The sequence below is a fragment of the Vulpes vulpes genome, unplaced genomic scaffold (genome assembly GCF_048418805.1).
Source record: "Vulpes vulpes isolate BD-2025 unplaced genomic scaffold, VulVul3 u000000690, whole genome shotgun sequence".
In the NCBI taxonomy this organism is placed as follows: domain Eukaryota; kingdom Metazoa; phylum Chordata; class Mammalia; order Carnivora; family Canidae; genus Vulpes; species Vulpes vulpes.
Genome location: NW_027325818.1, coordinates 1 through 548,389, shown reverse-complemented (window position 1 = coordinate 548,389; position 548,389 = coordinate 1). Strand labels below are relative to the sequence as shown.

Below are 548,389 nucleotides of genomic sequence, written 5' to 3'. Positions count from 1 at the left end.
CTGGTTCAACAGTCAGCTCTCTTTCCCATTTATCAAAACCTCAAACCTCCACTCTCTTCAGACTCAAAACCTTCCACTTGCCCCTCCTCCCTGTTATTTCTCTGGCAGATGATTTCCTAGAGAAACCATCAGACAGGAAGTCTCTTACTGTCCCAACAAACCCACAATTCCATCTGTAAGTGCATGCTTCCTTATCCCCTCTCTCTGCCCAACTTCTCCTTTTCAATGAACATTTATTCAACAAATACTAATTGAGAAGGAGCCTCGGTATCCATAGAAAGATAAAGAAGATGTGGTATATGTACACAATGGAATATTACTCAGTCATTAGAAACGACAAATACCCACCATTTGCTTCGACGTGGATGGAACTGGAGGGTATTATGCTGAATGAAGTAAGTCAATCGGAGAAGGACAAACATTATATCGTCTCATTCATTTGGGGAATATAAAAAATAGTAAAGGGGAATAAAGGGGAAAGGAGAGAAAATGAGTGGGAAATATCGGTGAGGGTGACAGAACATGAGAGACTCCTAACTCTGGGAAATGAACCACCCCTTGGGTGGTGGAAAGGGAGGTGAGCAGGGGGGTGGGGGTGACTGCATGATGGGCACTGAGGGGGGCACTTGGCGGGATGAGCACTGGGTGTTATGCTATATGTTGGCAAATTGAACTCCAATAAAAAGAAATTTAAAAAAACAAATACTAATTGAGCACCTACTATATGATAGGCACTATGCTAGGAGCTCAGACTATAATGGTAAGCAAAGTAGTCAAGGTTTCTGACTTTCAGAAGCATACATTCCAGCATGAGGGAACAGACAGCATGTTAGTAAACAAACCAATGAGATTTTTATTTATTTTATTTATAAGATTTTATTTATTTACTCAAGAGAAACACACAGAGATTGAGAGAGAGAGAGACATAGGCAGAGGGAGAAGCAGGTTCCATGCAGGGAGCCCGACCCCGGGGTCTCCAGGATCACACCCTGGACTGAAGGCATTGCTAAACCGCTGAGCCACCCGGGCTGCCCAGGAGGTTGAGCGTCTGCCTTCCACTCAGGTCGTGATCCAGGGGTCCTGGGATCAAGTCCGACGTCGGCCTCCTCAAGGGGAGCCGGCTTCTCCCTCTGCCTATGTCTCTGCCTCTCTCTGTGTATGTCTCATGAATAAATAATAAAACATTTTTTTAAAAAAAAGGTGAGAGTAAATAATAACCTGAACATAGGAGAAAGTTGGAAGAATTTTTATAAGTGTGAGAATACTTCCTTCATAGAAACAGGACAGAAGGGACACCTGGGTGGCTCAGTCAGTTGGGCATCTCATGAGATGAGTTCGACTCAGGTCATGGTCCTGGGGTCTTGGGATTGGGCCCCTGGCCGGGCTCCCTGCTCAGCAGGGCGCCTGCTTCTCCGTCTCCTCCACACTCATGCTTTCTCACTATCTCTGTGTCTCTCTCTCTCTCAAATAAATAAATAAAATCTTTAAAAAAAAGAAAGAAAGAAAGAAAGAGGACAGAAGGCAGAGTATTTGAGCACAGACACAAGTATATGGACTTCTGTGGATGTAGGAGCCTGAGGGAGTTAATTTCTGGCTGCTTCTAATTTCTCAGTGAAATAGGAAGCCAAGCCACCAGCTGAGATGGTGCAGCCTTCTTGGGGAAGGGGTCAGTCTCTCTGGAAATAACAAGGCAATGTGGAGGTCCACAGGGTGTCCTGGGTGGGATTCCTTCCTCCTGATTCCTTCTGTTTAGAACAGAAACATAGCCACATCTCTCCATCTGAAAAATCTCTCTTCCTGGACCTCACATCACTTTCCAGCTACCTTCCTGGGCCTCATCTCCTCTCTTTAAGACTAACACCATAAAGACTAACACTGTCAGCACTGACCACCTGCCTCTCACTTACAACTCCCTGTGATCTGGTGTCTGCCTCCATCCTTACACTGGGTCTGCTGTCCCGAGGACCACTAACAATCTCTGTGTCAAAAAAATCCAATGATGCTTTCTGTCTTTATCTTATACTTATACTGTTGACCACTGCTTCCTTCCCCAAAGGCTTCTTCTTTCGACCTCCTCAATGCCACACTCCTCTGGTTTCCCCTCTCACTCATCTGACTGCTCCTTTAGGATTTCCTTTGCTTCTTCCTCCACTCTCCCTTTAAGCACTGGAGTCCACAGGCCTAGGTCCCACACCTTCTCCCCCTTTCTTTTACAAGTTCTCCCTGGGTGGTGTCATCCACATCTACTGCTCCTCCCCCTGTTTCCTACCTCAATGAATCGTATCACCATCCATTCCTTTGCACAGAGGCCTGGGCATCTCCCTGGATGACTCCTTCCCCAGTATCCAATAAGCTTTGCAGACTCTACCACATAAATTTCTCTTGTATCCCTTTATTCCTTGTTTGGTTTGTTGCCATAGAGGCTCAATAAGTGTTGAGGATCCTATCATCCTATTGCATTTATTTCACATGATAAAAAAATAAAGCCTCGTACGTACTAAGAAATCAGTTTCAGGCAGATAAAAACCTAAATATGAACAACAAAACTATAAGGCTTTTGGAAGATAATATAAGAGAACATTCTCATGACCTCAGAGTAGAGAAGGATTTCTTAAACAAGACACAATGCCACTAACTATAAAGGAAGAGTGAGAAAATTCAGCTCCTTTAAAGCTAGGAAACCATTTAGAGAGTGAAAAGGCAAGTCACAGAAAAAGAAAAGATATTTGCAACACATACAACCTGCAAAAAACTAGTGTTCAGTATACACAAAGAACTACAAATTAGTGATAAAAAAGACAAGGAACTCAATAAAAAATGGGCAAGAGACTTACATGGGCTCATGATCAAAGAATTCAAATATCCAATAAGCATAGAAAGATGCTTAGCTCATCAATCGGCAGAGACATGAGGAATGAGGGAGGATGGATTAGAAAGGGGCAGGGGGAAACTTTTGGGTGTAATGAATATGTTCCTTATCTCAATTCCTGGCTTCAAAGATGTTTACTTATCAAATTGTCAATCTAAATATGTGCAGTTTATTGTACATCAATGATACCTTAATAAAGCTGTAACACACACACATAATGACATACCATTTCACATCCACCAGACTGGAAAAATATTTTTAAGTCTGGGAGCAACTAGTGTTGAGAAAGACATGAAAGAACAGAAACTCTGATACGCTGCTGGTGGGCATCTAAATTGGTTCAACCACTTTGGCAAATAGTTTGTGTTTATCTATTAAAGTTGAAGACACACATTCCCAAGGACCCAGAAATTCTACTCCTGGCTATATAACCTAGAGAAATGTGTACATCTTTCCTGAAAGAGTTAGAGAAGATTCATAGCACATTGCACATAACAGCCCAAACTGGAAACAACTGAACAGTCCATCAATAGGAGAACAAGCAAACTTTGGGATTCTTTTTATCTTTTATTTTTATTTTTTGAGAGAAAGAGAGAGAAGGTATGTGCATACAACTGGGGGGGGGGGGGTGTCCAGAGGGAGAGGGAGATAATCTTAAGCAGGCTCCACACCTAGGGGGGAGCTCAATTTCATGACCCTGAGGTATGAGATCTGGGTGTGTCATGACCTAAGCCAAATCAAGAATCTGATGCTCAACTGATGGAGGCACCCAGGCACCCCAAACTGTGGGATTCTATACAGCAAAAGCAATTAAACTACAGCACATGCAACAACATGTATGGACAACAGAAATAAAAAGTTGAGCAAAAGAAACAAGATGCATAGGAACACATACAGGATGGTTCCATTTACATAAAGTGCAAAAGCCATCAAAACTAAATCCTTGGGCTGCTCGGGTGGCTCAGCGGTTTAGCGCCGCCTTCAGCCCAGGGTGTGATGCTGGAGACCCGGGATTGAGTCCACGTCAGGCTCCCTGCATGGAGCCTGCTTCTCCCTCTGCCTGTGTCTCTGCCTCTCTCTGTCTCTGTGTCTCTCATGAATAAATAAATAAAATCTTAAAAAAAAAACAACCCTAAATCCTTCCTTAGGTATCCACAGGTAGATGATAAAACTATAAAGAAAAGCAAGGAGATTGTCATCCTCAATGTTAAGAGAGTGGCTCCTTGGAAGTGGAAGGGTCAATTATAACTGGTGAAGACACACAGGGGAGGATTCTTGAGTATGGGTGAAGTTCTATTTTTGGACCTGGGTGGTGGTCACACTTGTGCACCCTTGTAGCTATTTTTACAAGTGTACAAACTGCACATTTGTTTTAAGCACTTTTCTTCATGTACGTGTGTTATATATTTTATAATAAGAACATTTTTTAAAGACCCAGGATACAATTGAGGGTTACACCAAATTTATGGGAAGGGCCGAAAGGAAAGGAATCTAGGAAAAAAGACAGCAGGCAGCAACCCAAGAGAGAAGGAACTCCCAAATTTCCAAAGGGAGTGAACAACAGCACCAACTCTCATCCACCCCCTGCTCTGCAGAACACATGAGAGCAGGGCTGAGTGACACTAGCCATGTCCTTATAGCCGTGACAGGAGTATGCTTGCACAAGAGAAAAATGAACGAAGGCACAAACAGATGAGAATAAATACTATTAGAAGGCAAACATATGGGAAAATGTCTACGCTTCCTTAATGAACAAAGACGCACAAAATTTTTAAAACTGAATGGCCATTTTTTGCCTATTATAGTAGCTAAAATTGAGGGGAGGCGGGAGAAATTACAATATGTCAGGCTTAAAGAGTACCAAATGGATGCATGGTTACTGGCTGTTCACACTATGAATAAATATCATTCCTTTAAAATAAAATCTGGCAACATGCATCAGGAAACTACATAATCATACCATTTTACTCAGTAATCCTACTTCTGGAAATCTACACTAGGAAAATTATACAAAGGATGGAAAAGGCTAGATGAATGAATCTGGAAATGACTCAAGTATACCTCAACAAGTAAACCATTGAATAGCAACTTTAAGTGCCATTATCATAATCATAATTATGATAATGGGGGAAGGAAGAAAACTAACATTCATTGAGTGTTACTTTTTGACATATACTATAATAAGTAAGTATGTTACTTTATCTAGTTAAATGCAACCACCTCCAAAGTCTTTTACTGTCACTTCCATTTAAACAGGGAGATGCCCCCAAACTGAAACTCAGAGAAGTTAACTCACCAAAGATCACACAGTTGTGAGTGGCAGAACCAAGATTTGAGCACACATCTGCCTGAATAATAAATTTCTGTTATGTTCACTACATTACTCTGCAATATGAAAAAAATACCTTTATCAGCATTTCCTGAAGTACTTTCCCCCAAACATGTAGGGTATTACTAATAGTTTTTTTTTTAATACCAGATTTAAAAGGTTTCTTTACCCCTGGACTTCTTAGAGCCTTTATTACACTTTCAGTCATTCAACAAGTATTTACTGGATGTGTCAGACACTTCAGTGTTGAGGATACAGCAATGAACCAGAGAGACAAGATCCCTGCCTTCATATATTCCAGTCAGCAGAGGCTAAATGCAAATAAATGCCCCCAAATTACCCCGGATTGCAGCAGAATTAATATGGTGACATGATAGATAGGAACTGGGAGTTAGGTCAAATGGGTTGACTGATCACAGAAAGGTTCCTCTGAGGTGACTTTTGAACTGAGACCTCAATTCGCCTGAAGGGAGAGCCTTCCAGGCAGGGAAATAGCATATTCAAAGATCCCAAAGAGGGAGAGTTTGCTGGTTTTCAAGAAATAGGAAGAGCCATAGCATGGCTGGGGGATAGGAAGTGAAGCACAGTGACTGTGGCGAGAAGTTTGGATTCTATTCTGTTTTTTTTTTTAAGATTTTTATTTATTTTATTCATGAGAGACACACAGAAAGGCAGAGACAGAGGCAGAAGCAGGCTCTATGCAGGGAGCCCAATGTGGGACTTGATCCTGGGACCTCAGGATCACACCCTGAGCTGAAGGCAGACGCTCAACTGCTAAGCCACCCAGGCATCCTTATGGACTGTTTAATTTTAATTCCACTCAGTTCTATCAACAAATATTTACTGAATCATCTTCAACCTAAAGAGATGATATATATGAGGCACTGCTTTCACATTGCTCTCAATTAAAGGGAGATGGATTTGTAAACCTTACTCAAAATCCACCTCCCCTCTAGTCTTCTTCAGTCTATCCCTGAACCAAATGGATGCATGGCTACTGGCTGTTAAACTTCTCGCCACAGTCACTGTGCTTCATAAACCTCTGTTTATGCTTTCATGCTTCCAAATCAATTCCCTCTAGCTTCTAGGTATGGCCCTACCATTGCCACTACCACTAGCCCATTTATGTACCTAATTAAGGCAAATAAGCCCTACTCGCAAGTATCTGGAATGAAAGATCACAGTGGAGTTTCCATCACAGAAGTGATTTGAGTTCCAGTGTAAACTGTCTTTATGGACATTTATTCATTGTCGTCAAACATGTCTCTGTGTGTGTGACTGTTGCTTTCTCTTTGTTTTTGGAATAGCTCCTAAGGATTGTCATAGATTTTGCTAGGAGAAGGCACCTTACACTGTAAAACACCCCACCATCTGCCAGGACATCATTTCATGGAGCTTTGTTATGTTAATTGATACATTTTGCCAAAAAAGAAAAAAATACTGGCTCATGTGAACATAATCGTTGCTTATGTTTATTGAGAGTGTACCATGTGTCAAGCATTGTTCTAAGTGCTTTATTCAAATTCATTATTTAATCCTCCCAACACTCAATGAGGAAGATACTAGTAGTACCCTGTTTTATAGAGGAGGTCCATAAATGTTAAGTAACTTACCTGTGATGTTATAGCTGGTAGGTGACAAAACTAGGATTCCTACCCAGACAGTTGGGTTCCAGTGCTACCCTTATTATACTCACTACAAACTGACATATACAGATACATCATACATCACTTTTTGTGTTGTTTTTATATATATATATGTTTTTATTTATTTATGATAGTCACACACAGAGAGAGAGGCAGAGACATAGGCAGAGGGAGAAGCAGGCTCCATGCACCGGGAGCCCGATGTGGGATTCGATCCCGGGTCTTCAGGATTGCGCCCTGGGCCAAAGGCAGGTGCTAAACCGCTGCGCCACCCAGGGATCCCACTTTCTGTGTTGTTTTAAGTCAATTACCAGTGATTACTATCTAGTTCATACTAACTTCTTAAAGCAGACCTAACATAATTTCACATCATTAAGTTAGAAAGGGCAACACTTTGAGACACTAAAATGACCCCCTGGGACCATGTGAACTTCATATCCTTTTTGGAGAATGCATTTTGTTGACATTCAAAGGAGTAACATGTCTAACATTGCTAAAACAACTACTGTCTTGGGATGCCTGAGTGGCTCAGTGGTTCATCTGCCTTCGGCTCAGGGCATGATCCTGGAGTCCCGGGATTTAGTCCCACATAAGGCTCCCCTGCATGGAGCCTGCTTCTCCCTCTGCCTATGTCTCTGCCTTTCTCTCTGTGTCTCTCATGAATAAATAAATAAAATGTTTTAAAAAAAACTACTATCTTGAAACCTTTTAGGTGTAATCCTAATCTCAAAGGAAATAAGCCCCCCAAAGGCCTGTGATTAATTTACTTTGCTTAAGAAATGTTGTTTCAGCAGAGCAAAGACTACCACATTGGAACCTTGCCATGGCACTGTTCCCTATAAAGCCAATTTAGTATCAGGCCAGAGGCCCTGGATGGAATCCAAAGGAGGTTTACTTCTGAAGTAATGAGATACCCTTGCTAGATGGCAACTTCCCTTCCTGAGGCAGTCCTATGATCTGGATACAGAGAAAAAGTTTTATAGGAAAATCTTGTTATACTATTAGCTAATTAAGTGATCAAGGCAGCTCGTTTAAGAATAACAAGTTGGTGGAGAAACAGGTACCCTTACACATGGTCAATGGGAGCATTGGCTGGTCTTTTCCATTTGGAAAAACATTTGACAATTACTATGCAAAGTTCAAAATATTTTGTCCCAACTATTCCATGTGTAGGAATCTATCCTAAAGATATCTCACATCTGTGCACAATGTGCATTCAAGATGTACACTGCAGCACTGTTAGTCACAACAAGAGACCAGAAATAATCTCTAAGTGTCAATCAGTAGGAAACCAGTTAGATAAATTATGATTCATTCATATAAAAAATCCTATGCAGCCTTTTAAAAAAGGAAATATTCATACAATGGAATACTACCAGCAATTTAAAAAGAAACAAACTGCTGCTACTCACAAAAAAAGTCAGATCCAGAGGAATGCCTACTATATATGGTTCCACCTATATGAAGCTTAGAACTTTCCTACCAGCAATGTATGCGTGATCCCCTTTCTGGCCAAGATGGAGTAACAGGGACTAGACTATCTTCCAGTCTGAAATAACAACAAAAACAAAAACAAAATATATGAAACTTTGGATTATGGTTTTTAAGACACTGGGTGTCAGTTAATGAAAAAAAGCAAACCTCAGTGATCCCTGAGGGACCAGAAACAAACTAGGTGAGCCTTACAATTGCCGTGGCTTACTACTTTTTTTTTTTAAGATTGATTGATTGATTGATTTATGAGAGAGAGAGAGAGAGAGAGAGAGAGAGAGAAAGAGACACAGGCAGAGGGAGAAACAGGCACCATGCAGGGAGCTTTTGTAGGACTGAAGTCCTATTTTTCTTTGTTGGCTTACAGCCTTGGGCCACTCTCAGTTTCTCAGGACCACTTTCATCCGTTGACACTTGGCTCTCTATAGGCAAAAAAAGAACAGACTTCAATCTAAATCTCACACTTTCCACAAAAATTAAGTCAAATGGATCATAGATTTTAGTGTAAAACATAAAACTATAAAACTTTTAGAAATGAAATAGAAAATCTTTGAGATCTACGGCTTGATAAAGAGTCCTGAGACATAACATAAATAATCCATAAAAGAAAAAACAAAAGACTTTTGCTCTGGGAAAAAAGCTCTCTAAAAAGGATGAAAAGATAAGCTCAGAGACTGGGAGAAAATATTTGCAAATCACATATCTGACAAAGTACTCATATTTAGAATATATAAAGAGCTCCTGAAACTCAACAGTAAAAGAATCCAATCTGGACAAAAGACATGACACTTGTTTCACTGAAGAGCATACACAGACACATGAATTAACAAATGAAAATATAAATTAACACGGAAAAAGATGCTTAATAATATCATCAGCCATCAAGAAATGTACATTCAAGCCACAATGAGATATTAGTACACACCTATCCAAATGGGTGAAATAAAAAAATTGTGGTTACACAAAATGCTGGTAAGTAAGCAGAGAAATGGGATCACGCATACATTGCTGGTAGGAATGTGAAACGGTACAGCCACTCTGAAAAAGGATATGGCATTCTTTTACAAAACTCCACATGCTTACCATACATCTCATCAATAACACTCTTGGAAATTATCCTAGAGAAATGAAAACTTGCATTCACATAAAAACCTGTACACAAATGTTTATAGCCACTTTATTTGTAATGGCCTCTAAATGGAAATAACTCAAATGTTTTTCAACAAGTGAACAGTTAAACAACCTGGTCCATCTATGGTATGGGCTATTACTGAAAATCATACAAATATTAGAGATAAGCATTGGGTGCTTTGGCAGTGCAGGTGAGTGCCTGCCCAGCCTGGGAGAGGTAGAGAAGAGAGTCAGGGAAGGCCTCCAGGAGGAAGTAGCACCTCACTTGGTCTTGAAAAGAAAATAAAAGGTAACTAGATAAGAAATGAGGGAAGAGCATTCCAGGTAGACAGAACAGCGTGTTCAAAGGCACGAAGTTTTAAGAGAGTACTATACATTTGAGGGCCTGTAAATGGTACCTCAACATGGTTGAAATCCTGTAGGGCAAGAGATAAGACTGCAGATGTCAGCAGAAAGACCCTTGGGTCTCCAAGCTGAAGAGCCTCTCAGATTGCAGTGAGTCACTGAAGGGTCTTAATTGGAGGAATGAGTGTCAGATCTGTGTTTGAGAGCTCTCTGCCAGACACTAGGGAGCATAGCTCAGAGGGTATGAGGCTGATGGCTGAGAGACCACATGTGGGGGCTGTTCCAGTGGTCCAAAGAACATACAAAAGGCTGTGGCAGGGGCAGAGAGGGCAGGGCACAAAGGCAGGAAATGCTTGGTGAATCTCTGCAGAGTGTTCCTTTTTCACTGTACAACAATGAGGAGCAGAGAGATGAGGTGTTTGGAAGACAGAATCCATTAGACATGGAGACCAGTCCCTGAGGGTGAGGATACAGAAGACCTCTTCCCCACTGCATCCCCTCTGGCCTGGCTACAGCACCCTGCTCACTGCCCCCACCCCCCAACACCATGTTTCTTCTTGCCTCTGTGCAACTAGGCTTGGGAGGTCCAGTAGACAGAGGCAATCACCTTCATGACTACTAAGAACCAACACACTGACACATAAACCAGAGGCAGCTTGACTTCTGTATGGTGGGGGCATAACTTGCCCCTGACACCCCTTGGGCAGAATGCCCCCTAGTAAGGCGTCAGATGCTGGGGAAACTGACTTTAATATGCACTCAGAACAAAGGGAACTGGCTGTTCTTGGGTTTCATGTAGGGGCTAGCAAAACCTAGGGCAGTGTCATCATGCAGAAGTTACCAGCTTGGGATGCCTGGGTGATTCAGTGGTTGAGCATCTCCCTTTGGCTCAGGTCGTGATCTGGGATCCTGGGGTCGAGTCTTGTGTAAGGCTCCTCACATGTCTCTGCCTCTCTCTGAGCCTCTCAAAAATAAATAAATGAATAAAATATTTTTTAAAAAAAGAAGTTACCAGCTTGGAAGTCAGACAGATCTGAGTTCCGAGCCCGACCCTGCCACAGTCCCTAGATCTGCAACCTTGAGCAGGTTTCTTAAGTCCTCTGAGCCTGTTTCTTCAGCTCTAAAATGGCAATGGTGATTCTCTACAAATAAGACTGCTGTGAAAACAGGGGTTCCTGGCTGGCTCAGGCAGTAGGGCATGCGACACTTGATCTTGAGGTTGTGAGTTCAAGCACCACGTTGAGGGTAGGTATTACTTAAAAATAAAACCTTAAGGGATCCCTGGGTGGCGCAGTGGTTTGGCGCTTGCCTTTGGCCCAGGGCGCGATCCTGGAGACCCGGGATCGAATCCCACGTCAGGCTCCCGGTGCATGGAGCCTGCTTCTCCCTCTGCCTATGTCTCTGCCTCTCTCTCTCTCTCTCTGTGACTATCATAAATAAATAAAAATTTAAAAAAAATTAAAAAAAAATAAATAAAACCTTAAGGGGCGTCCTGGGTTCCTGGGATTGAGCCCTGCATCGGGCTCCCTGCTCTCTCGCTTTCACTCTCTCAAATAAATGTATAAAAAAATCTTAAAAACACAATCTTAAAATGAAACACTGTTGTTAAAACTCAAAGAGATAATGGGAAAGCACGTGGCTCATGCTACATATGCCACTTGTTTTTTTTTTTTTTTAAGATTTTACTTATTTATTCATGAAAGACACACACACAGAGAGAGGCAGAGACATAGGCAGAGGGAGAAGCAGGCCCCATGCCGGGAGCCCAATGTGGGACTCGATCCCAGGACTCCAGGATCACGACCTGAGCCAAAGGCAGACGCTCAACCGCTGAGCCACCCAGGCATTCTGCTACATATGCCACTTGTGTTGGTTGTTTTCCACTGTCTCAAATGAACACTGCCTCAGAGAAAAATCCACCTCACTAGATACTGGAATATTAATGTTCTCCAGAAACTGAAGCTCTTGCTTAGACAATGCTGGATAAACATAGATGGATTCTTCTTCTCTGAAGCCTTTATTTATTTATTTATTTATTTATTTATTTATTTATTTATTTATTGAGTGTGAGCGTGAGGTAGGGGGGTGAGGGGCAAAAAGAGACGGAGAATCCTAAGCAGGCTCCACCCCCAGCACAGAACCTATCTCTGGGCTTGATTGCATGACCCTGAGATCATGTCCTGAGCCAAAATCCAGAATTGGATGCTTAACCAACTAACTGACCCACCCAGGTGCTCCTGAAGCCCTTTTTCAGCAATCAGTTGTTCAAAGCTTCATTATCTCATGCCAGACATGTTACAACGGCATGAAAAGAATTAGAAAAGTGTTTGGCTACCGATTGTGCTCAGGAGACACAACCATCCCATTGGCGATATACCTGCTTCCATTGGCCAGGATGGGTGGCTACTTCTGCAGGAGGCTGACCTCATCCTCCATGTACTGATTTTTCTTGCTTTCAGTTTCCAAAGGTGACTTTTTTCTACCCTTGTCCCCAAAAGCTGAGGGCCCAGAGCTCCCCATGGATTGATCACCCCTGAATGGGATCAAAGAGATCCTGTACTCTGTTGCTTCAAGCTCCTCTCTCAGAATAAGCTCTGGGATCTCAGCTGGAAAAGAAACTGCAGCCCTCTGGTTGTGGGGCAGGTAGGGCAGGACAGTGAGTCTCGGTCAAGGTTTGTGAGGGCTGCCAGCTTCCCTTCCTAATTTTCCTCATTTAAGAAATACATGGAAGAATCAGTCTGAAGAGACAATGAACAGAAAATACAACTGGCAGCCACTCCTGGCTCTGACTCACTGTGCACACTCCCATAGTCGTTACCATGGTTTCAAGGATGAAGTTCTCTTCCCTCTGCCCCCCCCCCCCCCCCCCCCCCCCCCCCCCGCCGGCTCTTATGTTCGTTTGTCATTCTGCTCCACAGACTCCTTCACAGTCGGCCTCCACAGACTGGTGCAGACTTAACTCTGTAGAGGAGCTAGCTTTTTTTTTGGTGTTTGTTTTACAAATAACGTTTACTGCTCTTTTTTCTTGAATAAAATAAAAATACATGCCAATTGATAGAAACAGAATATAATATAAATAGAAAAAAATGAAAGGTAGGCACAAACTCACATTCCAGAATGAACACTTAAGAATTTTTTTCAGACTTATTTTAGAGAGAGAGTGCATAAGAGTGGGGGAAGTAGAGGGCCAGAGGGAGAAGGAGAAACACAGACACCACGTTGAGCATAGAGCCGAATGTGGGGCTCAATATCACTACCCTGAGATCACCACCTGAGCCAAAACCAGGAGTCAGACGCTTAACTGACTGTGCCACCCCAAGCACCCGAAGAATTTTTTCAAAGACTTAATTTTTTAAGTAATCTCTACACCTAGCTTGGGGCTCAAACCCACAATGCTGAGATCAGTAGTTGCATGCTGCACTGACTGAGCCAGCCAGCCACCCCTAACACTTAAGATTTCATCATCTTTCCTTCTCCATCTTCTCATGATGCATACTGCATAGTTGAGATTGTACATGATTTTGAATCTGTCTTATAGTGCTTTTGACCTTGAAACCCCCCAGCAGACCTATGCCCATCCTCTTCTCCTTTGAGGTACTGCTTGGGGTAAGTTCAGCCACTTACACAGGCTTGCTTGTTATTGTTGCTGTTATCTGCTGGAACACGTAGAGCTCTCACAACGTTCCAGGCACTAAGTATTTGTCAGGTGCATCTGCCATTTAATGCTGGCAGACGGACAGACATTTAGGCCTGCTTCCAATTTTTCTCCATGACAGAGTTCTGCCAAGAGGCAGATGGGTGATAACCTTTTTTAATAAAACTACCCTTTAAATCCCATCAGCTACAAATGCAGAATAAAATTTAAAAGTGAAAAACCGCAAGGTAGGTCAGGCCTATGTGTAGGAGGGAGCAGGAGGAGAAAGCTGCCATCGCGGCTTTTTCTTCTTTCCCTTTATCTGGAGGCCCCGCGGGATTGGCTAGAGCTGGCGCTAAGGGACTGCAGAGGCTTGCGCCTTCCACTACGGACGCGTGAAGGAGACCCGCCGGGATTTGGGGAGAATGAGAACTGGCGCTAACGAGAGCCTGTGACCAAAGAAACAAAAAACGCAAAGGCGGAGTTTCCCGCCCCTGCTGTACCTTTGGATCCACCACCACCCCCACAACCGACCCAAACTTCCTATTGGTCAGCCAGCTTTATCCCCATTGTTGCGAGGGCCCAAGGACCCGGTCTGTCCTAGATTATGCCTGCTTCCAGGGCCGCAGCGAAGACGGTCAGTTTTGTTGCCCTTTTCAGGCGTTTGTTCCGGACATGCCCGTGGGGCCTGAAGGGACTTTGTGCGGCGAAGGAAGCCATTGAGGGTTCGGTCGCAGTTTTCGGAGATGCCGCCCAAGGGAAAGAGCGGTTCCAGGAAAGGGGGGAAAGGTAGAGCGGCCAGAACGGCCAGGGAGAATGGGGTCGGGTGAGGAGTGAGGGGAGGGAGCAGAGCGGCGATTCCCGGGGGGCAGCGGATGGCCAGTGACTAGAGGACTGACCGTGGAAGTGAGAAGTTGGGAGACAATCAGTGCGGACTTCTCTGAAAAGCCTTAATTGAAAAAGCATGGAAATGAGATGGTAACTAGAAGAAGACAGGACGAAGAGAAAATTCTGTTTGTTACTTAAGAATGGGGAAAACTTAAGAGTGAGGCTGATGTGAAGAGTCCAGTAGAGTTAGAGGGATGTAAAGGTCCAGAGGAGTGAGGTTTGAGAAAACGGGGTCCAGGACCGAGGTGGAGAAGTTGACCTTTGAATAGGAGAAGGGGCACATTATGTTTTTTAATATTTATTTATTTATTTATTCATGAAAGAGAGAGAGAGAGAAGCACAGACATAGGCAGAGGGAGAAGCAGGCTCCATGCAGGGAGCCTGATGTGGGACTCAATCCTGGGACTCCAGGATCACGCCTGGAGCCAAAGTCAGACCTCAACCGCTGAGCCACCCAAGCGTCCCAAGAAGGGATACATTATGCTTGCGGCCATAGGGAAAGGAACGAGGGTGGGTGTGGTTGTAAAAATGGGGGCCCGACTGGGAGCTGGAGTTTATAGGATATCATGATTAATGGCCTCAAATTCTTAGGAAAGTGGAAGGTAAGGGTAGTTTTTAAGACTGAGGGGCAGAGACTGAGTGTGGGTCTTGAGTGATAAAGGTTTGGAATAGCCATTGAGGGTGATGGGAAAGGGAACAAAACACTAATAAAAGGATCAGCCCTCAAGGCTGAGAGCCTAGGATTGAAGTCCATGCATTTGTAGAGGACACAGTCCACACAATCATGATTTACCTGGTAACTTGCAACTGGCGCAATATAGGATTGGAAAGACCTAGGTGTCGCCTTGAGCCAAGGTTGGTTTGTTGGACAATGATAATAGAATAGCAGGACAAAGTAGTTAAGCGTGCCACTGGGAACAGAGATGATCAAGCAAGGGGTCCAGACTCCGAAGGGAAGGAGAAATTTGTTAGTCTAGGGGAACATAGCAGGATAAAGGTATGGAAGTGGGGAGTGGTTTCTGTGAAGCCAGAGAGCCAGTGTTGTGGGAGTGAGGCATGATAAGGCTGGAAAAACATGAAGTTGTAGCCAGAGACTGAACTGTTCTCAACATGGTTCCATCGTGTGCCCTTGGGAACAGTGGCCCCACGTAGAAGGCATCAACATTCAGGAGGGATGTCCAGAAGTGTGAAGTTAGGTCACTAGATGGTTCCTCAGCATAGGTGGCAAGGTCATCCAAGATGATGGCGAGAGTGAGGGCAGAAAGGAATCCTGAAACTGCCAGCATCCTCAGTCAGTCAAAGGGAGTGAGGAGGCAGTCAGAAGGTAGCCACCAGATGATGGGATAACTGGAAGGCATCACCATTTGAGAGTGAATATACAGCAAACCCACTTAAGAGTTTGGTGGGATAAAATTCCTTTGGCAGTAACATTGTCTTAGGCATTTGGTGGTCCGGTATTTTGGGTTTTCAGTGTGCCAGGTATTGTGCGAGGCATTAGAGATACTAAGACAAGTAACATGGAGTCTCTTGATTAAAACTTTTCAGTTGCTCCCTTTTCTAAGGATAAATTCCAGGTTCCTTAGTCGGACTCATAGGACCTTATGTCCTAACTCTCAGCCACCTCCCCTGGGCTTATCTCACAACACTCCCACCTCAGATTTGGCTTCATCCATAGTTTCCAACACACACCACATTGTTCTACCACCCCGGAGTGGCTCCTCATCCCTGTCCTTTCTTCACTTGGTCAGTTTCTGCTCATCCAGGAAATCTTCCCTGACTGGCTAAAATGCCCCTCTGTGCTTCCACAGCCTTCTGTCCATAGATCATAGGTCATTCTGAAATGATCTGTTTACATGTCTCTCTGCTCCAGTAGCGTATGGTTTCCATGAAGGAAGGTACCATTGCTTGTTCATCTTTATATCTCCAGTGTCTGGAACTTAGTAGTTATGTAGGAAACGTTCACTGAACTTAACATTTAACCCAGCCATAGTTCTTACGAACATCCACCTCTAACAGTAAGTATGCGGCCATGAACACAGAAGTTAACACAGTGGTAAGATGACATCATAGTAAAATCTAACATGCTGCCTGTGGTTGTTACTCTGAATATCAACAACTTTTCTTAGGAAGGTATCAGTAGGCAATGTCATAGACTCCAGGAATTTGGACATAAAGATAGTATATTTGGCCAAATATGGCTGGTGGAAAATTAGATTTTTATTTAAAATATATATGGCCATTAGAAATGACAAATACCCACCATTTGCTTCAACGTGGATGGAACTGGAGGGTATTATGCTGAGTGAAGTAAGTCAATCGGAGAAGGACAAACATTATATGTTCTCATTCATTTGGGGAATATAAATAATAGTGAAAGGGAATATAAGGGAAGGGAGAAGAAATGTGTGGGAAATATCAGAAAGGGAGACAGAACATAAAGACTCCTAACTCTGGAAAACGAACTAGGGGTGGTGGAAGGGGAGGAGGGCGGGGGGTGGGGGTGAATGGGTGACTGGCACTGAGGGGGGCACTTGACGGGATGAGCACTGGGTGTTATTCTGTATGTTGGCAAATTGAACACCAATAAAAAATGAATTTATTTTAAAAAATAAATAAAATATATATGGAGATTTGACTTACTGGAATTGTGAGTACTCAAATACATAGTTGCAGTGCTTATTAGACATCTTGCAAGAGTTCAAGGATTTGCCCTTTGAAGGCAGGATTTCAAATTAGGTCCAGAAAGTCTGGGCTAGGCTTTTGGCGCTCTCCATCTATCAGCACACTCACTCGTATATCCATTTTCCACAAAGGGTTTATGTAGGACACAAATTTCTTGCTTTATGGGAGGTGAGTCACAGATTAATTTAGCCTCTTGTAGTAAAGTGTCTGGCTGAGTGCCCTTTGGAAGTGTGGTGCTAAGGGATCCCTGGGTGGCGCAGCGGTTTAACGCCTGCCTTTGGCCCAGGGCGCGATCCTGGCGTCCCGGGCTCGAGTCCCACATTGGGCTCTCGGCATGGAGCCTGCTTCTCCCTCTGCCTGTGACACACTCTGCCTCTCTCTCTATGTCTATCATAAATAAATAAATAAATCTTTAAAAAAAAAAAAAAAGGAAGTGTGGTGCTAGGACAGAAATATCAACTCTTATTTTATTGGACCTTTCTGTAAATATCAGGATGCATTATAAACGAGTACCTGTGATCTCTTCTCTAAAGGGGGAGCCGCCTCCGGGAGTGACAGTTCTGACAAGAAGGCCCAGGGTCCCAAAGGTGGTGGTAATACAATAAAGGTGAGTTACTCATTAATTTCCTTTCACATTAAATTTAAATTACTTCTATACATCTCTTATTTTGGTACCCAGGAAAGGAAGATGGTATGCTTAACTCATTGTAAGGAAGGAATGTAATGGTTAACTCATTCTAAGAGGCTAGCCTAACGCTGATATAAAATCAAGATAACATAAAATTGGAAGGTAGCGACCAGTCTCACTTACAAACGGTAATTCCTTTTAAGGATTTCCTTAAATGCTTTCTCAAACATTCCAAATTTCTTAATCCTTCCTGTTGTGTTCTGAAATGTATTAAGTGTACATTTCAAGAAATAATACAAAGTATGAAGAAAATAAACGAATGAACTATTTCTCAGAAGGAAAAAATATTTTATAAAACCAAGGGCTTAGATAAACAGGCAAAGGTACCAACCAGTCCCATCAGGTAGCTACCCACTAGTAAACTACAAGCCAGGGTCCTGACTGTTAAAACTGGGGTGGGAGACAAATCACAGATAATTACTTGGAACTACTTGACCTAGTCCCAGGGGAGTGTCTGCCCTGGGAAAATACAGTCTGTGAACAAAACCATACTACTTAGTGCTATGAAACAAGCAATTTCCATGTTCTGGTCAGGGTGTGGGATTCCATACTTTGATTCATTTGTTCAGTATGGATTTAGTGACCTCTGCCCTGCAGCAAGCAGTGTTCTAAGTTCTGGGTTTTAAAAAAAAAAAACAGGAAGTAAGAGGTGGATTTCATTATCCTACTGCAGTTGGAACAGTTAGGCAAATAAATAGATTGCTGCAGTAGTGTCCTATAAATCCAGCCACATGCAGCCAAAAAGAGAGAAAGAGAAATAATATAGTGTGAGCTGTTCTACCCACTCTTCTACTCAGTGAACCAGAGAAAGCGTGAGATGGGAGACATGAATCTGCTTTTCCACAGTTGACCTCTGTTCTCATATAAGCATCCAGTTATGTGAAGTGGGACTCTGGCATCCAAACATAATGTTTTCATGAAACATAGTTCCAAATACAAACCAAGTACTTCATCTGGTGTTCAGCAGAAGAAGTGGTCATTGTTGCCACAGGCCTGAGAGACAGGCTATGTTGGGTTTAATGAGGGCTGATGTGTTGGGTCTCTGGTACGGCATTTTCATAAGGGATGTTATAGGGTAATTTGGGCCACGTGCAGTTTTCCCCCTACGTTCTGACTTGTACAAGCACCCAGCCTAAGAGACTGCTCCACTGCATGTGAATTTGAAGAGGCACCTCACCTTTTCTGGAAAAAAGTAACTTCAGTGTGGCTGCGCGTGAGGTATGTGGAAAGAAGTGGCACATAATCAGGTAGGAAAGTTGATTAGAACCAAATTTTCCTAAGATAATTTTAGACTCCCATTCAGTTGTAAAAAAAATGATACATTTACCTTTTACCCTGCTTTCCCCGATGGTAACATCTTACATCAAACTTACATCAAACTCCAGTACGATAGCACAACCAGGAGATGGACATTGATACAGTGAAGATACAGAAGATTCCCATCACCCCAAGGATCTTGTCTTGTTGCTGTTTTATAGCCATGCTCACTTCCCTCCCCTACCTTCTCTATCCTTAACCCCTGGCAGCTGTTCTCCATTTCTGTAATTTCATCACTGCAAGAATGTTACGTGAATGAAATGATGCAATATGTAACCTGGCTTTTCCCACTCTCAGCATAATTCTCTGGAGCTTTCATTCAAGTTACTCCACTTATCAATAGTCTGTTCCTTTATGTTGCTGAGTAATGTGCACTGAACAGATGTGCCATATGTTTAACTGTTCACCTGCTAGAGGACATCTGGATTGTTTCCAGTGGTTTGTAAAGGTCCCAGCAGGGAGAAGACCCTGGAACCCTCTGGCCTTTCAGGGCTATGCTCCTTCCATATCCTGCCATTTTGCTTTCAACCGCACTCCTGAGCCCATACCCTGCCCTGTGTCTCTAGGGCAGTCCAGATTCTGAAATCCATCTGCCAACCATAGCTTCCCTCCTGCCTCCCGATTTTTTTTCTGGTCTTCTTTGCACACAGACCTCGAGCCCACCTGTTCTCCCCACCTTCTCCCAGGCTTCATATCTGTTGTCCAAGCCCTGTATGACCTATAAACTGGAAAGTAGGTCAAAGAGCTTGACCACTGGATCTGGGAGCCCTAGCTCTTTCCTTTTGGTCATTTGCTGCATCCACCTCCCGGTCTCCAACTTGGGATCAATCCTGTCGTCTACTTCTTTTACATTTACACCCAGAAGTGCTGGGCCTTGCTGGAGAGTCACATGGCCTTGCGAATTGGGACCACTGATTCCTGGTCTCTGACCTAAGCCAGGCCCTCAGTACTGCTCAGCAGTCCTTTACCGCTCACCTTCAGCTGTCAGCCACCCTGCTTCATCAGGCAGCAGACAACTTCATCCAGTGGTTCTCAACCCTGATGTACTTCAGATTCCCCTAGACAGCTTCTAAAACTACTGGGGCCCAGGGTCCCACCCCAGACCAGCTGCCTCAGAATCTCCGGGGGGGGGGGGGGTGTGGAGATTCCACCTTGATGGATTTTATAGCAGTGCTGAGGATGATTCTGATGTGCTGCTGGGGTTGAGAAACACTGATCCAGTCTCACAAGGTTGGTGTGAGGATTTCATGCGAGAATGCGTGCAAAGTGCTTAGCCTGGTACCTAGCAAATACTAACTTTTAAATATTGTTAAATTTTCACATGAAAATGGAAACCAGACCTATAAGCAGTAACTCATTGGCGTTCCAGCCCCCCTCCCAACAAAGTTCTCTTTATCCACACCTCCCCTGTCTTCTCAGTGTTCCTCCTCTAAGGCTCACAGATATTTCAAGCAGTGCACCGAATGCCATGCCTTGCTCCTTCATCTTCTCTACCCTCTTTGGTTGCTGTCTTCAGCCTTTCTCTCCTGACTGCATCTTTCCCTTCATTCTGAGATTATGCCCAGGGACCTTTAAAATAGACACGTGCTTGTGACCTTTTTCTTCTAATAAGAGCTCTGTCTCCTTTTCTGACTCATCTGGGGGAGTACCGCACATGCCTTCCCTTCCCACCCCCCATTACTTCCTTGAGCTGCCTGCCACAGCCTGGCTTCTGCTCTTTCTGCTTTTGCTAAGGTCATCGATGTCTCAGTACTAAATTGATTGTACTTCTTACCTGGTCACTCTGCAGCATTTAAGCCTGTTGACCATTTCCTTCCTAAACCGTCTCTTGCCTTGGTTTCCCTGAACACGCCTTTCTGTCCTACCTATTTGGCCTTCGTACTGCACGTATAGAGCATCTTTCTTTGCTGTGGCCTAAATGTCAATATTCTCCAAGCATGTCTTTAGCCTTTGTTTCTCCTCTTCTTGTTCTATGTAGCCTCCCTGGGTAATCTCCTCCCTCCCGCAGTGGAGGATTGATCCCGCGCTACCTCCACGCTAATCACTCCCAAATCCTCTGTGGGTCAGCTCTTTTCTAAGATGGGAGTCTACATGGTTGCCAGTCAGTCTGTCACATTGCAGAGGCCACAGATACTACAGACACGTCATGTCTAACCTGTCAGGCTGTCCAGACCAGAATACTTGTTTATTCATTGATAAAATGTTAGATGGTATCCTCTTTCCTTTATCGTGTTTCATTCATGTCCCAGTAATCAAACCAACCAGAAGTATGGAATCATAAAGAGGGAGGCATTCTCAAAGTTGTTTTTAGCTATGCCAAGTTGAGGTCTGATGAACCATCCTTGTTTCCCAACATGTATCTCTCTAGTGTCCAGACTGTTTGTCCCTGTCTTTCTTGGACAGTTGCTGGACACATTCTCTAGAAGTTTGCCTCTCAGAGCCCTGCCTTTTGACAGATCATTTCCTTTGTTATGTTCCTATCCCCTGTGTAGCTTCTCCAGACAGGAAGTTATTCCTGTGGGTCTAGAATCCCCTTGCCTTCAATTCCAGTAGTTGAACTCTGAGGCCAGGCTTGATTTGCTTGCCTCTACATTCATAAGGGAGACACCGTTAACTCCCATTCCAGAGTATGATGTACAATATGAAACTATGGATTGAGTTTGAATGAGAAATTGGAAATCATGTAGAACAGCTACCTTGACAAAATCATTTTTAAAGGTAGAGTGATTTGTGTTTTTAAAAAACATGGCTTTATATAAATGTAAGTCAAACTTGAATACTTCCATAGGGTTGAATATACTTAACATAAGATACGTTTTCAAAGTGCCAAATTCTGAGGAGCTTTATACATTGGGCCTCTTTTGGTAAAGTATTTCCTCATGGGTTTTTTAAATATCATCCCCACTCTGATGGAAGTAATGGCTAACCTTTATTGAGTATTAACATCGTTATCTCAGTCTTCACAACCCTACGAGAACGCATAGTTACTGTTATTATCTCAGGGCACAAATGGGGAAACAGAGGTTTAAGAAAATGCCTCCAATCACACAGCAGTGTTGGGATTTGACTCAAGGGCCCCAGCTTTCAACCATTATGTCTCCTCTTCCTGTTACCATTGAAGTACATGGTAAAGATGGGAGCTTCTCACAGCCCTGTGCCCATTGCTGTCTAAATCAGAGTTCCCAGATAGCGTCTTGACACAGGAAATGGGTTTGTGGCCATCGCCCAACGGAGCAGACTTCCAGGACTTTGTTGCTATGAACCTGATGTGTTTTCTCACTATGGAAGTAATCCAGACATGACTGCTATACTGTAAGAAAGGGAACCATTTGCGTGTCCCAAATACCATGTGAACATACTTTTTCCTTGTAGGTTAGACACATTCTGTGTGAAAAACATGGGAAAATCATGGAAGCCATGGAAAAGTTAAAGTCTGGAATGAGATTCAATGAAGTGGCCACACAGTATAGTGAAGATAAAGCCAGGCAAGGGGTATGGTGCTGTTATCATTTAAAATGATCTCTCCCTGAGGTGTCTGGGTGGCACAGTCCAGTTGAGCATCTGACTCTTGGTTTCAGCTCAGGTCATGTTCCCGAGGTTGTGAGATCAAGCCCTGAGTTGGGCTCCGTGCTCAGTGCAGAGTCTGCTTGAGATTCTCCCTCTGCCCCTCCAGCTCGTGCTCTCTCTCTCTCTAAAATAAATAAATCTTTAAAAAAAAAAAAAAGGAAAAAAAGTCTGCCATGGAGGACACACAGCAGTAGGGATTATTTCTGCATTCTGCCATTAATTTTAGCCTTATCTTGGTTTAAAGATCCTAAAAGCAGAAATGTCCAACTTGTGAACAGTTGAGTACAGGTCACCTGTGTCTAAAACTAGGCATTACCAAACTGGCACAGCTAACAGACAACCAGCAACATTGTGAGTGTTTATGTGTTCAGTCCAGGGTTGGATCTCTTCTACCTGTTTGTCCTTGTCAAGCACACTTCTTCACAGTCCAGATGAATAAACCTAGGAACCTTAGCATTTGTGTTGGGAAATTCTCAAGTTACAGTAGAACTGTTGCCTCTTCAGGGCCACCTGACATCACATATCTTTTGGGTTTTTCAGGGCGACTTGGGTTGGATGACCAGAGGTTCCATGGTGGGACCATTTCAAGAAGCAGCATTTGCCTTGCCTGTAAGTGGGCCAGATAAGCCTGTGTTTACCGACCCTCCAATTAGGACAAAATTTGGATATCATATTATTATGGTTGAAGGGAGAAAATAAAATGGTATGAAAGACTGAACATGTTTTATACATTCTGTTTATTTCTTTAAAAGGTATTGAGTAATCCTTGTATTTTTATTTTTATTGTGGGTTTGTAGGCATAAAATGAGGTGGAGAAAGGTTATTATAAACTGTAGTAGTTGTTCTCAAAGGTAAGTCAAGCGGGGTCACCTGGCTGGCTCAGTCAGTAGAGCATGTGACACCTGATCTCAGGGTTGTGAGTTCGAGGCCCACATTGGGTAAAGAGTTTCCTTTATAATTTTTTTAAAGATTTAAAAAAAAGATAAGCAGACTCCTTTTAACCTGTAGTCTCTTCCCTCCCAGAACTACTCTCTAAGTCTCAGTATATCCCATAAGTTAATTCAAAAACCATCTCTGGGGGAGCCAAATACCTAGTTCACACTATTCACACATTGAATTGGATAGAAAATAGATGGAATAGTATATGAAAAATCATAAAATAAGTTCCTAGGCAGCACTTGTTTTATAAGTTAGCCAACTTGGATCTGCCAGGAGAGTTATTAGCTCCATTGTCTTTTTTTTTAAGATTTTATTTATTCTTAAGAGACACAGAGAGAGGCAGAGACATAGATAGAGGGAGAAGCAGGCTCCCTGTGGGGAGCCCGATACAGGACTCAATCCCAGGACTCTGGGATCATGCCTTCAGCTGAAGGTGGACACTCAACTACTGAGCAACCCAGGCGTCCTGCTCCATTGTCTTAATACTATACACTGTACATAATGGCCATTCAACCTGAACCTTTTTTCAAAATTCAATTTAGTTAACATACAGTGTATTATTAGTTTCAGGGGTAGAATTTAGTGACTTATCAGTTGCATAGAACACCCAGTGCTCACTCCCATCAAGGGCCCTCCCTAATGCCCATCATCCAGTTATCCCATCTCCTCACCTACCTTCCCTCCAGCAACTATTTCCTACAGTTAAGAGTCTCTTATAGTTTGCCTTCCTCTATTTTTATCCTATTTTACTTTTCCTTCCCTTCCCCTATGTTCATCTGTTTTGTTTCTTAAGATCCACATGAGTGAAATCATTATGAGCTCTTCTTTTTAAATAAACCTTTCTTGGAGGAAAAGAAGGCACTCAGTTCTACCAGTTGTTTGTACTAGACTAAGCAGCCAATGTTCTGTGTGTTTGCATTTTTAAATTTCATAATGTCATATTTATGACATATAAAAAAGTATAAGGAATATTATAAATACTATATTGCTTCAAAAATAAAACTTTGCCAGGGCTGCCTGGGTGGCTCAGTCGGTTAAATGTCTGGCTCTTCATCTCAGCTCAGGTCTTGATCTCAGGATCCTGAGTTCAAGCCCCACATTGGGTTCTATGATACACATGGAGCCTACTTTAAAAAAAATTTTTTAAATAAAACTTGGCCAATACAACCATGTGATTCATAACGGTGATTCTTCTAGCACACTGTGTTCTCACTCAGCTGCATTTGACATATAAGTTTCTTATTTTGGGGTTTCTGGGCATCTCCAGCAGTTATGCCTCCATGAGATTTTACCCACTGAGCAGACTAAACAGATGCCACAGTCCCTGAGTACAGATATACCAGTATGGTATTGAGAGATGTTCAAAATAGCAGGCATATAAGATGAAACCGTTTTTAAAACCCCGTTCAAAACAGTGTCTTTAAATAAGGGCTGTAAATTCTGAAAATCTTGGAAGAAAATTCTGAAAAGCTTTAGATGCATGAGATACAACCTAGTTAGCATCCTTTGCTCAGGACATTGGCTTACCCAGGATACCAAGTGAATGCCTTTTGCATGGGTGTCACCCACAAAAGAAGCCGGAGTGCTGGAAAGGTAGAGTAGAAAAAGCAAACTAATTTGTGGCATGGAGAGAGAAAGCAGCTATAGATAGCTTGTGAGAAAGTAGAGCAGGAATGGGTCTCTGACACCAAGCAAACCTTTGGGAAGTTAATTTTGAACTGGCAACTAAGGTTCTAAAGGAGTTGATAAATGAAAAAATTAGGGATTTATACATAGTACAGCTCATGAATTTAATCCTGCTTTGAAAATGCATCTTTTGGGGATCCCTGGGTGGCTCAGCAGTTTAGCGCCTGCCTTCAGCCCAGGGTGTGATCCTGGAGTCCTGGGATCGGGTCCCACATCGGGCTCCCTGCATGGAGCCTGCTTCTCCCTCTGCCTGTGTCTCTGCCGCTCTCTCTCTCTGTGTCTCTCATGAATAAATAAAATCTTTAAAAAAATGTATCTTTGTTTCATGTTCAATGCTTAATGAACCAACTTCATTCAGAGTAAAATAATTGAAAATTAAAACCAAAATGAGAACCTGCTTTTTACCTATCAGATTGGCATTTATGTGTTGTTGGCAAGGGCATGAGGAACAGGTATTCATTAATTGTGGAACTGCATATTATTAGAACCTCTGGAGAACAACTTGGCAATACTTATAAAAATTATAAATATGCCCTTTGACCCCAAAACTCCATTTCTAAGAATTTATCCTGTAGATATAATGTGTATAAAAGGTACAAGGATATTCATCACATTGTCTGCCAATAAATGACAGATGGTATACCCATTCAATAAAATACCATACAGCTGTGTTAAAAAACGATGGTACAGAACAGGGTATATAGTATACTATCACTTGGGTAAAAACCTACATATACATATATACATACTTGTACTTCTACATCCATAGACCATCCTTGGGAGTGGCAATCCAGAACTGGGGGCAGAAGTAGGTAAGAGATTTTATCTCATACCCTTGGATCAGGGGTCTTAATCTGTTTTGTGCCATGGAGCCCTTAGGCAGTTTGCCTAAGCCAGTGGGTCCCTTCTCAGAAGGTTGCTTTCAAATGAATAAAATAAGAACACCTGGGTAGCTCAGTGATTGAGCATCTGCCTTTGGCTCAGTTCGTGGTCCCAGGGTCCTGGGATCCAGCCCCTCATTGGGCTCCCCACAAGGATTCTGCTTCTCCCTCTGCCTGTGTCTCAGCCTCTCTCTGTGTCTCTCATGAATAAATAAAATCTTTAAAAAAACCAGTCAGGGCAGCCTGGGTGGCTCAGAGGTTTAGTGCCACCTTTGGTCCAGGGTGTGATCCTGGAGACCTGGGATTAAGTCCCATGTTGGGCTCCCTGCATGGAGTCTGCTTCTCCCTCTGCCTGTGTCTCAGCGTCTCTCTCTCTCTCTCATGGATGAATGAATAAAATATTTTAGAAAAATAAAAACAAAACCCAAACAAATGAATAAAGTAAAATACTAGTATTACAGAGGATGCCAATTATACTGAAACAGTAACCAAAACACAGTTGAGGGGATCCCTGGGTGGCTCAGTGGTTTAGTGCCTGCCTTCAGCCCAGGGCATGATCCTGGAGTCCTAGGATCAAGTCTGACATCGGGCTCCCTGCATGGAACCTGTTTCTCCCTCTGCCTGTGTCTCTGCCTCTCTCTCTCTCTCTGTCCCTCATGAATAAATAAATAAAATCTTTTAAAAAAAAAACACAGTTGAGCCTTGAACAGATTTGTACCGTGTGGGTCCACTTATACACAGACTTTTTTTTTTATAAAGAGTATAGTACTAGAAATGTATTTTCCTTATGACTTCATTTTTCTCTAGCTTACTTTATTGTAAGAATACAGTATATAATACATATAACATGAAAAATAGGTTAATCAGCTGTTTATGTTATCAGGTTTCTAGTCAACAGTAGGCCATTAGTTAATTTTTGAGGAGTCAAGTATTATGTAGATTTTTTACCGTGGGGAGGAGGTTGGTACCCCCAACCCCCACATTGTTCAAGGATTAACTGTAGTTTTTTTTTTTAATTTTTTTTTTATTTATGATAGTCACAGAGAGAGAGAGAGAGAGAGAGAGGCAGAGACACAGGCAGAGGGAGAAGCAGGCTCCATGCACCGGGAGCCCCACGTGGGATTCGATCCCAGGTCTCCAGAATCGCGCCCTGGGCCAAAGGCAGGCGCTAAACTGCTGCGCCACCCAGGGATCCCCTAACTGTAGTTTTTAAACTTTTATATACAACTTATATATTTAGATGATATATATTACATATTTTGAGTTCTGTGTGCTGTTCTAGCAAATTACTGAATCTGAAGGTAGAGTCACGAGAATCCTCAATTTGTAGCCACATTGGACAAAAGTATGGATAACATGGGGCCCAATGCTAGCCACTGGCATCAGAAGTGAAGGCAGTGTTATGGGAGTAAGCCCTTAAACCTGTGGAGTCTGACCCTAGTAACAGGTAATGTCAGGACAGAGTTGAACATAGGATACCCAGTAGATATCTGCCGAGAACTGGAGGGCTGTTTGGTATGGAAGACCTCCACAGGTCAGAAGGGTTGTCAGTAGAAATAGCCCAGTATATTCACTGCAGTAAAGACAATTTAGTATAACAACTTTTCACTAGGTAACATATGGTTAAATCCATTTCACCCCCTACTGTGATCTCAGCAGGTCACAGCCATATTAAGCCTTAGTTTCCTCAACTAAAACAATGTGCGACCCTCAACCTCAAAGGATTATGGTAAGGATTAAACAAGAAGCCTGGTACACAGTAGGCATTCCATAGATGCTGGTTCCCTTTCTGAAGTGCAGAGTGTTGTACTGCACTTGGTTTCTGAGGGGCAACCAAACTCCTTTTCAGTCTACCACCCAAAGACACCATGTGCTAGCCTGTGTCAGAACACTGTTGGTGGTGAGTGAAGGATGGCTAAATTGTCGGCAGTGACTCCCAAAGTAGGGTACCAGTGATAAGCCTGGCCCCAGGCACCTGATAGCCCAGCCTTCTGCTGTAGTAAACTGAAGGCAGAAAATAGCATGTTAATAAGCAGATCTTCGATTTAGAATTTTTTTTTTTTATCTACGATAGTCACACACAGAGATAGAGGCAGAGACACAGGCAGAGGGAGAAGCAGGCTCCATGCACCAGAAGCCCGACGTGGGATTCGATCCCGGGTCTCCAGGATCGTGCCCTGGGCCAAAGGCAGGCGCCAAACCGCTGCGCCACCCAGGGGTCCCTCGATTTAGAATTCTAACAAGCTCCTGCTTAAACTAAGGAGCCTCTGTATCCATTTGCCAGCATCATTTCAGTGAATGGAAGAGAAAACACCTGAGAAAAGTAACTTTACAATTCTTGTCTGAACTGTGATAGACAGAAGTGATCATTTCCAGAATAAAATTGAGAATGGCCAGAATAACTTTATAAAAACTTTCCTGGAAGTAACACAGTTCTATGAAATTTATAGAGTGTGCCTAAAAGAAAAATGTAAGACTATTCAAGGAAAGAAGTAAATTAACCTAGTGTTCAGGACACCAGAATGTATGTATGGAGGAGGGGGGATAGGAAGGAGTACAGAGTAAAGGCCAAATGGACAAAATAGTTAAAAACAAAAACTTGCTCTTTGAGATCTCTCTCACCTTAAGCCTAAATGCTTCATGCTCCCAGAGAACCCAGTTGTAAGAATGAATGAATTCATACTCAGTGTTTCACTTTAACAGTAAATAGGTTATATTCTCAAGTTTTATTAAGTTGCTTATACAAATTTAAAGTCATGAGCATGACTTCAGGATCTGCACTTTTTATGTCAAGTGCTTTAACTAAGCAGTTTAAGGCCTCCTGTATTTTTCCACACTCTTTCAGTTCTTTTCCACGAATTACAAGAGCCTCATAGTCATTGACAGCCTCTACTGCCTCAGCCTGGGGAGACTCAACCAACTGTCTGCCCAACAAAGGCTCAGGGTCACCAGGAGAGGCCTCTTGAGCTAAAGCCCCAGGCTCACGTGTAGTTAAGCAGCTGGACTTATGTTCTGAAGGCAGCGTTTCGTCAGGAGGATCTTTGGTGTATTCTGAGACTTCCCCACTGCTTTCCTCGGCTCCTTCCTCCAGATAATCTTCAGCAACTTCTGCTTTGTTGCTGTTGTCAAGTCCTTCCTCCATATCCTCCACGTGGTCTAAAACCACATTAACAAGAGACCTCCTAGAAGCCAGGGATCTTCTAGCATTTACAGACTTATTTATACTGTCAGGTATTTTCAGTGCAAAGAACCTTCCTGGTGGACTGATGTCACTTTTGGGAGTTGAAGCATCAAACTGTTTTATAGGTAAGAACTGACAAGGCGAGGTGAATAGATTTGTGCCTGGAGTATCTTGAAAAGTTTTGTCTTCATTTTCACCATCTGAAAGGATCCTTCTGGCTTTCCTTCTGCCTCTCTTCACATTACCTATTACTACTTCTGGATCATCTTGGGTCTCAGAAAGATCCAAGCTGAGACGCACTTCACTCCGCTCAGACTCTGCTTTAGAATTAGCTGCAGGGCCACACAAGCTGTTTTCATTCTCAGCATGCTGCAAAGACTGACTGGAAAGATTTTGTCCATTGTCTGCAGAGTCTTCCAAGAATAGGTTGAAATCACATGCATACTGTGATGAGGACGCTAAAGGTTCCTCTTCCAACTTGGCCTCATCATGTACTTGAGCATCCTGTAGTGCACTGCGGGATGCTGACCATTCCTCATCAGCTATTTCAATTACAGATGCGTGTGATTCTGCATTTTGATTTTCATTTGTCATGGGATTAATGGGCCAGGGACTACAGTGAAGCAAAATCTCATCATCCTTTAGTTGATCTGGATTTGGCCCAAGATCATCTCTGACTGATTCACTAAGGAAATAATTAAAATTTCCCAGAGGGTTCTTTTGCAGTGTCCCCTGTGTAGGCCCCTCTAGCAGTGCTTCTTTTTGTATAGCCATTCCCGATGAGTTGGTCCAGATTTCATCTACACATCCACATCCCTTAGGTAAAATAGCTACAGAGTCAGCATCAGATGTACTTACAGGTGAGTGACTACCATCTTGCAAGACGGTAACATTCATCTTTATATTGGAGTTATCTTGATTCTCATTCTCTTTGGGCAGATCATCAATGATTACACTTGCCATCTGGGAACTGATTACTTCTTCCTGGATATGGTAAGTAGGTAGATGTGATGAGGGCCAAGGCTGTGGTTTGTTCATTTCAGGGCATTTCTTCTTTGTTTGAGAAGGAAACAGAGGTTCTCTCAGCCAGGTCCCCTCATTTCCAGTTCTTTTTTTTTCCACTAAGAGCTCTGTATTTTGAGACTCTAATTCAACAAGGAATTGAGCTTTCTGAACCCTTTGTTGAATATAATGAGATTCTTCGATCACGTCAAGCTCTTCTTTAACAGACAGATCCCGTGTGTACATCAAATCGTGGTCTGAGATTCCAGCTATCCCCAAAGAGTGCAAGTAGGCAATATGTTCATCTAGTATCTTATCAGATTTCCTCTGAGCAGCATGCAAAGACTGAAGCTGCAGCTGGGTTGCAGAGTTCTGAAAATCCTCAATTGTAAAGAGCTCTCTTAATTCTTGTTTAGTAAAATATCGGAAAGGGTTCTTCTTATCACCAGTAGTTTGTCTGATTAGTGAGTCCTTGAAAACCTGTCTTCTGTATATTTTCTCCTCTACGGTCCCACAAGTAATCAGCCTATAAACTACAATATTTTCCTTTTGTCCAATTCGGTAGACTCTATCCACAGCTTGAGCATCAGTTGCAGGATTCCAACTAGGGTCAAAAATGACCACTCTAGTTGCTGCAGTTAACGTTAAGCCAACACCACCTACTTGAGTGGTAAGCAGAAAAACAGAGTAATCTTTATTTTGCTGGAATAAGTTGATTCTTTTTTCTCGTTCCACAAGATGTGTAACTGTTCCATCAATTCGCAATATCTTAAAGTGCTGATTCTTTAAGAGGCGTTCAATGATGTTTAGAATTTGTCTCGATTGGGAAAACACCAGAGTTTGATGTCCTTCATCTCGCAGTCTCCTAAGCAGCTCTATTAGAAATATCATTTTTCCAGATTCTTCCATCAGTGTATCATCAGTTATGTGATCAATATGGTCCACGTCTGAGGCATCCTCCCCTTCATTTTCACCTTGAACAGAGAATTTTACAGACCCTAAATTCAACAAATGACGAGCCCGTGCAGATAGCAGCCTTGGATGATCACACAGCTTCTTTAAGACACCTAGCTCAGCCAGAGGTGAGCGTGTCTCCATTAACAATTCCTTGATATGATCCAGGGACACGAATTTCCTGTATATTTCTTCTTGTAAAGGCATAAGACGTATCCAAATAATTAAATCATTTTTCCTGGAAAGGGAAGGCATTTTACAAATGGCATCATCATCTGGATTCTTTTCACTAAATCTGATCTCCTCTGGGGTACTTGACTTTTTTTGTACCTCTTCTTTAGTCCTCCTGAGAAAATGAGATTTTATGATTGCCATCAAGTTTTCAGATATTTTCAATCCCAAGGCTTTTTCCCCTGGGGTAGCATCCTTCTCTCTCGCTCTCATAATAGGATTTTCATACTCTATTTTAAAAGTTTTTAATGTTCCTAGCAGGGACCCTTGACAAGCAAAATCAAATAGGGACCACAGTTCTTGTAAATTATTCTGGATTGGGGTTCCTGTGAGGAGGATGCGATTCCTGGCAGGGACAGCACGAGCACATATTGCTGACTTAGTAGATGAGGTTTTTATTTTATGTGCTTCATCAAGGATGACGTAGTCCCACACAAACTCTTGGCCATTCAAGCTTGAAAGTTGCTGCCAATTATTGATTAACATTTGGTATGTGGTGATAATGACACCATTCCTTTGCTGAATCCGTCTGAGGTTTCTGGTACGTTCATCCTTACTAGAACCGTGAAAGGTTTTGACTCTCATTCCTGGAGTCCACTTAACAAATTCTTTTATCCACGTGCTAATGAGATTGGTTGGCATGATCAGCAGGACATGACTCACAAGTGTAGCATCAAACATACCAGAAAGGAAAGCGATGATTTGAACAGTCTTCCCTAATCCCATATCATCTGCCAAGATGCCACCTTTTCTTCCATCCCTATATAGGCTATAGAGGAAAGCTACACCTTCCTTCTGGTGTTCAAATAGTTGGTTGTGCAGTTCTCGATAAAGCAGAAGGCCAGAGTTGCACACATCTGTGAATTCATCATCTCCATGTTCTGCCAACTCCTCCAAGGCTTCCTGTATTTTTTGGATTCTGCTCATCACCTTTTCATTGGGAAAAATGTCCTTTGCCAAATTGAAAAGTTTAAATGCTTCTTCCAGATCCCCATTCTTAGTTGCTTCTTTGGCCTCCTTCACATATCTGTTTTAAAAAGGTAAAAAAAAAAAATATATATATATATATACACACACACACACACACACACACACACAGATTAGAAAGGAAGGAAGCAGATTGAATATTCAATCAATAACACTTTAGAGTCCATTTTGGAATCCAAACTGCAGTTGGGCTTTTAATATCCTCAATTCAGGATGGGAAACATTAGCACAGAAGATGCCAATGAAAGCTGGCATCATTTAAGACACATACCCACCAGACATTGCCAACAACACCTTAAAGCACTATTTGTGAGAAATGTATGTGCAAAGGTTACTGGTTCCACAGTATTTCTTAAAATGCCACCCATAAGTATAGAGTGGTATTTTATTGTAAAACAAACCAACCAACCAACCTATACCTATATCATGGGAGTGTGGAAACAGGAAAGATACATGGGCACTTTTCAGTTTTCATTTTTTTGGACCTCTGTGGTACCTCTGACACTAATCATTCCCTCCTTCCACTGGATTCCTCTAGATTCCTCCTGGTTTCCTCCCACATCACTGGCCATTTCTTCTGCTCTTCTTCCCATAGGGCTCAGTCCTGGGCCGCCTTCTCACTTCTTTTACTCTCTCCTCTGGCCTTCCACCCCCACCTAATGGGTTTATGAAATCACTCTCTCCATTCCAGGGCTTGCCCCCAAAGTCTAGTCTAGATCCATATTTTAACGGCCTTCTGGATGTCTCCACTTGAAAAAGTCTCACAGGCAACTCGAATTAATCCAAAATTAAACTCATTATTTCCCCTCCAAAAACATGTTTCTCCATTTATGTGGTAGTAAATGACACTACTATCAACTTAGCCATACAAGCTAGAAATCTGAAGATCATCCTTGACTCCAGTTCACATGAGGTCATCCTTGATATCCCCTCTTTTAATCACCCCCTCCCCTAGCCAGATAATCCCCAAGCCCTAGTAACTTTGTTTCCCAGGTATAACCTGTGTCTCTCCATCTCCACTACCACTACTGTGGTTCAAGTCACCATTACTTCTGACCTGGGTAGTCACAACTTCTTGCTCACTGGTCTTACATCCACTCTTGGCCCCTCTGATACATTCTCTACATAGCAGCCAGTGATACTGTCTTAAAATGTAAAATTTAAGAAAAAAATGTAAAAGAAATCATGTCACTCCTCTGCTTAAAATTCTTCAGGGGTTTATGGTCCAAAAGGATGCCAAAATAATTCACTGAGGAAAGAATAGTCTTTTCAACTATTATGTGCAAAAAAAAGAAATTGGTCCCCTCTCACAAAAATTAACTTTAAATGGATCAAAGAGGAACACCTGGGTGGCTCAGTGGTTGAGCATCTACCTTTGATTCAGATTGTGATCCTGGGGTCCTGGGATCAAATCCTGTTCAGGCTCCCCACCGGGAGCCTGCTTCTCCCTCTGCCTATGTCTCTGCCCCTCTCTCTGTGTCTCTCATGAATAAATAAAATATTTTTTTAACATTTTTAAAATTTTTATTTATTTATGATAGTCACAGAGAGAGAGAGAGAGAGAGAGAGAGGGGCAGAGACATAGGCAGAAGGAGAAGCAGGCCCCATGCAGGGAGCCCGACGTGGGATTCGATCCCGGGTCTCCAGGATAGCGCCCTGGGCCAAAGGCAGGCGCTAAACTGCTGCGCCACCCAGGGATCCCTAAATAAAATGTTTTAAAAAATAAAATGGATCGGGATCCCTGGGTGGCGCAGCGGTTTGGCGCCTGCCTTTGGCCCAGGGCGCGATCCTGGAGACCCGGGATCGAGTCCCGCGTCGGGCTCCCTGTGCATGGAGCCTGCTTCTCCCTCCGCCTGTGTCTCTGCCTCTCTCTCTCTCTCTGTGACTATCATAAATAAATAAAAAAAAAATTAAAAAAAAATAAAATAAAATCTTAAAAAAATAAAATAAATAAAATGGATCAAAGAACTAAACATAATTGCTAAGACTACAAAACCCTTCGAAGAAAATATCGGCATAAATCTTTGTTACCTTTGTTTTCGCAATGGTCTCTTAGATATGATGCCGAACACACAAGCAACCAAAGGAAAAATAAATCGGGTTTCACCAAAAAAAAACTTGTGTTTCAAAGTATACCATTAAAAAAGTGAAAAGACAACCCAAAGAATGGGAGAAAATATTTGTAAATCATGTATCTGATAAGTGCTCTGTACCTAGAACATATAAAGAAATCTTACAATTCAAAAATTAAAAGACACCACATGGGCACCTGGGTGGCTTGGGTCAGTTAAGCACTCGACTCTTGATTTTGGCTCAGGTCATGATCTCAGGGTCAGGAGATTGAGTCCCATGGTAAGTTCAGCAGGAAATCTGTTTAAGATTTTCTTTCTCCCTCTCTCTCTGCCCCTCCCCCTGCTCATGCACTCTTTGTCACCAAAATCAATCAATCTTTGAAAAAAGACAAATAACACAATTTAAACATGGGCAAAGGATCTGAATAGACATTTCTCCAAAGATGATCTGCAAATGGCTAATAAGCACATGAAATAATGCTCAACATCATTAGTCATCAGGGAAATGCAAACCACAACCACAATGAAATACCACCTTATGCCCATTAGGATGACTAGAATCAAAAAAGCAAGAAAAAAAAAAACAAGCACTGGCGACAATGTGGATGAATTAGAACTCTCATAACCCTATTGGTGGGAATGTAAAATGGTGCAGCTGCTTTGGAAATCAGTTTGTCAGTTCCTCAAAAAAGGTATATATGGGGGCAGCCTGGGTGGTTCAGCGGTTTGCGCCACCTTTGCCCCAAGGCGTGATCCTGGAGACCAGGGATCGAGTCCCACATCGGGCTCCCTGCATGGAGCCTGCTTCTCCTTCTGCCTGTGTCTCTGCCTCTCTCTCTCTCATGAATAAATAAATATTTTTTTAAAAAAAGTTACACATGGAATTACGGTGTGATCCAGGAATTCTACTCTCAGGTACAGACTCAAGAGAAATGAAAATATTTGTCCGCAGAAAATCTTGTACATGAGTGTTCACAGCAGTATTATTCATAAGCCAAAAGAGGAAATAGGGCAGCCCAGGTGGCTCGGCGGTTTAGCGCCTGCCTTTGGCCTAGGGCCTGATCCTGAAGACCCAGGATCGAGTCCCACGTCGGGCTCCCTGCATGGGGCCTGCTCCTCCCTCTGCCAGTGTCTCTGCCTCTTTCTCTCTGTGTATCTCTCATGAATAAATAAAATCTTAAAAAAAAAACAAAAGGGGAAATAACACAGATGTCCACCAACTGAGAAATGGATAAAAATGTGGTATGTGTGTGTTTATCTCCATTCAATGGAATATTATGTAGCCATAAAAAGGAATGAAATATTCATGCTATAACATGAATGAACCTTGAAAAAATTTTGCTATATGAATAAGCCAGTCACAAAAGGACACATGTTTTATTATTCCATTTATATGAAATGACCAGAATAGGCAAATTCACAGAGAAAAAAAAAGTAGATTTGTGGTTGCCAGGGGCTGGGGAATTCTGGGACTTGGGGTAGTTGGTAATGGCTAAAGGGCAAGAAATTTCTTTTTGGAGTGATGAATGTACAACTCTGTGAATATACTAAAAATTAAACAGTACACTTTAAATGGATGAAATGCATGTACAGTATGCAAATTATACTTCCATAAGGCTATTAACAACAAAATATTCTTCAGCAGCTTCCTGTGGCCTACATAATGGAGTTTAAGTTCCTTAGTCAGCCATTCCAAGCCCTCCCTGATACAATTAGGAACTGCTGACCTCTGCCTTAACTCCTGCCACTTCCAGCCTCAAACATTTTAACCCCTATGCCTATCATGCTACTTTGTATCCTCTAACCTTAGGCTCACACCACCCTCCTCCTCCTGGAATGTACTCTCCTTTCACCAAGCTAAACTTACTGAACTCATTCTAAAGACAGTAATTCTCACTGTTAGGCAGAATCTCCTGGAGCGCTTATTAAACCACAGATCGCTAGACCCCAAATCCAGACTATCTGATTCTGTAGTGAGGGCCAAGAATTTATATTTCTATAGAGTTCGCAGGTGGTCCAGAAACCACATTTTAAGAGCTGCTTTGATGTAGAGATCAGGTCTCACCTGCAGTTCCCCTAGGACGCATTCCATCCCTACCCTATCCTCCAGCTGGATCAACTGTTCCACCTCAGGACTCCCTGGTGTGTTCATCTCTATCAGTGCACTTAACACACTATTAAAATTATTTAAAAAACAATCTGGCTGTATTACAAATGTATGAAACAATCTCACTGAAAGGGTAGAGGGAAAACATGCTGATCTAATAACCTAGGAAATGAATGTAATCTGCAAGACTTAAAGCAAAGGAAACAACATAAGCATTGTACTCTAGTGGGTAAAGCGGTTTCCCATGCAGTATGGGCTAACAATTTTTTTTAAGATTTTTTTTTTTTATTAAAGATTTTTATTTATTTATTCATAAGAGACACACAGAAAGAGGCAGAGGCATAGGCAGAGGGAGAAAGAAGCAGGCTCCCTATGGGGAGCTTGATGCAGGACTCAATCCTAGGACCCTAGGACTACAACCTAAGCCAAAGGTAGACGCTTAACCACTGAGCAACCCAGGCGTCCCTAACAATTACTTTTTTTAAAAAAAAAGAGTTTTCTTATTCATGAGAGACACACAGAGAGAGGCAGAGACACAGGCAGAGGGAGAAGCAGGCTCCACACAGGGACCCCAACGTGGGACCTGATCCCGGACTCCAGGATCACGCCCTGGGCCGAAGGCAGGCACCAAACCGCTGAGCCACCCAGGGATTCCCAACAAGTAACTGTAAAGAGGAAACACCTCAGCCAGGTGATTACAGTCAACATCAACAATGATAGATCATGTTAACAGTATGTACCTCTCATAGGATTTGATGAGAAGGGCACTTTATTTCTGTAGTCTTTCCCCGCGAAACCAAAAACCCCAGTCTAGTCATGACAAATGGTGACAAATCCCAATTGAGGGAACATTCTACAAAATAACCTAACCAATACTCCTCAAAACTGTCAAGGTCATCAAAAACTAAGAAAGTCAGGGGCTCAGTAGTTCAGAGTCTGCCTTCAGCTCAGGTTATGATCCCGGGATCCTGGGATCAAGTCCCACATCAGGCTCCCTCTGCATATATATGTCTCTTCCTCTCTCTGTGTGTCTCTCATGAATAAATTAATAAAATCTTTTTAAAAAATAATAATGTATTGGTATTGGTTCATATACCATATATTGGTTCAATATACCACACTAATATAAGATGTTACCAACAGGGAAAACTAGGTATGGGGTATGTGGGAACCCTCTGCACTGTATCTAATATTTCTGTAAGTCTAAAACTACTACTATAAAATTAACTTTATTTATTTCTATTATTTATTTATTCATGAGAGACACAGAGAGAGAAACAGAGACATAGGCTGAGGGAGAAGCAGGCTCCCCGTGGGGAGCCCAACACAGGTCCCAAGCCCGGGACCCCAGGATCATCACTTCACTAAAGGCAGACGCTCAACCACTGAGCCAGCCAGGTGTCCCAAAAATTAACTTTGTTTAAAACCAGGGGTGCCTGGGTGGCTCAGTTGGTTAAGCCTCTGCCTTCAGCTCAGGTCATGACCCAAGGGTCCTTGGATCAAGCCCCACATTGGGCTCCCTGCTCAGTTGGAAACCTGCTTCTCCCTCTGCCTGCCGTTCCTCCTGCTTGCACTCACTGTCTCTCTCTCTTTTTCTCTCTATCAAATAAATAAACAAATCTTTAAAAAAAAATAAAACAAAAAAATGATCTGCTTGTGTTATCTGCCTGAACTTGAGGACAGGGATAAGGATCAGGTTTTAGAGCACTCAAGTGAAAGCCAAATGAATAAAAGATGAAGAAGAGGGAAGAGGAAGAAAAGAGCCTGCTGGCTGCAAAACTGCAATTCCTACTGTGGCAGGTCAGCTGCCCACCTCCCTAATTCCTGCTGCACTGTAGAAATAAGCTACATTCCCTATTACTCTGGTCTTGAACCTGAGGGGTTAGTGCCAACCCCTGAACTCATTCTCCACTCTGCCTTCCCACCCCCAGGGTGCCTTCAGCTGGACTGCTGGTCTTCTGGCTGGGTCTATGTTCCAGAGCTCGAGGGAGAAAATACATCATATTTTATTACTATTAGATTGTTTCCAAATCCCTAAACTGGTAACCTACCCAGTATCCTGAACCCCTCTCTAGACTGGGCTGCTAATTCCAGCCAGGCTTCCTCCCCAGAAAGTAAAGTGCTGCCTGTGGACCCCAGCTCTAGGTCAGACTCCCCAAAATCATACACCAACCTTTTAAATGGCAACTGTCTGCCCAGACCTCTTACTACCAGACTAAGACTCATATATTGCTGGGTTCTACTTATCCTCTGGAACTCCCACATTTGTCAACCACAACTCGAATTTATACTATTCCTTGGTCCCCACCACTTTTTTGATTGGGTTGAAGCCCGGTCAGCCAAGCTGCTTCACAGTCCCTATTCCTCCCTAGTTAGCAGGTCTAATACCACATCTCAGCTCTTCCCCTCTACCCTGTCTGCTCCACCAGTGAAGTTGGACCTGGGACAGTATTCATTCCCAGTAATGGAATTGGGGAGAAAAAATGAAATCTGCCTATTATAGCATCACCCTGGATTATCTGGTTATTTACAAGACTACAGTGTTTTCTGTAATACAGTTTGATTTAGCCACTCAACCTCTAATCACTTCCATTTTCCAGGGCTTGAAAGGAAAAATGTCATTTTTACTACTAATGCAATCATGTGTCCATCTATAACACACAAGATCCTCAGTGATCTGGAGAACTTAACACTTCATGGGCTCAAATATTTTCTCCCCCAAAATTATTCCCCTATTCTTCTTGGGCATGGCTGGGGAAAAGCCAGGCCTGCTTGGGAGCCAACAGGACAAAGGAAAAGTAACCAGTTCAGGAGAAAGAACCCCCTCTCAATGAGAACAAGGAGAAAAACAGTTGCTACAGTATGGGAGAAGGCTGGTTTTTCTTTTCTTTCTTTTTAAAGATTTTATTTAAGAGCGAGAGAGTGCATGCCTGCACAAGAGCATGAGCAGGGGGGAGGGGAAGAGAGAGAAGCAAGCTCCTTGCTGAACAGGAAGTTCCATCCCAGGACCCCAAGATCATGACCTGAGCCCAAGGCAGATGCTTAACTGACTGAACCACCCAGGTTCCCCAGTTTTTATTTTTTACCAATTTAGTAACTCTTTAAAAGGCACTTACATATGAGGTTCTGATATGTTAAAGAACTATTCAGATGCAAAACTGTCAACCCAGAAGAGAGATTTTCATTCCATAGCAAGGGACAATAAAACACAAATCTTGGGGTACCTAGGTGGCTCAGTTAAGTAGTTAAGCATTTGCCTTCGGCTCAGGTCATGATCTCGGGGTCCTGGGATAAGTCCTACATATGACCTCTGGTTTATCTCAGCTAGAAAAAGTGCCATTGGCTTTGGCTGGATGTTCTCTCCAAATGCTTTCTCCTAAAAAATAATAATATGCCTAGGGCTCTCTGGATAGGAACCTACACAAGGTTTGGTTTGGGGCTCAACAATGTCCATCTATGTACTGTTTCACCTGTAAGACCAATCACTTAAAAGCATTGTAAGGTTTTCTATAGTATTCATTTTCTGTGTCATTGGCTTTGGATTCCACAGATAAGAACTATCTGGACTGAACCATATGGCCCCAAAGAGATCCAAGGTTCTTGGTGCTTTCAGGTCCTCTCTACCCTGTCACAAAGAGATTACAAACAGGCAGGTAGAGCAAGACCTATTTCAAAATGGGTAAAGGCAGGTGGGGAATCTAGTCCCCTTCCTTTGTAACTTAAATCTGAAAGTTTTAGTTGAACTGGGCAAATACGCTTCTGCCAGAATAAACAGGAAGAAGACAGCATCTTCTTACATGTTAACAACATGCCCTCAGAAAGCAGCTGAACTTGCTGGCTAATTACTCCGGAAAAAACAGCTAATCTATAATTATGTCAAAACCAAAATTATCTTTTTTTTCTGGCATAGATGTGCTTTGGCATCCAGATGGATCATACCAGCCAATGTGCTTCAGCAGGAAATAGTTTCCTCATTTGGGAGAGCATTTGGTGGCTGACATCCTGACTGGCCCTTTCAGATAAAGTCTAACTAAAAATGAAAAATTCTCCAGGAACAATAGTAAATTCTTGAGTAGGTACAGACCTCTAGTACCTCCAGTCCCCAATCTGCCAGCCCGAGGTTATCTGGTTAACTGCACTATAGTGCAAAACTCTTGTGTTTCAAGCAAGCACTTGTTCCAGAATTTGAACAAACCCAGGAGTGTTTGGAAACAAGTCCTGAACCCTCAAGTCTGCCTTCAATTCACCTTCAGGCCACCTCAGTGGGAAAAGTAGACAAGCTCTTCCATTAAGATTAAAATAAAAATCTAAAAGCCATTACCTAAGTGATGGTTGCAATAATAATTCATTATACTGAATTGTTTGGTACATTTTCCTATATGTATCTTCTATTTCAGAATAAAAGTTTTAGAAGAATGTTACTTGGCAAAATACAACTGAATTTGAATATTGGTCTCATATATTGCAAATTTCCTGAACTCTTTCATCAGCTCTTATAATTTTTTGTGGATTCATTAGGGCTTTCTATAAAAAAAGACCATGTTATCTACAAATATAGATAGTTTTGCTTCTTTCTTTCCAATCTGCATGCCTTTTATTTCTTTTTCTGGCCTATTTGCCCTGGCTAGAACATCCATTATAATGCTGATTTATGTAACGTTGAATAGAGGTGGACATCCTTGTCTTGTTCCTGACATAAGGATGGAAAGCTTTCAGCTTCGAGTTTCTGGAGACATCTTTGATCAGATTGAGAAAGTTATCTTGTATTCCTAGTTTAAGTTTTTATCGTTAGGGATCCCTGGGTGGCGCTGCGGTTTGGCGCCTGCCTTTGGCCCAGGGCGCGATCCTGGAGACCCGGGATCGAATCCCACGTCGGGCTCCCGGTGCATGGAGCCTGCTTCTCCCTCTGCCTGTGTCTCTGCCTCTCTCTCTCTCTGTGTGTGACTATCATAAATAAAAAAAATTTTTTTTTAAAAATAAGTTTTTATCGTTAAAGGATACTATATTTTCTCAAATGCCTTTTCTGTACCTATTAAGAACATATGGCTTTGTCCTTTAGTTTTAGACAGGTTTGCTGTGTCTACTATGAAGTAGAAATGTCAGGTAAGCAGTTGGATACAGGAGTCTAGAGTTCAGAAGAGGTCAGGGCTACAGACAAAAATGTGAAAATTCTCAGCATAAAGATGGGATTTAAACCAAGAACCTGGGCAGCCGGGTTGGCTCAGTGGTTTGGCACCGCCTTCGGCCTGGGGCATGATCCTGGAGACCTGGGATTGAGTCCCACGGGTTCCCTGCATGGAACCTGCTTCTTCCTCTGCCTGTGTCTCTGCCTCTCTCTCGGTCTCTCATGAATAAATAAATAAAATCTTTTTAAATAAATAGACCAAGTACCTGGATAAGATCACCAAAGGAAGGAGTATAATTACAAAAAAAAAAAAAAAAAAAAAAAAAAGCAAAACCTGGCACTCAAAACACAAAACAAAACAAAAAACCTGGCACTCCAAGACTGCAACATTAAGAACATTTATGGAAGAATTCTACCTAACGAATATAAAAACAATGGTTAAGTTAGAAAATTACCACTTTGTAATTTCTTTTAAGATTTTATTTAATTATTCATGAGAGACATAGAGAAAGAGGCAGAGACACAGGTACAGGGAGAAGCAGGCTCTATGCCGGGAGCCTGACACGGGACTTGATCCCGGGTCTCCAGGATCACAACCCGGGCTGAAGGCAGCACTAAACCGTCAAGCCACCAGGGCTGCCCACCACTTTGTAATTTCTAATGAAATACTTGATTTGGGCAATGATTGTTAATGGATGAAAAGCTGATGGGGAACTGAGTACCCACAGGATGCCAAAATATCCCCAACATATTATTTATTCATCGTAAGGGGGGAAATGCAATTTTGCAAAGGAGTGATCAGCCTGTGACCACCTGATCCCACTGACCAATCTTAACATTACTAAAACTGGGACTATCAGACATTATATGCTTCTTGCTATGAGGCAATAAGAAGTACACAGCCTCAGGGCACCTGGGTGGCTCAGTGGTTGAGCGTCTGCCTTTGGCTCGGGGCATGATCCCGGGGTCCTGGGATGGAGTCCCACATCAGGCTCCCCATGGGGAGTCTGCTTCTCCCTCTGCCTACATCTCTGCCTCTCTGTGTGTCTCTCATGAATAAATAAATAAAATCTTTAAAAAAAAAAAAAGCAAGGCAGCCCGGGTGGCTCAGCGGTTTAGAGCCGCCTTCAGCCCAGGGCATGATCCTGGAGTCCGTGGATCAAGTCCCACGTCAGGCTCCCTGCATGGAGCCTGCTTCTCCCTCTGCCTGTGTCTCTGCCTCTTTCTGTCTCTGTGTTTCTCATGAATAAATAAATAAAATCTTTTTAAAAATAATAATAAAAATTTTTAAAAAGAAGTATACAGCCTCACCTTTGAAATATTCATGCCAAAAATATTGATCCATAATCTTTTTTTTTTTTGCTACAGTTTTTGTTTTTATTAAGATACAATTGACATACAACATTGCATTAGTTTCAGGTGTAAAACATAGTGATTCTGTATTTGTATATACTGTGTAATTATCACCATAAGTCTAGTTATCATACATCACATAGATAATTATAGAATTTTTTTCTTGGGTTTAGAACTTTGAAAATTTGCTCTCTTAGCAACTTTCAAATATGCAATGCAGTATTACTAACTACAGTTCTATAGTTAACTATATAACCATGTTATACATTACATATCCATTACTTATTTATTTTATAACTGGAAGTCTATAGCTTCTGATTCCCTTTACCCATTTTGCCCACCTCCCTGCCTTCCATCTCAGGCAATCACCAATCTGTTTTCTGTATCTATGAGCTTGTTTTTTTTAAGATTCCACATATAAGTGAAATCATATGGTATTTGTCTTTCTATCTGACTTATTTTACTTAGCATAATGCCTAAAGGTCCATCCATGTGGTCACAAATGGCAAAATATTATTCTTTTTTATTGCTGAATAATATTCTATCGTGTATTTGTGTGTGTATATATAGGACATTTCTTTGTCCATTCCATCAAGCCCTTAAATTTAAATTACAGGAGATAGGAGAACAAGCTAATGACACTACAAGGAAGCTGTAAGACTAATCCAAATCATTGGCATAGAAATAAAAGTTGGGGGTGGGGAGTGATTGTTCTAGATTGAAAGACTTTAAAAATATAACTAAATGCAGTGTGTGGACCTTCTCTGGGTCCTAATTCAAACAAACCAATTATAAAAAGATTTCAGACCACTTGAAAAATATGAATATGATCTGTGTATTAGCTAATAACAAGGAATTAGCTTGTTTTGTTAGCTGATACATTATAATTATCTCATAAAAATGGGTTCTTTTTTAGAGATGCACTAAAGAATTTAAGGATGGGATTCTGGGATGTCTTAGAATTTACTCTAAAGTATGTTAGACAAGGGGCACTTGGGTGGCTCAGGGGCTGAGCATCTGCCTTTAGCTCAGGGCATGATCCCAGAGTCCGAGGATTGAGTCCCACATCAGGCTCCCCTTTAGGAGCCTGCTTCTCCCTGTGCTTGTCTCTGCCTCTCTCTCTGTGTCTCTCATGAATAAATACAATCTTTAAAAAATAAAAAAGTGAAGAAAAATAACATATGTTAGACAAAAAACGTGAGGCTATGAAGAGGAATCAGCAGAACCTGAGAAGCAGCCACCAGCAGGGTAAAAAGAAAATCAGGAGAGCAAGGGCTCCTGGAAGCCAAGTGAATCAAGTGTTTCACAGAGAAGTGATCAACATTATCAAATGCTGCTGGTAAATCAAGGCAGATGAGGATTATGAAGTGACCGTTTATGAAATCATTAGTGACCTTGACAGAAGCAGTTTGAGTACAGTGACAGAAGAAAGTGGGTGACAGAGAATTAAGAAAGAGAGCAGCATACAAGTGACAGCAAGAGAATATGGACAATACAAAGTACATACAAATGCATGACGGAGAGAGAGAAACACAGTTGAGTGAGGGACAAAAGGTGGGTAACCTAAGACAGACAGACGGTGGGTAACAGAAATAAACAGAGGGTGGATGACTCTACCAGTCATCATTTATTGCCTCAGTTCCAAATTCACCCCTCAATACCTATTCTGTGATAATGGACTGAATTCCTTCAAACATCTCTCCTTTATGGTGAACATGATGCTAATCTTTCTCAGTAGAGGGCGTCTGAAAGACACCACAGGAGGAAGGGGCTCTCCGAAGTTCTGGCTGCTGCTGCAGGAGCAGGACAACAGAGCAGCCCACAGGCACGCACACACAGAATATGCAGTCCCTCGATGACCTTGAAGCCTCCACCTGGCCTGTCAATAACCTTCTTGCAGCCCTCTCAAATAGAAACCACCGCCCCTGGCAGCTTACCTGTGCCCTGGGCCCCCATCTCTTCTGCATGTACACACCAAAGAGTTGCTGATAGGCTGCTCACCACCAGCACTCCAAATTGGCCTGGGCAAGCCAGAGCATTACTCTGCTATACAGTGGGCTGAACTACACCTTCTCCAATGAGGTCTGAGCTTCAGGCTTGGGGACAGGATCCCCTTCCAACTTTGTCCTTCCTTGGTACTCTCCCTTAGCCCAAAGACACCATATGGAGTTCCCTTATTTCTTACAGTCACATATTTATCAATTTAATAACTCTTTATATTGAAATGCCGGTTTCAATATGCTGTACGGTTTCTACCTCCTGAATGGACCCAGAATGATACAGTGGCAGAGAGAAAAAGAGGGAAGGTGAGAGAATGAGAGTGGGTAACAGAAAGGGTGACAGGAACAAGGCGGGTAACAGAGGTAGAGAGTGGGTGACAGAGATCACGGATGACATACAAAGGGGAAAGGGGCAACATCAGGGAGGAAGACAGAAACAGAAAGAGTATGTGGATGAGACAGAATGGACAACAGTGTGGGCAGGTCAATGACAGTGTCAACAGATGGGCAACAGGAGGGAGAAGGGGGCAATAGAAGGATGTGGTGGGTGACAGAGACACAATGGGAGAGAGGGAGCAAGAAAATACAAGTGTCAGAGAGGGAGAGTGAGTGACAAAGGTGGGTGGCACAGAGGGAGAGAGAATGGATAACAGGAAGAGATAGGACAAAAGTGGGGAGAAGGGGACGGTGGGCAAGAGAGGAGGTGGTGGGTGGGGGGCATCACCAAGGGAGAGCATGACTGACACTGAGAGTGTGTGACAGTCACTGTATATGACAGAAGATGAAGGTATGTGAAAGAGGAAATGTGCAGAGAGTGTGTGACAGCAAGTTTCAAAGTTTTCTTTATCTTAGGCAGGAGGGGCAGAGACATGAGGAAGGAGGGACAGCAAGGGGAAAGAGGAGAGGGAAGAAGAGAGGCAGAGAAACTATGTGAGAGGAGTGTGCCAAGGGGGACAATGAAGAGTGAAGAAGGTAGAGAGGGCACCTGGGTGGCTCAGTGGTTAAGCATCTGCCTTCGGCTCAGGTCGTGATCCCACGGTCCTGGGATCGAGTCTTGCATAGGGCTCCCTGCAGGGGGCCTGCTTCTCCCTCTGCCTATGTCTCTGCCTCTCTGTGTGTCTTTCATGAATAAATAAAATCTTTTTTAAAAAAGGTAGAGAAGGTGATGCTTTGTGCGAGGAGGTTTCAGTGTAGGCAGATTTGGAAGAGGACAGGAGAAAAAGTAGGAGAAATAAAAGAGAGATTGTGAGTTGATGGGCAATGAGAGACAAGAAAGGTGTGAGGGTAAAGTGGGATTGTGAGAGCAAAAGATGACTGTAGGGCACCTGGGAGGCTGTCAGGAAAGATCATGTGAGAGCAAGTAAGAGGTACCCATATGAGAGGCAGTGTTGGGGAAATCAATGCACTTGCTTGCTCAGGGAAAGGAGGGGAGGGAGCTGAAGGGCTTAATCCTTTCTATCCCCATTTTATGGATGAGAAAATTGAGGCTCAGAATAGTCAAGTGACTCATTTGAGGTTTCCCAGCTAGCAGGTAGCAGAGCCATAATTAGTACCCCAAATGCCTCAACTCTAAAGCTACTACTCTACCATACACCACCACCTCACTGTTTTCCCCAAATCTTCTTTAAAGAAGTCATGTAACGTAGTCCAAAGATACGATTTTCTTCCTCTGTAAGGAAACCTTTTAGCTTATCACAGCCTTGAAACATACTTTTAGGGAAGCCTGGGTGGCTCAGCGGTTGAGCGCCTGCCTTCGGCTCAGGGTGTGATCCCGAAGTTCCGGGATCGAGTCCCACATCGAGCTCCCCAAGAGGAGCCTGCTTCTCCCTCTGCCTTGTCTCTGCCTCTCTTTCTCTGTCTCTCATGAATAAATAAAATCTTAAAAAAAAAAAAAAGAGAAATGGTGACTGGTAAATTTGATGTATTTTATCACAACTGAAAAGTTTAAATCTCATTCCCACATCATCATGCCCCCCACCCTTAGTCATATGGTGACCGCTTACTACTTCAACACGAATGTCTTCTCCTGAGGCCGAACTTTGTGGTTGGCCACTTCCGCCCATACTATGCCTCGCACATTATACCTCTTGCGGCACTTATCAAACATTACAGTGACTATTGGCTTACCTATCCCTCTCCACTACCAAATGATAAGCATTTTGGGGGTAGGGTCGGTGTTTTATTCATCTCTGCAACCCCCAGGCCTGGCGTTTGGTAGACTCAAAAGACTCAAGAAAGGCATGATCAGTGGAAGTTCTGGCTTTTAAGATTTTAAGAGAGCTATCTGACCCAAAAAGAGGTATCGGGAGGCTCCCCAGGCTTTAGAAATCTGGACAGATTCCCACGCCTTTACTCAGAGAACGCGAGGGCGCCTCTCACCGGGCTCCACCTCAGCAGCCTGGGCCGCTGGGAGGGTCCGAGGGCTTCCCACTCCGACTCCCGGCCGGGGCCTGCGAGCTAGGCCCGCCCGGAGGCCCAGACATACCTCTGGTAAAGGGCGGCCTGCTCTGGGCTTAAGGCCGCGGCTTCCACAGACCCTCGAGACGCCTCCATGACCCTCAGTTTGGTTCCAGGTATTTCAACCGAAGATTGAATTTCGCCCGCTCCCGCCCTACGCATGCGCCATGCGCCTAAGGAGAGGCAGGACCAACCTTTGGCCTCCTGGCTGGCCAATCCGCAGCGCCGCACTCGGCGCTAACGCCTGAGCCCGCCCACGTAGGTCGCGCGCCCGCGCTTACGCGCCCTGGAGCTAAGAGGCAGTTGCGGCCCCAGCGGAGTGGGACAGGTTCGTGTCCTGTTCCTCTCGCGTAGTCAATCCAAACCGTGCTTCAGCACGTTTGTGCCTGTGCGTGTGCCACCCTCGTGAGTGAAGTAGAATGTCTGCTATAATCTCAGTCATTTTAGTGGCCCCTAGAGACCTTCATAGCCCACGCCCCCAAATTTCCTTCTTTCCATGCTCGCCATTGCCTGGCGCTGAGCAGGCTTTGAATTCAAACACCCTGGGACGCATGGTCCCCAGACTTAAACTCACATTGAAGAAGGGTCTTCAAGAGCCAAGCCAAAGCTCTCATTTAAGAAATTAGTAGTGCTATAAAGCATGGTCACCATTTCTTTAGAAGCTCCAACTAGGATGCAATCATATTTTCAAACGCAGAGCTCAGGCAGGAGTCGTGGTAAGTGAGTTTAAGTGGCTTGCTTAGGAGGATCCTAAATAGGTTGTGGGCCAACAAAAATTGTCCTTGTTCTTACATTGTTCAAAACGGACTTTGTGATTCTTCAAGGTACTAATTAACATTCAGTATTTGAAAACTCACCTAACTGACCCAGTCATGCCCACCCTAAGTCCTGAGGTTTTTAAGCTTTTTGTAAATTTCATAGATCATTAGGAGCTTAAAAAGGTATCTTCTGAAAAGAGAATATGGGCTATTTTCCTGGTTCACATGATGTTTACTAATATTTTCATATGGCTTTAAGTCTTTTCTGTTAAGAGGGCTTTGGGTATACTGTTATCCTCAGCAAAAACTGAGGTTCAGGGACATCAAGTGACTTTGCCTGAGGTTCCAAAGCTAGAAGATGGCAGAGCCAGAATTCAATACCATGTCTATACGGACAAAAATCAATGTTCATTCACTGTGTCCACTGCCTATTGCTGGAAAGAAGAGGACAGTAGTGGGAAATGAGGGTGATGAAGTAATCAGAAGCCAGTTTGTGAAAGAGCTTGTTTACCCTGTTGGAGTATTTGATCACTTTTCCTGGAGACAAGTTGGGATGGAGGTAGGTTGAGTGTGCAGGTGTGCTGGATACCCAAAGTATGAGTGTGAGAGAAGAAGGCTGGTGGGGAGCATTCCATAAGAAAGGAAAAAAAGAGGAGTACAAAAATCTTCATCGCCAATTTGGGGAAGGCCATCTCCAGTTGTGCTTTGACTCCAGGGTCTACCATCATCACTTCTATATCCTTGGAACAGTTGAGCACTCAAAATGGAGCAAAGCAAAACCCTGATTACTGTCTTAGGCAGCTGCCCTTCTGTGGGTTGTAGAGAAAAGCTTAGAAGGAACTCCCTCAGGACCCAGGCTCCTACCTCCCTGTTTCCCAGCTGTCAGTGATCCGCCAAAGACTGAATACTGGGAAGAAAGGAACTACTTTGCAGCTTGCCTGCCCTTAGGCTACTGGATTTTTCTGTTTTTTTTTTTCCTCACACCCAGAGGATATATTATTCAGCCATAAAAAAGAATGAAATCTTGCCATTTGCAATGACATGGATGGAGCTAGTGTATAATGCTAAGCAAAATAATCCAGTCAGAGAAAGACAAATACTCATGTGGAATTTAGGAAATAAATCAAATGAGCAAAGGGAAGAAAAAAAGAGACAAACCAAGAAACAAACTCTTAACTATAGAGAACAAACTGATGGTTACCAGAGGGGAGGTACGGGGTGGGTTAAATAGGTGACGGAGATTAGGGAAGGCAATTGTGATGAGCACCAGGTGATGGTGCCTAAAATACTAGAGTTGAGAGGGTTTTTTTTTTTTTTTTTTTTGGCATCCAGTCCAGAGTCGCAGGTGAGCAAACTGTCACTGGTAAAGAAGGAAGTTACTGGTCCAAAGCCACACTGTGACTCAGTGGCAGAAACAGGACTCAACCTAGGTTCCTTGACTCCTAGCCCAGTGCTCTTTTGAGCACCAATCATGGCACAGGAGGAGACAGGTAAACTGGGTGTCAGCAAAATACTGTTCATGGGGACTAAGAATGGAAGAGTGATTTTTTAAAAGATTTTATTTATTTATTTATTCATTCATTCATTCATTTATAGAAACAGAGAGAAAGAGGCAGGAGACCTAGGCAGAGTGAGAAGCAGGCTCCCTGCAGGGAGCCAGATGTGAGACTCTATCCCAGATCCTGGGGTCACACCCTGAGCCAAAGGCAGACGCTCAACCGTTTAGCCACCCAGGCGTCCTGGAAGAGTGTTTTTAGAGATGGGTATAAATAACCAAATGAAATCTTCCTGGGCAAGGAGAATAAGAGTTTGGAGCAGAAAAAAGAAGAAAGTAATTTGGAAACAGGAAGGATTGAATTTGTGATTCCCAGGGGTGCCTGGGCAGCTCAGTCAGGCGTCTGCCTTTGTCTCAAGTCATGATCCCAAGGTCCTGGGATCGGGATGGACCCCCGCATCAATCCAGCTCCCTACTCCGTGGGAAGCCTGCTTATTCCTTTCCTTCTGCCTGCCGCTGCTTTCTCTCTGTCAAATAAATTTTAAAAACTTAAAAATTTTTGTGATTCCCAGATCCCTAATTAGGCTTTTCTCTCGCTATTTCTAGCAAGGGTTCTAAAGTGGGTGGGATTTGGGCTCTGGGTTGGAGAAGAGTTCCGGGGACTGAGGTCTTCATCCCCTCTTTTTTTTTTTTTTTCCTCTTTTTTTTTTTTTTTCTTAAGATTTAATTTATTCATGAGAGACACTGAGAGAAAGAGAGGCAGAAGGAGAAGCCGGCTCCATGCAGGGAGCCCAACGTGGGACTCCATCCTGAGTCTCCAGCCTCACGCCCTGGGCTCAAGGCGGCGCTAAACCGCGGAGCCACCCGGGGATCTCCTCCATCCCCTCTTTTGAGGGGAGGGGAAGGTGCTCCCCAGCTCAGCTGTGAGTCATCTCCAGTTCTGTCAGCAGGGGGAGCCGGAAACCAAGCTTCCTAAGAATGGCGGCCAACCTGGCCCCCTGGGCTGGGTAAATTCTTACTGGAAGCTAGTCAAATCAGTCCAGAATGCTGTGGAAATGACAGGAACTGAGGGGAAAGAGGGAGGATTATCCGCAACGTTTTTGCACTGAATTGCAGTTTTTGGTGCCTTCTAAACCTGCCTCGTAGGATTTGAGCTGAAGCAGGCAGGCACCAAAGGGTAAGGAACCATTTGACAGGGCAGTGGTGCTGGAAGAATCATGGCCTTCTACCCTCTCTTTGAGCTACCTCATCCACTCCCCAAACCTCACAATTCTGTCTCTAGCCTCATCCTTTCTCCTGAGTATCAGACCTAGATGGCCAACTGGCTACAGGATGTATCTTCCTGGAAGCTCAAACTCAACATGGCACTGAACTCATCCCCCCACTCCCCAAGACCTGTTCCCTCAGTATTCCTCATTTCCATGAACAGTACTACCAACCCCCTCCCCTAATCGTTCAAGTCAGAAACTGGGAGGCATCTTTCCAATTCAACAATAAGTCCTGTTGGCTCTACCTCCAAAATATATCCCAAACCCTAACACTTCTCTTCATCACCTCTGCCACCCTTCTGGTCTATGCCATTGGTCATCTCGCACCTGGCTCACTGCAATAGCTTCCTTTCTTCCTGCTTTTATTTTGTGTCCACCCCCTCACTGTGTCTGTACCCAGAAACCAGAGTGATCTTCCAGAAACACCAACCTGACCATGTCATGGCCTGTTTAAACCCTTTGAAGCCTCCTCCTTGCCCTCCAGATCAAGTCCTGGCTCCTCACCATGGCTTTCAAGGCCTTCCTGATCTGGCCACTGACTGCTTCTCCTGTCTAATCTCACACACACACACACACACACACACACACACACACACCACTCTTCTCAAACTGAACCACTTCCACTTAAATCTTGCTTCGCATGCTGTTTCTTCTGCCTGGACTTTCTTCCCTTCCTTTTTTTTTTTTTAAGATTTTATCTACTTATTCATGAGAGATAGAGAGAGAGAGGCAAAGACATAGGCAGAGGGAGAAGCAGGCTCGCTGCAGGGAGCCCAATTCAGAACTCGATCCCAGGACCCCGGGATCACGTCCTGAGCCAAAGGAAGACGCTCAACCACTGAGCCACCCAGGTGTCCCTCTTCCCTTCCTTTTTGTCTATCTCCTATTCACTCCTCAGCTCTCAGCTCAAATCTCCCTTCCCTTCTTCCAGGGACCTTCTTCCATAATCCTTCCCAATAGTCATTCTCTGGGACACAATGTGACACACCTTGCCTTTGTCATTGGATTTAGTCGATGGAATGTAGCTGCCTTGTTACCTCTGGCTCACCCAGGATCATGTGAGCTCTGTGAAGGACAGATCTGTCTTTTTCACATTATAGCCTTGCAGAGCTTACCACAGTACCTACATATAGTAGCTAATAAGTAAGTATTTTGGGATGGATGGATGAATTTGTCAATTTACTAGTCTCAAAGGAGAGCAACAGACACCATGTTGGAGAGCTATAATGAGGCTATGGGTAGGAGTGATAGATCCAAAGCAATAGTGGAGACCATGAACCAAGGAAGGGGGGTGGTCCAAACATGATACCAGCCACACTTCTTGCCAGCACTTGCCAGCACTGTGCCTTTTAAACCTGCCTCAGGAAGGACCTGGAAATAGCACAGAGCCATCAGAATGACACCCAGGAATGGGATTCTCCCTTTCTGTTCTCTTCCCCAAATCTCTGACTGAGAAAGCCACCTGTGTCTGGCTGTAAGATGAATGGGCTCCAACTAGTGCCTAGTGTTGGTGGACTCTCCAGGTGCCCTGTGCCCTCTTATTCCCAAGTCAAGAGCATTTCTGGAAGCTCCTATGAGTTCCTCCCTAGCTTCCTCACCTTCTTCCTGCAGCAGCAAACGCTCCCTCTATGGCATGGGCACCTACCCTAAAGGCTGAAGTCAAGGCTGCTCCCTAGTGTCAGCCCAAAAAGGGACTACTGGGGGCACCAAATCCTAACCTTTGTGGTCCTCTGCTGTTCTTCCTTGGCACTAAAAGAGACCAACAATAAAAACCACAAGCTCTTGAGTGGAGGATGAGGGTTACATTTTTCTACAGCCCTTTGAAGGCCTTGGCCCCCTGCCTGGATCTGAGTCAGGAACTGTATGTCCCAGAGAATTGGCTTCCCAGCCATCTGCTCTGAGCTTAAAGAGTCTAGGGGCCCTTGCTGGATGCTCTGTTCAAATTAGCCAAGAAGGGCAGGGTGAAGATGACACAGCAGGAGGGATCCTGGTCAGTCTAGGCCTTCCTAAACTGTATGTGGAGGGAAGGAGCAGATACATGACACCAGGGCACGTCGAAGGCATAGCAAATCCCCAGAGAGCTCCTCTCACTGCCCAGCTGCAGTGCTCCCAGAGCCAAGCCTTCCCAGATCCCCTTTCGAGGGAACCTCCCAGATCCCCTTTCGAAGGAACCAATGGCTTTGTGAACACCTACTCTATGCCAGGCACTTTCCCCACAACAAGCAAGAAATTACTGTTCTCCTTTATGAGTCACAAGAGCCAAGGATCAGATGGTTAACTGCTTTACACAAAGTCATGCAGTATACAGCAGATTCAAAGAGACCAGGACCAGGCCATCAACTCCCCGACCCTTGGTAAATGGTTGCCAAGGCTACGAGAAAATGATTCTCCCTTTCAGTGAGCAGGTATCCGCCTGAGGATAATGGCTGGAAAGGGATACAGAAAGTCACACTCCTTCTATGCCTAGGACATAGCTTGCTCCATACAGGAGAAAACATGTCTTTAACCCTTTGTTGTACACCATATCCAGATAGTAGGAATGGGTCAGGCAATAAGGTCAAGTTTCATACATGGGAGATTTTAGGGCCAAGACAATAAAAGACTTACTTAAGGTTTCACATCAGAGGATGAGAGAACAGTTTATTTTTATTTTTATTTTTATTTTTACTTTTTGAGAGAACAGTTTAGATAAATGAACCAATCCAAGAAGCCAGACAGATCCACAGGAGGAAGCCTGACAAGGCACCCTCACTTTCCAAATCCTCATGGCCACATATGTTCACATGGATTGAAGAACCAATCAGGGCACCTGGGTGGCTCAGCAGTTGAGTGTCTGCCATCGGTTCAGGTCCTGGGATCGAGTCCTGCATTGGGCTCCCTGCAGGGAGCCTGCTTCTCCCTCTGCCTATGTCTCTGCCTCTCTTTCTCTGTCTCTCATGAATAAATAAATAAAATTTAAAAAAAAATAACCAATCGGGATCCCTGGGTGGCGCAGCGGTTTAGCGCCTGTCTTTGGCCCAGGGCGCGATCCTGGAGACCCGGGATCGAATCCCACATCGGGCTCCCGGTGCATGGAGCCTGCTTCTCCCTCTGCCTGTGTCTCTGCCTCTCTCTCTCTCTCTGTGACTATCACAAATAAATAAAAATAATAAATAAATAAATAAATAAATAAATAAATAAATAAATAAATAACCAATCATCAGGCATAGTTGCCAGGGAGCATATTCAGGGACTCATAGAAGTAGGGACATTCTGGAGCTGATCTTTAGCATACCAGGGGTTCTCAACCCTAAATTCATATTAGAGTCACTGGAGGGACCTTTTATTTTTTTAACTTTTATTTATTTATTCATGAGAGATACAGAAGGAGAGAGAGGCAGAGACACAGGCAGAGGGAGAAGCAGGCTCCATGTAGGGAGCCTGACGTAGGACTCGATCTCGGGTTTCCAGGATCATGCCCCGGGCTGAAGGTGGCGCTAAACCACTAAGCCACTGGGGCTGCCCCTGCCCTGGAGGGACCTTTTAAATAAGAATTGTATTGCGGATCCCTGGGTGGCGCGGCTTAGCGCCTGCCTTTGGCCCAGGGCACGATCCTGGAAACCCTGGATCCAATCCCACATCGGGCTCCCGGTGCATGGAGCCTGCTTCTCCCTCTGCCTATGTCTCTGCCTCTCTCTGTGTGTGTGACTATCATAAATAAATAAAAAAATTTAAAAAAAAGAATTGTATTGCAATACATGAATCTGATAAAGGAAGACTATCCAGAATATATACAGAGCCCCTATATATCAATAATGAAAGGATAACTTAAAAAATACGGGCAAAAGACTGGAATAGACACTACATAGGACAGGATATATGAATGGTGGATGAGCACATGAAAAGATAACCAACATCATCATTAGGGAAATACAATTTAAAACCACAATGAGATACCACCATGTACCCATGAGAATAGCTATAATTAAAAAGATGACAATACGAAGTGTTGGCCAGGATGTGGGACAACTGTAACTCTCATATTTTGTTGGTGGGAGTGTAAATTGGTACAAGAACTTTAGAAAACTGGGGAAAAAAAGAACTTTAGAGAACTGGGAATTTCAAGTAAGTTCAACATAAATCCAGCAATTCCACCCCAAAAGAAATGAGTGCATGTGCCTGAAGAAAGATTGGGACAACCCAAATATCCCTGGATGTGTGAATGGCTAAACAAACAATTGTGTCCACACAAGGGAATACCATTCAGCAACAGAAGAGATCACTACTGATCAATGCAACAATTTGGATGATTCTCAAAGGCATTATGGTATGTGAAAGAAGCCAATCTCAAAATGTTACATGCTGCTTGATTCTACCTATATGCAGTTCAAGAACAATGGAAGTGAATCTACAATAGAAAGAATGGTGGTTTCCTCTGGCAGGAATGGGGGCATTGACTGGGATGGTGGAAATGGTGGAAATGGTCTATGTTTTTATTGGGGTGATGGTTACATACTGCCCACAATTATCACAGTTCATTGAGCTATACACTTAAGACCTATGCATTTGAATGTGTGTGTACATTATGCCTTAATTTAAAAATCATGTCCAGGCCCCACCTCTGACTAATTAAATCAGAATCTCTAGAGGTGGGGCCTGGGCAAGGGCCTTTTTTTAGATCTTCCCCAGTGACACTAATGTGCAGCTGGTAAGAACTGTTGATTAATATTACCACCACCTTCCCCTAGCAACAGACTCTCTCAGCCTCCTGTGTCATGGCAACATTTCAAAGGTGCCCATTGAAAAAAGTCCCTTCTAGGATCACCAGCAGAGGTAGGCAGGTGGGAACAGGTGAGTGGGAATAGGCACTTACAATATGTCTCAGAAGATGTTCCATATCAATACAGGAAAACACTGAATTTTACACTTTAAGATGGTTAAAATAGGGACGCCTGGGTGGCTTAATGGTTGAGCATCTGCTTTTCTCAGGGTGTGATCCTGGAGTTCTGGGATTGAGTCCCACAACGGGCTCCTGCGAGGGGTCTGCTTCTCCCTTTGCCTATATCTCTGCCTTCTCTCTGTGTCTCTCATGAATGAATAAAGAAAATCTTTATTTTTTTTTTAAAGATTTATTTATGATAGTCACAGAGAGAGAGAGAGAGGCAGAAACATAGGCAGAGGGAGAAGCAGGCTCCATGCACCAGGAGCCTGATGTGGGATTCGATCCCGGGTCTCCAGGATCGCGCCCGGGGCCAAAGGCAGGCACCAAACCACTGCGCCACCCAGGGATCCCAAGAAAATCTTTAAAATAATAAGATGGGTTAAAAAAAAAAAAAGTTAAAAAAAAAAAATAATAAGATGGTTAGGGAACCCTGGGTGGCGCAGCGGTTTAGCGCCTGCCTTTGGCCCAGGGCGCAATCCTGGAGACCCGGGATCGAATCCCATGTCGGGCTCCCGGTGCATGGAGCCTGCTTCTCCCTCTGCCTATGTCTCTGCCCTCTCTCTCTCTCTCTCTGTGACTATCATAAATAAATAAAAATTTAAAAAAATAATAAGATGGTTGAAATAGCGAATGTAATGTTACGTGAGTTTCATCTCAATTTAAAAAAATTCAAGCACTTCTTCAGGTTTTTTAAAGATTTTTTTATTTATTCATGAGAGACAGAGACAGAGAGAGAGAGAGAGAGAGAGGCAGAGACACAGGCAGAGGGAGAAGCAGGCTCCATGCAGGGAGCCCGACCTGGGTCTCCAGGGTCAGGCCCTGGGCTGAAGGCAGCGCTAAACCGCTGAGTCACCCGGGCTAACCCACTTCCTCAATTTTAATGGCTGCATATATTCTATTGTAAGAGTGTACTTTAATTTCTTTGACCAGTCCCCTGGTGGTGGATATTTTTCCAATCTTTTGCTATTACAAACATTGCAGCAATAAATATCCTGGGATGTGCAATCTTGTGAATATCTGTTAGTATATCTGTAGGATAATTTCCTACAGGTGGAATTGTTGGGGTCAAAGTGTATGTGTCTTTCTCATCTCAACAGAAACTGCTAAATTGCCTTCCATAAGGGATGGGCAAATTTATATGCCCATCAGCAATATATGAGGATGAGTGTTTCCCCACACCTTTGCTAACAATGTTTTCCAACCTTTTGCTCTTTGCCCTTCTGCTTATTAAAAAGTCATTGTTTCATTCTGCATTTCTCCTATGAGTAGGTCTTCACTGATACAGGTCAAGGGAAGAACAAGGGTGTCATTTTGGAGGTAGAGAGGGAAGTGGTTATCTGTTCTAGCATCAGGTTAGCTTTGAACAAGTCACCAAGAATCCTGAGAACTCTTTCCTCAATATCAAGGACTTCCAAATGTCTCTCTTAGGTCCAGACCTTTCACTTGAACCCCAGACTACTATATCAAGGCCTCTCTGACATCTCATACTGAAAACATCCAAAAGTATGAGTTCCCAACCCACCCTTAAACCCGATCTGCTCCAGTCTCTCTCATCTCTATAAATGACACCACCATCTACCCAGTTGCTCAAGCCCCAAACCTAGAAATTAGGAATGTTGTCTCTTCTCTGTCCCTCATCCAACACATCACCAAGCCATGTAGGCTCTATCTCCAGAATACATCCTGAATCTTTCCACTTTTCCCCACCCAGCTGCAAGCCACCTGGCATTTACCAATGGCTTCCTAATTGGCCTCCCTACTCCCGTTCTTGTCTCCTGGTCCATTTTTCTTATTAGGGTAATCTAATCCATCCTTCAAACAGCAGCCAATAATCTTTTTAAAAAATAGAAACCAGATCACATCACTCCTTTGCTTAGAACCTTTCATGAGTTCACAATGCACTCATACCATCCAACCTCCTCACTGTGGCCTGCAATTTCCCAGGGACCTGACAGGTCCAAATATCATCCTGTTTGTTCACTTCACCTCAACTACATTGGCTTTCTTTCTCTTCTTCAAACAACCCAGGCCATTTCCACCACAGGGTCTTTGCATGTGTTCTTCTCTCTGCCGGGGGACACTTTCCCCTAAAATCTTAGCATGGCTGGCTCCTTCTTATCATCCAGATCTCCACTATCTCTCCTGTGAGACCTCTCCTGACCCATCCTCTCTAAAGTAGCTACCCCAACTCCCTCATCCTGTTTATGTCCTTTAGAGAGAGCCCTTACTAGTATTGAAAAGTATCTCCTTTCTGTTTACTTCCATATTATCTGTTCCTCCTCCAGAATGTTAGCTCCATGTCTGCATCTCCAACACTAGTTCTGAGGCACAGTAGGTGCTCAAAAAGGATTTAGAAGAAATTAATTGTTCAGTAGCCTGTCTTGTTTTCAAAGCCTTCTCCTGGTCAGGATCTCAAATTTAAAGAGGGAGGAGGCCATTGGAGAAGGAAGGGTTGTTTTTCCAATACCAAGAAGGGAACAAAACTGATTTTCTGGACTTGCAGTCTGCATGTATGCAAATAATTAGCAAAAAAAAAAAAAAGAAAGAAAAGAAAAGTCTAAGTAGAGCTCCCCTTGGAAACACCGGGGAGCCTCCTTTGAATTATCATGTCATTGCAAGCAATAAAATGGCCTTCCTTTGTCAATATTCTCGCTTCAAATTTGTCACTAATTCCAGCTGGCCTCGTCCCAGCCAATCTGAATGACCGAAAGGCAGAGTGAATACAATTTAATCAGTGGCTCGGCCCCCGCGGAATGAGCTGGCGGTGTCTCTGTGGGCCTCATCGCCAAAAGGTGTTCCAGGGGCAGTGATTTTTGCACCGAATAAAGGAGGGCCGGCAGGAACCCCGCTCCCGCGGCGGGGAATCTGGCAGGCAAGGAGTTGGGGCAGGGGCGAGGCGGGCAGGGGGAGCCGCAGAAAGGCGGGGCGAGAGAAGACAATGGCGTGGGAGAGAACAGTAGTTGCACGAACAGCCAGCCCTGGCTCTACCGGTTTACAAACCTTTCAGGCCACTATCTCATCTGTGCCCCGCGACGGCCTCCGTCGCATTGCTCTGGCCCTGGGACCCACGAAGGAAACCCAGGCCGGGAGAGGCGACGGCCGTCTGCCTCGCGGTGCCCTCCCCCGCGCCGGCCCTGCCCGCCACCTCGAGGCCCATGGCAGGCACCACTCCCCCGCCTCGTCTCCTGTCGTCAGTGAGCCCGGCGGCGCCGGGGCCGTTGCTATGGCGTCTCTGGAGTGTCACGAGTGCCCAGGAAGCATACAAATCGACCTGCGTGAGACACAGCACTGTGCAAAACAACTTCCAATTTACTCGCAATAATTACCACCCCCAGATAATCGCCTGTACCCAGGCGGGCGAGGAGGGTTGGGAGGGAGAAGGGAGGCAAGAGGCGAGGAAGGGCGGGCGGGCGGGCGCCCCAGGCAGGCGGAGGCCGCCTCGCCTAGCCTTGCTGGGGTTGGGGTTTGACCGACCGGTAGGGGGAAAGAGGAGTGGTCTTCCTGAATTCGGCACTGGGAAAGGGTTCTGCCCTGTGTGGTTGTGGAAACTTGAATGGTCAGTGATCTTCTGGATGGATCCTAAATGCCCTGGGGCTTTGGTGATGGGCATTTCGCCTGGCATCGGGGATGCAAAGGTCAGTTCCTGTGGTGGAGTGGCTCACAGACTACAGGGATACAACAAAACAAAACAAAACAAAAAAGCGAGACACACAAACAGGGTACAATTATAAGGGCCATCATTCATTCAACTTATATTTATCAAGTACATACTCTATGCCAGGCATCTTGCTGAGCATACAGTGGTGAACAAAACACACCAAAGTTCCTGCTCTCAAGAAGTTTAAGTTGCAGCTGAGAAAGACAATAACTTTTTAAAGTACAATAAAGGTGGGATGCCTGGGTGGCTCAGTCAGTTAAGTGTCTGCCTTGGTCTCACGAGCCAAAAAGTTCATGATCCTGGGGTCTCGGTTCCAGCCTCACATCTGGCTCCCTGCTCTGTGAGGAGCCTGCTTCTCCATCTCCCTCTGCTTATGTCACTCTGTCAAATAAATAAATGGGGCATCTGGGTGGCTCAGTGGTTGAGCATTTGCCTTCTGTTCAGGGCGTGATCCTGGAGTCCCAGGATCGGACTAAGCCCCCATCCGGCTCCCCACAGGAAGCCTGTTTCTCCCTCTGCCTATGTGTTTGCCTCTCTCTGTGTGTCTCTCATGAATAAATAAATAAAATATTTTAAGAATAAATAAAATCTTTTAAAAATATAATAATGAAAGTATATTGTTAGTTGGTGTATTTGTCTGGGTTCTCTAGAAAAACAGAACCAATAGGACATGTACATATACCTAAAGAATTTTACTGTAAGGAATTACTTAATACAATTTTGGATGTTGAATGGTCCACGATATGCACTAGGTGAACTGGAGACCCAAGGGACCCTATGGTATAAGTTCCTGTCTCAGTGTCCGAAGGGAGAAGGAGACTAATGTCCCAGCTCCAAACAGTCAGGTGGAAGTAATTCTTCCTTACTCAATCTTTTATTGTATTCAGGCCTTCAATGGATTGGGTGAAGCTCACCCACATTGAAGAAGGCAATCTAGGGATCCCTGGGTGGCGCAGCGGTTTGGCGCCTGCCTTTGGCCCAGGGCGCGATCCTGGAGACCCGGGATCGAATCCCACATCGGGCTCCCGGTGCATGGAGCCTGCTTCTCCCTCCGCCTGTGTCTCTGCCTCTCTCTCTCTGTGACTATCATAAATAAATAAAAAAAAAAATTAAAAAAAAATTAGAAGAAGGCAATCTGCTCTCCTCTGTCTACAGATTCAAATGTTAATCTCATTCAGAAACACCCTGGCAGACACACTCAGAGATAATGGTTAACCAAGTATCTGGGCACACGGTGGCCCAGTCAGGTTGACACATAAAACGAACCATCACAACTCAGTGGGAGGTGTGGCTGTAGCTGCTGACAAGTGCAAGCAAGAGAGAAAAATAAAACAGGAGAGTAGGAATGGAAGTGGTAGTGGGTTGGGGGTTGCAAATTTAAACAGGGTGACAGAGAAAGTCTCACTAAGAAGGTAGCATTTGAATGAAGACTTGAAGGACAGGAGGCAGCCAGCCATGCTAATTTCTGAGCATGTTCCATGCAGAAGAAACAGTAGGTACAAAGGCATTAAGGCAAGAGCATGCCTGGTGTGTTGGGGGAACAGCAGTGAGTCCAGTATAGCTGGAGCAGAGTGAGCAGCAAGGGAGAGAGGGCTAGAAAAGAGGCAGGGACAGAACACGCAGGCCATGCAGACCAATGTAAGGATGGATACTACAGGTGAAATGAGAGCCATTGCCGGATTTTGATGTAGAGACACATGATTTGTAGGATCCCTCTGGCTTGTGAGGAATGAATGGACCATGTATGAAGGGTAGGGAGGGACAAGGGTGAATGAAGTAGGAGCATTGCTAGGAGCAAAGGAGCAGTTGTACTGGTACTATCGCAGCAATCCAGATGAAAGATGATGAGAACTTAGACCAGGGTGGCACCTGTGGAGATGGTGGGAAGTGGTGGATTCTGGATATATTTTGAAGGTAAAGCTAGTGGGATTTGCTGAAGGATTGGTGGGGTGAAGAGAGGAGTCAAAGGTGATCAAGAGCTTACATGTCTTGGGACAGGCATTGTGGTATGAACTGGAGAGAGTTCAAGGTCACAGGCACTCAGGAGTTAAATTGAACTACACCCTGCCTTTATCAGCTGTGTACCTTGGGCAAGTTGCTTGTCATCTCTGAACCCAGGTTTCTTTACCTGTAAAAACTTACAGGGAAAAAAAAAAGAAAGAAAGAAAGAAAGAAAGAAAGAAAGAAAGAAAGAAAGAAAGAAAGAAAGAAAGAAAAAAGAAAGAAAGAAAGAGGAGGGGCAAAGGGACTCATCCTTCACAATAAGTGGAGGTGGTGGGTGGAGGGGGAATGAAGCCAATGGCCAGGCAGGACTTAATGGAAGTCCTGAGGTGGGGAAGCCTGCAGGAGGACAGGGAGCACTTGAGAGCATGGAAAGAGTGGAAGACAAAGTCTTCTACAAAGAAAGGGGCCCCAGCAGGGAGGTGTGAGGGGATGGGAGGCTAACCTTCTGCCTCTCTGGCTCTGCCTTGGGCCAGCCTGGGCCCAGAGGACCTTTGAAACCTTCTCAGTTACGGGATGAAGTTGGTCATAACTATGGCATACACATTCCTGGTATGGTGAGGGTTTACTGAGATCATGCTATGAGGGGTCACACAACAAACATCTGCCTTGGCCACTGGCCAAGACAGGCCCCTTAACTCTGGCCAAATACACGCTGATTGTGAACATATGGCTCCCAAGGAGGGGGCTTTCCAAAAGGCCTTGAGAGCCATCTTTGTCTTCTGGCCTGAATCACTCCGCTATGGCCCCCTTACTGCCTTACTTCTTGCACAAAAGCACGAATTCCTCTTACATGGGACAAACAAGCCAATGCCAAAGAACTCTCCCCTCTAGATCCATGAACCATCCAATCCCCCCACTTCATGGGAGGCTCTGACAGCATCTGCCTGGGTTCCCATCCAGTCCCATGTCTGTTCTCCATCTCTTTAAGCCTTATTTTCCACCTCTACAAAGAAGGATATAAATGACACTTCCTTTGCAGGCTTGATGAAAAGCTCTAATGGGATTATCTGAGACTGTGACTCAGAGGCTTTAAGTACTGAAAAGAGTGGATTGACCTCCGCCCCTGACTCCACACTTTAATACTACCACTTATCATTAGGTGATTCAGAGTAAAAATTATACCAAACTATAAAAAGGACAAGAAAGTCCAACCAAGTTCTGATTTTTCCTGTGATGACTACTTTGAAAGTCAAAATTAGTCCTTGAATTTCAAAGTGAGTCCTTTGAAATATCAACTATTATGTTCTTTTCCCAAACACTTTTGTTGTTCCTGCTTTTTGAATGCCCTAAGCAACGTTATTGAGCAATTGGGCTGAGGAGAATATGGATTTGGAAATTGTAATAGGTCAGACACATTCTGTTGGCCAGGATCAGCTAACATTCAATAGAATTTACCGCCTGCCACAGGGAATGTTCTAGTTCATTTTATCCTCAAAACAAACCCTGTGAGGTTGGTATAATTATTATCCCCTTTCTGCAGGTGGGAAAGGTAAGAACCAGGGGTGTGAACTGACTTGCCCAATGTCAAACAACAGCCCACACCCTGAGTAGAGAGGCAGCCCTAGCCCTTGTCCTCAATGAGCACTGCTCAAACTGGCAATGCCCCTCTTCGGGGAGGCATCTCTAAGCAAGAGAATTGAACTGAACACCTTCTGAAGGTCCTTTCCATTAATAGAGTTGAAGTCTCAGGCCTACCAGCTTTCTCCTCCCAGAAGAGCAAGCAGACCCTATGCAGTACCTTATACAACCTTTTCACTCATCCTCCCTCAAACAGTGGTGCCCATCTGCCCTTGCCTTTCTCACCCTGCACACCTGGGAGACTTCATCCCTCCACCACTGGAAGCCCCTTCTTTATCTTGATCCATGCTCCAGATCTCTTCTCTGAAGTCTAGAACCATCTCTCCAGCTTTGTGTCTCTTGTGGACTTTGTGCTCCACCTGCAGTGTGAACTCAGTGGTGGGAGCAGGCGTGGGGGTGGGTGGGGGGGTGGCACAGGGTTGGGATGATCTTCTTGCTCAGAACCTCCTCCTCCCTCTGTGTTCCTCTTCCCAGGAAATGGCTCCACCATTAATCCATCTGCTTAAGGCAGAACTCCAGGAGTCATGCTCAAGTTTTCTTTGCCTTCACTCCCCATACCTCATCAGGCACCAGGGCCTGGCAATGTTACCTCCTACCTATCTGTTGAATCTACTCCCTTCTCTCCATCCCCATTGCTACCTCCCTAGTCCAAGCCACAACCATCAGAGATGAAGTAAAAGGCAAAAGCCTTCCCCTGCCCTCTCTGCCTCTATTCTTCCCCTTCTAACCCATCCTTCACCCCACAGCCAGGATGACTTTTTTTTAACTTTATTTTTTTAAGATTTTATTTATTTATTCATGAGAAACACACAGAGGCAGAGACATAAGCAGAGGAAGAAGAAGGCTCCCTGCAGGGAGCTCGATGTGAAACTGGATCCCTGAATCCCGGGATCAGGACCTGAGCCAAAGGCAGACGCTCAACCACTGAACCACCCAGGTGCCCCTTTATCTATTTATTTGAGAGAGCATGAGCAGGGGGAAAGGCAGAGGGAGAGGGAGAAGCAGACTCCCAGCTGAGTAAGGAGGCTGACACAGGGCTGGATCCCAGGACTCTGAGATCAGGACCTGAACCAAAGGCTGGTGCTTAACCAGCTGAGCCCCGCAGGCGCCCCCCAGGGTGAGTTCTTTAAAACAAAATCTGGAAAAAAAAAATAAAAATAAAGCAAAATCTGGCTGTCTCTTCCTGGCCCACAGCTCTTTTATTTCTTTCTTTCTTCTTTCTTTTCTTCCTTCCTTCCTTCCTTCCTTCCTTCCTTCCTTCCTTCCTTCCTTCCTTCTTTCCTTCCTTTTTTAAAAAGATTTTATTTATTCATGAAAGACACAGAGAGAGGGGCAGAGACAGGCAGAGGGAGAAGCAGCCTCCCTGCAGGAAGCCCGATGCAGAACTCCATCCTGGGACCCCCAGGATCACAACCTAAGCTAAAGGCAGGTGCTCAACCACTGAGCCACCCAGGCACCCTCTTTATTTCTCTTAAGATTAAGTTGAAATTCCTATACATGTCTGGTGAAGTGCTGTGCTATTAAGCAAGTCATTTTCCAGGATGGACTCTGGAATCTATATCAAACCTCAGTCCTGATGCCATACAAGCCGTATAACAGCCAGTGTGACTTTTGATACACTCTTGATCACTCTGGCCTGCCATTCTTTCACTTGCACAGTAGGACATAACAGTTCGTACAAGGTAGGGTTGTTGTGAGGGTGCGTGCAGTGTGCTGAGCTCTGTGCCCCACACTGAGGTGCTCTAATCACTCATTACAAGTTAGATCATAGAAGTATAAAGTCATCAGTACCAGCCATATATATTATTATTGGTGTAATCAACTAATGATTAATAATCATGATCAGGACCTCATGGATCTTGTTAAATTCTACTATACATTATTATTGATTTGGCGTTTATGATTATCTCTCCAGCCGTACTTCTCACAACCCCCTCCCCTGACCTTTCTTCACACACTCCCATCCTCCTCTAGTTTTCTCACTCTGTATCTCTATTAAGTTTTTCTCTGCCCATCCTGATTCCTCCAACCTCTTTTTGTATTGCTAAGTCCCTTCCAGTATCAATTCAGGCATCTATTCCTCCGGGACGCCTGCCCAGACCCTCCTCAAGACCACTGTGGATGGCTCTTCAATGGGCCCCCAGAGCACCCCATGCTCCCTTTTTACAGCCTCTATCATAACCGTATTTGTAAGTATATCTGCAGTTTTGCTTCCCGTGGTTTCAGTGACCCAAGTTCAACCGTGGCCCAGAAGCAGATGGTCCTCCTCCTGACATAGCATTAGAAGATCAACAGTAGCCTAACACCACGTCACAGTGCTTACATCATTCACCTCACTTCATCTCCTCATGTAGACATTTTATCATCTTACATCATCATCATCATCATAAGAAGAGTGAGTATAGGACAATAAGATATTTTGGGAGATGATCATGTTCACATAACATTTATCACAGAATATTGTCATAATTGTTCTGTTTATTCATTGTCATTGTTAATCTCTTCCTGTGTCTATTTATGAATTCAAATTTATCATAGGCACATAGAGGAGAAAACATAGTATATATAGGGTTCAGTATTATCTTCGGTTTCAGGTATCCACTGGGGGTCTTTTTAATCTTTTTTTGAGATTTTATTTATTCACGAGAGACACACAGAGAGACAGAGACACAGACAGAGGGAAAAACAGGCTCCCTGCAGGGAGCCCGATGCGGAACTCGATCCCAGGTCCCCAGGGTCACAAACTGAACCAAAGGCAAGACACTCAACCACTGAGCCACCCAGGTGCCCCATCCACTGGGGGTCTTGAAACATACCCCCTGCAGATAAGAAGGGACTACTATACTATTTGTCAGATGCCTGTAATTAGAACATCAGCTTGGTGAGGAGCTCTGTGTTTTATTCACCACTACATCCCATGCTGTTAGCACTGCTGGGCAATAGTAGTTGTCCAATAAACATGTGCTGAATGAACAAGAGACCAACCTGGCTGCAGTCCTCCCTCATTGCCCTCGACCCTGACTCTCTTCAGGGGGTCCAAGGCCCTGAGCCAAAACTTTCCAAAGCTAAAAGCTACTACCTGAACATAGAATCAGAATGAACCAAAGCAGGTGAGTTAACCAACTGGTCACAAGAACTTTCTCTGGTTAGGGATATTTCTCTCCTTGGGTTCATCACCATCTCATGCTCTGTGGGCCTAGTGAAGGTGTGGGTGTTAGGATATGTGTTTTGTGCAGGGGATAAGAGGGGAGATTTAGGGCAAGTTGATTTACCTCCCTGAACTTTACTTTTGTCATCTGTAAAATGATGAACAAGACCTACTTGGTGGGGCCATCATGGAGATTCACTGAGGTAACACGTTGGAGGTGCTTTGTACGCTGTAAAAGACCATGTGTAGCACTTGATGATGATCAAACACAAAAAGTGTGTTGCTTTTTGGCTCCATTCTTTTCAAGACCCCATGTACACAAGGGCCCTCCTGCTTGTACAACATTATCTTTAACAATCAGGTTACAACTGATTGACATTATCGCTTTCTTTATATTTGGCAGATCTCCAGCCTGTGGCAACATGCTGGTCACCATAGAGACCCGAAAAGTTGCATTGTACCACATTTACAAGCCAACCCTTAAAGTGGATTATTTTGCAGATGGCTGCTTTCATCTATTCAGTGTTGATTCTATTAGTTCTAATTTCCGAAGGTAACATTTTCTGACCTTGTCGCCTCAAGCACAAGCAAAAACTTTGGGTTCCTTTTTCTTTCTTTTCTTTTCTTTTTTTTTTTTTTTTTTGGAAGTGAAAAAGTACAAGGTGTCCTTGGGGAAACAGAGAGGAAACAAGACAGATGGAGGGTAGGTTTCTAAGGGAACTGCAGGATATACTGCAGTTATACATTCATTCATTTGTTCAGCACCCACAACACACCAGTAACTGGGCTAGATAGTGGGGATTATGGTGGTGAGCAAGATTATAATGCCTTATGGACTTCACCGACTCTTGAAGGAGACAGACAATTAAATAAACAATTTTTTTTAAGTAACCTCTACCCCCAAGGTGGGGCTTGAACTCACGATCCTGAGAGCAAGAGTCAAGTGCTCCATTGACTAAACCAGCCAGGTGCCCCGTAAATAGGCCATTTTAATATACTGTGGCAGATTCTAGGATGGCAAGAACAGGGAAACAGAGTGCTGAGGGCCCCTGGCATTCCCAGAAGTTTCCCAGAGGAAGCAATATCTCAGCTGACACCTGAAGGATAGCTGAGAGTGGGAAAATCTCCTAGAAGAAAAGTGTCAAAAGGATATGAAGAGAGGGGCACCTGGGTGGCTCAGTAGGTTAAGCATCTGCCTTTGGCTCAGGTCATGATGCCAGGGTCCTGGGATCAAGTCCCGCCTGGGGCTTCCTGCTCAGCAGGGAACCTGTTTCCCCCTCTCCTTCTGCCTGCTGCTCACCCTGCTTATACTCTCTGTCAAATATATAAAATCTTTTTCAAAAAACTCTATTTAAATGGTAATATATAAACTTACAATTAAGCAAACTATATTAAATGTAAAGGTAATAAATACTAAACACTCATTACTTCCTAATTATTTTACATTTTACTATATATGCACTCAAGGTTATTTATGCCATCGTATATATGTGGGGGAAATGCTTATGTAGTGGTGTGCTGCTGTGCACCTCCTTCCAGCTCCCCATTCAGTGACATCATGATGGTAGCTTGAAATTGGTAAACACCTCAATCAGGACTTGATTAATTGCTTTGTTGATGGCCTAAAGTTAAGGAAGCAATGGAGAGGGCAGCCCTGGTGGCTCAGCAGTTTAGCGCCACCTTTTGCCCAGGGCATGATCCTGGAGACCTAGGATCGAGTCCCATGTCAGGCTCCCTGGATGGAGCCTGCTTCTCCCTCTGCCTGTGTCTCTGCCTCTCTGTCTCTGTGTCTCTCATGAATAAATGAAGCAATGGAGAAAATGTTAAAATGCAGACTAAACTTGGGGCGCCTGGGTGGCTTGATAGGCTGAGCATCTGCCTCTGTCTTGGGTCATGATCCTGGGGTCCTGGGATTGAGCCCCGCATCGGGCTCCCTGCTGAATAGGGAGCCTGCTTCTCCCTCTCTCTCTCCCTTTACCCCTGCTTGTGCTCTCCCACTCTCTCTCTCTCTCAAATAAATAAAACCTTTAAAAAATTTAAAAATGCAGATTAAACTTGGTATGTTGTGTCTTGTAGCCATTATGACTAGTACAAAAAAATTAAGAAGATACTCTTTCAACATTTGAAAACTATTATCTGATTCAGCAAAGAAGTTGCTCACAACATTGACAAATGAGTGAAGTTCTTATGAATGTCTTTGTTGTTTTGCTTTTGTCTTATTTGTTAACGCAGACCCAGATGTCAACCAACACTTTTGTCAAAACTACATTTTTTGATCATTTGTAACCATAATCATAGATTGATATGGCTATAAGAATTTGGCAAAAATCTATGACAGCTTTCTGTAAGAACCAACTGACTATATGGAATTCACAATAAAGAGTATTGCCTAGGGGACACCTGGGTGGTTCAGCGGTTGAGTGTCTGCCTTTGGCTCAGGGCATGATCCTGGGGTCCTAGGAATCGAGTCCCACATTGGGCTGTCTGAGTGGAGCCTGCTTCTCCTCCCTCTTCCTATGTCTCTGCCTCTCTCTCTGTATCTTTCATGAATAAACAAAATCTTTTAAAAAATTGAGTATTTCATTATTATTTGTAAATTGTGTTATACATTCTTTGTATCAGTGAAACTTATAATAAACCTATGAACATGTATATGTGCCCATTTTTTTAGGGAGTTAGCAGTTAAATATTTACACCACTGATTACACATGTTTACCATTTCTAGAAAAGCCAAGAAAAATGCATGAGTATATCTCTAGGAAAACCCCAGGAATACACTGAAACATGGTTGGCTCTTGGAAAGTTTCTTCTTTCTATTGATGTTGTTGTTGTTGAACAATGTTTGTTGTCCCTTGGGAACGTTGTTGTTATTATTTATTGTTTAAACATTACAGCATTCAGGGCACCTGGGTCGTGGCTCAGTTGGTTGAGCTTCTGCCTTCAGCTCAGGTCAGGATCAAGAGGTCCTGGGATTGAGCCCCATGTCAGACTCCCTGCTCAGCGGGGAGTCTGCTTCTCCCTGTCCCTCTGCTCCTCCTGCCCTGCTCATACTCCTCTCTCTCTCTCAAATAAATAATAAAATTAAAATCTTAAAAAAAAAGTACAACATTCTCAAAAGCCAAAATGGTAGGGGCATGTGGATGGCTCAATTGGTTGGGTGACTCTTGATTTCAGCTCAGGTCATGGGCTCAGGGCGGTGGGATCGAGCTCGATGTTGAGCCCTGTATTGAGCCCCCGTGTCTGGCTCCAGACTCAGTGCTTAGCGGGGAGTCTGCTGGAGATTCTGTGTCTCTCTACCCCTCCCCAGGCTCGTGCATGTTCTCTCGCTGTGTCTCTCTCATAAATAAATTTAAAACATAGCACAATGGTAGAAGAAATTGACCCACAAACTCCTGCCTGAGCAAATCAAACCTTTTTCTTTTTCATTCTCTCTCTTTGAACTTTAGGATTGATCTTTGATTTGGGGGAATTTTTGAAGCCTAACAATCTGGGCAGATAAGTGGATTCCCCTGATTCAGGGTGGAAAAGTCCTACCTGAAAAGATAGCATCTCTCTTGAGTATCTAGTTTGTACCCAAGGTAATATGGAAATTAACTTTGGGTGGAGCCCCTGAGAGTCAGCCCTTGCCATCTCTTGGCACTAGGAATGGAAGGTCATGATGTCTGCGACTTACTTTCAAGAGGTTCAGAAAAATAGGGATGTGTGTGTGTATGTCTACAAAGAGAAATAAAGCAAATATGGCAAAATGTTAATTATTGCATCTAGCTGGTGTCTATATGGATGATCATTGTACTGCTCTTTTGGCTTTTCTATATATTTGAATATGTTCATAATATAAACTACATATATAAAAATGGTATTAGGGAAAGATGCTGAGAAAGGAGAGTACCTCTTGTGTTCATGAAAGAGCAGGGGGCCAGTGTGGTTGGAACAAGTTGAGCCAGGGTAAGAGTAGTAGATGAAATGAGAGGCCAGGTTGTGAGTGCCTTGTAGGGCCTCATGATGATTGTGGCATTTAGTCTGAGTGAGATGGGAGCCATTCAGGGCTGTGAGCAGAGGAGGGACCTGACCTGACTAAACACACTTTATTATTATTATTTTTATTTTAAAGATTTTATTTATTTATTCATGAGAGACATAGAGGCAGAGATGTAGGCAGAGAGAGAAGCAGGCTTCATGTAGGGAGCCCAATGTGGGACTCGATCCCGGGACTCCAGGATCATGCCCTGGGCTGAAGGCAGGCGTTCAACTGCTGAGCTACCCAGGTGTCCCTACACTTTATTATTTTTTAAAAAATATTTTAATTAGGTAATCTCTGTGGCCAACATGAAGCTTGAACCCAGGACCCCAAGATCAAGAGTCACATGCTCTACCGATTGAGCCAGGCAGGCACCCCCTGACTTACCTACTTTAAACAGGGTCCCTCTGGCCTCTGGGTCGAGATTGGAAGTGAGAGACCAGTCAGGGGCTAATGTTATAATGTGTAACGTACACAAGATTGTTGGTGCCTCAGACTAGGGTGGTAGCAATGCAGGTGATAAGAAATAGTGCAGTATTACTTGGGGTGGGGGAGAGGGCAGACACTATACTATTTATTTGTTCCTTTATAAGTTTATTATGAAAAATGTCAGGGATGCTTGGGTGGCTCAGCAGTTGAACATCTCATGAATAAATAAATAAATCTTTAAAAAAAAGAAAAATGTCAAACCTATACAGAAGTAGAACAACTAGTGTAATGAGCCTCATGTAACCATCATAAAAATGATTTTATTTATTTTTTAAATTTTTATTTATTTATTCGTGAGCAACACAGAGAAAGAGAGGCAGAGACATAGACATAGGGAGAAGCGGGCTCCATGCAGGAAGCCTGATGTGGGACCCCAGGGACTCCAAGATCACACCCTGAGCCAAAGGCAGACGCTCAACCACTGACCCACCCAGGCATCCCATGATTTCATTTATTTATTTGATAGAGAGAAAGAGAGAGAGAGCACAAGCAGTGGGGAGACAGAAAAGCAGGCTCCCCTCTGAGCATGGAGCCCAATGTGGGGCCGGATCCCAGGAACCTGGAATCACAACCTGAGCTGAAGGCAGGGGCTTAACCAACTGAGCCACCCAGACGCCTCAAGATTATTTTATTTTTTTTTTTAATTTTTATTTATTTATGATAGTCACAGAGATAGAGAGAGAGAGGCAGATACACAGGCAGAGGGAGAAGCAGGCTCCATGCACCGGGAGCCTGACGTGGGATTCGATCCCGGGTCTCCAGGATCGCGCCCTGGGCCAAAGGCAGGCGCCAAACCGCTGCGCCACCCAGGGATCCCAGATTATTTTATTTTAGATTCTATTTATTCATGAGAGACACAGAGAGAAAGAGGCAGAGACACAGGCAGAGAGAGAAGCAGGCTCCACGCAGGGAGCCCGACGTGGGACTCGATCCCAGGTCTCCAGGATCACGCCCTGGGCCGAAGGCAGCGCTAAACGGCCGAGCCACCCAGGCTGCCCCCAAGATTATTTTAAAGCAAATTCCAGATTGTCGGTTTCTTCTATAAATACTTCAGTATGTATCTCTGGAAAACTTTCCATGATTGTCTCACAAAAAATTAACAATAATTTCTAAATATCACGAAACATGAATTCTGTACATACTTTGAAGGTAGAACCAATGGGATTTTTTTGTTTGTTTGTTTGTTTTTTTACCAATGGGATTTTTAAAAAGATTTTTATTTACTTACTTGGGAGAAAGAGCATAGAGGGAGATGGAGAAGCTGACTCCCCACTGAGCAGAGAGCCTGATCCCAGGACTCTAAGATCCTGACTGGAGCCAACGGTGGATGCCCAACTGACTGTGCCACCCAGGTGCCCTTCCACTCCTGATATTTTCTAATGAAATTACATGGAGTGTGAGGAAAGGAAAGGAGATGGATTAAGAACATGTCCAAAGTGTTTGGCTTGAGTAATTGGTAAGACAGTTTGCCCTGACCTGAGATGGGAAAGACAATGGATAGAACTGACTGGCGTCGGTCAGGAGGCAGTGGGGGAGGATATCATTCTCTCTGTAATGTCTCGTTTAGCAGCAGGAACACAGGATTTGGATATCAAAAAAAACCAAGATGGCTCTTGTAAACTATAAAGTGCTACATGAATCCTAGTTGTATTCTTCTCAAAGCTGTGCTGTGCTACTCTCTGACTGGAGCATTAGCCCCAGCCCACTGAAGGCACAAGGGAAGTAAACCAAACCCAGTAAAGGTCTGTTTCTTCAGTCAGTTTCATCTCAGTACCATTTGTCTGCATCCCTGCTGAAATGATCGCTAAAGTTCCCTGCAGCTCTAAGATTTTTTTTAAAGATTTTATTTATTCATTCATGAGAGAGAGAGAGAGAGGCAGAGACACAGGCAGAGGGAGAAGCAGGCTCCATGCAGGGAGCCCAACATGGGACTCGATCCTGGGTCTCTAGGATCAGACCCTGGGCTGAAGGCGGTGCTAAACCGCTGAGCCACCCGGGCCGCCCCAGCTCTAAGATTTTATGAATCAAATTGGAAGCCTTCAAAAGCCCTACAAACACACGAGCAATTTTATTTGGAAAACTGTAGCTCAGTCTGATGATACAAGCTGCTTTGGCTAAGTACACCCACATGACCTGGTTGTTAGCATGGAAATCTTTCCCACATTAGGGCTACTTGCTAATAAAAAAATTCCTGGGGCACCTGGGTAGCTCAGCGTTTGAGTGTCTGCCTTTGGTTCAGGTTGTGATCCCAGGGTCCTGGGATCAAGTCCTGCATCAGGCTCCCTGTAGGGAGCCTGCATCTCCCTCTGCCTATGTTTCTGCCTCTCTCTGTGTGTCTCTCATGAATAAATAAAATCTTTAAAAAAAATTTAAAAATTCCTGCACTAGCTTCACAAAAAAAAAAAAGAAAAAAAAAAGACATTTAAAATGTTGTTTACTTCTGCACCGTGAAGGAAAACAATCAGCAAAACTAAAAGGCAACCCATGGAATGGGAGCTATTTGCAAATGACATATCCAGTAAACGGTTAGCATATGAACTTAGACAACTCAACACCCAAAAAACAAATAATCCAATTAGAAACTGGGCAGAAGGGATCCCTGGGTGGCGCAGCGGTTTGGCGCCTGCCTTTGGCCCAGGGCGCGATCCTGGAGACCCGGGATCGAATCCCACATCGGGCTCCCGGTGCATGGAGCCTGCTTCTCCCTCTGCCTGTGTCTCTGCCTCTCTCTCTCTCTCTTTGACTATCATAAATAAATAAAAATTTAAAAAAAATTAAAAAAAATAGAAACTGGGCAGAAGACAAGAACAGACATTTCTCCAAAGACATCCAAATGGTAGATATACGAAAAGATGTTCATCACTCACCATCCGGGAAATGCAAATCAAAACTACAATGAGCTATCACCTCATACCTGTCAGAATGGCAGAATTCAACAACACAAGAAACTGCAGGTGTTAGAGAGGATGCAGAGAAAAAAAAACCTCATGTACTGTGGGTGGGAAGGCAAACTGGTGCAGCCAACTCTGGAAAACAGTATGGAGGTTCCTCAAAAAGTTAAAAATACAACTATCTTGGCAGCCCGGGTGGTTCAGTGGTTTAGCGCCGCCTTCAGCCCAGGGCCTGATCCTGGAGACCCCGGGATTGAGTCCCACGTCAGGCTCCCTGCATGGAGCCTGCTTCTTCCTCTGCCTGTGTCTCTGCCTCTCTCTCTGTGTGTCTCTCATGAATAAATATATAAAACCTTAAAAAAAAACACTAATTCAAAGGGATACATGCACCCTGATGTTTACAGCAGCACTTACAATAGACAAGATATGGAAGCAGCCCAAGTGTCCATTGATTGATGAATGGATAAAGATGTGGTATATTATTCAGCCATAAAAAGAATGAAATCTTGCCATTTGCAATGACATGGATGGAGCTAGTGTATAATGCTAAGCAAAATAATCCAGTCAGAGGATGACAAATACTCTGAGTTCAGTCATGTGGAATTTAGGAAATAAATCAAATGAGCAAAGGGAAGAAAAAAAGACAAACCAAGAAACAAACTCTTAACTATAGAGAACAAACTGTTGGTTACCAGAGGGTAGGTAGGGGGTGGGTTAAATAGGTGACGGAGATTAGGGAAGGCAATTGTGATGAGCACCAGGTGATGTACAGAATTGTTGAATCATTACATTGTATGTACACCTGAGACTAATATAACTCTGGTAACTCATGTTAACTGGAATTAAAAATTTGAGGGGCACCTGGGTGGCTCAGATGGTTAAGCATCTGCTTTTGGCTCAGGTCATGATCCTGGGGTCCTGGGATCAAGCCCCTCGTCGGGCTCCCCACTCAGTGGGAAGTCTGCTTCTCCTCTATGCCCCTGGCTTATGCTCTTGTTCACTGTCAAATAAAATCTTTTAAAAAACCGTGAAAAAGTACTTATGTGTAGAGGCATTAAAAAAAAGCATTTAAAAACTTGTGATGTGAGCAGTTGTGATGTGGCTGTGAGACTGCAGCCAAACACACCAATTCCCCCATTGCACAAGATGGCTGGCCGATGAAGCATCTAGGAAACCCCTGCCCATGTGGAAAGATCCAATTGAGAGGCCTCTCATTCCTATTTGCTTTGTTTCCTTAGCTAAAATTCAAATAATTTCCATCATCTGCGGAGCTGAGACTTCTTAAAGAACATCCATGGGTGCAGGGAGCAGGGTGGCGCAAGAGAATCGACCAGTATTTAGGACTCCTGCCCTTTGGCCTTTCACTGTCTCACCAGCCTATTTTTCAAGGAACACCTTTATTTTTTTCAAAGATTTTTTTATTTATTCATGAGAGACACAGAGAGAAGGCAGAGACATAGGCAGAGGGAGAAGCAGGCTCCTTGCAGGAAGCCCAATGTGGGACTTGATTACGGAATTCTGGGATCACACCCTGGGCCGAAGGCAGCCACTCAACCACTGACCCACCCAGGCGTCCCAAGGGACAGCTTCAGATTACTTCTGGCCTGGCTCCTCATCAGAACTGCCTATCTGGATGAGCTCCACAGGATTACACTTTAGCAACATGTCTGGCAAGCACAATATCACACCCCTCTCTGGCTTGATTTGATTGGAACTTGTTCTTGAAAAAAATCCCTTTCTCCTGCTGAGGTCTCAGGTTGACTGCTCTCAAGCCCCAGCCAGTCATGCTTTGGAGTTTGCAAAATGAAGGGCAGAGAAGCCCTGTGAGACCAAATTGGCTTGGAAGACTCCCTCAGGAGTCCTTTAGCTGATCCCTCCTTTAGCTGATCAGTTTGCACCTGTGGCTAACAAGCCCAAGATCCAGCTGGGGTGGAGACACTGCAAGCCACAGGTCTTCAGCATACCTCCTTCTGTCAGACCACAGACCTGGGCACCTGGGAGGACCATTATGTGTGCCAAGTTAAACACGTGAAGTGAACTTACCCAGGCTCATCATGCTTCAGATAAAGATGCCCAAAACGGGAGGCCCCGCGTGGCTCAGTTGGTTAAGTGTCTGCCTTCAGCTCAGGTCATGATCCCTGGGATCCTGGGATCTAGCCCCACAATGGGCTCCCTGCTCCACAGGGAGTCTTCTTCTGTCTCCTCTCCTATTCACGCTCACTCTCTCAAACAAAATCTAAAAAAATAAAGTCCAAATGGCCTTTTTATCTGAAAACTTGTCATGGTGGAATCATTTAGTAAGTTAGGTCTGCAACAAGATGTTTAAGCGATTGTGAGTGACACCTGGGTGGCTCAGTGGTTGAGTGCCTTCAGCTCAGGGCATGATCCTGGAGTCCCAGGAGTCCCACATTGGGCTCCCCATGGGGAGCCTGCTTTTCCCTCTGCCCAAGTCTTTGCCTAGCTCTCCTTTATCTCTCATGAATAAATCAAATCCAAAAAAAAACCAAAACAAAAAACCAGTGATGGTGAGACAAGACCAGTTTTGCTCCTCAGGAGGGATCTGGCTACATCAAGAGTTACTTTGTTACATTATCACAACTGGGTGGAAGAGGAAGGCATGCTGTAACCCTGTGGTTGGAGGCCAGGGATGCTGTTTATCTCCCCACAATATACAGGACAGCCACCCACAAGTTATCTGGACCAAGAATATGAAGGTTGACAAGCCCTGCTATAGGAGGTAAAGAGGCTTTTTAGCAGACTTGCCTTATAGGGAAAAAGGAAGAGAGCTGGCCCGTTCCAGCAAGGACAATTCTTAAGATTGGTGGGCAGGGAACTTGGGTGGCTCAATGGCCTAAGCTTGATTAGGCTCAGGTCATCATCTCAAGGTCCTAAGATCAAGCCCTGGGAGCCCCAGAGCGGACCCTGTGCTGGACAGGGAGTCTAAGAATTCTCTCCCTGTCCCTCCTCCACCTCTAAAATAAACCTTAGGAAAAAAGATTGGTGGGCAAGGGGCACCTGGGTGACTTGCTCAGGTCATGATCTCAGGGTCATGACATCAAGCCCCACATCTGGCTCCATGATTAGTGGGGAGTCTGCTGAAGATTCTCTCCCGCTGCTTCACCTTGCTCTAAAAAACAGATGAACCAGGGGAAGGAGGGCATCGAATTTTTTTTTCCAAGTGAAGAGTCAACAGTACAGAGGAGTTATGGCCAACAATCTGGGCTCTCCCCCCTCCTGGGTTAGTTGCTGCTCGTTCTTAAGTCTGGTGTGTTCTCCCTCCCACTGCCCAAGCCCATCCTAAAACAAAAACAAAGCCCTCCATCACAGAATGCCCAAGCCTGCTGGAGGATTCAATCTACTTTCATGTTAGAAATAAAACAGTAGGCAACTGTAAAAGAAAACAAAACCCCAACCCAGACCACAACAAACACCATGAGACATTTAGCGTGCTGTAGAATCTTTAATTAAGTATAAAGACTTCCAATCACGTCACCCAGGGACCATTTTACCCACTGCTCTGTTTGGCTGCCAGTCTCTTGTCTCTTTCCTCAGCAATGGTGAGGCGGATACCCTTTCCACGGGGAAGAGAAATCCATGGTTTGTTGCCCTGGAGGGGAGAACAAGGAGTGTCAAGACCCACCACACACTAACTCCCATTAGCAGCTTGGCACGTGCTCTATTTGTCCTCTCATTTAAAGAAACAGAGGCCTGAGAACATTAAGCCACAGCCAGGCAGTCCTAAGACCTTTAGATGCTGGCTTATGAGAAATATCCACTGTCTGGGCTGCTGGGGCCACCCTATTAAACTTGCTGCCCATACACGTAGATGTGAACTATTTTAATGTCCTTCGTAGTTAATGACTTACAATTACTAAGTAGTGTCCGAGGCTGACCACTAGTCCCCCCAACCCCCAGGCACTAATTGGAAAAACCACAGTGTAAGGCATATTCACTTCATTACTGGTACTTTTCATCAACTAAGGTGATCAGACCCCCCTTGGATTCTGTGATACTGCAAAAGCACAGGCTTGCCCCAGCCCTGCTCTGTGTGAGCCCTATCCCAGAAGAGGATTTACATTATGATCAGTAAAGCCAGCCAGGAGCCAGGTGCTACACTCCCAGCAGTACCTACATTTACAGGTTTCCCTGGGCTAGAGAAGGGAAACCCGGACTTACTTTGCCAATAACAAAAATGTTGGAGAGTCGGGTGGCAAAGCTGTTGCCATTGGCATCTTTCACGTGAACTACATCAAAAGAACCAGGGTGTCTCTCTCGGTTGGTGATCACACCAATTCTTCCCAGGTTGGCACCTCCAGTCACCATACACAGATTACCTAGAGAGAAGAAGCAATCTGCTCAGGCAGGGCAAGGTACCAAGCCAATCTATAACCCGATGTGATGAATGACCAGAGATAGGCCTAAAACAAAGTTTTCTCATTTGAATTTACTTCTATTGCTATCTGTTAGCCAAGCAAGCACTCAGGGCCCTCTTAGGATTTGCCCTGCATCTCCCCCTCCCCCCTAAAAATCTAAGCTCCATCAAACACCTCTCCAGGTCACCAGGTTTTGCCTAGGTTGTTCGGTTCCAAGGCCCAATTCTCTGCTGCAGTTGCTCACAGAAGTTGAGGATGGTGCCCAAGTGACTAAGAGCTGTAGCCCAATTAGGGTGGCTTGCTTTTTGGGCACCTTCCTGCCTAGCCCTCAAGCATTTACACAGATAGGGAAGTTTTGAGACCTCTAGAGAAGATCTGAGGTGTCTTATAATAGGCTCATCTCAGCCACTCAGAATATTCTGAGCATTTGGGCTTCTGGAAGTGAACATACCATATACCTGGGTATTGGAGCAGAGACTCTGGGCATTTTTTTCTGCCCTCCATCCAACAGAAATCTGTTCAACCCCTCACACCTCATCAAAGCCACTCCTTCCCCCATTCAGAACACATCCCTATCTCTAACCCTTACTACCACTACAAAGCCATGCTGATGACACACAATAAGGTTTAACACCCCCCCCCCATTTCTTAAAACTTCACAAGTTGCCCCCTTCCTGATCTTTTACCACATCAAAAGACCTCTAGCTTTGGTTGCTAATTAGGTCACATCAGAATCACTGAAGAGAGCTCAAAACAAAACCAAACCCTGTAGCCAGGCCCCATACAAGTCCTAAAGCTTGATTAAATTCTCATTTAATTTAAGGGGGAGAGAAGCAAAGAATAGTTCTTATACCTGGGCTTTCATGAAAATGCCCAGGTTGCACTGAGGCTTGCTTACCAGTATCAAACTTGATGAAATCCGTAATCTTTCCAGTCTCCAAATCAATCTGAATGGTGTCATTCACCTTGATGAGGGGATCAGGATAGCGGATGGTGCGAGCATCATGAGTCACCAGGTGAGGGATTCCTTTTGTTCCCACAAAGATCTTTCTCACTTTGCACAACTTATACTGGAAACGTAAGTTAGCCTCATTTAATTCAGCTCACATGCACCACATGCTCCAGAAATGTATGAAACAGTAGTTTCAAAACTGCAAGTCACTGGGTTAGAAATTCAATTAGCAGCTAAAGGCAACAGCCACACAGGAAATGCTCGTTTCCCAAATTACTGAATGGACTTGACTTCCCACCCTCAATAAATTTCTCTTACGCTGTCCCTCTCTAAGGTATTCTTCCTGTTACAGGTTTTCTTTGTATGTCCAAGTCCAAGGCATCCAAGGTCCCACAACAGGGAGACTCCTTCAGCGAGTGAGTTGATCACCCTTCTTTCCCGAGGCTGTGTCAGCATCCCAGGTCCCCTGAATTCTTCCAACTTCTCCGCATCAGCCCCCTAACAAGTGCTATTTGGTGGCTCCTTCTATCACAGTTGAATTTTGCCTCACAAACTGCAATTGTATTACCAGTTCCCCTAATCAACAAACATTTCACACAAAACATTCAACCTTGGACTTTTACTCCCTGACCACCTACCTCTCCAAATAAATCAAATCACTTTGATGCCATTGGACATGTCCTCCAGCCTGCTGATAAGGCAGCTAAGGCAATTGCAATTAGGAGCCGAATCATGCGATTGAATTAACCCTCATTTATACCCAATAACTGAAGGGGTCTTAAACTTTTGTGTAAAACCACAACAAACTGGATTAAATGTCTGCAATCTTTTTTTTTATCTTAAATGCCCCAAGGGGGATCAGTCTCCTCCATTAACACCTTTCCTCTCTCCAGAGTAAAGCTAGACCCACAAATGGAGACATGATAAAGGGCCAATCAGATTGGACTAGTATTGACTTTGCCGGTCCCTTATACTTAAAGGCACTTTAGGCACTAATAAATTTTCCATTACTTTCCTTGCTTCTAAAAGTCAACCTGGAAGCCACTGTTAAACTGGAATTTATTTCTGCATCAAAACACAATGTTGAAGGTGTTAACTTCAATTGGGGGCCAATTATTAGATATCCAGGAATGGACAGTGATACAACGATTGGTAGGACTTTTGAGGACATAAAATTGCATACACAAGAGAATCCCATCAAACTGTGAACTGGCTATTTTCAGGTATTAAGACTGTTAAGTCATTAAGATCTACCCATCTCACTGCAATGGACCATTCCATATACTCAATCCAGGCTGTCACTTAGAACCAAGTGACTTTACTGAATGAAGGCCCAGCCTGTTTGCAACACTCACCTTGGCCTCCTCAGGTGTAATCCGATGAACAGCAAAGCGACCCTTGGTGTCATAGATTAGACGGAAATTCTCCCCAGTCTTGTCAATGCTGATGACATCTGATATCAACAGTAACTAGGGTTACTATAAAGCCACTACCCCCCTGCTTTCCATCTTGATACCAACAAGAATTCCTACGACTAATGGATCACAGCCAGCTCATCTTTTAAGGTTTCAAAACCCCGTGTTTTTTTTTTTTTTTAAAGATTTATTTATTTATTTATTCAGAGAGAGCGAGAGAGAGGCAGAGATACAGGCAGAGGGAAAAGCAGGCTCCATGCAGGGAGCCTGACGTGGGACTCGATCTGGGATCTCCAGGATCACACCCCGGGCTTCAGGTGGCGCTAAACCGCTGTGCCACCGGGGCTGCCCTCAAAACCCCGTGTTTGATATATAAAACTGAAAGTGAATTCTAATTTGGTTTTGAGAACCGCTTCCTGGTTATATACAGCCCTATGCTTGGTCAGCAAAAAGCTGAAGTGGAAGGTCATGCTTTACTCCAGCAACTGATTAAAAGCCCACCGATATTCAATATGACCACCATTTTGGAGAGGAAGGGAAATCAATAAAAAGGAACCAGCACAATGGGCCCACCACTAACCACTTACCCATAAAACCAGCAGGGTAGGTGATATCAGTTCGGACCTTGCCATCAATCTTAATAAAACGCTGCATACAGATCTTCTTCACTTCATCCCCTGTTAGGGCATACTTAAGTCTGTTCCTTAGGAAAATGATGAGAGGAAGACATTCTCTCAGCTTATGGGGGCCAGTAGATGGGCGAGGGGCCTGTAAAACGATGGGGGAAAGAAAAAAGCTTTTACTGTTGGGATTCACGCAAACCTACTTCCTACGGCCTGAGACTCCTCAACTAGGCACCAGACTGTACATTGGCCCCAGAATTTGGGTAAACCAGAGGTGTTCAAAAATTATTACTTCAGACCTTAAAGCTTTATTAGCATTTTTTCCCTTCAGAGGTCCAGAGCCATTAAGAACATTTCAGTTCGGAGTCCATCTTCTATGTGGTACGGGGAATAAATGAGGTAGAGCTATTAAGAGTGAGGTGGGGTGCAGCTAGACAGTACAAGGCCTTCAAAAGCAGAGTAAGACAACACTTTTCCCATAGTCCTGTCCGCAAATAAGCTATGGATATAGTAATCAGGGATGCCTGGGTACATAAGAGACTATAAAACAGGCCCCTGAATATGTCAAAGCAGATCTCTATCAAAATAGGAAAAGGAAAGTGTCTCTTAAGACATTTAGAATTTATTAGATATGCTCACAATAGGATACTTACAAACACGCCGGTCAGTTTATCCAGCATCCAGTGCTTTGGAGCTGCTACACGCTTCAGATGCTTCTTGGGACCACGAGCCTGAAGGAGAGTTTCAGGGGTTTAGCTTTCATTGCTGCTAAAATGGTTACAGGTGGTTTCAAGAATAGTTTACGACTTCAACTTCTTGAAACAAGTGAGTCTGTTTCCTCTCCAGCAAAATGTGTACAATGTTAAAAGCGTGGGGTATACAGTTACCTAGCAAATACTACAGGCTCCATCGACTGTAACCTCTCTCCCCCTCACTGGACAGAGAACACTTATTACTCTCTATTTGAGGGCTCTTCGAAGTAGTTTCAAGCTACCCCTTAAAATGTGTCCGCTTCTCGACACGGTCTTTCCTAAAAAAGTATTTTGGCAAAATAGTCAGGGGCTGGACCTTGGGTCACAGAGCGAGCCAGCAACAGAAAAGGCCAAGAGCCCAATCCGTGCTCCTGCTGGTTACTCAATCACATAGGAAAGTTGCGCCGAGATCGACCTGCTTTCCTCAGAACCACGTGCCTGCCAATGGCTACTCCCTTGTACTCTAGGGGGCAAAAGCCGAGCCGCTTTCACTTTAAGAAAAGGAAGCACTTTAACACTATGTACACATGCTTACCAGCCACACTACGTCAAGTCAGGCCGTACCAAAAAAAAAAAAAAAGGCAACTAGGAGTTCTTGGTCCAACGTAAGCGGTGCCCACTCGCCCCGGGCCCATCACCTGCCCATCCCGCCTACCCGCGCGGCTCAAGCCGGTGAAAACTGTCCCTCCTAGGGTCACAGGATGCGTGGTCGGGCGTGGCCGGGCCAGACACCGAGGCCTTCCCGCCAGCCGCTCCGATTTCCCCTTGCTCCGGGGCCGGTACTCGCCCTCGCTCTCCTGGGCCAACCCGCAGGCTGCAGTCCCTTTGCCTCCACCCGGCCACCCTCTGCATGAACCCCGGAGCCCTGGGAATCCCCAGCCCTGGAAGGATGGAAGCTGATGGACCCCGAGAGCTCCCGAAGAAACCTCCTTACCATGGCTGCGATAGGCACGAAAAGAGGACTGCCTCTTTCCGGTACACGAGAAAAGAGGGTCAGAGGCTGCGCGCGCGCTGGAGCCTTCAATGCTCCGCCCAGTTCCGCCCTTGCGCGGCACACCAGGATTTTATCTTGCCACCTACTGGTGGGAGGTCATAGGGCCGAGGCTTGGGCAATTTTCTCACTCTTTTCTTCCAGCCCCCGACTCCCCAGCAACATTTGTTGCGCGCCTCCGGTGCGCGCCTGATTTCAGCGTTAGCTGCTGGAATATGGTCCCTGCCGTGAAGGACAGGGCAAAGTGAGGCTACCTAAAGTCCCACATACACACAATTGTAGAATCAGTATAATATATGTTAAAGATATATCTTTTTTAAAAGATTTATTTATTCATGAGGGACACACACACACACACACAGAGAGAGAGAGAGAGAGAGAGAGAGAGAGAGAGAGAGAGACAAGCAGAGGGAGAAGCAGGCTCCATGCAGGGAGCCCGATGTGGGACTGTGCCACCGGGGGCTGCCCAATATTAAATCTTTTTAAAAATATTTATTTATTTGATGGAGAGGACACGCGCGCGCGCACAAGCAGAGGGAGCAGAGGCCGAGAAGAAGCAGGCTCCCCACTGAGCAGTAGGGCTCCATCCCAAGACCCAGGGATCAGGACCCTAGCCTAAGGCAGACGCGCAACCTACCCGCCAATGAGGCACCCCTATTAATACTTAAACATACTTTTTCCCTTTTTCCGAGTTCCCTTGAGCCAGCCAGCCTGCCCACACTATAAATCGGAAAGAACCAACATTTTTTAAAAGATACTTACTTATTTATTTGGCAGATTGTTGAGAGAGAGAGAGAGAGAGAGAGAGAGAGCAAGGGGAGGAGCAGAGGAAGAGGGAGACGGAGAGAGAAAATCCCAAGCTCACTCTGTGCTGAGCATGGAGCCCAATGAGTGTCTCCATCCCAGGACCCTGAGATCAAAACCTGAGCAGAAATCAAGAGTCAGGGCAGCCCGGGTGGCTCAGCGGTTTAGTGCCTCCTTCAGCCCAGGGCCAGATCCTGGAGACCGGGGATGGAGTCCCACGCCAGACTCCCTGCATGGAGCCTGCTTGTGTCTCTGCCTCTCTGTCTGTGTCTCTCATGAATAAATAAATAAAATCTTAAAAAAAAAAAAAGAAATCAAGAGTCAGGGAAGCCGGGTGGCTCAGCGGTTGAGCGTTTGTCTGCCTTCAGTTCAGGGCATGATCCTGGTACACCGGGATCGAATCCCACATCAGGTTCCCTGCATGGAGCCTGCTTCTCCCTCTGCCTCTGTCTCTGTCTCTCTGTCTCTGTCTCTCTCTCTCATGAATAAATAAATAAAATCTTAAAAAAAAATCAAGAGTCAGAGGCTCAACCGCTGAGCCATCCAGGTACCCCAGGAAGAACAAACATTTTTATTCTCTCTTGCTTCTCACAGATGGCTGAGGGGGTGCAGTGTAGGGGGCAGGAGGGTAGGATCTTTGCTTGAACCTTGGCACCCTGCCCCTAACTTCCTGTACCACACTTTTGCCACATATCATAAAGTCTCAGGGAAGAGAGGAGACATTAGAGACTATCTGGTTATCTCACTAAACCTTAGATCTAATCACACTACTTTCCTACTTTGAAACTGCCCTTGGTGCTCCCGCCTGGTCTGTCAGATCTCTGCACCTGTCACCTGCTGCCTACTGCGCCTGGACACTCATTGCTCCCTTCCCCCATCCTAAGACTCAAAGATTAAACCACTCCAAACTATTTTTTTGAAATTTTTTTTATTTATTTATGATAGGCACACAGTGAGAGAGAGGCAGAGACACAGGCAGAGGGAGAAGCAGGCTCCATGCACCGGGAACCTGACGTGGGATTCGATCCCGGGTCTCCAGGATCGCGCCCTGGGCCAAAGGCAGGCGCCAAACTGCTGCGCCACCCAGGGATCCCCACTCCAAACTATTTACTGCTCTCAGAAAGCTACCTCTTTTCAAGCCTCCTGCCTGTGGGCCTGATGATTCCTCAGCTTGGAACTGCCACAGATATCCCACTCCACTTCTTGGGCATCTAATCCCACTCCTCAGCCTTGGAGATACAGAACAGCTCAAGTCCTGGCTCTGTAAGCCTGCAGCCCCCTCAAGCAGGATCAATCCCATATTCTTCTGCCCCAGAGCCTTTTGTTCAGACTCCATGACAGAATTTAACATTTTGGGTTGTAATGAGTAGTGTCCTTGTCTGTCCTCTGTTAGACTCTGAGCATCTCCATAATCTCCATAACAGAGACTGTCCTAATTCATCTGGGCAGGCCCTTTGCCACCTAACAGGGAACTTTTGCCCTGTGTCCGGCACTCGGCAAGTACCTGTTGAATAAATAAATTGAGTCAACATCCCACTTGTTCTACCTAAGTCTTGCTACACTGTGCCGGAGAGTGTCCAGCCTGTGCCTGAACTCCTCCCACCCTGGGGTCAAGGTCCCATTTTATTTTATTTTAAAATGTTATTTATTCATAGAGATGCAGAGAGAGAGAGAGGGGCAGAGACACAGGCAGAGGGAGAAGCAGGCTCCATGCAGAGAGCCTGACGTGGGACTCGATCCCGGGACTCCAGTATCATGCCCTGGGCTGCAGGCGGCGCTAAACCGTTGCGCCACCGAGACTGCCCTCACAAGGTCCCATTTTATATGTGACTCCCCTCTGAGACTCGACTTCTGAGACTTGACCCCTCAGCAGTCTGCAGAGGTGCAATAGAGAAAAAAATTGTGGCTCTTCTTTTTTTTTAAGATTTTATTTATTTATGATAGACATAGAGAGAGAGAGGCAGAGACACAGGCAGAGGGAGAGGCAGGCTCCATGCAGGGAGCCCGACGTGGGACTCGATTGCGGGACTCGATTGCGGGACTCCAGGATCGGACTCCAGGATCGCGGAACTCCAGGATCGCGGGACTCCAGGATCGCGCCCTGGGCCAAAGGCAGGCGCTAAACCGCTGAGCCACCCCGGGATCCCCAATTGTGGCTCTTCTAAACCACACACTGTTCACTAGGAGTGTTCACTAGATTCCTCTTTGTATAAAACTAGGCCCATAGTAAAGCATGCTATAAATGATTATTGGAAGGAAGGGGCAATTGATTGGAGGTGGGGATTAGAAAGAGTGAAGGTGATGAGGCAAAGAATGGACAGTGGTTTCTGAGGTTTTGGGTCTGAGATCATTGGGGAGATAGTGGTATAGCTAACAGAAATGATGGGAGTTGATTTGGGAGTGAGGAATAACCATGGGACTTCCAGCCAGAGAGGGCAGGAGAAATGGGGTAAGTAAATTAGGTAAGAGCTGCAGATCTTACCTAAGCAGGATCACATGGCCAGTTAGGGGTGGGGGCCAGACTGGTGGGTTGGGAGCCAGTCTCTGACCTCCCAGGTTCATGGTTTGTACTAAGGCTTGTTAAAGGACTTGAGGGGAATCAAAGTACCTTTCTCGGTATATATATATTTTTCCCTCTGTCAATTTGTATTTATGCACAAAGACATTCTAACAACAATGAGGGGAATTTGCAAAGAGCTTAAGAAAATCACAAACAGTACCTCCCCCAACACCCTAGACACATCATCTGTATTGATTTGTTCCTTTTCCTGTTCTCATTCCGATCGGTTTGTGTGCATGCATACTTTTACATAATTTAAGTCCTAGCATACAGACCATTTTGTATTCTGCTTTTACTATATAATAAACACCTTCCGACTTGCTACATAATCTTCATAATTAGTATTTTAACGGCTGCATCATATTCCATTAAATGGATGTCCCATAATTAATAAAAGTTTTCTATTGTTGAACATTGTTTTCTGCACTTTTTCTTCATTATGAATGCTGCTATAGTGAACCATTTCCTTCTTAGCTTTTTGCTTCTGTCGAATGAGTTCTTTAGACTAAATCCACTTCTTCACCCAACATTTATTGAGCACCTACTCTGTGTCAACCTCAGTGTTACCAACCAGGGATGCAGAAATGATTAAGATCTAGTTCTGGCTCTCAATGGGAGAGGCAAGTGAGGAGGAGAGGATGGAAAATCAGGAGAAGCTCACTAGAGAAAAGATGGTGGTGAGGCAGTCTGGAACACAGAGTGCTGCTGAATCTTAAGAATCTTGGACTTTAGCCTGTAGGTAGGTATACAATGAGGCAGGGGGCGTTGAAAGGTTTGAAGGATGACACAGAATCAGCTTTGTATTTTATAAGGATAACTCCGACTGCTCCCTATAGAATGGCTTGAAAGAGGGGCACCTGGGTGGCTCAGTCAGTTAAGCATCTGCCTTGGGCTCAGGTCATGATTCCAGGGTCCTGGGATCCAGCCCCACATCAGGCTCCCTGTTCAGGACGGAGTCTGCTTCTCCCTCTCCCTCTGCTGCTCCCCGTGTTTGTTCTCTCTCACTCTCTTTCTCAAATAAATAAATAAATTTTTTTTTTTTAAGAATAGCTTGAAGCAAGTGTCAGTGGCTTGGAGGGGATGGGTTAGGGCTATTTCAACTATATGAGCAAGAAACAGCAGGTGAGACCCACATCTGTGACTGCAGGGAGGAGGAAGAGTCAGATTCAAAAGACATTGCAAATGGAGTATTGGAAGGATCTGATGCAAAAGATGAATGTGCAGGAGTGAGGGACAAAGAGGTAATTAGGATGACTCCCAGGTGGGGATCCCTGGGTGGCTCAGTGGTTTAGCGCCTGCCTTCAGCCCAGGGCTTGATCCTGGAGTCCCGGGATTGAGTCCCACATCAGGCTCCCTGCATGGAGCCTGCCTGTGTCTCTGCCTCTCTCTCTGTCTCTCATGAATAAATAGATAAAAATCCTTTTAAAAAAGGATGACTCCCAGGTTTCTGGTTTGGTGACTCGGTGGTGCATTCACTAGGAAAAAGAAAGAGGTATTCTTGGTGTGAGTGAGATGCACAGCCGGGGAGGAGGACATCAGATTGGAGATGGCTTATAGACACAGGTCTGAGCTCAGGTGTGTGGTCTGGACTGAGGACTTACATTTGGGAGAACTGGTGGGTCTGTGCTTAGTCCACAAGAGTGGTTGGCAATAACTGTCAGAGAAGGAGCGTTACATTAAGAGTCTGAACGCTTTGCAGTAGTGTACGTGTATTGCCAAAAACTTTTCTCAGAAGAGCCTTGCAATTATGCTATACTCATGCTAGCCTGGTAATTATTTATTTTTAATTTTTACTTATGCAATTGTTTTAATTTGCACTTAAAAAATCACTTGTGAGGGGATCCTGGGTGGCTCAGCGGTTTAGTGCCTGCCTTTGGCCCAGGGCGCAATCCTGGAGTCCCGGAATCGAGTCCCACATCGGGCTCCCAGCTCCCTGCTTCTCCCTCCTCCTGTGTCTCTGTCTCTGTCTCTGTCTCTCTCTCTCTCTTTTTCTATCATAAATAAATAAATAAATCTTTAAAAGAATCACTTGTGAGGTTGAACATTTTGGCATATGTGTACTTACCCATTCCATTTCCACTTGTGTGAAGTATCACTGCCCATTTATCTTTAGGGGACGTGTTTTTCTGATTGATTTGCATGAACGCTCTATAAAACATGAAAGTTCATCTTTTGTTGTATTTGAGGCAGATATTTTTACTATTTGGTTATTTTCCTTTTGGTTATATTTTTCGATGTACAGTTTCAAAATTTTTTTAGATTTTTAAAAAGATTTTGTTTATTTATGAAAGACACACACACACAAAGGTAGAGACATAGGCAGAGGGAGAAGCAGGCTCCATGCAGGAAGCCCAACATGGGACTCGATCCCAGAGCCCCAGGATCACGCCTTGAGCCAAAGGCAGACGCTCAACCGCTGAGCCACCCAGGCGTCCCTAGATATATTTTTAAAGACTATTTATTCATGAGAGACAGAGACAGAAAGAGAGAAGCAGAGGGAGAACCAGGCTCCCCAGGGAGCCGAGATCCTGATGTGGGACTCAATCCTGGGACTTGATCCCAGTACTCCAGGATCACAAATTGAGCCAAAGGCAGACACTTAACTGACTGAGCCATACAGGAGGCCCTCAAAATTTTATATAACTAAATCTATCGATCTTTTCTCCTGCAATTTCTTCTCATCAATTCAAAGCTTAGAAGATTACCATCAGTTCAAAGATCTGCTAAATACTCAATTCTATTTAGTAGCATATATTTAATTCTGTATCAGCTTGGGGTTGATAAAGACAAATAGAATAAATAAAAAGAAAAAAATTCTATTTCTCCCCAGGTGGCTAATCAATTTTCTCATTGCAGTGTATTGAATGATCTTTCTCTTCTCTGTTGTATCCTAAGAACAGCTTTAGCATTAAATGAAATAATACAGTACATGGTTCTATTTTCTATAAGGGCTTGGGAGATGAAGTCTATGGTGAGGAAAGAACTGAAACACGAGTCCTCAGTATCCTGTTCTAGATTACCATAGGGAAGGGATGTGTATGAGTGGTTCATGGTCATAAGTGATGCTATGAGTGGAGCAGTCCAAACCCCTCCCTCCCCATCTTAAGAGTAGCCCTTCATGTCTCATATTCCCTGATCCACTAATTGTCAGCAATCAATGAGCCAGCACAGCCTACTCCTCCATTTCTCACATTGCTGGGACACAGTAAGGCAGAGTGGAAAGAGCACAATTTGGGTCTGTCTCCATGTGTGCTTGAGCAAGTGGCTTCACTTCTCTGAACTACAGGTTCCTTATCAGAAAATAAGAATAACAATCCTTCCTCTTCAGGTGGTTGTAAGGATCAGGGATGGTGTATCAAGTGCATTGGACACAGTAGTGAATCAATCGGTGGATGGATCAGTACTCCAGTTCTCCCCTGACCACTTCTGGCTACTCCCTTCTTTTTTAAAATTTTATTTATTTATTTATTAATGATAGACACACACACACACACACACACACACACACAGAGGCAGAGACAGGCAGAAGGAGGAGCAGGCTCCATGCAGGGAACCCGAGGTGGGACTTGATCCAGGGTCTCCAGGATCATGCCCTGGGCTGAAGGCAGGTGCTGAACCGCTGAGCCCCCTGGGCTGCCCAGGCTACTCCCTTCTTAAACTTATTTTTTAAACAGCTTTGTTGAGGAATAATTGACATAAAATAAATGGCACATATCTAAAGTGTACAGTTTGGGGGCGCCTGGGTAGCACAGTCAGTGATCTCCACACAGGTGGTGATTTCTCAGGGTTGTGAGATCGAGGCCTGCATGGGCTTCTTTGCTCAGTATAGAGTCTACTTGGGATTCTCTTTCCTTCTACTTCTGTCCCTTCTGCTAGCGCACTCTATTTATTTCAGAGAGAGTGAGAGAGAGAGAGAGAGAGAGAGAGAGCAAGCGCATAAGTGGAGGGTGCGGGGGAAGGGCAGAGGCAGAGGGAGAAGCAGGTTTCCCCTTGAGCAGAGACCTGGATGCAGGGTTTGATCCCAGGACCTCAGGATCATGACCAGAGCAGAAATCAGACACTTAACGGATTCAACCACCCGGGTGCCCCAATAAATAAGTCTTTAAAACATAATCAAGTATACAGTTTGACAAATTTTGATGGACATATATACCCTACTCAACAGAACCATCACAACTGAGATAATGAACATGTTCATCATCCCTGAAAGTTTCCTCCCATTACTTTGTAATCCCTCACTCTAGCCCCTCCCCCTGCATTCCTAGGCAGTTCCTGATCTGCTTTCTGTCACTACAGATTAATTTGCATTTTATAGAATTTTAAAGAAGTGGAAATCTTACGGTATGTTCTATTTTTGTCTATCATTTTTCACTCTGTATAATTATTTTTAGATTCATCCATGTTGTTGCATGTATCAATAGTTTATTGTTTTATTGCTGAGTAGTGCTTCATTGTGTGGTATACCACAATGAGCTCATCCATTCACCTATGGATAGACATTTGGGTTGTTTCCAGTTTGGGGCGATTACAAAGAAAGCTGCTATGAACATTTCTTTCTTCTTCTTCTTCTTTTTTTTTTTTTAAGATTCTATTTATTCATGAGAGACAGAGAGAGAGAGAGGCAGAGACACAGGCAGAGGGAGAAGCAGGCTCCATGCAGGGAGCCTGATGCGGGACTCGATCCCAGGTCTCCAGGATCAGACCCTGAGCCGAAGGCGGCGCCAAACCACTGGGCCACCGGGGCTGCCCCTGCTATGAACATTTCTATATAAGTCTTTTTATGGACAAATATTTTCATTTCTCTTGGCAAACACCTATGAGTGGAATGGCTAAGTCATATGATAAATGCATATCTAACTTTTTAAATAGTCACCAAACTGGGACCCCTGGGTGGCTCTGTGGTTGAGCATCTGCCTTTGGCTCCAGTCCTGATCCCAGGGTCCTGGGGTTGTGTCCTGCATCAGGCTCCCTGAGCCTGTTTCTCCCTCTGCCTATGTCTCTGCCTCTCTCTGTGTCTCTCATGAATGAATAAATAAAATCTTTTTTAAAATCGCCAGTTTTGGGATCCCTGGGTGGCGCAGCGGTTTAGCGCCTGCCTTTGGCCCAGGGTGCGATCCTGGAGACCCGGGATCGAATCCCACATCGGGCTCCCGGTGCATGGAGCCTGCTTCTCCCTCTGCCTGTGTCTCTGCCTCTCTCTCTCTCTCTCTCTGTGTGTGACTATCATAAATAAATAAAAATTAAAAAAAAAATTTTAAAATCGCCAGTTTTCCAAAGTGGTTGTATTATTTCACATTCCTGTTAGCAGTTATGAGAGTTCCAGTTGCTCCACATGTTAAGATGTCTTTTTAATTTAATTTTCTTTTTCATTTTCTTTTTATTTATTTATTTATTTTAATTTTCTTTTTATTGTGGTAAAATACACACACCAAAAAATTTACCATTTTGGCCATTTTGAAGTGCAGAATTAAGTGGCATTAAGTATGTTCACAATGTTGTACAGCCATTACCACTATTCATTTCCAGAATTTTTTCATCTTTCTGAACAGAAACTCTGTGTACATTAAACAGTTATTCTGGGACGCCCAGGTGGCTCAGTGGTTGAGGGCCTGCCTTCGGCCCACGGCGTGATCCTGGAGACCCGGGATCGAGTCCCACGTCGGGCTCCCTGTATGGGGCCTGCTTCTCCCTCTGCCTGTGTCTCTGCTTTTCTCTCTCTCTCTCTGTGTCTCTCATGAATAAATAAATAAAGTCTTAAAAAAAATAAACAGTTGTTCCCTTTTCCCTTCTGCCCCAAGCCTCTGGTAATCTCTGTTCAACTTTCTGTCTCTATGTGAATTTGCTTATTCTAGGTATCTTATGTAAGTGGAATCATATGCCACTTGTCCAGTTCCATCTGTCTTATTTTACTTAGAGTATTTTCAAGGTTCATCCATGTCGTAGCATGTCTCATATTTTGGCTCTTTTTTAAAAAAATATTTTATTTATTTATTCATGAGAGACACACAGAGAGAGGCAGAGACATAGAGAGAGGGAGAAGCAGGTTCCCTGCAGGGAGCCTGTTGTGGGATGATCCCAGGACCTCGGGATCATGACCTGAGCCACCCAGGTGCCCCTTTCCTCTTTTTAAAGTCTGAATAATATTCCATTGCAGGTGTACACCACACTTTATCTATTCATCTGTCGATGGACACTTGACTCTTCCACCTTTTGGCTATTGTGGATTTTGCTACAATGAACATGGGTATATAAGTATCTGTTTAAGTCCTTTATTTCATTTCTTTTGGGTCTATACCTAGAAGGGAAATTGTTGGATAATATGGTAATTCTCCACTTAACTTTCGAAGAATTGCCAAATTGTTCTCCACAGTGGCTGCACCATTGTACACTCCCAGCAGCAATGGACAAGGATTCCAAATTTCCTCTGTCTTCACCACCACCTATTAGTTTCCATTAAAAAAAAATAGCCATCCTAATAGATGAGAAGTGGTATCTCCTGGTGGTTTTGATTTGCATTTCCCTAATGATTAGTGATGTTGAGCATCTTTTCATGTGCTTATTGGCCATTTGTATACCTTCTTTGCGGAAATGTCTATGCAAATCCTTTGTCTAGTTTTGGATTGTGTTGTTTTGTTGCTGTGGAGCTGTAAAAATCCTTTATGTATTTTGAATACTTAGAGGTCTATGATTTGCAAATATATTGCCCCATTCTGTGGGTCATCTCTTCACAGTCTTGAGTCCTTTGGTACACAAATATTTTTAATTTTGGTGAAGTATAATTTATCTGTTTTTTGTTGCCTGTGAATGTCAGCCTTATTAATTTGGGCCATTCTGGGACCCCTGGGTGGCTCAGTGGTTGAGCGTCTGCCTTCAGCTCAGGGCATCCTGGGATCAGTCCGACATCAGGCTCCCCACAGGGAGCCTACTTCTCCCTCTACCTATGTCTCTGCCTCTTTCTCTGTGACTCTCATGAATAAATGAATAAAATCTTAAAAAAAATAATAATTTGGGCCATTCTAATACATGTGTGGTGGTATATCATTGTGGTCTTATTTTGTGTTTCCCTAAGAGCTAAGAATGCTTAACATCTTTCCATGTGCTTTTTTTTTGCCCATGTATCTTCTTTGGTGAAATATCTGCTCAAATACTATGCCTATTTCTTCAACTTGAGCTGTTCATTTTCTTATTATTGCATTTAAGAGTTCTTTATATATTCTGGATGAAAATCCTTTATCAGCTATGTGATTTGCAAATATTTTAAATCTGTAGTTTATCTTTTTTTAATAAATTTATTTTTTATTGGTGTTCAATTTACCAACATACAGAATAACATCTGTGCTCATCCTGTCAAGTGCCCCCCTCAGTGCCAGTCACCCATTCACCCCCCCCTTCCTCCCCTTCCACCACCCCTAGTTCGTTTCCCAGAGTTAGGAGTCTTTATGTTCTGTCTCCCTTTCTGATATTTCCCACACATTTCTTCTCCCTTCCCTTATATTCCCTTTCACTATTATTCATATTCCCCAAATGAATGAGAACATACACTGTTTGTCCTTCTCCGATTGACTTACTGCACTCAGCATAATACCCTCCAGTTCCATCCACGTTGAAGCAAATGGTGGGTATTTGTCGTTTCTAATGGCTGAGTAATATTCCATTGTATACATAAACCACATCTTCTTTATCCATTCATCTTTCGATGGACACCGAGGCTCCTTCCACAGTTTGGCTATTGTTGTAGTTTATCTTTTATTTTTTTATTTTTTTAAAATTTATTTTATTATTTATTTATGATAGGCACACAGTGAGAGAGAGAGGCAGAGACACAGGCAGAGGGAGAAGCAGGCTCCACGCACCGGGAGCCCGACGTGGGATTCGATCCCGGGTCTCCAGGATCGCGCCCTGGGCCAAAGGCAGGCGCCAAACCGCTGCACCACCCAGGGATCCCTGTAGTTTATCTTTTAATTTAAAAAAATATCTATTTATTTATTTGGCAGAGAGAGAGCTTGTGTGCGCATGGGGGAGGGGCAAAGGGAGAGGGAGGGAATCCTCAAGCCGACTCCCTCCTGAGCACTGAGCCTGCTTTGAGGACTCAATCCCAGTACTCTATTATTATGACCTGGGCTGAAATCAAGAGCCTGACACTCAACAAACTGAGTCACCCAGGCACCTCTGTCTTTTCCTTTTTTTTTAGACAGTGTCTTTTAAAAAGCAAAATTCCGGGGGCACCTAGGTGACTCAGTGGATGAACATCTGCCTTTTGCTCAGGGCATGACCCCGGGATCCTGGGATTGAGTCCCACATTTGGCTCCTCATGGGGAGGGAGCCTGCCTTCTCCCTCTGTCTATGTCTCTGCCTCTCTCTGTGTGTCTCTCATGAATAAATAAATAAAATCTTTGGGAAAAAAAGCAAAAGTACTTAATTATGATGAAGTACAATTTATCAATTGTTTTTTCTAGTATGGATTGTACTTTTGGTGTTGTATCTAAGAAATCTTTGTCTAACTTAAAATCATACAGATTTTCTTCTAGGATTTTCTTTTAGAAACTTAATAGTTTTAGATTTTACATTTTACGATCCATTTTGTGTTAATTATTGCTTATGGATAGCCAGCTGTTTTAGAACTTGTTGAAAAGATAATTCCCTTTGGCCACTTCTGGCTACTTCCTAATCAAACTTAAAAAATTTCCTATAATCACATAAGTCACAGATGAATATATTTTCCTTGTAAAATATAAAATCATTTTTGACCACTTTTATCTTCCATCTTGCTTCCCCCAACACTCCCCACCAGATAGCAACTCTAACAATATGGATTTGAAATGTATCCTTCCAGGTTTTTTTTTACATACGGATACAACATTGTACATTTTGTTTTGTTTGGATAGGCTTGTCATGTATCATTCTGAATCCAGCTTTTTGGTACATAATAACACCTCTCAAAAATCTTTCCATGCTAGAACATAGAGATCTATTTCATTTTCTTTAGCTGCTTCATAGTGTTACATAGTACCACTGTAACTTTGTTTCATCATTGCTTTTATTTTTTAGGGTGGAGGTGGGGCAGTGGGAGAGGGAAAGAGAGAATCCCAAGCAGGCTTCATGCCCAGCACATGACCCTGATTCTGGGCTTGATCTCACAACCCTGAGATTATGACCTGAGCCGAAATCAAGGGCTTAACTGACTGAGCCACCCAGGTGCCCCATATCATTGCTTTATTGATAGATATCCAGGTAGTCTTTTTTTAATTTCTTAAAAATTAAATTAAACTACATTTAAATTTTTATTTTTTTAACTTTTTTAAAAAATATTTTATTTATTCATAGAGATGCAGAGAGAGAGAGAGGCAGAGAGAGAAGCAGGCTCCACGCAGAGAGCCCGACGTGGGACTCGATCCAGGATATCCAGATCACACCCTAGGCTGCAGGCGGCGCTGCACCACAGGGGCTGCCCATTTTTTTTTTTTTTAACTTTTAAAAAGATTTTATTTATTTATTCATGAGAGATACAGACAGAGGCAGAGACATAGGCAGAGGGAAAAGCAGGTTCCCTGTGCGGAGCCTGACGTGGGACTCAATCCCAGGACTCCTAAAGGATTTGAACTCAGATTGTTTGGACCCAGAATTCAGCTTGCTAGGTCACAGGGCATGGGTATTTTTAATTTTAAAAGACTTGCCAAAAAAAAAAAAAAAAAAAAAAGACTTGCCAATCGGCCTTCAAAGGGATTGTATGATTTGCACTCCTACCAGCAGTATACCACCCATACTAACACTTAAAACTTTAAAAATAGCATTTTTCTCTTTACTAATAACAATATGTAACAACAATTAATATTTTTGAACACTACGTTCTAGTACTGTGCTAAACACTCTATGCTTTTTCTTCTTTGTCCTCACCTTGCTTTACTTTTACATAGGGTACAATCTCTGCTGATATACATTAATTGGTGTGTTTGTTTCCCGCCTTCCTGCCTCCCAGAATGTCAGCTCTACCAGGGCAAAGATTTTGACTGTTTTCCTCACTGCTATCTTCAACACCTGGCACTAAATGTTTGTTGACCGACTGACTGAATACATGAGTGAAAACTGTTTTATGCCAGAGGAAATCAAGGCTTTAGTGAGATTAAGCAATTTACCCAAACTCCCCCTAGCACACGGTAGAGCTGGGTTTATTTTTATTTTTTAAGATTTTATTTATTTATTCATGAGAGACACACAGAGAGAGGCAGAGACATAGGCAGAGGGAGAAGCAGGCTTCCTATGGGGAGCCCAATGTGGGACTTGATCCCAGGATCCCAGGATCACGCCCTGAGCCAAAGGCAGATGCTCAACCACTGAGCCGCCCAGGCGCCCTGGAGCTGGGTTTAGATGCCAATCTAATTCCACTGTCAGTGCTCATAACAGTTTAGCATCCTGTGATCTGTTTTCCATTTCTATAATTACGTTATTTCACAGGCATTATAGGCATGGAATCATGCAGTACATATCTTTTATTCATTGGCTGTTTCTCACTCAACAGAATTTCCTTAATGCTCATCCAAGTTGTTCATTTCTTTTTATTGCTGAATAGTATTTCATGGTCAGGATATACCACTGTTTGTTTAACCCATGGAAGCATATCTTAGTGGTTTCCAGTTTAGAGTTTTTAGGAATCAAGCTGCTAGAAATGCTTTTGTACAGGTTTTTTTAAAAATAAATTAATTCTTATTGGTGTTCAGTTTACCAACATACAGAATAACACCCAGTGCTCATCCCGTCAAGTGTCCCCCTCAGTGCCCGTCACCCATTCACCCCCACCTCCCACCCTCCTCCCCTTCCACCACCCCTAGTTCATTTCCCAGAGTTAGGAGTCTTTATGTTCTGTCTCCCTTCCTGGTACAGGTTTTTATATGAACATAAGTTTTCGTTTCTCTGAGGCAAATAAACACCTAAGAACACAATTGCTGGCTTGTATGGTAAGTGCATGTTTACTTTGATTTAAACTGCCATATTCTAGGCCACAGTGGCTGTCCTGTTTTACATTCTCACCAGCAATATGTGAGTGATCCAGTTTCTCTGCATCCTTGTTGGCATCGAGTGTTGTCACTGTTTTTTATTTTAGATATTCTGATACAGGTGTGTATTTCCTTATAGTTTTAATTTACCTTTCCCTAAAGCTAAGTGATGTTGACCATCTTTTCTTGTGCTTATATGCCATCTGATTGTCCTCTTTAGTGAAATACCTGTCCTGTCCATGTCTTTTGCATATTTTCTAATTGGATCGGTTGTCATTTTACTGTTGAGTTTGGAGAATTCTTTACATACATTGGTTTTGACAGTGCTTAATGTGTTCTAGGTACCTGACAAAGGACTAGTACCTAGGTATGTGGTTTGGAAGCATTTCCTTCCAGTCTATAATTTGTATTTTCATCCTCTTTACACAGGCTTTCAGAGAGCACAAGGATTTAAATGTCACAAAATTGAATGTATCAAATTTTTCCTTTTGTGGGTAATGCCTTTTGTGTTAAGTCTGAGAATTCTGCACCTAGACCCAGGTTTTAAGGATTTTCTTCTAGAAGCTTTGTAGTTTGTTTTACAATTAAATCAGTTATCATATTGAGTTAATTTTTGTATATATGAGGTTTAGAGGGTTTTTTTGTTTTAAAGATTTTATTATTTATTTGAGAGAGAGAGAGAAAATGAGTGGGGGGAGGGGCAGAGGGAGAGGGAGAAGCAGACTCCCCACTGAGCAGAGAGCCCAACTGGGGGCTCAGTCCCAGGACTCTGAGATCATGACCTGAGCCTAAGACGCTTAACAGACTGAGTCACCCAGGTGCCCCAGGGGGTTTTGTTTTGTTTTGTTTTGTCTATGGATGTCCAATTGGTCCAGCAGCATTCTTTGAGAAGGCTATCCCTCCTCCTTTAAATTGCTTTTGAAACTTTGCCAAAAATAATTTGGTCAGATTTGTGTGAGTCCATTTCTGGAGTCTCTTTTCTGTTCCATTGACCTATTCCCCTTCCACCAGTATCATACTATCTTAATTGCCATGGGTATATAGTAAGCTTTAACATAGATTAGAGTGATTCTTCCCACTTTATTCTTTTTAAGCAAAATTGTTTTAGCCACTCCAGTTCCTTTGCCCTTCCACATAAACTTTGGAAGAAGCACAAATATGCCTACAAAAAACTTGCTGAGATTTTGGTAGAAATTGCATTACATTTATAGATTCATTTAAGTGCTCTGTAATTTCTTTCATCAGCATTTTGTAATTTTCAGATACTGATCAGGTTTTATAGTAAGTGTGTGTATACTGATTTATGTATATTTGTGTATAAATATACATAATATACACCAATATACATATTTATATGCAAATATAAATATATATGCATATATATTTAGTGATTATTATACAAAAATGTGATTGCTTTTTGTGTGTTGATCTTATTTCCTTTGGACTTCTTGAACTCACTCATTAGTTCTAGGAGTAGCTTTATAGATTCCTTGGGATTTGCTATTGGACAATCATGCCATCTGCAAATAGGAAAATTTTTCTTTCTTTCTTTCTGATCTGTATTTCTTTTTCTTGCCTTACTGTAGGGAGTAGGACTCTCAGTGCTATATTGAATAAGAATGATGAATGTATATCCTTGTCCTGTTTCCAATCCTAGAGAGAAAGCATTAGTTTTTCTCCAGTAAATCTGATGCTAGCTGTAGAGATTTTTGGAGATGCTTTTTATTTTTTTTATTAAAAAAATTTTTTTAAAGATTTTATTTATTTATTTATTTATTTATTTATTGCTTGTAAATTGTGCTTTAATTTCTGCAATCAGATATGATGCAGTGAGATATAAGTATAAACTTTCATTGTACATTGGGAAAATAAAAAGCACATTTATACAGATAAAGCCCAACAGCTTATTCCCTTAAAAAAAAAAAGGTTTTGAATGTTTTTAAAGCTAATTCATCTTCAGTGTAAAAACTTGGAGGTATAAACAAACTCAAGATATTATATACAGTAAATTAACGTACATTTCCAAACTTGCACAGTGCAGCATTTTAAACAAAGTAAAGGTCTCATTTCAGCTTTTACTGTTAAGCATAACCCATATCTCAATCTTGAATATAAATGTCACAATATATAAACCCACTGAGAATTCTGTACACAAATACAAGTTTATAGAAATCTGATTTCAAATATAAATACATAAATTGTCATGACCTCACGTTACAACAGCTTATTTTTCTATTGTAATTAAAAAAAATCATAGAAAAATATTTCAATGCACATTCAACTGCTATGATAAGGGCCATGACCTTGTGCCTTTGAACCATACTTTGTGGAGTCTAAAGCATCACACCGGGCATTTTTGGAATGAAAATTGCTAAGGTTCTAAGATTGAAGAGGCTACTGTATAAATATTCACGTTATAATATGGTAACAAAAATAGTTAGCTCCATAGTGTATCAGGGAGGCAGTGGGGCAGAGAAGTGGAGGTTAGTGCTAGTTTAGGAAGGCCCACAGAGCGCATGTTAAGGTAGCTAATGAACTAGTATATTTTAAAAATCCCTACTGCAAGCCTAACACTGAACTCACTAGTGAGACGCTTAAGGCAACAAGACCGGACATGTGTTTGGCCCCCAATGCCCGAGTCCTGCCCTCTCCTCAACCTCTGTCATTTTAATAGACCAACCTGGCTCATGTGTCAACACAAATGGGGAGAAGAGTAAAGCAATTTCTTCTACGTACAAAAAGACGATTCAGTGCAAACTGAGAAACTTCTTTGTCAATAGTTTGAAAATTTCTTATAGCTCTCAAGCAACTGAACTTTTTCTAAACATGTAACATTCAAATTGGGATCTATACTGGAGAGCAAATGTATATAAAAGGCAAACATTCAATTTGAGACATTCCAACATTAGCTTCCCCCTTTCCTTTTGTGGGATTTAACAGAGTTCCACTGAGAAAAAAAAAAAAAACTGGTCCTTAAAAGTGTACTTTCCTGCATTTAAAAATATATATATACCATTTAGACAGCAGATCCAAGGTTACCAGGCATAATCAAGTTTCTTCTATGGCTTTAAAATCATTGAGGTACTAAGGAGAACCATCACTTCTGATATTTCTGCTTAATGGCTTCCCTCTGAAAGCCACATTCCGAAGTGATCCTGCTCACGTATGTGCGGTTAGAGATTCGGGGAGACCGCGTGAGGGTTGCTGCAGAGGGTCACCGTCACAAATGTCCCCAAGCCTCGGCACACTGTTAGAAAAAGGCAAAGCACTTTCAAACACTGAAGAAGCTCCAGAAGAATGGAAGCTCCTTCGGGCAAAGGGATTCCCCCAGTTTAACCAACAGATTTAGCAGCAAGATCCTGGGACTCTGCGCACCATGGCAGGGAGCATGGGGGGACGGCAGCGAGGGGTCCGGAGTGGGCAGAGGGAGACCTGGAGCTGTCGGCACACAGAAAGGGCAGCGTGGTTGGTTGGCTAGCTCACCAGCCCCACACAAAGTGACACAGTCTATGCAGGGGGAGGGACGGCTGGAAATGTCAGGATGGGTGACATGAGTGGAATTTCCCCAGCTTTTCTCCGGCAAGAGGATAGAGAAAGGAAAAATGCTAGGGTTTAAATGAATGCCATACATCTGAATATCTCTACGTGAGTCTTTCAATTTGCCATACACACATCAGATAAAGCTGAACTTGCTCCGAAGTAAGATGGGTAGCAAGATACACACTGTTCCCAATGACTGGATAAATTATCTTGGCACAGAAAAGATCTGAAGAAAATATTGAGTCCAAGAATGTGTGACCAAAGCCTTTTCTAGTAGTAAACCAGCCACCGCAGGTTCTGTATAATACGCATCAGACAATGGCCACAGTTCGATTATGGGTCAAGTAGTAATTCCTTTCAATTAATAATACTAGAGATCCGGTTTTAATTGCATAGTCTTTCAGGAGCATAAAAACATGAGAACCAGCTCTTTTCCTGAAGCTCCGGGCTTCCTGCTCCAGAGCCCTGGACAAATGCCTCCCTGCCTGCTGCAGTGGTAAGCTGCAGTGTGACCCACTCATCCAGAGAGCAAAGGGGTTCAATACCTGTCCCAACCCTCAACGTCCCTCCTTCATGACCACTGAGTGGACAATCACACGTCTCCTAGATCCACAAACTCATCTTCTCGTTTGGCCAGATCATCTTCATCACCCAGGGCTTTCCAGCCACTGGTGGGAAGGACCGGTTTTGAGGAGTGTCGCTGCAGCAGAGCGAAAGGAAACAAAGAGGACAAGCAGACCGAGCTCCTCAGCAACGAGGGGCCCTCTGCCGGGAGGGCCCCCTGGCTGTGGTGTCTCTCCTCGATCTTCTGATCTTCTCTTGTAAGCGCTCTACCCCCTCCATCATTTCTAAGAGTTTGCTCATGGTGGCCACTCTACCACCACCCAGGATTTGGGCTTCTGGAATCCAGCGCAGGTAGCGCTGGGCCCAGACTTTGATTTCTGGCCCCTCGATGTGAGGCAGCAGCAGTCCGTGGTAGTCGGGCTTGCTGTGCCAGTTGTCATAGAACTCTCGAAAATTGTCTTGCAGCTCATCAGAAGAATTAATTAATTTGCTAATTCTCTTGCCCAGAAGGTTTTTAATTAAATGATCTGTTTCTTCCCTGAAAAATCCTCTTTTGGGAGATGATTTAGATTGAGTGAGTGGTAGAGACAGTTGTCGTTGATGTTTGAAACGCATTCCTTTCCGCTGGCCTTTGTCCAGTTTTGGCTTTTCCACATAAAGAGGGTTTTTGAGCAACATCTGGGCTTTGGGTTCAAACTGTACAGACCAATCCCACACGGTGAGCAGATTCAAAGGCTTGCTTTGTGTATCCTGGTGTTCCCTACCCATGTTAATATCTTTTTGATGAGGCGAATTGAAGAAGAAGGTGCTAAAAATAGGTAAGTATAGACTATCTGACAAAACAGTCAAGTAAGTCTCCGTGAAATCAAATGCTGGGGGATGCTGGTGCACCAGCTGCCACACACAATCTAAGAACAGCAGGAACACGGGAACTTCCTCTTTGTCACTTTGACGGAGGTGGTTGCAGCAATCCAGGAAACAGTGGCTGCCCATGATCCACTCTTTCTGGACGAGGCTCTGGAAACCAACCCTGGTTCTGCAGTGGGGGTCCATCATCACTTGTACCAGAGAGGAAATGAGGCAGCAGAGGTCCGAAGCGTTCTCCTCTAAAAGAAGAATGTTCATGTTTTGTGCTTCTAGACATTCTGTTATCTCTATTGCTTTTTTCAGGCAACGTCTGATTATATCAAGCCAACTGCTATTTTCCAACACAGAAAACCATTTTCTATCTGTGTCCCAAAATTCCGTACTATTATCTATCAGAAACAGCTGTTTAAATTTAGAGTATGCAGTCTGGATGTCCTGCAAGGACAGGAAGTTGGTTGACAGGTCTTCAGTTTTAACAATTTCATAGGGTGGCCTGTGGATGGTCTTGTAAATTCCATCCAAGAAGCTCTTTTGGATTTGTAAACTGCCATCATCCTGTTCTTTGGGCAGTGCTGACATTTTCAAAAGGGCACATCCATTGTGGCAGGACCAGCACCATATTGGTATGCCGTGACCCTGAAAGCGTAGCACGTCCTCTTCGGGAAGAGAAATAGGGACAACAAAGTATGCTGGCAATCTTACACAGACTTTGTAGCCTTCATTGACACTCACTGCTTTGTACTTGACGTTGCCTTTGGTCCGCTCCAATTCCCAACACCAGTCCTTAAGGGTGTCAAACATTACAGTATAGTTCTTGGGATCAGTGGCTGTATTGTTTTGTGCAGCAGCTGCATAGGAAAACAGAAATAATCTTTTAAGCAGTTTAGGAGCTTGGGTATGATGAATTATGCCACTGACAATCCTTTTAACTTCCTCTTCTTTTGTGTACCTCAGACCAAAGTGGAACACTCGAAGGTCTTTGCAGTGGATGATGAGTTTTTCAGGGTATTTCTTCAATTGTCCAAAAAGAGGTTTCTTTTTCTCATCAAACACTCCATAAATCTGATCAACGCAGTGCAGTGTGATGTCATTTTCTCCTATAACCTTATTCTTAAATTGGGCCTCATCATTATCCAACGCAGATTCATCATCGCCCAAGAAGGCAATCTTGAAGTCTGTGCACACAAGTTTCCCATAGATCCCACGCTGACAGGAATCCTCCTGGACATACTTCAGCACTGTACTGGCTTCACAAAGCAGCTGTTCACCTGGCAACAAGTGAAGAGTTACTTCCTTCTCTGTTACTTCCTTCTCGTTTGCGTGAATTTCCTCCGGGCGCACGTACGACACGAACGAGGGTTTGGGCGCCTTGGTGCAGCCGCCACCGCCGACGACCCCTTTCCCCAGCATACCGCCGCCCTAGGAAGCAGCGCCGCGCGGGAGCAGAGGCGGCCGCTCGGGCTCGGCAGCGGCGGCGGCCACCAGCTCTGGCGGCCGGGGCTCCGCCCATCCCCAGGGCCGCGGTGGCCGCGGCGAAGCCCGCATCCGGCTCCGCCGCCGACACCGCTCGCCCCGCCCACCCCGCGCGCGGGCCCGGGGATTTTATTTATTTATTAATGAGAGACCCACAGAAGGAGGCAGAGACATAGGCAGAGGGAGAAGCAGGCTCCCTGTGGGGAGCATGATGAACTAGATCTAGGACCCTGGGATCACCACCTGAGCCAGAGGCAGATGCTCAACCACTGAACCACCCAGGCATCCCTGAAGATGCTTTTTATAAGGTTGATGAAATTCTGCTCTATTCCTAGTGTACTGGGGTGTTATTGTTGTTTTAACCATGATTTGGTGTTGGATTTTTGTCAAATGCTTTTTCTGCATTAACTGGTATGATCATATATTTTTTCTTCTTTACTCTGTTGACATGGTAAATTATGTTGATTGAGGTTAATTCTTGTTTAGAAAATCAGAGATCCTGGTCTATAATTTTCCTCTTTTGTGTATTGCCTTTGTCTGTTTTTGATATCAGAGCAATACTTGGAAAGTGTTTCCTCCTCTTATTTTCTGGAAAACACTGTGTAAAATTGGTGTTGATTCTTCTTTGGACATGTCATAAAATTATCCAGTGGAAAAAATCATGACTTAAAGATTTCTCTTTAGCTCTTTAATTATACAAATTCAATTTCTTTAATGGCAGTCGGACTATTCAGATGACCTATTTCATCTTGGTAGAGCTTTGGTAGCTTGTGGGTTTTGAGGAATCAGTCCATTTCTTCTACATTGAATTTAAGAGCCTGTAGTTATTTGCACTATTCTCTTCTTACCCTTTTAATAGCTGCAGAACCAGTAGTGCTATCCTCCATTTCATTCCTGATATTGGTAATTTGTGTTTTCTCTCTTTTTATTTGTGTCAGTCTTGCTAGAGTTTTGTCAATTTTATTGACTTCTTTCCCTGAAGAACCAGCTTTTTGTTTCATTGATTTTTTCTCCATTGTTTTTCTGTTTTCAATTCCATTGATTGGTGCTTCCATCTTTATTTCCTTCTGTCTTCTTGGTTCAGGTTTATTTTTCTCTTCTTTGTATTGGTTCTTGGGGTAGGAATTTAGACTATTGGTTTGAGACTTCTCTTTTTCTAATGTAAGCATTTTGATATGTCATATTCTCATTTTCATTCACTTCTGTACATTTTTTAAAAATGTCCTGTTTTGGAGGCTCCCGGGTGGCTCAGTTGGTTGAGTGTCTGACTCTTGGTTTGGGCTCAGGTTGTGATCTTGGGGTCATGATATTGAGCCCCATATCATGCCTGCACTCAGCAGGGAGTCTGCTTGAAATTCTGTCTCCCTTTGCCCCTCCCACTCTATCCTTTCTCTTTCTCTAAAATAAGTCAGTAAATCAGGGAAGCCCCGGTGGTGCAGCGGTTTAGCGCTGCCTACAGCCTGGGGTGTGATCCTGGAGACCTGGGATCAAGTCCCACATCGGGCTCCCTGCATGGAGCCTGCTTCTCCCTTTGCCTGTGTCTCTGCCTCTCTGCCTGCCCCCCCACCTCTCTCTCTGCCTCTGAATAAATAGAAAATTAGAAAATTAAAAAAAAATAAATCAATAAATCTTAAAATAAAATTAAAAAATAAAAATTTCCTTTTGGAGCCAAGGATTGTTTAAAAGTATGCTGTTTAGTTTCCAAGTGTTTGGAGATTCTCCTGTTATCTTTAGGTTATTGACTTCTGATTTGATTCCATTATTGCCAGATAACGTCATCTGTATGACTTCAGTTCTTTTACATTTCTTTTTTTTTTTAATTTTTTTTATTATTTATTTATGTAGTCATACAGAGAGAGAGAGAGAGAGAGGCAGAGACATAGGCAGAGGGAGAAGCAGGCTCCATGCACCGGGAGCCTGACGTGGGATTCGATCCCGGTCTCCAGGATTGCGCCCTGGGCCAAAGGCAGGCGCCAAACCGCTGCGCCACCCAGGGATCCCCAGTTCTTTTACATTTCTTAATGTTTGTTTTATGACTCAGAATATGGCCTGGATTTGTCAATGTTATCTGAGTATTTGAAAATAATATGTATTCTTCTGTCGTTGGGTAAAGTGTTTTATAAATGTCAATTAGATCCTCTCAGTTGATGGTACTGTTGAGTTTTTCTATATCTTTGCTGAATTTGTCTAAATGTTCTATCAATCACAGAGAGATGTTGAATTCTGCAACTATAATTGCAGATCTGTTTTTGCCTTACAGCACCCTCAGTTTTTGCTTCGTACAACACTTACCACAGGTTACTGGTGTTCAAGTGAGTTCAGATTGACTAAATTCTATTGATCTGTCTTCAAGTTCACTGATTCTATCCTGTCACCCCACTCAATTATTAAGTCTATCCAGTGAGTTTTTTTTTAAAGATTTTATTTATTCATGAGAGACACACACAGAGAGAGAGAGAGAGAGAGAGAGAGAGAGAGAGAGGCAGAGACACAGGCAGAGGGAGAAGCAGGCTCAATGCAGGGAGCCCGACGTGGGACTCAATCCCTGGTCCCCAGGATCACACCCTGGGCCGAAGGCGGTGCTAAACCGCTGAGCCACCCGGGCTGCCCTCCAGTGAGGTTTTTACTTCAATTATTTTTCTTTCATTCTATAATTTCCACTTAGCTTCTTTTATAACTTCTATTTCTTGTTGAGATTAAAAATTTTGTATTTATTGCAAATGAATCTGTAACGGGTTGTTGAAGTATTTTTAATGATGGCTGCTTTAAAACCCTTGTCAGGTAATTCTAATATCTGATTCACCTTGGTATTGGTGTCAGTTGATTGTCTTTTCTCATTCATGTTGTGGTGTTCCTGGCTTTTGTTATGAGTGATTTTATATTGCCTCCTGGACATTTTGGTTATGTTAGGAGACTCTTGTTCCTGTGTCAATCTTCTACTTTAGCTGGCAGTCACCCTGTTTGGGTTTAGCATGTATCTTCTGGTCTACTTCTATGGGTTGCAGTTCCAGTGACTGTTTAGTTTGCCAACCCCTTACAATGCTGTTTTGGTCTGCTTCATTTTTCTGTTGTCCCTGGGGCTCCCGCTCAATCCTTGCTGGGGGTGGGGGGTGGGGGGTGGGGAGGGAGTGGGGGGGCTGACTGCAGGGCAGAAGGTGCTTCCCTGAATTGCCTGTTTTTGCTGGGTGATCTTTTGGGGGAGGGAAAGGTTGTAGAAGCCACTGTGCCTGGGTTTCCTTGTGTCCCTGGGTGGAGGGTAGGGAGATATGGGGCATTGTTACTGCTATTGCTGCAGGCAAATCAGGCTGCCTGGTTCTGGAGTGGGGACTGAGAGAGCCCAGGGCTTTGTTGCTGCAAGCAGATAGGACCACCCTCTGGGACTTTGGTTGTGGAGTAGGGCTCAATCCCCCCAGTAGGTCTCCAGCCCATGAGTGTGTGTGTGTGTGTAACTGTTGGTTTGGTGGTTTTGGCTTTGGCTTCTTTGGCGCCCAGTCTAGGAGTATATAGGAGATAAAAGGTAAATGGAGGAGGCAGATGGTAACTCGACTTATCATGGTCAACATTTTATAATGTATATAAATGTCAAATGACTATGTTGTATATCTGAAACTATTATTTTTGCCTGCCAACCATACTTCAATAAAAAAACATTTTCTCACACCACAAGAGGAAAAAAGAAGAAAGAAAACCAAGGAAATTCACCACTTTCAGAATCCTTTCATCATTGTCTGTTGAACAATTTCTAGGGTATGTTGTTCTATGAGAAGGTGAGGAACAGGGAAAAGTGAGTCAACATCATCTTATTCTGGAACCAGAGTTCCCTAATATAGTTTTGAAATAGATTTCTTTTAGTATGAGTTCACTTAAGCATCTTTTTTTTTTAAAGATTTTATTTATTTATTCATGAGAGACGCAGAGAGAGAGAGGCAGAGACATAGGCAGAGGGAGAAGCAGACTCCCTGCAAGGAGCCCAATGTGGACTCGATCCTGGATCCTGGGATCAAGACCTGAGCTGAAGGCAGACACTCAACCACTGAGCCACCCAGGCATCCCAGCATTTGAGTATTCTGATCAGTTTTGAAGCCATTTTAATTTCTTTCTGTATATTTCATTTTGATATCTTTTGTTTGACATTATTTGCTTATTTTTATATTGGCTGGTGGTGTTTGAGGCATTTATTTGTAAGAGTTGTTTTCATATTCACTGTGAGTGGCAGATGTTTCCCCCAGCTTTTTGTTTATCTTTGGATTTTGCCATTTCAATAGTGGTTTGTGCCACAAAGTTTTTTAAAAATGTGGTTGAATATATCAATCTTTTCCATAGCTTCTAGGTTTTGTGTCATTCTTGGAAAGGCCTCCTGGTTTCAATATTTTCATTTGAAATCCCCTCATATTTTCTTCTAGTACATTTACAATTTCCTTTTTGAATTTTTATTTATTTATTTATTTATTTTTTAGATTTTACTTATGTATTCATGAGAGACATACATAGAGAGATAGAGGCACAGGCAGAGGGAGGAGAAGGAGGCTCCACACAAGGAGCCCAATGTGGGACCTGATCTGGGGACTCTGGGATCACGCCTGGAGTTGAAGGCAGACACTCAACTGCTGAGCCACCCAGATATTCCTCCTTTTTGAATTTTTAAATCTTCTGTCCATCTGGAATTCATCTTGGTGTACATTGTGAGGTAGCATATCCAGTTGTCCCTAAGCATTTATTGAATAGTCCACCACTTCCTGTCTACTTTGAAATGCTATCTTTAAAAAAACTGGCAAAACACACAAGACATAAAATTTACCATTTTAACCATTTTGAAGTATACAGTTCAGTAGTGTTAAGTTATTCACATTGTTGTGCAATGGATTTCTAGAACTTTTTTTTAGAACTTTCTTATCTTGCAAAAGTGAAACTCTCATTGAACAACAACTGCCCATTGAAATGCTACCTTTTCATCATAATTTCCTGTCTTTGTCACTCCTTGCCTCGACCACTGTAACAGCTAACATTATCATAATTCCAATAGGTCATGCACACTATGCCTGATACATTTTCCTCATGCAAGGTCTGACCACAACACTCTCTTATTCAAAACCTTCAAAAGCCCTTCCCAATCCCTCAGTTGAAATTAAGCCCCCATTCCACTCTTTTTCGGTGCCTATACCTTTTTCTTCCTGTCATGTCTCATGATTTGTGATTTTGATGATCTGTGTGATTTTTTTAAAGATTTTATTTATTTATTAATGAGCAACACAGAGAGAGGCAGAGACATAGGCAGAGGGAGAAGTATGCTCCCTGTGAGGAGCCTGATGTGGGACTCGATCCCAGGGTCTTGGGATTATACTCTGAGCCAAAGGCAGATGCTCAACCACTGAGCCACCCAAGCGTCCCATGATCTGTGTGATTATGTGATTGTTGTCTATCTCCTTGCTAAACTTCAAGTTTCATTAAGAGCTAGGGCAATATGCTCACCACATATTCCTCGTGTTTCACATGCTCCTGGTCCACAGGAGGCAGTCAGTTCGTGTTTGTGGAAGAAAAGCTCCCCCTTTGCTTCTGGAATAAAGTACAAACCTCTGCAAGATTCGATTCTGACTTACCTTCTCTTGGCCCTCTGTCCTTCAAGGAAGTCGCACTGCTGGACCTGCTGCTCTTCCTGAAAGAGCTGCAGGGTTTCTAACGCTTGGTTCTGGTTTACACCATGCCTTGATTTTATATTTTTATTCGTGCTTCAAATTCTCCCTGTGCCTGAAGGCCATGCCTTCCCCTTTGATCCCCCACCAGCATTACTGCCTTGCGGAAATCCAATTCATCCTTCAAGATGAGGGCTGTCTCTGTCACTGGACTGTGAGTTCCTTGACAGCAGAGACAGGGTCTCCCTCATTTGTCCTTAGGGAGCAACACAGCTCCTGGTCTCTAGGAGGCACTCAGAGTGCCCACACTTTCATCTGCTCCCAGGTTAGGGGTTCCTTGCCGGGAGGTAGTGTGCATCTGGAAACCTTGCCTCCTGGCCCCCCAGAGCAAGACTTAGAGCTGGCTTCAGGAAAATTCTGGTAGCCTAATGCATGTGTCTAGCTGTGTTGTATGAGAAGCAGGAACATGAAGTGGTGGAACAGGGGCAGAGCATTCCCTGCCTTTCCCCAGCTGTGCCCTTGACATTCCCTCACTCCTGCGCTTTCTCTGGCAATAAACTGCACCCATCCCCTCCTCACCTAAGCAGAGCCCTGGCTCTCCCTAGAGGATGCTCCCTGCCTCTACCTCCCTGCAAGCCCTCTGGAGAGGAGACTGCCCAGTTGGCCACAGTTCTGGCACCCTGGCACTGGGAAACAAGATTGTCACCTCCAAATTCCTGTTCTCCCTCCTCCACTGTGCCCTCTTGAGGGATGCCCAGTCCATTCCCTGCTACTACCTGCTTATCCTAGTGGCACTCCTGTCACCTCCACAATTCTGAGGAAGTCCCTCCCTCTCACAGAGGCACTGGCCCCAAGGGTGGCTGGCTCCTGGGGGCCCCAGAGCTCACAGAATTCAGGGGTAGCAAGCTGAGACCATGTGCTAGATCCAGCTTGCTAACTTATTTTGTTTGGCTGGAATCATGTTTTGTAAAGGCCCAGCAGGGGCAGGACCTTGAACCCCCCAGACTTTTAGGGGCTAGGTTCTTGCCATCCTGCTGTTCTGCTTTAGATAAAAGTCCATTCCTAAGACCACCTCAGCTGCCCCTAGAACTGTCCAGATTCTGAAAGCCTACTGCCAATCACAGCTTCCTTCCTTCCCCCTTCACTTCATGCCTCCTCCAATCCTGTTCTGTTCCCCACACACAGAGCTGTAGGCCCTCAATGCCGCCCCATTATCCCAGGCTTCTGTTCTTCTCTTTGTTTTCCTACCCTTGCCATACCGATCCTCTGAGTACCCCCACATCTTCCTGTTGGAAGCCTTAGATGAATCTAACCAGCCATCTTCAGTGGGATCATCCTAAAAACAAAAGTGGGTTAATTTTTTGCTCTTCTACGAACTTCAAGGTTATTCCTCAGCCACTGGGCCAGTGGTACTAAGGATAAAGACACTCCTCACCTGGTGTGGAAGGCCTCGTGTGCTCTGCCTCTTGCAAACTTCCCCTGCATGTCTCCTCACAAACTCCTCTCAGCCCTGTGACACTGCACGTCGAAATTCTTAGCCATCACAGCCCCTTTTGGGAACCTGTACCTGCACAAGAGCTTTTCCCCTCACTCATTCTTTTGCTGGCTGAACTTAGTCTTATTTTTATTTTTATTTATTTTTATTTTTTTAAGGATCTTGTTTATTTATTCATGAGACACACACACACACACACACACACACACAGAGAGAGAGAGAGAGAGAGAGGCACAGACACAGGCAGAGGGAGAAGCAGGCTCCATGCAGGGAACCCGACATGGGACTTGATCCCGGATCTCCAGGATCACACCCTGGGCTGAAGGCGGCACTAAACCGCTGAGCCACCTGGGCTGCCCAGTCTTATTTTTAAAACCCAGTTGTTTCTAGGGGTAGATAGCTCTTTGTGTAAAGGCACAGAGTAAGGCCAGTGAAGATATACCACAAACAGATAAACAGCTGCTGCCTCTCCGGAGGGCCAGAGGTGATCAGGATTGAGGGAGAGAGTTGGTCAAAGCGTACTTTGGCCTTATCTGTCAAGTTTCTACTTTTCACAAGGAGATCATATCATGTATTTATTACTTGTGAGATATAAAAACAAACAAATGAAGTAGTTCAAGAACAGGAAGCCTTCCCCAGATTTCCCAGGCAGATGGAGCTGTTTCCTTTTCTGGGATCAAACAGCACGTTCCCTGTGTTATGGGAAATGCTGTGTTTTATGGTAATTTGTTGGTGCCTTTTTCTTTCTAGAGGGGGAGCATCCTCAAAGGTAGAAACTTTATCTATGGGGATCCCTGGGTGACTCAGCGGTTTGGCACCTGCCTTCGGCCCAGGGCGTGATCCTGGAGTTCTGGGATTGAGTCCCACATCGGGCTCCCTGCATGGAGCCTGCTTCTCCCTCTGCCTGTGTCTCTGCCTCTCTCTGTGTATCTCTCATGAATAAATAAATAAAATCTTTAAAAAAGAGTCTTTTATAGTTAAAAAAAAAGAAACTTTATCTAATTCATGCTCCCAGTGCCTAGCAGAGTGCCTGGTCCAGAGCAGGTGTTCAGGGAGTGTGGAACCCAATGTATTGCCTCCGCCAGTGGGAAACATTTTGAAAACACTTGCTATGGGACAGGCATGACACTAGTCCTGAGAAATTGTTTAGTTTTACCATAGCCAAGTGAGAATGTCTCTAGGAGTCTGAAATATAGGTAGAGGGGCCTCCTGGCTCTTGGGGTGTGTCAACATGGGGATGGGGCCGGCACCCCCAAGGTCGGGATCCAATTCAATGCTACTGCCTTGTCACATGGCGTGCTTCTGAAGCCACTGCCTCCTCTGCAGTTAATCTAAGAGCAAAGGCTATATTCGTAAATGCTGAAATCATCTCTAAGATGAAGAGGCCAGCCTAAAGGAACAGGTTGTCCCCATACAGCGTGGGCCAGGAGGCCCAGAGTTAGGAGGACACTCACACCAGCTGAATGTCCCATGCTTGGAGGGAAGGGTTGAACAACTGTTGGAGGGAATTGAAGAAGGCACCCAGGATCCTACAGTGTCATCATGAGAGTCTGCTATGTTTGAATTTTCCAGTGAGATTGGAGCTTCTATGGAGTGGGATGTTTAGTAGGTCCCATCTATTGCCAATAGGCAACAGGGCAAAGGAGTGGCCTTAAGGGGTCAATTAGATTGGGGCCTAGAGAGTGGGTAGGGTGACCTTTAGAGTTGTAAAGTGGGTATCATGTGGTCAGGGCAACACTTTAGGCTTGCATGTGTAAGTGGCAAAGAGGCTGAAGAGGATCTAAATGAGTCTCTCATCTGAGCCTTCCTCTGACTGGCCCCTGTATTCAACCTTGAAGAGGACAGTGTACATTCCTGAGGTCTCAGGGCAGTGAGGCTGGGTACTCAGGCTTCTGGAGAGATAAGGGCAGTGGCAGTGGCAAGAGGAATTCGGTGAGCAGCCCCCTCTGTGCCTCCCCCCTTCCTCCCACACTGTCCAGCTTACTCCCAACTATCTACCCACAGCCCCACCATGGGCCTCAGAATTGCTCAAAGTAATGCCAGACCATGCTACATACCTTTAGACCTCAAGGAAGAACACCTCCAGCTGGCCCATTACTTTGTAAGTAACTTTTATTTTTATTTACAACAGAATTGGTGGCTTTCTTCCTCCATCTTTAGTGGCAGTTAGCATCAGCAGCCAGATGGAAAGTCCGCAGTGAAGTCAAACTCATTCTGTCCCAGCCACAGCTCCGGAAGCTCATTGGCTCGGTCCAGTCCCAGTTCCACTACCAGGGACATCAGCACCTCTTCATCCACTGGGTCGGAGTCAATGATAGCAGGGCTCTGGGCACCAGTAGAAGGAGAGAGTGATCCCGCCCCTCCCACCTGAGCCCCAAAGCCCCAGTTTTGTAGGGGCCCTGCCTCCCCAGCTTGTCCAGGAGTGGCGGCAGCCATCCCATGATACTGGCTATTAAGTTTCTGCAGCTGCATACTGGCCAGCAGATGAGGGGCAGGGTGCAGGTTGAAGGGTGGGGGTTTAGTGGGAGGGGTGACAGTAGGAGAGCTTATTGGAGATGGAGATCCCGAGGAACTAGTGGGAGCCCCACTGGCCTTGGTTCCGTTTGTGGCTACCCCGGGGTAGTGAAGGATGGCCACTGCTTTGCGATCTTTCATACCCATATTAGAGTAGGCCAAAGAGCTCATCTCTTGGTTGGCATCCTACAAGAAAGAGAAAAGGCATAGCTTCGTACCCCTGGCCCTGGTTTGTCCATCATCAGCCTCATCGGGTTCAGTGAGCCACTACACGCACTTCATTAGGGGGCTAGTGGTGAGGACAGAGCATGAAGGCCCCTCTGGAAAGTTAGGCTCCCAGCTTGAGTATCCTCTTGCTACCATGGTTCTGAGCACTGAGCTCAGACCCAAGTGCTCTGTGCTGGGCACTCGCCATCCTAAGTGGGTTGGTTGCTTTCATCTCTCTCTCCCTGACCCTTCCTTCATGTCACCATTCAGAAAAGGGCATCTCATGGGCTTTCTTCTCAGCCTTCATAGCCATCTCATTAAAGGAGTGTCCCTGTGCCACCTTGGGTTCTCTGTTCCCTTCTGTGCCATCTTTCAACACCCCGGTGCATTTGACTTGACCACATTTAGGCAGAATCTATTCTCATTCTTCCCAGAGAGAGTCCTGCTGTCTCCTTTCTGCTAAAGGATGCTAGATACTAGATAGGTACAGGAGGGCCTATCACAAGGCCCAGACCAGGCCACCTTTCCATGCCTAGGTATCTCCATCTGCAAGATGGCAGAAGTTACCTCCTTCGCAGGCGAGGTGCCACCCTTGACATCAAGTGCAGGCCTTGACATAGTTGGCATTTCAGAGCGTTGGCAGAGGTTGGATAAATTGGTGGGAGATGGTGCTGTCAGCTGGAGCTTCTGTGCTGTATGTGAGGGAAACGAGGTAATAAGGACAAAGGCTTTGTTGACTGAGAAAGCACTAGCAAAGCCCTGAGCAGGGCAACTCCACACAGCTCCAAGGCAAGGATGGTAACAGGTTTAAACCCAAGACCAGACACCACCTGAGCAGAGGGAGGAGATCAAGCTAGAACATTTGCCAGAGGCAGCAAAGGTGCTTGATTTTGCCAGGGGCCACGCCCCGCCCCCAGCAGCAAGTTTCTCATATCACACCAAGGGGGGACACACGTGACTGTTTCCTCATGCGAGTGACTTCAGAGACCTCAAGTGTGTGTGTGAGATGTGCTGTTTCTGATTCTGAGGGCAGGGATGTCCCCGAGCAAGTAGCACACTTTCTCAATGGGCCACCAGCAGGCCCCCAGGCCTCCCCTGGGATTGGGAGAAAGTAGGAAGGACCAATGGCAAGGAAGACTTGGGAAGCTCTGGACGCTTCTACTCAGGGAAGGAATGAGTCCCCAGAGCTAATGCTGTGGGGCTCCAGAGCCCTGCCTCAGGCATGGATGTGAGAGAAGTCTGGCCGATCAGGGTAGTCTGGAGGCACTAAGACAGCCAGAGAGCAGCTAGCAGTGTCTCAATTTCCTCCACGCCTCCCAGACAACCCGGGCAGCATTGGACTTTCCCACAATATCGGCTCTGAGCCCAGCCACACCATCTGTAGTGACAGGTGGGCATGATTCTTCCTGGGGGGAAACCAAGGCACGGAGCTCCAATGGCTTTCCCATCAGGTTGCTGTGGTTCTGGGAGCAGGATCTAGTACTCCTCTAGCCATAAGTGTCACCTGGCCACTGGCCAAGTCATCACACCTGGAATGATTCAAACGGTTCCTGAAGAAATGATTCCTTAGCCCAAGTGCCAGAGAATAAGGGGATGAGGAGGAAAAGGAATGCCCCCAAGCTGGAAAACTAAAAATCTCTGAAAAAGCTCAACTTATTTTCCTAGAAGCTTGTTTTTTTCTTTTAAGCCCCCTATATTCTAGCCTTCATGATGAGTTGGAGATGTAGCATTGCATATTTAGAAACACCTCTTAGCCCAAAGATTCTTCAGGACCTTAAAAAGGATCTCTAATCTGTCCAGCAAGGTTTGAATTCTCCATGCCTCCCTCTTCCTAGTGGTCATTAGAAATCTGTTCGGACCCTTCTAGAAAGTCATTACTTACTAACTCTATTATCGCCATTTATAGGGGAAGGAGGCAAGAAAAACAGAAAGGAAGAAGGGGGTGGGGAGAAAACAGAAGAAAATCAGTTTCTGTGTTTGCCACTGCTGCTTGATTGGAGAGCCCTTGTCTTCTCTGAGGTAACCGGAGACTATTTCAAGCCAGTGATCATTAGACAAGGAGTCTAATCCATGTCATCTTTAGGAGCTCAGCACCTTTGGTATCAAGGATTCTCATGTTCAAAGAAAAATATCTGGGGTGGGGAGAGCTTGACCATCTCCCCCCTCTTCCTATTCAGCCTCCCTTGCTTCTGCCCTAGGACCCGAATGTACAAAAGAAAAAACACCAGCATGAACAACAATAACAAAAAGAAACAGAGGAGAGGAAAAAGAAGTACAAAAGAAAGGGGGGGGGAGAACAAGAAAAAAAGTATCTCTGTTCTGATATCAGTTCCTGGGGAAGACCATTTTACCCTGTCTCCCCTTTCAGGCTGGGAGCTCCCCATAGGCCGGACCCTGTTTGCATTCCAATCTGAGGCCTCCCATCATCCCCACCTCTTCACCCGCCCTGACCCCTGGCCTGGGTCTGGGCTCTGTGGGCGCTCAGTAAGTGTTAGTAAATCCGTCTGAAGAGGCAATAGCATTTCGATCGGAATCCCCTGCACCCTCCGCCCCCCCACCCCCGTCCCTGCTTCCCCGAGTCTCTGTCCCCACTCTGCCGCCCATCCCATTCGAAGGCAAAGCTTAGGAGCGCGGAAACGGCCCGGCCGGCTATCCAAGCTTTGAGTTGACCACTGTGCAACCGCTGTGAGAGGCGGTTGAACAACCCGGAGCAACAAGTGCCTCCGCGCCCGCTGGTGCCTCGTAGGCCCCAGCCACCAGTTCCCGGTCCCGCAGCCCTCCCTTCTCTACAGATCTTCACCTGGGCTGGCAGCCCCCTCCCGCCAAGATGGGGGTGGGGAGGGAAGAGGAAGAAGAGAGAGGGGAGAGGCAGGTAGGGGGGCCGCGTCTTTGACCTGTTGGGGGACCAAAAGTTAAAATGGCACCAACCGGATGGCTCCATCTCGATTGCTATTTTCTCACTCAGAAGGAGAAATTTAAAAATCCAAACAGTACTGCGGCTTGGCTTGGACGCGCTCTAACCAGACCAGTCAGTTTCGCCACCTGAAAACTAAAGGCCCATTGTTTGTGGACAGCTCGGCTGCCCTCCTTGCCGCATCCGAGGTGGATCTGCGGGAGTTGGGGGCAGCTGGGAGCATCCCTGCACGGTGGGCGAGAGCATCCAGGCCACCGGGGCCCTGAGCGTTCGCTCCCGAAAGTGCTGTTATCAGGAACCGATCGTAGAGATTGGATGCGCAGGCGGAGAGGGACACTGGGTTTCGGCCTCTGCAGCGAGTTTGGGGCCCCGTGGTCTTTCCGCGCGCGGGGGTGCACTCAGCGCTGGCGGCGGCCACTCCCGCACCTCACCAACACTTACTGAGCCTCCGCTGAGTTATCCGTTGTGGCCGCAGGCTGAGCCTATCCCCTAGCCAAAGTGCCTGTAGTCAGTGCTAGAAGCCCGCTACGAGAAGACAGGCTCGGAGAGGTTCGGTAACTTGCCCAACGTCACAGCGCTAGAAAGTGTCGGAGTCGGGATTCGCAACCAGGTCTGTCTGACTCCAAGTCCAGCGAGGCAGAGACAGTGCGCGGCCCGGCCCCGCGGCCCTCATTTATAGGGAGATGGGTGTGTGCGTGAGTGTGCGGGGAGTGCGTGGGGGGGGGGGAGTAAAGGTCGGCTGGGCAGAAGAGGCAAGTTGCCCAAATTCGCTAACTTCCATCCCACAATTCGCTGAACTCGGCCCCCAAAGCCCCTCTCATCTCCAGTCCTCGAAGGAAACCTGAGCTTCGTGCAGCCCCGGAGCCCAAGCGTCCAGATGCGGTCCGGGCGATTAGCAAAGTCGGTAGAAGCCAAGCTGGAGAAAGCGCGGGCGCGGGGAGAAAAGGTGCTGCGGTCTCCCCGGGAGAAGCGGGTGTCTGGTCCCGCTGGCCGGCAGGCAGGCGCGCTGGCGAACGAACTGGCTAGCTGGCGGGCGGGCTGCGGCCCCTCTGCCCCCAGCAGAACAGCTTTCAAACAGAAAACAAGTCCCCCAGAAATCCCCCCGGCCCGCCCGGCCGCCGCCCGCTCCCCACACCCGCTCGGCTGGAGTCCCTGGCCCCGCCGACCAACCCAGCGCCCTGCCCGATGGCCTGGCTTACCTCTGTGAAGCCGCCTGCCCTGGAGAGAGGGAAGCGCGGAGCCGGGTGAGCCGCGGGCGAAGCAGCGGAGCCCCCAGCCCCTGGCACGCACGCTGCCACCACCGCCGCGAGCCGGTCGCGCTCAGTGCCACCCGACCCCAGGGCGCCTGGGTAAAGCCCGCACCGCCGCGCCGCGCCGCCGCCGCACCGCACAGTGCCGCACCAAGCAGCCCCGGCCCGCGCCCGTGCCCGCCCGCCGGCCCGCAGCTTCGGCGCCTGACTCCGGGGCGGTGGCGGTGGCGGTGGCTGCCGCCGCGCTCCCTTCCCGGCGCCAGGGTACCCGGTTCTCAAGCCCCCATTGCCGCCCGGAGAGCCTTGACGCACACGCACACGGCAGCAGGCTGGACTCGGCTAGGAATCCCAGGAAGGACAGACCCTTCCCCCCCTCCCCTTTTTCCCCTCTCCCCCCAATTTCCACGTCTTTATAACCGGCTTAGGGCATTATTAGCACATGTCCTGGCTCGTGGGCGAGTTGGTGGCAAAATCTGAACTGGATACTCACCGAGGGCCAGAGCGGGTGCTATGCCTTCCTCAGCCCTCTTCCTCCTCTCCGGGAACGACTCCTCGCAGGCGGGCTGCGGGCGGGCAGCCGGGCGGAGCGAGCCTCCTCTCCGCAGCTCAGCGGTGCCCCTTCTGCAGCTGTGCCGCTGGGAACATTTTATAGCGGTGCTGGCGTGTGTGGCCCTTTAAAGGCGCTCAAGCTGGTGCAGTCACCGCGGATCGTGTGAAAGCGAAGGGCCGGCTGGGGAACGGAGTCCCAGCGGCCCCGCGGGTCCGGCAGCGCCGGAGACCATCCGTGGTTCCCGGGGTGGAGCTGGCGGGCCCAGGCCGTGGGCACCCTGCGCCTTGAGCCCCAAGCCGACGCCTGCGCTCCTAAAGCTGTGGGGGGCCGATGCCCGGGACCTGGTCTCTCCCCACCGCCCTGCATGGACTTGCCCAATAAATTTCACTTAGCAATTTCGCTGAGGCGAGGGAGAGCTGTTAGTGTCTATTTTCTGACCTAAATCTAGTGAGGTGGCCCGAGCGGGCTTCAGGGGGTTGCGGGGTGGGGGGTGGGGGTAGAGCTCTGGGCTCAGGGAATGGCCCGGGAAAGGGGGCGCACTCGGGACGGGGCGGGTGCCGGCGGGGCATGATTGGAGTTTTCTGCGGGGCTTTCTTGGAGCCCGTTTGCCCCCTTTGGGCCGCACCATCTTGTGAAAGGGCTGAGGCTGGGAGTCCCTTTCCCCTTGAAGTCCCCAGATTCCGGGCAGAGCCTCATGGAGGGCCTATCCAGCAGCGGCGGCTTCCCTCGAAGGCTTCAGCAGGGGTTGGGGTCGAGGGATTCTCTCCTGTGGTCATCCCAGGCGGAAGGAGGCTGGCGGGATGCGACGCGGTGATATGCTGCCCACCCAGACCTTGGGGCCAGGTGCGGCTTAGGAGGCACGCGGAAAAGCCAAGAACTAGCAGCCGGGTCCGAAGAGCTTGCTCTGGAGTTCGAGGGGATTCCTTCTGAATTTCCATGATGCCAGGTTATGTTATTACGATTATATACCCATTCCTATCTAGCAGGTATAATAACATTTTGCATCTGGAGCATATATTTCTCAGGTTGGGATACTGTCTTACAGTGTTTCCTCTCCTTCATCTCAGTTCCTGTTCCTTGAGGCCAACAAGCTCCCATCTCACCTCCTACAGGAAGGACAACAGGATTATTTCTGTACCAAGCTCCATTTTTGGCCCCTTTAAGCAACTACTCATTTTACATGGTTTATAAAACATGCTCTTTTCAAAAAGTCCTGATGTTAAGAAAAAAACAGAGGTGAGGGAATGTCCTGAAGTCATTTTCACTATGTATGCCTTTTGTCTTCTTAATTGGATTTGAAGACCTAAAGGTCTTTTCTTTTTTCTTCTTTCATTTTTTTCTTTCTTCCTTACTTCCTCGCTCCCCCCAGCCCGTTTTCCCTAAGCGCCCTGCATTTGCTCTTTGAACAAAGTTCTGTTTGCTGACGGACTAACCGGTTTACTGACATAAAGATGGGGAGCCAAGGGGGGGCGGACAGATGGAGGCCTTTCCTTAACACCTGGAGGACGCTCAGGACGTGCTCCAGTCGCCAGATAAACCCCTTCCCCAGCCCCAGAAGCTGCTTTGCGCGCGGCTCCATTCCTTCCCCTCACCTCGCCTCAACACAAACCCCAGTAACAACCCCTCCCCCCACAATACACCCCATTTCTCACTTTGCCCAGAGATCGTGGGCAGTGCCCAGTTTGCCTCTGATAAAAGGCGGGATCAGTCGGGACCCTAAAACCCTACAGAGTTTGCTTGTGAAATACACCCTCAAGCCATCTTGGTGTTTGTGTGAAGTGAGCGAACCTGGGCTTTCTGATTGTGTGTTGCTAATTTGGACCTCCGACCTGTCCTCCCCTTCCGCCCCCTCTCGGCAGCGGGTCTGGAAACGGCGGCAGAGGCTTGGCTGCAGGCTCCGGATCCGGGAGGTGTCGGATCCGCCCTCCATCTATTGGATGGCTCCCAGACCAATTGTTAGAAAGAGGCATATGTTCATCTCGGCTTCTGGAGTGTCTCCGGAGCAGTTGCTCAACAGCCAGCCCCCTCCCCCATCCGGACCATTGAAGGGCAGAAAAAGGAGCGCCCTCCGCCACAATTCTCTGTGCCCACGTGCGGAGAGGGTCTCCCCGCTGGTGACTTCCTGTCATCTCCGCTGTCCATCTCGGGGGGGGGGGGGGGCAGGAAAGGGGGGTGCTTCAAGCACTCAGTTGTGGAGCACAAAAGCCACCCCTCTCCTTTTAGGGGAGATGGGAGAGGAGTTGCTGATGCAGGGAGAGAGCAAAGGAGACATTTGAATCTAGCTGCACATTTGCTCCGGATCACAACTTCCCAGTCGGCTCCAGCCTAGCTCAGAGCTCTCTGCTGAACTCTTATCTCCAACTTGGCAACAAGATTGGGAGCTCAGGAAGCAAGGAGAGGACAAGGATGGTTACCCCGCAAGAATCTTCTGTGTGCCAGCATTGGGCCTAGCATGTTCCCATCCATCATCTAATTTAATTCCCACGACAGTCCTTCGAGGTAGGGTTTACCAAAGGTGAAACGGCCTGGGAGGAGAAGGTGGCTGTCTAGACTGGTGGTCAAGAGTACACGTTCAGAGGGGTCAGTCTGCTTGGGTTTTATTCCTACACTGTCATTTACTAGCTGTGTGATATCAGGCCAAGTGGCTTCATTCTTTGGGCCTTGGCTTTCTGGTCTGTTTAATGGGGATGATAATGGTAGCAACTCTGTGGGTTTGTTGCAAGGATCCAGGGAAAAGCTTAGCCTGGTGCCTGCTGTGTAGTGAGCAGTCAACAAATACTGTTATTGTGCCTTGTGATTCTTTTCTTTTTTTAAATTATTTTTTAATTGGAGTTCAATTTGCCAACATATAGCATAACACCCAGTGCTCATCCCGCCAAGTGATTCTTTTCCTTTCGCCTCAAAGCCCTGTCTCAGCTCCTACACTTCAAGTTCAATAATACTGACTGATTAATTTAAAAAACCAGGGTGAGAGGGGATGAAGGAGATCTAGAAACTCAGGAAGAGGAGGGAGAGGAAAATGCAGATTTGTTCTCAAAATCCCACCCTCCAGAACCAAGGGCTGTCCCTTGGTTGACCATATGACAGGAGTAAATTAGGGACCAATAAAAGATGACCACTTTTTATAGGACAGCCAGTAAACAGCTAGAGTGGTCTCCAGAAACATATACTCAGTATGTGTATAGATGATTTAAAAAGCACGTCTTTGTTCAAGAATGTTTGGAGCAGGGAAGCCCCAGTGGCTCAGTGGTTTAGCGCCTGCCTTCATCGGCCCTGGGAGTGATCCTGGAGTCCCATGTTGGGTTCCCTGCATAGAGACTGCTTCTCCCCCTCCCTCTGCCTCTCTCTCTCTCTCTGTCTGTCTGTCTCTCATGAATAAATAAATAAATAATCTTAAAAAAAAAGAATGTTTGGATCAGAATTGTTTTATAACAATGAAAAATAAAAAGCAATCAAATGTCTATGGGAAGGACATACCTTGTTACCTTGACACACCCACACCCCCCCATCCTGATTTCTAAAACTCTTTTATTCATGGGAAAATGTTCACAACAAAAAAATTTAAAAATACTGGGTACAAAGTTGCATAAATATGATGCCACTGTTGCAAGGAGCACAAAGAGTAGAAAATTAAATACTATGTTTCCAACCATGTATGAATATGGGTGATGAAGCAATGGTCAGGAAAACACCAAACCAACAACAGGGTCAGTAGGGTGGTAGGATTATGAGTGATTTTTTTCTCTTTTTTCCATGTTATGTAATATGATTTTTTTTCTTATAATTAAATATAAATTTATGGTTAATGAACTGCATATATGGTATGCTCCCACTTTTGTTAAAGTTATATGTGCATAAAAATTTGGAAGTAAATACACCAAAATGTTAATAGTAATTATAATTGAGTGATGGAATTATGGGTGATAGTTTTCTTTTTTCCTTTTTAAAATTTTTCTGCCATGCGATTATGTTATTTTCTTGCAAATAAACAGATTTATAATTTGAAAAGTGCATGATTAGGATGATCCCACTTGTGTTAAAAGTATATATGTTAGTTGAAAAAGATGGGGAGGAGGGATGCCTGGGTGGCTCAGTGGTTGAGCATCTGCCTTTGGCTCAGATCGTGATCCTGGGGTCCTGGGATTGAGATTCTGGGGTCCTGGGATCTAGTCCCTGCAGAGGGCCTGCTTCTCCTTCTGCCTATGTCTCTGCCTCTCTCTCTCTCATGAATAAATAAATGAAATCTTAAAAAAAAGATGGGAAGGAAAAATATTAAAGTATTAACAGGTTTTATATTGGTGGTAAAGGATTATGGATAATTTCCATCTTTTCCTGACTTTTCTGTAGTATGGTTTTATTACATCTATAATTTAAATGAAGCGATATCTACAAGTGGTATATACAGTAGGGTCCCACATTTGTTAAAAATGTACATATTTAGGGGTGCCTGGGTGGCTCAGTGGGTTAAGTGTCTGCCTTCGGCTCAGGTCATGATCTCGGGGTCCTGGGATCTAGTCCCCCAATGGGCTCGCTGCTTGGCAGTGAGTCTGCTTCTCCCGCTCCATCTTTGATCTCTCTGGTTCTCACTCTCTCTTAAATAAATAAATAAATAAATAAATAAATAAATAAAACATTAAAAAATGTATATATGTAATGTATATATATATATATGTGCATGGAATAAATAACAGACCACTCTAAAACGTTACCTCTGGGTGGCACAGTTATGGGTTTTTTGTTTTCTCCTTTGTATATTATTTCTTCATTTTCTAAGTTTTCTACAGTCATCACGTATTGTAATTAAGAAAAATGTAAAAAGAAGTTTAATACTGAATTCTTTATGGAAACAAAGGGCATGTCTGGGATTTATTTTGGAATATTCCAGTGGCGATGGGGGTGAGGTGGGTGGGGATATAAATAAAATAAAATGATAATTGTTGAAGATGGTACACAGGACTTCATTGCAATGTTTACTTGTATATGTTTGAAAATATTTACTTGTTTATGTTTCCATTACATAGAAGACAGAGATTCCAAGAGGTGAAATCACTTGCCCTAGGTCACACAACTGAGAAGTGAGAGTGGGCTTGACCTGGGGCCCCTTATTCCAAGCCCAGGGCTCATCACCACATCCCGGTTGCTTCTTCTTCTTCTTCTTCTTCTTTTTTTTTTTTATAATTAGGGTTTTATTTTTTTTTTATTTTTTTTTTCTTTATTTATGATAGTCACAGAGAGAGAGAGAGAGGCAGAGACACAGGCAGAGGGAGAAGCAGGCTCCATGCACCGGGAGCCTGATGTGGGATTCGATCCCGGGTCTCCAGGATCGCGCCCCGGGCCAAAGGCAGGCGCCAAACCGCTGCGCCACCCAGGGATCCCTCTTCTTCTTTTTAATAATTAAAAATAATTAACATTTTGTCTGGTTCTAAATGTCATAATTGTTCCCTGCTCAGAATTTGGAAATAACAGAAAAGCACCAGGAGGAAAACATAATAACCTAACCACATCATAGTTAACCCTTTTGCTCTCTGCCCATGCAGACTTTATCTGTGTGGCCTCTCACTTCAGAGGTGATGAGTGGGGCAAACTCTCAGTAAGAGTGGTGAGTCATTCCTAATGGGCTAGTGAGTGAAGTGGTGGAGGCAGGGGGCTTAGGAGATGGTGGGTCCTAGTACTCCCCTCCCATTCTTCTCTCATGCCCCCTTCAGACACTGCAGTCTGGACCACAGTTCCCCCCTATATTCTTCCTCCATCTCTGCCCCCTCCACCCAATCTCAAGGAGCAGAAGTCCATCTGGGGAAGTCTGGGTGGCCCTTCGCCCCTTCTTCCATCTGGAGACCCAGAAGCTCCCATGGGGCCCTGTGAGTCTGCAACCACAGGGCATGTAGTCGTGCCTCCATTTCCCCATCTGGAAGATGCTAGTGAGAATAGCAGACTGGTCGGCCTCTGCCAGGGAGTGATGAGCTAACGTCTGTTGCACTTTCCAGCCCCTCAGAGCAAGGTGCTGGGAGCCTCCCCAGCTCCACGCCTGCCCGCCTGCGCTGCCAGCCTGAGTGAGTGCCTGGGCCTGGCTGCCACTGGGAGGGAGTGGCCACATTCCTTTGCCCCAGGCCAGCAGGCTTGGACTGGCACTAGCTTCTGCTCCAGTATTACAAAAAAAAGGAGGAAGAGGAGGAGGAGCAGAACTGAAAAGAAGAGGAGATGAAGAAGAGGGGGCGCGGGATTAGTAGTGGGGAAAGGGCCTTGGGAAAGGAAAATTGAGACAAGCAGAGATAACATGGCATCCTTGGGCACTCTAATCAGCTTCCTAGATTGTAGCCTTGGCTTCCTGTTTACACAAGGGGCAGTGGGGGGGGGGGGCGGCGGGGGAGCAGGGTTGGAACCAAAAATCAGGTCCAGTTAAATTGATTCCCTACTTGATTTCCTATTATTTATACATAATGGAGAAAACTGCAAATATACAAACAAGTATGGTCCCCCCCAGCTGCTCGCATCCTCGGGGACTGTCTTTCCAATTCTGTGCCCACTCCAGCAGACGGGGGATGTTATTCAGGTACACAGCCCCTCGAGTATTCGGCTTCACAGGAAATCTAGGAAATGGACACTATCATCCCCGCTTTACAGAGAACAGCATGAGACCCAGAGAAGTGAAATAAGCAGACCAAGATCACAGAGCCGGGATGCCCCGCCAGCTCTGACTCACTCCTAAGGCCGGGCTCTTCCCGTTAGGCTACTTGCTCCACTGTTACTCTGTGTCTATGCTTTCCTTTCTTCTGGAAGGAATCCATTTTTAAAAAGATTTTATTTATTTGAGAGGCAGGGAAAGAGTGAGTGAGAGAGGGAGCATGAGCAGGGGGGAGGAGCAGAGGGAGAAGCAGGCTCCCCACTAAGCAGGGAGCCCTATGCCAGATACAGGCTGGATCCCAGGATTCCAGGATCATGACCTGAGCTGAAGGCAGACGCTTAACTGGCTGAGCCACTCGGGCACCCTAGAATGGATCCTCTACCACAACCATTGCAGCAAATGATCACTGTTTGTAGCCAGAAGGCATGTGTGGCTCAGCCTGAGGGAAAGACCCAGAGTATGGAGCCCAGCTAGGTGCCCTGGCAGGAATCTCCAGGACTGAGGGGCAGGGCAGTAAAGGGCTGCAGCCTCGGGATGGCAAAGACAACTCTGAGGAGTGTTACCCCTGGGGAAGAGCGCCTGGTTCAAAGGCAGGCAGGCAGGGAAGAAGGGAAAGAGAGGCGCTAGTGCAGGGGTGGAGGAGAAGCAGCTGGGGCTGCCAGGCCTTGGGCTATTTGGGTATCAACAGTGAAGCTAGAGGCCTTGGGAAGGTGTGAGGCTTTGTGGGGGGAAAAGAAACTGTGCTTTAAGCATGTTTAGTTTAAGCTTGCTGGCAGAACATCCAAGTGGAAATAGTTTGCACACAGCCAGGAATATAGGACTGGAAAGAAAGTGTGAGGTGTGTCAAAAAGAGCAATCGGCAGAATGACTCTCAGCCAAACCGTGGGGAACTTTTCCCTGCCTTCCTCCATTGGCACAGAGAGGGGCTTTCTGCTTGGGGGCCCAGGACACTGGGTTTTCAGCAGTTCCCCTTTCTCTTCCCTCTGTGGTCCTTCCAGCCCAGCACAATTGTGGACACATGCTTCATTTCAAGTCCTTAACGGGCAGTGTGAGGGTTCTCAGTCCATGAACTCCCCAACACCAGAGAGTGATAGGGGCCTCAGTTCACTTTGCTAAGTATGTTTTGGTAAGGGCTTAAGCATGCCAGGCCTTCCCTAGTTTCACTTCAGCTTCTAGAACATAAGCCTTTTGGGGTGTTGTTCACTCTGCCTTTTCTGTGACCTGCCACTCAGGTTAGTGGTGTCTCTTGGCTTACTTCATCCTTAGAAGGGTGAGACCATGTTAGCCTGGTCCTGCTCCCTGCACCATCAGGTTGAAACTGCTCCCCTTACCTGAACTCTGAGGTGATGGAGCAGCCCCTTGGCCCCCAGTCTTGTCTCAGTGCCAGGAGCACGTCCCCATGCTCACTTCTCTTGGGCTGCATCAGAGATGTTCTCATCCATTCATGGACCCCAGTTTTCCTCCAATCAGAGCCCCCACTGGCATGGGGAAGTCTCTCAGCTTGAACTGCTAGCCCTATGGCCTCTTCTGGCCCTTAACCCTGGATCTGGGGTTGGCTCAGATAAGTGTGGCCGAGTGAACGTGGTGAGGATTCATCCTGCGTATATAACCCGGGGGCCTGGAAATAAGTATTTCCTCAGGTCCCCACAGTCACAGACACTTGTCCTCTTGGGGATTATCAATCAGAACTGGGGATGGATGGAGGATCAGAGTACCTCGGGGCGGGGGTGGGTCAGGGTGCAAATTTTGCTGCCAGCCATGAAGAGAGGCCCATGAGCCCAGCTATCCAAGATGTCTCCCCTGCCTCAACACCCGGAGACAGTGCCCCTCAGCTAGCACATAGTCTCCTCCTGCTAATCACAGATAGGCACCGCCTCTGGGAGGACTAATTAGAAACAGGTGCTGCTCCCTCTGGGATTTACACAACCCTCACCCCAGGGCACATGGCTTGGCAAGAGAAATGCAGGAGAGCTGAACGTCAGATGTTCCTGTTGGGGTACAGCCCGCACAAGCACACTTGGAGGTCCTACAGAGAAATGAGTCTACATCACCACAGGGTCTGTGGTCTGCATTCGGGGAGTGGCTCAGATCCTTAGGACACTACCTCAGGGGAGGTTTAGCTCTGTTCCCACTAGCTCTGACTAAAAACATTGATGGTGGAGGGAGTGTGGGTGGCTCAGTGGGTTAAACGTCTGCCTTTGGCTCAAGTCATTATCCCAGGGTCCTGGGATGGAGCCCTACATCAAGGTCCCTGCTCAGTGGGGTGTGTTTGTCTGCTTCTCCCTCTCCTCCTCTACTCCCTGCTTGTGCTCTCTGCACTCTCTCTCTTTCTCTCTCTCAAATAAATAAGTAAAATATTTAAGAATAATAAAAAATAAATCAACGGTTACAAGTCCTGAACACTTAGTAGGTGACAGACTCTCACTGTCCTTCACGTTCCACACTTCCCTCACCTAATCCCCACAGCAACCTGAGGTGGTAGGTCAGTCTGATTCTTACCTCCCTCCTGTTTTGCTCTTAGGGAAATTGAGGCACAGAGCTATGGGGCAGCTTGCTGACATTCAACGCCCTGTATGTTTTGGGCCGAGGATTCAAACCAGGCCAACTGGCCTCAGTCTGCGACTGACCATTGAGCCTCACCACCTCCTAGGAAGCTAACACTTGCTGGAACCTGCCCCTTATCCTTCAGAAAAACCTTTCCTGTCCCTGGGCAAGGTTGATTCTCCTGCCTCACCACCCCTCCCCCCAAGATGGTTGCTATTTTCAACTTCATTTGAGAGACATAAGAAGGAGGTTCAGAGAGGTGAGGCAAGCCTGCTGAGCTCATGGTATTACCTGTTTCTGTTTCCCTTTCTTCTTCCCTAGTCAGCCACACCCCACACCCCCCATTCCAACTCCCAAATTTCTTGTCTTTCCTCCAAACTGAATGTCAGAGCTGGTGGGGAACTGGAGAGATGCCCACATCCGAACCTCTCACGGTTGCTGGTTGCTTAGGTGGGAGCTGGCACTGTGTCTTTACCTGGATAGAGGGGTGGTGGGGGTGAGGAAGGGAGCGGGGGAGGGGGAGATAGGCTGAGAAGCAAGAAATGTATTCAATGGAGGGAGAAAGAAAGAATGAATGAGCAAAGAGCAGGAGTGTGAGAGTGAGGGCCTGGGAAGAAAACAAGGCAAGGAAAAGAAATCAAATGAGAAAGGCCCAAAGTAGGGTGAAGGCATAAGCGACTGGCCATCTGGAAGCAGCACAGAGCTTGGCGGGGGCCTGTTTGTGAAGCAGGGGAGCTAGACCGACAGGTGCGAGGGCCCAGCTGCTGCCAGCCAAGAACCTTCTGGGCCCAGCGCCCAACCAGAAAAAAAGGCATGGACCCTGCAAGAGACTTCTCCAGGAGGCTTTTGGCTGAGGGAATAGAAGGGAGCTGCCCTTTCCTAGGGGCAGGGCAGACCTTCCGGGGCCCTGGTGGGGCTTGCCTCTGAAGAGCTTTTGTGGGGGCCGGTGGGGAGGAGATAGATTTCCACAGCTTCTCTTTGCATTTTTCATGCATTTTCTTCAAACGTCTCCCAAGTTACCTTCAGAGTCTCAAATACGGATGATTCCCTGCCATATTTGAATCCCAGGTGGCCTGGCCCCCATCCTTGCCTGGTCTGAGGGGATGAATAAATGCTAACTCATGCTGTCAGCAGCTGCAACACAGTAAGGATAGGTAGGGAGGAGGAAATGGCTGCCCAGACTTGGAGCCCTCCCATCATCCTCACATCCAACTTAAGGTAGAGCCTACTCTGCTGTCAACTATGTGTGGCTCTGCCATCAGACTGACCTTGGTTCGTGTCCCAAGGCTGCCACTTCTGAGCTGTGTGACCTTGGGCATGCAACTTTAGCTCATCGGGCCTCAGTTTCCTCAGATGTGAAGTGGGGAAAATAAGAATACCTACCTCATGAGGCTGTGCCAGGGCTGAATGAGATAATGTCTGTGGCTATAAACTCTCAAGTGCTGTACACATGTGAGTAATTACTCTTCCCTGACCTCTGTTCCCTGCTGCTTGGGGGATGGAGTCAGCCTTCCAATCTGAGTCCAGTTCCAAGCCTGACTTCACCTCCTTGGCCCTGTTTTCCTCATTGTCACATAGGACTATATGGAAAGTCAGGTCTCCCGACCCACCAGGGTAGGCTCAGGGCTGGCTGTTATTCCTAGGCAGTTGCTCTTTCAGGCTACAAATGTGAGCTGAGCACTTGCTTGGCTCTGCTTTGGTCAGGAAGGCCTCAGATGGAATGAAGGTGCCCCTTTGGCCCTTAGGAAGTTCCCAGTACAGTGGTGTGGCACTTGGGGGTGGGGAGAGGAGATAGAAAGGCAGATGTTGATAAGATCAAGTGGGAGATAGGAGGAGGTGACCTCTGAGCTGAGGGCCAGCAATCACCAGGTGTTGGGGACAGTACATGCAGAAGATGGATGGGTACCAGGAGAACAGCACGGGATGAGGTTGGTGAGGTCACAGGAGCCACACTTGGATCCACAGAGAAATTATGCCCTGATATTGTGCTCATGGAGAGGACTTGGGAAGATGCACATGGTACAGTTTGTTACTCATTTGAGGCCCATTGCCTTGACCTTCCCCATCCACCCTCCACCCCTACCAGCAAGCAATCAAGCTGAGCCCTAAGCTTCCAGGAGAGATACCAGTCCTCTACCCTGAACTCAGCCCAATAAGGCACTTGATTCCCATGTCCTCTGCCACCTCCACCCCTGTTTCCCAAGCTCAGTAATGGCAGCTCTGTTCACCCAGTTACTCAGGCCCCAAACCTTGCCTTCATCTTTCCTTTCTCTCTCACCTCTCGTCCTACCAATCAACAATATCTGTGAGCTCTCTCTCTTTAAAATACATCTGTGGTCCAGAACACTTCTCATGACTTCCACCGCCACCACTCTGCTGCAAGCTATCATCTTTTCCCTGGGTCACTGCCATGGCCTCCTGACTGGTCTGTTTGCTCCTCTATACACTCCCCAACACGGCACCCAAGGAACACTGTCCTTCTCTCCTCAGGAGACTCCAATGGCTCTCTATCCCACCCAGGGGAACATCAAAGTCCTTACTTTGTGGCCTATGTGACCTCTGACCTATGGTCTGTCTTCTCCACATTCTTTTCTTCCCCCTCCCATCCTTTCCCTCAACTTTAGGCACAGTGGCCTCCCTGTCTCTAGAATTCAACAAGGTGGTTCTTGTGCCAGATCTTCGCATTTACTTTTCTTTGCCTGGAACTTTCTCCCCTAGATAGCCATATGACTTATCACCTCCCTGCATTCTCGGTGTTACCTCCTCAAACGGGCTTTCCCTGGGCACCCTGTCTAAAATAGCAACCCCAGGGGTTCAGATGGGAGGCTCAGATGGTTAAGTGTCTGCCTTCAGCTCAGGTCATGATCCCAGGGCCCTGCGATCTAGTCCTACATCCATCAGGGCTCCCTGCTCAGTGGGGAGTCTGCTTCTCCCTCTCTCTCTGCCCTTCCCCCTGTTCATGCTTTTTTTTTCTCTCTTTCTCAAATAAATAAATAAAATCTTAAAAAATAAACATAAATAAAATAAAAAATAAAATAGCAATCCCATCACTTTGGACATCTACCTTGCCTTATTTTTCTCCATAGCACCAAATACCACTTGTCGTATTATATTTATTATCCTTCTTTCTGGCTGGAGTGCCCAGTCTGTGAGGATAGGGATTTTTGTGTTTTGTTCACATCTGTATCCCCAGTGACTAGCGCACTGCCTGGCGTATAGCAGGCTGTCAATAAATATCTGCTGGAGGAAGGATAGGCTGGACCCATCAGCCCAGCTTCTGAATGTGGGAGAGAGACGTTGCACAAGAGACAGAGGAGAGATGGCACAGAGATGTACCAAACGGGCTCAGGAGCCAACCATGAAACAGATTCTGTGGAATATTTCTTGAAGGAGAAAAACATAGGAGTGAAGGCCAGATGGGGGGTGGTAGAAGAGAGCTTAATAACTCGCCCTGAAAGAGGGGTTAGGATGGAGGTTTTCCCCTCCCTCTAGCCTTCTAGGATCATGCATGGAGCTGATTAGCACCTTCAGAGAGGCAGCCCAGCGTGGCAGTAAAGCTGTGGGGGCAGTGAGTGGTGCCACCATTCTAGCAAAGGAGAAAGCCAGAGAGGACTGGTGTAGGCCTTGAGAAGTGAGAGCTGTCCCCTCAGTATACAGCTATAATTTTGGCAGTTTCCTTTCTGCTGTGTCGATTCACACATGCACATGTAAACATCATTCTCAGGCTCTACCCCAACCCTCATTCTCACTCTTATTCTGCCTTTATTGCCATTTCCAACTAGTGTAAACCCATGCCTTCCATGACACCACCAGCCTGATTCCTAGCAGCACGTTTCCTTTTTTTTTTTTTTTAAGATTTCATTTTTAGGGGCACCTGGGTGGCTCAGTGGTTGAGCATCTTCTGTTGGCTCAGGTCATGATCCTGGGGTCCTGGGATCGAGTTCCTCACTCGGCTCCCCGCAGGGAGTCACTTCTCCCTCTGCCTATGTCTCTCTCATGAATAAGTAAAAATAAAATCTTGGGCAGCCCTGGTGGCTCAGCGGTTTAGCACCGCCTTCAGCCGGGGGCATGATGCTGGAGACCGCATTGGGCTTCCTGCATGGAGCCTGCTTCTCCCTCTACCTGTGTCTCTGCCTTTCTCTCTGTGTCTCTCATGAATAAATAAATAAAATCTTAAAAAAAAATCTTTTAGGGGATCCCTGGGTGGCGCAGCAGTTTAGCGCCCACCTTTGGCCCAGAGCACAATCCTGGAGACCAGGGATCGAGTCCCATGTCAGGCTCCCTGCATGGAGCCTGCTTCTCTCTCTCTCTCTGTGTGTGTGTGTGTGTGTGTGTGTGTCTATCATGAGTAAATAAATAAAATCTTTAAAAAAATCTTTTAAAAAGAGAGATTTTATTTTTAAGTGATCTCTACACACAACGTAGGGCTCCAACTCAACCACCTCAAGATGGAGAGTCGCATGCTCTACCAACTAAGCCAGCCAGGTGTTCCTGCCTTTTTTAAAAGATTTTATTTATTTATTCATGAGAGACATACAGAAAGAGAGAGGAAGAGACATAAGAGAGAAAGTGTGAGTGGGGACTGTGAATTGGGACAACCTTTCTGGGGATCAAAATCTATCATCTGGGATCCCTGGGTGGCTCAGCAGTTTAGCACCTGTCTTCAGTCCAGGGTGTGATCCTGGAGACCCAGGATCAAGTCCTACATCAGGCTCCCTGCATGGATCCTGCTTCTCCTTCTGCCTGTATCCCTGCCTCTCTCTCTGTGTGTCTCTCATGGATAAATAAATAAAATCTTAAAGAAAAACAAAAAAACCAAAATCTATCATCTGTTTTGTTTGTTTTTAATTGTACATGCCCTTTGATCCAGCAATTCGCCTTCAACAAATTCTTTTATTTTTTATTTTTTTTTTCCGCCTTCAGCAAATTCATCGTGAGGAGACAATGCAATGAATGTGCAAGGTATGAGAGCATCTTCATTACAATGATTTTTTTTTGAGGCAAAATTCCTATGACAAAAAATTAACCTTTTTTAAAAAAAAAGAATTATTTATTTATTTATTCATGAGAGAGGCAGAGACATAGGCAGAAGGAGAAGCAGGCTCCCTTCAGGGAGTCTAATGCGGGACTCCAACCTAGGACCCTGGGATCATGACCTGATCATGGCAGATGCTGAGCCACCCAGGTACCCCCAAATTAACCATTTTATAGTTAGTAATTCAGTGGCTTTTGGTATGTTCCTAGTGTTGTTCAACCACCCACTTCTACCTGGTTTCAAAACATTCTCATTATCTTAAAATAAAATCCATCCTTACTAAACACTAAACAGTTACTCGTCATTTCCCCCTCTGCCCAGGCCCTGGTGACAACCAATCTGCTTTCTGTCCTTACTGTTTTGCTTATTCTGGATGTCATATAAATGGAATCATACAGGGGCACCTGGATGGCTCAGTGATTGAGAGTCTGCCTTTGGCTTAAGTCATGATCCCGGGGTCCTGGGTTGGAGTCCCACATCAGGCTCCCTGCAGGGAGCCTGTTTCTCCCTCTGCCTATGTCTTTGCCTCTCTCTCTGTGTGTCTCTCATGAATAGATGAATAAAATCTTTTAAAAATAAAAGGAATCATACACTATGTGAGGTCTGGTGTTTGGCTTCTTTCACTTAGCATGATGTTTTCAAGTACAGAAACATGTATCAGTACTACATTCCTTTTGATGGCTGAATAATATTCTCTTATATGTGTATACCACAATGTGTTTACCCATTCATCCACTGATGGACATTTGAGTCATTTCCACCTTTTGGCTATGGTGAATAGGGCTGTTATGACCATTCACGTATAAATATTTGAACATCTGTTTTCAACTCTTTTGGAGTATATACCTCAGACTGGGATTGGTGAGTCATATGGCAATTATTTTTTCTTTAAGATTTTATTTATTTATTTATTTATTTATTTATTTATTTATTTATTTAAGAGAGAGAGAACACACATGAAGCAGGGGAGGGGCAGAGGGAGAGGAAGAAACAGGTTCTGGATGTGGGGCTCTATCCTAGGACTCCAGGATCAGGACCTGAGCTGAAGGTAGACACTTGACTGAGCCACTTAGGCGCCCCTCATCTGGTAATTCCATGTTTGACTTGTTGAGAACTGCCAGACTGGTTTTCACAGAGGCTACACCAGTTTACCTCCCCACAGCAATGTACAAGGGTTCCTTTTTCTCCATATCCTTGTGGACTTTTGTTGTTTTCTGTTGTTTTAAAGACCTGTTGTAGCCATCCAAATAGCAATACACAGGATGCGTGGGTGGCTCAGGTGTTTAGCGCCTGCCTTTGACCCAGGACTTGATCCTGGGGTCCTGGGATCGCGATCCATGTCTGGCTCCCTGTGTGGAGCCTGCTTCTCCCTCTGCCCGTGTCTCTGCCTCTCTCTGTGTGTCTCTCATGAATAAATAAATAAAATACTAAAAAAAAAAAAAACCCAAATAGCAATACACTGGCAAGTCGTTGTGGCTTTGATTTGAATTTCCCTAATGACTAATGATGTTGAGCAGTGTTCATTTGTATATGGATGGCCCTTGCTCATTTGTATATCTTCTTTTTTAAATTCTTTTTTAAAAGATTTATTTATTTATTCATGAGAGACACACACAGAGAGAGGCAGAGACACAGGCAGAGGGAGAAGCAGGCTCCATGCAGGGAGCCTGACGTGGGACTCAATCCCAGGACTCCAGGATCACGCCCCGGGCTGAAGGCAGGCGCCCAACTGCTGAGCTACCCAGGCATCCTTTTACATTCTTTTAAAAAGATTTTTAGGGATCCCTGGGTGGCGCAGCGGTTTGGCGCCTGCCTTTGGCCCAGGGCGCGATCCTGGAGACCCGGGATCGAATCCCACATCGGGCTCCCGGCGCAAGGAGCCTGCTTCTCCCTCCGCCTGTGTCTCTGCCTCTCTCTTTCTCTCTGTATGACTATCATAAATAAATAAAATAAAAAAAAAAGATTTTTAATTTATTTATTTGAGAGAAAGAGAGAGAGAGAGCAAGTGAGAGCACAAACAACGGGGGAGGGTCAGAGGCAGAGGGAGAAGCAGACTCCCCATTGAACAGGGAGCCACCAGAGCTAAGGGCTGGCACTTAACTGACTGAGCCACCCAGAAGCCCTGGTTTGTATATCTTCTTTGGAGAAATGTTTAAGCAAGTTCTTTGCCCATTTTTAAAGTGGGTTATATGGGCAGCCCCTATGGCCCAGCGGTTGGCGCTGCCTTCAGCCCAGGGTATGATCCTGGAGTCCCGGGATCAAGTCCCACGTCAGGCTCCCTACATGGAGCCTGCTTCTCCCTCCGTCTGTGTCTCTGCCTCTCTCTCTCTCTCTCTCTCTCTCTCTCACTCGCTGTCATGAATAAATAAATAAAAAATATTAAAAAAATAAAGTGGGTTATGGGGTTTTGTTGTCAAGTTTTTCATGTATTCTGGATACTAGATCCTTATCAGATATATGATTTGCAAATATTTCACCTATTCTGTGGGTTGTCATTTCACTTTCTTGATAATGTCCTGTGCAGCACAAAAGTTTTTAATTTTGATGAAGTCCAATGTATTTATTTTTCCTTCTGTTTCTTCTGCGTTTGGTGTCAGACCTAAGACTCCATTGCCAAACCCAAGGTTATGAAGATTTACCCCTGTATTTTCTTCTCAGAGTTTTATGGTGTTGGCTCTTACATTTAGGTCTGTGATGCATTTTGAGTTGATTTTTGTATTTGGGATGACATAGGTGTCCCACTTTATTCTTTTGTGCTGGAAATCCAGTTGTCCCAGTACTCTTTGTTGAAGAGACTGTTGTTTTCCTCATGGAAATGGACTTGGCACCTTTGTCCAAAATAATCTGGCCATGGATACATGGGTTTATTTCTCTAGTCTCAGTTCTGTTGCACTGATCTTTATGTCTATATTTAACGCAAGCAACAAATCGTTTGGATGACGGTAGCTTTGTAGTAGTAAGCTTTGAAATGAGAACATTGAAAACTTCAACTTAGTTCTTTTTCAGAATTGCACTGAATCTGTGGATTACTCTGGGCAGTATCAACACTGTATCAAAATCAAGTCTTCCAATCCATGAACACAAGTGTCTTTCCATTTAGTTGTGTTTTCTTTAATGTCTTTTTAGCAACATTTTTCAGGTTTTGGTATAGAAGTCTTTCACCTCCACGGTTGAGTGTTTATTCCTAAGTATTTAATTCTTCTGGATGCTACTGTGGATGAATCGTTTCTTTCATTTCCTTTTTGGATTGTTCACTGATACAGAAACACAGCTGATTTTTGTCTGTTCACCTTGTACTCTGTACTTTTGCTGATTTTGTCTATTAGCTCTAGTAGTTTGTTTGTTTTGCAGGTTTTATACTTGTGAAGAAAAATGAGACAATTCTGAGTGTTCAGCATTAGGGGACAGATTAAATGAATTTTGGAGGCATCCATGTAATATGACCACTTTAAGGGATCAGGTGTGCCATACTTTTTGGTATGCCATATCAAAGTGTATCATACTTTTTGGTCTGTCTGTGAAATATGTCATAGGGATACCTGGGTGGCTCAGCAGTTGAGCGCCTGCCTTTGGCCCAGGGCATGATCCTGAGGTCCCAGGATCAAGTCCCACGTCAGGCTCCCTGCATGGAGTCTGCTTCTCCCTCTACCTGTCTCTGCCTCTCTCTGTGTGTGTGTCTCTCATGAATAAATAAATAAAATCTTTAAAAAATGAAATATGTCATAATAAACAAGGTAGCTCATTGTGGACTGATATGGACTGATATGGAAAGTTGTTCATAGAATATAATGAAGTGAGAAAAATCAGGTACCAGTGTGTTTTCATACACAGAAAAGTCAAATGATTGCATATGTATAATACCCAGTTCCACGGAGACAGGGATTGTTGCCTGTTTTGCCCACAGATATGGTACATGGTGGGTGCTTAATAAATATTTATGGAATAAATGAAAAAAAGTCTGGAAAGATAAACACTGTACTCTAATAGTGAGATTATGAAGAAGCCAGTATCTATATAGTTTGAATGTTTTTACCTCAAAAATATATTGCAAAAAAATTTCCATTACACACACACACACACACACACACACACACACACACACACTCCCATTGTCTCACCAAGTAAATGGGAAGAAGAAAGGCATCGTGGGCTATGGGAGGAAGCTTTAGGACTTCATCTGAGGTAAACAGAGGCTTCTCATAGCCACTTTGGAGTAGGTCTTCAGCTGGCTCCTTTCTCTTGTCCCAGCAGCTAGCGGGATCTTTTTTAAATGTGAATCTGATCAGGCCACTCTAGCTTAAAACTCTCTGATGGCCCCCTTTCCTGCAGGATTTAGTCCCGCTTTCTCTGCCTCACATAGGAGGCCCTTTATGATCTGGCTCCTGCTACTTTACTTCCTTTCACTCACTAATGCAGATCTCACCTTTTTATTATAGAAATTTAAAAATGCACAAAAGCAAAGAGAATAGTATATTCAACCTCTGTGAGTCCATTAAATCAACTTTGACAATTATCAACAGTTTTCAAATTTGGTTTTTGCATCTCCACCCACCACTCACTGCCATACATGCATACATTTCCCTCTTTTGGAGTATTTTAAAATAAGCTGCAGATATATTCTTCCACCTGTAGATATTCCACTGTGTATCTCTAATGGATGAGGACTTAAATAAATATATAACTACCATGCTGTTACCATACTTAATGAGATCATCAATAATTTCTCTTTTACAAGACTCTCTCTTAAAAAAATCTTTATCATTGAAATATAGTTGACATTCAATGTTATATTAGTTTCAGATGTACAACATAGTGATTTGACAATTCTATACATTACTCAGTGCTCGCCATAAGAATTGTTACCAGTTGTCACCATACAATGTTATTATAATACCATTGACTCTATTCCCTATGCTGTACTTTTCATCTCTGTGACTTATTTATTTTATAACTGGAAGTCTGTATGTCTTAATCTCCTTCCCCCAGTTTTCCCATTCTCCACCCCCTTTCCGTCTGGCAACCACCAGTTTGTTCTCTGTATCAATGAGACTGTTTCTGTTTTTTGTTTCTTTGTTTAGATCCTACATATAAGGGAGATCATATGGTATCTGTCTTTCTCTGATTGACTTATTTCACTCAACATAATACCCTATAGGTCTATCCAGGTTGTGGCAAATGGCAAGATCTCATTCTTTTTATGGCTGAATAATGTTCCATTGCATATATTTACCACATCTTTATCCATTCATCTATCAGTGGATGCTTTGGGCAGCTTCCATAGCTTGGCTATTGTGACTAATGCCACAATAAAAATAAGGGTGTATACATCTTTTCAAATTAGTGTTTCCATTTTTTTGGGTAAACACCCAAAGTGGAATTATTGGATTGTCGAATATTTCTATTTTTACTTTTTGAGGTACCTTCATACTATTTTCCACAGTGTTTACACCAATGGACATTCCCACCAACAGTGCACGAGGGTTCCTGTTTGCTTATATCCTCACTCACACTTGTTATTTCTTGTCTTTTTGATACTTGGCGTTTTGACTGCTCATCATGGTTTCGACTTATGAATAATTTCTTGACATCACCTAGTCCATGTCCAAATGTCTCCTATTGTTTAAAGATACTGTTTTTACAATTGGTTTGCTCGAATACTACCTAATCGTCTGTGTTCCAACACTAAAGTGCTTGTCACTTACCTAAATTTTATGTGCCTTTGCCTGGTCCTAGATCAGCCTGTCATTACCTCTTTGTGGTCTTAGTGATTGCCACAGCCTAGATCACCTTTCTCTCCTCTATGTCCCACAATACCCAGGATATAAGGCACTGCTTCTGTCTTAGTACATGGTTCCACCATTCTATAGGTATATATTGAGAATTACCATGGTACCATGCCAGGCACTGGGGATTCAGCAATGAAACTGCCAGAGTTCCTACCCTCCTAGTATGTGTGTGTATGAATAAAATAAAAAATGAGTAAGATAATGATAAATGGTATAAAATAAATGTTTTTTTAAATACAGAGGGCAAGGTGGCTACAATAGATGCAGCAGCCAGTGTATTTTCCTGAGGTAGTGACATGTGGCTGAGAACTGAATGAGAGGGAGCCAGTCTGGGGAAAATCTAGGCATTCCAGGCAGAAGGACTAGTGTGTGCAGAGACCCTGAGGTGAAAGGCCCCTGTCTTGCAAGGCTCTACTTATGTCTGTCTTTACCTCTGCATCTGTAGATCTCATCCCTTTGAGGAATCATAAAAACCCCCTTGAGTGGGGCACCTGGGTGGCTCAGTCGGTTAGGTGCCCAACTCTCCATACCAGCTCAGCTTGTGTTCTCCGCGTCGTGGTCTTGGGGTCATGGGATGGAGCGCCATGTTTCTTTTTCTCTTTCTCCCCCTGCCCCTCCCCCTGCTCACACACATTTTCTCTCTCAAAATAAATAAACAAAACCTTTTTTTTTAAAAAAACAAAAGCAACCCTTGAGTGTTGAGAATATGAAAATTAGCTATGGCTCCTTGCCCCAGAAGAATGTGCAAATGCACAGCCACACAAATTTGCATCCTATTTCCCTACAATTCCCTTTTTTTCTTTTTTCTTTTTAATAAAGATTTTATTTATTTATTCATGAAAGACAGAGAGAGGCACAGACACAAGCAGAGGGAGAAGCAGGCTCCATGCAGGGAGCCCGATGTGGGACTCCATCCTGGGACTCCAGGATCATGCCCTGGGGCAAAGGCAGGTGCTAAACCACTGAGCCACCCAGGCATCCCTTCCCTACAATCCCTAAAGCCAGGGAACTTCAGGAAGATTTCCTGCCTGGACTGGGTTCACATCAAGGTCAGTAACAGTGTCTAATACTGATATCTAATATGTGCTCTACAATGTACTTTCCTTCATTATCTCTTTGATCCCTTGAAACCTCCCCCTGAGGTAGGCACAGGTATTATGCCCATTTGATAGATGAGGAGATAAGGCTCAGAGGTAGTGAGTTACTTGGCCAATGTTGTGTAGCTAGTGAGTGACAGGGAAGGCACTTAAACCTAGGCACTCTGAAGGTGAAGTGCATCTGCTGCATGCTTGCCAAGGCACTGTCAGTTAGCTTGGGGCCCAGCATTGAGCAGGAGGTTTGGAGGCTTGTTCTGAGCAAAGGCTAGGGAGGAGGAGCTGCTGGAGCTTTCTGCCACAGGGGCTTAGAGATGTCAAAACCTGCTGTGTCTAGGAAAGCTCTTTGCTTTCCTTCTTTCCCTTCCTTCTCCTTGTCCTCCTCTTCTTCCTCCTTCTTTTTTTGCTGAATGACAATATTTGATTTTCTTATAAAGAAGTCTTTCTGCCTTAGAAAGTGTCTTTTAAATATAGAATTGGAAATATACTGCCCTCTCTGTGACAACTCACAATGAATACAGCAGAGGCAGATCCATGCCCCCCAAAGGGAAACTGGCTTGGGATTTTTCCGTTGGCTTAAAAAAAGTATTTTTTTTACTTTTTTTGGACCAGGTAATGCATTCACATGGTTCAAAAATCAAAAGGTACAAAAAAGGAACACAGTGCAAGTCTCTCTCATTCCTCTGCCACCTTCCACCTGGTTTCCCTGCCTGGAGGCAACTGAAGTGCCCCAGTTTCTTGTGTATCTTTCCAAAGATGCTTTATGCAAATTCAAGCATATCCAATACATACATATACATATAAATATATATCTATATAAAATGTCTTTCTTTAAATGGTTAACCCTTGAGTTGCAGACATGGACTATACCCTCTGTCTCTGTCTCTCTGGCCCCTGCACAGGCCTTGGAGATAGTGGAGGGCTGCGGGGATCCCAGGAGCAGTGGGTTTTCCTGTTTCCAGGCCCATTTTCATGGCAGACCCCCTGCATACAACGCTTCCGACTCTTTTGACTCTTTTCAAAATCCTTCCATCTGTGCTAACTCGCCAAGCACTCACAGTAGCCCATACAGTGTCGAAATTCTTTGTCCCACTTCATGTAAGGAAACAGACCCAGAAAGGTCAAGTAACTTGCTGACAAGCACACAACTGATGTCCTTGTGTGGCGAGAGCCCGGGAGCAGTGCGTGTCTTGGTCCAGCTTGGACTTTGGAGGCAATAAGAAAGTTGTTTACTCCAAAGTCACAGCTTAAAATATTTCGGCGGTGCTAGGTGTGAGGCAGTGGAAAAAGGGGAAGGGAATTTGTAATTTCAGCCGGGTCTGCTTTCTGGCTCTGCCACTCACAACTGGGCAAGTTCCTTTGCAGTTTCTAGCCTCAGTTTGCTAATCTATAAAGTGGGAATGATAATACCCACCCAACGGGGTGGAGAGTGACCTGATACAAAAGAAAGCACTTTGTAAAATGGGGTATATTCCAATGCTTGCTTTGCATTATAATTATGGTTATTATGGCCAGTCCTTTCAGGGTGATTCCTGAAGGGAAGAAGGCAGGTTCATCCTGGGTACAAAGCCGCCCCATCTTCAAGCCACCATATATAAAAAATACACTTGTAAATCAGGATCCCTCCAGCCTGACCAATTTTCCTTGCCAGCTCAGAACCTCCTGGGTGGTTAGAACAACCCCAGGGCCTGAGCACAAACTATTCTTCAGTGGATGTCTTGAATTTACTTTGATCTGTAACTTTCCCTGCAGAACAATTTTTTTAAATTTTTCCAATTATAAAACTAGAATGTGCTCACTAGAGAAAATGTGGAAAATACTGAAAAGTAGAAGGAATAAAAATTTAAACCAATCCTTTCACCTTCCTCTTCCACAGAAGCCCACTTCGGTAAATATTTGGGTATATTGCCTTCAAGTCTTTTTTTACCCTTATGCACTTATGATAATTTTTAGCAGAGCAATAGTTTCTTTTTATTTTCTTTCTTTCTTTTCTTTTTTTAGGGTGTTACTGAGGTATAATTGTTTTACCAAAAGCAGCACATAGTTAATGTGCATAATTGGATGACTTCAGCCTGTGTACAGCAACACTTGCTGGTTTAGTGAATGCTCTGCCCACCTCTGGGTATTTTGATTTTAATTTAAAAAATTTAAAGGTCTTTGCAGTTCTATATATAGGATCATTTTTAGCCTACTTTTTTTAAAGGTCTTATTTATAAGTAATCTCTACACTCAACATGAGGCTCGAATTCTCGACCTCAGGATTAAGAGTCATTCGTGATCTACCAACTGAGCTAGCCAGGGACCCCTAGCCTAAGATTTTCAGCAAGAATCAAGTGAAGAGGGATCTTGAAGGCCATCGAGGTGGGAGCACTTCTCAGGAACAGGTCAGCAGGGGGTCAGTGCTACATCTGGCTCTGGTGCACCGGGTTCAGAGCTGGGGTTCAGACTGGCAGTGTCAGTTATGGTAAGGAGAAGTTGGTTGTGGCTGTCCAGTGGGAAAAAGTTTCTTTTCATTCAGGTCTGTTCTCCTTGAAAGCAAAGTGGAGCTCCAGCATTTACCCCTTTACCAGGTGTCTGTCTCTTGGGACTGAGGCCTTCACAGGACTTTGGGTGATGGCCTTGTTGGTGGATCCACTAGGAAGGATTGGGACAGAGGGAGCCTGCAACTGGACCAAGCAAGCTTTTGGGACAACAAACCTTGCTGGGTGGTCTCTTGTAGGTGAGAAATTCAGAATTCCCATTTTGCCTTCCTTGGCTTCCTCCCACCCCCAACTGCCCCATTCAGTGCCTCCCTGACTCTTAGAGAGAGAGAGAGAGAGAGAGAGAGAGAGAGAGAGAGAGGCAGAGACACAGGCAGAGGGAGAAGCAGGCTCCATGCAGGGAACCCGATGTGGGACTCGATCCCCAGACTCCAGGATCACGCCCTGGACCGAAGGTGGCGCTAAACTGCTGAGCCCCCCGGGCTGCCTCCTCCTTCTTCTTCTTCTTCTTCTTCTTCTTTCTTCTTCTTCTTCTTCTTCTTCTTCTTCTTCTTCTTCTTCTTCTTCTTCTTCTTCTTCTTCTTCTTCTTCTTCTTCTTCTTCTTCTTCTTCTTCTTCTTCTTCTTCTTCTTTCTTTTTTAAAGTCCCCCTTCTTTTTGGTATAAGTAAAACTGCCCTTAAGCTGAGAATGTGTAATTAGAATAGTGGGCATTTGGAGTGACTGGTATTCCTAGCCAATCAGGCGCCCCAATGCTATTTAATAAAAGCTTGGCTATTCCCATTTGGGTTACAGTCAAGGCCTTTTCCACTCCCTTCTGCAGAATGCCCATCCCCCTCTCCGAAGCCGGGAGAAATCACCCTCCGAGGCCTGGCTCAAATATCACCTCCTTTGACATGCTCAGGGATGCTGTCCTGGCAGGGCGCATTGCTCTTTCCTCAATGCTCCCACAGCTCTGGATTTATGTTGGTAGCAGAGTACGAAATATGTTGGGATCTGGTTCTTTCCTTCCTTTGTCCTGTCTGGGAGTTCCTAGCTAGGATGGGGCTGCGATCTTGTCTCCTATCCCAGTACCCCTAGCCCCAGTAGTTGACGAGCTTCATAAATATTCGGTGAATCAAATGATAAAATCATGAAGTTTTGCTGTCGCTCTGCTTCCTCATCTCGCTCGTTATTCCCCATCCCCATTTTGCCACCTTCTCTTCTTCCCGCCCCCAGATTACAGTAACAACTGAATCCCATTTTCATTAAATGGGCTATTTATCTACACTTGATTGGAGAAATCTCCTTGCTATCCATCAAAATGCCTCTCCTTAGATCTGCATGCTGCATACCTTTCCTGTCCACGAATAGTTCCCCAGGAAGGGATAGCTCCTCCCCAGGGTGCTGGTGGGCCCCCTCCTGGGATGCAGAGCCAGTATTTCCCGGAGTCCTGGTTGGGCCCCAGCACTGGACAGAGCTTGGACTTTTGTCACCAGGATGTAGAGGGGGACGCACTAGTTCCTCAGTGAGGGAGGGGGTGGAGGGTAGGATCCAGCACTCAGTCAGCCTCCCAGGCTGGGCAGAACAAAACATGGAAGCAGCAGTGTTACTCTTGATACTTGGGTGAGAGAAAATATTTAGAGCTCTGTGTTGTCAGTGGCACTCTAAATGAGGAAAATAGGACAAAGAGGTAGGTTTTCAAAGATTTTATTAAAAAACAAAATAGATTCATAATCCTAAAAACAACACAGATTTCTCCCCACCTCCCAGTCTGCTGATCAGTCCCTTCTCCCTTGAGATTCCATCTGGATAGTCCTGAGGCCCAAACCCTGTCTCTTGACTCCCCCAACCCAGCAAACTAGTGACCAAAGCTCTACACTTTTCTCCAGCTTCTGATGTCTCCTTTAAGAAAATAAAAATACCCCCTCCCCAACTCGCTTAAAAATAATTTTCAAAGATTAAAAACGGCATTTGTGTGTTTTTAAAAAATAAACACTTTAAATGCTGGAAATCTCTCTTCCCCTAGGCCTAGTTGAGGCCTCTGGGGTGCCTGCCTGCCTCACCCCAGGAGGCCAGTTGCCACTTGGTGCCCCTTGGAAAGTTTCAGGAAGTAATTTCTTCCAAATTTCCCCTGCAGTCACAAATTCCACACACTGCTCGCATAAACACACTGTCTTCATTACAGGCACTGCTCTTCGGCTCTGGAAACCTGATCTCTTTTTGTCAACTAGACCACATGCTTCAGATTCCCTGAAAACAGGAGAGAAAGCAAAATTCAAATTCAGGTAACATATGTGAATTACACCTTAATAAAGCTGTTTTGTTTTGTTTTTAAGAAAAAAGTACTCGCATTTTGGGGCTTGTTCTCTTACTGCTCTTGGGAACCCAGAGACCCCAAGCTATGAACAAGCCCAGGCTAGCTTGCTGGATGGAGCCATATGGCTCAGTTGTCCTAGAAATCACCAGTTACCCACAGGACGAGTGAGCGAGTGAGCAAGGCCTTTGGCAGCCAGCTGATGGCAGTGCTGGGTGAACCCAGCCCAAACCAGCAGAAGAACCACCCAGCTGAGCCCAGCTCAAATGCCAATCCACAGAGTCATGAGATAAACAAACAACGGTTTTAAGCCCCTCCCATGCGCACACACACATTCAGGCAACTTTAGAGTTTGCTCTTCACTAACCATCAAATCTTCCACCACCGTCAACTGTCTTCCTGTGTTAGCTAGGCACAACCCTCCTAGCATTTTCTCTTGTGACCACTTGTGAAATATGAACTAGGGGCTTTCCCCTGCCTTCAGGCCTAAGAGTCTTTTAGGAAACAGTGAGCACTTGAAATCCTACAGGACTAAGCTTTAGGAATGAAAAATTTGCTTACTTGGTTTCTCCACAGCCTTCTCCTTGCCCCACTTCCCCAGGCAAACACTGGGCTCCAGACCCTCTTGACAATTTCTCCTTTAAACAGGAAGAATGCTCCATGGGGGCAGGGACCTGGGCTGTCTTACTTTTGGTTGATCACCAAAGTCTAGCAAAATGCCTCACACATAGCAGGTGCTCAATAAATGGAGGAAGGAAAGGAAAAAACACATCAGCACCCACTTGCCTATCTAGTCTCATTTATGTATTTAAGGTTTTATTTATTTTTTTTTAGTCATTCCTATACCCAAAATGGGGCTTGAACTCATAACCCTGAGATCAAGATCTGCATACTTTTCTGACTGAGCCAGCCAGGTGGCCCTCTAGTTTTATTTTTAATTCTTTTTAAATATTTTATTTATTTATTCATGAGAGACACACACACACACAGAGGCAGAGACACAGGTAGAGGGAGAAGCAGGCTCCATGCAGGAAGCCCGATGTGGGACTCAATCTCGGGACCCTGGGACCACGCCCTGAGTCAAAGGCAGATACTCAACCACTGAGCCACCCAGGTGTCCCATATTTTTTATTTTAAACGTGTAGGAAAATTGACTTGATTTGTATGTGTAGGTCTATGATTCTTAACACACATATTCATGACACAGAACAGTCCCATTACACTCCAAAATTCCCTGTGCTATCCCTTGGCAGTCACATCCTCTTCTTTGCCTCTTACCACCTGGCAATCACTGACCTATTCTCCATCACTATAAGTGTTGCCTTTCATTTTCATTTTTATTTTTTAAAAGATTTTATTTATTATTCATGAGAGACACAGAGAGAAAGAAGGCAGAGACATAGGCAGAGGGAGAAGCAGGCTCCTCACAGGGAGCCTGATGTGGGACTCAATCCTTGGACCTCGGAATCATGTCCTAAATCGAAGGCAGATGCTCAACCACTGAGCCATCAAGGGGTCCCAAGTGTTGCCTTTTTTTAAAAAAAGATTTTATTTATTTATTTATTTATTTATTTATTTATTTATTTATGATTTTTAAAAGATTTTTTATTTATTTGAGTGAGAGAGAGAGCACAAGCAGGGAGGAGGTGGGTGGGGCAGAGGGAGAGGGAGAAGCAGACTCCCCATTGAGCAGGGAGCCCCATGTGTGGCTCAATCCCAGGACCCTGGGATCATGACCTGAGTGGAAGGCAGATGCTTAACCAACCGAGCCACCCAGTCATCCCTATGTTGTTTTTTTGAGAATGTCATGTGAATGGAATTTTTAAAAAGTGTATAACCTTTTAGGACTGGCTTCTTTTGTGCAGTATAATGCCCGTGCCTGTCATGAAATCTTTTAGGAGTATGAGCAGTTTATTCCTTTTTTGAGGGGTACTTAACCTTTTAATTATTAAATTATTATAGATTTATAGGAAGTTGCAAAAGATATCAGGAGGTACCCTTCATCAAGTTTCTCCAAGTGGCAACATCTTTCATGATGATTATTGGATATTAAACCCAGGAAATGGACATTGGCACAACATCACAGACCATATTCAGATTTCATCAGTTTTACACACACACACTTGTGCGTGTGTATGTGTCTGTAAGTGTATAGTTCACTGCAGTTTTATCACATATACATTTGTGTAATCTCCACCACAAGAAGATACAGAACTTCAATCCATCATCATAAAGATATCCCTCATGCTACCTGGTTACAGTAACTTCTCTTTAATCCCTAACCTTTGACAACCATTAATCTGGTCTTCAGTTCTATAATTTTGTATATAACCTTTTGAGATTGGCTTTCTTCATGCAGTATACTGCCCTTGAGATTCATTTAAGTTGTTGTTCCTTTTTACTACAGAGTAGGATTCCATGGTCTGGATGCACCAGAGTCTGTTTAACCATTCGTGTGCTGAAGGGCATCTGGATTGTTTCTAGATTGGGGCTATTACACATAGAGCTGCTATGACCATCTATGTATGAGTTTTTGTGTGAATACAGTTTTCATTTCTCTGGGATAAATGCCCAAGAGTGCAGTTGCTGATTTATACGGTAGCTGTATGTTTGGTTTGAAAACTGTCAAACTGTTCTCTGGAGTGGTCATACCATTAGTTTTCTGAAGTGGTCATACCATTTTGCACTTCCATCAGCAATATATGGGCTATCTAGTTTCCCAGCATTTTTTTAAAAAAAAATTATTTATTTGAGAGAGAGAGAGAGCACAGGGGGAGGGGCAGAAGCAGAGAGAGAGAGAGTATGCACAAGCAGATTCCTCAATGAACACAGAGCCAGACTTGGGGCTCGATCCCAGGACCCTGAGATCATGACCTGAGCTGAAAGCAAGGCTCGGCAAGACTCGGCTGCTTAACCAACTGAGCTACCCAGGCTCTCCATTTCCCAGCACTTTTGTCAGCATTTGGTGGTGTCACTAGTTTTTATTTTGGCCATTCCAATAGGTGTGTAGAGATCTCTCATTGTGGTCTCCATTTGCATTTTCCAAATGGCTAATGATACTGAATATCTTCATGTGCTTATTTGCCACCTGTGTATGTCCTCTTTATGTCTTTTGCTAATTGGATTTTTTTTTTACTGTTGAGTTTGGAGAGTTCTTTATATATTATAGATACAAAGCTGTTGTTAGACATATGATTTGCAAATATTTCATCTCAGTATGTAACTTGTCTTTTCATTCTCTTAACTCTTGCAAAACAAAAGTTAATTTTTCAGATCATGTTTTTGGTGTTTTAAAGCCTGAAGCTCATCATCTCTGGACAATCTTTGATTCTTCATCTCTTAGTTCAAGCCTCCTTCACAGCTAATGAGTTGCCAACCCTAACCTCAAGATGCCTCTCAACTCTGTCTTCTCCTTTCCATTCCACTGTCTCCAACTTAGTCACATCTCTCATCACTTAGGGAACTGTTATTGCCTCTTCACTGGTGCCCCTGCCTCTGGAGCTGTCCCCCATACAATTGCTAGTTGTGATCACATGCCTCCCCTGCTCCAAAAATCCTTCAGCAGCTCCTCACTATCTATGAATAGAGTCCAACACCTTAGCTTAAGTGTGCCCCATCCATACTTTCCTACCTCCATGTGGGCCTTTGCAATGATATGTTACATTTACTGAGGAAAACCTAGAGGGAATCCGGATACTGAAGCTAGGAGTCCTTATAAGTGTAGCCAGAGCTTGATGAATGAGTGAATGCATGGATAAACAAAATTCCATGTCCAAGAATTCCAACAACACATGTACACAGAAAGGAAAGGTGGGTGCTGTACTCTGCTGCTTTGTCTAACTCTCCAGTTACATTTGGAGGCAATTAAGAAAAACAACAGAAATAATTTCCGCCAAAAGTTGATGATGAGCAATACTGAGTTTGGGTAACAATAAAAATGTATGCTTAAATAATGCCCATTGTTTCCTCCTCATGTCTAGCTTTTCCAATAGTGGGTGGCAGCCTGAGAAAATTCTAAAGGCCAGCATGGTCTGGGGCTTGGGGAGACACAGAGTACAGACCAGAGGAGGCAAACACAAATGCTTATAGAGGCCAAGAATGCACTGTATGTGAGTCAAACAGACTGGGGGCAAGATGTATGGAGCCTTCTTGATCTTTTGTTTTTCTTATTTTGAATCATGACATTAATATAAGAAATAGTTCCCTTTCTTCTTAATTCTATTACAAATGAAAATAAAACCAAAGCATTGTAAGTGAAATGATAAATGGAAATTCACACTTGGCCTAGGGTAGGAGATACAACAGGGAATGGTGGGGTTTGCGGCAAAGAGAAGAACAGCTGTGACTCAATCCCAGACATTTATTGCTGTACAGGAAAGTAGGCCCAGTGTGACCAGATCTTTCCATTTTCCAAGAAAAGTCAGAAATTCCCATTTTTATGCAAAGTTTCCACAGTGTTAAATATGGACAGTTGCTTTACACTTTTTAAGATATCAGTAGGTGAGTCCAAATAAAACAATTTTGGAGGCAAGATGTGGCTCATGGGCTCCGGGTTTGTGATCTCTGAGTTATCTCTGGGACAGTTCTGACTTATACTCACAACACCCCATTTCATCTTCAAATATCTTGGTTTGGATAATATATTGTATCATCATCCTACCTCTGATATAGAAGAAGGAATACTGAATTGAGGGCCTGGGTTCCATTGATTCACCAACTGATTGATTCATTTGTTCATGTATTTATTCCATCAACATTTATGGAGTATCTATTCTTTACCAAGCACTAGGTGCTGATGAGTACTCTCTTGAGTTGTTTTTTTTTTTTAATTATTAGACTTTATTTTTTATTATTTTTATTTTTTAAAGATTTTATTTATTCATGAGAAACACACACACACACAGAATGGCAGAGACACAGGCAGAGAGAGAGGCAGGCTCCATGCAGGGAGCCAGACGTGGGACTTGATCCTGGGACTCTAGGGATCATGTCCTGGGCCGAAGGCAGGTGCCCAACCCCTGAACCACCCGGGGATCCCCTAGACTTTATTTTATTTTATTTTTTTTAATATATATTTTTTTAATTTATGATAGTCACAGAGAGAGAGAGAGAGAGGCAGAGACACAGGCAGAGGGAGAAGCAGGCTCCATGCACCGGGAGCCCAATGTGGGATTCGATCCCGGGTCTCCAGGATCGCGCCCTGGGCCAAAGGCAGGCGCCAAACCGCTGCACCACCCAGGGATCCCTAGACTTTATTTTTTAAAGCAGCTTTAGGTTTACAGAAAAACTGAGCAGAAAGTACTAAGAGTTTTCACATCCTCCTGCCTCTTGTCTCCCCTGACAGGCAGTGTTCCCTATTATCAACATTTTGCATTAGCATGGTACATTTGTTATAGGTGATAAATGAATATGGATACACTATTTTTAATTTTTATTTTTTTTACAAGATTTTATTTATTCATGAGACACACACACACACACAGAGGCAGAGACACAGGCAGAGAGACAAGCAGGCTCCATGCAGGGAGCCCGATGTGGTACTCGATCCCGGGACTCCAGGATCAGGCCCTGGGCTGAAGGTGGCACTAAACTGCTGAGCCACCCGGGCTGCCCTGGATACACTATTATGAAGTAAAATCTGTAGTTTATATGAGGGTTCACTTTTGGTGTTGTACAATCCTATGAGCTTTGACAAGTGTATAATGATATGTATTCACCATTCCAGTATCATACAGAGTAGTTTCACTGCCCTGAAAATCCTGTGCAGCATATAGTTGGAATCATATGGTATGCAGCCTTTACAGACTGTCTTTCTTCACTCAGCAGTACGCACTTAAGTTTCTTCCACGTCTTTTTGGCTTGAGAGTTCATTTATATTTCACGTGGAAAAATATTCCATTGTCTGGATGTACCATAGTTTGTTTATTCACTTATCTACTGAAGGACATCTTGGTTGCTTCCAAGTGTTGGCAATTATGAATGAAGTGGCCACAAATATTAAAATGCAGGTTTTTGGATGGACATGGGTTTTTTAATTTATTAAAGTAAACAGCAAGGAGTGCAATTGCTGGATCATATGTGTGATACCTTTGGAAGAAACTGCCACTTGTCTTCTAAAGTGGTTGTACCATTTTGCATTCCCACCAGCAACAAATGAGAGTTCCTGTTGTTTCACATCTTTGCCAGCATTTGGTGTTGTCAGTGTTTTGGTTTTTAAGTATTCTAATAGGCATATAGTGGTAGCTCATTGTTTTAATTTGCAATTCTTTAGTGACAAGATAGTGAACATATTTTCACACATTTACTTGCCATTTGTCTATCTTCTCTGGTGAGGTGTCTATTAAGGTCTTTGGCCCATTTGTTAATCGGGTTGTTGTTTTCTTTATTGATGAGTTTTAAGAGTTCTTTGTATATTTTGATACCAGTCCTTTGTTTTTTTTTTAAATATTTTATTTATTCATTCATGAGAGACACACAGAGAGAGGCAGAGACATAGGCAGAGGGAGAAGCAGGCTCCCCATAGGGAGCCCGATGTGGGACTCGACCCCCGAACTAGGATCACGCCCTGAGCCAAAGGCAGATGCTCAACCGCCGAGCCACCCAGGCATCCCTAAAAATTTTTTTTGACACCTATTTGGGTCTCATCTAACTTAAGTAGTAGTAGGTAGTCATCATTATCATCATCAACAGACTTGATCTGCTTAGTACATCTTATTTATTTATTTATTTATATTTATTTAGTCATGAAAGACACAGAGAGAGGGGCAGAGACATAGGCAGAGGGAGGAGCAGGCTCCTCACAGGGAGGCTGATGCAAGACTCAATTCCCAGATCCCAGGCTGATGCAGGACTCAATTCCCAGACCCCAGACTCAATTCCCTGCCCCATGCCCTGAGCCAAAGGCAGACACTCCACTGCTGAGCCACCCAGCTGTTCTTATTTTTAATTTTTAAAAAAGATTTTATTTATTTATTTGAGAGAGAGTGTGTGCATGTGAGACAGAGAGCATGGGCCAGAGAAGGGGCAGATGGAGAGGGAGAAGCAGACTCCCCGCTGAAGCAAGGATCCAAACATGGGGCTCAATCCCAGGACTCTGGGATCATGACCTGAACCAAAGGTAGACACTTAACTGACTGAGCCACCCAGGCACCTCTGCTTAGTATATTTTAAAACCTACACTAAAATGAATACAACTATTAAAGTGAAAAATATCTTTGTGTCATCTCAAATTGTCTCTCACACAGAGGCACATGAGGCACATTGTGGGAAAAATCACTGTAGGGATTGCTCTTAGACAGCAGGTACCCAGGCTTCTCTGCTGCTTCTAGTATCTGAGAACCTTGAATGGTGCCCCCCGCCCCTGACCCCCTGCCATCCAGCTCCCTCAACCCAACCTGGTCCCCATCTGTGTCCATTTATTTCACAAGCCTTTATTGAAGTCTACATTGGGCTGGCCCTGTGCTAGGTGCTCAGGTCACAAGGGAGAACAAAACACAGTTCTTGCCCTCAAGTTCTCAGTCTAGTGGGGAAGGCATATATGGAGACAAACACATCATGTTCCCTAATAAGGTGATAAAATATCAGTGTGTATAGAGTGCCAAGGACATACAGAGAGGGTATGGAGGGCTTCACAGAAGAGGCAGCATCTTCAAGGGCAAAGCTAGAGAGAATGATCCAGGCACAACTGGATAGGTAAAGGCAACAGCAAAGTTTTTGTGGCCAGACCACAGGATGATGGTCAGGGAAGGGGGCAATGAGGTTGGAGAGATGGCCAGAGGCCAGATCATCAAGGGCCTAGAAGGCTGTGGCCTTATCCTAGAGGCCATGGGGAGCCTCTGAATAATTTTAAGATGGGGAGGAGGTCCATCTAGCTTGATCTAGGGCTAAAGGAAGTTTTCTAGCTGCTGCCCCATCACAACCATGTTTGAGGGGGTTCTCATGCTCTACCTGGGAACAATGGCAGAACAAAGGATTTCTATGAAGCCGTGGGCATGTGCTGATATGGAACGCTGATTTAATTTTAGCTCTTAATTGTCAACTGTATTGCTTGCCTTAGAATGTAGATCCCTCTTGTCACCAGAAAGCCTTTCAGTGACAATTAAATATAATCACCAATTACCATTTGTCTGCCTCTGACCTGAATAGAACCTGAGGCTGTGGATTAATCCCACCAAGCTTCTGGCATTTGTAGGATATCGGCACTTAAAAGATATTACTCTGATGGCTAGGGTGCTCTGGTCTTAGCTTGCAAGGGACTACTGCAACTTCAAACAGAATCAAAGCAATTTCTAAAATAGCTTATGATTCATTTTTTCTCCCCTCCTGTGCCTAAATCTGCTGGCTCCATGTGGAGGGATAGGCACAAGTAACTGTAGAGGTGACATCACAGGAGTGGGCTGCTTGTCTGGCAACCAGCCAGTGGAGCTTGGCCTGGAGTGGTTTATCTCCTGGGCTGGGCAATGCCTCCCAGGCATTTTGGAGTCACAACTCCAGGTTCCTTTGTCCATGTGCTTTCTCCATATTTCTTTTTCAGACAAAAATTCTGGGCTGGGAAATCCAAGATAATGGGAATAGCAGTGGCAGGAAGAATACAGCCTTACATCTGTATAATGCTTTAAGAGTTGTGAAATCCATTTGCTCCAGTTTGCTCCACCCAAACACCAGTGGGAAATGGAAGCTGGGATTTTAGGCCCGAACTGGAGATAAACTCTCCTTCTCTTGCACCAAGGGGCTAAATGCTAACATTCCCTGTTTACCTCAAGGCACATCATGATTAGGCCTTGGATACCACCAGAAGGTCAGAGTGCTTTCAGTATCTAGGTGCTTCCTGTAAAATAAATTTTTCATCACAAATTGCCTGGCAGGCACAATCTATTAACCATGCCATCCTGATTGTGCCAACAAGTAGTGCCAGTCTTGGCACCACCAACTACTTCTGTACACCCTGGTTTACAGTCCCAATGGTCCCAAAGACCTTTACTGGAGACAAAGTCATGGCTGCTAACTGTGAAGCCCTGAAGGTAGGGTGTGTCATGAACATCTGGAAGTGCCAACAGCTTCCAGAGCAGCTCAAGGGTCTGTGAAAGGAAAAACTGCAATCCGAGTCACACTAGCCACCACCGCGGATCCTGAGGTGAAGGGCCATTGAGCTCAGTCATGAACAGCTGAGGAGTAGGGTGGATGGATTCTTTCCTTAGAGGAGCTATAAAAATAGTTCTGCATTGATCTCATGTTTGCTGTCTGATGTTCCAACATGGGTCCCAGCACAGCTTGCTGTCCCCAGTGCTCTACTGCTACAGTCAGCATGGGAAGTCTCCCAGCCTAGCTTCCCTCCCCTGATGTCCCCAGCATCATGGCTGCCAGGCTGGAAACCAAAGGGGTGGCATACTCTCGCTGGGTCTTCTTGGTTTTAGATTAGATTTCAGCATTGTGCATGTGTGCATGTGTGATGCCTGTGGTAGCAGTGAGCCACAGATGCTCATCAGTCTTGTAAGAGTGGTGGGCAACCCTGCTGTTGCTACTGTAGCTGCCATTGCCACCACCACGCAAATTCAGAATGACCCAGTGAAAGACCATAAATGCTGGTCAGTGCCATGAAAACGTCATCTTTGTAAACCAAGATGCTGTACTCAGGCCATTCTCTCAGAAATCTTGGCGGGGTATAAAAGTGACCCTTTTGAAAGTTGAATCTGTAAACTTGTATGTAGAAAGTGACTGGCAGAACAGAACAGATCATCACCTCCAAAGCAGAGAGGCCTTCCAGAACTTATTTTCCAGCTAACGGGGGATATGTGCACCTATGAAAATTGATTAAGGATCACTGCTTCAGCCTCTTTTAGGAGATGTGAATAAAAATCTTGGCTTGGGACTGTCTCCTCTCTGGTTGACTGATTTTTCAATTGATTTGTATTTATTAGCTAATGAAATTAAAGCTGTAAAAATGATAACAGAAACACAATAAATCTCCCCCACAACTGGCTGTTTCTATGTCACTATGGTACATTCCTCACTTTGATTACTTCAAAGTCTATTATTTTGTTCTCAATTATTCTGTTTTTCTGGCACTGGAGAAAATCAATTTGTTTTATTTTCTCTTATTCATGCACTCGATTATGCTCTTCGGGCACATTTAATCACTTTGATGTTTTCATTTTATGGCCCGTCTCTAGGCACTTCGGTTGCATTGCTGCCAACGGGCAAGCAGGACTAATTTGCATGTCACAATAGACTTGAAATCCTAACTCAATTTTGAAATCTTTATGAAATCTCCTTCCAAAATATGCTTGGAGCTGCAAAGAGGCAGAACGATGTGGGTAAACCAGAAGCCTATAAAGACGTTTCTCTTTCTCAAAACACTGAGAGCTCTTAGCTTGACTGTAGCTTGGGAATGTCACTGTCCAGGTAAAGCAGAGGTAGTCCACAGGATGGGATGTCTGTAGAGCTTCCCCTGGAAGTTTGAGGAGAGAATCCTGCAAAGACTGTCCCTCAGCATCAAGGCCAGGGAGGCTGGGTCTGCTTACTCTGGCATAAAATGCCTATCAGCACTGCTGGATTTGGCAGCTATACTAAAGACAGCACCTGAATCTCAGTTGGTTAAAGGGCCTCCGGGTAGACTGAGGGAATTGTCAACACTACGGCATTCCAGAACTGTGAGTGTTTTACCTTATTTTCTCTAATAAATTCTTTTGAAAAATAGAAAAATGCAGTTTATTTTTTTTAACATTTCAAGTTTTTATTTACATTCTAGTTAGTTAACATATAGTGTAATATTAGCTTCAGGAGTAGAATTTAGTGGTTCATCACTATAAGTGTCCTCCTTAATGCCCATCACCCATTTAGCCCATCCCCTACCTCCATCTCTCCCTCCCTCCATCAATTCTCAGTTTGTTCTCTGTAGTTAAGTCTATCTTCTCTAATAAGTTCTAATATCTCTCTTGCACCTTGATTATTTTAGAGCTAAAAGCTGGAGGGTAGTAAGGGATATAATTACTTTAAGCATGTACTTTGAGCAAACAGAAAAAAGCTTAATTAAACACATTAGAGTTCTCGAAGTTTTCTTCAAAAAAAAATTTTTTTTTTCGTATACAACTACCAGCAACTCCACCAGGAAGAAGAAAAATTCCATATTTCCTCTTCTAAACTTTGGGCATGACCTTCAGTTTCTCATGTGGAATCCCAGCTCCCTCACTTGCTCTGTGACCTACAAAATAATCGAACTCCCTAAGCCTCAGTTCTCTCATCTGTTGAATGGATCTAATAACATTATCTATCTCAGACAGATTTGCTTCCCAAACTTCAATACTGTCAAAAAATTTGTCATATTTCATACCACTTATGTGGAGACCTCTCTTATACCAACTGCGCTTTAAAGAAACCTAACCTTAAGAAATAAACGAAAAAGAAAACATTTAACTCTATCCTAAGCAATGATATCTGTGAAATCATCAGTTTGATGTGACAGTTATATTTCTCTCTAATACACACTAAAACATACAGTTGACCCTTGAACAACATGGTTTGAACAGCATGGGTCCACTTACACATGGATTTTTTTGCAGTATAGTACTGTAAATGTATTTCCTCTTTCTTATGATTTTTGTGATATAATTTCTTAAAATATTTTATTATTTATTCATGATAGACATAGACAGAGAGAGGCAGAGACACAGGCAGAGGGAGAAGCCGGCTCCCCGTGGGGAGCCCGATGGGGGACTCGATCTGGGGGACCTCGGGATTATGCCCTGAGCCAAGACAGATGCTCAACCACTGAGCCATCCAGGTGTCCCTGATATCATTTTCTTTTCTCTACCTTACTTTATTATAAGAATACAAAAACACAAATTCAAAGTGATACAAGCAACCCTATGTTTACAGCAACTTTATTTACTTATTTTTAAAGATTTTATTTATTTATTCATCAGAGAGAGAGAGAGAGAGAGGCAGAGACAGAAGCAGGCTCCATGCAGGGAGCCCGACGTGGGACTCAATTCCGGGTCTCCAGGATCACGCCCTGGGCCGAAGGTGGTGCTAAACCGCTGAGCCACCTGGGCTGCTCAGCAGCATTATTTATAATAGCCAAGATATGGAAACAGCCTAGTGTCCATCGATTGAAGAATGGATAAAGATGTGGATATATATGGTACATATATTATATATATAATATAATATAATATAATATAATATAATATAATATAATGATGTGATATATATAATATTCCATTATATATATATCACATCTTATATTATATATATAATATATATCACATCTTATATATATATATAGGCATATATATGGCATATATATATATGGCATATATATATGGCATATATGGCATATATATATATTGGCATATATATATGGCATATATATATATGGCATATATATATGGCTGAATAATATTCCATTATATATATATATATAATGGAATATTATTCAGCCATAAAAAGAATGAAATCTTGGCATTTGTGACAACATGGATAAAGCTAGAGAGTATAATGCTAAGCGAAATAAGTTAGCCACAGAAAGACAAATACCATATGGATTCACTCATATGTGGAGTTTAAGAGAGAAAACAAATGAGTAAAGGAAAAAAGAGACAGAGAGAGAAATCAAGAAATAGACTCTTAATTATAGAGAACAAACTGATGGTTACCAGAGGGGAGGAGGTCGGGGATAGGTTAAATAAGTGATGAGGATTAAGGAGTACACCTGTGATGAGCACCAGGTGATGTATGGAATTGTTAAATCACTGTGTTGTATACTTGAAACTAATATAACATTGTATGTTCATTAATGGGAATTAAAATACTTAAAAAAGAATACAGTACACAATATATATACAAAATATGTGTTGACTGTTTATGTTTCAGTAAATTTTCTGGTCAACAGTAGGTTATTAGTAGTTAAGTTTTTGGGGATTCAAAAATGATATGCATTTGTGTCTATCCAGGGACGCCAAAAAACAAAGACAAAAAAAAAAAAACACAAAAGAAAACCAAAAGTTATATGTAGATTTTTCAAGTGTGTAGGGTGTTGGTGCCCCTAACAGTCACATTGTTCAAGGGTCAACTCTACATTAAACATACCAAATCCATTCCTACCTTAGGGTTTTTTATCTTAATCTTCTTTTTATCTAGAATGTTTTTCATCCCAATTTTTGCAAAGCTCCTTCCCTTACTTCATTAAGTTCTATTCCCAAATGTCATTTCCTCAGGGAGGGCTTTACTGACCACCTATCTAAAATAGCACCCCCATCGGAATTTATCAGTAACCAATATCAAATATTTATTTATTTGCTTATTGTCTATCTTCCTCACTAGAATGTAAGCTCCATGATGGACAAGGCCTTTACGTGTCCTATTTACATCTCTATTACCAGTGCCTACAGTAGTGTCTGGCACATATCTACACCAAATATGTATTTGTTAAATGTATGAAACATTAAAATAAAAAATTAGCCTAGCAGCAACCAGGATCCCCTTCCACCAGAGAAGGCAGAGTGGAAAGCCAGAATTTTTATCCCTGTTCAATGGCAAGGAGGCTCACCCACTGCCATCAGTAGAGACCACATGGGGAGCAGCAATAAGGTGCCACTTTCATTCTCAGCCAGGTGGTATCAGTGGAGTTCTAATAGAGAACCTGAATTTCTACTCTGCTCAGTGGTAATGAAGTGTCCCACTTTCCCCACAGGCAGTCAATGGCAGCTAAGTGGGGAACCTAGACTTTTATCACCAACTGGAAGTAATGAGGTGGTGCTCCCCTCCTCTGCCATCATAATGTCAGAGGAAGCCTGCTAAAATAGAAGATTTAAAGAAGATACAGACTTCATAAAAATATCTAAAATATTCAGGATACAATAGAAAATCACAGATACCAAGAAACAGGAAACTATCAATTTGAATAGGAAAAAGACAATCAACAGATGTCAGCATAGAAATAACATAGAAGTTGGAAATACCTGACAAGGAGTTTAAAGAGGCCATCATAAAAGTACTTCACTGAGCAATTATGAACATGCTTGAAAAAATAGAAAATAAGTCTCAGCAAAGTGATAGAAGAAATAAAAAAAACTAAATGGAAATTTTAGAACTAAAAGATACAAGTGAAATAAAAAACTCAATAGATAGGCACCATAGCAGAGTGGAGGGAGGTAGGAGAGGAAAACTCAGTAAACTGGAATATAGAACAATAGAAATTACCCAATTTGAGGGGATCCCTGGGTGGCTCAGTGAATTAGCACCTGCCTTCGGCCCAGGACATGGCCCTGGAGTCCTGGGATCAAATCCCACATCGGGCTCCCTGTGTGGAGCCTGCTTCTCTCTCTCTCTCTCTCTCTCTCTCATAAATAAATAAAATCTTTAGGGAATCCCTGAGTGGCTCAGCCTGCCTTTGGCCCAGGGCGTGATCCTGGAGTCCTGGGATGGAGTCTCACATCGGGCTCCTTGCATGGAGCCTGCTTCTTCCTCTGCCTGTCTCTCTCTCTCTCTCTCTCTCTCTCTCTGTGTGTGTGTGTGTGTGTGTCTCATGAATAAATGAATAAAATCTTTAAAAAAATCTTAAAAAAATAAATTTCCCAATTTGAATAAAAGGCAAAAAATGGTCTGAGAAAATGGGAAAAACCTCAAGGACCATGTGGAACTATGATAATAGATCTAACCTTCATGGGGCATCTGGGCGGCTCAGTCAGTTGAGCGACTGACTCATGGTTCCAGCTCAGGTCATGACCTCAGGGTTGTGAGACTGAGCCCCACATCAGGCTCTGTGCTCAGTGAGGAGTCTGCTTGAGATTCTCTCTCTGCCCCTCCCCTTGCTCTCTGTCTCTCTCTCAAATAAATCTTTTTAAAAAAGGATTTAACACATTCATGTCACCAAAGCCCCAGAGGGCAAGGAGAAAGGGGATAGGACTAAAAAAGAATTTCAAGTAATCACTAGGGGCACCTGGGTGGCTCTGTGGTTGAGTGTCAACCTTTGGCTCAGGTCATGATCCCGGGGTCATGGGATTGAGTCCCGCATCAGGCTCCCTCCAGGGAGCCTGCTTCTCCCTCTGCTTATGTATCTGCTTCTCTGTATCTCTCATGAATAAATAAAAAAATTAATACCCCCCCAAATGGCTAAAGATCCCCCAAATTTGGCAAAAGATATAAGCCTACAGATTCAAGAATCTGACTGAACTCCAAACTGGATAAATCCAAAGAAATCCATGTCAAGACTCATCATAATCAGATTCCTGGAAAAAAAGAAAGGGAAAAAAAAAAACACCAAATTTGGAAAGCAGCAAAACAGAAGCAAACCCTTATCCTATAAGGGAAAGATAATCCAAATGACAGTGGTTTTCTCATTAAAAACCATGGAGGCCAGAGGAGGTGGTAAAATATTTTTCAGGTGATACAAGAAAATAACTGTCAACCCAGAATTCTAGGTCTATGAAAATATTTTTCTGGAATGAAGGGGAAATAAAAATATCTCAAAGGAAGGAAAACTAAGAGAATTTGTTGCCACCAGACTTACCCTAACAGAATAGCTAAAGGAAGTTTTTGTAATGGAAAGGTAATGATAACAGAAGGAATCTTGGAACATCAGGAAGGAAGAAAGAACAATGGAATGAGTAAAATATGAATAAACATAAATATACCAGGTTTTTTTCCTCCTCTTCAGTTTTCCAGATTGTTTGATGATTGAAACAAAAATTATAACACTGATGTAGTTTTAAATGTATGTAGAGGAAATACTTAAGGCAATTATATTATAAATGGGAGATAGGAAAGAACTTAAAGGTAGGTAAGATTTCTACACTTCATACAAACTGATAAAATGTTGATACTAGTAGACTGTAGTAAGTTAGGTATGTATAATATGTACCCAGAGTGGCCACTAAAAAGCCTACATAGAGAGATACAATCAAAACCACTAGAGATGATGGGGATCCCTGGGTGGCTCAGTGGTTTAGTGCCTGCCTTCCGTCCAGGGCCTGATCCTGGAGTCCCGGGATTGAGTCCCACATCAGGATCCCTGCATGGAGCCTGCTTCTCCCTCTGCCTGTGTCTCTGCCTCTCTCTCTCTGTGTCTCTCATGAAAAAATAAATAAAAAATAAAAAAACCCACTAGAGATGAATCAAAATGAAATTTGAACAGAGGTATAAGTCACCAACAGTAAAGGATGAAAAAGAAAACAGAAAGAACAGAGGGAATAAAGAGAAAACAAAAAATCAAATGGCGGATTTAATCCCTAATATATCAAAGTTACACTGAATGTAAATTATCTAAATACATTAGTTAAAGACAAAGATTGGTAGAGTGGCTAAAAAAAATCATCCAACTATATGCTGTCCATAAGAAGCTCACTTCAAGGGCAGCCCCGGTGGCGCAGCGGTTTAGCGCCGCCTGCAGCCCAGGGCCTGATGCTGGAGACCCGGGATCGAGTTCCGCGTTGGGCTCCCTGCATGGAGCCTGCTTCTCCCTCTGCCTCTCTCTTGCTTGCTCTGTATCTCTCATGAGTAAATAAAATAAAATCTTAAAAAAAAAAAAAAAACCTCACTTCAAATATGATGTTGGCAGGTTGAAAGTAAAAGCAAAATATATGCCACGCAAACAATCAGTAGTGGCTATACTCACATCAGATAAAGTAGACTCCAGAGCAAAGAAAATTACCATGGACAGAAAGGGACATTACATAATGGTGAAAGGGTCCAAGAAGAGATATAGCAATCTGAAATGTATATGCACCAAACAACAGAGCTTCAGGATACATGAAGCAGAAGCTGATAGAACTAGAAAGAGATTCGCAGTTAGAATTGGAGACTTCAACATTCCTCTCTTTGCAATTGATAATAGAACAAGACGGAAAATGACAAAGAATATAGAAGAACTCAACAATGCTATCATCCAATAGGATCTAATCGACACTGATAGAACATTCCATCAAACAGAATACACATTCTTTTCTAGCACTTACAGAACATATGCCAAAGTAGATCATATACTGGGCCATAAAACAAATCCCAACAGTTGAAAAAATTGAAATTATACAGCACATGTTTTCTGACCACAATGGTATCAAGGTAGAAATGAAAAACTTCCTGAAAGAGAAAGCTCCAGGCCCAGATGGTCTCTTTGCAGAATTCTACTAAAAAGGAGAATAAAGCCAATTCTACCCTATCTCTTGCAGAAAATAAAGGAGGAGGGAACACTCCCAAACTCACTTTATAAGGCATTATTGGCCTGATACTGAAAGCAGATGTTGACAGCACAAAAAAGAAAAGGACAAGCTAATATCCCTCATGAATATAAGATGCAAAATCCTCAAGAAAGTATTAGAGAATAGAATTCAGCAATATATGTAAAAATCATACACCAATGACCAAGCGGAGTTTATTCCAGATATACAAGGCTGGTTCAAAATTTGAAGGTCGGGAACCCTGGGTGGCGCAGCGGTTTGGCGCCTGCCTTTGGCCCAGGGCGCGATCCTGGAGACCCGGGATCGAATCCCACGTCAGGCTCCCAGTGCATGGAGCCTGCTTCTCCCTCGGCCTGTGTCTCTGCCTCTCTCTCTCTCTCTGTGTGACTATCATAAATAAATAAAAATTTAAAAAAATATTTTAAAAAATTGAAGGTCAATCAAGGTAACCTACTATATTAAAAGGCTAAAGAATAAAAATTATATATAAAAAAGAAAAATTACATATATATCAGTATTAGTGTGAAATGATGCAGAAGCAGCATTTAACAAAATTTAACACTCATTCATAACAAAAGCTCATAAAACTAGGAATATAAAGGGGGTACTGCTTCAACTTGACAAGGAAGATCTACAAAAACCTATAGCTAACCTCATTCATAGTGGTGAAAGACTGAGTGTTTTTCCTTTGAGTTCTGGAACAAGGCAAGGATGTCTGCTCTCACCATTCTTATTTAACATAGTATTGGAAGTATAAGGCAGTGCAATACAGCAAGAAAAGGAAACAAAAAGCATACAGATCATAAAGGAAGAAATAAAACTGTCTCTATTTGTAGATAAGTGGTGATCTATGTAGAACATTCTAAAGAATCTATAAGAAAACAGAACTAATAAGTAAGTTCAGCAAGGTCACAGGATCTAAGTGCAATATACAAAAATTGTATTTTTTATACAGTAACAATAAACACATGGAAACCAAAGTGAAATATACAATAACTCAAAGAAAAACTTAGGTACAAAAACGTGTTTAGGATCTGTATGCTGAAAATTACAAAATGCTGAAGAAGGAAATAAAAAAGTTCTAAGTAAATGGAGAAACAAACCATGTTCATGGATTGGAAGACTCAATAAAATAAAGATGTCGATTCTGCCCAAATTGATATCCAGGTTTAACACAATTCCTAACAAAATCACATTAAGGTGTTTAGTCATTATAGACCAAATTATTCTAAAGCTTATATGGAAAGCAAAGGAACTAGTATAAACTAAAAATTTTGGAAAAGAAAAAAAGGAATCACACCTGATTTAAGGTTTATCATATAGCTACAGTGATCAAGACTGTGAGGAGGAATAAACACATAGCTCAACAGAGCAGAAGAGAAAACTCAGAGACTGCTGCCTTGGAGTGAATGAGAATTTTGGGAAGGAATGTCGCCCTGGGGAGCTATCTGGATTTTATAGCCTTCTACTAGACAAAAGAGACTTTACATAATGAGTCAAGGGAAAATCTGCTCCCTCGAGCAGATAGATGAAAGCACCTTAGAATTACTAGAGGTACCTAAGAAAGGAAACAGCACCTGAGAGATATAAAATGCCTACTTTCCAGTCCCTATCTTTTCAGCTGTGTGTAGGTGCAGTTACCAGGTTTTGTAAACCAAAAGTTGGGCCATAGGTCTGATAAAATAATAATAATAATTGGGATGCCTGAGTGGCTCAGTGGTTGAGCATCTGCCTTTGGCTCAGGTCCTGATCCCAGGGTCCCGGGATCGAGTCCCGCATAGGGCTTCCTGTGAAGAGCCTGCTTCTCCCTTTGTCTGTGTCTCTGCCTCTCTCTCTGTGTCTCTCATGAATAAATAAATAAAACCTTAAAAAATAATGATAATAATAATAAACTCAAACACATAGGGACGCCTGGGTGGTGCAGTCAGTTGAGCACCTGACTCTGGGTTTTGACTCAGGTCATGATCTCAGGGTTGTGGGATTTAACATATCAAAACAGAACACATCAAGTATTTGTTTCTGTAAAACTATCCCCCTTCTTCCAACAGCTTCCCATCCCAGTTGGTATCCAGGCTGGGAAGCTCAGAATCATCTTTACTTCTTCCTTTCTTTCTGATCCCCTATACATTGACCTACTTCCAAGTGTTGATATTCTTTTCAAACATTTCTTAACCATCTGGGAGGAACAGCATAGGAGGTATCCTACTACCACTGTTCTGGTCCAGGCTCTTGCAGGCTCACTCTTGGAATACCACCACGATTCATTCAAATAACACTGCATCATGTTATGTCCTAATTCCAGAACCTAGAATGGCTCCCACTTTATTGTATCCAATATGGACTACTCAGCCTGAAATTCAAGGGAACTTGCAATCTGCCTCTGGCACCCACCTATCTGAGTTTCCCTTGTTTATGAGCACTTCCTCGTTCTTATCAATTTAAATCCTCCAAGCCTTTTGAAAGCAGTCTCCCTAAAATCTTACTCCCTCACTTCTACATAGCAACAACCTTATTATTTCCTGATCTGTTTAAGGGGTTAATTTTGTCTCCTTCTCTAGAATTCTCAGCTGTTTATTAGAAGCAGAGACTATGTTTTAAACTTCTCTTATACCTCTCATGGTACTAAGAACATGGGAGGCTCCAAAAAATATTCATTGATTGATTTAGTTGGGCTCTGAAGTAGACACATATTCATACTTCTTAAAATTAACCTGGTTCACAACCTTACTTTGGGAGACATTGCAGGGTGGAAAGGGTTTACTAGGGGCAATGGAAAAAAAGCAGATAGGGGATGATGAGTAGACTTGACTGAGCAATACTGCTAAGGAATGGAGGGCACTAGGTCTGGATTCAAATCCTGAGGTCGCCACTTACTTATTACATGCTTATGGGCATGTTACACCGTGTCTTTCGACACCAGTTTCCTAGGTTATGAGGCAATTATGAGGATTAAATGAGATCATATATATAAAGAATCCAGCATATGGCTTTCAATAATGGTAGTTCCCACCTCCTAGATTTATATAGGTATCTGGAGTCTTCATAAGTAATTGCCAAGGGTTTTCATGGTTTGTTAAAATCTGTTGTCTAAGTTACTGTGACTTTGGGGAGCAGTCTCCATTTTTATTTTAGAATTAATAAAGTTTTCTGCATGACACTTTTATAATTTCTCTTTCTGTTTAACAACAGCAACAACAAACCTTTCCAAATTTTTTTACTCTTTAATGAAATAAGACAGGAACCTGGTCAGTGGGGAAAGCCAGGCTGGTGGTAGGCTCTTGGAAATAACCATAGTGGGCTGGAGAAGAATAAAGGGACAGGGGATGGCAAGGGGAGATAGGGAATGGACATCACAGAGATCTTCTCCTGAAGTAATGCAAATTGGCTCAGGGTATCCTCCACAATCCTGCTCCAAATCCTTCTAAGAAGCCCTAAAGTAGATGGTCAGTCTGTCTTGGGACCAACCCTGCCTTTCTACTTATCCTCATGGCTTCCTAGGAAACAAGAGAAGGTGTAGACATAAGCTGGGTTTCCATGTGTAGAGTTCCACCAGGCAGGAGAACTGGTTCAAACTTGGAGCTTCAACAGGCCTTGGACATGTCCAGACCTGATGTCCTAATTGCTAATCCTTAGAAGAACGTCAATCCCAGACTTCAATTGCCAGAGATGTGGGTTATGCTCAGCACAATAGTTTCCTGAGAATATTACCAAGAGATGTGCAAAGGGTCTCATCTTGGGGCCATGGTACCGTAAATAGCAGAATGGGGCTGACACAACACACTTCAGATAGTAGGAGCTAGATGGGTTGGCTTTTTCCACCTTTTGTCCTCTTTTACTTCTCTACTCAGCTCAAAATGGAGTAGAAAGGTTTAGTAACAGTATGGTAGGGTGATGGGAGCATGGCAGGGCAGGGGGTTAGAGAAGTCTAAAAGGCCTGGATCAGAGGACAGAATTTCAAGTGTTGCTCATGGCTATATTCCTCCCATTTCCAAGGAGACATCCAATGTCAGGTGCTTTGGATTAGCAACATGGAAGGAACTGGGAATGCAGTGAATGGTGGGAAGAGTTTACCAGGGGCAATTGGAAAAAACAAGGTTGTTTTAAAAAAAATAGGATTGGAAAAATGAAGTATGATGAATACACTTGGCAGGGGAATACTGCAGAGAGAAGGGGGGCACTAGACAGGCCAAACAGTCTGACTCCAAAGCCCCAATTCAAAAAGACCAGGGTTCAAGTGTATGCTCTACCACCTATTAGCACAGGTAGGTGCTTACACAGTAGGTACTTAGTAATTGCTTGCTGAATGAACAAATGTGACCCTGGCCAAGTCTCACTTTTCCTCTCTGAGCCTCAGTTTCCTCATCTGGAAAATAAATAGCAGCTATTGTTCTTATTATTTCACCTGTACTGTATCTCCCCTATATCCACATCAGTTGGCTGGTCCATCTCCCCAACCCTATACTGTATAGGATGCCAATGCAGCCTCCTTCATTAAGGGTCAGAAAAGGCACATGTGCACAAGGCCTTCTATTCCCTCTTGTGTCCTCCCCCTCCTCCTCCTTCTTACCTCCTGGCCCTATTTGTCTCCTTTTCTATACCAGGCAAACTTGGGGTACAGTCTGGGAACTCAGAGCAAATGAGTTGTAACCTCCAATTACGGTGCCAACACATACACATGTGCAACTCACACTCCCTCTGCACTCCTCCACAGAAGGTTGGGTTTGGGTTGCATCACACAGAGCCAAGCAGGCTTGGGGAGCTAGCCACCCCTGGAGATTGATCACATCAGCACTGTTCCAACTTTGGAAGGTTCAGTGTGAGCCAACTCTTCTGGAGTATGTCAACCAGAGGAAAGGCAAACAAGTTTGAGCATATGAAGATGGTGTGAGGATGGTTTTACAGTAGTGGGCATGAGCTAGGCTGAGTGATCCACACTTCCTTGTGAACACTGACACATATCTTTGAGATTTATTGGCATGAAAAGAGCAATTTGTTAGAGCAAAACATAGCTTTTTCCTGTATAAAGCTAACAGCTTGAATTGATTCTCCAAGGTTTTATTTTTGTCTTTTTTTTTCCTCTTTGAAAGTCTAATGGGCAGTAAAGATGGGATAAGGTAAGGTCTAAATCTGCCTGTCCCTCCAGTCAACCTGTAGCATATGGAATGTATCTCTATAAGATGAACCTCCCCAGGTTTGATCTTTAGTAGGTTAAAAATCCCATCTTCTGTGCTTTCAGGGATGTGGTGAGAAAGAGAAAAAAACCAACCTCAAAGGCTAACAAATTCCACAAGTCATGCTGGCTAAACTCCCTCTCATAGAGTGGAGCTTAATCCATACACTTCATCACTGACATACCATCTTCCCAAATCAATCCATGCCTCCCCCTCCTTTGTTTTTAAAATGAGGGAAGGAGGGCAAAAGATACAGGGAGAAATGGCCGGCCTTGCTGAGGTTTTTATATGTAAGAATAAAGGAGAAGTCATGTAGGCAGGTTCAGGAAAATTTTTCAGAATGTAGAAAATTCAGCAGCTTTTCCACACTGACCATTGTCATGGCAACCCACTATCTGATGGCAGCATGCGTCACCAGGCTGGAGGGGCACAGTCTCAGTATAGCAGGTTAATCGGGCCATATTTAGCAACATTTGGACTTCTTTCTAGCCTTGTTTCTTCTAGGTTTAGCTGAATTTCTTTTTGGTTCTTGACTTGTGTGCTCTGCTCATTTGCATGGCTAGAACACAAGACTTTGCCAATATGAAAGAGATGGCTAAATGGAAAATCTGAACATTCCTAGTATTCTATAGCCACTCTACTTGCTGTCTGCCCTCCCTGGCTCCTCCCCACCCACTCTCAGCCATTTAATTTCTTTTCTTCTCATCAATTCTTTCCTGTACACAGTATTATCCCCCTGCCACTGCCCCAACAACTGTGACATCTACCAACCTCTGCACTCTCATCATATTCTTTTTATTGTTTTTCTATTTTCTCATTTTTAACATACAGCATCCTCGGATCTTAGGATTAGAAGGAATCTTGACAATAATCTAGTACAATCACCCTCCCCCAATGCAGAAGCCTTTCTATGATATGACAGTCAAGTGATTATCTAGCCTCTACGTGCATGTCTCCAGCAACAGAGACCTCATTCTTTTTTGGGAAGCCTGCTCCACTTTGGACAGGTTCAAAATGTTAGAAAATTCTTCCTTCTACAATAAAAATTTGCCTTTTTATAATATTTACCTGAGAGTCCTAGCTCTGTGCCCTGTGACCACATAGACTCGGTCTATGCCCTCTGCTCCGGGACAGCTCCTCAGAGATATGAAGGCCATGTTCCCCTTGTCTTCTTTTCTCCAAAAGCCCTAGCTCCTCCAATCAGATCTCTTGGAGCCTGGTCTATAGTCCTTTCCCCATCCTGACTGACCAGTAGCATGCTCCTATTTGTCTAGAGCCTATGTATGTATGTATGTATGTCTAGAGCCCTTTGAAAATGAAGTTGATACTGCATCAGCTTCTCTGGAGGCCAACTTGTCCTGGAGACTCACACTGAAGTCCACATTGACTAAAATCCTTAACTCATTCAGACAAAATGCTGCTGAGCCACATCTTCCCATCTTTTATGTGTCTAATTGCTTTGGAGGACCCAGTTCTTGGTCCATACATTTTCTTTTTCTTTCTTTCTTTTTTTTTTTTTTTTTTGTTGTTGTTGTGAAAAATTTATTTATTTATTTATATTTTTAAATTGGAGTTCAATTTGCCAACATATAGCATAACACCCAGTGCTCATCCCATCAACTGCACCCCTCAGTGCCTGTCATCCAGTCACCCCCACCCCCCACCCACCTCCCTTTCCACCACCCCTTGTTCGTTTCCCAGAATTAGGAGTCTCTCATGTTCTGTCTCCCTTTCTGATATTTCCCACTCATTTTTTCTCCTTTCCCCTTTATTCCCTTCCACTATTTTTTATATTCCCCAAATGAATGAGACCATATAATGTTTGTCCTTCTCCGATTGACTTATTTCACTCAGCATAATACCCTCCAGTTCCATCCACGTCTAAGCAAATGGTGGGTATTTGTTGTTTCTAATGGCTGAGTAATGTTCCATTGTATACATAAACCACATCTTCTTTATCCATTCATCTTTCTTTTTTTTTTAATTTATTTTTTTTAATTTTTATTTATTTATGATAGTCACAGAGAGAGAGAGAGAGAGAGAGAGAGAGAGAGATGCAGAGACACAGGCAGAGGGAGAAGCAGGCTCCATGCACCGGGAGCCCGATGTGGGATTCGATCCCGGGTCTCCAGGATCGCGCCCTGGGCCAAAGGCAGGCACCAAACCGCTGCGCCACCCAGGGATCCCCTCCAATTCATCTTTCGATGGACACCGAGGCTCCTTCCACAGGTTGGCTATTGTGGACATTGCTGCTAGAAACATCCGGGTGCAGGTGTCTCAGCATTTCACTGCATCTGTATCTTTGGGGTAAATCCCCAGCAGTGCAATGGCTGGGTCGTAGGGCAGATCTATTTTTAACTCTTTGAGGAACCTCCACACAATTTTCCAGAGTGGCTGCACCAGTTCACATTCCCACCAACAGTGCAAGAGGTTTCCCTTTTCTCCGCATCCTCTCCAACATTTGTTGTTTCCTGCCTTGTTAATTTTCCCCATTCTCACTGGTGTGAGGTGGTATCTCATTGTGGTTTTGATTTGTATTTCCCTGATGGCCAGTGATGCGGAGCATTTTCTCATGTGTTTGTTGACCATGTCTATGTCTTACTCTGTGAGATTTCTGTTCATGTCTTTTGCCCATTTCATGATTGTATTGTTTGTTTCTTTGCTGTTGAGTTTAATAAGTTCTTTATAGGGCACCTGGGTGGCTCCACGGTTGAGCATCTGCCTTTAGCTCAGGTCATGATCCCGGGGTCCTGGGGTTGAGTCCCACATCAGGCTCCTCACAGGGAGTCTGCTTCTCCCTCTGCCTATGTCTCTGCCTCTACTCTGTGTGTCTCATGAATAAATGAATAAAATCTTTAAAAAACATAAAAAAATAAGTTCTTTATAGATCTTGGATACTAGCCCTTTATCTGATATGTCATTTGCAAATATCTTCTCCCATTCTGTAGGTTGTCTTTAGTTTTGTTGATTGTTTCTTTTGCTGTGCAAAAGCTTCTTATCTTGATCAAGTCCCAATAGTTCATTTTTGCTTTGGTTTCTCTTGCCTTCATGGATGTATCTTGCAAGAAGTTACTGTGGCCAAGTTCAAAAAGGATGTTGCCTGTGTTCTCTTCTGTGATTTTGATGGAATCTTGTCTCACATTTAGAACTTTCATCCATTTTGAGTTTATCTCTGTGTATGGTGTAAGAGAATGTTCCAGTTTCATTCTTCTGCATGTGGATGTCCAATTTTCCCAGCACCATTTATTGAAGAGACTGTCTTTTTCCCAGTGGATAGTCTTTCCTGCTTTGCCAAATGTTAGTTGACCATAGAGTTGAGGGTCCACTTCTGGATTCTCTATTCTGTTCCATTGATCTATGTGTCTGTTTTTGTGCCAGTACCACACTGTCTTGATGACCACAACTTTGTAGTACAACCTGAAATCCGGCATTGTGATGCCCCCAGCTATGGTTCCTTTTTTAATATTCCCCTGGCTATTTGGGGTCTTTTCTGATTCCACACAAATCTTAAGATGATTTGCTCCAACTCTCTGAAGAAAGTCCATGGTATTTTGATAGGGATTGCATTAAATGTGTAAATTGCCCTGGGTAGCATTGACATTTTCACAATATTAATTCTTCCAAGCCATGAGCATGGAATATTTTTCCATCTCTTTGTGTCTTCCTCAATTTCTTTCAGAAGTGTTTTGTAGTTTTTAGGGTATAGATCCTTTACCTTTTTGGTTAGGTTTATTCCTACGTATCTTATGCTTTTGGGTGCAGTTGTAAATGGAATTGACTCTTAATTTCTCTTTCTTCAGTCTCATTGTTAGTGTATAGAAATGCCACATTTTCTCCAAGTTTAATTTCATTGTGCTACAATCAGAATATTGCTATAACCTGTCAGGATCTTTTAAAAATCTTGATTCACATGTAACTTACACGTCCTCTAAGATTTCCTATTATTTTTTTCCCAACTCTCAAAGTAATCTTTTATCTCAAGTCTTTTAAAAATTTATTCTTCTTGGGTTGCCTGGGTGGCTTAGCGGTTGGGCATCTGGATGGTTCAGGATGTGATCCCGGAGTCTCAGGATTGAGTCCCACATCAGGCTCTCTGCATGGAGCCTGCTTCTCCTCCCCTTTCCTGTGTCTCTGCCTCTCTGTGTGTCTCTCATGAATAAATAAAATCTTTTAAAAAATTTATTACTCTTCTATGTTCCTTACCTTTCCTAATTCTCTTCCCTTTGAATTACCTTCCTTATGTCTTCTCTCCCTTATTATTTCCATTTCTCCAATAGCAAGATGTCATCATTCTGGAGATATGTGTCTGGGTATGTGTGCAAGAAAGCATGAGGCATACAGATATCTGCACATATGTAGGTGTGAGCAAGAAGCTGCAGAGGCTTGTTTAGTTTCTCTGTTTCTATTGCTTTGTCTGTTCTCTACCAGGATTTAGAGGCTGGATGGGGGGAAAATGGCAAGGTTGAAGAAGAGGGGTAAGAGAAGTTGGTCCAGGATCAGTCCCAAAGGAAACAGAAAAAGTGTCCTGGGTCTGTGAGGGGCAGGAAGAAATTAGGGTTGGAGCACTAGTGTTAATCAGGGCTGCAGCACAATGAGAAGGATTGGCAAAAGGCCAGGAATAGAAAGAGTTTAAAGGCCTTAAAGACTGCACAAGGGAGGAGGATTTGGTTAGGAAGTGAGAATTTGTGGGGTTGATATCTACCGAGAAGCTAGAGGGAGGTGGCTTGAAACTATAGGGTCAAGAGAAGGCTGAGTGTTATGGGACACCCCAGAGAGGTGATAAGCATTGCTGTGAGCTTAACCTTACAGGCCTTTGACTTATGAGCTTAGAAAATTTTCTCTGGCCAAAGGAGTCTGGGACATGGAGACCCTGCCCAAGGACTTGGCTGTTGTCACAAACTGGACACTACTAAAGGATAGGGTCTCAATATAACCCTCAGCAAAAACTCCCTAGGACACAATGTATTCCCTCAGACTACCTCTGATACAGTACAGGCCTCCCTTTCATGCTGGATTCTATTCCAACTAGGGAGTCAAAGGTAGGAGAATTGTTGCTATCTTGGTCGTTATATGAATAAGCATGGGAATTTCACTCTACAAGATGGGCGATATGATACCCTTATCTTGTTAACACTACAATTAGGATCCAAAAAAATATGCACACATACATACAAATTCAATTAAACAGGAAAATGGGTCACCAGAACGACGTTATAATGTAGATAAAGTGAATTGAGTTGTGGAGTAGCAATTGGGGTTAGGAGGGAGGCTCTACTGGAAAGCTAAGGGCAGCATCCTTAAATAGCTGGTGGACAGTGTGATCAAAAGGATAATAACCTGATGATTGCCATTTCCCTCTGGCCAGAAGCCAGAATAATTGTAGGCTAGGCTGAGGGGAGGGCAGGATAGGGCAACAATTCCATCTCCAGTGCTCTGTTTAAGACTGGGGAGCCCACCCTCAGGGCACCAGAATATCCACTGTAGGTGGACAGTCTCTCAAGGCCATACTGGACCAACTAACTACACTGGAACACAATGTCTGTGAGCCCCTCCTTCCTTCTACCTTAAGTCTGAATTGGCTTGAACTTCCCTCATTTTAAAGAGGGTTTTGACATGCCTGGGTGGCTCAGCGGTTCAGTGTCTGCCTTCAGCTCAGGGTGTGATTCCGGGATCCAGGATCGAGTCCCATATCGGGCTCCCTGCATGGAGCCTGCTTCTCCCTCTGCCTGTGTCTCTGCCTCTCTTTCTCTCCCTCTCTCGAATAAATAAACGAAATCTTCAAAAAATAGGGTTTTACTGTTGCTCTTTTAAAAGGAAAAGGTTCCAGGGCACACTTTAGAACTGGTCTTTCACTGGAGGTGCCTAAAGGTAAACCTTTTGTCCCCCTGAAGGTGACATTAACTAGCCAAATGACAATCCCATCAGAGTGGTCAGTGTGGAATTCCAACTACAAGCTATCAGGCCAAGAAGATGTTTCCCTTCTAAGTCAGTGAAATGATTAGCCACCAAAAGACAAATGGTATTTAGGGAAGCCCCCACTGATGGGCCACCACAAGCTGGGTGGCATGAGGAGGGCAAGACTTGAGGGGTGGTGCTCACCTTTGATGTAGTTGAGGATTTGCTGTACTCGGTGGGGCTCATTGCGGTCTGGCCGGCAGCTTGGCGTGATTTCCAACACATAATCAGGACCATATGCTGTGAAAAACTGTAAGGAAAAGGGAAAGGCCAAAAAAAAAAAAAAAAAAAAGCTAAACCACAGAAAACCTCCAAATCGAACTACATACACACAGAAACAATCAAAAGAAACCATCACTATTGACAAGGCAAGGGAGGCCCAGGGGGGCTGAGCAGGATGATACAGCAGGCAGCCCTGTTCTTGTGGTACCATTTCTCTTGTTCAAAACCTGCAGTGACAGTTCACTGGTAAATTATTTAACTTGTTGTTCAAGATTCTCTCTGCTTAGGTCTTAACTTTTTTCTCTAGCCTTAGTTCTTACTGCCTCTTGTTCTCTAGTCACACTGGCCTGCTCTGGGCTCTCCCAAATCACACCATGCTTTGTCACCCCTTAGGATCTTTGCCATTGCTCTTTGTTTGGGCTGCAAAGGCACCCCCCCCCCAATTCCTGCTGCTTGTGTAAAACCTCCCCATCCTTCTAGGCACAGCTCAAATGTCACCTCCTTCACAAAGCTGTCCCTTATTTTCTAACAACTCCCAGAATGTTCTGTTGGTACCTTTTTTTTGGCCCTTGTTCAACAAATAGTGCTTGCCTGCATATCACATGTGGGTCACTGTGCTGGTTGCTGAGGAGACTATAAAGATGGGCACGATCTCCTCTGGGATCCACTAAGTCTTCATAAGCACATTTTGCATTGGATAGAGGTTTTTCAAAAGTGACCTGATCTCCCTGCACTGGAATGTCAGCTCCTTGAGGGCAGGCAGCATTTATGTCTTATTCACATCCTAATCCTCACGGACTATGGCAGTTGCCTGTTAGTGTTGGTTGCCTTGAATTCCCTGACCCAGGAATGTCAAGCAAGTGTAGTTTCTCCAATTTTTCTTTCTCTGTAGTAGAGTTTATTTGTTTTTAAATTCAGGGAATCAAAATAAAGGTTTTTGGATTCTATTTCTAGCTCACTAGATGATTCCTTGTGACCTCTGGTAAGTCACAATATCTGATTCAGCTTCTCTATTAGGGCCCGCTTGGGGAAAAACACTCCACGACAAAGGGAATCATTCAATTGGGATAAGTCTTTGAATGAGAAGTATGCAAAACTACTATTTCAGCTTAGTTTTTAACAGAAATAGTATTTGTGCATAGTCTCTGGAGAGAGAGCATATGGTCCTTAACGTTACATGCTTTCAATAGTGATACTGTTAGGCAGTAAGTAAAACAGGGGGATTCAAATTCCATGGGAAAAATGGTAGACAGTGCATGAAAAAAGGGATCTGGATATGTGTCATGAATTTGAGAGAAGCCCAGGGTTATTGCATTTGCCACGAAATTATCCTTGTTCAGAGTCTGGAAGTATGTCTGGCACCATGGGAGAGGTTGTGGAAGATCTCTAAGGATTCTAAGAGTATCTTTATGGAATTCATGGGTAATTTGATGGGTAGATGGCTTTTGCACATCCATGATGGAAAACTCTACACACTTAATTGTAAGGAAAATGTCCAAGACTCTCTCAATGTTAATTATAATGCCTTTTTAAAAATGGATGGACATGGAAAGGGAAGAGGGGCCTTCCTGCTGGAGTAATTACGTTCTGATGCCTGAAGCTCTGAGTTCTGGAGATAGAAGAAGCCTTGAGTGGAGATCATCTTCACCAAACCCATATATGGAAAACACAAGAGGGGTTACCTGGGGGATACATTCAGAAACTAACCTCCTATTATGATCAAAGAAACTTGAGAAGTTTGTATTTTTAGCTAAGGAGGGCCCCTCAGTCCAAGTTTGAGGATCTCGTGGGCTTGGCTCTGGAAAGGAAGGTTTCAAACAGGCGCTCTCTCCTTAGGCGACCTCTTTTCCTCCAAGGGGTGTCAAGTAGTACACTCATTTCACGGGTATGGAAAGATGGGTTTAGAGAGAGCAATAGAAGAAAGACAGATGCAATGCAGTAACCACTCTGTGAGAGGACTCAAATCCCTAACATCAAAGTGCTATAAAAATCAGAGGCAGGGGACGCCTGGGTGGCTCAGCGGTTGAGCGTCCGCCTTCGGATCAGGGCATGATCCTCGGATCCCGGATTGAGTCCCACTTTGGGCTCCCTATAAGGAGCCTACTTCTCCCTCTGCCTATGTCTTTGCCTCTCTCTCTGTGTCGCTCATGAATAAATAAATCTTTTAAAAAAATCAGAGGCAGGATGCCTCCCTGTATAGGAGGGGAGAATGTTCTGCCTCCATCTATGAAGGCAGAGGAACACTGTTGATCCTCCGTCAGCAAGACATGTTGTGAGCTGTTTAGGGCTGAGTGTTTGAAACAATATGCCTGCACTGTGAATGCCTACAATGTGGTTACCCATACTCTACTGCTTTAGTTCCTTCTTTAACTAAGAGCACACGGTTGCAAGATGGTCAGCTGGGGTCAGAACTGACTCCTATGTAACAAAACTCAGTTTGACTGGGATTAAGGCTCTTGATCTGGCTGCATTAGCACGTGGCTTTAACTAACTCATTATTTACCCATTCTTTGCTGAGGCAGGCTAGTTGCAGGTAATAACCAAGCCTGGGTTCTTAGACATCTCTCCACCTTTGCCAATGAAATATTATGCCCAGGTCCTGCTTATTGGCATTATTCTTAGGCTAGGGGACATTGATGATTTAAGAAAGTCTCTGTTTTGTGATCAAGTTCAACATGGCAGCTGGCTGGTCCCAGCGTTAGGAGGCTTTGTTTGGGGCCAAGGGAAGGGATGGGCAACTGGAAGGGAGAGGCTATATCTAAGGCAAAGGTGTTGCCCTATTTCCCCCTCTGTCTCTCTCATGGCATTTCGCTGTTTCTGTGTTATATCATGCTTTTATTTTGGCACTCGTTAACCCTTTTCTACTAGAGTTTGAACTCTGCAAAGGCAGGAACTTCTGTCATACACTCTGTAGAATTGAACTCAAGTCATCAAAGGTTCCCCTTAGACCTTTATTTTAAAGTTATGTTAAATGAAATTCATTCACAAAAGATTTAGCTGGCTGTTCAGTTAATTCTGTGGAATAATGCAAAGGGCCAACTCATGATATTAACAGCTTTTCTGGACTCTTGAGGCAGCATGATGAGGTGGAAAGAGCACTGGCTTTAGATTCAGACAGAGCTGGATGTTCTATCAGGATTTAGTCATGTGCCTCAGGCGAGCTGCTTAATCTCTCTTTTGTCATTGCTACCAGAGGAATGATAATAAATGCTGACCTGGCTGGGTTGTTAGAAACCACTGAGATGATATAAACAAAAGGGCCTAGCACAGGGCCCAGAACATAGTAGGACTTCAGTCAATGTGAATTCCCTTTTCCTGAGGCAAGAGGCCCTTACCTAACTGGTGCCTCACCCATACCCTGGGGGATTTGGGGCCAACTACTCGGGGTGGCTATGCAGAAAGAAGAATCTGTTCCTCCTGCTAGACAAAGCCCAGCAGCCCCAGCGTCCTCTCCACTTGCTTAAACGGTTAGCTCCACCTAGGGCCTGTGGAGAAACTGACTTCTCTCACCGTTTCCTGCCCTATGCTCCCGCCACTTGTTACTGGAGAGGTGGAAAGGAAATCTGATCACATAAGGCAAAGGAGATAGTGTTGTGGAGGGATTTGGCCAGCACTAGAAATAGCTTGAGGCCCCACCCTGAAACTGCCCTGCAGCCCTGAAGAGGAAAGGAAATGGGCAGGCAGCAGTCCCATTCCCAGACAGGTGGAGCGAGGATAAAAGAGGCCAGCTGGCCTTCCAGTCAAAATGCTGACTTTGATCTCAGCAAAGGAAGGAGGGAAGTGCTAACCCTTCTCCACTGCTTCCCCTTTTCCCTCAGCACTCCTTTTGCTTTTTGAGTTTCAGTTTATACTTTTTTTGAGGGGAACACAGTAGTAGGAAGGAGGCAAATGGAAAGTATGAAGTGGGGCTGAGGGATGGGAACTGAAGGTAATGGCGACTGTAGGGTAGTTGATCCTTTCTGGACCCAAAAGTCAATTAATAAAAAAATGAAATAGCTCAGTTCTCATTCAGGTCAGCCCAGCTCAAGGCACTTTTCTTCATCACTCCTTTCTAGCTATTGCTCATGCAATGCAAACAGTATATATACACTTAGATATTCAGTCAAGAAGATATTTAGAAGAAGTCTTAAATTTGCTTTTATTGCCTCATAATTCAATTTGGTCACAGGAAACCAAGCCATAGACCTGGAGCTGCCAATCCTTTTATCCTTCTTTCTTCCTACTACATGCTTGACCAAGTAAGTTCATGGGTTACAAAGACAGTAAGACGTGTTTAGTAGGAAGAGTTATTATAGAATAGTGTGATGAGAGGTACAACAATAAGACTAAAGATAAAAGTAAGAAAAACATTTATTAAAGGCTTATATGTATCAGGCACCTAAAGTGTCTCAGCACTTTTTATAACTAACTTAGTTCTCACAACCAACCCATATGGGGGTACTATAATTATTTCCATTTTAAGATGAAGATTTGAAGTGCAGAATAGTCAGATAACTTGACAGAGGTCACACAGCATGTGTAGTGCTGAGGTTTGAACCCAGGTCATTCTGGAGATCAGCACTACCTATAGGAAGCCTTTAAATTACCTCAGGAAAAATGATTGTATAGGGGGGTGTAGTCTGCAAATAGGGTATGGTGGTTGGGAGGGAGGCATTCCCAAGAAAGCCTGGGCAAAGGCAAGGAGCATGGAACAGAAGAGAACATTTTAGGCATTGAAATTAATCTGATATGGCTTGAGAGTAGGGCATAAGGAGAATTAGGACATGAGTCTGGGAAGGCAGGCATGAGTTTCACAGTAGGTGCTGCCCACTCCCCGCACTCAGGCATTTGGCCTTATTCCAGACTAGAAGGTTCATGAGGGCAGAACACTGTTTTGCTCCCTGCTGTATTGCCAGTTCCCAAAGCAGTGCTTGTGCCTAGTAGTTGGTAAATAACTATTTGTGGGATAAGGAAATGAAAACCTGGGGGAGTTTATAAATGAGGGAATGGATAGGTCACCTGTTTCCTTTAGAAGACTCATTGGCTACAGGGTGGAGAATGGAACAGCATTTGAGGGGAGAAATGCAAGTAGGGAGACCAGTGAGAAGGCTGGTGTAGAGCCATGATGAGTGGTATCTGGACATGAACCATAACAGTTGTGGGAGGAATGGAGAGATTGAAAAACTGAAAAAATATCATCAATAGGACTGAACAATAAATTAGATGTGGAAAGTAAGAAAGAAGAGAGAGTCAAGGATTTCCTGACTTTGTAAGAAGTGCATTAATGAGATGAGGAGTATAGGCAGAGGACAAGGGCTTGTGGTAAGGTATATGTGTATGTGGGGAGTTCAGCAGGAAGCATTTTGAGGGTCAGGATTCTAATGATATAGTGCTCTGGTATTTAGGGGACAGGTTGGGCCTATGATACAGGATACATTTTAGAGATTTGGGGGTTGTTAGTGATAAACAAATTGGATGAGAATTGCCGACAAACTGCCTTGGCTGGCAGGAGAGGCTTACTGCAGAGAGAGAAGGGAAGAGAAACAAAGAAAGAGTCATGGAGAACAGCCAATACTTCAGAGGTGGACAGAGGGAGTGGGAACAGTTCTGGCGACAATTTGAGATATTACAGAGATATTAAGTAAAAGGAAGGCAGTCTTCTGAATTGTCCATGAGAAGCAGAACTTTGCTGTAGTCAAGTCAGTGGAGGGTGTGGACAAGGCCTGACTGGAGTGGACTGGAGAGTCAGAACAGGAGGAAGTGGAGATGAAAATGATGGTATGAATATACTTTTTAAGAGATTGACATGGGGTAGGGCTGGGGTAAGGTGGATGATTTAAGATGAGAAGGTCTTAAGTATATTTATAGGCTGAAGAGAAGGGCCCATAAGATAGGAGTCGGAGGCAGCCTGATAGGGATTTAGAGTTAGTTATGTTTGTCTTTCTGGCCCCAGAGCTCCACAAGGGAAGAATACTGTTTTATTCATATTTATCTTACCTATAACTCCTAGCATAGGGCCTGGAAAATAACAGGCGCTCAATTCATGTTTGTTGAATGAAGAAGATAAAATGTGTTTGGGATTCCGAGAAAATTTGCATCCAGTAGAGAGAATTAGGGTCTTTTTTTTTTTTTGAGAATTAGGGTCTTGAAAGACAGGGTGATTGCAAACTGGCAGGAATGGGATGGGCTGGGAGGTAGTCAGTGGAAGCAAGAGACTGCTGGACAAATCTGGGGACCAGCAAGGATTGTGGGTTAGCTGAGGTTGGCAAAGGAGAGCATCAGAGGCCTGAATCCCAGGTTGAGGAGACAGGACTTGCTGTAACAGGCACTGGGGCAGCCTCAGGATTAGATCTGTGCCTTAGGAAACCTGGGAGCAAGCATAGAAAGGCTGGGTGACCAGTGTGGTAGCTTTTGCAATAGTTCAAGGGAGAGATAACAAGGGCTTGAACAAGGGTGATTTTTGTGGAGATGGAGAGAATGGGAAAGAGACATTGTAAAGGTAGACTCACCAGAACTTTTTTTTTATTGGTGTTCAATTTGCCAACATATAGCATAACACCCAGTGCTTATCCCATCAACTGCCTCCCTCAGTGCTCGTCACCCAGTCACCCCCACCCCCCGCCCACCTCCCTTTCTACCACCCCTTGTTCGTTTCCCAGAATTAGGAGTCTCTCATGTTCTGTCTCCCTTTCTGATATTTCCCACTCATTTTTTCTCCTTTCTCCTTTATTCCCTTTCACTATTTTTTATATTCCCCAAATGAATGAGACCATATAATGTTTGTCCTTCTCCGATTGACTTATTTCACTCAGCATAATACCCTCCAGTTCCATCCACGTCAAAGCAAATGGTGGGTATTTGTCGTCACCAGGACTTTTGTAATTGATTGGCTGGGGAGGAAAGGAGACAATGGAGAAGTCAAAGTTGACTCCCAGGTTTTGAGTCTGGCTGAGCTGGAGAATTCCTGTGCCACTGACAGAGCTGGGGTAAATTAGCATAAAGAGCTAGTATGGCTAGGGGAAGGCAATGGGATTGGGTTTAGTTGGGTTTGAGATTATAAGAGGGAATCTGGATCACTATGCCTAGCAGGCAGCTGAAGATGTGATGATGGTGTATGGAAGTGAGGTCATGGCTGAGGACTAACGTGGTAGGGGGATAAAAAGATCCAATGAATAGGGCAAGATAAGAACAGCTAGAGAGAAAGAAAGAGAACAGTAAAGTGAAATCTCACAGTCTTAGGGATGAGATTCAGCATGAGGAAGATGCTTAAAGGAATACGCTCCCGTGGTTAAACCAGTATTCCTTTCTCCTAGTCGCTAGGGGAAACAGTTATACTGCTTCTAGCCAGCCCTCTTTTTATAATACTCCAAGCCCCTCTAAAATTTTTCATTGTTAACTCAAGGTTTGCCTTTTCCTAAAAATTAGACTTGATTCCACTAGGGTAAGCCTAAGGTCTGTGCCAATTCCTCTTTTTCTTTTTAAAGATTTTATTTATTTATTTATTTATTTATTTATTTATTTATTTATTTATTTATGAGAGAGAGAGAGAGAGAGAGAGAGAGAGAGAGAGAGAGAGAGAGACAGCGCACCAGAGAGCACACAAGCAAGGGGGAGGGGCAGGGGGGGAGAAGCCGACTCTACCCAAGCAGGGAGCCCTATGCAATGCGGGGCTTGATCCTAGGACCCTGGGATCATGACCTGAGCAGAATGCAGGCACTTAACCGACTGAGACGACCAGGACCCCCTGTGCCAATCCCTCTTATAGATCCCTGAGACTTTACTCTGCTTTCAGCTGGGGAAGTTGGCTGGTGACTGTGACGTGAGCCCTAACCAGGAAGAGCATTTCTTGTCCTGAATTACTCTGTGAACAGAACTCATCACAACCAGAATAACATAGCACCAGTGCTTTGAACCATAATATGGTCTTGTATGATGCTTCTCAGCCTTTCCTATATCACCAATTACTCCATCAAAGAGCCTTGGCCTAACCATGATGGAAACAAAAAAGTTCTCCTTTCCCCAGAAAAAAATTCTGTTTACAGGAAATTCAGTTATTATATATATCATTTATGGTACATTTTAAGAACATAAAATTGCAGTGGTATTATTAGGGGTACATTTTATTACCATGGCTTTATAACACAAACAAACAAAAATAATAACCCCATCAGCTGTTGGACTGAACTGGCAGGAAGCAGCACTTCAAAGGCAATTGCTTGTAGGCAGGGGAATGGGGAATTAGGAGTGTTCAGTGTATAACCAAGAGAGGTTAGGAAGATACGGCTGTTGGAGATAAGACGTTACCACGGTGGACATGAGGATGGAAACCAAGCATCCCATCTAGACTACATCTGTATTCCATCTGCATTAATCATTTCATCCCTTGGACACAGAGTTAGCACTTAAGAACTGTTTTATGGGGGCAGCCCGGGTGGTTCAGCGGCTTAGTGCCGCCTTCAGCCCAGGGCGTGATCCTGGAGACCCAGGATTGAGTCTTACATCGGGCTCCCTTCATGGAGCCTGCTCCTCCCTCTGCTTGTGTCTCTGCCTCCCTCTCTCCCTCTCCCCATGTCTCTCACGAATAAATAAAATCTTAAAAAAAAAAAGAACTGTTTTATGGTGAGGCTCCAGTGCCCAAAAATGTTTGAATGAATGAGAGAATGAATGAATACGCCATGGAAACAGTTTTATTATTCAGATGTTTTAATGGCATTTTAACTATTGGTATAGAAAATGTTTATTAAGCAAAATAATCAGGTAAACCGGGGGAATGTTAGCTTATTTGAACACCAATTCTGTTTAAACAAAGCATATGTCCAGTGTTAACTAGCCTTATTTCACTACCTAAAGTACTTATAGGCTTCATGAACACATATATAGGACCCTTTAGTGTATTATTTATTCACTAAGGTCAATCCACAGTAATTTGTGTGTGTTATGTGGTTATGTGTATATGTGTGTTTGTGTTTGTGCGTGTTCTATTAGGTGCTGAGTAAGAGATATAAACTTTAACCATGGCTTTGGACTTCCAGCCCAGTTGGGCTTTCCATTACACCATGAAGCAATCAGCATGGTTAAAAAAGTGAGCTTTCTGGAGTATTACGGGATGAGCCCTAAATTTTTGCTCCACCGTTTACTAGCTGTATGGCCTTAGATAAGTCACCTGACTGTTGTGTCTTGCCTTTCTTTATTTGTAAAATGGGGACAATAACAGAATGTACCTTACAGAGTTGTTGTGACAATAAATGAATTAATTCATGTAAAGCACTTAGAACAGTGCCTGGAGCATAGTGAATGCTCAGTAAATGTTATTTAATGCTAGATCATAATATTATTTTATTGTGTTTTATCAACTGTGTAAAGAAACAGGAGTTCTGCATGTAGTGGACAGTAGTAAAATTAGATTTCTTTAAAAATGCCCCTTGAGACTGCATGGGGGTGAGTTCCAAAGAGCTTATTCTGTATCTACAAACCCTGAAATCAGGAAGAGGGCAGAGAGATCAAGAAGAGAAGGATACCCCCAAATGAAAGGGATTAAAAAAACTAAATGGAAGAGAGAAGAAGGGAATGAGGAATTGGAAGTGGTGGGATCGAACAAGAAAGGCAGGGGAACAAAGGTGACAGAAAGGAGAAGAGATGAATATGGAGTACATTGTTGAGGGAAGGAAAGAGGTACAGAGGAGGTGGCAAAAGAGACAAGGATGGGTAGCTGCCACTTGACTAGGGTAGCTTCAGGGGTTTGGGAAAGGGTCTGGCCAAGACTAATACCTTCCCCACATCACTGCTGGTCCTCACATTTCCACTATTAGAGAGAATTCCTCCTTCAGAAATATGTGCAGGGCCAACTTTGGTTATACCATATGTCTCTGTTAATTAAATGAGTATTTTGGAAACAAGCCTACACATGAAGCTTTTTTTTTACATCAACTTTTCCTTAAGGTGGGAATGGAAGAGGGGAGAGTATAGAGATATTGCTTTACCTGGCTGGCTGCTGGACAAGTATTAAGATGACCTTGAAAATGGATTCTACTGGCAGATTGGTAAATGCTCCCTTGGCTTGATCTTTATACTACTCCAAGCAACTACCCTCTGTCTATACCTTCACTCCTGAACTTATTCAAATGCCTCTTTTTTTCACCACCTGGACCACTTCATTTCTCAGACACTTTAGTCTACAGCTGTCTGTCTTCTTCCTCACATCTCCACTGAAATGTTTTATAGAAAAAGGATGACAAAGAGATTTCAGCTTGTTGGCAACTCTGATTGATAGGTAGTAGCTGCTTGGGGTACTGTGTTGGGAAGGGTTCTGAGGCTGTGTCTAGGTTCATCAAGAAAATTCCACAATCACTTTGTCATGTAATTCACGGGGGTACATGGTGTCAGTGTGGGGGCTGGGGAGATGTAGTCATATGTGTCCTATATTTGCTATACCTGCTTTAGGAGACCAAGAGTGACCTCCTAATTGCCAACCTATTGTCTTCTTTTCAGTTATCACTTATCCTATTTGATCTCTTTCCAGCACATATCATCAACTACCCCCCTCATTTGTGGCATTATCTTCTCTTTCATCACCACCGCTCTTCCTTCTCAGTCTCCTTCCCTGGGTCATCTTCCTTCACTTGTCTCTTAACAGGTGCCTTGGGTTTTGCTCTCAGCTTTTCCCCCTTTCTCTGCAAGAGTTTACACTTCTTGCTGTTGTTTTAATCACTTATATGCAGGAGATCTACATCCATGGGTTCATTATTTATCCCCAGGCTCTGGCTTGCATTTATAACTGTCTGCTTGACATTTCTACCTGGAAAACTTGAATTCTTGGTATGTGATACTTAATGCATTCCAAGTGGAGCAAATACAGTACAAGTCTTTCCAAAGAGAACGTTCATCTTCTCTTTTTGTTCACTCAGCACCATAGGTGAGTTCCATCATACAGTAAGTTCCTCAGCAAAAAGGTTTGAACTTACAACCGTCAATGGGTCAGTCTGCTTGTACTTAGTTTAGAGGCACAGGATTTTGTGCTTTCAAAATACCTAAGGTGATATGGGATTCAGGGATAGAGATTAGGGGATCTCATTTTTATGAGACATTCTCATTGTTTGATGAGTAATGATTTTTTTCCCTCTCCATTTGTCAGGTGAAAGAAAAAACCCATGTCTAACCATGTGCAAGAAGACAGAGTTTTTCTCAGGGGGCAGCTGGATAACTAGCAATATGTTTTGGTTACTGTTTGAAAACACTTACTGGTTATGTGTTTGGGTAGGATGCAGGGTGGGAGGTGCTCGAAGACAATGATGAAGCAGACAATCCCTGGCCTTGAGGAGCTTACAGTCTAGTAGAGAAGGCAGACATCTAAAGGAGTAACTACAAGAAGATGAGAGTTAGAGGTGAATCATTTCTCTAGAGCTATGGAAACTCGAGTAGGAATTCTTAATTCTGAGTGTAGGGGATGGGTAATGGATAAGATTTCATGGAGGAGATTGGAAACTGAATTGGCCTTGAAAGATGAGTAAGATTTAAATAGGAGGGGAGAGAAGGTAAGAAAGGCAGAGGAAGAAGAATGAAGATATATTTTAGAAAAGTCATCACAAATTAATTTATGAGAAAGAACACAGTACTGGGTCATAACCAGCACCAGCACAGCTCTGTAAGCAACTTTCTTGTCTTCTCTGTAAGCACATCTTCTCTTTGTGATGAGAATGATAGACTGATGGGCTTGGCAGAGTCAGTGGAAAAGTCATGGATGGACTTGATACATCAGAGTAGGATTTGTCTCTGATATAGCCATCAGAGTGGTTACTTGGGAGCAAATCAGGGTTGTATTTGCTTAGAACTGATTGATGCATTTGTTTTCTCATTCACTTGATACCAACATCTCCTGAGCACTCCTGCGTATCAGGTTCTGGGCACAAAGAGATGAATGAGACCCAGCTTCTGGGGAGACAGCTGTGGAAACTCTAATTCTAATGCTTTGTGGTAAGTGCCATGATAGATGTGCAGGCAAGGAGCTCCTGGAGTACAGAGGGGAAGACAAAGCAAAGAAGTGCTCTCTGAGTCAGCCTCTAACTGATTTCTTGGTCTTCCCGCCCTCCTTAAGTTTTCTGTCAGAAATTCAGATCTGATCATGTCATTCCCCTTACCTAAAAAACTGGTGGTGGGGATCCCTGGATGGCTCAGTGGTTTAGCACCTCCTGCAGCCCGGGGCCTGATCCTGGAGACCCTGGGTCGAGTCCCACGTCAGGCTCTCTGAGTGGAGCCTGCTTCTCCCTCTGCCTGTGTCTCTGCCTCTCTCTCTCTCTCTCTCTCTCTCTGTGTCTATCATGAATAAATAAATAAAATATTTAAAAAAAAACTGTGATTGGCTCCCCACTGACTGTAGGGCCAAGTCCAAACTCTAAAAGCAGGACATACAAAGGCCTTTACAGTCTGATCCAACTGACTTCTCAAGTCTTATACCATGGTCCACGCCATAATTCCTACACTGTAGCCACACTGAACTGTAGCCACTCTTCCCACTCCTCTTTATCTGATTGACTCTTCTGCTTCCCTTCAGCCCTTGCTAAATGTTGCTTCTCTCTTGTACGAGCCCCAACTCCCCCAGATGGAGCAAGTTCCCCCTCTGGATTCCCACAGCTCATTGTGAACTTCTCTATTCTGGCACTTATTACATTAGAGTGTAATTGCTTGTTTATATGCCTGTTTCCCACTCTGGGCAGTGTTCTCCTTAAGGTTGGGAACTGGGCTTTATTCTTTTCTTCATCCTTGAAATGTGGTATGGGCCTGGTACATAGTAGGTGCTCCATACATCTTTGCTGAGTGAATGAATGACTCTGACATGTGGCCACTTGGGCCCAGTCGTCAGCAGCTGGCATTACTTAACTTGAGAGATGCATAAAAAATGAAGGTCAGCCAGAGTAGCTGAAAAACAGGCAGCTCTAGTGACATCATGAAAAATACAAAACTGGAGAAGGCTGAGACAATGCTCCCACTCAGCCTTTTAACAAATGACTCTCCCTTCTAAGCAGCCCCTTTTTGTCTCCCTCCCATTCACTTTCAAAAACCCAGTCATTGAAATGATTCTAATTATTCATGGTCAGTGGCATATCCAGGAAACACTTAGCTTACAAGCAATTAAAATACACTAAAATAGATTTATGCAGGTTGAACCTGATCCTGCTGGAAAGAAGGGAGTAAATGACTTATATCTTGGAGGGGTATTTGCTTCCTGAGATTGGTCTTTATCACTCTATCTACTGTGCTAGTTTGGTGCTAACATGGCAAACATCTGGAGGTCATTCTTAAGGCGACTGTGCTGTGAACAGTACAAGGAGCCTATAGACTGTGTGCTTAACCTCAGTCAGATGTCCCATGAATGAGTGAGCTGCCTCTACTCACATCCACCCCAATATGAAGGAAAGGCTGGCTCAGGAGCAGGCAGCTCTGGGCAGTAGAAAAGCTCCCAGCAATGTGATTGGGAGTTTGGTTTCCAATCATTGGAACCACTTGGAATCACTTAACCCCTCAAGGCTCAGTCTCCACATTGGTAAAATGGGAACACAAATCTTTGCCCTGCCAGCTTTAAAGGGCTGTTTATGAGGATCAATGGAAAAAATTTTGTGAAAAGTTCTAGAGGCCAGACCAATGGAGGGGGTTTCACTTTGATTACAAAAACTAACTTGGGGCTGTTGGGTCCCTTCAATGCTCTAGATGTGGCTAACGTTCTTCAGCAAATTAATAAAGGTATACTGTGACTCATCCCCAATAGTTTATTTAAGAGTTCACAGAAGGATGATTCATTACCTTGCCATACTTAGACCAGCACTGTTTTTTTTAAGTTTATTTATTTATTTTTTAGTAATCTCTACACCCAATGTGAGGCTCAAACCCACGACTCCAAGATCAAGAGTTGCATGCTCTTCCCACTGAGACATCCAGGTGCCCCAAACCAACAGTGTTTTAATGTCCCTCTAACGAAGATGGCAGTCAGCAGCTAAACACACAGGCCATTTGGTTGAGAATAGACATAGGGCAACAAAGGCCTAGCACATGGAGTCCAGGTGTCCTCAGAGATTTTGTATTATCCTTCCCCACAGCAGGCCCTGCTTCCTTGGGTTTGATTCTAGGAGGAAAAAAGGACTCCTTTTGTTTTCTGAGAAGCTTAGAGCATATAGTTAAACCATTCAGTAGGCCAGTGTGATCGGTGCAAAATTTAGAATGAACAAATTGAAACGGCGTATTTTGGCATCAGTTTTTAAGTTAAATGCAAAGGAACAAAAAAAAAGCCAAAAGGCTGCCACAAAAGCAGGGCGGGGAAGCAAAGGTCTTGGCAAATCAGTAAACTAGAGTTATGGTCCATCTGGAAGTTTGACTTTAAATTATTAAGGCCTTAAGATACATACATTAATGGAAAGTCGTTGACCTTCCATCTGCAAAAGGGTCCTGGGTTCCTTCATGCTCTGTTGCATTGTCCTGTCTTTCTGTTCTCTTTGGAAACAATGCTCGGCCCTCCCTTCTCAGCCTAGACCATTTCTACTCAGGTTTCGAGACTCAGAAATGTAACATCTTTGAAGTCTTTGTGGACTTCCCAAAGGTGAAGTTCCTTATTCCCTCCTCTGTGCTTATGCAAGGCCTTTTATAGTCCTCTGGCTTTCTCTGACATATTTGTTTATATGCCCTTCTTCCACATTAGACTGTGCAGCTCTCAGAAGCAAGAAGCCCATGGTAGCTTTACTTAGCACAGAGCAGGGCACAAAGATGGCTCTCATTCAAGGCTAGCTGAACAAATGAGCATTTGAGCTTACACGCGCTGAATTCATTTATTGGATCTGCACAGGACCCCAAAGGAACGCTCATTAGGCAAAGATTTGATATGGTATACATGCTTCTTCCACACTGGTTTGCCTGATTAGTGACTGTCTTGGTGTTGGCGGGCAGCAAGAAACCCACTGGCAGGGGCAGCCTGAGAATGTACCAGGGTCTGGGAGGCTTTCTGGTCCAGGCTATTGGCTTGGTTCCCACAGCCTGCAAACGCGAGCTAGAAAAGTATGGTTCTCCACTCCCATCCCTCAACTCTCATGTGCTTGCTTCTCAGGAAGTTGCCCAGCAGCATCATTTAGTACATTTGAAAATTGAAAATGCACCCATTAGCAGAGAGGAATGCTCATCGACAGAGCCTGACCTGGCCTTGGCTCCCACAGAAGCTCCAGCTCAATAGCCACAGCCTCTGGTTCTCTTGGTTCTGCTAATGGTGAACTCAGTGACTTTGGACACATTGACTTATCTCACATTCCCTATCCCCCAAATGGGGAGAATAATGAAGATGTTGCATGCACTGAGTCAATAAGAAGTTTGACTGAGATCCCTGTGGACAGGGAAAGCAGGGCAGCCCCGGTGGCGCAGCGGCTTAGTGCCGCCTGCAGCCCAGGGTGTGATCCTAGAGACTGGGGATCGAGTCCCGTGTTGGGCTCCCTGCATGGAGCCCGCTTCTCCCTCTGCCTGTGTCTCTGCCTCTCTCTCTCTCTCTCTCTGAATGAATAAATAAATAAATCTTAAAAAAAAAAAAAAGACAGGGAAAGCAGCAGTTGATGCTGGCAGAGCCTGCAGGGTTTTGTTGTTTTGCTGGTTTCTGTTTGTAAGTGTGAATCATTCTGCCTCAAGCTCAGATATGCAGCCTGTGGAGGGGAAGAGAGGAAGGACAGGCAGGCACCTTTGGCCTGGGCTACAGGGAAACCAGTGAACACAGAGTAGAAAGGATGGGATGGAATGGGAGGAGAGGGGTTGGGATAAGAGGGGACAGGATGGAACTGGATGAGATAGATGCTTAGCTGCTGGCTTGCAGACAGCTGGTCTCCTGCTCCCTGGTAGGGACTAGGAGCAACAAGTTCTGATGCCTGTGCGTACTGGAGCAGTTTTGAATGGAAATCAAATAAAACTCATGACAAAGTCAATCTGACACATCTTTAATGATACACCTAATGATTATTGTGCTGTACTGTAATTAGGCATAATGGAAAGCAGCTCCCAGGAATGACTGTAATTATGATTATATTTACACAGCTGAACCAAATGGGAATGGGGTTTGGGGTTGTCTGGACAGGAGGCAGAGCAGAAGGCTAGTTTCAAGGCATTTCTGTGACTCTCCTTTTGCTCCCCTCCTCATCTCACTCTGAGGTTACAGTCACTACATCCTTTTTTGGGGAACAAAGATCTGATGAGGGGTTTGGATGGCTTGCTCCTTCCTCTAGCAAGGGAGAGGCCACCCTGAAGCTCCTAGGGTTAGAAAATCTGGGATGTTCAGAGAGGCTTTGGGCTGAGTAGTCCTGACTCTTCTAGGCCTGAAATTCTACCAAGTGGCCTTAAGACTAAAAAGTATATGCCTAAAGTATGGGCCATGTTTGGATCCTGATTTGAACAAATCCATACAGAAAGTATTTTTGAGATAATTGGGTAAAACTCAACAGTGACTGGTATCAGATGATATTAAGGAATTAGTAATTTTGTTGAGTTTGGTGTTGGTGTTGTAGTTATGTTAAGAAAAGGTCCTTATCTTTTGGAGAAACATATGGAAATATTTATAGGCCAGCAATTGTGGAATCGTATAGTACTAGGGATTTGCTTTAAAATACTTCAATAAAAAATGGGGATTAGGAAAAATAAGAATGGCAGAATGTTGATAATTGTTGAACCTGGGTGATGGGTACATGGCGGGGGTGGGTGTGTGTGTGATATTATACTCTTCTCTCTACTGTGTATATGTTTGAAAGTTCCCAGAACAAAATGTTTAAAGAAATCACATACCCTAGATTGCTCTGGCAGGATTCATACATTAGTGAAAATTAGTTTGATCATGCTAACAACACACAGCAGATGCCGCAGGTGGGTATAGGCAGGGATTGGGAATGAGACGTTTGGATGGGCAGAGCCAGAGAGTGGGCAGATGTATGTTGGAACATGGGCCACTGTCAAGGAGTGTGAAGTCCTGGCGGGGTAGAGAAATGTGTGCAAGAGAATAGGGAATCTGAATGGTCAGGGCACATACAGTCTGAAAGTTCTGGGAGAGAAGGCAGGAAGTGAAAGAAGAGAGGAGACAGAGTGTGATAGATGCTCATGTCTATGTGTTAGGTCATCCACTAGCCTATAAGCTCCTGGGGTTGGACCTGTCTTCCCCACAGCTCCCAGGACCTTAGTTTATTTATTTCACTGATTCATTTACTTAAGAATGTTTATTGGGTGCCCCCTATAGCCAGGCAATACAAATGTGTGCATTTGGTAGGCAAAGGAGATAGAGCAGCTCACATTCCAGTGGAAGAGACAGACAGTACATAAACAACAAGAATGAATATGCTTCCTAGCAGAACATCAGAGACTTGGGGAGCATCCTTACCTTAAATTAAATGCTGGGGAAGGAGAAGTGCTAGTGTGTGCTCAGATACTATAGGGAAAAGTGGGATCAGTATACTTGGATATGTATTAAACTGGATGATGACGATAATCATATTCACACTCAAAATTTATTTCAGGGATTCTGGAGCCAGATGACCTGAATTTTAATTTTGGCTCTGCCATTTGATAGCTGTGTGGTTTTTGGCAGGTTACTTACACTACCTGTGCCTCAGTTTTCTCATCTGGAAAATGGGGATGATGATAACACTATGTATTAAAATGAGATAAAGTTCTCAAAGCACTTAGAATAGTATCTGGCATGCAGTAAATGATATATAAGGGTTTGCTATTATTATTTATTACTGTGAGCCAGTGACTGTGCTAAAGCTTTATTTACTCATTCATGTATATTTAACACAAGCCAGTTCTAGGCCCAAGAGAAAAAATGCTATTATGGAGTTTACATTTGACCTAACTTTATTCTCACACAATATGAGAGAGGTCCTGTGCATATCCCCATTATAGAAAGATGAAAAGTGAGGCTTAAACCTGTTAAGTCACTTGTCCAAGGTCACAGAGCTCATGGTTGAATGTTAGGATTCTATCTCTGATCTGTATGACTCCAAAAACCATTGCTGTAGAACTAGAAATTGGAAAACTATGGCCCATAGGCCAAATCTATCCTTCTATTTTTCCCCTTGAGGATATAATTCACCCTTTTAGAATACACAATTTAGATATTCAAAAGTAGTCTTTTTTCCAAGATTATGCAACCACCACCACTAATTCTGGAATATTTTCACCATTCCAGAAAAAAAAAAAGCCCTGTATTCATGAAGCATTCATTTCCCCTTCTCCTTGGCCCTACCAATTACTATTATACTTCCTATCTCTATGGATTTGCCTATTCTGGATATTTATTATAAATAGAATCATATAACACATAGTCTTTTGTGTCTGGCTTCTTTCACTTAACGTGATGTTTCAAGATTCATCCACATTGTAGCATCTATCAGTCATTTGTTCCTCTTTATGGCTGAATAATATTCCACTGTATAGATATACATTTGTTAATCCACTCATCAGTTGATGAACATTGAGCTGTTTCTACATTCTGGCCATTATTAATAATGCTGCTATGAAATTTTGTAAGTTTTTGTGTGAACATACATGGATAAATATCCAGAACTAAAATATCCGGGTCATTTGATAACTTTATGTTTAACTTTGCGAACTGCTAGGCTATTTTCCAAAGAGGCTACACCATTTTACATTCCCATCAGTAATGTACAAAGGTCCCAATTTCTTCACATCCTTGCAAACACTTGCTATTGTCTTTTTGATTATAGTTATCCTAGTAAGAGTGGAGTGGCATCTCATAGTAGTTCTGGTTTGCATTTCTTTAATGACTAGTGATTTTAACATTTCTTCATTTGTTTATTGGCCATTTGTATGTCTTCTTTGCAGAAATGTTGATTCATATCATTTTGCCCATTTTTAAATTGTATTATTTTGTTTTTTAGTATTGAGTTTGTATGAGTTTTTAAAATGCATTCTGGATACAAGTCTCTTATCAGTCCTATGATTTGCAAGTATTTTCTCCCATTCTGTGGGTTGTTTTTTCACTTTATTGATAGTGTTCTTTGAAACACAGAGGTATTTAATTTTGACTAAGTCCAGTTTATGTTTTTTCTTTCTTTTTTCCTGTGGTAAAAGCACAATTATCTGTTTTTTTCCCCCTTTGGTACCTTGGGCATTTGGTGTCATATTAAAGAAGCTAATTCAAGGTTATGAAGATTTACACCTACATTTCTTCAAAGAGTATTATAGTTTTAGCTTTCACATTTAGGTCTTTGCTCCATTTTGAGTTAATTTTTTATGTATGGTGTGAGGCAAGAGTCCAATTTCATTCTTTTGCATGTGGGTATCTAGTTACCCCTGCAGCATTCATTGGAAAGACTATTATTTTCTCATTGAGTGGTCTTGGGACCCTTGTCAAAAATCAATTGACCATAGATATAGAGGTTTATTTCTGGACTCTCATTTCAACTCCTTTGATCTACAGATCTCTCTGTATGCCAGCACCACTGGCTTGACTATTGTAAGTTTTGAAATCAGGAAACATAAAACCTCTAACTGTGTTGTTCTTTTATTAAGACTGTTTTAGATATTCTGGGTCTCTTGCATTTCCATATGAATTTTAGGATCAATTTGTTAATTTCTCAAAAAGAAACTAGCTGGGATTTTTATAGGGATTATGTTGAATCGATAGATCAATTTTGGGTGTGTTGTTATTTTAAGAATGTTAAATCTTCCAATCCATGAACACAAGATATATTTCTATCCAACTGTGTCTTGTAGTTTTCAGTGCACACGTTTTGCATTTCTTCTATTTATTTATAAGTATTTCTTTCTTTTTTAAAAAAAGATTTTATTTATTTATTTATTCATGAGAGACACACAGAGAGAGAGAGAGAGAGGCAGAGACACAGGCAGAGGGAGAAGCAGGCTTCATGTAGGGAGCTCGACACGGGACTCAATCCTGGATCTCCAGGATCACGCCCTGGGCTGAAGGTGGCACTAAACCGCTGAGCCACCCAGGCTGCCCTATTTCATTCTTTTTAATGCTATTGTAATAGGCATTGTTTTCTTAATTACATTTTTGGATTGTTCATTGCTAACCTATGAAGATAAAATTGATTTTTGTATATCGATCTTGTAGCTAGTAAACTTGCTGAATTCATTTTTTAAAAAAGGCTCATTTTTAAAAATTTTATTTTTTTAAAGATTTGATTTATTTATTTTAGAGAGAGAGAGAGAGTGAGCATGTAGGTGAGGGGCAGAGGTAGAGAATCTCAAGCAGACTCCTCGCTGAGTGCATAGCCCAACAGGGGGCTTGATCTCATGACCAGAGATCTTGACCTGAGCCAAAACCAAGAATTGGACACTTAACTGACTGAATCACCTAAGTGCCCCTAAGAAAGGCTTAATTGTTTTAGGGCAGTTTTAGATTGACAGTAAAACTGAGAGGAAGGTACAGAGATTTCCCGAGTACCTATTGCCTCCACACATACATGGCTTGGCTCATTATTGCCTCCACACATACATAGATGGCTTGGCTCATTACTGGAGTGGTGCATTTGTTATAATTGATAATAAATTTACATCATTATTATCCAATTGTCCATAGTTTACTGTAGGGTTCATTCTTGATGTACATTTTACAGATTTGGACAAATGTAACATGACATATATTCATCATTATAGTATCAGACAGAGTATTTTCACTGCCCTAAAGATCCTCTGTGCTCTGCCTATTCATTAACTACTGATGTTTTTATGGTTTTCATACTTTTTCATTTTCTAGAATGTCATATAGTTGGAAGTATACAGTATATAGCCATTTCAGACTGCTTCTTTCACTTGGTAATATACACGTAAGTTTCCTCCAAGTCTTTTCATGATTTGATAGTTCATTTCTTTTTAGCACTGAATAACATTCCATTGTTTTGATGTACCACAATTTATCCATTCCCCCACTGAAGGACACCTTGGTTGCTTCCAAGTTTTGGCAATTATGAATAAAACTGCTCTAGATATCTGTGCACAGGTTTTTATGTGGACATAAAATTTCAATTCCTATTAGTAAATACCAAGGAGCACAACTGCTGGATCATTTGGTAAGAGTATTTAATTTTGTAAGAAACTGTCAAACTGTCTTCCAAAGTGGCTGTACCATTTTACATTCCCACCAGCAATGAATGAGATTTCCTACTGCTCCACACCCTCTCTAGCATTTGGTGTTGTCAGTGTTCTGGATTTTGGCCATATGGATGAATTTTTTAGCTCCAATATTTTTGTGGATAACTTAGGATTTTTTTATATAAAAAATCATGTAAAAATCATGTAATCTGCAAATAGCAGCTTTATTTTTTTCTTTCCTATCTGGGTGCCTTTTATTTATTTTTCTCCAATTACCCTGGCTAAAAATTCTAGAACAATATTGAATATAAGTGGCAAGAGTGGACCTTCTTGTCTTGTTCCTGATCTTAGGAGGAAAGTTTTCTACCTTTTAAGTATTAAGTATGATATTAGATGTAGATTTTTCATAGATACCCTTTATCAGGTTGAAAAAGTTCCTTTCTATTTCTAATTTATTGAGTGTTTTTTTTATGATGAAAGGGTATAGGAATTTGTCAAATGATTTTTCTTGTGTCTACTGAGGTGATCATAGCTTTGGTTTTTTTATTCTACAGATATGGTGGTATATTTCATTATTTAATTTTCAGGTGTGATAACAACTTTGCATTTCTGGAATAAATTGTACTCAGTCATGGTTATGATCCTTTTTATATGTTGCCTGACTTGGTTTGCTATTATTTTTTTGAGGATTTCTGTGTCTATATTCATAAGAGATATTGGTCTGTAGTTTTCTTTCCTTGTGGTTTTTGTTTAGTTTGGTATCAGGGTAGGCCTCATAGATTGCATTGGGAAATGTTACCTCCTTTTCTGTTGTTTTTGAAAATATTGATTGAGAGAGAGAGAGACAGAGAGAACATTGAATGCGGGTGGGAGGAGGGGCAGAGGGAAAGGGAGAAAAATCCCAAGCAGACTTCCTGCTGAGCATGGAGCCTGACAGGGGGCTCGGTCCCACAACCTCAAGATCATGACCTGAGACAAAATCAAGAGTTGGAGGCTTAATTGACTGGGCCACCCAGGTGCCCCTCCTCTTCTATTTTTTTATTTTTATTTTTAAAAATTAAATTAAATTTAATTAATTTGATAGACGGAGAGAGAGAGAGAGCACACAAGCAGGGAGAGGGGCAAAGAGAGAGGGAGAAGCAGGTTTCCTGCTGAGCAGGGAGCTTGATGCAGGGTTCATCCTAAGACCTTGGGATCAGGACCTGAGCTGAAGGCAGACACTTAACCAACTGAGTCACCTAGGCTCCCTCTGTTCTATTTTTTTTTAAATGAAGGATTGATATTAAGTCTTTGAATGTTTGGTAAAATTAACCAGCAAAATCATATATGCCTGGAGTCTTCTTTGTGGGATTAAAAACATCTATGTATTAATTCAATCTTTTTTACTTGTTATAGGTCTCTTCAGATTTTCTATTTTTTTTCTTGAGTTAGTTTCTGTGGTATGTCACTTTCTAGGAATATGTCCATTATATCTAAGTTATATAATTTGTTTAATTTGTTGGCATACAGTTGTTCATAGTATTCCCTTATACTCCTTTTTACTTCTGTATAGTTGGTAGTAACGTTCCCATTCTCATTTCTTATTTTAATAATTTGGGTATTTTCTATTTTTTCTTGGTCTACCAAATGTTTGTCAATTTTGGTGATCTTTACAAATAATCTATTTTTGGTTTCATTGATTTTTCTGTATTGTTTTTCTATTTATTCTTACTTATTTTTGCTTTGATTTTTATGATTTCCTTTCTTCTGCTTGCTTTGAGTTTAATTTGCTCTTCTAGTTTCTAAAGGTGGAAATTTAGATTATTATTAATTTTAAAAGGTTTTTATTTATTTGAGAGAGAGAGAAAAAGAGAGAGAGAGAGAGAGTTCAAACAGGGGGAGGGGCAGAGGGACAAGCATACTCCCTGCTGAGTGAGGAGCCCCATGTAGGGCTCAATCCCCAGGACCCTGAGGTCATGACCTGAGCTGAAACCAAGAGTCAGACACTTAACTGACTGAGCCACCCAGGCACTCCATGATATTTTCTTTTTCCGAACATACACAATCACAACTATGAATTTCTTTTAAAGCATTGTTTTCACTGCATTCAATAACTTTTGGCATGTTTTGGTTGATCCATTTTGAAGTCTTTCCTAACTTTCTTTAACCCATTGGTGATTTAGGAGTGTGCTGTTTTCCACATATTTGAGAATTTCTCTAATTATCTTCTTTTATTGATTTCTAATTTCATTTCTTTCCATCTACTTTCATTCCAAAGTACTTTGTATGATTTCAATTCTTTTAAGTTTATTGAGACAGTATTTTGTAGTCTAACATATGTTCTGTCCTGGAAAATGTTCCATGTGCAATGATCTATTCTGCTATTGTTGGGTAGCATGTTCTATACATGCCTATTAGGTCCAGTTGGTTTAGTGTTGCACAAGTCTTTGATTTCCTTGTTGATCTTATGTCTAGTTGTTTTGTCTAGTTGAAAATGGAGTATTGATATCTCCAACTATTACTGTTGAATTGTTTATTTCTTCCATTAATTCTTCAATTTTTACTTCATGTATTTTGGGGCTCTGTTATTAGGTGCATACATATATTTATAATTGTTATGTTTTCCTGACGCTTGACACTTATACCATCATAAAATGTCTTTCATTGTCTCTGGTAACAATTTTTGTTTTACAGTCCATTTTGTCTCATATTAGTATGGCCACCCTGCTGTTTTGATTATTGTGTGTATAATATATCTTTGCTCATGTTTTTACTTTCAACCTATGTGTGACTTTGAATTTAAACTATTTCTCTTACAGACAATATATAGTTGGATCATGTTTTATAAATCCATTTTGCCAATCTCAGACTTAATTGGAGTGTTAATTCATTTACATTTAATGCAGTTACTTTTAAGCATTGTTTATGTATGCTATTGCTCTTTGTTTTCTAGATTTTATGCTTTTTTGTTTCTCTATTCCTCCATTACTGCCTTTAAAAAAATTAAATACATATCTTTTCCTGTGCCATTTTAATTTCCTTGTTGTTTTAAATAGATTTAAATGTGCGTGTGTGTGCGTGTGCGTGCGTGTGCGCTTTTTCCTTAGTGGTTGACCTGGGGATTACAATTAACATCTTAGCTTTTAACAATCTAGTTTGATTTAACACCAACTTAATTTTGGTATTATACAAATACTTTACTACTATACTGTTCCCTTCCCATACCACCCCTTTATGCTATTATCATACAAATTAAATCTTTATACATTGTATATTTATCAAAAGCAGATTTACAATTATTGCTACAGGCAGTTGCTTTTAAAAGCATATAGGGGAAAATTACAGATAAAAAATACACTTGTACTTTTATATTTACCTATGTAGTGACTCTTAACTGGAGATCTTTATTTTTCATATAGATTCAAATTACTAGTGTCCTTCAGGATTCTGTTTAGTATTTCTTGTAGAGCAGGTTAAATATTTCTTGTAGCATTAAATTCTCTCAGTGTTTATCTGTGAATGTCTTAATTTCTCCTTCATTTTTGTTGAATAGTTTTGCCAGATATAGAAGTCTTGGTTGATGAGTTTTTTTTTTCTTTCAGCACTTTGAATATCTGGCTTCCATGGCTTCTGATCAGAAGTTAGCTCTTAATCTTATTGAGGACTCCTTGTACATGATGAGTCTTCTCTTGCTTCTTTCAAGTTCTCTCTGTCTTTGTCTTTGGGCAGTTATGATGTGTTTCAGTGTGGATATCTTTGAGTTTATCCTACTTTGAATTTGTTGAGCTTCTTGGGTGTATTGATCAATGTCTTTCAACAAATTTGGAAAGTTTTGGGTTATTATTTCTTCAAACATCCTCCTTTCCTTATGGGATTCCTGCTATGTATATGTTGGTACACCTGATAGTGTCACACAGGTCTCTGAAGTTCTGTTAATTTTTCTTTATTATTTTTACTTTAAGCTCTTCAGACTGGATAATATCAATTGACCTGTTTTCAAATTTGCTAATTCTGTCTTCTGCCTGCTCAAATCTGCTGAACTCCTTTAGTGAATTTTTCATTTCAATTACTGTACTTTTCAACTCTAGAATTAGCATTTTTATTTTATTTTATAATTTTTGTGTGTTGGTATTCTTTGGTGAGAAATTGTTCTCATACTATTTTTAATTCTTTGTACATATTTTATCTTATTTATTTATTTTTGTATATTTTTTTCTTGGTGTTCGATTTGCCAACATATAGTATAACACCCAGTGCTCATCCTGTCAAGTGCCCCCCTCAGTGCCTGTCACCTTTGTACATATTTTAAAGTAGCTTATTTAAAGTCCTTGTCTAGTAAGTCCAACGTGTAGACATTCTTTGGGATGGTTTATGTTAATTAATGTTTTCAGTCTATTGACCATTCTTTCTTGTTTCTTTACATGTCTTTAATTTTTGTTGAAAAGTGGAAAATTAAAATGATATAGTGTGGTAACTCTGGATATCCAATTCTTTCCCTCCCTAGGGTTTGTAGTTGTTGCTGGTGGTATTTATTTGCTTAGTGACTTTTCCAAATTAATTCTATAAAGTTTGTATTCTATGTAATGTGTGGCCACTGAAGTCTCTATTTGGTTAGCTTAACATTCAGCTAATGGTTGGACAGAGATGTCCTGAAATGCCTGTAAGTCTCTCTGTCTTTGCCAAGAGGTTGTGTGTGCATGTTGGAGGCACACCCTCAACATTCAGCCAGGCAGTTCATCACTCTGTCTTAGCACTTCACTTGTGCAGAGCTTGAGGGTCAGCCAGAGGCCTTTCTCAGGTCTTTTCTGAGCATGCACAAAGCCCTAGTGTGCACACAGTTCTGTGCTTGTGTGTCCCCTCCTAGATTCCCAGGAGTATGTTGAAGCTTTTCAAAGTCCCTATAGACATCTCATTCCCTAGCTTTTTCTTTTTTTTCCCCCTAGCTTTTTCTTTTAAGCTTCTTGATTAGCCCAATATTTGCCCAAACTGTTATCTACTGCCTCAAGCAGCTGTGCAGTTAATCATTTGCATCTAATTGTTTTTGACAAATGCCTGAGGGAAAAAGTTTTTCACACTAAATAAGCTCTTAAGTCAGGTCTAATAAATAAAGCTTTGCAAGTGTTGTCTTCCAAGGAACAATCAGACAGGTCAAATAATAATTCTCTGGGAATGAGGCTTTGAAGGAGCTCCAACACTGTTCAGCTCCCTCTGGTGGCTGCTAGGCCTCTGATTTTCACCATTATTGTGGACTGTTGGTTTTCAAGGCTACCACCTCTGTTTTCATAAATAAAGTTTTATTGTAATCAAACCAAACTTGTTCACTTACGTATTGTCTGTGGCTGTTTTTGTGCTCACAAAAGTAGAGTTAAAAAGTAGTACAGAGACTATAAGGCCTGAAAAGCCTAAAATATTTACTATCTGCTCCTTTACTCAAAATGTTTTCAACACCTGCTCTAGACTAGTGCTAGACAGTAGAAATATAATGGGAGCCATATATGTAATTAATTTTTTTTGAGTAGCCACATTAAAAAGTAAAAAGAAACAGGTGAATTTAATTTTAAGAACATATTTTATTAAGCCATGATATTCAAAATATTATTGTTTCAAAATATAACCAATATAAAACTATTAATGAGATATTTTACATTTTTCTAACGAAGTCTTTGAAATCCAAAGTCTATTTTACACTTATAGCACATCTCAACTTGGACCAGCCACATTCTAAGTGCTAGTGGTTACCATATTGAACAATGGAACTTTAGATCCTTGCTACTCAAGTGTGGGCCCTGGACGAGCAATATTGTATCACCTGGTAGCTTACAAGAAAGCCACAACCTCAGGTTCCACCTTAGATTTACTGAATCAGAAATTGCATTTAACAGACCTTAGGTAATTCACATGCATATTGAAGTTTGAGAAATAAAGCTCTATACCATTTCGCTACTCTTTGGGATAAAGGCCCAGTGAGATATAGAATATAGCCCTCTGGTTAACTTGTCTTCTGCTCACTAGATGATGGTTGAATTATCTGAAAATCAGTCAAGTAAGGTGACTGTGTTCCAGACACTACAGTGTCTAGGCCCTGTGGGATTTACTGTGCTGAAAAGGACATGGTTCCTGCTTTCAGGGAACCTACAACTGCCAAAGGATGCCTGGAGAATAATACTCTACACAAGAAGTTCAGTTCTTCCTTCCCACTAAATCCTTTAAATAACTTCTCCATCTCAAATGTAAATGTGGCAACTAGGCACTGGATTGCTCAAGCAGGCATTCAACTCAAGAGGTTCATGGGACAGAAACAAAACAGTTTCACTCCATTTAAAATTGGCTCATAGCAATGGTCTGAAGCAAACACTCAGGCTTTAGGACGTGAACTCAATGGGTTCTTCTGAAAGGGTAGCAACCCTGTGTTTGTATAACAGGAAAGTTATAGCATTCATCATGCTCAGATTCAGGAACTATGCACTCAAGTCAAGAGAAACCTGACAGTCTGATTTCCAGGTTCCAGTGACTTAGAATAGGAATTCCTATTTAAAGCAAAGAAAATAAGAAATGAGGAAGTGCCAGTCCTTGTTTCTCTATGTAGGTGTTGACAAGCTATTAAATCATTAGGTTGTCCCTTGCCAGAAGCAGCAGAATAAATCTTGGAAATTGACAAATGGTCAGCAGCTCTGTGTGTGCCTGCACACTTAGAGACACACACAAAGGGCACACTGTTTCCCTTGGTTTATCTCCTGGCTGTGTAAATATTTCATCTGACATTTGGATTGGATTCTGAGCTAGTTTCCCACAAAGCTGACGGTTTTTAAATCTGCTATCATCAGTCTACAATAAACTATCTAACCCGTCTGCAGAGTACACTGCACTGGCAAACAGAACAAATGGAACCAGGAGACCCCAACATGCTTTTCTCAGATGTCTGAGGACAAGGAATTGCACCCAAGCTCTACTCAAGCCAGAAACACAAGCTATGAGGCAATTGCTTCATCCTGTTATACCAGCACCCACAAGCCCTTCCCACACAAGACCACTGCCAGCAGGAGGTCACAACACATAACTTGGGCCTGCCATCCTATTAAGACAGATCTTTGGCTCAGCGTAATTGCACCCCTGCCAAAGATGAGGATGACTGTAATCTCATTCATTCTGGGTTGTATTCATTCTGGCTCCCCTTCAGTTTCAGATGAATTCCTTTGGTTGTCCAAAATGTAGGAAATACTGTGGTAACTTAAACTACAAATTACTGGTTCAGAAAGCTCCTATATGGTAATAAAAAGAAAAGAAATACTAATATATGTTGCAATGTGATGACCGTTGAAAACTTTATGGTAAGTGAAAGAAGCCAGTGATAAAAGACCACATATCATAGAATTTCATTCATATGAAATATCCACAACAGGCAAATCTATAGAGATAAAAAATTTATGAGTTGTCACTAGGGTTGGTGGGGGGAGAGGAATGGAGACTAACTGCTCTGGGTATGAGATTTCTTCTAGGGGGCTGAAAATGCTCTGGAATTAGATACTGGTAATGACTGTACAACTTTGTGAATATACAAAATACCGCCGAGTTGCACATTTTATTTTTTTGAGTTGCACATTTTAAATGGGAGACTTTGAGGGTATGAGAATTATATCTTGATAAAACTGTTTCAGAAAGAGTTAGGGTCATTAAATGATCTCTTTCCTCTCCCTCCCTCGCCCAAAGCTCCTATATAAATCAGTATTCTCAGCTTTGCTATTTTGTATTCCACTTGTAGGAGATAAAAGCAAAAGGAAGGCATGCAGACTGGTACTAGGAAAGGTATAGGTTCAGAAGAAATCTATCTATTTTACTGCTACAATCCTCTATCCATCCAACCATACATTCATTCATTGAAAGTCTGCTACATACTAAGCACTAAGGATAGATACAGCATGAACAAACCTGCCCTTTCTACTAGGAGCTTATGACAATAATGTTGGGACCCTGAGAGACCCAATTCATGAATTGCTTTTTGAATAATCAAAAATTAAAATATGTTAATATCAATGTTACTGCTATTCACATTCCATTGTTTTGTGAAATTGGGAATTTATGGATGATACTCTTCTTTAATTTTAATACCTGAAGTGTAAACTATCCTAGGAAATTTATACTAATAGGAAAGTAAAATATTTAAAGAGCAAGGAAGGATGCAAACATCCTGTTTCCCCAAGATGTTGTTAAGCAAGAGTACTTTATGAATAGCCAAACCAGAAAGGTGACAGCATGTATTTTAAGGCTCCCTTCTTTAAAAGGAATTGCCTTTGTGAACCCACAGGATTTATTAAGAAGTGGCCTTTTCCTTTTTATCTCAATGTAAATGAAATTGTATATCTGTTGTAGTACTTCCGGTGTTAGTGTTGTGAAAGCTGGTACAAAGGAATCCAATGGTTCATTTCTTCAGGCAGTGTGTTATATGGAGAAATAACATCTGATCTTTGGAGTCAAAGTCAGTCAGGCCTGGGTTCAAATCCTAGCTCACATTTTAAATTCAGGCCTTTATCATCATCTCTTAATAGCTTCTGAGCTGTTTTTCCTATCTCTCAAAGTCATCCATTGTCCAGCATCCCCACATAAACTTTCAAAAATACAAATTGGATCTTGTCACTCCCTTACTGTAAATGCTTAAGTGACAGTTCATCTTTGATGGGAGGGTCTGAGCTCCTTAGTGTGATTCATAAAATGTTGGCTTCATAGCTTGGCCCTACCACACCTTCCTATTCTCCATCTTACATTTTTCACATAATTGTTTGTAGTTATATACACACACACACACACACACACTCCTCTACTCAGGCTGTTATGCCCTTCTAGAGCCACTTTCTATCCTTCTGTGCCTAACTAACTTTGAATGGGGTTTGCATTGGGGGTGGAATGGCAGCATAGCTTGTGTTGAGTACAGGCTCTCCAGCCAGATGCCCTGATGTAGCTTTTTTCCCCTTAATTTTGGAAGCTAGAGTAAAGGCAGTTGAGGAGATATTGACAATAACTGCAAAAAGCCCACCAAATTCTAGCATAAGCTACTTTAGAAGCATTTTATTTCAAAAAATCCCAGTAAGTGTTAGATGCATACAATATGAGATTCCAAAGGTGGAAAAGGGTATTTAGTAAAAGAATAATCTCTGACATGCCCTAAACACTCAGTTCCCTTACCAGCATGTTCCTGACTCTTTCAAGATATAGACTGCAATGTAAGCATAAAAATACAAGTTAACACAGTATGGTAACATACTCTATACAGTGTTTTGTACTTGCCCTTTTCATTTAACGACATTATATTATCCTTCCACAATGTACTACAGTTAATCAATCCTCTACTGGTAAGCATTTAGATTGTTTCTAAACTTTGATAAAGCTGCTTCTTAAGATCTCTTTCATTTTTGTAGTGAAACTGCTCATCCAAAGGGAAAATTTTTTTTAATTTCAATTCCTTTATATTCTTTTTCATTAAAAATTGCATTTACTGTGATTTTGTTTTCTAATTACAAAGGTAATACATTTCATTTGTAGAAAAATTGAAAGATATAAAAAACACACCAAAAAGGTCACTTATATTTCTAAAGCTAGTTAACATTTTGATGAATGTTCTTCTAGTATTTTTTTCTCTTCACATATGTGAACCTTACAAAAGGTCTACTCTCACATTTGAGGGGGGGAAATATGCGATAAAAAATAGTAAAAATTAATAATAGCTTGTCATGTTTTAGTCACTAAAGTACCTTAAATGCCTTATTGCATTTAATGCACACAACAACCTTAATAGGCATATACTATTCTCCTCATTTTACAGATAGGGAAACTGAGGCACAAAGAATTGCTTAGAGTCACACAGCTTAGGAAGTAAGACAGCTGGGGTTTGAGCCTAGATCTATTGGGCCCCAGATCATACTCTTACTCACTGCACTCATTGCCTCTGCCAGACTGCAGTGTCTAGAGAAACTGAAAATGGATAGAACCTATGACCCAGAAATTACATTTGCAGCTCTATGCTCTACAGAAACTTGCACATGTGCCAGAGGAGACAAGTACAAGAATGTTCACTACAATTGACTGAATTCAGTGGCAAAAATGCAGACTGATCCAAATGTCCATACAGATATGAATGGATAAATAAAACAGGATATTCATATTACAGATATTATGGATATCTATATCTATGGATATTATGGAGCAGCTAAATGGAATGACTTAGATCTATATGGATATATCTCAAAAACAACATTGAATGAAAAAAGCAGGTTGCAAAATATGAACATTACAATACCATTTGTGTAAATAAAAAAAAAACAAAAACAAACAGTAAGCCACTCACCTCCCTTTCCTATACCAAATCTTGTTTCTGATTACTGTGAAAATGGATTGGAAAGATACACATCAAATTCATGACAATGGCTGCCTTTGGGGATTCAGGAGCAGAATAGGACTGGGGATGAGGGTCACAGAATATTCAATTTATAATAATTTTTAAAAATTTATTTATTCATGAGATACAGAGAGAGAGGCAGAGACATAGGCAGAGGGAGAAGCAGGCTCCTTACAGAGAGCCCGATGTGGGATTCGATCCTGGAACCCCGGGATCACACCCTGAGCCAAAGACAGACACTCAACCACTGAGCCACCCAGGCATCCCTATAATAATTTGTTTTTAAGAAAAGACATAAAGCTAAGATAAAATCTTAACCAATTTTAATTCTGAATAATGGAAACATGTGCATTTGTTATATTCGTCTCTGTTACTATACTATATTTAAAAAATACTGTCAGCTAACGTTTACTGAGCACTTACTATATACCAGGTATAGTTCTAGATGTTTCATATTGGTTGATTCATTAAATTCTTACAAGCACCCTATGAATTAGGTACTATATTAGCTCCATTTTACAGATGAGGAAATTGAAGCATAGACAGGTTAAATAACTTTCCTGGGTCATACAATTATTAAGTGGTGGGGGTATATGGCTTCAGGAACCATGCTTTTACCCTATATCACCTTTACCCTTCTAAAAATTCTCAAAAAAGAAACAAAACAACACGAAACTAAGTACCTAAATGCTGAGGAAATGCAAAATGGGGGAATGAATACAATTGTATTCATTGTGCAGTTATTACCTCACCTGCCACTTTCCCTTTGTATTTGCTATATTAGTCTGGGGGTGGTGGTAGAGGCTTCACTCTGGAGCTGAGCTAGTGCTAGCTTAAAGTAAAACAGCAGGGACCTCTCTCTCTTGAGAGAATCAAAACCAAAACTCCACTCCCTCTCAAAAACAAAGCTAAACAAAACAAAATATAAGGAAGAGCAACATGAGATAGGTCCAGTTGGGGGCATTGCAGGGCACACACTCAATTTAAGCCTGTGTGTGAACTAGAATTTGCAGGAGTTAGCTAAGCCTAGTTCCTAGACTACAAAAGGTTGGGCAGGGAGTAGCTGGCAGCCAAATAGGGTAGAAAAATGAGACTGGGAGGAAAGAGGGCAACACTTTGCTTGTTTCTTTTTTTTTGTAATAATAAATTTATTTTTTATTGGTGTTCAATTTGCCAACATACAGAATAACACCCAGTGCTCATCCCGTCAATTGCCCCCCTCAGTGCCCGCTACCCAGTCACCCTTGTTTCTAAGGCAGAAGTAAAGAGATATCTGGTGCTCGAGGAGCGGGATAGTAGGATAAAAAGGAAGGATAAAGGTGGGGGGACAGTTCTGTAGTTCTCTTCCTGCTATAGCCTCTGGTTTTAGTAGGGTAATCCCCCCTGCCCCCTTCTGAGGTCATTACCAAAGCAGATTCCAGGCTCCAAGTAAATAACAAACAAGAAAACAGTGGAATGGAAAGAGATGAAGACTTCCCTGCTGGAAAGAGAGTCTGAAGAGCAACAGCCAATCATCTGAGCAACAACAACAACAAAAAAAAACATTGGGAGGTTGTGCAGTGCAGTGGTGAAGAACTCAGATTCCAGAGCCAGCCTGCTTGGGTTTCAATTCTGGTTCTGCCACTTATTCATTCTGCCAATTTGGGCAAGCTGTCTAAAATAGGGATAATAATTGAGTTGTTGAGGATACAATTGTTGAGCATCTAAAGCACTTAGAACAATGTCAGACATGTTGTAATCACTCTGAGTGTTTGTTATTATTATTATTGTTATTATTATTATTATTATCTGTGTACCCATTTCTTTCTAGGCACTGTGGTAGGAATTGGGGATAGACAGAAGTATCACAGTTTTTGCCCTCACATTTAGTTTAGTTGGGGAAACAGATGAGGAAATGAATTACAGTGCAGTTTGATAAGGTTTCAGATAATTCTGTGTGTCAGGTACTATAGGATCTTAGAAAAATAAGTGAGTAACTATGGAGGGGAGGGGTGACCAAGAAAGAACCTTGAGGTCCTCCATGACACTTCCCTCTTTTTCACTCCTATATATAATCTATCAATAAGGCTTGTTGATTCTATCCCCAAGATGCGTTTGAAATCTAGATTACCACAAAACTCTCCTAACTGGTCACTCTATTATCACTGGAGTGCTTTTCTCTAATCTATTGTCTACACAAATGCCAGAGTGATTAAACACATACATACACACCAACACATATATGTTAGAGACTGAATTGTGTCCCCCTTAAATTCATGTTAAATCCTTAACCCCTAATGTGACTATATTTAAAATAAGGAGGCAATTAAGGTTAAATGAGGACATAAGGGTAGAGCTCTCATCCCGTAGGATTTCTGTCCCTATAAGAAGGGACATCTGAGGGACGCCTGGGTGGCTCAATGGTTGAGCGTCTGCCTTTGGCTCAGGACGTGATCCTGGAGTCCCGGGATCGAGTCCCAAATCGGGCTTCCTGCATAGAGCCTGCTTCTCCTTCTGCCTCTCTCTCTCTGTGTCTCTCATGAATAAATAAAATCTTGAAAAAAAAGAAGGGACATCTGAGCTTGCTTGCATCCTGTTTCTTTCCTTCTCTTCCTCTTTTTTTTCCCCCTGTGTGCATGTACTGAGGAAAGGTTATGTGAGATTAATGCAAAAAAGTGGCTGTCTGTAAGCTAGTAGAAGAGCTCTTACTAGAAATTGACTCTGCTAGGCCTTGATTTGGGACAATTGGCTTCCCGAACCGTGAGAAAATAAATTCTGTTGTTTAAACTCCCCAGCATGTGACATTTTGTTATGACAAGCCAGAGCAGACTAATATATAGACATGTGCACAGGCACACACACACACACACACACACACACACACACACACACCACATCACACACATACCTGTTTGTGGTTTTCCCTGGCTTAAAACCCTTCGGTAGTTACCCATTGCTTGGTGCTCAGAAGTCTACATCCTTGCCATGGCCTACAAGGTCTTATAATAACTGGCCTCATGACTACCTTTCCAACCTCACCCTATTATTTCCCAGCTCCAGCCTTACAGTCTCTCCTTCAGTTCCTCAAAGGAGCACTGCTTTATTCTCGCCTGGGGCCTTCACACAGAGTGCTTCCTCAGCCAGGAAAGTTCTCCTTCTAGGCTCTCTGCCTAGTTGCTTCCACTTGGCCTTCAGAGCTCAGCTTTAATTTCACTTGCAGTCTTCCTGATGCTTGCCCAGATTAGGGCAACTTTCCATGTCATATGCTTTCAACTTTCTCTACTGCTACTTGGTAGCACTCATCTTGGTTGGATTTAAATAAATAATTTGGTTAGTGAGTTGTTTAACATTGTCCTCTGACTAAAATGTAGGCAGGTAAGTGTAGGATTCATGCCAATCTTTCCAATCCAAGCCACTAGATTCCTGAGTGTGTGGCACAGAGTAAGCACACATTACTTGTATGAATGAGTGAGTGAATGAAACTATTGCAATGGTCCAGGCAAGAGCTGATGTGGGTCTAAACCACAGCAGTGATGCTATGGTGACTAGAATATAATTTACAACTTATCCTCCTCCCCCCCCAAAAAACCTTTAATGAGTATATTATGTATTATGTATTTTAAAATGTTAGTAGGGCCAGTAAAAAATTTTAATGAAGCAAAAAAAATGTTAATGAAGCAAAGAAGTCATCTTCTCATGGTCATAACACTTAAGATAGTACTATGGACTGAATTGTGTCTTCCCCAAAATTCATATGTTGAAGTCCTAACCTGCAGCATGACTGTATTTGGAGATGGGGTCTTTGTAAGATGAGTTGGTTTATATGAGATCATGAAGGTAGGATCCTCATGATGGGATTAGTAACCTTACAAGAAGAGATATCAAAAAGCTTGCTCACTCTCTCTCTCTCTCCTTCCCGTGAGGATAGAGAAAGAAGGCAGCTCTAGACTAGCCATGAAAAGAACCTTCACTAGAAACTGACATGCTGGCATCTCAATCTTAGACTTCTTGCCTCCAAAACTGTGAGAAAATACATTTCTATTGTTTAAGCTACCCAGTTTATGTTGTTTGATTATGGCAGCCCAAGCTGACTAATATACTTAGCTCTGGCTATAGCATTGGTCCTTGTTTTTGTACTGTCTTGTATACTTTTTCTCTAATTGTTTTTTGGGTACAGCTTCTGCCTCCTTTCTAGGCTGAAAGTTCCTAGATATCATAGATCATGCCCTTTAAATCACCAGAAGCACCTACTATCCAATTGAGCTCACAGTGGTAGTCAGTACAAGCTTATAGAAGGAATGGATTCAACTGCTCAGTGAGACATGCTGAGTGTTCATAGCTCGAAAAGGCTACTGAAACTCTGGAATTGGTATCAGCTTTGTCCCAGATGTCCTAAGAGTCTCTCTTTTTTTTTTGTCCTAAGATTCTCTAAACAAATTAGGATACTTCCCCTTTTCTATCCACTTGTCTTCAGCTTTAGTATTTCTTCCCTCACAGAGTTTTGATGTGTCTTTATATAATCTAGTACTTTCAGATCCTTTGTGAGAAAGCAGAGAGACTACAGTTTTAAGTCAGAAAGACCTGGGTTCAAAATCAAGCCTTGTCACTTACTAATGCTGACTGGAGCACTGACCTTGTATGAGGTGCTTCATACACATGGACTCATTCAATCTTTGTAGCCACTCTGCAAAGTGCATATGAGGATCACTGTTTTAGGCATGAGGAAACAGCTTTTGAGAGACTGGGTAAATTGCCCAAAGTCCCACTGTTATTTAGATCAGAACCCTAAACTATTTGGCTCCAAAGCCCGTGTTCTTTCTACTGTGCTACAGGTTCCAAAAGAGGATAAAGGTTAACATCTAGAAAGAATAACTTCTTATACTGGATTTCACAAGACTCCATTCATCAGGGACAAAAGTTCTTGCCTTTCTTTGGGGAAACAGAAAGCTGCCTTCCTAATATTTAACTTATGTAAGGGCAGGTGGAATCAGATTTTCAGAAGGGATCATGACCTCAAAAAGATTATGAGTCATTTTACTAGGCTGAAGGTATCATAGTAGCTGTCTTTTTTACTTCTGTATTCTTAGGACCTACCACTGTGCCTGGCTTTAAGGGGCACTCAGTAACTATTTGTAGAAAGAATTTACCTAGTGCAATGCAGGGGTTGAAAGATAGTACATTGTGTGGCCTGGTGTTGTGGTCTTTAGAAAAGTGTAGCTACAGAGATTAGGCCTGAAAGAGCCAGTAACATAGCTGTTACTGTTTGGAACTGAAAAAGTATATTTCTGATACATTTTATTTTTTAAAAAAATTTTATTTATTTATTCATGAGAGACACACACATAGAGAGAGAGAGGCAGAGACATAGGCAGAGGGAGAAGCAGGCTCCCAGGGAGCCTGACGTGGAACTTGATCCCGGGACTCCAGGATCATGCCCTGGGCTGAAGGCGGCGCTAAACCGCTGAGCCACCGGGGCTGCCCTATTTCTGATACATTTTAGATTCACATTGAAACAAGATTCTCTGGTAGGAATTTTCCCAAAGACTGGATCTGAAAACCCAACAAAAGTGTTACAACTGTACTTGTATATAATTTGCAAATAGATTTTGTCTACCTACATCCTCTGTCATCTATTCCCTAGTGATTTTCAAGGCAAAAATTTATTACTGCCCTAAAGGTTATTGCATAATTTATAAAAGTAGTAAAAATTTATCTTCTCCTTTTTAACAAAAAAGAATAGGTAGTACCATGTCATGAGGTCAAGGCTGTTCAGTGCAGACAACTCATATCTTTACTATTGCCATGTAAAGTGTTTGATCAATCATGTTTAGGTTCCACTATAAAATTTAAAATGTGATATTAGTCAGTATCACTGGAGTTCCTAGGAAACCAACCCCTATTTCATCATCACGAGGACTATCCTGTTCAAATGGCACTTTTTGGGATTTCAGTTATATAGAGGCCTTTCAAATAGAAATCTTGGTTACTGGGGATTCAAAGCATGGGCAATTATCTCTGCTTTTTGTAAACACAATTAAGGTCCAGTGGCAGAGACCTACTTCTTGAGAGTACAGGAGGCTGGGGTGACAGAGAGCAGAACTGTGAACATCCATTCCTAAGTCACAGGCAGAAGTTTTGCTTTGTAAGCTGAGCCTTGATAGAGTAGTAATTTATAAATGGAAAGAGATATGGGATTCATCATTCAGCAAGCATTTACTGAGAGCCTGCTATGTGCAAGACACTAGATAAGCATCACAGCTTAATAAGGAGAACTTTCAAATCTATCAGGTCTTTTCTTGACATTGCCTTAAAATATCATGCCCTATATTTAAAAATGGGAATGTAATCGTAAGAAAAAAATCCAAACTCAACATTAGTACAACTTATATTTGTTCTCTCAAGTGATGGCAAAAAGAACTTTCCAACATGCTTTAATGAGCTTTTGCACATGCTGTTCCCTCTGCTTCGAATTCTCTTCCCTTTTCTCCGGTCTGCCTGGTGAAATCTTACCCATCCTTTAAGATACAGCTCAATTATCATCTCCTCTGTGAGCCTTCCTGATGCTCTCCTGAGAGAATTAACTGTTCCTTTCCCTACACTCACAAAGCTCTTCACAAGGAACCTCTACTCTTGCACCCAATTATAATTTTTTCTTTCTCACACTTTTCTCTGAGCTCTATAAGTCAGGAAACACCTCTGATTCATCTTGGTATCTTTAGAACAATGCTCATATATAGCAGCAGTCAGTAAATTGTTGGTGAAATTCCCTGACCATTTTGAAAAATGGATCTAGTAACACCTTACAGAGAATGTTATAGAAACCTAACAAGACTTTGCACATAGTATGTGCTTAATGAAGGTTTGCTGACTTTGTAGTAAAAGTGGTGCTTCTCTTATGTAAAGGCTATAGATAGCAATTCTTGCTAGCCCTTTCATGGCACCAAATAGCAAGCATCAGCTCTACACAGACAGACATCTTTATTATGTTCCAGGCACTGAATGGGACATATGCCCCAAACTATCACTCCCACTGGCTTACCAGAGGGCATAAAATGTCCCATTATTAGTTACTTTTTGGGCATTTGTTACAGAAGTTCTCTGTTGGATTGTTTTCAGACAGGAAAAATACATCAAAAGGCACCTAAAAAGACTGCACCTTTCAGAGGACCTGTAGATCATTCATGCTTCTCTCCTTCCAACCACAATTGGTTGTCCAGAGAGAATTCAGAACACATGAAAAGGTCCTAAAAAGTCAAGACCGAGCACAACTTAAATTGTACCTTATAATCACAGTAGATAGTCCCTGTCAGCTTAGAGTTACAAATTTTGGTGTTTGCAAAGTTTTGTGAGGCACAAATCTAAAGAAGGTAAAAAGACAGGTAAACATTAACATTTGTTTTGTATCATAGCGCACACACACAAAAAAAACTTTGGCTTCTAATCATAGCCATTTGCAAAATCCTACTATGTTTCTCTGGTTGTGGGAGAGTAAAGTACTTTTTCTGTTTTGACAAGGGATATGTAGAAGAAAACTCATTTTGTACTCTGAAAGTTCTACATTCATGGGAAATATACCTATCTCATAGATTTACCAAACACTTTTTTTTTTTTTTTTTGGCCAACACAGGTACAGAATGGTCAATTACTCTCTTGTTAGCTGGAAACCATGTAGGCAGATACCAGATTCCCTGAGTATGTTAATTAGGAGTAACTGAGATGATCTTTCCTTAATTCTCAAAATCAGGATTTTTTTGATGCATCAATTATTTAGGGAATTCTTATTCAGTGTTAGTAGTTTAACAAATTAGATAGAAGGACAAAGCTAAAATCTGTTGAATTTAGTTGGCACAAATAAGACTAGTCTTACTTTCCAATCATTGTTAGTGCTGTTTGAACAGTAAAACAATTAGGAGTTCAGAGATAAGCAAAGTTTCTCAGTACAACCCTCTTCTATCTCTGTTAGCTTGGGGAGGGATGGGTGAGAGAAGGACAGAGCTAACACTGATGGAACTGTACAGCAAAGAAAGAAAAGGAGGGCCAGAACAATGGGTAAAAAGTTAACTTACTTCACTTAGATCACCATATTAAAACCAGATGTGTTGAAAATGTTGGATAAGAAACACTGTTGTTACTGATGGCGAGAACAAACTCTTTGTACTTTCCTCCCAATATAGTATCATTACAGGGTGCAAGAAGTGTCATTTTATTTCATTTCACATGTAGCACATTCTCAATAAGTTGAACCGTTTCTAATCTTATGTAATTAGATAGGTCTTGCTACATCCCTCAGTTGAAGGATTTTATGAGCTGCCTTGTTCTGTCTCCCTTTTGGGACAGCTTCTTTGGGGCTGGAAACTAACATTTGCTAACATTTCTTCCCTTCTGGCACCTGTCAGCTGGATGGGCTCTGGGAAAAGGAGGATAGGGAGGGAAGGAGTGCAAAGTTTCTTCCCCCTATGTCCCAGTATTAGAGCCATCTTTGTCTCTATGTGTAGGGATTACTCTGTTCTGGAAAGTGCTATTAAGTACATGTTCAAAATAAACAATGGGCAGATGGGTGAATAGGAAGATGAAGTTCTTGTTTTTTAATTTAATTTACCACAAATTTCAAGTTCTTTTGCTTATTAAAAGTAGAGCCTAAGTGAGGTTCTAGTCAGAGATGGATCTTTCAATACAGCCCAAGGATGCAAAGTGGATGGAGTGTGGCTCTTTGATCTTGCTGTCCAGTCACTCTGGGCAGAGCCCATCACTGTATGCAATGACTATGGCACAATAGCCTTCTCCTTACTACAGAGCAGTCATAAGGAGTCATCAGATATTTGACATCTGAACCAAAGACTATATAAACACCAGGGCTTTTACTCCAATGCAGAAATAATAACAACATGTTGAAATTGAGAGTTTTTCCTTCAAGAAGGCGTTAAAGCTATCCTCACTGAAAAGCTTTCTTAGGGTCATTTCTTGACCATTTTGTGACATCTCTGTGAGGTTACTGACTGGCAAATGCTCTCCATGTGTAGACTGGGAAACCCCAAATTAAGGCTGATTTATTCTTCTATTCTTTGGGACTTGTGTATGATTGATTATATGCAGGGCCTAACCTCTCACCACAAAATTCTGTGGCTTTATCCAATAATGAGAAAAGACAACTGAAGGAGTGCAGTATACAACAAAAATGGGTGAGTGACAGGGCCACCTGATATCTCCTAGTACTTTACAGTTTATAAATTGCTTTCAGGGTGTTTTTTTCATGGATAGGCAGTGTACACTCCTATTTCACCAAAGCAACTGGACTGCAGAAATAAGAGCCAGGGTGCTGGCACAGTCATGGAGGCCCTGTATTTCTCACGCTGGAGGTGGGGCAGTGTGTGGGTAAGCACTTTGCCTTCCAGGAATAGTACTGCTCTGAGACTCCTCTGTAGACTGACTGGAACGGAGATTAAGCTCAGGGTTCTCTTTGCATTCCATTTAGCAGTTTGCTCATGATTCCACTGCAGAGCAGGCTCAAGAATTCCTCTGCCAGCTGAGAATCTGAAAGTTGCTTTGGCTGTAAGACAGTATCTTATTTATTCACATAAATGCCCTCCTCTTCTTGTCTCTGATTACTTTCACCCTAAAATGGGAAGGGGGGCAAATTATGTGAGCATCTGGGGACTGGACTGCAGCCACCCTTGGCAATCTTTGTTAATCTTTGAGATTCTCACCAACATTGACTAAATATTAGTGACTCACCCAGAGTAACACATAATCTCCTTTTCCTTTAATAAAGCAGTTCCTCAAAAGCTCTGCTAGGAAAAACAAAACAAAACAAGGGAAAGAAAAAGTGCTAAGAGCAAAATATGGCTTTAAATAAGCCAAGAAGATTTCAAAGAAGGAGAGGGTGATCATCTGCAAGTGATGAAAAAGTGGCTTGTACATTTTACATTTCCTTTCCGGTTCCAAACTTGAGCCTTAAATATCTTTTGGCCAAAGGAAGTTATGACAGAGGAGGCTGGGTTACCTCAGTCCCGCCTTACTACTTGAAACTTCCCAGGAGCTCAGAGAGGTTTGCAGCTCAGCACCCCTGGCCAGAGAAGTGGAAGGAAGATAAACAGTGGGAAGGAATACAAGTGAGAAGTAGCTGGCACAACTGCTGACAGCCCCTCTGCTCATTCTAGCCAGTTGTATAGACAGTTTCTCTTTATTTTTTTTATTTTTATTTTTTTTAGTTTTATTTATTTATGATAGTCACAGAGAGAGAGAGAGAGAGAGGCAGAGACACAGGCAGAGGGAGAAGCAGGCTCCATGCACCGGGAGCCCGACGTGGGACTCGATCGCGGGTCTCCAGGATCGCGCCCCGGGCCAAAGGCAGGCGCCAAACCGCTGCGCCACCCAGGGATCCCGACAGTTTCTCTTTAATTTAACCTTTGGTCCATTCCCCAAACAACAAAGCTCATTTTGCTTATGCAAGTCTCTTTTGGTAGAGATAGTGGCTGTTTAAAGCAGAAAGAGATGTAGAGGTAAGGGAAGTTATGTGGGGGAAAACTTGACAAAGACATTTTTTTTTTCTTCAAAACATGACATGAGGCAGGATGCCTAAGGGAGGCTATGTACAAAGAGATAAGTCCCTCTGTGATCAAAGGTAGTCTGGAAGAGGGAGGACAGGCTACACAGGCTTGGGGACAGTTTGCTTCTACTTCTATTTATACTCTCAAGGCTAATTGTGCAAATAGGAGTTTCTTACTCAAGAATGGCCATTTGTAGATGCACGTTGGTTTGTTTTTCCACACTACTAAGAGAGCCAATTCAGCAATACTTTTAACAACTCTGATCAATAGAGAGGAGTTTAATTATTCACCAATCTGGAGACTAGGAGTATAGAAATGCAAACCATTTTTTTCCCTCAAGTGGACTTACAATTGCAATCTTTGAGTGTTTAGACTGGCAGTGACTTTATTTTTATTTATTTTTAAGATTTTATGTATTTATTTGAGAGAGAGAAAGGGAGAGAGAGAGAGAGAGAGAGAGAGCGCCTGCGCGTGCGCATGAGCAGGGGGAGGGGCAAAGGCAGAGGGAGAGGGAGAAGCAGACTCCCCGATGAGCCCAACATGGGGCTTGATCCTAAGACCCTGGAATCATGACCTGAACTGAAGGCAGATGCTCAACCACTGAGTCACCCAGGTGCCCCTAAACTGGCAGTCACATCAAAGTGCATTCTAGTTAAACCCTGAAGGGGCCTGGGGAGGAATTTGAGCCTGAATCAGGGAAGTGAATTGCCCAGGGACACATGAGCTAATGAAGATGCCATTAGAAAGCAGTGGTCTCTCTTTCACTAGCCCAGTATTTTGTCTACCCTCCCACCACCCCACCTTCAGAGACTTCCAAATGTACCCACTGTGGCAAAATCTGTGTTTTCCTCCTGGCTATTTCAATTGCTCTCTCATGACAATGTTGGCAGGCTCAGTGACTAAGCACACCCTTAATCATAAGAGAAGGAGGGCTTCTTCCTATTTCCTGACCTATGGAGGAAGAGCCATACTGCCATTTACAGCCTGCCTGTGGCTCTATGGCCTGCAGGATGAGAAGACCAGGGAGAACAAAGGCAACAGTGCTGCTGTGAACAGATGTGGCTGCTTACAAGAGAGTCTTTTTCTCTTTTACAGGTCCTAGCCTGAGAGTTTCAGGAGAGAATTCTTCTCCATTCTTCATTTAAGGAAATGATGCAATTGATGTATACAAAATGCTTAATATATGCAAATCATATTTGTATGGAATTTCTACATGAAAAATACTTAATATATAAGTTATGAAGCATAGTGATAAACACCTGTGAACTCACCATCCACTTTAACAGAATATTACAAGTACCATTGTAGCTCCCTCCATGCTTCTCTCTGGCCCACCACCCTACCTACCCTTCTCCCGGAGGTACCCACTATCATGAACTTCTAAAAGTCACTCCCTTGCATTTCTCTGTAGTCTTTCTACATACACAAGTAACCCTAAACAACATACTCTTTAATTTTGCTTGCTTTTGAACTGTAAATATTGGTATTGTACTAAACTTTTCTGCAATTTTGCTTTTATTCAAAATTGTGTCTTTCACATTGTTATGTGCTGCAGAGGTTCATTCATTGTGCAAGTCTACCACAATAGAGAAACACTGCTGTTGATGAACATCTGTTGTTTCTAGTTATTTTTTTGCTGTGCTGAACAATGTCGCTATAAACTTTCTTTACAATACACTTGCCCAAGTTTCTCCAAGGCCTGTTTCTAGGAATGGAATCAAGGAGTTGTAAAGTATACACATGTTCAAATTTGTTAGCTAAGGCCAAATGGTTTCCCAAATTGGTTGCCCAATACACACTCCTGCCAGAAGTGTGTTCCACATTTTCACAAAGTGCTCCACATCCACACTAACACTAGTATTGTTTAATTTATGTTATTATTTTCAATCTTGTGGGTTAAAATGGAATTTGGTTTTCTTTGGGTAAGTCATTGTGGTTTTAAGTTGCATTTCCTTGATTACTGATGAAGTGAACATCTTTTCTGAATGATTTCCTCTTCTGTGAAATGCTTGTTCATATTGTTTGCCCATCTTTCCCCTGGATTTTCTTTTCTATGTATTGGTATATAAAGTTTGTATATTTCAGGGATCCCTGGGTGGCGCAGCGGTTTGGCGCCTGCCTTTGGCCCAGGGCGCGATCCTGGAGACCCAGGATCGAATCCCACGTCGGGCTCCCGGTGCATGGAGCCTGCTTCTGCCTCTGCCTGTGTCTCTGGCTCTGTCTCTGCCTGTGTCTCTAGCTCTGTCTCTCCTTCTATCTCTCAAGAATAAATAAATAAAATCTTAAAAAAAAGTTTGTATATTTCAAATATTAATACATTGTCAGTTATATGAGTACTAAGTATGTTCTTCTTTGTGGCTTCTTTTCACCTTAGGCTTTTTGGTAAACAGGGCACTTCATTTTAGTGTAGTTAAATTTATTACTCTTTTCCTTTAGGGTTGGTGCTTTTTATACTTCCTTATGGAAATTCTCCCCTATCCCAAGATCACAGAGAAATTTTCCTATATCAGTGTTTCTTTATGATTACTGGCATATGGGGCAGGACAATAATTCTTTAAGTGGGGCTGGCTCTCACATTATAGGACACTTAGCATCCCTGGACCCTGGGTACCAAATGCCTTTAGCATCGTCTCCATCATCATAACAACCCCAAACACCTCTATACATTTTCAAATATTCCCTAGGTGGAGGTATTGCCAGTTGAGAACCCCCAAAGTATATTTTCTTTTAAAAGTTTAAAATATTTAATGCACTCAGAATTGATTCTTGTGCTTGATGTGAGGTGGGAATCTAATTTTATTATTTATTTATGGATAACCATTTCCCCCAACATCAGTTATTAAGGAGTTAATCCTTTCCCCCACCATTGGGTATTTATCAAAAAAAATTAATACACTAATTTGAATATATGTATCATATGTTCTTTTTTTTAAGAATTTTATTTATTCATAGGGACAGAGAGAGAGAGAGAGAGAGAGAGAGAGAGAGAGAGGCAGAGACACAGGCAGAGGGAGAAGCAGGCTCCATGCAGAGAGCCTGACATGGGACTCGATCCAGGGTCTCCAGGATCACACCCTGGGCTGCAATGCTACCTGTCATACATCAAATTTTCAAATCGGTCTATGTCTATTTTTGAGTTTTCTATTCTGTTCTCTGTTCTGGCCTATTTGTCAAACCTCTGTCCTAATATTATACTCTTTTAAGTACTATAGCTGTATTAGAATTCTTATTATCCAACGGAATAAGTTTTTCCACTTTGTTGCTCTTCAAGAATGCCTTGGCTTTTTCTTTGTACTTCCATGTAAATTTTAGAAGTGGTTTGTCAAATTCCATGAAAAACCCTGTTGGGATTTTGATTGGAGTAACACTGACTATGGTTGATTCAGAGAGAAAGGATATCTTTACAATATTGAGTAGCCCTACCTGTGAATAGGACACAGCTCTGCATTTCAATAGTTTTCTAATTTCCTCCATAAAGGATCTCTGGCATATCTTTTATTAGATTTTCTTCATAGATTACTTATATTTTTATTGCTTCAATATCTTTTTGAAGATGGCATTTTTGGTTTTTGTTGGTGGTGTGTAGAAATGAGACTTATCTTTCTATATTCTCTCTGAAATATACTCCAATCAGACTTTTCCACTTAGCCCCATCAAAACTGCTCTTGGAAAGGTCACCCATGACTGCATGGTTGCCAAATCCAATGGTCAAATCTCAGTCCTTATCTCCCTTGGTTTGTCAGCAGCATATGACATAGTTGATCACGACCTCTTCCTTAAAAACTTTCTTTACTTAAACGAACTAGGGGTGGTGGAAGGGGGGAGGAGGGCGGGTGTTGGAGGGGAATGGGTGACGGGCACTGAGGTGGACACTTGACGGGATGAGCACTGGGTGTTTTTCTGTATGTTGGTAAATTGAACACCAATAAAAATTAATTAAAAAAAAAAAACTTTCTTTACTTGATCACGACCTCCTCCTTAAAAACTTTCTTTACTTTGCTTCCAGGACAGCACACACTTTTGATTTTCTTCTTACCTCACTGGTTATTCTCTGTCAGTCTTCTTTACTCATTATTTCTCATTTCCCTAACATTTCCATTTTGGACTGTGCCGGGGGCCAGGCTTTAGACAGACTTCTTCTCTAGCTATTCATACTCCCTTGGTGATTCCATCCATGGGAGTTTAAAATTCTACCCATATGTTAACACCCAATTTTGTAATGCAGTTCAACTTATTGTCTGGACTTATCATTATATATGCTTTGTGTATACACACACAGATGACTGATGTATACACACAAACAGATGAGATATATGTATATTCCTTTGACCTACTTCGATTCAACATGCCCAAACTGGACTTTAACTTATTCTTTTTAAAGATTTCATTTATGTGTGTGAGAGAGAAATATCAAGTGAGCACAGAGGTAGAAGGAGAAGCAGACTCCCTGCTGAGCAGAGTCCGACGCGGGGCTCAATCCCAGGACCCTGGGAACATGATCTGAGCCAAAAGCAGATGCTTAACCAACTGAGCCACCCAGGCACCCCTGAACTCTAACTTATTACCTTAAACTGTGCCTCCCACAGCCTTCTCGACCTCAGTTGCTCACTCCCATCATTCCAGTTGCTCAAAGAAAAATCTTTGAGTCCTTGATTTCTTACACCATTCACGATAGTTCAGAAAATCCTCCTCACTCTACCTTCAAAATATACATTCATTTCACATCTCATAATCTACACTAATACCACACTAGTTCAATCTACCATTATCTTTTCAAAAAACAGCTTTATTGAGATATAATCTACATACATATGATTCACTCATTCAGTGTACAATTCAATGTCTTTTGGTATATTCACAGCATTATGTGACCATTACTACTAATTTTGTATTTTTGTTCCCCCAAAAGAAACTAGTATTCATTACCAGTTACTGTTTATCCCCTTACCGCATGTTGCCCTAGACAACCACTGATTTACTTTTTGTCTTTATGGATTTGTCTATTCTGAACATTTTCACATGGAATCATATAATATATGGTCTTTTTTTTTTTAAATTTTTAATTATTTATTTATGATAGTCATACAGAGAGAGAGAGAGGCAGAGACAAGGCAGAGACATAGGTAGAGGGAGAAGCAGGTTCCATGCACCAGGAGCCTGACGTGGGATTCGATCCCGGGTCTCCAGGATCACGACCTGGGCCAAAGGCAGGCGCCAAACCGCTGCGCCACCCAGGGATCCCCATAATATATGGTCTTTACTTCAGGTACTTCATTCCTCTTTATTGGCAAATAATATTCCATGGTATGGATATATCACATCTTATTTACACATTGATCAGCTGATGGACATTTGGGCTATTTGCACTTTTTGGCTAATATGAATGCTGATATGAACATTTGTGTATAATTTTTTTGTGTGAACATATGTTTTCATTGGGCAATACCCAGGAATGGAATTGCTGAGTAATAAGGTAACTCTACATTTAATCTTTTGAGGAACTACCAGCTTGTTTTTCAAAGCAGTCGCACCATTTTACATTCCCACTGGAGGTGTTTGAGGATTCCATTTCTCCACATCTTTGTTACTGCTTGTTATTATCTGTCATTTTTACTGTAGCCATCCAAGTGGGTATGAACTGGTATCTTGTGGTTTGGATTTGCATTTCTATAAGGATTAATGTTGTTGAGTATCTTTTCATGTATTGTATCTACTTCTTATCCAGATCCTTTGCCTATTCTAAAATTGAATTGTTTTTTTTTTATTGAGTTGTAAGAATTTTTAAAAATATATTCTAGATACAAGTCCTATGTCAGATATATGATATGCAAGTATTTTCTCCCATTCTAGGACTTGTCTTCCCATTTACTTGAAGATATCATTTGTAGCAGAGAAAAATTTTAGTTTTGATTAAGTCTAATTGATTTTTTCTTTTGTTGGTTATATTTTTTGGTGTTGTATCTAAGAAACTATTGGTCATGAAGATTTAACCAATGTTTTCTTCTAAGAGTTTTATAATTTTAGCTCTTAACATTTAGATCTTTGATACATTTTGAGTTAATTTTTATATGTGATGTGAAGTAGGGGTCCAAGTTCATTCTTTTGCATGTGGATAAACCGTTGCCTCAACACTATTTCTGTGATTTCTGAAAAGACAATTTTTTCCTGCACTGAGTTGTCTTGGCACTCTTGTCAAAAATCAATTGACCATAAATATGAAGGTTTATTTATGGACTCTCACTTTGCTCCATTGATCTGTATCTATCCTTATGCCAGTACCACACTGTTTTGATTACTTTAGCTTTGTCTTAAGTTTTGAAATCTGAAATAATTATCTCATAAAATTGTTAGGAAGTGTTCTCTTCTTTTCTATTTTTTTGGAAGAGTTTGAAAGGATTGTTTTGATTTCTCTTTAAACATTTGGTGGAATTCACCAGTGAAGCCATCTGGTCTTGTATCTTTCTTTGGTGGGAGGGTTTTGATCATTAATCCAATCTGTTTAACTGTTATAAATCTATGCAGAATTTCTATTTCTTCTTGAATCTTCAGGTTGGTTGTTGTGCCTTTCTAGGGATTTTCCCATTTCATGTAAGTTATGTGATTTGTTGGCACACAATTATTCACAGTATTCCTCTTATTATCCTTTTTACACAGTCACAGAAGTTTTTTCTTGTGATGAGGACTTTTAAGATCTACTATTTTAGGAACTTTCAAATATGTAATACAGTATTATTAACTATAGTCACCATGCTGCAAATTACATCTTTCATGACTTATTTATTTTATAATTGATAATTTGTACTTTTTGTCCCCCTTCATCCATTTTGCCCAACTCCCCTCCTCCTTTGGCAACCACTAATCTGTTCTGAGTTTTTTTAAGATTCCATGTATAAGTGAGATCATATGGTATTTGTCTTTCTCTATCTGACTTATTTCACTTAGCATAAATTGCCCTCAAGTTCTATCCATATTGTTGTAAATAGCAAGATTTCATTTTTTTAATGGCTGAGTAGTATTTCTCTCTCTTTCTGTGTGTGTGTGTGTGTGTGTGTGTGTGTGTAAACAACCTAAGTGTCCATTGGTGGATGAATGCATAAAGAACATATGACACGGGGGCAGCCCCGGTGGCGCAGCGGTTTAGCGCCGCCTGCAGCCCAGGGTGTGATCCTGGAGACCCTGGATCGAGTCCCATGTCAGGCTCTCTGCATGGAGCCTGCTTCTCCCTCTGCCTGTGTCTCTGCCTCTCTCTCTCTCTCTGTCCCTATGAATAAATAAAATTCTTAAAAAAAAGAACATATGATACATATATTCAAATTAGTGTATTAATTTTTTTTTTGGATAAATACCCAGAAGAATACTCTTGAATTTTTGGATCAAATAAATGGTAGTTCTATTTTTAATTTGAGGAATGTCCATGCTATTTTCTGCACTGATTACCACTTCCACCAAGAGTGCACAAGGGTTTCCTATTCCTCCCTTTCTCTCTAATACTTTTTATTTCTTGTCTTTTTTGATATGACATCTTAACAGGTGTGAGGTGGTATTTCATTGTGGTTTTGATTTGCATTTCCCTGATGATCAGTGATGTTGAGCACCTTTTTTGGCCCATTTTTAAGTTAAATTGTGTGTGTTTTTTTTTGGGCTATTGAATTGTAATATGATCCTTTTTATTTCTGTAAAATTGGTAGTAATGCCTTGACTTTCATTTCTAATTTTAGTTATTTGAACTTGTCTCTTTCTTCCCCTTGTCTATCTACTTAAAGCTTTGTCCATTTTCCTGATGTTTTTAAAGAATAACTTCTGGTTTCATTTATCTTCTCTACTTTTTTCTATTCTCTTATTTCATTTTTTTCTCTCTCTAGTTTTTAAAATATCCCTTCTTCTGCTTGCTTCTTCTTGCTTTTGCAAGAAGAATTTTGCTCTTCTTTATTTGGTTTCATAAGGTGAAAGGTTAGGTTGTTGATTTGAGATCTTTATTTTTAACATAGGGGTTTATAGCTACAAATTTCCCTCTGAGCACTGCTTTGGCTGCATCCCAGAAGTTTTGGTATGTTGTTTCTTCATTTTCACTCACCTCAAAGTATTTTCCTTTTTTTTTTTTAAAAAAGAGATTTTATTTATTTGAAAGAGAGAGTGAGCAAGAGAGAGAGCACAAGCAGAATGAGGGGCAGAGGGAGAAGGAGAAGCAGACTCCCCTGCTGAGTAGGGAGCCCAACTCAGGGCTCAAACCTAGGACTCTGGGATCATGACCTGAGCCAAAGGCAGATGTTTAACTGACTGAACCACCCAAGTGCCTCTCAAAGTATTTTCCAATTTGCCTTGTGATTTCTTCTTTGACCCATTGGTTATTTAGGTTTCTTAATGTTAATACTGTTTAATTTCCACATGTATGTGAATTTACAATTTCCTTCTGCTTTGTTTTTTAAAGAGATTTTTATTTATTCATTTGAGACATATGTGTGTGTGTGTGTGTGTATGTGTGTGTGTATAGTTGTTCTACACATACACACACACACAGAGGCAGAGGGAAAAGCAGGCTGGATCCTTGCTGAGCCAGGAGCCCAACGTGGGGCTTAACCATCTGAGCCAACCAGGCCAACCAGGTGCTCCTTTCCTTCTGCTTTGATTTCTACTTTCATTCCATTGTGGTCAGAAAACATACTTCATATGATTTCATTTCTTCTTTGCTTTATGATCTAGCCTATTAGTCTAGAGACTAATTAATGTACACACGAGAAGAATGTGTATTCTGCTATTTTTCAGTAGAGTATTCTTAGATGAATGTCAGGTTGAGTTTAGCGTTGTTCAAGTATTTTATTTCCTTGATCTTTTGCCTAGTTGTTCTATCCATTATTAAAAGTGAGTAGGGAATTCTCAAATTATTATTGTTTGTTCATTTCTCCCTTCTACTCTGTCCATTCTGTCAAGTACTACTTTATGCATTTTGGGGCTTTGTTGTTAGGTGCATGTGTTTTTATAATTGTATCTTCCTCACACATTGACTCTTTTATCATTATGAAATGTCCCTCTTCATCTGCAGTATTTTTTTGTTATAAAGTCTATTTTTTGAGGTTAGTTTCACCACTCCACCTTTCATATGGTTGTTGTTTGCATGTTGCATCATTTTCCGTCCTTTTACTTTCAACCTTTTTGTATCTTTGAATGAAAAGCATGCCTCCTGTAGGCAGCATATTGTTGTATCTTGTCTATTTTTAATCCAGTCTGATAATATCTGTCTTTTGGCTGAATGTTTAGTTCACTCACATTTAGTATTATTAGTATTATTGATATGTTTGAATTTACATGGCCATTTTGCTTTTGTTTTCTATATGTCGCATGTCTTTTTGGTTTTTGTTATCTTCCTTTGGATTGGGTGAATATATTCTTATGTAACATTTTGATTCATGATTTCTAAATTCTTTATTTTTGAGTTATTTTCTCAGTGGTTTCTGTAGGGCATATACATATCATATTAGAATCTCCTTATATTTATACTGACTTAGTTCCAGTGAAATATGGGCATTTAAAATAGCTTGATTGCCTCCTCTTCTTTTTAATATTATCATTATACATACATATATATCTGTATATGTTACAAATCCAACAATACATTGTTGTAATGATTACTTTGTATAATTTTGTATTTTAAAAGGCTGAGAGAAGAAAGGAAAAACAACTATATATTTCAAGTGTTTATTAATACTATAATATAACAATAAGTGGTCCTTTTAATTTCTTCCTGTGGATTTGAGTTACAATCTAATGTCATTTTCTTATTCCAATTAAGCTTTGTTTGCATCCCTCTTCTTTATGCTGTTATTGTCACATATATTGTATTTCTGCATATTATAATCTCAACCATTTTATGTGATTGCTTTTTAATCAGTCAAGAGAGGAAAGAGGAATATGCAATTAGTCTTTTTTAATTATCCACATAATTACTTTCACCAGATTTCTTTGTATTTCATATGGATTCACATTACTGTCTGACATCACTTGCTTCTAGCCTCAAGAAACTTCACTTAGTATTTCTTTTTATAAAAAAGATTTTATTTATTTATTTTTTTGACTGACAGAGCAAGCGTGTGAGTGCACAAGCAGGGGGAGTGGCAAGCAGAGGGAGAGGGAGAAGCAGGCTCCCACTGAACAAGGAGGTCAACATGGGACTCAATCTTAGGACCCCGAGATCATGACCTGAGCCCAAGGTAGATAACAACTGAGCCATGCAGGTGTCCCCTTCATTTAGTATTTCTTTTAAGAAAGATATGCTAACAATGAATTCTCTCAGTTTTTTTTTCATTTGGGAATGTCTTTATTTCACTTTCATTATTGAAAGTGTCTATTTTTAATCCAGTCTGATAATATCTGTCTTTTGGCTGAATGTTTAGTTCACTCACATTTAGTATTATTAGTATTATTGATATGTTTGAATTTACATGGCCATTTTGCCCGAGGACCCCGAGATCATGACCTGAGCCCAAGGTAGATAACAACTGAGCCATGCAGGTGTCCCCTTCATTTAGTATTTCTTTTAAGAAAGATATGCTAACAATGAATTCTCTCAGTTTTTTTTTTTCATTTGGGAATGTCTTTATTTCACTTTCATTATTGTTCGATATATAATTCTTGGTGCTTTTTGAAAAACTTTCAATAGGTTGACAGACTATAGCATCCTACTGCTTTCTTGCCTCCGTTGTTTCTCATAGGAAGTCAGTTATTAATCTTATTTGAGTACCCTTGTATGTGACTAGTTGCTTCTCTCTTACTGCTTTCAAGATTCTTTGACTTTCAGCATTTTACTATGATGGCTCTGGGTACAATCTCCTTGTCTTTAGTTAGAATTATTCGGGTTTCTTGGGTGTATAGATGGATGTTTTTCATTAAATTTGAGAGGCTTTCAGCAGTTATTTCTTTGAATATCTTTTTCTGTGCTTTTTATACTCTTCTCTCTTTCTAGTCCTACCATTATGCATATGTTGATGCACTAAGTTATATCCCACATTTCTTTGAGGCTCTGTTCATCTTTCTTCATTTTTTTCTCTCTGTTCTTTAGATTGCATAATTTTTATTGATATATCTTCAAGTTCAATGATTCTTCTGCCAACTCAAATCTACTGTAGACTTCCTTCTAGCAAGTTTTTCTTTCATTTTTTATTGTACCCTTAACTCCAGAATATCCATGTAGTTCCTTTTTATAATGTCCATCTCTTTATTGATAATCTATATTTGTTGGAACATTGCCATCATACCTCCCTTTACTTCTTTAAGCATGGTTATGTTTAGTGCTTTGAACATAATTGTAAGAACTGCTTTGAAATATTTGTCTGCTAAGTTCACTGTCTGAGCCTCTTCAAAGACCGTTTTTAGTTTTTGGTGTACCGGTCACACTTTCCTTTTTTTTTTTTTTTTCATGTCTTGTGATTTTTTTGTTGAAACTCGGGGAGTTTATATTTTTTGCCCCCTGTTCAACCAGGGACTAGCCGAGTCAAAACTAAAGTTCTTAATGTAGTCTACATGGCTTTACACATCTAGCTCCCTGTTAAATCTTTGACCTCATCATCTACTACTCTTCCTCTCATTACCCAAATCCAGATACACTATTCTTGCTCTTCATCCAAGTCAGGCACACTCCCAATACTACCCATGTGTAGTTTTGGCATTAAGGTTATACTAGCCTCACGGAATGAGTTTGGAAATGTTCTTTTTTTCCTACTCCTTGGAAGAATTTTTATAATATTAGAATTAATTCTTTTTTAAAAAAGATTTATTTATTTGAGAAAGAGAGAGAAAAGGAGAGAACACAGAAGCAGGTTCCCCATTGAGCAGAGAGCTTGATGTGGGGCTCCATACCAGGACCCTGAGATCACGACCTGAGCCAAAGGCAGACACTTAACCGACTGAGCCATCCAGACACCCCTGACTGAATTTATTTAATGGTTATATAACCACTCATGTTTTCTATTTCTTTTTGAATCAGTTTTGATATGTTTTCTAGTTATTTGTTCATTTGGTCTACAGTTTTTAAATTTTGACATGAAGTGTTTCAGAGTATTCTCTTACTAAAATTTTAATCTACTACATCTATAGGAATGCCACTCTTTTCTAACAATGTTTATGTGGACCTTATTTCTTTTTTCTTTTTTCTTGATCATTATTTCCTCAGGTTTGTGAATTTATTTAGCTTTTAAAATCACTAATTCCTGGTTTTGATGATCTTTTCTACATTGTTTTCTATCTTAATATATTTTTCTTCTGTGTCTATAATTTCCTTTTTTCTGCTTTCTTTTGATTTATTCTACTGTTCATTATCTAACTTCTTAAGTTGAATGCTAAAAGCTCATTAACTTTCAGTCTTTCTTCTTTTTTTAATATATGCATCTACAGCTATAAACATTCCTCTAACCACTACTTTAGGTGTAATGTATAAGCTCATTTCTAAATACTTTTAAATTTCCATTAAAATTTCTTCTTTGACCCAAAGGGTTGTATAAAAACATGATTTTAAATTTCCAAAAGTATATTTAGGGAAAACTATATATTAAAATTTATTCGTGTTGCCTTATTTTGTGCCATGGGTTCCACTTTTGCTGTGTTTTTTCCCCTTTTCAATTAACTGACCTTTTTCCCTCAGTTTAATTTTCTATTTCTGTTAGTTTGAAAGATACTCTTTCTATTCTTTTGTGGCTATCTTTGAAATTTAAACATGTTTACCTTAATTCAATAAAATCTAGTTAAGATATTTTACTCTCTTTCCAAGGGGATGCTTAGAATGCTTTGATTCTAATCTTCAACATGATTTGCTATTGTAAAGCTTTTTGTTTCTGATTTTTTTGGCCTCTTTTAATCCCACAAATTGTAAATTACTAATATTACCCACATGTTTAATTTTTCTTTCTATTTTAAATTCTTTCTTATACCTCAGAACTTCCTTCTTGGATAATTTTCTGTATTTAGTAACAAATGGTCTTTCAAAAGACTTTAATGTTAAAATGTTTTCATGTTGCCTTTATCTTCCAAAGATAATTTTACAGAATATATAATTTTGAGATAAAAATTATTTTCTTTAAGCACTTTCAACATTAAATTCTAACCTTGCTTCCATTGTTGCTATTAATCTAATTGTTTTTCTTTTGTACATGATTGGTCTTTTCTTTTCAGCTTGTTTTAAGATTTTTATCTTTGTCTCTGGTGTTCTGCAGTTCAATTCTGAGGCATATAAATATTAATTTCTTTTTATTTATCCTGTCTGGAATTTCTTAGACTTCCTGAATCTACAGATTGTTGTTTTTTGAAAATTCTGGAAATTTTCAACTATGATTTATCTGAATGTTTCTCTCCCTCTTTCTATTAGTTCTTTTTAGAATTCTAAAGAGATTTATGTTGGACCTTCTTGTTCTACTCTCTGCATTCCTTTTTTTAAAGATTTTATTTATTTATTCATGAAAGACACAGAGAGAGAGAGGCAGAGACACAGGCAGAGGGAGAAGCAGGCTCCATGCAGGGAGCCGGATGTGGGACTCAATCCCAGAACTTCAGGATCACACCCTGAGCCAAAGGCAGGTGCTAAATCGCTGAGCCACCCAGGCATCCCAACCTCTCTGCATTTCTTGATCACTCATGTTTTTCATCTCTTTGTATCTCTGTGCTACATTCTGTGATTTTTTCAGATCTATTTTCCAGTTTCCTAATTTCTCTTCAACTAATGCATAAACCTTCATTAAGTTTTCTAAGGTCAATTATATTTTTCATTTCTAGTATTATGTTTTATTCTTTTTCAAACCTAGCTGGTTATTTTTTAATTGTCTCTTGCTCTTTGTTCTGTACTCTTTTATTTCTTTAAACATGTTTAACATATGTATTTTATATTCTGCATATAATTTAAATTTCTAAAATCTTTGTGGGTCTGGTTGTTTATCTTTTCTTTTTCCTGTTGATTTCTCCCCACTGATAGTCAGTTTTCTTGTGTAAATTGTGACTAGATTGTGAAGTGGTGCTTGTCAGAACTCTCTGGGGGGGTTTCCATGAGGACTGAGATTAAGGCTGCTTACTCCCATGAAAGATTTCCATTTGATTTTTCCTGGTGCTTGAGGCATCACAGACTTATTTTCACTCTAAATTAAAATTCTTGGCTTATTGGTTTTTGGACTATTCACAGGAAATATATTCAAGCTCCAAACTCAGGTGCCACAAAATCTCAAGAAGTTATGTTTTAATTTTTAATTTCACCCAAGGCTAACCTTAGACAAAAAAAATTTCCTGTCTATTCCTTCCTTCCAGCTCTAGACCTGTGCTGTCAAATCACTAGCCACATATAACTATTAAGTTTATTTTTAATTTTTTATGTGAGGCTCAATCCCAGGACCCCAGGATCATGACCTGAGCAGAAAACAGACACTTAACAGACTGAGCCACCCAGGAGCCCCTAACTATTAAGCTTAAATTAACTGAAATAAAATGAAAATTCAGTTCCTCAGTTTCACTAGCCACATTTCAAGTGCTCAATAACCACATGTGGCTAGTGGTTGCCACATTGGACAGTGCAGATATAGGTCATTTCTATAATAAGAGAAAGTTTTATAGAATAGTGCTGCTCTAGTACATTTTGATCTCCATATGCGCCCCGCAGGGTGTGTGGTGACTTCAGAGCTAGGTTATACATCCTTGAACAAACTCTTGTCAATATGTGTTTTTAGTCTGTATGCTTTCAAAGATGTTCAAGTCCTAATCTCTAGAACTTGTGAATTTGCTACCTTACATGGCAAAAGGGACTTTGTAGATATGATTCATTTAAGTATCTTGAGATGGGGAGATTATCCTGGGCTATATGGGTGAGTTCAGTGTAATCACAAGTGTCCTCATAAGGGAAATAAGAAAGCAGAAAAGACACAGTCAGAGAGGTGATGTGGTGACAAAGGCAGAGGTTGGAGTGATGCACTTTGAAGATGGAGGAAGGAGACACAAGCCAAGGAATGAAGGAGGCCTCCTGAAGCTGGAAAATGCAAGGAAACAGATTCTTCCCTAGAACCTCCAGATGTTATGTAATCCTGTAATCCACTTTAGACTTCTGACCTGCAGAACTGTAAAAGGATAAATTTTTGTTGCTTTAAACCATTATGTTTGTGGTAATTTGTTACAGTTGCAATAGGAGACTGAAATAAACTATGAAAGAGTCCAGTTAAGAAAGGCTTTGTTTTAATATGCCAGAAACATGTGGCTGCCTGAGGGTACTAAGTTACCATTCTTACATCTCCTCATTTCCCCTTCCTGTATTCTATTTGGCTCTAAGGGTACAAGGCCCATGGCAAACAGAAATCTTAAGGGGAGAATGATACAGGAATCTATACTCTCATTCATTTATTCAATAAATATAAACATAGACTGAGCACTTATCATGTTGCAAGCACTGTTTTAGGTGCATGACATATGTTAATGAATAAGAAAGAAAAATTCCTGTTCTCAAGAAGTTTAAATTCTAGATGGATAGAACTGATGAATAATAAACATAATAAATAAGTTACACAATATGTTAGCAGATGATTAGTGCCACATGTGAAACATAATAAAAACAGAAAAGGGGTGATTGTGAATGGCCAGGGAGAGGGGATGAACAGCTGTAGTATTAAAATATGGTAGTCAGGGTAAGTCTCATTGAAAAAGTGGCAATTGAGCAAAGACTTGAAGAAGTGAGGGAGTTCATCATGTGAACATCAGGGGGGAAAGCATTCTAAGCAGAGGGAACATTCCATGCAAAATATTGAAGTGGGAGTGTGCCTGGTACCTTCCAAGAAAAGCAAGTAGGCCAGTGTGGTGGAAAACAGAGTAGTAGGAAATGAGGTCAGAGAAGTTATAGAAGCACTGCAAGGACTTAAGCTTGACATTGAGGATAACAACTGAGTTTTTGAGTAGACAAGTATAGAATTAGCATAAGTCTCGGAACACATAGTAAAAGATATAGCTATTAGGAAATGAACAAGTTTCTAGATGTTCTGAGTGGCAAGGTGACTTGGTTCTGAGCACCCCACTTTTTGTATCCAGTGGTTTCCTGGACTTTTCTACTTGTATATTAGTGACTCAAACTCTGATTGCTCTAAAATAAACTCATGATTGTCCATCCTAAATCCTTTCCTCCTCTCCTGTTACCTGTCCCAGTTAATGCTATCCCACTGGATATTTTGGAGTCATTTCCTTATTCTGCTTTCTCCCACCCTGTTAGGTCAAACTAGATTCCCAGCACTGTCAGTTTTACCTTAGATATGTCTTCTTCTCTGGTCCCCCTGCCTTCACCTTGGTTCAAACTCTCATCTCTCATGGGACCACTGTAATCATCTCCACAGTTCTATAACCTGTCTATCAACTTCACTGCAGCTACCACAGTGCCAAAAGTGATTATATCACTCCCTTTTTAATGATCTCTACTGGCTCCTACTGTTTATAGAATCTTCTCCCAACCTCTTCCCCTAGTCTCATTTTTAAAATATGCTTCTCTCCACACCTTATACTCCAGCCATAAATAAATTCTTATTGTAATTTAAGCATATTCTGGCCTATCACGAGTGCACATGTGCCCAAAAGACCAATACATGCTAGCTATTATTATCATCATCACATAACAACAGGTTTCTTCTTCCAGGAATGCCCCTACTCCTTTTTATCAACTGAAAAAATACTTATATATCCTTCTAGTAAATTCAAATGCCACTTCTTCCATGAAGCTTTTCTTGTTTCCCTCAATAGGTTTTGTTAATACTCCTCTGTATACCTCCAGCATTCTGTATTTATAGCCCCTGCACCACTTAATACAATGCACTGTGATTATTTGATTACAGGTCTGTCTCCCTCATCAGACTGTAAGCTCTTTAAGGGCAAGGATCATATCCTACTGATTTTCTCTTTTTCTTTTTTTAGATATTTTATTTATTTATTAATGAGAGACACACACAGAGAGAAAGAGAGAGGCAGAGACACAGGCAGAGGGAGAAGCAGGCTCCGTGCAGGAAGCCCGATGTGGGACTCGATTCCGGGACCCCGGGATCACGCCCTGAGCCAAAGGCAGACGCTCAACCGCTGAGCCACCCAGGCGTCCCCGTACTGATTTTTTCATTCCCAGTAGCTAGTACTGTCCAACCCAAAGGAGATACTCAATTATTATTTGGTGAAATAAAGACTTACGATTGAAATGATTCAGGAAGGATATCTGACTGTGCTAGTCAAGAAGAAAGAACAGAAGAAGGGACAGAATTTCATATACAAAGTAGCTGGTCTAAAAGCTCAGAGGTGGGAGGGGTATCCACAAAAAGCCTAAAATAGAAGGTGTGGGCTGAGTTACAGTGGGAGACAAGAGCAAAAAGGAAGGGTTGGGTGGTGCTAGGTGGGGAAGTGCTGTGAAGCCACTGCCAAAGCCTGGATTTTCATTTGAATGAGTAGGGAGTTGCTGGAGAGTTATTGGAGACACAGTTGAAGTGAAGCCATGAAAAATGACCTGCACTGCAAGGCCAGCCAGAAGGCAGTCACATTAACCCAGAGCAGGCTGGGCATGGCAGGCATAGGTGGGAAGTTTAGGGAGGTACAGAAAAGGAGGGGGATGGATTTGGTGAATGATTCTATAAGAGGAAAGACACAAAGGTAGTGAGAATTGCTGAAGACGATGAAAAGTGAAGTGGATGCAGAGAATAAATATGAAACCAGGTGTTAGATAATCAGTGTTGTTATAGTACAAAAATTATTCCCTATCAATTTGGCCTTTCTGTACTTTATTTTCTTAAACAGTAAAACAAAGAAGTTTCATGCTTAAATTACCAGCAAACCCTGTCAATTCTACCTCTAACTGTCTCTTGGATCACTCTTTCTGTCTTCACTGCCACCTCCCTAGCCCACACCTCAGGAGGTCTCACCTGGACCACTGTATTAGTCTTGACAGTGCTCTCCCTGCACCCTGTCTTGCTCGCACACTATTTTGTTTTCATATAATAGCATCATTTTTTAGAAATGTCAATTAGACTATGTGACTCCTCTGCTTAAAAACTCTTTGCTTCCACTGCACTTAAGAGTCGCATAATACTCCTTACCCAGGCCACCTAGATTCTCAAGGGGTGTGGCTCCTGCCTGTCTCTCTCCCACCTCACTCACCCCTCACTCAGTATACCTCAGTCACATGACCTTTCCCCCTGGAATGCAGCTCTTTGTCTGGCATGGTTCTTTACATCTTTGGTACTTTAGACCTAGATTTGACCCCCTCAGAGAGGTCTGCCCTGATCTCTGTATCATTTGCTTATTTTCTTCTTACTACTTATGACAATCTGTAATTATTTTATTTGTGTACTATTGATCTCCCAGGAGATTACAAGTTCAAAAAAGTAGGGTTCTTCTGTCTACTTTACCATTGTATATCTAGTGTCCAGCACAAAGTGAGAGGTCAATGAACATTTGTGAGTGAATGAATAAATGAATGAACGAAAAGGGTGATGGAAGCAGAGTATATAAAAAATGAGGAAGTGAAGAAAAAGAGAGGAAAAGAGATTTTGAAAAGACTTTCATTGGGTTTTGAAAATACCATATCTAGTTTCACCCAGCTTATAGTATAAACTATTAAAAAGGATTGGAGGGGATCCCTGGGTGGCGCAGCGGTTTGGCGCCTGCCTTTGGCCCAGGGCACGATCCTGGAGACCCGGGATCGAATCCCACATCAGGCTCCCGGTGCATGGAGCCTGCTTCTCCCTCCGCCTGTGTCTCTGCCTCTCTCTCTCTCTCTCTCTTTGACTATCATAAATAAATAAAAAATTTAAAAAAAATAAAAAAAAAATAAAAAGGATTGGAGACAAGAGACTGAGGGCTCAGGCACCAAATCATGCAGAATCACAGAAGCTGGGGCCAGTCCCCCTTTGGGGGACTTCAGTTTAATTCACCAGAAATTTGTTGAGCACTTACTATGTGCCAGGCTTTATGCTGGGCACTCACTGTTGGGGATATAAAGATGAGTAAATGTACACTTCAAGAATTTATATTCAAGAAGCCAGAAGTAAGGGAGAAGGAAGTGCAAATGATGATAAAAGAGAATTTAATAGAATGGCTCTGAGGGCTTATAAGAAGTGGCTCAGAGGAGGCTTCAAGGAGTTACTGTGACAATAAAGTCAACAAGTTCCAGTCCACAGTGCAACAAGACCACAGACATTATCTTCTGCTCTTCTCTACAAAATACTTCTTAAAATTAGGATGAAAAGCAAAATATTTTTTAAATTGAAAAAAAAATTAATTAATATATACTGCATTATTATTTTCAGAAGTAGAATTTAGTGATTCATCAGTTGCATACAACACACAGTACTCATTCCATCAAGTTCCCTCTTTAATGCCCATCATGCAGTTACCCCATCTCCCCATCTACCTCCCCTCCAGCAACTGTTTCCCAGAGTTAAATCTCTTATGATTTGTCTCCCTCTGTTTTTGTCTTATTTTATTTTTCCTTTCCTTTCCCTATGTTCATCTGTTTTGTTTCTTAAATTCCACATATGAGTGAGATCATATAGTATTTGTCATTCTGACTTATTTTACTTAGCATACTATCCGCTGGTTCCAACCATATTGTTGCAAATGGTAAGATTTCATTCTTTTTGAGGTAGAGTATTCATCATCTGTCAATGGATATCTGGGATCTCTCCATATTTTGGCTATAGTGGACATTGCTTCTATAAACATTAGGGTGCATGTACCTCTTTGAATCACTGTTGGTATCCTTTGGATAATTACCTAAGAGTGCAATTGCTGGGCCATAGGGTAGCTCTACTTTTAACTTTTGAGGGACTTCCATACTGTTTTCCAGAGAGGCTACAACAGTGAAAAGCAAAATATTTTTAAAGATGACTTTGGAGGCACTGTGTTAGAGGATAAATAACTAGGTGTAGGAGTTTTGGCCCCACTACTTATTATTTGTGAACTCTTGGACAATTTGCTCATTTCTTTTTACAAGCTATTATTGAGAACCTACCATGTGTTAGGCCCTGTGCTAGGCACTTTCATATATACTATTTTAGCAAATCATTTACCTTTCCTAAGCTTCAGTTTTTTCACCTCCCTTTGAACTTAAGCAGCCCATATTTCTGGTTCCCAAATAATTGGTGCTGAGTACAGGCCTGTAGATATTTCTTCTTGCTTGCAGGCAGCACCCACAATGTTGCACTATAGCAATATGTTGGATTTTGGTAATATTACCAAAGGCACTAGAGCATGCTTTGGCTATTGATGAGATGGGGAAATGGATGAATAGGCTTAAGAAGTGAAACATAAGTTTCTTTGTGGGACTGTCAGATGAGCAAATTTTGAAGCAGTGACCAATGGGGCCTGCCTACCAGTTTACCTGTTGCATACTGGGAAATGGAGATATTAAGGTACCAAAAAATGACTGACCACCCTAAAATGTTACTAATGTTAAGATAAACTGTAATGTGGGAAACTGTAACATGACTGTTTTGAGCTAATGCTGTAAAGACAGATGTTTTAGATGACTGGCAAAGTGAGACGGGTGGAGGAGAATCTATCAGTGCATTTCCAGGAATGACCATCAAGAGGGCTATTTCTAAACAACGGCTTCTTTGCTTTTGTAGACAGAACTGTTCCTGGTATGGGGGAGGGCAATTTCTCAGATACATAGGTTTGATTTAAAAAAAAAATCTGAAGAGGGACGCCTGGGTGGCTCAGCAGTTGAGTGTCTGCCTTTGACTCAGGGTGTGATCCTGGGGTCCCGGGATCGAGTCCCGCATCGGGCTTCCTGCATGGAGCCTGCTTCTCCCTCTGCCTGTGTCTCTGCTTCTCTCTCTGTGTCTCTCATGAATAAATAAAATCTTTAAAAAAATCTGAAGAATACCCAATCTCTTTGGTTCTAACTATATGTTTACCAAGCAGCTTTCTGGTCTATAACTGGTTTCATGACTGTAATGACCCACCAGCCAGGAGGGCTTTATGCAGATGATGAAAGCCTTGTCTTGCCTAATATATTGCTTATTATAAATGACCACCTTGAAGTCTGCCTTATAAATCAGTCTCTGTGGCTTTGGCTGCCCATTCTCATTCCCCAGAGACTCATCATCCCTGGGTGGGACTGAAAATAGGAGTGAAATGTGATGTGGCAAAACTACAGAGCAGACTGGCCAGAGTATGCTCAAGTGCTATTCTCCTATGAGGTCTGGCCTGAAGCAGCCAGTGACTCCACCTATTACATTATAGGTATAATAACCTCTTAAATTTGTTCAGTGCTTTTCACTTTCAAAGCACTTTCTTACATATTATCTAATTTTATCATTCTATCTATTATACCTTCTCTAGCTCATACTGCTTGTAAAAATACAGTTGTAGAACAGTGACAAAGACACCAAAAGAAGCAGTAATATTGCCAATACCTTGAGGGGAAAACCTGTATATGATGGGACCTGGGCAAAATAGATCAAACTAAAGAAATAAATGTAGTCAAAGATTAGCCTGCAGTAAGATGACCCAGAAATTTGGAGATTGGCTTAGAATGATTTTTGGGGTGAACTAACACAAAGACATGGTTGTAGGTGTGTTACTGATGGAGACTTGTGAAATACCTAAGTGTAATTAAGGTGATCAGGGAATATCTGCAGGATCAGAATGTATTCAAAGAAAGTTGCAATCTAATGAGTTTTACTCTAAACTGTCTGAAGAATAAAAAGGTGGTGTACAGTGCTTGCTTCGGCAGCACATATACTAAAAAAAAAAAAGTGGTGTATGAGTTATTTGCAAAAGAGGAATTAGATATTGAAGATAGGTTACTATTTGTCCAGCAGTCCCCATTCCTCACCATGCAGAGTGTGGGGAGGGATGGAAGAGAGAAGTGTTTCATTGTTCAATGGCTAGAAAGCAGAGGAAACTAGGTGGGCTACACATATGACAGACAGACATATTGTGGTCCCTAAGGATGTAGACTCAGTTATGAAAGTTATATTTATGGTCTTTACTATTTCACTTCCTTCATTATGAATCCATGCTTATCAAGTAGCCATTTGATTTACTGGATCCCTTGATCCTGGGAAAGAAATGTTTTTAGAATAGATAAGACTATTGTGGTTACCTGGCAGGTGTATCTTCTGCTGTAAATTAATATAATTTCAATATATTTTACATGTCTTTTCCCAGTTTTTTTTTTAATTTTGAAGACTTTCAGATCTATGGAAAAGTTAAAAATGCAGTACAACAAATTTCTACTTCTTCTTAAACTAAATTTAACAGTTTGCTGATGGATGTCTAACTACTCTAGCACTATTTATTGAAAAGGCTGTTTCCTCCATTGAATTGTGTTTGGACCTTAATAAAAAATCAGCTGGCTGTTTTTGTGTGGGTCTATTTCTGGGATCTCTATTCTGTTCTTTTGGTGTGCCTATTCCTTTGCCAATACCACACAGTCTTAATTACTGTAGGTATATATTAAGTCTTTAAATTGGTAGAGTGATTCCTCCCACTTTATCCTTATTTTGCAAAATGGTTTTATTCTAGTTCCTTTATTTTTCCATGCAAATTTCATAATAATCTTGTATCTCCAAAAAACATGCTGAAATTTTGATCAAACCTGTACATAAATTTGGCCTCTTAGAACAGGTTAGGAAGTATTCCATCATGTTCAATTATCTGAAAAAGTTTGAGAAGGATTGGTGTTAGTTCTTCCAATGTTTCACAGAATTGACCAGTAAAGCCATTTTGCCCTGCACTTTTCTTTGTTAGGAGGTTTTTCATTACTAATTTAACTTCTTTACTTGTTACAGGTTTCCTGAGATGTTTTACTTCTTCTTGAGCCAGTGTAAGGTAACTTGTTTCTAAGAATTTGTCCATGTTATCTAGCCTAGTTTGTTAGCATACAATTGTTAATTGTACTTTCATATATATATATATATATATATATATATATATATAAATTTCTGTAAGGTTGGTAGTCTCCACTTCCATTTCTGATTTTAGTTATTTGCATCTTTTTTTCTTTATCAGTCTAGCAAAATTTCTGCCAATTTTGCTGCTGTTTTCAAGAAACTGCTTTTGGTTTTGTTGATTCTCTGTATTGTTTTTCTATTTTTTATTTCCTTTAATCTCTGTTCTAATTTTTATTATTTCTTTCCTTCTGCTAGGTTTAGATTTAGTTATCTCTTTCTAGTTCCTCAAGATGCAAAGGTAGGTTATTGATTTGAGGTCTTTCTTTTTTTTCATGTAGGCATTTACAGGTCTCAATTTTCCTCTGATTATCTCTTGCTACATCTTATAAGTTTTGGTATGTCGTATTTTCAGTTTCATTCATCACAAAGTGTTCTCTAGTTTGCATTGTGTTTTCTTCTTTGGTCCACTGGTTGTTTTAAGGTTATGTTGCTTAATTTCCACATATTTTTTGAGCTTTTTACTTTTCCTTCTGTTGTTGTGTTTTAGCTTTATTTCACTGTGGTTGGATAAGATAGCTTGTATAATTTCGATCTTCTTGAATTTATTAAAACTTGTTTTGTGTCCTAACATAGTCTATCCTGGGAAATTTTTCATATGCCCTTGAAAATAATGTACATTCTGCTGTTGTTGATGGAAATTATTCTATCCATCTATCTATCTACCTACCTATTTGGTCTAATTGATTTAAAATGCTGTTGAAGTCCTCTATTTCCTTATTGCTCTTATGTCTAAAAAAACTGTATATTGGAAGTCTCCAACTATTATAGTATAACTATTTCTCTTCTCAATTGTGTACATGTTTGCATTCTATATTTTGGGGCTCTGTTGTATGGTACACGTAGGTTTATAATTGTTATATCTTCCTTGATGAACAGATCCTTTTTTCAATATATAATATCTTTCTTTGTCTTATATAATAGCTTTTGACTTAATTTCAATTTTGTCTGGTATTAGCATAGCCACCTCAGCTTTTTTGGTTACCATATTTGTATGAAATTTTCCCCCCAATTCTTTCACTTTCAACCTACTTGTGTCTTTGGATCTGAAGTGAGTTTCTCATAGATAGCATATAGTTGGACCATGTTTCTTTTTCGAATTCACTCTGTGCCATCTCTGCTTTTTGGTTGGAGATATTAATCCATTTACATTTAATATGTTTACCCATAAGGAAGGATTTCTGCCATTTTATTATTTGTTTTCTTTATCTTATACCTATTTTTGTGTCTCATGTCCTCCATTACTGGTTTCTTTTGTATTTAATTGACCATTTGTAGTGAACCTTTTTGATTATCTTCTCATTTTCATTTTAAAAACACATTTATTTTGTAATTACCATGGGGATTACATTTAACATCCTAAATTTATTATAGTCTAGTGTAGATAGATATCAGCTTAACTTCAATAGCATATTAAAATCTGCTATTATTCAGTTCTACCACCTCCTTATGTTGTTATTGTCACAATTTACATCTTTATATATTGTATATTCAATAGCATAGATTTATAGGTATTTTCTATGCATTTGTCTTTTAAGTCATGTAGGAAATAAATAGTGGAGTCACAAACCAAAAATATAATACTAGCCTTTATAAATGCCCATGTAGTTCTCTTTATAGAGATCTTTATTTCTTCATATAGCTTCAAGTTACTATCTAGTGTCCTTTCATTTCAATCTGAAGGACTTCCTTTAACATTTCTTCTAGGATAGCTCTAGTGGTAATGAACTTCCTCAATTTTTGTTTATCTGATAATATTTTAATTCCTTCCTCAATTTTTCCTCAATTTTTTTAAAATTTTAATTTATTTATTCATGACACACACACACACACACACACATACACACACACAGAATCAGAGACACAGGCAGAGGGAGAAGCAGGCTCCATGCAGGGAGCCCGACGTGGGACTGGATCCCAGATCTCCAGGATCAGGCCCTGGGCTGAAGATGGCGCTAAACTGCTGAGCCACGGGGCTGCCCTCCTTCCTCAATTTTGAAGGAGAGTTTTGCTGAATATAGAATTCTTGGTTGACAGTCTTTTTTTTCTTTTGGTGTTTTAAATATGTCATCTAAGTGTCCTCTAGCCTCCATGGTCTCCAATGAGAAATCAGCTTTTAATCTTATTGAGGATCCCTTGTATGTAGCAAGTTGCTTCTCTCTTACTGCTTTCAAGATTCTTTGTCTTTCAACTTTGATTATAATGAGTCATGTTCTAGATCTATTTGCATTGTCCTATTGGAGTTCATTGAGATTCTTGGATGTGAAGATAATGTCTTTCATCACATTTGGAAGTTTTCAGTCATTATTTTCTTTTTTTAATACATATTTTTTTACATTTTAAAAAATTCAATTTGCCAACACATAGTATAACACCCAGTGCTCATCCCATCAAGTGCCCTACTCAGTGCCCATCACCCAGTTACCCCCCCACCCCCTCACCCACCTCCCCTTCCACAACCCTTTGTTTGTTTCCCAGAGTTAGGAGTCTCTCACTGTTTTGTCACCTTCTCTAATTTTCCCACTCATTTTCCCTCCTTTCCCTTATAATCCCTTTCACTATTTCTTATATTCCCTGTATGAGTGAAACCATATGATGATTGTCCTTCTCCGATTGACTTATTTCACTCAGAATAATACCCTCCAGTTCCATCCACATTGAAGCAAATGGTAGGTATTTGTCTCTTCTGATTCGGCCATTATTTTTTCAAATATTCTTTGACTCTTTCTCTCTTCTCCTTCTGCGACTCCCATGATTTATATGTTGGTCCACTTGATGGTGTCCCACAGGTCCCCTAGGCTCTGTTCACTTTTCTTTATTCTTTTTTCTTTCTGTATCTTGAACTAGATAATTTCAGCTGTCCTATCTTCCACTTCACTGATTCTATCTTGTGCCTGAAGCTTCTATTGAAGCGCAGAGATTTCCTTGAATTCTAGTTTAAAAGATAGACCAACAAACAAAACACCCCTTCTAGTCTTTAAGGTTCTCTCAGGTATTTTCTGAGCATGCCAGATGCCCTGGGCATTTTTCCGTACACACTGGTGCTTTTAATGGACTTAATTTTCAAAGAAACACTCCTTGGCTTTTTCTCCCAGGCCTCAGGTTGTTTATTATGTTCCAACTGTAATCTTTTTCCTCAGGCATCTGTGGGTTCTTCATCTACCTTAAGATGTTTTTAAGCAATGCCTGCCACTTTTCTGGCCTGAGTTCCAAGTTAGGGCAATAGGGATAGGTGCCTGTTGTCTCATTCAGTTAACCGTTGACAGATTAGAATAGATTTACACAATAATTTTCTTTTTTTAAAAAAAGAATTTATTTATTTATTTATTTATTTATTTATTTATTTATTTATTTATTTATGACACACACACACACACAGAGGCAGAGACACAGGGAGAGGGAGAAGCAGGTCCCATGCAGGGAGCCCAATGTGGGATCTGATCCCAGGACCCCAGGACTATGCCCTGGGCTGTAGGCAGGCGCTAAACCACTGAGTCATCCAGGGATCCCCTACACAATAATTTTCAGATAAGGTGTGGTCTATTCCCTCTAAAACCATGTTCCAGGGTCCCAATTGAGGAACATGGGCTACTGTTCTCAAGTTTGCTGCCCAGACAGGGTAAGAGTGGGACAAGGGCAAATAAAAATACCAGAAAACTTTCCTACCATTAAAAAAATTAAGTATCTTGGGACGCCTGGGTGGTTCAGTGGTTGAGCATCTACCTAAGGCTCAGGGCATGATCCTGGAGTTCTGGGATTGAGTTCCACATTGGGCTCCCTTTGAGGAACCTGCTTCTCCCTCTGCCTATGCCTGTATTCTGTGTCTCTCATGAATAGATAAATAAATAAAATCTTTAAAAAAAATTAAGTATCTTTTTACTTGTACCATGAGCTGTTTTATTTTCCTTTAATAGTTTATCTTAGTGGGCATTGCATATGGACTAGGATTACATGGTACACCTTTAGATTTGACCCTGAACTTCAGTTTGTATTTTTTTCTCTTTTTTTCCTTTTTTTTCAGTTTGTATTTTGATCAAAGTAGTAGTTTAATAACATGCATATAGTTTCCAAAGTCAACATTACCTAAGTCTTATGATGACAAACAGCAATTCTCTACCTTATACCTCCCCATTTCCAGTTTCCATTCCATAGAAACAGCCACTTTTCAACGTTTTAGCCTTTTCTAGTATTTTCCTCTATATGTTCAAATAACAAAAGGTTGCTAATTATTTTTCAATTTTTGATATGCCCTACTGGCTCTGTTCTATGGAGGATTAGGATTCAGTCCTATTGTCTTCCACATCCATCTATACACATTCCCCCTTGTCTCATAATCCCTATGTAATTATCCCAGAATTCTTGGCTAAATTAACATTCATTGTTTAAATTATGGTAACAATAAATACTGTCACAGCTGAGCCATGTGCTATATTTTGTCTACTTTTTCTTCCTTGGAAATTTTTTCCTGGAATTAATAATTACCTCATCTTACATATGTTGCTTAGCTTTCTATGTACTCGTCACTATTGTGTATCCATTTCTATGTACATATCCCTAACTCATGCAACACTGACAAAACTGTAATATTCCTTTCAGTACTGTCAACCACACCAGGCAATTTGTAAATCCCATTTTCTCCTCAAAGCCTTTCTTTTGGAGCTCTCCAATCTGCATTGTTTGATTTCTAGGCCTTCTGCACAGCTGGCATCTGGGAATTTCCCTTTACTACCATCTTTTTAAAAAGATTTTATTTATTTATTCATGAGTGACAGACAGGGAAGCAGAGACATAGGCAGAGGGAGAAGCAGGCTCCCTGCAGTGAGCCTGATGTGGGAATTGATCCCAGGACCCTGGGGTCATGAGCTGAACCAAAGGCAGATGCTCAACCACTGAACCACCCAGGTGTCCCCCTTTAATATCATCTCTTGATAAATCCCTGAGGTTCTCTTCTGCATTGGATCCTGTTTCCTGGATCATATGTCTTATTTTTTTTCAGATTTATTGTCCTCATTTTGTTGGACACTTACTCCAAAATTCCTGACCTTGCATGTCTGAAAATTTTTATATTCTATCCCTGTAATTGATTGGTAGTTTGTTTGGGTATAGAATTCAAGGTTGAGAATAATTTTCTCTTTAGTGTTAAAGGCACTGATCCAGTGTCTTCAAGCTTTCAGTATTGTTGATAAGTCCAAAACCATTCTGATTTCTGAAACTTTTAATGTGAAACATTTTCCCTGGAAGCTCTTGTTTTTACGATAGTTTCTTTTCCCTCTTTGTTCTAAAGTTTTATAATGCTGTGTCTTGAGATCTTTTTTCTTCATGGTGGTAGGCAACCAGTGAGCCCCGTCTGTCTGGAAAGTTGTGTCCTCAGGTTTGGAGCTTGATCCCAGGACCCTGAGATCATGACCTGAGCCGAACTCAAGAGTTAGACGTTTAACTGACTGAGCCACTCAGGTGTCCCAATTCTGTTTATTTTTAGGGGAACTGTAAAGATGTTTTCCACAGCAGATGTACAATTTTACATTCACACTAGCAATGAACAAGGGTATTGATTTCTCCATAGCATCACCAACACTTGTTATTTCCTATTTTTAAAAATAACAGTCATTAAAAAAATAAAATAACAGTCATTAAGATGGGGTATAAAGTGGCAATGCACTGCGGTTTCTTGTAATTTTTAAGTTGACTCTTCCTTGATCTGGCATTTGCTTGGTTTCTTAAATTTTAAAATTATTTTCTAGGGTCTGACAAAGTTGTTTCTGGCAGTTTCTGCTTGCTTCTGTATGTTTCTATGGGAGGTGGGTTGCTACTTCATCATTTTTTATATGATCTATGTTGGTGTATGTTCCATGAGTGCTGAAAAGAAGTGTACTCTGCTGTTTTGGGGTAGAATGTTCTATAAATGTCAATTAGATACTCTTGGTTGATGGTAATGTTGAGTTATCTTTCTTGATTTTCTGTCTAGTTATTCTATTACACCCATAATAGGAACAGATAAAACTAATTTCTTCCTCCCAATGAAGATCAGAGAACTTAAGGTAACTTAGGAAAGGATGTAACTGGGGTGTCCATGACTTTCCAAGTCTGATGTCTTTCAATTGCAGGTCTGTCTCTGCTCCTTCATCTCCCACCATTCCCACAGATGCCCTACAGATGTAATAAACTATATATCCCCAAGACCATGTGTTCTTTAACTCCTCTGTAGTTTTGTATATGCAATCACTTGTCTTGAAATGTCCTTTCCCTTGAATACCTTTAACGATCCAACTCAAATATTACCTCCCTTGTGAAGCTTTTGCTGATTACCTAAAGAAATTTGAATATATCTTTCTTCGGAAGCTAATCATAAATCTTCAAAGCCTCTTACTTGGAAAGAGTTGTGGACAGATTTAATATGGGATTAGTGGGATATATTTATGTGTTTGCAGTAATTTATATGTATAGTTAATGTATTGTTAGTGGTATAGGAATGGCTTCAGGGATGTTCCTATAGCCCAATGTCTTGACTCAACCAACATCTTTACACAAAAAATGACAGAGCCAGAGATAGTATTGTGATGTGAATGTATTCTCTAATGCCTGGTCTTTGACATATTGGGTATTAGAGGAGACATGATGTTTGAAATGTACAAAGTCCAAAGTTAGTCTTTGGAAAATTCTTCTAATCACTGCATTACAATTTTAAGTGGAGGATTTGTTTTTTAATGATGACTAGTCAAAATGAAAGTTTTCTCCTTTAGAAAATATAGTCAATGCATCATATACAACTATAAATGAAATGTGATTTGTTTTCTTCTTTTGTGGAAATTGTACAACATAGAATTTATCATAATTCCTGTATTTTAAGGATCCAAATCTTCTAGAAATATTACAGAGAGTATGGCTGTGTGTACAGTCACATGTTTTATGCATCCCATCTGCTATGGACTGAATCATATTTCCCTCTCACCTTCACAAATTCATCTGCTGAATCCTAACTCCCAGTGTGATTATATTTGGATAACGCCTTCAAGAGGTAATGAAGGTTAAATGAGGGCATAAAGGTGGGACCCTAATCCAGTTGGATTGGTGGCTTTTTAAGAAGCAAGAGAGAGATCATTTACTTTCTCTCCCTCATTTACCATGTATACTCAGAGGAAAGGCTATGAAAGACTCCCCATAAACCAAACCCTGCTGGACCTTGATCTGGGACTTCCAGCCTCCAGGACTGTGGGAGATAAATTTCTGTTGTTTAAACCACCTATTCTGTGGTATTTTGTTATGGCAGCCTGAGCACATTAATACACATCTATTAGTAATAAAAATTTTTGATCTAGAATGCTAAAGGAATGATTGGATTATCTTTCTATTCTTTCTATTGAAACACATGTACCTAAAAAATGTAGGAGAAAAATTCTACAGTTGCATCACACATTTAATTAATACAACTTATGTTAGAATGGTTTTAGATTTTGTGATGTTTGTAGTATCTTCCAGCTTAAAAAAATTTTAAGTTGTTGCAGTTTCTTTTATCATTCTAAATATTCGCTTGTACCTAATTTTACATTCTGTTTTTTAAATAGCACCCCCCCAAAACTGTGTGTATTTCAGATCTACAAAACCTGGATCCTTGGGCAGCCTGGGTAGTTCAGCGGTTTAGCGCTGCCTTCAGCCCAGGGTGTGATCCTGGAGACCCGGGATCGAGTCCCATGTCTAGTTCCCTGCATGGAGCCTGCTTCTCCCTCGGCCTGTGTCTCTGCCTCTCTCTCTCTCTCTCTCTCTCTCTGTGTGTGTGTCTCTCATGAATAAATGAATAAAATCTTAAAAAAAAAAAAAAAAACCCTGAATCCACCATTGCTCTCTATAATAGAACTTAAATCAATGTTTCTATGTCTGTGGCCCCTTTAGATTGTGAATCTTTCTAGAGCAGAAACTGAGCTTCATTTTTGCTTTTCTAGCACCTGGAAGAATGCTGCCACATAATAGTTATTTAATAAATGATTGTTGGTTGAATAATGAACCAAAAAATGAATAGAAAGAATAGAGAATATATGTTAATTAGTTGAGGAAGTGAGTAGTTTGGAAGATCAGCTTGGAGGATTTGAGAGAATAAACATGTAGACAGGAGGGAAGTAATCAAAGTGACAAAAGAAAGATAGTTCCTTTTATTAATGATGATTTTAATTAATGATTAAATTAATTACATTTAATGGGCACTCCCAGGTGCCCCAGTTTCCTATCTTTTTTGCTCTTTCTCAGCACGGTCTGTTAATTCCCTTTAAAGAAGCAGAGTCTTGGGGCACCTGGGTGGCTCAGTGGTTGAATGTCTGCCTTCGGCTCAGGTCATGGTCCCAGTGTCCTGGGATCGAGTCCTGCATGGGGCTCCCTGCAGGGAGCCTGCTTCTCCCTCTCCCTGTGTCTCTGCCTCTCTCTGTGTGCCTCTCATGAATAAATAAATAAAATTTAAAAAAATATTCTCTCTCTGCCCTTCCCCCTCTCTAAAATAAATAAATCTCTTTTTTAAAAAGTAGGAAAAAAAAGTAGAGTCTCTTCACCTTCCTAGGCCCTCATCTTCTTTGTACTCTTTAAAAGAGAAATTGTTTTCTTTGTCACCTTGGAAGAAACTCCATCTCCTTACAGGGATTTTCTTCCTCACTTGGAGTTTTTCCTGGTTATATAAAAAAAAAGTCCTAAAGTTGATAAGGCCAACGTGTCATCTAGCAGGAAATGTAGACATCTTTCACGTTAATAGTAAAAGGACAAGGAGTCTGGTTCCAATTTGTACAGGCATTTTGTTACCTTGGCATGTGCTTAGAGCAGAAGCAGGAAAGCAGCAATTAACTAAAGGCATCTACAATGCAGTTTTAATTAATTCCTCTGATTGTATTAAATGGTGCAATTTGAAGATGTATTGAGCATAAAGCAGCTGGAAAAATTCTCAGTGCCTAGGTCTACCCCCTACTATTTTCCTAGTGGGTCTAGGCAGAGATGCTAGCTCCATATCAAGGCTAGTAAGCCTCCTTTCAGAAGGTTGGCTCCTGGAGGTACATATCAGTGAGAAGTAGCTGTGGGGTAGTATCCCAGAAAGGGGAGTCACTGGCTGCAAAGATTAGGAGACAGCACAATGCAGCCAAATGCTTTAGGGTCCATTAAGTCAGCACAGCTGCTATGTGTGCTGCCAATTCTATTCAGAAATGGGCATAATTCAGGTTGGAAAATTACTTTATGTGGTGTGCATGGAAGTGGACTGGAGCAAAAAAATGATTAGAACGGGCAATAGGGCTTCATGTAGTCACTTAAGAACTGAAGGTGAAAGCAAGTGAGAAGAGGTTGCTGCTCCCTGTCACAGTCCTCTCCTGCTGCTGCATCAGTAAGCATCCTCATTTTCCATGTGCAGAGAGGAGGGTTTGGAGGGTCTTTATTTCTGTTGCTTCCATTTCACCAACAGTTGGCAAGTCCATAAGTTTCAGGAATCAGCTCCTCAAGTTTGTTGTGAACATATTAAGGGCATATTCTAGGTTTATAAAAACCAAGAAAAATTGTATATAGATAGAACATGATTTCCAGAAACTGACTTCTTTCCTCTTTTTAGATGTAAATAATCTATGTCTATTTTCATCATTTTTTCATTCTCCTCATTTTAGACAAAGGACTATTTTGTATCCTGTTCATGAGTAGATCCCTATTGTGGGATCCAGATTTCAGCTCTTCTGGAACTTAGAACTCTTATTTCCTTTCTTCTTTGTTGCCTTAAATTCTCTCACTTCATTATATACTACTTATCAGTTAACAGTCCAGCACAGGTCATTTTCCTTGGATAAATATTTCTCTTGAACCTATTGCCCCTTAGAATACTGTCTAGGAAAATAAAAGCAAAAGCTTCTTTGCTCTTCCCCCTTACAGTATCATCTCCCCATTTGCTGCTTTCTTTCAAGCAACATAAGAATTAAAAATTGGGTTTGTGAATTGCTCTGCAGGGAAGACCTCCCTCACTCCATCGGGCACTATTAGTTACACTTTCATGGGCTCCCATAGCTCTGTGCTGTGCATAGCAACTGAAACTATAATTTATCGGTTTACATTGTATTACTATTTATCTCTTTGTATTTATGTCACTTCTGCTAAGCCATGAGTCCCTAAATGGACGTGAAGTGACCTTTATCCTTGTGTTCTCAGAAAACAATGTTTCATAATTGGTGCCCAGTAGATGCTGAGTGGGAGAAAAGGGGGCTAACAACTATTGAATCATACCCATGTGTCAGTTTTTCTGAGATAGATGTCATTATACTTATTTTATACATCAGGGAACAAGTTTACAGAGGTCAAGGAACTTTTGTCTAAAGTCATGTAACTATTCAAATTGGAGCTGTAATTCAAATTCCAGTCTACCTGACTTAAAAATCTATGCCCTTTCTCTCATACTGCCTCCAATGTCTTACACTGAGTCCAAGTTCTGGCCCCATCAATTCTCTTGTGCTTTCACCTCATTCTGCTTTCTGACCTCACAGAGACACCCCAATGCCCTGATATCTACTTTCTCCTGGTTTGTCTGTTTCCTTTTGGCCTCATATCCAGCCTAGAACACAGTATTATATACTTGTACCCTCTTTTAACATCACCTTCAACCTCTTTTTGCCTCATCTGTCCAGAATAATCATCACTTCAGATCAGCCTTTGAACTTTGCCTTCTCTGTTCTGTCACCATTGAAGGAAACTCACTAGATAGACGGGTATTACCAATTGGTTTCAAACTTCAGAAGCACTTTCCAAGCTTCTTCATTATCCTTTTATTTATCTCTAGTCAGCTCCTTCTATTCTTTTAAAAAATATTTTATTTATTTATTCATGAGTGACACACAGAGAGAAGCACAGACACAGGCAGAGGGAGAAACAGGTTCCCCGCGGGGAGCACAATGCCAGATTCTATCCCAGGACTCTAGGATCATGACCTGAGCTGAAGGCAGATACTCAACCACTGAGCCACCCAGGCATCCCAGCTCCTTCTATTCTCAATTACTGTTGCAATATTTACCATTTTCCCCAATCCCACTATTGAGCTCTTATCCCCTCACTCTTGGACATTTAGGGCAGTTTCATGTTTTTCTATCAAAAAAGTGGAGGTGAGTACCCTTATACATATTTCTACTTCATTTGAGAGTTTTCCTTAAATAGCAAGCTTCTTGAAAGAGTTAGCCTTACCTGTTGCTGTCATCTTCTTTACATTCTATTTACACTCAACCTCCGTGTCTCTCCTCTGCCCTTTCACTGTATTGAATTTCCTCTCATCAAAGCTTCTGTTTTGCCAAATCTAATTCACTGTATTGAATTTCCTCTCACCAAAGCTTCTGTTTTGCCAAATCTAATTCATATGTGTTAAGCCCTTAGTTTATTGGACTTCTCAGCTGCATCTGACACATCTCAGAATTCTCTCCATGTTTTAAACTTTCAACTTTGGTTTGCATGATCCTACTTTGTTTTTTTTTCCTATAAGTATTAGCTAATACTCACTATGTGTTTATCAGGCACTATTCTAAGGGCTTTGCATGCATTATATGTACAGTTAATCCTTAAACAACTGAGACTTAGATAAGTGAAGTAACTTGCCTAAAGTCTTACAGCTGGTAAGTAGCAGAGCCTGAAAGACATAAAAATCACACAGACTGGGTCCAGAGTCCATGATTTTAATTTGTGTTATACTTCTGTCCTTACCATACATTTATTTCTTTTGTGAGCTCACTTTTGCTAGTCTCTTAAACTCTGAAACTCTCCAAGATTCCTCCATTGGCCCAATGGTCTTACATATTCTTCATGGGTAATTACATTTACTTTCCAGTTTTAACGACATGCTTATAATACTCAGGTCTATAGCCAGTCATGAGTTATCCTCTGGACTTCAAACTCCTATCCAACTGCATCTTGTTGGATTCACTTGGGGGTTCACTGGCATCTAATACTCAATGTAAAAAATGGTTCACTTGTAATGCTCCTCCTCCTGTATTCATCATATTGTAACATCATCTAGTCATCCAAACCAGAAAACATGGGGATATTCTAGATTTCTTCTTCTCCTTTACCCTCAGAATACAATTAATTGCCAAGTTGTGCTAATTATGCCTCCTAAAAATTTCTTAAATTTCCCTTGTCTGCATCCCTATTTCAAACTGTCTTTAGCCATCACTTGCCTGATGTATTGCAACAGTCTCCAGCCTGGCCTCTCTTAAATTTATCATGAGTCATCTCATCAAAACATAAATCTGACTATTCGCTGCCCTTCCATGATTCAGTACTGCCAACAGGTACATTCTCAATTCTTTAGCATGACAATTAACAACTTTCTGTAGTTGAAAGTACTGGTTCTGGAGTTAAACTCCTTAGTTTGAATCTCAGCTCTGACACTGTGCAACTTTGGGCAAGGTACCCAATCTCCTTTTGTCTTAGTTTCCATATTTGTATAACTGTGAGGATTACATGAGATATCCATGTAAGGCACTTAAAACACTGCCTGGCATATAATAGGTGCTCAATAATTGTTAGTCATTGTCAGTAGCATGTATCTAGACTCAACTTCTCCCATTTCCCGCCTTAAAGTTTATGTTCTAGTAATATTGCATTGTTTATAATTCCTTAAAGGCATCATGCTGTTTCATGGCTGTATGCCTTTCCTTTGCTCCCTCCTTAATCCCCTATGCTTTCACACATTTTTATATGCCTGGCTAATATTCATTCAGTCTTAAACTTGGAAATAATCTTCAGAATACCTTCCATGACTCCCACACCCCTGCCCCAATCAGACTAATTGTCTCTCTTCTGTGACTTTATGGACTCTGTGCAGGTCTCTACATATTTTGGATAGTAATCCTTTATTAGATTTGTCATTTGCAAATATCTTCTGCCATTCTGTAGGTTGTCTTTTAGTTTTGTTGGTTGTTTCCTTTGCTGTGCAAAAGCTTTTAATTTTGATATTGTTCCTATAGCTTATTTTTGCTTTTATTTTCCTTGATTCAGGAGACATATCTAGAAAGATGTTACAACCAATGTCAGAGAAATTACTGCCTGTGTTCTCTTCTAGGATTTTTATGGTTTCAGGTCTTATATTTAGGTCCTTAATCCATTTTGAGTTTACTCTTGTGTATGGTGTAAGAAAGTGGTCGTGTTTCTTTTTTCTTTTTTTTTTTTTTTTCGCATGTAGCTGTCCAGTTTCCCTGATACCATTTGTTGAAGAGACTGTTTTTTTCCACTGTATATTCTTGGCTCCTTTGTTGAAGATAAATTGACCATATAATCATGGGTTTATTTCTGAGCTTTCCATTCTGTTTCATTGATCTATGTATCTATTTTTGTGCCAGCACCATGCTTATAGATTACTACAGCTTTGTAATATAATTTGAAGTCTGGAATTGTGATACCTCCCATTTTGTTTTACTTTTTCAAGATTGCTTTGGCTAGTCAAGGTCTTTTGTGGTTCCATACACATTTTAGGATTGTTTTAGTTCTATGAAAAATGCTGTTGGTATTTTGATAGGGATTGCATTAAATGTCTAGATTGCTTTGGGTAGTAGAGACATTTAGACAGTTTTTGTTCTTTCAATCCATGGGCTTAGAATGTCTTTCCATTTCTTTGTGTCATCTTCAATTTCTGTCATCAAGGTTTTATAGTTTTTCAGAGTACAGGTCTTTCACCTCTTTGGTTATGTTTATTCCTGGATATTTTATTATTTTTGGTGCAATTGTGAATGCGATTGTGTTCTTAATTTCTCTTTCTGCTGCTTCATTATTGGAGTGTAGAAATGAAGTGGATATCTGTATGTTGATTTTGTGTCTTGTGACCTTGTTGAATTCATTTACCCATTCTAGTAGTTTTTTGGTGGAATCTTTAGCATTTTCTAAAATAGGTCATTCTTTTTATCTCCACTGCTATCACTATCATCTCTCAACCGTCATCAGCCTCCTAACTGGTCTCTATACTTCCATTCCTGCCACCACCCCACACAACACTTAGAGTAGTTTTAAAACATCACAGTACCCCTCCTGGTTAAAGCCTTCAGTAGCTTTCCACTCTATTAAGAATGAGATCCAACTTCTTGCCATGGCCTACACAGCCTTGTACAGTCTTGTCCCTGCCTATTCCACCTTATACTCCTTGCCCTTTCCTGACTAGCATTAGTTACAGTGACCCTCTTTCAGTACCCAGAACACACCAAACTCTTTCTTACTTCATGGTCTTTGCATACGATTATCTACTCTGCCTTGAGCACTTGCCCTCTAGTTGTTTTATTTTTAACCTGGCTGGCTTTTCCTCACTCTTTAAGTTTAGCTTTAAATGCCACATCTTCAGAGAGGCCTTTCCTAGTGACCTTATATACATCCATTTTTTTTCTACCTTTGCACTCTTTGTACTTCCATCATGGTACTTATCATAATTTATAATTATTTTCACTTATTTTTTTACTTGTCTTGTAGTCTGTCTTCCTCACTGGATTGCACATTCCATGATGCAGGAACCACATCTATACTTCTCACCACTACAGCCTCAGCACCTGGCATAATGTCTGACATGCTGTTAGTATTCAATAAATATTCTCTGAATGACTTAATAAGTCAATCATTTAATTAATAAAGTAGAGTGGCTATATAAACTTTCTTGTAGGTCTCTTAGGTAGGAAAAACTATAACTTCAGCTAGCAACTTAATTGTTGAGATGAATCACCTTGTTTAATCCAGTTGAGAAGTATTGTAGGAGAGCTTAATAAAGTAAGAAAAAGATATACCTTTAAAAAAGTCTGGTCATTAGTTCCTTTATGCTTGTAAGTGACTCAGGAGTGACAAATGTAATTACTACAAACCAGTGGTTCTCAATAGGGGGAGATTTTGCCTCCCCTCGGGGGACATTTTTGGCAATGTCTGGATACATTCTTGGTTGTCAAAACTGCGAGGTGTGTGCTACTGGCATCTAGTTAGTAGAGGACAGGAATACTGCTCAGCATCTTATGAATGCATGCACAGGACAGTCTCCCCATACCAAAGAATTATATGAAAAGAAAAGTCAATAATGCCAATACTAAAAAACCAAAATAGAAATAGGACTACCATTTAACTTTGTGAAACATAATAGAATGGCCAAATATAGGTGTTAGTGTCCTAGAGGAATTGTAAAACTTAATAATTTAAGCCATTAATAACCCTCTTGTTTTCTGAGATTTATTTCTGTTCTTTAGAGCAGATTTGTTTGTTTGTTTGTTTGGTGATTGTTTTAAATAAATAATGTATCCATTGATGGACTTTAGGAAATTGTTGAATGTTCTAAACTTGTATCCAATATCGTGTAATTATAAGCATTTATCTGGGAGGAAAGACCATCAGAGGTCCACGACCACCCAAAAGATTAAAAAGTCCCTGGTATGGAGAGAACTTTGTGTTGTGTGGATTACACTTTAAAAAGTCATAGTAAGTGGAGTATGTGTTCTCCAAAATGTTTAAAAATACGGTTGTCCTTTAGGGCTGCCTTTGGAGGTAGGCAAATATGGCGGAAGCTCAGCTTGTTCCCTCCCAGTGGTGGGGACGATAGAGGTATCACTGGGCTGTTAGGAGACCATGTGAGGCAATTTATATAAGCCCTACTAAAGTGTTAGGCACATAGCAGGCACTCAAAAAATGTTATTTTACTTCCTTCTCAGAGTTACTGTGAGGATTGAATAAAATAATGCTTTGAGAACCAAATGAAATAATGCATGTAGTATGTTGTCTGGTCAGTAGTAGATGTTTAATAAGTGGTTATTTTTCTCCCATGTACTCTTTATGCCAAAATCCTGGGTCTTATCCTTGAAAGTAGAGAAAAAGGATAAGCTCAGAATTCTGAAAAATTTGAGTATTAATCTTGGCTCTACTATTTTACTAGCTGATCCTGGTCTAGTTATTTTCCAAGTCTTACTTTTTTTATCAGTAAATGAGGGATAATGCTTACCTCACAGAATTACTAAGAGACATAAATGAGATAATATATATATAAAGGATCTAACATATGGATATACTTACAGGGGATATAATTGGTACTTAATACATGTTAAGTTCTTTTCTCATTCAAACAATTCTTAAATCCTACCTCTATAAAACCTTTCTGCAATAGGATGATCAGTTGCTGAATGTCTGGTACAAATAGCCTTATCTAAATATAAAACTCAAATATATAATTTCTAGTATTCGTTTACTTACACTCAAATTTGTTCATATAGGATGATAATATTTCAATTAGATATGTTTTCATCATTTTTGTTCCATGAGCTCTCAGTGTCAGCAGGGCTGTTAGGCTAAATCTGCATAGCATCCAATACAGCAGCACCATGTTCATTTTTTAAAAATTTATTAGGCACTTACTGGGGACCAAATTCTCAGTATTGAGGGACTAAGAAGAAACAAGCCCTGGGCTGTGAGTTTTATCAGTATTTCTGATAATGACAATAATTATGTCTAATTTTTTTAAGGTTTTATTGATTTATTCATCAGAGACACAGAGAGAAGCAGAGACACAGGCAGAGGGAGAAGCAGGCTCCCTGTGGGGAGACTGATGTGGGACTCAATCCCAGGATCCTAGGATCATGACCTGAGCTAAAGGCAGATGCTCAACCACTGAGCCACCCAGGTGTCCTTAAAATTTAATTTATATTAGTACTATTTATTATATATTAGTAACATATTTATATATATTACTTAAATATGCCAGTCACTGTTCTAAGCATTTTGTGTAGATCAATACACTTCATCCTCACAATAATCCCTTATTTTGCAGGTGAGCAAACTGAGGGACTGACTGGTAAAATAATTTTCTCAACTTGTCTAGTATATATTGTTACTGTGATCACTACCTGGAGCTGGTCTATGAAAGCAGGTTTGCCTGATAAATATATTCATTTAATTTTTATGTTTTAATTCCAACAATTTATTTAAATTTTAAAATAAGTTATACATATATGTGAAAAACTTTAAAAAGTTATCAAAAGTTATAATATGAAATGTAAGTCATGATTTCTGAATTCTGGTAATGATAGAATAGTTTCCATCGGACTAACCATCATGATAAACTGAAGATATTATAGAATATTCTCAAACAGGGAGAAACTAGAGGGAATTCAACCCTCAAAAGAAAAGAGCTACCCTGGTTAGAGTCACAGTTATATATATATTTTTATGTGATGTGTGGTAGAGCTCAGGCAGAGCACTGCAGGCTTGTTGGCCTGCGAATTCAGAGCACAGAGTTCAGAGTTGCCAGAGTCTCATAAAATAAGATCCAAAATCTCCAGGTTCAAATAAAAACCTACTCATCATACAAAGAATTAGGAAAATCTCAACTTGAGTGATAAAACACAATCAACAGATATTAACACCAATATGACATATATGTTAGAATTATCTGACAAGGATTTTAAGGCAACCATTACAAAAATGTTTCAAGAGGCAATTATAAAATGATAAACACAATAAAAAATTAGAAAGTATCAACCAAGAAATAGAAAACCTAAAGAATGGAAATTTTAAAACTGAAAAATACAATAATCAAGATAAAAAACATATTAGATAGGCTTAATAGAAAAATGGAGATGATAAAGAAAAGCATCATTGAATTTGAAACAGAGCAACAGAAATCACCCAATCTAAACAACATAGAGAAAACAGAGTAAAAAATAATAAACAGAGACTGTGGGATAAGATCAAAATAACAAACATTTGTGTCATCAGAATATCAAAAGAAGATAAAGATGACATTTAAAAAATATTCAAAGAAATATTAGCTGAAATCTCAAATTTGGGAAAGACTATTCTTTCTACATATTTAAGAGGCTGAATGAAACCTAAACAGAATAAACCCCCCAAAACCCACTCCTCCAAGTCACATCATACTTAAGTATCTGAAACAAGGAGAAAAAGAACAAAAATAAAAAGCCTGAAAAGAGGTAGAGAAATTATGCGTCATTTTATATTCTCACCTATATGGAAATAATGATTCCTGTGAAAATGGATTTCTCATAAAAAAATATGGAGGCCAGAAGGAAAAGGCATATTTTTTTAAGTGCTGAAAGAACGAACTTCCATCTCAAAATTCTATATTCAGTAGTGTAAGAGAAATCAAGACATTCTCAGATGAAGGAAAGCAAAGATAATTTGTCTTAATCAGATCTACCCTAAAAAAATGGTCAAAGGAAATGATAAAAGAAGAAATCTCAGAGCATTAAGAAGAAAGCACAACAGAAACAGTAAAAATGTGGCTAAATATAGCACATTTTTCTTCTCCTCTTGAGTTTTAAAAATTATTTTTGATGGTTGAAACAAAAACTATAAGAATTTCTGATGTGGTTTTCAATTTATGTAAAGTAAAATTTTAAAATATTATATTAGAAAGGAACGTAAAGGGACATAAGGTTTTCTATAGTTCATTCAAAGTGGCAAAATGTTGATAGTAATAAATTGTTTTATATATATATATACATACATATGTACATATATGTTTTATGTGTTTATATTATATATATGTTAATACCTAAAGCAACTACTAAAAACAATCTATACAAAGTGATATACTCAAAAGCACTATATATAAATAAAAATGGAATTTTAAAAAATGTCCAGAGGAAGTAATCCAGTAATCCAGTAATCCAGAGGAAGGCAGAAGGGGAAAACAGGGAACAAACAAAAACCAAATGATAAAATGGCAGACTTAAGTCTTAACATATCAATAACTACATTAAAGGGAAATGATCTAAGCACACCAATTAAAAACCAGATATTGGTAGAATGGATTAAAAAAATGACTGAATTATATTTTGTCTACAAGAAACTCACTTCAAATATAGTGATATAGAGAAGTTGAAGTAAAGCTGGTGGGAAAAGATATGTAAATGGTAATAAAAAAGCATGAGTGGCAGTTTCATAAAAAAGTAAATCTATACTTATCATATTATTCAGCAATTATGTTCCTGGTGTTGATTTCAGACACATTAAAACTTAAATCCACAAAAACTACAAAAATGTTTAATTGTAATAGCCATAAATTGGAAACAACCTAAATGTTCTTAAATGGATAAATGGCCAAACTATGGGACCTGTATACCATGGAATACTATCCAGCAATAAAAAGGAATAAAGTATTGAGGCATGGAACAACTTGGACAGCTATCAAAGGAATTATGCTGAATGAAAAAGCCAATCTCTAAAGATTACATGCTGCATGGTTTCATTTATATCGCATACTCTAAATGAAGAAGCTGTAGACATGAAGAACAGATTAGTGGTTTCCATAGATTAGAGATTGAGTTGAGGGAAGAGAAGGCAACTATGGTTATAAAGGATAGCACAAGGGAGGTCTTTGTGGTGATGGAATAGTTCTGTATCCTGGCTATGGTAGTGGTTACATCAATTTATACGTGTGATAAAATTGCATAGAACTAAATACACACACATACACAAGTGAGTGCATATAAAATTGATAAAATCTGAATAAGCTCTTTGGATTGTACCAATGTTGATTTCCTGGTTTTATAGTTATATAGGATATTACTACTGGGGAAACTAAATGAAAAGTACACAAGACTTCTTTGTACTATTCTTGCAATTGTTTGTGGATTTAAAACTATTTCAAAATGAAGTTTTTAAAAAAGATTTTATTTATTTATTCATTGCAAACACAGAGAGAGAAAGAGGCAGAGACACAGGCAGAGGGAGAAGCAGGCTCCATGCAGAGAGCCTGACATGAGACTCGATCCTGGGTCTCCAGGATTACACCCCAAGCTGAAGGTGGTGCTAAACCGCTGGGCTACCGGGGCTGCCCTAAAATGAAGAAGTTTAAAAAATAATTGGATGGAATGGGATAAAAGATTAATTGGATAGGGTTAATAGCAGACTCAATACTAAAGAAGAAAGGAGTAGTGAATTTGAACACAGATCAATGGGAATTAAGCAAACTGAAGCACAGAAAAAAAATTGGAAAAAAATGACAAGCACTTCAGTAACTTATAGCACAGTATTAATCAATATAACACATGTGTAACAAGAGTTTCAGACAGACATCAGAGAGGGAAATAGGTAAAAAAAAAGGGGCAAGAAATACCGGTCAAGAATTTTCCAAATTATATCCCAAACTGTAATCCAGAGATCCAGGAACTCAGAAAATCCCAAGTAGGATAAACACAAAAGTATACTGGGTCACAACATGGTCGGTGTTCTGAAAACCAAAGATAAATTTATAAAGGTAGCCAGAGAACAAAGACATATATACAGGGAAACAATGATAATAACAAGACTGACTCCATCAAAAAAAATGGAGACAGAAAAAGAAATAAAAACTGTCCATTTAGAATTTCATATCCAGAAAAATATTCTTCAAAAATGAAGACAGGAAAAAAATGGAAGCAAATAAGTAAAAGCATTCTGCATCTGGCTATTAAGGGAAAGAGGATGTGAAATTATTTTCTCTTTAGAAACAACTGGAATATTTACCAAATATTGGAAATATTTTTTTAGACATTGGACAATGTGCAACACAAGACGGTAATTTGAGAGAAAAGAAATACAAATGAGGTGATCCTTGTTATCACCCCAGCTTTCTCCCAGGAGGTAATCCTTGGACTGTGATGCAGGGGTCGGGGGATCTAAATAGAGTCTAATTATCTCTGAGTAAAGGAGAAAGATTGGAATTCATAAGGGCCAGGATGGTAAGAAATGGTGGGGATGGAGCTAAGCCATTAAAAGGGTACTAGAAATATGCAGAGTTCCCTTTGAGTCTTTTGATGAATATTGATCTGAGCATGGACAGGGTAAAACTTCACAAAGATAATCTAGAAAAAATTTCCCAGGAAACAATTACTAAGAAGTTGTAGGAGGAACACTTCCTAGAATTCACATAAGGTCAAAGTAGAGAGACCTCAATGAATACAGGGGGGCATGTGTAGAGACTTCAGAGGGGCAGTTCCTTCAAAATGGGCTAAATTAGCTCCTCAAGACGTACTCTAAATGAGCTTTAAAACAAACCTCAAAGGGATCAAACTGATCCACAATAACTTGTCTATCAGAAAAAAGAACAATCCTCTATAAATAAATACAAAAAACATCCAGCACCCAGTAATGTAAAATTCACAATATTGGATATACAGTTTAAAAATTAGTAAACATACAAGGAAGCAGAAAAATGTGATCTATAACCTGGAGAAAAATTAGTCAACGGAAACAGACTCAGAAATGACAGAGATAATGGAATTAGTAGACAAGGGCCTTAAAAACAGCTATTATAATTATGTTCTATATGTTCAAGGATGTAAAGAAAGTATGAACACAGTGAAGAGAGAAATGGAAGATTTTTTTCCTGGTCATATATTTTTAAAAAGACTTTATTATCCCTGGAAGTTTTTTATAATAGAAATTCTAGAAATGAAAAATACAATATTTGAAAGGAAAATTTTACTGGATGGGATTAACAGCAATTATAGACTGCAGAAGAAAAGATCAATAACCCTAAAGGCAAAGCAGCAAAACTCTTCAATATGAATCACAGAAATAAAAGATTAAAAATCAGTGACCTATGGGACAATAAAATTGGCCTAACATAGGTTTAATTGGAGTCCCAGTAGTACAGAAAGGACAGAAAAGAAATAATGGCTGAAATATTTCCAAATTTGATAAAGACTGTAAACTGTCAGATCCTAGAAGCTTTGGGTTCCAAATAGGAAACACACACACACCATACCAGGGCAAACTGTAATCAAGTTGCTAAAAACTAGTCACAAAGAGAAAAATTAAAAGCAGCCAGAAGAAAAGATAAGAATGATTACAGACTTCTCATGAGGAACTATACAAGCATAGAGAAAATGGAGTGATATTTTTAATGTTCTGAAAGAAATAATTATCAATCTAGAATTCTATACTCAGTGAAATATCTTTCAAAAATTAAGAGAAAATAGACTTTTCAAGCAAAAGCTGAGAAAATTTGTTGCTAACAGACCTACATTATGATAAAAAATTAACTGAAGTTCTTAGGCAAAATGTAACTTTTACCAGATGGAAACCTGGATCTACACAACGGACTGAAAAATGCTGGAAAGGACAAATATATGGGTAAATGTAAAAATATTTCCTTACTCATCTTTTAATTTCTTTGATAATTTAGGGCCATGTTGGGAGCAGCACATCCAGTGGTGGCTGAATATGTGCTGACTGCAAAGGAGTGCCACTAAAGACCATGGAGGAGTGAGGCAGGCTGTCAGCCTGGTGGCAGAGTAAGTGGAGCAACATAGTCCAGACACAAGGTGGGAAGCCCAGGTTGGGGGATAGAGGATATAGTCCAGATCTGCTCATAGCTGGGACATTCTAGCTTGAGCACTGCATCCTTTGGCTGATATAAGTAGCTGTCTAGCCTCCCTGCACCTCCTGCCAGGGGCCATACTACAGGTTCCCCTAGTGTGAGATCTGTTGCTTGTCAGGCTCTGGATCTTCTCTTCCATCCCTTCCTTTAAGTTTTTCAGTTGTCTCCTCTGAAGTGCTGGCACTGTGACCAGTGCCTGTATTCCCCAACCACTGGGGGGACATGAAAAAAAGTATCCTTAATTATACCTGCTATAATCTCTGTAACTTTATTATTGTTTAGATAATAAATAATCTTCTACCTAGACAGAAATATAACAAGAATATGGTTTGTTGGCTTAATAAAGTGAGATTAGAAGGCTTGCTTTCTCAAACCAGAGCTGTAGCATCTATGTTTAAAGAAGCTGAAAAAGATGAAACTGAAGTATCAGGAAGGGCTCTAACTCATGGTAGGAAGACATTTACTTCAAAGACATGGTGAAATTGTAAGCAAGAAATGAAAATATGATTAAAATTACCTTTATATTTATAATTAATTTACCTTATACTGTCATGTGCACAGATCATTTTGTATAGTTTCAGAATAATTTGCTATTTAAGTTATGGCATCATTTTCAGACTATTCATAGTTAAAGGGAAAGAACTTGAGTATTTTAAGTGTAGATATGATGAGTTTACTAAAACCCAAAAGTTGTTTGCTAGAGCTTTTCAAACTAGAAAAAGTCACTGAAGCCTCTTATGCCAGTTATTGCACTGCACAGACTAGGGCAATGCACATAATAGTTTAGGGATCAATAAAACCCTGAACAGTTGACACTGCTCAGTGCCTACTGAATGAAAAGTTACTAAAATAATTCATAGTATTGAGTTTTCAATGGCACAGTAACTTATTTAAACATTTAACTCTAAACATGAAGATTTATTATCTTATTTGCATAATTGTACCTTCACCTTACAGACAAGTCTACAAATGTGACTGGACTTGTTTTGTTCATAGTCATGTGGTATCAGCACTAAATAATCTTTGAAGAAGACTTTTTCTTTTTGAATGGTTGAAAACAAACACAAGTGGTATTGAAATATTAAAAATATTGAATAACTTGTTTGAATCTCTTGGTTTCTCCTGGAACAACTTTGTTTATATTTGCATGAGGGTACAAAACCAATGGTAGATAAAACTGCAGGCACCATGATATAAATTAAGGCAGTAGCACCAAAGTATACCAGTAGTTCTTGTATTCTTTATACTGTCATGTAGTCACATTAAAAATTCAATTTCACTTAAGAATATCGTTGGTGACGTACTAAAAGTTATTAAATCTTGATCTTGGGTTTAATATTCTATGTGACAAAATAGGAGTTATGAAAAATCGCTTCTGTTATAAACTACATTATGGTGGTTGTGTTGAAAAAAACCCCACGTCTGTAATTAAGTTGTGTCTTAACTAGCCACTTTTCATGAACACCATTTTTGCTTGAAAGAACAACTGATGGAAAAACCATGATTAAATACATGAGTATTTGACAGATACTTCTAGAAAATGAAGTGAGCCTTTAGGGTAAACAACTGACATAATTTGTTGCCAATAATGGTATTTACCTTTTTGAGTCAAAATTAATATACTGGAAAATTTTATTCTGTCATTATAAGCTTGACAGCTTTCCCAAACTTAAGCCTTGTTCCAATGAAATTAGTGCTGATATCAATGTGATTTTTAATAGTGCAAAAAATGTTTTAGCATTTGTAATATTTATATAACTTAGTGAACCAATATTTTCCAAATAATCAATATGTACAATATGAGTCAAATATCTATTCAAAGTACAAGATAACCAATGAATTTTAATATAACAGTATATAAAAATTTCACTGATAAGTTTCAGATTCCATATATTAACCTTTAAGACACTAACCATTTGTAGAGTTTTTGTGTAGTATCAAAGAAGAACATCCATAATTATCTGTAACGGTTATTAAAATACTCCTCCCTTTTCCAATTACATATCCATGTAAAGCTGAATTTTTTCATATACTTTATTTTTTATTTATTTATTTTTTCTTCTTATACTTTAACAAAAACATCATAATAAATTATGGAAACTGGTATGAGAAGTAAGTTGCCATTTATTAAGCCAGACATTATAGAGATATGCAAAAATGTATAGCAAAGAGAGTCTTCTCATGACATTTTTTTTTGTCTTGGAAAATAGTTATTTTTTAAAAATCACAACATGTTGTCTGTGCTAATGTGTACTGGGTTTATTATCTTATTTTAAGTACACTAATAAATGTTTTAAAATTTTAGAAATATATTGACTGTTTAAAGCAAGACAATAACAATGTATCATAGGGTTTATAACATAGGCAAAAGTAAAATATAGGACTACCATAGCACAGGGGAAGGAAAAGGGAAATGGAAGAACACTGCAATAAGGGTGCTATATTGTACATGAAATACTGTAATACTATTTGAAGGTAGAATATAAGTTAGAAATGCATACTGTAATCCTCAGAGCAACCACAAAAAATCAAAACAGTTACAGATAATAAGCAAATAAAGGAGACAAATGGAACCTTAAAAATATTCATTTAATTTAAAAAAGACAGGAAAATAGAAACAAGGAATAGATGGGACAAATAGGAAAATGGACTCAAACCTAATCATATAAATAATTTATGTAAACATAAGTGGTGTAGGCACTCTAACCCAAAGAGAGAGATTGTCAGACCAGATTGGATAAGAAATCACGGCCCAACTATATGTGGTCTACAAGAAATTCAATTTAAATATGCAAACACAAATAGGTTAAAAGTAAATGAACAGATAAAGATAATCACACAAATAATAATAATAATCACACCCCTCAAATAATAATCAAATTGTCACAGATGTGACAATATTGAAATCAGACAAAGTACACTTCAGAACAAGGAATATTACCAGAGATAAAGAATAAGATTTCATAATAATAAAGAGGTCAATTCATCAAGAAAATATAACAACCCTAAATGTATATATGTCTAATAAAAAAGCTTCAAACATACACGAAGCCCAAATCAACATAAGTGAAAGGAAAAATAGCCAAATTCCAAATCATGGCTGGAGATTTCAACCTTCTTGGTAATTGACAGAACAAGCAGACAAAATACATAGGGATATAGAAGATATAAACTACAGTTTCTACTAATCTGACTTAATTGATAATGATAAAAAATGCTGTTCAATAGCAGGAAAATACACATTCTTTGCAAATTGCACATGAAACATTCACCAGGATAGATCATATACTGGGCTGTAAAACAAATTCTAATAAATATGAAATGACTGAAATCATGCAAAGTATGTTCTCTGAGCACAACAGAATTAAAATGATTGTAAATAGAAAGACATCTGGAAAGTCCTGAAATATTTGGAAATTAATTTTTAAAAACTCATGCTTCTAAATAACTCCATCAATTACAGAAGAAAATTGGAAACATCAAAATTTGTGGGATGCAGGTAAAGCAGTGCTTAGATGAAAATTTATAGTATAAAATCTTGTATTAGAAAAGAAGAAAGGTTTAAAACCAATAAACTATGTTTCTATGATAGACTAGAAAAAAACTAAAAGTCAATACAAAGTAAGTAGAAGGATGGAAATAACAAAGATATGAGCAGAAATAATAAAATAGAAAAGAAAAAAGTCAATGAAACTAAAAGCTGGTTCTTTGAAAAAAATACAATTCAATAAAACTGATAAAATCACAAGCTAAAATGATCAGGAAAAACAGAAAGAAATTAGCAATATTAGGAATGAAAGAGAATATCACTATAACTTCTACAGAGACACCAAAACAATAATAAAAGGATATTTTAAGTGAATGGGCAAATTCCTTCAAAGACAAATTATCAACATGGAAGCAAGAAGAAATAGAAAACCTGAATAGTTATATAACTATTAAAGAACTAGAATTCATAATCAAAAACCTTCCCACAAAGAAAACTCCAGGCTCAAATGTTTTCACTAGTGAATTCTATCAAACACGTAAGTAAGATACTAATTCCAGTAATGCAAGGTTTAACATTTTAAAAAGCAACAATTAATGCAATTTACTGTATTAACAGAATAAGAGGACACCATATGATCATTTCAATAGATGAGGAAGAAGCATTTGACAAAATTTAACACTCATTTGTGAGAAAACCTCTCTCAGTAAATTAGGAATAGAAGGGAACTTCCTCAACCCAACAAAGAATATTTATGAAAAAACCTACAGCTAACATCACACTTCATCATAAAAGATTAAGTGCTTCCCATTATGATCAGGAACAAGACAAGGATGTTTGCTCTAACCACTTCTATTTAACATCACATTGAAGGTTCCAACCAGCATAATAAGGCAAGAAAAAGAAATAAAAGTCATGAAGATTGTAAAGGAATAAGTAAAACTTTCTTTATTCACAGATGACATGTTTGTATACATGAAACATGCTAACGAATCTACAAAAAGCTACTATAACTAATGAGTTTAGCAATGATACTTTATTCAAGATCAATATAAAATTAATCGGGTTTCTAGATTCTAGCAACAATTAGAAATTGAAATTTAAAAATATCATTTTAATAACATTAAAATCATGAAATACTTAGGGATAAATATAACAAAATTTGTGCAAGACTTGTTCCCGAAAAGTATAAATGAAAATTTGAAATTAAAGACTTAAGAAAATGGAGAGATATAGCAAATTCATGGATTGAAAGATGAAATATTGTTGATGTTATTCCTCCCCAAATCAATCTATAGATTCAGTGCAATCTACAGATGCACTGCAAGACTGTTTTACATCAGTAATATACTTGTATATAAATGTACTTGATTCTTTTCAATGGCTACATATATTCCCTCATATGAGTCGAGCATAGTTTATACAACCAGTCCATCAAAAATGGTCTGGTTAAGTAAATATTTTTCATTCATTAAATTTTGTTAATAAACTTGATTCAGATATATACATATACCTGATATATCTGTAATACATATACACATGTGTATATATGAATACATTACATAACATAACTGCCATACTCTATCCTGGACCATAGGGTCCAACTAGTATTACTGGATTACAGAACATTCTTATATATGATAGTCCATAAGCTTTATTATACAAAGTGCGTGATTTGCTAAATTAGCCATGTATTCTTCTTTTTATAGGAACTCATGCCACCTTTGGGATTTTTCTATGGTAGACATACTTGAGCCACGCATATGGGCAGGTTTCCTTCCTTTCAGCTTTCCAAGCTGGGCCCAAATCTTCTTCTAGTTATGATTGCTTCCTTATTCCATGCCTGGCTGGCAAACTTGGTCCCCCAATTCCTGAGCTGGGAGTATCTCCCTGATCACTGGCTTTATGACATCACTGGTTGTATAGCTCATGAGCACTATGATTGAAATCTCACCACTAATGACTTGTATTATTTGTGCTGGGCTTGTCTTCTCAACTCCCTTCCCTTAATTGCCAATCTAGTGTTTTCCCATGGACATGTATGTTTCCTATAGCTGGGATACCTGGTACTTCTTGCAAAGGATTGGTAGTTGCTACTAGAAGCCTTTCCAGTAAAAGGTTTCTGATTCTTCTGTCTTAAAAAGAGAAGTTTTCCAATGTGAATGTTGAGATGCTTATCATTCAAACACTCATTTATTCAGCTGTTCATTCAATGAATGAACACCACCAAGGTAGGTAGCTAACACTGTGTTAAGCACTGAGGGGGAATACAGACACCCAGAACACAGATTACCAAATGAATGATATAGACTATGTTATACGAGTGTACTTGAACTTCTTAATAGGTTTGCCTTTCTCAAATCTCTCTTTTGCAATCTATCTTCCATGTGCTACTGAATTAGCTTTCTAAAAACTAAAGCTCCTCTGTTTTCACAGAAAAAAAAGTATAAATAAACTCTGTAGTGCAGCGTTCAAGTCTCTTCATAATCTGGCTCCAATTTTCACTTAGGCCTTAGTCCTTCCCACTTTCCCTTATAAACTGTATGTTCTACTACTATATCAAACTTCTCATTGGTTCTGTGAGGCACCAGGTCCTTTTCAATCCTTGTTCCCTTTGCCTAGAATGTCTTTCGCTCTTCTTCACCTGGCAAACTCCCAATCAACCTCCAAGATTCGGTTCAAAGTCTTGGTGAAATATTTCTTCTATTCTCCCCAACTGTCCTGGATTTGAGCACATTGTTCTGTTGCCGTTATTAGATGGTGAAATTTTTGTGGGCACTGGGTTTACTTGTTAGTCTTTGTATCTCTGAATTCAAGCCTGGTAAGTAGTAGGGACCCAATGAATATTTGTTAAATGAATGAAGGAATAAATGAATGTGAAGAAAGAGTTCAAAGGGCCTTGGTATATTAGGTAAGGGATTTTTAAATGCACATGGCTAGGAACTGCACCTAGGAAGGCAATAGACAGATGAGGAAAGAGCATTTGGAGGAAGATTATTATCCTAGGACACAGAAGAACATAAGCCCAAGACTGAAAGTGAAGACAGTGAGGGGTCAGCCAGACTGCAGCTGACTGCTGCAGTATCTTGACCTTTTCACTGATTAGATTTCTCAATTATCTTTTCAGCTCCTGGAGGGCAGGGTATTTTGTACACTTCTTTGTATCCCTTTCACATTTAATGCACATCTCCACAGTCATTTTTCCTATCATTTCGTGGTTCTTACTTTCCTCTATAATATAATTATTTGTGTATCTACTTATCTCCCTAGAACTTACACCAGTCTCCCTCCCAGGATTCTTGAGGTAGGGAATGAGATAAGGTATTCATGTCTTTGCATCTTCCAAGTCACTTAGCTTAGTGCCTGGCACACAAAGGGTGCTCTGTAAATATTTTTTGATCTACCATTTGTTGATCTGATTATAGAGAACCACAAGGATATTTGTGTGCAACTGTGTATTGTGGAACAAAACTTATATATGTCTTCACACTGTGCAGTCTATTTTTGGCAATTTTCATTAAAATGTTATCTTGTTGTACATGGAAGACTGTCATTTCAATTTTCTTCTTTGTTCCTTCTTGGATGACTCACATCTCTTATACCAGAAGGATATGACAGAAGGGATTCAAAAAGGGTTTTGACACATTTATGAATGACAAAGTCATAAATGTCTGGGTATAAGGAGTTGTTGAAAACATGCAAAGGGGAAGGAGAAAACTTACATTTCAAAAGTGCCTATTATGTGCCACAAACTGTGCTAGGCAATTGGCAAAAATTGTGTATTATTTAATCTGGCAGAATATGTCAGCATAAAGACAGGACATGTCTATCTATAAGGCCAAACCTACATCTACTCAGGTACATAGCTTCTCTGGGTACCAGAGGCAGTATTCATCTTTATTAAAATTTTATCAACCTTTTAAGACAGATGAATCTGTGGATTTGCATTGTTTCCTAGGAATAGAACATTCATTCTCAATTCAAGCTCCTATAGTTTAAAACTCCTTTTTGACATAATTTGATCAGTTTTTAAAGTCTCAATGCTTTAAATTACAATGCAATCAGAGATAGTCCCACAGCAATAACAGCAATTACATTCGTTCACAAATGTAATTTGTTTGCTTATCTTTATATCTCATAAAGGTTCCAAATACTGAACAAAGGTTAAGTCAAGAAAAGTGACTTCTATTAACCCTGACACCAGCAAATTGTCTCAAATTATAGCATGTCTTATATTTGTATTCTAGACACATTGAGTGGTTTTTCAGAGATACATATTATACCTCATTTGTGGTTAGAGGAAAATTAGAAGGGAATTAATGTAAGTTGTTTCTGATTTTTAAAAAATATTAGTAACTTTAAAAAGAATAATGCTCCCAAGTGCATAGATCCTGCATCTTGCAGGAATCAAAACATAATCAAAGTATCATCTCTACTCCTGGGAATGGCTTGAGAAAAGTGGGGCTGCAGGTACTGGTTCACACATTGGTTTTATTATAAGTCACACAATCCAAGGCCTACAACTACACATCTTGATTTGTGATAACATGCTTCCTGCCAGGTGTGGGGGTGGGTGGGAAGAGAAGGGGTATGCCTTCAGATAAGGGATAATCAGCCCACTCACGGGGCTCAGACAGCTTTCTGTTAACCTGTTTTGAGAAAGCTGAAATAGACATGTTTCATAAAGTGTAAAGCCTATCTCATAGGACTAGAGAAAATGGCAAAACTTCAAATGAAGTTTCACTTTTTAGATAGTCTTCCTCTAGCCTTTGTGTGCTACTAATTGCTGGAAAAACACCAGACATGTTCTTGTGGTAATTATGTGTTTCTTAAATTTTACATTAGTCGAAGAAAACCGAAAGACCAGGACTAACCCCAAAGAACACAGGTGTGACATACCACCTATGGGACTTTTCATAGATAGACATACCTAGCTCATACATTTTAAAAATTGCTCCTTCTGTTTTGAGACTACAGGATGAAAATATGCACATATTCCAAAGAGTTCTTTGTGTGAACAGGTGACCCCTTCCCACAGTCTCTGTAATTAATTGAGAAATTAAAGTTGGTTGGCCTTTGAGATCTCTTATAAAAAAAAAAGGCAGAAGGTCTTGGATATTTTGGAACAAGAGTCCACTATTCTGCCAAGACAGTGTGTTATTGTTATTGGAGTGTCTCTCAACAAAACGGTATTGAGTGGTGAAGACGTGATTTTGATTAGGTGGAATGACTCAGCTCTTCCCCTTAAAGAAGAGAGGACTTGTCAGAGCCTTACTTACCTCATGATCTGGGATCTCAGAGGATAGTGTTTTCCCTAGGATGACCCCGGTCAAGTATGTCCAGCATCGAGCTGTGTTGGCAAGGTTATAGCCTCCTGTCTCCATCAAGAATTGTGAAGTTAGGAAAGAACAGTCACAAAACAGCAGGAGAGGGAAGGAGGGTAAGGAAGGAGAGAAAAATGTTTTAATAAAAGGGCTAAAAAGATGACTCCAACTTGCAGAATTTCACCTAAACATCCCTTTATGATGTTTTTGAACCACTTGGTAGGCGGACTTTAATGAGTTAGAGCATGCACAGTGTGGAACTGGGAATTCTAAGGCCGGCAAAGATTAAAGAGGCCCTCATCTCTAACAAATATGCATCCAAGGATTCCAAGCTCCTCAATTTCATCAAGTCATCAGTAAGACTGAGATCCCTGGAACCCAGATCTCTTGAAGCAACCGACCCAATGTGAAGGTTTCTGTGATGAATTTTGCAACAATTTTATAAAATGGCTGCTGGCTGTGATTTGTATGTTAAAGCCATTGGCCGATACAGTCCCAGAAATATCCAGGAAAGAGAAATGGAAAATGCTGACAGAAATAGACTTCCTTCTTTCAATATTAGCATTCCCTTTCTCCACAAAACACAGGCCTAGTGGCAGAGATCAAAGAGAATGAGATGAGGAAAGGACTATTGATTGATGCTCTGACCCATCTCATCAGATTCTGTCACAGTCACCCAGCAGCCTTATTATACTGGCTAATAATCAGCATATTTTTGCACTGAATAGATGTGTTCTGCCATGCAAGCATTAGAATATTGGCCGTTAGCTAAACTCCAAGAGTGTAAGGATGAAATGGAATGATTTCCTAATCTCGGTGTAGCCTGAGGGAAATAGAAGCTAGTCTATTTTAGGTAGGGTAACCATATAATTTATTGTCCAAATGGTACACTTTTAACAGTGAAAGGGGACACTATTAATAATTGCACTGGGATAACATTCATAAATTGGTCATCTTTCTCTTAAGCCTTGAAAGCCTTACTCCTTGCAAGGTCAGGGATACTGGGGATTTGGAATGTCTTTTAGGCCTTAATGGGGTCCAGTGAAGCCTGGGGACATGGCCATCTCCACTAGTTGTCTATGTATTACTGGGGATTGAGAATTTAAGAGAAATAGAACACTTATTACTTTCAACAATCCTGATGTAAAAAATCTGAATTCAGAAAATCAACTTAGTTGGTATGATTATCTGATTACGAAAAGATTCACTATAGATTTTAAGTAGTAAGCTCTCTGTGGTATATATACAATGATTTGATTTGCAAAAATTCCATTTACACACAGGAATTTTCAGGAATACACATATTGCATAAGAAGAGTTATATATACAAAAGCCAAAATTTTGGACTGAGAAAGCAAAGAAACGCTGAAAATGCTAAGTAAAGGCTATAGCCACAAATAAAAGTTGAATTTGCACAGATGTATGTTGTGGAAAGACTTTTTTCTTCCCCCTACCTGTACCTGAATCATAACCAGCATCCTTTATGCTGTCAAAGGAAAGTAATATGTCATACAATACTTATCGAATTTATCTTTTCCCTGAGTTGAAGTTAATAGATGTCTTGCCTGCTTTTCATAAGAGGTTGTCTCTTGTAAGCACCTGTAATTTTGATCCTCTAGGATTTGAGGCTGCTAAAGACCAGGCTCATGTGTTTGTGTTGAATGCTACTCATTTTCATAAAGCCTTCCCACAACCTCCTCTAATTTGGTTTTTACAGTGGGTTGACAAAACAAACTATTAGCTGTTCCATAATACGTGCATTTTAAACTCAATCTGCTTGACTGTGTTATTTTAACACACCCACACCAATCCATTCATCCAATGAAATAAAGATTGTTCCAGATAGAAGATTCTTAGCAAAGAATCTTCAAAGGTAATAAAGAGTAAAGAGTACCTTTCACAAACGTGTAAATGCATCTATTGAATAGACCCAGCTTTATGTTGATTAAGTAATACAAAACATCAGTATACATTGAAGGCAAGGATGCCCAAGAGACTTTAGATCTCTCAATTTTGCTTTATTGTAACAAATCTATGTTTTTTTGGGGGGGTGGGGGGTGGGGGAAAGAGAAGTCATTCTTAAATTCAGCTTAGATATTTAATTAATTCATGTGCTTACTTATATATGAGTAGACTTAGAGTTTTAGTAGTATGTTTCCAAAGGATGATTATTAGAACTGAGAGTCAAAAACTATACTGAGAGAAGATGGATTAAAGTCCACTGGGGTTAATATCCGCTATTCTTAATATGATCTGATGGCACCTTTAACCAAAGAGCACTCATTTCAGGAAGTAAAACTTAGACTTCAGAGTACCAAGGAGTCAATGCACATGCCAAGCTGAGGAGAAGTGTGTCACAGTACTTCCTTATGCTGAATTGTGAAGTGGGCAGAATTCTTTGACTTAGGCTTCTGGATCACATGTAGGTTGATATTATCCAATCTAAGAAAGCCAAGTTTTCTCAGTGTCAATGGACAAAATGTGGAAGAAGGTCAGCATATTCTCCTAATGACCTTCCTTTGTACTCACCTCCTCCCAAAATGAGTGTTGCCAACTGCCACTGAAGGATGTACTTAAGACATTTGCCAATTCCCACTGGAGTCATGTTAAAGGAGCACATGGGATCCCCAGCAATTGTATCAGCTCCCAGCTGTAAAACCACTGCTTTGGGATTAAAGGCTATGTATACTTCCTTTAGTACACTGTAGAAAAGAAAAAGGATATAAAATGTCAGATAAAGATAGGTCAGTTTGGTCTAGGGGTGGTGGCGGTGGGGCAATTGAAGGTAGAGTTAGCAAATAGTGAAGGAAAAAAAAGACCCAACCTATTAAACTCATCAAACTTTCCATCTAAAAAGGGTGAATCAGACTGTATGTAAATTATACCTCAAAAAATTGATTAACAAGAAAAATTTCCCCCACCTTCACCTTACCAAAGACCAAATTTATCCTTATGTTTTGGAACTCAAACTTCCTTTAAATATTCATATTAACTTAACTTCAGCAACCATAGGACATAGTGTACATATTTATTCCATTTTACAATTTGGGAAAGTAAGACATATACACTGAAAATTTCTGATAATTTAAGATTGTCAACATACTTTGAATTTATTATCTTGTTGTCAATGAAAATTGCTGAAAAGAATTAACATGCTTTGAAAGCATAGATGTTATCAGCTTACTTTCTATTATGCTAAAGGACTTCTGGGTTATGAAATGTAGCCCTCCCTAAATCATATGTAACCAGAATATTAGAGGGTAGAAAATGATAACAACTGATCCAAAATTGTAAATCTGAAAGTACCCTAAAAAATAAGTTGTAGTGAGAAATAAGGTGAATAATTTTGGGTAGAATCATACAGTGCTTTTAAATCAATCTAATAGCTTTTTTCCTGACATAGATGAAAAGGAAGTTGTCAATGGGACAGATGACCTTAATCAGGCTTCTAGTATTATCATTAATTGAACACTGACACTGTCCAGAATACATTCTTAAGGTCCTTGCTCTCAAGGGGCTTACAATCTAGTTTCCAGACGAAACATATACCAGTCCTCATGGGTCTGAGTTACTCTTACAGAGACATATAAACAAGTGCAAATTAATATACTTCAGAGTTGAGAAAATACAGAGTCAGAAAGTAATAAAAATGTTGGGGTTAATGACCCCTTCATAATCAACATGTCGAATTATACCAGTGCAGCAAAAACAGAAAATTCCAGATCCTTCTAAAACTGCAAAAAGAATTCAGGGATATAAAATATCATTCTCCCAAATTCATATGTAGCCAGGGTATTGAAACTATTGAAAAGTGCTCAGCTGCAGAGGCTATTCTTTGACTCAAAACTGTTTTGTTTTGATTTCTCATCTATGCAAATATTAAGTGATTGTGGAGATTATAAGAATATTATAAAACTTATGACATATGATTCTTAATAGAGAAATACTCAAGCCTATTCTTTCTCTCATGTGCTTATCTCCTGGTGCAGAGAGAAGATGAGCCACCTGAATAGTTAGCTAACATTTATTGAGCATCTATATATAGCACCCTATTAGCTGCTATCGGGAGACACAGAGGAAGGCATGATATCTGTTCTAAAAAGGTTTTTACTTAACAGGAAGAAGGGGGAGGCAGGAAAAACTAATATTTCTTCATTCATTCTTTCTTTCATTTTGCACATATTTACTGAGTGGCCTCTCTGTGTCCAGCATGTACCTGTACCAAACGTTGCAGGAACAAAGAGGAATATGACACAGCTCTTAATCTTCCTGTGGCTCAGAACAGAGGGGAAGACTCATACTGTGTTAATCAGTAATTAAAATACAATGATAAATGAAGTATCAGAGATGGCACAGAGAAGGGAGTAATGGACTTCTCTAGAAGATGTTAGGAAAGGCTCTACAAAGGTAACTTTTGACTTGGGTCTTACAAGATAAGAAGAACTATAAGGAACCACCTATTAAAATGGCTAAAATGAAAAAATACTGATAACATCAATTGCTAGTGAGGATGTGGAGAAATTACACCACACATAGCTTGTGGGTGGGAATGTAGCCAGTTTAGAAAACAGTCTGGCAGTTACCATCAAAATTAAAAATAAACTTACCATATGACCCACCAATTGCCTTCTTGGGCATTTATACCAGAGAAATTAAGACTTACTTTCACATAGGAATTTGTATACAAATATTCATAGCAGTTTTATTTGTAACAATCCAAACTGGAAACCACTCAGATATACCTCAGTAAGTGAATGGTTAAGCAAACTGTGGTACATCCATACCTCTGGAGTAGTGTTTATCAATAAAAAGAAACGAACTATTGATAAATTAAAAAAAGAACAAAACTTGGATGGCTCTCAAGAGAATTATGCTGGGTGAATAAGGATAATCCAAAATCTATACTGCATGATTCCATTATATACCATTTGTTAAATAACAATTTGAAGGACGGAGAACAGATTGGAGATTTCCAGTAATTAGGGATGGGTGTGGCTATAAAATAGTATATGAAGATAGCCTTGTGGTGATGGTACAGTTTTGATTTTGGTGGTGGTTGTCATAATGCAATCTATTTGTGTGATAAAAATCTCATACAGCCCCCCCCATCCTCCCACACACAAGTGCATATATAGTTGGTGAAAACTTAATAAGCTCTATGAATTGTACCTATGCCAACTTCTTGATTTTGATGTTGAATTATAATTGTGCAGGATGTCAACATTGGAGGAAGCTGGAGGATGGGTGCATAGGACTTTCCTGTACATTTCTTTGCAACCCCCTTTTAATCTATAATTACCTCAAAATAAAAAGTGAAAAAGAAAGATTAGGAGAAGTTTACAGGCATATGAGGTGAAGATCCTGGAGTTGGCAGCAGGAATGGTTGTGAGGGTTATTGGTAGGAGACTAGGTTCAGAGAAGAAATTGCACACACAAAAACACGGTGGCTTGAAACAGGCAGTGGTGGGAGTCAGGCCAGTGAATAAATGTGGGTTGGGGCACAAAGGGCCAAATATGCCAGGCAGGCTAATGAGTGGAGATTTTTACTTCAAGAGTGTGTAACATTTCAAACATCGTGTGCGTCTGTGTGTTTACATGCATGTATGTGTGTTGGGGGAATGATCAAATTTACATTTTGAAAAGATACTCTGGCTAAAGCATAGAATAGGCTGAAGGTTATCAGGGGGCTTTTGCAAGTGAGGACAGCTTATGAATTGAGAGCTACACGGTGTACACTCTTAAAGACTGAAAGTCTTCATTTGGTTTGATAGTCAAATAGGAGTCACTGGAGAAGTATAGGTACTGATGTTGCTGAAAAATGATGCTTAGGAACTTTGATTTTTGCTGTTGCATGGAAGTCCAAAGAGAGAAAGTCTGGAGGCAGAGGGGTTGACAAAAAGGATATCAAAGCTTCTAAGCACAAGAGCAACAGGAAGCAAGGTAAGACAAATTTGGGGGAAAAAATGAGAGGGCGAGGTGACAGATTGGGTGGGGGTGGGGGTTGGTCAGAGTAGAAAACACACTGTGCCAATTCCTCCAGAATTTGTAGGATGGAGAAAGAGAAATGGAAATATTCCTTTTCCTATTACTACTTCCAAATCCAGTATTCTTTCCTCTCATCAATTTCTCCTCTTTTGAGTCCATGTCATTTGCTTATACACTCAAACACTATCAAAAGTCCTATCTAAAGACCTACCAAGGTACTCTTTCACCTCCCTTGAGGACTTTAGCACATGGTCCATAAATTTTTTTGTCTCTCCCTTTCCTTGTCATTATTTTTTGCAGTTCACTATTCATTTGTTTACTCAGATCTTGATTCAAGCATCTATTCTTATCTATGCTGGGCACTAGAGATAGAGAAATAGGTAAGACCCAGGGAGCATCTTGTCCAGCAAGGAAAGAAGATGAAAACAAATAACTATGATAAGTGCTATAATATCCATCCATTCATTCAAAAAAAATGTTAACCAGGCACTACTGTATACCAGGTACTATGTTGGGCAATGGGTTTACTGTATTGAACAAGAGACCTGCCTCTTCCCTCTGTGACCCTTCTAATTCTCTGAAATCACAGTTTCTTACCTTTTGAACAATGATATCCACCTGCACTCCACTTTAGTTATATATACACATAGACATGCTTTGGGGCCTGATTAGGAAGTGCTTGGAAATGCTCTACTTCTAACATCCTGGACTATGAACTGCTTTTTCTGTGTACAATTTTCTATCTTCCTGCTGAACTTGTTCTTTTTTCTCACTTTAACTCCTGTGACCTTATCATTCTCCTATTTTCAAAGTCCACGAGTCTATCTTTTGTCCTCATTTGCTTCCCAACTCATTTTGGAGAATATGATTAGTCATTTCAAAAACTCTTATTAGCATACTTAATTCCCTCACATCTTTGTCATTTTTGCCTTGTCAATCCTTAAGTTCTTGGATAAATCACTCTATCATAATTTTTTGCTCTATTCTGCTGGAGAAAGCTGAGAAGTCAAACCAATTGCTTCCTCCACAGTTTATGCTTACAACTCCAATTCAACAAATTCCATAAACATTTTTTGAGTGATTAATATGTGCCACTCCCTCTGTGCAGCTTGACAATCATTTGCTTTACCTCTTGTTGGTAAACAATTACATTTCTTGCAGCATCTAGTCTAATTTTTTTTATCTCACACACACAATTTTTAAAAAATTCCATAAAGGTTTTTTAGTTAATAACAATCTTCTTTACATCTCAAATTCCTCACATTGACATGAGACAAATTTTTTTAATTATTATTTTTTATTATTGGAGTTCAATTTGCCAACATATAGCATATCACCCAATGATCATCCCGACAAGTGCCCCCCTCAGTGCCCATCACCCAGTCACCCCAACCCCCCTGCCCACCACCCTTTCCACTACCCCTCGTTTGTTTCCCAGAGTTAAGTGTCTCTCATGTTCTGTCACTCTTTCTGATATTTCCCACTCATTTTCTTTCCTTTCCCCTATAATCCCTTTCACTATTTTTTATATTCCCCAAATGAATGAGACCATGTAATGTTTTAAAAAATATGAATATAATGAGTATACATTCTTGATGCTAAAAAATTAAACAAATAAAATCTATCAAATAAAAGTGAAAAATCTCTCTCCATCTCCACTCCCTCTTCAGAGGTAACTGCTGATTCATGACACATGGCTTCAACCAACTCCGTCAAGTTGACTGCCTCATACTTGACTGAGCTGGTTGAAGTTATGTGTAATAAATGCCTTCCTCTAAAAAAAAAAAAAAAAAAAAAAAAAATGCCTTCCTCTACCTCTTTTCTTTATCTGACAATGTCTTGCCTCACATTCCTCTTTTTCCTCGAGGCTGATTTCACCACCCAGGCACTAGATTCTTTTTCCTGTTGCTCTAAGGGCCATGTATCACCATTAAGCTCTTTCTTCTATCTTTAGTCTTTGCCTTCCCACTAACTCTGTTCCTTTAGGTTTAAGTTGCCTATCTCCTCCTCCCCTTCTTAGCACTGCCAAATTTACCCACTTAAAGGCCACCTATCCATCTTTGCAATCCAGTTTCTGATCTTATTGTTCTTAGTTTCTCTCTTGAGGGGAGAGAGACCTCTGGGTTATGATATCCAAAAATTTTTTTGTTATATTTTTTAATTTCTCAGAAGAAACTGTCAGTTGATACTACTAAAAAATCTGCAGATGGTCATCAGTGGCTACAGCTCCATTAAAAAATATTTTTAAATCTTTATAAAAGCAACTTTATTGATATTCACATAATATACAATTCCCCATTTAAAGTGTACACTTCAACAGCTGTTAGTATATTCACAGAGCTGAACAATCATTACCACAATGACTTTCAGAACATTTTCATGATCCCCCAAAGAAACTCTGTACCCATTAGCTGTTACTACCCATTCCTACCACTCTTCAATCCCCAGGCCCTGGCAACCACTAATCTACTTTCTGTCTAGGCAAATATATTTGTCTGATTTTGACTGTTCATATAAATGGAATTATATAATATGTGGTTTATAACTGGCTTCTTTCATTTAATATAACATGTTCACAGTTCATCCATGTTGTAGCATATATATGTGTGTGTGTGTGTGTGTATCAGTACATTATTCCTTCTTATGACCAAACAATATTCCCTTTTCTGTATATACCAAATTTTATTTATCCATTCATCAGTTGAGGGACATCTGGGTTATTTTTACTTTTTGGCTAATATGAAAAATGCTGCTATGGACATTTGTGTATAAGCTTCTGTGTAGATAGGTTTTCCTTTTTATTGGTTACATTACCTAGGAGTAGAATTTTTGGGTCATTTGGTAACTTTGTGTAGAAAGGTGACTTGCAGGTACAAGAAAGTTTATGGCAAAAAGTATACTTTCTGGGAAAGATGATTGAGGTGAATCATGGACTGTTTAATTTGCCTCATTTATAGGAACTGTCAGATTATTTTCCACAGTGGTAGCATCAGTTTACATTCACATCAGCAATGTATAGTATATGAGGGTTCCAATTCTTCCACATCTTTACCAATACTTGTTATTTTCTGTTTTGTTTGATTTCAGCCATCCTGCTGGGTGTAAAGTGGTATCTCATGGTAGTTTTGACTAATGAGTATCTTTCCATGTTCTTTTGGTAATTGTATATGTTCTTTAGAGCAATGCCTATGCAAGTACTATGCTCAGTTTTAAATTGGGCCATTTGTCTTTTTAATATTGAGTTGTAAGTATTTGTATATTTTAAATACACAATTTGCCAACATATAGAATAACACCCAGTGCTCATCCCGTCAGGTGCCCACCTCAGTGCCCATCACCCAGTCACCCCCACCCCCCGCCCACCTCCCCTTCCACCACCCCTAGTTCGTTTCCCAGAGTTAGGAGTCTTTCATGTTCTGTCTCCCTGCCTTTCATTTTCTTGATAGCATCCTTTGAAGCACAAAAGTTTTTTATTTTGATGAAATCCAATTTGGAGGATCAGCTTGGCAATCTCTACAATGTCATCTGTGATTTACACCTTCATTTTAACTGTGTTGAACCTGTCATCTTACCTCCATCTCTATTCCTTGTCTCTGTTGATGATACGCTATCCTTTCAGTCACTCATGTTCAAAACTTTGAAGCTCTTTGTGATTCCTCCCTTTCCCTGCTCCTCTTCAGTTACCAGTCTTACACCAATCTCTCTCCTATTCCTTCCTCTCCATTCTCACAGCAGTACTAGTCCTTATGACCTCCTTTGTCGATTACAGCAATAGCTTCCTTTTTTTAAAGATTTTATTTTAATTAATTAATTAATTTTTGAGAGATACAGAGAGAGAGAGAGAGAGAGAGAGGCAGAGACACAGGCAGAGGGAGAAGCAGACTCTATGCAGGGAGCCTGACATGGGACTCGATCCCGGTTCCCCAGGATCAGGCCCTGGGCCAAAGGTGGTGCTAAACTGCTGAGCCACCCAGGCTGCCCCAAAGCAATAGCTTCCTATTTAATTTTCCTGACACAAGTCTCTTACTTCTTCAATCTATCATGCACACACACTAGTATCAGATTAATTTTCCTTAGGGATTGTTTTGATCAAGTCACTTCCTTACTCAAAACCCTCAATATCTCTATATTGTCCTTAGGTAATGCGTACAATTCTTAGCCTATAATTAAAAGTCCTTCATGATCTGATTCCAGTCTACCTTTTATTTTTTTATTTTTTTTAATTTATTTATTCATGATAGTCACACAGAGAGAGAGAGAGGCAGAGACACAGGCAGAGGGAGAAGCAGGCTCCATGCACTGGAAGCCCGATGTGGGATTCGATCCCAGGTCTCCAGGATCACGCCCTGGGCCAAAGGCAGGCACCAAACCGCTGCGCCACCCAGGGATCCCCCAGTCTACCCTTTAATCTTATTTTCCACTAAACCCTTAACTCGGATTATTCTGTAGGCAAACTAAACTGTCCATGGTTCACCTCAGTCACCTTGCCCAGAAAGTATTCTTTTTGTCATAAACCTCCTTGTGCCTACAAGTCACCTTTCTATACAAGTACATCATATCTACTTTAAAAAAATATTTTATTTATTTATTCATGAGAGGCACAGAGAGAGGCAGGGACACAGGCAGAGGGAGAAGCAGGCTCCATGCAGGGAGCCTGACATGGACTTGATCCCAGGTCTACAGGATCAGGCCCTGGGCTGAAGGCAGCACTAAACCACTGAGCCACAAGGCTGCCCCTCATATCTACTTTTTAAAGGCTAGTTCAATTTCCAGCTCCTTCATGGGTAAAAAACTAATAATAATAGCAGCTAACATTTATTGAGTACTTTATTCAAAACGTAGCATTGTTCCTTGTACTTTATATGTATTAGCTCATTTAACTCTTTTAACAATTTATTAGGTATTATTAATTCTATTTTATAGATCAACACAAAAGAGTTAAGAAATCTGTACAAGATACAGATACAAGATACAAGATACTCTGCTCTTAAGTGGCAGAGTTGGGGTTTGAACCCAGGCAGCCTGGCACCAGAGTCAATGCTTTAAACTACTACAGTGTACCTGCTTCCATGACTTACCAAGCTGCTACTCATCAGGAGCTTGTGCTAGCCACTTTATACACATTATTCTGTATAACAGCACTCGCAGGCACAACATTATTATTTTTTGTGTTAATCTTGCTAAGGAAGCTCTGATCATATTATTTCCTCACTCTAAAATCTTCAGTAGCTCCCCAAATGCTCACAGAGTATAGTATATGATATAAAAAGAATATGGTACAAATTTTTATAGTTAAGAATCCCAGTTCTTGCATGATGATTCCCATCCACTTTTCCAATCTTCTTTGCAACTTGTCCCTCTCATACACTTTACAGTACAGCCAAACTAAACCAATGTTCTTTGTACATAGCTCAGCCTCTCCTGACTTTGATCTTTCTGTATCCTCTGTGTAGAAAACATCCTTCTCTATAATCTCCATTTAAACTTGACCCAGGGTAGCTCGGGTGGCTCAGTGGTTTAGCACTGCCTTCAGCCCAGGGCCTGATCCTGGAGACCCAGGATCGAGTCCCATGTCGGGCTCCCTGCATGGAGCCTGCTTCTCCCTCTGCCTGTCTCTCTGTGTCTCATGAATAAATAAATAAAATCTTTAAAAAAATACTTGACCCAGATTTCATAAACATATGCATATTCACACTTTGTAAAGGTATAGTAATTAGCTACCGTTTAGAGGCCAGATCAAATGTTACCTCCTCAATTAAGTCTTTTTCTGAAGCATTTTCACCCTTTGAATACCAATAGCATTTTATTTTTTATGGTTCTTATAACTTTCTAGATTTTATTTTATTTAACTCTAATTGATCATAAATACAGATGTATATTCCCTTATGTATCTATAATGTTAAAATTTCCATTAACTTCCTTGTAGGTAGAATCAATACCTTATACATAGTGGGCATTCAATAAATAATCATTAAGTGAATAAATGAATAAAATATCACTCTAGATTGCTTTTGGGAAAGTTTCCCTAACCACTGTAACAGTACTGTTTGCTACACAGCAAATCATTAATTTTAGTTTTTGGAGAAGTCTAAAATCTCTTCCCCAGAAAGGAGGCAGGGGTGGGGGGAATAGGAAGGATGGACAGGCATCTCATTACATTAGATTAGTAACTTTCCTAGAAACACACATGATATTTATTTGAAATGCATTTTCTTGATGAGAAACCTAATACTTCAGTATTCAGCAGTCCGGTTTTCAGACAAGGCTATGCAAATGAGGAAGAGAAGCTGTGGCAGTTGTTCCTATAGGCATTGATTTGCTGAGGGCTGTGAGTGCCTGATGAGGATGAAAGCCAGGGGTGATGACATTAGTGATGTTTTTAGATAAAGTGAAAAGCTCAAGAACCAAATTGTAGAGTTATCTTCTTTTCTTTTATTCCATCAGGGTAGACCATAGTTTCTAAGGTGTGCCGTTGAGGTCATTCACTTGTGCCACTTTACCTCTAAACACCAGAGGCAGAACCTGGTTTTGTGTGGTTTATTTTTAAATACTTAAAGCCCTAAAGGATTCAACTTGGGGCAATGGGATCCCAGAGAGATGGTGTTACAGTTACCCATAATCAATGCTGATGGTAGGATCAGGTAATCCAAATTTGTCATTCTAGCCAGACTTCTGATGGGGCAGGATCACCTCCTAACTTGTTAACTTGCAAACAGCCTAGACAAGCCTTATCATCTTTATGCTTTCCAATAAGCACTCTCAGCAACCTCTAAAGACTTCCTCAACAGAAATTTAAAAAGGAGGAATTCAAAGTTGAAAAACCAAAAAGGGTAGGATGCAGAGGGGGAGAAGAGAGAAATATGTGTTACTAATGCTGTTCACTCCCCAAATCAGCCTGAGCAAAGTTATTGCCAGCAGCAAAACCTTTTCTGTAATATAAATTTTAAACCCATTGCATTGGATGGGATTCAGAGGGGGATTGTGTTAAGGACTCAAAGTATCACTAATGGAGTCCCAAATGGGAGCTCTTCAACTTTTCACAGGCATGTTTTCTCTAAATTCCCTCAATCCTATCTCAACTCAGGTACTGCTGACTCATTCTGCAAAAACTCAACATGTCAGGGAATGCAGCATATGGTAAATGCCTCAGTGATTCCTGAATATTTTTTATAAATAGTTCAGAGATGCAGAGAAATAGTTCAAAGAGTTCCTTGCAAAGAGGATGATGTGTCATTTTGTTTGGGGCCATGGGTACCTCTTGGCCATATCCAGAAGACATCTAATTTCCTAGAAGTTTCTCTTTCTGCTTTTAGCATCAGACAAGCTTTACTGGTTTCTAAATTAAGATCTTTAGTACAAAAAAAAAAAAAAAAAAACAAAAACCCCAAAGCCACAAAATAAAACAAACCCCAAGCCCCTAAACTCCTAACTACTACCCCCAATAAACAATCTTTACATCCCTTTGGCTATTTTAATTTTCAAGATGCTATTTCTTAACATTTTACATGGACATCTTTCCTCTCATTGCTGAGTCTATTATATAGACACATGAATTCTAATTGGCACTTCTTTCTTTGCTACATGCCTTGTAGTACGTAATTCTACTCATCAATTATATGTCATCTTGGCAATAGAAAGGGCTGTGAACTATTTTTAGTTTATTATTACTTAATCTCTTTACCTCTTTGAAATAAACCATTCTCATTCTCACAGGGGAAAGGGAGTCATTCAGAATTCAAGGACCTTACCAGTGGCCTAAAGTGAATCATTAGAGTTGGAATTAGAATCTAATTCTAATCCAAATCCAGTGCTCATTTCACTCGAGCCCAGTGCTCTTTATTAGCTCTTCTTATTCTAAAAGGTCATAGGCCTGGGCAAGCAGAGTTTATATTATTGGGCAGGGGCTAGGGTGAGCAAGAGGCATGCTGGTTTGGAGAGCTAAGGCTAGAATAAATAAACAAACAAAAAACCCAAACAAAACCAAAATGGAAGAAGACTTAAAAGAATCCTAGATGTACTAATAACTGTTTGTTTTTGGGTAGGACATTTCACTGCTCTGTAACCACCAAGACCATTCACACAGCACAGATTGCATGTGCTTCTGCTATGTCACATTTGGGCATATGTTTTATCCACCTTCTCTGCAGCCTCCACAGCACAGGGTTCAGGGAGAACACTGTACTTGGGGTCAGACAAATCACTTTACTCCTCTGAACCTCAGTTTCCTTCTCTGTAAAATAAGAATATTTTCTCCCTTACAGGGTTATTCTGAAGATTAGACGATAGAACATTCGCAAAAGTCTTCTCCCAGCACCAGGCACATCCTAAGCACTCTCTAATGTTGAATGAATAAATTAATGGCCTGAAGTCAGGCCCTTTGATTGCTATGCCAATTCTTTCAGCCCACTATGATACTGTTGAGTTCAGCACACCACACCAAGGCAGTGAGTTCCCAAATAGTACTCTAATGTTCCCCCAAGGCAGAGAGCAATTTCAGTGTCACTACCTGGTTATACCTGTTCTGGGAATACAGTAATTCCTTTTCCAGTGCTGCCAATCTATTACCTTTCACCAAACACAAAATTCACTTTAAGAAGGGGCAGAAACACAAATGCCTTTCTGTTAGATAGAGGTTGGGATAATATATTATTAAAACTGAAACCGACTTCTCTGATTTCTTGGGCAAAAAATCAGATGGAAGCCAAACAGCTATTTGGCCTTTGCAGACCCTGGATAGTGATGCCCTTGGGGGAAAGGAGAGAGCTGGAATCATTCCAACCTGTAGTTGCAACATTTGTATGTGTACTTACTGCTCCTGCTTATGCTCTCTGTGCTTAGTTTTTACTCTCTAAGCCTTGCAGACTTTACAATTTACCTAGAACTTAGTTTAATACATACAGGTAGAAATACAGGCCTGTATCTCTGTTTCTCATTTCCTAATCATATTTCCTATACTCCCTATATACCTGATACTTCTCTTTCGATTCGACTGCTCTAATTTTCAAACTTAGATAGAAAATAATGATTTGTTAGGGCCAATAAACATGCCCCTAGCTCTTCCCTCACTCTTCTTTACCAAGGGGAGCCTCCCTAAGACAAAATCCTGCCATATAGTTAGCACCTGGTGGAGCTCATCAAAATAAAATATCGTTTCCCAGATGATTGGAAATTTCTGCAATGCTGTCACACAATGAGGTGTGTAAGAAAGAGTTTGGGGATTGATTTTCATCATTAACTTGATATTGCATGTTTTTTGTGAGACTTAAAAAATGCATTTTTATTACTTTTAAGTACTACACATAGAATAACTCCAATTCATCATATTTTATTTTTCTGAGGCAGGATGTATTTTTAACATGTCTATGTTAGAGTATCTGGTGGATCATTTAGGATCAGTGTCCTGTTACTTGATGAAATCCAGATCACTTCAATGAAATCCAGATGGGGAAACTGGGTCTCTGGCAATGGCTGCCAGATCTTCTCCTTATGAAATCTCTCTAGTCTGTATGCAAATTCAAAACTACATATTCTAGAAATCCCAAACCAATCAAGTGGCGCTCCACTTCTTAGTTACTGGACTAAACACAGGGAAGCGATTCATTCTTCCCTGAGGAAATAAGCATGTCTTACATACATCTATTTTGGCACAAAAAGGGCTGGCTAAGCAAATTAATAGTGTAAACAGGATTGCACTGGGGAATGTTTGTCCTACTTAAGAAAATAAACTTTTTGTGTATTTTGTACACATCCACTTACATACAAATAATTGATATGCTAATTATCAATGATTCTTAAAGCTCCTTCCCTGAGGTGCTGTATGGTACTGTTAGCCTAGTTTGAATTACTAGCATGTCCAGTGCTTGAAAGTAATAAAAATGCATTTAAAAATATTCATGATTCAGACCGACTTTCCTCTAATTAAGCTGAGTTAGTGAGGCTTGCCTATATTTAAATAGGATAGATCTTTTTCTACTTTCATTCCTAATATATTTAAGGTGCCCCCACACCCCTTCTGCTACATTCCTCACCTTCCTCTTTGGGATTCTTATGGTTGGAGTGGGTGCACATAAATCCTTTTCCCTCTAGTTTACTCTTCAGCTGTACTGTAGTCTCTAGGCAAACACATTGCCTTTAGTGCCTGGCACACATACGTACACTTTCACTTGTTAACTTGATAGCTGGTTATTTAATATGGCTTTTTCTGAGGAGTCTTTTCTTTGGCCCTTCTTTAAGGATCAATGGGTATGTTTCTTTCCTGATAGTGCAGTGGGTAACAGTGCACAGAGAGCAAAGCTCAGCCCAACTTATCATTGGGCTTTTTTGTCAGGTGGGGGACATCAGATTTAACTTAATCTCTGTACAATCCATGTCAACAGAATACAACGAGAAAGCTCATCAGTGCTGGAAGTTGCTGGGTGAACAGCAGTGTCAGGCAGTCATTCAAAGCTATAATATATGAAAGCAAAGCCTAAAGGGTAGTTTTTCTAGGCTAGACTGAAGGGAAGGAGCAGAGCAGTGATAAGAGAACACTAGAGGGGGCAGAATTAGGATGGGGGTAGGGGATACATGGCGTACAGCAGCTGAGAGGAGTTAATATGATTTTGATGTCAGAACATTCTATCAAGCACAGATACTATCAATTTTAGAATTCTTTTCAGAGCAGCCCTGCACTAAAGGGTATAATTCTCAAGATTTCCATTTAGGAGCAAGGTCTTCCTGTCTCTGGATAGTTTCAGAGCATGTTCTAGCATCAGAACCTATTAAACTGCTGTGGAAGAATCAGGTCACTTTTTCCAGGGGGTAGGGATCATTCAACACTATAAAGAGAGAAGAAAAGGTGCACACCAGATTGATAGAACAAACCCACAGAATTCCAGGAGACTGTCTTCCTTGAATTAAATGAAAAAATATTGCCTGTGAAGACTGTTTGCTGGAGTAGGGTGCTGTCATGATGTCAGGGCTACTTGGTGCAGGAGTTAGGAACTCCTGGTCATGAAAGACACAGGCCAAGAGCAAAAAGAGAACAATATAAGAACTGTCCCTCTAACCACCTGGATTTAAAGCTCAAAGGCTCAGAGCTGGAAAAAAAAAAACAGTTCTCTATTATAACCCTAAATACTGGGGATAGGGAGGGTAAACTCACTGACAGAGGGTACAGGACAATTTAGATAATTGAGCTCAGTATCCTCCCTCCAAATTATTATATTCTTAGGCACTTAATATAATTTGAATTTAATATTTTAAAAGACACATCAAAGTAGGAACAATAAATGAATGGCCCATTTTGGCCTCATTTTCACCTGTGTCTAACATTAACAGTGAATTTAATTAGTGTCTGAGTCATCCATCTTCTAGAAACAATAGGCAATTTTATATCTGCCATTCCACATAGAGCCAGGATAGAAGTTTATCAAGTAGAACAAAAGCATTTAATACAAATATCTTACTTAGAGAGGGCTGAGTTCAAAGTGTAAGGCTTGGAAAATTAATTAGCAGATTCTGTTGCCTTTATTACTGGGCCAAAGTGAGCTAGTGATGATCAGGGTGCTGTAGCTATGACCCAAATGAAGAGGGAGAAAAATTTTGTAAAGGATTTTTACCAGCTATCATGTTGTAATAAAAATGTAAGTAAAGCTATCTAGAAATTCATTCTTAAATATAAATTTCCAGAGAATTTTTCCCTTCTTATCAAATGAAAGAGAATTTCAAAATATTTGTATTGCTTAAAATTTTTATGTGGGAACATGTACTTGTATTGCTTTGCTATATCACCAAACCCAAAACAGTAGGCTATAATTTTTGAGTTTTCTTTCACTGAGGATCTACCTACCTGATTGTAAAACTGAATGAGGGGTCCCTGGGTGGCACAGCAGTTTAGTGCCTGCCTTTGGCCCAGGGCGCGATCCTGGAGACCTGGGATCGAATCCCACGTCGGGCTCCCAGTGCATGGAGCTTGCTTCTCCCTCTGCCTGTGTCTCTGCCTCTCTCTCTCTCTCTCTCTCTCTCTCTCTCTGACTATCATAAATAAATAAAAATTAAAAAAAAAACTGAATGATAAGGAGTTTGGAATCCCAAGTGTAAGATAAATTCTAGATGATTTATCATTACAATGAAAGATAAAAACCTATCATCATTAAAACATCTCTTCTTTAAATATTAACATTAAAAGTCAATAGTGAATGGAAACTTTTCACTTAAATTTCCTTTAGTGATGTCCCTTTGTTCTCATTTTATTCCTTTGGTTTTGGATGGACAGCTTATAGCATGGATGAAGAATCTCTACCCTACACATAGATATGGCCTTCTGCCAGGACCAAGAGATGATATAAATTATGCCTACAGTTGTAAAAATGCAAAATATTAAAAATCTTTGGACTCCTGGGTGGCTCAGTGGTTGAGCATCCACCTTTGGCTCAGGTCGTGATCCCAGGTTCCTGGGATTGAGTCCTGCATCTGGCTTCCCATGGGGAGCCTGCTTCTCTCTGCCTGTGTCATTGGCTGTCTCTCTGTGTCTCTCATGAATAAATAAATAAAATCTTTAAAACAATCTTTAACAATGTCAATCTAAAAAAACACACAGGAGATGGATGTAATTCCATGAGAAGACCTCTATAAAAATGACATGTGACACTATTTACTTTCTAAAGCAGAAAGCCAGGATTTTCTCCATTGAAATCAAATAAAGGAAAAAGCAGATTTAGAGAACTTTCAAACTTTAATTAGGAATTTAAAACCTAAGGAGTAAAATCTGGCAATATTTATATTTGTTTTCTGTCCATAAAATTACAAAGGAAATCCTCAAAAAACCTAAGTTGCACTTTCACGAATGTAAACACAATGAATTATGAATACTACAAATCATGTGGCTCATTTGGATAAACTTAAATGGCTTCTATTTTAAGGAGTTTTCTGTAATGCCCTGAGATAAAATTTTCCAAAAGTCTTGGGGATGGTACTTCTTCCTTGTGAAAAAATTCATACTTCTAGGTGATATTTTGGGGACATGGTAGCTGATGGTTAACAGGCAGAGATGTGGATTCAAACTCTGGCTTTGCCACTTACTAGTTGTGTGACCTTAAGCAAATCAATTTTTCTAAGCTCTAGTTTTCTCATTTGTAAGATGGTAATAAGAATACCTACCTTTGTAGGCATTGTAGATCATATGTTGCTATATGGATCAAATGAGAAGGATCAAATAAATGTTTAGTGCAATTCCTGGCACAGGCAAGTGCTCCCTAGGAGTTAAGCTCCAGAGTGGGAGCCTAATCTATCTTGTTTACCACCACGAGAACCTATGTTGAACTGTCATCTTCAGTCTGTTTTGTATCCATACTCATTCTAAGCACCATATATATAGCTTTCTTATGAGGTATACACTAATTGGATATTTAGTAAAGGATATTTTCTGGCTGTTAGGGCTATACAATGATAGGATAAAAACTGAGAAGTTTAAGTACAACCTTGAATTTCTTCTTCAAACTACACATGTCATAACAGTTCACAGTGGGCAAGTGGTTTGGTCATTTTGCAAGATTTGAGGTTTCAGAGCAGTACCCTACTATTTATCAAAACCTTTCCTGAACCAACAGCAAGGAAGTGCATGTCATTGTCCTTTTGTCCCATAGTCTTTAACTCTAAATGCTCCCAAAGTCATCATCAATACAGTGTTTTAGGTAATAGCTTAAACATTATTACGACTATCTCACATTGCATTCAGATACAGTCAGAGAGCAAAAACAAGTTAAATATAGGCAAAGCAGTATTTCCTCTTTTAGATGACAAACCTCGGAAACCAGCAGACCTCCCTTTGGTAAAACAGCCTTCCTCTCCCATCAAACTTTATGTGTATATGTGCATGTGGCCAAGAAAGGGGAGTGGGCTCTTATGTAAATTAAGAATATAACTATCATGGTCTCAAGCTCTGGTCTCAGAGCTTCTGTTTGAAGAAGGAGGTGTACCTACAAGAACAGTGTTGATATTCCTTTATCTTAGTTAAAAGAGGGTTCTACTTATAATACCAACTCTAGTAGCTCCCATGAGAATTATGGGAAGCTTTTGGGAATCAGTGGCCCTTGCCCTTCCAAGTGAGTATTTTTTTTAAGATTTTTATTTATTTATTCATGAGAGACACAGACAGAGAGAGGCAGAGATATAGGGCAGAGGGAGAAGCAGGCTCCCTGCAAGGAGCCCAATAGGGACCTGATTCCAGATCCTGGGATCATGCCCTGAGCCGAAGGCAGATGCTCAACCACTGAGTCACCCAGGCATCCCCCAAGTGAGTATTGAATGACCTACGTATCTCTGACTGAAATTATCTTTTACATAAGATGGAACCTGAGGTCTTTTGGTGTTGAAAATATCCATATAAATGTTCCTTATCCAGTCTATTAAAAAAAAAACCCTAAGCTCCTCCCCGCTTTTATTTTTTATAAATTAAGAGGGTGTTGCTCAATCTTAAGATGAAACCATTAAGTTGGACTAGCTGGCAAAATCAAAAAGGCTATAGCAGAGGAAAAAGCATACAGGAAGAAAGAAAAAGAAAAAAAAGGAAAAAGGGCTCATGAATCCTATAGGGAGAGGCAGTTCAGGAGCAAACTAGAAATTGAGGGGCAAATGAAAATTAGAGCATCTTTTAAGTGGACCAGCAATAAGAGGTCATTTATTTTTCAAAGGTTAGGAGTGAGCCAGAAGATCAGTGGGTTCATGGAGCATAAAGGATTAAAGGGAGATAGATATACTGAATGACTTTTTTACATGGGTAAGCCATTCCTATGTTGACTATATCTTTTGAGGTAGGCAGATGAGGTCATAATGGAAAATGGACAAGAGACTCTCCTTCTAAGCAACAAACTACAAGTAGTCATAAACAATGACTGGAACTATGCGATATAGTTACCAGGGCTGAACCTCTATAAATCCATTTAGTTGGCAAAGATTGTTTTGCTTTTTGTGCCTTTTCCCTTCTACTGCTCCACTAACCCAATTCCTGCTCCTCTGAATGCTCAGGGTGCTCATGCTCTAACTCTTTCAAAATCTGCTATCAAGAAAAGCTCTGTGAAAGCATACATCTATGGCAGAGTGAAGGTTAGGAGGAGAGGTTGTGGCAAAATTCCATTTTAAGGCCTATTTCTCATTGTAGAATAAAAGTATACTTCCTGTTAAGGGAATTTCGGTCAACAGATAGGAGAGATGTTTGGGTCAGGAAGCCTTCCTGGCACCCTTGGAATTAGAGGTGTCTTCATGTAACACCCTTACCAGACCTGACTTCTGAAAGAAATCAAAGGGGAAAATTATCATACGTCTAATGAAAACCTGGAACCTGTTATTCTGGATGATCACTGTGTAGACTGGCGGTGCGCCAATCACACCGCCAATAATCAGTGCTGGCCTCCTGTATACTAGGGTGGGGGGGGGGGTGGCAACATGGTTTCTGTAAAGAGAAATCATATGTGATCTTCCAGGGATCTTTTCCTTGGGGCTAAATTCACTTTTTAAATGCTTCTAATTAAGTCTGATACCAAGGCTATATTGAAACAGTAATTACTATGGGATTAAAATTTTTTGTCACATAGTAGGAACTGGTTTAGAGAGACAGAAAAAAATATAAGGGAGAAACAGACATTATTCTCAGGGAAGAAGGGTGAGTAATAGATTTCCTTGGGAGAAAGCAAACTATCCAGGTTTGAAGATAATACTCAGCTTTTCTGGGCAGTGAAATGCCAAGTTGATGGAGGATAAAGGTATATCTCAGGAGGTTTTATGATTGGCAGATGGCTTTAATAGGGGCATGTGTAAGGTAATCTATTTAGGGAAGGCCAAATACTACAAACTATCCCTGCAGGATGATGGGTGCTGACTTTTCAAATAAGGCCCAGGAAAAAGCTCTAGGAAACCCTGTGGACAGAGCACTGAAGAGAAAAACTGAGTTTCTTGCTATGGTAAAAAAAGGACAGCAAAATATTGAGTACTCTCAAGAAGGGGATTAAAAGAAAAACAGAATAATTCTCCTTTTACACAGAACCACAGGATACCTTCATTGATAAAGTTACATAAGCAGCTCTGATCTGCACATCTCAAGAAGGAGAGAACAGAGCCTGAGGGGAACAAAGAGAGGCAATTAAAACCATCAATGGCAGGCTCCAAAAATAAAGGCCTTTTCAGTCTGACAAGACGGAGGTAGCCAGGGGACATGATCAAAATCATGAAGAGGCTAGAGCTGCTGCTTGATGACTTGGCTTGCCAAATCTCTTGAGCTAAGAGGCATCTTTAAAGCATAAAGTTTTTATTTTTAATACTTCTGCTTTGTTTATACAACTGCCAGTGATGATGGCCAGTGCCGGCTCCTTTAGGAAGTACCTGTTTCTACCAGAGGTTGGGAGAAATCTGAGCTTAGTGGAGTAGGAATCAAAAGCACCTAAATTCCCATTACTTACCTTAAGTAATGTTGATTTGCTGACTTATAATCAGATTTATTTTCTCTACTGCCAATGTCAGCAGTGAATTTGTGCCTGACCAATCTCAATTTTTATGAGTATGTGTTTACCCTCCCCCCAACCTACCCCATTCTGTAGGGCTTTGCAGCCCCAATGGTCTACACATCGGCATCACACTGTCTTCCTACAAGTGGCTGTAATTCAATCCTTAACCATAGTATAAAAGAACATATTTCTGACCCCAATTTTAACACAAAAGATAGAACTCAAGAACTCATAATGAAGAACTTTCTAAAATTCACACCAGTGGATAGAAGATCTCCATAATGGGAAACTGAAATGAACCCTAATGAAATGACATACATGCAGGTTTTAGCTAAGAAAGTAGCAGACTAGGTATAACCAAAGACAGCTTAGAAGCTCTGCTCTTGGGATGACCTTAATCATATGGGGGAGCAGGTAGGATCAAACCAACAGTGTGGCTCTGTTTCAAATACTTAGCTCTCCTAAACAAGGGATGGCAACCTATAGAGTAAGTATAATGAGCAGTGTACCAGAGCTATATAGGTATACAGTGGCTTTTTTTTTCTAAAAATTTCTTTGAAAACAAGAATCCTATAAGATTGGGGGGCCATTTCATCCTCCAGAAATGCCATCTGCTCCTTACTGACTCAGTGTTACTGCCATACCTTTCACAGATGTGGTAGTACTTCTCATCCTGTATGCCGTCCTGAATGGGCACATTTACACTGTAGTACCGTCCCTTCCCTAAGCCGACATCAGACACATCACCAGTTCCTGTGAAAGAGACGAGTACCATGAACAGTTTTAAGAACACGAGCATTTGAAAACTTGAAGGATTCTTTGATAGGAATTCAGAACAGTAAAAGGTCAAGTAGAACGGTCCTAGATTAGTGATGATTTTCTATGGGAAAGAAATTAAGAAAAATAATATAGAGCAGTAACTGTTGTAAACAATGTTGGGGAAAGAGGAAAACTGTAAGAAATTGGAAAAATTTTAAGTTTCTACTTTTCCAGATCAAATTAAAAAAAAAACAGAAAAAGATGAACTCTTTTGCTCGACTTTTCATATGTCTTGGATTGATACAATATTAATATATCATTGCACTCATCTGAGGAGTTACACGGGTTATGGGATAGGATAATAAGTATAAGTGAGCTGTTGGTTGACAGTCCATGGAAGTCATTTGGAAAAAAGAAACAGTATTGCATTCTTCCTATCATTGTCACTTGAAATGGCTTGTGTTAACATTTTGCATAGACTAGCACCAGTAAAGAACCAACAGCATGGAAATATTCAAATATGAAACATAAATAATGTATAGAAGAAACACAGTATTTCTTCTTCAAATGTAATACTGAGCACACAGGTTACTTGCCTGGGAAAAACCCCGGGGAGAATTTGTGCAGGGACACTGTCATGACTTTGGAGGTGAAACTGAAGGCATCTTCTACACCTACCAGAGAGAAAAAAAAGCAGAATAATCACTTTACATATGCAACTATTTTCAACAACTGAAATGCTAGGAAGCAGCTGTGGGAAGAGAGGATAGCCATAATAAAGCTAACAAGCTAAGGAATAAAAGGAACAAAACCCTCTAGCCTTTGATATCTGTTGTTACAGGATGAGGTAGAACTTGGGCCCCAAGTGAAGTTTTAGGGTTCTTTTTCAAATTCATGGCAAGTTATAACTGGACTTGCTCTTTCCAAGCAATGGGATGTCCAGGCTCTGTCAGACAACCTCTTCTAAAAGGTGTGGAGGGCTTGAGCTCAGAATCGAAGCATTATTAACAGAGCTGTATAGAGGAAACTGGCACCACCTTAGAAGTTTTATGTTTTGTTTCAGTAGTTCTAGTTAAATTCTTAGGATTTTTTTTTCAAAGAAGTACAACGTGGCAATCCTTTGAAAAATATGACCAATACAAACATTAGGCACCATGTAGTGAAAACCTAATTACAAAGTGCTTCTCTATGATATAGATTTGGTTATAAATGCAGTTCATCCAAAGTCTAAGCAGCTTATACTACATCTTTCCTGCTAAAACATGGAAGGCTAATAGTCCTGGCCTCATCCCTTAATAGTACCTTTATAGCAAAGTTTTAAAGCTTGAAGAAAGATGGCTGGGGGGGGGGGGTGCTTTTCTAGAGAGGAATCTCCTTTCCATTTAAACAGAGGCAGAAAATGAATAGAAGCCTGGGAGATGGAAGATGCAACTGTAATGAACCACTACTCATTCAGATAAATGCCCTGTTCACCTCCACACCTTTTCTCCCAGAATCACATACTGTCTGTCATACTATATTCATATAGTCCATCTGTAAAATGGAAGGACTATTAGCAAATTCATGTACTATCCTCTTTTATACTTCAAATAAAGAAACTGCCTCTGTGTTTACTTAATGCTTTCAGTCTTCATTAGAGGCCAAAAGAGACCTTAGAAAAATATTAACTGTATTTGTATATCACAGGTATGTTTGAATTTCCCAAGCCATATGTTTTGCCCTAGGGAGGTAGTTAAAACCAGTTAAAGGCTACAGGCACAAGGCATTAAGTAAACAAAATAAAACATATTAAAATCACATTTTAGCTTAGAAACTGAAGTATAAACAAGGAAAATTCATAAAAATCCTGATTATTTCTTGATCCAGAAAGGTGGTTCCAATTTATATTTCTATCAGTGGTGTATGAGGATTCTCATTTTCTCACACCCTAACTAGCAATGGGGTGTTATTATTTTTTTTAAACTTAGGCAGAAAAAAAATGATCTTCTTTAGTTTGTGTTTCTCTTAGTGTTAGTGTTGAGTACCTTTTCATATGTTTAGTAGCTATTTGTATCTCCTCTCATGGGAAGTGCTATTAGGTATTGCTAGCAAATCATACTTTAAAAGAGGACATAGACAGGGGGAGGGTAGGGCTTTGTGTAAAAGACAACAGTGGTTAGGTAAACAAAAAAGATGAAAGAAAGTGAAGACTGGCTAAGAGTGCTGGTGAAGCCACCACAGGATGCTAGTTATGGAATCATGGGAGATTTAAAATTAACCAAATGTGTAAGAGTTTGGAGGCAGGGCAGAGGTCACTGGAAGGGAGGTGCTGAAGAGGGGAAATAAACTGAAATGAAACACACCATAAAAGTTGGCTAAAACAGGAAACTCTAAATGGTGTAGAAATAACATTGCAAATGGAAAGGACGGTTTCAGGTGACAGTCATTTCATTCTTAAGTGGTTCAACAGAGTTGATTCTATTTTTGAGCTCTGATACTAATAGTTTGAATTTCATAATCATTCATTCAACAAATATTTTACTGAACCACTGCTATATGCATAGTTCTGTTTGTTAAGCCACTGTGCAGGACAGAAAGAAGTAAGCAACTTGATCTCTGCTCCGAAGGAACTGAAAGTTTCTATGGGAGGAAAAGACACTGGACACATTAAAGATTTAACTAACAATATATAATGAAGTATCAAATCAGCGATATAAACAATACAGGACTTGAGGAGGGGAAAGAACACTTGGGCTGGAGTCCTCAGGGCAAATGTGTTACTGTTGGAATCTGAGCTCCTGGGTAGAACTTAGAGGAAAAAGCAAAACTACATTAGGAAAGAGTAATGCAAAGTCAGGGGGGTGGAAAAACTGAGACAGGTCTGGGGATCACTGAGTAGAGTAGTTGGGACAGCAGGTAGTGAGCAAGAATACTGGAGAGAGGAGGGCAAAGAGTATGGACTCTATCTTGAAGGGCACTACTTTTTAAAGTATGGCCTGTGGGAACAGTTGGACTGTTGATAAAATGTAACTTCTTGTGTTCCATACCAGACCTACTACATCTGAGTATCTGGTGGATATGGTTCAGGAATCTGCATTTTTTAAAAAAAGATTTTATTTATTTTTCATGATAAAGGGATAGAGAGAGGCAGAGACACACATACACAGGCAGAGGGAGAAGCAGGCTCCATGCAGGGAGCTTGATGTGGGACTCAATTCCGGGTCTCCAGGATCACACCCTGGGCTGAAGGAGGTGCTAAACCGCTGGGCCACTGGGGCTGCCCAGGAATCTGCATTTTAAAACAACCTTTCCAGGGTCACCATGCTATATATTGCAAGTTTGAGAACCAATGCTATGGGCCAAGGGTTAGCAGACTAAGTGGCTATATGGCAAATATTTCAGCTTTACCAAGCCTACATGGTCTCTATTGCATTTTTTTCTTTATGACCTTATAATAATGTAAAAAAAATTCTTAAATTGCTGACTATACATAAACAAACCATGGGCCAAATGTTACTCTTGTTATAGGCAATGAGGAGCCTCTGAAGGTTTTTGAGCAAGGCTGCATTTTACATTGGCTGAGTATTCAGATATTCAGTGGACGTGGGTCTCAAAGTAGTATGTTGGTGGTTTTAACTCTTTTCCCTGTTACCTTTAGTTTTCTGTCACCATTCCATGGTAGCATCCATCTAGATGAACTCCTTAGGGAGGTTCCCTCACAACTTCTTCCTTCTTTTTCTGTTTTGGCAGGAGAGCTGAACTTAGCCTCTGTCATATACTATTCTTTTCCCCACTTATGCCTTAATTATGCTAGTTTGTCTCCAAAACTTCCTGGAAACAGGGAAGCAGCAATCACTGATGTGAGGGAGAGGGGGGAATATCCTTAATTAATTTTACTGGCTAAGTGTTCCTAGGTCAGTGGAAACATGTGTCACATAGGATTTCTTAAAGAAGCAGTATGTGGGTAACTGTCATGGAAGCTCTACATTCTAGATGGAAAGTACATAGAAAGGCCTGGGTAACATCCTTCTGGCAAAATCTTTTAAGAGGGCTTTAATGGGAGGAGGAGCAAGATGGCGGAAGAGTAGGGTCTCCAAATCACCTGTCCCCACCAAATTACCTAGAAAACCTTCAAATTATCCTGAAAATCTATGAATTCGGCCTGAGATTTAAAGAGAGAACAGCTGAAATGCTACAGTGAGAAGAATTTGCGCTTCTATCAAGGTAGGAAGACGGGGAGAAAGAAATAAAGAAACAAAAGGCCTCCAAGGGGGAGGGGCCCCACGAGGAGCCGGGCTGAGGCTGGGGCGAGTGACCCCAGGACAGGAGAGCCCCGTCCCGGAGCTGCACCAACCTTCCCGGGCGGAAAGGGGCTCACAGGGAGTTGGAGCAGGACCCCAGGAGGGCGGGGATGCCCTCAGGCTCCCTGGGACAGTAACAGAGGAACTGCGCCCCCGGGAGAGTGTGCCGAGCTCCCTAAGGGCTGCAGCGGGCTCGGCTGGACCCGGAGCAGCTCGGAGGGGCTCCGGCAGAGGAAGAGGCTCCGTGCGGAGGGGGCTGCGCGGCTCTGGGAGCAGCTCGGAGGGGCTCCAGCGGCGGCTCCGAGGAGGGGGCTGCGCAGCCGGGAGCGCGAATCCAACAGCGCAGACCAGGAGCACAGGGCGCCGGGACACAGCCCAGGATCCGGCCTCCCCCCGGGACAGGCAGAGGCCGGGAGGGCCCAGGACAGCAAGGACGCTCCTGCCCCGAGCTGAGCAGATCAGTGGCCCCGCCCCGGAGCCTACAGGTCCTGCAGACCGAGAACTCTGTAGTTACTGCAGGGTCTGAATCCAGGGCTCCAGAGCTGGCCGCCGCTACTGGGGTTGTTCCTCCTGGGGCCTCACGGGGTAAACAACCCCCACTGAGCCCTGCACCAGGCACGGGTGGAGAGCAGCTCCCCCAAGTGCTAACACCTGAAAATCAGCACAATAGGCCCCTCCCCCAGAAGACCAGCGAGACGGACCAGTTCCAAGGGAAGTCAAGGTACTTAAAGTATACAGAATCAGAAGATACTCCCCCGTGTTTTTTCTTTGTTGTTGTTGTTGTTGTTGTTTTTGTTTGGTTTTGTCTTTTTTCTTTTTGATTTGTTTCCTTCCCCCACCCTTTTTTTCCTTTCTTTCTCTTTTTCGTTTTTTCTTCCTTTTTTCTTTTTTCTTTTTCTCTCTTCTTTCCTTCTTTCTCTCCTCTCTTTTTCTCCTTTTCCCAATACAACTTGCTTTTGGCCATTCTGCACTGAGCAAAATGACTAGAAGGAAAACCTCACTTCAAAAGAAAGAATCAGAAACAGTCCTCTCTCCCACAGAGTTACAAAATCTGGATTACAATTCAATGTCAGAAAGCCAATTCAGAAGACTATTATACAGCTACTGGTGGCTCTAGAAAAAAGCATAAAGGACTCAAGAGACTTCATGACTGCAGAATTTAGAGCTAATCAGGCAGAAATTAAAAATCAATTGAATGAGATGCAATCCAAACTAGAAGTCCTAATGACGAGGGTTAACGAAGTGGAAGAACGAGTGAGTGACATAGAAGACACGTTGATGGCAAAGAGGGAAACTGAGGAAAAAAGAGACAAACAATTAAAAGACCATGAAGATAGATTAAGATAGATAAACGACAGCCTGAGGAAGAAAAACCTACGTTTAATTGGGGTTCCCGAGGGCGCTGAAAGGGACAGAGGGCCAGAATATGTATTTGAACAAATCCTAGATGAAAACTTTCCTAATCTGGGAAGGGAAACAGGCATTCAGATACAGGAAATAGAGAGATCCCCCCCTAAAATCAATAAAAACCGTTCAACACCTCAACATTTAATAGTGAAGCTTGCAAATTCCAAAGATAAAGAGAAGATCCTTAAAGCAGCAAGAGACAAGAAATCCCTGACTTTTATGGGGAGGAGTATTAGGGTAACAGCAGACCTCTCCACAGAGACCTGGCAGTCCAGAAAGGGCTGGCAGGATATCTTCAGGGTCCTAAATGAGAAGAACATGCAACCAAGAATACTTTATCCAGCAAGGATCTCATTCAAAATGGAAGGAGAGATAAAGAGCTTCCAAGACAGGCAGCAACTGAAAGAATATGTGACCTCCAAACCAGCTCTGCAAGAAATTTTAAGGGGGACTCTTAAAATTCCCCTTTAAGAAGAAGTTCAGTGGAACAATCCACAAAAACAAGGACTGAATAGATATCATGGTGACACTAAACTCATATCTCTCAATAGTAACTCTGAACGTGAATGGGCTTAATGACCCCATCAAAAGGCGCAGGGTTTCAGACTGGATAAGAAAGCAGGACCCATCTATTTGCTGTCTACGAGAGACTCATTTTAGACAGAAGAACACCTACAGCCTGAAAATAAAAGGTTGGAGAACCATTTACCATTCAAATGGTCCTCAAAAGAAAGCAGGGGTAGCCATCCTTATATCAGATAAACTAAAATTTACCCCGAAGACTGTAGTGAGAGATGAAGAGGGACACTATATCATACTTAAAGGATCTGTCCAACAAGAGGACCTAACAATCCTCAATATATATGCCCCGAATGTGGGAGCTCCCAATATATAAATCAATTAACAACCAAAGTGAAGAAATACTTTGATAATAATACACTTATACTTGGTGACTTCAATCTAGCTCTTTCTATACTCGATAGTTCTTCTAAGCACAACCTCTCCAAAGAAACGAGAGCTTTAAAAGATACACTGGACCAGATGGATTTCACAGATATCTACAGAACTTTACATCCAATCTCAACTCAATACACATTCTTCTCAAGTGCACATGGAACTTTCTCCGGAATAGACCACATACTGGGTCACAAATCGGGTCTGAACCGATACCAAAAGATTGGGATCGTCCCCTGCATATTTTCAGACCATAATGCCTGAAATTAGAACCAAATCACCACAAGAAGTTTGGAAGGACCTCAAACACGTGGAGGTTAAGGACCATCCTGCTAAAAGATGAAAGGGTCAACCAGGAAATTAAGGAAGAATTAAAAAGATTCATGGAAACTAATGAGAATGAAGATACAACGGTGCAATATCTTTGGGATGCAGCAAAAGCAGTCCTAAGGGGGAAATACATCGCAATACAAGCATCCATTCAAAAACTGGAAAGAACTCAAATACAAAAGCTAACCTTACACATAAAGGAGCTAGAGAAAAAACAGCAAATAGATCCTACACCCAGGAGAAGAAGAGACTTAATAAAGACTCGAGCAGCACTCAACAAAATCGAGACCAGAAGAACTGTGGAACAGATCAACAGAACCAGGAGTTGGTTCTTTGAAAGAATTAATAAGATAGATAAACCATTAGCCAGCCTTATTAAAAAGAAGGGAGAGAAGACTCAAATTAATAAAATCATGAATGAGAAAGGAGAGATCACTACCAACACCAAGGAAATACAAACTGTTTTGAAAACATATTATGAACAGCTATATGCCAATAAATTAGGCAATCTAGAAGAAATGGATGTATTCCTGGAAAGCCACAAACTACCAAAACTGGAACAGGAAGAAATAGAAAACCTGAACAGGCCAATAACCAGGGAGGAAATTGAAGCAGTCATCAAAAACCTCCCAAGACACAAAAGTCCAGGGCCAGATGGCTTCCCAGGGGAATTCTATCAAACGTTTAAAGAAGAAATCGTACCTATTCTCCTAAAGCTGTTTGGAAAGATAGAAATAGATGGAGTACTTCCAAATTCATTCTATGATGCCAACATCAGCTTAATTCCAAAACCAGACAAAGACCCCATCAAAAAGGAGAATTACAGACCAATATCCCTGATGAACATGGATGCAAAAATTATCAACAAGATACTAGCCAATAGGATCCAACAGTACATTAAGAAAATTATTCACCATGACCAAGTAGGATTTATCCCCGGGACACAAGGCTGGTTCAACACCCATAAAACAATCAATGTGATTCATCATATCAGCAAGAGAAAAACCAAGAACCATATGATCCTCTCATTAGATGCAGAGAAAGCATTTGACAAAATACAGCATCCATTTCTGATCAAAACTCTTCAGAGTGTAGGGATAGAGGGAACATTCCTCGACATCTTAAAAGCCATCTATGAAAAGCCCACAGCAAATAACATTCTCAATGGGGAAACACTGGGAGCCTTTCCCCTAAGATCAGGAACAAGACAGGGATGTCCACTCTCACCACTGCTATTCAACATAGTACTGGAAGTCCTAGCCTCAGCAATCAGACAACAAAAAGACATTAAAGGCATTCAAATTGGCAAAGAAGAAGTCAAACTCTCCCTCTTCGCCGATGACATGATACTCTACATAGAAAACCCAAAAGTCTCCACCCCAAGATTGCTAGAACTCATACAGCAATTTGGTAGCGTGGCAGGATACAAAATCAATGCCCAGAAATCAGTGGCATTTCTATACACTAACAATGAGACTGAAGAAAGAGAAATGAAGGAGTCAATCACATTTACAGTTGCACCCAAAAGCATAAGATACCTAGGAATAAACCTAACCAAAGAGGTAAAGGATCTATACCCTAAAAACTATAGAACACTTCTGAAAGAAATTGAGGAAGACACAAAAAGATGGAAAAATATTCCATGCTCATGGATTAGCAGAATTAATATTGTGAAAATGTCAATGTTATCCAGGGCAATATACATGTTTAATGCAATCCCTATCAAAATACCATGGACTTTCTTCAGAGAGTTAGAACAAATTATTTTAAGATTTGTGTGGAATCAGAAAAGACCCCGAATAGCCAGGGGAATTTTAAAAAAGAAAACCATATCTGGGGGCATCACAATGCCAGATTTTCAGGTTGTACTACAAAGCTGTAGTCATCAAGACAGTGTGGTACTGGCACAAAAACAGACACATAGATCAATGGAACAGAATCGAGAACCCAGAAGTGGACCCTGAACTTTATGATCAACTAATATTCGACAAAGGAGGAAAGACTATCCACTGGAAGAAAGTCTCTTCAATAAATGGTGCTGGGAAAATTGGACATCCACATGCAGAAGAATGAAACTAGACGACTCTCTTGCACCATACACAAAGATAAACTCAAAATGGATGAAAGATCTAAATGTGAGACAAGATTCCATCAAAATCCTAGAGGAAAACACAGGCAACACCCTTTTTGAACTTGGCCACAGTAACTTCTTGCAAGATACATCCATGAAGGCAAAAGAAACAAAAGCAAAAATGAACTTTTGGGACTTCATCAAGATAAGAAGCTTTTGCACAGCAAAGGATACAGTCCACAAAACTAAAAGACAACCTACAGAAAGGGAGAAGATTTTTGCAAATGACGTATCAGATAAAGGGCTAGTTTCCAAGATTTATAAAGAACTTATTAAACTCAACACCAAAGAAACAAACAATCCAATCATGAAATGGGCAAAAGACATGAAGAGAAATCTCACAGAGGAAGACATAGACATGGCCAACATGCACATGAGAAAATGCTCCGCATCACTTGCCATCAGGGAAATACAAATCAAAACCACAATGAGATACCACCTCACACCAGTGAGAATGGGGAAAATTAACAAGGCAGGAAACCACAAATGTTGGAGAGGATGGGGAGAAAAGGGAACCCTCTTACACTGTTGGTGGGAATGTGAACTGGTGCAGCCACTCTGTAAAACTGTGTGGAGGTTCCTCAAAGAGTTAAAAATAGACCTGCCCTACGACCCAGCAATTGCACTGTTGGGGATTTATTCCAAAGATACAGATGCAATGAAACGCCGGGACACCTGTACCCCGATGTTTATAGCAGCAATGGCCACAATAGCCAAACTTTGGAAGGAGCCTCGGTGTCCATGGAAAGATGAATGGATAAAGAAGATGTGGTATGTATACAATGGAATATTACTCAGCCATTAGAAATGACAAATACCCACCATTTGCTTCATTGTGGATGGAACTGGAAGGTATTATGCTGAGTGAAGTAAGTCAATTGGCGAAGGACAAACATTGTATGCTCTCATTCATTTGGGGAATATAAATAATAGTGAAAGGGAATATAAGGGAAGGGAGAAGAAATGTGTGGGAAATATCAGAAAGGGAGACAGAACATAAAGACTCCTAACTCTGGGAAACGAACTAGAGTTGGTAGAAGGGGAGGAGGGCGGGGGGTGGGAGTGAATGGGTGACGGGCACTGGGGGTTATTCTGTATGTTGGTAAATTGAACACCAATAAAAAATAAATTAAAAAAAAGAGGGCATTAATGTTATGAGGGAAATCAAGGTTCTGCTGCTGTGAAAAGTTAGAGGAGATACCCTGAGTTTGTGCAGCACTACGCATTTTAGCAATTCAAAGAAAATGGCACAAATTCTGATCACTACATGAGTTGGCATCCCTATTGGTGAAAAATTCAGAATGTTATTCCATCATGTACTCATTCAATCTTAAGAGAAGCAACGAGACTGTCAGCTTGTAACTGCCGATTTCACTTATGGAAGTGGCCTGGGGGAGGTTTCTGAGTACTGAGCAAACAGGAGACATGATTTCCACTTCTTAACGTTCTCTACTGGAATACTTTGCTGGTGGAGGGGAAATGATAGTAACCTGGTATTTTAAACCACCTTGATCAGTATAGGAGGAATTATATCAGTTAGAAGACTCTCTCTTCTATCTACTTGAGGATTCTCAATTAGAAAAATTTCTCTTACAAAAGGCATTTCTCTTTTGACCAGTCACCTAGAAGCAGCTTTACTGACAAAAACCTTCTGTCCTAGCAGCAAAGCACCTTTGAAAGTGAAAGGCTTACCATCTCCATGGTGCAGATCCAAATCCACATAGAGAATACGGTCAAATTTCCGTCGCAATCGTAATATTCCCAGGACAGCATCATTGAGATAACAAAAACCAGATGCTTCATCTCTGTAAGAAAACAAGTTGCTACAGCCAATAACCAAAAGCGATCTAAGGGAGTCTTTACAGCCAAGGATCTAACCCTTGAGATCTATTCCCTTACAATTCCCCCTTCTTTTAAGAAAAACAAAAATCTACCTATAAAGATTAAATAGTAAATGGCTCAGAATGATCAAGGGATGAAGTGTTTTGGTAAACTACATATTCAGGTTGATTGGTAACATTTTCCAATTTAGGATCCCAGATTTTCAAAGAACTAGAATATTATATTGGACAAAATAAAACTTTTTTCTAATGACTCAGGAATGATATTTTTAAAAACTTGTAGTGCCCTGGGGTCATCATGATGGACTTTAAGAAAGCTAGACTCTAGAAAGGGCCTTAAAGACCATCTTGCTCAGCCAGATGCAGAAGATGATGGAAATTGGAGTCTCTGTACTGATTCTATGACGTAACCTAGAGGTTGTTTCTTTCTCTCTTTTGAGTAAGTTTTTGTACCTGTTGCTCATAAAAGCTGCATGTAGAATGTACAAATGCATAACCTCCTGGGCAGCAAGCATGTGGTTGCCTTTTGATAAATGTGATTATTACAATGGAGACTGAAGCAGCCTCCTCTGAAGTTATTCTGTTTCCTTCACAAAAATTGTCTTCAGTGACTTCACTGATGTCTTTTAACTTTTTTACTATTGGTGATATTGTGTCACTTTAACCTCCTGTCAACATTAACCTACTCTTTTATTAAGAGTAGCCTACTCTTTTTATTAAGTTGCCATTAAGTCTTGTTGAGTAGATGTAAGAGAATTCTTTATCATCAAAAGTGTAATTTATTTTTAAGGCCTCATCCTAAATGCTTCAATCTCTTCAGCTTCCACAGACACTTTAAATATCCAGCCCATTTTTTCCCCAAGTTCTCCCTGATATTTTACTTGAAATAGAATTCTGAGCATGAGCATCACCTAAAATAGCATTTTTCAGTACTATGAGATTGTAAGATCTTTCTAGTACCTACACAGTGCATAAATGTCTTCATGAAATCTCTTTCATAATGTTTCATATTCTGAACAATACCCTGATTCATAGGCTGAATCATGAGACAGGTACATTGGTGAGCAGGAAGTTGGTAAAAAATAGCACTAAGCATTGATTTTTTTTCTCATGAACGTGAACTTAGTGATCATCTAGCAAAAAATAGCTTGGCCTCAGATATGCAACTAGGAAGAAACCAATATGATAAAAAGATTTGTCCACCCAAGAATTTTCTGTAAATAAGAGTTAAATATGTGACTTAGAAAGTTCCTAGATTCTATTTTCCAATCATGAAAAGTTTATATTTTATAAGTTTACTGTCTTAGCACATCAAGAAAGAGAAATGTCAATAACTTTTGGATAGGTGAGGTGGAATATTGAGTGTTAGGCAAAAAAAAAAAAAAAGAGAGGTATACAGTATAGAGAATATAGTCAATAATGTTCTAATAACCTTGTATGGTGACAGATTATAACTAGACTTACTGTGGGGATCATTTCGTAGTGTATAAAAATGTTGAATCACTATTATGTACACCTAAAACTAAGAGGACATTGTATGTCAATTATACTTCAGTAAAAAATAAAGAAGTAAGGAGGAGGGGGAGGAGAAATACAAATCAATACAGGACATACTTTTTCCCCTCAGAGCCTACAATTAAGTTAGGGAGACAAGTCATATGCACAGAAAAACAAAACCAACCAACAAACACAGCAAACAGAAATAATATGGTATATAAAGAAGAATACCTGTCTTTAAAAACCTCCCAGCCCCCTTTTTTTTCCTTTGAGATGTTATTTGTTAATGAACATCCTCCCTATGACGATAACTTGAATAATATTAATAGTGATGATGTCTGTAATCAGAAAGGCCTTTGTATGTAACATTTTCCTAATATATGCTTAAAGGAGCTCTATTTTCACCGGATTATAGAAATAAGGTCTTAGATAAATAGAATATTCCTAAATAAGGAAAATAAAGAAACTAAACTTTGAAGACTTTTAATGTGCTAAAAGAGTATTCCTATAGAAACAAACTCAAATATTTTAAGAATTCAAGTTAGCATAATTTAGGTAAATCTTTGGCAGACGAGACTAATTTATAATAAATTTGGTTTACTAAAATCAGCCATGTTTTTTCTAATTTATCAGTATTAAGGGTAATATACATGTAGATTTTTATTCTACTTGAGTATATTATTCCTAAATTTATACAGGTTTACTAATTAAATGAGCTAATATTACTTCTACTAAATGTTTGAGACTATGACAAATGTAAATTTGTTTAGCCTAATTGAGTCATTATTCTGATGAAGTTTATTTCAACAGTAATTATGTTTTGTAGTATGTCAGCTACCTTTAGGTAACTGAAAACTTTGGGCTGATATTAAATTAATTAATGGATATTCATCAGATACCTAGATCATTTCTAACTAAAAGAATGCATTAATTACTAAGGTTTATATACTTTTGCTTCTTATCTTTACATGCTACAGTGAAACTGTATGTATTTGGATCTGTTAGTGAACATGTTCTTTTTGGCCACTTATAGAAATTATACTGTAAAGGATGTGTATACATATAGAAAGTGGTAGAAGTTTCCCAGAAAGGGAATTTTATTTGTTAAGATCAAAGTTGGCTAAGGTTTGATGGGCATATTTATCAGATTTTGAAAAAGAACTTCAGTATCAAATATTATATACTGATAGAAAACTAGAATTTGGTTTCCTTTCTGTTAAAATGTTATTTTTTTTGCATTATTGGTTTTCTCTTAATAACAGCCTGTAAAGGTTTTGCTTTACTAAGTAATCTTCCTCAATAAACAAGATTTTTTGTCTTACTAGAACAACCTTATATGATTTACGTTTATTATGGCCTTGATTATTTAAGAAAGCAAAGTCTTCCTACGTAGGAAAGAGATGAGGTTCTTTTTTTAAAAAAAAAAGATTTATTTATTTATTTATTTATTTATTTATTTATTTATTTATGAGGGTGGGAGAGTGAGAATGTGAGAGCAGGCAGGGGGAGGAGCAGAGGGCGAGGGACAAGAAGTCTGTGCTGCGGCACCTGGGAGGCTCAGTGGCTGAGCATCTGCCTTTGACTCAGGTCATGATCCAGGGGTCCTGGGATCGAGCTCCACATCAGGCTCCTTACAGGGAGCCTGCTTTTCCCTCTGCCTTTGTCTCTGCCTCTTTCTCTGTGTCTATGAATAAATAAATATAATAATAATAATAAAAAAAGACTGTGTTGAGTGGGGAGCCCAATGCAGGGCTTGATCTCAGGATTTTGAGAACATGACCAGAGCCCAAACCAAGAGTTGGTCATTTAACTGACTGAGCCACCCAGGAGCCCTGAGATGAGGTTCTTTATGGTCATATTACCTCCTATGTTTACATTAAAAATCTTTTATCATGATTTTGGTTAAATAGAGAACCAAGTAGTATTTTTCAGTAATCCATCACTTATCTTAATTGAATCCCAGAACACCCTGGAAAAATCACAAGGAATTTGTTCCTTCATCTTATAAAAATAAAGACATGCTAGAAATAATTGGGTTTATCTGATATGTTATTATTGATGAGATGCATGGGAAGAGTTGCCAAATTCGTAGAGATGCTCAGCTTTCCCTAGGTTAAATTGTATAAGCAAATTGTTATTAATATAAATAGTTCAGAAATTGTATGTTATATAGGAATTTCCTAAGGATCTATCAATGTCCTCACTAGCCATGATATGTTTCTATTTTTCAGAGTCCTTGTGCTGCTTTCCCAGATTTTAGATGACTACAGTATAGTGTTTTTGGTCATAATTAAAAAATTTTTTAATGTTAACTTGGTCTTAATTTTGCTTCTTTAGAATCTAGCATCTGCTAGGCCATTAGTTTCAATTGGGGAGTCTCAGCACTTACCTATGGAATTATATTACTATATGGATATTTGACACCTACTCTGGTTTACTGAATCTCTTTACTTGATATTCTTGGTATATTCTGGGAATATTCTAACTGTAAGCTTGGTATATTCTAACTGTAAGCTTGTGGTATATTATATCAGGATTATTATAGGTTATATTTAGGGATATTTGTCTCTATAAAGATTATGTTCATTCATTTTTATAAATTAGATATAATACTCTCTTTTCTTTGAAAATAGAGTTAATCATTATGTTTATGGATATTTTGTCTAAAAACTTTTTGGGATTGACTTTTATATTGTTTTGCATGCCACAGAAACAACTACATGTCTTTGCCAGTTGCATTATTCTTGTAATGAATTCTCATCAGATCTTTAATTTCTGAAAATGATCAGCAGCAAGTTAACCAAAGCTATTGTACATCTTTTGCCATTTACAGATGGTTTTATATATTTTAATCTAATGTGTCCCTGAGAGTACTTGCAATCAGGTACAAGCTAGAGTGCTTCATCTTCAACAAAGAGAGACTATCTCAGAGCCCCATGGAAAATGGTTTTGCCAAGTATTGTTAAGTGCAGGCTTTTTATGGTATAGTTTAAACAACTTTGAGACCATATCAGTGAATTGAGTCAGGATTTCAAGAACTCTAGCTGACAAGTAGACAGGTTAATGAGACTACTAATGCAAGGTCAAGAGGAACAAGAACTAATTACATAAATCCGAATGAAACTGATGGGGGATGATTGTGGATTTTGTTTAGAATGTGCTGATGTTTTAAAGCAGACTGACCCATAAATACAGAGAACAAACTGATGGTTGCCAGAGGGGAGGGGTGAGGGGATGGGCGAAATGGGTGAAGAAGAGTGGGAAGTACAGGTTTCTAGTTGTAGAATGAATAAGTCATGGGAATAAAAGGCACAACACAGGGAATGCAGTTGATGATATTGTAATAGTGTTGTACGGTGACAGAAGGTAGCTTCACTGTAGTCAGCAAAGCATAACCTACAGAGTTGTGGAGTCACTAAGTTGGACACCTGAAACTAATGTAACATCATGTTAACTATATTTCAATCAAAACACAATACTGATGATGTTTTAGGGACTCATTTAACTTTTTTAATGCTATCTATAACTCATAATAATTTAGTAAACCATGCTTTTGCAAACAGAAGTCACACACTTGTAAATGATACCTCATTCCCCCTGCCTGAGCCCTCCAGGATTCAGAAACTTTTATCGAGCATTCTTATTTACATGGCAATATAATTATTTGCACTGGTTCAATAAGAATTATCTGTCCTAAACATTATATGGTCTCATTATTTGGGGAATATAAATAATAGTGAAAGGGAATAGAAGGGAAGGGAGAAGAAATGGGTAGGAAATATCAGAAAGGGAGACAGAACATAAAGTCTCCTAACTCTGGGAAACGAACTAGGGGTGGTGGAAGGGGAGGAGGGCGGGGGGTGGGGGTGAATGGGTGACGGGCACTGAGGGGGGCACTTGACAGGATGAGCACTGGGTGTTATTCTGTATGTTGGCAAATTGAACACCAATAAAAAAGAAATTTATTATTAAAAAAAAAGAATTATCTGTCCTACCTGTTATCAGGACATGATTGGCAACATTGGTTATATAACCAAGGCCTTGCCTGGAATGCCATATTTGTCAATGAAGCTCACTGAATCATATATGATCATACACTTTTAAGGAACTAAGGTTGACTTTATTCAGCAATGCATACAAAGCCTTCTTGGGAAAACTAGCCTGGTATCTGGTACCTGGCTTACAGAGTTCCCAGTCTTGCAAGCGAGTAAGGAAGGTTACTTCCTGGGAAGCCCTGGAAGCTTAAGATATCTTGGAGACCCCAAGAAGAGAGGAATGATCCCAACTTTATAAATACTGAAGATAAAATCTCCTTAGATTGGCTTCCTAGCTCTAATAGGCTTTTAAAATTTCAAAGTGAGATTTCATATGAAAACTTCCAGCAAAACAAGCTTAAGAAGGGCTAAATGGTAAATTACCATTCTTGCTGCACCTATGTAAATAATCAGGCTAAATCAGATGAGGCTGATTTTTATTGTTGAGTATTGTTTGTTGAGGTAAAATTTATATAATGTTAAAATAACCATTTTAAAGTATGTAATTCACTGACATTTAGTACATTCATAACATTGTGTGACTTCCACTTCAATTTATTTCCAAAACATTTTCACACCTCAAAAGAAAACCCTGCATTAATTAAGCAGGCATTCCTTATTTCTCCCTCCTATAACCCCCTGACAACCACCAATTTGTAATCTGTCTCTATGGATTTACTTATTCTTGGTATTTCCTGTAAACGACATCATACTATAGGTGATCTTTTGTGTCTGGCTTCTTTCTCCTAGCATAATATTTTTGGGGTTCATCCATGTTGTATCATGTGGTCAGTGCTTCATTGCTTTTTATGACTAATACTCCATTGTATGTATATACCATATTTTGTTTATACATTCATCTGTTGATGGACATTTGGGTTGTTTCTACCTTTTGGCTATTGTGAATAGTGCTGCTGTGAACATTTGTGTACTTGAGTACCTGTTTTCAATTTTTTGGATATATTCTTAGGAGTGAAATTGCTAGGACATATTGTAATTCTGTTTAACTTCTGAGGACAGCCAAGCTGTTTTCTATAACAGCTGCACCATTTTACATTCCTACCAACAGTGTACAAGGGTTCCAATTTCTCTACATCCTCATCAACACTTGTTATTTTGTTTTGTTTTTTCAATTCTAGCCATTCTAGTGGGTGTGAAATAGTGTCTCATTGTGAATTTGATTTGCATTTCCCTGACGACTAATGATGTCAAACATCATTTTGTATGATTGTTAGACATTTGTATATCTTCTATGGAGAAATGTCTATTCAGGTCCTTTGCTCATTTTAAAATTGGATTGTCTTTTTTGTTGATGAGCAGTATGAGTTCTTTATATATTCTGGATACTAGACCCTTATCAGATATATGATTTGCAAATATTTTCTCCCATTTTGTAGGTTGTCTTTTCACTTTCTTGATAATGTCCTTTGATACAAAATGTCCTTTGATACAAAAGTTTTTACTTTGATGAACTTCAATTTATCTTTTTTTCTTTTGTTGCTTGTGGGACCAGCCTTATTTTGAAGTCAAGAATAATCTTTGAGATTATCTTTGATAAAAAGGGAGGTAACCATTTAGAGAAATTTTGTGTTTCAAAGGAAAACTATGTGTCATCTATAGCACACTATTCCAGGTTATCAGAATCAAGTTATTGTCTTTCAGTTATCATCTCTTCATAAACTGCAGGTTTCTGGTGAGTATGCAAACTTTGTCTTCTCTGGTAGAGATATAATTGACTTCCTTCCCCATGTGGAAGAATCAGTTTTGTTACCTACTTGGAAACTGGACTGGACCTTGGTACCATGCCCAAATTGTTGATCCTTACCAAATTTTCTATTCTTCCAGTTTTCTTCAATATCTGGCTAATATATTCCAAATGGACTTTTCCAATTTTTCTTCCTCCCACCTGACTTGGAGTCACCAAGAACTAAAACTTGACTGCCTAAGTCCCTATCAGGACCCTATGTTGCCTTACAGCTTCATCTCTTCTCTGGGAGCTGAAGCAGCCCTACAAGCTAAAGCCCAATGATTTGATATAAATCTGAAAGAACTGGTCATCACAGCAGAACATGTATGACAGGAATTCTTCTTGAACAAACTACCACCTAGGACACAAAGGGTGTCTGAAGAAGTGCTCAGGTCATGCATGTCTTTCTATGAGAGGCAACCTAGGCTATGGACAGTGTCACCAAGAACACTGACATCTTAGCTCCATGAGTGGTGCTGCAAAATGGATTTTCCTCCATTGATGTCTTAGAATCCACTTGACTGGTTACCTTCAGGGTTCAATTCTTGGTTGGCTTTTTTCTGAAATATGACATTTTACGTTAGTTTTTTTTTCAATGTTAGTCTTCCCTCTGTTAAGAGGTCTGAACTACAAACCCTAAAACAATTGACTTTTACCACTGCTTCTCAACAGATGGTTCAAATGGTTTTAAAGAGCAACACCAAGAGTGCTCAAGAGACTATTTCTTAGACTCTGCTTCACCATACTCAGGAGGTTTATGATCACCTCTGAGTTGCTTGGTAATAATACTTGTCTTGAACAAAAGGGGAAAATGACAATGTTGAAGTTTATGTGAGCCCTGTGCTCACCAGAAAGCAGTAATGTTTAAGAACCTTGCCCCCTCTTGTTTTCCAGGAAAAGGTGAATTGCAGTGTACCATCCTACCCCAGCATATTATTCTAAAATAAGACCCATCTCCATCTTTCCCAATGACTCCCTTAAGACTTGCAGATGACTTCCTTGTTTACCTGTCTCTGTAAAACCCCAGGCTCCCTTACTTTTCTTTGAGCTATTCCTCATTAATAAATGTTCTCCCTGGGCAGCCTGGGTGGCCCAGCAGTTTAGTGCCGCCTCCAGCCCGGGGTGAGATCCTGGAGACCCGGGATCGAGTCCCACGTCGGGCTCCCTGCATGGAGCCTGCTTCTCCCTCTGCCTGTGTCTCTGCCTCTCTCTTTCTGTGTCTGTCATGAATAAATAAATAAAATCTTAAAAAAATAAAAAATAAATGTTCTCCCTATTGCAATAGCTGAATAAAATCATTTCCTCATTGTGTAGGGCATTTCTCACACAAAGGTATTCAGAGGATAAACCAGCTGCAGCAAATATACTTCTGAAACTCTGAGAAATGTGTCTGCAGCTTTGTGGTTAGGCAATTTTTAAAAAGTAAGCTCTACATCCAATGTGGAGCTTTAACTCATGACCCTGAGATCAAGAGTCACATGCTCTACCAACTGAACCAGCCAGGTTCCCCAGGCAGTATTTTTTTCTTTACCAGAAACATATAGCTTCTTAAATGCCCTGGTGAACTATAAATCACAAAGTCAATTTTTAAGCAAAAGCACAGAGCCCAGTCAACTGCATTTACTCACATGTATTTGCTGTTTTATGTCCATTGGGCTAGAGATCAGGGATGCTTGGATCATGAATGACATTAAGACATTTTTTAAAACATCAGGTACCTTACTAAGGCAGAGACAGATTACCTGCACTGTTCAACAGCTGAACTGTAACTGGCAAAGATTTAGCAACATTTTTTTCAGTCCCATTATCAAAATTCAGCATCATAGATTTCCAGTGTTTACTTATTTGGCCCTTCCTATTTTTTCTTTCAGTGTTAGCATAACTCTTATAATTCTTTCATTATAGCTATTTTGGAACCAGCTGGTAGTAGGGTTTAGCTTTTCTCTGTTGTTGGCATATAATAAAAATAACAGGCAACATTTATTGAGTGATGATCCTGTGCCAGGAACTGTACTAGGTGCTTTCAACGTGTTAATTCAATCAATTTTCACAGAAGCCCTGTGAGGTAGACACTATTATTATTTCCATTTTAAAAATGAGGAAACTAAAATAGGGAGATTAAATATCTTGTCCAAAGTCACACAGGTAAGAAGTAGTTGATCTTGAATTTGAATTTAGGCAGTCTGGCTCTTCTGCACCTGAGCTCAACCACTTTGGTCAACAGCTTTCATATCCTTCTATCAACATTTGTTGCTCTTCCTCTCCCTCATAATTTCTTCCACCTCTCCTTCATGCCTATTCCCCTCTCCATTTCACTTACAATGTTGCTGAAATTAGTCTATCTGGTGGGTTTTCTCCTACCTCATCACTTGTCTTTCATGCATCACTACACTACTTTTTCTGTTTGTCTCTCTCCCCTTTGCCATTTTCTGACTTGAATTTAAATCTTCTTGATCAAAAAAAGAACTGCCACAAATCCTTCTGGTAGCAACTTTTCTCTCCAGATTTCTCCTACAATATCCCACCAAACTGTAATCATTTCAACTTTCAGGTTATGTGGATTTGGGATAAATATTTTTTATGAATCTCCCCAAAATATAAGTGAATGACCCAGGGCCAAATTTGCACAAACTGACTTTGTGGTGGTCCTCTCCTCTGTAAAGCCAATTTAACTACTGTCCTAGCACCTTTAGATTTAGAAGTTACACAGGAATATGCGTGAAAAAGGGATTAGGTCAAGAAGGCTCTACTTGTTAATAGAAACAAATCCATTAACTGTGTGACAAAACTGAAAATGTCATCCAGGAAATAAAATAAACGTGATAGCAGCATAATTCTACATGGTTCTCACTCTTTCCACATCATTTGGCATGATAAGCAGTCTCTATTAAAGACAAATGAAGGCTTGGGAGAGTGGAAATAACGTAATACCTGCCTGAAAATGAATCAAGAAAAAGGACTATGAATTCATTATGGTGAGAAGTGCTGGAAGGCCACTTTCAGAATTCACAGACCATATTTCCCTTTGGATAATTATATAGTCCAAGGTAAACTAATGGAAAAAGTATAAAGCAGTTCTATTTACTGCCAAGAATCTGGGTGGCTCAGCGGTTTAGCGCCACCTTCAGCCCAGGGTGTGATCCTGGAGACCCAGGATCAAATCCCACGTCGGGCTCCCTGCATGGAGCCTGCTTCTCCCTCTGCCTGTGTCTCTGCCTCTCTCTCTCTCTCTCTCTCTCTCTCTCTCTGTGTGTGTGTGTGTATGTATGTCTCATGGATAAATAAAATCTTAAAAAAAGAATCTTAGCTATTTTATATACAAAACCTAACATCTGCACTACAGAAAGGTCAAAGTGGTGAGTAGGCCCCTGATAATTGCTGTAAGATTTAGTTAGGAAATAAATTGAATAGACAGGTCAAGATGAACTCAATTCACTTGTTTCCTTTGGACATGCAAAGTCTCATGTTTCAGATCTAAGCTTTTTAGAACATTTTTCTTTCATGACATTGGCTAAAATTTCCTATTCTAAACTATGGTTTTATTCAGTAAAGTATAGATTAGCAAATCAAAGTCTTCACTAGGCTAGTGAATTTTTCTTTTACAAATCACTCTGCTTTTAGGGAAGGAAGTAAATGAGAAGAAACCAAACAATTTCCAAAAGTAATTTCCCTGTATACCCCAGGTTCAGTTCAGATTTAGTCAATATCTGGAATTTTTGGTGATCTTATCCAATTAGAATCAAGGGTTCAGAAACACTGTGTGACTCTAAGTGATAGTAGCAAGATTCAATCGGGTCCAGTTTATTGTGCTTTACTAAGGCAGAAATCTATAGACATATTTTTTTAAAAAGGTTAAAGAATATGCATAAAACAAATCAAAAGCCTGGTGTAATTGTTTTCTAAACCAGAAAAGTCAATTAACCAGAATATTCCATTCCTGAGCATTCTGGTCAATCAAAAATATTACTTTTTGCTTTAAGCTCTCAATTAAAAAAACCTCAATGGTTTAGACATCAATACTGAGTTGAGGAATTAAATGTACTCTCTTCCTCTACAAGAAAAATAACATTTTATGTATAATTGACAGAAACTGTACCTGCCCAACTTTTCCAGTTAAATAGAAAAAATACAAAATCACTGGCAAAGCAGCTGTCTCAGGCTTTAAGTATATATATATATATATATATATATATATATATATATATATATATTTCTGCACCTGGTCTTGGCACACAAGATGAGTGTCTCAGGAGCCAAAGACTTTATGTGCTTGTATCCCCAACCTACATAATACACCCCATTAAATTGGCTGGAGTTTATATTAGGTGTGGATAGGAGGAAATGCCATTCTGCTCAGTGAACTGATCACAACCTGTGCCAAATCAGGAGAGAGAAGAGTGCTTGCTTTAAAAATGCAGGGAATGCTTTCAGACATTCTGGCTTCTGCTGATGCAAATCTAGGGTAATTTTTTGACATACAAATAAAACATATGGAAACTCCTCGAATGTCCTTTTGGCTATAGGATTGGGCTCCTCTACAAAGTTTTATCATGTATCACTACAATTGTTCAAAACTTGGATTGAAAACACCTAGGGTTATTGTCATGTTATATCTACATTAATTGTGACATCAGAAAGACAAAATACAAAAAGTGGAACATTATTTTTTACAACTTTTCTGCAAACAAATGACTAGCTAAATTCTGAAATTTTTTCACAATCATAAAATACATATATTCCACTCAATATTTTTCGGCTGTAGATTATGACTTCCTAGCAAAATGATAATTATTTCTATTTTATACAGAGGGAACTTTCATAATTTACCTCATATTTATAAGAAGGTGTCAAGCACAAGGCAGGGAGTAAAGGAGCCTTGCTGGCACTCATAGGCCTGGTTGAACAAGACTTGGAATCTTTTTGGACACCCCTAGAGAATCCTAGTCCTCAATCATACTGTGCCCTTCTTCTGATACCTTAGTCTCAGGCAGCTTGCCTAAGAGGAGACACTGTATGCAATCAATCTGCAGGAAGGTGCTAAGGACTCATTCTGTGTTCTGTCTCTGTACTAAGGGTAGTGGACAATGCAAGATGTCCTGGACTCTGCCCTTTAAAAGATTATGACTGAGTCAAATCAAGCTATAAGACAAAACATATTTTAAAAAACATAAGGTGTACATGAAGAAGTATTAAATTATATGGTATAGATTATGCTTTTCTCAACTTCTGACCACCTAGCCTTAACCTGGAAGCTTTCTTCTAAGAGACTCAGAGGACATATTATCTCATTTACTCTTATTAGCTCCATGTGAAGTAAGGGAAGAAATGGCTATTCCTATTTTACAGTTGAAAAACAAAAATGATTTATATCCTAGGGTACTTAGGGAATTGGTGACATCCTACAGAGCTTCTAGCAGTCTTATATTCTTCTCGTGCTCCCTCCCTATCACACACTTTACACTGCTTATTATGAGTTTCTAAAGCACAATTCTGATAATGTCATTACCCTGCTTAAAAACTCAATGAGTTTGCATTCTTATATGAAAAAAGACCCTATCTTTAGCATAGTACACAACGCCATCATGATCTTGTCCCTGCCTATTTCTCAAACCTCTTATCTCACTATGCCCCTCAAGTACAATTTAACCACATTAAACTTTTCTCCTTATCCCAAACATAGTATAGTCTCTAAGTCTCTGAGACTTTGCACACATGTAGTCTTGGATGTTGAATGACTTCCATCTTCTCTGACAACCTCTTACCCATCCTTTAAGATCTGGCTGTGGGGCAGCCTAGATCTGGCTGTGGCTAAGTGGTTTAGCACAGCCTTCAGCCCAGGGCATGGTCCTGGGGACCCGGGATCCAGTCCCATGTCAGGCTTCCCTGCATGGAGCCTGTTTCTCCCTCTGCCTGTGTCTCTGCCTCTCTCTCTCTCTCTCTCTCTCTCTCTCTCACTTTTTCTCTCATGAATAAATAAATGAAATCTTAAAAAAAAAAAAAAAAGGATCTGGCTGTGAAGATGGCCCTGAAGTTCCACCTTCCTTTCCCAGGCAAAGAAAGTTGATTCTTTTTTTTTGTACTCCAGCAGTTTATCAAACCTCTATCATAGTACTTATCAAACTGGCTTGCAATGATTATTTCCTGTACCTGTCTCCTCCACTAGACTAAAAATTCTTTGAGAGCAAGGACTGTATCTCTTATTCATCTTTATATCTTCATTACCTAGCACAGTGCTTAGCTCATGGTAGGCTCTGAAGAAAACATTTTTTTTTATTTTAAAAAATTTATAGGAATGATGAATTGTCTAAAGAATGGAGAAAAGGACTCATATTTTTTACCTTGAATAAAAGAAAAATAATGATCAGATTATACATTTACAAATTCAAATGTGATAAACTAGAAAAACTGGAACAGATCACTAAAATTGGGCTGATCAGTACCCAAATCAGGAAACTTTAAGGATCCATGACTCCTTGCTCCCCATCCCCCCCAGAACAAACAAACAAATAAACAAAGCATGGATTTAGGTAGAAGCTGGTCCTGGATCTAGAGACAAGTCATTAGCTTTTTTTTAATGTGTGATAAAATAGGGAGTTTTGCATTAAATGTATCCAAAAAACAAAGTTAGATGTGGCAATTTTGTTTGGTAGACACACTTAAAATTGAAATGACTTGAATCAATTAGCAAAGTGGGTGGATATCACCAGGGTGAAATTTAATATCGAAACAAAGAAGGTAATTCACTGATGTGAAAAAGGAGAATGAAAGATATGCTGTAAGGTCATATTTGAAGTGATTCTGAGTACTGCAGCACAGCTATAGACTCCTGGGAGACTGCACAGACCATCTTGATGGATAGCAACAAGATAAATCTATGAAATAAACACCTTAGTTAACTCATGGTCAAGCTTTCAATGTAGAAAGAACCATTTGGTGATACGTTTGTCTTTGTTGTGACAAGCACATGCACAAATAGTGATCGCTGTCAAAAGTGCCATCTTTAAATATTGAAAAGACAGAGATGTAAAAATGGCAGAAAGGAATAATATCAAGATATGTATGTTCAGGCATAGATCAGATCTGTAGTTCCTTTTTTTAAAGTAAGCTCTACACCAAACGTGGGGCTTGAATTCATGACCCTGAGATCAAGAGTCACATGCTCTACTGACTGAGCTGCCATGCACCTGCAAGATCTGTAGTTTTTAAAGTTCTCTTGAGCAGCAGACTTTTTTTTTTCAAATGAAATTTTATGTGGAATCCCAATATAGGAAACAAACAAAATCAACACTGCACTGGTTAAAGTGTGAGTAGGGGGTGGACACTAGGCTCCAGAACCCTATATACTTAGCTACCCCTTTACTTTCTGTAGTTGCCACTGAGGCATTTTAAGGAATCCTGGGATAGATATGTGGAAAGGTTTCTACATGGAGAGAGAGGTTAGAATACATGATTCAGATTCTTTCTGACTCTGAAAGTCTATATAATATGATAATCCTCTCTCTAATATTCAAGACCAGTCAGGAAATCAGGATTTTATTCCACTTATGGAAGAGTACAGTAGAGGACAATACAAATAACTAAGGGCTTGAGAAATAATCTTGGTGATAACTTATTGGGCACAGGTAACAAGAGGCTTATCTCTTCCTTCCTCCCTCAACATACAAATTTGTATCGAGCACTCACTCTGCTCTAGACTCTGGGAATAAAGATGAACAGATAATACAGAGAAGTCTATTCTCAAAGACTTCACTGTGTGTGTGTGTGTGGGGGGGGTATGTTGAAGCAGATAAAAAATACAAAAATAAACAAGAAAACAACATATTGTGACAAGTGACATCACAAAAATAACACACAGTAATGTGATAGAGAGTAACAGGGTATGTGTGAAGGTTACTTCAGATAGGTTGGTCAGGAAAGGTTCTCTGAGTAGGTGATATTTAGACAAAGACCTGAAAAGTGAAAAGAAACTCACCTATACTGAGATGGAGAAGTCTTCCAGGCAGAGAAAACAGCATTGCAAAAGCTCTGAGGCAGGAAAGAACTTCCTTGGCCTATTTGAGAAGCTGAAAGGCCAGTGTGGCTGGAACACAGTTAATGAAGGAGAGTGGTACAAGATGAGTTCTGATGGGACCAAACCACAGGGGCCATCACAAGGAGTTTGGACTGTATTTCAGTGAGTCAGGAAGTCTTTGGAGGATTTTGAGCAGAGTAGGGGTAGGATCGATTTAAACTATTGTTTATTCTACAAAGGGATGTTGTATAAGTGATCACTAGTGCAAGGAAAATGATCTAAATTTCATCAGGAGAAATTTGGTAACACAGAGGAAATTTGGAAGAATTGTTGCCAAGAGAGGTTGAAGAGTTTTATTTTATGGCATAAAGCTAATTTCTTGGCATGATCTAACAAGCAGCCAGAAAGATAATTTCTTTAGCCTTCTTACAGCTGTCACCTTTGACAATTTATCCTTGGTGTCACAGTCACTGGGAGAGCTGAGGCTTATATTTAAATGCTCTCAATGCTCCTTTCACTAAATTAATTGCTTCTAAATTGCTTACAGCAAAGCAGCAAAAGATGGCAAAAGGCAGAAATACAGTACTTCATTTTTTAAAGACTCTTGAAAATGTGATTTTTTTTTCTGTAAGAACCTACCTTAGTACTTACTTATGAGTTAGCTTATCGGCCAGTTTCCTCCTGGCACCTAAACCTCAAATCCCAATGATAGTCAGTCTGACCACCTGTTTTTTTTTGTTCCCAAAGCTAAGATGGTCAAGTGCTATTGGAACCAACCATGTAACTGCAGATGTACACCATTACACATTTATGGTTCCCAATCACAGGTGGGCCTTCAAGGCTGCTCAGTAATCATTTACTTTTCTCTAGTTCTTTCTTTCTCACTCCTTACAATGGATGCTACAAACTCACTAATTGACTCTAATTTTGAAACAAGTTCTACTGTGGGTAAAATGCTATCAAACAGCCTCACATACTAGAGAAATTGTTGAAAGGAAAAGTCCATGTGTGTGGCAAACTTCATTGTTGTTTTATTTCAAGAAACTGCCCAACCTTCAGTAGCCACCACTCTGATCTCAGCAGCCATCAACACTGAGGCAAAACCCTCCACTGGCAAAAAAGATTATGACTTACTGAAAGCTCAGATGGTGGTTAGAACTTTTTAGCAATAAAGTATTTTAAAAATTAAATATATACGTTATTTTTAGATATAATTTGTTATTGCAAACTTGGAAGACTACATTTTATATGCACTGGAAAACCAAAAGAATTCATTTGACTCACTTTATTGTGATACTTGCATTATTGCAGTGGTCTAAAACTGAACCCACAATACCTCCAAGGTATGCCTGTATATGATTTGGAAATGTTTTCTCTCATTCTATTGGCTGTCTTTTCACTTTCTTGATGGTGTTCTTTGAAGTCCCAGAGAATTTAATCTTGATGAAGTCCAATTTCTTTATTTTTTTCTTTTGTTGCTTGTGTTTTTGGTGATATATCTAAGAAGATTTTGCCTAAGCCAAGGTTATCATGATTTATTCCAATGCTTTCTTCTAAGAGTTTTATAGTTTTAGCTCTTACCTTTAGGTCTATGATCTATTTTATACTGCTATGTATGGTATAAAGTAGAGGTCCAGATTCATTCTTTTGCATGTGCATCCAGTTGTCCCAGCACCATTTGTTGAAAAAAACTATTCTTTCCTTAGTGAACTGTCTTAGTACCTTTGTCAAAAATCAATTGACCATAAATGTGAGGGTTTATTTCTGGACTCCCAATGTTATTCCACTGATCTATATGTCTATGTTTATGCCAGCACCACACTGTCTCGATTACAGTGTGAGTCCTCCAACTTTGTTGTTTTTCAAGATTGTTTTGGCTTTCTGTAGGTCTCCTGCATTTCCATATGTATTTTAGGATCAGCTTGTCAATTTCTACAAAAATCCAGCTAGGATTTTGGTAGGGTTTGTACTGAATCTGTAGATCAACTTGGCAGTATTGTCTTAACAATATTAATTTTTCTGATCAATGAACATGGGATTCCACTATACATTATTTATATGATTGGCAGTTATATGGAACTAATGTATAAAAGGCAATTTTTAAATGTGAGCTCAAATGAATATTTTTTGCAACTTTATTAAGGTATAATTTAGATACCATAAAATTTACTCAAATTAAGTATATAATTCAATGATTTTTAATAAATTTACTGAGTTAGACAGCCATCACTATAATCTAGTTTTAGAACATTTTTATCCCTCCAGTAAGATTCCTCATACCTGTTACAGTTAATCCCTATTCTTACCCCCAGAACCAGGCAACTACTAATCAACAATCTGTATAGATTTGTCTTTCTGAACATTTCACATAAATGGAATTATACATTATATGTTTTCTTCTATCTGGTTTCTTAGCATAATTTTTTCTTTTTTTAAAGCTTTATTTATTTTGAGAGAGAGAGCATGAGCAGGGGGAGGGGCAGAGGGAGAGAGAATTTCTAGCAGACTCCCTGCTGAGTATGGAGCCCCATGTGAGGTTCAATCTCAGAACCCTGAGATCATGACCTGAGCTGAAACTAAGAGTTGGATGCTCAACTGACTGGGCCACACAGATGCCCCTACTTAAGATAATTTTTAAAATTAATAGAATTTTCTAGGACAGTTTTAGATTTACAGAAAAACTGAACAGATAGAACAGAGAGTTCCCATATACCCTCTCCCCACCTCACAGTTTTCCCTATTAATATCTTGCCTGGCACATTTGTTGCAATGCTGATATATTATTATTAAAGTCCATAGCTTACATTAGGGTTCACTCTTAGTGTTGTATGTGTTTTGACAAATGTATGATATCATGTATCCACAATTACAGAATCATACAGAATAGTTTCACCACTCCTAAAAATCCCATGTGCTCTGCCTAATTATTCTTCCCCTCTTCTCTAAGCCCCTGGTAATCACTAATCTTTTTTTTACTGTCTCTAAGTTTTGCCTTTTTCAGAATGTCATATGATTGAAATTATACAGTATGTAGTCTTTTCAGGTTGGCTTCTTTCACTTAGAAACATGCATTTAAAATTTCTCCATTTCTTTTAGTGGCTTGATAGCTCAATTTTTAAAATTTCAGCTTCACTGAGGTATAACTGACATATAAAATTGTAATATATTTAAAGTAGACATTGTGGTGATTGGATACACATATACATTGTGAACGGAGTGCCCCCACCAAATTGATTAACATATCTATCACATTACATATTTATCTTTTTTTGGTGAGAATATTTAAGTTTTAACCTCTTAGCTAAGTTCAATATTATAGGATAGTTTTTTACTGCTCAATAATATTCCATTGTTTAGATATAAGTTTACTTATCCAATTACCATTGATAGACATCTTGGTTGCTTCTAAATTTTGGCAGTTATGAAAAAAAGCTGCTATAAACATTTGTGTGCAGGTTTTTGCATTGACATCAGTTTTCAACTCAATTGCGTAAATACCTATGAGCATGGCTGCTGAGCATAATATTGTTGAGGCTCATTCATGTTGTGGCAAGTATCAGTACTTCATTCCTTTTTGAATCCTTGAATAGTATTCCATTATATGGATATGTCACATTTTGTTTATCCATGCACTAGTTGATGGAAATTTGGGTTGTTCTCACTCTCTGGTTATTATGAATAACCAAATAGAATAAAACAGAATAGACATGCTATGAACATTTATGTCCAAGTATTCATGTAGATATGTTTTCATTTCTATTGGGAGTGGAACTGGTGGGATGTATGATAAATTTATGTTTAACTTCTTAAGAAACTGTTAAACTGTCCTCCAAAGTGTCCGTACCACTCTATATTCCCACCAGAAACATATAAAGGTTCCTGTTTCTGGACATCCTTGCAAACATTACCATCTATCTTTTTTATTATAGCCATTCTAGTGGGTGTGTAATGGTATCTCATTGTGGTTCTAATTTGCATTTCCCTATGATTAATGATATTGAGCATTTTCTCACATGCTTATTAACTATTCATATATTTTCTTTGGTAAAATGTCTACCTAAATCCCTTTCCATTTTTATTAATTTAAAAAATTTTTTTATTGGAGTTCAATTTGCCAACATATAGCATAACACCCAGTGCCCCCTCAGTGCCCATCATCCAGCTTTCCCATTTTTAAATTGGGTTGTCTGTGTTATTATCATTCAATTTTAAGAGTTGTATATTCTGGATACAAGTCCTTTATCAGATATGTAATTTGTAAATATTTTCTCCCAGTTTATGAATTGTCTTTTTATTTTCATAATGGTGTCTCTTAAAGTATAAACGTTTTTAATTTTGATGAGGTCCAGTTTGTCAACTTTTCTGTTGTTTTATGGATCATGCTTTTGTTGTTGTACCCAAGAAATTATTGCTTTATCAAAGTCTCAAAGGTTTTCTCCTATATTTTCTTCTGTAAGTTTTACAGTTTTAGCTCTTATCCATTTTTAGATAACTTTTGTGTATTGTATGAGATAAGGGTCCAATTTTATCTTTTTGCATGTGTATATCCAATTGTCCCAGCACCGCTTGTTGAATCTCACCATATAGTTTCAAAGGCTTTAAAAAGAAGTGTTTTTCTAACTTTGATTTTGAAAACTTTCAAGCCTACAGAAGAGTTAGAAGAGTAGTACAAGTAGTCACACATCTTACACTTAGATTCACAAATGGTTACTAATTTCCCATTATTTGTTCTCTCTGGACATATACACATATACATTTTGCTGAGTCATTTGAAAGTAAGCTGCAAATATGAGGACACTTCATTCCTAAATACTTCAGCATGCATCTCCTAAGATAAAGAAGTCTTCTACATTGCCACACCTAAGAAATCAATATTAACTTAATAATCATCTAATATACAGTATAAATTCAAATTTATTAGGTTATTCCAAAAACGTCTTTCATATATGTTTATGATCGCCACCCCCTCAATTCAGAATCCATTCAAGGTTGGCACATTATTTGATTGCCAGAACTGGGTTCTTTTTCAATCTTAGAACAATTCTTCTACCTTCTTTTGTTTTTCATGATAGTGGGTTTTTGAAGAATCCAGGCCAGTTGACTTGCTGGAAGTCTCACACTCTGGGCTTGTCTAATTGTTATTTTTATATTTAGATTCAGGTTAAACAAATTTGGCAAGAATACTTCATAAATGGTGCTCTGTACTTCTTATTACATCAGAAGGCACAATGTTAGGTTGTCCTGGTATTGACAATGCTAGGTTTAATCACTTGTTTAACCTAGTGACTGCCAGATTTTCCCATTGTAAATGGACATTTCCCCATTAGTAATTTAGCAAGGAACCTGTGGGGTGATAATTTGAGACTATGTGAATATCCTGTTCCCCAAGAACTTTTTACTCAATGATTTTAACATACATTTGATAATTTTTGTCAAAATCAATTATTGTATTAGAAGCTGCAAAATAGTGATCTGCTATTCTATCCTCTTTTTATATTTATTAGCTCGTATTCTGCTAGAAAAAAAAATCTTTTTCCCTTTCCCCCTCTCTTTCTCTACTGAATATCATTATGGACTAAATGGATTATTATGATTATTGCTGACGCTAAAATCCATTTCCGTTAAGTTTCACAACTTCAAAAAAGTACATATTTCCTAGCTCATTCTACAGAAAAAGTCTAACAGCAATGTGCATCAGTAGCAATGAGAATATCTAGTGCTTAGACTGTGGTAATGAAATACTGTTTCCTACTAATAGGAACCACGGCTTTTAAAAGAAATGGCTGATTCTAGGCCTGGAGTAGGGAAAGATCAAGGTGAACTGGGGAAATTTTATTCACTGGAAAGCAAAGGTGCATTAAAGAAGTGATGGGATTAGAAACGACAAATACCCACCATTTGCTTCCACGTGGATAGAACTGGAGGGTATTATGCTGAGTGAAATAAGTCAATCGGAGAAGGACAAACATTATATGTTCTCATTCATTTGGGGAATATAAAAAATAGTGAAAGGGAATAAAGGGGAAAGGAGAAAAAAATAAGTGGGAAATATCAGAAAGGGAGACAGAAAATTAAAGACTCCTAACTCTGGGAAATGAACTAGGGGTGGTGGAAGAGGAGGTGGGCGGGGGGTAGGGGTGACTGGGTGGTGGGCACTGAGGTGGGCACTTGACGGGATGAGCACTGGGTGTTATTCTGTATGTTGACAAATTGAACACCAATAAAAAATAAATTTATTTAAAAAAAAAAGAAGTGATGGGATCCGATAAAAAATATACATAGGTTCTGGCTTGGAGGAGATCTCACTGCCCAAATTTGGGATAATTTGAGCATTAAGAAGGGGGACTCCTAGGTAGCTCAGTCAGTTAAGTGCCTTCGGCTCAGGTCATGATTTCAGGGTCCTGGGGTTAGGCTCCCCGCTCAACAGGGAATCTGCTCTTTCCTCTTCCTTTGCTCCTCTCCCTGCATGTGCTCTTTCTCATTTTCAAATAAATATCTTTTCTAAAAGTAGGCTCCATGCCCAATATGGAATCCAATGTGGTGCTTGGACCTGAGCTGAAATCAAGAGTCGGATGCTTAACTGACTGAGACATCCAGGTGCCCCCTGGTGATAACTTTAAAACAAAAGAAAGAACTGAGGCATGTTTACCAGTATCGAATATTGGACAAGCAAGATGAAGATTAAAAATTACTTGTCTCTGGTGAAACTGGTAAAAGGAGTTCCAGTGGAACAGACAGTTGTGGAGTAAATGGGAAAGAAAAAAAATGGAGAAATCAAGCAATTTTATGGAAACTGGAAAGAAATAGTGGGTTGAGGGAGGTATAGTCAAGGGAAGTTTAATTTAGGGAGGTTGGGAAGAAATACCCAACAAAGATAACATCATAAACTTTTAAATTTCTTATGTTTGAATAATCTTTAAAGTTCACAATATACAAGCACATGGATGTCCTTAAAACAACCCTTAGGGTTGGTGTTACTATCACTCTCATTGTATATGTGGGGAACTTGAGGCTTGGAAAGATGAAGTGTTTTGCCCCATATGTCATGGAGAGTGAGCCATATTTGTGTGTGCCTGCTGGGTTCCACCCACTAGTGAAGCCCTAAAAATACCAAGATAGATAAAATGTGGCCACTAACACATATACCCTGACCCTTCTCCAATCTAGGTCTTCCTCTCCCATGGTTTTAGGTTCTTTCATTTTCAGCTTGTCCTAGGCAGGCCGTGCTAAGCCATGAAACTTGTTTGTCCTTGCTTGGGATAAGAGAAGAAAGGCTAGCATGAGAGGGCAAGTAATTATTAGTAACAATGAAGTTGAATATGTTGAGGACTGAGAAGGGTCTGATGGATTTGGCGATCAGATGGTTACTTGTATATTTTCAGTGGTGTCAGAAGAGCAAACTGAGGAGCAAATGAATGATGAGAAACTAAAAGTGATAGAGAGAGAGAGAGAGAGAGAGAGAGAGAGAGAGAGAAAGGTAGCTATTGATGAGGCCTAGTACAATATGGGTAATTTTAAAAACACTTCTATTTTTGGGGTGCCTGGGTGGCTCAGTGCCAGTGGTGTGTCAAAGCCAGCTAGGGAATGGTGATTAGTAAATATTCAGGAATTTTGCAAGCTCTTGAGAGTATTTATATCATCAAAATTAGAAAATGCTACAAATTTAGGGCTTTATTCTTTCAGAGATCTGGGTTACCAGCATATTACTTGTTACTGTTTCTATAAAATGACACATGTTCAGCAAAATATATTCAATTATCTAAACTTAACAAAAAGTGCAATGACCTGAAATCTCACTACAGAGAAAAAAATCAAAAACACTGTTTGCTAGGAGGCAAAGTCTTATTTAATGGAAAAATATTACACTGCTGCTTTATAACCTGCCATGATGTGCCATGGCCATCTTTCCATGTCAATTAAGTATAGAGCTATGTCATAATTTTTAATAGCTGTATAGTATTCCATTGTGTGTATCTGCCATAACTATTTTATTGTTGAATATTTTAGGTTGTTTTTGCTATCATGATGCTGAGACCAACATTGTTACATGTATTTTTAAAATGCATTTGTATAATTTTCTATCTCCTTTGGGGTAAATTCTCAGAAGACTGCTGTCTCATAAGATATGCTTATTTTTCATTTTGATACATATTGCTTAACTCTCCTCTGCAAAGTCCAAAAAATTTACATTCCCACCAGTAAGTATAGGAGAGTGCCTGTTTTCTCACAGCCTTGGTAACATTGTGTCAATGTTAAAATCTTTGCCTATCTCACAGATAAGCAACAAAAACACATGATTTTTTTGTTCATGTCCTTGATTATCAGTGAAAATGAACTTCTTATAATAAATGTTTATTGCTCATTTGTCTTTTGATAACTGCCTTTTCTTTTTCTAAAAGATTTTATCTATTTATTTGACAGAAAGAGAGAGAGAAAATACAAGCAGGGGGAGTGACAGGCAGAGTGAGAGGAAGAAGCAGGCTCCCTACTGAGCAGAGAGCCTGATATGGGGCTGGATCCCAGGACCCTGGAATCATGACATGAGCCGAAGGCAGATGCTTAACTGACTGAGCCACCCAGGTGCCCCAGATAACTGCCTTTTCATGGCCTTTCCCCATTTTTCTAATGTGGAAGACTTTTGCTTTTTTGCCTTTTCCTTAAAACAGATTCCTTGCTTAGAATCCTGTAAATTAATTGTGACCCTTGAACAGCATGGGTTTGAACTATGTGGGTCTACTTATACACATATTTTAAAAATAAGTATAGTATAACAAATATATTTTATCTTCCTTATGATTTTTTTAGCCACATTTTCTTTTCTCTAGCTTACTTTATTATAAGAATACAGTATAATATGCAAACAATACATAAAATATGCGTTAATCAACTGTTTATATTATCAGTAAGGCTTTGGTCAACAGTTGGCTATTAGTAGTTAAGTTTTCGGGAAGTCAAAAGTTTTATGTGACACCTGAAACTAACCTAACATCCTATGTCAAATATACTAAAAAAAATTATATGCAGATATTTGTGCAGTGGGTGAGTGCCCCTAACCTTCACATTGTTCAATGGTCAACTATACTTCTTTCTGGGTCCTCAATTGCCAGTTCTTTCTCTGGTTTCTCCCCCTCTTTTTGCCCCTTAAATGTTGATGCCCTCTTCTTTTCTGCTCCATTCACTTTTCTCCAGTGATCTCACTCACTCCTGTGATCTTAAAATCTCTAACACCATGAACAATCTCAATAGAAATAGTGATACTGGGATGCCTGTGTGGCTCAGTGGTTGGGCGTCTGCCTTTGGCTCAGGGTGTGATCCCGGGGTTCCAGGATCGAGTTTCATACTGGGCTTCCTGCGTGGAGCCTGCTTCTCCCTCTACCTGTGTCTCTGCCTCTCTCATGAATAAACAAATAAAATCTTTTAAAAAGAAATAGTGATATTAATAATTGCAAACATTTATTGAGTGCTAGGTACTGTAATTAGTACTTATATGGAATAGCTCAGTTATTCCTCACAGGAAGCATGTAAGACAGGCACTAGCATGAAGCTCCATCTTACAGAGGAGGAAACAGAGTGAGGAAAAGTTTAATTGGCTTGTTCAAAGTCACAAAGTTAGTAGGTAGAGAGCTGAGACTGAACTCAAGTCTTGTCTTGATGTCAACTATATTTATTCCATCCCATGACTGTATGCTGTGTCCTATCAACGTTAGAGGCTGTCAAACTATGGCCCACAGGCCAAATCCAGCCTGATGTGTTTTTGTTAATAAAGTTTTACTGGAACACAGCCACACCCATTCACTTAAATACTGTCTATGGCAGCTCTGAGGCAACAAGAGCAAAGTTAAATACGAATGGATAGAGAGCTCATGACCTGCAAAGTCTAAAATATTTACTATCTGGACCATTACAGAAAAGTTGATCTAATTCTGATGTATACACAGATAATTCCAAAAATCTACATCTTCATCACTGACCTATCTTCGAACTCTTGATCTGCTTACCAATTGGACACTTCTGACCCATAAGTACTTCAATCTCCACATTCTCAAAACTGGACTCTAAGGCACCAGTTCCTGCCATTCCTGACCTCGTACTCTACACCCAGGGATGTGACTGCATATTGCCATTCCTTACTTTTATAACCCATGGTAGACATTACTAATTGATCACATTACTCTTTCCCATTAAGCCCAGAAAGGGTTTCAGAATATTTCTTAACATAGCCCTTTATGAAGGCCTGGCATGAGATTGGCAGTGGGAGGTACAAAGAAGGGATTGGAGTAAAAAACCAACTTGGGTATAGAAATGATGGAGGAGTGTTTTTCTAGCTTTTGTCTGAGTAGATGGTAATATCTTTGATTGGCAGCTACTACCAGTCAAATGGAGTTAACACATGACATAAAAGCTATTTGCTATCCCTATAGTAGAGCCACACCCATCTTCTCACTGGTTGTGGAATCTGATCAAGCTCTTTCACAATTTCCATGTACCTGCACATGATTCTTTACTCCAGAATGACATTCTCCTCTTTGGCAATTCCTTCTTTCACGTCTGACAGTCAGCTCAAAGGTCACTACTATGAAGCCTTTCCCCCACATGGATTAGTCATTTCTACATGGTGTCCCCACCAGTTCAGAACTCCACTGCAGAACCAATACATGATATATACAGTATACTGTATCTGTCCTTCATAGAATGGTCTAACCCACTAAACTGAGAGCTTTCTAAAAACATGGCACAGATCTTTTCTTTGTGTCCCTGAGATCTAGCAGTATCCAGAACATAGCAGAATGTCAGTATGTTAAATTGAAAGGAGGTTAAAATCATGCAGGTATCACCGTCTAGCCATACCAAAGCTTGATACATAGTTCTTGACTCCAGTGCTGTTTTTGCACTTCTCACTGCCAATCTTGGGTCAGGCCTTCATTATTTAAAGACTCCAGATTATTGCCACAATTTCCCTACCTTTAGACTTGGCTCCTCACATCATTCCCCTATGTTAATTACCTCATTCAACAAATATCTATGAGTGTATACTAGATGCTCTTTGTTCTAGGCACTGAGACAAAATCCTTGTCCTCATGGAGCTTGTATTCTAGGATAGGGAAACACAACCATCAGAATGATCCACTTGTATAGAACTCTGACCATGTCATTTTCCTTAAAACCTTCAGTGGCTCTTTGTTGTTTATAGTCCAAACTATCTAAACATGGCACACAAAGCCTTCCATGACCCAGCCCTTATATACTCTAATTTCATCTTTGTATTCTGTACTCTACCAATACTGAAATGCATACACCATGTTTTTGTTCCTGCCTCCTTGACTTTGATTTTGCTGTCCCCTTTACCTGGAATGTCCTTTCCTCTTTCTTTTTTTTTTTTTTTTTAAACACTGTTAACTCCCATTTCTTCTTCAAGATTTAGCTGAGATAATAGCACTTAATTTAGAAGGCTTTCCCTCTTCTCCCTCAGGTTAACTTCCTTCTTGTCAATGTTCCTATAACAACATTCTGTGCAGACCTCTATTGCTGTGTTTCCACATTGCTTTACCATTGTTAGCTTCTACCTCTGTTTTCCCAATGAGGTGGGGCTCTTGGAGGGAAAAGACTGTCTCATTGATCTTTGTAATCCCAGGCACCTCCTCTAGTATAACACATATAGGCACTCAATAAATATTTGTTGAATTAAGAACTGTTATTTTGACATGCCATTCTAGTTTATGCACAGGCACTACTGCATTCCAGACTTTTATAATTAACTGCTTACTAGACATCTATCAGGTAAAAATCCCATGACAAACAATGAACTTACCATCACCCTGAAACCTACTCTTCCTCCTGTATTCCTATCATCATTTTTTCAAACTAGCAACCTTAGTGTCAGTTTTGATTATTCTGTCTTCCTCTCCCTGATAATTTTACTTTGTAAATCCTCCCTTTGGCTCCTCTTTCCTGTTTCCTCTGCCACTGCCCTCATTATCACTGCCCTGACTGACTGCACCAGCCTTCTAGCCAGTCTTTCTGCCTCTAGTCTCACCCCTTGGATTTAATCCTCCACACTGTGGCCAGAGTTATTTTTGTCAAAGAAAAATCTGATTGTGTCACTTCCCTGGTTAATGATCTTTTCTGGCTCCCTACTGCCTTCAGGATAAAGTCCAAACACTTTAGTACAGTACATAAGGTCCTTAAGGATCTGGCCTCATCTAAGTTTCCAGCCCCATCTCCTGCCACTGGCCCATACAAACTTTCTGCTGCAGCCATACTGAACTCTTGACAAGTCTTGTCACAACTCTTATTCTCTCATGCCTTCCTACCTTCACATGTTCAGCTTCCCTTTCCTTATTCTTCTCCCTTGCATCTGCCTGGCTTCTAATTTTTTGCCCTTCAAGACTCAGATCAAGCATCACAACAGCCTCAATATTAAAAAAAATCCTGCTCTGAACATAGTACCTCCTCACACCCCTACTGAGCTTAGTGTCTTTGTTTATGTGCTCTCCAAGTACTCTGTGCCTATTACAGCCATTAATCACATGTCAGAATGTTAGTATGTCAGTATATCCCAGTTGACTACAAGCTTCTTGAAGTCAGAAACAGTGTCACTGTGATTTATCTTTGTATCTCCAGTGCCTACCATCTTGGCTTCAAACACAATAAAAATCCAACAACCAAAACAAATGTTTAAATAAGTGAGTGCCTTCTTGATTTGGCAAATGCTGATCCCTTTGCCTGGCATATTCTGCCTGGTAAATTCCTGGGTCACTATTATATCCCTAGCACACAGCAGAATGCCTGATGTCTAGTAGGTACTCATTAATACTGACTGACTGAACGAGACCAAGCTCAAATACTACCCTCCTGACCTCTTAACAGCCCTATGTGTAGCTGATTGGTCTCCACTCTCAGCTCCTTCTCCTGGAATACATGTCACATTGCACACATGACTGCTTCCCTGCTAGATTGTGAGCTCCTTGAGGACAGAATTTTGTCCTACTCATCTCTGTATCTCCAGTCCCTTGAACAGTGGGAGGCATATAGATGTTCAGAGACCGTTCGTTGAATGAATAAATGGATGAATAAGAAGATTCAGGGAAGCCTTTAGAAATATCTGAATGGCTCTTCCAAACTGTGCATTCCAGGAAGTACATTGTTTTGTGTGGCTGCAGGAGGCAGGATGGCTAGGAAGAGCAAGGGCATTATTTCAGTTCAACAGAAGAAAGACTTTTTGTTAAATTTTTAGAACGGCTTGAAGATCAAATGGGCTGTCCCTGGGAAAAGTGACCTCTCTGTGACAAGAGGTATACAATCAGAAGTTGGAGAATGCTAGGCAGTGATATTGGAGAGGGAATCTCAACAGTAGATAGGAACGTAAAGGTGGGGTGATGGTTGGAGGTAATGGTGGTGGTGGTACTAGATGACCTTTGGGGTTCCTTGTAGATGGCTCATCCATTAACCTGCACCCCTAAGAGATGCCTATAGATTGGGTCATGGCTTCTCTGCCAACCAGAGCCTTCTTACCTGGCCTAGGCACACAGCTGCTCATTATTTCTGCTCAGGGGCAGGACTACTTTACTTCTGTCCTTACTTTTAATTTAATAACTAGCAAGATATCTGGCACACAGTAAGAGCCCAACAACTATTTCCTGGATTGTATCAGACTATCCAGATGTCGAAGACACTTCCCCCTGACTGAATACACATCTTGTGAATGAAGTTAATTTAAATTCTACTATGTGACAGGGTGTGGCTCATATAATCCATTAATTATTTACTATGTATCTGTTATATACAAGCAAGGCCACATGCTGAGCACTGTGAAAGAGAAAGCAAAATGGACCTCTCTCTCCCAGGAATTTACATTGTAGGAGAGAGAAGCTATGAATACAGTAAATATAACAGAGCTATAAAGTGCTTAGCACGGTGCCTGCTATTTAGTAGATACTCATGGAAGGTTGAATAGCAGCCCCCAAAGATGTCCGTGTCTTAATCCTCAGAACCCGTGAATGTTACAATTTATGGCATAAGAGACACTGCAGATGCAATTAAATCAAGGGTCTTGAAATGGGGACATTATCCTGGATTATTTGGGTGTGCCCTTAATGTAATCATAAGCGTTCCTTAGAAGAGGAAAGCAAAGGGAGCTTTGACACAGAAAAGAAGGTCACATAATAGAAGTAGAGTCACAGAGAAAAACTACCATTGCTGGCTTTGAAGTTCGGGGAAGGGGCCATGAGCAAAGAATACAGCTCCAGACACTGGATAAGGAAGGAAACAGAGTTTCCCTTAGAGCCTCTGGAGAGAGTGCAGCCCTGCTGACACCTTGATTTTAGTCCCTTAAGATTAATTTCAGACTTCTGGCCTCCAGAACTATAAGGGAATAAACCCCTCTTGTTTAAAGCCACTATTAAATTTGTGGTCATGTTATAGCAACAACAGAAAACTAATACAGCACTTAATATTTGTGAATAAGTGGATTTTGAAAAAAAGTTCCATAAAAGAGCTAAATATTCCATTCCATTCCATTCCATTCCCTTGAGTGGAAGAGAGCCTATAAAGCTTTACAAGTGTTCCAAGGAGCTGCGACTCGCTTTTCCCTTGACTAGGCTAGCTTGGGGATTATTTGTGCACTTTATTGCTTGTCCACCATGGTGCTGGTAGCTCTTAGTCTCCTGTGCCACTTTGGAAATCTACTCGGGGGTCACTTCTAGGGCCCTCATGTTGCCTGAAATGCTATGTATGCCAGGTAGTGCTAACACCTGAAGGTAGGAACCAGTTTATTTTTCACTGAATTGTCATAGCAATTACAATTTGCTTTAAATTACTGAGCTCTCAATTATGTTGTTCTATGTTATCTTCTAGTTGCATCAAACATCTGAGTCTTATCTCTTCAATTACAGAAGATGCTTAAGGGCAGGGACCATGGTTTATATATAATATATTTTTGGATTTGCTATGATACTAGACATTCCATAGGGACTCAGGAAATGATTATCGCTGACACTAAAGAAGCTGGGTAGGGGGAGAAGTGTTATCTTATGCTTCCTTTCCCAGACCACAACCAGCAAGCTGACTCAATTAGATATCAGATATCTATTTGTCTGTCTCTCTGTCCATCCACTCATCAGTCAAATGTTATTGTACAATGAGCCAAGCAACATATACTTGGTACATTCAGTGGATACAGAAGTAAACACTTGGTTTTGTTACTGAAGCCTTGGCTGACAAAGACTGCTAAGCTAACATAACACAATATGCTAATTACAAAACCAAATACTATTAAAACAAAGGCAAGAGCAATTAATTCTGTCTATGAGAGTCAGGAAGAATTCTAAGAAGGTAAAAATTAAGCTGTACCTTGATGGGGTAGCTTTCCAGGAAGAGAAGAGGTATAAAGAGCATTCTAGACAGAGGGAGCACATTGAGAAGTCACAGACAACTATGAAATGAAGAATTGGCTAGAGCAGGGAATGACAGGTGATGAGGCTAGAAACACAGGCTAAGGCCAGCCTTTTAAGGCCATCCTGGGGAGTGTCTGGACTTGAATTTTATATGTGAAGGGTAACCAATGGATCTGATTTCTACTTCATGTGAAAAGCATCCTCCAATAGAAAATTTGCACTGCAAAGAGGATGTTTTAACTGTGAAATCACTATATAAAATCTATACTATTTAAAAAAGTACAACAATAATCAGAATCCTTATGAAAAGTGTAAGTTTGGAGGGGTCTCTGAGTTAATTCTGGTTTCCCTATCCTTTCCTTCCACTGAATAGAAAAACAGAATATTGATTATTCAGGAAAAATTATTTTCTGATCACTAAAATGTATATTTATATTGTAAGACCCAGAGTTTTTTAAAATTGCTTTAGCTTATTTTTTAATTTAATTTTTTAAAAGATTTTATTTATTTGGTAGAGAGAGGGAGTACAAGCAGGGAGAGTAGCAAGGGGAGATGAAGCAGGCTCTTTACTGAGCAGTAAGTCCAATGCGGGGCCTGATCCCATGACCTTGGGATAATGACCTAAACTGAAGGCAGATGCTTAACTGAGTAAGCCAACCAGGTGCCCCCATTTATTTACTTACTTATTTATTTTTGCTTTAGCTTTTTATTTTTTTATTAAAATTTTTTTATTTGAGTATAGTTATCACACAATGTTACATTAGTTTCAGGTGTACAACATAGTGATTCAACATCTCTACATCATGCTATGGTCACCACAAGTATATCTACCATCTGTCACCATACAACACAACTACAATATCATTGACTATATTCCTTATGCTGTGCTTTTATTCCTGTGACTTATTCATTCTATAACTTAGAGCCTGTATCTCTCTCTCTTGTTCACTTTTTTATCCAACCCTCCAATCTACTCCCCTCCCTTCCCCCCTGGCAACCATCAGTTCTCTGTATTTATGGTCTGATTCTGCTTATTTTTTTAGATTCCATACTAGTGAAATCACACAGTATTTGTCTTCCTCAATCTTACTTATTTCACCCAGAATTGTGTTTATTATTATTTTTCTCCTCCTCCTTTTAAAAACAGCTTTAATGAGCTATATCACATGTCATAAAATTCTCCTATTTAAGGAGTATAATTCAATGGCTTTTAGTAATGTTCAGAGTTGTGTGTATCCATCACCACAGGCAATTTTAGAACATTTTTATCACCTTTAAAAGAAACCCTATGCTCATTAGCAGTCACTACACCTCATTTTTCCTGAAAGCTCCTGGGCCTGGGCAGCCACTAATCTACTTCTGTCTCTACAGATATATCTACTACTCTGGATATTTTGTACAAATGGAATATACAATATGTAGTCTTTGTGACTACTAGCTTCTTAGCATAATGTTTTCAAGGTTCATCCATGTTGTAGCCTATCTCAGTATTTCCTTCCTTTTTATTATCAAACAATATCCCATTATATGGATATCCTACATTTTGCATTCATCAGGTAATGGACATTTGGTTTTTTTCCTATCTTTTGGCTATAGTGAATGATGCTTCAATGGACATTAGCATAAAAATTTTTGTGTGGACATATATTTTTTATTCTCTCAGGTATATACCTAGCAGTAGAAGTTCTGGGTCATATTTCTTTTTAGTTCTATGTTTAGCTATGTAGAACTACCAAACTGTTTTCTGAAGTAACTGTACCATTTTATATTCCCACCAGCAATGTATAAGGGTTCCAATCTCTCCATAGCTTCTTATAATGGCTTTATTGGCCATTTGTATATCTTCTTTCAAGAAATGTCTACTCAAATTGTTTGTATGTTTTTCTATTTGTTTATTGTTCTTTTTGATTGTTAAATTATAAGAGTTTTACATAAAATCTGGATACAAGATTTCTTATCAGATATATGACTTGAAAATATTTTCTCATACTCAATGGGCTGTCCTTCTGCTTACTTGAAGATATTACTTGCAGAACAATTGTTTTTACTTTTGATGAAGTCCAATTCATTTTTCTTTTGTCATTTGTGCTTTTGGTGTTGCATCCTAAGGAGCTACTGCCTAATCAAAGGTCACAAGGATTACTCCTAAGTTTTCTTCTAAGTTTTAGGTCTTTGATCCATTTTGAGTTAATTTTTATATATGTATGAGATAAAGTTCCAACTCTATTCTACGCATGTGGATATTCAATTATCCCAGAACCACTCATTGAAGAGGCTAATCTTGAATGGTTTTGGCATCCTTGTCAAAAATCAATTGGCCATGGATGTATGGATTTATTTCTGAACTCTCAATTTTCATTGATCTGTATGTCTTTCCTTATGTCCGTTACAGACTCTTGATTACTGCAGCTTTGTACTAAGTTTCAAAATTGGGAAGTGCGAATCCTTTCTGTTCTCCTTTTACAGGATTGTTTTGGTTATTTTGGGTCCCTTGCAATTCCATATGAATTTTAGGATCATCATGTTAATTTCTACAGAAAAAGCCAAGGCCCAGATGATTTCATCAGTGAATTCTACCAAACATATAAGGAATAAGTAATACCAATTATCCAGAATGTCTTTCAGAAAATAGAAGCAGAGGAACGCTTTCCAACTTATCTCATGAGGCTAGTGTGACATTATCTTGTATATAGAAAATCCCAAGGATTTTACTAAAAAACTGTTAGAAGCAAATAAGAGTTTAACAAGATTGTAGGATATAAGATCAAAATATAAAAATCGTTTATATTTCTCTTATTATAGCAATGAAAAATCCAGAAATGAAATTAAGAAAATTCTACTTATACATCAGAGTGTCAATAAGAATAAACATCTAGGAATGAATTTAACAGAGGCAGTGTAAGACTTGTACACTGAAAAGTACAAAATACTGTTGAGAGGAATTAAAGAAGATCTAAAGAAATGGAAAGAAATTATGACTCTTGAAATGGATATTTTCAAGGGGCTTGTCCTAGTAGAGGTAGGAACAGTAGCTTCAGAGCTTGATATATGCTCATTATTACATGAAAGGATAAAGAAAATAGCTGGTGCTTTTCTTGATGTGGGAAGATGCCCTTTAGAAATTTATTTCCTAAAAAAAAAAAAGAAATTTATTTCCTTCATATATTTTGCATATTTAACTATAATTAGCTAGAAGTTCTGAAACGTGTCTTTATAATTCTGTCCACCATTTTCTATAGAGCTGCAATTGTTGAAGCTTCTGTACATTTTCATGGTTGTTAGTACTTTAGGACAAAGGTAGTTTTCCTAGCTGTATCTTTGGCATTAAAGAACACCTTCATCTGATCCTGTAGCCTTTATGATCCAGGGTTGTGCTTATAAAGTTACACTCTTACTTTCAAACAAGGCACTTTCCCCTTATTTTCAGTATTAGCTGATCAAACCTCTTAACTCTCCTGAGAATGTATTATTGGTGCTTCTATTGTTGTTGCTTCATTAAATGATTCTATTTGTACCTTTTTGGATAATTTCTGTGTTTAAGAACTACAATGGTTATAGGAGATCAGCAGGAGAGAAAATTCAACTAATTGGTCAGAGGTGAGAGGTATATTAGAGATGGAAAGCAAGATGGCTTTACCAGAAATTGGAAATGGTCAAAATTTTCAGTGTTCTTTCCTTTTAATATCTCTTATTCATCTAATTCTATGTCTCTTATTCTCTCTAGACAACACTCATAATCCTGTTTTTTTGCTTTGGCCTACATATAAATCTACACAGGTCTATGGTGCTGCAAAAAATCAGGAAAATAAGATTCTTTGAAATCTACTCTGTGTTGGTACATCGACTATGTACTATATTATATATATATACACAGATAGTCATACTAAGATAAACTTTATGGCAGATACGTTCTTAAAAAGTTATGTGCTAAATCACTCTTTGCAAATCAAATCTTGAATTCACTAAGAGAAATTGTTTTAAGGAACTCAGTAGGTGAATCTTGTCATAGTGAAGACCCCTTTCAGAAAATGAATTCTAGATTCAACTCCTGTGTCTATTCATTTGGCAACGTGCATTTTTAATTTACTGGCTTTCTTAAATTGAAGTATATCTGTACTTAATCTTTACGACAGTGCTAAAATCACTATTAGAACACATTAGCTTTCTTTTTCTCTCTGCTGGATATGATCTAGGGAGGGAATAATGAGCTAACAGGTCCTAGCTTGTGCCATTATAGCTTATGACTGGTTAAGATATTATATAATGAGATATTTCCATGCCTAACTTCAAAACTTTGTCATGATGTCTTCTGTGGGTTCCCTTTCCTCACACTCTGTTTACTACTCCTACAGCCAGTTCATGTTGCTATCTTTCGTGAGAACTGACTCAATAACTTACAGACCAAGAATTTCTATTTATTTATAATGCCACTGTTTTCTCTATCAAAGAGGGAGAATGAAAAACCAGAAATCCTTCTGTAATTTGATTTCAGAGTTATGTCCAGTAAGTCCTCATAGAGGCTTACATGTTCCAGTGATAGAAGCTGGGGTAGGAACCAGAAGACCTAGGTACTCTATTCTTCAGTTTTTTTACTCATTGAAAAGTTCCTACCTTATGCATCTCCTTCACAGGAATATTATCATGATGAGTTTAAATAAAGGCATTTATAAAAAAGTCAAAATACTAACTATCCTAATTATCCAATTCACAATTTTTTTTCTCATTAAGACCCCAATTCTAATTTAATATAGCTAAATAAATCAGTTTGGTGTATACTTGCTTCTCTCCACATAAAACATGCACACAATATGAATGCACCTCATGGTGGGAAACCAGAAATTAGTCCCACATAATGGATTTTCTTTTAACCAAGTACTCTACATTTATAGTCCACTTTAAGGGCTCTACGCCTAGAGCTGGCAGCTCTAAGAACAGTGAGATCAGTTTGTCTACAGTTGTTCCCAACCTTTTTTGGCTCTGGTACACCTACACTTGCTTCCAAAAATATACCCCACAGTCTGGTGCTCAATGGAATGAAGAAGTTTCCTGAGCTAATAGAATATAAAACAAAGAAGGCAATGGACATAGTTCTACATTTTAGGGTACTCATAACAACACAGGAAGGCAAACCAGTGGAAATGATACAATTCACTCCTCACTGAGAGGAATGGGGTTTGGGGCTATTTTTTAAGATGGGAAAGAGGGGCACCTGGGTGGCTCAGTTAGTTATGTGTCTCCCTTCAGCTGGGGTCATGATCCCAGGATCCTAGGATAGACCCCCACATTGGGCTCCCTGCTCAGCAGGGGAGTCTGCTTCTCCCTCTGCCTCCCCCCCAATACCCACCCCCAAAGATTTACACTTATCAATCTGCATCCCCCAGCTTGGCTTTCCTTTTGACTGAGGATATGCTTTTGAAGAGATGGCTGGCCAAGGTAAATGGTGCAGCCAATAGCATTGGAATCAGCAAAAACTAACTCTGTCTTTTGTACAAAGACAAAAATCAAGATCTTAGTCTTATTAACATTGTATTCTAACTGCTTGAGCTAACTAGCCACTGATACTGTCTGCAAGAAAACCAATTTTTATCAGAAACAAAAATTTACAAAAACGTACTAACAGACAAAATATCTAGTCTAGTCTCCATGACCTGCATTCAACATTAAGCCTATTCCAAAGTTGCCATCTAATAAGGTGGAAAGGCCTTTTATTTACCTGAACAGTTTTAAAAGTTCCATATTTTGTACCATTACCTCCAATAATTAATTATATTTCATGTGAATGGCTTGAATTCCAATCATTTACACTACATGTCTTATAATTAGCATGTACTTCTGAGAAATTTTTAGTAAATATTTGTATTGTTTATATGACATAAGTTCTGAAGAGCAAACTGAAGTCTCTAAAGTTAATTAAGGTACGTACTTTGTGGATGTGTATCTTTTTTTTTTAATTTTTATTTATTTATGATAGGCACACAGTGAGAGAGAGAGAGAGAGGCAGAGACACAGGCAGAGGGAGAAGCAGGCTCCATGCACCGGGAGCCCGACGTGGGACTTGATCCCGGATCTCCAGGATCGCGCCCTGGGCCAAAGGCAGGCGCCAAACCGCTGCGCCACCCAGGGATCCCGATGTGTATCTTTCTTAAAGGAAGTTTACAGATAGGAATTCCTGTCAAGACATTAAGAAGAGCTTAACAACCTTCAAGATACTTCCTAAGAGAATCTGTAAACCTCTTAGAGAGGTTTTATTAGTTGTCTGGCATAAAGGCCATAATTACCACTTGACACAATCTACCTTCTATGACTTATTATTGCTGTTGTATTAAAGTACATCAGGCAAGATTAGTGATTTCTACTCCTCTCAACTTACACCTTACCTTCCTTGATTGGCCCCCAGTCTCCAGAAGAGTTTAAAGAGACAGTTTTACTAAATTCCAGAGACAGTTCATAAAAGGCATGAAAAATAAAGATTCTCAGAAGAAACATCCACTGAATTCTAGCATAGACCAGCTGGGAAGTGAATATAGCTTACCAGCATTCCAACTAAATTTAGTGGTATCATTGTGTAAGAATCTGTGTGGGTAGTTGTATTAAATATTTGAAAATATGCTAAAAAAAGAAAGCTGTGTCTTATCTTGTGATAATACAGTTTATATTAAAGACACGTTAGGGTAGAAAATTAAATTAAGGTAAAGCTGTAGAACGATATGTGGCCCTATCCAACATTTCTCCCTCTTCTCCTCCACAGAACTCTTGGTTCTTATATTTAAAAGATAAAACTGAAAATGAAGTCTCTCACTATAGTTCAAACATTAAAAAAAAGTTAAGACCCATTAGTCCTAGATATATACTGCAAATTTGCGTCCCTTCAATTTCCATTTAAGTTTCCTAAGATGATACCAACATGTGTTTAGCAACTATGGACAATAAATAAAAAGGTTTACTCTGAATGTACACTGTATTAGAAAAATTCACCAATGCTATAGACACTTGCCCTCCTCTAGCAAGGACCAGCTTCAGGAATCATTCAGAATACAAAAATAGGTGCTGGGAATACAGATGGATTGTATTTCTCAGGCTATTTGAAATAAGCCCATTCAATAGACTAAAAAAAAAAACACGTTAAAATACATAAAATAAGCTGAAAAATAAATAATACCAAGTATTATGACCAGTACTTCTTAAAACATCAAGGTTATCAAAATAAGGAAAATCTGAGTGTCACAGCTTGGAGGAGCCTAAGGAGACATGACAAGTAAATGTAATGTGGTATACTGGATGGGCTTCTAGGACAGAAAAAGGACATTATGTGAAAACTAAGGAAATCTGAGTAAACTATGAATTGTAGTTAATAATAATATATCAATGCTGGTTCATTAATTATAACAAATATATTCATGTAAGATGTTAATAATAGGGGAAATTGGGTGTGGGGTACATGGGAACACTATACCATTGCTCATTTTTTCTGTAAATCTAAAACTAACTTAAAAAATAAAGTTTATTAAAAATGGGTTATATTTCTCAGGCTATTTGAAATGAATCCACCAATGAAAGACCTAATACTGAGGACCCAGCTTATGTCATGACTCCTAGCTCAGGCACTATAATGTGCACTGTTATCTAATAATATCTCTTACATATATAAAGCACACAGATGCCAAGTCAGTCAGACTCTTGCCCTTCTCTTGCCTAAGAATTCTTAAGCATCAAGGACCATAGATGCTATATTTTTCAGCCAGGTTATGAACTCTGAAGGATAGTTTCTTAATGAAAATATTGACCACAGTTAATTAGTCAAACACAAATTTCAATGTGAAAATCTCTTTATTCCAAATATTCATTCTTTCGTTCAATTATAAATATTTTTTGAAGAATGATTATGAGACAGATACTGAGCTGATGGAAAAAATATCTCAGGAGAATACTTGGAACTGATGAAACAGTTTATATGAACATCAGATCAATAAATAGAAAAGGGGATGACATTAAATAGAATCTCATCAAGTGGAAAGCATTCTTGATTTAACCTTGCACGCCCTCTAGCTGTCTCTTGGTTAACGCAAAGCTTATATAATAGCTCAGTTTGGTCATACTCCACACGCTGGAACTCTTGACATATTGACTGCTCATTCGACTTTGTGAGCACTTAAACTTCTGACTACAGTATGGAATCTCCTCTCTCCCTTCCTGTATTCCTCTCTAACTCTCTCTTCTGGTTCTGATAATTTTGTAAAAGCTGTTAAGATATCATTGATTCATTCAACAAATATTTATTGAGGGCTTACCTTGAGAAGGAATTAACTCATCTTTCCAACTTAACAACTATTTTTTATTTCCCAAACATTTTGACTTTCAATAAGTCAGTTGGTACTACTATGAGGGACACTCCCCCAAATGGTTGGGAATCAATGTAATCAATGTTTCCCACTCATTTCTCTCTTGCCCATTCATTCCAACATTCACAATTGATCATTCAAGCAACAAAATTTTATTGAGGGTTTACTATGTGCCGAGTTCTAGGCAGTGGAGCTATAGTAATGAACAAAACAGAAATCCCTACCTCCTATAAAGTTTATATTCTAGTGGGATAAGTAAGACATGAAATAAATAAGAAGTAAATAATTTTTGATGATTAATAGTATACAGAACAATCAAACAGGGAAAGGGCAATGGGAAACTTTTTTGGCAACGCAAATCTTAAAACATGGCCAGGGAGCCTTACTGAGACTGTGATTATTCAGCAAAGACTTGAAGGTGGTGACGGGGCATTAGCTGGGAGAAGAGTATTCCAGGCAGTAGGAAGAGCAAGGCAAAAGGCCTAGAGGTGGGAACATGTGTGGTAAGTTCAAGGGACATGAGCAGTCCAGGGGCCAGAGAACAGTAAGGAAGAAAACAGTAATTCTCCAGGGGAAAGGGGGGGAAGGTGCAGGGCTCTGTAGGCCATCGTAGGGACTCTGGCTTTTATTCTGAGTGAAACAGGAAACTGATGAAATGTTTTGTTCCTTCTCCTTATCCCTAATAGCCAACTGATCACCAAATTCTGTCAGTTATGCCTCTAAAATGACTCTCAAGTGCTTTTCTTCCTTTTTACATCCACTGTCGCTACCTTTGTTCATACTTTTAAGATTTATTCCCTGGGCTCTGAGTATAACAATCTGATCTTGTCATTAATGAGACTGGGTATAGAAGGGTCCCACTGATCTGGGGTCAGGAGGTGGAGGTGGAGGTGGAGGTAAAGGGCAGGGCATAAGAGTGTAATTTACTCACAGTCCTGGTACCTGGACCTGAAAACAAACACCAAAGTTACATTCAAGAGAGAATGCTGAGGTTGAGCTGGGAAAGCATGCCTATAATAGGATTATAAGATTAAGTTGCCTGTAAGTGGTCCTCTGAATTATTTCCTGATCAACAACCTTCTAGTGATTCAGGCAGTGGGCCGGTCATGATGGTGCTGGAAAGCTAGCACCTTTTGCACAATGAAACTGGTCTCAGCCTTAGATTGCTAAGGCTAACTGCAGGATACAGGGTAGACAAGTGCATCAGGCAGTAGCAAAAGACTGGATGAGTGATCTTGAAGTAGGAAGGGTACAAAGTTCTAAAAGCTGCTGATACAGAAGGTCTATGGGCAGAACCTTCACTCCAAAGGTTTCTAGGTAAGAGTCCTTCAATTTTTGCATGGGCAAATAGGGCTGTGCCAAAAGGAAATCTTACCGGTATCTCAGTTAGTGTAATTCATATACTGGATCCAGTGTATTCATATAATGAATCCAGTGTAATTCATATACTGATCCAGTATATTCATATAATGATCCAATTAGTGTAATTCATATATCACTCAACAGCAAACATTTTTCTATGTGCCAGGCATTATTCTGTGTGCTTTATACACATTACTTCATGTAATACAACTGCTTTGTGAGATAGGTACTATTATTATCTCCTTTTCATAGGTGAGGAAATCAAGGAACAGAGACCTTAAACAAGTTGTTCAAGGTCATATAGGAAGTGGTAGTACTGGGATTCAAATCTAGGCAGTGTGACTTCAGAGTCCCTGCTTTTGCAGCCCAGGTGGCTCAGTGGTTTAGCGCCGCCTTCAGCCCAGGGCCTGATCCTGGAAACCTAGGATCAAGTCCCACGTTGGGCTCCCTGCGTGGAGCCTGCTTCTCCCTTTGCCTGTGTCTCTGCCTCTCTCTCTCTCTCTCTCTCTCTCTCTGTCTCTCATGAATAAATAAATAAAATCTTTTAAAAATATAATTAAAAAAAGAAAAAGAGTCCCTGCTCTTAACTTCTATGCCCTGCTGTATGGTGAAGGCTAATTGAATGTGTCCTTGGGTAGTCTATACTTGGGTGGCTATATTGGGTATTGACCAGGTTCAGAGATGTCAATGGTTCTAGGGCAATAGTAGACTGGAAACAGATAATGCCATGAAGAGAAGAGGTCTGAATAGAGGGGTGTCATGAGTTAGAAGTGAATTCTGAGGAGGTTGGACTGGAGGGCCAATTGTATTATGTGTTGGATGTATAGCTGTAGTGCTGACCCCACCCCTGCCAAACACGGTTATTTTTTTTAAGATTTTTTAATTTATTCATGAGAGAGAGAGAGAGAGAGGCAGGCAGAGTCACAGGCAGAGGGAGAAGCAGGCTCCATGCAAGGACCCAATGTGGGACTTGATCCCGGGACTTCAGGATCACGCCCTGAGCTAAAGGCAAACGCTTAACTGCTGAGCCACCCGGGCATTCCAGACATGGTTAATCCATATGGCCTGGGAGGTTGTCTGTTGGTAGTGGTATGGTGGAGAGGCAAATGTGGAGGAGGAGGATTTTGCATGGCATTCTCCAAAACTAGTGTATGAACTGGAGGCTGTGGTTGGGGAGCAGATAGCCATAGAACCTATGAAAGTGAAAGATATTTTAGATTCATGGGCAGCTATGGCTGGTGCAAATTGAGGTAACAGGGAAAGAGGGACCTGCTGCTAGTAAGAAGGTGTTACAGACATGGGAGGATGAAAGGTCTGCACTGAAGTTCACTGGGACAATGTCCCAAGAACTTGGTCTGGTTTTGGTTTTGGTTACTTTGGTCTATTTTTGCCTCAATTGTAGGAATTACAGAGGTATACTAGTAGTTAGGTCATAATGGGGCAACTAGAAAAACCTTTAGACCATAAGTTCTCAAACTGTGCTGTGCATCAGAATCACTTTGGGAGACACTGGTGAAAAATTAATATTCTTGGGCTCCACCCTTGGAAGGTCTGATTCAGGAATCTTCCTTTTAGGATTAAGATGCAGGTGGTCTGCTGATCACCATATGAAACAAAATCTATGAGATAATAATATGCAAAGTTTGAATGGGCCATGTTGGCCTTTTGGAGTGGTACCTATGAGCACAGGCAATAAGGCACCTTGGAACAATATAAATCTCTGGACTGCCCCAGAATGGGCCTGGATCTTTATGTTCTATACAAGCATCTGTACGCTCACTATGCTGTGGCTGGGGTGGATAGCTGTGATATTGTCAGGCTGGAACCCTGTTGATATTCTAAATTCCAAAAAGGGTTGGATACTCTGGGAGGGGTCTACTTCACCTGGTATGGGTTAAGTTTACAAGTCTGCCCTGGCGGGCAACTCTGGGATATAATGGTTTGAGCTCATGATCACAAATTGCCTTTCTTAAAGTAAGCGTCTCCTTATCTTGAAAGTGGCCTTGATCACTAAGAATGCTCATTCCCAATTGGGGTAATTGACCTTGGTTAGAGCCAACTTCCTAGAGATGTGATTGCAGGGGCAGAGATCAGAGTACACAGGTCTTCCTGCAAAAGGACAACTCCAACCCATCACCCTCCTATCTATACCCTCGTACCTGGATGCTGAAGGCATTAGTCAATGGTACAGGCCAAGGCTGAGGTAGAAGACCTTCAGCCACTGGAAGGTTATTTTTTTGTCTGGGGGGCAAATTCCTTTCTCTTAAGGAGAAAGGATACTGGAATGGTAAAGATGCAGAGATAGTAGATGAATTGCTGGTGGTATCAAGGGATTGCTGATGTTTTCAATCATCCTAGGGGACTTCATTTCAGAAAGGCTTATATCTGATCCAGCATGAAAATTCTGTCCAGGAACACCACTTTCACATTTTGGGGTTTGGCCTGGAGACAGTGCTATTGTAATCATTCTATTACCATGTAGCTCAGAGATTCTGTGATGTCACATTAAATAAATTTATCAAACTATTGCCCAGGTAAATAACTATACTATGAGGTGGTGTGTGATCTCATTTACTGAAAGATGGCAGGAGCACTGCACAAGAATTTTCCACACGTTACCTTTCTTGATCTAGATGAGGCTGTTGGTTTCCCTAAGGTACAGATAGCTCTATGGATGCCAGAATCTAATGGAATTAAATTAAGAAGTCCTAGGTTAGCAGAAAGGACTCTGAATAGTGATTACACTGAGGATGGAATAATCTTGACAAGAATTATTCCCTGCTTTTTATTTTCAGAAAGAGTCTCAACACCAATGCAGAAGAAATGGAGGATCTGATGAAACCTGCTGCAAGTTGCTGTCCAAAGTTTTTATTTTAGAAAAGGCCTTGATTTTAGACTGCGAGCACTTGCTCCTTTGGGGTAAGGAAAGTCCTGGGATATTAGCACTACTGCACAATTTGCCAATTAGGGGTAGTCTCTGTCTCTTTAGTAGAGAGTATCTTCATTTGCCTTATGCGTATGGGTTGGAGCTAGCAGTGTAAAGGGTTAGTTGAACAGGGAAATCCATGTGATATTTGGGAGGGTAGAAGTATAGGGAATGCTGGCAGTAAAAAAAAAAAAAAAAAATTGACAAAGCAAAGGTCGTGAGTCCTAAAGGCAATAGTGAATAGTCCACTCTCGGCTAGGAGCAGCTTATGTAAGTGTGGTGGGTAATAAACACTACCAGGGTTGACTTCAGCTGGACAGGTAGTGGGAACTGCTGGACCAGGGAATTTTCTGAGAAGTTTCCTAGGATCCCTTGAGTATCCCCAGTCTACGTATAGGTGACTTTTATCAAACACTATGCCAGGGTATTTGCTAAGCCCTGTAATGCAATTATTAGATTTAACCCCAATAACCCTATAAGGTAGATACCATTATTATCTCCAATTTACAAATAAGGTTACCAAGGCACAGAGGTTTTATAGCTAACAATTGATGAAGCTGTGATTCCCTGGGCAACACTGAACCATTTTGATATAATGTCTTTTCCAGCTCCATAGAAGTATAGGAACACATCTCATCTTACAGAGGTTAGGGATAGAGATGCCATAGGGACAAAGCATGTCTTAGCTGGTTCTTACTTTGCTGCCTGGCTGCAAAGTTTTGCAGTTTTCTGACAGAAGGCATTTCTGTAGAAATGCCTTACGGGTTGAACATGTATTGAAAGAATGATCTGGGCTACTATGGTAAAGGCTTGTCTGTTTTGTCTGGTGATGTGTCTGTTTTGTAGGTTCCAGTACTGAATGAGTATAAAGAGAATCCAGGCCTCCATTTTCACGTAGTTATCTGTTTGTAAGGGCTGGAGGGTGGGTAGTGCAGATACAGGAGCAGGACTGGCTGCTCGGTTAACAAATTATACTGTTCATACAGCCCTTTAGGGAACTGGAACTATAATGCAATTCACTGTCACTCACTTTATATCTACTCATAAGGAACTAGAGCTCTTGATAATAGCTTTAGTAGCTTTGATCCTAACTTTCAAGTGGGTAATAACTAATAGCTGGGGGTCTAGTTCTACATTCTTCTTGTAGACCTTGCCAAGACACAAGACAGTTTTATGGTTCTACCATTTACTGCCCCCCAGGGTGGAAGTACCAGAAACCAACAACATTCTAGGACATATCTTTCCCCGCTTCTAGCAGGGAAGCAGGACAGAGGGAGCCCAGGTGGCATAGATCCTGTGTTGCCAGGTGGTAGGCAGAAATGTCATGGGACAAGAGGGCAGATTGTGGGAGGAAGAACTGGTTGAGCTAGAGATGTAGGTCTTAGATGAATTATCAGAATGAGATAAAGGAAAATTATTGGGAGCTGAGATGCAGAGCCAAATAGGGAAGGAGACACCAGAAGACGCAAGAATGAGGAATAGCCAAAGTAGACAAATAAGAAATCTCGCGACAAACTCTGGAGGTTAGGAGTCACTGTTCTGTGTTGAGTTGTAATATCTCCTAGCATGTGTTTACATGGATAGGGTGTTTCATTTAAGGGAATCTGGGTGGGACAAGATAACTTCCTAGGAGACTGACTATAAAAAGCAGAATCAAAGGATTTGAGCCAGCCTGTGAGCAAATGATAGAAGAGGGCAAGAGTTGTTTTACAGAGAAAGTAGAGGTCATTGGGCAGGTGCTCCCTCAGTTCACTAGTAGGCAACCCACACACTTGTTTGTTAGGCCCTCCTTCACTTATTTTGCTCTGGCTTTAGAAGCCATGGTTCTCCTCCTCCCAAAGCCAGTCACTCTATCTTCTCTTACCTCCTTTGAGACTTTGCTCCATTTCTTAACCTTTCTCATATTTCCAATATTTCCCTTCCAGCCCATTTATGGTCTCAAATCTTTTAGAACAAATCCAACAAGCCACCCCTCAAGCCCTACTTTCCCTTGGCCATTGCCCTTCTCTTTCCTTTCTTTCTCATTTAAATTTGGACAGTTTATGTTCCTTTCCTGCCCATTTCCTTGGCTCTTACTCACCCCTCAACAGTTTGCATTCCCATCACTCTCCAGGAAGTTATCTTACCAAAATCGCTAATAACTACATTAATTGCTAAATATGACTGACACTTTAGTACCTCTCTGGATTGACCCCTCCATAGCACGTGACACTACTAAGAGCTCTTTTCTTCCTTAAACTCTTCTGCTCTCTGGGGATTCCATGGTCCCTTTATATATTTGATTATAACCATCTGGCTATTCCTGATGGTTGCTTTTCAGCTGAATTCACTAGGGGCCTTTTCTTGTACTGGCCCGTACAAGTTGGTGTTTCCTGTGGGTCTAGGCTCTACTTTCTTTTTCTTCTAACTCTCTGCCTTTTCCCTAAGCAATCCTGTCCATTTTCATGGTTTGCACCACCACTTTATATACTGGCAACAAACACATCTGTTTCTATTTCTGGCTTCCACCTCCACCTTCAAGTATGAATATCTGGTTTCCCTGGGTATTACTTCTGCTGCACACCAACTCTTACTCTTGATTTATTGAGGTATATAGGGGTTAAGCACATGGTTGATGAGTCAGATTGCCTGAGTTTGAATTGCAATGTGATCACTTACTAAGCTTGAGCACAGTTGTTTAACCTTTCTGTACTCTGATGTGTAAAAGAGAGTAAATAACAATATCCACTTCTTAATTCAAGAATATACGAGAAATATGAGAACAATGCATGTAAGGTAGCATCTAGCACATAGCTCAACACATGTTGGCTATTGTTATCAAGTCCTATCTTCTTTGGGACTCTGTTCAAAGCAAGCCAGAAACTTGAGTGAACTTCCTCATCTTTCCTTTCACTCATATCTACTAATCATTGATACTTGATTTTTTTTTAATTAAAAAAAAATTTTTTTTTAAATTTATGATAGTCACACAGAGAGAGAGAGAGAGAGAGAGGCAGAGGCACAGGCAGAGGGAGAAGCAGGCTCCACGCACCGGGAGCCCGACGTGGGATTCGATCCTGGGTCTCCAGGATCACGCCCTGGGCCAAAGGCAGGCGCCAAACGGCTGCGCCACCCAGGGATCCCTGATACTTGATTTTATCTCTTAAAGCTATCTCAAGTCAGCCTTCACCATTCTCCATCCCCCAACCTCACTACTCTGCCTTAGTTCAGATCTTCATCACTTGTTATTGGGACTGCTGGTACTCTATTCAGTCTCCCTACCTTCAGTCTATACCTCCTTCAATCTATCCTCTAGGACTAGTCAGAATTAGCTTTCTGAAACACATATCTAACCATGTTACTTCCTCACATAATTTTGTAGCGGCCCCCCATTTCTTACTGCTGAGGGTCTCAAAGTGTACACAGCAGAATCACTCCTAGTGCAGGTTCTGACATACTACTCCAAACCTACTGATCAAGATCTCTGAGAGAGAACTAGATATCTGCATTTTTTCAAATCAGTGATTCAGATATACATGAAGCTTTTTATAACCCATTTCCTACTTTTCTACCTCATCTTCTGCCATTATCCACTTTGTACTTTAACCTTCCAGCAATAGTGGGCTGCGTGTTGTTCCTCAAATCCACCAAGCTATTTTACACTGGTCTGTTTCTGCAAAGGAGTTGTGGCCTTCTGAAATGCCATTCACCTTCTTGTCTCCATGGCACACTTCTTTGCACCCTTTGAAGTCTTCTTCACCATAACTTCCTTATGGACAAATCTTACTTTACTCCTCTACAGCACTGCTTCTCAACCATTGGCTCATTATCATTTCCTAATCCAAGGAGCCTTTTTAGATACCTTTTCCTAATTGACTACTTCACAAAGTTTTAATATCACAGATATTCCGAACATCAGCATATGTACCATGACACTTTGAAGGACCATAAGCCATGTAGCATCTAAGTTTTTTGTCTTTCTCCATCCCCTCCAAAAATCTGTTTTTGCTCTGGCAGCAGACGTTGCTATCCAAACTGGTCTTCTTAAGGTTTGCCTTTGGTTTCTATAGTAAGTCTTTTCTGATTCTCTTCCTATCTTCTTGATCATTTCTTCTCAAGATTCCTTTGTAGGCCTTTCTTCTTCTACCTGTCCTGTAAACATTGGCATTCCACAAGTCTCAGTATTTGTTTTGTTTTCTATAGATGCTTTTCAGGTGATTTTGCCTATTAGTTTTAATTACCACCTATCATACTGTTGACTCCCAAATCTGTATCTTCAGTGAAGACAGTTCTGAGCTCCAGCTTCTTGCTAGTCCAAGCTTGGTTCATAGATTGGCAGCATTTAGTATCATCTGGGAACTTGTTAGAAATGCAAGTTCTTAGGTTTCATTCCAGACCTCCTGAACCAGATCTGCATTTTATCAAAATCCCCAGGTATTTCATATGCATATTAAAGGCTCAAAAGCCCTGGGCCAGACCCTGTTACCAGCTCGCTAGCAGACATGTTTAATTAGATGTTCCATAAGCACATCAGTTCTCATCCCTTACTCTTCTTGGTTAATAGTAACAAAATTCAGTCATCTACATAAGAAATCTAGATCACTCCTTCCCTATCGTTGGTTACCATTCCTATATATTCTAACTACTAAACGGCTTCTTAATTTATTCTCTCTTCTCTGTTCATCACCTCTGCTTTTATCACCTTTTTGGTAGATTATTACAGTAAAGTCCTAATCAATTTCTCTGTCAACATCCTCCCCTCCCCCACTCATTTATCTGCTGACTTGCTAGAATCATATCCCTAAAACGCAAATCTGATCATGTTACCTCCTCCTGGCTAAAACTTCCTTTAGTGATTTCTCACTGTCCAAAGCCAGGGTTCTTAATCAGGGATCCATCCATCCATCCATCCATCCATCCATCCATTCATCCATCCATCCATGGGCTTTAAGAAAGCCTTGTACTTTCTGAAGTTACAAGGAAAAACATTGTGTATACACACTTTTCTAGGGACAGTATACATAGCTTTCATCAGATTTTCAAAGGGCCCATGACCAAGACAGGTCAAAAATCACTGATCTGAAGGATCAAGTTCAAACTCTCTAGCTTGGCATACAAGGACCCTCTATACCTCTCCCACCTTCCTTCCAATCACTTACCTGCAGGAGTTCCAGCTTTAATTACAGACTTGGAAGTTCCTTCAGCTTTCATGCCTCTCTGTTGTTGCACTTCCTGTTTCTGGAATAACCCCCAAGTTACCTAGATGGCCAGTACATGTTGCAGCTTGGATTTGCACCACAGTTTTACTCCAAAGTTCAGAGTCATTCCACTCAACCAACAATGACTTGACATTTTACACTGTGGCTAAGTACACACAAATACACATACACTAGAATGAGTGTCATGATAATCTATCGTGATATCAAAAGATGCTGGTTGCAGCCCACTGAACTGATATGAAGTTCTATTAATGAGCTGCAACTCTCAGTTTGAAAAACACTGCAGTAGACCTTTGCTGATACAGGAAGTTCTTATTACTGAGAATTTATTATCTTAGTCCCAGAAGTATCAAGATTTCGAGGTTTCCTGGGGATACAAAAGCTGTCAAGAGCATGAAAGCACTTGCTAATGGATCTGACCACTCCTATCAGTCCCCATTCAAACAACCTATTCCTTTAAACCCTAGCACCTACCCCTAGCCATCTGTTCAATCACTTTGCTTTTATGAATTGTCAGATATATCAATAGGCAATTCACTATAAATCAATCACAATCTTATAAAATGATGTAAGATATCATGAAGTCAACACACAAAACTGACAAGGATCTGTAGACCAGTTTATAACTGAAGAGGAGAAAAATAAATAAGGATAAGGATAATGATTTTAAAAGTGGTTCGAAAGAGAGTGATTTGAATACCAAATGATTAAGAAGAAGCCCTCAGAAAAACTGAAAAAGCCCTTGAAGATCTTTGGTAAAATCAACCCTCTTAATGATCATGCTGCAAAAATCTCACAGCAGGTAAAATGTACCATCTTGAAATATTGTGCAATTTTGTTGGAAAAATTAGGCCCAAACTAAAACAATCAATCCTTGATACATTCTTTGTTTGAAGAATTACATAGCATTCAATTTTATTAAAAGAGACAAAATAAACATATTTTAATAGTTTTTAGTTATTCAAGTTAGTAAGCTAATCAAGCCCTGCCTCCTCTGTTCTTTACTCTAAAATTTTAGTCCCCTTTTTAAATGGATTCACTTGGTGGTCTTCTGCCTGGTACCAACTGCCCTCAAGTAATAAGAACTTCCTGTATAACTCTGTTTCATTATCACCTGACATACAGCAGGGGCTTAATAAAAGTTTGTTAAATGAATAACTGCAATAATGGCCTTCTCCTCCCTATCTAGTCTCAGTTCCCTCTGATCCAATCAGCACATTGCCACCTTCTCTAAAATTCTTCAGTAAATCCCCACTGGTCCCAGAAAAAAGTCCAACTCCTCAGCATGGCTTACAAAACCTTTATGATCTGGTCTTGCTCTATTTGCTCTCATATTCTGGCCACATTTAACTACTTGTAATTCTCCAAATGTCCCACACTTTCCACTGCCATGCTTTATTATTCCTTCTGCTTAGAATTGTCCATTCCCACCAATGGGAAGGCAACTGTAGCATACACTGACCATACTATGTCTGTATTTTAAGTGCTTCCCACCTTGTTCCAAGCACTTTTTACTATAAAAAGTTCTGATAAAGCTAATACACATTAGAGAAAATATAGGAAACAAAGAAGATACATGTATGTATGTGTGTGTGTGTCTGTGTATACACATGTATCTCTCACAGTATCATCATCTTCACAAAGTCACTGGTATCACTTTGTTGTATTTCCGTCTAAGATTCTTTTCATAAGTGTCTATTTTTTACATGACTAATCAGAGTGAATGTGCAATGTTGTAGCTAATTGCCCTTTAAAAACAAAGCCAATATTATACAATGTGCACTTTTGTTACACAGTCATCCTAACCACCACTTGTTAATGGTTACATAATAGCCCATCAAGTGGATCTGTGACAGTATACTATCTAACCATTCTGCTGTAGTTTAATATTTAGGTCTCTCTTCCTTTTTCTTTTTTGGCTACTATAATTAAGAAAGAAATTACCATCTTTATACATACAGCTTTCTAATATTTTGGATTGGTTTATTTCCTTAGACTAGATTACCAAGAGTAATAGATAAATGAGCTAAAAATCTTTCTTCTTTTAGCTCAAATGTAGGAGGAGAAAAATACATATTTGTATATTTTATGTTTCAATTTCCCTTCCCATAATTTTAGTGATGCTAAATATTTATTCATGTTTATTTACTAATTATTTCCTCTTTTATGAATTATTCATGTTTTTTGCCCATTTCTCTAAATTTCAATGTTTTAAAAAATCAATTATATTCCCCAAATGAATGAGACCATATAATGTTTGTCCTTCTCCGAGTGACTTATTTCACTCAGCATAATACCCTCCAGCTCCATCCACGTTGAAGCAAATAGTGGGTATTTGTCGTTTCTAATGTCTGAGTAATATTCCATTGTATACATATACTACATCTTCTTTATCCATTCAAAATACAGATTTTATTTTTTTGGGGGGGGAGAGAAAGAGAGAAAAAAAGACAGAGAGAGAGAGAGAGAGAGAGAGAGAGCGTGCGCAGAGGAAGAGGAAGAGGGAGAGAATCCCAAGCAGGTTCCACACTCAGCACAGAGCCTGATGCGGGGCTTGATCCCACAACCCTAAGATCATGACCTGAACCAAAATTAAGAGTTGAAAGCTTAACTGCCTGAGCCACCCAGGTGCACCTAGAATAAAGATTTTAACCCTTTGTAGTATTTGCTGTAACTATTTTTTTTGCCTCTTCTTATTTTGGTAATATTTTAGCTGCAAAAGTAATAACATCTCATTACGGAAATTCTGCAAACTAGAAAAAAAACACTTAAAAAATCATTGATAATTCTGCCACCCTAACATAGCCACTATATTCATTCCCACTTCTTTTTTTTTTATATGTGTATGCTCTACAAAGTTGTAATTGCAATGTGCATACAATTTTAAAATTATTACAAGTAATTTTCTGAAATGCCCCATAGTGTTCATAATCATCATTTAATAGCAGAATATTCTATGGAACAGATTCATTGTTTCCTTATTACTACATATTCATGTTATTTCTAATTTTTTGTTTCATTAAGAACATTGATAAACACATGCAAATCGTTTTTTCCTATATTTTGCATTATTTTCTCAGGAAACATTCTCAGTAGTAGGATTTAAGGACATTAATCTTATCCCTAAGTAGATAAAGGGCATTAATACATGTTAGCTACCAAGTTATTTTCTTAAGGAGTCGAAACAAACCACACTATTACTAGCCAACTGAGTACCGTCTTTTCCAATTCTGGCTTAAAAAGTGGCTACCTAGTTGTTTAAATTTGCATTTCTTCTATCAGTAGCAATGAACATTACCCCATATTTTCCAGTGGTACTTGAATACCTTTGTAAACTGTCCCTTCACATTCTTTGCCCACTTCTTATACATCATACCGTATGAGTGCCTTAGAAAATACAAACCTATCACACGGTCATATTTATGTATAATATGTCTTTTTAGTCTGTATTTAGATTTTGTTTTTAAAATGGCCACAAAACTTTTAAAAGCGATTTTGGTTTTAAAATTTTATACAGCTAAATTTGTTGAGCTTTTCCTTTGGGAGTTTTTCCATTAGTTCCTAAGCTTAGAAAAACTATTCTCCTTTAGAAGCTTGACAAATATCCATTCATTGTAGTTTTTTTAAATTTGCTTTTTTATATTGAACTCTCCAGTCTAGCTGCCACTTATTTTAGTTTATTACAGGAGATGAGGGTATAAATGCTACCAGCTGTCACAACATCATTTACTGAATAATCCTTTCCACTCCCATCCACTTGCAAAGCATCTTTTATAATAGACTGAATTCTTATATCTAACAGCCTCTTTGGGGGAGTGTACTATAATATCATCTGTCTCATCTTATACCAGTAGTACCAGTGTTTTCATTATTCTAGTTTTGTATGTTTAATATCTAATAGCATTAGTCCCTCATCATTCTTCTTTTGAAGAATTTTCTTTGAAAACCACTGTTCTTTAGTTTCCAAATACAGTTATTTGGTGTCTTACCTCTAAGATATGAATTTTGTGAAGGCAAGATTGGTTTATTTCCTTAGAATAGACTGCTAAGAATAATATTACTGGGTCAAAAGGTATGAATGTTTTCCCCACTTTTTCAACTTAATTCTAAAGTTTTCAAAAAGAGTGTACCAATTTCATTGTAATTGTGCCAGCATGAGGATATTTTGAAGTTTTTTTTTTTCAAAATTGGTAAAGGAAAAATATATCATGCTTCAATTTGTTATCTCTCCACTCATTAGTGATTATAAACATGCTTGACGCATAGTAAGTGCTTAATCAGTGCATATTGAAGACTAAATGGCATGTATGAATCTATATACATATTTGGGGATGGAACAGTTTAACAAATATTGTGGTTATAATAGCTAATGCTGGCTAGATGTAAGTTTGTGAGCTAAATACCTGTAGTCCATCTGCAGAGATGTTCTAGATGTACCAAGAGCCCCATAGATTTTGGATCTGAATTGAGGCAACCCCTAGAGATTCTCTGTAATTTACATCCACCACAGTGTCTGTTTCCAGGTAGGATCAGCTGAAAGCTATCTGAAACAGTTAAGATAATACCTACCTACATGCAGCCCAGAAGCAGCCATGATTGGCTCTAGATAGAGTATGCTTCATTTCAAAGCAAAACAAGGAGAAGTGGCAGGTAGTTGGGTATTCCACTGGAAACTGACCCAGGCCCTAGCAGGCCTTAAGCAGTGAATTTAAATATATAAGATCCTCCAGTGCACATGCAGAAAGTAGATCTGATTAACAGGATCAGGCATTTTCCATGAAACCACAATACTTTTCTTCTCAACTCGCTAAGCACAAGAGGGAATAGAGGTCCTTGGTTCAGAGAGGCTTGGTTTTTTCCCCCCTTTCATCTGTAGTTTAAAGGAGAGAGGGTCATTTTTGTTTTGTTTTGCTTCATCCTAGGGATCACTGTCTTTATGTTGAACTTTTTTAATAGAGCAAAAGCTAACAAAAGGTAAGTTGTTTCTCTTTGTTTTTAAGGCCATGTAAAACTCATTATTAAACACTGGTTCTCTTTGTTTCAACAACTCAGTAGTAAATTCTAGCAGTAAACTTTCTCAAGGACTTCCTTGGTCATTTGTCGATTTGATGAAAAGAATTCCATGTTATTATCTTAACCTGCATATGCTGAAATTGTGCTCAAGGTTTTACTCTGAAAAATAGAGTAATAGGCCATTTTCTCTGGACTCAAGAGCACCAAGGAGTAGCAAGGTCATGGCCAACAGTACAAACAACTTGTGTGTGAAAGGTGCATCACCAGTTACTACTACCGCTGCTTCGTTTCACTCACACAGCACATTGAGCAATTCAGAGTTTTTAAAATTCTTCTCCTCCAGTATGTACTAAGCACTACACATATAGCAAGCAAGCATATCAAGCAAGATGACAAATGCTGTCCCAGCAGTCCTTGTCACAGGGTCAGGCTGTTTGAGATGTCAACATGGAACTCCAAAAGGACTCCTCTCTAGCTCCAAGTAGCACCTGAGAACAGTTGTTTCACAAGCCCTTTCTCCTCAGAGTGACACTTAATTCTCTCAGTTTGTTGCTACTTTCCTTAGAGATGGCAGCAAAAGTTTCCTTCTTGATTCTTCAGCCTTTTGTTTTAAATCTATTTTCCACCTATTTGGAAATCTGTTTGCCACTTCTTTCAAGAATTAGCTCTAAAATTTACCTCTTCCAAGACTTCCATGATTAATTTCTGCATAGCTAAAAATCTCCTCAGCTCATACATATACTCAGTTGGTACCAAGATTGATGTTCCTCCCTATTCTAGTTCTGTTCATGTTCCTAGAGCATAAGTCCCTTGAAGATGGGGGAATTTCCAAAAAGCTGGAGAGGAATGTGGAGATTGTCTAGTTATATTCTTTGCCCTGCCCATTTTCCTGATGAAGAAACTGAGGCCTAGAGAGGTTAACCTTTCCAAGTCAGTGAGCCAAGTGTGCAGAAAAACTAGGCATAGAGCCCAGGTATCCTTACTCTCAATTGTGTGCTTTCCATTATACTGTGTCACCTTCTTCTATTTCACTTGCCTTCAGAAGCCTGGAAAAGTGCTATATTTGTACACAAATCTCTCAATGAATGCTAATACAATAAGCATAAGAGTTTACATAACTGAGAAACTGACTCAAGGAAAGAGGCAGAAAGCAGAAAGGTCATTTTCTTACTTCTTTGCATGATGCCACCCTCCGGACCAGTTAATTGCTACTTTGCACATTCCATCAATCAGGCATTGGGCAGCTGTGATTGTAGCCCCTCCTACAGCTGCTGCGTAGTCAAATATCCCTTCTGTGGCTGGGCAGTCATAACCTTTGGGCAAACATCAGAAGAGCTTGTTAAAAGATAAATTGGAGGAAGGGGAGGTGTGATACTGTGATTTATATAATAAGAAATACTCCTGTGTGTGATCTTCATCCCCATTTCTGACACAGAGCTCCTAAAGCTGTTGGAATTTCCTAAGTGAGAAGAGCAATAAAGGTGTCTTTGTTGTGCTAATGAGGTGACCTGTGCTTCCCACCTAAGGATGAGGGTTGGTTGTCAGTGGAGCAAATGAGGTGACTGGGAGATTGGAATGACCAGTCCTACCCTCTAACCTTCTGTGAGGGGAAAGGGCTGGAGATTGAGTTCAATCAACAACTGGCCAATGATGGAATCAGTCATGCCTATGTGATGAAGCTTCCATAAAAACCCAAAAGGCCAGCTGGGAGAGCTTCTGGTTTAGTAAACACTAAGATGGAGATGTGGGGAGAGTGGCATGCCTGTAATGTATGTGGAAGCTCCATACCCTTTGGTCATACCTTGCCCTATGCATCTCTTCCATCTGGCAGTTCTGAGTTATATCCTTTTATAATTAACTGGTAATCTAGTGAGTAAATGGGTTCCCTGAGTTCTGTGCCCTGCTCTAGCAAATTAAACCCAAAGAGGGGGTTGTGGGAACTTCTGATTTATAGCCAGTCTGTCAGAAGCACAGGTAACAACCTGGGCCTGCCACTGGCATGTGAAGTGCAGAGCAGTCTTGTGAGACCAAGCCCTTAACCTGTGGGATCTGATGCTGTCTACAGGTAGATAGTGTCAGAATTGAGTTGAATTATAGGACATCCAGTTAGTGTCCTGAGCATTGCTGAGGGGTGTGGGAGGAAAGCCCCACCTCTGCACATTGGAACTGGAGCTAGAATCCTATTGGGAGGAATACTTTGAGGTTTGACAACAACATATCTTACCCAAAAAGCGACTGTGCCAACATCAGCTTCCAAATGGTAGAGAAACATCTCCAGTGTTGGGGAAAGAATTTTTTGAAGTGTTGGAACTAGAAAGGCTAAACCTTCAAGATTAGCTAGTCACATCCTGCAGATGGAGAAACTGAGTCCTGAGAGGTGATATATCTTCTCCATGGTCACACAGAGCCCGGCCTGGGACCCAGGTCCCTTGACTCCATCTCGCAGACCAGAGGTCTACTAAACCATGCTGTTTCTCTAGACTATCCTATCAGCCACCTATAGTTTTTTTTTTTAAATACAGCTGTTCAACATGAAGTAAGGTTGAAAACTTAGCCAGAACATAAATATTTACTCAAGTTAAAATATAAGGCCATGGGACAGTTAAATAGTACAGCCAGACCCAATCTGGGCACTACTATTAGGGCCTCAGCAACTAAGTGGTTTTCCTCCATCTGATCCATCATTCAGTTGTGCTCAACTCATATGGTTGGCTTGGTTAAGTGAGATATATGGATCTAAACTAAGAGATTAAGATTATGGTTAACACATTAGTTTGAAATTAACAAAGATTAAAGACCATCATGCAAGTTATAAAATAAGTGGTTACAATCTACAGATGGAGGGTGTCTACTTCCCATCATTGCCCGGTAATGACTTTACCTAGCCCATATTCTACGGAGTCTGGATGATCGTCATCTCCTTCCTGGCTGACCTTCTGGAGATGCTGAAGATAGGCATCAGTGTGGAAGGTGGCCATCTCCTCCATGGAGGCTACTTTGGGCTTAACTATCCTAATAATAACAGAGAACAAAGAGAGGTGAGTGAGTCAGACCCAGAGTATGCCAGAAACTGGAAGCAGAAGCCAGTAGTCTGAGCAGAGAATACAGCTTCCAGCTTCCAGTTCTAGTGGGTTGAAATAATAAACATGTTCTGTTCCTCTACTATACTATATAGACTTCACTTCCTCACATCTATGTAATAATTCCATGAATAAGGGGTGAGAGGATGAATTTTCCCCTTGAGTTTATAAGTAGGTAAAAAAAAGTAAGTAATTATATTTAAGTTACATAATCAGATATTGGACAAACTTCACTGTTACAACTTTCATGACAAACTGGTAGGCGGAGATATTTTCATTTGAGTCAGCTCCTGATATAGCTCCTTTAAGCTATATTTTTACTTTATTATTATTTTTTACTTATTTTTAAAGGGGGAGGGGAAGAGAGGGGAGGGAGAAGGGCGAGGGAGAGAGAGAATCTCAAACAGGCTCTATGCCCAGCATGGAGCCCAATGTGGGGCTTGATTTCACAACCCTGAGATCATGACTTAAGCCAAAATCAAGACTTAACTCTATATTTTTACTATAGTAGGCAACTGTATTTTCATCAATTTTGAATTTGGAGTCAGAGAACTGGGCACCTCTTTTTAAATGACAAATACCCACCATTTGCTTCAACGTGGATGGAACTGGAGGGTATTGCACTGAATGAAGTAAGTCAATCGGAGAAGGACAAACATTATATGGTCTCGTTCATTTGGGGAATATAAAAATAGTGAAAGGGAATAAAGGGGAAAGGAGAGAAAATGAGTGGGAAATATCAGTGGGGGTGACAGAACATGAGAGACTCCTAACTCTGGGAAATGAACAAGGGGTGGTAGAAAGGGAGGTAAGCAGGGGGGTTGGGGTGACTGTGTGATGGGCACTAGGGGGGCACTTGGCGGGATGAGCACTGGGTGTTATGCTATATGTTGGCAAATTGAACTCCAATAAAAAATATACCAAAAAAAGAATAAATAAATAAAATTTAAAACAAAAACAAAAAAACCTCTGTACTTATCAGCTCTATAACCTCAGGTAAGTTGACTATTCTGTATAGTTCAGTTTCCTCATCTATAAAGTACGGAAATCTAATAGGACATGCATGAAGATTGAATGATAACACATGAAAGTGCTCTGTGGATAACTATTACTGTTACTAATACTAAAGGATAAAAAATGGCAACTCAAAACAGAAAAGTTTCTATATTTGGTCCCTCACACCTATCCCTGCTAGGAAAAAGAAAAGGGGCAAACTGGTTAGAACTAGACTTCACTCAGAAGCTCTCAATCAAATCCTCACAACAAGCGATAACAGAAGTGACTGAGAGAGGGGTACCTGAGTGGCTCAGTCAGTTGAGTGTCCAACTCTTGGTTTCAGCTCAGGTCATGATCTCAGGGTTGTGAGCTTGAGCCCCGTGTTGGGCTCCATGCTCAGTGGGGAGTCTGCTTGAGATTCTCTCCTTCTTCCCCCCCCTCACCACACACTCTATCTCCAATAAATACATAAATCTTTTTTTTTTTTTAAGGAGGTGACTAAGAGAATACAGGATGGTGTTAAGCTAACAGCAGGACTTATCACCTCTAACCTCTAGCTGCCAGTTCCCCATTTCCTCTCCCTGACTGCCACTGCCACTCAAAGGGTAGTCCATGGACCAGCAGCAGCAGCAGCACCCAGGAGCCATTAAATAAACACAACTTCAGCCCCACCTCATATCTACTGAATCGGAATTTAACAAAGTGATTCATATGTAAATTAAGGTTGGAGGATCAATGACCTGTGCCACAGGAAGGCAGTAGTGGTTTTCTTTTTTGCTCAATGAGAACTCAGCCATGAGTTTTTCAAAAATTAATATGACTACATAGGCTACTACTATCACCAAGCAGGCCAGAAAAATCCTGTAGCTCAGCCTCAAAAAAAATCATATATATGGTCAAGAGCCAAGGATTCTTGCTTCTCCTTCCAGAAAATAAACCTACACCATCAAAGGTGACAAATCTGCACATTAAAATAAAATAGTTTCTGGACCATGTTCTTCAGCTCTAATAGGTCCCTTTTCTAGCACCCTTCTTCTTGTTTAGCAAATATGGAAAGCCTCTCTGCTTAATAGCAAGGAAATGGGACAGTTTTGCTTAGCACTGATTTCTTTTCTTAAAGTAACTTTTGAAAAGTTAAATGGAAGGCATGTAGTTCTCATGTCTAACAAACATATGGGTTCAAAAACTAAGGTGCTCAATAAGTAATTTTGTTAATAATAAGGATTAGATTTGAAAGCCTATTACAGAGGCACCTGGGTGGCTCAGTGGTTGAGCATCTGCCTTTGGCTCAGGTAGTGATCCCAGGGTCCTGGAACTGAGTCCCGCATCAGCTCGCCGTGAGGAGCCTGCTTCTCCCTCTGCCTATGTCTCTGTCTCTTTCTCTGTGTGTCTCTCATGAATAAATAAATAAAATCTTAAAAAAGAAGAAAGAAAACCTATTACACTATTATCTGGGAGATAAATGAGGGATACCACACAAGCCCATTCAGACACTTACCTATTTGGCTAGACAATGTCATAAATAATCCTACAAGACAGGGTTATAATATTTACTTTTATAAAGATAAACGGCAAATTCATTTTTTTAAAAGAAGTACTTAACTCTGTGCTGAGTTCTGGCCTGGTTGCAGGAGTTTTGCCTCAGTGTTGACTTGTCTTCAGGCTTACTCGTAAAAGTCTGGTAGTGGTAATGGGGTTTCTAAAAGTCTTAAGATGAACAACACATGCCCTCACATCTGGCTTGGAAACAAATACAAGCCCCAGAACACCTCCCAGCCAAACATCTTCTTTTGCTTTCTATCAGATGGGTTTTAGTACTCTAATGGACTTTCTTAAAAATCTCCACAAAGCACCTATCCCTAGAATAGTTTCTCTTCCAGCCAATATAGTCTTAGTTCTAATGGATCTTAACTGTTTCATGTTCTTTTTTCAAGTTTTCTTAATACTTTAAGAGCTGTCACTAGGTTACAGACAGATTACAAACACTGAATTGAAAAAAAAAACTTTTTTAAAAAAGGACCATTCTTGGGTTGCCTGGGTGGCTCAGCGGTTGAGCATCTGCCTTTGGCTCAGGGCGGATGGAGTCCTGCATCCGGCAACCTATGAGGAACCTGCTTCTCTCTCTGTGTCTCTGCCTCTCTCTCTGTTTCTCAGGAATAAAATAGAAAATCTTTAAAAAAATAAAAAAGGACCATTCTCTTTCTAATTAGCTCCACTGTGAAGAAGGATATTAAGGTTAAGACACTTAGGTGCAGGACTCTGTTCATGAAAGACAACTTACCTCATTTGCTTATGCAATGCGTATGCTTCAATCAAAGAATGGACCATACTGGCCTAAAAACATCAAAAAAAAAAAAAAAAAAAAAGAAAGAAAAGAAAGAAAGAAAGAAAAACAAAAGGCAGAAAATGGTCTCTTAAATGTTTAATTCAGAGAAATACCATCGACTTCATTATCCTGAACAAAGAAACTAACTTTTAACTCCCCTCCCTTCTTTTTACTTATCAGTTACAATGCCCTTTAGACAAATTGCTAAGGCTAAAGCTACCGGGCCTTGCGGAGGCAATGGAACATTTCTCTCCTGCAGCGTCTTCCCCACTTCAGGGATCCCTAGCGGTAGAGACACCAACCCCTCAGTGCCATCCCCTCCCCCGCACCCCTACTCCCTCCGGTGCGTTGGACGGCCCGCTGATAAATGCAGCGCTCTCAGAAACTATAAGGGAACACTTCCTCATCACCTGGTGCGGCTGCCCAAATTTCTGCTGAAGATTTTCCCCAGCCCAATCTTCTCCACTTCCTAATGCCCTCTGGTCCAACGGCCCCCACCCCCATCCCAGAAGCCCACGGTCTTTCATCTCCACCTCTCTTACCCGTTTGGGGACTTTGGCCAGGGAGTCGCACATGCTGACATACTCGGGACTGTAGATGTAAACTGGAGGCAGCGACTGCCCACTCTCCGCCGGCTCCTCCGGCTCCTCCATCTTCCAATTCCAGCGGTTCCGGAGCCACTGTCTGGATCCGGCTTTCTTCGGACTCAACCCGGGCTCCGGTTCCTGCTCCTCTGAACGGCCGCAGCGGTGCTCCCTGGTCAACATTCCCTCCTATTCTCAATATCGCCAGAGACACTGTCCCAGCTCCCCATCCAATTGAAGGAATGCATAAGCCTTCCCAGACCAGGACCTCTTCATTTAGTGGCCACGTTTCAAAAACGGGAGGTCGGAAAATATAAAAGCCCAAATAGCTGCCAATTAGGATCAATATTTTATGGCACAAATAAGCACGGTCAAAACTAACCATCCTTGTTGCCCTACGGGGCCATTTGAGATGAGGTCAGACCAACTTTAGAGCATGCTGGGAGATGTAGTTTTGAGGGGTTCGGGTAGCGGAAGAGCCGGGGCTAATTACTTAAAATAGCCGCGTATGTGAGTTTTAGAGCTAAAAAATACATTTTAAAAAGGCAAAAAAAAAAAAAAAAAAAAGGCAGCTTCAACTCTTTATGAATTGTTTCACTCTGCAAATACAGTCATATAAATTCTTAAAGATAGACACAATGTGGCCACCAAGAGCCCAGCACCACCCAGCTACATCAGACAGGCTTTCTGGGTGGGAGACTAATTAATAGTGCAAAAGGTTTGAAAAGTTTGCACAGTAAATTCTGCACCGCAATTTTAGTTTGTTCCTTTTCATCATTAATAATCCATGTCCATGTAAGAGTTAACGGTCTCAATAATTTACTCTGGCAAAGCCCATAGCACTTTCCTAAGAGGCTGGCTGGTACTCCGGAAATTGCTTTGTAGATTCCAATCAAGCAATGATGTCAAATTACTCCTTGAAAATTCATGTGCAGTAAGCAGGTAAGCAGATACTTTCAGTGATGTTTGGAAACTGCAGCTCCCCTTCCCTCCTTTTGCTTCGGTAGCTATACAAGGGTTACTGAAATATTTTAGGTTTAGTGTGAGTGTCTACATCAAATAATATCCTAAAGCAGTTTTAGAATTATCATCAGTATTTCCAAGTTTCTGGCAGCCCCTATGATATGATGCAAGCTGGCCAGTGCCCAAGCCTCCACCTCTCACATCAACCTAAAGTGACCTACAAACACTCCTCAGACAATACAGTATCCTTTCCTCCTTTAAAATCTAGCTTGATTTTTTTTTACTCTTTAAACATTTGAGCATTTATATATGCACTTGGATATATTATCTCATTTCATCTTTGTGAAAGTCTTATGAAGGTTGTAATATGCCCATTTTACAGAGGCAGTTTAGAGAGCAAAAATTTGTTCAATGTCACACACTTATTTAGCAGAAAAGCAGGAATTCAAAACAAGGTCTGCCTGACACTGAAGTCTTTCAAAATTCCCTTTATTATGTAAACTTAATTCTTCCAGCACGACTTTGTGTTAAATCTAACTTTATATTCTGGAAAATTTCTCCCCCCGTGATGTGTTCTTGAACAAGAATACAAACTGTAATGCTTCTTTTATATCTTCCCATAGCAACTAGTTCAAAGTTCTGCAATCATTCAGTCATTCATCAAACATTTATCTGACACCAACTAAATGTACAGTGTGCCTAAGGATTCAACTCTCAAGATGAATTACAATCTGATCTCGGGTCTCAGGGAATTTGCATTCCTGTAGAGATGAAACAAATACACACGAAACTGCATGTAGTGCAGCAGAGTCAGATAATGACTGTAGGATGCTTAGATTACTTAATAAATAAACATTAGGTATTTAACAATGGCAACTAGAATTCCTATTCAGTGGCATTTGAGATGCTCTTAGTGGATGGACAGGATTTTACTTGGTGAGGATGAGAGCCAGGGGAGAGCACGCTGACTAGACTCTACAGCATAAGCAAAAACAAAAAAAGAGAAAATTTCTAGTCTAGTTTAGCTGAAGAGACTGGATCATGAAGGGTTTTGAATGCCAGGCTAAAGAGAATAGACTTTATCCCGTGGAAAATGAGGAGACATCTAAACAGAAATATTAAAAAAAAAAAGATTTCTATAGCAGTGACATGTAGGAAAGATTAACTATTGCAAGACTAGTGGCAGTGAGATTGCCATAATCCACATAAAAAGTAATGATGATGTAAACTAGAGTATGGGCAATGGGAACAGAGAAGCTGCTACCCCAGTCCTGGCATTCACATCTCTCACCTGGACTTTCTGCAGTATCTAACAGGATGCTACTTCTACTCCTGCAGAACTATAATCCGGTCTTTTTTAAGCCACCAGAATGAATTTGGGAACAAAAAGAGTAAATCAGGTCATGCCACTTTTTAAAGCCTACTCATCTACTACATGGTGAGAAGCTTTTGAGCTAGGAAGAGGAATGTAACTTTTCGGAATGCCTGTTTATGGAGGTTAGGAAGAGAAAAAGATGCCAGAAAGGAGACAAAAAAGAAATAGTTGGGTGAGAACAAGTTTAGTACAGTTTTGCAGACATCGAGGGATGATGTGGGTTACAAGAAGGGAGAGGCAGTAATAATGTCATTGACACTAGGAGCACACTGGTACTTATGAAAAAAACAAGGCAGAGGAGGAAGCTAGATTGCAAGGGGTTAAGGAGTGAAGCCAACACTGTCAAGTGTAGCTTCCTCTTTGAAGAAATGTAGTTGTGGAAGTAAGGAATTAGTGTATCAGAGGATATAGAGCTCATGAGTGATTATTTTTAGGATAAAAGAAATGCACATGTTTACAAACAGAGGGGAAGGAGTCTGTGGGGCTGTGGGAGTTGATTGAAATGTGAGATCATGACAGGTTGGCAATATAAAGAGGAAATGTGATTTGTCCTGGGCCTTCACAGATAGGCAGTGAAAGGATGAGGGCAGGATACAGGCCTGCCAGCTGACATCCTAAAATCTGGACTGAAATAAGATGACATAAAAATGAATGGGGCTGTATTCTTTCAGATATAGCAACAAGTAGCTGAACACTTGACCACACTTCTAAACTGGAAACAGTATTCTCATATGGCATACAATGTGGCAAGATGATTCAAGTACAGAGAAAGATAAACTGTTGCAATGAGGCTCTGAAATTGGCAGCATATTCCAGCAGCAAATCTCACAGGGTGGCTGGACCCTTGTTCATGATTAAAACAGAGCACAAACCATGCTACAGGTCCCTCATCTCAATTTTCCACATGTTTAATACCCATATGGTCCTTAAATTGGGAAGAAAACCCTTCCCAAGGCACTGGAGTTGCAGTCGGAGGACTTTAAATTCAAAGGAAGTAGGTTGAATTTTGGCTCCAAAGGGTTCTGGTGGGGATCCCCAGGTGGCTCAGTGGTTTAGCACCTGCCTTTGACCCAGGGCATGATCCTGGAGACCCAGGATCAAGTCCCGCATCAGGCTCCCTGCATGGAGCCTGCTTCTCCCTCTGCCTGTGTCTCTGCCTCTCTGTCTCTCATGAATAGATAAATAAAATCTTAAAACAACAACAACAACAAACCAAAGGGTTCAGGTGTTGTGACCCTGGGTAAATTACTTGATTCACTTTCTTCGACCATTATTGCTAAAGGTAGTTTTGAACCAGCAGGGTCAGGTTGGGCTATGCCACTTCTTTTGGTGATCTTTCCTGTCTTCACTTGCTGGCAGAAACAGGCAGAAGGGAAGGCAAACACATTAAAAAGGCACTACTCCTTTGGCTACCTTCTTTGTGCATTTCTGCCGATTGCCCACCACCCCATACAATCTGCCCACTGATGCCTCAACTGTACGTAACAGACTGACCCTTGTTTTATTGTCTTTTCCTTGGAGACTGTCATTGTTGAGAATGTGTACTCTGGAGTCAGACTGCTTGGATTCAAACCCCAGCTCTACCACTTCCAAGCTGTCTGATCTTGAACTATTTGCTTAAATGCTCAGCACCTCAGTTCCCTCATCTGTAGAATGGGGATGACAACAGTTTCCATCTCACATGGCAATTGTGATGACAGAAGAAGTGGGTTCGTGCCAGCTGCTTTATAACAATGTTCATTCGGTAAGCACTCGCATATTGTTTATTATTTAAGAGATATTATGCCAAATAGTCCTTAATTTTGAGGGAAAATCTCCCCTCACTGTTTCCTTACACCCATACCACTACTGCAAGCGTACTGCTTGTGGTTTGAGAATAGGTCCTTGGCTTTTAGGCCTAGCCTTAAAAGAAATCAGACTTCTGCTAAATATAGGGCAATCATATCATCCAAACTGGGACACTTTTGAGAGTGACAAAGAGTGCTATTAATAATTATGCCAGGACAACAGGCATAAATGGAGACTGTCCTGGGCAAACCAAGACCTAAGGTCACTCAAGCTTAATAGGAAATGAAGACTAAATGCGGACAACACTGTATTTATCTCCATTGCATTAGTGTAGGTACTAGGTATTTGGCAAGTGTATAGGGGGACAGTAGAGGTTTTGTGAGTTGTGGCTAAGAACAACAACTCTTGCCCAACTAGTTGCATAAAATTCCCAGTGTCATAAAACCTAAATAACCAGGATGCGACTGGTGACTGGTTCATCCTACTGAATAAACCCTCACATGGGGCACGTAGGTGGCTCGGTGGTTGAATGTCTGCCTTTGGCTGGGGACGTGGTCCCAGAGTCCTGGGATTGAGTCCCGCATTGGGCTACCCCCAGGGAGTCTGCTTCTCCTTCTGCCTATGTGTCTTCCTCTCTCTCCATGTCTCTCATGAATAAATAATTTTAAAAAATAAACCCTCACTTGTTACACAAAGGTTAATAGGTAGTATAAACAAGATTCTTCCAAAAATTTATAATACTCAGGAGACCAAATAGTTTTTGAGTACCCTCCACTGGTACAGAACATCATTTGCACACAGTTGTAATTCTGAGTAAAAAAATCAGTCTTTTTTATTCATCAGAATAGGTCTCCCTATTGTTATGATGAGCACCGGGTATTATATGTAAGTGATGAATCACTAAATTCTACTCCTGAGACCAATATTACAGTATATGTTAACTAATTTAAATAAGAATTTGGAGAGAAAAAAGAACCAGTCCCCTAAAGATGTCAATAAGCCCATTTTAATTTAGTGAGTCTCGTTTGCATGAGTATGTGTTTGAAAGATAGAAGTGCATTTCTTTACATATGTTATGTAACATATAATATAATGTATAATATCATATAATATAATGTATAATATACAATTTCCATATTAGTATTATTCTACTTTGACCCTAATTTTTAAAGATTTTATTTATTTATTCAGGAGAAACACACACACACAGAGGCAGAGACATAGGCAGAGGGAGAAGCAGGCTCCCTGTGGGGAGACTGATGCAGGACTCGAACCCAGGACCCTGGGATCATGACCTGAGCCAAAGGCAGACACCCAACTACTGAGCCACACAGGTCCCCCCTACTTTGACCCTATTAATGAACTTTGACTGTACTGTACAATTAGAGTATATAAAAGAGAGCCACGAAATAAACTCCAATCACAAAAACACACAAAGTTTTGCACACTGGCATCAGACATAATTTAATTGGACATTCCAATTTTTAATTCTATTTTCAAAACATAAGGGCTTAAAAGAAGTCCGAAGTGTCTTTTAGTATCACATGCTTAACATGAACAAAATACAAATCAAGCTTTCTAAAAAGTTGCTTTAAATGTCAAGTAGCACTGCATGGAGAGCATAGTGACAGGCAACTTTAAACACAGGGGAAATGCAGACATCAGTGTCAGTTCAGGCAACTTAGCATGGAAGAGAGTGGGGGTTTTCACCTGTGCTGCTCCAGACATACTTGTTGTGGTTGGGGTACACTTGCAGCCAGTGAAAAGACAAACAGTTTCAGAACAAATTGTAAATTATTTTTACAAGGGACCAAAAAAATCACATAATCTGAAAGCTACTTACTGTGTGTTTCCATTTGCTCTAAGAGACATACTAAAAAAGGTTGGCCATCCTCTCTCATTTCCCCTGTTTTCTATTATCCTACTTACTATGCTCACCTATTCATGTACACAAAAGATTGTCATTGGTTCTGTGAGAATTTCTTAGAGTACTCCCCATCCCCACCCCGATTCTTGAAGAAAAATCTGAAGGATCTGAAAGAAAGGAAATAATTAAAGTAGGAGGTTACCTGAGTGCAAACAGGAAAATTAGAAGAGTCTTTACACATAAATAAGGGCAAGGAAAGTGCTATGCACTAAATAAAATACTGGTTTCCCTCCAAAATTCATATCTTGAAGCCTTCATCCCCAATACAATAGTATTAGGAGGTGGAGGCCTTTGTAAGGTAATCAGGATTAGATGAAGTCATGACATGACAAAATTAGTGCCCTCATTAAGAAGAAAAAGAGATGAGGGTGCCCGCCCTCCCCCCTTTCTCTGCCATGTGAAGTCACACAGCAAGGAGGTGGCCATTTTGGCAAACCAGGAAGATGGGCCTCACCAGGTGCTGAATCTGCAGGCACATTGGTCTTGGCCCTGTCAGCCTCTAGAAACGTGAAAAATAAATGCTTGTTTTTGATGGCACCCAGTCTACAGTATTTTGTTACAGCAGCCCAAAATAAGACAGAGTTAGGTGAAACATTCTTCAAACAAGGCTATCTAAACCTGGGACTGGGGAAAAGGACTTAAGGATTCCTCTACTGCACCTGCTCTGTCAGCCCAAGGCCACAGTCACTACCATCCACATAACAAACACATATTTACATAGTCAGCCAAATGTAGATACAGATAGGTATACAGACACATCAAAAATTCCCATGTCTGCTTAGACACGTACCCAAATGCAGGTATTGACAAGAAGCAGATATCAAAATATGCATAGCTCTGAACAAGTGGCGGGGGGGAGTGCAGGTGAGGAGTTTAAGAACAGATGGGAGGGCTGGGAGTTGGTGGTGAGTGGGGTGCTGGATGCTGTAGAAGGTGAGTAGGTGAGTGAGACAGAAACAGGTAAGGACCACCAAGGAAGGACTGCTTAGTAAGGCACCTGTAGACTGGACTGCTGGATTCCTTTTTGCCAAAGACACAGACTTCAATTACTGTGCGTGTTGTGTGTGGGCCAACTCTTCAGAGGCGAAAGTTGGTGCACAAGGCTCTCTTCGGGGCACTAACCTACCCTCTGCTCCCCAGGTGTAAGACAGCACACAGGCATCTTCTCTTCTCCCTTCCTTTTTGGAATTGGGCTCCTGGCTCCTGGGTTATTCTGCATTTTCTGCTACGGATACATCTCTGAGTACCAACAATCTTCATAAAGTGTGATTTCAGTTATTGATATAGAAATTTTTAAATATAGACACTGAACTTGCATTTTTTTGCTTTTTCCCCAAAGGGAGAATAGCAATTATGTCTGCAGATACAGAGAAGGCAAAAGCAGGGACAATAATTCTATACAGAGAGGAATTCATCACTCAGTGGGGGCAACATGTGAGTAAAGAAGGAAGCCATGATTTGGTATTCTCTTTTCCCCAGAGAAGGCACTTAGAACAGACATTTCCAATTTATGGCAGTATAAAATCCAACAATTCAGGGTTTACCCACTTGAGATAATGTCCCAAAGTGCCCACCACTCATTCACATGATAAAACTATACATAAGAACCACTGAACTGTAGTAGTAAGTTATTATTAATACCTGCTCTCCACACAGTAGTTAATAGACCTAGAGAATAAAAAACACATGCAAACTCTCATGGTTCATGAAAGAATTAAGGCCTACGGATGAAGTGCCTGGGTGAGCATAGTCCTCCAGGCCAGGGGTTCACTTCTAAAGCAATTGGTTTATCGGAAAAATTCATTCTGCCTCTTGGGTGGGATGGGATGGAAAGGGGCAGGGTAGGAGTGATCAGGCCAACACATCTCAGTTCCATGCACAATCAACCGAGGCAGGAACCAGCTGTCAAAAGGCTCCCAGCAGCCAGGGCTCAAAGGCCTCACTGCATGGCACAGATGCTGTGGGGCAGGAATTCCTGTACGTAGGTGGCAGCTGCCTTGGAGAGGTAGGTCATGGTGCCAAACCTGCCACTGGGTGCGCTGTCATACAGAAGAGTACAGATGCCAGACGCAGGATCCTTTGCCAACATGGTATCATCTGCACCGAGGGTTTTCTGTTTGGTTTTTAAGGGTGGGAGAACACAGGGGAAAGGAAAAATTACTAATCCCACTACTTAAAGTCCTGATTAGGATAACTCAGAGCCTCCACCCCATCACCAACTAGTTGGATCTTAGGCTGTTTAGGTAGGAAGGGACCAGAGTTATGTACAAAATGTGAAATATTAATTTCTGTACATGCATTTTGTATTAGATACCCAAATCCTATGGCATTATTTTAAAAGTATTAATTGCTTAAAATTGTTAAAAGGTAAACACAACAATTAAACGAGTTGTAGAGTCAATTGTTAATACCTATAAACCATCCCAGAGGAACTTTGGTCTGAATCTTCCTAGTACTACTGATTTTGGCATGTATTATTTTATCTTGTGTTTGGTTATTATTTCTTTCTAAGTCAACTTAATTCAAACAGACTAGAGTCCATGCCTAAAAGGAATCACATTTTCTGATACACAGACTAACGGCAATCTGGAATATTTAAAATTAGGACCGTCCTGGAAAATCAAAATAATTTTGATTTCTTTTGCACTCCCCCCACAGTGCCTAACAGGATGAAATGCCTATTACATATTTTGGAGATTTTCCTATTGACAACAGTGCATGCCCTTCACCTTAGTAGTCCTATTCTTTATCTAGGAACCTTTTGGAAAGCTTTTGATTAAATAGTTTGCATTTCCTAAATGTGGCTAATTTCCTGGAAGAAGGTACATTGAGAAAAACTTTTTAAATGTAGAATTAAAAGGCTCCCTTTAATATTTTCCTATATAGGTTAGTAGCAAATGCAAAAACAAAACCAAAGCAAGGCAAAATCAAATCTGCTCTTTTCCTTAATAATCCAAAAAGGATATGCTATCCAACAGACTCTTATTAAGTCCTTCTTGCTATAGAAAGTCATGGGATAAGAAGATTGAAATATAATGAAAAGCATAAAAAACTCCTGCAGAGTTCCAGGCAACTTTACTATCTAACACAATCACAAAAACACTTGGTGAAAGATGGAGGTCGTCCCCACCACCCACTTCTTCTGCAAACAGTGTTCAGAGCCACTACAAAGAGGCCCCAGAGAAGAGCTATGAAGAAGAGGGCACAAGAAAGTGACTTTGGCTGCGTGAAGAGTTCTGAATGCAGTTAGGTTAGCGTCCTACGTTCCCCTTTGAGAAAACAACAGGTTTGCAGTTTGCCTACCTGTTCTTGAAGGAACAAGTCATTAGCAATATGCACTATTTTTTCCACAGCAATGATGCTTCCGATACTATGAATTTCAATATCTGCCATCATGGTGAGGACAAGGATGGCTTCTACCAGAAGCTGGCGGTACTCAGGCTGAGGTACACGATTCAGGACAGACTCCACATGAACAGAGAATTTAATCTCGCCTGGAGTCATCTGTGATAGAGAAACAGAAAATAAATTCCTAAGAGACCATCATCCAGGAGGCACCTCTTCTGAAAGGCAGTAAAGACACTGGAGTCAAGAGCGCTGCTCAGTCTTCTTTAAAGTACTGGAGTGAGTAATTGGTTCAATCTCTTTGGAAGGCCAATCTGACATAACAAGAGTCATAAAAGCACTAGTGCCCTCTAACCCTCAGTTCTATTTCTGAGAGTTCATCCTAAGTTAATAATTCAAGAGAGAAAAAAGCCCTATGTGCAAGAGTATTTATAGCAGCATTAGTCACAAGTATAAAACTGAGAGTAATCTAAACATGGGACTGGTTGTGTAAATAATGGCACATCATGGAAGAGCAACTTCCTGAGTTTTTATAGAGCCATTTAAGAGAATAAGTAGGACGACTGTGCATAAAAGAAAATTTTATGTAGAACTTAAAATTGTATTTACATGATGACTAGAGTTATGCAAGACATTTACATTCTGCTAGATTAAAATGGGCATGAAGAAATAAGTTATTTTAGGGTGAAGGGGATTGAGGAATAGTTTTTGGTAAAATTGTGTGAGTATAGACTTTAGGGTGAAACTGTAGATTTGGACTTTAAAGACCAGGGTTCAAGTCCTATCTTTGTCAGTTACTAGTTCTATGACCTTGAACAATTCATTTCTCTAAATTTGTTTCCTTAGGGGTAAACTGGGGACTACAATCCCTTCCTTAGCTGTCTCACATACCTGTGTTGATGATCAAATTAAAGAATGTATGAAAGTACTTTGAAGATTCTTAAAGGTACCATTCAGGTATGTATTGTTATTAATTATATTAACATTTCAACTTTGCTTAAAAGCAGAGAAAGGACAAATAGAGGACACAGTGTTCTTTATTAGCTTATTAGCTTACAGGCAAGAGTGAAGCCCTGAAGCATAGTATTAGCTTTTTGCACCCGCCCCTCCAACCATTATCTGCAACAACTCCAGTGTTTTTGAGAATTTTCTTTCTATTATCCAATCTTACTATTCCTAATTTGCTAATTCTAGTTCCTCTGTTAGTTTTGTATAAAGTCAATTTCTTTTTGTTAAGAAGATTTTAAATTAATTTTTATTGGTGTTCAATTTACCAACATACAGAAAAACACCCAGTGCTCATCCCGTCAAGTGTCCGCCTCAGTACCCGTCACCCATTCCCCTACACCCCCCGCCCTCCTCCCCTTCCACCACCCCTAGTTCGTTTCCCAGAGTTAGGAGTCTTTATGTTCTGTCTCCCTTCCTGATATTTCCCAACATTTCTTTTCCCTTCCTTTATATTCCCTTTCACTATTATTTATATTCCCCAAATGAATGAGAGCATACAATGTTTGTCCTTCTCCGATTGACTTATTTCACTCAGCATAATACCCCCCAGTTCCATCCACGTTGAAGCAAATGGTGGGTATTTGTCGTTTCTAATTGCTGAGTAATATTCCATTGTATACATAGACCACAGCTTCTTTATCCATTCATCTTTCGATGGACACCGAGGCTCCTTCCACAGTTTGGCTATTGTGGACATTGCTGCTAGAAACATCGGGGTGCAGGTGTCCTGGCGTTTCATTGCATCTGAATCTTTGGGGTAAATCCCCAACAGTGCAATTGCTCTGCATCACTTGCCATCAGGGAAATACAAATCAAAACCACAATGAGATACCACCTCACACCAGTGAGAATGGGGAAAATTAACAAGGCAGGAAACAACAAATGTTGGAGAGGATGCGGAGAAAAGGGAACCCTCTTACACTGTTGGTGGGAATGTGAACTGGTGCAGCCACTCAAGAAGATTTTATTTATTTATTCATGGGATACACAGAGAGAAAGGCAGAAACATAGGCAGAGGGAGAAGCAGGCTCCCCGAGGGGAGCCTGACGCGGGACTCGATCCTAGGACCCTGGGATCACGACCTAAGCCAAAGGCAGATGCTCAACTACTGAGCCACCCAGGTGCCCCAAGGCAATTTCTTTATAATTTCTATGTGACTGGGCAAAAAGGGATATATAAAAGCACCCGATAATACATGTCTGTGGTTTATAGCAAGTTTTCCAACCATGGTTATAAATCAGACTCATTCTAAGGATTTCTTTTAAAGTACAGATGCTCAGGCCCATCCCTGGAGATTTTAATTCGCTAAATTGGAGTTGGGAGCTCAGGTTGCTGTGGCACAGAGTTAGAGCTGAGGACTACTAGTTCATAATCTAAAAGTCTAGAAGCATCTTACTAGAGAAAGGTGGGGGATTAGAAGGATGGGGGCATGAGATGTCATCCATTCTTAGATTTCTATCTTGTCTGCCCTCTCCAACTCTGGCAACACTCACATAAACCAGCCTAATTTAGTCAACCATTAAGCAAGGCTGTCCTTATATAATTAATATAATACATAATTGCTCTCTCATATTCCCATTCTGTTTTTAAAGAACATTCTCTCTTTTCTTCAAATACATTTCATGTTTAGTTTATTTAGACTCATAGAACCATTATTTTTAAAAATGATCACTGCAATACTTTAGCTACACAAACCATCAATCACATATATGTGAAAGACACAGAATCTCACCTCTCTAGTGGTTGAAGAAGGAAGAACAAAACCTTCCACAGAGAGTCCATGACACTGCAAAACAGCAAAAACATGATGTCACCAAGGATATGCTGACAACTGGGGGCCTGTAAGGAGACACTTAGTATTTCTAAGTGTACTCCATGAGGTAGATGCTGAGTAATCATAGGCCAGTGAAGAGCACTATAGCCCAAGTGTCCTTGCCAAGGGGTTGTGATTACTATGTGGCAATAAGCAGGGTTGGACTATAAGACATGCAAGATTTACCCTCTATTTAAAGGAGTGGAAGGGATATAGAGACAGTCTACCTTCTGGGAGAGGCTAGCCCCAAACATTCAGAGACTACCAGAGAGAATATCATGCTAGGTCCCAGACTCATCACAAATAGGTTTTCAGAAAGATTTTTAGGTTGAATAAAACTCAAAGTCTGCATTTTTAGACAGGCATAGTTGCTTTTTCTAGTTAGGGTCCCTCCATCAGCATTCTTCATGCCCTCACCCTACTGTACTTTTTTCTATAGTATTGCCATCTTTTAACATTCTACATAATTTACCTATTTATTATGTTTACTATTTACTGCTTGTCTCTCCCTAGCAGAATGTAAATTCCATAACAACAGAGACTGTTGTCTATTTTGTTCTTTACTGTATCGCTGTGAGCAGCTAGAACAGTGCCCAGTGCACAGTAAATGCTCAAGAAATATACAAATGAATGATATTTTATCTTCTCTCTCACCATCAACTCAGCTATTAAAAAGCAATAGGAATTAATGACTTGCCATTTTAGATGTCAAATAAATCAAAACAATATATATTAAGCCACGGACAAAGATTCCAATCCCACAGGTTTACTGATTCTGGTACCAGACACTTCTATCCCAAGTTTCATATGCCAAATAACAGTCCTTGTACAGAGAATTACTAGTCTGTAAATGTATGTGCAAAGTAATTATGTTGCATTCATACTTTAAAACGAATGGAATGAAACAGCAGAGGACATTTGTTTTTCCTCTCACATCAGGATTTCATTCCAGGTTTTGATTATGCCACAAAATACTCAATCTTCCCAGTCATATTTAAATGTTCCTTTTCTTATATTCTCAAGGCCTTGTGGTTTTGCACCTTTATCATAACACATTTTGGGTTTGCATCATAGCTCCTGTTTAAGAAGATAAGTATGGATTAAACTCCTTAGTGACCAGAACAGATACCTTCCATGGTATCTGGGGTAGAACAGCACTTACTACATGTCTGTGGAATCTAATTGTGATAGCCCAGGCATCAATGCACAGGTAAACTACCTGTCTGTAGAAGTTAGGTGGAAGAAAGCAAGTTTTCAGTACTCTTTGAAAAGAAGATTGCCAGAGCTGGTAGTCAGAGGAATCAACTTTTACCTTTCTAAAAGATCACCTGTTTCTATACCTGGAAGAATATCAGTGTGCTAAAAGGAGAAGCATAACTAAAGGTTTTGAAGTCTTGGATGAAATTTTCTTCAGGTCCTTGCCAAGGGCGATGAAGTGGCACCTAAGAGACTATAAATGAAACCTATGAACAAGTACAGTGGTCTTCTTGGCCCTCTAAAACTGTCACAATCATAGTGGTGTGATGTCCCCTTAAGTGTCTTTGGCAAACTAGGCCTTTGAAAGAATAACAAAAATTGGTCACACCAACAGAGTCCTCGGACCATTAGCATCATTATGATCTTGCATTTATTTAGTAGTTTTCATCCAAGAAAAAATAGAAGTTAAGCCTTCTTACACTAGCTCCCATGATACCACAGTCATTTTACAGTAGCATCAGTGCATTGCTACAAATAACATTTCCCACTCTACAATAGCTACAAAAAAGTGGGCTCTTTGTCACCAAATTTGATACAGAGCAAATGTATCACAATATCCAACAATTTTCAACTATGGCCAAAAGCAGAGAAGTGATGATTTTTGAAATCTAATTTATAAACAATAATATAAAAAAGACTAAATCTTACATAATATCAAAATAACAAATCAACTTCATTGATTAGGTCTTTTTCTAGGCTTTGTCCATAGGAGTATATGACATTTACATAATTGTAGTGATGTCACAGTCATGTCATATTTCAGCCAAGGAGACTGAAGATATCAAGGGGGAAAATAAATAGACATCTGCAATGTGTTATGCTCACCTTCTGTAAAACTTTCCATACTTTTTGATAAAATCCAACTGGGACTCTGTTCAGTGCTCCATCTAGCCGCCTTCGGCGTTGCCACTGACCTTGACGATCTTTAGATGTCTGTTGACCATATGCACTAGGAAAGGACCCAATACTTGGAGCCACAGATGGTCCAGGCGACTTGGGAGAAGAGGAGAGGAAAGAATAGAAAGCAAAAGTCATCTCTGTTCCTCTGATAAAGTATTATAGGCATGGTGAATAATGAACACACTAGAATTAGAAACCACATATTAAGTATAATACCCAAGATAAAGAAGTTACAGTGAAGCAGTAGACCTATGAATAGCTAGAAACAACGTAAACTGGTACCATCCTTTTAGAAAGCAATCTAGTGATACTTACAAAAGAGCCATAAAAATACTGATCATCTGGGAGGTTCTTAGCTGTCTCCTTCCTTGGTTATCTCTCTGTTAAACTTCTAGCTGGTCTATGGTTTAGTTTGTTGCTTTTATGGGCTATAAGACAAGCCTCAATCAAATTAAAAGAATTGAAATCAGACAAAGCATGTTCTCTGACTACAATTAAATTAAATTTAGAAATCAGTAACAGAAGGACATTTAGGAAATTTACAAATATGTGGAAATTAGACAATACACATCTAAATAACTGGTGATTTAAGAAGGAAATCACAAGGAAAATTTGAGGACACTCTGAGATAAATGAAAATGAAAATACAACATATCAAAACTTAAGGGATGCAGCTAAAACAGTGCTTAAAGAGAAATTTACGTTATAAATGCTTCTATTATGCCTGGATGGATTAGTCAGGTAAGCATACAACTTAAAAAAAAAAAAGCATCCAACTTTTGATTTTGGCTCAGGTCATGATCTCAGGGTCGTGAAATCAAGCCCTGTGTTAGGCTCCATGTCGGGCATGGAACCTGCTTAAGATTCTCTCTCTCTCTTTCTTTCTCTCTCTCCCTCTGCCCTTCCTCCCTCACCCCCAACGTGTGCTCTCTCTTACTCTCCAAAAAAAAAGTTTTTTACTCTTGCTACTTTTAATCAGCATTGCACTGGAGGTTCTACCCAATGCTATTAAGCAAGAAAAGAAATAAAAATCATCCAGGATGGAAAGGAAGAAGTAAAACTACATCTGCAGATGACATGATCATATATAGAAGGAATTCATGGAAAAACAATTAGAACTAATAAATGAGTTCAGTAAAATTGCACCATATAAGATCAATATAAAAACCAATTGTATTTCTAAATAGTAGCAATCAACAGTCTGAAAATGAAATTAAGAAAACAATTTCATTTAAAATAGCATCTGAAAGAATAAAATACTTAGGAATAAATTTAACAAAAGAAGTGTAAAACACATACTCTGAAAACTGTAAGTCATGTTGAAAGAAATTAAAGACCTAAATAAGTGGAATGATATCCCAGGTTGATAGGTCAGAAGACTTAACATTGTTAAGATGGCAATACTCTTGAAATTTATCTACAGATTGAACACAATCTTCATCATAATTCCAATTGGGTTCTTTGAAGAAATTGACAAGCTTATCCTAACATTCATATGGAAATTCAAGGGACCCATGAGAACTAATACAATCTTAAAAAAAAAGAAAGACCAAAGTTGGAGTTGCCTTAATCTCTTCAGTTTAAGAAATTTGAAATCATAGGCCATTATGTTATGAATCATTACTTTAAACCAAGGAAATTTAATCCAAGATCAGTCTTCCTAAAATGTAAACTTCATGAGGGAAAGGACCATATGTGCTTTGTTCCATATTTTATTTCCAGTGCCTGGCACAAAATTGTTAGTCAATTAATATTTACTAAACAAATTAATAATCAGAATAATAGCTAATCCAGTGGTTTTCAAACTTAAAGGTGCATGAGAATCACCTAGAAAGCATATTGAAACACAGATTGCTAGGCCTCACTCATGCCTTTCTGATCCAGTAGGCCTAGGGTGGGGACCAAGATTTTACATTTCTAAGAAGTTCCCAGGGGATGCTGATACCATCTAGTACAGTGCCTGGCACATAGTAGGCATGCAATTAATTAGTTGAAAGAATAAATGCATAAACAGACACCTAACAAATACTTAATAAATTGAATTTTGCTTTCTGAAATGGAAAAGAGGCTGGAGTTGAACTGCCTTCCTTGCCCTTTTGGGAAAACAAATGGAAAGATTTTACCTCTATACATGAAGTTGATTTATACTTATTTTAGTTTTTGATTCATTTGTTTTCTTTTTCAGTCAGGGTATGGCATGAATTATATAACAGCACACTCGAAGCACTTGTGATTGGTATATAATATAACAGCAGTTACCAGAAAAGACGGTGACATCAAATCTATACCCAAGGGATGGCCACCATTGGACTATAAAAAAATTGAGAAAATAAGATTTTAAGAGTGATGAGGCAAGGCAAACATTTTTTTGTGTTTTAAAAAGTTATTAGTAGAGTAAAATTACAAACAATTCAAGTAACTAGCCAGTATGATATTTAAAAAGCTGATGAAAGAGCCTTACTCTAGATAGAAGTCATGGTAAAGGGCAAAAAAACCCTTCCTTTAAAAATATGTTTTCCATGATCAGAAAAAAGGGAATTGGTGAGTGGTAGAGACAATGATTTATTTATTTTTTAAAAGATTTTATTTATTCATAGAGACACACACAGAAAGAGTCAGAGACACAGGCAGAGGGAGAAGCAGGCTCCATGCAGGGAACCCGACGTAGGACTCGATCCCAGGTCTCCAGGATCAGGCCCTGGGCTGAAAGCGGTGCTAAACTGCTGAGCCACCCAGGCTGCCCAAGACAAAGATTTAGAACAACATAAAATATCAGAGAGGCAGGTAAGGGTGGAAATCAATAATTAGAAATTAGAAAGTAATGAAAATTTACGGCCTTCAATCCTCGAAATTACATTCTTAATGATTTGGGCTTTCTTGAAGTCCTATAGATAGTGGATGTGTTAAAAAAAAAAGAATTAAATGATATAGCTGGATAGGTCAAGTTCTTAATATCATAGTAATCTAGCTGGGAACACAGACTTCAAGTTCTAAATATATAATGAACTTGTAAGTAATACTGTGCAACTATAAACAACTGGAAATGTTTAGCCAATCATCTTCAGCCAAAACAAGGATTGTTTACCACAATATCAGTTTAACTCTTCAGTATGAGGCACAGTTCTTTCACCTTTCAGATTGGAAAATGTTCAGATTATCCAAATTATCTGCGAAAAAACCTGGAGTGGTGAACATTTTTCTATTACAAGGCCCTTTCTTATTCCATTCAGTTCTTGCCCTTGCATAATATAAATATGAAAACTTTTCTTCAAATTGAACTTCAAGCATTGGTCTCATTCTTGTCCTAAATGGTTCTGACTCCTACAAAACCCCAAACAAACTTTCCATTTTGTCTCTCCTCTTCCAGATGTGCTTCAATTCTTCAAGCTACCATAAATCAATTTTGAAGGCAGGAGTAGTTTTAAGATTTTCATAAGAAATGCTACTAGGGGAGACCAAATCAGTACCTTCTCAGCTTAGAGACTCTGAAATCACATTTCCCAGAGTTTTGAAAGAAGTTATGGAGGTTTATATTAAGTATTTCTTTGTAGAGCACAATAATTTGCCTATTTTCATCTGTAGTGAAAAAGTAGTGACTAGGCTACAGTATGATGTTAGATGACTCCCACCAATTCCCAGACTGACTTAGATGTTTTTTCCTGTATGTGTCTGTACACCTTTTGTATACCTCTATCATGACAATGATAAACATCTAATTTGAGGACAGGACCTGAAAGTAGAGTTTTTAAAAGTCCCTCCCCTATCCTGGGGTTTTCCCTAGTATCTGTTCTTAAAAGCAAGGAATTGGAGTCTAGTTTCATAAAGAAAATTAATTCCAAAATTATATGTTAATTCTAAAAAGAGGAACAACTTCTTATTATCAAAAACAAATTACTTTCCTCCTAAAATTAGCAAAATAGTTTGGTCCAGAAAAGGAAAGCTATCCATAAAATGAATACTACAAAAGAGAATCAAACAAGCTACTGTGTAGTTTGTTATCTTATTTGTAAAAAGGCCATGGGCTCATGCATGTTATATAGAATAAAGGCAGGTTAAATTATGTTAAAGGATCCCTAGTTGTTTCACCTGACTCTCAGTTGAGACAGATAGTCTACGAAATTCCACCTGAAAAAGAAATGGCTCCAATTAAATGCAGGATGTGAAAAAAAAATACACGATCCCAACAAAGTCTGATTTCAAAAGAATGTTAAGCATGACAATATCCCAGCTAATCTTTCAAGATAGCCCAAGATGTCTTACCTGCTTTATCTCACTTTTTAATTGCATTATTCCAGTTCGTTCTGTTTTGGTTGCTCCAACAGCACCAATCTCATGGATAGAAATAGCAGGGCTAACATTTGAATCAGTGGGACGAACTACATAGCACGACAGATTAAACAGAAAGTGAGAGGATAATCAGGTTCAAATTACTTTCTCCACCATGCTTAAAAGACTTAGATATATGTCCTCCTTTTAGGTTAATAATAATAAAATACAACTAATCAACTACAACCTTGTTATTCAAAGTGTGGTCCACAGACCAGCAGCATCAGCATCACCTAGGATTTTGTTAGTAGAATCTTGGGTCACACTCCAGGCCTACTGAATCAGTTTGCATTTTAGCAAGTTCCCCAAGTGATTCTTATGCACAGTAAGGCTGAAGAAGCACTGCTTTATAACTTTCCGTTACCACTCTAGGGTCTAATATCCATTCATCTGACATTATTTATTTATCCTAAGCCTAAAAGTTGAGCATGAGAGATAACCTTTTTCATTTGCCCCGTTTTAGATACTTGATATCAAATACCACTGCCAAACCACCAAGTGCAAGTGTAGGCTTAATTTTTGATGGACCCCAAGATGTATCTGAATTCAAAGGTAAAAATATATATCAGATGCACTGTAACAGCTACATATTCATAGACACACCACTGTAATTGCTACTGAATTACTGCCAAATAGAATACAAAAAAAGTTCCAAATGATGGGCTTGTTTGTTGTCCTACAGTAGGGATTTAGGATAATGTAAAGGAATAGATAGAACAGTTCAAAGCAAAACATGATAGTAATCTACTTTGATGATATATCATTTAAGGAGAAAAAAGAGACATACAGTAGTTTCCAAATCTTGTTACAGAGGACAGCTTTGCTTTTAACTGTTTCATATATTGAGGTTCTATTTAGTTGGGGGAAAGGTTCCTCTGATAAAAGAAACATATTTTAAAATCAATGAGACAAAACTAACACTCTAAAATGGAAATGCTGTAACTAAATCTTACCACTTCGTTCCACTCCAAACTCCTTGCCACTGAGAATGTGATGCAGGAGGTTCTTCATGGCTGAAGGACTAAGATTCATTAGGCTGTCTGTGGCTTCCTCAGCTAGTCATCAGAAATGTTAGGACATTTTTAGTGTATAGAAATGCAATTGACTTCTGTGAATTGATTTTTATAACCCTCCGCTTTGCTGAATTCCTGTATGAGTTCTAGCAATTTTGGGGTGGAGTCTTTTGGGTTTTCAACATAGGATATCATGTCATCTGTGAAGAGTGAAAGTTTGACTTCTTTTTTTTGCCAATTTGGAGCCTTTTATTTCTTTTTAATGTCTGATTAATGAGGCTAGGACTTCCAGTACTATGTTGAACAGCAGTGATGAGAGTGGACATCCCTGTCATGTACCTGACCTTAGGGGAAAAGCTCTCAGTTTTTCCCCATTGAGGATGATATTCGCTGTGGGTTTTTTCATACATGGCCTTTATGATATTGAAGTATGTTCCCTCTATCCATACACTGTGGAGAGTTTTAATCAAGAAAGGATGCTGTACTTTGTCAAATGCTTTTTCTGCATCTAGGATCATATGGTTCTTGTCCTTTCTTTTACTAATATGGTATATCACATTGATATGCTCATGTTGAACCACCCTTGGAACAAAGGCAAGGGAAACAAAAGCAAAAATGAACTATTGGGACTTCAAGATAAAAAGCTTTTGGGATCCCTGGGTGGCGCAGCGGTTTAGTGCCTGCCTTTGGCCCAGGGCGCGATCCTGGAGACCCTGGATCGAATCCCACGTCAGGCTCCCGGTGCATGGAGCCTGCTTCTCCCTCTGCCTGTGTCTCTGCCTCTCTCTCTCTCTCTCTCACTGTGTGCCTATCATAAATAAATAAAAATAAAATTAAAAAAAAAGATAAAAAGCTTTTGCCCAGCAAAGGAACCAGTCAACAAAACTAAAAAACAACTTACGGAATGGGAGAAGATATTTGCAAATGTCTTACCAGATAAAAGGTTAGTATCCAAAAATCTATAAAGAACTTAATCAACCTCAAACCCCCCAAAATAAATAATCCAGTCAAAAAAAGGGCAGAAGACATGGACAGGCATTTCTCCAAAGAAGATATACAAATGGCCGACAGACACATGAAAAAATGCTCAACATCACTCAGCATCAGGGAATTACAAACCAAAACCACAATGAGACACCACCTCATACTAGTCAGAATGGCTACAATTAACAAATCAGGAAACAAACAGATGTTGATAAGGGTGGAGAGAAAGGTGAACCCTCTCACATACTTGGTGGGAATGCAAGCTGGTATAGCCACTCTGGAAAACAATATGGAGGTTCCTCAAAAAGTTAAAAATAGAGCTACCCTACAACCCAGCAATTGCACTATAGCTATTTATCCAAAGAATACAAACATAGTGATTCAAAGGGGCACTTATACACCAATGTTTAAAGCAGCAATGTCCACAATAACCAAAATATGGAAAGAACCCAGATGTCCATCAGCAGATGGGTGGATTCATCAGCAGATGAATGGATAAAGAAGATGTGGTATATACATACAATAGAATATTACTCAGCCATCAAAAAAACGAAATCTTACCATTTGCAACGACATGGATGGAACTAGAGGGTATTATGTTAAGCAAAGTAAGTCAACTAGAGAAAGATAATTATCATATGGTTTCACTCATATGTGGAATTTAAGAAACAAAACAAATGATCATAGGGGAAGTGAGGGGAAAATAAAATAAGATGAAATCAGAGAGGAAGACAAACCATTGGAGACTCTGAACTATAGGAAATAAACTGAGGGTTGTTGGAGGGTAGGTGGTTGGGAGGATGGGGTAACTGGGTGATGGGCATTAAGGAGAGCACTTGATGTAACAAGCACTGGGTGTTACACAAGCGATGAATCACTAAACTCTACCTCTGAAACTAATAATACACTATATGTTAATTAATTAAATTTAAATTAAAAAAAGAAATGTTAGGACAGAGGACTATAGTCGGTCTGCCATATCCACCCTATTTTTTCTCTATTTCCTATCTTTCTTATAACTTCTGAGTCACTTGATTGATTGGAAAAATAGACAGATTTAATTTTTAGCACCATACTGTTAGTGCTGCAATAGATTCTTAGTAATTTAAGGACTAGTCCAGTTTACAGGTTAACCAGATTCTTGATTTCTTCTTCATCCTCCTTCCACACCATTAGGGTACTCAGCAGAATCTTTATTTGAAGGTTGAACGAATGAAAGGAGAACTATAGAACTGAAAGCCAGTCAGAGAAAAGCAATGAATATATACATGCAGATGGATTAAAATAATAAAAACTCAGTCTGCAAATAGAGACTAAAAAGAGAATAGATATGCATCTCTCAAACCATGAAGAATATCGAGAAGATTGGACTTTTTAAAAAAATCATTAACAGACAATACTCGCTTCAGCAGCATATATACTAAAATTGGAATGACACAGAGACGATTAGTTTGGCCCCTCAGCAAGGATGACATGCAAAATTTGTGAATTGTTTCATATTTTGTAAAAGATTTGTACTCTGAAAACTATAAAACACTAAAGAAATTGGAGACGACACAAAGAAATTGAAAATCATTCCATGCTCATGGATTAGAAAGAACAAATATTGTTAAAATATGTCTATACTTCCCAAGGCAATCTACAGATTTATTGCAATCCCTATCAAAGTACCACCAGCATTTTTGACAGACAATTCTAAAGTTTGTATGGAACCATAAAAGATTCCAAATAGGCAAAGCTATCTTGAAAAAGAAAAGCAAACCTGGAGGCAACACAATTTCGGACTTCAAGTTATATTATAAAGCTGTAGTGATCAAGACAGTGTGGTACTGGCACAAAAATAGACACACAGATCAATAAAACAGAATAGGAAACCCAGAAATGAACCTACAACTATATGGTCAACTAATCTTTAACACAGCAAGAAAGAATATCCAATGGAAAAAAGACAGTGTCTTCAACAAATGGTGTCAGGAAAATTGGACAGCAACATGTAAAAGAATGTATCTGGACCACTTTCTTACACCATACACAAAAATAAATTCAAAATGGATGAAAGACCTAAATGGGAAACTGGAAATCATAAAAATCCTAGAAGATAGCACAGGCAGTAACCTCTTTGACATCAGTTGTGGCAACTTCTTTATAGATGTATCTCCTGAGGCAAGAGGAACAAAAGCAAAAATAAACTATTAGGGCTACACCAAAATAAAAAGGTGCTGCACAACAAAGGAAATAATCAAAACTAAAAGTCAGGCTATGGAATGGCAGAATATATTTGCAAACAACATATCTGATAAAGGGTTAGTATCCACAATCTATAAAGGACTTATCAAACTCAACATCCAAAAAGCAAATAATCCAGTTAAGAAGACATGAATGGATATTTTTCCAAAGAATTCATAAAAATAGCCAACAGACGCATGAAAAGATGCTCAACATCACTGACCATCAGGGAAATACAAATTAAAATGAGATACTACCTCACACTTGACAGAATAGCTAAAATTAACACTGGAAACAACAGGTGTTAGTGAGGATGTGGAGAAAGGGGAACCCTCTTACATTGCCAGTGGGAATGCAAACTGGTATAGCCACTCTGGAAAATAATATGGAAGTCCCTCAAAAAGTTAAAAATAGAACTACTCTATGATCTACCTATTGCACTACCTAGGTTTTTACCCAAAGGATATGAAAATACTGATTGGAAGGGATACACGCACCCTGATGTTTATAGCAGCATTATCAACAATAGCCAAATTATGGAAAGAGCCAAAATATCCATTGACTGATGAATGAATAAAGAAGTGGTATATATCTTTGTGTGTGTGTGTGGGTGTGTGTGTGTGTGTATGTACATACATATATAGTGGAATATTACTCAGGCATCAAAAAGAATCAAATCTTACTATTTATAACGATGTGGATGGAGCTAGAGAGTATTATGCTAAGCAAAATAAGTCAGTCAGAGAAAGACAAATATATGATTTCACTCATATGTGAAATTTAAGAAACAAAACAGGTGAACACAGGAGAAAAAAAGAGAAAACAGACTCTTAACTATAAAGAACAGACTGAGGGTTACTAGATAGGAGGTGGGCAGGGGATGGGTTAAATGGGTGATGGGTACTATGTAAGGCACTTGTAGTGATGAGCACAGGGTGTTGTATGTAAGTGATGAATCACTAAATTCTTGACCTGAAACTAATATTACTCTGTATGTTAACTAACTGGAACTTAAATAAAAACTTTAAAGAGGGGCAGCCCGGGTGGCTCAGCGGTTTAGCACTGCCTTTAGCTCAGGGCGTGATCCTGGAGACCCCGGATCGAGTCCCACATCGGACTCCCTGCGTGAAGCCTGCTTCTCCCTCTGCCTGTGTCTCTCCCCCCGCCCCTGTCATGAATAAATAAATAAAATAAAAAACCCTATTTCTTTCAAAAAAAAACTTGAAAAAGAAAAAAAAATCACAGTTAATAAGAGCTTACTACATGTAGGTCATGACTTTACGCAATGCTAGTAACCAACAGTTATGACATGGGTTTTGACCTTGAGAAGCTGAACGACTATTTGGGAGAGATTACACATGCAAACAAGATAAACAACAATAAAACATGGCTATACTAAGTACCAAATGAGAAGTACAGACAACGAACGTTTTGGAAATAAGAGGAGACATTAATCTCCAGGGATGCTGATGGATAAAATACTGTGAAAGTAGTAAAAGGTAGGGGTCAGACTGTTGAGGGTCTTGAATATCAGACCCAGGGATCTTGACTTTATTGCATAAGAAGTAAAGAGCCATAGTTTTGATGAATCCACAGGGAAAAAAATCAGTAATAGGCAATTAAAGACAAGTGAAGAATGTTTGGATTTTTCCCTTGTTGAGGTTTATTATTAAATAATTAGACCCTAATAAAACACCCCTGCATATCATAGCTAGAGAATACATATATATGTGTGTGTGTACATATGTATATATATACATGTATATACCTTCTCCAGAGGGTGGTAATAAAGATTATGTATGTAAACATAAAGCAAAAAGCACAGTCTGACATATGGTAGGTAGAAAATCATCATTAGCTCTTTTATTTTTTATTTATTTTTCATTAGCTCTTTTAAAGGGTTATTTTAATATAGATTATCTTATGTAATTTAGGTTAGACTCAAGCCAATAAATTTAGCTACTTGTTAGTAGCTCAATTAAAAGCCTTTCAGGGAGGGACACCTGGGTGGCTCAGTGGTTGAGCATCTGCCTTTGGCTCAGGTCCTGATCCCAGGGTCCTGGGATCCTGAGTTTGAGTCTCACATTGCATAGCTTGCTTCTCCCTCTGCCTTTGTCTCTGCCTCTCTGTGTGTGTGTCATTCATGAGTAAATAAAATATTTTTTAAAAAGCCTTTCAGGGAAATGTAACAGAAATAATGGCTAAAATTGAGTTTTGCAAATCCGATTTCATTTTTGTACCATTCTTATTGAAATCAAATAAATACCAATGGAAAAAATAATCCTGTCATGCCGGGGGGGGGTCCCTTTCCCTCCCTTACACTTTATACAATTTTGTGCCACAGCTTCCACAGGCCCCTGCTTTTCTTCTAACTAAACCTGTTAACTTGCCAAATATAACTATAGTTAATTTCAAAGAGAGTTCTGTCAGATAAATATTAATAGAAATATGGCATTCCTTTATTCAGTCCTGTTGTTTACTAGACAGAATAATGACAGTATGGTCACACTGCTTCAGTGACTTAATCTGGGGTCGAGAAGCTGCACTGACTGAGTCAGAATCAAACTGTCTGTCACACTCAAATTTGATGCACACTTAGGCTCACTCTAGGAGTTAGAAGGAACGTAATGTGGAGTGCAGAGGTGGAATATTGAAGTGCAGAGCTAATACATAAATTTGTCATATCAGTCTCATGATTTGTATACAGGTTGACTAGCATGGGAACAAGATTGCTATATGCAGCTTCTGAGCTACTGATAAAATGTTTTCACTTTCTTTACCTCCTGATCCAAAACTCAATAGACCTACATTAAAAGTGAATTCTGCTGAAAATAGTCATTAAGTACCTGAGCATCGAAGGGAATGGGCCAGTTCTGTTGCCATAACTTGTATGATTAGACCAATTCGAAGTCGAAACATTTCAGCGAAGAGGCCAGGCTGAGTTCGCATATACATGGCTAGATATACCATTATTTCCTGTGCATGGAATGAGTATAGAAAAAATTATGGTCCAAGTTTCACAAAGCCCACTTTGTAGTCTTTGGAAATTGCCAGATCAATTGAAAACAAAAATACTGATCACCATATCAGGTGTCATAATTCTGCTCACCTGTGTAAGGATTGAGATGCTCATGTCCCCTTCACTAGCCTCATCTATCAGCCGAGTGAGCACTTCATAGGGCAGAGGTCTGAGGGAGAAGACAGTAAAGAAAGACAAAATTCTGTGACTCTTTAGCTTAAATACACGAAGAAAATTAAAAAATCTTCCAAGTTCAAGTCACTGCTTCAGTATCTCATCATCACTACATTTGGTTCTTTCATTCTTTAAAGTTCATTGCCTCCCCATTCCACTTTGGCCTGTTATCAACTCAGGAGAGCTCTACTCTCTCCTCTCTAAACCTGGATTGCCCTTCTACTTCAAAATTTTATTTAAAACTCACCCCATGAGGTCATTCCAGATCAGTCTTTCATGGTTAATTCTTAACATATGACAAGTAACTATTATGGCTAGAAAGTAATAGACTAAATTTAAGCTGTGCCTTTTGGAAACCATTTTATTACGTTATGATCCCACCTTAGTTATATTGATCATGTTCCATCAATTTACACACACACACACACACACACACACACACATGCATATGTCTTCCCACACTTCTGGCTTTCCTGCTCATACTAAGCGCCCTGGGGGAATGGAGCTTGGACCATGCCATGTTCTTTTGGATTGCCATGGTAGTCACAAAATTGATCTGATTTGTGATAAAAAGGTTCTGTTTGCCTAGAGTAAGGTATTATGGGTTGAATTGTGTCCTGTCGAAGTTCACATGTTGAAATCCTAGCCCAGAGTACCTTAGAGTATGACCTTATTTGGAGATGAGGTTTGTTTTTTTTTTTTTTTTACAGAGGTAATTAAATTAAAGTAAGGTCATTGAGTGGCCCTAATCCAATATGCCTAGTGTTATTATATAAAAATTTGGAAAATTTGGACACAAAGACGCATATAGAGGGAAGAAATTTGAAGAGACATAGTGAGAAAACAGCCATCTACAAGCCAAAGAGAGGCCTGGAAGAGAGCCTAGAGTATAGTGGATGTTTTGTGGGTGCTAATTCTAGTTGCCTACCCTGTTTTGGACTGCTTTAGGGTGGGAGGTTGGAAAAGCCAGTAAGTAAAAAAAAACACAAAACCCAAAAGCACCACTACCAACATCAACAACAACAAAACCCTAAAAAGCAAACTATATTTGTGTACTACTTTCTGTGAATTTACTCTTCCATTTACTCGTGCCCTGTCATTATCAACATTCTCATGACAAGTGTCTCTGACAGAAGCCCACACATGTAGGACATTATCATCCACTGACAGATTAGAGCAAGAGAATTATGATCAGTCCACACAGCTCTTTAAAGGTTTAGAGCAGCTCGATCAAACTCAACCTAAAGCTGTACTCACGCAGAGATGGTCTTCTCTCGAGGTTCTGGAGGGAGTCCCACTGTCAAATGTTTCTGATGGGAGAGAAGGGCTGTGCAGGCCTAAGAAGGATAGCATAACAGCATTATCCTTCCCATAACACCTCCACTTCCCATGACAATTACTTTTCTTGGCCTACAGACCTTTGCTCCTGCTTAATTTATTGACATATCAAACCCTCTTTCCAGGAAATACCATGTAGACCAGAAGAAAGAGATTTTTAGGAAGAAACAATGAGATATTTTTATCTCCTAAGAGGTAGGAACTTCAAGCCTATTGTAAATTCATTCTTAAGCTATGGAATTCTTATCATTTATAAACTTCAGTATTGTATGTTTGGCATTCAAAAATAAAAAAGCTAATTGAGTATCAGCGACTTTGTGTGAGAAAGACATCTCAAATGATTAGATGCTGTGGTTGCCTTAAAAATCAATTACAGAAACCAATTTTTAAAAAGCATCTCCATTTAGATTTGGTATAAATTCAGGAAGAATTCATAGTACCTCATCAAGTGCTTCCACCTTCTTCCTTAAGATTCCAGAGATGTATCGGATCAGGCCCCAGTGACGAATTTCTCCAACTTTGCCATACAGTTCAGTAAGCAGCTCTTGGACTGTCGCACTCTCTTCATCATATAATTCAGTGTCCCAGTCAGGTCCTCTGGAATGTTAAAGAGAGATCTACATTAATTATAAGGAAAACTGCTGGCAACAATAATTTGTTTCAGTGTTATAATGGATATGCCTGTTTTTGATAGGTCTATCTTATTAGGAAATAAATGTTGTTTACTAAGAATCCTTGTAAACCTATGATTAGTAGTTGGCCCTGAAACCCAAATACCTAGATAAGAACAAGTCTTAGTTTCAGCTTTGCTTTGACAAAACACATTTTTACCCTCTTCACCCTCTTCATTGTTGCTGAAAACAAGGTCAAATATTTAATTTAAGTATTGAAAGCTCAGAAAATATGCTACACTTAGGGAACTAATAAAGAGATAAAAAGAATGTGTGCTTATTTGCAAAAGATGCATATGCATTATTGTTGTAAAGATTACCATAACACACGTCAACTGTGAAGTATCATAAAATATAAATAAAGTGCCATGAAATTGGGAACTTAATATATGATGAAGGTAGATTATTCATTAAACAATGTTAAGACAATCAAGCAGCCATCTGAAAAAGAAGGTGGATTCATGCTTTACACTGAGCATCAGAGTTCCAAATATATCAAAGATTTAAATATGAAGGTACTAGAAAAATATGGGAGAACTACTTAATAACTTTGAGGGCAAGAGGACTTTTTAACTGGGACTCCTGGGTGGCTCAGTGGTTGAGGGTCTGCCTTCAGCTCAGGGCGCGATCCTGAGGTCCCGGATCGAATCCCACATTGGGCTCCTTGCCAGGAGCCTGCTTCTCCCTCTGCCTATGTCTCTGTTTGTCTCTCTCTGTGTCTGTCATGAATAAATAAATAAATCTTTAAAAAAGAGGACTTTTTAACTATAACCTATACACCAGAAGCCATAAAAGAAATAGTGATGCATTTATATACATAAAACAACAAAATTCATATTGCAAAAAAAAAACACTAAGCAAAGTCACAGGACAAATTACAAACAAAAGCATTTACAATTCATAGGCCAATTTCCCTAATATATAAAGAACTTCAACACGGGTGCCTGGGTGGCTCAGTTGGCTAAGTGTCCAACTCTTGATTTCAGCTCAGGTAATGATCTCAGGGTTGTGAGATTGAGCCCTGCATTGGGCTCCATGCTCAGTGGGAGTCTCCTCTCTTCCTCTCCCTCGTTCTTCCCCCCACATATGCTTTCTCTGTCTCTCTGAAAGAAAGAACTGGAACAAATAGATAAGAAAAAAAGACACAAAGGAAATATGGTCAAGCAAATACTGATGGATTTTAAATATAGGAAAGATTTATCTCATGCACAATAAGAAAAATTAAAATTAACACTAGACTAAGATAACACTTTGTAAAATCTATTATGTTGTCCAAAATCCCCAAATTTGATAACACTGCATTGATAAGGTTTTGGGAAAATAAATATTCTCAGTATCTTGCTGATGGAAATGAAAATTGGGACAATCCCTCTGGAGAGCTATTTGGAAATATACACCGATATTAAAAATCTCTATATTCCTTGATCTAGGAATTCTACTTCTGGCATATCTGTAGGATAGAATCCATGCATGAGAAATGATATATGCTCTGAAGTTATTTGCTATAGCATTGTTTGTGATAGTGAATGATGGGTAATAACTCAAGTGTCCATCAATAGGAGACTGCATAAACAAATCATGGTATGTTCAAACAATGAAATGCTATGCAACTATTACAGAAATACAATATAGATCTAGATTGTGGCAGACTGTATGTTTTTTTAAATTTTTTATTTATTTATGATAGTCACAGAGAGAGAGAGAGAGGCAGAGACACAGGCAGAGGGGGAAGCAGGCTCCATGCACCGGAAGCCCGACGTGGGATTCGATCCCAGGTCTCCGGGATCGGGCCCTGGGCCAAAGGCAGACGCCAAACCGCTGGCACCACCCAGGGATCCCCCAGACTGTATGTTTTAAAATGACTTCAAGGGGCACCTGTGTGGCTTAGTGGTTGAGCACCTGCCTTAGACTCAGGTCTTGATCCTGGGGTCCGGGGATCTAGTCCTGCATCAGGGTCCCTGCAGGGAACCTGCTTCTTCCTCTACCTATGTCTCTGCCTCTCTCTGTGTGTCTCTCATGAGTAAATAAATAAAAGATTTAAAAAAATAAAATGACTTCTAACATGCTTTTCCTACAGCGTGACGTTTATGGTCCTTCCATGAAGAGGGTGAGTTTGCATTCCCTCTCTTTCAACCCAGGCATGCTTGTGACTAAGTAGAAAGTGGTGCTGTATGATTTCTGAGGCTAGGTTGTAAATATTAGGGCATCTTCCACTGGGTCCTTTTATGGGCCACATACTCTTTGAACCTAGGCTTTAGGCTGTCGGGTAGCAGAGAGACACATGAGGGAGGTCAACTGTAGGTGTTCCAGGTGACAGCCCCAGTTGAGATGCCAGCCAACAACCAGTATGAAACCCTAGACATATGAGTGGACAACCTCATGGTGACTTCAGCTCCAGAAACTGTGAGACCACAACTGAATGAGATCCCAAGTGAGAACTGCTTAGTTGAGCTTAGACAAGCTCCAGAACTGTGACAAATAGCTTAAATACTTTTTGCTTTTATTTTAAGTCACTGAGTTTTGGGGATATTTGTTAAGCAGTCATAAATAAATGGAATATATATGTATATATGTAATGAATTTCAAGATAAATGGTTTTAGTGGAAAAAAGCAAGGTACAGAACAGTGTATATACTATACATCCATTTGGTGAAACAGGTGTGAAATTATACACATATATGCTTTATTTATACCTACATATGCATAAGTTGCCCCTGGATGGATACACAACAAACCAGTAACACTGACTGTCTGTGAGTTAGGGAACCAGGCATCTGGGGACCAGAGGTGGGAGAAAGACTTTTTATCCTTTCACTGTATCCTTTTGTACTTCAAAAAGTTTGAATAATGATAATGTATTATCTATTCAATACATTAAATTATAGTAAATATATATTCTATGTAATGTATGTAACATACTAAATATGTTAAAAATAAGAAATATACATTAATTAAATATATTAAATATGTTTTTTAAAACATGAAATTAAAAATACCATAGAAAGAGTCAACAATGGATTAAACAAAACAGGGAATGAAAGTTTGAAGAGTAATAGGATATTTGCAGTTTCAAAGCATATCTCCACAAGATACTTTTGAATTACAAGGTACAACATTAAAACTCTGTAGTGAAGGAATGTGGAAGATACTATCTTAGCCAAGTGATAAAACCAGCAATGGAGCTCATCAACACTGTACCCTCCTGACATGACACACTGAAAAGAACTCAGCATGATGTCAGTGGTATTCCTGCCAAAAATGCATCATCTGAATTTTATTATGAGAAAATATCAAACAACCCAAAATTTAGAGACATTCTGTAAAAAATAATTCATCTGCATGCTTCACAAATGTCAAATAACATGAAAAATAAAGACTCAAGAACTGTATTAGATCAAAGGGGACAAGGGACACAGGAGAACTGAATGAAATGCACAATTTAGATTTTCTTCTGCTGTAAAGACCTTACTGGGACAACTGGCGAATCTGATCTGTAGGTTAGATAATAGTACTGTTTTAACATTAATCTTGTTTTTCTTTCTTTCTTTTAAAATATTTTATTTATTTATTTATTTATTTATTTATTTATTTATTGAGTGCACAAGTAGGTGAGGAGGCAGAGGGAGAGAAGCAGAGAGAATCTCAGGACTCCATGCTGAGCACGGAGCCCCATGCAGGGCTCGATCTCAGGAACCTGAGATCATGACCTGAGCAGAAATCAAGAGCTGGACACTTAACCAGCTGCGCCACCCAGGTGCCCCTAATTTTCTGATTTTGGCAAATGTACTTTGCTTGTGTAAGAGAATTCCTAGTTTTTAGGAAATACACAATGCACACCCAAATACTTAGGGGTAGAAGGGGATCATGTCTGCCACTTAGTCTCAGATGACTCAGAAAAACATGTATGTGTGATGATGATGATGATGTTTATGACAGAGAGAATGAGAGAGAGATTGATTAAACCTCAGGAATTTGGGTGAAGGATATCCAGCACATTTTTTTTGTATTATTCTTAGAACTTTTCTTTCAGTTTGAAATGGTCAAAATAAAAATAGATAAATGAATAATATGAAAGGACGTACTTTGAGATCTCACAATCAGGGATGATCCTTTTTGTTCCTAGAGATCAGAGAAAGCTTTCTGGAGATGACAGATGAACTAGGCCTTGATGGACAGCTAGAATTCCAACAAGGGGAGATGGGGTGTGGTGTAGGAGAATAATTCAGGCAGAGGGAAGAACATGAGCTAAGGTACAAAAGTAGCCATATATAGGGTGTGTTTTGGATATGATAAGCAACAGTGGGCTGTTTTGGTGAAAGTATTCACATTGTGAGGGAGGAGTGATGGTAGTACATAGAGGTTGAAAGTCAGATCATTGAGAATGTATATTTGGCCATTAATTCTCAATGGTAGTGGTGATGTTACAGGGAGAGGCAGGGGATGAGGAGGAGTTGAAGATTATGACACAATTTCAAGTCTGGGTGACTAAAAGAATGATACTATGAACATGGTCAGGAAGTAGTAGGTTTCTGATAAAGACAGTGAACTGGAGTTTAAAATTTTTTTTTTTTATGATAGTCACAGAGAGAGAGAGAGGCAGAGACACAGGCAGAGGGAGAAGCAGGCTCCATGCACTGGGAGCCCGACGTGGGATTCGATCCCGGGTCTCCAGGATCGCGCCCTGGGCCAAAGGCAGGCGCCAAACCGCTGCGCCACCCAGGGATCCCTGAACTGGAGTTTAGATTTGCTTTTTAGACGTTATATAAATTCTAAGTAGAATCAAAGATGTAAAAATTTATTTTTTAAAATATTTTATTTATTTATTTATTTATTTATTTGAGAAAGAGAGAGAGCAAGAGTGAGAGAGCATGAGTAGGGGGAAGGACCAGAGGGAGAGGGAGAAGCAGATTCCCCGCTGAGCAAGGAGCCCAATGCAGGGCTTGTTCCCAAGACCCTGAGATCATGACCTGAACTGAAGGCAGATGCTTAACTGACTGAGCCACCCAGACACCCTAACATAAAAATTTCTTTAAAATTATTAAAGGTATTTCAAATATTTTTTCAAATTCTGGGAGGGGATGAATGACAAGAAACCCAAAAGCCAAAAAGGAAAAGACTGACAGATTTGATGATATGAAAACCAAACTTCTGCATAGAGAAAGGTATATAATTAGCAAATTAGACAAAATATCTGCAACAAATATAACAAATAAAATAGTAATATCTAATATTAGTAAGAAAAATATAAATCACTCAATAGAGAACAAAGGTTATAAACAGACAATTTGCAGAAAGAATGCTAATCAACAGAGATTGGAAACTCCACCTCCCAACTTCTACTTTTAAATCCATGAGGGATACTGGGCAGAATTCCAAGTGTATTAAAACCCATGCAACACATCATACACACTCTATACTCAAGTAGTTTAACATTACATTTTTAGGGAGATTGCAGGTTCAATCAGATGTTATGGTGAAGTTAGTAATACAGGGTTAGATGAAGAAAACCCACGTTAGGAGCAGAAGAGTTGGCAGTCAACCGTGGATCATCTGAACTGGTGGGAAAGTATGAGCTTTTCCTTTGTTTGCCCATATCAACCACCTGGCTGAATCTTCAGTATTCATTCAAGCTATAGTCCTTCTGTCCTTACGCCTTATCTTGTTTTACCTTCCCTATCTTTTCATTATATTTCATTTAGCGTTGTTCCTGGAACATAATAAGCCCTCAACAGAGATTTGTTGAATAGAGTATCTTACCCTAAAGGAAAAATGAAAGAAACAAAGGTATCAAAATATTAAGACCCCATGTCATTTTTTTTTTGGCAGGAGCACATAACAAGATTTATTGGGTGGCACTTAGGGTTGTATGAGAAGGGAAGTCCCTCACAGCATGAGACTGTCCAGAGGCTTATCTAGGGCATAAGCTCTACCATCCACAGGGGGTGGAGGGCAAGGAAACTCCTAGGGGAGAGGGGAAGTGGAAGTTAGATGCTTAGGTGGTCTGCTTCAGTAGCATTGTGGGGATTCTCTAGGTTAGAAAGCATTAAATGGCAGCAGGGGTTTGGGGTATTCGTGACCCTGGGCTTAACTCTTATTAGCAGATGTGGGGTAGGTTTTAAGGAATATGCAAAGCAAGCAGGCCCTAAATGGCTAAAAATATGTTTGGGCTACTTTTGATACAATTGGATGCATAAAAATTTGATTTTGGTGCTGGTGGGCTTTTTGGCTATCTTTTAAACTTACTCATTAAATACCATGATCTGATGGAAGCAACATGGGTTTCGAGTCAGACAGACCAAGAGGACTTCATTACCACTTAGAGAGGATGAAAGATCCAGACCCTTACTTGGTCTTCTTTTACAAAACCCTGGCAGTAGGGGAAGGTGAAGCAGTGCCCTCTTTGTTACAGTGGGGTAAGAGTAGGCTTTCCACTTGGCCTTGTTGACATGGGCAGGGCTGCAGATTTTTTCCATGGTGCTTAAAATGGGCATCATCTAAAAGATGTCTGACTTGCTAGTCTGCCCTTTCCTTTTTTCCTTTTTTCTATTCTTATCTTTCCTTTTTATTTATTATTTATTTATTTATTTATTTAAATTTTTAGGGTGTCAGAATGTATTTTTTATTGTAGTTCAATTTGCCAACATATAATAACACCCAGTGCTCATCCCATCAAGTGCCCCCCTCAATGCCCGTCACCCAGTCACCCCCAGCCCCCCCCCGCCCACCTCCCTTTCCACCACCCCTTGTTCGTTTCCCAGAGTTAAGAATCTCTCAGGTTCTGTTTCCCTCTCTGATATTTCCCACTCATTTTCTCTCCTTTCTCCTTTATATTCCCTTTCACTACTTTTATATTCCCCAAATGAATGAGACCATATAATGTTTGTCCTTCTCTGATTGACTTATTTCACTCAGCATAATACCCTCCAGTTCCATTCACGTTGAAGCAAATGGTGGGTATTTATTGTTTCTTTTTTTTTCTTTAATTTTATTTATGATAGTCACAGAGAGAGAGAGAGAGAGGCAGAGACACAGGCAGAGGAAGAAACAGGCTTCATGCACCAGGATCCCGACGTGGGACTCAATCCCGGGTCTCCAGGATAGCGCCCTGGGCCAAAGGCAGGCGCTAAACCACTGCGCCACCCAGGGATCCCCGAATTTATCGTTTCTAATGGCTGAGTAATATTCCATTGTATACATATACCGTATCTTCTTTAGCCATTCATCTTTTGATGGACACCGAGGCTCCTTCCACAGGTTGGCTATTGTGGACATTGCTGCTATAAACATCGGGGTGCAGGTGTCCTGGTGTTTCACTACATCTGTATCTTTGGGGTAAATCCCCAGCAGTGCAATGGCTGGGTCATAGGGCAGATCTATTTTTAACTCTTTGAGGAACCTCCACACAGTTTTCCAAAGTGGCTGCACCAGTTCACATTCCCAACAGTGCGAGAGGGTTCCCCTTTCTCCACATCCTCTCCAACATTTGTTGTTTTCTGTCTTGTTAATTTTCCCCATTCTCACTGGTGTGAGGTGGTATCTCATTGTGGTTTTGATTTGTATTTCCCTGATGGCCAGTGATGCGGAGCATTTTCTCATGTGCTTGATGGCCATATCTATGCCTTCTGTGGTGAAATTTCTGTTCCTGTCTTTTGCCCATTTCATGATTGGGTTGTTTATTTCTTTGCTGTTGAGTTTAATAAGTTCTTTGTAGATCTTGGATACTAGCCCTTTATCTGATAGGTCATTTGCAAATATCTTCTCCCATTCTGTAGGTTGTCTTTTAGTTTTGTGGACTGTCTCTTTTTTATTAATAATAAATTTATTTTTTATTGGTGTTCAATTTACCAACATACAGAATAACACCCAGTGCTCATCCCGTCAAGTGCCCCCCTCAGTGCCCGTCACCCATTCACCCCCACCCCCCGCCCTCCTCCCCTTCCATCACCCCCAGTTCGTTTCCCATAGTTAGGAGTCTTTATGTTCTGTCTCCCTTTCTGATATTTCCCACCCATTTCTTCTCCCTTCCCTTATATTCCCTTTCACTATTATTTATATTCCCCAAATGAATGAGAACATACAATGTTTGTCCTTCTCCGATTGACTTACTTCACTCAGCATAATACCTTCCAGTTCCATCCACATTGAAGCAAATGGTGGGTATTTGTCGTTTCTAATGGCTGAGTAATATTCCATTGTATACATAAACCACATCTTTATCCATTCATCTTTCGATGGACACTGAGGCTCCTTCCAAAGTTTGGCTATTGTGGACATTGCTGCTATAAACATCGGGGTGCAGGTGTCTCGGCGTTTCATTGCATCTGAATCTTTGGGGTAAATCCCCAGCAGTGCAATTGCTGGGTCGTAGGGCAGGTCATTTTTAACTCTTTGAGGAACCTCCACACAGTTTTACAGAGTGGCTGCACCAGTTCACATTCCCACCAACAGTGTAAGAGGGTTCCCTTTTCTCCGCATCCTCTCCAACATTTGTGGTTTCCTGCCTTGTTAATGTTCCCCATTCTCACTGGTGTGAGGTGGTATCTCATTGTCGTTTTGATTTGTATTTCCCTGACGGCAAATGATGCGGAGCATTTTCTCATGTGCATGTTGGCCATGTCTATGTCTTCCTCGGTGAGATTTCTCTTCATGTCTTTTGCCCATTTCATGATTGGATTGTTTGTTTCTTTGCTGTTGAGTTTAATAAGTTCCTTATAGATCTTGGAAACTAGCCCTTTATCTGGTACGTCATTTGCAAATATCTTCTCCCATTCTGTAGGTTGTCTTTTAGTTTTGTTGACTGTATCCTTTGCTGTGCAAAAGCTTCTTCTCTTGATGAAGTCCCAGTAGTTCATTTTTGCTTTTGTTTCTTTTGCCTTCGTGGATGTATCTTACAAGAAGTTACTGTGGCCGAGTTCAAAAAGGGTGTTGCCTGTGTTCTCCTCTAGGATTTTGATGGAATCTTGTCTCACATTTAGATCTTTCATCCATTTTGAGTTTATCTCTGTGTATGGTGTAGGAGAATGGTCCAGTTTCATTCTTCTGCATGTGGCTGTCCAATTTTCCCAGCACCACTTATTGAAGAGACTGTCTTTTTTCCAGTGGATAGTCTTTCCTGCTTTGTTGAATATTAGTTGACCATAGAGTTGAGGGTCCACTCCTGGATTCTCTATTCTGTTCCATTGATCTATGTGTCTGTTTTTGTGCCAGTACCACACTGTCTTGATGACCACAGCTTTGTAGTACAACCTGAAATCCGGCATTGTGATGCCCCCAGCTATGGTTTCTTTTTTTAATATTCCCCTGGCTATTCGGGGTCTTTTCTGATTCCACAGAAATCTTAAGATGATTTGTTCCAACTCTCTGAAGAAAGTCCATGGTATTTTGATAGGGATTGCATTAAATGTGTAAATTGCCCTGGGTAGCATTGACATTTTCACAATATTAATTCTTCCAAGCCATGAGCATGAAATATTTTTCCATCTCTTTGCATCTTCCTCAATCTCTTTCAGAAGTGTTCTGTAGTTTTTGGGTATAAATCCTTTACCTCTTTGGTTAGCTTTATTCCTAGGTATCTTATGCTTTTTAGTGCAATTGTAAATGGGATTGACTCTCAATTTCTCTTTCTTCAGTCTCACTGTAAGTGTATAGAAATGCCACTGACTTCTGGGCATTGATTTTGTATCCTGCCACACTGCCAAATTGCTTTATGAGTTCTAGCCATCTTGGGGTGGAGTCTTATGGGTCTTCTGTGTACAGTATCATGTCATCTGTGAAGAGGGAGAGTTTGACTTCTTCTTTGCCAATTTGAATGCCTTTTATTTCTTTTTGTTGGCTGATTTCTGAGGCTAGGACTTCTAGTACTATGTTGAATAGCAGTGGTGAGAGTGGACATCCCTGTCTTGTTCCTGATCTTAGGGGAAAGGCTCCCAGTGCTTCCCCACTGAGAATGATATTGGCTGTGGGCTTTTCGTAGATGGCTTTTGAGATCCTGAGGAATGTTCCCTTTATCCCTACACTCTGAAGAGTTTTGATCAGGAATGGATGCTCTATTTTGTCAAATGTTTTTTCTGCATCTATTGAGAGGATCATATGGTTCTTGTTTTTTCCCTTGCTGATATGATCAATCACGTTGATTGCTTTATGAGTGTTGAACCAGCCTTGCATCCCAGGGATAAATCCCACTTGGTCATGGTGAATAATCTTCTTAATGTATTGTTGCATCCTATTGGCTAGTATCTTGTTGATAATTTTTGCATCCATGTTCATCAGGGATATTGGTGTATAATTCTCCTTTTTGGTGGGGTCTTTGTCTGGTTTTGGAATTAAGGTGATGCTGGCCTCATAGAACGAGTTTGGAAGTATTCCATCTCTATCTTTTGGAACAGCTTTAGTAGAATAGGTATGGTTTCTTCTTTAAACATTTGATAGAATTCCCCTGGGAAGCCATCTGGCCCTGGACTTTTGTGTCTTGGGAGGTTTTTGCTGACTGCTTCAATTTCCTCCCTGGTTATTGGCCTGTTCAGGCTTTCTATTTCTTGCTGTTCCAGTTTTGGTAGTTTGTGGTTTTCCAGAAATGCGTCCATTTCTTCTAGATTGCCTAATTTATTGGTGTATATCTGCTCATAATATGTTTTTAAAGTCGTTAGTATTTCCTTGGTGTTGGTGGCGATCTCTCCTTTCTCATTCATGATTTTATTAATTTGAGTCTTTTCTCTCTTCTTTTTAATAAGGCTGGCTAATGGTTTATCTATCTTATTAATTCTTTTAAAGAACCAACTCCTGGTTTTGTTAATCTGTTCCACAGTTCTTCTGGTCTCTATTTCATTGAGTTCTGCTCGAATCTTTATTAACACTCTTCTTCTGCTGGGTGTAGGATCTATTTGCTGTTTTTCGCCAGCTCCTTTAGGTGCAAGGTTAGCTTTTGTATTTGAGTTCTTTCCAGTTTTTGGATGGATGCTTGTATTGCGATGTATTTCCCCCTCAGGAACGCTTTTGCTGTATCCCAAAGATTTTGAATGGTTGTTTCCTCATTCTCATTAGTTTCCATGAATCTTTTTAATTCTTCTCTAATTTCCTGGTTGACCCTTTTATCTTTTAGCAGGATGGTCCTTAACCTCCACGCGTTTGAAATCCTTCCAAACTCCTTCTTGTGATTGAGTTCTAGTTTCAAAGCATTTTGGTCTGAAAATATGCAGGGGATGATCCCAATCTTTTGGTATCGGTTCAGACCTGATTTGTGACCCAGTATGTGGTCTATTCTGGAGAAAGTTCCATGTGCACTTGAGAAGAATGTGTATTCAGTTGCGTTTGGATGTAAAGTTCTGTAAATATCTGTGAAATCCATGGGATCCCTGGGTGGCGCAGGGTTTGGCGCCTGCCTTTGGCCCAGGGCGCGGTCCTGGAGACCCGGGATCAAATCCCACATCAGGCTCCCGGTGCATGGAGCCTGCTTCTCCCTCCGCCTGTGTCTCTGCCTCTCTCTCTCTCTCTCTGTGACTATCATAAAAAAAAAATTAAAAAAAAATATCTGTGAAATCCATCTGGTCCAGTGTATCATATAAAGCTCTTGTTTCTTTGGAGATGTTGTGCTTACAAGACCTGTCGATTGTAGAAAGCGCTACATTCAAGTCACCAAGTATAAGTGTATTATTATCTAAGTATGTCTTAACTTTGGTTATTAATTGATTGATATACTTGGCAGCTCCCACATTCGGGGCATAAATATTGATGATTGTTAGGTCCTCTTGTTAGATAGATCCTTTAAGTATGATATACTGTCCCTCTTCATCTCTTACTACAGTCTTCGGGATAAACTTTAGTTTATCTGATATACGGATGGCTACCCCTGCTTTCTTTCGAGGACCATTTGAATGGTACATGGTTCTCCAACCTTTTATTTTCAGGCTGTAGGTGTCCTTATGTCTAAAACGAGTCTTTTGTAGACAGCAAATAGATGGGCCTTGCTTTTTTATCCAGTCAGAAACCCTGTGCCTTTTGATGGGGTCATTAAGCCCATTCATGTTCAGAATGACTATTGAAATATATGAATTTAGTGTCATCATGATATCTATTCAGTCCCTGTTTTTGTGGATTGTTCCCTTGGACTTCCTCTTTCTATTACAGAATCCCCCTTAGTATTTCTTGCAGAGCCGGCTTGGTGGTCACATATTCTTTCAGTTTCTGCCTATCTTGGAAGCTCTTTATCTCTCCTTCTATTCTGAATGAGAGCCTTGCTGGAAAAAGTATTCTTGGCTGCAGATTCTTCTCATTTAGGACCCTGAATATATCCTCCCAGTCCTTTCTGGCCTGCCGGGTCTCTGTGGAGAGGTCTGCCTTTAATCTAATATTTCTCCCCATAAAAGTTAGAGATTTCTTGTCTCTTGCTGCTTTAAGGATCTTCTCCTTATCTTTGGAATTTGCAAGTTTCACTATTAAACGTGGAGGTGTTGAGCGGTTTTTATTGATTTTGGTGTGGGGGGGGTCTCTCTCTCTATTTCCTGGATCTGAATGCCTGTTTCCCTTCCCAAGTTAGGAAAGTTCTCAGCTATGATTTTTTCAAATACACATTCTGGACCTCTGTCCCTTACGGCACCCTCTGGAACCCCAGTTAAATGTAGATTTTTCCTTCTGAGGCTGTCATTTATTTCCCTTAACCTATTCTCATGATCTTTTAATTGTTTCTCTCTTTTTTCCTCAGTTTCCTTCCTTGCCATCAACTTGTCTTCTATGTTTCTCACTCGTTCTTCTACCTCGTTAACCCTCGTCGTTAGGACCTCTAGTTTGGATTGCATCTCATTTAATTGATTTTTAATTTCTGCCTGATTAGATCTAAATTCTGCAGCCATGAAGTCTCTTGAATCCTTTATGCTTTTTTCTAGAGCCGCCAGTAGCTTTGTAATAGTGCTTCTGAATTGGCTTTCTGACATTGAATTGTAATCTAAATTTTGTAATTCTGTGGGAGAGAGGACTTTTTCTGATTCTTTCTTTTAAGGTGAGATTTTCATTTTGCTTAGTGCAGAGTGAGTCATTTTGCTCAGTGCAGAGTGGCCAAAAACAAGTTGTACTGGGAAAAGGAGTAAAAGAGAGAAGAGAAAAAAGAAAAGAAAAAAAAAAGAAAGAAGAAGAAAACAAGAAAAAAGGGGGGGAAGCAAACAGAAAACAAAAAACAAGGGAGAGTATCCTCTGATACTGTAGATCCCTCGAATTCCCCTGCAACTTTCCAGTGCTGCTTGGTCAATAACTTGCTTTTCCCCTGTCCTTCTAGCTGGTCTTGTGGCGGGGGGGGGGGGGGGGTGGCTGCTGTGCTGTTTCTAAGGTGTGATCGCCTGGGGGAGCTGCTCAGCCCCCTGCCTGGTGCATGGCTCAGTGGGAGTTGTTTATCCTTTTCATCCTGTGAGGCTACAGTGAGGCTCAGTGGGGGATTTTTTATCCTGTGAGGCCCCAGGAGCAACAACAATAGTGGATGCCGGCCAGCTCTCCAACCCTGGAGTCCCCTTCCGCAGTAACTACCACAGCGCCCATTCCACAGGGCCCTGTATGCTCTGGTGCGTAGGCCGTTGATTTGCATAGCTCAGGGCCGCTCAGCGGTAGGAGTTTCCTTGCTGTCCTGTGCGCTCCCAGCCTCTGCCTGTCACGGGGGTGGGGGGCCCCGGATTCAGGCTTCGTCCCCCAGTGCCCTGGGCTCCGGGGCCTGCTCTGTTGGAATCGCGCTCCCGGGTCCGCACAGCTCCCTCCGCGCAGCCGACTCCGAGCCCAGCCATGCGCGCACTGCAGCCCTTTAGGGAGCTCGGCCTCGGTGTGTGGCAGGCTCTTCCCCGGGGCGCACCTCTTCTGTTAGTGCCCCTGGGAGCCTGAGGGCATCCCCGCCCCTCCTGGGATCCTGCTCCAACTCCCTGCTAGCCCCTTTCTGTCCCGGAAGATTGGTGAAGCTCCTGCTTCTCCGGGATGGGGCTTTCCTGTCCTGGGGGCACTCGCCCCGCGGCCTTAGCCTGGCTCTTTGCGGGGCCCCTCCCCCTTGGATGCTTTTTATTTCTTTATTTTTTTTCCGTCTTCCTACCTTGATAGAAGCACGAACTCTTCTTACTGTAGCATTCCAGCTGTTCTCTCTTTAAATCTCAGGCTGAATTTGTAGGTTTTCAGGATGATTTGAAAGTTATCTAGGTAATTTGGTGGGGACAGGTGACTTGGGGACCTTACTCTTCCACCATCTTGCCCCCTCCCCTCTAGTCTGCCCTTTCCTAGTCCTTTGTCTAGAAATAATAGGTATTCTGTCATCTGTGCCCTTTGGCATTTTCAGGGTGCTGTTTTTTTCCAGCACCAGATGCAGGATATATGAGACAACAAGGAAAACTCAGGTACATCACAATCTTGTCATTCCTCAGATCCTGAGGTCCTTAGCTATCCTGTCTTCTTCTTTCCACCTTTTAATTCCTTGTTATATTTGTTTTATAAATAATGTCCTCCTGTCCTTAGCAGGAGGAACACAGAGAGACACATGTACTACTCTATTTTGTCTGGAATCCGAAGTCCCATTGTGGTTATGTTTTAAGAGCTTCATTGACTTTTAGCAATAATACTGAAATATTTAGGAATGAAATGATAAAACATCTGGTCTCTTTTTCAAAATAGCCTGGGAGAGAGTGAGAACATAGATGTGACAAGATTAACCATGTTTTTATAATTTTCAGGCTGGGTGATGGGTCCCCAAGTGTTCATTACACTAGTTTCTCTATTTTTGTATAAATTTGGATGTTTCTATCATAGAAAGTAAAAAAAGAAAAGCTGCTCTCCCTCCTCTGTGGAGGCTGGGCTTGAGGAGAACAAGGTAGAAATAGGAAGACGTGTTAGAAAGCAATAGCAAGGGGATCCCTGGGTGGCTCAGCAGTTTAGCACCTGCCTTCAGCCCAGGGCATGATCCTGGGGTCCCAGAATCGAGTCCCATATCAGGTTCCCTGCATGGAGCCTGCTTCTCCCTTTGCCTGTGTCTCTGCCTCTCTCTCTCTCTCTCTCTCTCTCTCTCTCTCTGTCTCTCATGAATAAATAAATAAAATCTTAAAAAAGAAAAGAAAGCAATCGCAATAATCCTGGTGAGAGACAAAGACCTGAGTGAAGGCAGCAATACTAGAGATGCAGAAGATAAATATTTAGAGGTAAAACTGAATAGCCTTGGTGGTTACCCACACATGGGGGCATAGTGTGCTGATTAGGTCAGTGTTGGTTCTGAACACAAGGATGTAGAATTTCAGAACGTGGTTCCATTTTTAATGCTTGACTGCTGACCACTTTCAAGTCACACCACTCCTCTTTCCCTCCCAGCCTACACCTGGGCAAGGTGCCAGGGAAATCTGAGTGTTCCCTTCTTTGGTGCTGGTGAGGATAAGTACCCCAGGCTCACCTCCTAATCATAATAAATCCCCAAATCCAGCTTCCTTTCTCTGCTCACATAAGCCTTTTTTTTTTTTTTTAACCAAGTTGGGAATCTGTTTCACTCTCCCCAGGAGTCTCGTTATGTGTAATAAACATCTTACATCCTTTTGGTACATTTGTGGCATCATCAATTTCAACATCCAAGCCAAATTTAGAGGAGGGAGACCATTCTTTTCTCTCCAGGTATAAGAACATGAATAAATGAGGAAGTTCAGGTTATATTTGGGGGAAAGTGAGAGATAGGAGAGAGTTCAATTTGGGCATACTGAGTGTGAGGTACTTATATATTGATGTACTTAGCAGGGTTCTGGACACATAACAAACACTCAGAAATGCTGGTTTATTTTTTTTCCTGTAAGCCTCCATGTTCATAATTCTTTTGAGTTAAGAGTTTATTTACCTATGGATTTTACCAGATAACTGAGGCTTAAAATAACCATAATAATGATAATAATAGCAGTTTTTGGTCACCTACTATGTACCAAGCATTACATTGGAGACTTTGCAGACATTATATCTTGTTTAATCTTTACAACAGTTCTATGAGGTAGGTATAATCCAAATTTTATAAATGAGGACAGCTGAGCTTAAAGTTACACAGTGGGTAGGTTGTTAAATTCAAATCCAGGTCAACAAGATTCCAAAGCTGTGCTGTATTTACTATGTTACACTTCCTCTCTACCTGAACATTAAAGTAGATAGATAATATTTATCACTTACTTCATAGTATACAGCATGTAAAGGATATCAGCTTGCTCCTGTAAGCTGGAGGTCTCCTTCAACTGTAAAACCAGTGCTTTGAAGTCCAACTCCCCAGACTGGTCTCTAGGAAGATGTATTTCTACACGAACAGAGGGAACCTTTAGTTTGAGAAAGGACAAAAAAATTTAAGTTCACAAGTGTTCAGCTTAAATAATACCCTAGAGTGTTGATCTTTTCACCTCCAAACCTTTGCCATACGAATTCCCTGAATTTTGATGAAAAGTCAAACAAAAACAATGACACCTTCAAAATGAATGATATAGCAATTTAGTTTTCTTAGAGTCTGGCTAGAAAAACGTGCTCATTTTAAAAGTGAACTAAAAAGGAGTTTATCTTCACCATTGTAGCATTTTGCCTACCACCAGTTACTAGCAGAAACTATAATAGCTAGTTCTGTAATTTGCCATACAGATGGCAGTTTTGCTAAAAGCTGACAGAAAAACTCATGTGCAGGTTTACCTGGTCCTCTTGTGGGCAGTGAGGTGAGTCAAGTAAGTTGAATGAAGGCCGAGAAGCCTGAAATATCTTTGTTGGAAGATACATGTGAACATCTGCAAGAGGTGGACATTTATGGGAAAGGTTAGATAACTCAGGAGACTAAATAAAATTCATAGTTGCTCTCAAAGTTGCACAGGAGTTATTCTTTATAGAACAAGAGTGAGAAATTTATCCTTTCCTGCTAATATCACAGAGAGGAAATATGAATATCAGATAATTTAAAGACTGTTCAAACAAACATGTAGCATTAAGTGGACATTTAAGGTATTAAATCCTATACATGGAATCAATACCACAATGGTACTATCACTGACACTTTGATAGAATACGATATATAACAGAACCCAACTATGCTTTCTATTTTCTGGACTATCAAGGGAGAATGCCTGGCTGTCAGCAGTTGGACTTCTTGAGAATAGAGAAATGGATGATCCTATGTAGGGAGTAAAAAAACGTAGTGACTAACCTACTTTGAGATATTAATATTTTTATTTATAGTTAATTTACAGTTCAAATACTTACCATAACCTCAAAGGAAAGACTGTCTTGTCACTTTCACCATTTGACAGATACAGAAAGAAAGGTCCAGAGCTCAAAAAACTGTTCAAGCAAGTAAGCAGCAGAGCCGAGAATTAAGCTCAAGTGTCCTGATTCACAATCTAGAAGTGTAACTTAATAAAGTTCATTTCTTCATGTAAGCCCTTTGTTAAGGAAGCATACTCAAAGGGTATGCTAAGCTTTCCCATGTTCTAAATGTTAAATGATCCATGTTTAATATCTATGGTTAGTAATGGTCAATAAAGTTTTAGACAGCAAGAACATACATCTCAATCATTCTCATCATCTGTAAAATGTTACCATTTAGGTCCTCTCAGTGTGGCCAAGGAGCCCTTCTGTCCCTTTATATGCAGCTATCACAGAAGCATTGAATTCTCTTAGGAACCCTGACTACTCCTGGTAATGTGTGGTAGAAGACATCTTCCACTGCAAATACTACTGAAGGAGGGTAGGGGTCACAGGGAGGACAATGGCACAGTTGTTGAGGTATGAGTACTGCAGTTTGAGAAGTGCAGCTCTACAGTGCTAGAACAACTGACTCTAAACATTACAACTAACCTAAGGGAACCATATGTAGCTTACTCAAGGGAGAATATCTCCCTCTCAGTTGCAAGGTTATCTTCTAATAGTTTGCAGTGCTTCCTCTTTAAATCAGAGTGCTTCTAAAGGAGTAACTTTGCCAAAGGAAACATCTTTTTTCCATCGTTTTAATGCTGATGTTAAAATGCTCCATGTCTCCTGTTTGGAGGCTTCTCACAATGTAATGGTTAAGCCAGACTACATAGCACTATCAACAGCAAAACTATGCATAATTCATTAATTTTTACAAATATTTGAGAGCCTAACATGTTCCTTTTGTCTGAGATTCTGGGGATAGAGCAGTGAACAAAACAGAGTTCCTGCTTACACTGTAAGAAGCACCCCACCCCTGTCCTGGGCTAAGCGTCAATCCTGTGCCTGACTCCAGTGAATCATGGCATTACTCACTCTGTATATGCAGCTCCTTGGCCTTGGTCACCAAGGACATTAAATTGCAGGTTGTTTGCACAGCAGCTTGAAACCGATCTAGCCCTCCCTTCTGTGAGGTAGGGGCCAGTTTAGGATGGGGAATAGTGTGCGTCAAAAGGTGATCTAAATAACGAGCAACTTCATTGCCACAGTGAGCTGCAAGGTTAGTGGGGGTAGGGGAAAGAGAAAAAAACAAACATTTTAGTCACTTCACAATCTACCCCACCAAACAGAATGATTGGCTCCTGTGCTCATAACAGCACCAGAAGTAGGTTGTTTTAGATCATGAGGGGGAAAAAAGGTTGTGATTACTGTACAGTCTTGTAGCTTTACCACTTAGAAACTATAGCCGTTTACTGGACCTACATGTTCTTCAACTTTGCTGACACAATATTAGGGCCCCTGAAAGCAGTATGAGCTTCTTATGGAACAGGTAGAGCAAAGATTTTGTAATCTGTGTATGCGTATGTGATGGTAGAGGTGGTGGCAGCAGTGGTGGCAGAGAAGCAGAATAGGGCCCCCTGGAATCTCACTGGTATGAGAAGACTTGTGAGCAAAGGCAAAAATCTTCCACTAAACACTGGACCTAGCTGAAAACAGACAGATCCCATAAATGGCAGCTACAATTGCTAATGAAATAAACAATCTCCATGTGGCATTGGTGTCAAAAGGATTACTGGCCACACATTGGTCTTTTTCATTACCATATCATTTATTCACCAAATATTTATTGCCCACTATGTACTAGGTGGTGTACTAGTGCTGAGGGGTTTCAGTGGTGAAGAAGACAGATATGGTCCCTGTCCTCTTGGACTCTCCTTCTCCCATACACCTCCTGTAACATTATCTCTGACTATGGGTAATGGAACAAAACACATACAGCGATCTCATGGATCCTAACATTTCAGACTTTACATGAATTTTCACAACATTTATAGTTGGAAAAGCACAGTGTTTGGGTCAATACTAAAGCCTGTGAGATCAGTTATACATCATCTTTTTTGATCATCTTCAGTGATCTCTTTTTCTGTGTTCTGATGTGATTAATAGAAACTATTTTAAAAAGCTGTAAAAATTGAACTCATTCTCAGGGATATCCTAATGAAAATATTATAACCTTGAATATAACATTGGTACTTGAGTGGAGGATTATGAAGACTACAGAGAGAAGTGTTCTTGGCACAGAAGGGCTGGCAAGCAATAAACTCAGCCATTGTGAGACCACTGATGTGTAAAACCAGAGAGGAGAAAGTGACTTACAATGCATAATATCAAATTTAGTAATATATATCATCAAAAAATACATTTTAGAAAGTAATCTAAGAGAATGAGTGTGACAGATGAAAGTCACAACTACCCATGGAATAGCAAACAACCTCAATATGTGATTATTTTGGTCTGGTTTTCAAAATATTTGTTTACGCCACGATGAATATCATGACTTTGGTAATTATTAACAACAGGAAATAACTTTGTATTTAATGTATTTTTCCAATCAAGAAATTCACTCTTTTAGATCTTACAAAAACAAACGCAGAGTGAATTAAATGGTACTTAGGTAAGTCAATGCGGAGCCCAAACAAGAAAATCATCCTCTGACTGCTAATGTGTTGGTCTATTGTGTATGAGATAATGCTTGCTATCCCTCAAGAAAAGCCAATTTATTTTTTCTTTTCTCTAAGACACCACTCTTTTTTTAAATAATAAATTTATTTTTTATTGGTGTTCAATTTACCAACATACAGAATAACACCTAGTGCTCATCCCGTCAAGTGCCCCCCTCAGTGCCCGTCACCCATTCACCCCCATCCCCCGCCCTCCTCCCCTTCTACCACCCCTAGTTCGTTTCCCAGAGTTAGGAGTCTTCATGTTCTGTCTCCCTTTCTGATATTTCCCACCCATTTCTTCTCCCTTCCCTTCTATTCCCTTTCACTATTATTTATATTCCCCAAATGAATGAGACCATATAATGTTTGTCCTTCTCTGATTGACTTATTTCACTCAGCATAATACCCTCCAGTTCCATCCATGTTGAAGCAAATGGTGGGTATTTGTCATTTCTAATGGCTGAGTAATATTCCATTGTATACATAAACCACATCTTCTTTAGCCATTCATCTTTCGATGGACACCGAGGCTCCTTCCACAGTTTGGCTATTGTGGACATTGCTGCTATAAACATTGGGGTGCAGGTGTCCCGGCGTTTCACTGCATCTGCATCTTTGGGGTAAATTCCCAGCAGTGCAATTGCTGGGTCGTAGGGCAGGTCATTTTTAACTCTTTGAGGAACCTCCACACAGTTTTCCAGAGTGGCTGTACCAGTTCACATTCCCACCAACAGTAACACACCACTCTTAAGATAAAGAAATTAGCTGCTTTAAGATATAGGCCAACAGGCAAATACCCAGACAATGAAAGCAGGCAAACCGTATTTTAGATAGCTAGAAGAAGAACTGGCTCCTATTAGGCCTTCTCTCTTTGGGATTCAAACAATGTAATTCTTGCCTTGCCTAGGTTAGTGTCTTAACAGTCAATGGTGTTTCTCAGCCATTTTTAATATATGCCCTCATGATGCTTTCTCAGTTTATTATCTTTGTATTTCTAGTAGCCAATTAGATTTGTTGTGTTTTATTTGTCTAGTTTGCAATATGAAAGCAACAGGCACGCTGAATAGGCTTTTTCAAACTATGTAGACCTTCTCAGAGATTCTGATGGGCCACAGCAACATTATATATAAAAAGCACTCTAATTGAGTTTCTTATTTTTATGCTTTTAAATGTCTAAAAGCAGTACTGTATATGGATAGTTCTCCTACTATATCTTGATTAAATATCTCTCACCCACCATTGATTCCTCTCATTTTGAAATCACCAGCCATTTCATATGCCCGGGACAGAAATCTTCCTTAGCTTTAATAAGAGATAGTCAAACTCCATACTCCACAATCACCACAGGGATATTAGACCAGAAACCAAAGGATGAAAAGTGAAGCCAAACAAAAGTAGAAATCTAGGTGTATTAAATAAAAGTGAGACTGCTGGCATTAAGAAATATTAAGGAGGATGCTCAACACTCAACACTACTTTGTATTCTTGCCCAGCAAGGCCATGGCCTTTATGAAGCTTTCTTACCATTACTGGTTGAACCATAGCCATTCATCCAGTCGCCAGATTCCAGCTCATTATAGTTATCATCGTAATCTTCACTGTAGAGCTTACCCTCAGGTCCATGATCCATGAAGCTCAAATGTGTGCAGCAAGATGTTGTTAAAAACTCTGACAATTTACCTGTTTGAATCCTGACAGTTACAGGGCAAATTGAAAACAGAAAATTAGAGGAAATCCTTTTAAAACAACACATTTCAGTGAAAAAAGGGATACCCAGAATGTTTCATTGGGGGATTACTAGTGCTTATATATTAGGTATAAATTTTGTAAATATGAAATTTTATAGCACTCCTAGGCACGGTGTAGTGCAGGCTGGGGTAATGTGTTAATAAAGACTACAATTATGGGTTCACAATCTACCAGTAGATCAGTTTTGATCTCTTTCACTGCTATATACTATGTTGCTAACTATGTCAAACACCTGGCCAAAATTTCCATTGGCTAACAGAGAAGCTGGGACAGAATGAAGATAAATCATCACAAATCCATCACATTGTATAAAAAAATACTCAAAGATCATTTTGAAAATGAAAGATGAAATTTGAAAATTTTATGAATTACAGAGGATTGTAGACCGTATCCTCCCCTATCTATAAAACCAATTGCAAAACCCACAGAGAAAGTCAGTAGTACCAATTTTCTAAAGAACACAGCCCAGCACCCGGTGGAGAACACGATTGCTGTGGCTGCCACCTACGACCTGTACATATTCCAGGACAAAATCAACTAAGAGAGCTAGTGTGAGGACTAAGCCTGGTCGTTTCCTCAGAGGAAGGACATTGTCTTCCTCTAGAGCCATGAGGAGGAGTATTGCACTTCTCACTTCCCCTTTGCAGACTGGAAGGCCTGTCCTTCTGCCTTCAGTGAGATGAGCCATGGGTTGCTGCTCAAGCAAACAACTTACTCAAGGCAGAATTGGTGGACAGTGCTCAATGAAGGCAATTACTCAAAGTAGATGTAAAAAAAGAAAAAGCCAGCTTGAAGGGGCTCCTAAAGGCCAGATCTTGGATAATTTGAACATTGATATAAACAATGACAGGAACGGGGCATTTTTTTTTAATTTTTTATTTTATTTATTTATGATAGGCACACAGTGAGAGAGAGAGAGAGGCAGAGACACAAGCAGAGGGAGAAGCAGGCTCCATGCACCAGGAGCCCGACGTGGGAATCGATCCTGAGTCTCCAGGATCACGCCCTGGGCCAAAGGCAGGCGCCAAACCGCTGCGCCACCCAGGGATCCCGGGGAACGGGGCATTAAGTAAAATCAGAATCCATGAATTTATGCTACACTAAAATTACAAAATAAAAAGGGATATTGGAAAGCTCTTTAAAAAAAGATGAATGGATAAAGAAGATGTGGTTTATGTATACAATGGAATATTACTCAGCCATTAGAAACGACAAATACCCACCATTTGCTTCAGCGTGGATGGAACTGGAGGTATTATGCTGAGTGAAGTAAGTCAATCGGAGAAGGACAAACATTATATGTTCTCATTCATTTGGGGAATATAAATAATAGTGAAAGGGAATAGAAGGGAAGGGAGAAGAAATGGGTGGGAAATACCAGAAAGGGAGACAGAACATAAAGTCTCCTAACTATGGGAAACGAACTAGGGGTGGTGGAAGGGGAGGAGGGCGGGGGGTGGGGGTGAATGGGTGACGGGCACTGAGGGGGGCACTTGACGGGATGAGCACCGGGTGTTATTCTGTATGTTGGTAAATTGAACACCAATAAAAAATAAATTTATTAAAAAAAACAGAAGGATTCTAATAAATCTGCACAGGATGATAGAAACATAGAATCATCACTTAAAACCCCATTAGTAATAATGTATTCACCAATGGAAGATAGCATTGGTTAAAGACTGTCATAGAAAGGATATGGAGAAATCTACCAGATATCACTTTAACTAAATTGAAACACATTATACAATATAACTGACCTTCCTTCTTCAAAACTATGTTAAAAACTGTCATGAAAGGCTCACAAAAATCTAGGGAATTGTTCTAGATTAAAAGACATCAAGGAGATATAATAACTAAATGCCAATGTGTGATCTTTGATTGGGTCCCAGAATGGGAAAAAAAGCTATGGGGAGAACTTGGCCACAGCAACTTCTTGCAAGATACATCCATGAAGACAAGAGAAACAAAAGCAAAAATGAATTATTGGGACTTCATCAAGAGAAAAAGCTTCTGCACAGCAAAAGAAACAGTCCACAAAACTAAAAGACAACCTACAGAATTGGAGAAGATATTTGCAAATGACCTATCAGATAAAGGGCTAGTATCCAAGATCTATAAAGAACTTATTAAACTCAAGAGCAAAGAAATAACCTAATCATGAAATGGGCAAAAGACAGGAACAGAAATTTCACAGAGGAAGACATAGACATGGCCAAAAAACACATAAGAAAATGCTCTGCATCACTGGCCATTGGGGAAATACAAATCAAAACCACAATGAGATACCACCTCACACCAGTGAGAATGGGGAAAATTAACAAGACAGGAAACAACAAATGTTGGAGAGGATGTGGAGAAAGGGGAAACCTCTTGCACTGTTGGTGGGAATGTGAACTGATACAGCCACTCTGGAAAACTGTGTGGAGGTTCCTCAAAAAGTTAAAAATAGATCTGCCCTATGACCCAGCAATTGCACTGCTGGGGATTTACCCCAAAGATACAGATGCAGTGAAATGGCAGGACACCTGCACCGCAATGTTTATAGCAGCAATGTCCAAAATAGCCAACCTGTGGAAGGAGCCTCGGTGTCCATCGAAAGATGGATAAAGAAGATGTGGTATATGTACACCATGGATTATTACTCAGCCATTAGAAACGACAAATACCCACCATTTGCTTCGATGTGGATGGAACTCACTATTATGCTGAGTGAAATAAGTCAACTGGAGAAGGACAAACATTATATGGTCTCATTCATTTGGGGAATATAAAAAATAGTGAAAGGGAATAAAGGGGAAAGGAGAGAAAATGAGTGAAAATATCAGTGAGGATGACAGAACATGAGAGCACCTAACTCTGGGAAACGAACAAGGGGTGGTGGAAACAGAGGTGGGTGGGGGGTTGGGGTGACTGGGTGATGGGTACTGAGAGGGGCACTTGGCGGGATGAGCACTTGGTGTTATGCTATATGTTGGCAAACTGAACTCCAATAAAAAAAAATTAAAAAAAGCTATGGGGAAAAAACATTATTAGTACAGTTGGGTAATTTTGAATCTGAACTCTACATTAGGTAATATTAGTACTGTATCAATATAAATTTTGTGAGTGTGATGATTATATTATAGCTCTGTGAGAATATCCCTGTTCTTTAAGACAAACTCAAGTATTTAGAATTAAATTGTCATGATGTCTCTGGCTAACTCTCATACTTCAGCAGCTAAAGTGTGTGTGTATGTGTGTGTACGTGTGCACATACATATATGTGAGAGGGAGGAGAATAGAGGGGAAGGGAAGGGAGGGAGGAGTGAGAGGAGAGGAAGGACGTGGAGGGAGAGAGAACGCGCAAGTGACACAGATGTTAACAACAGATGAATCCTGAGGAAGGGTATATGGTGTTCAATACCATTCTTGCACATTTCTGTAAGTTTGAAATTTTTTCAAGATAAAAACGCCACTGGGTGGCGCAGTGGTTTGGCGCCTTCCTTTGGCCCAGGGTGCGATCCTGGAGACCCGGGATCGAATCCCACATCGGGCTCCGGGTGCATGGAGCCTGCTTCTCCCTCTGCCTATGTCTCTGCCTCTCTCTTTCTCTCTCTGTGACTATCATAAAAAAAAAAAAACGTAGGGAAAAGAGCAAAAAGCAGCCAGAATTGAGTAGTTCAGTAACTTTTTTTTTGTTTTTGAAAGAATACGTTTTCTGGTCCACGAGTTTATGAGGTCTAGGGAAAGAAAAGGGTGGGGAAAATTCCAAACCTTTTCTATAACATTACATTCCTTGATTCAATCTATCAAAAATGAGTTCCTCTAAATAGGATGGGACTATATTGTTGGACATGCAGAGAAAGGCATCACAAGTCTACCATTACTATACCCAGCTTCCAAATTTCATTTCATTTCACTAAAGAGTATGTAGGGGTCACTTACCTTGCTCCACCAAAATAGCCATCCTGCATTTTTCGGAGTGCTGCTAGGATACTTGAATTCAAGCTGGTTCCATCATCATCTTGAAATGAAGAGAATTTTAAAACAATTTTTTGTGGTTTTAACTTTCAAATAAGGAGACTATTTCAATTATTTCAAACCAAAATTCTGGTGGCAATGGTACAGATGAGACACTTCTCATTGTCTACCCTGTATTTCAACAATTGATCTGAGAGCCAACAACACTGTAGAATGGGCACGTAGTAAGGGTTATTACCAATAGACAAGAGTTCCTCAAAGACAGTATTTTATCATAAGCACATAGCACAGTGCCTGATGGCAGAATACTTATTGGTTACTGAAAGCTGACAATAACAATAACAGTAATCATTTGTTTATGATATGTGCCAAGCACTGTGCTAAACATTTTATATATTTTCTTATGTAAGGAGCCTTGGTTTGTGTGTGTGTGTGTGTAGGCATACAAAATAAAGAAGGCTAACAATGACCTGACTTTATGTAAAGGGGATCATACTATACACACTCTTTTGTGATCCAGTTTTTCTTTTTTAAAAAATTTTTATTTATTTATTCATGACAGACACACAGAGAGAGACAGAGACATAGGCAGAGGGAGAAGCAGACTCCCTGCGGGGGGCCTGATGCAGGACTCGATCCCAGGACTCCAGGATCGTGACCTGAGCCAAAGGCAGACGCTCAACCACTGAACCACCCAGGTGCCCCCACTTTTTCTAACTTCTCTTTTGTAAAAGCTAAAAAGCATAGCAGACATTTAAAACTGTTTTTGTATTATAAACAACACTGTGATGAAGATCACTGTACCTATATCTTTATGCACTCATTCTGTGATTTCCTTAGGATAAATTCTAATAAGTAAAACTGTTAGGACAAAGGAAACGCTTACTGAAAATTTTATACAGACTGCCCACTAAAAATTGCCCACTAAAAAAGTTTTGCCAATTATGTTTCCACCATCAGTATAGAAAGCCACTGTTTTCCCACATCCTTAATAATGATCTTTTAATTCTTTGTTTATCTGATACTTAAAAGATACTCTTTTAACTTTATTACTAGTAAGACTGAGCATATTTTCATGTATATATTGGCTATTTGTAGTTCTTTTATGATTTGCCTGTTCATATCCTTTTCCCATGTTTCTATTGTTTATCTTTTTGTTAAATGACTTTCAAGGGCTCTTTATATTTTGTGGACTATTACCTTTTCTCCATCATATGTATTGAAAATACTTTATCTACTTTATTATTTGTCTTTCAACTTCAAACACAGTTAGTTCTTGTAGAAAAGATTTAAATTTTCATGTTTTTGAATTTGCCAATTTTTCCTTTTTTGTGTCTTGCAAAGGACAGCTTTCTTCAGCTCAAGATCACAAAAACATTCTCCCATATTTTCTTTTAATACTTTTATAGGTTATTTATTTATTTTTGCTTAGATTTTTTTAATCTATTTAGAATTTCATTTTGAATAAAATGTAAAGTAGCAGGCCTAAATGATTTCCCCAAACTTATTATTTATGCTCTTTTTTTTCTTCATGTTTTTATTTAGATTCCAGTTTGTTACCATACAGTGTAATATTAGTTTCAGGTGTAGAATTTAGTGATTCAATACTTCCATACAACACCTGGTGCTCATCATGACAGTTGCCCTCTGTAATCCTCATCACATATTTAACCCATTCCTTACCCCACCTCCCCTCTGGTAACCATCAGTTCTCTATAGTTAAGAATCTATTTCTTGGATTGCTTCTCTCTTTTACCCCGTTCTCATTTGTTTTGTTTCTTAATTCCACATATGAGGGACACCTGGGTGGCTCAGTGGTTGAGTGTCTGCCTTTGGCTCAAGGAGTGAACCTGGGTCCAGGGATTGAGCCCCATGTTGGGCTCCCTGCAGGGAGTCTGCTTCTCCCTCTGTCTATGTCTCTGCCCCTCTCTCTCCCTCTGTATCTCTCATGAATGAATAAATAGAATATTTTAAAAAGTCCATATATGAGAGAAATAATATGGCATTTATTTTTCTCTGACTTACTTCACATAGCATTATACTCTCTAGCTCCAACCATGTCCTTGCAAATGCCAAGATTTCACTCTTTTCTATGGCTGAGTAATATTCCATTATACCACAACTTTTTATTTTTTTTTTATTTTTTTTTTAATTAATTTTTATTGGTGTTCAATTTACCAACATACAGAAAAACACCCAGTGCTCATCCCGTCAAGTGTCCACCTCAGTGCCCGTCACCCATTCCCCTCCAACACCCGCCCTCCTCCCCCCTTCCACCACCCCTAGTTCGTTTCCCCGAGTTAGGAGTCTTTATGTTCTGTCTCCCTTCCTGATTACCACAACTTTTTAAATCCATTCATCAGCCAATGGATACTTGGGCTCTTTCCATAATTTGGCTATTGTTGATAATGTCCTTCAGGTTCTTTTTTTTTCAATTCTTATTTATTTATGATAGTCACACACACACACACACACACAGAGAGAGAGAGAGAGAGAGAAAGAGAGAGAGAGAGAGAGGCAGAGACATAGGCAAAGAGAGAAGCAGGCTCCATGCACCGGGAGCCCAATGTGGGATTCGATCCCGGATCTCCAGGATCGCGCCCTGGGCCAAACGCAGGCGCTAAACCGCTGCGCCACCCAGGGATCCCTGTTCTTCAGCTTCTATGTGGATTGCAACCTTTATCACTATTTTACTTACAATGGATCTTTTCTCATCATTTTTCGTTTTTAAAAATCTGATTATTTTTGTACATTTTCTCTTCCATATGAAATTTAGATTCAGTTTGTTAATAATAATTTGGGTTTTTATTTTGATTTGGAAATGCACCAAATTGATAGATTAATGAGAATTGACAACCTCTCAATATTAATTATTTCTATTTAGCAACATGGTATGTCTCTAGTAATTAAAATCTTTTAAGCTCTTCATTAGTTTTATAATTTTTCTCATATGATTCTATGCGTTTCTATTTAAGGTTTTATTTATTTATTAGAGAAGATAGAGAGAGAGAGGAGAGTGCACACAAGCAGGCGGAGTGGCAGAAGGAGAGGGAGAAGCAGCCTCCCCACTGAGCAGAAGCCTGATGTGGTGCTTGATCCCAGGACCCTGAGAACATGACCTGAGCCTAAGGCAGATGCTTAACCGAAAGAGCCACCCAGACACCCCTGTGTGCCTTTTCTTACTAAGTTTAATCTTACATAATTAACTTTTCTAGAAAATTTGCTTGTTTTTTTACTCTTAGTACTTAATTTTTTTTCCTTTTAAGGCATTAAAAATTTTTTTATTGGAGTTCAATATGCTAACATATAGCATAACACCTGGTGCTCATCCCATCAAGTGCCCCCCTCAGTGCTCGTCACCCAGTCACCCCCCCGACCTCCCTTACCACCACCCCTTGTTCGTTTCCCAGAGTTAAGAATCTCTCATGTTCTGTCTCCCTTTCTGATATTTCCCACTCATTTTTCTCCTTTCTCCTTTATTCCCTTTCACTACTTTTATATTCCCCAAATGAATGAGACCATATAATGTTTGTCCTTCTCTGATTGACTTATTGCACTCAGCATAATATACCCCAGTTCCATCCACGTTGAAGCAAATGGTGGGTATTTATCGTTTCTTTTTTTTTTCTTTAATTTTATTTATGATAGTCACAGAGAGAGAGGGAGAGGCAGGGACACAGGCAGAGGAAGAAACAGGCTCCATGCCCCGGGAGCCCGACGTGGGACTCGATCCCGGGTCTCCAGGATAGCGCCCTGGGCCAAAGGCAGGCGCTAAACCACTGCGCCACCCAGGGATCCCCGTATTTATCGTTTCTAATGGCTGAGTAATATTCCATTGTATACATATACCATATCTTCTTTTGCCATCATCTTTTGATGGACACCGAGGCTCCTTCCACAGGTTGGCTATTGTGGACATTGCTGCTATAAACATCGGGGTGCAGGTGTCCCGGCGTTTCACTACATCTGTATCTTTGGGGTAAATCCCCAGCAGTGCAATGGCTGGGTCGTAGGGCAGGTCTATTTTTAACTTTTTGAGGTACCTCCACACAGTTTTCCAGAGTGGATGCACCAGTTCACATTCCCACCAAAAGTGCGAGAGGATTCCCCTTTCTCCACATCCTCTCCAACATTTGTTGTTTTCTGCCTTGTTAATTTTCCCCATTCTCACTGGTGTGAGGTGGTATCTCATTGTGGTTTTGATTTGTATTTCCCTGATGGCCAGTGATGCGGAGCATTTTCTCATGTGCTTGATGGCCATATCTATGCCTTCTGTGGTGAAATTTCTGTTCCTGTCTTTTGCCCATTTCATGATTGGGTTGTTTATTTCTTTGCTGTTGAGTTTAATAAGTTCTTTGTAGATCTTGGATACTAGCCCTTTATCTGATAGGTCATTTGCAAATATCTTCTCCCATTCTGTAGGTTGTCTTTTAGTTTTGTGGACTGTCTCTTTTTTATTAATAATAAATTTATTTTTTATTGGTGTTCAATTTACCAACATACAGAATAACACCCAGTGCTCATCCCGTCAAGTGCCCCCCTCAGTGCCCGTCACCCATTCACCCCCACCCCCCGCCCTCCTCCCCTTCCATCACCCCCAGTTCGTTTCCCATAGTTAGGAGTCTTTATGTTCTGTCTCCCTTTCTGATATTTCCCACCCATTTCTTCTCCCTTCCCTTATATTCCCTTTCACTATTATTTATATTCCCCAAATGAATGAGAACATACAATGTTTGTCCTTCTCCGATTGACTTACTTCACTCAGCATAATACCTTCCAGTTCCATCCACATTGAAGCAAATGGTGGGTATTTGTCGTTTCTAATGGCTGAGTAATATTCCATTGTATACATAAACCACATCTTTATCCATTCATCTTTCGATGGACACTGAGGCTCCTTCCAAAGTTTGGCTATTGTGGACATTGCTGCTATAAACATCGGGGTGCAGGTGTCTCGGCGTTTCATTGCATCTGAATCTTTGGGGTAAATCCCCAGCAGTGCAATTGCTGGGTCGTAGGGCAGGTCATTTTTAACTCTTTGAGGAACCTCCACACAGTTTTACAGAGTGGCTGCACCAGTTCACATTCCCACCAACAGTGTAAGAGGGTTCCCTTTTCTCCGCATCCTCTCCAACATTTGTGGTTTCCTGCCTTGTTAATGTTCCCCATTCTCACTGGTGTGAGGTGGTATCTCATTGTCGTTTTGATTTGTATTTCCCTGACGGCAAATGATGCGGAGCATTTTCTCATGTGCATGTTGGCCATGTCTATGTCTTCCTCGGTGAGATTTCTCTTCATGTCTTTTGCCCATTTCATGATTGGATTGTTTGTTTCTTTGCTGTTGAGTTTAATAAGTTCCTTATAGATCTTGGAAACTAGCCCTTTATCTGGTACGTCATTTGCAAATATCTTCTCCCATTCTGTAGGTTGTCTTTTAGTTTTGTTGACTGTATCCTTTGCTGTGCAAAAGCTTCTTCTCTTGATGAAGTCCCAGTAGTTCATTTTTGCTTTTGTTTCTTTTGCCTTCGTGGATGTATCTTACAAGAAGTTACTGTGGCCGAGTTCAAAAAGGGTGTTGCCTGTGTTCTCCTCTAGGATTTTGATGGAATCTTGTCTCACATTTAGATCTTTCATCCATTTTGAGTTTATCTCTGTGTATGGTGTAGGAGAATGGTCCAGTTTCATTCTTCTGCATGTGGCTGTCCAATTTTCCCAGCACCACTTATTGAAGAGACTGTCTTTTTTCCAGTGGATAGTCTTTCCTGCTTTGTTGAATATTAGTTGACCATAGAGTTGAGGGTCCACTCCTGGATTCTCTATTCTGTTCCATTGATCTATGTGTCTGTTTTTGTGCCAGTACCACACTGTCTTGATGACCACAGCTTTGTAGTACAACCTGAAATCCGGCATTGTGATGCCCCCAGCTATGGTTTCTTTTTTTAATATTCCCCTGGCTATTCGGGGTCTTTTCTGATTCCACAGAAATCTTAAGATGATTTGTTCCAACTCTCTGAAGAAAGTCCATGGTATTTTGATAGGGATTGCATTAAATGTGTAAATTGCCCTGGGTAGCATTGACATTTTCACAATATTAATTCTTCCAAGCCATGAGCATGAAATATTTTTCCATCTCTTTGCATCTTCCTCAATCTCTTTCAGAAGTGTTCTGTAGTTTTTGGGTATAAATCCTTTACCTCTTTGGTTAGCTTTATTCCTAGGTATCTTATGCTTTTTAGTGCAATTGTAAATGGGATTGACTCTCAATTTCTCTTTCTTCAGTCTCACTGTAAGTGTATAGAAATGCCACTGACTTCTGGGCATTGATTTTGTATCCTGCCACACTGCCAAATTGCTTTATGAGTTCTAGCCATCTTGGGGTGGAGTCTTATGGGTCTTCTGTGTACAGTATCATGTCATCTGTGAAGAGGGAGAGTTTGACTTCTTCTTTGCCAATTTGAATGCCTTTTATTTCTTTTTGTTGGCTGATTTCTGAGGCTAGGACTTCTAGTACTATGTTGAATAGCAGTGGTGAGAGTGGACATCCCTGTCTTGTTCCTGATCTTAGGGGAAAGGCTCCCAGTGCTTCCCCACTGAGAATGATATTGGCTGTGGGCTTTTCGTAGATGGCTTTTGAGATCCTGAGGAATGTTCCCTTTATCCCTACACTCTGAAGAGTTTTGATCAGGAATGGATGCTCTATTTTGTCAAATGTTTTTTCTGCATCTATTGAGAGGATCATATGGTTCTTGTTTTTTCCCTTGCTGATATGATCAATCACGTTGATTGCTTTATGAGTGTTGAACCAGCCTTGCATCCCAGGGATAAATCCCACTTGGTCATGATGAATAATCTTCTTAATGTATTGTTGCATCCTATTGGCTAGTATCTTGTTGATAATTTTTGCATCCATGTTCATCAGGGATATTGGTGTATAATTCTCCTTTTTGGTGGGGTCTTTGTCTGGTTTTGGAATTAAGGTGATGCTGGCCTCATAGAACGAGTTTGGAAGTATTCCATCTCTATCTTTTGGAACAGCTTTAGTAGAATAGGTATGGTTTCTTCTTTAAACATTTGATAGAATTCCCCTGGGAAGCCATCTGGCCCTGGACTTTTGTGTCTTGGGAGGTTTTTGCTGACTGCTTCAATTTCCTCCCTGGTTATTGGCCTGTTCAGGCTTTCTATTTCTTGCTGTTCCAGTTTTGGTAGTTTGTGGTTTTCCAGAAATGCGTCCATTTCTTCTAGATTGCCTAATTTATTGGTGTATATCTGCTCATAATATGTTTTTAAAGTCGTTAGTATTTCCTTGGTGTTGGTGGCGATCTCTCCTTTCTCATTCATGATTTTATTAATTTGAGTCTTTTCTCTCTTCTTTTTAATAAGGCTGGCTAATGGTTTATCTATCTTATTAATTCTTTTAAAGAACCAACTCCTGGTTTTGTTAATCTGTTCCACAGTTCTTCTGGTCTCTATTTCATTGAGTTCTGCTCGAATCTTTATTAACACTCTTCTTCTGCTGGGTGTAGGATCTATTTGCTGTTTTTCGCCAGCTCCTTTAGGTGCAAGGTTAGCTTTTGTATTTGAGTTCTTTCCAGTTTTTGGATGGATGCTTGTATTGCGATGTATTTCCCCCTCAGGAACGCTTTTGCTGTATCCCAAAGATTTTGAATGGTTGTTTCCTCATTCTCATTAGTTTCCATGAATCTTTTTAATTCTTCTCTAATTTCCTGGTTGACCCTTTTATCTTTTAGCAGGATGGTCCTTAACCTCCACGCGTTTGAAATCCTTCCAAACTCCTTCTTGTGATTGAGTTCTAGTTTCAAAGCATTTTGGTCTGAAAATATGCAGGGGATGATCCCAATCTTTTGGTATCGGTTCAGACCTGATTTGTGACCCAGTATGTGGTCTATTCTGGAGAAAGTTCCATGTGCACTTGAGAAGAATGTGTATTCAGTTGCGTTTGGATGTAAAGTTCTGTAAATATCTGTGAAATCCATGGGATCCCTGGGTGGCGCAGGGTTTGGCGCCTGCCTTTGGCCCAGGGCGCGGTCCTGGAGACCCGGGATCAAATCCCACATCAGGCTCCCGGTGCATGGAGCCTGCTTCTCCCTCCGCCTGTGTCTCTGCCTCTCTCTCTCTCTCTCTGTGACTATCATAAAAAAAAAAATTAAAAAAAAATATCTGTGAAATCCATCTGGTCCAGTGTATCATATAAAGCTCTTGTTTCTTTGGAGATGTTGTGCTTACAAGACCTGTCGATTGTAGAAAGCGCTACATTCAAGTCACCAAGTATAAGTGTATTATTATCTAAGTATGTCTTAACTTTGGTTATTAATTGATTGATATACTTGGCAGCTCCCACATTCGGGGCATAAATATTGATGATTGTTAGGTCCTCTTGTTAGATAGATCCTTTAAGTATGATATACTGTCCCTCTTCATCTCTTACTACAGTCTTCGGGATAAACTTTAGTTTATCTGATATACGGATGGCTACCCCTGCTTTCTTTCGAGGACCATTTGAATGGTACATGGTTCTCCAACCTTTTATTTTCAGGCTGTAGGTGTCCTTATGTCTAAAACGAGTCTTTTGTAGACAGCAAATAGATGGGCCTTGCTTTTTTATCCAGTCAGAAACCCTGTGCCTTTTGATGGGGTCATTAAGCCCATTCATGTTCAGAATGACTATTGAAATATATGAATTTAGTGTCATCATGATATCTATTCAGTCCCTGTTTTTGTGGATTGTTCCCTTGGACTTCCTCTTTCTATTACAGAATCCCCCTTAGTATTTCTTGCAGAGCCGGCTTGGTGGTCACATATTCTTTCAGTTTCTGCCTATCTTGGAAGCTCTTTATCTCTCCTTCTATTCTGAATGAGAGCCTTGCTGGAAAAAGTATTCTTGGCTGCAGATTCTTCTCATTTAGGACCCTGAATATATCCTCCCAGTCCTTTCTGGCCTGCCGGGTCTCTGTGGAGAGGTCTGCCTTTAATCTAATATTTCTCCCCATAAAAGTTAGAGATTTCTTGTCTCTTGCTGCTTTAAGGATCTTCTCCTTATCTTTGGAATTTGCAAGTTTCACTATTAAACGTGGAGGTGTTGAGCGGTTTTTATTGATTTTGGTGTGGGGGGGGGTCTCTCTCTCTATTTCCTGGATCTGAATGCCTGTTTCCCTTCCCAAGTTAGGAAAGTTCTCAGCTATGATTTTTTCAAATACACATTCTGGACCTCTGTCCCTTACGGCGCCCTCTGGAACCCCAGTTAAATGTAGATTTTTCCTTCTGAGGCTGTCATTTATTTCCCTTAACCTATTCTCATGATCTTTTAATTGTTTCTCTCTTTTTTCCTCAGTTTCCTTCCTTGCCATCAACTTGTCTTCTATGTTTCTCACTCGTTCTTCTACCTCGTTAACCCTCGTCGTTAGGACCTCTAGTTTGGATTGCATCTCATTTAATTGATTTTTAATTTCTGCCTGATTAGATCTAAATTCTGCAGCCATGAAGTCTCTTGAATCCTTTATGCTTTTTTCTAGAGCCGCCAGTAGCTTTGTAATAGTGCTTCTGAATTGGCTTTCTGACATTGAATTGTAATCTAAATTTTGTAATTCTGTGGGAGAGAGGACTTTTTCTGATTCTTTCTTTTAAGGTGAGATTTTCATTTTGCTTAGTGCAGAGTGAGTCATTTTGCTCAGTGCAGAGTGGCCAAAAACAAGTTGTACTGGGAAAAGGAGTAAAAGAGAGAAGAGAAAAAAGAAACGAAAAAAACGAAAGGAGATGAAAAAAGAAAAAAGGGGGGGGGAGGAAGCAAACAGAAAACAAAAAACAAGGGGGAGTATCCTCTGATACTGTAGATCCTTCGAATTCTCCTGGAACTTTCCAGTGCTGCTTGGTCAATAACTTGCTTTTCCCCTGTCCTAGATGGTCTTGGGGGGGCGCTGCTGTGCTGATTCTCAGGTTTGTGCACCTGGGGGAGCTGCTCAGCCCTTTGCCTGGTGCATGGCTCGGTGGGAGTTGTTTATCCTGTGAGGCTCAGTGGGGGTTGTTTATCCTGTGAGGCCCCAGGAGGAACAATAACAGTAGTGGCTCTCCAGTTTTTGAGTCAGCTCCCACAGTAACTACCACAGCTCCCAGTCTTCAGGGGCCTGGATGTTCTGGGGGGCAGGGCCGCAGATCTGCACAGCTTGGGGCCGCCCGGTGGTCCTTGCTGTCCTGTGTCCTCCAGGCTTCTTCCTGTCCAGGAGGGAGCCCCGGATCTTGGGCTGTGTCTCCTAGTGCCCTGGGCTCCGGGGCCTGCTCCACTGGAATCATGCTATGGGGGCGCGCAGCCCGGTGCGTGGAGCCACCGCCAGTGCTGCTGCAGGAGCTGCTCTGGGGCCCTGCCTGGCACGCGCTGCAGCCCTTTAGGGAGCTCAGCATGGTGTGTGGCATGGTCTCCTCCGGGGTGCAGGTCCTCTGTTAGCGTCCCTGGGAGCCTGAGGGCATCCCCCCATCCCCCCCCTCCCCCGCTCCTGGGATTCTGCTCCAACTCCCTGAGAGTGCCTTTCTGTCAGGGAGGATTGGTGAAACTCCAGCTTCTCCTGGAAGGGGCTTTCCTGTCCTGGGGGCACTCGCCTCGTAGCCTTAGCCCGGCTCCTCGCGGCGGCTCCTCCCCCTTGGATGCTTTTTTATTTCTTTATTATTATTTTTTCCTTCTTCCTACCTTGATAGAAGCGGAAACTCTTCTCACTGTAGCATTCCAGCTGTTCTCTCTTTAAATCTCAGACCGTAGGTTTTCAGGATGATTTGACAGTTATCTAGATAATTTGGTGGGGACAGGTGACTTGGGGACCCTCCTCTTCCGCCATCTTGCCCCCTCCCCCCAGAAAATTTGTTAATTTTATCTAGATTTACAAAATTAAATTTGGTATTCTTTTATAATTTTATTATTTTTATAACTATTTTTTCTATTTATTTGAAGCACAGTTGAAAAAAGTGGTACACTTTGGAAATTTAGTGGCACAAGGTATGCTACCATAGCTGGAGGGACATTATACAGTTAAAAAAAGAAAATAAGGAAAAAATTCCCATTTCAAACACTGCATTATGTAATTGTACCTGTCCAAACAGACCTTTTACAAATACTAGGTCAATAAACTGCTAATATCCATAAAAAGGCAGCTTTATTACTAAAATGTAAAAATTTGAAAGATTGGTATCTAAACAAAAGACAAAAACAAACTTTAATTGCATTTCTTTACATTTCTGCATTTATTGATTGTGAAGTTCTTCTGTACATCCTAATTCCCCCTGGTTTTCTATAATTATATCTTCAAGTCACTCTATCATCTCTATTCTGCTATTGAGCTTATCTACTGAATTTTTCATTTTAGTTATTGTAGTTTTCAGTTCTAAATCTTCCATTTGGTTCTCTATATTTTCAAATTCTTTGTTGAGGATTTCTATTTCTTTGCTGAGACTTCCTACTCTCAAGTGCAGTGCAGTCATAATTTCTTAAGATATTTTTTATGATGACTACTTTAAAATCTTTGTCACAATTCCAATAGCTTTGTTATCTTGGTATTGGTGTCTGCTGACCAATTTTTCTCATTGAAGTTAAGATTTTCTTGGACAGGGATCCCTGGGTGGCGCAGCGGTTTGGCGCCTGCCTTTGGCCCAGGGCGCGATCCTGGAGACCCGGGATCGAATCCCACATCGGGCTCCCGGTGCATGGAGCCTGCTTCTCCCTCTGCCTGTGTCTCTGCCTCTCTCTCTCTCTCTCTCTCTCTCTCTCTGTGACTATCATAAATAAATAAAAAAAAAAATTAAAAAAAAAATATTAAAAAAAAAAAAAAAAAGATTTTCTTGGACATTGGTATAAGTGACTTATATTGTATTCTGGAAATACAGGGTATTATCTTATGAAACTTTGGGTCTTACTGAATCTTCTGATATAGCAGTTCTCTTCTGATACTGTGCAGCAGGGAAGGGAGCACTGCCTTATTACTGCTAGTGGGTATAGAAGAAAGTTCCTCTATTGTTGTGCAAGGATGAAAGTCTAAGCTCCTCACTAGCACTTCTAGACACTACCCCTAAGAAAGAAGAAGGGTGCTTCTTCACAGGTATGTGAAGGGTTCTGTCTAGGGTCCCCACATAGCCTTTGATTATAGAAGTGGGAGTGGGGCTGCAGTTTTTTTCCATGATGTTTGGCTAGAGTAAGACAGTTATTGTCTGAAAGTTTTCTGTCTGGCTAGGTTGCCCCTCTGCTGTTATGTTGGCCAGAGGAAAAAGGGTTTTCTTGGGTCTTTTTACTGCAACATTTGTATTTCTGGGATAAAAACTTCTCCAGCATCTGGTTCAGAAACATGGGACGAAGGAAAACCCAGTATACTCACTGCTGTGTCATTTCTCAGATGCAAAGTCCCTTGTCATTCTCCCTTCTATTTTCTGACTTTCAGAGTTTTTTTGTGTTTGTTTTACAGATAGTGTCCAGGGTTTTAACTGTACTTAACAGGAGAAATAGGGAGAAGTGAGTGCACTCCATTTTGTCTGGAAATTGGAACTCCTTTTTTTCCCCCAAAGTGTTTACAGATATGAATATTTCCAAATATCACTATGGCCTAATATATTAAGTTTTGATAAGTAGTAGTATTATTTCTTATTTTAGAACACTAATTTCAAATTTGTGTCCTCTTTAAGAATTATTTGTAAAAAAAAACTTTAATTCTTTCATGGTCAGATTTTTAAAATTATTCTTGTGTCATATGTCATATGCCTGGCAATATCACCTATATGATTTCTACTTTTTAAAAAATAACACTTCTTTGTGTATTCTTTTTAGGTATAGTTTTGTATATACTCATAAATACAAAAATCGGGCTTGTTAATCCTCCTTATATTTAATTATGTTTTATACTTGATCTGTGCCATTCTAATAGAAATATGTTATAGTTTCCGATTATGACTCTACAATAGTTTTATCATTTGTCTTTAAGTTTTCCTAAATATCTGCTTTATACATTTCATTGACACTATTGTGTAGATAAAGGTTTTGGACCGTTATATCATCTTTTTATAAGGTAAGTCTCTTTTTGAGTATAGCTGACACAACATTATATTAGTGTTATGTGTATAACTTAGTGATTTGGCAAGTTTATACATTTTGCTATATTCACTTCAAATGTACTTAGCATCTGTCCCATTACATTGCTATTGCTATTGCAATATCATTGACTGCATCCCTTATGCTGTGCCTTTGATTCCCATGACTTAATCATTCCATAACTAGAAGTCTATATCTCTCTTTCTTCTTCACCCTTTTGTCCCCTCCCCTCTGGCAATCATCAGTTTGTTATCTGTATTTATAGATCTGATTCCGCTTTTTGTCTGTGTAGCTCTTACCAACATAAAATATCCTTCCTGTCTCTTTTAAAGACTTGTGCCTTGAATTATATTTACTATTTTTGATATTAGTGTTGCCACCATGGCTTTTCTTTTTGTTAGCATTTACATGATTTATCTTTATACATTCCTTTATTTTCCATTTTCCCATATAATCTTATCTTAGGGATATCTTTTGTAAGTAGCATCTAGCTGGATTTTGCTCTTATATGTATTCTGGAAATCTTTATCTTTAATATGATAATTTAACTAATTCACATTTTGATGTGATCACTGGCATATTCATTCTCATTTCACCAGCACAAAATTGTCACTGACAAAAACATACAGCTGTTGGTAATGTAAGCTTTGGAGACAGACCTGGTTAGAGGCCTGACTCTGTCCCAAGCTTTGTGACTCTGGAAAATGAATAAAATGTGGCTATTAATATGACCTACCTGAATAGAGTTGTAGAGATTTCAAAATAATGCATTGAAAGCACTTAGCTCAGTGCCCAGCACAGAGAAAGTGTTCAATAAACATTTCAATTATTACTGCTATGTTACTGCTGTTTTTGTTGTGTGATCAAGTACCAAGTATCAAAACTTTGTGATTTAAATCTAGATCTTTATTTTTCTTCCTAAGGTATGGCTGTGTATCGCACCCCAATTATTAGATATTTCAATTTTGAAATCTCTTTGTCGCCACAAATTCAACATGTCCCTTTACAACTGGCATCTTCTTGTAGAATTTCTCTGTTTCTATCAATGGCAGCATTATTTACCTAGTCTCTAAATCTTTGCATTACCTTGATTCATATCCCATATCTAGTTAGCCAACATCTGACTTGTAGGTGTTATCTAAAATACTCCTCTATTCTTCTTTCCCACTTTTTTGTTATTATCATCAATCCAATATATCTTCTCACCATCTCAAACTTGGATTATTTTCTTTGATATCAAATTCTTACTACAATGATACTGTCATCAAATCAATATTCTGTAAACACCCCTTTCATCATGCCACTCCTTGTTCAAAAACTTCTGATAATTTTAGACTTCTGAGAAAATCTAGTTGAATATCTGTGCATATTTTCAATGCCTTCATTATCTGACCCCACTTTATCTGATTTTGTTGATAATTATATTCCAACATGCAAAGCCACTCCATGCAGGTTGGCCTCTCCACTGTGCACTCATAAGTCAAGCTCATCCCTGTCTCTAGGTCTCATTCATGGTATTTTTCCCTTACCTAAAGGGCCTTTCCTTCTTCTCCAATATGAATTCTTCCCATCCCCAAAAGCCTTGATAAGTCCCACTTCAGTCAAGAAATTTTCTTTAAAATTGTGATCGCCTTCACTATAAAATACGAATCTCATGGTTTGGTACTTGTTTATATATTGTCTTCAGTTGTTCTCTATTACTTTTGTGTATCATCTTTGCCTCTCCAATTAGACTTTATACTTTCAGAAGACAATTCTGGGAACATAGTGTTTATTAATCAGGTACATGTTAATTGGCCTAAATATAGAAAGCAAAAAGAATAAATCTACCCTACTTTCTCAATTCATTTGCTTTTGAAGCACTTTAGAGATGTGACCAATATCCTTATTGTCTGTCTGGACATTGAACAATTTATGACAAAGGATTCTTCTCTAATGAAAAGGAATTCTACATACTTTGGCAGTACAAACAGGCTTTTGGAAGCAATTGCAAAGACACAGAAAGGAAGCAGTGCTTCAGTATTGGCTCTAGTCCTCCAGCAACTGAGAGAATAATAAATCCTTTCACCTGGTTTCAAATAAGCAATGTCAGGAAGCCTGGTCAAAAAGGAAAAGATAAACTGAGAGCCTTTCCACTTCTCCCTGCTAAATTTTACTGCTTCAGTTAGGCAAGCCTTGCAAGGATAAGTCTGGGAGCTTATCTATAAAATCTTGATGCTCCAATGGAGTAAGACAGATGCAGAATGTATTATTACTGTCTTTAAAATGAATTGTATAAACAGAGTTTTTGCAAATCGGCCTAAAAACCAGTTAGTCCCCAAGTAGCCCCCAAGTTATTCTAATTCATTTTTTGAATTATAGCCCTCAAACCATCTGAAATATTCTTGTGTATTGGTTCATTTGTTACATATTTATTCTAAAACATAAGCTCCATGAGAATAGAAAACTCATCTGCCTTATTCACCTCATGTATCCCAAGTGCTTAGATAAATCCCTGGCACAAAATAGGAGCTATTAAGTAACTATTGAAAGAATAAATGATAACGAATAGCTCTCCAATGATTCTAATATTTTGAAGGGCTAACCACATCATTTATTCCAAAAATACTTTTGTTTTTTGCCTCATACAACCTTACCAAGCATGGTATGTGAGATGGGGAAGGTGATGGTGGGCTGGCCTGTCATCCTCCAGCGGCTACAGAGGTAGGAGAGGTCTGTTCTAAGCATTTCTACTATCATCTTGTTGTCCAGAGCCAGGTAGAACTGTTGCTGGTCTATAAACTGAGAAAAAGAAGAAAAATAATAGCTCAGAATAATTTACTCTTACAACTGTACAATAATATTTTAAAGTATTCACATATTCACAAGGATATATAACATGTCAGAAAGGCAACAATATCCCCAACTTTAGTGCCTCATTCTTTCCAAATAATCTGATAGTCCCTTGGTACATATAGTAGTTTTTTGACATTTTTACAGTGTACTATATACTTTACAAAGTGTTTTTAAGTACATAATTTTATTTAATTATATAACAAATGAGTGAGGGCTTTTCTTTTAATAGATGAAAATAAGGCCACGAGACATTAAATGGATTAACAAAGTCATATGACTAGCAAATGGCAAGGTCAGAAATAGAATCTATGGTCCATTAGTCTTTTGTCTATACCTCAGCTGCACAATTTCAGATGTAAGATGATAAAGCTTTCCTCCTATGCACACATATAATTTGGCTTATTAGTGTAATGTAACTAATAAATACCAAGCTAACAATGTTATAATCATGGCTAAAACAGAACTGACATTTTTGTTTAGAAGAGGGTATCAATGATTTCCAGGCATATAGAAGGGATCTTTGCCCAAAACAAAGAGAACACATAATTCAGTAGCTAAATAAAAAAAGACTATATTTTCTTTATGAAGGACAAATACAGTCTTATTTTTAACATTTAAAAAGGAGTACTTTTAAAGGTACTCCAACATGTATAAAATTCCTAGTCACTGTTTCTGCAACACCCAGGACTATTCTTGGTAGCCACAACCACTTGGCATTGTTCCGTGCTACAACTTCAATTCAATCCAACTCAACAAATATTTACTAAGCAACTTAATATGTGCAAGGCCCCATGAACTCTAATACTTGTCATAACTCCAGTAAACATGTTTTATTTCTGTAATGTTTCTGTTTTGCTTCCATTCATCTCAATGCATGCTAAAGCTCATTCCACCCACCTGTGGAGTGAAGGTAAAGATAGTTTTCCGAATGTCATAGAGTTTTGAAGTTCCAAGGACTCCCATATGCCTGTAGGGTCGTCCACTGAGTTTCATTCTACTGTTGCATCCTGAGGTAGAATTGAGAGATGCTCAAGATCTTTCTAGGGCACAAATCCAATCAGTAAACCTTTGGTTTTTTTGGGGGGGGGGATTAGATTTACACTTCCTGATTGAACAAAGTTTTGTGTCTCAAAGTTAGTATCCATGTTATGTACAAGGCCATATGAAGCACTGTAAGCTCTCTAACAGAAAGAGTATGAAATTATTTCTGTTCTTAAAAGATTTTATGCTCTTATAAAGAAGTCACATAGTCTACATATAAGAGAAAAGCATGCACACGAAAATTAATAGTTCTACAAAAGATAGAATTCTATTAGTGATATTCATATGCTGAATTTCCTTAAATCCCATGAAAACTGCAAAAGCTACTTTGACTATCAAACTTATTTTTTAAAAGATTTATTTATTGGGATCCCTGGGTGGCGCAGTGGTTTGGCGCCTGCCTTTGGCCCAGGGCGCGATCCGGCTCCCTGCAGGGAGCCTGATGTAGGACTCTATCTTAGGCCCCAGGATTATGCCCTGAGCCAAAGGCAGACGCTCAACTGCTGAGCCACCCAGGCGTCCCTACTATCATACTTACTAATGTAAACTATGCTTCAATAAAGCTGAACAAAACCTCATCAACTTAAAGATGGCATACTAAACTGAAAAACTGAAATGAATTTATCTTGATCTCCTTCAATTGCATAGTACTGACTCATTTTAATTCAATGGACAACACATCTTATTTAAACAAATCAAAAATTTTTATATTATTGTGTCTGATAGGAAATTTTGTAGAATCTTATACATAGAGCAAAATTTACTTGGCAGAGGAACATTTTTGAAAACTTAAGGGGACGGCATGAACTATCAGACAGCTACAAAAGGCATAATTTTAGAGAAAATTTATATAGAATCTGTTCATGTGTCTAAATATTATGTATGTGTGAATGTATATATGTATACACACACACACACACACACATCCACCTTATTTCCCTGAGTATAAGATGTCTTCTTTTTCATTGTTTAGCATTCTGAAATTAGAATCTATCTGATAATTGATATCTGTGTTACATGTAGTTGAATTTCTTTTTCTTTCAAAAGGCAGTTATTACATCAATATCTCTTACCATGAGGAAATAGTTCATTTATTCACACACATTTTTCCCTTTTATAACACACGATATATTGTATAAGATAGGGTAGCACTATACACAAAGAGCTTCTCAAACTCTTTTCCTCCAAAATATATATTGAATATCGTTTCACATTAGTACTGAGAGAACTAGTACTGCTTTTTTTTTTTTTTTTAATTGGATGGAACACATTTTTCTTGGGGGTTTTATTTTTGCCCCTGCTTTATCCTAAGTATGAAACTTATCAAATATGCACATTTTTAGTGCTGCTTCACTTTTAGGAACAGAACCAGGGAACTATCAATGCCTTGGTCATATTCCAGAGTCCACTCTGGAAAGCACACATTTTACCTTAGAATGATATCACAACCAGGCTTATCCACTGCTCCTTCCATTTTGTTTCTTTTTTATTGTAGTAAAATATACATTACATACAATTTACCATTCCAACCATTTTTTATTTTATTTTTTAAAAATACAGCTTTTATTTATTTGAGGGAGAGAGAGAGAGAGAGTTAACAGGGGGAGGGCAAAGGGAAAAGCAGACTCCCAGCTGAGCAGGGAGCCTAACATAGGGCTCTCGGATCATGACCTGAACCAAAGGCAGACGCTTAACAGACTGAGCCACCAGGCACCCCAGCGTGATCTAGTTCTGCATAGTACATACCCAAACTCCAGATTCTCAAAAGGAAAGCAGGTATTCAGCATAAGCCATGCTGTCTGTACAGTTTAGACACACATTAAACCACTCTTATCCTTTTTTTAAAAAAATAGATTTATGAGGGGGGGGGGGCGCAGACACACAGGTAGAAGGAGGAGCAGGCTCCATGCAGGAAGCTTGATGCGGGACTCGATCCCGGAACTCCGGGATTACTCCCTGAGTCAAAGGCAGACGCTCAACCGCTGAGCCACCCAGGTGTCCCAACCACTCTTATCCCTAAGAGGATGGTGGAATCCTTCCCAAGTCCAGGTCTTCAGATGTCATCCAAGGGCCAAACTTGCATGCAGTTAGCTAAGGTGTCTTTGTCAGTAGGTCCCTGATGCAGCAAAGCAAGCCTAACCTATAGTATTATCCTCAGTTATACCCTCAGGGGCCCTAGATTTAGCCAGATAGAATGAACCATTACTATAAAAAATATGTATCTTCAACAGCCAGGTAGCTTCCACCTTAAGATTCTGTATTAACCTTTTTTATCTGGCTTGAGGGATCAATCAATCCAGGCAGGGCACAAGTCTGGCCAGTAAATTGAAACTGACCTGAATGCCTTCCAAAGCTGAGGCAATGCCACGATAGTCAGTACTCATAGAACAGTACAATTCTAGAGGGCACACAAGTACTCTTGGACAAAAATGTTAGGTATAACATACATTAATCAGGCAGTTTAGGTTTACAGTATCTCCAATAGGGTCTTCCACTGCAGGCATCCTGTCCTAGGGCTTCCAGTCCAGTCCAAAAAAAACCTCAGTTCATCCTATGGTTCCAATAGGAGTGTCTCCTGAAGGGAGCTGTCTCATTTAGCAACGATAGTTTTACAATCATCTCCTCTCATCCAGACCTTTTGTCTGGAAGAACTGCATGCAAGAGGTTTAAGAGAATTTTCATAGGTAAACATTTTTATACAGCTTAGCCAGAAAGACATATCATGTCCAGGAATTGGTCAAAATGAAATCCTGAATTTTCAAATATTTTAGAAATGAGTTTTCATACCTCTCTTCCCTTTGTTCTGTTCCTTTATCCAGTGAGCAGCCTAGAAAAGATCATTTTCTTTCTGGGGACAGCTGCATTTAATAAGCAAATTGCGTTACTAAGGTTTGTGGATCAGGAGAAAGGTGAGGGGAGTGATGCTATCAGTCTATTTTTGTAAACTGGAATTAATATGGAAAGCCAAACACAAACACTAACAGCAGTGGCACGGTACCAAGAAGGGGTCAAGAGCAATCTACCAAGAGTGGGGAAGGAGTCACATTTGCTGTGACGTGCTGCCTCCAATTTGTAGCTTTTGCAGAAATCACAAGAATGCAATCAGTTTTTGCATCATACATAAAGAGCCAATTAGTAGATCAACTTCAGATGGTCCAATCAGAGAACAAACCTTTTCCTGTGGGCATCAGCAACTGTCCTAAATGGTCCAGCCAGAACGCAGGATGGTTTAATAAATTTAGAGCCCCACAGGGAGGGTGACCCAAATCTGCAATGATCTGAGTCTGAGTTCATTTAAAGTTCATTTTGTTCATTTAGAGTTCGTTTAGCCTGTGCTTGCTTTCAGTTCGGCACATCTGGTGCTGAGGTGGGAACAGTCTTATAGCCAACCATACTGGGTTTCAGTTGAGAGTCAGGTCCAGGCAATTAGGATCTGTGAATGCCAAATTAGGATGGCAAAACAGCAGCTTTTCTTAGGCAGCTGCAAAGCTGGGATGCTGCAAGGCCAGTCAGCCATGGTCTAAGTCCAAGTCTAAGTGATAAGCAAGACTGTCCTAAACTCTTTATTGTGTCATTCAGTCCAAACTGACCACTCAAAAATATGCACATCAGGACAAAAAATGATCAGCCCCCCTACGAGTTAGACATTTGGTTTCATAAAAGCTTACTGGCAACCAAAAACTACTTTTTAATTTTTTTTAATTTTTATTTATTTATGATAGTCACAGAGAGATATAGAGAGAGGCAGAGACACAGGCAGAGAGAGGAGCAGGCTCCATGCACCAGGAGCCCGACGTGGGATTCGATCCCGGGTCTCCAGGATCGCGCCCTGGGCCAAAGGCAGGCGCCAAACCGCTGCGCCACCCAGGGATCCCCAAAAACTACTTTTTAAACTCAAAGAAGTTTATTTTCATCTGGAGATTGTCTCTTCATGTATTCATTTTTCTAGAAGCTCCAACAGGTAAAATATGATAGTAAAATCAGTAGTTATGGAGACTAGTTCTTGTTTCCATTACTCAAAGAATTTTAATTTCGATCTGCCCACTGGCAGCAAAGAGTAAGGTGGTTGTGTTCCACTAAGACTTTTTTTCCGTTTTGCAACTTTCCCTGATCAGAATGGTCCCTCTAGCTTTAGATTATAAGAATATAACATTTTACATCAATTTTTGTCATATCTCCAGATGCAAAAGCCACAAATAACAAAACCATTTTAAAAATTCTCCCTTTCCTCCTTATTGAAAGTTCAAACTTCTAGTAATGTTACCTATGGAACATTATAGTTGCAGGGAGATCCCAGTTGTAATGTGGGGTGGGGGTGGGAAGCTGATGTAGCAGCAGCCAGAGAATTTTTTCTCTTTGATTTATAAAACTGCTCCAACTCAGAAAAGTGATTTAACCTTTTTTACTCCCACTTGAACAAAAGGGGCATGAACTTTTAAACATTTGGTCCCATCCATGGATCACTTTTGGGGATGTTTGCCCTTTCTCCTCCAGCCTGGAGAAGAAAAGGAAAACCAAAGGCATGAGATGGACTTCCCCTACCCCTCACTTTAGCATCACGGCCAAAATTAGCCAGATGATCCACCAAGCCAACTCTCCTGGAGTTGGATCTACCATTTTCAAATTCCATAGATAACTTTTACCTCTCACAACTGAAAGTAGTTCAGCTGCTGTTTTGTATCATGGATAAATCCACAGCCACCCAGGTACCACAGGCTTGTCATCCTCTACCTTCCTTTTCTCAAACAATGCTTTTGCCATATTTAAGTGGATTAAGGTCGTTCTAGAAAAATCTCACCACTGTCATCACTGTGTTGGGTGTCCTGAAGACTACCTCAGGTTTGGTGATACGCTAAGAAGGACTCAGGGGACTCGAATCATACTTATGGCTAAGATTTACTACAGCAAAAGGATATAAAGCAAAATCAGCAAAGGAAAAAGGTGCATGGTGAGAAGTCTAGAGCAAAACAGGCACAAGTTTCTAAGAGTCCTCTCTCCTAGTGGAATCATGTGGAACATGATTAATTCCTCCAGCATCAAATTGTGACAGCACGTGTGAAATGCTGCTTATCAGCTCATGAATTGGTACCCAACATTTTAATTAAGGGACTGCTCATATAGGCACCCTTTTCCTAATAGGTACTCAAACTCCAGACTTTCAGAAGGAAAGCAGGTGTTCAGCACAAGCTATATTGTTTGTACAATTAAGATATAGTAAAGTATACTTATCATTAGGAAGATGGTGGAAAGCTTCCCCAAATCCAAGTCTTCAGATGCCAGCCAAGGGCCAACCTTGCAAGCAGGCCTTTCTAAGGATGTTGTTTCAAGCCTGTCATGTTAACTCTTTTTTGCACATTGTCCATGTCTTTTAGAATATATATATATATATATATATATATATATATATATATATATATTTCTGCTGAGTATATACCTAGTAGCAGAAATGATAGGTCACAGGGTATGTGAATGTCCAATTTCAGCAAATACTGTCTAGTAGTTTTACAAAGTAGTTGTACCAACTTACATTTCCACTAGCAGTGTATACAAGTTCCATTTGTTCCACATCTTTGTTGTGGTATGATCAATTGTTAATTTTAGCCACTCTAAGAGGTGTGTAGAAGTGTTTTACTGTGGCTTTAACTTGTACTTTCTTGGTGAAATAATGAATAATGAAACACCTCTTCATATGTTTAGTGGCCATCTACTTTTGTGAAATAACTCCATTTTCATATTGAGTTATCTTCCCTTTATAGGAGTCCTTCATAAGTTCTGTATTTGAGTCTTTTGTCAGCTATATGAATTGCAAATATGTTCTCCTATTATGTGGCTTGCCTTCTTATTCTTGGAGGTTTCTTTTGATGACTAGAAGTTCTTAATGTCAATATCTTTCTTTTTTAAAAAGATTTTATTTATTCATGAGAGAGAGAGAGAGAGAGAGAGAGAGAGAGAGAGAGAGAGAGAGGCAGAGACACAGGCAGAGGGAGAAGCAGGATCCATGCAGGGAGCCTGACGCAGGACTCGATCCCAGGACTCTGGGATCACACCCTGGGCCAAAGGCAGGCGCTAAACTGCTGAGCCATCCAGGGATCCCCGTCAATATCTTTCTTTAAGTTTAGTGCCTTCCATGTCGTGATTAAAAAACCCTTGCCTATCCCCAAGATTGCCAAAATGATTTCCTACTATACCTTCTATAAATTTTACTATTTCACCTTTCATATTTGGGCATACAATCCATATGGTGTGAGGTAGGGTCGAGGTCCTTTTATTTTTTTCACAGATGATATACAATGTACTAGGCATCACTTATTGAAAAGATGATCTATTCCCCACTGCACGGATATGGCAGCATGCCATAAATCATGTGGGTCTATTTCTGAACTCTATTCTGGCATAGTTCCATTAATCTAGTTGTCTATATTTCTGCCATATAAATTGTAGAACAATAATAAATCTTAAAAACAGAGTAAAAGTCCCGAAACTTAATTTTTGTTCATTAAGATTTTATTGGTTATTTTCAGACCTTTGCATTTCCCTGTACATTTGAAAATCATCTCTTATCTTACATCCATGCACACGCACAGCTTGCTGAGAATTTAAATAGAATTACTGCAACTATAGAAAACAGGCATCTTTATTTTGTTTAAAGATTTTATTTATTCACAAGAGACAGAGAAAGGCAGAGACATAGGCAGAGGGAGAAGCAGGCTTCCTGTGGGGAGCCTGATGTAGAACTCGATCCTGGGACCCTGGGATCATGCCCTGAACCAAAGGCAGACAATCAACCACTGAGCCCCCCAGGCGTTCCAAAAACTGACATCTTTAAAAGATTGACTTTTCTAACCCAGGGCTGGTAAACATTTTCTGTAAAGGGATAGATAGTAAATATTTTAGGCTTTGCACCCCATGTCCCAGCATTATTGCATATTTTGTTTTAACATATTTTTTGTTTTAGTTTTTACATATTTTGTTTTGTTTTGATGTTCATAGATAATATCATCAATGATATAATTTAAAATATTTTCTAATTGAATGTTGCTAATATAAATACAATTAATTTTTTGTGAATTGATCTTGCATCTAGCAAACTTATTAATTCAGTTATAAATTCTTTTTTAAAAATATTTTATTTATTTGACACAGAGAAAGCACAAGCAGGGAGAGTGACAGGCAGAGGGAGAGGGAGAAGCAGTCTCCCTGCTGAGCAAGGAGCCCAGTGTGGGGCTTGATCTTAGGAACTTGGGATCATGACCTGAGCCCAAGGCAGATGCTTAACTGACTGAGCCACCCAGGTGCCCCCACTTATAAATTCTAATAGCTTCTCTATATATTACTTTGGGTTTTCTACTTATATAATCATGTGATCTGTAGGTAATGACAGCTTTCCTTCTTTTCCAATCCTAATAACTTTTATTTCTTTTTCATGCCTTGCTCCACTGGCTATAAGCACCAGTACAATGCCAAAAGGAAGTGGTGGTGGTGGGCATCTCAGACATCTTATTCCTAATCTGAGGGGGACTAGGGTGAGGAAACTTTTAATACTTTACCACCAAGTCTGATGTTAGGTTTTAAGAAGATATCCTTTATTATATAACATTTGAGGAAGTTTCCTTTGACTCCTATAATATTTTTATATGAATGGTTATTAAAATTTATCAAATTTTTAAAATTGAAGTTCGATTTGCCAACATATAGTACAACACCCAGTGCTCATCCTGTCAAGTGCCCTCCTCAGTGCCTGTCAAATTATATGCATCTATTGAAATGCTCATGTTTTTTCTCCATTATTCTCTTTGTGTTGGAATATACTGTTTGATTTTTTAAAAGATTTTATTTATTTATTCATGAGAGACAGAGAGAGAGAGAGATATAGGCAGAGAGAGAAGCAGAGAAAGAAGCAGGCTCCACACAGGGAGCCCAATGTGTGACTTGATCCCAGGACTCCAGGATCACGCCCTGGGCCAAAGGCAGGCACTCAACCGCTGAGCCACCCAGGTATCTATCCCATACTGTTTTATTTTCAAATGTTAAACCACTCATGCATAATTTAGTTGAAAATATTCTCTAATTCTCCATCTTCTCATTTCTCCTTTAATCCATGGGTTATTTGTAAGTACAATGCTTAATTTCTAAATCACTGGGGATTTCCTATCTATCTTTTAAAAAGTTATTTCTGGCTTAATTCTAATGTGGCCAGAGACCACACTGATTTCAATCACACTATTTGATTTCAATTCCTTGAAATTTGTTGAAACTTAAATTGTGGCATGACATATGGTCTGTTCTGATAAATATTCAATTTGTTCTTGAATATGTATTGTGCAGTTGTTGGTATAGTATTCGATATTTACCAATTAGGTGAAGTTTGTTAATTTCATTGATGGTTTTGTCTACTTCTATCAGTTACTGACAGGAATGTGTTAAAATCTTTCACTATGATTTAGATTTATCTATTTTTCTTTTAGTTTTGCTCTTTTTTGGGGGGCTATGTATATTTTGAATCTATGCTATTACGGAAATAAAAATTAAAGATTGGGATAGCTGCCTGTTCAATTGCTTTATTACCATAAAATGTTTTTCATTGTTTCTACTAATATTTCTTGCATTTAGTATATCTTGATTATAACATAGTTACATCAGCTTCAAATTGTTTACCATTTGCATGGAATATTGTTTTATTTTCAACCTGCATCCTTATACTTCAGGTGAGACTCTCATGCAGCATAAAGTTGGGTTTTACCTTATAATCTAATCTGACAAATCTCTATCTTTTAACTGAAACATTTAGTCCATCTACATTTAACACAATTACTGAATGTTTGGGTTTAAATCTTACATTTTTTCATTCTTTATTTGCATTTTTAAAAAGTTGTATTTTAATTCCAGTTCCCTAACATAGTTATATTAGTTTCGGGTGTATAATATAATAACTCAAAATTCCATAAATAACCCAGTGTGCTCATTTTGACAAGTCTACTCCTTAATTCTCATCACCTATTTAGCCTATCCCTCCACCCACCTCCCCTCTGATAACCATCAGTTTGTTCTCTATACTTAAGAGTCTGTTTATTTCTCTTTGTTTTGCACTGCTCATTTGTTTTGTTTCTTAAATTCCACATATGAGTGAAAACATATGGTATTTGTCTTTCTCTGACTGACTTATTGCATGAAACATAGCACTCTAGCTCCATCCATGTTGTTGCAAATGGGAAGATTTCACACATTTTTATGAATGAGTAATATTTCATTACACACACACACACACACACACACACACACACACACACACCACATCCTCTTTATCCATTCATCAGTCTATGGACACTTCAGCTATTTCCATAAATTGGCAGTTGTAGATAATGCTGCTATAAACATTGGGGTACATGTATCCCTTTCAACTAGTATTTTTGTATTTTTTGGGTAAATACCTAATAGTGTAATTGCTGGATTGCAGGGTAGTTCTATGTTTAACATTTTGTGAAAACTCCATACTGTTTTCCAGAGTGGCTGTGCCAGTTTGCATTACCACCAACAGTGCAAGATGGTTGCTCTTCTCTACATCCTCGCCAACACCTGTTGTTTCCTATGTTGTTGATTTTAGCCATTCTGACTGGTGTGAGGTGGTATTCCATTGTAGTTTTGGTCTGTATTTCCCTGATGATGAGTGATTTGAGCATATTTTCATGTCTGTTGGCCATCTGGATGTCTTGTTTGGAGAAATGTCTATGCCCTCTGCTCATTTTTAATTGGATTATTTGTTCTTTAGGTGTTGAGTTGTATAAGATTCTTTATATATTTTGGATTCTAACTCTTTATCAGATATGTCATTTGTAAATATCTTCTCCCATTCTGTAGGTTGCCTTTTAGTTTCATTGATTGTTTCCTTTGCTGTGAAGAAGCTTTTTATTTTGATGTAGTTCCGATGTTTATTTTTGGTTTTGTTTCCCTTGCCTCAGGCATACCTAGAAAGAAGTTGCTAAGGCTGATGTCAAAAAAGCTACTCTGTGGGGCACCTGGCTGGCTCAGATAGTAGAGCATGTGACTTTTGATCTCAGGGTAGTGAGGTCAATCCCCACATTGGGCATGGAGCCTACTTTAAAAATGTGAAAAAAAATAAGTTACTACTTGTGTTCTAGGATTTTTATGGTTTCAGGTTTCACATTTAGGTCTTTAATCCATTTTGAATTTATTTTTGTGTCTGTTGTAAGTGGTCCAGTTTCATTCTTTGGCATGTTGCTGTCAAATTTTCCCAACAACATTTACTGAAGAGATTGTCTTTCCCACTGGATATTCTTTCCTGCTTTGTCAAAAATTAATTGGCTGTAGAGTTGTGGGTTCATTTCCGGGTTTCCTATTCTGCTCTACTGATCTATGTGTCTATTTTTCCTGCCAGTATGATAATGTTTTGATTATACACCTGTGTAATATAACTTCAAATCCGGAATTGTGATGTCTCTCACTATGGTTTTCTTTTTCAAGATTGTTTTGGCTATTTGGGGTCTTTTCTGGTTCCATACAAATTTTAGGATTGTTCTAACTCTGAAAAATATTGTTGATATTTTGATAGGGATTGCATGAAATGTGTAGATTACTTTCGGAAATACAAACATTTTAACAATATTTTTTCTTCTAATCCATGAGCATGGACTGTCTTTCCATTTGTTTGTGTCCTCTGCCATTTCTTTCATCAGTATTTTATAGTTTAAAAAGTACAGGGATCCTGGGTGGTGCAGCGGTTTGGCGCCTGCCTTTGGCCCAGGGTGCGATCCTGGAGACCCGGGATCGAATCCCACGTCAGGCTCCCGGTGCATGGAGCCTGCTTCTCCCTCTGCCTGTATCTCTGCCTCTCTCTCTCTCTGTGTGACTATCATAAATAAATAAAAATTAAAAAAAAATTTAAAAAGTACAGGTCTTTTACATCTTTGTTTAGGTTTTCCTAGGTATCTTATTGTATTTGGTACAATTATAAATGACATTGATTCTTTAATTTCTCTTTCTGCTTCTTCATAATTGGTATATACAAATGCAACAGAGTGCTGTACACTGATTTTGTATCCTGTGACTTGACTGAATTCACTTATCAGTTGTAGCAGATTTTTGGTGGAATCTTTTGGATTTTCTATATATAGTATGTCATCTGCAAATAATGACAGTTTGACTTCTTCCTTGCAGATTTGGATGCCTTTATTTCTTCTGGTTGTCTGACTGGTGTGGCTGAGACTTCCAGTACTATGTTGAAGAAAAGGGGTAGGTGAACATCCTTGTTTTTTTTTCCTGATGGTAGAGGAAAAGCTTTGTGCTTCCCCATTTAGGATGATATCATCAATGATTTTTCATATATGGCTTTTATGATGTTGAGGTATATTCCATCTAAATCTACTTTGTTGGGGGTTTTTATCATGAATGGATGTTATACTTGGTCAAATGCTTTTTCTGCATATATGGAATGACCATGTGGTTCTTATCCTTCCTTCCTTCCTTCCTTTCTTCCTTTCTTTCTTTCTTTCTTTCTTTCTTTCTTTCTTTCTTTCTTTCTTTCTTTCTTTCTTCTTCTTTCTTTCTTTCTTTTTCTTTTTTTAAGAGAGGAAGAGAGGGTAGGGAGGGGCAGAGGGAGAGGGACAGAAAGAATCTTAAGCAGGCTCCAAGCCCGGTATGGAGCCTGATGCAGGGCTCAACCCCACAACCCTGAGATCATGATCTGAGCTGAAATCAAGAGTCAGACACTTAACCTACTGAGCCACCCAGGCACCCCTATCCTTTCTATTTCGAAGTGATGTATCACACTGATTTATTTGCAAATATTGAACCAGCCTTGCAACCCAGGAATAAACTCAAATTGACTGTGGTGAATGATTTTTTAAAATATATTGTTGTATTGGGTTTGCTAGTATTTTGTTGAGGATTTTTGCATCTATGTTCATCACTAATATTGGCCTATAGTTCTCTTTTTTGGTGGTGTCTTTATTTAGTGATGGTACCAGGGTAATCAGGTCTCATAGAATGAATTTGGAAGTTTTCCTTCCTCTTTTATTTTTTGGAATAGTTTGAGAAGAATAGGTATTAACTCTTCTTTAATGTTTGGTAGAATTTGTCTGTAAAACCATCTGGTCCTGGACTTTTGTTTGTTGGGAGCTTTTTGATTACTGATTCAATTTCTTTGCTGGTTAGGTCTGTTCAACTTTTCTATTTCTAATGGTTTCAGTTTACAAACATAGTTTGTATGTTTCTAGGCATTTATTCATTTCTTCTAGGTTGTCCAGTTGGTTGGCATATAGTTTCTCATAATATTATAATTATATTTCTGTGGTGTTGGCTGTTATTTTTTAAAGATTTTATTTATTTATTCATGATAGAGAAAGAGAGAGAGAGGGAGAGAGAGAGAGAGACAGACAGACAGAGACAGAGGGAGAAGCAGGTCCCACACAGGGAGCCCAATGTGGGACTTGATCTTGGGACCCCAGGATCATGCTCTGAGCCGAAGGCAGGTGCTAAACCTCTGAGCCACCCAGGGATCCCCATGGTGTTGGCTGTTATATCTCCTCTGTCATTTATGATTTTATTTATTTGGGTCCTTTCTCTTTTCTTTTTAAATAAGTCTGGCTGGGGGTTTATCAACTCTCTTAATTTTTACAAATAACTACCTTCTGGTTTCGTTAATCTGTTCTATTTTTTTTTCTTTTTTAGTTTCTGTATCATTTACTGTCACTTTGTAGTAAGTTATAAAATCAGTAAATATAAGTTTTCAATCTTTGTTTCTCTTTCAAGATTGTTTTGGGGTCCCTTGAGATTCCATATGAATGAAATTTTTTTATTTTTGCTAAAAATATCAATGGGTTTTAGATAGGGATTGCATTGAATCCATCAATCATTTTGGATAGTACTGACATCTTCTAATCCGCGAGCATGGCTGCCTTTCCATTTATTTCTGTCTTCTTTAATTTCTTTCATAAACATTTTATCCTTTTCAGTGTACAAATCTTTCACTTCCTTGGTTACATTTATTCCAAAATGTTTTATTCTTTCTGATAATTGTAAATGAAATTGTTCTTTTAATTTTCCTTTTGGATTGTTTATTGTTAATGTATAAAAATGCAATTGATTTTTGCGTGTTGCTTTTGTATCCTGCAATTTTGCTGAATTTGTTCTAACTTTTTTTTAGTAGAATCTTTAGGGTTTTCTCTACGTAAGACCATGTAAGACCATGTAATCTGCAAACATTTTTTACTTATTCCTTTCTGACTTGGATGCCTTTTATTTCTTTTTCTTGCCTACTTGTTCTGGCTAGAACTTCCAATACTACGTTAATTAGAAGTCTGTATATCTGTTTTGGTTGTATTTTATCTTTTGGCCTTCATTTATTTGGTTTCCTAGCATATCTTATTATATGTTTTCAATGTTGAACACATTGCACAAAGCATTGGAGGGGCTCTGGATGATATTATTTTCTTCCAAAGGTGATTTAGTTTATTTTAGCAGGCAGATACACAGCAGATCATCTTAGTCTTATCAGTGATTGAGAAGATTGTGTTTTAGGCTTTGTGTTTCAGAGAAACTGGTCTATTTGTGACTTGCCTTTACTTTTAGCATGTAGCTCACCCTTCAGGGACTCTGCTGGAAGCCTGGAGTGTTTATTATAGCTTCTTCCACAAAGAAAGGTTCTGAAATAAAATTTTTGTTTTCCTAATAGTGAGATTTTGTACTTGGTTTTTTGGCCTCTCATCCCATGCAAGCACAGCTTAAGAATCAGCAAATGCCTTAAAGGAAACTGCACAGAGAATAAAGAATGGTGCTTACTTTTCTGAGGTTCTCTTTTCTTCAGGGTTTTGGCTTCTCAAGTCTGGCTGTCTTAATTATTTTCTAATGCTCTCATTTACCTTTATTTTTAAAATATATCCATTGTAGTTGTTCTTAGTATGAAGATTAATCTGATACAAACCATTTCACAGCTAGAAGCTGAAAGTCTACCTTATTCTTTTTAACTGTGACAACCTATCACAATTCAGCCATTCTTGTTTATACATATTAGTTTGCTTCTCTCATTTTGCTATTACAAATTATGTTGTAATGAACAGCTTTGTACATATATCCTTGTGCACTTGTATGAGTATTATATAGGATAGATTCTCCTAAGTAAAGTTGTTAGTCAAAGATATGTGCATTAAAATTTTTTATAGGTAATGCCAAATTGCCTCTGATTTACACTACCAGGAGTGCTGAGAGTGTTCATTTCTCCACATATTCACCAGCGCTGGATATTATCAATCTTAACTTTTGTAAAACTAATGGGAAAAACTTTTATCTCATTGTTTGTTTTGTCTTACATTTCCCCAATTATTAAAGAGGCTGAAGCTTGACAACTTAAAAAAGTGTAGTGCTAAGAAAGGAGGAACTGTGACCAACAGCACTAAAAAGTAACATACACACACATACATGTGTTAGTGAGTCTATGTATGTACAGTAAATGATTAAGGTGACATTTCAACATAGTTTTTATATGAAGTATTCAATCAATAGTGCTGGAAAGACCGGCTAAGTATTTTGCAAGCAAGTTATGATTCTTACATCATAAGGTAAACTAAAATTAAAATTCTAGACTAAGAGTTAAATGTAAAATTGTTAAAATAAAATAAAAATAAATAAATAAATAAATGAAATAAAAAAATAAATGTAAAATTGTAACTATAAAAGACTAAGAAAATACAGTGAAAATATATTTGACCTAGGGATGAATCTATCTTTCTAAGCATGGCAGCAAAGAAAACAAAAAGAAGACAATTTTACTGTGTAAAAATGTAAAACCTTTATATATCAAAATAAAATACAAAATTAAAAGGCAAATAATAAAATAGCAAAGTATTGCAATAACTTGTGGAAGACAAAGTGTTAGCATCCCTAATATATAAAAAATCTTGTCTAAAGCAATAAGAAATTTACAATTTTCCAGTAGAAAAATGGTAAAAGAATATACATAAATAATTTACAAAATAAATAGGAAAAAAGTCTACTTAATTTACAAAAACAATTTATCATCAATACATCTAAAATATTGAAATCATGCTAACAGATATTGAAATAGTGTTGTAAGAGGTTAAGAAAATATAATAGGGTTCATCATACATTATTATGTTGCAAAGTACAAATAGCAAAGATTGTTCTTTCTGACACCATTTTTCTAAAAACAACTGTGTATTTATTTAATAAAAAAGTGATTGGAAGCAAACACTCCAAAACAAAAACAGTGGCTTCCCATGAATATTAGATTTGTAGGTGACTTTTCTCTACTTTCCAGGTCCCTGCATTTGACATATATATATCAATTTGTAACCATAACTTACTATTTATGAAAACTGAGGAGAATGAGCATAGCACATCTATTCAAATGAAACTAGGAGACAAATTTACAATTCCTGAAGAAATGAAAGATATAGATGATAAAGTGGATGTATTTGATGTTCAAAAATTTGCACAAAGGCAAGAAAATAATTATCTAAAAGAAAGTTACAGAACAGAAAATATATACATTACAAACGTCATTGATAAAAGCTTACCATAAGGTATACTTAAAGAATTGATAAATATATATGGAAATGTGCAGATCCTGCCAGATATGCAAGCCATAGGAAACACAATTTCAAAAAAATAAAGCAGATATGAAGAAATGTATACCTTCACCAAGAATTAAAGAAAGGCAATTAAATTAGCATGTGTAGCAAAACTATTAATCTAACAAAAACAAGTGATAAAAATTCAATGTTGGTAAAGTAGTAAAAATAAAAAGATATATTTTATATTTACTGATGTCACTAAAAATTGGTTGGTCTTTCTAAAGAATAATATGGCAACATAAAACAAGAACTACAAAGCTGTCCATCTTCTTTTATCCAGAATCCCTTTTCTGAGAATATACTCCAAAGAAACAGGAGTATATATTTGAAAGCCTATACAAGGCATTCGTAGAATGATAAGGGCTTTGGAAACAATTCAAGTATCTAATAACTAGGGAACAATTAGTTTAATTTGATGGAATAATACATAGGTCCTTCAAAACGTAAAAATACACAAAAAGAATAAGTGAAAAAACACAATATGCACACACTGTAACTATAAATGTATCTAAGTGCAGTAACATTAGAAAAATTAGAATTATATAGATTTAAGTTGAATATTTGTGAAGTTATGTTCCTAAAGTTGATTAATCTCATACTTTAAAAAAAGGATAGATTTATTTATTTATTTATTTATTTATTTGAGAGAGGGAGTGAGTGAGCATGGGTGAGCAGGGGGGAGGAGCAAAGAGAGAGGGAGATGGAGAGAAGCTGATTCCCCAGTGACCACATAGCCTGATGGGGCTCCATCCCACAACCATGAGATTATGACCTGAGTTGAAACAAGAGCTGGACACTTAACTGACTGAGCCACCTACATGCCCCAATCAATCTCATCGTTTAAAAAAAATTTAATAAAGATATGGAACTGAAGTATTTGAGGCGAGGCAGACATTCCCATTTAGTTAGCATATATACATGAACAGGCCTGGTGAAGAAATCTCTCTCTCTCTCCCTTTTCTTTTTTTGGTGGTATTACAGTTTTCACTTTGATGTATGCTTAAAGCAATTTTGTAATTGTGAAATTGTTGCTATGATAAGATTTTGAAGATTCACTCATTTGATAAGTTATCAAATCATTCCTTTTGTGACTTCCAGACAAATCTATCTTCTTTCTCCTGTGCTTTGTATATAACACCATTACTATAGCATTTATAAGATTGTATTATAATTAGCTGGTTACATGTCTATGTCACCCACAGAATCTAGCCCAGTGCCTGATGCATAATAAGTGAGCAACAGATTCTTATGAAAGAATAAATGAATGAAGCAAATGAAGGAACATATTTGGAAAGTAAAGGCACGTTGTTACTGGAGTCCCTGTAATGGTTAATTACTCATTAAATTCAAGACCATCTGTCTTCATTTCCTTTGACTGGGAAATAATAACTTCCCAGTGCCTCAAAGTGCACACTTTGAAAAAGTGATCAGTAAGGTGTTTGCTTCAATTTGTTGGAAAGATGTGATGTGATGCAGGTAGATTCCAAGAATGACAGCCCAGAGCTTGGAAGTTACCTATATCCTAGTAAGATTACACTAAATTTAGAATAAGTGTGAAAAAGCAAAGGGTAAAATAAACTTATCATCTTCTGAGTGAGAATCAGAGAGAATCAGGTCAAAGGCACCAATAGCACTTGCATGAACTCCAAACCATAAAGACTTCTAAGAGGGGCAAAGAAGGTCAACTATACTGTTCCTGAAATAAGATTTGGACTAGATAGAGAAATATCTTCCTTATGTCAACAGATTTAGTGGACTGGTATTTGGAAAGTAGGAGCACATTATAGTCTGAGGCTAGTGGGAATGGCCAAGAAAATAAAAAACAGGAAGCAAAGTCTGGGAAGGACTAAGATACCCATTCCACCTTGTAAAGAATCAACCCAAATTAATCTCAGAAGTTTCAGGGTCTTGACTTGGAATTTATCTTGGATAGAGTTGAGTAAGGGAAGGGAACTAGGGGTTCAGTGTTTTGTAATAGTCAAATTAAGCTGTGGCTAGATTTCAGAAATTAGGGTCTGAGATCTATATTCAATTAATTTGTTAATTTCTATGTATGTATATTTTAGTTTCCCATTTTTTAAGGTAAAGTTTTAGAAAATTTCAACTTTGCACTTGAATTAAAAAGAAAAGGAATTTTGTACATTATAGCTAGGATGGAAGAAGGGGGAAATCTGCATATTCCTAAAGTCAGATATAATATTAACGAGGAGTTAAGGCCCTATTGGCATAAAACATGAGTGCTTAGGAGAGACAGATAAAGTCATCTCTGACTGTTGGTCATCTCCTCCTTAGTTGATTCCAACTCAATTAAGACCTACATAACTGCTGTAGAAGCTGAGTATCTAAAATAGGTGTTAGTAAAAAGGAAAGGAGACTGGTTTTGAGCTGGACAAGACTTGGCTTGGCTGTAATTACTCACTGACCATTCTTGGTGAAGAAGAAAAGTATATACACACATACATATGTATAAAGAAAGTACACACACATACACACATATATACACATACACACAAAGTAGGCTTTGGATTTATAAGTGACAATCTATTATCTAGGATATAATCTTTATAAATTTGTCCTTTTCTGGCTTGATTTAAGATTGTATTAATTTCTAGCTGGTGCTATAACAAATTACGACAAACTCAGTGGCTTAAAATAGCACACATTTAAACTCTTATAGCTCTGAAAGTCATCAGAGGTCCAAAATACTTTAATACCTTTTATGGGTATTAAAAGGTAAAAAAAAAATCAAAATGTCAGCAGGGCTGGTTCCTTCTGGAGGACCCAGGAGAGAATTTGTTCCTTGCCCCTTCCAACTTCTAGAGGATAAGGCTAGTAGCTTTATCACTTCTATCTCTTGCTTCTGACCTCATATCTCCTAATTCTATAGGCAGATCTCCCTTTGGCTCCCTCTTATAAATAGGGCACTTCTGATTACATTTAGGGTCCACCTGGATAATCTGGACTAACCCTCCCATCTCAATCTCTTTAATTTAATCACCTGTAAATTCCCTTTTTGCTATATGGTAGCATTCATAGGTTCCAGGGATTAGAGCCTGGATACCTTTGGGGAGCATTTTTCATCCTTCCACAGTCCCTCCTATGGCCCCTAGAGATTCACCTGCCTCCCACTTACAAAGTGCATTCATCTCATCCCAACATTTTGCAAACTCTCAACACATTACAGCATCAACTGAAGTCCAAAATCTCTTCTGAATATCATTATTTATAAAGCCCCAAATCTCATCAGCTAAATCAAGTATGGGTGAGGATATGGGTATGAGGCAAAATTCCTCTCCATCTGTGGACCTTTGAAACTAGAAAACAAGTTATGTTCTCTAAAAATACAAGCATAGAATATAAATTATAGACATTCTCATTCCAAAAGGGAGAAAATGGAAGGAAGGAGTCAGCAGCCCCAGACAGTTTTATTTTATTTATTTATTTTTTATTTTTTAAATTTTATTTATTTATGATAGTCACACAGAGAGAGAGAGAGAGGCAGAGACACAGGCAGAGGGAGAAGCAGGCTCCATGCACCGGGAGCCCGACGTGGGATTCGATCCCGGGTCTCCAGGATCGCGCCCTGGGCCAAAGACAGGCGCCAAACCGCTGCGCCACCCAGGGATCCCTCCCCAGACAGTTTTAAATCCAACTGGGATTACTCAATTAGGTTTCAAGGCATAGTAGTAATTCTCTGTGGTTTGAAGCTCTGCCCTCTGGGCCCAAGGCACCTCCCTTGAAGTCATCCTTCCTTTTTCTTGAAGAGTAGCACTTGTTTATAGCTTAGTAGCTTTATCAGCCTGCTTCCTGGCTATACAATTTTGAGAGTCCAATATCTTTCTTTAATTTTGTCCCCGTTCTGTCCCTTTCAGTACAGTTTGTCAGTGTTTATGCATATATAACATTCTTGAAAACTTTGTGGGTATTACATATATGTCATGGGGGTCCATGCCATTAGACAAGAGGGTCCTCTCCAAGATCTTTCCTGGGATAATCACATCTCTATTCCTAGATTCTGCTAATATGGTTGAGGGAATCCATAAGTCACAGCCTTATCTCTTCAAAGAGCCCACTGTATGAATGAATACACTGATCTTTTGGTTTTTCTAGTCAACCTTAGCAAAAGGTTGTCCAGCCATAACCTTGAATTTTTTCCAGAGCATTTCTTTTCTGACAGCAAATTTCCAAATTTTATCATCTTTGCCAATCTGAGAATTTCATCAAGTCCTGACTCCTTTTTGCTTAACTGTTTTTCCCTCAATTATCTCTTTCCTCTTTTCTTTTACTATAAGCAGCAAGAAAAAAAAAACAGGCCACGATTTCAACACTTTGCCTGAAAATCTCCTTAGTTAAATATCCAGGTTCATAATTTATAGTTATGTTTTCCACATAACACAGGACACAATTCAGCTAGCAATCTTTTTGTCACTATACAGCAAAGATCCTTTTCTTCAAGTTTGCAATTACATGTTCCTCATTTCTTTCTGAGCCTTCACTGGCAATGCCTTTAGCATCCTTATATCTACCAACAGCTTGTTTAAGGCAATATAGGCTTTTTCTATCGTGTGACTCAAAATTCTTCCAGCCTCTATCCATTACCTGATTCCAAAGCCACTTCCACATTTTTTAGATATTTGTTACAGCACCACCACACGTCCCAATATCAAAATCTGTATTACTTTCCTGCTTCTGCTGTTAAGAAATTACCACAGGTTAGGTGGCTTAAGACAACACATACTTATTCTTTTACATTTCTAGAGGTCAGAAGCTCAAAATAAGGCTTTCAGGACTAAAAACAAAATCAAGGCATCAACAGGGTTGTTTTCTTCTGGAAATTTCCAGGAGAGAATCTGTTCCTTACCAATTCTAACTTCTAGGGGCTGTGGGCATTCCTTGGAAATCTTTGGCTCATAGCTGCATCACTCCAATCTCTTGTTTCTGTTGTCACACATCTTACCTTCTATAGTCTGAATCCCCTCTGCCTTTCTTTTAAAAGGATACTTGTGATTACATTTAAAGTCCACTTGGAAAATCCAGGATAATTCTCCACCTCTCAAGCTCCTTAAATTAATCATACCTGCAAAGTCTCTTTTGCTATATAAGTTAATATTCACAGGTTCCAGGAATTAGGACCTAGATACCTTTGGGGGCCGTTATTCAGTCTTCCACAAGGGTACTTTGGGGATTTGAAGATCCTTTTTTTTAAGTTAACAGTGTAGCAATTTGTTTAATATAAAATTTGTAATAAATTGTGTAAACTTGTAATTTGTAGTAATCTGCTTAGTCTATCATTAAGTTTAATATGTTAAAAATTGAGTATTAATTAAAATAAGTATTAGATGAAGTGGAATTTTCTAATATTGTCAACGAATTCATTACATGACAAGGTGTAAAAGACCTTAAAAATGTTCATTGGTTATTACTTTACATAAAATTAGCATGTATTCAAAATGGAAATATAGTCTCAAGAAAGGGGAGATCATGTTAGTTAAGCATGTGCTTGGAATGAAGAAACAATAGTTTGCTAACAGTCATGGCCTATATGCCAGAGCTCATAAATGCATCTAAAATTACCAAACCTGCTCAGGATATATTGGGTTAGGAACTTAGGTTCCAGAGACTCTAAATTCCTTCTCAGATCCAGTTTAACAAAGCAGTACAAAATAAAAAGAAAAAAAAAACAGCCTGTATGGAATAATGCTTTGATGATTATAATGACTGATTATTAAGGCCAATCTCCTTACCTAGGCTGGAATAAATGTGGCTGAGAATACAGGCTGGTTGTACTCTGATAGGGTATACTTCAGCAATGGTCTCCACATCGATTCCCTTGTCTTTCAAAATGGCCTTGATTTCTTCTGTCTCGGCTAGAATGGAAACTATAGGAAGGAAAAAAGATGAGGTCAACAGAAACTTTTATTTCAATAGAAACCTAAAGATCTCTCAAGCCATATAATTTCTTTTGAAGGGAAGAGAAAGAAAATGAGAGGAAATTAACAGTTATTGAGGAACTTTGATGAAACAAATATCATACTAGGTATATAATATTATTACCTAAATGGAAAAGGAAAAAGGGCTTCATGACTACAATATTAGATTTTGCTTTTTTGGCTAAGTACATATGTGCTCCTAGAGAATGCCACACTCTATATCTGAGATTCAATGTTTAAATAGGGGAAAAATCCAACATGAGGTGTGTTACAGCTTTGGTAAAAGTTGATTCTCCAAGGCTCTTTCATATCCTTAAGACCAGATAGGATTTTGAGGGTAGTAAAGAACACCCAAATAATAAGAATTACTCTGTAGTCAGAGAATGGTAGAAGACAAGGTAAATTGAGAATAAAGAATTGAGATGCCATAGTTGAAACTGTGTGTAGTTGTTTTGGGCTTGGCAGGTGGGTAGGGATACCACTTCTCCAGACTCTGAGCCTACCAAGCCTGGACAGCTCCCTTTTATTCCTGTTATATTCGTGTCTCTAACATGCTTATCATACTTACAAGGGAGGAGGCCAGTCAGCTCCCTGACTTTTTTTTTTTTTTTTAGCTCCCTGACTTTTGTGTTTACTTTCCCTCTAAGGGACAGATACCTGGCTGGGGCTAATAATCTGAGTGGGGCCTCAGTTGGCTTTGACACTAAGCACTGAAGGCAAACATGTGCCCTGATTCTGTTTCTCCAATGCTGGTAGGTGTGTTGAATTGGGTTTATGTGAAAATGAAGGTACCATTTGGTTCATTCAAGTTTACCAATATTTTCTCTCTCTCTCTCTCTCTCTCTCTCTCTCTTTCTCTCTCTCTCTCTGTGTGTGTGTGTGTGTGTGTGTGTGTGTGATGTGTGCCTATCTTGGGAACCTTATAGTATTGTGTTGCTGTAGTCTGCATTAGAATATGCAGGATTTGATGATCACAGGGCCCTCTGGACATAACACAATCTTGATTAATTATACTGGAAACATGAAAATGACAAATATTCTCCAGGAAAAAATGTACAAAGGAAGAATGGTAGTGGGCTAAGGAAAGTCCAGGAAAACACATGTGGTCATCCATCCATTCATTAACAAACACTTAACATTTACTAAGCACTTAAATGGATGAAGTACTATGCTAGGCACTAGGGATAAAGAGATGGGTAAGTTAGTCTTTCTCTTGAAGAGCTTACGGTGTAATGGAAGTGACACACACAAGCTGATTATAAAATAAGCTGCTACGTAACTAGAGATATGCACAAAACATTGTAAGCTCCAAAGAGCTTCTTCTTTTTTTTTTTTTTTTTTTTTTTTACAGGGAAAAAGAGATTTTGCAGATCTGATTGAAGTATGGATCTTCAGATGGGGAGATTATCATGGATTTATGATTAAGGATCTTCAGATGGGGAGATTATCCTGGGTTATCTCAGTGGGCACTGTATATAATGCCAGGTGTCTTTATATGAAAGAAGGAGGGGTTTTATCGCACAGGGCGATGTGACTGCAGAAACAGAGGGACAAAGAAAAAGATTTGAAGATGCTGCTAAAACACTGGACTTGAAGGAAACTGAACACATTTCCTGGTACCTGCTGGTTGCGGGCACTGGAGTGGGCTCTGCAGGGTCAAGGCACAGGTCTTCACCTGCTTTCTGAGAGCTTTCACTTTGGATGTGGCACAGGCATACACTGAGATAGATACCCATCTCAAGTCTGAGATAGGTAGAGAGCAGTTTCAGAAAAGGCTTTCTGACAGAATTGATGTCTAAGCTGAATTTGAAAGAATAAATGTTATCCAGGAGAAAGAAGTCAATAGGAATGGGGAAATCCATTTTAGGTTCAAGGTACACAATGATCATAAAACACGAAAATGAAAAAAGAATGTGTGTGGTGGGGAGATGAGGAACTACATACATTTCAATATTGCTGTAGCATAAAATAGTTTGCACAGTGGTTAAAAAAAAAGTGGAAAGGCAGACAGAGGCTAGATCTTTATGGAGGGCATATATGTCACTTTAAGTATTTTGTATTTTATCCTTGGGTAATGATTTCCAAACTGCATTCTACTGAGCTTCAGGGATCTGCAAAAGGCAATGCAGTTGGTAGCAGGAGTAGAGAGGACTGAAAGAGAGGCAAATGAACAACACTCTGGGGCGCTAGGAACACTTTCAACCTCAACAGCTGAGTTTTTTTTTGTTTTTGTTTTTTTTTTACTTTATGTTTTATAAAATATTTAGAAAATTCCACCTAGGGGAGGGGGCAAGATGGCGGAAGAGTAGGGTCCCCAAGTCACCTGTACCCACCAAATTACCTAGACAACTTTCAAATCATCCTGAAAACCTACGAATTCGGTCTGAGATTTAAAGAGAGTACAGCTGGAATGCTACAGTGAGAAGAGTTTCCTATCAAGGTAGGAAGAAGGAAAAAAAATAAAGAAATAAAGAAGCATCCAAGGGGGAGGGGCCTCGTGAGGAGCCGGGCTAAGGCCGCGGGGCGAGGACCGCCAGGACAGGAAAGTCCCGTCCTGGAGAAGCCAATCTTCCTGAATGGAAAGGCACTTGCAGGGAGCTCAGGCAGGACCCCAGGAGGGGCGGGGATGCCCTCAGGCTTCCAGGGGCACTAACAGAGGACCTGCGCCCGGGGAGAGAGTGCGCCACACACCGCAGCCGAGCTCCCTAAAGGGCTGCAGTGCGCGCCCGGCGGGGCAGGAGCAGCTCTGGGGGCGGTTCAGGTGGTGGCTCCGCGCGGAGGGGGCTGCAAGGCCCAGGAGCATGATTCCAGTGGCGCAAGGCCGGGAGCCCAGGGTGCTGGGGGACACAGCCCAAGATCCGGCGCTCCCCCAGAGACAGGCAGAGGCCCGGAGGACACAGGACAGCAAGAACGCTCCTGCCACTGGGCAGCCCGAGCTATGCAGATTGGCGGCCCCCGCCCCCGGAGGATCCAGGCCCCTGCAGACTGGGAGCTGTGGTAGTTACTGCAGGAGCGGACTCCAGGGCTGGATAGGAGGCCGCTGCCACTGTTGTTCCTCCTGGGGCCTCACAAGATAAACAACTCCCACTGAGCTGTGAACCAGGCAGGGGGCTGAGCAGCTCCCTCAGGTGCACACACCTGAGAATCAGCACAGCAGGTCCCTCTCCTAGAAGACCAGCTAGAAGAACAGGGGAAAAACAAGTTATTGACCAAGCAGCACTGGAAAGTTCCAGGGAAAGTCGAGGGATTTACAGTATATAGAATCAGACGATACTCCCCCTTGTTTTTTGTTTTCTGTTTGCTCCCCCCTTTTTTTCTTTTTTTCTTCTTTTTTTTTCTTTTTTCTTTTTTCTCTTCTCTCTTTTTCTCCTTTTTCCAGTACAACTTGTTTTTGGCCACTCTGCACTGAGAAAAATGACTAGAAGGAAAAACTCACCTCAAAAGAAAGAATCAGAAACAGTCCTCTCTCCCACAGAGTTACAAAATTTGGATTACAATTCAATGTCAGAAAGCCAATTCAGAAGCACAATTATAAAGCTACTGGTGGCTCTAGAAAAAAGCATAAAGGATTCAAGAGACTTCATGACTTCAGAATTTAGATCTAATCAGGCAGAGATTAAAAATCAATTAAATGAGATGCAATCTAAACTGGAGGTCCTAACGACAAGGGTAATGAGGTAGAAGAACGAGTGAGTGACATAGAAGACAAGTTGATGGCAAGGTAGAAAATTCCACCTATATACTAGGCACTGCCAAATGCTAGCTATGGGTACAGAGATGGACACGATTCCTGGAGACAATGACACTGACAATGAGTTCTGCTAGAAGCCTGAGTAGAAATTAATCTGGCAAAGGTGAAGGTAAAAGGGAGTTGTTCCAGATGGAAGAAACAGCTTAGACAATGGCTCAAGGGCAACATGGAATAAGGCAGATCTAGGAACTATAGAACGTTCTTTACAGCAGGAGCATGGAGTGTGAAGGGGCCATCGTAAAAAATGACAATGGAGACAGGGTCAGGAACCAGATCATAAAGGGCTTTAAAAATCATGTGGAGGAATTTGGCAATGGAAACCTTTGCAGTTGTAATCAGGGGATTAATATATCCATATCTGTACCTTAAAAAGACCATATTCATGTTGATGAGTAAAGAATAAACTGATCGATAATAGTGGGCCTATACTGAAGAAAGGGAGACTACCTAAAAATTTATTGCACTGGGATGCTTGAGTGGCTCGGTGGTTGAGCATCTGTCTTTGGCTCAGGGCATGATCCTGGGGTCCTGGGATCAAGTCCTGTATGGGGCTCCCTGCAGGGGAGCAGCTTCTGTGTCTCTGCCTCGCTCTCTGGGTCTCTCATGAATAAATAAATAAAATCTTTTAAAAATTTATTGCATGAATGCAAATGAGAGATGATTACCTAGACTAAGATCATGACATTGGTACTGGAGAGGACAAGATGGATTTTAGAATCAATTTAAGGTAAAGAAATCAGGATTTGTTAACTGGTTGAATACAGGAGGTGAGAGAGGGGGAGATACTGAGAATGATTCCCCAGGTATTTATATGTGTAACTAAGAGAATGGTGTGACTTTAAGGACAAGGCACATAGGGAGAAAAGCAGGCATGAGTAATACAATGGGAGGGGGCAGCTGGAGTAATTTTAGACATGTTGAGTTTAAAGTGCATGTGAGACATCCAAGTGGGGCTGTCTTAAAGAACAGTGATATAGATTCAGAAGTCATTAGCATATAAAGACATGAGATGGGCAAGGAGAATACATAGAGAAAAAGAATATAACCTCGAGGAAGTTCAACATGTAAGAAATGGGCAGATGAAGAAAAGCCTAGGGTGGGAATGAGGAGCTCTTGTCCAAAGGCTTATCTTTTCTTTATGGTATAGGAGGTGAAATCATCTTCTGAGAGTGAAGAACTGAGAACATAGGAAAAGGGAGAAGGTTTGGAATAAGAGGAAGCTGGGAGACAAGAACAAATATTTTCAGTAAGAAGGTGTATGGACAAAACTCCCAGGAATACCAAAAGTTAAGGGCAAAGAGAAGAGGAATGTGACAGAAATGTGACAAAAAATTACAAAATTTAGGTTGAAGGAGATCAGAATGTGACAAAAAATTACAAAATTTAGGTTGAAGGAGATCCAGGAGATGGTATCACAGAAGACATGGGAGTTAAGAGTTTCTAGAAAGATAAACAATAAATGAAAGAGAAACATCTACTAAAATGTAGACTGAAAAATACCTACTAAATTTTTCAATAACTTAAGCAAAAGCAATTTCAGAGGAGTAATGAGTTTAGTCTGGAAAGGACTGCAGAATGCATGGAATATAAAGAAGCAAAATTTGGATGAGGAAGGAAGGCTAGGATAAATAAAGGAAGATAAATATGTAAATGAACTAAAACCCAGAACTAACAGAGAGGATGAGACAGGAAAGAGTAGGTCTCTAGGAAGGATGGGGAAGAGGAAAGGACCAAGCAATAGAAGGAGGAATTGGCCCTTAAGAGAAGAAACACCTCTTCTGAGACCAGAGAAAAGGAGACAAGGATGAGTGAAAATATAAGTAAGACTGTGGTGGGGGGCTGGGAAACTGACAACAATCAGAATACCAAGATTATCTAGCTAGACTGAAATATCTAACCTTGGTAGTAGGCCAAGAAACAGGATAAAAACAAGGGATGGGTGTTGAAATAGGTTTGGAATAGTGGTTGAAAAGAATGAAGGGATGCTTGGGTGGCTCAGTGGTTGAGTGTCTGCCTTTGGCTCAGGCCATGATCCTGGGGTCCTGGGATGGAGTCCTGCATCAGCCTCCTCACAGGGAGCCTGCTTCTCCCTCTGCCTATGTCTCTGCTTCTCTCTGTCTCTCATGAATAAATAAATAAAATCTTAAAAAAAGAAAAGAATGAAAATGCTGAATAACAGTAAGAACAAGGACTAATAGGAGGAACTGTGAATCTAGCTGAGTTGGAGACTGTAGAATTACAGTGCTATAATATGTTCATTTGGTGATTTTTTTCCAGTAGATTTTAGCAGGCCAGGTACAGGATCAGAAAATGCAGACTGTAAGAGGCTAGGAAGATGACAGATTAGGAAGACCGTCAGATTGCTTCGTCCCATAGATACAACTAGATAACACTCACATCAATCTGAAGATTGGCAGAACAAACTCCACAACTGAAGGTAGAGAAGAGGCCATGTCAAAAAAGCAGGAAGGGTGAAGACATGGTTTGGGAGGAAAATGGACCATGGCCATCTGCAGTGGGGAGGGAGCTAGTGGCACAGAAAAGGGCAAAAAACAGTCTATCACACCAGGGCGCCTGAACAGGGAAGAAGAATCCCCATAATGTTCGGCTGAATTTTGTGAATTCTCACAACCAGTAGGATTGAAAGCTGGAATTTTAAAACTCAGCAATCTTGGCTCTGGGAGAACCCAAAGGGCATTAGAAGTCAAATGCCTGACCTTTATGAGACTACAGGACAAACAGCCAGCAGGGATACAGCAGGAAGCAGCAGGTTGAAAAATGCTGGGACAGATGTGAAGGAGAGTTATTTACTCATCTTAGAACATGTTGTGGAGAGATAGGGATTACAGGGAGACCTCTCTAGGAACAAAGGAGCTAGCAGGCACCATTTCTCTCCTCCAGCACTCAGCATAAACACGTGGCCACCTGCAGGAACCAGCACAATGCTGAAACTTGCTACATAACTTGCTTACACCAAACCCTGTCATGCCCATGATTGGGTGGATCCACCCTTCCCAGTCATGCTTGCCTCAGTCATGGTGCTGCAAGTCCCCTCCCCCATGACACAGGTACAAACCCCACCAACACCATATCTCCTGATCTGAATGTTCTGTGGGACTGAAGTTCCAGTGGTGGTGGCAGGTCTCATTTTGGAGCTGACAGGCATATTTCTTGCTAAAACATGCCTCGCCCAGCTGAGGACCAAACACTGCCCACAGCAGACAAAGAGAGCCTCTGAAGAAAACCAGACTCAGGAAAAAGAGGCTAGGACACAAGAACAGGGCATACACAGCACACATAGGAGATACTCCCTGGAGTATCAGGAATAAAGAATGGATTCAAACATAAACAACCATCAATGTAATAAAGACTGCTCTATGCAGAAGATATTATATGCAAACCTAACGGTAATCACCAACCAAAACCAGTAATAGTGATACAAAGAATAAAGAGAAAGGAATCCAAGTATATCACTAAAGAAAGCCAACAAACCATGAGAGAGAGCAAGACAAGAAAGGGTCAGAGAAAAACTACAAAAACAACCACAAAAAAAAAAACAACCACAAACAACAAAATGGCCATAAATACATATTTAAGAATAATTACTATGAATGTAAATGTACCAAGTGCTCCAATAAAAAGTCTTAGGATGACAGGATGGATAAAAAAACAAGACCCATCTATATGCTGCCTACAAGAGACTCCTTTCAGATCTAAAGACATCCTCAGATTAAAAGTGAGGGAATAGGAAAACATTTATCATGCAAATGGAGATCAAAAGGAAGCTAGGGTAATAATACTTATATCAGACAAATTAGACTTTAAAACAAAGGCTGTAATGAGAGACAAAAAAGGACACTGTTTAATAATAAAGGGGTCAGTCCAAAAGAATATAATTTTAAATATTTATACACCAAACACTTGAGCACCCAAATACATAAAACTATCAGTAACAAACATAAAGGAATGAATTAATAGGAATAAAATAACGGTAGGGGACTTTAGCACCCCACTTACTTCAAAGGACATTTCATCCAAACAGAAAATCAACAATGAAACAGTGGCTGTAAATGACACACTGGACCATTTGAATTTAACAGATATTCTCAGAACATTTCATCCTAAAACATGAGAAAACACATTCTTTACAAGTGCACATGGAACATCCTCCAGAATAGATCACATATTAAGCCACAGAATAAGTCTTGACAAATTTAATAAGGTCGAAGTCATACCATGCACCTTTTCTGATGAAAGACATCAACCATAAAAAAATATAAAAAGAGCATAAATACTTGGAAGTTAAATAACATGATAATAAACAATGAATGGTTCAACCAGGAAATAAAAGAAGAAATAAAAAATGGAAACAAATGAATATGAAAACACAATGGAAAGGGGCGGGGAAAGATGGTGGAGGAGTAGGGTCCCCAAGTCACCTGTCCCCACCAACTTACCTAGATAACATTAAAATCATCCTGAAAACCTACGAGTTCGACCTGACATTTAAAGAGAGAACAGCTGGAACATTACGGAGAGAAGAGTTTGCGCTCCTAACAAGTACAACTCATTTTGAGCCACACTGCACTGAGCAAAATGACAAGAAAGAACTCACCACAAAAGAAAGAATCAGAAACAGTACTCTCTGCCAACAGAGCTACAGAATTTGGATTACAATTCGATGTCAGAAAACCAATTCAGAAGCACAATTATAAAGCTACTGGTGGCTCTGGAAAAAAAGCATAAAGGATTCAAGAGACTTCATGACTGCAGAATTTAGATCTAATCAGGCTGAAATTAAAACTCAATTAAATGAGATGCAATCCAAACTGGAGGTCCTAAAGACGAGGGTTAATGAGGTGGAAGAAAGAGTTAGTGACATACAAGACAAGTTGATAGCAAGGAAGGAAGCTGAGGAAAAAAGAGAAAAACAATTAAAAGACCACGAGGAAACGTGAAGGGAAATGAATGACAGGTTCAGAAGGAAAAATCTACGTTTAATTGGGGTTCCAGAGGGCACTGAGAGAGACAGAGGACCAGAAAGCATATTTGAACAAATCATAGCTGAGACCTTCCCTCATTTGGGGAAGGAAACAGCATTCACATCCAGGGGATAGAAAAATCCCCCCATAAAATCAATAAAAACCTTTCAACACCTCGACATTTAATAGCGAAACTTCCAAATTCAAAAAATAAAGAGAAAATCCTTAAAGCAGCAAGAGAGAAGAGATCCCTAATTTATATGGGAAGAACAATTAGATTGACAGCATACCTCTCCACAGAGACCTGGCAGGCCAGAAAAGGCTGGCAGGATATATTCAGGGTCCTAAATGAGAAGAACCTGCAGTCAAGAATACTCTATCTAGCAAGGCTCTCATTCAAAATAGAAGGAGCGATAAAAGAGCTTCCACGATAGGCAGAAACTGAAAGAATATGTGACCCCCAAACTAGCTCTGCAAGAAATATTAAGGGGGACTCTGTAAAAGAAAGAGGGTGCCCAAAGAAATAATCCACAAAAACAGAGACTGAATAGGTATTATGATGACACTAAATTCATATCTTTCAATAGTCACTCTGAACATGAATGGGCTTAATGATCCCATCAAAAGACCAGGGTTTCAGACTGGATAAAAAAGCAAGACCCATTTATTTGCCCTCTATAAGAGACTCATTTTAGACATAAGGACCCCTACAGCCTGAAAATGAAAGGTTGGAGAACCCTTTACCATTCAAATAGTCCTCAAAAGAAAGAAGGGGTAGCCATCCTCATATCAGATAAATTAACGTTTATCCCAAAGACTGTAGTAAGAGATGAAGAGGGACACTATATCATACTTAAAGGATCTATCCAACAAGAGGACCTAACAATCATGAATATTTATGCCCCTAATGTGGGAGCTGCCAAGTATATCAATCAATTAATAACCAAAGGAAAGACATGCTTAGAAAATAATACACTAATACTGGGAGACGTCAACACAGCACGTTCTGCAAATGACAGATCTTCTAAGCACAACATCTCCAAAGAAACAAGAGCTTTAAAAGATACACAGGACCCAATGGATATCACAGATATTTACAGAACTTTACATCCAAATGCAACTGAATACACATTCTTCTCAAGTGCACATGCATGGAACTTTCTCCAGAATGGACGAGATACTGGGTCACAAATCAGGTCTCAACCTATACCAAAAGATTGGGATTGTACCCTGCATATTTTCAGACCATAATGCTTTGAAACGTGACTTCAATCTCAAGAAGAAATTTGCAAGAAACTCAAACACGTGGAGGTTAAAGAGCATCCTGCTAAAAGATGAAAGGGTCAACCAGGAAATTAGAGAAAAATTAAAAAGATTCATGGAAACTAATGAGAATGAAGATAAACTGTTCAAAATCTTTGGGACTATCCACTGGAAAAAAAGACAGTCTCTTCAATGAGTTGTGCTGGGAAAATTGGACATCCACATGCAGAAGAATGAAACTAGACCATTATCTTACACCATACACGAAGATAAACTCAAAATGGATGAAAGATTTAAATGTGAGACAAGACTCCATCAAAATCCTTGGGGAGAACACAGGCAACACCCTTTTGAACTTGGCCACAGCAACTTCTTGCAAGATACATCCAGGCAAGGGGAAAAAAAGCAAAAATGAAATATTGGGACTTAACTTCTGTACAGCAAAAGAAACAGTCAACAAAACTAAAAGAAAACCTACAGAATGGGAGAAGATATTTGCAAGTGACCTATCAGGTAAAGGACCTGTATCCAAGATCTATAAAGAACTTCTTAAACTCAACAGCAAATATACAAGGAATCCAATCACGAAATGGGCAAAAGACGAACAGAAATTTCACCAAAGAAGACATACAGATGGCCAACAAGCACATGAGAAAATGCTCCCCGTCACTGAGGATTTCCCTGAGGGAAATACAAATCAAAACCATAATGAGATACCACCTCATACCAGTTAGAATGGGGAAAAGTAACAAGACAGGAAACAACAAATGTTGGAGAGGATGTGGAGAAAGGGGAACCCTCTTGCACTGTTGGTGGGAATATGAACTGGTACAGCTACTCTGGAAAACTGTTTGGAGGTTCCTCAAAGAGCTAAAAATTAGAACTGCCCTACAACCCAGCAATTGCACTGCTGGGGATTTACCCCAAAGATACAGATGCAGTGAAACATCAGGGCATCTGCACCCCAATGTTTATAGCAGCAATGTCCACAATAGCCAAACGGTGGAAGGAGTCTTGGTGTCCATCGAAAGATGAGTAGATATTTGCTTTGATGTGGATGGAACTGGAGGGTATTATGCTGAGTGAAATAAGTTAATTGGTGAAGGACAAACATTATATGGTCTCATTCTTTTGGGGAATATAAAAAATCGTGAAAGGGAATAAAGGGGAAAGGAGAAAAAAATGAGTGGAAAATATCAGAAAGGGAGGCAGAACATGAGAGACTCCTAACTCTGGGAAACGAACAAGGGGTGGTAGAAAGGGAGGTTGGCAGGGAGTGGGGGTGACTGGTTGACAGGCACTGAGGGGGGCACTTGATGGGATGAGCACTGGGTGTTATTCTATATGTTGGCAAATTGAACACCAATGAAAAATAAATTTTAAAAAAGAAAGATGAGTGGATAAAGAAGATGTAGGATATGTATACAATGGAATTTTACTCAGCCATTGGAAATGAAAATACCCACCATTTGCTTTGACGTGGATGGAACTGGAGGGTATTATGCTGAGTGAAGTAAGTCAATTGGAGAAGGACCAACGTTATATGGTCTCATTCATTGGGGGAATATAAAAAATAGTGAAAGGGAATAAAGGGGAAAGGAGAGAAAATGAGTGGGAAATATCAGTGAGGGTGACAGAACATGAGAGACACCTAATTCTGGGAAATGAACAGGGGTGGTGGAAAGGGAGGTGGGCGGGGGGTTGGGGTGACTGGGTGATGGGCACTGAGAGGAGCATTTGCTGGGATGAGCACTGGGTGGTATGCTATATGTTACTAAATCGAATGCCAATGAAGAAATATATATATATGAAAACACAATGGTCCAAAATCTTTGGGATGTAGCAAAAGTGTTTTTAAGAGGGACATTTACAGCAATACAAGTCTACCTCAAAAAGCAAGAAAAATCTCAAATAAACAGTGTAACCTTACACTTATGGGATCTAGCCAAAGAAGGACAAGTAAAACCCCAAAACAACAGACAGAAGGAAATCATGAAGAATTAGAACAGAAATAATGTACACACTGAAAAAACAATAGAACAGATCAGTGAAAGCAGGAGCTAGTTCTTTGAAAAGATTTACAAAATTAATCGACTTCCAATCAGACTTATCAAGAAGAGAAAAGATGCAAATAAAGAAATTCAGAAATGAAAGAGGAAAAATAACAACTGACATCACAGGAATACAAAGTAAGAGCACAGTATAAAAAACTATATGCCAACAAATTGGACAAGTTAGAAGAAAAAGATAAGTTCCTAGAAGCATACAGCCTACCAAAACTGAAGCAGGAAGAAATAGAAAATTTGAACAGACCAACTATCAGCAATGAAATTGATCAGTAACCAAAAAATAAAAAAATAAATAAAGTCCAGGACCTGAGGGCTTCATAAGAAAATGCTACCAAACTTTTAAAGATAGTTATTACCTAGTCTATCTAGTCTTCTCAAACTATTCCAAAAGTTAAAAGAGGAAGAAAATTTCCAAATTCATCCTGTGAGGGTAGTATCACCCTAATACCAAAGCCAGATGAAAACACTACAGGAAAAGAGAACTAGAGGCCAATATCTCTCACAAATATGCTTGCAAAAATCCCCACCAAAATACTAGCAAACTGAGTCCAACAGTACTTTCAAAAAACACAACATTTACCATGATCAATTGAGATTTATTCCTGGGATGCAAGTTGGTTCAATATTTGCAAATCAATCAACAGGATACATCACATCAGTAGGAGAAAGGGTAAGAACCATATGATCATTTATGCAAAAAAAAAGCATTTGACAAAGTACAACATCCATTTATGATAAAAACTCTCAACAAAATAAGTTTAGAGGCATACCTCAACATAATAAAGTCCATCTATGCAAAACTCACAGTAATATCATCCTTAGTGGGGACTAAATGAGAGCTTTTCCCCTAAGGTCAATAATAACAAGGATGTCCATTCTTGCCACTTTTATTCAACACAGTACTGGAAATCCTAGGTATAGCAATCCGACAATGAAAAGAAATAAAAGGCATCCACATTGGTAAGGAAGAAATACAATTTTCAGTATTTGCAGATAACATGATAGTCCATCTAGAAAATCCTAAAAACTCCACACACACAAAAAAATACTAGAACTGATAAATGAATTCAGACAAGTCCCAGGACACAAAACAAATGCATAGAAATCTTACATTCCTATACACTAATAATGCAGCCACGGAAAATGAAGTTAAGAAAACAGTCCCTTTTACAATTTCATCAAAAACAATAAAATGTCTATGACTAAACTAAAAAGGTGAAAGACCTGTGAAAACTATAAGGCACTGGGGGCATTGGGGTGGTTCAGTGGTTGAACATCTGCCTTTGGCTCAGGTCATGATCCTGAGGTCCTGGGATTGAGTCTCCCTGCAGGAAGCCTGCTTCTCCCTCTACCTACGGCTCTGCCTCTCTCTCTGTGTCTCCCATGAATAAATAAACAAAATCTTTAAAAAAGAAAACTATAAAACACTGATGAAAGGAATTCAAGATGATGAAAGGAAATGGAAAGACATTCCGTGCTCATGGTTTAGAAGAACAAATATTGTTAAAATATCTATACTACCTAAAATAAAATACAGATTTATTGTAATGCCTATCAAAATACCTACAGCATTTTTCACAGAACTGGGACAAACAACCCTAAAATTTGTATAGAAACACAGAAGACCACAAATAGGCAGGTCAACCTCAAAAAAGAAGAAGACAAGATGGCAGGTATCACAATTCCAGAGTCCAAGTTATATTACAAAGTTGTAATAATAAAAAAAGTATGGTACTAGCAAAACAAATAGACACATAGATTAATAGAACAGAATAGAAAACTCAGAAATAAACTCAATGATATGGTCAATAAATCTTAAACAAAGGAGGAAAGAAAATCCAATTGGATAAAGTCTCTTCAATAAATGGTGCTGGGAAATCTGGACGGCTATATGCAAAAGAATGAAACTGGATCACTTTCATACACCATAAACAAAAATAAACTCAAAATGGATTAAATACATAAATGTGTGACAGGAAAACATCAAAATCTAGAGGAGAACACAGGAAGCAACCTCTTTTACCTTGGTCATAGCAACTTCTTTCTAGATATGTCTCCAGAGGCAAGGGAAACAAAAGTAAAAATAAACTATTGGGACTACATCAAAATAAGAAGCTCTGACAATTCCACACAATGGAATATTATTCAGCCATAAAAGAGAATGAAGTCTTGTCATTTGTGACAACAAGGATGGAGCTAGGGAGTATAATGCTAAGCGAAATAAGTCAGTCACAGAAAGAGAAATATCATGTGATTTTACTCATATGTGGAATTTAAGAAATAAAACAAGAAACATAGGGAGAGAGTGAGAGAGAGAGAAACCAAGAAAGAGAAGCTTAACTATATAGAACATACTGATGGTTACCAGAGGAGAGGTGGGTGGGAGGTATGGTTAAAACAGGTGATGGAGATTAAAGAGTACACTTATCATAATGAATACTAAGTAATGTACAGAACGGTTGTATCACTATATTGTACATCTGATTCTAATAAAACATTGTATGTTAACTATACTAGAAATTACAATAAATAACTTAATAGAAAAAGAAAATGCAGACTGTAAGATTTTTTTCATTTTTTGATATCATTTTATTTTTTATTTTTTAATAATAAAGTTATTTTTTATTGGTGTTCAATTTACCAACATACAGAATAACACCCAGTGCTCATCCTGTCAAGTGCCCTGCTCAGTGCCCGACACCCATTCACCCCCACCCCCCGCCCTCCTCCCCTTCCACCACCCCTAGTTCATTTCCCAGAGTTAGGAGTCTTTATGTTCTGTCTCCCTTTCTGATATTTCCCACACATTTCTTTTCCCTTCCCTTATATTCCCTTTCAGTATTATTTATATTCCCCAAATGAATGAGAACATATAATGTTTGTCCTGCTCCAATTGACGTATTTCACTGAGCATAATACCTTCCAGTTCCATCCACGTTGAAGCAAATGGTGGGTATTTGTCGTTTCTAATGGCTGAGTAATATTCCACTGTATACATAAACCACGTTTTCTTTATCAATTCATCTTTCGATGGACACCGAGGCTCCTTCCACAGTTTGGCTATTGTGGACATTGCTGCTATAAACATTGGGGAGCAGATGTCCTGACTTTTCATTGCATCTGTATATTTGGGGTAAATCCCCAGCAGTGCAATTGCTGGGTCATAGGGCAGGTCTATTTTTAACTCTTTGAGGAACCTCCACACAGTTTTCCAGAGTGGCTGCACCAGTTCACATTCCCACCAACAGTGTAAGAGGCTTCCCTTTTCTCCGCATCCTCTCCAACATTTGTGGTTTCCTGCCTTGTTAATTTTCCCCATTGTCACTGGTGTGAGGTGGTATCTCATTGTGGTTTGGATTTGTATTTCCTTGACGGCAAGTGATGCAGAGCATTTTCTCATGTGCATGTTTGCCATGTCTATGTCTTCCTCGGTGAGATTTCTCTTCATGTCTTTTGCCCATTTCATGATTGGATTGTTTGTTTCTTTGGTGTTGAGTTTAATAAGTTCTTTATAGATCTTGGAAACTAGCCCTTTATCTGATACGTCATTTGCAAATATCTTCTCCCATTCTGTAGGTTGTCTTTTAGTTTTGTGGACTGTATTCTTTGCTGTGCAAAAGCTTCTTATCTTGATGAAGTCCCAATAGGTCATTTTTGCTTTTGTTTCATTTGCCTTCGTGGATGTATCTTGCAAGAAGTTACTGTGGCCGAGTTCAAAAGGGTGTTGCCTGTGTTCTCCTCTAGGATTTTGATGGAATCTTGTCTCACATTTAGATCTCTCATCCATTTTGAGTTTATCTTTGTGTATGGTGAAAGAGAGTGGTCTAGTTTCATTTTTCTGCATGTGGATGTCCAATTTTCCCAGCACCATTTATTGAAGAGACTGTCTTTCTTCCAATGGATAGTCTTTCCTGCTTTGTTGAATATTAGTTGACCATAGAGTTGAGGGTCCACTCCTGGATTCTCTATTCTGTTCCATTGATCTATGTGTCTGTTTTTGTGCCAGTACACACTGTCTTGATGACCACAGCTTTGTAGTACAACCTGAAATCTGGCATTGTGATGCCCCCAGATATGGTTTTCTTTTTAAAAATTCCCCTGGCTATTCAGCATCTTTTCTGATTCCACAAAATCTTAAAATAATTTGTTCTCTCTGCAGAAAGTCCATGGTATTTTGATAGGGATTGCATTAAATGTGTAAATTGCCCTGGGTAGCATTGACATTTTCACAATATTAATTCTGCCAATCCATGAGTATGGAATATTTTTCCATCTCTTTGTGTCTTCCTCCATTTCTTTCAGAAGTGTTCTATAGTTGTTAGGGTATAGATCCTTTACCTCTTTGGTTAGGTTTCTTCCTAGGTATCTTATGCTTTTTAGTGCAATTGTAAATGGGATTGACTCCTTCATTTCTCTTTCTTCAGTCTCATTGTTAGTGTATAGAAATGCCACTGATTTCTGGGCATTGATTTTGTATCCTGCCATGCTACCAAATTGCTGTATGAGTTCTAGCAATCTTGGGGTGGAGGCTTTTGGGTTTTCTATGTAGAGTATCATGTCATCGGCAAAGAGGGAGAGTTTGACTTCTTCTTTGCCAATTTGAATGCCTTTAATGTCTTTTTGTTGTCTGATTGCTGATGCTAGGACTTCCAGTATTATGTTGAATAGCAGTGGTGAGAGTGCACATCCCTGTCCTGTTCCTGATCTTAGGGGAAAGGCTCCCAGTGCTTCCCCATTGAGAATGATATTTGCTGTGGGCTGTTCGTAGATGGCTTTTAAGATGTTGAGGAATGTTCCCTCTATCCCTACACTCTGAAGAGTTTTGATCAGGAATGGATGCTGTATTTTTTCAAATGCTTTCTCTGCATCTAATGAGAGGATCATATGGTTGGTTTTTCTCTTGCTGATATGATGAATCACATTGATGGTTTTACGAGTGTTGAAGCAGCCTTGTGTCCCGGGGATAAATCCTCCTTGGTCATGGTGAATAATTTTCTTAATGTACTGTTGGATTCTATTGGCTAGTATCTTGTTGAGAATTTTTGCATCCATGTTCATCAGGGACATTGGTGTATAATTCTCCTTTTTGGTGGGGTCTTTGTGTGGTTTTGGAATTAAGGTGATGCTGGCCTCATAGAACGAATTTGGAAGTCTTCCATCCCTTTGTATCTTTTTTTTTTTTTAATTAATTTTTATTGGTGTTCAATTTACCAACATACAAAAAAACACCCAGTGCTCATCCCGTCAAGTGTCCACCTCAGTGCCCGTCACCCATTCCCCTCCAACACCCGCCCTCCTCCCCCTCCACCACCCCTAGTTCATTTCCCCGAGTTAGGAGTCTTTATGTTCTGTCTCCCTTCCTGATATTTCCCAACATTTCTTCTCCCTTCCTTTATATTCCCTTTCACTATTATTCATATTCCCCAAATGAATGAGAACATACACTGTTTGTCCTTCTCCGATTGACTTATTTCACTCAGCATAATACCCTCCAGTTCCATCCACGTTGAAGCAAATGGTGGGTATTTGTCGTTTCTAATTGCTGAGTAATATTCCATTGTATACATAGACCACAGCTTCTTTATCCATTCATCTTTCGATGGACACCGAGGCTCCTTCCACAGTTTGGCTATTGTGGCCATTGCTGATAGAAACATCGGGGTGCAGGTGTCCCGACGTTTCATTGCATCTGAATCTTTGGGGTAAATCCCCAACAGTGCAATTGCTGGGTCGTAGGGCAGGTCTATTTTTAACTCTTTGAGGAACCTCCACACAGTTTTCCAGAGTGGCTGCACCAGTTCACATTCCCACCAACAGTGTAAGAGGGTTCCCTTTTCTCCGCATCCTCTCCAACATTTGTGGTTTCCTGCCTTGTTAATTTTCCCCATTCTCACTGGTGTGAGGTGGTATCTCATTGTGGTTTTGATTTGTATTTCCCTGATGGCAAGTGATGCAGAGCATTTTCTCACGTGCTTATTGGCCATGTCCATGTCTTCCTCTGTGAGATTTCTCTTCATGTCTTTTGCCCATTTCATGATTGGATTGTTTGTTTCTTTGCTGTTGAGTTTAATAAGTTCTTTATAGATTTTGGAAACTAGCCCTTTATCTGACATGTCATTTGCAAATATCTTCTCCCATTCTGTAGGTTGTCTTTTAGTTTTGTGGACTGTATCCTTTGCTGTGCAAAAGCTTCTTATCTTGATGAAGTCCCAATAGTTCATTTTTGCTTTTGTTTCTTTTGCCTTTGTGGATGTATCTTGCAAGAAATTACTTTGGCCAAGTTCAAAAAGGGTGTTGCCTGTGTTCTCCTCTAGGATTTTGATGGAATCTTGTCTCACATTTAGATCTCTCATCCATTTTGAGTTTATCTTTGTGTATGGTGAAAGAGAGTGGTCCAGTTTCATTCTTCTGCATGTGGATGTCCAATTTTCCCAGCACCATTTATTGAAGAAACTGTCTTTCTTCCAATGGATAGTCTTTCCTCCTTTATCGAATATTAGATGACCGTACATTTCAGGGTCCACTTCTGGGTTCTCTATTCTGTTCCATTGATCTATGTGTCTGTTTTTGTGCCAGTACCACACTGTCTTGATGACCACAGCTTTGTAGTACAACCTGAAATCTGGCATTGTGATGCCCCCAGCTATGGTTTTCTTTTTTAAAATTCCCCTGGCTATTCGGGGTCTTTTCTGATTCCACACAAATCTTAAAATAATTTGTTCTAACTCTCTGAAGAAAGTCCATGGTATTTTGATAGGGATTGCATTAAACGTATAAATTGCCCTGGGTAACATTGACATTTTTACAATATTAATTCTGCCAATCCATGAGCATGGAATATTTTTCCATCTCTTTGTGTCTTCCTCAATTTCTTTCAGAAGTGTTCTATAGTTTTTAGGGTATAGATCTTTTACCTCTTTGGTTAGGTTTATTCCTAGGTATCTTATGCTTTTGGGTGCAATTGTAAATGGGATTGACTCCTTAATTTCTCTTTCTTCAGTCTCATTGTTAGTGTATAGAAATGCCATTGATTTCTGGGCATTGATTTTGTATCCTGCCACGCTACCAAATTTCTGTATGAGTTCTAGCAATCTTGGGGTGGAGGCTTTTGGGTTTTCTATGTAGAGTATCATGTCATCGGCGAAGAGGGAGAGTTTGACTTCTTCTTTGCCAATTTGAATGCCTTTAATGTCTTCTTGTTGTCTGATTGCTGAGGCGAGGACTTCCAGAACTATGTTGAACAGCAGTGGTGAGAGTGGACATCCCTGTCTTGTTCCTGATCTTAGGGGAAAGGCTCCCAGTGCTTCCCCATTGAGAATGATATTTGCTGTGGGCTTTTCATAGATGGCTTTTAAGATGTCAAGGAAAGTTCCCTCTATCCCAACACTCTGAAAGGTTTTGATCAGGAATGGATGCTGTATTTTGTCAAATGCTTTCTCTGCATCTAATGAGAGTATCATATGGTTCTTGGTTTTTCTCTTGCTGATATGATGAATCACATTGATGGTTTTACGAGTGTTGAACCAGCCTTGTGTCCCAGGGATAAATCCTACTTGGTCATGGTGAATAATTTTCTTAATGTGTTGTTGGATCCTATTGGCTAGTATCTTGTTGATAATTTTTGCATCCATGTTCATCAGGGATATTGGTCTGTAATTCTCCTTTTTGGTGGGGTCTTTGTCTGGTTTCGGAATTAAGGTGATGCTGGCCTCGTAGAACGAATTTGGAAGTACTCCATCTCTTTCTATCTTTCCAAACAGCTCTAGTAGAATAGGTATGATTTCTTCTTTAAACGTTTGATAGAATTCCCCTGGGAAGCCATCTGGCCCTGGACTCTTGTGTCTTGGGAGGTTTTTGATGACTGCTTCAATTTCCTCCCTTTGTATCTTTTGGAACAGCTTTAGTAGAATAGGTATGGTTTCTTCTTTAAACGTTTGATAGAATTCCCCAGGGAAGCCATCTGTCCCTGGACTTTTGTGTCTTGGGAGGTTTTTGATGACTGCTTCAATTTCCTCCCTGGTTATTGGCCAGTTCAGGTTTTCTATTTCTTCCTATTCCAGTTTTGGTAGTTTGTGGCTTTCCAGAAATGCGTCCATTTCTTCTAGATTGCCTAATCTATTGGCATATAGCTGTTCAGAATATGTTTTTAAAATTGTTTGTATTTCCTTGGTGTTGGTAGTGATCTCCTTTCTCATTCATGATTTTATTAATTTGAGTATTTTCTCTCTTCTTTTTAATAAGGCTGGCTAATGGTTTATCTATCTTATTAATTCTTTCAAGGAACCAACTCCTGGTTCTGTTGATCTGTTCCACAGTTCTTCTGGTCTCGATTTCGTTGAGTTCTGCTCGAATCTTTCTTAACACTCTTCTTCTGCTGGGTGTAGGATCTATTTGCTGTTTTTTCTCTAGCTCCTTTAGGTGTGAGGTTAGCTTTTGTATTTGAGTTCTTTCCAGTTTTTGGATGGATGCTTGTATTGCGATGTATTTCCCCCTCAGGACTGCTTTTGCTCCATCCCAAAGATTTTGAACGGTTGTTTCTTCATTCTCATTAGTTTCCATGAATCTTTTTAATTCTTCCTTAATTTCCTGGTTGACCCTTTCATCTTTTAGCAGGATGGTCCTTAAGCTCCACGTGTTTGAGGTCCTTCCAAACTTCTTGTTGTGATTTAGTTCTAATTTCAAGGCATTATGGTCTGAGAATGCGCAGGGGATGATCCCAATCTTTTGGTATCGGTTCAGACCCGATTTGTGACCCAGTATGTGGTCTATTCCGGAGAAAGTTCCATGTGCACTTGAGAAGAATGTGTATTCAGTTGAGTTTGGATGCAAAGTTCTGTAGATATCTGTGAAATCCATGTGGTCCAGTGTATCATTTAAAGCTCTCGTTTCATTGGAGATGTTGTGCTTAGACTACCTATAGAGGGTAGAAAGAGCTAGATTGAAGTCACCAAGTATAAGTGTATTATTATCTAAGTATGTCTTACCTCTGGTTATTAATTGATTGATATATTTGGCAGCTCCCACATTCGGGGCATATATATTGAGGATTGTTAAGTCCTCTTGTTGGACAGATCCTTTAAGTATGATATAGTGTCCCTCTTCATCTCTCACTACAGCCTTCGGGGTAAATTTTAGTTTATCTGATACAAGGATGGCTACCCCCTGCTTTCTTTTGAGGACCATTTGAATGGTAAATGGTTCTCCAACCTTTTCTTTTCAGGCTGTAGGCGTCCTTCTGTCTAAAATGAGTCTCTTTTAGACAGCAAATAGATGGGTCCTGCTTTTTTATCCAGTCTGACACCCTGCGCCTTTTGATGGGGTCATTAAGCCCATTCACATTCAGAGTTACTATTGAAAGATATTAGTTTAGTGTCATCATGAGATCTATTCAGTCCCTGTTTTTTTGGATTGTTCCATTGGTCTTCTTCTTAAAGGGGAATTTTGAGAGTCCCCCTTAAAATTTCTTGCAGAGCTGGTTTGGAGGTCACATATTCTTTCAGTTCCTGCCTGTCTTGGAAGCTCTTTATCTCTCCTTCCATTCTGAATGAGAGCCTTGCTGGATAAAGTATTCTTGGTTGCATGTTTTTCTCATTTGGGACCCTGAATATATCCTGCCAGCCCTTTCTGGCCTGCCAGGTCTCTGTGGAGAGGTCTGCCGTTACCCTAATAATACTCCTCCCCATAAAAGTCAGGGATTTCTTGTTTCTTGCTGCTTTTAGCATCTTCTCTTTATCTTTGGAATTTGCAAGCTTCACTATTAAATGTCGAGGTGTTGAATGGTTTTTTATTGATTTTAGGGGGGGATCTCTCTATTTCCTGGATCTGAACGCCTGTTTCCCTTCCTAGATTAGGAAAGTTTTTAGCTAGGATTTGTTCAAATACATATTCTGGCCCTCTGTCCCTTTCAGCGACCTCAGGAACCTCAATTCAACGTAGATTTTTCTTCTTCAGGCTGTCCCTTATTTCCCTTAATCTATTCTCATGATCTTTTAATTGTTTGTCTCTTTTTTCCTCAGTTTCCCTCTTTGCCATCAACTTGTCTTCTATATCACTCACTCATTCTTCCACCTCGTTGACCCTCGTCATTAGGATTTCTAGTTTGGATTGCATCTCATTCAATTGATTTTTAATTTCTGCATGATTAGATCTAAATTCTGCAGTCATGAAGTCTCTTGAGTCCTTTATGCTTTTTTCTAGAGCCACCAGTAGCTTTATAATAGAGCTTCTGAATTGGCTTTCTGACATTGAATTGTAATCCAAATTTTGTAACTCTGTGGGAGAGAGGACTGTTTCTTTCTTTTGAGGTGAGGTTTTCCTTCTAGTCATTTTGCTCAGTGCAGAGTGGCCAAAAACAAGTTGTACTGGGAAAAGGAGAAAAAGAAAGAAGAGAAAGAAGGAAAGAAAAAGAAAAAAGGAAGAAAAAAAGAGAAAAAAGAAAAAAGAAGGGAAGAAAAAGAGATAAAAAGAAGAAGAAAAAAAAGGTGGGGGGAAGCAAACAGGAATCAAAAAGAAAAAAAAAACTCCAAAACAAATCAAAACAAAAGAATAGAAAAACAAAAAAAATAAGGGGGAGTATCCTCTGATCTGTATACTGTACGTCCCTTGACTTCCCCTGGAACTTTCCAGTGCTGCTTGGTCAATAATTTGTTTTTCCCATGTCTGTCTAGCTGGTCTTCTGGGGGAGGGCCCTGCTGTGCTGATTTTCAGGTGTTAGCACTTGGGGGAGCTGCTCAGCGAAAGATATTTTAGCTGTTTATCCTGTGAAGCCCCAGGAGGAACAACCACATAGGCGGCGGCCAGCTCTGGAGCCCTGAATTCAGCTTCCACAGTAACTACGGAGCTCTCAGTCTGCAGGGGCCTGGATGCTCCGGGGGCGGGGCCACTCATTTGCTCAGCTCGGGTCAGGAGAGTCCTTGCTGTCCTGTGCCCTTCTGGCCTCTGCCTATTCCGGGGTGAGGCCGGATCTTGGGCTGTGTCCCTGGCGCCCTGTGCTCCCGGGCCTGTGCTGTTGGATTCGTGCTCCCGGCTGCGCAGCCCCAGCCCCTCAGAGCTGCTCCAGGGGCCGCACAGGCCCTCCACGCGGAGTCACCGCCTGAGCCCCTTGGATCTGGTCCCAGGTCCAGCCTTGCGCGCGCTAAGGCCCTTTAGGGAGCTCGGCGCACTTTCCCCCACGGCACAGGTGTCTGTTAGTGTCCCAGGGAGCCTGAGGGCATCCCTGCCCTCCTGGGATCCTGCTCTAACTCCCTGTGAGCACCTGCCTTTCCGCCCGGGATGATTGGTGAAGCTCCTGCTCCTCCGGGACGGGGCTTTCCTGTCCTGGGGGCACTCGGCCCGGCCTTAGCCCAGCTCCTTGCAGGGCCCCTCCCCCTTGGATGTCTTTCGTTTCTTTATTTCTTTTTTCCCCGTCTTCCTACCTTGATAGAAGCGTGAACTCTTCTCACTGTAGCATTCCAGCTGTTCTCTCTTTAAATCTCAGGCCTAATTCGTAGATTTTCAGGATGGTTTTAAGGTTATCTAGGTAATCTGGTGGGGACAGGTGACTTGGGGACCCTACTCTTCCGCCATCTTGCCCCTCCTCCCAGACTGTAAGATTGAGGTGGGGCTATGGTTTTTCTAGTGGGTGTAGTAGAATTATGGTGCATGGGTGATTAAGATATTTCAATGATTAACAAATAGGGAAGAGCAGACTTGGAGAAAATAGAGACAAGTGTCATGGGAGAAAAAGACAATTGAAATAATATATAGCTATGACCATAAACTGGAATTTTTTTGAATGGACGATATATGAAGTGGAATAGTTCTAAAGTTTGGTTCTCAAAATGAGTGGGTAACATAGAGGTGGAGGGAAAGGCGACTAGAGTTATAAGTATCCAAGAATTTTGAGGCTAAAATGCTAGATGGCACTTTTTCTGATGTTGGGATCTAGCACTAGAGCAGGAGCTGGCAAAGAAGAAGAAGGCTGTAAGCTAAATGAGTGAATTAGAGCAACCAGGAGATCAATACAACCAGATGGCATAAGCCTCAAAGGAGAACAAGGTACCTCATGAGACGGGAAGAGTAAAATGCACAGGCTTATTTGCCATATACTGCCAACCAGAAAGTCAAGTGACCAGAGAAATTTTATAGGAGCTTAATTCCACACTGAATTGTGTCCTTGCAGAGTCAAAAAACACCTAGAATTTTATATCCTAGGAAACTAATAGTGAGGTCATTCAAAGAGATAAGAAAGGTAGAAAGATCTACTTTTCATGGGAGAGGGGAAAGGATGGAATGGATACAAAAGAGGTCAGTTTTGCATTTGAAGTACACGTGGTAAAGATGTTTTATAGACGTTGGGACTAGAATTCTTAAAATGTTTATAGACCTTAGCCCAGTGTTTTGCATAGAGTAGATACCTCAAAATTTAAGTTGTTAGGAACAAAAAAATGAAGAGTTCCACTACTCTCCAAAGAAGGAATAGTTGGATCCATGGAAGCAAATTTATTATGAAGGAGGCAACACTAGCAAACTAGAGTATAAATACAGAAAGACAACAATATAAGATTAAGTACACAACCATTAAAAGGGCATGAGAATAAAGGAGTACTAGCAGAAAAAGCACAGAAGGGATGTTCAGAAAGAAAGCAGAGATCATCTAAAAGCTATAATATCATGACAATGAAAAGATTTTCTAGAATTAAAAAGTGGTTAAGAGTGTCAAATAACATCAGTTTTTAAGCATTTGTTCATGATTGAGATTAATAGCAATCTTAAAACCATTGTATACTTTTTGAAGACTAACAAAACACATGCTAAACAATAAAGCCATCATTCACTGGTCCAAAGCATATCCTTAATATAAAGTTTCTACTGCTGGGAATAAGAATCCATACCTTGAACCACAACATCTGGCTTTGGTACTGTAGAAAACCTTCGATTCAGGGGATCAATTTCTCCAGGAGCTAAGAATCCCTAAGGAAAAACCATAAAAAGACAGATTATTATTTCTCAGAGAAAAAGCTAATGTTTGAGGAGAAACAATATACCAGTGCCAAAAACATGTGAGAGGCAGGTATGGAAAGGAAACAAATACCTTCACTATATAAAAAATGTTTGAACTCCTGAATTCACATCCAAATTAATTTCATTAATTAAGGCAGAAAGTGGTACAAGATGGGGTACAAGGGATAAGCAGAAAGTTTTCTTAGTTAAACCTCTACCTCCTCTGGTGTATATAATTAGACAATCAGACCACAATGCTTATTATCAATAACTTAGGTTTTGTTGTTTTCTCATTCATGTGACTGCTATACTTTCTGCTCAGCATATATCTTTTTAAAAACTTTTTATTTATTTGTTTTGGAGAGAAAGAAAGAGTGCAGGGGGAGGAACAGAGGGAGAAGAAGAGGGAGAGCATCTCCAGCAGATTCTGCACTAAGTGCAGAGCGCAAAGTAGGGCTTCCCAGGACCCTGAGATCATAACCTGAGCTGAAACCAAGGGTCAGATGCTCAACTGACTGAGCCACCCAGGCACACCAGTAGATATCTTTTGACTTGAATGTCTATCCTTGATTAAGTGGGATAAACTCACCCATTTTACCCTTAAAAACACCATTCATCTCCTTTTTTCACACATTTAATTTATTTTTAGCATTGAATGAGAAAGTCATCAGGTCGGGATTATTTTAACTGATCTTTCTGATCATGATTCATAATATCAACTAAAGATAATCAAAACTTTATGCTCTACGCCTGAAATTCACATTGATGTATATCAATTTTATCTCAATAAAACTGAGAAAAAAACAAAACAGAGTGAACGAAAACAGCTGTGGAAAATAGTCATACACAAACAGGTCAAAAACTCTGGCTCAGAAAGGATAGCTAAGTCCCACCCAGGATCTTCTAGGAGCCTCAGTTATAGCTTACCATAATTACCTACAATGGGGAAACAGATTTGTCAGTAGATCTGGAAAACTTTGAGAAAGCGAACCCTCAACATAGCTCTCAATATCAGAAATAAGCTGGAAATAAAGTACAAAATTCCCAAGTGCTTCATTAAGAGCTGTTTCAACCGATGGGCACCTGGATGGCTCAGTTATTGAGCATCTGACTCTTGATTTCAGCTCAGGTCACGATCTTGGGGTCCTGGGATCAAGCCCCACGTGGGGCTCTGCACTCAGCAAGGAGTCTGCTTGAGGATTTCTCTCCCTCTCCCCATGCTCACATGCTCTCTAAAATAAATAGATACATCTTTTTTTAAAAAAAGCAAAAAAGGGGGCTGTTTCAACTGAATTTAACATAAAAAACATTTATGTTAAATGTTTTAGCCCCACAGCAAAAAGTAAACAAACAATAAATTTTTAAAAGTATGATGTTCCCAACCACTTTTCATGGTGCCTAAAATGATCTTATTGGTTTATTCAATTAAATAATAAAACACTATGTTTTTTGAAACAGTTAGTACTTAAATACATTATCAATCATCATTACTATCTAAGCACAGGTGCATGTATCAGTCACCAGGCAAGGCACTAGGGGGAAGGGTGTTTTGAAAGGGCGAGATCTAGGCCCTGATCCGAGAGCAGTTCCAAGTAGAGTCCCAAGGTGGGAAGCCCTGGGCAGTATGAGAGACATGGTTGCCAGGGGGAAAAGAATTTTGTCAAGGACTGGCCATGCTCCCACTCTAACGACCTGGTCTGGAGGAAAATATATAATTAAAGGAGAATATAAAAGCAAAGGACAGATCCAGATTTAATGAGCTACTCACAAATCTGATTATTATAATGACTAAAGCAGAAAAAAAGTGGAAGAGCCTTGAGGTTTCCCCTTACCTCTGCCATCAAGCTTCCTAAGATGTACAGAGACTGACCCCACATATGAGGCAACTTGCCCATGGGGACTCGGTCCACAGTGTGAGGATTTTGATATTCTTCATCAACCTAAGAGAAAAGATAAAGAAGCCACATGAAAGGTGATAGAAGGTTAAAGATACTAGACAACAAAAAGGCTGAATCTGGATTGTGACTCATGCCTTAGAAAACAGTTACTTATGCAATGCACTGAAAAGTCAAGCATTACGACTACAGTCTAGGGAAGTATTCCTCTAACTGTGTGTACATACAAATCACCTGAGGATCTTGTCCAAAAGCAGATTCGGCCTGAGTAGCTATGGAGGAAGGCCTGAGATCTGCATTTCTAACAAGCTCTCAGGTGAAGTTGCTGATGTTGCTAGTAGTTTATTCCATCCATCGCCACCAGAGTGGAAGACTGCAACTCTCCCATGGCTAATGCTCCTTAGAAATGGAGAAGAGGAACAATGGTACTCCCAACCGGCATCATGGGAAAATGGAGACATACTTCATTTTCCAAACCTGATCTACTCAAACAATCCAAGATTACTGGCCTCAAAGCAGAGAATACCAAATCCTGAGAGTTCACACAGAACATCACTCTAGTTCTGCCTACTGAACTCCGTACCATTTTTAACCTTAAGGTTTGTCTTTTTTAAAATTATTTTTTTATTGGAGTTCGATTTGCCAACATATAGTATAACACCCAGTGCTCATCCCGTCAAGTGCCCCACTCAATGCCCATCACCCAGTCACCCCAACCCCGCCCACCTCCTCTTCCACTACCCCTTGTTCATTTCCCAGAGTTAGGAGTCTCTCATGTTTTCTCACCCTCTCTGATATTTCCCACTCATTTTTTTAAAAAAACTCAATCTCTGAACCATTAATTTTTTAAATTGAGGTATGGTTGACATATAAAAAGGCCATACGTATTTAACATATACATCTTGATGAGTTTGAGGATAAGTATACACCCATGAAACTATCATTGGAATGTTTGGTCTTGCCCTTGTCTCACTGTGCAATGGTGCCATACCTGAGACTGCTTTAAAAGTTTAGTTTCAAAGGAATAAAATCGTATTTTCATCACATTATACTTAAAGACAAACTTTTTGAACATTAAAGTCAGAAAATTAAAAATTATTTGACTCAAATGAGGCACTTCTATCGAGGTACTGCTCTCCTTCTCCCTGCTCCATGTTATGGCACTGTCCAACTCACCTTGTCTGGAGGAACACTGTATAGCTCTGGCAAAAGTGGAACTCCATTTTTTCCCTTGATGAGGACTGCTTCAAGAGCCTCTCTATATTCTTGAACCTGCATGTATAAGAAAGGGGAAAAAAAGTTTATAGAGTTCCCTTGGGGGATGTCAGAGAGGGTTGTAGCCGAAGAAGTTCCTATTGTAAAGGATTCATTTAGTAAAAGGGAAAAGAAAGGAAAGTAACATTTACTAAGCATCTATGAAATGTTTATTAAAGGCCAGATACTACGCTAGAGATTTTGTGTGCTTCAATATATTTAATTTTAATAACCATCTTAGGAGATACATGCAATTAAGGCCCTTTTACTGAAAAAAAAAATAAGACTTAAAAAGGTTATGAACTTGTGGAAGATCACACAGCAAATAGTAAGGTTGAGTCAGATTTGAGCCCAAGTCAGCCTGCCTCCACAGGCCTGTTTTTATCCACCACTCTAAATATAGCTTCTTGTCTTTACAGGTACTGGCTTTTAAAACCGTATTTAACTAGAAAATTAAGTTTTCAGTAGAGTGAAGTTCACATTTTTTGCTTAACAATTTGCTGTAGATTAGATTAATAATACATAAAAAGCAAAAAATACAAAACACAAAAAGAAAAAATCACTACAATTTATGGTGGAAAGAAACAGTTCTGCTATAACAGTTGTTTTGAAAACCCAAATTTTTTCCAACACATTTGATATATTAGGGAACACTTTGAGCACAGCACGAATTTGACATTTGCTTATGCACAATTTTGACCTGAGAGTACTCTCAGCTGAACTGACCATGTATGAATACCCAAAACACTTTACACATGCACATGCCCCAGGAGGACAATGAACCACACCCATCCATGTGCCCTGTTAGAATTTTCCATCCAATTTCAGACAATACTCCGTCTATGGCTTCATAATAACTTCTGTGCTGCTCCCTTCTAGTGACCACCTAGCTGCATCACTCTGTGTGCCTTCCCTTCTCTTTAATTTCTTCCCCTTTCTTCTCAGCTTATTTTTTATTCATCCTGTATATTCTATGTTCTTTTTCTCTTTTCCCTTCACTTGTTTGCTGTCTTTCTTGTTCTCTTCTTCTGGCACACAGAGTGGTGGGCGTGGGAACTCATCAGGTGAGCTGGTACATATCCACAAGCAAACCTAAGGTCCCTTTCAAGGTACAAGTGCCATATCAACTGTGGTATGCATGTATTTCTTAACCGTTTAACATGCATAAAGTTATGACAGTGTTTGTTAGGTTCCTAGCATTTTTTAAAAATGCATTTCTGACAAACTTTTTAAGTGCTGGGTCCCAACCTCCTTTTGAGCCCTATAGTTTTTATTTCTCAAATATGCAGAGCATGGTGATTTTCAAGAAACATATATGTCTCATTATAGCTGAATTGACTGTCCTTTGTGGTTATGGAGTATCTTCATCTGTGAAATTCAAAAAACTTTAGGGACATCTTCTTCTTCAAAGAAGAGTGAAAAACTATTTTCATTGTATACAGAGAAACGGAAAAAGCCCATGACTATATTTGGGCTATTCAAGAGTCAGGACGGAAGCCAGAAAAAAAAGAACAAAAAAGAATCCAAGTTTCCCAACTCTTTTTACCCCAATGAGTCCAAAAAAAAAAAAAGTGATTGTGCTTTGTACTTAGTAGGCACATCTGATAAATACACCTTTTTTTTTGAGCAAGAGAAGTTTTTTTTATAAAAAATTCTGTGGAATTTGAGAAGGACTGAGAAAAATGGTAGAATGAAAATAGGGTGGTCAAAATAGGGTGGTCTATTTTTATTACCACTTATCTTATTTGCTTTCTCAAAGAGGATATTCCTTAATACTGAAATTTAGAGTCAAACAGCACTCTGTGGCCCCTGAAACTTTGGTGTAACCCTATTATTTAAGATCCTGTTGGCAGTTACAGATTAATATTGGCCAAAGCATTCAAATTACACAAAATTGTGTTTTATGTAGCCAGATATAAGTGACTTACAAATGTGTTGGATTTATGTCCAAGTTTAGACCATAGCTAGCTAGCTTGTAGAATGCCTGACACTAAACTTGATCAAATATCCCAGTTTATTTTCCAATGATGGTTTCTAAATTACTTTATTCATGAAGCTCAAAAAGCGATGATGACCATGTTTTCAGGGGGCAAGGACAGATATAAATGGGTTGTTGTTTTGGGAGTTTTTGAGGGGGCTAACATTAGAACATCATTTCCAAGATATATTTAAAAAATAAAAGATACACAAAGCCAGGAAGTAAAGTGAAATACCTCTAACAGCTGAGGCAAGAGGACAGGGCTTGCTGTTTTGCTCTCTGTATTTGTTAAAAGCCAAGTCTGAGCAATGGCAATATAAAGGTCTTCCAACTCTTAACCTAGTGCCCTCAATGGCTAGTCTCTAGAAGACTCCGTCTTTTCTAATAGGGAACTCCCATTTTGTCACAGGGTCAGCACAGCCATTAACTGCAAGACAAAGACATTCTGCTGAAAAGCTGTCTCCCCAGCATATTACCTGTTCTGCATTGCCACCAAAGACTCCATCGAGGATAAAGTATGTCCAGAACAGTGGCCATTCACACTCGATATTTTCAAATAACTTCAACTCAGATGGTTCGTAGTACAGGCGACTGGGATCCTGGTAAGAACACAATAAACAAAGTCTATCTTATCACTGCAAAGTCAGACTTACATCTTTAGTTCAGAGGTATCAGAATACAGCCTTTCACTTCTGAGAGCTTGTTTCAGAGAAGGCAGAGCACAGTACATACTCCTCCTCCCTTAGCAAGTACTTTGTGATGTGACTTGTAACTAGTAGAACTGGGATAAGAATGATGCTACAGGCAGGTATATGAAGAAGTGAGATTAGTTTATAGTAAACATGAGTGTTATTTTATATTTGTTAAATTTGAGGTAGCATAAGAACATACAAATAGAAATGTTTACAAGGACAGCAAGAGATGAGGGTTTGGGAATCATCCTCGTAGAGGTAACACTTGAAGGACAAGTTACCGTTGTAGCACCTACATATAGTAAACAAATGACCCAAGAACAGAATCTTGGTAAAGCCTCATAGTTCAGTGAGGGAAGTCAAAAAGAGAATAATTAGGATAGTGTAGTACTGTGGAAATGAAATGGGAAAAGAATTTCAAGAAAATGGAAGGGTAGGTAACAGTAATGGACTACAGAGGAGTCAAGTTCAATAAGGACTGAGAAAAGGCTATTGGATTGATCACTTAGGAGCTTCTGATGATATTTCAGAGCATAATGTTAACAGATTGGTAGAGAGAAATCAAAGGGGCTAAAGAACAAAGTAGAAGAAAGGAAGTAGATCAGAAGAGTTTGAGCTCAATAATGAAAAAAAGGCCTTAAACAATGTTTACATTGCCAGTAAAGTGCTTCGTATTGACCATTCATTCCCTTTAATAATAATGATTTTTCTCCATTGATAATTCCAAGGAGAACCTTGGACAAGTGGAACAAAAGGATGTTAACTTTTCAAGATCAGGTATTGTTCAGAACTAACCAACTGCAAAAGGTGGAAGGGGGCAGAAATATCTACTGAAGGGAAGATTTTCCCCTTTGTAATTATTCAGTATTTGGGAGGGAGATACTTTGAGACTATTCAAAATCTTCTGTTTCTGCTTAACCTCTCATCCACTGATTTAAGCATCTCTCAGTAGGTTTTTTTTTTTTTCTGAAACCAACCAGCTCCAAGAAGTGGAAGAACTACACCTTCCTCTATTTTATTTGATCTATAAAGGCTCACAAACAAAAAACATAAAGGCAACTAACCCCAACAAAGGGAGCAAACATCAGTTATTGTTATCCTACTTAGTGATTATTTGAAGTACCACCAATGAGTTAAGTATTTTCTCTGAATGAGACTGCAGATAGTAGTGACCATTCTACTTTGTACTTGTTTTGGGGAAAAGAAACCTACCTCTTTAGGGGTTTTATATCCATCTCGTAGAAAGCGACAGCAACCATAACGACCCTGGGAATGCAGAGAAAAAAGTCGGAAGCATGTCCATTTGTATATCCATATAATGAATCCATATAATTGCAACATGTGCAATTGTAACCTATCACCAATACAGATACAATATTTAAAAAATAATAAAAGGTAATTTAAAAGAAACCCTCTGAGGGACGCCTGGGTGGCTCAGCGGTTGGGCGCCTGCCTTCAGCTTAGGTCGTGATCCCAGGATCTGGGATCGAGTTCCGCATCGGGCTCCCTGCTTATGTCTCTGCTTCTCTCTCTCAGTCTGTGTCTCTCATAAATAAATAAATAAATAAATAAATAAATAAATAAATAAATAAATCTTTAAAAAAAAAAAAAAACCCTCGATATCAGCCGAGCAGCAGAAACTGATTTCAGCCATCAATGTGGGTTCAAGTGAGGTCTAGGGCTCTTCACTAAAGCAGAGTTTCTAATATTATCCTCTCCATCACTTTCCACTATAGGGTAAGTCTGTAACAGCCCAATTGCTAATATATGTGGTCCTGTTCCCACAGTTCATAAGAGAGCAACAGGCTTTTTAAAAAAAGACAACATATCTTTTTAAATTTTGAGATAACTTGAGAACTTATAGAAGAGTTGCAGAAACAGTACAGAATCCCCATTACTCTTCATCCACTTCCCCTTTATATTAACATCTTACATAACTGCAGGGCATTTATCAAAACTAAAAAATTAACCTTGGTACAATGCTATTAACCAAAGTACAGAACTTATTTGGATTTCACCAGTTTTCCCACTAATGGCTTTTTTTTTCTGTTCCCAAATCCATTTCAGGATCCCATTGCATTCAGTTGTCACATCTCCTTAGTCTCCTCCAATCTGTGACAGTTCCTCAGTCTTGTTTTTCATCACCTTGACACTTAAAGAACTCATCAGTTATTTTGTAGTATGGCCCTCAATTTGGTCTTGTGTTTTCTCATGATTAGACTAAGATAATGCATTAGTTGCACGGATACCACATTGGTGCTGTGCACTTTTCAGTACACTGTATCAGGGATACATGATGTCAATATGTTCTATTACTGGTGGTATTAACACTGATCATTTGGTAATATCACTGACTCAGAACCCCAGTGATATTAGTTTCTCCTTAAAGTCAAAGCTCTAAAGAAAAGAAGGGCACATATGGACATACCTGAAGCTTGGTGATGATTTCTTGCTTTGTGAGCTCTACCAACTGGCTATCCTCTACTGCAAAGGCTGGGAAGGAAATAACTGAGAGCAGACTAGCATCTACCTCTTTGGATGTTGAAGCCCGGGGTAGTATCGAATTAAGGATAGACTAAAAAGGAAGAAAGGAAGCCAAAACTGGCATATTAGTAAACAACTTGGGATTATAAAACAAACAGCCTTAGTTTCAAACGATTATGTGGAAGAGGATCACTCGGGAGAAAAATCTAAACATTATACCATAATAATGATTCAATTATATTCAACACTGAATTTGATAATAATTCAAGAATAATTTCTAAGTAAGAGCTTAGAAAACTAGCTATTTCTGTAAATCATGCCTTGTCTTAATACTGCTCTCAATGCTTCCTAATCCTGAATCTTAAGCAGCTGCTCACGGATAAAGAATACTCTAAACATCATCTTGTCCACAATCCCCTTGCTCCATTAGCAACCATTTAAGTACAAAGATAAGAGAAGATGTAGCTGCCAAGAAGCAGGATGTGGAAGGATCAGCTCCTACACTGCTGACATTTATCTTTTCTAGGGAAAATTTCACATTTTTAAAATGAGAAGATAAGTGTATATTTATTATGGGTATCTAATCAGGGTTTGAAGACAGGGAGAAAGTAATCTTGCCAACGAGAAGAACCTTACTCTTTCAATACAGAGAGTAACCTCAAACAAAATTGAGGATACATATTTACCACTTAAACAGTCTAATCTCCAAACATCTATGCCTAGAGACAACTGGAGACAAGAGAATGTTTCAAAGCCACTATCAAGAAGAATACTCAAAATCAGTCACCTCTTGTTTTCTTGGTATATTTAGGAAAGGAACAGAGCCCACAGACCCTTGATACGACAACTGTGAATTAGAATTCTACATACTATGATAGGATCCCTTTATAGCCATGGATGAGCGAACTATGGTTCAGGACTATGATCTATGTTATAGTTCATGCTATATCAAACTTAACTCAGTATAGGAAGCTTGGATAAGACACTTTTGGCAGATAGTAATAAATCAGATTATGTACTCTCAGGTCTCCTTATTCTAATGGCCATGCTCATTCTGAGTCTGGGTAAGAGTAAAACTTTTTATAATGTGGTTCATTATTCTCTTACCTGGCAGTGTTGTACTTCATCAGCTAGGACATGGATAACTGATTGGGGCCCACCTTTCACACCAAACAGGTCCAGTTCATCCAATGCTTCCAGGGCTGCCTATGAAGAGCAAAGAAAGAAAGGACATTTTCAGCAAAAGATATAGATTTCTTCTCCCTGTACACCAGTATCATATCCGTGCATATGAAGTCATTTTGAATATGTTCAGCAGAATAGAAAATAACAATGTAGCATTCTTTATTTTCAGGGGCCTCTGAAGGTTTTTTTTTTCCTCTCATATTATCCCAGAAGCAGTTAAGATGGAGGTCGTAAACATCTTTTCATGGTAAAAACCCTCAACAAATTCAGTATAGAGGGAACATATCTGAACATAATAAAGGCCATATATAACAAACCCACAGCTAACACTTGTGATGAGCACCAGGTGTTGTATATAAGTGTTGAACATAAGTGTTGAATCACTACATTGTACACCTGAAACTAACCAGAATCCAAATAAAAAAAAAAAAACAGTGAAAAATTGAAAGCCTTTCCTCTAAGATCAGGAGCAAGACAAGGATGCCCACTCACACCACTCTTATTCCACATAATATCTGAAGTCCTACCTAGAGCAATTAGGTAAGACAAAGAAATAAGAGGCATCCAAATCAGAAAGGAAGAAGTAAAATTGTCATTATTTGAGGATGATATGATATTATATACAGAAAATTGTAAACTCAACCAAAACCTGTTGGAACCAATCAATGAATTCAGTAAAGTTGCAGGATATAAAATCAGCATATAGAAATCAGGGGCACTTCTGTACATTAACAGCCAAAAACGGCTGCAGAAAGAAGACAGAAAACTATCCCATTCACAATAGCATCAAAAGAAATAAAATACTTTAGGGTAAATTTAACTAAGGAGGTGAAAGATCTGTACAGTGAAAACTACAGCACTTTGATGAAAGAAATTAAAGACACAAACAAATGGAAAGCTATGCCATGTTCTATGAATTGGAAGAAATAATATTGTTAAAATGTCCATACCACCAAATGCCATTTATAGATCTGATGCAATCCCTATCAAATTTCCAATGTCATTTTTTTTTCACAGAAATAGATAAAGAATCCTAAAATTTGTCTGGAATCACACAAAGACACCAAATAGCCAAAATAATCATGAGAAAGAAGAATAAAGCTGGAGACATCATATATTTTGATTTTAAACTATACTACAAAGATATAGTCATTAAAATAGTATTATGTGGGTATAAAAGTAGGCACATAGACCAATGGAACAGAATAAAAGTCAGAAATAAACCCCTGCGTTTACAGTCAATATTTGATAAGGGAGCCAGGAACAGTCAATTTAGAGCAGTCTCTTCAACAAATGGTGTTGAGAAAACTAGATAACCACATGCAGAGGAATGAAGCTGGACCCCTACCTTACACCCTCACAAAGATTAACTTCACATGGACTAAATATAAGACCTGATACTGTAAAACTTCTAAAAGAAAACATATGAAAAGAGCTTCTTTAAATTGGCCTTAGCAATGATTTTTTAGATATGACACTGAGAGCACAAGAAATAAAATCAAGAATCAACAAGTGGGACTGCAAGTTCTTGCACAAGAAAAGAAACAATGAAAGAAATAAAAAGGCAACCTATGGAATAGGAGAAAATATTTGCAAACTGTAGAAGTTAATATCTAAAATATATAAAGAACTCAGACAACTCAATAATTTAAAAAATTCAATTATAAAAGGAGCAGAGGAATTGAATAGATATTTTTTCCTAAGAGGACATACAGATGGCCATTAGGTACACGAAAAGATGTTCAAAGTCACTAATCAACAGGGAAATGCAAATAAAAACTACAATATAATATCATTTCACACCTGTAAGAATGGCTATTATCAAAAGGACAAGTGGTAACTAGTGTTGGCATGGGAATGTGAAGAAAAGGGAGCTCTTGTACATTGTTGGATGGAATGCAAATTGGTTCTGCCACTACAGAAAACACTATGGGGGTTCCTCAAAAACTTAAAATAGGGCTATCATATGATTGATTGATCCAGCAATTCTGTTCTTGGGTATATACACAAAGGAAATGAAAAGAGGATATCAAAGAGATATATGCACCACCATGTTTATTGAAGCATTATTCACAATAGCCAATAAACAGAAGCACTGTCAACAGATGCAGTGGATAAAGAAGACATCACACACACACACACACACACACACACACACAGGAATATCATTCAACTATGAGACAGATGGAAATCCTGCCATTTCTGACAACAGAGATGGACTTGAAGGCATAAGCTAAGTGAGAGAAGTTAGAGAAAGACAAATGCTGTACTATATCACTTATATGTGGAACTTAAAAAGCCAAATTAAAAATACCCAGCAAAATGGTGGTTACCAGGGGTTGGAGGATGGAGGAATCAAGGAGATTTTGTTTAAAGGTACAAACTTGCAGGGCGCCTGGGTGGCTCAGTCCGTTAAGCGACTGACTCTTGGTTTCAGCTCAGATCATAGTTTCACGGGTTATGGGATTGAGCTCCACATGGGACTCTATGCTCAGTGGGGAGTCTGCTTGAAGATTCTCTCCCTCTGCCTCTCCCCCCATGTGCTTGTTCTCTGTCTTTTTCTAAAATAAATAAATCTTTTTTTAAAAAGGTAAAATATTTGCAACCAGCAGATAAATAAGTTCTGGAGATCTAATGCACAGCACAGTGAATATGAACAATAATAATGTATTATAAACTTCTAAATTGCTAAGAGACTAAATATTAATCATTCCTACCACAAAAAAATGATAATTATATGATGTGATAGAGGTGTTATCTAACACTTCGGTGGTAATCATATTACAATAAGAACGTATTAAATCAATATATTGGATACTTCAAACTTACACAAAGTTATATGTCAATTATATCTCAATAAAAATACATTTTGGGCAGCCCCGGTGGCTCAGCAGTTTAGCGCTGCCTTCAGCCCTGGGCCTGATCCTGGAGACCCGGGATCAAGCCCCATGTCAGGTTCCCTGCATGGAGCCTGCTTCTCCTTCTGCCTGTGTCTCTGCCTCTCCCCCCACCTCTGTGTGTGTCTCTCATGAATAAATAAATAAATAAAATAAATAAATAAAAATATTTCATTTGATTTTTAAAATTTTATTGTTTTATTTTTTTATCTCCAGTGGCTGAATTCTTTAAAACTGCATTTTAAAAAAGATACAGCATAAGATATAGTATTATCAAGCCAAGCATCATACTTTAAAAATAATTTGAACATGGCACAGATAAATTTATAATAAACCATTCTTTTGGCAGGGTAGCTGCAAGTATGACACCAGCACACAAGAAATGCTAGGCCTCTTCATTTTTGTAATGATGGAGAAGATGAATTTAGTTTAAGGTATGTTCTCTGGGGTGCCTGGGTGGCTCAGTCAGTTAAGCATCTTGACTCTTGATTTCAGCTCAGGGCATGATCTCAGGGTCACGAGATCGAGCCCCGTGTTGGGCTCTGCCCTCAGTGGGGAGCCTGCTGGAGATTTCTTTCTTTCCTCCCTCCACCCAGCCACTGTGTGTATGTGCACTCACTTCTCTCTCTCTCTCTCTCTCTCTCTCTCTCTCTCTCAAGTAAATTGAATAAATCTTTAAAATATATGTTCTGAGAGGCCTTTGTGGTATATATAAGTAGAGATATGCTACAAAAGCCGTTGGACATACAAATCTGGAGCTTATGAAATGAATCTTTCTTTACCTACATGTCCATAGTTTTATGGGAGAATCCAAATTTTGCTGTGTCTTAAAAGGAACAATTTGATGATGATCCAAATTCACGTTAAGCCTTTCTATGGCAAAGATGTATTTCCTGACCCCACACTTGGTACAGACAAAGCAAAGCAAATTACCTTTGCCATTCCAACTGAACTGGCATTCAATTCTGAGATCCCTTGGTTAGTCTTATCTCCACGTTCCCATATCCCGAAGTCCTAGCATAAAATAACCAACATACCATTAGCAAGTCATTACTATTAAATGATTACTAGACACACAACTCTTGAATAAAAGGCTCACACAGTAGCTAATTTGTCATACATACATGTACCCACAATGCTTATTAAGGAGATGCCAATGAGTTGGGTTGCCCCTGTAGCTCTTTCCCTAATAGCTTTAAATTCTATTGTGACCTCTATGAAGTTGGAAGACTCCTCAACAGTTAATCAAGCCTAAGAACTATAACTCAGCCCATGTAGACAAGTGCTTCTCAAAATGTTTCATCAAGGCAGATACTCAGGTCTAGAAAATGGAGCCTAAACTGCACCCCAGTGTTTTATCTTAAATATATATTCTATTTTTACTCTCTATTGGCATTGACAATGTACCATGCACTAACCTATGCACTTTGTACTACTATCTTCCTTAATCCTTATAGACAATGAAACTGAGGTGCAAAGAGAGGTTAAGTGACTCACCCAAGGCCACACAGCTAATAAGTGACAGAGCTAGGATTAGAATCCAAGTACTCTCAGTCCGAAGTGTAAATTATTATTTTCCCCTTTGTGATTAATAACTATCTTGAGAATGATACTTGACAACCATGCAAATATCCTCTATCTCCTCAAACATCTGCCCACTAATTTAGCATCCATTGGTGAATTCTGTCTGCAACAGTCATGACAGTGGTGTCACAATGGTGATTTTTTTTAGTTCCTTCATTACCTCTTCAGTTAACTGTGATTCTTCTTTAGGGAAGAGCTGTCCTTTTTCCCTCATTTCTTTATTTACTTATTTATATCAGCATGAACTGATAGATCTTTAGATTCTTCTCTAGGTTATAATAAACCATTATTGTTATTTGTTTCATTGCTCAAGTTGTTCCAGCTTTAGCCATTGGGAGTTCTTGCAGGTTGGCCCTGCAACACTTTTGACATGCCCCATTCGTTTTGAACACTTCCTCACTTTCTGTCACTATAAGATAATGTAGTTTCATCTTGTAGTTTCCTCACCCCAGCCCTAGAATCAGCCTCTTCTACAAGGAATCCTGGTTTCTCTTATTACAGAACGAACAGTTATAATCCAAGACCTGTGCACCGGTGCTCGTTGCCACTATGGTGTCGCTTCTAGGCCCTCTCATTGAACATAATTTGGAAATACCCATGCGATGTGTACACATGTATGTGCGCATACACACATAAACCTATATTTGTTTCTATATTTACCTTAAATTACCTTTTATATAAAAACTCTGAGTTAAAGGGAAGCTTCTGGAAGGTAAGCCATATGTATCCCATGGCTAGCCTCACTTGTCCCCAAACCCAGCTCTACTCTAATTTATGCAGCATGATTAGAGTATGAGAAGGCACATATAATTAATTCTCCTGCTGCAACCCCTGGCTGCAATGGAGAGGCCAGAGAAGCCTGACTTGTACCCTGGACCAGAGCAGGCCAATGGTACTGGAAGGCAAAGTGATCAGTCAATACATAATGTCTATTTGTATCAGATATGTCTGTGTTAAGCTTATTCTTCTGGCAAATATGGAGTGACAAGTCACAGATTTACCACACACATAAAACAGCTAAATAAACAACTAAACAAATTAAGCAAATAAATGGCTAAAAAAACACTGGATTATTTATGACACAGCCATTTTATTTTATTATTTTTTTGTAAATTTATTTTTATTGGTGTTCAATTTGCCAACATATAGAATAACACCCAGTGCTCATCCCATCAAGTGCCCCTCAGTGTCCGTCACCCAGTCACCCCCACCCCCCCCACCCACCTCCTCTTCCCCCACCCCTAGTTCGGTTCCCAGAGTTAGGAGTCTCTCATGTTCTGTCTCCCTTTCTGATATTTCCCACTCATTTTTGTGGTTTATGTACAATGGAATATTACTCAGCCATTAGAAACGACAAATACCCACCATTTGCTTCGATGTGGATGGAACTGGAGGGTATTATGCTGAGTGAAATAAGTCAATTGGAGAAGGAATATTTGGGGAATATAAAAAATAGTGACAGGGAATAAAGGGGAAAGGACACAGCCATTTTAAATACAACAAACATTATGCAATGAAGAACACTGATCCCTGAGAGAGGGGAGGTTAAATATAATATGATTTAATATAAACCTACCTCATATGGTAGTTGTGAGAAAAAGAAACATTTTTTTGTATAGTAAGCACTGAATCAATGTCTATAGATAATATCAAACACATGACTAAATTTTATTTCTAAGAAGCTAATTGACCCATTATACTCCCTAGTCATCTTGCTCCATAGACTATTAAAATAAGACCACAATTTAGCTCCAGATTTTCAAATACATAACATGAGATATTACAGAGTTTGACACTTTCCATACTTTACAGAGTGGAAGCATACAGCATCTTGACCCTTTTGCCTCTGTAACTCCCTTGGAGAGAAGGCAAACAGGATGATCAAGCTTAATAAATAAAGAGGCTGAAGGCAATTTCTATTAGAAGCCTTATAGATTGGTTTACTATGAGGGGTAGCATTAGGAGAAGGAATGGGTTGTCCAGTATTTTTATAAACATCATATGTTTAAGATCAATTCCAAAATGAGAACTTACAGCAGTTTTATATGCAGCTTCAATGTAAAACACAAGGTTCTGTATGAAATTGACTTCATCTAGGCTGTGGATAATATGAAGTCCTGAGGAAAAAGAGAATGAAGATACAGAGCTGGTCAATTATCACTATAGGCTTTATAGGCAGCCATAGTAACTAACTGATCCCATTACTCCTATTCCTGCTTTTGAAACAATAAAGGCACTTTGATTCCTAAACCATAAAAGTGAAACCACAAATCAGACCTAGGCTAGCCTTCAACTACGTGAGATACCAGCATATTATAACATGGAAGAATTTTAACTATTATTTGTAGGTTTCCATAGAAAGCCTCATGGCAGCCAGGGTGGTTCAGCGGTTTAGCGCCGCCTTCAGCCCAGGGCGTGATCTTGGAGACCAGGGATCGAGTCCCACATTCAGGCTCCCTGCATGGAGCCTGCTTCTCCGTCTGCCTGTGTCTCTGCCTCTCTCTCTCTCTCTCTCTCTCTGTCTCTCTCTCTCTCTCAGAGATAATCAGACAGAGATTCATCTGTCATGAATAAAAAAATAAAATCCTTAAAAAAAAGAAAGCTTCAGACTTCTAATTCTATAGGTAATTAATTTATAATGTACCTTAATGTATCTGGAAGAAGAAAGACAAATATTTCAAAAAAGAGTTGGAGGGAGTTTATATACTAAGCAAGAAGTAGATAAAGATTATTATTTTAAGGAAAACTTAAAACTATACTTTTTGTAATAAAATTATAATTATTCTAAATATAAGCTATACAAAGATAGTTATAGCTTACAAATGGAGTGTTTTGCATGAATTATCTATTTAATTTTTACATCAACCCTAAGAGGTGGGTACCTGTATTTTCTCCATGAGGCTTAGATTAAATATTTGCCTAAGATCATTTAACTAATAAATAATGAAGCAGGACTCAACTATCAACTTCTGTTTCACTTCAGAGACTGAGTTCCTAACCAAGACGTTATACTGCTTCCCAATATATACAGTATGATTCATTTTCTTTAAAAACTAACTCCCTGGGGATCCCTGGTGGCTCCGCGGTTTAGCGCCACCTTCGGCTCAGGACATGGTCCTGGAGTCCCGGGATGGAGTCCCACGTCGGCTCCCTGCATGGAGCCTCCTTCTCCCTCTGCCTGTCTCTCTCTGCCTCTCTTTCTGTGTCTCTCATGAATAAATAAATAAAATCTTTAAAAAAGAACTAACTCCTTTCAAGCAAAACAAAACAAAACTAACTCCCCTCCCTGTCCTGTCCTCCCAACCCCTGTAAAGAAATACCAACAGGCATATTGTGAAAGTCTTTCTCCTACCCAGAATTATATCATTCCCTTGCCAAACCTCCTCTCTGAAAGAAACCAGTCTCACCAGTTTCCTCTATCCTTTCAGAGAAATACTATGCATATATAAAAATCATCAAAGAGTAATATACTATATTGTATCTAACTTTTTTCCATATATATCTTAGAGACAATTTTAAAGATACCTGCCTTATTTTTTTTAATGGCTATATGGCATTCTACTAAATGGCTAATCATATAACCATTTTCCTACTGAAAACATTTAGGTTGTACCTAATGCTTCATCACGATAATCAATGCTGTAATGAATATATATACACCTTTGTGCAAATGTACCAGTGTATCAAGTAAATTCTCTTTTTCCCAAGGTTTCCTCAGTAAATTCTTTTTTTTCCCAAGGTAAATTATTAGAACTGCTGAGTCACAGATTTATGTGTATTATTTTTTCCCCAAATTGTATTATGAACATTTTCAAATAAACAGAAAAAAATGACAAAATCTTGCAGTGGACATCTGTATGTACATCATCTGGATCCAAGTATTAATGTTTTACCATACTTTTCTATCACTTATCTATCCATCAATCCATCTTTTTGATACATTTCAAAGTAAGTTGCAAGTATCAGTATACTTCTCCCTAAATACTTTACTATGTGTGTATTAAATGTTGATAATCATTACCAACTTATTCTGCAAAGAAGTTCCACAGTTTACATACTAATCATACAATATATGGCCTTTCATTTTTGAGTTCTTTCACTTAGCATAATGTTTTCAAGGTTCATCTGTGTTGTAGAGTGTTATCAGTGCTTCATCTTTTTATTACTAAAAAAATTCCATTGTGTGAATGCATCATATTTATCCAATTATCAGTTGGTGGATATTTAGGTTGTTTCCACTTTTTGGCTATTATAAATAATACTGCTATGAACATTCATGGATATACACAGCTTTTGAGCGAATATTGTTTCATTTCTTTTGGGCATATACCTAGGAGTGAAATTGCTAGACCGTATGGTAATTCTGCTTAATCTTCTAAGAACTGCCAGACTATTTTCCAAAGTGGCTGCACCATTTTACATTCCTACCAACAGTGTATGAGGATTCCATTTTCTCCATATCCTCAGGAACACTTGTTATTTTCTGTCTTTTTGATTATAGCCATCGTAGGGGGTGTGATATGGTATCTCATTATCGGGATCTGCATTGGTCCTAGTGACTAATAATGTTCAGCATTTTTTCATGTACTTATTGGCCATTTAAACATCTTCTTTGGAGAAATGTCAATACAGATTCTTTGACCATTTAAAATTAGGTCATACACAACTGATTAATTACTGAAAACTACATTGGATGTAGTACAATAACTAATGATGTACTACTATATTTTGGCAAATTGAATTTAAATTAAAAAAATAAAGAAATAAAATAAAATGAGGTTATCTTTCTTATTGAGTTGTGGAGTACTTTATATGTTATAGATTCAAATCCTTAATCGGATATGTGATTTGTCAATACTTTCTAACATATTCTGAGTTGTTTTTAACTTTCTTGAAGAGATCTTTTGAAGCAGAAATGTTATTAATTTGATAAATTCCAGCTTATGTTTTCTTTAGTTGCTTATGCTTTTTGATGCCATATCTAATAGGGCCTTGTCTAATCCAAGGTCAGGAAGATTAACTCCTATATTTACCTTAAGTGCTTGTTATGAACTCAATTGTGTCACCCTGAAATCCATATGTTGAAGCCCTAATCCCCAGTGTGACTGTATTTGGAGATAAGGCTTTTATTTTTTTTTCTTTTCTTTTCTTTCTTTTTTTTTTTTTTTTTTGAGATAAGGCTTTTAAAGGAAACAATTAAGTTTATTTATTTTTCATTTTCATTTTATTTTTATTTTTTGTCTATCCATATTTTTTGTTTTTCTTTTTTTCAAGTTATTATTTAAATTCTAATTAGTTAACATACAGTGTAATATTAGTTTCAGGAGTAGAATTTAGTGATTCATCACTTACATATAAAACCTGTGCTCAACACAAGTGCCTTCCTTAATACCATTACCCATTTAGCCCATTCCCCCTACCCACATCCCCTTCAGCAATTTCTTGGTTCTCTGTAGTTAAGAGTCTTAGGTTATCCTCTCTATATATTTTTCTCCCTTTTCCTATGTTCATCTGTTTTGTTTCTTAAATACCACATATGAGTGAAATCATATGGTATTTGTCCTCTAAACTGACTCATTTTGCTTGGCCTAATACACTCTAGTTCCATCCACATCACTGAAAATGGCAAGATTTCATTCTTTTTGATGGCTGAATAATATTGTTCTTGTGATGTCTTTGGTTTTGGTGTCAAATACTGGCCTCATAGAATGAGTTTGCAAGTGCTGCTTCCTCTTCTATTTTTGGAAGCATTTGTGCAGAATTGGTAACAGTTCTTTAAATGTTTGGTAAAATTTATCAGTGAAGCTATCTGGGCCTAGGTTTTTCTTTGTGGGAAGTTTTATATTACTGATTCTATCTCTGTAATTATGATCAATCTGTTCAGATTTCCTTTGCTTCTTGAGTCAGATTCAGTAATTTGTGTCTTTCTAGAAATTTGTACACCTTATCAAAGTTGTCCAATTTGTTGGTAAACATTAAGTTCACAGTATTAATTCTTCATAATTCTACATGGGTCTCATCTGTTATTCTTGATTTTAGTAATTTGAGTCCTCTTTTTCTCCTGGTCAGATGAGGTTTGTTAGTTTTGTTGATCTCTCTAAAGAATCAACTTTGGTTTTGTTGATTATCTCTATCATTTGTTTCTCTACTTCATTAATTTCTTTTTAAAAATGTTTTATTCATTTATTCATGAGAGACAGAGAGAGAGGGAGGCAGAGGCTGAGGGAGAGATAGAGGGAGAGGCAGGCTCCCCGTGGAACAGGGAGCCCTATGTGGGACTCGATCCCAGGACTCTGGGATCATGACCTGAGTCAAAGGCTTAACCGACTGAGCCATCAAAGCACCCTATTTCATTAATTTATGCTTTAAAATTTCATATTTCATTCTTTTTGTATGCTTTTGATTTAGTTTGCTCTTCATTTTTTAGTGTGTTAAGATGGAAGATTAAATTACTTGATTTGAGGTCTTTCTTATTTTTTGTAATATAGGCACATACAGCTATACACTCCCCTCTAAGCTCTGTTTTTTTGTACTTCCCATAACTTTTGGTATGTTGTATATCCCTTTTGCTTCAGCTCAAAATCTTAATTTCCCTTGTGATTCTTCTTTGACCCATTGGTTATTTAGGAGTATGTTATTTATTTAAATGACAATATAAGGCACTATGTCAAGAGAAGTTACAAGGTAGTACTGGCAAGAGTCGGTTGTCTTGTGAATGCCACTGGGTGAGAATGATCAGAGATGTCTCCATGGAAGAGCTGACACTAGAGCAGAATTTTATGTAATGGGGAAAATCCAGGTAGGCAAAGGGCAAAGAAGAGGGCATCTTGGGTGGGACAGTGGTGGGATTGAGGCTTATAGGCAAGAAGCAGAAGATGTGGTAGGTTCTAATAAGTACTATTTTCAGTTAGGAGTGAGATCTAACTTTAAAAAGGCATTTGGGGCCAGATTATGGAGGATCTTGATTGAAAATCTAAGGAATCTGTAGTTTATCCTTAGACCAATAAGATGCTTTTGGATAAATTATTAATCTCGTTATATTTCAGTTTACTATAAAGTTAGGATAATAGTGTTCCTATTGCATAGGATTGTTGTGATAAATAACTGAATTCATGTTTTAAAATTATTTTGTTCCTAGGGGATCCTATTGTAACTTTGGAGTGATGTTGCTTATTAAAAAGTAAACACTATCATGTTTTAAGAAGAAAAAATAACTCTAAATCACAACAATTACAAGCATACCAAATGTTGTAAATTCGTTGAAAACAGTGTTTGAAACATTACTGGATACTCAGTCTTTAGGTTCATTGTGTTAGACACTGACTTGATTAAAAAGGAATTAATTTCGTAAGCTGTAATTAATTTATGGAAAAGAAAGGAAAATAAGAGGAGATTCTTAGGTGATTCCCATTGTTTCTGGAAAGAATTCTTGCCAGGTAACTGGGACTCTATCATCCTCTTCTAAAAGACTGTACAGGTCAAGCTCTGCCTAATGATGCCATCTTATCCAGCTTATTGGCACTTTCTGAAACCAAACTGATTCAGTGCCAATGATGTTACACACACATCCATGTTCACAAACTTGTTGAATTCAGTGGACCTTGGCATATGTGGAACACAATCTACTCTCTGAATGAATAAAACACTTAAAATTTTTTTTTAAGGAGTGTGTTAATTTCCACATATTTGTGAGTTTCTCAAATTTCTTTCTGTTACTGATTTCAAATTTCATTCCATTTTGGTCATTGAATATACTTTGTGTGAATTGAATCCTTTTAAACTTTTCAAGGCTTGTTTTATGACCTAACATATAGTCCATCCTGGAAAGTGTTCTAAATGTACTTGGGAAGAATATGCATTCTGTTGTTGGATGAAGAGTTCTATAGATGTATTAGGTCTGGTTGGCTTAAGATTTCTTTTTCCTTGCTGATCTTCCTAGTTGTTCTATGCATTATTGAAAATGGTGTATTGAAGTGTTCAAAATATTGTTAAATTATCTATTTCTGCTTTCAATTCTGCCAGTTTTTCCTTCGTGTATTTTGGGGTTCTGTTGTTAAATGCATATATATTTATAATTGTTATACCTTCTTGATGGATTGATCCTTTTCTCATTCTAAAACGCTCCTCTTTAACTCTAGTAATAGTTTTTATTTTAAATTCTTATTTTTTCCCTGAGATTAGTTACTCTAGCTTTTTATAGCTGCTGTGGGCATAATATATCTTTTTAAATCCTTTTATCTGTATTTGTTAAAAACTCAACAATACATTTTTTTTGTTACTTCATATAATTTGGTATTTCTTGACTTAGAAGAACACATATTTACTATTGCACAGTTTCAGTGGGTCAGGAATTCAGGCAGAGCTGAGATGGGTCTTGGGGCTCAAGTTATCTCCCATGCTACAGCCAAGTTGTTAGGGGGCTTTGGGCATTTCAAGGCTCCAAGGGGGAAGGATATGCTTTCAAACTCACATGGTTGGTGCTAGAATTAAATTCCTCATGGTTATTGGAGTGAGGGCCTCATTTCCTCTTGTCAATTGCCATCTAGACCTCTCCAATTTGGCAGCTTGCTTTATGAAAATGTGCAAGCTGAGAAAGTAATAGAGAGTTTGCTAGCAAAACAGAAGTAACAATCTTTTGTAAACTAGTCACGGAAGTGACATCACTTTTGAATTCCATTTTTTTAAGTTTTTACTTAAATTCCAGTTAGTTAACATACAGTGTACTGTTAACTTCAGGTGTAGAATTTAGTGATTCAACACTTACATACAATGCCCAGTGCTCATCACAACAAATGCACTCCTTAATCCCCATTACCTATTTAACCCTTCAACCCATCAACCTCCCCTGTGGTAACCATTGGTATGTTCTTTATAGTTAACAGTCTGTTTCTTGGTTTGCCTCTCTCTCCCCCAGGCCCAAGATTGTTTGTTTCGTTTCTTAAATTCCACATGAGTGAAATCATATGGTATTTATCTTTCTTTGACTTATTTCACTTGGCGTAATACACTCTAGCTCCATCCATGTCATTGAAAATAGGAAGATTTCATTCTTTTTTATGCCTGAGTAATATTCCATCATATATATCACATCTTCATCCATTCATCAGTCAATGGACATTTGCACACTTCCAATAATTTGGCTATTGTTGATAATGCTGCTATAAACATCAGGGTGCATGTATACCTTCGAATTAGTACTTTTGTATCCTTTGGGTATATACCTGGTATTGCAATTGCTAAATCACAGGGTAATTTTTTTTTAATTTTAGAAAACCTCCATACTGTTCTCCGGAGTGGCTGCACCAGTTTGCATTACTACAACAGTGTAAGAGAGTTCCCTTTCTCCACATCTTTGCCAACACCTGTTGTTTCTTGTGTTATTAATTTTAGTCAATCTCACAAGTGCAAGTTGATGTCTCATTGCAGTTTTGATTTGTATTTCCCTGATGATAAATGATGTTTAGCATCTTTCATGTGTATGTTGGCCATCTGGATGTCTTCTCTGGAAAAATGTCTATTCATTTCTTCTGCCCATTTCTTAACTGGGTTATTTGTTTTTAGGGTGTTGTGTTTTATAAATTCTTTATATACTTTGGATACTAACCTTTTATCAGATATGTCCTTTGTAAATACCTTCTCCCATTTTGCAGACTGCCTTTTAGTTTTGTAGATTGTTTCATTTGCTAATCAGAGAAACGTTTTATCCTTTTTTAAAGATTTTATTTATTTATTCATGAGAAACACATATAGAGAGAGGGAGAAGCAGGCTCCATGCAGGAAGCCTGATGCAGGACTAGATCCCGGAACTCCAGGATCACACCCTGAGCCAAAGGCAGACGCTCAACCGCTGAGCCACCCAGGAGTCCCTAGAAGCTTTTTAACTTGATGAAGTCTCAAAAGTTCATTTTTGCTCTTGCTTCCCTCGCCTCAGGAGACATATCTAGTACAAAGTTGCTATGGCTGATGTCACAAAGATTACTACCTGTGTTATCTTCTAGGATTATTCTTTAATCCACTTGGAATTTATTTTTGTGCATGGTATATGGAAGTGGTCCAGTTTTCCCAACACCATTTGTTGAAGAAACTGCTTTTTTCCAGTGGATATTCTTTCCTTCACTCAAAGATTAGTTGACGATATAGCTGTGTGTTCTTTTCTGGATTTTTTAATACCGTTCCACAATCTATGTGTCTATTTTTGTGCCAGTTCCATACTGTTTTGATCACTACAACTTTGTAATGTAACTTGAAGTCTGGAATTGTGATGCCTCTAGCTTTGCTTATCTTTTTCAATGTTGCTCTGGCTATTTGGGGTCTTTGTGGTTCATACACATTTTAGAATAATTTGTTCTAGCTCTGTGAAAAATGCTATTGATATTTTGATAGGGTTTGCATGAAATGTGTAGATTGTTTGGGTAATACAGACATTTTAATAATAGTCTTCCAATTTATGAACATGGAATGTTTTTCCATTTCTTTGTGTCATCTTCAATTTCCTTCATCACTTTCTTATAGCTTTCAGAGTACACGTCTTTTATCTCTTTGGTTAGGCTTATTTCTAGGTATCTTATGGTTTTTGGTGCAATTGTAAATGGAATTGATTCCTTGATTTCTCTTTTGTGATGCTTCATTATTGGTGTATAAAAATGCAACAGATTGCTGTATGCTGATTTTGTATCCTGTGACTTTACTGAATTCCTATATCCGTTCTAGAAATTTTTTGTTAGTCTTTTGAGTGCTCTTTTTTATAAGATTTATTTATTTATTCTACAGAAAGAAAGAGTTGGGGGAGGGGCAGAGGGAGAGAATCTCAAGCAGGCTTCCTGTTTAGTGGGGGCCCCGACATGGGGCTCAATCCCATGACCCATGAGGTCATGACCTGAGCCAAAAGCACAAGTTAGACACTTAACCAACTAAGCCATCTAGGCACCTCTAGGGTTTTCTATATACAGTATCATGTCACCTGAAAATAGTGAAAATTTTACTTCTTCCTTACCAATTTGGCTGCCTTTTCTTTTTGTTGTCTGATTGCCATGGCTAGGACTTCTAGTATGATGTTAAATATCAGTGGTGAGAATAGACATCCTTGTCTTATTCCTGACCGTAGAGGGAAAGCTCTCAGTTTTTCCCCATTGAGGATGATATTAGCTGTGTTTTTTTTCATATATGGCCTTTATGATGTTGAGATATGTTCCCTCTAACCCTACTAGTGGAGGATTTTTATCATGAATGGATATTGTACTTTGTCAAATGCTTTTTCTGCATCTATTCAAAGGATCATGTGGTTCTTATTCTTTCTTTTATCACTGTGGTGTATCGTGTTGATTGACTTGAGAATTTTGAACCACCCTTGCTACTGAGGAATAAATCTCACTTGATGGTGGTGAATGATTCTTTTTAATGTATAGTTGGATTTGGTTTGCTAGCATCTTGTTGAGAATTTTTGTATCTGTGTTCACCAGGGATATTGGCCTGTAGTTCTTTTTTTGTGTGTGGTGTCTTTATCTAGTTTTGGTATTAGGGTAATGCTGGCCTTCTAGAATGAATTTAGGAGTTTTCCTTCCTTTTCTGATTTTTTTTCTTTTGGAATAGTTTGAGAATAATAGGTAATAACTCTTCTTTAAATGTTTGGTAGAATTCACTGGTAATACCATCTGGCCCTGGACTTTTGTGTGTAGGGAGTTTTCGGATTATTGATTCAATTTCTTTCCTGGTTATTGGTCTGTTCAAGTTTTCTATTTCTCCCTGTTTCAGTTTTGGTAGTTTATGTGTTTCTAGGGATTTATCCATTTCTTCTAGGTTGTCCAATTTGTTGGTATATAGTTTTTCATAATTTTCTCTTATAACCATTTGTATTTCTGTGTTGTTGGTTTTTATTTCTCCTTTCTCATTTGTGATTTTATTTATTTGGGCCTTTTCTCTTTTCTTTTTAATAAGTCTGATTAGAGGCTTATCAATTTTATTAATATATTCAAAGAACCAGCTCCTGGTTTCATTGATCTGTCCTATTGTGTTTTTAAATATTCTATATAATTTATTTTTGTTCTAGTCTTTGTTATTTCCTTCCTTCTGCTGGTTTTAATTTTTGTTGTTCTTTTTTTAGCTCCTTTAGGTAAAGTTGTTTGAAATTTTTCTTGCTTCTTAAGGTAGGCCTGTATTATTATATACTTCTCTCTTAGGACTGCCTCTGCTGCATCCCAGCAGTTTTAGACTATTGTGTTTTCCTTTTCATTTATTTCCATGTATTGAAAAAAATTTCTTCTTCCATTTCCTGGTCAACCCATTCATTGTTTAGTAGCATATTGCTTAACCTCTATGTATTTGTGGTCTTTCCAAATTTTTATTTGTGGTTGATTTCAAGTTTCATAGCATTGCAGTCAGAAAAGACTCATGGTATGATTTCAATCTTTTTGTATTGATTGAGGCCTGATCTGTGACCTAGGTCTGTTCTGTACATGATCTTCTCTGGAGAATATCCCATGTGAATGTGAAAGGAATATGTATTTTGCTACTTTAGGATGGAATGTTCTGAATATATTTGTTAAGTCCATTTGGTCCAGTGTGTCATTCAAACTCATTGTTTCCTTGTTGATTTTCTGCTTAGATGATCTATCTATTGATGCAAACTGGATGTTAAAGTCGCCTACTATTATTGTATTATTACTAATGAGTTCCTTTATGTCTATTATTAATTGTTTTATATGGGTGAAGGCTGGGGGAAGGAAATGGTGCCAAACAACTCCTTTGTCCTTGAGAGGAATCTCCCTGAACTCCACCTCTCAGGGACACACTCCAGGAAGTGCAAATAATCTCCCTTCTGTGTACCCAAGTGCCCTTCAGATTGCTGCTTCCATGCCATCTGCCCCCTCCCTGGTTGTTTGCCTCCTTCTATCTAGGAGTAGGGCAGTGCTCTCATGGCTCCATCCCAGTCAAGCCTGCTGCTCTTTAAAATTCCAGTCCTTAAGCCCTAATGGTTGTAAGAACTCAAGAAAGTAAGCCCTTTTCATTTTCCCAATCAATGGCTTTGAGGAAATGTTCTCCTTATGCATTCTCATCACCCTTCTCTCCTTCTCTCCTCCCTACTTCCCTCCCTCCCTCTTCTTTTCTTTCTCTTGCCTTTCTCTGCAACCATAGCTCTCTCCCTTTGGCAGCACCCACGATCTGTTTCTCCCCTAAAGCATGTCTATGTAATTCCTACCTTCTTTGATGTGTCTTCTACGGCTTCTTCTTAATTGTGGAATTTGATCTGTCAGTCTTCAGGTTGATTTCTGGGGTATTCAGGATGATTGGATAGTTATCTATCTATCTTGTGGAACTAGACAAGCTTAGGGTCCTCCCACTCAGCCGCCATCATCTCAAATCTCTCTATATAATTTTATATCTTTTAAAGAAGCTGAGAGGAAAATAGATATTTATATTTTATAATATTAATCTTGTAATTTACCACTTCTGGTGGTCTTCATTTGTTCCTGTGGATTTGAGTTACCATTTGGTATTATTTCCTTAACTCAATATTGCTTCATTCCTGCATACCTCCTTAATTTTGTTATTATCAAATATATTACACTTTTATATGCTGTAGCTCCAACAACACAATTACACTGTTTTATACAATTGATTTTTAGATCAGTTAAGAAAGGAGACATATGGAATCATATTATGTTTTATAATTATTTTTACTCTATTTTTTCATCTAAAAATTCAATTATAAGGGGGGCATATGATGTGAAGTGCACTGGTGTTATACTATATGTTGGCAAATTGAATTTAAATAAAAAATTCAAGTGCAATTAACATACAGGATTATATTAGTGTCAGGTATATGATATCATGATTCAACAAGTCTATACATTTTTCAGGGCTCATCAAATTAAGTGTACTCTTTTTTTTAAGAATTTTTTATTTTTTACTTTTTTTATTTATGATAGTCACAGAGAGAGAGAGAGAGAAATGGCAGAGACACAGGCAGAGGGAGAAGCAGGCTCCATGCACCGGGAGCCCGATGTGGGACTCGATCCCAGGTCTCCAGGATCGCGCCCTGGGCCAAAGGCAGGCGCCAAACTGCTGCGCCACCCAGGGATCCCAAGTGTACTCTTTTAAAAAAATTTGTTACCTATGTTTTTTAAAGTAAGGTCTATGTCCAACATGGGGCTTCAACTCATGACCCTGAGACCAAGAGTCTCAACTCTATTTCCTGAGTCAGCCAGGTGCCCCAAGTTAAGTGTACTCTTAATCCCCTTTATCTAGTTCACCCATTCCCACCCCCAACCAACCTCCCTTCTGGCAATCACCAGTTTGTTCTCTGTATTTAAGAGTCTATTTTTTCGTTTGTCTCTTCATTCCACTTCCTTTGGGCCTCCATTTTTTTTCTGAACAGAAGTCAGCTAATAACTTTATTTGGGTTCCCTTGTACATGACAAGTCATTTTTCTCATATTGCTTGCAAGATGTTCTGTTTATTTTTGGCTTTTTAATATTTTTACTATTATGCTTCTGGGTGTAGATCTCTGTTTATTCTACCTGGAGATCACCGAGTTTCTTTGATGTATATAGATCATGTATGTTTCTTTGTATGTATATAGATCAATGTTTTTCATCAAATTTGAGGTGAATTCAGCCATGATTTCTTTGAATATATTTTCTGCTCCTTACTCTCCTTCTGATACTCACATTCCATATGAGTTGATGCTCTAAATTGTGTCCTACATTTCTCTTGGGTTCTATTATTTTTCTCGATTATTCTTTTCTTCTGTTCTTCAGATTGCATAATCTTTGTTGATATATCCTCAAGTATGCTGATTCTTTCTCCTGGCAGCTCAAATTTGTTCAGCCTCTCTAGTGAAATTTTCAAAAATACAACCAGCATTTTTCACAGAGCTAGAACAAACAATCCTAAAATTTATATGGAACAACAAAAGACTCTGAATAGCTAAAGCAATCCTGAAAAAGCAACCACAAAGGTGGAGGCATCACAATTCCAGATTTCAAGCTACATTACAAATTTGTAGTCATTAAAACAGTATGGTACTGGTACACAAAACAGACACATAGATCAATGGAACAGAATAGAAAGCCCAGAAGTGGAACCACAACTATATGGTCAACTAATCTTCAACAAAGCAAGAAAGAATAACCAATGGAAAGAAGTCTCTTTAACAAATGGTGTTGGGAAAACTGGACAGCTACATGCAGAAGAATGAAACTGGACCACTTTCTTACAATACACAAGAATAAATTAGAAATGGATGAAAGACCTAAATGGGAGACAGGAAACCATCAAAATCCTAGAGGAGAACACAGGAAGCAACATGTTTGACCTCAGCTGTAGCAACTTCTTACTAGACCCATTTCCAGAGGCAAGAGAAACAAGAGCAAAAATGTATTGGGACCTCATTAAGATAAAAAGCTTCTGCACAGTGAAGGAAATAATCAACAAAACTAAAAGGCAAAAGGGGAAAAGGGGCATCTGGGTGACTTAGTCAGCTAAGCATCTGCCTTTGGCTCAGGCCATGATCCCAGGGTCCTGGGATCGTCCCACACATTGGGCTCCCTGCTCAAAGTAGACGGTAGTCTACTTCTCTCTCTCCTTCTGTCCCTGCTTGTGTTCTCTCTCGCACTCACTCTCTCTCTTAAATTAATAAAGAAACCCTTAAGAATATACTAAAAGACAACATATGGAATGGCAGAAGATATTTGAAATTGACTTAACTGATAAAGGGTTAGTGTATTGTATGGATAAAGGTTTCTGTGATTTGTCCTGCATAACTGAACACCCCAACCTGCACATATACAGGTAGGCTAAAGAATGTTATTTGTGAGATTTGTGCTGCATATGTGGCCTTGGGAGCCTGATTAGTTGACATTAGCTGGCCTCTACATCAGAATTGGCCCTTCTGGTCTGGACACCAAGAGCTATAAATTTTGCCTTACATCCCCTCCAGATCCAGGCTGGGCTGCTCCTCCTATAATGGAATCTGGGAGGGGAGGCAAGCACACCTAGCCAGGATCCTTGAATATGTAAAGACATAATAACATAGGCAAACTGTACATAAGCAAACAGTTGTTTAACTTCAGACTCCATCATTTGCCCTATGAATACAGCCCTTCCGGAGATGGTCAGTTGGAACTCTCACCTGAGAGGAGGATGCTCTGCTCAGGCCTCTCAACTGGGTCTCCAGCCTGGCTATCTCCAAGAGAATTCCTCAGCTAATGAGATTGGATGTTGTTAAGTACCCAATTTGATGTAATTCTGTCTTATTCTCCTTTTCTGTTTATTATTGTCCTTATCTATGTGCAGATTTCCCTTTTCTTCTGTTTTTATTAGATTTTTATAATATTAATAAAGTGTTTTTCCCCTTTGAAAATGAGAGTATGGCACTGTGGATTTTCTCTTTAGAACAATTAGTATCCATAATCTATAAAGAATTTATCAAACTCAACACCCCAAAAACAAATAATCCAGCTAAGAAGTAGGCTGAAGACATGAATAGACATCTTTCCAAAGAAGACATCCAGATGGCCAACAGACACATGAAAAGATGCTCAACACCATTCAATATCAGAGAAACGCAAATCAAAACCACAATGAGATAACATAGCATACCAGTCAGAATGGCTAAAATTAACAACTCAGAGAAAAACAGATGTTGGCGAGGGTGTGAAGGGAGAACCCTCTTACACTGCTGGTGGGAATGAAGGCTGCTGTAGCCACTCTGGAAAACAGTATGGAGGTTCCTCCAAAAGTTAAAAATAGAACTATGCTACAATCCATCAACTGTACTATGGGAGTGTTTACCCAATGAATTAAAAAATAGATGCAAAGGGGTATATGCACCCTGGTATATATAGCAGCATTATCAACAATAAGCAAACTATGGAAAGAGCCCAAATGTTCACTGACTGATGAGTGGATAAAGAAGATGTGGTGGGGATGCCTGGGTGGCTCAGCGGTTTAGCCCCTGCTTTTGGCCCAGGGCGTGATCCTGGAGTCTCAGGATCAAGTGCCGCATCGGGCTCCCTGCATGAAGCCTGCTTCTCCTTCTGCCTGTGTCTCTGCCTCTCTCTCTCTCTCTATCTGTGTCTCTCTTGAATAAATAAATAAAATCTTAAAAAAAGATGTGGTGTGTGTGTGTGTGTGTGTATTTATATGTACATATACAGGAATGTTAGCCATTAAAAAGAATGAAATCTTCCCATTTGCAATGACGTGGATGATGCTAGAGGGTATTATGCTAAGTGAAATCCATCAGTCAGAGAAAGACAAATACCATATGATTTCACCCATATGTGGAATTTAAGAAACAAAACAGAGGAACACATGGGAAGGGAAAAAAGAGAGAGGGAAGCAAATCTAAGAGACTCAACGGAGAACAAACTGAGGGTTAATGGGGGAGGTGCCTGGGGGATGGGTTAAATGAGTGATATGTATTAAGGAGGGCACTTATTATGATGAGCACTGGGTGTTATAGGTAAGTGATGAATTACTAAATTCTACTCCTGAAACCAATATTACACAAGAGGTTAACTAGCTAGAATTTAAATAAAATTTTGAAAAAAAAAAGTTACTGTACTTTTCAACCCCAAAATTCCCATTTGGTTCATTTTTTATCTCTTTATTGATATTCTCTATTTGATGTAATGCTTTCATCATATTTTCCTTTAACTTGTTAAGCATGGCATCCTTTAGATTTTTGGACATTTTTATAGTAACTGCTTTGAAGTCTTTGTCTCCTAAATTCAATGTAATGTTTCCTCTCAAAGGCAGTTTCTGTTACCTGCTTTTTTTGTGTTGTCTCAGACTTTCCTGTTTTTTTGCATGTGTCATACATTTTTGTTGAACACTAGATATTGCAGATAACATAGTTATAGAAACTCTGTAGGTATATTGATATTATCCTATATGGGGCTGGTTTATGTTTATCTGCTATTTATTTAAGTGATTTGGCTGGACAATTTCAATGAAATCTATTTTTCGGGACGCCTGGGTGGCTCAGGGGTTGAGCATCTGCCTTTGGTTCAGGGCGTGATCCCAGGGTCAAGTCCTGCATTGGGCTCCTAGCAGTATGCAGCCTCTGATGCTGTTCTTCAGAGGACGTAGCCTTGGGAATAATACAAACAGTCACCCAAGGAAGACCACAGTTTTTGTTTAGTCTTCTGTGATCTATTACATGTCTTCATACTCAGCTGTTAACCTCCACCAATTGCCAGCTGATGGCTCTATCAAATTGTATAGTGCCCCGAGGTACAGACTGTCCACAGTCTCATCCAATTAAATTCAAGCCCCATTTCAGGATTTTGAGGCCAGACTTTGACACTTTTTCTAACCCTAGAAACTCTTTTTAGCTATCTCTGTCCCTGGTTCTCTGCTAAAACTTCTAGCTAGTCTACAGGTTAGTTTGTTGCTCTTATTGAGCTATCAGACTCCTCTTAATTTCTTAGAACAAAAATCTCCAGTTTTTCAGAGTGCCCTTAGACTTTAACTTTCCCACTAAAGTCAGTTTTCTTGGGAAGAACTATGGAGCTTTTCTGTTTTTGTGGCCTGCTTTTCCCTCCATGCTACCAGCAAGGTGGGCCAGGCCTATTATTCTTGGACTGCTCTGCCTAGGTTTAAGCTCCATGAGTGGAACTGAGGAATGGAACAGAGTTCCAGACCTCTTAGTTATTTTTGGCTAGATCAGAGCTTCTGCAACACACAGGTGAGGAGGATGGGAAATGTTGGCAACCACTGTTGGGGAGATATCTATCATAGTCCTAAACTGGGAACTAGGGGAAGAGTAAGCCTTATACTCTGGTCTGCATCCACGCTGAGTAGTGCTTCTGTCCTGATGAGTTGGGGCGAGGGAGGCTGTGGTCTAAATGCCACACCCTCACTGTTCTTACCAAGATTTATATTTGCTTGAATAAATGTTTCTCTACTTGCTGTATGCCCTTCAGACAATTTCTAGTGACTAAATGGTTGTTTATTTTAAACTTTATTTTCACAATTTATGGTTATTTTGCTGGGGAGAAGGGCAGTCAGTTTCTAAGACTCTCTTTTAACCAAGGTTGAGATTTTTAAAAGTTCAAAAATGTGCAGAGAATTGTTCCCATGAAAGATGAAAATTTTCCATGAAGATCTTTCATACTTTATTTACTGATCATCTCTCATATATATCCTTTTCATTCTCAAGGCTAATGCCTTATATATGTTCTGCATCATTTATTGCCTAAAGTATTTCACTAACCTCCTAACTAAGTTCTCCATCTTAATTTTCTCCCCTATCCAATCCATCCTCCTGCTACTGGAGTGAACCATCTGAAAGTTTCTTGATTATTTATTTTGAGTGGTTCTCTAATGACTATAGACTAAACTCCAAACTACCTAGCATGATTTACAGGCTCTTAAACAGCTAGCTCCAACCTTCTAGCTTCATCTTTTGGTATTTTTTCCAGATCTATCTTACACTATAGCCATAGAAGATAACTAGTCTTACCTTGGTGGCCAATATCTTTCCAACTTTGTGCTGTAGCCATGCTATTCCTTTTCCTTCTCTGACTTGTGAAATTCTACTTATTCATATTTATTCTGCAAAGGCCTGATTGGATTATATCCAACTTTTTCCAAGTACCTATCAAAGTCAGCTTATTGAGGTGAAAATCAAATGTTAAGTCAGAAATCAACAAATATTTGTTGAATGAATATGTCTCCTACAAGCCTCTTTAGTATATTTCTGCTTCCTTTCTGGACTCAAAATGAAAACCATCAGAAATATTTAGACAGTTTGCATTGTAGAAAAACACTCCAGAGTTGGTACTAAAAGAATATTAGAAATGGAGTTATAGAGGATCCCTGAGTGGCTCAGTGGTTTAGCACCTGCCTTCGGCCCAGGGCTTGATCCTGGAGTCTCAGGATCGAGTCCCGCATCAGGCTCCTTGCATGAAGCCTGCTTCTCCCTCTGCCTGTGTCTCTGCCTCTCTCTCTCTCTGTGTGTCTCTCATGAATAAATAAATAAAATCTTAAAAAAAAAAAGAAATGGAGTTATAGCTTCCATTCTGTTTAAATGCATAAAACCTAAAAATATATTTATTTAGGAAAGAAACTCCCCTCCAAAAGATGGGAGTGTGTGGGTAGCCATGTTATAATTTTAATAAAAGGTAATTCAGCTTCTGGGCTGTGCATTCCAGAGGGAAAACGGGAAGGCTTTATCACCAGATATTTACTGATGCAAGAAAAGGAGAATAAGAATATTCCGGGACACTTCTTACCTTGAATGTCCTTAGTACTTTGGAGCTCTATAGCCAGCTAGGAAGATAAATTCGAGTGTCAAAACTGTGGTATTCTGAGTACATTTACTTACTCAGGAAGATCTGGAAAAGGTCCTGTTTAATTTACAAACTGAGTGTAATCAGACTCATTATCCTCTCCAAGTTAGGAAAAATAAAAGGGAATTATGTTAGTTCTTACATTGTCCTTTTTCAGGTAAAGCATCTAAGGCTAATAACAAAACCATCTGAAAAGGGTATATTATTCAATAATAAAAATAAGTATTTGAATTCTAATTCTTAAATTAATCCCCTAATATAACTTAAATAGCCTTTAGATAGATGTCTTATTTATAATATATACATAAAGAGTAGTATAAAGTAGGTAATTCAATTTATATTAATTTTTTTTTAATTTTATTTTATTTATTTATGATAGGCACACAGTGAGAGAGAGAGGCAGAGACACAGGCAGAGGGAGAAGCAGGCTCCATGCACCGGGAGCCTGACGTGGGATTCGATCCCGGGTCTCCAGGATCGCGCCCTGGGCCAAAGGCAGGCGCCAAACCGCTGCGCCACCCAGGGATCCCGGTAATTCAATTTATATTAATACTAGAGGATCGTCAGTGTATAGCATGAGAACAAGCAGAAAACCCTAGCCCTTCTTTCCCATCTCACCATCTCATGGTATGTGAGGATTAATGAAAGATAAAAATATCCATCCAAAAAAAATCCACTCCAGATTTCCTGGTTCTCAATTCAAAAAATATTAATCAGTACCCCAGACTTGTTTTTCAGGGTAAAGGAATACTAACTAGACCTCAAAGTGTTGTTTCCTTGTATATAATTTACAAAATATTGTGTTTCCACCATGTATCTTTAAGCAATGTAAACAGCTATGTCGTTTTCTGGTCAACACCTTTGGAGAAACCATGTGTACCAGAGTCAGTGCTTCACATTGCTGTGGCTCCCAGTAATTCTGTCCTGGTACTGACCTGAGGCAGTCATTTGTGCTAAGAAGAGCAGGTACACAGAGGTAGCATCCAACTGCAGGTGTCCCCACTGGTCATCACCCACTACAGTGGCACAGGTTTTGGTATTGTACTTAGCATGGAGGCTATCCTTGGTACTCTGACTATACTTGAAGGATTCTACTTTATCCACCTGAAGAAAACAAGAACAGTAAAAGAAGGCAATGTAGAAAAATCATCCCATATGCCACACTTTTGTAATACTCTAACATATACCATTGCATTTGGTTTTCAGGCAATTGTGAATACTTAAAATACACTGTTACTTCTTTTTCCCCATACTAACACAAGTAGGAAAGTCTGCTGTTGCTGTTTTTTTTTTAAGTTTAAGCAATTAGTTATAAAATAATGCCAGTTAAAGCCAGCTATTTCCTACTCACTACCTCTCTTTTACTCTTCATATGATTGTCTGGGCACACTGTAGATATAAACTGAGATGCAGTGGTTGGGTGTGAACAGTCTAGTAAGAGACAATTGAGTCATAAAAAAGATACATTTATTCCTGAAACAGAGGTAGGAATTTTGAGGGAAACCAGGGGGATTATTAAGGGGATCTATTTTGAAGGAGTAATGAAAAGAGCTGGGTGGAAGATACATGAAGTAATGGAGAAAACATATGAACATATGCTGAAACGAGAGGTCAGAATGGAAACACTGGGCAAGGGACAACTGAGAGACTTCATTCCTAAAACTGAGATTTGATTATATGTGCATTTGATATATGATAGAAACTATTAAACCTTTAAATAAGGTTCATGAAGTTAGTAGCTTTAAACCTATTTGGTAAGGTAGAAAATAGAATTATCTAAAATACAAAAAAAGAAAGGAGCAAAGAAGGGGAAAAAAGAAATGATGGCATTGAGATATCCCAGGAGAGAGAGCACTGATAAAGAAGTTCAGAAGTCTGGAGTTGATTTCTTTCTACTTTAGACTTGTTGTGTGCCTGTGGATAGTCACTTTATTAATCTGGGCCTTGATTGCTTCTTCTAACAAAATATAATCTTGGTCTCAAAAAAGTCAGTTCAGGTTCAATGTGTGCAACAAGTGTAAAGATCTCCTAGGATAAAAGTAAAACACTTTTTTTTCAGTAAAATACTTTCGGATGAAAACAAAAACATAAACAAATCCAGAAGATAAACCACAGTCTGTTAAAAAATTTGCAGTGTATGTGACAAAACATTAATATTCATAATGTACAGGAACTCCTCAAATAGCCAAGAAAGAGACAGCTCAAAAGAAAAATAGAAAAAGGACCTAATAGGCAATTAATAGAGGAAATGCAAATTTTAAATCTACACAGGAAAGGAAGCTCAATTTCATTCAAGGTCAGGAAAATGCAAATTAATGCAAGGAGATCTAAGTCTTAGGCATTAATCTCCAATCCTAAAATCCAAAACACTGCCACAAAGGTTATTCCTCTAAATTTTGTGCCAAAATTCATTTGATGGCAACACTTAATTCAAATTGATGTGGAGCTATTTGTAGTTTTTACTAATTCCACTTAGTGTGAGAATGCTTCTATGTTTCCCTATGGAGAGATTAATATTTTTGATGAGACAGTGCTGTTCTGGACCTGTTGAAGGTATAATATACAGTATTTGCACTGTACTCAAAAAATCTGAAAAAGTCTGAATTCTAAAATTTATTTGGTCCCAAGGGTATCATATGAGGGCTTATAGGTGTGTATCATCTTTAGTCAATGTACAAAATTACATGTACAGTAACGATGAAGTATTTTAAAAAGTCATTTATAGAGGGGGGTGGAAAGACTGGAAGGAAACATGCCAGTGGTAACTGGGTGGTGAGATCATGAGTGACATTTCCCTCCTCCATTCCACAAATTTTCTGAAATCATTGTCTACTCTTTGTGAAATTGAAAAAATATAAGCTGTAAACATTTACTAAAGGATAGAGACACTATTACAATGTGCTTTCATTAGCGAGGGAGCTGTTAACAATACCATACCTGTCTGATCATGCAGTGCAGCAGGCCCCTCATCAGCTTCACTACACTCTGCAGAAAGAAATGGAAACAAGACTGTTATAAACATCCCTAAATGCAGGAACACTTACTCAGCAACTGCAGTTGGTACATGACCTTTTCAGAACAAGTAACTCTATCCTGGGTTCCTATTTACATGGCATTTACTTTATAGGTACACAGAAGAGCTAAATTGCAGCTAAAAGTGGAATCAAAAGCTCAGTTGGTGCTTTCTTCAAGTCAAAACAAAAACAAAAACAACTCCAAGCTCTAACAGGCTTATGTAAAACCAAGCCAACCATCCTGTTAGAGGACATTCTGCCTGGAGAAAAGAGGCAAGTCAGCTCAAAAGTCCTAAAGCTATGGGGATATTCTATAATAGATCTTATGGCCTAGAGAAGTCAATATCATTATTTTTTTTCTTCTAAGGTAGCCAAGACTTCTCTTCAGGAGTTCACAGATATATTTATCTGTACATTTTCCTTAAAAAATTAATGCACTTCAATTCAGAAGTGTAAACAGGAATTGTTAACACAACTCAACTTCTTTTCCATGAAAAAAAAAGAGCTACAGTCATTCTTCAGTCTCAAGTTACCACTCTTTCTCTTACAAGGGCTTGGCAATTTCTAAAGCACTTAGTTTTCCAATCACATCCCAAAATTCTGACCACTAATTATATGCTATACTAGTTGGCATACTATAACACAGTAATAATAATATATTTAATTATAAATAGTATAGTAATAATATGCTATACTAGTTATAGGAGATGACACTAGAAGGGCCATCAACAGTGGCATGGGTAGGCAATATGTTTTGGAAAAACATAGCATCAGAGGTGCTAGCTCAGAGGTGACTTCAGGACACCTCTGAAAACTAATCTATTTGGGAGCCAGATCACTCTGTTATTCCTTCAAAACACTGAAGTGGGACTATAAGCAATAGGCATGATAAGAATAAGTGTCTATTAAATTATACTCCAACTCCTTATGTAGTCTTTTTTTTGAGAAAAAAAAAAGTGTTTCCTTGGGAGAGTTCCCTTTCTTAAGTAATTTCTGTCTACAAATGGTGCCCTCTCCTTACAAATCAAGGGAAGAAATATATAAATATATAAGTAAATATATATGGGAGGGAAGAATGTGTGTGTGCTAGAGAGCAAGTGAGTGTGCTTGAGCACGAGAGAACAAGCAAGCAGTATATGATCTCGTCACCTTTTAAAGCATGAAGCATTTATTATAAATAATGAAACTGACTGCAATCCGCATAAGAAAATCTCTAACACTACTTTGACCCTAATGAAAGAGACCATCCTTTTAATGTACCCTGTTAGAGAAACCATTTAACACAGCCTCCTCTGTGGGGAACTTGATTCAATTCTGAACTATCTTCTATATGTTACCACATACTTTACAGGTTTCTATCACATTTTTTTTAACTTTCTTTACCATCAAGCCCTGCTACTGCCATCTACATTTTCTTTTTTCTTTTCTTTCTTTTCTTTTTTTGAGAGAGACAGTGTGTGTGCACACACACAAGAGCAGGGAGGGGTAGAAGCAGAGGAAGAGAGAGAATCTGAAGCAGGCTCCATGCCCAGCATAGAGCCTGAGAGGGGCTCGATCTCACAACTCGACCCTGAGATCATGACCCAAGGTGAAATCAAGAATTGGATGCTTAACCGACTGAGTCACCCAGGTGCCCTGTTAACCTAAACAGCAAATGTGGGAATCATGGACCCAGTAGGGAATTCCTGATTCCACTTTTGTCCTCCTGGAATGGCCACTGTCAGCCATGTCTGTTCTCAAGTTCTAGCTTACAAGTCAAGGTAAAATTAATAGAAAGCATGGGGATGCAGGAATGAAGGAAGCTATCTGTACTTTGTGTTCCCCCAAAGTGGCCATTTTCGGTTTCAGTGCTCTAGTCAGCATTAATTATATATGTTCATTAATATGCTAGGGCTTCTAACCACATCAAGTGACACCCTCTTCTCACCTATGCTTTTTGAGGATATGAATTTATATATTTGTAAACTGATATATAAGGATACATAACTATATACAAACATATCTATGTAAGTATTAATCTCTCTCTCCAGGTATATGTACAATCAAATGTTTGTTGGGCATCTAAAATATACAAAACACTCTATCAGACTTTGTGGAACATAAAAATAAGGGAGACAGAACACAAAATTTAAAAAAAAAACCCTAAACTATAAACATAGTCTACCTAACAACTCCTAGTTATCCTTTAAAATCCATTTCCTCTGTGCATCCTTCCTTGCTTTGTTCAAGGTAAAGATATTTCTGCCTCTGTGTCCCACAGAACTTTGTACTGTACTTATCTCCTATAGATATAGTACCTATAGTATCTATCCTAATGTAGTGTTTAACTATTTGCTTATGTATCTGTTTCCCCCATTAGACTATCAACTCCTTAAGAAAAAGGGATAGAGACCAGGTTAATAAAACCTTAAGTCAACGGACTAAGCAGACTTTATTATTACTATTTTTTTAGAGGGGTGGGTGGAGCAGGGGAGGGCCAGAGGGAGAGCCATGCTCAGCACAGAGCCCAAGGTGGGGCTTTATCTCATGACCCTGAGATCATGACCTGATGATCCTTAATCAAGAGTTGGTCATTTACCAGACTGAGCCACCCAGGCACCTCAAGAAGGCTTTATTTTTGAAAATGTCCATTCCATGTTTGCAAGAACTCCCAAATCGCTTATCAAAAAAACTGTGTGTGTGTGTGTGTGTGTGTGTGTGTGTACATTTTGAGAGAGTGAGGATGCAAATATGACAAAATGTTAACAATTTAGTGAATCTAGATAAAGAGTATATGTAAATATGGTCATTTTACTATTCTTATAACTTTTCTATAAATTAAAAATTTTAAAAATAAAATGAAAGCTAAATATAAACATTTTGTCCCATTTTGTTTTTTATATCTAGTACAGGGCCTGCCACATGATAATTACACAAAGTCTGCTATATGGAAAAGTGAACATGTTGAGTGTTTCAGATCACAAGTGATCTAGAAGTTCCAAGAAAGTAGTTCCGAGAAAGAAGTGGTCACTGTACAATTGAGTGGTAGTCTTATGAGGACAGAAGTCACAGAAAAAGTGGGACTGGTGCTGGGCTTTGAAAGGGGAGTTATTAGTTCAGATTGGAAGGGAACAGGCATTGTGGGTGGAAGAAACAACTTGTAAAAAGATCTGGAGGTGAAAATGTCCATGACTTCTATGGAGAAAAATTCAAAAAGACTTAATCTGAAGTCATAATATCCAGGTTGTATTCATGGCACCACCAAATTCCACTTTCATCTCCAAGGTTCAATCCCTTCACTTGTAAATTAAGGAAGATAATACCCAAATCACAGGGTGTTATGAGAATAAAATACTGGTAATTATGGGGAAATATGTAGTAAAATAAACAGTATTTACACAAATGTCAGATATTTTTATTACAGGATTGTTAGAGGAACACTGAAGACACCAACATGGTTGGAACTAGGGGCGACAATGCAGGGCACCAGAATGATATAATACTGAAAAAGCAGGCTAGGACCAACCCCTAGAGAGTCCTACCTATCAATCTAAAACATCTGGATTTACTTGTAGGGAAAGGAGAGCCACAAATTGCTGAGAATGCAAATGATATAATTAAAATTTTCAAAGCGGTGTTAAGTGATCAAAGTCTAGACTGTGGTTGAGGCAGAAGGGAATAGAAATGAGGAGATGAATTCAAGAAAAATTATAAGAATCAACAGACTTTGGTCTGCATGTATCAAAAGGCAAAACGGACAAGTAAAAAATCCCCCACACGGCAGCACTTTTCAAACACTTTTTAAAAAAAGATTTTATTTATTTATTTGTGGGAGAAAGAGTGAGAAAGACAGCACAAGCAGGGTAAGGGGCAGAGGGGGAAGCAGACTCCCTGCTGGACAGGGAGCCAGATGTGGGCTCAATCCCGGGACTCTGGGGTCATTCCCTGAGCCAAAGGCAGATGCTTAACTGACTGAGTCACCTAGGTGCCCCACAAACACTGATTTATAGAATACTAGTTAGTCCAAAAAATTCTGGAAAGTTTGTAAAACCCAACCTTATCTTAGATTTGAAATGCACATTAGTACATCAAAGGCTCTGAGGAATAATGGAGTAAAGAAACCCACTGTTTAACATATACCCAAACTTAGTTGACCTAATGTGCCATGGAATACACTATAGGAAATTCCTAAATAATGTTGCCCACGTGAATAAGGTAAAACAAGGATACCAATAAGAGAATAAAGGATGTATGCTGAGTTGCTGTTTTTGGTAGTCTCTTTTGTTTGTTTTTAATAGGGAACATGGGGTTTCAGACATCCTGAGCTTGAGGAGCCATAGGATATGAAGGTGCAATGAAACAGAAGGCAATGAAAATAAGAAGTGAGATCAGAGGTAAGACAGGGTTTTGGAAGTCATTCTTACAAAGGTAATAGTTAAACTCCTAAGAAAAGATAAGAGACTACACAAAGAGAACAAAACTAAGGGAGAAGCAGAACTTCAGGCATCCAAAGAGCTGTGTTTATTTGTGTGCCTATTTATTTTTATGGGTGTATGTCTATGTGACTAAGAGCAAAGGGCATTTGTGAAAACATACATGTTTTCATACAGTTATATTCTCAATCTAAGATCGAATAGCCACCTTTGGCTTGTCTCTTAATTCTCTTTAGTTCTCTGACATTGTTTCTTAGAAACCAAAGTAAGATTTGGAAGGAAGGGTAAAAATGATTAACAATCAATGGTTTGGAAAAATCCACACAGTAACGGAGAGTTGACAGTAGGTGGGAATTTAATGTATGGATTTTCTGGATTTAATATATACTCACTTATTAGCCATAAATCAGTGCTTTTTTTTTAATTTTTTTTATTTATTTATGATAGTCACAGAGAGAGAGAGAGAGGCAGAGACACAGGCAGAGGGAGAAGCAGGCTCCATGCACCGGGAGCCCGATGTGGGATTCGATCCCGGGTCTCCAGGATCGCGCCCTGGGCCAAAGGCAGGCGCCAAACCGCTGTGCCACCCAGGGATCCCTAAATCAGTGCTTATTATCCTTAGCTGCACTTTAGAATCAGTACTTTTTAAAAAATATTAATGCCTTTTAAAAATATTAAAGGCTTCACTTCCAGAGATTTATCTAAATTGTTTAGGGTGGGGTCCAGTAAGGGTATTTCTTAAAACCTTCCCAAATGGTTTCACTGTACAGCCAGAGTTTAGAACCACTCATGTAGATTAGGGACAAATCTAGCTCACCATGTGTTTTGTAAATAAATCTCTGGCTGCTTTTGTGCAATAACCGAAGAGCTGAGTAGTTGGGCAGAGATCACACGTGACCCGCAATGCCAAAAATATTTCCTATCTGGCCCTTTATAGAGATGGTTTTCTGATCCCTGGTCTGAATTAACTGAGTAGGTTTAGAGAAAGAAAATTAATGAGACCTGATAATAAAATCTATTTTAATTCACAATGAAAGTCCATAGAAATTTTAGGATTCCCAGGGAAATGTTTCTATTTTGAAGATGTTTCCCACTGCCATAATGTTTTTGAGATATTTTGAAGTTATTACTGAAATAGTAGGAAAAATATTTTGGGCTATGTTAAAAACTAATTAATGAAACATTAAAATTTTAAAGTAATTCAATGTTTCCTTAATTTTTCCCCTTCCTCTGTAAAATTCTTTCTTCCTGGATCATAGAAGAAAAGATGTTAACTTTGCAGAATGATTAGTCAACAAGGAGACAAAAGATTTCTTCTAATAGTATTGAAAAAAATTGGTCAACTTGCACTAGGTATGGAATCATGGGTATTGTTTCACTGATATTAATATCTCTAGCTAAACAAACAAAATACTGAGATCAAAATAGCAAAATATTACAGTAGGATGTAAGATTTCATGGGTGGAAGGAGGAGTAGGGTTACTGGATTTTTAAAATACTCTTCCATTTTTTCTAAATTCTTACAATGGTTATGTATTATTTTTATAAGTTGTAAAAATATTGATCTGTACTTCCTGAGCTGGAGCAAAAATTCCAACAGTTTTTTTGTGTGTGTGTGAGTGGCCATTTTTTTTTTTTTTTGCTGGTCCTAAGTCCCTCTCAATAATGGCTTGAAGGAACAAACAAATACCTGCTGTTGCAGAGGACATGGCGAAACTTCCCTATTGCCAAGGCCTGAAACTCGCAATATGTTGATACCCTTAAAAATAAGCAAATCTCAATATTCTGATTTATAGATGAAGACTAGAGCTCAGATTGCCTAAGTCTGAAGGATAACACTTGAGCAAATGGCTGGTGTAGAATCTTCTCCACCAAAGGAAAAGAATACACACTTATCTTACCAAACAGAGTATGACAACATTAAGAGACCTACATAGCCCAGAATATAATTTTCTGGGTCATTCAAGAGAATGCAGCACTTTCTGTCTAAATAGTTCTATAAAGGATGCTACTTTCTATAAAGGTGAAGGGCCTTAAAAGTTGGCTTAAAGGCATCTGCTAACTCTGGCCTTATTTTGCTGAGGGAGGAGGACAGGCTCTGAAATGGTGGTCATAGGTATAAAAATCAACAAATAAATTCTTTACTTGTGTCTAGTTGTGAAGGTCTGCTAATTTGTGTCCATTATCCTCAGACAAATATCACCTATTATTTTTAAAAATGAAGTAAAATCATAAATACCTGTCCCCAAACATTCTTCTCAATATGAATAAATATGCTTGAGGCTGCAAAATACCTTTACTTAGAAAGAGAATTATAAATTTCAGCAAAGATCCTAGGATAGGCTTTTCCACTATAACAGAACAGACTGTGCCCTCTCTGCCTGAATCAGCAAGTTTCAAGTTTCCACTACACCAAAAAAAATTCAGTACAATACAGGAAAGCTTTTTGGAATGTAATTTTAAGAAAGTGAGGAGGGAGGGAGAAAGGCAAAATACAGTTCTTTTAGCTCCTGGGGGCTATGTTTACTTTAATCCCTACTCCCCAAACCCCCCTCCCACACCCACTAGCACACACAGCTCCAGATCTCTTTGTATATTCATTCTGAATACCTGCTCCAGTTCATAGGCCTTTGCCTTATCCTCATCCCGGTCAGCATTCTTCCGATAGGCCAAGCCCAAACCCCACACAGCCAAGATACTATACACATTATCTCGGACCCAGGCATCTTTCTGATCATAGCTGGCTGGAAGCAATCCAGTCACTGGATTCTGCAAGACCAAGAAAAACAGGACAGGCAGGTAACCATACGGTGTTAATAATATGAGGAGACCAAACCTATCAAATGGGTTACTTAGGGACTTTGGTCTTTCTTCTACTTCACTACTCCTGAGTTTTATAACCTCCTCTTCTGACCAAGTGCAAGCAAATGCTATCTTGAATAAAGAGAAAAAGCTAGCTGAAGCCTTGCTGAGTCTGAAACGTCAATATCGTTATAAGAAAGGCAGTATTTTAGCTTTCCAGTTAGAAAGAATAAACTATTAATGGAAGACTAGCATTAAAGGAGTAGGAAAAAATATATAATTAACAGTATATACTAGTTACTTCAAATCTTCACATTAGTCTAGTCTTAAGATGGCTAAACGTTCACCTACTTCTCTTCTCTGGATGGAGGACAGGAAGATGACGCCCAAACCTGGGGCAGAGGAGGGGGTTGTCAATAAACAAGCTTCAACGCGTATTTCAACTGTGCCCCTGGAGCCCTGCTGGGCGCTTAGCAGATGGGGGAGGGGCAGGCATGGAAGCCAAGGCTCAGGGCTCAAGCTAACGGTGCTTGACCCTAGTTCTGTTCTCAGCCCAACACCTATCTTTTTTTCAGGGTCTTCCATGGCTTCCCAAGCTAGGGGTGTGTGGGAGAACCTGCTACACACACACACACACACACACACACACACACGGAGCAGGGCGGGGGGAATGTTTCACCCAGCGGTCTCCATCTAGGCTATCACACTGCACATCCTAGAAGATTACAGGTGACACCCCTTCACTTACTTGATGGCACAGGATGGTCTGATGCACCAGCCGGGCGTAGCCATCCAGTCGGACACCAGAGTTACTCCGGCTCCTCATCACGCCACGTTTCCAATCCCCTCAGAGAGAAACAGCCTGTGCGCCAGAGGCGCTTGAGGTCCTCCAAGTTAGGAGGCTCCAATGCAGCTCCGCCCCCGCGGTGGGAAGCCCGAGTGCTAGGCCCCGGAAGAGCCCTCCCACTGCTCAGGCCTGGAGCGCTAGCAGTCCACGCGATAGCGGCCTCTGGAGCCCACCGCACGAAAGCAAGTGCTTGAGACTCCCGCGGTCAGCGGCCCCGCTTAGCTCCCTCGGGGCTGCTCTCTGCCACCCTTACTCCCGTCCAGCCTCCAAGCCAGGATCTTGCATCCCCCGCTGAATTCACGGCCACCGCTACCGGCCAGAGGCTCCCGCGCGGCTGCCGGTAATGGTCACTGGAGGCAGCGCCGCCTCCACCTTGCGGGAGACGCGAGCACGAGGCGGGGCGGGCGCCCCGGGTCCTGGCAGCTGTGCGCTGCGACCTAGGGATTAGTCTCGCTCGCCCCGCACGCGCGGACCCCCAGAACCCCCGCCCACTCTGCGGCCGAGAATGTTTCACAGTAGGCAATATGCTTCCAGAGGTTTACTTTCGAAACACCTCCAACGACTTTTTAAGTTTCCATTCTTGCTGTGCACCCAGGATGTTGAGGAGGCTGTTTCTTCCGTCGGCCTAGTTTTAGAAAGCTATGGTAACTTCAGACCTCAAAGGCAAGTTGCACGCTGGCGGCAGGGTCTAAAGAAGTGGAATCTCCGGGGTTTTACTGTATTTTATACTTTTGACAAAAACTCGGATTAAACTCCTTACTCTGACCCAAACCAAACAAGAGGTACTTTATTCCATAGAAACTGGTGAATAGCCAGGCTTGGGAAGGAGGGGGCAGTGGTGAGTTTTTAGGAAACTAGTCCCGGAGTTGGGACCTAACTGGGCTGGGAGGGAGCGGTGCCTCACGACCGCCTTGGCGGAGATTGCGTAACTGCTTTGGAAGGCTTCCTCAGGCACCCGTAGGTCACAGGGCTGAGGCAACAGAGTCAGCCGAAAATAAAGAGGCTAAAGAGAGGATAGAAAAGAGGCCTGCCGGTAACACTGATCATTTTCCACATGGTAATCGGTCCTCACCCCGCAGAGTGTCCCGGGGCCTTAGGGCCCTTGTTCCCTCGGTTTGCTGCCCTCAACCGCCTTGCCTGATCTCCGCTTAGGCAAAGTCTGCACGCCTTTTCAAAGCTAACTTTAAGTAACAACTGCTGTCTGAATCTCAGGGTAAGAGAATTAGACTGACCTTTCAAATCCAACTCGGAGAATCTGTGATTCTAGGACGTTTCTAGCCACCTGGTACAGTGATTTTGCATTTTCATTTACCTTTTTATGTCTCTAAATGTAGTCTCTTCTCACAAGCTCCCTCCCTTTCAACACCTGGAACACCCTTACCCAAATTAGCATCAAGCCTGGCACCAAGGAGGTGACTAGCAAATATTTGGTAGTGTTGATGATGAAGAATGACGAAATGTCCAAAAACTCGGATCTGGAACTTTCAGTTTCAACAGGCAGTCAGTATTACAATTAGAGTGATACATTTAGAATTCTCAAGCAAATAGTTTCCATTGCAGTCAGTTACTACGCAAATGCTAGGACTGGCAAATAAAGAGCCATTTCAAGGCCCAAGTGCACAGCGGGATAAAAAGTCTTTCCAGAGAAAACTACTTCATTTTGGAGGAAAGAGTCCTTGACCTTCCCTGCCCTGGCCCTTACTCCCTGACATCTTCCCCTCAGCTTGTAGCCTCGGAAGCCTTGTCTCTATCTTTGTTTCCTTCACCTAGTGCTCTTTTTCTTCACATTACTATCATTTAAAAATGTTCTAAAAATATTAAAATAATAAATACTCACTAGGGAAAACTTGGAAAGTATAGGAGTCAAGTAAATCACCCATAATTCCTTCACACACACAACCACCTGCTAATATTTTAGTGTAACTTTTCTAGTCTTTTTATTCCTTCTGCACAGATCTCCCCCACCCCAAGTTATTTAGAAGTATGAATAGATTAGGAATACTAAAGGTAGGGTGACACCAAGAAAGATAACTGGCTGGCTAACAAGAAGTCTGGCTGGATGGCATTACCTTGGTGCTTTCAACCTCAATACAGGCTGAGTATTTAATCCTTTAGCCTTAGGGGATCCCTGGGTGGCGCAGCGGTTTAGCGCCTGCCTTTGGCGCCAGGCGCGATCCTGGAGCCCCGGGGATCGAGTCCCACGACACCCGGGGATCGAGTCCCACGACACCCGGGGATCGAGTCCCACGAGACCCGGGGATCGAGTCCCACGAGACCCGGGATCAAGTCCCACGTCAGGCTCCCGGTGCATGGAGCCTGCTTCTCTCTCTGCCTCTCTCTCTCTCTGTGTCACTATCATAAAAAAAAAAAAATTAATCCTTCAGCCTTAGAAACTTGATCTCCTCAGTGTCCCAGAACTGGTCAGACTCAGGAGGCTGACTCATCCCGATTTCCTTATGATGTATGTATGTATGACTGATGTATGAAAACCAGAATGCTGGTCGATAATGAGAAATAGAACTGTGACAGTTTATGTTGGCTTCATCACCATGGGTCCCTAACTTAAATAATGTATAAGCCTTGCTCCTTACCAAGTGCTATTTTGTTTTATACAGTAGCTGTATGAAGTAAATACTAATATTAACCCCATTATCGAGATGGAGAAACTAGGGCACAGGAAGATTAAGTAACTACCAAGTCAGCTCTATGTTGGCTTCGCCAACTCTCCCTTTTCTGTGCTTCCATGGTTAACGGACACATTGTTTAGATAGGTCAAAATTATCAATCAGGTTATAACCAAGGCTTGCTGGTCTGGAAGCCATTATGTTTCTTGAAGGTGATTTTTTTATTTGATTCAATGTATATTAATTTTATAGTTTAACTCTCAGATAAAATTTTATTTCCAACTTCCTGGGAACATTTTATTGTCGGTCCTTTATATTACCTGGAAGCTTTCATTGTATTAATCTTCAAAAGTCCAAAAATTTTAAAACTTCATATTTTATAAATATTTCCATGCTTTATAGTTTATGTTAATATCTGTACTAATCTTCCCTCTAGTACATGTCCCTCAGTTTGCTTAGCTATTCTCTTATTATTAAGTAATAATAAATCTTTTATTATTAAATTTCTTGAAAGAAAAGTTTCATATGCTATCTTCTTTCCATCATTTCCCATTCAATTTTTAGAAAAATTGTATAAGTAGTGTATAAACACATTTCTTCATGAAAAAAGTTAAAACATTACAGATAAGATTGATGTTCTTTATGTGTATCACCCACAATCTTGGGCTTCTCTATCTCCCTTCCCAAAGGTAACCACTGTTACGAGATTGGCTTGTATCCTTCCAGACATTTTTCCCTATGGATTAATATATATGTAGAAATGTATATAAAATATTCTTGTTTTCTGTGTATTCTTTTTAACATAAACACTATTATACTCTACTTCCTGTTGTATAGACTGCCCTATTCATCCAAAATTATATCATGGAGATCATGTTATAATACACCATGATGTTTACATAGGCATTTCTCTATTTTTTAAAATTATTTTGCAGGTGGTAAGGGGGCCATCTTTTAATAAACACTTTATTAAATATTTTAATTTTCACCAGAGCAGAAGGCAATATAACTGGACCATATTAGCCAAGTCTCACCAAAAAGAAACAAAATAATACGAAGCCCAAAAATCAACTAACATTTACACTAAAAGACATTATCAAGGGTATGTTAGGATATGAGGAACATCTCTGCAGCTTTTGCAAAAGTTTTATAGAGGACATTTTTCCTAGATAGGTAAAAACCATGCAAGAAGTACTTTTCAGAACTTAGGATGAGAAAAAGAAAATAGTTATTAGCTCTCATTAACTTGTAATAGTCCCTCTTTTAATCAATGCTCCTACCAGGAAGTTTACAACTAAATTTAATATAAATTACCAAGAATTAAGGCATATGTATGTTTCTACTGAGAACCCTTCCCTCACATACACTCTTATGAGTTTGAGCTATCTTTAATTGTCTTATTACCTATGAATTTTAAAAAGCTATCTTAAAATCATTCAAAAAGTAGGCAGAGCATAAATTATAAATAAATACACCTGCGAAATATGAAGTAAACAAATTTATGCAGGAATAATTTCAACATGAAGAAAGGACAGGAAGCTAGAGATTTGCAGTGGTAGATTTTTTTCATAAAACATAATTATTTCAGGCACAGTTGGTAAGTAAACCTGTCATATGTGCTTTCAAAATGATAACATGCTGAGAGAAAAACCTTGCGAATACAAAATCCATTTGTTATGACTGTTTTTGCTTACACTCTCTCAAAATAGCCATCTGTACTAAAGTGTGTACATAACAGAACAACTTTCTACAATACAAAAAGTTCATATATATTTCAACCTTGGAACTTTTTAAGGAATTGAAAATTTTTCAAAAGCACCTTTCATTTTTTTTGCTATAGAACTAGGCATTTCTATATTGATGAGCATTTACATTGTTTGTTTCCAGGTTTGAGCTTTTGAGAACACTACTTCAGGGAATTTGTATATATGTCTTGTGAATACATACAGGTGTTTTGAAAACAGGCATTTAAAATTTTGATATAGCCAAAAAGCCATTTAAATTACTTGTACCAACCAGTAGTGAATGAATCTCCACTTCCTCCATTATTACCAATACTTGATATTATTAGATTTTAATTTTGAGCAATCCAATGGGTACAAAATGGTATCTTTAAGTCTTGTTTACCTGAATACTAATGTCATTAAGCATCTTTTTTATGTTTAATTTAATTTATATTATATTATATTATGTTTAGTTTATTTCTTCTTTAGGTAGTCATTTCTCTATTGGGCTGTTTTTCTTATTGATTTACAGGAATTTAAAAAAATATATGTATTCTGCATTTTAGCTTTTCTTAAAAAGAAATCTAAAAGAGATATTGTACTTGTTTTCCCATAAGTAGTTTGTCTATTTGCAATTTTATGGTGTTTTATTTTTTATTTTTTAATGAAGTCAAATTTATGAGTCTTTTCACTTTTGTCTTATTTTAGAAGGCCTTTCTAGGAGGTTGAATGGTGAGTCCCCAAAAGATATGTCCACCCAGAACTTGTGAATGTGACCTTATTTGGAAAAGGGCTTCTGTAGATGTAATTAAGGTTCTGGAGATGAGATCCTGTTGGATTTCCTACTGGCCCCTAAATCCAATGACAAGTGTCCTCATAAGAAAACGGAGGAACGGGGATCCCTGGGTGGGCCAGCGGTTTGGCGCCTGCCTTTGGCCCAGGGAGCGATCCTGGAGACCTGGGATCGAATCCCACGTCGGGCTCCCGGTGCATGGAGCCTGCTTCTCCCTCTGTGTCTCTGCCTCTGTGTGTGTGTGTGTGTGTGTGACTATCATAAATTTAAAAAATAATTAAAAAGAAAAAAGAAAAGGGAGGAACGCCTGGGTGGCTCAGCAGTTGGGCGCTTGCCTTCAGCTCAGGTCGTGATCCCGGGATCCGGGATCGAGTTCCTCATCAGACTCCCTGCGAGGAGCCTGCTTCTCCCTCTGCCTGTGTCTCTGCCTCTCTCTCTCTTAGTCCTTGTCTCTCATGAATAAATAAATAAATCTTTTTAAAAAAAGAAAAGGGAAAGATACATAGGGAGGAGAAGGCAATGTGAAGACAGAGCCAGAGATGGAAGTGATGTATTTATAAGCCAAGGAATGCCAAAGATTGCTAGCAACCACAAGAAGCTAGGGGAGAAACATAGAACAGATTCTCCCTTAGAGCCTCTGGGAGGAACCAACCCTACTGACACCTTGATATTGGACTTCTGACTTCCAGAATGTGAGAAAATAAATTTCTGTTGTTTTAAGTCGCCCAGTTTGCGGTAATTTATAGTGGCATCCCTAAAAAACTAATAAAGCCTTTCTGTCCCTAAGATCATTAACACATTATCAAGTTTTCTAATACTTTGTTTTCCTTTTTTATCTATAACTCTTTTAATTCCTAATTGTTTTTTATAAGTGGATTTTGATAGAAATTTAACTTAGTATTTTCCTAAATGGTTAGCCAATTGCACTAACGCCACTTAATGAGTTATTCTTTTCCTATTGTATTGAAATGCTACTTTGATTATACACATGGGCCTGTTTCTGGATCACTAGTCTTTTCCTTTAATCTATTTTTCCATTCCTTCATCAATATTGCAGTGCCTTGGCTATTATCAATCTTTAATCTTTCATATGAACTTTAGAATTATTTGGTCAGGTTTGAAGGAAATCCTGATTTTTATTGTAATTGCATTAAATTTATAGATTTGTTTGGGAAGAATGGACATATTGATAGTATAAATACTATCAAATACTTTCCTGTCTACAAATAATGTATATTTATTCAGGACTTCTTTTATTTCTTTTAGTAAACTTTATAGTTTTCTCCATGAAGGCTGTGCCCTTATTTTTGTAAGTTTTTTTTTTGTAAGTTTAATGCCTAGTACTTTGTAGTTTCTGCTGCTATTAAGATTTCTTCCCGATATTACATTTTAATTAGTTATTATGTATAGGAAAATATGTTTGTATGTTTATCTTATATCCACTTTTCGTGTTAACTCACTAGATGTTTGAAAATGATATTTTGGATTTTCTAGAGTGGTAGCATATCATTTGCAAATAGTAACAGTTGTGTCTTTACCTTCCAAATCTTTAGAACACTTACAGTGGAGATACTGGTTATACTTTCTTGTTCCTGACTTTATATATTTTTTTTTAATTTTTTATTTATTTATGATAGTCACAGAGAGAGAGAGAGAGGCAGAGACACAGGCGGAGGGAGAAGCAGGCTCCATGTACCGGGAGCCTGATGTGGGACTCGATCCCGGGTCTCCAGGATCGCGCCCTGGGCCAAAGGCAGGCGCCAAACCGTTGCGCCACCCAGGGATCCCCCTGACTTTATATTTTTAAGATTTTTATTTATTTATTTGACAGAGAGAGAGAAAGAGAAAGAGCACAAGCAGGGGGAGTGGCAAGCAGAGGGAGAGGGAGAAACAGGCTCCCCATCTAGTAGGGAGCTGGCTGCGGGGTTTGGGGGGGGTGGGGGGCTCGATCCCAGGACTCTGGGATCACTCCCTGAGCTGAAGGCAGCCACATAACTGACTGAGCCACCCAGGCGCCCCTGTTCTTGACTTTAATGAATTGGTTCTAATGTTTCTAATGTTTCATATTAAATATGTCTTCAGTAGGTTTCTAGAAGATAACATTTATTACATTAAAATAATTTCTTTTTCTCTTTGGCTTCCTAAAGCTTTAATATTAATAGTATTATGAATGAATATTGAATTTTATTGAATGATATTCCTGCATGTATTGAAAATAATCATTTGTTTATTCCTTTACTTGGTTAGTGTGTGAATTATATTGCTAGGTTTCCTTATGGTGAACCATATTTTTATTGCTAAGATAAAGCACACTTGGTTAAGATGGACTCTCCTTTTAATATGCACTAGATTCAATTCACTAATTTTATTTAAGATTTTTTCATTTTAATTTTTACATTATATTGGCCTATATTATTTTTTATGGAGTCCTTGTTTGATTTTAATATTAAGGTTATACTTGCTTGTGAAATGAGTTTGGAATTTCCCCTTCTTTTCTATTCTCTAAAGTTGTTTATATGAAATGAAAATTTTGTGTTCCGTGAAGTATTGGTAGAACTCTCTCACCTGGTGTCTTTTGGGAATAGGTAGATTTTTGAAAACTATTTCAATTCCATTATACAGATTTTCAATTCTTCTTTGGTCACTTTGTTTATTAATGTTTCCATAGAAGCCTGCCAATTTAATCCAGGTCAGGGTTTCTTAATATTTGCACTATTGACATTTTGTACTTGATGATTTTTTGTCGTGGAGGCTGTCCTGCACCTGTAGGATGTTTAGCATCATTCTTGGCCTCTACCAACTAGATGTCCATGGTACCATCCTCCCAATCCCTAGATGTAACAGCCAGTCTCCAGATCTTGCCAAATATCCTTTGGGGGTCAGAATTTATTTGTATAAAGTTGTGCAAAGCTGCTTATAACTTTTAAGTCTTCTCAGAATCTGATTATGTCATCCTTTGTACTCCTGACATAGTTTCTTTGTGACTTCTCTCTTTTTTGTAGATGGACCTGCCCAAAAGTTTGTCTATTTTATTAGTCTTTCCCAGAGCCAGCTTTTAGCTTTATTATTGATTATATATTTATTTTATATTCCTTTGTGACTTAAGAAATGAAAAATTCAATTTCTAATTATTGATAGTATATAGACAATAAAATTCATTTTTCATATCTTGATTATGTATTCTGTAATCTTGCTAATTTTGCCTCTCAGTCATTTTAGTTTGTTTTGTAGATTCCTTTGGATTTTCTACGTAGATGAACATGGTGTCTGTGAATAGAAACATTTTTATTTTTCTTTCCAATCTGAGTGCATTTTATTTCTTTCCTCCAAGCTTTATTGAGATACACTTAACATATAACATTGTGTAAGCTAAAGTTGTACAACCTGTTGATTTGATATATATTGCAATGGATACATCCAATATAGCAAACATGTTAGCTAACACCTTCATCACCTTAGATAATTATAATTTCATTTTTGTAATGAGAATACTTATGATGTACTCTCTCAGCAGCTTTTAAGTGTATAATATAGTATGGTTAACTATAATCAAAATGCTATGCATTACATCTCCAGAAGTAATACATTTTCTAAGTGGAGCATGGTATCTTTAGAACAACATCTCCCCATTTTCCCCAACTTCTACTCTCTGTTTCTACAATTCAGCTTTTTTAGACTTCAGATATGAGCAATAACATACAGTATATTTGTATATGTCTCATAAACAAATAGGTTCAGTGATCAATAAAGTTGAAAACAAAAAATAATAGGGAAAATCAATGAAACAAAAATCTGGTTCTTTGAAAACATCCATAAAACTTACGAACCTCTAACAACACTGACAAAATTAACCTTCAATGATTCACTGCATTTGCACATATTTACTGAATGACATTAATAATTATATCCATAATTGACATATAGTCTACTTTAGGAACTTAAGTATCCATCGTCTCAATATTGTTCACACAGTGGGAAGATGAGTAAGAGACACATTGGGCTCTTGCTTTAAAACAACAATGAAATTTGATTTCCAGCATAACAGCTAGATTGTTCTCCTTCATGACAGAAACTATTTTTTTGTAGTATCTCCTGTTATTAGCTCAAATTCTATTGTGATAGAACAGATTCCATAATATCTCTGCCATGAGATCAATTTTTAATTTTTATTTATTATTTTTAAAAGATTTTTTTATTCATGAGAATACACAGAGAGGAGAGAGAGAGAGAGAGAGAGAGAGAGAGAGAGAGAGAGAGAGGCAGAGACACAGGCAGTGGGAGAAGCAGGCTTCATGCAGGGAGCCTGACATGGGACTCCATCCAGGGTCTCCAGGATCACGCCCTAGGCAGCAGGCGGCGCTAAACCGCTGCGCCACTGGGGCTGCCCTCTATCCATGATTTTTAAAAGAAACTCTTTAAGCTGGAATTATAAGGGAAGCTCCTTAATTGTATAAAGGGAAAGAAAAAAGAAAAGAGAAAGGAAGGAAGGAAGGAGAAAGGAAAGAGAGAAAGGAAGAAGAAAGGAGAAGAAAGAAAGGAGAGAGGAAGGGAGGGAGAAAAAAACAGTGAAACAGCAAACATATTTTATTATGGAAATGTTGGCAGCATTCTATTTAATACTAGGGAAAACTCAGGTCCAATTTCGTCATGTCTCTTCAACCTTGTGTGGAGGCCCGAGCCAGCCGGTAGAGGCTTGAGAAACCTATACATTGATTACTCTGCTTCTGTAACTCACAGATTTGTGAAAAACAGCAGAATGTCTAAAGACAAATTATTAGATATCACAGAGTTTAGCAGGGTGGCTGACTTTAAGGTCAATATAGTTTTTAAACAGTCAAATGGATTCCTATAAGTCAGATACAATCAGAAAATGCCATTTTAAACAGGTATCAAGTACAAGAAGCAACAACACTCTAGAATATCTTGGGATAAATGCAAGAAAGGATGTACAAGATCTGAATGTACAAAAGATAAAACTAAACACTAAACTGAAAACGTTAAGGAAAACCTACCTAAATGGAGAGACATGCCAGGTTGGTGACTAGGAGGGCTGGGTGTCCTGAAGATAGTCCATTCTCCCCTAGCTCATCCACAGATTTAAAGAAAATGCAACCCCAAACCGTTACAAATGAGCTTTCAAGGAAAGTGGCATGCTGATTCTGACGTTTATACTGGAAGGGAAGAATAAGGAAGAGATGCTTGAAGATTACGAATAAGATGTGGGGAGTTGCCCAACCATAGATCAGGATGTCATAACAAGAGGTAAAAATTAAGATGGTGTAGTACTGGCACAGTTATAGACAAATTTATCTGTGGAACAGAAGAGGGAGCTCAGACACGGAGACACGCAAAGATGGAACAAAATGACTCAGGCACCGCCAAATGTACCCTGGGGGTACAGAATCCCCCCACACCACCCGGGACCCCGCCGCCCATTGACAATCCCTGACAGGGGAATATGGATGAATCTTAAAAACACACGGTGAATTTTGTAAAGGTAAGTTACAGAATACCAAGGACATGAGTTAAATATGCACGCATATGTAATATTTCATATCCAAAGAGAGAAAAGCCTGCCAGCCTGTGTCTGGGAAGCACAAAGTTTCACTTCACTTCACGAGTTAGAGTCTGGTTTGGTAAAGCCGCCACACCAAGGCAAGAGGAGAGGGGGCGGGACTTTGTTGGGTGAGCTTCGATGGAACTCAAAGCTCATTGGTCGCTGGCCTCAGCTTCGGAGGTGGAAGGCAGCGCTGGAAGCTCATTGGCCTTTGTGGGAAGGGCGGGAAAGAGATAGAGAGAGAGAGTGAGAGCGAGAGACAGCTGGGTCCTCCTTCCCACCTCTTGTCCCTGCTGTTGGATTCTGATCTATGGGAAGCTGAGGTAACCAGAGGCTGGCATTAGGAATCGGACCCTCGACCCTCGACCCTCGTTCTCCACACACCTTCTTTCACCCCGCCGTCCTTTCCTCTATTCCTCCCTCCCTCCTGCTTGGGATGACCAACTGTGTCTCTTCTTCTCCACCTCAGTGGGGTACCTCTGCCAGCTCCTGATATACCTCGCACTCTGCCCCACCCCCGCCGCCCCCCTCACCAACCAACAACCACCAAATGCCTGTGGGAGGAAACCCTTGCCTCAGCCCCCTGACCCCTGGCCTCTGGAACCTGAGGTGGAGCTCATGTCCCTGCCTTTGATTCTGATGTGGTAGTGGCAGCGAATGATTGGGTTGCCTGAGATGCGGTGGTGCACCCCATGTGTGAGGGACCGGGAGGTGGACCATTGAAGTGTGAAGAGGAAAGAGGAGTGTGAAAGATTGCTGAGAGGTTGTTCAGGGAATACGTGGGTTTGCATGAAAGCAAAGAGGGTGTGTTGGCGGAAGAAAGCAATTAGTGCAGTGAGGAGTTGGCTGTTGACTAGATCGGGGTCTGACATTCGATAGGGGGCTCAAGGAGGATCTGGTCACTAAATACTGGAAGGGATGAATAAAAATAATTATTGAAAGAGGGGCTTGGGATCCAGCATCATAATATAATTTCGTGGTGCGCAAAGCGGGTGTCAGCTTAAAGGGGGTGTGTGTGAGAAAATAATTAAGATTATGGTAGGGTGCAAGAAGAGAGTCCGAATGAGGTGTGAGAGGAAAGTTGAATGTAGGACATACATGAGACTAATAATAGAATTCAGGGGGGAGGGAGGGAAAGGGGGGCTAGGGCTAGAATCATGAGTAGGGAGTGAATGAATGCAGGAGGTCAGGAAGACAATTGCGGAGGTGGAGACCAGGAAAAATAGTGCAGTATGGCTGAGTACAGGATGATACACGAGAAGGGGAGGGCAATAATTGTTGAAGGGGGCACAAGAGTGCATGAGTATGCCTGAACATGGGGTCTATGTAGAGTGAAGGAAAGCAACGAGAATAATGATTGGATTGAAAGTTTACAGGAACCATGCCAAGAGTTTCTTGGAATGAGACTATGTATGAGTGGGGCTTCCTGGGAAGGAGGCTCTGTGAGCAAGAAGGGTGGATGGGATCTGATTTCAGCGGTGAGCTGGGTGAAGGAGAATCCAGGCACGTCAGGTGGGGTTTTCAAAGGGCAGAGGAAGTACGTTGAGGGTAGGGGGATCATGTGGCCATCCTGACCTCTGCTCCTGGCCCTAGAACCATGGATCCCAATGAGATGCCTGCTGTGCCCTGCTGCCCCTCGGGCTCCCCCACTGGTCTTGAGACCGGAGCCCCATGGGGGATTGAACTTGGCCCCAAAAGAGCTGTAAGTCGCTGTGTCCGCTGCTACAACCACGGCTTCACTGAGCAAATCAAGGACCAGGAGCACTTCTGCCCCTTCCAGGCCTGCGATTGTCACAAGTGTGCCTTTTTCTCGTGAGTATAGTGTCTGACAAAGGGTGTGTGTGTGCGGGGGGGGGGGTTGCGTGGGCCCCCTCTAAATGTGACTGACTGTAGGCCTGCAATTCCCCACTTTAGGGAGCACCGCAGTGTCTTGCCTGCTGAGAGTGCCTTGAACAAGGAGCAGGGGGCACACCTAAAGAGGCATCTGGCTCAAGGACTGACAAGGAGTGGGGCCTCCCCTCCCAAAGCTCACGGCCATGTCACAAAGTTGACCATTCAAGCAGGAGTCATCAGTGAGTGTCTCTGGCCAGGGAGAACATCTGAGTTTGGAGTTAGGGATCATTGAGCAGTTCTGTCACCAGTCCTACTACCCAATTTTGATGTCACCTTGGCAAGTTACTCCTCGGTCCTTTAGCTGCCCCACCTATAAAACTTCATCAATATTAGTTACCAAGTGTGGGTGCAAAGGAGAGAATGGGGGGTGGGGTGGTCTAAATGGTCCATCTAAATGAGATGAGACCTCAGACTGGGGGTGAGGAAGAGTGGGGTGGGGTCAGGGGGAAAGGCTCACCTAAAGTGTCCCCAGCTTCCCACAGCTGGGAAGGAGAACCTCATGTCCCAGCTTGAGGCCCACCGCTTTGCAGCCCCCAGGGAGGTAAGGAGAGTCTGGGGCCTGTGGGGGAGGTTCCCATCTCACCCACTGCCCAGACTCTTCTCTGTGTCCTGAAGACAGGGGTTCCCTCCCTAACCCTACTGCAGCTTGCCGTGTGACCTTGGGAAAATACTATTTCTGGGCCTCAGTTCCCCAGGTGGAAAATAAAGAGTGGGAACTGGCTGGTCTTCCAGGTCTTCTCAGCCCTGACATTCTGGGCTTCTATCCTCATCCCAGAACATACCCATACATATGTCCTCTCCGTGGCCGGCCTGGTGCCTGACTCCACCCTGTGCTCTCTGCTCCTGCAGGCAAGCACCCAAGGAGCTCTGCTGGCTGGTCAGGCCCCAAAACCTTTGTCTCCATCTGGGACTCCAGCAGCCTTGAGGATGCAACTAACAATTTCTGTTTCGAGGAAGACCCACAGGATCCCTGCCCTGCGCAGCCTGTGAGTAAAGTGAGAAGGGACATGGAGCTAGTTGTATATTATGTTATTGGGTGCCCAGCCTTTGTGCTTGATGTTGTGGGAGAGAGAAGGAAGGAGTGGAGGAGACAGCCAATGAGGAGGAGAAGGAGGGGGAGGAGAGGAGCAGGACAAGAAGGGGCGGGGGGGAGGGGGAGGAGGGGCGTGTGGAGATGGCAGCATATCGGACTAGCGGGCACGGGCAGGGCTCTCCCAGCCTTGCCATTGCCTATTCGTGAGACTTATGACAAGTGACATTACATTTCCCCGCCTCCATTTCCCTAGCAGTGTACTGATAGGGACAATATCCTACACCTATAGCACGGACAAGAGGACTAAGCCAAGGCGTGCCACCATAGCAGGACTTCAACTAATGGAGGCTATTATTCCACATGAAACACACTGATGGGATAGAAGGTCCTGCTAAAAGGAGGGCCACGATGGTGAGGGTCACAAGGGCCGGGGTGGGGAGTCCAGAGGTCATTAGAGAAAGCTTCCTGGCCATTAGATGAGCCAAGCTGGTCCTTCAAGGTCCATGGGGATTGGGGAATATGGAGGTGAGAACCAGTCCCTGCACAAGGGACAGCGATCACATCCCTCCAGGTGCCTTGCAGATTAAAACACAGACACCTGTGATTTCCCATAATCGTCACTGTGGCCCTGGGAGTTTTGGAAATGCTGGCAGGAATTAGTGTTCCAGGAGAGATACAGAAGAAGGACATAGAAAGGAAAGGAAAACAGACCAAACAGAGGAAAGGACTTGTGCGAGCCACAACGACTAATAGCCAGCAGGCATTCAGACTCCCACATCCAGATATTGCAAAGTCCTGGCCCTGTCTCTCTCTACTGGTAGTATATGTCTGCCTGCCAGAGGGTTTAATCCTCTGGCCTCTCTTCTTGTTTCTAGATGCTCAGCCCTGGTCCTCCAGCTCTGTGCCATCCTTGGCCTGTCCTACTGCAGCCACAGATTCTGGGAAAATAGCAGGGTCCACAACCCTGGCAGGGGCCAAGCTTAGTGCATGGGAAGAGCAGATGGCCTTGGGGTGGGGGTGGGGCCTTGAGCAGAACCCGGGACTGAAGGGGCACTTGCCACATGAGGTGGGGAGGCGTGGGTTTTCGGTTCCCATTCTCTCACACCCTTTCCCTGGCAGGCTCCTGAAGCCTCTGACCAGGACTTGGTTTCTGCCTCAGAGTGGCAGCGGAAGCTGGAAGCAGCCGAGGCTCTGCTGATTCTGAGAGACTCTACCCAGGAGTCTTCTGGCTCCATCTTCCTGCTACAGCCCTGCGTGGCAGCAGGTAGCCCGGTCCTTGAAAGGAGAACGTGGAGTGGTGGGGATGGTTGGGAAATGGGAGGGCATTGTGGTAAGCAGGGCCTAACTGGGAGGTCGGAGTTGGTGGGTTGAACCTCCTTGGGCCCAGGCACCCCAAGCTCCTCAGTCTGATGCTGGAGATGGCAGTTGATGGTTGCTCACTCAATCATCAGTTTATCGAGCTCCGTGCTCAACAGCAAATGCCCCTAGCACCCTAGCATCAAGAAACAAGGAAACCGAGACCCCGTGAGTGGCAGGAACTTGCCCTGGGGCATGCAGCCTATCAAGTGGAACACCCAGGTCTCCTCACTCCCAGCCCAGAGCTTTCTATCCACACACCTACAGTTCTGCTGTGGTGGGCAGGATATGCATAGGTGATGAGAGCCTAGGCTGGAGGGTGATCTGCTCTCTGATTCCAGTCTCCATGTGGAGCCTGGATGCCTTTACACTTCCCTTGTGTTTTGTGGCTAAATTTCATTGATGAGCCTGGAGAGGAAGGAACAGAGGAAGTCTGAGGAGAGGTAGATGCCTGAGAAGGCTGAGACGGAAGGCTGGGCATTCCTAGACCAAAATGTTGGATGGGGTATGGTGCACGAGTGAAGCAGCAACCTGAGTGAAGGAGGAACTGCTGGAACAGAAGGGGGCAAAGCCGGAGAGGCTGCCAATCACAGAGGTCTGGAATGCCAGGCTTAGGGGCTAGACCAGAAACTGTGCGTGGTGAGGAGGCAGGGAATGTGTGAGCTAGGGAGGAGTATATTCAAAGATCCTGGGCTCGACAAAAAGAAATGTGGTGGCTCTGATGGAGGGACTGGAGGAGGCAAGACCCGAGATGAGCAAATCGGGGAGGAAGAGTTCTGTGCTGTAGTCTGTAAGTCCAGGTGACAAAGCCTAGATTGGGTGGAACAAAAAAGAGGGGGGAGCCAGGAGAGGAAATGGATCTGACCTGGCTCTGATGCCTTCCTTTCTATCTGCAGCTCCTGCTGGAGATACAAGACTCCAGCCTCCTAGCCCCTCTCTGAGACCCAGGCCAGCCACCACTATTTCTCTGCCTATTGGACATCTGGGGTGCATCTCCCTCTTGAGCTAGAAGCCCAGAAGAGAAGGCCTCACTAGAGTACTGCTTATTTATGCATTTGCAAAGTGTTTAATGTCCAGTATGCTTAACATGTATTTTTTTTAACCTGCAGGTTCTTTTACAGGCTTTTTCAGGCCCTTTTTATTATAGGGGGCAATTTTTGGCTGAGGGTGGATATTCTTGTACCGCCATCCCTTACTGCCTTGGATTCTGGGGCCTTTTTATGTCTCTTAGAAAAACAAGGTTGTGCAACTGAAGCTGATCATTCTCTCAATAGGGTTCTGTGAAAGGTCATTTGTTCATATGCCAGAGTTTTCATTTGACTTGTGATCACAAACATAGCCGTGCACCCATGTACGTATCCATGCTTGTCAAAATACAAGGACGTTTTCATTTTGTGTCTAGGTTTATGTGTGTGAACAAATAGTAAACCCTTGTTGTTGTAAGGCAGTGAGATATAGGTGTTGTTTGTTACCACAGTATAACGTAGACCATCCTGACTCTGATGGACTTGTTCAATTTGCTTTCCAAAGTGAGAGTCCCCTACTCAATAACTGGGATTTCGTAACACGACTAGAGAAGAAAATGGTAGTGGGGAAAAGAAAAAGGCGTTAAGGGTTTTACTCATTGAGCAAGTAAGTGCCTACCCTCTGCCTGGCACAGACTGTTTCCAGCTGTCCATAGGGCCCCAAATTGAGTTGTCTGCAGGGTCAAGCAGGTCTTATAAATGAGTGGAACAGCCCAGATAGGCTCTGGTCAACTGACAGTGCATGCTCTACCTAAGGGGCCAGGTGGCACCTGGCTCTAGCCGATTGTTGCCATGCAGGAATGTAGACTCTGCATTGCCACATCTCCTGATTTTTCAAGAGAAAATGGAATTCCAGATATCTACGTAAAATATCTCAATTTTAAAATGTTGGCTCTGGTTTCCTCTTTAAGACCTCTACATGGGCCAAGGAAAACATCCATTCAGGCCAACTATGACCAAGCGAATGCCAGGCTGATTCTAGTCCAATGTGTATTTTACAGTGGGGGACACTGAAGCCAACCAGGGCCAGAAGAATCAAAGAGGGGAGGTGAATTAGACCCAGAGCCTATTTTTGAAGGACCCATGAAATATGAGGAAGAATCAATATCATTTCTTGATTTTGTGCCCCCTGTATGCTGAAGACATATAGCCTGACAGCAGGTCTCTGAGCTAGGCATTATTACCCCCCACTTGCACAAGTGTTTTGGGGGAAATTTTTAGCCAAAGATGGGTGGGAGAGGACTCCCTTCTCTTTACCAGGCCCTGAATTAGCTAATAATTTACCTTCTAAAAAGTTATCTATCTATCTATCTATCTATCTATCTATCTATCTATCTATTCTATATATCTAAACCATTGAATGAAAGGTTCAAAGTTTGAAGAGGCAGACATCCAGTCAGAAGAGTCTCAAAAATAGTCTCTTTGTTTTGTACTCAAGGTAACAACATGTAGTAGTGGATCCGATCTTACCTCCACTTGTTTCTCAGTCCTCTGCTGATGTTCCAAACAAAGGAAGAACTGGCGACCCTGCCCCAAAGGCAGAAAGCTCAATTGGATATGCCCCGTGGCTATTTCCCATCGTGTTTTCTCCCTCCTTCCTTGCCTCCCTCATATTTACCCAAGATGACTGATGGTGATGACAACTTATGCTTTCAGGCCTTGAGAAGTAAGGCTTCTAATCAGCCTTATCTAATGCCAGATAAACATGCAAAGCCACTTGGCACATAGGGGAAGACTGACATCCATCTCATGCTTTCCTCCCTTCCCTGATTTGCTACTTAAATCAGTGACCCTGAAACCCCTCCTCTCCCAGATATTAGATAAACAAGCCCACATAATCACAGAGGAAGGAAGCTGTGTCACATGGAAAAGGACTAAAGCCCTGTTGTGCAACTGCATCCTAGGTGCGCCACAGTCTCACAGCTGAATTGGTAAAAGGGAAATTCTATTTGGGGTTAAAGGATGTGGCATGAGAAGAGGGAGGAAAAGAGAAATAAAGTGATGGAGACTGGGAGAAGGAGTGAGCCCCTTTGTCCTGTACCCTTTCATTTTTTCTGAGTCCCGCCTGTCCTTCTATGCAGAACCTTTTAGGCCTGATACTGATGCTTCAGCCCCCCTGCCACCCCACTTCCCCACACCCCATAAATGCATGCACACAAGCGCACTTGTGTGGGTACACTGCTCTATGCCTTTTTAAAAAGCCTCTTCACGGTGGCAAATTATGGGCATCTTAGGACTTTGTCATAAATGAGGAAATATCCATCTATTTTTTCATGTACTCCTCCAGTTCACAGATTCAAAACATCACTTTGTAGAATAAATAGTGTGAGTTAGGCCTCGACTCTCATGTGTTCTACAACGGCATTGTTTGGATCTGAGGATATCCACCACATGAGAGTATCTGCACAGTGGATCAGTTTCAACCAGGGGTATGCCTGTAAGTGTTTAACAGCAGGCTCTCTGGGGGAGGGGGTGGCTTGGGGGGAAATGCCCTTTGTTGTAGCATTTGCCAATTTCAAGCTACTGACGCCAGGTCAATTAGTGCAGAGTTGGGAAGGGATGCATTTCCAGGTACAATACATGGGCAGGTACAACAAATGGGCATAAACTGAAGAACATAGGTAACAGGAAAGTGTAGGAAAAATAATTAAAAATTGATGAGTTTTTTGTGTATTTTTTTTTTGTTTCCAGTATAATGCATGTCTTGTAATTGCTACTTTATATAATTTAGTCTTTAAAACAGCTGTGTTCAACAGCTGGCTTGCAGAACTCCTGAAAAATTAAGTTGGCTCTTATGTTCCAGTATGAGTCCCCTCCAGTATTCTGCCACTTTCAGTCCTTGCCCAGAAAGGCACCTCTTCAATAGTAGGTCACGTGAACCCTGCAGGGCCATCAAGGCCTGACACCTCTGGTTTCTGGCCAAGAAGAGCTTAACATGTAGGGAAAGTATTAATTATTAATGAAAAAAATGGAATGATCTGGAACAAATATTGAGCACAATGAATTGTCAGAAGTATTTGTGGGTGAACATGTGTTTTCAGAGACAGCCAACACTGGGTAGAAGTGGGAAGTGGGGACACCAGGATAAGCAAAACCCATGCAGCAGCATATTCAACAGATTCTTTGAAGTCTGAAGGAATGGAGCAACTGGTACTTCCCGGCCATCAGATTTGTATCTCTCATCAGAGAGAGAGAGACATTCAATATACTGTCTCCTCCTTAGATAAGTGCTGCATCATCTATATAAACTCTTTCACTTTGCCCTTTTAAAAATTTTATTTAAATTCAATTAATTAACATATAATATATTATTGGTTTCAGAGGTAGAGGTCGGTGATTCCTCAGTCTTATCTAATACCCAGTGCTCATTACATCATGTGCCCTCCTTAATGTTCATCACCCAGTTACTCTGTCCTCCCAACCCTCTCCCCTCCACTTTGCCTTTTTTCACTTAAAAACATAGCCTTCATTGTTATGTATAGGCACCATGTTAGACAGCAGATCTCTAGAACATACTCATTTTGAATAACCGTAATTTTATATCCATTAAACAACTCTCCATATTCCCCTTCCCTCCTCTCCTGGCAACCACCATTCTATTGTCTGTTTCCATAAGTTTGACTGTATTCGATGCTTTTTTTAAGAGGTATTGTCCACTTAAGAATATGTTAAGAGGGTAAATCTCATGTTAAGTTTTCTTATCACAAGAAAGCAGAAACAAAACAAAACAAAACAAAATAATGAAGGGACACAGAAAGACTCCTAGAGGTGATGGACCAAACTCGTGAAATCATATACATTACTATGTGCAGGGGTTTTTTTTTTTTTTTTTTTTTGTATAAATTATACCTCAGTAAATCTGAAAAAAAAAAAACACCCAGTATCCATGAGACCACTCCATAGTGCAATGTAGAGACATCTCCCATTCCTTTCAACAGTTATAGAGTATGCCATTGTGTGAAGGTACCATAATTTAGTCAGCTAGTCTTCTATTGATGCAAACTTTGGTTGTTTCTATTCTGGCTATTACGAATACAGCCACAATGAATAAAATTGTGACATAATCTTTAGCAATATTTATCAATATATCTTTGATCCCTAGATGCACCATTGCTGAATAAAGGGTGAAAATACATGTAATCTTGCTCATTATTGTCACGCTCCCTTTCATAAGGGTTGTGGCATAGCAACCAACAGCCAAAGCAATCTTCAATGAGGAGAACAAAGCAGGAGATACCACAGTTCCTTATTTCAAAATAGATTACAAAACTATAGTAATCAAAACAATATGGCACTGGCCTAAACACAGACACCTAGACCAAGGGGACAGATATGGGAGCCTGGATATAAATCCATGCATATATAGTCAGCTAATATATCAGCTAAGAATATCTTGTCAAATATATCTCTTGACAAGAGTCAAGAACGCTCAAGAAGAAAAGGCAGTCTCCCCAACAAATGGTGCTGGGAAAAGGGGAGTTTCACATGGAAAAGAATGAAATTGGACCCCTATTTTGCCCCGTCTACAAAAATTAACTCAAAATGGAATAAAAACTTAAATATAAGACCTGAAGCCATAAAACTCCTGGAAGAGAACACAGGGAAAAGCCTCCTTGATATTGGCCTTGGCTATGATTTTATGGATGTGACGCCCAAAGCCCAAGCAACAAAAGCAACAATGAACAAGTGGGACTACATCAAAATAAAAAGCTTCTTCTCCCAAACGTAATTAGAGTGAAAAAGCCAAGACAGAAACAATATGTACTCTATAATTCATAATCGTTAAGACTGTCAAAGTCAGTATATGGTAGTGGAAGTTGGAATAATGGCTCCTCAGGCAGGGGGCTCTACGAAGTTCTACTTCTAAATGTGTTTGTGGATACATGGGTGTATCACTTTGTGGATTCAGGTACACATTTTGATTTGTATAGTTTGTGGATATATGTTACTAAGATGTACTTAAAACTTAGGAAATAAACGAATTGAAAAGACAAAAGCAAAGGAATAACGGACAGTTAGGATGCATGGATATAAATCATTTGGTATTTTAATATACAGAAAATCATTGCTTTCTAATTGTTTCATATTCCGTAGACACACTAAAAACTCCATGGGGACAAAATCTGTACCTCATTCGTTTTTACATCTCCCGAATGTCCACAATAGTATAAGTCAGAGTAGTTATCCTATATATACATAACGACAATTTTTGAATGTTCTATTAATAGAATTCTCTACAATGAATATAACAAATGAGTGAGTTTCTACAATAAAAAATGATAAAGAGCTTCTGCACAACAAAATGAATGATGAACAGAATGAAAAGGCAACCTACAGAATGTGAGAAAATATTTGCACAATCACATATCTGATAAGGAGTTAACATCAAAAAAACGGAAGGAACTACTACAACTCAATAGTAGAAAAGCAAATGATCCAAATAAAAAATGGACGAAGGACCTGAACAGGCATTTTTCATTATTACTTTTAACCATAATCCTATTGTGGTCAGAGGCCATCCTCTGTATGATTCAATTCCTGTGACATTTGTGGAGTCTGATTGTGGCCCAATAGCTGATCAGTTTTTCTATACGTTAAGTGTGTGGGGGTGGGGGGTGGGGGGGTGTATGTGTTTGAACTGGATGTGCATCCTGCATTTTGTGGGGGTGGTGTTTTACAAAGGCCCAGCATTTCACATTTGCTAATCATGTTGTTTAAGTTCTCTATACTCTCACTGATTTTTTTTTTTTTTGTCTCTTACATCAGTTACTGAGAGAGGTGTCGATAAACCAACCACAATGATTGCAGATTTGTGGACTTCTCTTTGAAGTTCTGTCAATTTGTACATTGTATAGTTTTGACTATGCTTTTCATTGTGTACCAGCTTCAATTATCTAACTTCCTGGTAAATTATGTCATTTCAAACTGTCTCCTTTTTTTTCTATAATAATGCATTTTGCCTTAAAGTCCTTTTGGCTCAATATCAGTAGAGCTAAACCCATGTGGTATGTCTATTGTTTTGCATCCTTTTAATTGCAAACTTTCTGCGTATGCTTAGGTTGTAAAGTGTGTCTCCTGTGAGGTACACACAATTTGATTTCCTTTTTATTGTCCAGTCTGATTGTGTTTTCTTTTTTGACTGCCTTTTACATTTCGTGTATTAACTGTCTCATTTTTCTATTTTCCATTTATTCCAGCTCTTCCTGTTTCCACCCGTCGCTGTCCTATCCTTGCTTTCTTTCGGATTGATTATTGTTTTGATTTGACATTTCACTTTTCTTGCCTATTTGTCTGTTATTGTGAACACTCTCTCTAAAAAGTGGTCCCCCTAAAAATTACAACATGCCTCCTCAACTTATGAAAGTCTGACCTTCATACTTTTATCACCCTCTTGGACCATACAAGATCTTAGAACATTTTGTCTTGATTTATTTCCCTCCCTAATTTCATGGCATCTTACAGCATCCTTTCAATTAATACTTAAAGCCTCCAACGACATTATGGT

At 40.3% G+C, this 548,389-nt stretch overlaps 7 protein-coding genes, 1 non-coding gene and 1 pseudogene across 42 annotated transcripts; 3 read left to right on the top strand and 6 right to left on the bottom strand.

The window, feature by feature from the left end:
* Window positions 1–14,104: 14,104 nt before the first annotated feature.
* On the top strand, window positions 14,105–23,305 carry PIN4 (peptidylprolyl cis/trans isomerase, NIMA-interacting 4). The gene is made up of 4 exons (XM_025982865.2): window positions 14,105–14,234; window positions 17,549–17,622; window positions 22,393–22,512; window positions 23,128–23,305. The coding sequence occupies exons 1-4, from the start codon at window positions 14,192–14,194 to the stop codon at window positions 23,284–23,286; spliced, it is 396 nt and encodes a 131-aa protein (XP_025838650.2). The 5' UTR covers window positions 14,105–14,191; the 3' UTR covers window positions 23,287–23,305.
* Window positions 23,306–28,782: 5,477 nt separating this feature from the next.
* On the bottom strand, window positions 28,783–47,747 carry ERCC6L (ERCC excision repair 6 like, spindle assembly checkpoint helicase). The gene is made up of 2 exons (XM_025982882.2): window positions 47,591–47,747; window positions 28,783–32,488 (listed from the first exon to the last, which is right to left on the bottom strand). The coding sequence occupies exons 1-2, from the start codon at window positions 47,722–47,724 to the stop codon at window positions 28,813–28,815; spliced, it is 3,810 nt and encodes a 1,269-aa protein (XP_025838667.2). The 5' UTR covers window positions 47,725–47,747; the 3' UTR covers window positions 28,783–28,812.
* A 29,490-nt stretch (window positions 47,748–77,237) lies between these two features.
* RPS4X (ribosomal protein S4 X-linked) lies at window positions 77,238–82,936 on the bottom strand. The gene is made up of 7 exons (XM_025982875.2): window positions 82,840–82,936; window positions 81,807–81,884; window positions 81,118–81,298; window positions 80,471–80,568; window positions 79,062–79,233; window positions 77,967–78,124; window positions 77,238–77,397 (listed from the first exon to the last, which is right to left on the bottom strand). The coding sequence occupies exons 1-7, from the start codon at window positions 82,840–82,842 to the stop codon at window positions 77,296–77,298; spliced, it is 792 nt and encodes a 263-aa protein (XP_025838660.2). The 5' UTR covers window positions 82,843–82,936; the 3' UTR covers window positions 77,238–77,295.
* A 16,463-nt stretch (window positions 82,937–99,399) lies between these two features.
* Window positions 99,400–103,747, bottom strand: LOC140597526 (myotubularin-related protein 12 pseudogene; annotated as a pseudogene).
* A 9,167-nt stretch (window positions 103,748–112,914) lies between these two features.
* Window positions 112,915–119,356, bottom strand: CITED1 (Cbp/p300 interacting transactivator with Glu/Asp rich carboxy-terminal domain 1). 6 transcript variants are annotated; one of them, XM_025982867.2, is made up of 5 exons: window positions 118,196–118,594; window positions 117,655–117,673; window positions 116,470–116,590; window positions 114,109–114,233; window positions 112,915–113,520 (listed from the first exon to the last, which is right to left on the bottom strand). In XM_025982867.2, the coding sequence occupies exons 3-5, from the start codon at window positions 116,480–116,482 to the stop codon at window positions 112,993–112,995; spliced, it is 666 nt and encodes a 221-aa protein (XP_025838652.1). In that variant the 5' UTR covers window positions 116,483–116,590; window positions 117,655–117,673; window positions 118,196–118,594; the 3' UTR covers window positions 112,915–112,992. The 6 variants fall into 6 exon arrangements, with proteins under 6 accessions (XP_025838652.1, XP_025838654.1, XP_025838653.1 ...); XM_025982869.2 differs by lacking the exon at window positions 117,655–117,673; XM_025982868.2 differs by lacking the exons at window positions 117,655–117,673; window positions 118,196–118,594 and adding an exon at window positions 116,897–117,502.
* Window positions 119,357–143,487: 24,131 nt separating this feature from the next.
* On the bottom strand, window positions 143,488–364,360 carry HDAC8 (histone deacetylase 8). Of its 12 annotated transcripts, none has more exons than XM_072746342.1 (12): window positions 363,270–364,360; window positions 362,683–362,735; window positions 359,207–359,337; window positions 357,497–357,638; window positions 318,057–318,164; window positions 302,658–302,770; window positions 292,460–292,537; window positions 291,749–291,857; window positions 271,171–271,343; window positions 268,597–268,691; window positions 172,555–172,660; window positions 143,488–144,046 (listed from the first exon to the last, which is right to left on the bottom strand). In XM_072746342.1, exons 1-12 carry the CDS (start codon window positions 363,492–363,494, stop codon window positions 144,024–144,026), a joined length of 1,356 nt encoding a protein of 451 aa, XP_072602443.1. In that variant the 5' UTR covers window positions 363,495–364,360; the 3' UTR covers window positions 143,488–144,023. The 12 variants fall into 12 exon arrangements, with proteins under 12 accessions (XP_072602443.1, XP_025838623.1, XP_072602451.1 ...); XM_072746341.1 differs by lacking the exon at window positions 143,488–144,046 and adding an exon at window positions 155,203–155,310; XM_025982838.2 differs by lacking the exon at window positions 318,057–318,164.
* Window positions 364,361–368,875: 4,515 nt separating this feature from the next.
* PHKA1 (phosphorylase kinase regulatory subunit alpha 1) lies at window positions 368,876–526,504 on the bottom strand. 19 transcript variants are annotated; one of them, XM_025982907.2, is made up of 33 exons: window positions 525,781–526,339; window positions 524,841–524,999; window positions 517,742–517,789; window positions 515,740–515,908; window positions 496,542–496,624; window positions 493,857–493,937; window positions 489,949–490,047; window positions 488,786–488,932; window positions 487,570–487,623; window positions 486,142–486,264; window positions 483,610–483,705; window positions 482,371–482,478; window positions 480,430–480,508; window positions 455,307–455,441; window positions 433,814–433,923; window positions 432,718–432,862; window positions 416,971–417,049; window positions 412,822–412,988; window positions 409,670–409,846; window positions 408,086–408,177; window positions 407,585–407,724; window positions 391,208–391,364; window positions 390,687–390,766; window positions 389,346–389,424; window positions 389,083–389,212; window positions 382,967–383,068; window positions 381,948–382,063; window positions 381,774–381,812; window positions 379,947–379,997; window positions 377,613–377,780; window positions 375,450–375,503; window positions 372,668–372,868; window positions 368,876–371,477 (listed from the first exon to the last, which is right to left on the bottom strand). In XM_025982907.2, the coding sequence occupies exons 1-33, from the start codon at window positions 525,856–525,858 to the stop codon at window positions 371,304–371,306; spliced, it is 3,720 nt and encodes a 1,239-aa protein (XP_025838692.1). In that variant the 5' UTR covers window positions 525,859–526,339; the 3' UTR covers window positions 368,876–371,303. The 19 variants fall into 19 exon arrangements, 18 of the variants coding, with proteins under 18 accessions (XP_025838692.1, XP_025838694.1, XP_025838693.1 ...); XM_025982909.2 differs by lacking the exon at window positions 379,947–379,997 and having other exon boundaries at window positions 525,781–526,279; XM_025982908.2 differs by lacking the exon at window positions 381,774–381,812 and having other exon boundaries at window positions 525,781–526,271.
* On the top strand, window positions 385,407–385,514 carry LOC112907648 (U6 spliceosomal RNA). Its single transcript, XR_003232801.1, has one exon. It is a non-coding gene; the product is annotated as a U6 spliceosomal RNA (small nuclear RNA).
* Window positions 526,505–535,492: 8,988 nt separating the features above from the next.
* On the top strand, window positions 535,493–542,249 carry DMRTC1B (DMRT like family C1B). Its single transcript, XM_072746320.1, has 6 exons — window positions 535,493–536,517; window positions 538,171–538,389; window positions 538,492–538,649; window positions 539,320–539,456; window positions 540,623–540,767; window positions 541,756–542,249. The coding sequence occupies exons 2-6, from the start codon at window positions 538,175–538,177 to the stop codon at window positions 541,866–541,868; spliced, it is 768 nt and encodes a 255-aa protein (XP_072602421.1). The 5' UTR covers window positions 535,493–536,517; window positions 538,171–538,174; the 3' UTR covers window positions 541,869–542,249.
* Window positions 542,250–548,389: the final 6,140 nt, after the last annotated feature.

Excerpts from the sequence above, each read along its gene's own strand:
- PIN4 (XM_025982865.2), top strand. The coding sequence starts at position 14,192 with ATGCCGCCCAAGGGAAAGAGCGGTTCCAGGAAAGGGGGGAAAG. Across the intron at positions 14,235-17,548 it reads TTCCAGGAAAGGGGGGAAAG|GGGGAGCCGCCTCCGGGAGT; the intron begins GTAGAGCGGCCA and ends TCTTCTCTAAAG. Across the intron at positions 17,623-22,392 it reads GTGGTGGTAATACAATAAAG|GTTAGACACATTCTGTGTGA; the intron begins GTGAGTTACTCA and ends TTTTCCTTGTAG.
- ERCC6L (XM_025982882.2), bottom strand. The coding sequence starts at position 47,724 with ATGCGTAGGGCGGGAGCGGGCGAAATTCAATCTTCGGTTGAAATACCT. Across the intron at positions 32,489-47,590 it reads CAGGCCGCCCTTTACCAGAG|ATATGTGAAGGAGGCCAAAG; the intron begins GTATGTCTGGGC and ends TTTTTAAAACAG.
- RPS4X (XM_025982875.2), bottom strand. Across the intron at positions 80,569-81,117 it reads CTACCCTGCTGGTTTTATGG|ATGTCATCAGCATTGACAAG; the intron begins GTAAGTGGTTAG and ends TGTTGATATCAG. Across the intron at positions 77,398-77,966 it reads ACATTTTTGTTATTGGCAAA|GGCAACAAACCATGGATTTC; the intron begins GTAAGTCCGGGT and ends TCTCCCCTCCAG.
- CITED1 (XM_025982867.2), bottom strand. Across the intron at positions 113,521-114,108 it reads GCACCTCGCCTGCGAAGGAG|GATGCCAACCAAGAGATGAG; the intron begins GTAACTTCTGCC and ends TCTTTCTTGTAG.
- HDAC8 (XM_072746341.1), bottom strand. The coding sequence starts at position 363,494 with ATGTTGACCAGGGAGCACCGCTGCGGCCGTTCAGAGGAGCAGGAACCG. Across the intron at positions 302,771-318,056 it reads ACTTCTCCATCTCAGTATAG|AGATGAAGCATCTGGTTTTT; the intron begins GTGAGTTTCTTT and ends GTTTTCTTACAG. Across the intron at positions 172,661-268,596 it reads CTGAGATCCCAGATCATGAG|TTTTTCACAGCATATGGTCC; the intron begins GTAAGTAAGGCT and ends TTTTCCTTACAG.
- PHKA1 (XM_025982907.2), bottom strand. The coding sequence starts at position 525,858 with ATGAGGAGCCGGAGTAACTCTGGTGTCCGACTGGATGGCTACGCCCGG. Across the intron at positions 407,725-408,085 it reads ACTGCCCACAAGAGGACCAG|GTTCCCTCTGTTCGTGTAGA; the intron begins GTAAACCTGCAC and ends CTCAAACTAAAG. Across the intron at positions 381,813-381,947 it reads TAAAAAGTGAGATAAAGCAG|GTGGAATTTCGTAGACTATC; the intron begins GTAAGACATCTT and ends TTTCTTTTTCAG.
- DMRTC1B (XM_072746320.1), top strand. The coding sequence starts at position 538,175 with ATGGATCCCAATGAGATGCCTGCTGTGCCCTGCTGCCCCTCGGGCTCC. Across the intron at positions 538,650-539,319 it reads CATTCAAGCAGGAGTCATCA|GCAAGCACCCAAGGAGCTCT; the intron begins GTGAGTGTCTCT and ends CTGCTCCTGCAG. Across the intron at positions 540,768-541,755 it reads ACAGCCCTGCGTGGCAGCAG|CTCCTGCTGGAGATACAAGA; the intron begins GTAGCCCGGTCC and ends TTCTATCTGCAG.